Source organism: Pararge aegeria, chromosome 2, assembly GCF_905163445.1.
Source record: "Pararge aegeria chromosome 2, ilParAegt1.1, whole genome shotgun sequence".
In the NCBI taxonomy this organism is placed as follows: Eukaryota; Metazoa; Arthropoda; class Insecta; order Lepidoptera; family Nymphalidae; genus Pararge; species Pararge aegeria.
Genome location: NC_053181.1, coordinates 3,448,311 through 4,019,701, shown reverse-complemented (window position 1 = coordinate 4,019,701; position 571,391 = coordinate 3,448,311). Strand labels below are relative to the sequence as shown.

Below are 571,391 nucleotides of genomic sequence, written 5' to 3'. Positions count from 1 at the left end.
ACTTTATTGACAGATAAAATAATACTTCATAATATACTTGCCAAAAATGACCAAGCCATGTTGCCTTATAGCGTGTAATGAAAATTTTATTATTATTATTATTAGTACTGGAAATATTAATCTTTAAGTGAAATGACAAAATACCGTTGGTATTCATTATCAAACATATTTTTGTTTTCTTGCAAAAGTTTATATTATTTAACATAAAAAGATGTATTGTAGTTTACACAAATGCCTAACATATAAGTAGAATGATTTATGCCAATCTCATACCATTACTGGGAGATTTGTGTTGTTATCATAGATTTAAATATTTAAACTATCACAAACATTGACATAATGCACAATAGCGATACACTAGTAAATAGCATACAACATTTTTATTAATTACATTTGACAATATTCACTACCACAGGAGTGGGCCTGGGGCGGGTGGGTTACTAAGGCTGACTTGAAAAGTTGAAATAGTATACCTTAATTAAAATACATTGCACATTACATTGCATTACACACGAAATTGCTAGTACTGTACTATATCATACATATTTATTTAGTTATGATTACGTACGTACGTCACGCTTACGATAGGCTACAATAAAATCTATAAAGAAAAAACCTAATTGGTAGTTCAATACTATGTCATCTAATTTAGTTAAATACTAAATCTATGGTCGCAAAACTCTCTGGTTACTAGCAATTTAAGTTGCGCAACTGTTGCTTCAGAAGTACACGTAAAGTGTGCCACTAGCCTAAAATATTCATTGCGTGGTCAATTTAGTTGTTGCGGGGTGGCGATATTTAATTTATAAACTATGAAATAACATTGGTTTTATATTTGCTTTATAAAAAGAGACCATTAAGTTATTAAAATTATATTTCGCCACGCCTCGTGTACAAACCTACCTATAAGTTTTTAGCAACTTTACATTTGCGTCCCACAGTAACATACCAAACAGATTAACAAGAGATGACTTGATCAAGTTATATCTCGGTAACCTATCAAATCTGATTTTGTAACAATTCATTAACACTCACCCGTTTGAAATAACTGAAATATCATAGTCTTTTTTTAATAACGGGTTTGCAAGATTTTACGATGGTCATTTACGAAAATTGGAATACAGTTCATACATCTAAGCCTATTTTATTGAAGAAATAAAACTTTTAGAAGGCGGTTTTAACCGTGTTACTACTTACCTAATTTAACGACTAACATTAATGAGTAAAATATTTTTTGTTGATATTGTATAAAGGAAAATGAATAACAAAGTGCCTCTTTATATCGAATTTATATGATTGCATATCGACTCTCTAAAAAATTATTGAGTTTTACTTGAAATAAAAACTAATAATTATTAATATTTTAAGTGGAAATTATACTTGTTTGATTTATTATTGCATAAAAAAAAATATCCTTCGTACTGTGTGAATGGCACCCATAACGTAAAAACATTATAAGGTCGGGCGCAAATTGCTTTTTTTGTTTCGTTCCACTGACTAGCACTGACGTTAATCATATTTGAATAACATAATTACTTTTTTACTGTCTATTCATATGATAATTATTTTTTCAGATCGTATTTGTTGTTATATCTATTATGTTATTTGAAAAATGTTTATTTACTTAAATGAGTCACAGATAGTTTGTCATAAATACAGGCACTTAAAATTTGTTGTTTATGTATAAAGGTTCCCATACACTGCACGATCGGTGGTTTCAGACTGACCAACACGTCGCGCGACGGATCAATAGTGTATGTCAATATGATTAATCATTTACCATATAAAAGACAGAAACGGAGATTGCAACAAATCTTAAATATCAAAAGGATCAATGAACCCTGTGTAGCTCTTAGAGATACACCATTCGATGAGTTTTCTGTGAGGTATGGCCTATTGCAAACCAGTTAATGATCGATAAAACAATCCCGTGTATTACAGGCAGTTGCTTCCGGCCTATAATTTTTTATTATTTTTAATGTCTTGAGAGTTACTACTAATTGTAAACATTATTCTGAAAGTGTTTTGTGCCATTTTCGGCTGTTGTCCTACTGATATGTAATAGAATAGACAATACACGCTTAGTGTGAGATCGCAATTGTGAAGTCGTTTTCGAGTATCAAATTACTCGTTTAATATACGCAAATTTTACACTACTAATCTTACTGTATCAACATTCTTCAAAGAGCGCCTCTTAAAGTGTAAACTAACTTTCAATCAAGACATATAAGTTCAATTGTTTTAAAACGTCAGAGTTTATGGAAACACGGAAACGATTAGATAGTAGATTGCGAGATCGCAAGTAATAAGCTAGCTGTTACACCCTGTTTTAAGCCAGTGTGTTGGGCCAAGATTATCTAAATCCTCAAAAAACTCTGTTTCCACGTTGGAGTATACATCCGAAAGAGTGGAAATCTTTCTTCGATTAATGCGATTTTTTAAGATAATTTGATGTTTGCACGGAAAACCAACACTCTTCGGGCGGCCAACAATTAAACTTTATATTAACAAATTAACTGGGACTGAACACATTGGGCCAACACGCTGTCTCAACGTGTACGGCTAGCTTTATAACTAAGCCCGCTGTGCTGAACGGTCGGCCTTCAAGCCTAAAAGGCCGAAGGCTCCGGTGTGTATTGTCTTCGACATTATTATATATTCAATTATTATGGACATTGTGTATATTATTCGAGTTATCTTATTGTAATAAGTATTACTTACTGTGTGAGAGCGCGTGATGTTACTTTATAATATAATAAAATGTTTTAAATTGGTAATGGTGTTTGATTTCACTTTGGTAGACCTCACCCTTACATTTCTTTTAAAACCCTTTTTATAATTTTGCCTGTTAATTTGTCAAACGTTTGTTACTAAGACTATAGATATAGGGAAGACACTGCCTCCTGTAACACAGTTTTAAACTACCGCAGGAGACAGGGCTTCACACTAATGATTAGTGACGTAGAAACAGCAAGACTGGTTTACTTTGCGTACTTTCATGGTGTGATGGGATCTTATAATCGGGCAAAGCTGCTGATATTGAAACTATATTTATATTGCAGAAAAGAGCTGCACGGTCAATATATAAACTTAAATCACATGAAGGATTCCCCTCCGTGAAAAAATTAAAGAAATAGGTACACTTAAGGTAGCCTCACAAGAAAAATATAAACGGTCGACTTACAAGAAATAGTCATAAATTAGTACCATCTGCATATCGTCTGCGAAAGGTACAAAAGTCATTTGTGAGATTGAGTATACGCTTTTATAATATGATTCGTAAGGTAATTTTGGACCAATGCATAAGTTTAAAGAATATGTTAAAACACATTAATTACAGCACAATTGCTGTAATTCATCAATGATGAATTTCTTATTGACGAGGTTGCTTGGAAGCATCCGGCTCCGCTTTCACCTCTTACAAGATAGAAAAATGAATTTTAAAATATAAAATGTAAATTGTTGATATTGGAAAAGAGCAACTGGTGAGTTTCTTGACGGCTTTTTCTCGGTAGAATCTGCCTTCGGAACCGGTCGTAGACGGTGGAGTCACTACACACAGACAGACTTGACTTTTCAAAAGTGCTTATATTAGGCCTCATTGAAATAAATGAATTACCTATAGGTTTTTCTGATTAAATAAAGATATTATTACTATAAAAAAATATATTATTATTTTACATTAATATATTAAATAATTTGTAAGCTTGGTAAATAAAAATTAGACCCTCACATTTATCCTAATAAGCCTAATACTTTTAATCCATCTCAATCTCTCGTAGCCTAACATTTGCGTGTGTAAATAATTTGCACAGCATTTTCTGTTAAATAATAATCTATATTATTTAAAAGAAAATACGTACGTTATAAATAGGTACGTTAGGCACAAAATTTACTACGCAGTAAAATATAAAGAGTTCTTGGTTCTTTCTTTGCTATAATATAAAAACGAATACGAAACATATGATCTATTTTTTAATTTTTTTTGAACTCTTTAAGAGTTAGGAAAATAAAGGACGAATAGAGAGAAACACAAAGACTGGGAGTAGAATACAAAAGGCGGCCTTATCGCTTAAAAGCTATAAGTCCGTGGATCTATACATAGTAACTTTCTATAGTTTACTTGTTTTACGGTAAATTTATAAAGTGGGTAAATAATTAAACTTTTGATAACTATAAATTCATATATGTCAGATATTTTATTCAATTGATTAGAATTTTTACAAATACGCTAATAACTATTATTTAGTTAATAAATAGTTTTCGAGAAACAATTAAAATTATATTTCATTAATGGGAAACCCGTGGGAATGGTTTGGTTTCCTGGAATGAAGAATTTCCTATGCTACTCTCCGTCCTTTCAACTAAATCCACGCAAAAAATCGAGTTGAATGGTTTCTTATTTATGACGTAAAGGAAGGTCAAAATAACAAGCACACGTTAAATCAATTTATTTATTCACTTTATTGCACAACCAAAAAAAACAGCTTATAAACGTGAAACCCTTCGGACGTGCGAGTAAAATGAGTGAGGGTGTTTCCTAAAACTTTAGGAAGTAAGAAATATATATACACATATATATATATATATTTTTATATATTTATCGTTTTTTATTCGATTATTGGCAGGCATAGGTGTCTATTGTGAAAGTCGGTTATTAAGACCGAAACTCTAATTGAGTTACAAATTTTAAAATAAACTTATTTAAGATAGAACTTTCGGATAAAGTACATTGACAAAAAGTTATATATCTTATATTTTTCTATATTTCTAAAGTCAAACTACTTGTCTATTCATAAAACTCATGGTAGGTACAAGCGCAAAAAATCTTACTAGTATCAATGTTTATTTATTTCTTTGTTTTATTGTCCTTCCTTTATGACTTAACTAGCAGCCAATAAATTTGACAACTTTTTGTAATTCCAAGGAAAACTAACATTTGTAAAGAACCGTAACGTGGACGAAAACTCCAACAACCAGCTATCTAGTACGAAGTTGAACACTAGCCAAGTGTCAGGCTACACCGAGAACAGGGTATCGTAGTTGTGGTAATCTATCTATATCTATACTTATAATAAAACTGTAACTGGAAGATTTCTGTACATTTAATATATTTTGAAAATTTTAACCGGGGATGCTTTATAATCGATACTGAGTCTAAAACAGATTTTTATTTAATTTTTGTCAGTCTGTCTGTCCGTCTGGGCATCATGTGGAAACTACTGAACGGATTTAAATAAAATTTGTTATAGTGGTAGCTGGTATTCCGGGTCAACATATAGGATACTTTTCATCCCGATAAACAATAAGTTTCCTCCGGGAAACGGGATGAAATTTTTTATTAATCATCCGTTAAAATTGAACTGATTTTAATAATTCTTTTTTTATTTAAAAGTGCATACTATCAAGCATGTATTGTCTAATTTTAATGGAAATCTGATAAATATTGGCGGAGATAAAGGACATAACTCTGTACAGATAACAGCAAGTCGCAAGGCATATGGGACAACGATCGAATGCATGCGTACCATCCTACTAATATTATAAATGCTTAAGAAATAAAATAATATTAAGCTTGATTATATACCTGCAAATTCATTTAAAAAAAAAAAAAAATAAAATAAAATCATTTTATTTCAGGTCGGGGACCCATATACAAAATTTAACACAAAATAAATATACATATAAGACAGATTTTAAAAATAAACACAAAATAAATATAAGACCGATTTTAAAAATAAATAAATAAAGAGAAAAAAAAAACAATAATTAATTAAAATCTACAATTAAAATCTACAATTAAAAATTACAATAAATTAAATTTCAATTAAAAAATAAATTAAATTTCAATTCAAATTAATATCCAACTATTTTAAATTATCCAAATTGATCCTATCGCTTAGAAGTTGCGACGGGTATAGAATAACACGTACGGCAACGACGGTCTGCGAATAACAGTTTGGAAATAAAACTGGACCTGGTAGGCAGCGCTGCAATTAGTTTCTAGTTTTTTTTTAAAGATATTAAAACGATTTTGTGCAGGCGAAGTTGCGTGGGTCAGCTAGTATAATATAAATAAATAAATGTACTACGACAATACACACATCGCCATCTAGCCCCAAAGTAAGCATAGCTTGTGTTATTGGTACTAAGATGACTGATGTATATGAATAGTATACATAAATACTCATAATATCTAGATAAACACCCAGACACTGAAAAACATTCATGTTCATCAAATAAACATTGTCCAGTTGTGGGAATCGAACCCACGGCCTTGGCTCAGAAAGCAGGGTCGCTGCCCACTGTGCCAATCGGCCTTCAAATATGTACATAATACCCAACATCCTGAGATAGACAAGTACTGAAAATCGTCCCCTTAACTTATGCATTGATAACATTCAATTAGATTGAAGCGGTGATAGCCCAGTGGGTAGGAGCACGACTTCACTTTCGGGGGACCGAGTTCTTAGCCCGCACCTCTAACTTTCAAAGTTATGTGCGTTTTAAGTAATTAAAATATCACTTGCTGAAGCAATGATATTTTCACATCGTGAGGAAACTTGCATGCCTCTGAGTTCTCCATATTGTTTTCTATGGTGTGTGGAGTCCACCAAACCGCACTTGGCCAGCGTGGTGGACTACGGTCTTAACCCCTTCTCATTGTGAGGGGTTGATATGATGATGATGAGATCAATTATCATCACCATGATCATCACCATCATGGCAACTTTTGTAAGGAGTTGTAAATACCATGGTCTTTTTCCAGCTAGGGTTTAGCGGTCTTGCATTTGATGTCATCTGTGATGTATTTTAATTCAAATACATTCAGTGAAAAACAACATCTTTTTTTGTAATAATACAATATAACAATCGACATTTAAATTTACCTATTAATTTCTTGTTTCCATGTAAATGACGTGTCTTTAATCCCTATCCCTACTAATATTATAAATGTCAATGTAAGTTTGTTTGTTACGTTTTCACGCAAAAACTACTTAACCGATCCTCATGAAACTCTGTACACATATTCTTGGAAGTGTTAGAAGTAATATAGAATACTTTTTATCCCGACATTTAGGGGGTTCCTTTGGGGGAGGGGATGTAAGTTTTTGACAATTTTACCCCGACAAATTATAACCGATTTAAATAATCATTTTTGTGCTATAGAGGTTATTCTATGTGTTTAATTTTGCCCAAACTGTGGTTGGAGATAGAGGATAGAACTCCTTAGCGGACAGCAGCAAACCCCACATTTAAGGCTTAGCGATACCGAATGCTATAATTTTTTTTGGAACTACAACTAAATTTAATGCCATATCAAAAACAAAATCAGACGCAGACGAAGTCGCGGGCAACAGCTAGTAGAAATATATATCTTTAAACCTAACCTTGTATTGCCTACTACACTGCACTTAAAGCATTCTATTACGATAAAGCACTGACAGATTGACATGGCGAAACTGTATTAAAATGAGAAAAAGCTGGTGCAGCTTTTTTTATTTTTCATAAATCCCGCAAGAAAAGTAATATTTTTCGGGATAAAAGTAACCTACGTAATCCAGGATACAATCTATCTCAATTCTAAGCTACACTCAATTTGGTACAGTAGTTTTTGTGAGAAAGAGTAACAATCATCCATCGATGCATACTATCGCGTTCATAGTATTAGTAGGATTACATAATTTAAACTTTAGCAGAAACGTTACAAGGTTCATGTACCTCTCTAACTAATGGTTTAAAGTTAACCTACTAAAGTGTTTCACTGACTGCGAGTGATTTGCTACTCGTGAAATGGATATCTTTACACAATTCCATCATATCTATAAATTAAAAGTTACAAATAGCGTTAGATTATGACGAGTAGTTTTAGTAACGTAACGTCACAAAAAGATTATAGCGCACACTAGCCTTCCAAAACAATTTTTTTCCTTGGCAGCCACTGGTGGATATATTGGGCTGTTCACAGTGGCTTGCACTGGGTTTCTTACCAGGGTATGCATGCAGCAGGAAAATTGCATAAAATGGCAGAAATCCTTCTCCTAATCCCTAATAATCTCCTAATCTTCCTCCTATACGGGATATATATCAATTTTAGGGTAGGCAGTGCTTTTTTGCATGTATTAACTGCACGCCATTGGCTGTTCTACTTTTCCCTACATCGCCGGTTGTCCCTACAAAAATTACCCTGGTGGGTAAGAGTGGATTATTTTTACCACCTATTAGGGAGCAATGGATAAAATATTTTTATCGTTGGACTTGTTATTATTGCTGTTGGTGTGACACGGATTGGGTTACGTCAACTCTTATATTCGGCGGCCCTGGCCCCGGTATCTTAAATATTCCAAATAAACAATAAATAAGCCATGGAATTCGTATAAATCATAGTTAGATAGGTAAGTATATTCAGTAAAACATTTTAACAATCTTGAATCGTATCTAATTTGTCTGTGGCCCTTTGAAAACTTTACCGACTAGACTCGTTGGATCGTAGCGGCAAATATAAGATACTTATAGTATACTTTTCCAAGAACACATATTTATCTGAAACAAGAAAGATAAAGTGGAACAGAAAAATATTACAAGGTTTTGTTTGTACGTTCGTAAATATTTTATTGCACAATAGTGAGGTAAATTTCCATAGGTGAAATGCCTATACCTATAACATTGACATACATCTGCTAGAGCGAGTAGTAAAAACTAATTTCAACACACTTGCTCGTAACTAGGATCTTATCACATCGATGTAAGGCTTATAATACTAGATATTATTTAAAATTACCGTACTTGTGCTATATTCAAGACTAGCTGATCCGGGCAACTTCGTCTGCATCAAATCGGTTATTATCTGTTTTAATATCTTAAAAAACTAAAAACCTAATTGCAGCGCCACCTACCGGGTCCAGTTTTATTTCCAAACCATATAATACGCGGTCGGGCGTCACTCTGCATTTTTCTTGCTTTTAGGCATTTTTATACCCGTCGTAACTTCTAAACATAGGTCTAATTTAAATAATTTAAAGAGGAATTTGGAGGTACATAATCAATTTTAATTATAAAACTATTAATTTGGATAAGGATTAATATCATGATAGGAATGTCACCATCTTTAGATTTTACCCATGTTTTGATTGACAAATTATTACAAAAATCGATTACAGTTAGACATATAGCCTCCCGGACTTTATTGTAGGTAATAAGGATTTCTTTAAACATGTAGTACATTATTTTTATATATTATCAATCATTTTCGCGGCGTACGCCAGTAAAGCTCCAAGTCGGTGTGCATCTTTAACAAACATCGTTATATTTCAGCCAATTTATAGAAAACCGTAATAAAATACATTAAAACCTCCCGCACGAGTCACTCTGTTCATTAGTGAAAACCGTACGCAAATCCATTCGGTAATTTTTCAGTTTTTCGCTAAGACAGACATACAGAAAGTAGCCTTTGTCACTTTTCAGGTCCTCAACTAAGCCCATGCAAAAAACCATGTCAATCTAAAACGCGAATTGCGCGGATTTTGAAAGACAATTGCGGTAATATAGAGATGCTATCCTGTTGGAGCTTTTTGCTTTTTCGGGATAAAAAGAAGCCTATGAGCTATTCCAGATTATATTGTATGTCCCTGCTAAATTTTAGCCAAATCGGTTCTTTCGTTGTGGTGTTAAAGCGTCACAAATATCCATCCATCCATACAAACATCCATCCATCCATACATCCATTCTAGCAAACTTTCGCATTTATAATATTAGTAACACGGTACGCATGCATTCGTTGCCCCATATGCCTTGCTACTTGCTGTTAACAGTGAATAGTTATGCCCTTTATCACCGAGAATATTTATCAGATCTCTCTTAAAATTAGACAATACATGCTCGATTTGATTTCAAATAAAAAAAGAATTATTAAAATCGGTTCAAATTTAACGGAGCTATGAAAAAAAATTTATGAAAACTTCAACTCTTCTCAGTAATGTGCATTGTTACAATAAAACTTATGACTAAATTGAAATATTATTATCATCATATCAACCCATTATCGGCATACTACAGGGCACGGGCCTCCTCCCACAATAAGAACGGGTAAAGGCCGAAGCTTGGCCCTGTTCGGATCGGTGGATACACTTTTGAGATCATTATGGAGGACTTTATGGCATGCAGGTTTCCTCACGATATTTTCCTTTACCGTTGAAGCAATTGATATGTTAATTGCTTAAAACGCACATAACTTAGAAAAGTCAGAGGTGCGTTCTGGGATTCGAATTGGGACCCTCGGAAGTGAAGTCCAAGTCCTACCCACTTCTTTAACTGAGGTTACTGATGAGATATTGAATTATGTATACCGTTGTCGGAAATAACAACTTTCGAATACACGGTAAATTGCTACAGATTATAATTTTGAACCTTTTAACATTCGTTTTTGGTCCAGAACTTGTTACCTACAGTATTTTTCGAATGCAGCTTCTGTGTTTTTTGTTACACTCTAATTGGACTTAACAAGGAAACCTTGGTTTATAATTATTAAGAATTGCGATTTTTAAGCCATTAAATTCTCCAGTTTACATGATCTTGAGGCCTTGGGTTTGATTTCCGGGTCAGGTTCGAACTCAATACTAACTATTAGAGACCACGATTCAATAATACTGAATTTTTCTGTCGAGAAAGTATCAACTTTTTTAATTTTAATTTTTTTTATTTGTATTTATAGTTATATTTATATAATTATATATATATTTGTATAATTTTAAATCTTATTTATTGCACCACCTACCTCTTTTCTATTTTTTTTCCTTTTACGCCATTAATTGCCTGGAAGAAATCGCTATGTAGCGATAAGGCCACCAAATTGTACTCTCTTGATATGTATTTATATCTCTGTAACTAAAGTAGTTACAGAGATATATGTCTTTGGTGTACAATAAAAGTGTATTCATTCATTCATTCATTTTCATTTTAGTACAAGATTTAAAAAAAAAATCAAAATTCAAAATTTACTTTAAATTTAATAATAGCTTTTAATTCATAAGCACTTTTGAAACTTCAAGTCTGTCTGTTTGTAGTGACTCTACCCCACCGGTTCGGAAGGCAGACGAGAAGAAGCCGGCAAGAAACTCAGCAGTTGCTCTTTTCCAACATCAACAATTTACATTTTACATTTTAACATTCATTTTTCTATCTTGTGAGAGATGAAAGCGGAGCCGGATGCTTTCAAGCAACCTTGTCATTAAGAAATTCATCAATTGTATAGTAACCTCGCTGTAATAAATGTGTTTTAACATATTCTTTAAATTTATGCATTGGTAGGTCCAAAATTATCTTAGGAATCATACTATAAAACTCAATCCCACAAATGACTTCTGTACGTTTCGCAGATGATATGCAGATGTCACTAATTGATGACCATTTCTTGTAAGTTAACTGTTTGTATCCACTTTTTGTTTATTTCTTACAAATACTATATTATTATAAATATGGTGTAAAGCTACGGTAAGTATACCTATTTCTTAAAGCTTCTCACTGAGGGATTCGCGTGATTTAAGTTTATATATTGATCGTACAGCTATTTTCTGCAATATAAATATTGTTTCGATATCAGCAGCTTTACCCCATAACATAACAAGGTAAGTGATGATGTAGTCTAAAATAATAAGGGGCTAATCTGTAATGGGTATGGCAATAGTATACCGATACCCCTAATCGGTTTCGACGCGACGTAGCGGAACACTAAATCGCTTTGCGGCGCTTTGTGGCGGCATCAGTACGAAAACCAGACAAATCTAAACGGCGCTATTTGGAAAAAATCTTTGACATTTATACACTTTTTCCACAGTGCATTTCATATGCATATTTCACTCTGGCTCTGGAGCATCCTCAGGAGATGTTGCCTTCACAATGCACGATTGCTGAGACTAAAGAAATTTTAAATGACGTCGCCCAGATTTGCCTTGGGTCCGCGAATAATAGCTGCGGTAGCTTAGTTATAAATTCAGCCTCCGTTTTAAGGGGGAGAAGGGGAGATCAAGCTCCAAAACGTCTTTGGAACTTTTGAACGTTAATTTCATTAAACGCAAATTACTCCGACGGCCGAGTGGCGCAGTGGGCAGCGACCCTGCTTTCTGAGTCCAAGGCCGTGGGTTCGATTCCCACAACTGGAAAATGTTGGTGTGATGAACATGAATGTTTTTCAGTGTCTGGGTGTTTATCTGTATATTATAGGTATTTATGTGTATTATATTCATAAAAAAATAATCATCAGCTATCTCAGTACCCATAACACAAGCTACGCTTACTTTGGGGCTAGATGGCGATGGTGTGTATTGTCGTAGTATATTTATTTATTTAAATATCCCTTGCTTGCTATGCCGCTGGATCCAAGCGGCTCAGAACCGTGGAACTTGGAACTCCCTACAAAAGACCTATGTCCAGCAGTGGACGTCTATCGGTTGATGTGATGATGATGATGATTGCACGGTGAAGAAAAACATCGTAAGGATATCTAAATGCATGAGAGTTTTCCATAATGCTACGAATGGCGTGTGGATACCTAATATCTTAGTTAGTTTTTTGTTTGTTTCCTAGTTTTAACGCGTTACTCTCTGGAAGTGGGATTGTTTTTTGTGTTATTTGATAGCCTAATTTTTGAGAGACGTTATGAGGCATTTTAAATTACTTAACGTGATGAAGAGGAACAACGGTAAAAAAAAAATTTTAATAATCCCCCTACTTTCAACGATTGTATGCAACTATTCACAAACACGCACGCACACAGACACGAACACGCACACGAACACACAAACACACACGCACATGCACACACAAACGCACACGCTCACGCTCACGCTCACGCTCACGCTCACGCTCACGCTCACGCTCACTCTCACGCTCACGCTCACGCACACGCTCGACGCACACAACCGAACACACACCCACACACACACACTCACACACACACACACACACACAGAAAAACACACACACTTCGTGTCTTAGAAGAATATCGGATTCTGTAGGCGGACAAAGTCGCGGGGAAGCGTTAGCAGCTAATATATAATGATTCAAAAATACAGAAGATCCTTTAAAATTAAGACCGAAAAAGCCCGTTACAATATACGCTCACGAATGACAGATGCATTTTTATCTCGCAGTAGGTATCATACATCAAATAAGAAACTCCTTGTTTGATAAACCCAGTCGGCTGAGTGAGCGCTCACAATTATTTTGTAATTATCAGAGCAGTTTGTCAAATGTCACAATATCTAAGTAATTAAATAATTTCGCTACTTATTTCGATGGTACACTAAATAAGTCAATCGCTTTGTGGTCTGTGCTTGTGTTGCAAAAAATGGATTTGAGTGCGGTAGGTAATTATTCTTAAGATATCGTAGGCATAGGCATAGTGTAATTTATAATAGTGTGGTCTAATTCAAATTCAGAATTCATTTATGCCTATCTTTTGTGGTTTTTTAGTGCATTTTTTTTTGTTAAATTAATGCAATTAATCATTAAAATTGATTAATAACATAAAAAACTATAAATTAAAAATCTTAAAACAAAAAATTGTAATTCGCCATTTGTTTGTGGTGGCTATCTTAGATTTACTGTATATTATTTTACTAGTCAAGCCCTTTCATTTGATACCCATATTGAGGGATTTGTGAAAAAATATGTAATTCGCCATTTTGTAACGACCATCGTTTGCCGATTACCATCAAACATAGCTTAGAACACTTCTAACTAGAAAATTATTATATGCTACAGACACACGCACACAGACACATCAAACTTAAAACAACCTGTCGTTTTTGCATCGGGGGTTAAAAATAGGCGGAGACGGCGTGTTTGCCGACTCTACTATCGGTTCGGAAGGCGAATTCTACTGAGAAGAAGCCGGCAAGAAACTTAGCAATTACAGCAATTTATAATTTGCCATCATTATTCTTTTCTTATGATAGATCTGGCTGCTGGAAGAAGCAGCAGCAATTTCATTGATAAGGAATCGATCGGTATAGTAGAGACGTAAAAGCTACTTTATTGTTTTTCTTGTTGGAATCTGCGTTCCGCACTGCTGGTAGAGTCACTACCACAGACACTATCTAGATCTATTAAAAGTGCCAGTGATACAAATTCAAATTCAAATTCAAAATTCATTTATTTCAAGTAGGCCTAATTAATAAGCACTTTTGAAACGTCAAGTCAGTCTGTTTGTAGTGACTCTACCACCGGTTCGGAAGGCAGTTTCCACTGAGAAGAGCCGGCAAGAAAAAAAAAACAAAAATTTGAATTAATATTTATTTAATGTTGAAGTAATAGGTATTTAATATGTACTTTTTGCGTATTGATTACCAAAAAACTTGTTTATTTTAATCACTGAGATTCACTTACAACTGCAATTAAGTACCAAGCGATTAATAATTACATATAAATAACTACATACATAAATTGCATAGGAATCCACTGAACTGTTAAAGAGAACTGTTGGTTGGTTTGGAATAATATTATTATTAGGAATAGTTATATAAAAAACAACGTTTCAACTTTTTTAATACATTGAAAATTTATTTTAATATATTAAAAAATAGTTAATACTTATCTACGTAAAAGCTGAAAGTAAGTAAATACCGTTTCAAAACTTATCCGTCATATAGATTTTATATTCAACAAAAAAGCGCAGTCAGTGACAACACATTCTACTAAACTCAAACGGCGGTGGTTTGCGCCATTACAATATTCAGTCTTGTAAATACTTTATTGCAAAAAAACATCAAAATATACATAAACATGCAAAGGCGGCCTTATTGCTGCAAGCATTATCTTACAGTCAACCTCTGGAAGAAGGAACAGCTGCAAGTGAGCGTGATAGTGCAGTTCTATATCCATATATATCCGAGAATAAATAGACATATATAAACATAAATATAAAATATATATATATATATATATATAAAGCTACTGTATTGAAAACAAATTGTATTGACGATTTTTAATCTATATTAGCGCTTGGCTTCTTTAACACCTGTTCATAGTCATCATTATAAACCCATACCGGCCCACTACAGGGCTCAGGTCAAGCCGAATAAGAAGGGTTTAGATGCACCATCCTGGCCAAGGGTAGATTCGTAAACTTCACAGACCTTTGAGAACATACAACTGATGGTCAGATATAATGCAGCCTGTGGAACTATGGAACCATCGTCCTTAACCCCTTTTCATTGTAGCAGGAGACCCGTGCTCTGTATTGAGCCGGCTATGGGTTGATATAATATGATGATAGACGAAGCCAAATTTCAGAAGGTATATGTAATAAAAGAAAACAAAAAAGGAACAGAAATAAAGTAGTATAAAAAATTAATACTACTATACTAACTAAATAAAAAAACAAGTACCAAATAAAAAACTCATATGGAATATAAAACGTATAACTATGAATAACGTATAACGATATAAATATAAATAATTAAGATACACAGTGTAAAAGGTAGATAGACATTTACGAACAACACGTGTAAATGACAGCCGAAATATTACTTCACATGATTTAGAGGTATATTATTTATTGTCTCTGAGACTTAACTGTGTAACCGAAACGCAGAATTTTTTGACTAAAGCACTGCACTGAAAGAAATCAGTTATTGCCCTAACATCGCTCCTGTCAATATATTAGCATCGTCGCATAGCGTAGGTACTATGCGCGTGTCGGTCTTTTCTCTTAGGATTGACTAAGATGACTGATGAATATTTTTATGAATTATATATACATAAATACTTAGAAAATACATATAAACACCCAGACACTGAAAAACACTTAATGCTCATCACACAAACATTTTCCAGTTGTGGGAATCGAACCCACGGCCTTGGACTCAGAAAGCAGGGTCGCTGCCCACTGCGCCAGTCGGCCGTCAAAATAAGTAGTGAATATTATGAATAAGTAGTAAAATAAATATGCTAAAATTAATATTTTTTACAGGGTTATTCCTTATGAATTAAACTTATACACCCTTCAACAGTATTTCGTTGTATTTTTTAGTTGTATAGTATTCAAATTTAATGTTAGTTGAGGAGGTTGACAAAAGCATGCAAGTGGTTAGCCAAAATAACGACATCCACCCGTAGCGACCTTGCGCAAGGGTACCTCGATAACTATTTTATCTGTTAGCCAGTACAAAGTATTTACACACCAACAAAGTACTCGTATTTATAGTAGCAACATTATGCAAATATTGTTACGTCGGCACCATCACAAAAACGTACATTATTGATATTTGCAATGATGCACTGCAAATGTCATTGAAATGATTGTAGTATTTATGCTTTTGTTTGATTATTGATAACGATTTAAGAATTCTAATAATAATAATATTTTGATTTTTAAAGGGTAACTATGACCCATTTACACTACTACATAACAGAATAATAAAAACTAAACTAAATCAAGAAAACTTACGTGAAATATTAATATTCAATATACAAAAAGTTACAAATTAGAATGTCTGCGTCCAGGCAGCCCTCCCTATCGGAGAGTCGTATCTATTTATTAATCCTTTCAGAATGTCGTTACTGCTTACCCACGTTCTTTTCATCAAGGATGCAATTCGTTTTCATCTGATGGCAAAAAAGTCGTCAGTATGAGCCCTCGCGAACATTTCTGATGCACTACGATAAGGTGATAAGCCAAACAGCATTCTGAAATCATCAATATACTGAACTCGTAGGGCGTTATGCAGTGTATATAGGTAGGTAAAACTGAGTTGCGCGTCCTACTAGGAAGTAGACATAGTATGTACGTAGTACGTAGATCTTTCTGAAAGTGGAAACAGTCGCCTATAAACCACAGGCATGCAAGGAACACTTCCTGCAACGAGCCACCCTGGCGTTCTAAGCCTCATTTTCGTTGGACAGCCGGTTTTCGCAGTTGCAGCAACCCTGCTTTCTGACTCCAAGACCGTGGGTTCGATTCGCACACCTGTTTGTGTGATGAGTGTCTGTCTGTTTCATCACATCAACCGATAGACGTCCACTGCTGGACATAGGTCTTTTGTAGGGAGTTCCAAGTTCCACGATTCTGGGCCGCTTGGATCCAACGGCTACCTGCGACGCGCTTAATGTCGTCTGTCCACCTCGTTGGGGGTCGACCAACGCTGCGCTTACCAGTACGGGGCTGCCATTCCAGCACCTTGGGACCCCAACGTCCATCCTTTCTCCGAACTATGTGCCCGGCCCATTGCCACTTAAGCTTCGCGACTCGTTGAGCTATGTCGGTAACTTTGGTTCTCCTACGAATCTCCACATTTCTGATTCGATCGCGTAGAGATACTCCGAGCATAGCTCTCTCCATCGCCCGCTGAGTGACTCTAAGCCTTCTTATGAGGCCCATAGTTAACGACCATGTTTCAGAGCCATAGGTCATCACTGGCAACACGCACTGTTCGAAGACTTTCGTCTTCAGGCACTGAGGGATTTCTGACGAAAAGATGGCACGGAGTTTCCCGAACGCTGCCCATCCGAGTTGGATTCGGCGGTTCACCTCCTTTTCGAAATTGGACCTACCTAACTGGATCGTGTGTCCTAGGTATACGTATTCGTCAACAATTTCGAGTGCAGTGTTCTCAACGATTACTGGTTGAAGCGGAACATGAGCATTAGACATAATCTTCGTCTTGCTCATGTTCATTCGTAGGCCAACCTGTTGAGAAGCTCTGCTGAGGCCATCGAGCATCGTATTTAGGTCTCCCAGAGTCTCTGCCATTATGACTACATCGTCGGCAAACCGAAGTTGAGTGATGTACTCGCCGTTAATGTTGATGCCAAGTCCGTTCCATTCCAGAAGCTTAAAGACGTCCTCCTACGCAGCGGTAAATAGTTTCGGGGAGATAACATCTCCCTGTCGCACGCCTCGCTGCAATTGGATTGGTCTCGTAGTCTGATCCTGTATACGAACTGACATAGTGGCGTTTTTGTACAAACACTGCAACACTTGGATATACCGGTAGTCAATTCGGCATCTCTGCAGTGACCTAAACACAGCCCAAGTTTCCACCGAATCAAAGGCTTTTTCATAGTCCAGTCTAGTCCAGTCTGTCTGTTTATCTGTATATTATAAGTATTAATGTGTATTATATTCATACTTAAAATATTAATTAGCTATATTAGTACCCATAACACATGCTACGCTTACTTTGGGGCTAGATGGCGATGTGTGTATTGACGTAGTTTATTTATTTATTTATTTACATATTTATAAAATGGGCAACCACGCTCTTCAGACCGGAATACAGCATTGTATATAGTTCCCTCGACGTGCTCCCGTGCGTGTCACAAAAAGCTAAACTACACTACTAAATTAAATTTTAATTTGATGTTGAAATTGAAATAAACTATCAACTTAAATAGTGTCTTATCTTATGCTGCTGTGTCTTATGTTGTGATCTTATGCCGTTTTAATACAGATTGGCCGGCTCTAGATTCTTAATTTTTAAATGATTTATAAATATGTTTCTTTTATTTATTTATATCTACAGTCGAATAATAAAGCTGGCACAGTATTTTTTTATCTTGACCGTTGGATTTCATAGATAGAAATTATTACTAATGAAGTATGTGTTTTGAGCATTACTATAAGTAATGTGTTTTTAGCATTTGATAATCCAATTGACGAAGAGGGTTTTTGGCTATGAAGATTGAACATCACGCTGTGATTGTTAATAGCGCGGGCAGATAGTGCGACGCGGTGGGTCATTGTATATTGAGTGCGGATGAGGCTTTGTCAAGGGCTTTGCTATCTTATCAGAAGTTTTATTTTTCCGTTGAACCACTAGTTTCTTTAAACATTTTAAAGGCAATATTTACAATAAATAGGAATACAAAAAAAAGAAGAAAATACTAAACCACATATCGCTAAGTAACAAACTCTACAAGGCAACTCATTTTCTTGTCTATTTCCAGTCAATCAAAAAACTGAATAGGAAATATGTTATGATAAAAATAGAACATCTAAAAGTCTGGACCAAAGAAGAAAAATCTTGGTGGAGACGTAAACCCACGAAGCCTGAAGTGATTATTGTAAATGATGGTAAGTTTAAGTTATTATGTTAAGAGGAAAGTACAGATGAGATTCTCCATACAAAATGTATTCCCCTATTTCCTTACTACTTCTATTATAATTTAATCTTTTTTATTTGGAAAATCAAAGTCCACTGCAGACATGTCGCTATCTATATAGCTATGTAGCTATATATAAAAGCTAAATACTTTATAAATCTGACCCCCTAAAATGACAAATAATTCACCTATTTTAACGTAAAGTTCAGAGGACCCATAGACAAATTGTAAAAAAAACTAACATAAAAGTAAGAAAGATGAACCGGAAATCTTTCTAAAAATGTACATGATCATGAATTATTTTTGATGCATGCAAATAATTGAATCGGTTCAGTTTTGGATGAGAAAACATTTTTTATAGGTAAAATCGGTTGAGCTGCGGTTATGTCTGTCTGGTGCCTGAGCCCCTCTACGAGGGGAAGACAGCGCTCAGAGTGACGGCAAAAGTTTCTTCGAATACCTATTCATCACATTTGTTCCAGCTGTACCAATGTCTTAACCCATTTATTTAACATAGTCATTAACTCATATAAAAAGATATCTGTTTATAACATAAACAATTTTTAATAAAGAAAAGGATCAGTCACATTTTTCCTCAATCCTCTGAAAAAAAAGAGAAAAAACTTCATAATTGTTTAATTACTACATTTTTGTTAACTAATTGTTACAATTTTACAGTTTCTGCTTCCATAACAACCGGTGAGTTCGTCGCTGTTATTGGTCCAAGGTACGGTGAAATCCACAATAACTTAACTATAATATAACTAATTTAATATTAACCCATTAATATAAGTTTTTAATAGTTTTTTTACTTACACTTGGAGGAAATATCAATTTTATACAGGCAGGATTTGAACCTGCAACTCTGGCAATCGCGGCCTGAGCGCTTTGACCACTAAGTTACGGCCGATGCCGAAATTAGTATATGCATTTTTGGAAACATTCTAGTTTCCTTTCAAATGTTCATATTACAATGAGAAACTTTGAAACATTCAACATTAACATTCTAACGATAAGCCCGTTCGAACAGATACACAAAAATTATCCAAATGTTTGTGTTTTTATGTCCTTGTAATTACACCGGCAACCACGCCCTTCAGACCGAAAAACAGAATTGCAACAATTCCGCTATGCGGTAGAAGTAAGCATGGCCGTACATCCATGGGGGAGCTCTGTCACAAAAGGAAACTAAATTGTTTTTGTGTTATTTATATGTTCGTACAGGAAGTCATGAAATAAAAAATAATTACAGTGGCGCCGGGAAAACGACTTTCCTAGTTTCACTGGCGGGAAAATGCACTCTTCCGAACTCTGGCACCGTGACGGTCAATGGAACTGATATCAAGAAAGTGCAGCGTGGTTTGATCGAGATAGTGCCACAGTTTGACGTATTCATGGACAGTATTACTGTCAAAGAACACTTGCTATTTATGGTTAGTATAACATAAAATTATCCTATTCTGTTTTGGCTTTTTGTGACTTTTCAAAACGTCGAACCATGCTTGCATTAACATAAAAAAAGGATCAATCGTGGTTTTCAATGTTAGTTGTACAGTCAATCGACGCTAAGGTTTCATTGTGGACAGCATTGTTCCGTGAATTGTTGAGGTACTCGGTACAGGTACAGGTATATTCGATGACTTTCACTTCAATATTCGCCGAGTATCATTATATTCTTCATCTATATTCTTCTTATCATTACTATATTAATATCATGTCTTATATAATGTTAAATGTCATCTTTAATTCATTTGTCTTATTGTTACCCATAAATTATGTAGTTCTATCAAGTTAGTGTAAGTGGCCCTGCCATTTATTTTACAAGATGTAAAATAAATAGATAAATTGTTTGTTTTTTTTCAAGGATTCATTATTAAAAAAGTTTTTAAGTTATTGTTAAATCATTATTTATTAACAACAAGAAAAAAATACATATATCCCATTGAATGTCAAAGTCAAGGTAGCATTTTGCCACATTACCATAGGTGACGTATCCTATAACGATAATTTTATAAAGAGTTACATTATTACCGAAACAGATTCAACACTAAACATCAGCATTAAACTAAAACCTGTAATAAAAATAAACGATTTCTAATTTGAAAATAGAGAAATTTAAAAAAAAGAATACTCATTTTAAATATGTTATGAAACTGTAGTTAATTAAAATGTGATTCAAATATTGTTTCGTGTAAAAATAACGATTTCTATTTCAGGCAATAGGAATCAAATGAGGACAAAATCGCAGGCATCAGTATTTAATCTCTCTTATTTTCCCATTGTTAGCGTTCTTTTTTATATGCTTGTCCTGTAGACTTATTAGAATTAAAGTGTATTATGAATGCATTAACCTAACCTTTCCTACTGCTTAAAGTTACTACCTACTATATACGTTTAACTTAACATAATGGCAAACATACAAAACAGACTTAATGAACTGAAATTAATTAAATAAATGAAATGGATGAAATAAATGACATGAGTGAAATGAATGAAAAGATATTTATTTGTTCACAAAAAAAAGGCACAACATATCTAGTCAGGCAACTCCAGCGTACAAAATTTGGTCAGTAATCTAAACAATCGACTAGACAGTTCAATGTCCTTTTTTCTTCAGGATGGCATTTACAGGGCGACTTTTACTACTTTACTTACATTACCTAACTCTATCTCAAATGGCGGATCCTACCTTAGCCGAGTCACTTCGTCGTTTCAGGATCTGTCTTTGATATTTTCGTCCTGGATTTTAATTATTCTCTTTCAAAAAGCTTTAAGTACCCATTCCAGGAGTGTGGACGGAACTTGTAGGTTAAATGTACAATAATATTGTAGTAGTAAAGCATTTTGTGACAGAGCTCGTCCGGATACGTACTACCGCCTATGATTCTGCCTCTGCTTTAAGTATCATTGCTGTATTCCACTTCTAGGACTTGCTTCTTTCATGCCCTGCGAAGTATTACTCGGTTTATAGGCTGTGTTTTTCATTTATAAACAGATGGGCTTCGTGGTCCGTAAATTAAAGCTATTAAGAAAAATGCTGTGTTAAAAAAAACTGGCTTCCTTCCCAACTCCTAGCTTTAACATGGCAAATTACTCCTAGTCTTTATTACAGATCGCGTGGAAAAATTAGAGCATTGATGCCCATTTTAAATAACGTAGCCCGGTTTGTATTTGCTCTGTAATGTCAAAGACCTTTTACCTACCTGTTTACAATAGTTTAGTGTTCTGTTTAAACAGATATTTTTCCCTAAACGTCTGTAATTGCTAGCTGTAGGGCTACAAAGAAGTTTAAGAGTGCTAGCTAATTGATATACCAGTGGAAAGAAATACAGACAAGTAAATTCAAATATGTCCCATTGTGAGATTTTCGATCTAGATTTACTTAATCAATCACGTGAAAATTAACTACTATTTATATGTCATCGGTAAAGCACTGTCTAGTGAAAATACTGTTTTCCAATATTGGAACTATGTGGCGCTTTTTCGATCCCATATCAATCGTCGTTTACGTTCACGCAATCGAATACGTAAACGTAGGTTTTTGTATTTATAAGTGATATTGTGTTTCAGACAGAAATGAAACTGGGAAGCGTAAAGAAGTCTTCACACCGGCAAACTTTAGCGAAATTGTTAAAGGAACTTAAACTTACGATGCTTCAATATTCTCCCATAAGTTCATTGTCAGGTGGCGAGCGAAGGTTGCTGTCTTTAGCTACTTCGGTAAGGAATACGACTTAATTTATTTAGATAATTAAATTAAGAAAGTTTATTTTATATCTTTACTTCGTGCACCATCCGTTTTATTGCCTGTAAAATATCACTTTATTTCAGAAATAGCATTAAAATAATATCAACTTAATTAATTTTACCTTAACATTTGGCAATTGGCTTAATAATAAGCCAATTGCCAAATGTTAAGGGTAGAAGTAAGAAAATTCAAATTCAAATTGTAATATAATTTCAGTCTACTAATACGCACTGGCAGCTTGGTGGACTACAACCTAACTCACTCTAAGAGTACAACCGGCCTTGTATCATCTTGTAACCAACCCACGGTGATGGTTTACAATAATACTGATGATAATCCGTTTTCCAGTTACTCTCCAGCCCGCAGATTATCATTTGCGACGAACCGACAACTGGCCTGGACAGCTATAATGCGGCGCTCGTCATAGGGGTGTTAAAGCAACTAGCAGTTAGTGGCAGAACCGTGATATGCTCCGTGCACCAACCATCCTCCGACCTGTTCAAAGAGTTCAACTCCATCGCCTTGATGTCGGAGGGTAGAATGGTGTTTCATGGCTCACAAGGGGAATGCAAAAAATTGTTTGAAAAGTAAGTAAATATTTCCTTGCAGTGAACAAACTTACGACGTTTAGTGTAAATAGAAAGGTTTCTAATACCACTGAGACTGGTCCCGATCTGAGTATCATCTCGTTAACCTATCTTTATTGATATGAGATATACGGCGGCCGATTGGCGCAGCTGGCAGCGACCCTGCTTCGAGTCCAAGGCCGTGGATTCGATTCCCACTACTGGAAAATGTTTGTGTGATGAGCAAAAATGTTTTTCAGTGTCTGGGTATTTATATGTATATTATAAGTATTTTTTTGTTATATTATGAATACCTGACTTTGACTTATGACTTATGACTTTGTGTAAATTAAGATTTGCATGTCAAAGATTTTGACTAAACTGATACCTACAATGTTTTATGCAAAAAAAAAAAAAAAAATTTAATCAAATAGACATATGGTGCGAGGGGGAGTCCAAAAACCTGACTGAGTTGGAGCTAATGGAAGTTCATCGTAGGCATCAATCAATCAGAATCACTACTTATCTCAGGCTGTTATGAAACGTTAATAAACACTTTCTTGCATAATTGTAAAATTATGATGATAACTACACACCTACGTAATTTTAAACTATGAGGCTTCTGCATTGGCTCATAAAAATTAAAAAAATAAAAAACTCAAAATTAACTTACAATATATAATTATAATTGTTTTTAGTACTATTATCCGTCGTGATGGAAACTAAAAACACGAGAAACCGTTTCGCTTGACTCGGGGGGTCTTACTATCGTCGCGTCACTTACATCTACGAATACGTTCTGAAAATAAGGATTTTAGTACAAAAAACAAAACGTCATAAATATTAAAATAATACTGCTTTAAGCGATCGTAGTCAGCATACTGAAGCTCTTAATTTGTTTATAGATTCAACCTGCGATGCCCCAAGAACTATAATCCGGCCGAATTTTACATCAAAGCAGTATCTGAGGCGAGCAACGATTATGCGAGTGCTTTGGAAAACTACTGCGACCAGTCCGACGAGTGCGATGAAAGTAGCTTCGTGGCTGCGCGCACGCATCGACACTTACAAACGTAACGCCTTTATTACCAGTTACTTGCATTGTTTTTAAAACGTGTTAGCGTTAATGTAAAGCCTAATTATAAAGGTCACCAATTTCCGACCAGGCCGCCGATGCCGATGATACCTCATCGTCATACAGTATTGATGAAAATGTTTAGTGTTAAGTCTCATAATAACAAGGTTCCGTGAAAGCAGCCGGTTGCGGGTAGATAGAATAATGAATAATTCTCAAAATGCTCATGTTGGAGATTGATTGATTGTTGTATGGTGTAATTTATAATTACTTCAATCCGTACACATAATCTGTGTACACTGTTAAGTCAACATCTCCTGAGGATGCTCTGGTTTCGGAGCGAAACGTGCGAAGAGGGTACAAAATTCAAAAATTCAAAATTCAAAATTCATTTATTTCAAGTAGACCTACTTTATAAGCACTTTTGAAACGTCAAGTATGTATATTTGTAGTGACTCTACCACCGGTTCGTAAAGCAGATTCTACCGAGAAGAGCCGGCAAGAAACTCAGTAGTTGCTCTTTTCCAACATCAACATTTACAATATTTTTTCTATATTGCGGGAGATGAGAGTGAGGCTGGCTGCTTCCAATCTACCTTGTCATTGAGAACTTCATCAAATGAATAGTTACCTCGCTGTACTAGATGCGTTTTTACACATTTTTTAAATGTATGCATTGGTAGGTCAAGAATTTCTTTAGGAATCATGTTGTAAAAGCGTATACTCAACCCCACAAAGGAGTTCTGCACCTTTCGCAGACGATATGCAGATACATTGCTGAGGATCTGTTTAGTGTGGAGTATACGGATTGAAGTAATTATAAATTACACCATACAGATTCTCCTGCTGTTCGCGGAGTATAGCAAATTAAGCTTAATTTTCATAATATATTATGGATTTCCGCAAAGTAACGCCTGCTTCTATCCAATATATGAACAACTCGTTAGCGTCTTGCTGGCTTCTCCTACTCCTTTAAAATGAGACGAACTATACATTTCGAGATCGCTTAAAGAAAGTAGGCAAGTTTTTGGAATATTGAGAGAAAATAGGTACCTACTTCGTTCACTTTACAGCTTTAGATCACGTTCAAACAGACATTCTGCTTCCAAGCCGCATGAATTCCCGCGACACCAACACCAATACCTCATCAGTTATTCGAAAGCTATGGCTGTGTTCTGACAAGCTTTAAAAATTGTGTATAACACAAACATTAACATATTATATTAATAGAAGAGATAAGACAACCGTTTCCAGCTTTTACTTTAAATACAATAAATATCTAATCCAAATAGACCAATAATAATAAATTTGCGGTTTTTATAGGCTCACTAACCCCTGTTTCTAGACTCAATGAAATCAGCGACCAAGTAATGGCGCCGTCATACCTATTTGGCAATCGATAAATTTGACTGGGTTACAGAAACGATAATCTTTGTATCGTAATAAACAATATTATGTACGTTTAATGGAACGATGGGGCTGACATTCTTATTGATAAGAAAAGTACCGAATAAATAGAGAATTAAAAAAAATTTAGGTACGTTTAAAAAGCGCAAATAATAATTTTTTGACAAACAATTTTGTCAATTTAATAAACTAATTGTATGGTAATAAACGGTATGTTATCGTAATCCCCTAGTTATCTGAACATGGCGCTAAATCGCATGGTCGCACCACTAAGTGATTTAGCGTTTTGGTACAACCCCATATACCTAGATGTAAACACCCGTTTGAGGTTAACAGTGGTTTAAGCTATACTCAGAGTATCTCAAAGTGACCAAATCAGTCCACTACAAGCTCTTGCCGCCATAGCTCAGGGAGTTGCGAAGCTGCCGAAGCGGATGTATGTTGATATCGTAAGGTATATATATATATAGAAGCAACGCCACATACAAAGATATAACGTTGGTAGACTCCCCATTCGGGGGCCTAGACGACATAACAAGGGGAATCGCGGGCCACAAACGGTTCAAAACCGTGGAATTAGAAATCTATACCAAGACTCAACAGTGGATATAAATTGGTTGATATGATGATGATACTGGGTTCACTTAATGGGCGAGATTCCAGACACGCTTAAACTTGAAATTATTTAAAAGAATATGACGAATTACCAATATGGCATCTCAATTTGCAAATGATCTACGAATTGTAAACCGAGTCGCTAATTTAATAAATGATTAGCATTTCACAATCGGGTGTTGGTAATGTTTACATGGTATAAAAAAATTATCTAGGATTAATTTATTAAAATATCGTAAAACTAATGAAAAGCTGTGGGAGTGGTAGCTTTTTGTAACTCCATTAGACAGACCATAGAGATAAGCTCGGATCTTAAGTGGTGATTTATAAACTAGAGCTAAAGTTGTCACGCTTGAATAGAATTCTGCTAATAAAATGACTGTTTTTATTATTGCTATCATATTCAAATTCAAATTCAAAAATTATTTATTAATGTAGGCCTATCACAGGCACTTATGAAGCGTTCATATCGATATGTTTTACATAATTGTGAGGGGATGGTGATAGCTTCGTCCGCCGACTTAAACCCACGAGGGTTGGTCCAGACCAAACGCGCCCTGGTCTAGGAATAGCTCAGAATAAACTTTGCCGGGTATTTTTGATATGATCATCTCACAGTTAATTAATATTTAATTAAGAAATTATAGCAATTGATACCCAAGCTGATATGACCATCTCACAGTTAATTAATGAATTAAAACAAGCTTTTTTATCTTTTAAGTAATGCCTAATATTATATTAGGATTTTTCTATAAGCTTACGTTTTATATAAACTTCATATTAGATCTTAATATTAGATTTAATTCGGTAATTCGTTATAAAATAATTTGCTTATACCAATTTATTTTTATTTCTGATATTCATATTGTTAGAGTCCATTTTCTTTTTATTCCTTTTTATTATTCAAAAACTCGTGCATGATTATCGATAACCGTTTGTGACCAGTAACTTCCTCACTTGTGACTCATTTGATGTTGTTTTATGAATAAATCCGTGATTTACCTATGATTAGTTGATCTATCAATTTCATTTACGTTTGAGTAACTAGTCTACACCACCTTATACATCAATATCATTATCATCGTCATTCTCCGGCTGAAAAGTACGAGGGGTTTTAAAGTGATTTAGACTTTATCCCTCTCTATTTACCATTCACCATCAGGTAAGTTAAAAAAAAATTTGATGGCTTTCCACTTACCATCAGGTAGGCCAAGAACACCGGGTTGGCGGGCATTCATGTTTATAATACAACACTTAATCATATATGATAAACTCTAAAATAGTAGTACCATACTTTAACTGAGGGTTTGTTGAGTAAATAATCTCAATACCTATCTTTTTGTTATATTCTCGTTTAACAGTTTACGTCGTTATAAGGGCACTTTTTTTTTATTCCACTAAAAGTCACCTCTTGACTGCAAGCTCACCTGGTTGTAAGTGATGCAGTCTAAGATGGTAGCGAGCTAACCTGTTAGGGAGTATGATAGTTATAACTACCTCTAATAGATTTCTACGCGACATCGCACCGGAACACTAAATCGCTTAGCGGCACGTCTTTGTCGGTAGGGTGGTAACTAGCCATGGCCAAAGCCTCTCACCGTTGCGCCAGGGAGGACGTCGGAATATCAAACAAGCGTGTTTTATTTAACATCGCCGCACTGTATTTTACCAAAAGAGCTAGCAATGGCAGGAGACAAAAATTATATGCTCCGAATATATAAAAATTCTAAACATTAAACAAAAAAAAAGTATAAAATGTAATAAATTGGTTAAGTCATGTTATTAGTATATGTGTAAACTTTGTATCGGAAAGAGCGAGACCTCCAAATACAGGTTTTTTCCAAACTTAAATGGAGGTCTTAGCCTATTGTTTTGTAATGAAATTTAGATAACAAATAAATTATTTATCATTTTCATTTTTCATATCCCCTGACAAGGGATATAATTAACGTATCCACCTGCTGGTCATGGGAGGAAGACAATAAAATCCCCGGGGAAAGAATACTAATTTAACTTCTCCCACAGCTTTCAACTCTCAGAGCACTGGCGCACAAGTAGAAATAATATCAAAATAAAATATGTGAAATAAAACACGGGAATTAACTTATATTCCATGTTCCCGTGCTATAGCAGGTGGAAACGTTAATTGTATCCCTTGTCAGGGGATATGAAAAATGAAAATGATAAATAATTTATTTGTTATCTAAATTTCATTACAAAACAATAGGCTATAAGACCTCCATTTAAGTTTGGAAAAAACCTGTATTTGGAGGTCTCGCTCTTTCTTGGCTATAATCGCGGGAAATAATTTTTATCTCCTGCCCGTGCTAGCCCTGCTGTGGTAACCCTGCTGGGGAGATAATTGTCTCCTGACCATGCTAGCAGTGCAGGTATTTTATTTATGATGTCCCGATTTAGTATTTACTCGTATGAAGAGAGACAGTGTTTTTATACTGATTTTAGGTTTGAATTCATGGGCCTAATTTCAAACACTAAGAACACCCAGAAACCGTGTACACGACCAATATTGAAGCACAATCAACAAACCACTTCACTTTAGAATGGTTTCTTGAACAAACGGTTAGTTCACACCATTTAGCAGTAATTATTTTACCTCTTGAAAAATCCTTCTCATTTATGAGTTATACAAAAATTTTAGGGTAGGCAGTGCTTTTGTTCATGTATGAAGTGCACACCACTACCGTGGGTGTAAAGTGAGACGTGCGCGGTTTCACTGTTTTTGAACACAATACACTGCATATATTAATGGCTGAATGAGTATTGTTGGCTGTGTGTTATAAATTCAATGGGTATTTTACGCTCAACTTTCTTGTCGCATCAGACAGTCTAGCTACTCCATGCGACTCGCTTAATGTCTTCTGTCCACCTTTATACGTCACATAAGTAACAAAGGATGACGAAAAGTAAGTAGATATTTTGGAGCGATTTGTTTTTTCTAACGCGACATAACCCCATTCTGTTTTACTGTAGACTCATCTACATATGCCGGTAGTATAAGGTAACAAACTTTTTTTATGGCTCATAAAAACGGCCTCTGGGAAGGAGGTACGACTGATTTTATTGCACAACATTTTGTTTTTGAATATTTTTTAGAGAAATTTGATTTTAACTATTATATAATCATCATCATCATCATCATCAGCCATTGTGCGTCCACTGCTGAACATAGGCCTCTTTCAAGCAGCGCCAACTTTTCCTATTTTCGGCTTTCCTCATCCAGTCGATGCCTGCCACTTTTCGGAGGTCGTCGCTCCATCTAGTAGGGGGGCGTCCGACACTCCGTTTACCGACACGCGGTCTCCACTCGAGAACCTTTCGACTCCAACGTCCATCGGTCCTCCGACAAACGTGACCAGCCCACTGCCACTTTAGTACGCTAACACGAAAGGCTATGTCAGTTACTTTAGTTCTTTGGCGAATCACTTCGTTACGGATCTTATCCCTCAAAGAATAATGGTCTGACGATTTCAAACCTCGTGGTGTAAGAAATACTTGTGTTTTTCTTACACCACGAGGTTTGAAATTAAAAAATAAATTACAGTTTTTTGATATTTTAGTAGTGTGAGCAAGTACTTATACAAACAACAACCAAGTGCTAATATCCTGTCATGATTTATGACTCAAGCTTATAAGATTAAGCCTTATAGGATTCCTTTAACAAAGCAAAAATTAATTCTAACGGTGTGACTTAGTCCGGCCGTCCAAACTCTGTATTTGAGGAGTAGTTATTTTATGAAAATTAAGCTTAATTAGCTATACTCCGCGAAAAGCAGGAAAATCTGTATGGTGTTATTTATAATTTCTTCAATCCTTATATTCAACACCAAACAGATCTTCGGCAATGTACATTTTACGCACGTTTCGCTCCGAAACCGGAGCATCCTCAGGAGATGTTGACTTTACAATGAATAATTGTTGAGTCTAAGATAAAATTTGTTCAACTCTATTGCAAAGGAAACATTTAAATACTATAATAATAACATATATATAATATAATAACATATATTTTTTTTTTTTTTATAAATTTTTAATAGTGTTTTTTAATTTATTCTTAAGCATTGTTAATAATTTATAAAAAAAAAAAAGAAAAATAATAAATGATAGAATACAATAACATATATTATTATTTCATTGCAAAAGGTAAAAAATCGTAAACTTTGTTTTTAAAGTGGGGACTCCGTTAAATGAGAACGTTTCAAAAGGTTTCAATTACACAATCTTAAATAAGTTTGGTTTTGAACCGCATTTTATGGCTTTTAATGATTCATCTGAAATGTAATTCATAGATTTAAGCCTTTCTGTTTCTCAATTCGTAAAGCAAATGAATAAATATTTCTTAAATCATATAAAATTTTTTAGTAAAAGAAAAAAAAAGAAAGCTTCTTAATATAGATATTTAAATGAGGACAACTATAGATGAGTTTCAATTCTCAAAGAGTTATGAATTTTTAATCTAATTAAAGAAACTAAACAAAAACTATATGTTAAAGTCAAAAACCATGTTTGCTTATAATAAAAAAAATCAAAAAAATACTATTCCCACCATAATTAACTCTGATGTGAATATTTAATAACAATAGATTTTTTACTTATATGTAAATACGTATTCAAGAAAAAAATGAAAAAAAATTATAAGCTATTGAAAAGTAAAAATAAATGTTTGCACAATTTTTTTGAGATATTTCTTTTATGTCTGCGACCGGAGAGGTTAGCAGCTTTTAAAGTCGCTTTTTAAATTTTTAATTATAGTAGACTAGCTTCTGCTCGCGACATCGTCTGCGCTGACTTGGGAATTGTCGGGGTCTAAAGCTTCGCTCGTTAACAATTTTCAATTCTACTACGGGAACTATTTGAGAGATCGGCATAGAAAGTACATTGGCGCAGTGGGCAGCGACCTTTCTTTCTGAGTCCAAGGCCGTGGGCTCGATTCCCACAACTGGAAAATATCTGTGTGATGAACATGAATGTTTTTCAGTGTCTGGGTGTTTATCTGTTTATTATATAAGTATTTCTGTATATTATTCATAAAACTATTCATCAGTTATCTTAGTACCCATAACACAAGCTACGCTTACTTTGGGGTTAGATGGTGATGTGTGCATTGTCGTAGTATATTTATTATTTTATTTTTTAAATAAGAATATACATTTCGGTACAAGGTATATTCTAGGAAAATAAAATATTTGGTAAGTTTTAAAATTATAACCGAGACATATTGGGCCAAGTTATCATTTTTTTATACACGTATAGACATAACCAGTTGTAGGTGACGACCGCTTATTGCACAACATATTTTTAAGAGTTCCGTAATAATTTAAATAGAAACCTTTGTTTCTCCATGTTTTATCAAGGAAAGTGAAAATCATCGCCTTTACATCAAAACTTGGCAGAACGTGCAAGGAACTCGCCTCATGAGCCTATAATTGCAGGGAAGCATCATAGCGGTAATATTTCCACGGACGAGCTCTGTCACTAAAAGCTCTGCTACGACTAAAACCACGTGACACTTATACATATTTCAGTAACTATCTATAATTTATGCGTGATATTTCGTAACTTATGTTATACCAACTGTTGCCCGCGGTTGGTTTTTCACGAATCCTGCGGAAACTATAATTTTCCCGTGAAAAAAGTAGCCTATTGGTTAATCCAGTGTTTAATCTATCTCGATTCCAAACTTAATTCAAATTGGTTCAGTAGTTTTTGCGTGAGAGTAGAAAAAATCCATCCATCCATCCTTACAAACTTTCGCATTTATAATATTAGTAGGAAATATTGCTCAAACTGTAAAAGGGCTTCAAAAACATTCAAAACAAGGTTAAATGTTCAACATTCAAAACAAGGTTTTTGTTGCTTTTTTAGTCAGTTGTTTATAGCTTATTATGATAAATTCCTTAAAAATACCCAAACGGTTATGGTATTTTAGGGTAAGGCCTAACCTATTCTGCCCTCATATCTCCATATTTCAAACTTTGCTTAGACAAACATTTTGTAAAAATGATTTTGATGTAAGTTTTACGTAAATATAAGAAGCAAAATAGGACGAACGCTCTGTTTTTTTAGAAAACAGCAATGATGATTCAAAAATAAACTACCTGTTTATATGCTGTTCCAAATAAGAGGAAGTTTTGTTTTGTTTTGAATGTGGCTGCATATTTTTTTGTAAATTACATTTGTTTTAATGGCACGGAACACTGGCTGCGTGAGTATGAGTAGCACTTAGCTGTATTTTGTTTTCTTGAAGCTTCCAGTAGGTTATAGTAGGTACTTCTTTCGACATGTTTGTTAAAGAATGTAAGCTCGATCATACAAAAGGGCGTTAACACCAAACTGTTTTTTATCATTTCCTGATAAAATTAAAACTAGATTTTTTGCACAACGGTCTCGTAATAAGAGCATTGACGTTGTATTTGCGCATCAGATAATTAAATACGTATGCGTGCGATGGAACTGTTTAGTTAAACTATCAGATACCAGCGACTGTGTTTACGCAATAATCCTTAAGGAGGTCATCAATTCGACACGTATATCATGTTATTGGAATTATAAAAGATTCACATTTAATTATTTTAAGTGTATAAGGGTTTCCCCGCAAATATACTTAATTTATAATTTCCTCCGCGAACAGCATTAGAATCTTTATGGTGTAATTTATAATTTCTTCAATCCGTATACTCCACACCAAACAGATCCTCCAATCCTTACAATGAATAATTGTTAAGTCAACATCTCCTGAGGATGCTCCAGTTTCGGAGCGAAACGTGCGTAGAGGGTACATTGCCGTTTCGTGTGAAGATACGGATTGAAGAAATTATAAATTACACCATAAAGATTCTAATGCTGTTCGCGGAGTATAGCAAATTAAGCTTAATTTTCATAATATACTAGATGTGGCGTAATTTTGGGATGCAGCGTACTGCTACTATCTACACCTATATAGTACACCTATTTATGAGATTTTGAGATTTTTTCACAAACATTTTTCTTACGTAATTTTTTTTTCAATGAAAAGTATCCTATATTTTTCTATTACCTCCAAGAATATGTATAAAAAGTTTCATAAAGATCGGTTCAGTAGTTTTCGGGTGAAAGCGTAGCAAACAAACTTACATTCACATTTATAATGTACTAGCTGTTGCCCACGACTTCGTCTGCGTTTGATTTTGTATTTTGATGTGGCATTAAACTTAGTTGTAGTTCCAAAAAATATTAAAGTATTCCGTATCGCTAAGCCTTAAATGAGGAGTTTGCTGCTGTCCGCTGAGGAGTTCTGTCATCTATCTCCAACCACAGTTTGGGCAAAATTAAACACATATTATAACCTCTAAAGTACAAAAATAATTATTTAAATCGGTTATAATTTGTCGGAGTTATGGTGTAAAATCGTTAAACACTTCATCTCCTCTCCCAAAGGAACCGAGCATAATGTCGGGATAAAAAGTATCCTATACTATTTCTAATACCTCCAAGAATATGTATAAAAAGTTTCATGAAGATCGGTTCAGTAGTTTTCGCGTGAAAGCGTAACAAACAAAATTACATTCAAATTTATAATATTAGTAGGGATAGGGACAGGGATAGGGATTATGGATTACCGCAAAGTAACGCCCGCTTCTATCCAATAAACAAGCCTTGTTGATTGCCGGTGTTGTTGTTGTGTTACTTCACCGGCAATCACTCCTTGTTGGACAAGCACGTGAGGCTTATTACCTCAGGTTGATGAAGATAGGGCGGGCACTTAATAGAACGTTCCTTGCATGCCCTGCAAAGCATTTTTCTGTTTGTATTCGATGCTTTGGCTTATCATCATTTGAATTCAATTTATTACAATAAATAAAAAAATATATTGCAAGTAAAGGCTTTATATTCTAAACATTTTTTATCTATAACATAAGGCCTTAGTCTATCTGTAGGATTAGTTATTAGGTCCTTAGACAAGGCCGTATTTAGAATCTCAAGCTTAAGTTTTAAGTTTATGAATATAGTTAAAACCATAATTTTACTACTATGAAAAAAAAATTAAATTTAAAATTAAAATTTCCTATGGCCTATTGAAGTAAAAAAATACTTGCAGCTGGCTTTGTTAATGACGATAATGCTTAAGTTTATAAAAATATAGACAAGACACAGTCAATTACATGTAGCTTTAAAAACATCTCGAAATAGTGAGTCAGGTTTTCAGTATTCTTTTTAGGTGTCATGACTTATATCTTGTTTTTTTATTGCTAAGATAATTAATGCATGTTCCGAATTTTTTTGTTGTGGTTTTTGCTAGAATGTTTATCCGTGTGATAAATTTTTGTCATCCCATATCTAAATCATAAGAATTAGTGTCACAAAATATCTGATTTGCGGTACATTGAGGATTTACATACAACTTTCAAATTCACATTTCCCAAAAAAAAAAAATCGCAGAATAGTCTACGTCGATTTTTGGAATCGAGCCATAATCACTCTTGATGTAATCTTCTTCCAACATATGAAAACCCCATCCAAATCGGTTCAGCCATTTTAATGATTAGGCTAGACAAACCTACAGACACTTGCCCCAATTTTGTTGTATACAAATCTGATAACAAAATGCGAATTGCCAAGTCTACCTTTTCCACAAATAACAAAATTAAAGTGACAAAACTCAAACCTGTCAATTTAGTTTAGTTCGAGATTTGAAAATAATTGGCACAAAAAATTCTTATGAAAACGTGTGTTTAAGCGGCAATAATTTTGATATCACAAGCAGGCACTTCAATTTTATTTTCTTTTATCTGCCTTTATTGATTGATTTCTACTGCCTTTAAAGTAGTAAAGATAATGAACTTGTTTCGTACGACAATTATTATGCTGTACATACAGCATTCTGCAAACTAAACAAAATTGACTGATATGAAAGAACAGCTATTAATTTTCCACCTCAAACATCGTAAAAGGGGGCATTAAATGACAGCTCTAAAATTGAAATGTAATTTTAGAGCTGTAATTTAGTTTAGTTTACATTATTAAGTACTTATAAGTCTTAACAATTATACTTTGATATTATTATACTCTGTCACAGTTATCTTGTACATTGGATAAATAATTAAACTTTTTATTACTGTAACTTGAAGAGATATCTTCCGGTGTTTTAGTCGTTATAAAAATATATCAACTAATATACATACTATTATATTAATTCATAATCATCATCTGTTATAATCATGTGTAACTAATAACTGGGATCGACGGCTTAAAATATCTTGTTAAAAATTCATTTCATCAAAGAGTCTACTTTATCATTCTTTTTCGGACTTTTTCTGCATCTGGAAAAGGGGCCCTACCTTCTTATTTTACTTATTTTTTTCAGAAACTGGAAATCGAAAGAAATCAGCTTTTTCACTTAACCTAGGAAACATTTAGATCGGATGCCCAATGATTTGGGTGATGCGTAGAGAATAAGTTTCACCAACTCTTAGATGATGATTAACGTCGTTGGGCTCCATCTAAAGTAACAACACTGATTCAGCGGTTTGTAAAGTTTAGAAGTCACACTTAAAAGGGTAAACTGACAGTTGGCAGATGAAAAAAAAATATAAAAATCGGTATGGGAAATAAAATACCATAATGCAAACACAAAAGACCTCGCCACACCTTGTGGCAAGAATAATAGACAAGTTAGGTTATATGAGTTGCCTAGTGAAAGTCGACTGCTGAAATGTAAATGTATCTTTGATTCGGCGTTACTTTAGGGACGTTACTAAGGGATTGCTTTAAGCCGTTAGTGAAAACGGGCATAAGTGTTAATGAGTAATATAAGAGTCCTTTTCCAGAGATCCAAGATTTTAAGAGTTTTAAAAATCAGTTTTAGCCAAATGTCGAAAAGATGTCTCGACGCATGGACACACAATGATTTCAGATTTATTATAATTTAAAATTTAATTTCAGGTACCAGAGGTATTGGTTGCGACAAGTGCAGTTGTTGCTGTGGCGGTCAACCCTTACATTCAAAAGGGATATCAAAAATTATGTCTTTCAACTATTTCTATCCACAGTAAGTATGGGCCTTATCTTCTTTCATCAAATAGTTATCATATGAACTCATTACCGGCCCACTACGGGGCACGGGCCTCCACTCAGAGTAGCAGGGTTAAGGCCTTAGTACACCACGCTGGCCAAGTGCGCGATTGGTACGCTTCACACACGTAAGCTTTACACACCTTCCAGAATATTATGGAGAACTTTCAGGCATGCAGATTTACTCACGATGTTTTCCTTCACCAAAATAATAGATATTTTAATTACTTAAATTGGTGAATGACTTAACCCTGCTCATTCTGAGAGGAGACCCGTGCCCTGTAATGGGCTGGTAATGATGACGGTATAAGACTCTATTTAGAAAATTTGCTTTAGTAGGCTGGTAAAGATGATGGTGTAAGACTCTGGTTAGAAATTTCCTTTTTTCCTTTTCTCTTTAGGTCACTTTCCGCACGTACCTAAGCTTTGACACCAGTCATCCAAGTTAATTCCAGGAGTTTTTATAACGGCGCTGACATTGTGCGAATGTTTTAAAATGTATCTTATCACAGTGCACTTAGTATGGCATTTGAATGGAACGGCAGGACATGTCATCGCCAGCATATTATAGTGTTACTTGCGTCTACACTATCCGGTCTCTTTCCCAAACGTTAAATACTATTATACAGCGATGGAAGAATAAAAATTATTCCAATTAGGTATTTCTAGCTTACGTTGTTATAAATTATTATTTATCTATTGAAAATTCCAAAGATATTTGGTTGTAACACGTAGGTGGATCCTTCATTACACCATTTTCATTATTATATAGTATTTCTAGTCCATGAATCACTTTAGTGGTTTGGTTTTATGACTGACCCATTAGCATAGCTATGTAGGTGCAATAAATTGTGATGCTTTTAGTTGGAAAATCGATATAAACTAATATTGTAAAATGGTAATGATATCTTTGATTGTTTGTTTGTTTACCGATTTTAATAATTCTTTGGATAATCGAAAGAAATTTTATACAAAAGTAACAGGCTTTTTTTGTTTTTTGTTATATTTAAGCTAAAAAGTTTTTAAAGCAGGCCAAAAGAAATCGTTCTTAGTTCCTGCTTTCTTAATACGCTTGTTGAAATAAAATATAAATAAGTAAATATACTACGACAATTATCATACACATCGCCATCTAGTCCCGTAGTAAGCGTAGCTTGTGTTATGGGTTCTAAGATAACTGATGAATAGTTTTATGAAAAATATACATAACGCCACCCCAGACCGACGCGCAGACACTGAAAAATATTTATTTATTATATATTTATTTGCGTCAAAAACTATGTACTACAAAGATATAGGTCACTCTAAAAAAAATCTGCGATACAATATGCTTATCTTTTATAAATAAGTCAATTTTATAATGCATTGTGTGTTGATATTTTTTCAAATTTGATTATGATATGATTTTCAATCGTCATTTTTAGGCAGGGAATATATAAATATTCCCTCCGTAAAAAGGTTTAATAAAATATTATAATATAAATTCCTTACAACAAAACACATTTTAATATCCCGACGATCTTATGCAGATTGACTTTGCTAAAATTTTAACTAGCTCCTTTGAAATTAAAAATTTGTATTACGGGACTATTAGGTGGGCTTGGCTCTCCTAATTCTCTGACACCAGGACAATCTAACTTGGGATGACAGTTCCTCCTATTAAATATCCCGTGTTTTAACCTGCGTGCCTGAGAGTTCTTCATAACGTTCTCATAAAGTGTACCAATTTATACTTGGCCAGCATGGTGGACTATGGCCATTACCCTTTTAATTCTAAGAGAAGACCCGGCATTCCTGAGATTTCTTCATATCTTTCTCAAAAGCGTGTTAAGTGTACCAATGCGTACCTGACCAGCGCAGCCGCATAACGTTCTCATAATGTGTACCAATTTATACTTGGCCAGCATGTTGGACTATGGCCTACGCCCTTCTTATTTTGTGAGCAGACACGTGCCCTGTAGTGGGCCGGTAATGACTTGGTAATGACGTTGATGGTTTTAACAGATTATATCATCAGTTATAATCGGCACTTGCTACGTGGGTATATCGGGCACTACTCAGCGTGGGGTTCAAGATCTTCGGGGATTCCTTTGGCTCATGTGCTCCGAGGTCTCCTTCAGTGTCTCCTACTGTGCCTTGTACGCGTTCGACAGTGACCTGGTGCTGTTCCGGAGAGAGGTTGGCGTATACCGCGCCTCTACCTTTTACGTCAGCAGATTTTTATGTTTAGTAAGTAATCAGATCAACTAAAGGGGAATGCAGTATTTAATTACAAATAGTGCGAAAGAACTACGTTCAATACGCTAGTCAGATGATCAAGAAAATCACATTTATTGGACTGATGATGTCAACAAGTACAGCGGCCAGTCTTTGAGGATCATATCTGAACTAACCTAGACGTAACACACTGACTCGCTTGCAGGGCGCATAACGCGTTTTCCTTACGTGATGATTTATACGGTTCCCAACAACGACGAGAAGCATGATAACTGGTTGGAATACAGATTTGCAATAGCGTAGGCGTTCATTGTTTTTAATATGCAGAACCTAATAATAAAAACATGATGAATGTTTATGAATTTACTTTTGTCAATTTTTTTAACTAGTTTCTTGGCAAGGTTATCGGCGTTTCTAGAATAGACCATCCCGCAACATCCAACCTGCTTTCTTAAAAGCGTACAAGTTTGTTCGATCAATCATAAGTTCTTTTCGTTGCGAATAAGCGCTTCTTATGATTGGTTGCACGCTGGACGATTTAGCCTTGCCTTTAGCTGCATGTAAATTGCAAGTTGAAAATGTTTCCTTTACCAACAGATGCCGCGTTGTGTGGTATGGTCTTTGACTTATGTGGCGATCGCAACATTCATGGTAGAAATGCCAGATCATCTCCTCACATCACTGAAGATTGCAACAGCACTTGTTGCCACGGCTGTGGCGTCTACTGCTTATGGTCAGTATAAGATGCTGAGTATACCAAAATTAGGTTCAAATAACATGTACATGTGTTCAATCTATGAAGGCAAAAAAAGATGCGCTATTCTTCAACATATTTTTGACTAAATCCTCTCTATACACTAAAAGCAATATAAAAAGTATTCTAGACAGGACAAAAAATTAATCCAACGCTAGTTAGCCGTAAGATTGTTTTTAGTTTCTAAAATATTGGGATAAAATAAAGATGTGTCCTTAGCAGCGGAATGAAATGTCATGATGATCGTTTTAGAAGTTAAAGCTAGAAAGCGTAACCATCAAACTCACATTCATCATCATCGTCATCATATCGACTCATTACCAATACAAAAACGTGTGTGTGAATTTCTCTAACTTCATAGCTAAATATTAACTGACTGTAAGACTGTGATAACAAAAAAAAATACGCGGCTAAGTTTGTTGTGGGCTTGTCTTACATCAGGGCGCGTTGGGAACCCTCGTAGCTTTAGGTTTAATTTGTAGAACGAAGTTATTATTATTACACAGTTATGTAAACATACTCGTATATGTAGGAACGTTTCATTTTTTCAACGCCTGTGATAGGCCTATATGAATAAAGAATTTTTGAATTTGAATTTGACACTGTCTAGAGAATGTCGGCTTTTACTGTGTGATCAAAGAAACTAAAATATCTCTGGTTTAAACTGTGCTAATAATTTGAATATGATATGAATGTGAAGCGGTGATAGCGCAGTGGGTGGCGCACCTCTAACTTTTCTAAGTTATGTGCGTTTTAAGTAATTAAAGTACTTGCTTCAACGGTGATTGAAAACATAGTGAGGAAACCTGCATTCCTGAGAGTTCTACATAATGTTCTCAAAGGTATGTGGAGTCCACCAATCCACACTGGGTCAGCGTGGTGAACTACGGCCTTAACCGCTTCTCATTGTGGGAGGAGACCCTTGCCCTTTAGTGGGCCGGTAATGAGTTGATATGTAGAAGAAGAAGAAGAAAAAGTCTTTATTGCACATACAATTAGAAAGCCAGGTTAAGAAAAAAACAAAAACGATAGTATACATATGCACAAAGGCGGCCTTATCGCTTGAAGTGATCTCCTCCAGACAACCTTATAGATATGATGATACGATGATGATGATGATGATTATAATTTATTTATTTTAGGTCTCGGTATGGGCGCCATTTTTATCTCAACGGGTATAATGGGCGACGTTATGCCCTGCGCTGATCTGCCACTATTTCTGATGTCAGGAGCCTTCCTAAGGATTTCGTCGCTGCCCTTCTGGCTGTATCCTGTGAAATACTTCTCACATTTCTACTACGGCATGGACGCCATTAGCAACATTTATTGGCGACAAATTGACCATATAGGTGAGTTGTTGTGTTTTTTTATGTGAAATATCTAATGCAATGTTTGCGTGGCGACGCACAGTGGGCAGTTTAAAATGTTTTTAGAAGCGGTGAAATCCCAGCGGCTAAAACTTCGGCGTTACTTTCGGGTTCGAGTCCCAGCGCGCACCACTAGCTTTTATGAGTTATGTGCGTTTTAAGTAACCAAAATATTCTTAGTTCTTGGAGCAAGTTAATATTATATATTAACTTGCTCCAACGTTAAAGGGAAAACGTCGTGAGAAAGCCTGCATGCCTGAGAGTTCTCCATAATGCTCTCAAAGTTGTGTGCAGTCCACAAATACGCACTGGGGCAGCGTAGTGGACTGCGGCCTAAAACCTTCTCACTGTGGGAGGAGATCCGTTCTGATCTTGCCATATTTATATCGTTTAATAAAACATCCTATCATAAATGTATTCTGCTTAAAAAAGGTTTCGATGTTAAACGTCTGCTATCTACAGCACTTTAGCGCCACCATATTCAAGCAGTACCTATTCGACTTCACGTATCTATAGCAAAGACACCATCAGATCTGATCACGTGGGTGTTTGAAATGTATTGGAGTGATGCACGTTAAAATGTAAAATAACGTGTGTTTTAAAATGTACTTACTACCCTTCTTTTGTTGTTATAGTGTGGACTTCAGTAGAGTAAAGTGAAGTAAAGTTAGAAATCTCAAACAATCATACAAAAAATTCATCAATTTATTTTTGTATTTCTTTTTTTTTGCTGTGGACTATGGTAGAGCGACAAATAAAAGGAAAAATCCTCATCCAAAAGAATAATTATATCTTGCATACTATTCTAACTGTTATTAATAATAAAGGTACCTATTTCAGTGAAAATTGTGTTTTTTGAGTTCAGTTTGTCGTCGGTCTGCGCTGATCCTTACGATATGTTATAAATCTATTATTAACACTCAAAAAGGTTTTAAATAAAGAGTTAATGGAACAGCATTTTTCAATGATCTTTCTTAATTTAAAAGGTTGTTTTATAAGGCGCCGCATACACATTAATAATTTGACATTATTATTTTTATTATGTTTCGTCATCATGGAAAACTGGAACTGCAGTGTAAAGTTTTCGTAAATTTACATGACTATACTAATTGTGGACTATAGTTAGTCGACGTTTGGGAGAAGCAAATTTCGTACCCAAATTAGAAAATTTATTGAGTACTTTATAATCACTGTTCATCATTTTTACCATCCCATTATCAGCCCACAGCACAGTCAGAGAAGGCTGGAGTCCCTAACGCTGGGCATGTGAGTATCGTTAGACTTCACCCTCTCCGGGGAACTCTTACGTATTTCCTTAAAAGTGGTTCCTTTACCGTTAAAGCAAGAGGTATTTAATTACATATAAAGCCCATTACTCCATTTTAGAGGTACGCATCTCTAACTCCACCGAGTATCGAACTCCCCGAAAGAGAAGCCGAAGGCTAAAACTACTGTTAAAAATTTAGTATTGAATTCAAATTAAGAGTAGTGGTATATTGCTTGTCCAACTTTTTACAAAAAAAAAAACATTCTAAAAGGGGAATTACATGCACTTGACTTAACTCTAACACCCCAGGTTGATGGCAGGGCGGCTAGTTGCAGGATTTTTTCCTTTGCATTGTTGTTTATAGACGATGGCTCTAATTAACATCAGGTGGCCCATCTGCCTGGTCTGTCAATAATAACTTCAAAATAGGCGATGCCAAAACTTAAATGAAACTTCTTCTAAGTAAAGTTATGCGGTGCTACGTTTGCACAGCGCCTTATTGCTTATATTTTATTAAAATACAAAATGCAATGCCAATCACACTCATTATTATTAATAAATTTCATGTCTGCAGTCAAACGATGTATCTATTTGTATATAGATAAAATAACTGTCATGTTAAGAGCATTAAATTAAGACTATACATGTATACTAGTATGTCACAATTTAGTTTTTGTTGATTAATTGTTATTATTTTGACTTTCGTTTTGAAAGGCAGTAAGTTAAATTTATTAAGACTTAGTCAGTATCCGTAGTTTCTTAAAATTAACTTTCTTAGAAATGTATACTAAAGATATATTTAAATTTATCAAACTACAACCTTCAGTTAACGGGGGTCAGACTGCGAGACACAACTAGGTAATAACCGACGTGATTTGTCAGTTTAGATATTTTAGTATACTATCTAAGTTACAGAAGTCCAGGGGTATCGTTTTCTCCATCTTTATGGCAATAAGAATTTAACCCTGTTTTCAACGTATTAAGCGTTTAAAGCTAGGCTACCAAGCCTAGTAGGTTAGGGCTTCGGCCTTTCGGGGGCCCAGAGTTCGATTCCTGGCTGGCTGTTAATTTCCGAGTTATATGCGTTTTTATATTAAGCAAATAAAACTTGACTTGCTTTAACGCTGACGGAAAATATCGAGAACCTGAATACTAGAGATCTTTATAAATTTCTCAAAGGCTTGTGAAGAGCACAAATCCGCACTTGGCCAGTGTCTATAGCCTGTAAACCTCTCTGAGAGACATGTGTCCTCTAGTGGCCGGTAATAGTTTAATAATGATGATGTCATTAGTCAATATGCAAATATAATACAGCTGAAGGAAAACATCGTAAGGAAATAAGCATGCCAGAGAGTTCTCCATAATGTTGGCAAAGGCATGTGAAGTCTGCCAATGCGCACTATGCCAGCAATGAGGACCTAGGTCTAAACTCTTCTCACTCTGAGAGAAGACCCGTAGTCGTGAAAAACTCGAAAGCGCATGTCGTTGAACAAGAAAAATCAATACACTTCAGTATTTTTGACGTGACAACGTCTTATAATTCGATGGAGCCGGCTGCACGCACGAAAAAACATGACGTATGCGGCGTTACCTAACTCTGAGGCGTTCCATTCAAGGCTTGAAGTGCAAGCGAGAGCGCGGAACGAGCGACAAAGAGGCACAGTCGGCCTCCGCGTTCGACATCTGTCTCTTTCCTACTTTAGTGAGCGATGCGTCCGCGTGGACAGCTTCTATACAATAATACATTTACATGTTTTCGGCAAGGATGAAGTGCAGTGAAAAGTGAATGTGGTGTCAATTGTTTATAGCAACGATAATATCTATCAAACAAATAAAATTAAAATTATCTTTTGAAAAATGCAACCATTCCATCAGTATTTTCTTAAGACGTTGTCACGTTTAACTATCGTCAGTAAGCCGACTTTACAGACAACCAATTTTTTTTTAATAGAAATCGGCCAAAGATCTGATCCGTAAGTGAAAACCCATCGCCTATTAACAAAGCAACAAGTCGCAGAGTATGCAAGGATCCCGTCCTACAAAGTCGCCCTGTGTCCATCAAGGTCCAAGTTATTTTGGTACAAATGAAGTTCTTACACGTCACTGCAAAATAAATGCCTACTTAAAAACTATGACAGCTGTCAACCGAGTTGGACCCTTAGTCCAGTTGGCATGTTTGTAGTCGTTATAAATTGAACTGTAGATATTTGCTTGTTATTTATGCAAATTTCCGATAAATCTTTGATAAAATTGGTTCCTTATCAGATCGATCGGTGGCTATCTAAAAAAAGATACAATTTTATTAGGCAGTTCATCTTTCGAGCTGATAAGATAAGAGAGTTGATCTGTGACGCAACCGTGAGAACTTCCACCACAGAATATATGTCAGAGTTCAATTCCCATACTGTCAATACATAATTATGCAGGCTCTTATTTCTTTTGACGTGTAATATTGATATTATTATACACTGTTACATTTATAAAATAAACGTTCTTTAGACACCTCATTTTTGTACCTACTCTATAGATACGAGATAGAAATACGTTCTTCGTTAAATGCTTTATCATTTTTGCATTGGAGGGCACGGTTCTCCTCTCAGGATAAGAAGGGTTTAGCTATGCACCATGCTGGCCAAGTGTGGATTGGTACACTTCATACGCCTTTGAGAACTTTATAGAGATCTCTCACGCATTCAGCAGTGACGGTAAACAACGCGAGTGAAGCGTTGTTTACCGTCACTGCTAAAGCTGTGAATATTTTATTTTCTTAATATAAAAACGCACACGCTCTGTTCCCTTGGTATTATATACTTAGTACCTTGCAGAATAGTTAAAAAAAACTCATAATAAACTTCATAATTTTGGTATTAATGTGTATCTTTGTAGGTATATTTAATTTTATTGAAGTGAAAACGCGTGGCGTGTCGTGGGTTAAATCAGCGTGTAGAATGCCCATGCCATGAGAATGGTTGGCGTGTTGGCACTACTGTAGATGCTTAAACAGATACCAACAGTATATTCTAAATTTCATTCTATAATCGTGGGAAGCTAGGCGAAGCTTGTTTTGCGTATTATTGTACCATTTGATTTACGATCCTACATAACTTACTGACAGCTGACTTCAGCTAGGAATTAGGTCGGCGTTCCACTGGAGCCGTGCGAATAAGTTGCATACCTCGCTTCGTGTCCTGGTACAGCACCATGCGTAAACATACGATCAAGAGCTATGAAACGCTGTTACCTGTCTGTTCCATCAATGTGGTGCGAATAGCTTGAAGCTAAAGACTATGTTATAGTATGAAAATAAAGCTTAATTTGCTTTAAATCTGCGAAAAGCAGGAGAATCTGTATTTATAACCTCTTTGTGGTCTAATTGCAACATTTCCAAATTTACCGGTTACTTTTAAGTCTTCAAAGAATAGTAGACCTATATATTTTATATTCAATATTATATGCATAGGCCATTTATAATACAATTATTACTACAGCAGCTAAAGTCAGTTTGACTATCTATGTCGATTAATTATATAGATAACGAGATCTCATTACCAAATATTTCCGTTTTCCATTGCGTTAAACCTGCAGGGCCCTTGTGGAAAAACGCGTTAAAATACCAGGTGTGAAATGTTTTAGTTTGTTGATAAATTGCTTAGTTTATTGTGTGATCCAATAATTTAATTAATTATTAATTTTGGTTAGCTGCATGTGGTATTCCTATCATAGCCTGACATCAACGCAATCTTGTGTAGTTAAAATGTAGGAAATAAAGATAAGAACGGCTCCCTAATTCGGCACACTTACATTAAATTATTTCTCAATGACTTGACCTATTTTGTTAGTTATGCAAGAACAGATTTCTTCCTCTGCAGCATTAATTACTCCTATGATAAATTAAGATAAAATTTATAAGTTTTAAAACCTAAATAAAATACACACATCTTTTGGGCCGGAGCATCTTAATATCAACTCGTCATTTTGACAGAATTTAACTCTTTGGCCATCTCAGTTGCCAGCAAACTGGATTTTTTGAAAAAAACCTTCTCGTCACGATAAATGGCTTGACTGAATTCTCTTCGCTCTGAATTCTCTCTTGTGTGTTTCACATATTCCGGGCGTACAATAATAGAAATTTTTTCCTGTAATGTATCTTCAGAACTATATAATGTACCTATCGAGTATATGGCTTTGTGATGCCAGAGTGGTCGTTCGTATAATTTACGATCTCTTATATTGATAGCATAGCCGGAACAATCAGTAACTTCGAAACCATCGGTCCATCTTTTCGATCGACCACGTGGACGCGTGTGTTCGACTCGAACTCATTTATCATCATACTCATATCAACCTACTTATGTCCACAGCTGGACATATAGGTCTTTTGTAAGGAGTTCCAAATACCACGGTCGTGTGCTGCTTGGGTCCAGCGGCTCCCTGCAACTCGCCTGATGAAATGTCATGACGTTCGCCTCTTCGGGGTCAATCTACCAACGCTGCGCTTACCGGTGCGAGATCGCCATTCCAGCACCTAGGGACCCCAACGTCCATTGGTTCTCCGAGATATGTGCCCCTCGAGCTTTAATACTCAACGCTAATAAGATGTATATATCTGTTTCAGATTGCCCCTACAACACAACTTCTACTTGTCTAAGTAACGGGGCTGCAGTGCTAATGGAAAATGGTTATTCGAATGATTTTGTATTTGAAGATAGCTTAGGAATTTTGTTTGTTACTTTCGTGTGGAGCGTGCTAGGTTTCTGTGGATTAAAAAGAGAGGAAAGGAAGGGTTATGCCTATTAATATTATTTTTGCTCCCGCCTTTTTATAATTAAAAATTTTTACTTTACCAATTGTTTTTTTTTAGTTTGGCCTTTTTAAGTCGAAATGAGTAGGTAGTAGTTATATTAATTTTATTAAAGAGTGTTTTTTACCTATATCTTGACAACTTCAAAGTTTGGAAGAGTAAGATTAATCATAAGAAATAAATATTTTAGTAGAGCAGAAAAATATTTTTCTATATCATCAATATAAATTTAGTATAAATTAAAATCAAGCAACGACAAAAAGTTCCTTCAGTAATACTCTTTTTTAAGCTTTTGATGAGCAAGTATTAATTTCTACAAGGTGTAATCAATAGGAAGTTCGTAACAGTGAAAAACACAAACTAGTATATTTAGAATGTTGCCCGATTATCATTTTTCTTTGGTTTTGTTGCTAAATAGTGAAAACAAACCCTAATGACCATCTGTCGCAACTGACAGCTTTATATTCGATCAACGTGAATGGAATACTGTGATTGGCTAACAGGGCAGCTACCCTGCTTTCTGAGTCCAAAGCTGTGGGTCGGATTCCCACTATTGGAACATTGTTTGTGTGATAAATTTTTTTAGTGTTTTTATGTATATTATAGGTATTTTTGTTTATTATTCATTAAAATATTCATCAGTCATCTTCGTACCCATCAAGCTAAGCTTTGGGGATAGATAGCGATGTGTGTATTGTCTGGTATACTTATTTATTATTGTTATTTTTATTGCATCCTAGATTTCTATTTTATTTCAGTTGAGTTCACATATCGTTTCGGGGCCTTATCTTCGTAGTTATGAATCAAATTAGTAAATGAAATAGATAGAATTTTATTTTACCGAGGTATACTCAATATAGCCTCTGAACGTTAGGATGGCAATAAGCGAGTAGGATTCTTATTATGAAAAACATGCTTCAAAGTAATGTGTTAAAACCTACACCGAAGGCCGAGTTTTAATCTAACTTTTTTAAGTTATATGCGTTTAAAGTAATTTAAATATCACTAGCTTCAACGGTGAAGGAAAACATCGTAAGTAAACCTGCATGCCTGTGAGACCTACATAATGTTCTCAAAGGTGTGTGGAGTCCACCAGTCCGCACTGGACCAGCGTGGTGGATTACGGCCCTAACCCTTTCTTATTGTGGGAGGAGACCCGTGGTCTGTAGTGGGCTGGTAATTGGTTGATGTGATAAAAACCTAGACCCTCGAAAGACATTTAACAACAATGTATTGACTTAATATCAGTAGTTGAAATATAAGGTTTCACTTATCTCAAGCCGTTGCCTTGCCTTGTACGTGAATGAATGGGGAAGATAGGATTTTGTCTTTCCATTATTACGTTCGGGGCTTAAAACCACCGAGTTAAGTTTCAAAAACAGATACAGTCAAAGTTCAAAAACAGTCAGGATAACATAACAACTAGGTGTTTGAATGATCTTACCAAGTACCGATAATTTAAAAAGATAAGTATCTTAATCTATAGTTTATTAATTAACTAGAAAAAACCAAATTGTTTTCCCAATTCTGAGGTGCGTTGACATTTTACATAATTACATGTTTACCTACATTTTAGTATTTATAAGCTAATATGTATGCTGAATTATTATTATTATTATTATGTATGCTGAAACCTAGATGTGGAACTTGTTCCAAGATATGCCTTATTGTAATTGATTTTGGTTGTAAAATGGTTTTTTTATCGCTATGCTAATTCGTAGATTATCTATTCAGAGTGCGGATCATCAAATAATTTAAAATTATATCTTTCTACGTGGTATTTTTATGTGTTCCATTCCAAATATCCGGGACAGATCTTGCACGTAGCCTCTCGATTTGCATGAAGAGTTAAAACCCTCGCTCATATTTGTCTTGTTTGGCTAGAGCTATTATACAGCTTACAATTCTTATGATTTTATTTCTATGCTAATTCGTAGATTATCTTTTCTGAGAGCGGATCATCGTATAATTTAAGAGTATATATTTTTAGATAATTCATTTTCTATATCGTATTTTATCCCCCGACGCAAAAACGACTTGGTGTATAAGTGTAACGTGTCTACGTGTATTTATGTGTGTGTGTGTGTGTGTGTGTGTGCGTGTATACATATGTGTGCGTATGGCATCGCAGCTTCTGATCGCAAGAACCGATTTTGTTTTGTTTTGATTATTTTTGCGTTTGAAACGCGAATATTAGGGTTTGATAAGTACTGTTTATCTGATCAATGCCCAACATGCAATTTAAAGTGTTTTACTCGTATATAGCTCCTGTATGGCTTTCAATGTAAATTGAAATTTTCCGCCTTTGCATGTCTACATTGTTTACTGTTTCATTAATGTTTCTTTTCCTATATGTATTTTATACGTGCAATAGTGTTTCTTCTTCTTCTTCTTATATATAATAAATAGTCTTTTAAATGTTTTCTAGGCAGTAAAAACCAATAATCTTAACTTAAATCATAGTCTTTCCTTGATTCCATCTGCTTTTTGTGTGGTTAATGTAATGTCCTGATTCCTTACTACTTCTTAGTATATACACTGGGCAACCATTGAAGCACGACATTTTGCACAACAAGCAGATCGGAAACGAACAACTTTCGTTGTCCATCAATGCATGACTAGTCGACGACAAAATCGCGAAAGGAATTGGTATTAATTTCAGAATCATCCAAGCACACGTTCGTTACATCACACTACTGATTGCATTTTGCGCGGAAATTCATAATTCAGAACTTATTTTTTTAAGTAGGCTTACTTCATAATAACTTTCAAACGTAAAATTTATTGTAACTCTACAACTCGCTTCTGTACTGAGTGTTATTTAATCCCAAAACACCTCCTTACTTGGAGGAACAGTTCAACTTTGTAGGAACGGCATCTGACTTAAGATCATGTCGTATGCTGACACTGCATGCCATTCCACAAGACGAGGTTTTATGAGCTTTCCTTCACAGTGCAGGCTATCGAATTGTGGAATACTCTCTCTACGAAAATCCGACAGGCATAATCGCTTGATATGTTTCAAAATGCAGTTAAATCATATTATCTTTCGCAATAAAACGACTGGTTTTTATTTATTTTTTCCATCTATTCATTAATATAGCTTATCATAATATATATTAGTTTATAATTTTTATATTTATATATATATTTTTTTTTTTTATTCGAGTATATTTTGTTTATGTAATCGTATGTAGGTTTATAATAATTTTACACCACCTATTCGTTCTCGCTCTTGTTGTCCTAATACTAAGGTTGCCTGGCAAAGATCGCTTTTAAGCGATAAGCCTTTTGTATTATGCTCGAGTCTTTGTGTTTCTCTCTATTCGTCCTTTATTTTAATAACTGTGTTGTGGTGTAACAAAGTTTAAATAAAAAAATGAACTCTAAATAAATGTGTTTTTCTTTTGACACATTATTTGAACCTATGCTTATATATTGGTAAGTAGGTACAGAATTCCCCTTGGATACAAACAACTAGCAACGAATGTTGCGCCTTGTGATGCAGCGGTGAAGTGTTTTGGTGAGCGTCAAGCTTTACATACAGGATTTGAAAGATTTTCTACACCCAAAATTATCTTCAAAATGTAGCGTAGCACAGAAGAAGACTTAGAACCCAACAGTGCTGGATTGAAATAAGTATGTCTGTCTGCCCATCCTGCGCTAGTTAGACCATTTATCGAAAATGTTTGTGGACTGCCTGTTTTTATTTATTTATTTTGATTTAATTATTTTGTAATCTGTGTCTCTCGCCTTCTTAATTCTGTTTACAGTGATCCCGAAATTGATTTATTTTATGGTAATATGAATGGTGTACGTCGCTACCTATTAGATAAACAGTTGCATGCTAGGTAAACTTAATTTCTAGTTATAGTTTGCTACATCTTTGCTGGGTTCTACCAGGTACGCTTGTTAATATTGTGAAGTCAACCAATTTGTTAACTATTTAGTATTAACTATTTGTTTTCCAATTAAAGAAAAATAAAATAATCTATATTTGTAGTCCACAACTAGTTAAGAATAAAAAAAACAGACATTATAGGTACTAAGTAGTAAGATACAAACGGCGACGTCATCCTATTTAGTTGAAGCGGATGAAAGCAGATGAAAGCGTTCACAGCAAGTAGGTCGAATAAAAAAAAAAAAAAACTTTTTAATAAACTTATTTTTATTCGTATAAAAATACAGAAATTATCGTACTTATCTCACATAACAATGAAAATAATATGTGCAATTGTCCTCTGTCTAATTAATTACTAGTAATATTGGATAACTTCGAACTCCAAATACTTATGTGCTGAAAAACACTTTTACGTAAACTTAATTACTATACAAAGTTAATGCTTAAAATATAAACAAAAATTGGCTAATTTTGCTCTTGTTACAGTCCACTGTCTAATTAACATGAACAGCTAAAACTTTATAACAGCTGTATAAAGGCTTTAATTAGTTTTTCTTTATTTAAGTCCAAATTATTAGTAATCATTTCGTTGGCATAGTCTGACTAAAAGAAGTAGCATCTTGAAGAGTACCTTGACTACCTGAACCTTAGTACAAGGTACCTTTATACCTACTTCTCATTAGTCAAGAGATTTACGCATTAGCGATTGCGTTACGAGGCGATATCGAAAATTGGAAATATTAAACGTTTTTAGTAGGATTTGAAAAAAAACAACTATAATACGTTCACAATAATTGAAATGCATGTTCTCAAATTACAACTAGGTTTTAAAATTAACGAAAAAACCAAATATAATTATTTCAACAAAAAAATAAAATGACAAGTCCCTAAATATACCGATAGGGCCTTCGCTCATTTATCTACTCAATAGCGTTTCAAAACCGTTTGAACACCGGTTCAATTCACTGTCATATAGTGGTTTACTAGACCATAGTCCTGCCGTGGAAAAGTGGGCCACGAGTCTTCAATAAGTGGATACCACTTCTTCAACCAATACCCCTAGCACAAGATTTGTTCGCACGTTATCCAATCCCTTAATAACACAGTAAAATGGATTTTATTCATAAGAAATTAAAGTTCAGATTTGCCTACAGTTATTAATCCAGGGCTTTTGGCCCTATCCCTTAGATTTTTTGGGTTTGTAAAATACACCTCAGATAATGTACAAGAGTTGCGACTCTAAAAGAGTGATATAAAATCCCATTTTACTTTGACGGTATACAGTTTGATATGCGAAAACGACTCGTCGATTGCGAGTGAGCAAAACTTGTACTAGGGCTGCAGTCGATAGCTAAGCATCGGTCGGACGGTCACTCCTACCACGTCAGCGCTCGGTTAAAGCAGTTTCAACGAACTGACAACGCGTTGTGAACGAATGTGAAGAGAGCTGAAGATGGTTAGAAATTACGCAGGTGGTCCAGTCGGGGGCGACCATTTTCACAATTTTTATAAAAACTTACCTAATGCCACACGTCATAATGCTTACTTTTCCACGCACTAATTTGATTAGAGTCGGTTTACGGTCGATATTGTATGCGAATACCTTTAATGTGGACTGTATCAAGAAACATTTTCAACTTACGATATAACAAGACGATCACGGAATGTATGACACTGATATGGTGATTCGTAACAATGCGCGAATAATTCACAACGTTAAACTTAACTACAAGCAAAATCTGTATAATATGACGTCAACAATTGCAGTTACGAATGTGTCAAATCTGTTGAATGTGAAAAAGAATAAGGGCTATAATGTATATGCCATCAAATTGCTCAATTGCATCTTTTAGTAAAACAAACCCTTCACTTCACAGATCTTCGTGAATTTATTCTCTACGCACGTTTTGCTCCGTTACGTAATTTAGCAATATATATTTTTAACATTGATTCTACATTGTGATTATACTTAGATTTTTTAAACTATAACTGTACGCCCGGCTGTGGGTTATACTGTTTTGAATGCTTTTCTAGACCTTTCTATGTATAAACAGTGAACAATACAATTATATTATATTCTATTCAATTGTTTATTGTAAAGTAAACATACCTTGAGGATGCTTCGGTCGGAATGAAGATTGCGTAGAAAATACATTTTGGAAGATCTGTTTAGCGTTGTATATAAAGATAAAATAATTATAAATTGCACAATACAGATTTATCTTGTTTTCGCGGACTTTTTAGTAAAATATGCTTTAAGTTAAATACTCAAACCATTACTGCCCCATTGCTGGGTACATGCCTTATCTCACAATAATAAACTACTGAAACCAACCCAGTGCGTTCGAAAACACTGTGAAGCTTCATAGTAATGTTTGTGAACAACGAGTGTGAGACATAATGATATTACATGTTAGTGAACACAATAAATACTTATCAATACAATTTGAACCTAATACACGGGCGTGCCCCTACTCCTCTTCACGACCATAATGAACGCTATTAGATGCGCCACAAAGTACATAACCGTCATACATATACAGTTCCTCCAGAAATTATCTTCCACATACCCAAATCTTCTAAGGACATCTGCCCCAGTTTTGATACACGGCATTCCCTTTATGTTGACGCAGTTAATAGTGTCAATTGATTCCCATTGGATTATTGATATCGTCTCGACGCCGTAGTAGAAAGCCGATACGTATTTGAGCCACGACACATATGGCGAAGCGCTCGCCAAGTTCAGATAGATTCCGGAGAACATCGTTCCTATCAGGTCGTATGGAACGGAGACTAGTGCTGCTGTCTCCATTTTGTCGAACACTGCTGACAGGAATGAACCTAGAAAAAAAATACACTTACAAAATTCCATCGTTGCCTCTTAATACATCTTAATGAACACCTTGGTATTGAACGCCCGCTATCGTAGAGTCGTTTTCGATTAGCGAAACACCATAACGTCAAAGTAAAATTAATCTTATCTTGCTACAATTAGAGTTTAAAGTTCTGTACTGTTTTTAGTTCACAAACGATCCACCTAGAGAACTGAGCACGAATTAAAGCTTTAAAATACAACAACAACAGGTAAATTTTACATACGATATAGCTATTCGTCACTCGAAAATTATGAGTATCTGAGTAAAATCCTCGACTTCAATGTCAAGACTCGTCTTCAGCTCGGATAGATAAGTGTCCCGAATAGAACATTTTGTGTTCAAGTTCTTTTCTTTTCGATTACGGGGCAAAGAGACAGCGATATCTAACTATCACTGATAGCTATATTTTATACAAAATAAAAAGATTCTACATAAGTACGTAAAACTTTTTTATGTATCTTCATTTTTTTTTATAAACCGACCCGTTCCCGGTCCTCGAGTTGAGTAACCCTAAAAGGAAGTTTCAGTCTTCTTGTAACATGCTACTGCCTAATTTTCACACCATTATCATGAGTAGGTATTCAATTGTTGTATTATGCTAATTTTCATTAATTTATTAATGGCATTCAAATAATTATGGCAATAAATATATTGGATGTCCTACGAGTTATATCTTGATTATGATTGAGGAATATTCCACGACGAAACTCTTAGCCACCTACAAAAGCCTAGCCTGGAACTGTGACTTTGCCCATGCTTTTTTTTTTAAATATCCCGCGGGATTTGTTTCTTGTCACGGTCTAGAAAAACTACCTCTATGTCAAGATTAAATTCAGGTTAGTGATGAAGCCAGAAACAAAGCACATTGTTTCATCAAAACAAAGCTTACTGTTTAATTCATTCCAAAGGTACGATTTCGAGATAAAAAACAATTTCGTTCGTCAAGAATAATGCTCATACTCGCTCGTACTGTCATATTTAGAAGTAGCATCCATAGTAAATACAAATCCTTCAATTACAGCAGGCATGCATGGTCCTGACTCTTCTTTGAAAGTCAAATCTGCCGTCTGTTGTGACTCTACCACCGGTTCGGACTGCTAATTCTTATTAATAAATAAATATAAATATACTACGACAATACACACATCGCCATCTAGTTCCAAAGTAAGCGTAGCTTGTGTTATGGGTACTAAGATGACTGATATTTTTATGAATAATATACATAAATACTTATATTATACAGATAAACACCCAGACACTGAAAAAAATTGATGTTCATCACACAAACATTTGTGCTTGAGATAGATCTCAAGCACAAATGTGTCAATTATGTGATTGAGATCTATCAAATTCTCCCGTCACATAGTAATCGTGCTACGTCACTCCAGTGTGAATGAACCCTATGATTTGTCAACAATCCGAAACATTCCTACTGCTGCTTGCTGGCTTCTTTTAATACGGCCGACTGGCGCAGTGGGCAGCGACCCTGCTTTCTGAGTCCATGGCCGTGGGTTCGATTCCCACAACTGGAAAATGTATGTTTTTCAGTGTCTGGGTGTTTATCTGTATTATAAGTATTTATGTGTATTTTATTTATAAAAAAAATATTCATCAGCTAGCTTAGTACCCATAACACAAGGTTATCTGTATATTATAAGTATTTATGTGTATTTTTACATAAAAAAATAATTATCAGCTTAGTACCCATAACACAAGCTACGCTTACTTTGGGGCTAGATGGCGATGTGTGTATTGTCGTAGTATGCCTCGTGTATAATAGTATATTAATGGGGTACACTAAATAATGTACTATAATTAATCAATGTACTGCAATGTGGGGGATTTTAATAACTAATTACTGGTGGCAAGACACCTGTCTCCACGCGGTACACAGAATAACGATACTGTACGATACTTATCGAACTGGCCAGAACAATGGAATATTTAAAAGAAACATAGTTTCCAAGAAGAGCAATCTGTGTTTAGGGTGGTGTGCAAAATTCCGTCCTACCTGCGGCTAGCACGGGCTGAATACAATAATTATATCCTCGATCACATCCCCGGCACGGGAACATAGAATAGGTGAACTTTACCTTTGTTTTTTATTACACATATATTATTTGGATATTATTTCCACTTGTGCCAGAATGCCAGTGCTCTGGGAGTTGATAAAGCTGTGGGAGAATATACATTTTTATAATTTTACATTTACATTTTTTTAATTTTTATAATTATATCCTGCCGCCTGCAAAGTATCCGCACGTCTTGTGATTGTGTATATGTCGCCACGCACTCTGTTTGGACGCTTTGATCGAACCTTAGCTAAAGGCAACAGTATTTGCGTTAGATATAGAAATAATAAATTACCATATGCATTGGCGAAGTTAGCGCAGAGTATGCAGACGAAACACATTCCCAGCCAGTTCATAAAGCCACCTTGAAGACCGGCGACGTTGAATACGAGGGTCACGAATAGAACTGGTTCGATGACTGCTCGTGGTATCTGCAAAGAATGGTTCTGTTAAAATTCTACTGTTGTAATATCCTCTTTATCGCGAGAGAACCTAGGATATAGATATTAGAACAATAGTTTGATAGGCGTACATCAAGCTGAGGCGTTGTATCAACAAAATGTTTGTAGATCGTATATCGTTTTATTCACATGAGGTTTTGTTTACGAACTGGAAGAGGTCTGTTTTTAAGAGGCCATAAAGCCAGTTGGGCTAGCAAACGCGCCACGACAGAGTTATGTCTACCCACTATCTCTGAATCTCTGTCTATTCCTAAAAAAAAATACTAGTAAAGAGTAGAGATAATTGAAAACGTGGCTATGCTCGCACGTTTTCAATTATCTCTACTCTGGAAAAGCGTTGTATCTGCCCTTGATCCATGAGAATGCCATATTTAGTACGTTTAGGTTCCATCTAAATCACATATATTTATTCAAAGTTCAGATTGCTGACTTTAATTTTAATATTGTTGAACCTCTTTCTTACCAGAAAATTACGATCCTCATTTCAAGGATATCAAGTTATGCATAAAATCTTTCCCTTTGGGATTGTGGTATTTCTCCTGCACCTATCCTATTCCGGTCGCGAAGAATTAGATAGTGCACCTTTTGCTCAGTGCAATAATATATCTCCCGCGAAAGCCGAGGTCAGTCAGCGAAACTGTATGTCTGAACATAATGAAAAAATCGTACATGTTTCACGAATACTGAACGTGTATTTGCGAAAGTGATTTTACTAATATTTTAAATCTGCGAATTGTATGTGCTACGAATCTGCTACGGAAATTAGCTAAGTATAAATGCGCGTTATTGCTTCGTGTATCGGCTGTAGAGCTATAGAATGTAGTTTTGGCGATACATTCTAAAAAGTTTAGGATATTTAGTATAACTATTGCTTCTAATGTGTATACAGTAATGTGACCTTAAAATGTATTATTAATTTAAAGGTGTTGTAGTATTATTGAAGCGGTGATAGCCCAGTGGTTAGGCCTTCGGTTTCACTTTCGGGGTGCCGAGTTCAAATCCCAGCACGCACCTTTAACTTTTCTAAGTTATGTGCGCTTTAAGTAATTATAATATCACTTGCTTTAACGTTGAAGGATAACATCGTGAGGAAACCTGCATGCGAAGGCGTGTAGAGTCCACCAATCCGTACTGGGCCAGAGTGGTGTGGAGTGAGGACTACCGAGTTGAAAACACGCTATGAGTTTACTATGTTTTTATATTTTTGTGGTTACCCAAATACTTTTCTATTTCTTTCTGTCGAAGCTATGTTATACGTAGTCTATCAAATTGTTTTGGATACTAAAAAGGGTAGACGTAGGTTAGACCCTAATGCAGCGGTGAGCGCTTTGGTTTTAAATTGAATGTCCCAGGTTCGATTCCCGGCAGGGACAATTTGGGAATTTATAGTGCTCTTAACATTTATACTACATTTATGCTCTAGCACACCAGAAACAAGTAGTTGCAAAAAAATTCGGACTCATTTAAAATAAAAGTACAGAAGGCCTTTCTGAGATACTTGTTCAAACGCTGCTATGGATATTACCCCTTTCATGTACTACTTTTATGCTGGTACCAAATTTCTTTTAGGCTGGTTGTTTGTAGGTAGGGATTCAACTCCCGGAGGTCAGAATGACTAGCGACCAACTATAAATTATGTGACAAATCTTACGAGGAGAACTCCAGCTCGATGCTCCAAATTTTCAAAACCAACTGTATTATACGGTTTTTATATAACTGCCATACCCCTTAACAGGTTAGTCCTTTATCATCTTAGACTGCATCATCACATACCATAAGATTGTAGTCAAGGGCTAACTAGTAACTAAAATAAAAAAAATAGTATGGTAAGAATATGGATAGTCGAGCTACTTCTCATTCGTTTTGATATACCGTAAGCACTTCTCATTAAGTATGATGACATGAGTGTGATTAATAAAATTTTTCTCATAAAAAGTTTCAAAATCATAAAATTTGTATTTTTATCCTCAACATATAAAAAAAAAGATTGGATTTCGAACAGTTTGACGCATAGTTTTCATTAAAAACCCATCAACAAGCTATTAAACTATTTTATTCGTACATTCACGTTATGCTTTGGTCAGACCGCCGGACTCGCATTTAGTGGGTCCGTGGATAGTCTACGCACGCTCATTTGACTTCACTATTGTGTCCTGATAGACTTAAAATCAGCACTGCCGATCGGCGAACAAAAACAAGGGTAAATATAATCCGTCGTTAAACAATTTCGTAAGTCTAAAAGGATCTATGATTGGAAGAAAACAAATCTTTAAGTAAGTGTTCTTTAAGATTACATTATTTGTGTCTTAGGTCCCATTTCAGGGTAGACCTTTTTTTACCAGGGAAATTTCTATTAAACTTAGCATTGCACTATATATTGCAGTTTTGAAAAAAATTTAATAGCACATAGCCGAGTACAGCCAAACGCTATCGCTCACCTCCGTTCGTTTTCGCTACCGTTAACGTTCGTTTATTAGCCTTCGTTCGCCTCCGTACGCTAGGTCTAAACCCGCATAATGACATTTCGTCGCTACTCTCAACTATTTTATCTTTACGACAATGTGAATGCCATCTTCGTCATAAATTATTACGAATGCGAAATAGACTGCACTATTAATTATTCTAATTTCAGCTAGATAAAAAAAAACCTATTTAAATATTTTCGCACTAAACGTGACCTATTTATAGATCACTGCCACTCTCTATCAACGTTTGCATGTTTTATTGACATTCACGATAAAAACATTGTTAAAACAGTTTCTTAAAATACTTTGAATTTCCCAAATATACCATCAAAACATATTATTAATATCTCCAAATGATGTTGGTTTATTCAACGTTGATAAGTTCATCGCATACTGTTTCAATACCGTAAGACCACTATGCAATAATTACGGAGTGTTATAAATTTGACGTGTGTGTGTATGTGTCGTTGCATGTATATGTGTGTGTGGCATCGTATTTACTAAACGGATGAACCAATTATATATTTTTTTTTTTTATTGACAGGTCAATTAGTCGGTGGTGTTCTTAGCTATTTTTGATGAAGTCCTAGATGGCCGCCACCAGAAAATGTCATATTACAGTTTTTTTATTTACAATGCCTACAATATGGGTGTCAAATACAAGGTCTTGTCTAGTAGAATAATTAAAACTACTACTACTACTTTTTTTACTAAGATATTTATTATTTAATTCAATATAGGTAATGTAAATGGCGTGAGGCGTCTCATGTATGCTTTATTTAAACCTTATCGATGCGTCAAATCCCCGCTGACTTCTATATTTTGGTAATATATTATAAATTTGTTAGTATTGTATTTTTACAAAGAATCTTGATACTAGTTCATATTTGCGCAAGAACGTAGCGTAAGTTTTAACGTGTTCGTGTCGAGCAAAAAGTATCTAAGATGCAACAATGTAATTCCGATGCCGATTTAAAACTTTAAATCGTTTCCAGATCGTTCCTTTACTTCATTTGTTTTCGATTGCCGAGAATAGAATGTTCTAGGCCTCCGAAGCGATGTAAATAGCGGATGTTCGATCCGACCGACTTAGTTTGAGTAGTCTACTTTGAGAGCGAAGTGAAGGAACATCGAAGCGATACATGTGACTAGTTTGAAATATAGTAATTTCGACTAGGTACCATTTAGGACTACGATTGACCTGTGATTGGAAGTATTTTCTGGAACATTGTAATGGAGAGAAGATTAAAGTCTTACAAGAGTTATCAGGTGTTCCAAATTAAATAACCTTAGCACGTAACATCATTGTTGTATGCTACTCCATTTATTGTGAATATTTTGCTATTGCCCGTTTCCATCCTCTTACTCTGTATACATCATTCATCAGTTTCGCAATGTATATAAACAGGATTTGAATAAAGAAAAACAATATACTTAGATAAGATATTGAGTAACATGATAAAAAAAGTTCTTACAGTAAATTGAAAATTGGTTTAATCTGTGTTACGTTGCGTCCGGTTACTGTTGCGGATTGAGTGGCAGTGTGCGACGTTCATATTGCAATCTCATAAAAAGCTAAAGTAGCAAAACCAAAAGCAGGAAGACCATTAAAGATTCGTGGTTAACAATACTTCGCTTATAATACAAGCATCACATACACTATAATTAGCGACTAGACTTCTGGAGTATATACTCTTTGGTATATAAAAAATAACTAAAAAAAACAGCTTAGTGCGCGTAAGACTTGCGCTAAGGATTCTGTAGCTTGGAAAGAAACATATTTAACGACCTCCCTGGTGTAGCGGTGAATGCTGTGGTTTTGATTTGGCTGTTCCGGGTTCGATTGCTGGCAGATGAAATTTGGGAATTTATATTTTTTTATTTTCTCTGGTCTAGTCTGGAAGCTTCAGCCGTGGCCACCCTACCTACAAGGACGTGCCGTTAAGCGTTAGCGTTACAGTACGGTGCCACGTAGAAACCGATTATGAGTATAGGTTACACAGCGTAACAGGTTAGCCCGTTACCAATTAGACTGCATCATCACTGCACTAGGTGTGATCAAAATGAAAAAAAATCCCTTTTGTTTAGGCCCATCACTATTAAACGATTTTATGCGCAAAGGAAAGTCGAAGGCCGTGGGTTGGATTCCCACGACTGGAAAATGTTTGTGTGATGAACATAAATGTTTTTACGTGCCTTTTAGTTTTTGTATGTATATTATTCATTAAAATATTCATCAGTTATCTTAGTACCCATAACATAACGCTACGCTGACTTTCGGGCTAGATGGTCATGTGTGTATTATATTGCTATATTTATTTATTTGCTAAAGTTTTTTGTTGCGTATACCTAGAGCCGTGGAATTCTAACAGGCATAATTTACTTTTAACTGTTCCTGATAAGTTTAAACCTTAAAGGTTTGCAACACATGGACGGACGTACTAACAGACCGAGAGACAGCGTAATGATACGTTGCTAACACTTTTCATTTATTCTATCCCCACTGACCCCTACTAAAAATGAAATAAAATAGAAGAAGACTATAGGTACTTACTCAATAATTGTACCTACTTATAGCTTTTTTTATCATCAATGTAATAACTATGTTTGCTCAGTAAATTAAGCAAGTCATTGCTGTAGTCGAGTGTAATTTAGATTAAGCTATAATGATCTTTTTATTGCAAATTTTATTAGCTATTTTTGCTATCGAATCTTATTTAAGGCCGCGCCGAAATGTTTTTTATTACCAAAAGTGTGTGTTTTTATAATAACGGTCTAAGCTTAAATTAAGCCATGTCTAAACTGTATATTTGATAAATTATAATCAGTATCAAGTAGAGACAACGACTCCATTAAACATCTGGTTGTCCAAGGAAGAATCGAGGGCACCAGATCACGCGGAAGATCGCCCATGAGATGGGCCGACTAAATAAAGGCTGCAGTGGCTGTCCCCTTACATGAGTGTGCGAGAACTGCCAGAGAGGAGTGGCGACGGATAGTCAAGCGTGTCACAACACTTAAGTTTCGACCACGACCGCTCTGACAAGAGCGAACCGACTGAGAAGAGAATCATTACAATGATGATAAAGGTTTTTTAATCACTGATGTTGATAGTTTACCACCGAACACCATCAACTCCCTAGACTCAAGTGGCGATTGTAACTAGAGCCGACCCTATAATATTTTTAATACCAGTTCTATTTCTATATTCATAGTATAAGGTGAAGAAGGTGAGTAAAATACAGTGATAATGAATACTCGCGATGAAAACAAACTTTTGCATTGTCGTTTGGTTGTTTGGTCGGCTTTGTATTAGTAGTGAGGTTTTATAGTCGGGGACTGTTTTCACAATTTCCATTTATTTGCATTATACATTAGGAAGGGATATAGTGTTTGTGAATAGTATATAATATACACTATATATATTTGTTTAATAACATTACATACACATCAATGCACAAACATACATTGTACACGCAATACAGAGTCTCGAGCGCAACGCGTTAGTTACACGAGAGCTTAGTCGAAAGTGGATGCGTCTGATAACAGTGCAAGTATCGAGCATGTGTTACACTATCCAACACAACAAAGCAGACAATACAAGACTTAACTCATACATTGTTCAAAATAATTGCACGATATTTGATTATTGTGATATTATTATCTGGGACTTCGTTTGTTTTGATTGTTTTTATTTTTAAAAACCGTGAAAAAACCATTTGTTTTCTAGGGATTTAAAGGGCCAAAAGTCCTGTATCAGTTTCCAAGATGCAGATTGCCAAATTTCCGTACCATACATAGGTAGGTAACTTTAGTTAAAACTGTCCTGTTTCTCAAATTAAAACTTATTTTTTCTTTCTTGTTCAAAATGGTTTCCATGGTGTTTTCCAGGATAAAATTATCGATGCCCTTCCCCAAGATGCACATGACATATGTGTTCAATTTCGAGAAGACTTAGGTACCTGCTGAGCTGTCCACAGTAAATAAACCAACAAAAAAACAGAACAACTATATTATGTATGGATTGCACTTACCCAGAATATCATTTTCGACAAATAGTAAGGCAGGGGTGAATACAACCCGCTTGCCGTTTCTCGCAACAATACGGGCACTTCGCTGGGGAATGTGATGAAAACTGCGTAGATGAACAGGAAAATGGTCTCCGTTATCATGAGGTAGAGAAGTCCTTCGGCGTTTTGGATGTCACGTTGATCCAGCTCCTCGAAGTGCCCGTGGTAGGGGATCGAGATTACAAACCCGACAAACTAGTGGAAGCAATTAATAGAGTTCAGATGTAATATAGTAATTCGTATGAGTTTAAATTAGTTCATATGTAGTATAGTAATTCGTATAAGTTTAATAAGACACCGGGAATGTTTTCATGCTATGTGATCATCGTTCTACCGACTCACACAAAGTAATTGAAGCGTCTCTATTAAAAAAAATTGTAAACATAAAATAAAAAAACACAGATAAATTAAATAAAATATAGCGAGGGTAAATTTCCGCTTTGGAAAGCGTTTCACCATCATCACCTTATCAACGGGTCGACGTCCACTACTCGACATAGGTCTATTGAAGGGAGCTCAAAATACCACGGTATTGTGCGGTTCGGTTTCAACAGGGCTAGCACAGGTAGGAGACGAAAACGATCCCCCGATTATATCCCCTGACAGGGGATATAAATAACGTGTTCACCTGATAAAGCAGGGAAACATGGTACAGAAGAATGTGACCTCCCGGTTATTATAACTCATATATTATTTGCGTATTATTCCCACTTCTGAGAGTTGATAAAGCTTTGGGAGAAGATATTTTTTTATCCTTTCGCCGGGGAGATAATTGTCTCCTGCCCATGCTAGCTATGCAGAGGCTACCTGCGACTGGTTTGATGTCATCTGTCCATCTCATTCTAACTCTTGCCTATCCCCATCTCCATCTATGATACAACATCTCTTTCTCTTAAGTTGGTGAGATTGTGGTCAACCGCGAGCTTATTCAAATAGATAAAAAGTATTTAATACTAGTTTGTTTACAACCGAAATCACTAAAAAATCTGCGTAATGCTATTTCCCGCTTCCTTCAAATTACTCAACGAAAATGACTTCTTATTTCTGATACATAATAAGTACAGTAGTTTAATGAAAGCGTGTTCCTTACCATGAGAAGCAAAAATTCAGCTATCCATATTGATTTATTGTGCTTTATTGACAGTATATTTCTCCACATAAGCCAATAAAATTGGACGAAGTAGTTCACTTTGACTCTGTAAAGAACCAAAACGTTAATAGCCCTCTTAAATTCAAATTCAATTTCAAAAATATTTTATTCATGCAGACCTTATTACAGGCACTTATAAAGCTTTCATACATTTAACATGTTACACTAATGTTAGTTATGGCGATAACTGCATTCGTTGACTTAAACCAAGGAGGAGGCCAGGAGGCTAGTTAAAGCTAGGAGGGCCAAACGCGCCCTAGTCTAAGAAGAGCCCACAACAAACTTAGCAAGGTTTTTTTTTAAGGTTTCCAATAAATAAGTTAATTAATTATTTAAATTTTTATGGGTACTTACAGTGTTAAATATCGTTCGAAGTATACGTTCTAGAAAAAAAAATTAACATTAGTTTTTAAGGTTTTTAACAACAAAGGAGAAAAATTTCTGTAAATTTCTCGTCTTTCTTTTAAGGTTAATACAGCATTTAAAGGGTCTTTATGCAATATTTATTTATCATAGTATGACGTTTTGTCCATGCTGGCTTTCCATTCTCTAGCCATTAAAAGATGAATTCAGTGCGTACTTTTATACTAAAAGTCCCACACAGAGATATATTATAGGTTGTTTGGACTATTTACAATCTTGCAATCTGTTAAAAAGGTTACATTTAGGTGATAAGAATAAACAACCTTGTTATTTGCCGATTATTCTATAAATATTGATGAAATTGCCCACACTATAAGTTTGTTAATAATTTTAACAAAATATATATTTAAAAATTATCTATGGCCAAAAAAAATTACTGCGTGTTTAATTACACTGTATATACCCTTCGGCTATAGAAATGTTACTTTTTGAATATTTACTGGATCACGTTATTAAAAGTTCTTACCTTCTCATCTGTATCTCCATTAAAATACTCCATCTCATCTTTAACATCACCCACTCTGCTGTCAATTGCCGCTGCGATGTGTGATCTCTGGTACTCGTTGCATATACGCCTGATCCTCTCTCTACTGTCCATCTCATTCTCTGTGTCTACACCGAGTAGAGTTACGTAGTACTCCGCTGCATTAAAGCCCACAGGACATTTGTAGTTGAGGCTACGAGAACAAAAATTTAAATAAAAGAATATGAAAAACTACTCTAGTGATGTCCAAACAGTGGGCAGTCGTCAAGTTTTAAATCTCATTATGTCCGGCTAAGTTTTAAAATGAATGAAATTAGTTTGAATGGGGCATGTAAATAAGTTACGATTTATGTTTATAACTTGTTCTGATGACACTTTTACATTTTATCTATTCAACATCACTTATCGCAGTAAGAATGTGTTTTTATCTGATTCCGTTTTAATTTATTTCAAAATAACGGGTTTGAGTTGCACTCAGATGTAACTGAAGCTTTGAGTAAACAAAAAAGGAACATCATAGGTCCATTTAATGTCCCAGAGCTGGACACACATGAGGGAAGGATTTAGAGCTTAAACTGTTCAGGCATTCACAGTTTATATCCTTGCATATCTTCCAAACACACTATTAACGCATTCTTCGCTCTGATACCCTTAGATGTTGTCTTTACAACACTAAACGTTGAAAAATGAAAAAAAAATGTTGGTTGTGTTAAAGCAAAATTTGTCGTTGCTGTAAAAAAAACCGACTGACAAATATTTTTTAATTATTATGAACGTCAATAAATCTACAAATAGTAATTTTTAATGGGATTAAAATCCAAATTGATTTCAAAATAATTATAAGAAACCAATTTAAGAAAATATATGTTCGGATTAAGCCAATAATTTAACACTTAATTTTTATATTTGCCGATGTTTTTGTTCATTTTAGTATTATGCGCTGTGGAAATAGGTAATTTATGTGTCAATTTACACGATCATATAATTATCTATTCATATTCTTACCTAGATTTTATTTTTAAAATAGATTTCGTTACAACAGAAACAGATAGAGATATTGACCTAACCACGAACTAACTTCAAAATAATTCATGAAATCAATGTTCCTACATAAGAACGAAACGTGTGTTAAAAGAGTATTTTAAATAAAATATTTTTTGACGGCCGTCTGGCGCAGTGGGCAGCGACCCTGCTTTCTTAGCCGTGGGTCCGATCCCCACAACTGGAAAATGTTTGTATGACGAACATGATTGTTTTTCAGTTTCTGGGTGTTTATCTGTATATTATAAGTATTTATGTGTATTATATTCATAAAAATATTCAACAGCAGTACCCATAACACAAGCTAGGCTTACTTTGGGGCTAGATGGCGATGTGTGTTTTGTCGCAGTATATTTATTTAAAATTTATTAATTTAAATGTATGGTTTTCACCATGTAGTTAGCTATATTAAACATGTAACAAATTCTCTGAATGATACGATCTATTCGAGTGGTGATGGCCTAGTGGTTAGACCATCGGCTTCACTTTCGGGGGGCCGAGTTTGAATCGCAGCACGCACCTGTAACTTTGCTAAGTTTTGTGCATTTTAAGTAATTAAGATATCACTTGCTTTAACGGTGAAGGAAAACAATTTATTTATAGCTGTTTATTTCCAATTTTTTGGAGTTTAGAAGGTTGCTATGCAAAGAAACACACACGTTCACATTAATTTGACACTCAAAAAACAAGATATAGAGACGAACATAAAACAGAAACATTTAACAAATCACGACACAGCCCCACTAGATGTAGCAGTTTGTAAAGCATAGGTTTGGTTAAAGTTATTACGTCCGTATACCTACCTATTTAAAATGTATTATAAAATGACCACCGGATTTCGTCGTATGTCATAGTTTCTTAGAACTTCACGACAATTACAACTTATCACAAATTACCAAAGTGGTAACAAGCGACCCATTCATGTTCTTAATTATATAAGTCATCTTTTGTGGTAAAACAGATAAATAATAATTAACGTGATAACCGAAAATGCTACGTATAGAAACAAATATTTATCAAACCGATTTGATCTCGTGGTACTTACTCTTTCTACTTACAAACAGGTATTAGGTCTCATTTGGTGGCGGGTCGAATCCCAGGCGAAAGAAAGTTCGGGTATATACAGTTCCTAAAATTTATCTGGTCTGGTGTGAAACTCTTAGGCCGTGGCTAGTTACCAGCCTACCGATCAAGACCAACTAACCTAGCGATTTGGCATTCTGGTACGATGTCACGTAGAGACTCCTAGAGTAATTGCCCCTAATCGGTTCCACACCCCTAACAAGCTAGCTAACCATTTGCATCAACAGGTGAGAATGCAGGAGGAACTAACATACTCTTGTCTTTTATAAAATAAGCCGCACTTTTTATAAGCACACGCGTAACTAAATAGTAAACAAACAAAGTCCCGTCTTTATAACGTCTAATCTGTGTGAGAGAAAATAATTCAACATCAATAAATCTCAATCATCTTTAGGCGGAAAGATCAATGAAGGCTCAATAACTCACTGTATAAAGGCGGTTCTGAGAGCAGCCGTTGAAACGAGCTGTCGGATGTGACAATAACGCCTTATACCTATTAGTTTAATCTAAAGGAGAATGCCGGAACACTGTTTCGTTTGGTGTCTCATTTAAATTGGTATAAAAAATTAAGTTTTTATTTTAAAAAAAAAATCCTCTCAAATCCCAAGCCTTAACTTCGATGGTTAAAAAATCTTTTAATGAAATAGATTAGTGGTTCTAATATATTGTGAACAGTACCATCAATAGGTAGGTACAATAATCGCATGTGTCAAAAAAAACCTCAATTCACGAACTTCATTTGCATGTAACTCTGAATGTTTTTAATGTTTTTGGTAATGTATTTATTGTAATTGTTAAACCCTTAAAAATAATATAAATTCCAAGAAGGCACCTTATAAGTACTATGTGAAACCAAATCCCATACTACATCCGGTATTCTCCTTTGCCTGTTAATGTGGGTCTCACAATATTTGATAAAAACAAATTAGGTTTCCCTGTAACAAAATACTAAGCGCGCTTTTGACGAGTTCTGACAACCTAAATTGATAATTAAACAAAAATATTTTGTATTTAAAAAAATTACACCAACTATTAAATGAATATGACAAAAAGTGAATTGAAAACGCGGTAGCTTTTTGCAAGTTAATTAATATATGTTGACATTGATTGCAACCACAGTTGTCTAATTAATTACAGCTACCTGATACTTTTCATTAGACGTGTTAATGTTATAAGATAACAAAACTATTTTTTTTTTGTATTTCAATTACTTACAGTCGAAATACTATTTCAAGATCATTGATCATTTTAAGATATCTATAACGAATACCGTGTTAGATTTTTTTTATTACCTACTATAAATAGTAAGTAATAAAAAATTTATCGCCGTCAAGGATATTTATTATTAACTATCTATCTTAAATCTCCGATAAGAATCAGAATTTGAAACGTGTCTTAATTAGAGCTGAAATTGAATTTCAAGTTTAGATTTACAATCTATTATGCCACTGATAGGATGCAAATAACTTACGTGCATGTTCAATAATGTGGAAGGCTACTACGCAATAAAACTGACCAATAGCAAAGCGTGGTTTAACAAATCGAAAATAGTATACGTTGGTTGGTCGACTGAATAGATTAAAAATTGTCCACCTTTTTACAAAACAATATAAATACTGTGTTTTTTTCCTTCTTTTGTTAGTGTTTAGCTATTTATAGTAAAGTATAAGGAGATAGCCGGCCTGGTAAATATAACCATTGCCTATAAACAGTGCAACACTGTTCAGGGCATGAAAGAAACACGTTCTGCAAAGTGCCGCCCTGTGTCTATTAACCGAAGGCGTAGTTTTTAAGCCTCATGCGGCTGTAATAACACCGGCAACCATACATACATTAGAAATAAGCATGGTGGTAGTAGTTCCACAGACGAGCTCTGTCACAAAAGCTTATGGGACATAAAAGCAGAGCGCGCTGCTTCCAACGACCCGTGTCCCTAAGTAATTATATTTATATTTTTTATATTACTTATATTTCTATTTTTGTAATTTATGTTTATTATTTAAATATTATTTTGTGTACATCCTAACCCTTCTTCTAAACTTCATGTACTATGGTAGGTCACCTGGTACAGATTTTAAGCGATAAGGCCGCCTATTGTACATTTTATTTCTTTCTTTCTTTCATATTGTTTTTTCTATTGCTTTGTATTTAACAATAATGTGTATTTGATTTGAAATTCATCGATTGTTTAGTCATCATTATCGGCTAATTGCCGGCTCTCTAAAGGGCATAGGTTTCTTTCTTAGAATGATAAGGGTGTAGGTTCACCACGTTGGCCAAGTGTGGATTGGTAGACTTCACACGCCTTTGAGAACATTATGGACAAAGTAAGCGTAGCTTGTGTTATGGATACTAAAATTACTGAACATTTTTTTATGAAATTCTTATAATAAACAGATAAACACCCAGACACTGAAAAAACATCCACGTTCGTCATACAAACATTTTTAGTTGCGGGAATCGAACACTGGCAGGGTCACTACCTACAGCGCCGATCGGCCGTCAAAAGCTTCATTGTCATAACCTTTCAAACTAAACATTGTTAATATATTTTTGGAAACTTACGATGCAAAAAACTGGTCAGCCTGTTCAATGGTCCCGTGGAAGGCTATTCGTCCATTCGCCAATAGCACGACTTGGTGGAACAGCTCGAAGACACCGGATGCCGGTTGGTGGACTGAGCAAATCACTAGTTTACCGCCGATCGCCAATCTCCTAAGTCGGGAAACCACTGCACTTGCAGCTGAACTGTCCAGCCCAGTGGTGGGCTCATCGCAGAATAAGATCGGTGGGTCGTTGAGGAGCTGTTTGAAAAGAAATCGATAGCTGAGTAAATTATATCGTATTCATTCTTTCTTTCCTAGTATGGAAATCAGTGAACATTATTACTTTGAACATTTGTTGTTAAGCTACATTGCAATTATTGTGATATGTAGTTTTAAGTGATCAATAAAGACATTATTATTATTATAATAATGTAAAATATCTAAGGCGTTTCTTTGCATTTACTAAAATTCAGAAAGTTTATTACCAAATTGCCCCATCCTGGTATCGAACCTGGGGTCTATATATATATCATAGATCCCTCCGTTATACTAACGTTATACAACGCTTATGTACGTAGCAAGTTGCACTAACTTGAATGAACGAATGAATACACTTTTATTGTACACCACAGAGAAAATTTACAGAGATACAAATACAACAGCACAATAAGGTAGAACGTACAATTAGGCGGCCTTATCGCTAAATAGCGATCTCTTCCAGGCAACCAAAGGCATACAAGAAAATGCTATAAGAAATAAGTAGGTGGTACAACAAACATTAGTACATAAGCCAAATTAGACCAAAAACAGACCTATATAAATTATATCTAGGTAGATCTATTTATAGGTTAATCAATCATTTTGTTAAGTATATATCTAAAAATGACTAAGTAAACGTTTTGACTAGGGTGCAAGTATACTGTGAATATAAAAAAATAATAATAATAAACATAATATATATACATATTTTTACTTTGATATTAAAGAGTATCGATGGTCCAAATCGACGTGTACATGACCATGTATGATGTTCGCACATTCGAGACGTTACACATCGCTACATTTTATTGTAAAGACACCTCCAGATTCTTATTCATTTTCTGTAGGCCCGTCGCTACACACCTTGTGTGTCCATGATATTTAAAGCTGGCGTTAGTACACCCACATTTCAAGGGTTTCTTGTTTCTACACGCTTGGATATTGCGTTAGCAAGCGTTAGTGATTGTGGTGTTATCTTCAAGTATAATGCATTCATGAGAATTACTGATTTGCAAAATTTTTACGCTGCAAGATAATCGGGCATTTTTTGAAAAAGCAAGATTCTTCTTTCTTCTTTTTAGGTTTAAAAAATCTTCGTTATTTATGTACTTACATAGTACCATAATATTTTAAAATTAAGAACATGAAAAGGGGTTTGACGTTGTTTCCGAGCCGCTCATAAAATAAAAAAAATAAGAAATAATTTTCATTTTGTCGTAACGGATCTACATATTTCGTGGTTATTTTAGGGTTTTGTTAATTGATTTTTGTATTTTAGCACTATAATAGGTATTCCTAAGCCACGCAAACTGGACGATTATTTGCCGAAGTAACTGTTACGGCTTCAAGGAAAAATTTAACGACAATATAAACTAGCATTTATTTTCTCATGGAAATCGTTCCAGAGTAAGTAAGTAAATACAATTATTAGTATAATAAGTCCACAGCAAATTACGTGAGTTAAATACACGGCGACAGACTTTTACACTGAACAACATCAGTGTAGCAGTTTAAATCCTTTGACTTAATAGTTTTAAACATATAGTTTTCCAGAGTCAACGTACACTTAACTGATGGCTTAGGTAACATGAAATATAGGGTACACGACTTAACCAGATATATCTGTGTCTTTTAATATAGCAATTTTTTGTATAGATTTTAAATCTAAGATCCGAAATAAACGTGAGAACAATGTGACAACAATGTTTATACTTGGCTTCATCATTTATATTCATATCATTTCCTACAGAAATCAATAGTTTATCATTACAAAAAAAAAAATATTGCACGCTTGTTTTTTAAATAAAAACTTATTTACCGCTTTGAGCGATTTTCGATAGGGGTTAAACTTAGGGGTATAAATAGACCACGAGCTAAAAACGGGTTCTAAAGTATCCGCCAATGTATGCTTAAGAAAACTGGTTGGAAAAGGTTGAAATAGAAATAGAAATAGAAAATAAACTCAGTATCAGTAATACTGACTCCTAAACAGTTAGAAGTCAACTAGTGATTCAAATATACCTGAACAGCAAGAGCGACTCGCTTCCTCTCCCCTCCCGAGAGTGCTTTCAGTTTGGTCTGGGTGCAGCTGACTACCCCTAAATCGCCCAGCAGTTGTTGTATTCGCTTCGAACGAACTATTGCAGTCGCCCTTTTGTCCATCATCAGTCGAGCCTGTTGGAATAAATAAGAAAATGAATTATAAATAACCAGTGATATACCATGAACATCAAGCTTAATTTGCTATACTCCGCGAAAAGCAGGAGAATCTGTATGGTGTAATTGTCAACATCTTAACAATTTGTCGTTTGACGGCCGATGGCGCAGTTTGCTGCGACCCTGCTTTCTGAGCCCAAGGCCGTGGGTTCGATTCGAGGGAAAATGGTTGTGTGATGAGCATGAATGTTTTTCAGTGGCTGGGTGTTTATATGTATAATCTAAGTATTTATGTATATACGCTTACTTTGGGGCTAGATGGCGATGTGTGTATTGTCGTAGTATGTTTATTATTATTTATTTATTAATTATTCATAGTAAAGACAACATCTCCTGAGGATGCTCCGGGTTCGGAGCGAAACGTGCGTAGAGGGTACATTGCCGAAGATCTGTTTGGTGTGGAGTATAAGGTTTGAAAAAATTATAAATTACACCACAGAGATTCTCCTGGTTTTCGCGAAGTTTAGCAAATTAAACTTGATTTTAATGGTATATCATGGATTTCCGCAAAGTATCGCCTGTTTCCATCCAATAATAACCAGTCACCCATTCCGGCTTCACACGGGTGCAATGTAAATACTAATGTGGCTACTATAATATAAACAATTTCATTTGGTAAGTAAGCTCACAAAAATAGGTTGGTTAAGAAATATGTTTTTCTTGGAGGCCACAGCGCTCGCCGGTGCTCCAGGGAGGTCGATTAAAATTAAAAAAACGTAAATAATAGTAATAATAATCTTTATTCAAAAGTATAAACCCTGTTATCAAAAAAAAAAAGTAAATTTAAGTTTAAATAACAATAAAATAATAATGACGTCCGTCATAATAATTACTCTTTATAATATCAAGCGTCATACTTCAAGTAAAGTAAAATCCCTCTCTGTTTTGAGAGCAGGCGTGTACCCACAGTGTCATTAATCATCATTGTCATCTTAACTAAGGGATATAATAAGGGCCCTTTATAAAAGACATCATTAAAGCCCACCAACCTGCTTTAGAGCAGTGTTGTGGGTCTGTACTCTATAAACCTGACTTCCCAAGGAGTGAAATAAAACAACTGGACTGACTCTAATACTGTATATTAAGCTTCTCTATAATTCATATTACTTGTTACCTTCAAATGACTCTACTACCAGTTCGGAATGCTGTCTTCGGCAGAGAAGACCACTGGCAAGAAACTCTACCGTTGCTCTTTTATTCAATCAATTAAAACAACTTATAAACACAATTACAACATCATCATTACAACGTCATATGTAATAACGCTAGGCCCTTTGATACAAGACATATTTTAAGACAGGTCAAACATAACTACTATTATCACTTATAACATCAGGACTTTTGGAACAAGTTGTTTGTATAGAGCAACCTCTGCTACATAAACTGTCGGTATAAAGTTATGCTAGGGCTCCATATATGATACCTAAATAAACCAAGGGATGAGATATACTTATCTGATGTAACATCAGGTACAACCATAGTACCAACAACTTTTAACGACTCCATCACCAGTACATACGACTTGTTTCGCCACAACAATATTTCGTTAAGTGTATCGTTTCCATTATAAATCATCTCAACCCAATTTGTAACGTTCTATCCACAATACTTTACTTAATCTCCTTTTTTCAATTCATTACTTTAAATCCGTCCTAACTTTTTCTTTGCCGCCAATCTAACTTGTCAAACTCGCGTCTCCCGCCATAGATCCTATACTTTTTTTTGACAGTCTACTAAAGTCCATTATTCTATTTTCAATACATTATCAATGAGTATACAAACTATGATTTGTTGATATATTTAATATAATCATCGGGTTTATCATAGATAAAGTGCTGTAATTCCCTATTTCCTAACACACGCATCATAAGCGAAGCGTTGAGGTTGTGCTCTACTCTCGACATTTCAAAAAAAGCAGTTTTCTCGAAACTGAAATTAATTTTTTGTTATTTATATTGCACTTACAGGTTAATTTGAGTACACTAATATCAAGTCAAATAATTTGTCAGGCACATAAAATACATTTCAATAACAATTTTTTTTGTTTAACATAGTAAATAATAACATTAAACATAATCTTTTCTGGACGTCCGTGTATGGACGGGTGTATGTGGCATCAAAATTGGTCGAAAAAATGATCGTATCGGAATAATTTTTTTTTAATTATCTAAAGTAACACACGACATAATTTCTTAGTTAATATGAGCGTTCAATTCACTGTCGTTAAATTTCCATGTAATTATTCTAGCTACTATTAATTGTAACTTTCAATGTGCAATCATTATGACATTCCCGTGTCTTGTTTACAAAAAATGAATAATAATTATTAATATGAAAAAAAAAATTGTAATGAGCATTGAAAGTTTCAGTTAAAAAAAATTCAATTTTATTCTGAAAAAAATGAGATTATGAGGCGTGCACTTTTGGATTTTCCAAATTTTCTATGTATCTATTGTCTGAGTTAATTGCTCAGGGGTCATTAGATACTCCGAGAATAAATAAATAGTAAACGTCAAATATTTATTGATGCAAGTAGGCCTATAAAAGGCACTTTTGATACGAACAAGGCTATGAGGGGTCGAAACGTCCGTCTAAAAATATGCCACTTTATACTATAGCCTACCTTTTTTCGTCTCTATCTATTTTACTGAGCTTTCTGATAAAGCCCATAGTTAGCAACCACGTTTCGGATCCAAAAGACACCACTGACAACACGCACATGAATTTTCTTGTCGTGTACAATAAAAGTGTATTCATTAAGTGACTTAGAAATTTTATCTCATTACATCACAAGAACCGAGACCGATGTCAGTTTGACGTGCTCTTGCAGGAGCGTAGGTGGACGTCAAATCTTTATTCCGGATTGACTATGGGAGTTTTTGGACAGGAAACTATAATACCTAATTTATTTTAGCCAAGGACCGGGCCTCAAAATCTAGACATGGCTATACGCTTTCGAACTGATAACCACAAGACCATGAGGTGGTGAGTAAAGTAATAAATAAATCATCGAGAGGGAAAATTAATCATTTGAATAACTACTAATTATACCGTGCACTGATAACAGAGTCATGCAATACACACCGTACAGTATAATTTACGATATATATATTGTGATTTTACTACGATAGATAGACAGATCATAACAAAATTAGATTAGATCAAATTGGGCGTCAAAATTTCTTTGTTTTTTATTCTGTGAAGTCAAATGTTTAAATTCCCATAGTCAGTTTTGCTTTAAAGGAGGGTTATTAATGTTATTGTTAACGCCAGTTAATCCAGTAACAATATAATGTCGAAATACATTACATAAAAATACATTTCATTTTTTTCGAGTTTACCAATTACAGAAACATAAGCATTTTTTTTGCAAAATATTGCATTATAGTCTAATGTTTTCATTAATTTTCTTATAAAAGAGGTTTTGAATGTAGAATTTTAACTACAAACTCCCAGATGAAACAAGTTATTCAATTAAAATATAAAGTCCCTCCTTAACATTAAATTTAGGGTAGAGTAGGGTTTTTATTAATAATAATAATTGATGGAACAATCAGATAGCACACCTGATGGTAAGTGGAAACCATCGTCCATAAACAACAAAACTTCAAAAATATGCAAGAGCATGTGCTGCGACATGCCCTATTTGTAGTATCTAAAAAAAATGTATTAAGTGTAATTTTGTCACCCCCTTTCATTATGATACCAATATTGAGGGAGTTGTAAAAAAATATGTAATCCGCCATTTTGTGGCGGCGCGCGGCGGCCATGTTGGACCGATTTTCATAGCTCTAAGAACACTCTTGATTAATTTATCTTTCAAACAAAAAATACACAAAATCAAAATCGGTTCAACCGTTGGGGAGCTATGATGCCACAGACAGGCACTTATACCTTTATACCTTATTACAATAACCACAAAAGGTCCAACACAATTAGTAAGAATAAACTTACAGTGCAATATACTATGTTACATAAAATTCATAATTCGTTTAAAGGAAATTGCATACAATTCTACAATAAACTACCAATTGACATCTTGGAGATGTCTCTTAAAAAGTTCAAAGTTTGTATTAAACGTAAGCTTATCGAAAAGTCCTATTATAGTATAAAGGACTACGTAAACGATAAAAAAGCTTGGGTGTAAATTATTGCTCTAACCAGGTTGCTCTTCTAATAATTTAAAATGACATTGTGAGATGGTGATAACAAAAAAAAAAAACACCCGGCTAAGTTTGTTGTGGGCTTCTTCTTAGACCAGGACGCGTTTGGAACCCTCGTAGCTTTAGTTTTAAGTTTACGAATGTGGTTATCGCCATCATCTCACTACCGTATAATTGTTATGTACGCATCAAAAGTGCCACCTATGGGCCTACTTGAATAAAGATATTTTTGACTTTGTCTTTGACTTAGTATAATTTTGATCGATAGAGATTGAAGCGACTAATGTAAAAAAACTCAAAGTGTTCTTGCGATCTGTTCCACGTAAAATATCCCAACTCACAACCAAACGCATTGAAAACTATCTATGATACGTAGGTATATCATACCATAGTACGATATACCGATATACCTCTACCTATAGAATGACAGCTTTTATTGATCGATGATTAATTAATCGATGTGTTCTCATATTTCAATATGAGTGTCACCGATCCGAGCATTAGATTAGCAGAAAAACTACGATGGTGTTATGTATCATCATAATATTTGATGTATCTATTTTATCTCTAAATTATTTAAAGTTTTCAAACGAATTAAACGTATAATGCTCGTGGGAATACCGTTTAAATTACTCAATAAAGTATAAAAACTATAAAATGCAGATACTATCTAGAATAAATGTAAATTATAATATAATTTTTATAAACGAAAAACTGCTATGCTGATACGGTAGTATGGAAATTAGTGGTGTCTAAATTTACACTAAAGCAGCATGATCTTCACGTTCCGAGGCAATAAAATTGCTCTTTTGGCTCCGTTAGCCATTCCTATTTTTCGTAGGTTTATGTGGTCGCCATCTTTAAACTGACATTATTTTGATTGATTGTTCTCATGGGCGTGTCGGCGAAACAGGTTCACTTTAGTAACTCCAGAATACATGAAAATGACTACAATATTTTGGTGGAAGTTTACAATGTAGTTAAGATTAAAATTCCCACACACTTGTACAGAACATGCATACTGTTTTTTTCTTAATGCAGAGTAAGATAATTAAAGTAATCGTGTTTAATAAAAGTCGAGTTGGTAAATATCCTCTGAGGATACGGTGTATGAAGGTTTAGGTAGAGAATACAAGATTACTTAAACATAAAACAAATTACCTGAAGATTGAATAAGTGGTTAAATTAAAAACAAAAAAAGCAAGTTTACTATAACTTCCAGTTTAATAAAAAACTTAAACTAAATGGACAATTTGTGGCGAGTGCAGCCTTCCTTGCTTATTTTAAGATATAGATAAATTAAAATTTATTTTTGAAATATTTCACTTTCGAAATATTTTTGATGGTCACACTGATATTAATATCCTGTTTGTAATGAGGTATTTATATAATTAGTTAAATAATTGTGCAATATTTTCCATGGATTTTTACTACGTACGAAATAACTTTAATGGCATTTTAGTACAAAATAACGGCTTAAACATGGAAATGTACCGGAAAGGCTGTCGTGCCGCTCGAGAGATAGGCACCTAATAGAATTTTATTGCAAAAGGAAATCGAAGTTAGATATTTTATCACAGTCTCTATCAACTCTATTTATTTCAGAGTCGCAGTCTTCAGAAATAAAGGTAGTGGTATTTTTTTATTTTTTTCATGGTGTGTCGAAAACTAAACTGTTAAAAAAAAACCTACTTTGGAATCCACAAATGTAGTGTCACATTTCGTCTCCTAAGCTCATTTAAGGCCGTTTCTGTAACATTTACCTTTTTTCTTATACCTCAACCAAACTGTCAGTTTATAATAATCAAAATAAGAAAAATATCCTATGGGGATATTAAAAGTATATCCATAGGAAAGACATTGTTTTTTTTTTAAATTAAAAAAGCCTAATATTTTTTGTCTGCTATTAATGCTGCTCTCGCGATCATTGTGGAAATAAACCCGCGCTAACAGTTATATATTCCTGGTATAAAAGTATATAGCATGGCTTATGGCTTTAAGTAACAGACTATCCTTATCACACCTTTCACCATATTGCGTATTCCATGGCGTGACAGCAGTGGATAAGAATTATAAAGTACTTAAAGATGGGCATTGTAAGAGTTATAAAAACCCTACCCTTTAGTATATTTATAGCTCCTACTGGGGATTTTCTTCATTTTATATCACCTGCATACCCTGTGCATACCCTCTATACACGCCACTGCGTGACAGGTAACAAAGGCTGGATTTTAAATCCCCACAGGAGTGTTACCCTGGTGCCTTTCAGGAAAAAAAAGTATCAAATGTACATGTTCAGATTATATCAATATCACTACAGTGATTGAGCCGAATATAGGTGACAAATAAACAGACACACTTTCTCATTTACAATAATACTACGGAATTATGAATGATCTTGTTTGTGTCTATTTCCGAAGATCTTAATCAAATCTTCACAAGTTTCAAATAGGACCACCTTGACGGGTCAAATTAATAAATAAATTATTATTGAATTAAGTTTAGATTCGGCATTTATATCGTCCAGTAACATCGTTGAATTAATGACCCGCATTTGAAACTTGAAGATCTTTCAAATAAATATATTGGTGTGCGTTTAAATACTTTATTTCATGTACCTCGGAATAGTAAGAGAATAGGAACCGAAAATAAAACATAAATAAGTAGTTACCTAAGCAAAACGGGTCATTTGTGCAAATTGGTATCCCCCAGGGATCTATATTAGGACCCTTCCTATTCCTCATTTACATGAATGACCTTCCTTACCTAGCTGAGGACAATCACGGGATAGTATTGTTTGCTGATGATACATCATTGATGTTTAAAATTAAACGTCGTGATAAAAATCTTGACGATGTAAACATATGTCTCGCTAAAGTAGTACAATGGTTTGAGGCTAATAACTTAGCTCTAAACGGAAAAAAAACGAAGAGTATTAAATTCACACTACCGAATGTTAAACAAGTAAAAACCATTGTACAACTTAATAATGAGGAGTTGGATTTGGTGGATACGACAATATTTTTAGGAATAACTTTAGATGCTAAGCTTCAATGGGGCCCACATATAAATAATTTAGCGAACAGACTTAGTTCTGCAGCATACGCGGTAAAAAAGATTCGTCATATGACAAACATAGAAACTGCTAGGCTTGTTTATTTTAGTTATTTTCACAGCATTATGTCCTATGGCATTTTATTATGGGGTAATGCTGCTTATATAGATTCTATTTTCGTCCTGCAGAAAAGGGCTGTTCGTGCGATATATAAAATGGGCCCAAGAGAGTCATTAATTGGATATGATATTGGATATTGGTTACATTTATGGAGAGGATAAATTTAAAGAAGTTAAAATAATGACGGTGCATAGTTTAATTTATGTCCACAAAAATATATCAAAATTTAAAAAGAAAATGCACTGTAACAATATTAATATTAGAAGCAAAAATAAACTCGTTGTGCAGTTTACTAGGCTACACAAAATTGCAAATTCATTCAAGGGCAATTGTATATTATTTTATAACAAATTACCAAATGAAATCTTTGAGTTGTCTCTCAATAAGTTCAAAGTTTATATAAAACGTAAGCTTACAGAAAAATCCTATTGTAACATTAAGGATTATTTAAACGATAAAAAAGCTTGGGTGTGAATTGCTCTAGCTTCATAGCTTAATTTAAATTTACTGGAAGATGGTGATAACAAAAAAATAAATTTACCCGGCTAAGTTTGTTGTGGGCTCTTCTTAGATCAGGGCGCGTTTGGAACCCTCGTAGCTTTAGATTTAAGTTGGCGAACGAAGTTATCACCATCCCGTTACAATTATGTAAACAATTATGTATGAACGCTTCATAAGTGCCTGTGATAGGCCTACATGAATAAAGAAATTTTGAATTTGAATTTGAAAACTATCTTACAACTCATAGCTAAGCCTATGCATTAACTAACATCAGCTTACAATAAAAAATAACGGCGCACAGTGCCAGCCGTATATTGGGAAATCGTGTCGACATTTCCCGGTCCGATAAGTTTTGATAGCGTACGCATTTAATTGAAAACCAGATCCTTCTTGAAGTCGATTTAAATCTATTTAAAGTGGAACAGATTGATGACCTGATAAAAGACCAACACGCGCATAGTACCTTCGCTACGAGACGCGTTCCTAATGAAGTGACAGAAGTCAGATGATTCTAATTTTGCATGTGATGTTAGTGCTGAAAACTATGGCAGTAGTTAACTCAAAGACTATTAGGTTTTCGGTTTCACGGGTAAGTCTCAGAGACAGTATATAATGTACCTCTAAAGCCTATGAAGAATTATTTTGGTTTTCATATACACGTTGTATATATTTATACATATATAGCATATTGCCTACGTGACAAATTTTTCATTGTTACGGATACGTTTGTGAATGGTACCCATTTAAATTTAAGTTGAATTTTGAATTGCTAATATAAGTATATAACAGCATAACAATAATTTCGAAACCGGCCCCAATATACTATTTAAGAGACACTTATAACTATTTCTAGACCCATTATGACGTAGATAGGTAGCTCAGACTTATTATCTAACACAATATAACAGCATTCGATACAAGGTCTACGGCATTTACAGAAAAAAATTAGAATTTTTTTATCGTAAATTTCTACTAAATTAGGTATTAGGTCTAAGACACTATTTTTTAATTTTTAGAGCGTATTGAATATATGTATGTTCTGTGTTTTTTTTATTGTCCTGAATTCTCGCTCTAACTAAATAACCAATTAACTTGAGTTAGTTGAAAGAACGTAGATTAACATAGGCTACTTTTTATCCAAGGAAACAAACTGTTTCCACAGGATTTGTACAAAACCGTTTAAAACATGCTGTTTTAGAGCATAGCATGTAATGATTTTTCATTGGGTTTGTCTATTTATTAACCAATTTCCTTCAAAAAGAGCAAGTTTTTCAATGCGGATTTTTTTGTGTATCGGTCACAAGTTCGTCATTATTTGACGGATTTGCAAAATTATTTTTTTGTTCGAAAGGTGTTTATTCCGAAATGGTCTCATTTTAATTTCATGTAGATATGACGAAGATTTTCGGAGACACGCTTGTACAATCGAAATGGTTACGCAGATGTGTTTAGTGTATCGAGCTACACCCACATTTTCTGTTAAAGCAAGACTACATAATTTTTCGCAGCTGGAAACTTATTGTTTTCGAGTTTGATAAATTAAAAAATTTATTCACTTTTTATATTTGCGGTTCTTTTGTTTTGTCAATTCTTTTTTGTTTATTACCTATTAACTGCCACACCGCAAAACCGTTGTTCTTGATTCGGCACAAGAGATATCGCATTCTGAAGAGGCTACTTGATATTGCGGGGAAATGTCTTAGGCCTACGATAACAGGATATGCGAACGAAATCGCGACTCGCAGTTGACAGCTAATAATAATTAATTGAATAAATAATAATGCGAGATTCAGGAATGTCAGTTGAATGTTATTCTGCACGTGTAACGATCCAAAATTACCTATTGGTGATTCTAAAAGATCTATTTTTAAGTCACTTAAAATAAAACGACGTAATCGTATGATAATAATAGATGACTAGACAAGCACGATACACCGAAATAGATTATGCATATTTTTGTCTATGCATATGCCTATTTTGGTACACGACAGTGATTAAATCTGTCCATATTTCCATTTATTCTAGAGGTCTCTAACGTGATATTCGAGCTATGAAATGAGCCTCTGTTAATATTAACAGAAAAATGGGCTTTGGTGCGAATTCTGTTGTATTCAAATCTCTAAACTAAATAAAATTAGCACGTCTAAAAATGCTAAAAGTGCTATCCTTTTTTAGAGGATACAGTATATAAAAGAGAGCTCACTACCCCTGTTAATTCAGTTAAGTTTTTATTCTCCTCGTGTTTCTCCTTCGTGTTTGCTAACGCCCAAAATTAATATCTTGTGATTACAGATTAAATATAATAGAGCTATCTTTATTTTACTCTATCCTGTAGATAAGGATAGCGTTAGTAAATTCAATCTGTCATTGAGATAACGTAGTTAAGTTCACCACAAACTATAAATTATTTGACACGTTAGTTGAATTGTTTTTTTGACGCAGATATTAGTTGTAGCACAGAGGATGCTGCTGCCAGTTCTCTATTTATCATATCAACGTATTAGCGGCCCATTACAGGGCACGGGTCTCTACTTAAGCCGTAGTCCACCACGCTGGCCTAGTGCGGATTGGTGGACTGCACACCTCCGAGACCATTATGAAGAACTCTCAGGCATGCAGGTTTCTTCACGTTGTTTTCCTTCACCGTTAATTTTAATTACTTAAAATGCACATATCTTAGAAAGGTTAGAGCTGTGTGCTGGGATTCGGCCCCCGAAAGTCAAGCTCGTTCCCAATGGGCTATCACCGCTTCTCCAGTTCTCCACTATGATATCTTAATCTTATGCGCGTAAGACAAGAAGAGGGTTGGTGTAACCTGGGTTTTGATCTGCCTTCACCACTGTTTGTTCAACGTTAGGGAACCAGAATTCACGCTTACTTTAGATAAGTAATTTTATTTGCTACAGAAACAATTCAAATAAAGTAAACCGCACTTACCATGAACTCCATATGTTCTGCAACTGTTAAGTCTCCAATAGAAAGGTCCTCTTGCGGTAAAAAGCCTGAGATCCTTGCAATGAGATCAGCCCCCGCTAATCTTCCGTTCAGCATGAGGTAGCCGGACATTGCGCTTTTGTCTCGCCGACTGATCGCTGCCAAGAGTGTGGTCTTTCCGGCGCCACTGTACAAAGAATAGTATTATTAATATTTCTCTTTATTTGTACACCACATGAAGAATTATACAAGGAAAAGGAAAAATTAAAAAAGAAGCAGAATTCAAAAGGCGGCCTTATCGCTTAGTAGCGATCTCTGCCAGGCAACCTTAGAATTAGGAAGAAAGGAGGAGAACTAACTGCAGGTGGTACAAAATATGAAATAAATACATACGAATAACTAAATACTAATACATAAACGAATATACACAAATTCATCTAACATATAATAAATATTAAAAAAACTAATAATAAACTATATACCATATAATTAATACTTAGATAAAAGTAAATAAATACTATTAAACTTCGCCTTCAGTTGGACAAATAATAACACTTAGGTAACGGCTTTTTTAAATATCGCCAGTGACTTTGACTTTTGTTTGGTAAATATTTATAATATAAAATTTTATGGGAATAAAATGATGATGTGGCAATACCACATTCAGTTACAGATTTTTTCCATTTCTCATTCTCTTTTGAGGCGAACAAAAAAAAGTTAACGGTGAAGCCATTTTAAAGTATTGAGGACGCACAGGCGGTAATGCATTTTCTCATGCATTGAAGGAAGACATCATCATCTGTGTACAGTTTTTGGTGATATAATTTTCCCATACAATCTTTCATGCACTGGGTTACGGTATTCTATAAGGTATAAGGGTGGTGTAAGAAAACTTAGACTATCATCACAGAAACATAATCGTTCAACCCCTATTTTACCCTTTAGAAGTGGATTTCTAGACCATACAGTAACCATACAGTTTATTGGAGAGAAGTGACAAAAAACCCCGATACAGTTGGCGAATTTTTCACTTAACAATTATTTATTGTAAAGTCAACCTGAGGATGCTGCGGTGGAGCAAAGCGTGCGTAGAGATCACATTGCCGAAGATCTGTTTGGTGTGGAATATAAAGATTGAAGAAATATAAATTACACCGTACAACGTCGTATAGCAAATGAAGCTTATTTTCATAATATACCATACAATTTTACCGTTAATATTATGTATTAGTTTATTTTACCGCAGTTAAATATGTATTCGTTTTAGTAATTATTAATATGTATGCATATTTTTTACATTGCGCACCGCTATAACGATTCATATGTGAGTCAATCCCTCATAATGGTTGCCTGGAAGAAATCACTATAAGTGATAAGGCCGCCTTTGTTACACTAATTTAAATTACTTGTACCTGAAGAATTTTTGATTGATTGATTGAATTTGTATGAAACCTTGCTGTTTCACGGCCAAAGCCTCCCACAAGCCTAAAAAATAATTCACTTTAGTCAAAGTGCGATCAACTGTCAATCCACACGTTCGGATAGGCTTCAATGAACTCATAATCGGGCGTGCACGCAGAAAGCATTCAATTAAACAAAACCAAGTTAATTCTACAGCAACGAGTATATTAAAAGAGGCACTTGAAATATTATCTTCTCTTTGCACAAATCGTATCTGTATACCGAATTGAGCTGTCATTCGCTCCACTGAATAAATGTAGCATTGATATTAACAAGCAAGCTTTGTAGTCAGTTATCGTATTACAAGAAGAATTTCATTTAATTTTGCTTTAGAGCAATGTTTAGTACCTATATAGGTACTGTAGTATTGCGTGTAGGTATACTGATTTTTAATAATTATAGTATAAAGATTTTTAATAATTATAGATTTATATTCCTACTATATAAACATGTAGTTGTCACCTGATTCTTTGACAAGAAACTTGTAAAAGAATCAGGTGTAGTTTATAAAAATAACGTATTTATTGTAATAAAGTTTTGTTTAGGTGTAGTCCTTAAAATGTTTAAACTCGCGATAACTTCTACATTAGTTAATGTCAGATTGTAATAAATAAAAAAGTAAGCAAATTAAAGTTTTACTGCTATATATTTACGTAGTGTGAAAATATTTTTAAATTTGATGATAAAACTATTTGTTTGAATAAGAGTTAATACTGCGATACTCCTGTAACACCTTTTTTTGTAGCAAGTGTAGTCGAGCTCCTACCCACTATCACCGCTTTCCATTATCCCTTATTCACTGGTGACAGTGCAGTCAAAGGCTAACTTATAAGGAATGAAAAAAAAAATCATTTCTGTCGAGTTTCAAATTCTATAACAGCCAGGACACTCGTACCTGTAAGTATTTTTTTTATTCCACTAAAAGTTATCCCTTGACTGCTATCTCACCTGGTGGTAAATGATGATGCAATCTAAAATGGTAGCGGGCATTTTAGGGAGTATGGTAGTCATACCCCTAATCGGTTTCGTACTGGAACAGTAAATCGCTTAGCGGATCTTCTTCGCTGATAGGGTGGTAACTAACTGCGACCAAAGCTTACCACCAGACCAGACCAGAGAACATTCAGAAATAATAAATTCCCAAACTGCCCCTGACGGGAATCGGGACCTAAAACCTAAATTCACAGCGCTCACCGTTGCGCCAGACAGGTCGTCAAGTAGTATTTATTTATTTATTTAAGGGACAATCAACAGGTTACAACAACAACTCTTAAAAACTAAACAAAAAATGAAATAACATATAAATGTAATATTGTAGACCCACTTAAAGACTGCCACAACTTGCAAATAAAAACTATATTGTCAGTTAGAAGGAGAAAAAACGATTAAGAGAGACATGAGAGTACTTATAAGCTGTAAGATCCATCAGGCTGTGACATAAACTTGACGAATCTAGCACCGCGAACAAAACATACATAGTATGTAACAACATACATACGTAGTATATAGTTAATGAAATTTCTTACTCGATTAAGATGTTAGTGATAATTAGGTATTTCGTGGAAGTTACAAGTTACAACTAATATTTTATTTCATCTCTCATTTAATTATCATTAAAATACACGCGATGAAAAATGTGGCTATTAGAAACTTGTCCAGTCATAATTAGAATTTGTTTCTTTTTTTAAAACTTTATCGACTTTTTTGATGAATAATTAATTTTTAATGTTATTGTTACGAGTTCGCTTAGGGATTTGGAATATAACATAAATAAATTAATATACTACGACAATACACACATCGCGATCTAACTCCAAAGTAAGCGTAGCTTATGTTATGGCTACTAAGATGACTGATGAATATTTCTAAGAATAATATCCACAAATACTTTTAATATACAAATAAGCACCCAGATACTGAAAAACATTCATGTTCATCATACAAACATATTCCAGTTGTGGGAATCGAACCCACGGCCACGCACTCAGAAAGCCGGGTCGCTGCCCAGTGCGCCAGTCGGCCGTCAAATGTTTGAATATGATGCTTTATACAAGGTAGCCATGTTGGTTAGTGGTCAAAAATTAAGCAATGTATATACTGTACTGTTATTCATGACAGTGAAATTCTTTTTCACAACTTTTTCCTGAGATAAGTTAAGTTAAATAGTTTAAGATTGACAACTATAACATCAGCTGTGACGTTTTAGGTCAAATGGGGGGTTTTACTAAGACTACAGCAATTATGTTATGGTCTTAGATAATTTTAAAACACGAACTTATACGTACACACATACACATGTAAATGCGTTTTGAACTCAATAAAATTTGTTATTATTGTTAGGGATTTATAATTTCTGAGTTCTCTCTTGTCAGGCTCCTTCCGTGGCTAGTAGTCACCCTAGCGACAAAAACGTGCCGCCAATCATTTCAGCGTGCCGGTACGATTTCGTGTTGAAACTCAGTGGCTCACTGCGCCAGTCGGCCGTCAAATTCAAAGTCAAACACTTCTTTATACAAGTAGGCACATAGATGGCACTTTGGATGCGTTCATTACATACAAAATAAGTACATAGTAGTGACGGACAGCGGACAAACAGGGTCCCGTTTTACCGTTTGGCTACGGAACCCTAAGAAGGCGCAAATTTGCAACATTTTCCCAAAATAATTGCAATTATAAAGAATCAACTAAGAGGCGCAAATAAGAAATCCTTAGAAATCATATCCTTAAAAAATATAGCTGTTTCATTTTTGTTACTTACGGAGTAGAGCCTTCGGGACCGTTGGTACTGGAGGCTTGGGCTCTTTTAAGGTATGGTCAAAATAAGGGTTGACGAGTCTACCAGTGATCCTAGATCTGGCCAAATCTTGGTCAAAGAATTGGATTGGCCATTCAATGGGGCAATACTGCTAGCATCTTAGGAACCATGCCGCGCTGCGTTTTTTTCGAAGACGTTTTAGATTTTATTTTAATACAAGGGTTATTTTACTTTATTTAAAACAAAACTTAAAAAAAAAAAACATTTGTTTACTTAAAGAATGAATGATAGCAAAGAGTAAATAATTGTTAATATATGACCTTAATTGTTGATATATTTTGCTTTTCTTAGTAGTAGGCACCTGTGCCTACTTGGAAAGGTGGGCGGTGCATATATTAGAGCACTGTTTTGTTTAGATATACAGTAAACTTTCTTGCGTATTTACATGGGCGTAACTAGAACGCTATTTGCGGTTTGATTTATGATCGACCGCCAAACTTTTCCATAGAATAAATTCCTAAATATTACGATAATAAAGTGATGAAAATGAATTGTTTGAAAAACCCACGATGGCGATATTCTATTATCAAACTGGAACTCAAATATTCTTGATTCAAGTTTTGATTTGATTAAGATAGATTGTATTGTAGGGAAGGTAAAAGGCTGCTTTTTATGACGGCGAAGAAAGTCGTGGAAACAGATAGTTTAATATAATTTCCTTACCTCGAACCCATTAGAGCGACCAAGTTGCCAGACGATACAACGCCGCTCACTGGAAATAAAACAAGATAATTAACATCTGATTATGTATGAGTGTTTACTAAGTTTTTATTAATCTCATAAGTCAATTGGCTTGAATATGTTCGCAACCTAAATAGACTCTAGGAACCTGAGTTACAGTTTCATTAACAGAAGAGCTTTTTGGGACACAGAAGTACTACAATCTTGCTTATTTCTGCCGTTAAGCAGCATTTTTGCATTGCTGTGTTCCGATCTGAAGAGCGAGGGTTGCCGGTGTAATTGAAGGCACATGAGGCTTAAAACCATACAGGTTTATGGACACAGGGTGACATGTTGCAAGTCGTGTTCCTTGCATGTCCTGCGAAGTGTTGCTTTGTTTATTGGCGACGATTTTCCACTTAGGTGGGCCTTCGGCTTGGTACGACAATTATTATGACTATAAAATAAAGAGGACTTGAATGTTCGCATATAAGTTGCAAAAGTGTTGCCATGTTGCGAAGAACAACCTTTAGTCTCTATACACGGTTCAATTGAACACGAATTGTCAATTTAATATTACTGTTATTTTTTGTTTAATAATTTTTTACTATAATTATATCCACCAAATTGCCCTGTCTTGCTCTTTGTTTATATCTCTGCAACTAATTTTTTTTCTCTGGTGTACAATAACAGTGTATTCATTCATTACTATTATAGCTATTGTATTTTATTTTTTTGAATATAATTGTTTTATAAATATAACCTAAAATAAACTATTTAAAACTAAATAAAACCTAAAACGTCCTCGAAACCACCGCAGCGAGGCACAGTTCCTAAGATGCTGGCAGCATTGCACCTTTGGATGGCCAAACTAATTCGTTGGCCAAGGTAACTGCCCGCTCTAGGATCACCGGAAGACTCGATAACCCTTTTCGATAATTCTTTGAAAAGGGCTCTTGCCTCCGGACCCCACGGTCCCAAAGTCTCTACTCCAAAAGGTACAAAAATGAAGCTGCTATCCAGGTTTTCATATTTACGCCTCTTGGCCTGCTCGGCACTGGTAGCAGCCGCACCTACCATGGTGCGGCTGCTACCAGTGCCTGGTGGTGGCCTGGATGTGTGATGCAGCTAGGGTATCAACACAAGTTGCATCCCACAGAAGTGACCTCCCAAGCCTCCAAGGTATGAGCGTCATACCATCAGGTCTCTTGCCATCGCTCCGCCCCAAACCAATAGGTTCTAATACAGCTGGTACGTGAGCGGTAGCAAGAGATCGTCGGATGATGTCGTTGATGGTGCTATGGCGAGAGAAGAGACCAGCGCTTCTTGAACAGGAGAGTCCATGGTGACCGTAGGTGTCAACGCTGTCACCGCAGTGGCATCGATGAGGCTGAATTATAGAGGCGCCAAGCCTAAGACCAATCACCACCGACAGAGTGGTGTGGTCTAACATAGTGCCCAGGTTAGCTGAAGGGAGAGCATGTAGCCAGTAGCCGGACTCCTTAGCAGAGAGAGCGAGAAGACTATTAAATTATTGTATTGTATTAAAATGGAATGTATTTTAATTAATTTATTCTATGTGTTAATTGCAATCAATGGTTTGTAATACTTGCACGCCAGCTAATGGCAAGACACTGACTTCGTAATTGATATTTAAATGGCATCTATGTACGTTTGTATTATGCAAATAAAGATCTATCTATCCATCTATCAATCCGTAGGAACCATAGAGTATCTATAGGATAGAGTATGCATTAGCTGGTATACATATAAATCACGGGTGAGAAGCAGAATACTATCGAATTTGCAAGGTCTTTATAAGTAGTTACAAAGAGAGTTTTTTTCCTAGATAGAATATTTCATCCGCAGCCAATTAAGATTCCGCTGCTGGGTACAGACCTCTTCTGTCATAGGAGAGACGATTTTAGGGCATACACCCACAACTCTGCGCCAACGCGAGTTTGTGGACTTAAACGACTATTAGACCACAATTAAGTGATAATAACCGGGACTGACGGCTTTTAGGTGCTCTCCGCGGCACGGGAGCTGACACCACCAACTTTCTAACTCCGGGCTCGTACTGAAAATTAAAACTTGTACCGACTCGAGATTCGAACCCAGTTATTTAGTTATAGTTATAGCTATTAAGCAGTATCTACAGCACATCGGCCTTCGATTGACACAATGTCTCCAGCTTATAAGTATTTATATTACGGCGAACGAAGAAAATAAATAAATATTCTACGACAATACACATATCGCCATCTAGTTCCGATGTAAGAACAGTGCTGAGATAGAAAATGAATATTTTTATGAATGTAACGCACATAAATAATTGTAATATACAGATAGACACTGGAGCTGAAACATTCACGTAAATCACACAAACATCAGTTGTGGGAATCGAACCCACGGCCTGGAACTTAGAAAGCAGGGTCGATAATAAACTCAAAAATTTAGACGCCAGATTCAATTTAGTACTGCTATCCTAACCTACAGAAAATAGAACGAAAAGGACAGCTATACTAAATTAAATCTGTCATCTGAAGATTTAGGATTAAACGGATTATATTAGTTTCGGGCGTAGATCTCGGGCGACGAATCACTCGTTTACACTTTTCAAGTCTTTGGTCAGTTCCAACCAACATGTTCGAATATCACATGAAAATTTCCAAAAAAGTAGCAGAGTATTTCTCAAGGTCGCCATGTTGGTCGTCTAGATATTATATTTTATGATGAATACAAATATTGGGATTAACATAACTTATGTTAATAAAATATTTTACGTCGTAAACTGGTTTCAGGTATTCTCTTCGAGATTAATTAGTCTTATGCAATAGTTGAGATTTGTAAGATTAATGGAAGCTACAGGGTTAAGAATATTTAAAAGAGCATTAACATAAGTGAGTACATACTAAATATGTAGGGAGTACCTACATGTCTCGCCGAGTACCCGAGTACCGAGTTCCACTCGGTTTCGTTGTTGCCAAACCGAGTACTCGGCCGAGTTACTTTTCAAGTTATCACATCTTAGAAAAGCGAAAACAGATTTATACAGGCACGGCAATTTTGCTCACGCTTCAAGTGTACTATAAGCAAGTTTAGTACGTCTCGTAAACAGGTGGCAAGTGACTTTAATGCAAGTTCAGTACGTCTCGTAAACAGGTGGCCAGTATCTTCAAGGCAAGTTTAGTTCTTCTTGTTAACAGGTGGCAAGTGTCTTTTATTCAAGTTAACTACGTTTCGTATGCAGGTCACCAGTGTCTTGATGCAAGTTGAGTACTTTTGGTGTACAGGTCACAAGTGTCTTCCAGGCAAGTGTAGTACGTTTCGTATATAGGAAGCAAGTGTCGTTTAAATTCAAAATTCATTTATTTCAAGTAGGCCTAATATAAGCAATTTTGAAACGTCATGAAAGTTTATGCAAGATTATTGAGTCTCGTATTTAGAAAACAGGTGACTTTTATGCAAGTTAAGTACGTTTCGTATAAAGAAAGCAAGTATGTTTTATGCAAGTATAAGTACGTCTCGTATGATGGAAGCAAGTGTCATTTATGCAAGTTTAGTAAGTCTCGTATACAGGTCGCAAGTGTCTTTTATGCAAAGCATTTCTTGCAATGGAAGTCTTGTGTGGAAGTTTTGTGTGGAAATCCTGGAGTGGAATTCTAAGAAATGTTGGTGATTATAGAAAGCTGGTTGATAGTACTTGCCTCCATGTAAAACTTTGACTTCTTCATATGTCGCAGACCTCCACATACTACTCTGGTATTTCTTCTTCCGGTAAACCGAGAGGTCTTTCCACGCCAGCGTGAGGTTCTCCGGCGTGTCTCCCAAGCCAGCCAGCTCGTCATCTTCCCAGTTGACCACGGCTCCCGTGAGGACATTGCGGGTGGGTATTTTTAGATCCGACTCCTTCATTGTAGGGTTACGTCATTTGGCACTGTTGACAAAAAAATCCTTTTTTTATTTTTATAATAATACTAATAGAACGGGCAGAACCTGGTGGTAGTAGTAGAACAGAGGAAGGTGCTACTACTACCGTCTTCTGTTATCAACCAACCCGTCTGCCCAACGTGGTGATTATAGGCAAATCCTCCCGGAGAGGCGTTTAGTCAAGCTGTGTTATCTGTTATAGGTTATTTATTGGTGATTGGTAATTGGATATGACATCGGCAAGTTATAATCATTATTATCCTCGTGTTGGTTATTTAAACCGGCACACGAGAACCCGATCAGCAGGTCCTCAAAAATTACAGAATAAAGTACCAAATATTGCAGCGGAGTAAACGAATTAAATTTTAATGTTGGTATTTAAATTTTTGATCATAAACTATATAGAATAATAGAATAAGGTACTTTCACACTTTTTAGTAACAAACATAGTTAGTTCACACTATCAGCTTAATCGTACTGCTGTCATTGGCGTTGACACCTCGATTAATTAATGTTCCATGGAGGAAGGACAGTGCACGGGCGTCCGTTATCCCAAGAGAGAGAGTTGTGAGTGATATATTAGTATAAGAGATTTTTATCAAAAATTGGTGATAATAAACAGAAACGAACATGTACTACCAGCTGTCTATACTCGGCGAGACATCAAAACAACCTCTGAGCATATAACAAAAAAGCACATTTCTTGCCTGGATCCCTCTATAGTCAACTGTATATTAATGATGTTGTTTTAAACAGGAGAAATATGCCTTCAGTCCATGATATATAGCCTGCTGGAAAACAGACGTACGGATAGACAGACGGACAGCTAAGGCTCAGGTACTTAACCCCAAAAACAAACTGCACGTATATACCTGCGTCACTTACTTTTTTTCTAGCCAATATTGAAGTAGAATAAATGTTATAGGTCAAAAAAAGATTGATTAGTGCAATAAATAATTATTAAAACGTAAAGGAGAAATAGGTATAGTACAGGTATGTAGAAGCATATAGTTTTGTATTAATAACCATGTTTGTTTAATGCATTAATACCACACCTTAAAAGTATCATCTTTGCCCTTTTGCATTATAATAAGTAACGTTAGAATTTATCAAGGTTCAGTTCTAACTTATACCTACTGTATATCATCTGTGTAGGTTTGCACGCAACAGAGTAGAGCAAAGTTTGAATTATTGACGTTATTAATCTTTAGATAAAGTTGAATATTTTCGAATTACGAGCCATTTATATAATGGGTAAATAACCTATTTAAAAACAAATGTGATAACAAAAAAAACCCCGGCTAAGTTTGATGTATGCTCTTCTTGGACCAGGGCGAGTTTTGAATTCTACTAGGTTTAGGTTTAAGTTAACGAATGAAGTTATCACCATCACCGAACAGTATTGGAAACATATTATATTTTATGAACGCCTCATAAGTGCCTTTGATAAGGTCAACATGAATAAAACATTTTTGAATTTGAATTTGAATAAAGAAATATTTGATTTTGACTATTTTTAAAGCAATGAGGATACAAACACTACGTGTTGTAAAATATCAAGAACGTTATTCTAATTTGCTTATATATGTATTAAATTAATTAATTTTGTGGCGTCATAAATTACGTATAGAATTTATTTATTTAATGTACCTATTTATATGATATGCACCCAAAAGAATGTTACACAGCTGCCTTTGTTAATTTATTATAATAGCTATTAAGTAGAAAGGTTTGTAAACGAAACGGTGTGTAGGTCTATGGTCCCCCGCGTTCAACTTCTGATAAATTTCCATATAAACATTTTTCCGCTATCAAACACAATATACCTCGACCCACAGCGTTGACTCGCCCACCGCACGGGGTATCAAATGCAAAAAAAGGTTAACCTGTGGAGTTCATGCCGTTCTGAAAAATAAACTTTCATCCCCTATTTAGCCCCCTTGAGGGAATTTTTTCGCGTCGCATCGCGTTATCGCCTCCCGTCACCTGTTCCAGCTTAGGACCTCGACTTAGGAGGTTATGTTACAGTAAAAATCGACCTATAAAGTGACGCCCTGTGTTCATCAACCTAATGATAAAAAAAACAAATAAAGTAATTCTATTCTACCCAAAGGCCTTAATGTGCGTGGAATTACATCGGCAACCACGCCGTTCAGACCGGAGCACTATAATGCTGCTTAGCGGCAGAACTAAGCGTGGTAGTACTTCCCTCGACGAGCTGTCACAAAAAGCCTTACTTCTACATTTGCTATTTCTGCTTTGGAATAGGGATTACTTCATATGCCCCTGTACCGAGGATGATGCCTACGGAATAACTCTTCTCTAATTATAATATTTCCGTTTTCGCAGTTTTAATCTTTCTCCAGTATCAATAAATATTTAATTAAATAAAATGCTAGATAAGATGTTGTCAGTGTGTGAGTATGTGAAAAATACATTTTCATCCATGAATTGTATTTCAACACGTATCCGATATTGATATAGATGGCCAATTTGAGTGCGCGAATAAGCAATGAAAGTGGTGGAATGTCGGAGGAAAAAGGACGGAGGAAGATATATTATTAATATTATATACCACACGTTTTCGCATGTTATTTTAACCGCAGTTAATGGATTGCAAGACATAATAAGTTATGAATAATGCGTTAAATGCTATTCGTCATGCGTTTATCTGTGTGCATCTTATTAGAGTCTTCTACTCTATGAAAACAAGAATAAACCTGTTTTAAGTGAAGCGTTTATCTGTCTCGTGGTTTGCGTAATCTAGTTCGGCTACATGATATACGAGTATTTAGTTCGTTTTATAGGTCGCACCAAATTGTTAGTTCTGGGGCTGTACAGTGAACTGTCGAGAGATTCTCAGTTTAAGCATACAAGCCCGATATCAAAGAGCAAAGGCGCTGTCCAAGCTTGACATATAGCAAGTTAAATATAGGTACGGGAGCTATGGTGTTTCGTTTGCCGTACCAATAGTAAGATCTTCTTTTTCGGTCCGGCCATTAATCTTTGGAAGTAGTATATTTTTATGAACACTTCATTAACGCGATGCAGGATCTATGTGGCGCCATCTAGTTTGGTAATGTGGAGACTGCTACATTAAGGATAATTAATCCTTAGAGTTCTGCAGTCCACTTTAGAGCAGCTTGGAGGGTTTTAATTCTGAATCTCCCTTTTATTATTATTTGACGGCCGACTGGCGCAGTGGGCAGTCACCCTGCTTTCTGGGTCAAAGGCCGTGGATTCGATTCCCACAAATGAAACATGTTTGTGTAATGAACATAAATGTGTGGCTGGGTGTTTATCTATATATTATAAGTATTCATGTTTATTATTCATCAGTTATCTAAGTGCCCGTAACACAAACTACGCTTACTTTCGAACCAGATGGCGATGTTTTCTTAAATGCAATCTAACCTAAGTGATGCTGCAGTCTAAGGTGGTAAAGATCTAACCTGTTAGGGTAATTTATTAGAACAATTATATTAAACCCATACCCCTAATGGGTTTCAACGCAAGTTTTCTGCAGCACTCAAACTCCTAGCAGCAAGTCTTTCAGGAGTAGTAGAGCTTTTTGTGACAGTTTTCGTCCGGTTAACTAATATCGCCATGCTTATTTCTGCCGCTAAGCAGCATTTTTTCAATGCTCAATTCCAGTCCGAAGGGCGTGGTTGCCGCTGTAATTACAGACGGATAGAATAATTTTATTGCAACAAAAACACACGGAAACAATACAAAGAAAAACAGGGTAACAAGAAAAATTGTGTTAGGGTGCAAAGGCGGCCTTATCACTTAAGTGATCTTTTACAGGCAACCTACGCGTAAGAAGCTATCAGTAAAACGGACAAAAGATTGTACACAAAGCAAAAATTATATCTTTACTTTTTCAGACAGTGTTTGAAAATATGGATAGACTCAGAATGACGTATTTCTCACGGCAGAGAGTTACAGGTTCATGAGGCCTCATATTGATTAACACAGTCCGGCATGATGCAAATCGTGCTCCTTGCATGCACTGAAATTAAACCTATAAAAAAAAGGAAAAGTCTTTGTCGATATCTATCTACGGTCGCAGCCTTCTAACAGCCAAATTTTTCATAAAGATCGGTACTGTTGCTAAGCCATGCCAAGAACAAATCGCACTTATTATTTATATATACTAGGTATACCGACATAGCTCAACGAGTCGCGAAGCTGAAGTAACAATGGGCGGGGAACATAGTTCGAAGAAAGGATGGACGTTGGGGTCCCAAGGTGCTGGAATGGCAGCCTCGAACTGGTAAACGCAGCGTTGGTCGACCCCCAACGAGGTGGACAGACGACATTAAGCGCATCGCAGGTAGCCGCTGGATCCAAGCGGCACAGAACCGTGGAATTTGGAACTCCCTACATAATACCTATGTCCAGCAGTGGACGTCTATTGATATGATGATGTTGATGATACTGTTTAAATTTAAGGGGACATTTGTATTACGTGCTGGTTTCGAATTCACGCAATGGACCCTGCAGTAAAATACGATTTCCTGTTGAAGGTACAAGTACGAACATTAAACTCGTATCAATTTGATACTATTAGACATCTATGGGGTCTATTTTAGGCACCGCGTTTTAACTCGTAGCTAACTCGATGTTAGAGTTCTGTGAATCCGACGTAAATGTTGAATTTGGTTTTCATTATTTTATAAAGACCACATCCGAGTTTGTCTTAGTAGTTTTAAAATCCCGCAAGAAGAGTTTAAATTGCCGAGAAAACCCTAATAACGTGAAGTGATGTTGCAGTCCAAGATAGAAGAGAGATAACTGATTGGGGATATGGCAGTTATATTAAAACCACACCACTAATCCGTTTCTACGCGGCATACTATTGGAATGTTAATCGCTTGGCGGCCACGTCTTTGCTGGGAACTAGCCACGGACGGAAAAGTTTCAAAACATTCATAAGGTTTTGTTGAAAAACTTAAGAAACAAAAAGCGCTTTTATAAATTCCGCAGAAAATTATTCCAGGTTGTTTTTTAATCAAAGTAAAAATGATTATATGTACAAGCACTATAATATTCAATTCAATCTGTCATCTTAATATAAAAAATTTAAAGGCGTAAAAAAACAACAAACCACTTTCACGTTTATAATATTTGTAGGGCAATTTCGATAGGTATATACTTGTTAGTTTGTAATTATTATTATGTATTTTCTACTTGGAATTATATTAAGGCCTACTTGAAATAAATGCACAAAAAAAAATATCGAATCCAAAGTCTACAGATCAGTGTAGAGTTTTCTACACTATTTCGACGATAAGTATGGCTCTACGTACTCTTTTATTTCATCTAAAAAGTTTTAAATTTTAACTTTTGGCTTGTGTAAATCATTATTTATCGGTATCATCATAATCATATATCATTAAACAGATTTATAAATAGGTTTCTTGGAGTAGGTAACATTCTCAATCTGTTGAAGTCGATTTAGAATGGTTTAAGATAAATAAACATGCCTACCTACTTAAAATAACATAAATATTGTAAAATAATTTATTTTCAAGATTTAATAGCACATAAAATGCTATTTTATCAAAAGTAAATTATTAACAAGAGGATTACCTGGATTAAGACCTTCGTATACAAAAATTATAATACAATAGACTTGAAATAACGAGGATTATGTAGTCTTAAATAAACACATTTAAATAAAATGAGACGTTCCGACGAGCTGTTGTATAAAACTCATACTTTTTTTTCATTATGAAGAATGAATTTGTTATATTTTTTATTTCACTTTAAGTAAGCCTTTTATTCCTTTTCAATCTCAACTATTGCCAAGGGATGAGATATATGTAGCAATATAAAAGAGCTTTTTGCTTTTTGTTTCAGAGTTCGTCGTGGAAACAACTGCTTGGTAGCAGAAATGAGCATTGCGGCAGTTGTTCCCGCAGCATTGCTATAATCCGGATGCCTAAGGTTGATGGCGAGTGGCGTGCACTTCATACATGCACAAAAGCACTGCCTAACCTTAAATTTTTGGATAGCTCATAAATGCGAAGGATTTTTCAATTCTATGCCATCTTCCTACTTTATGCATACCCTGGCCAAAAACCCTGTGCACATGTTCCTTGCATACCCTGCTCTGTTTGTAGCCGATGGTTTTGCACAGTGCACTTACCATCTATGCTTGTTCCATCTCTTATAACTATGAAAATAAAGTGCAACCTTGAGTAAATAAATAAAAACATAATTAAATAGAATCAACGGAATAGTCAGTTACTTAATTATCGGATAACTGATGGACAGAGGTCACGTAAACCAGTTTCTTAATTTCAAGTTAAGATTAACTCGAAATATCCATGTATTTTAAAACTGACTTGAACCCGCATCGTATTGGTGACCTTCGTTTTTTCACACGAGGTTTTGTCGATGTGCACGCACAATTTGCTTGTACCGATTTTACTTTCTCTATACTAACTATTGAATATATATATATTTTGTTATAAGTGGATAACTCAGGTGGAGATGCACGTTTATAATAGATCTGTCAATTTCGTTTGGTAACAGTTTTGTATACATGGCATTAATAATTACCTACATAAAAAAATATATTTAGGATTATTTTGATATACGAAGAATAATAAAGAGTTTTTTTTTATGTTTATAGGCGAGCAGTTGACTGCAATTAAACTTGATGGTAAGCGATGATGCAGTATAAGGTGGAGCGTGCATGCCTAGAAGATGCCTGTTCACTCTTGATTTGAAGGTACTAATATTGTAGGTACTGGGGAAAATGCTGGAAGGGCATTCTAGATCCTCGTGGTACGGATCAGAAACGAAGATGCGAAGCGCTTCGTAGGCGTCCGCGGTATATCGACCACGTAGGGATGCAGATCCTTACGGTGCCTCGCGGTTCGATGGTAAAAAGCGAGGGGGGAACTAGATCAAACAGTTTGATTTAGTATAGCTTTTTGTGACAGAGCTCGTCCGGGGAAGTACTACCATGATTATTTCTGTCGCTAAGCAGCATTATCGCAATGCCGTGTTCCGATCTAAAGGAGGTTACTGGTGGGATTACAGGCACATAAGCTCAACACCTACGACTCAGTTAGATGATAACAGGGCGAAACGTTGCAGGACGCTTTCTTGCATGCCCTGCGAAGTGTCCCTCTGTATATAGGCAGTGGATCTCTATTAATAGGGCTAGCACAGACAGGGGACAAAAATTATATCCCCCGATTGTAACCAGTGGCGTGCACGTATGAAACATGCACAAAGGCACTGCCTACCCTAAAATGTATATTATGTACGCATCAAAAGTGCCACCTATGGGCCTACTTGAATAAAGATATTTTTGACTTTGACTTTGACTATATATAACTCGTATATAAGGCTGATTTCTGCCTTTTTATGCAATTTTCCTGCTGTATGCATACCCTGGTAAGAAACCCAGTGCACGCCACTGATTATAACCCCCTGTTAAAGCACGGGAACATGGAATAGGAAAAGTTTACCCCCGTTTATTATTACCCAAATAAATGTGTAACATATATCTTTGTGTATTACACAATATATTAATATTTAATTTAATTCGTCTTGCCTGGTAAAGCAGCGCCACCTATCGCGTCCAATTTTATTTGCAAACCATCCATGAACCCATTGTAATACATACACAAAATTTCATCAAAATCGGTCCAGTGACAAATACACTTACACTAGAATTATGTATATTGCTGTCCTTTTTTTAGTATTTTTCTCACCGTTTAAACCTTCCCTGGACTTCTACGAATATTTCAAGATCTAAATTAGCCAAATCGGTCCAGCCTGCGTCGAGTTTTAGTGAGACTAACGAACAGCATTTCGTTCTTATATATATAGATATATATGTGTGTATTTGGATATTGTTTCCACTTGTGCGCCAATGCTCTGAGAGTTAATAAATAAATAAATAATATACTACGACAATACACACATCGCCATCTAGCCCCAAAGTAAGCGTAGCTTGTGTTAAGGGTGCTAAGATGCCTGATGAATATTTTTATGAATTATATACATAAATACTTAGAAAATACATATAAACACCCAGACACTGAAAAACATTCATGCTCATCACACAAACATTTTCCAGTTGTGGGAATCGAACCCACGGCCTTTAGCTCAGAAAGAAGGGTCGCTGCAAACTGCGCCAATCGGCCGTCAAAAGATCAGAGTTGATAAAGCTGTGGGAGAAGATAAATTTTTCATCCTTTCCCCGGAGAGATTTATTTATTTATTTAATTACAATTCCATTACAATGTCATATAGATTAAATAATTAATTATTATATTTTCAAAAGAGAATGTCAATCTAATGTTTACATTTGAAATGGAACCCTGTGATGGCGCTGTAACCAGATTGAGATAAGAAGAGAGTTAATTGTCTACTGCCCATGCTAGCATCAGCTGGGCCATCTGCTTACTCTGTCAATTATAAGTAAAAAAAAGAGACGGCACAACTCTCAGACTTGTCAGATTAGATGAGTTGAGCGATTTGTGTTCAACAGATTTAGCACCGATATGTACGTAAGCGCCTAAAATATGAAGTAGGTAATATCTCTATTTACGTGATAGTGTGTTAGCAATTTCTGAACGGAAGTGGGCCGGCCTTAGCGCACCAATCGTCAGCGATTTCGCCAACCGGAACTTTAGCACAAACCTGATTGGGCAAAATATGTAGACTCCGAATAGATGAATTTCTAGACTGGAATTGTCCTAGGTTATAACATAAGGTAGGTATACCTAATATTTAGTTATGTTATTGATACTTAACTTACTATAAAGAGAAAATATAAGTAAATACACTTGTGCCGTGGCTACTAAGATGACTGATGAAATTATTTTCTTTATGAATAATATACATAAATACTTATTATATACATATTAACTGAAAAAACATCTATGTTCATCACACAAAAATCTTCCGGTTGTGGGAATCGAACCTACGGCCTTGGACTCAGAAAGCAGGGCCCACTGCGCCAACCGGCTGTCAAAAAAAAGATTTGTTTATGAAGTACACTTTGAAACTACTGAACCGATTTTAATCTGATGCACAGACAGACACACACACGGCAAACATATTACACCCCATCGTCTTCGCGCCAGTGGTTAAAAATACTGTACTTATCACACATTGAACCAACGGGGCATTTAGACCAACGAGTCTGTTAGAAAGCTAAGTACATTTGTATAATATGATATGGAAAACGTGAATAAAAAAAAAACGTTACCAGATACAGTTAAGTATTACCAATCAAAGGCTAAGCCGTGTCATTTACCTCGTATTGTATTACCAGTTGCGTAGGTACCTACTTTGTAGGGCTTAAGGATCGGACTTACGTTGCGTTACGTCACCTAACGCGGAAGCGGTGATAGCCCAGTAGGTAGGACTACGACTTCACTTTCGGGGGGCCGAGTTCGAATCCCAGCGTGTGCCTTTTAAGCAATACTTATTTATTTATTTATATACTAGCTGTTGCCCGCGACTTCGTCCGCTTTTGTTTTTGTTTTTCAAAAGATATGTGCCTCTAACACTTTCGTCCCCTCTCCCAAGAGAACTGAGCTTAATTTCGGGATAAAAAGCATATACTACTTCTAATACCATCATGAATATGCGTACAAAGTTTCGTGATGATCGGTTTGGTAGTTTTTGCGTGAAAGCGTAACAAACAAACTTACATTCACATTTATAATATTAGTAGGGATAGGATAGCTTTTCAAGGGAAACAAACAGTACTATTACGCATAAAAGTAATGCCGTATTTCTATATCACATAAACTAATGAAGTTTCCACAACTTAGTTATACAAATACAATTACATTAACCACAATTGCTTAGGAATAAGTACTTACCAAGCGAAAATTATACAAAAAAAAGGAAAAAAAAAAATTAAAACAAAAAAGAAAAACAAAAACTTTAAAGCTTATAATACTTATTTTGCCATAATAAATTTCCTAAAAGTGCCAATTTTGACATGAAAAATGTCCGTCTCACTATATTTGCTGTTGAAAGCATTGCACGCGCGAGATAAAAAGTTATTTGTCGAATACCTTGTCTTCCATCTAGCCCACGCAAAGGGAGGTTTGCGCCTTGCATTTAACCTACGACATGCAAAATCGATATTACTTAGAAGAAGTGGGAAATCAAATACTATAATACTAATTCTACATGTACGAGTGTGCCGGGTGTTATTATACTTGAAAGTGGAGAGCAGTGTTTTTTTTTAAGTTATCCTTTGACTGCACTGTCACCAGTTAATAAGGGATAATGCAATGGTAGGCGGAGATAGCTCAGTGGGTAGGAACTCGATTACGCTCTCGGGGGGCCGAGTTGGAATCCCAGCACCCAGCTTTTATTTAATAATTGACGAAATAATTGACAGTCCAAGCAGACGGCCCACTTGATGGTAAGTGGAAACAATCGCCTGTAAACAGAGCAACACTTCGTAGGGCACGCAGGGAGCACGTCCGTCAACATACCGCCCTGTTTTAATCAATTTGAGGTGTAGGTTTTAAGCCACAGCATAGCAACAATGCTGCTTAGCGGCAGAAATAAGCATGGCGATAGTACTTCTCCGGACGAGCTCTGTCACAAAAAGCTCTACTCTACTACTACTTGTTTTATTAGTCTTAACGAAATTTGACACATAGATAGCTTGCTTCCTGTAGGCGGAGTAAATATACACACAACGGCATATTTAGCGGAACACAAAAAAAAGGTTTGATATCAGTATCATATAAGGTTGCTGGCTGGTTTATACGTCATTTAATTTCAAAAGAAATATTTTCAAATTAAGAAAACAACTAAACATCATACTTTATGCAATTGTTGTAATTTTATTCAAATACAAGGTGTAATCTGGAGCGAACTTCGAGTATTTCTTCCTTCTGAGTTTGATTTAAAATTTCATTGAAATACGGTTTTTTGTTAGTTTTTTTTAATCGCGTATCAACTCCAAACTCGGGGTTGAAGCTGTCTTCTTTTTGGGCACCATAAAACCTTTGCTACACTTAAGATTCCAGATGCAACACTCTCGCTACGCTCGGGAGTTACTCTAAGATCCCTCGATTAAGAGTAAGATTTATCCAAGCGCCCGAAACGTAAGACAATTAAATATATCCCGAACAAAAAAAATCCTACCGAATGTAATACATTTTACATATGTTACACATAAGGTTTTACATACGGCATACGGATGTTGCCGTCGGAATAGCTACGAGTAAGTAATCATAAAAACTTACAAGCTCGTATTTTTTTATTGTTGTGAGGTTATTCAAGTTTATGTGACATTTACATTATTTTTATTGGTTGGATGACCGTAAGATGTCATAAAATGGAGGATTACCTAATTTCTAAATACGTGTATAAACAAAATGTATCGTGTACGTCAAAGTTGAGACGAGGTTGTTTGAAAAACCAAGTTTAAATTAAAAACTTTAAAATCCTCGCAACGGGACCGCAGTGAATTTAGAAGGAGGTTCCGGGTTCGATTTCCAGCAGAGGCAATTTGGGAATTTATATTTTCTTCATTTTTTTTGGTCTGGTATGGCGGAAGGCTTTGGCCGTGACTAGTTACCATCCTACCAACAAAGACGTGCCGTTAAGCGCTTTAGTTTCCCAGTGCTATGTCGCCTAGAAACCGATTAAAGGTACGACTATCATGCTATTTATTAAGTTTAGTCAAGGGCTAACATTTAGTGGAATAAAAAAAATTATTAAATAATTCTTTGGCTTTTAAGCACAATACAATACTTTGTTTTTCGCTTCGTTGTGACATCGTAGTCTTAACTAATTGAGGTACACTGCTCATCTTCTCTCTTGTAGAACTTACTACTCCAGCACCATGTGTCCCTGATGTGTATAGTTCCCTAAGCCACCTATAGCATTCCCCCTCGTAGCTCTATTTCGGATTGTTAGTAAAAGCTATCATTACCACACTGGGGGAGGATTTTTCTATTTGATATAACCAGCGTAAAAATGGAGAAAACTGGTCAGGATATTGGTCTTCTGATTCTTTCTTTCTAAATGTGGTAGAGTAGTAAAGAATTGGAGAAGGATGTTTTGTATAATATGGAATGGCAAGATACCAAACATATCGTTCCTGGACCAGCATTGTAACGGATAAAGACTCCCCAGTTAGTGCTAAAATATTGCTTCTTGGTCACATTGTCCGGAGCCTGCCTACATGAGCTACCTATTCGTATAACATAGGCGGAAGTCAATAGTTATGTTATAATATTTCCTAACAAGAGAAAAAATTAATAATTATTGCCATATAGCTGTGGGAGAAGATAACATATTGTCATCTTATTCCCGGGGGAAAATATCACCTGCCTGTTATAGCCATACTGGGTAAGGTTATATCACATAACATTTTTTATAATGGCACATTTAAGTTTTAACCCATCGTGGTTACTACACGATTGATGAATTCCTTAACGACAAGGCTGCTTGGAAGCAAGCCACTCCGCTCTCATCTCTCACAAAAAAGCTAAATTGCAAAGATTGTTAAACTATAAAATTTTGTTGGAAAAGAGAAATCTGCTGAGTTTCTTGCCGGCTTTTCTCAGTGGAATCTATCCTCCGAACTGGTGGTAGGGTCACTAAAAATAGACTGACTTGACGTTTCAAAAGTGCTTATAAAATAGACCTACTTGAAATAAATGAATTTTGAATTTTGAATGGTAGGCAACGTCGAGAATCCACGAAGCCAAAAAAGTTTATCAGCCTGCCTGAATATACTGCAGACAATGTCGTATCTACTAGGATTTCAGAGGTACTTAGGATTAACCTGACCCGTCTGCTATTCTATTATCATAGAAAAGTCTAGTAGAACACAAAGCGTTTCCTTATACTATTGCGGTGAGACGACCAGCCGCGAGGTAGTGTTTCTACCCAGTATCAAATAACACTATATATCCCACTTTTAAATGACTTCACCCTTACCACTGAAGCCATACAAGTCACAATCGCTTGACAAGCAACAACCTTCTCAAAGCCCTAATGACTTAAAAATGGTTTACCTACGGCGCCGTGTGAAGATTATTAAATATTATGAAATATACTCCAAGGTGATTAAAATGCTTGAAATGCTTGTTTACAAATTATATATAATTAACGATCAATTGGTCCCCTGAAGGTACGTATAATAATTCTCTTATGAACCAATAAACCCAAAGAAGCACATACCTACTTATCGTACTCTCATATATATTCTCATATAAATTCTCATGCCTTAGTCATGCCTATTCCCTTCTGATTCATTATTTAGTTTATTATATACATATATATGCAATTATATATGTTTATTTATAAGTATCTCTCCTCTTGAGCAGTGTTTTACGCCATTGGTTGCCTGGAATAGATCGATATGTAGCGATAAGGCCGCCAAATTGTATACTTTTCGTTAAATTTTTATTTACAATGTTTCTATACGTTTGTGTGGTGTACAATAAAAGTTTACTCATTCATTCATTCATAGTCGAGTCTTGGTTTAAATGTTTTTACTTTTACAATGGCTTCTAGTAAAATTGCACTTCTTAGCCCATATACCTCATTTCTTTATTATAAGTTACAAACTGTTATAGTTTAGTCCCACCATGCTGCTTAAATAAATCAACACTCAGGTAAAATATGGCACTCCACAGTGCACCAATGAGACTGCATTAGGTATATGATGCCTATATGTTATTTATAACTACGAGTAGCTAGCTGCCCGCGACTTCGTCTGCGTGGACTTCAGAATTGGGTCTTAAGCTTAGCTTGTTAACAATTTGTAATCCTAGCACGAGAACTATTTGAGAGATCGGTATGGAAAGTACGTAAATACATAGTCTTTTTTCATAGCATAAGTGACATGCATACCAAATTTTAAAGCTGTCTGACTACTGTTTAGCTCGAAAACAACTTTCAATTTTCCCTCGGGAACTTCGTAAGGAATCGGCATAAAAGGTAGCCTATGTTCTTTTCCATATCAAAGGCTACATGTATGCCAAATTTCATCCAAATCCGTTCAGCCGTTTTTGCGTGATTGTGTAACATACATACACACTTTCACATTTATAATATTAGTAGGACTAGTAGGATAACCGGGATCGACGGCTTAAGGAAGTGTTTGCAAAATTTTAAAAATATGAGATTTTTTCGGCAAGCTTTCAGACTATATTATAAAATAAATAAATATACTACGACAATACACTCATCGCCATCTAGCCCCAAAGTAAGCGTAGCTTGTGTTATGGGTACTAAGATGACTGATAAATAATTTTATGAATAATATACATAAATACTTATAGAATACAGATAAACACCCAAAAACTAAAAAAAAAATATGTTAAGAACAGAACCATCTTCCAGAATCGAACCTACGGCCTTGGTGTCAGAAAGCAGGTTCGCTGCTCACTGCGCCAATTGGCCGTCAAAAATAAAATCAAACTAGACATAGATTGCTCCTAATTTGCCAGCTGCAGTTATTATAATTGTTGAAATTTATTATTTTACATACTGTAGAAAAACTTCTGTTGCGTCTCTATACAAAACTTCCGACTTCAAGTTCCAATACCATTTGTTTACAGCTCTCCAAAGGGCGGGGTAAGACAAGGCCAATATCCTAACTTCAGGCCGGTATAAAGAATTACTTGACAGAAAACCGTATTACTTACGTAGCCCTTAACCTCTCTACTATAAAAGAGGCCTGTGCCTAGACATAAGACGCTAATAGGATGAGTGTGATTATGATAAAGTATTCAATTAACCACTGGGTCACCAGGGTATTAAACTATATTCGATTAGCTTAAGAAATTATTTCTCTACGAACGAAAGATTAGATTTCATTTTCCAAGTGAACAGATAGTCGCATTTTAGGTTCTTCCAAATTCATTTAGGTGTTTCAATATAAGCATTTTTGAAACGTCAAGCCTGTATGTATATTTTTATTATTATATCTATCATTTATTTATATACTTGAAACAGTGAAATTATTAAAGGAAAAAAAAAAATCACTATTAGAAATTCATTAAAAAACCACTCCTCCTCTCCTCCTTGGGCTTATGAGTACCCAAGCAACCGGCGGCCAGGGTTTCAGAGTGAGCAACCTCCTCACAATACGCGCTGTTTCAAGGACTACTGCCTTCTGTATCCGACACTTGATCCAACAACCAAACGAAAGCTTCTTATGATGTTGTTCGAAGCTTTTCGAGAGAAGACCATTCACTGAAACTACGTGACATTATTATAATTATTATAATTATATTCAACTCTTTATTTGTATGCCACAACATTAACATGTACCAACATAAAATAAAAACAGAAACATGAAGAAAGAAGTAGAATACAAGAGGCGGCTTTTTTAATGACTCCAGTTCGGAAAGCCGATTCAATCTAGCAACGCAACGCTTTTTCATCCTCACTAACCCATTATATAATTAAAAAAAAAAAAAAATCCCAGCCTACAGGCTACTACAGGCAACGGGTCTTCTCTTTCAGAGTGAGAAGGGTTAAGGCAGTAGTCCACCACGCTGGCAAAGTACTGATCGGTTCTAGACTTCACACGCCTTTGAGAACACTGAAGATAAATAAATACATAATACTAACTACGACAATACACAAAACACCAAAAACATCAAAATTCAAAAACAATCTAAATTCATTTATTTCAAGAAGGCCTAATATAAGCACTTTTGAAACGTCAAGTATGTTTGTTTGTAGTGACTCTACCACCGGTTCGGAAGGCAGATTCTACCGAGAAGAAGCCGGCAAGAAACTCAGCAGTTGCTCTTTTCCGACATCGTTATACAATTTAACAATCTTTATTCTATCTTGTGTGAAATGAAAGCGGAGCGGCTTCTTTCCAGGCAACTTTGTCATTAAGGAATTCATCAATAGTATAGTAACCTAGATGTATTAAATGTGTTTTTTTAATACATTCTTTAAACTTATGTAATAGTAAACCTAATATTACTTTAGGTAGCACGTTATAAAATCATATACTCAGCCCTACAAAGGTTTTCTGTACTTTCCTAATGCTATCGTAAGCGTCGCTTGTGTTATGGGTACTAAGTAAGCTGATGAATGTATTTATGAATATAATACACATAAATACTTATAATCTACAGATAAAATGGGTGTATCTACACTGAAAAGCATTCATGTTCATCATACAAACATTTCCAGTTGTGAGAATCAACGAGCAGGGTCGCTGCCCAATGCGCCATAAATGAAACGATCATTGTTTAGAAAAGTTAGAGGTGCGTGCTACAGCACTATACGGTGCGGTAGCCCACTGAGCTATCACCGCTTCAAAACTACACCGTTAAAAAAGGTATTTTATTTATTTTTATTTAAACAACTTTATTGCATAATAAACGAAACACACACTTACATTAAGATAAGTTATATGCAAAAGGCGGCCTTATCACTAAAAGTGATCTCTTCCAGGCTACCTCAACTATTGTAATAAGGCAATAAGAGACGGGAAATCGCAATTACATATAACAATTATTAAATATATAAATAATTTAAATATTAATTAAATTATTAATATATATAAATAATTAAATAAAATAATAAATGTAATAATATAATATATATTAATAAATATGTATAAATACACATACATATACATATAATATTAACATGTCAGGTATGTCTCGGTAATTTAGTTTTCATGTACGCAAACATAAAATACTAGATCTAAATCTAATCTACCAGCAACATCTGGTGGATGCAATAAATACATCATGATTAATAACGTGCTAATTGCCACTAATCAATAAATCAGTGCATAAATTAACGGTGTACTATTCCTTCGTTATATTAAGCAATAAATTAATTAGTAAACCGGTTTTAAATACTATTTTTTTACAGAATTCTAGTTGTGTCCGGCGGTGTAATGTTTTTTTGTAAAAAACCTAATTCACTATTGCATCGTTAATCCGACAAACTTCCCATACCGTTAGGATTGATATAAAGATTTATAATTTAAATTCTTTTTGATAATAAAGCATTCCATCGCATGCCGGACAAAACTAGCATTCTATTTAAGTAGCTTTTAGTGATCCATGGGCCCGTACCATTCGGATTGATAGTTATGTATAGATTTATCATTTGAATAGTTATTGACAAAAAAGCATTCCATCGCATCCCGGAAACAACTAGCATTCTATTAAAATAGTTTTTAGTGATGCATGGGAAATATTGGATGATCTATTAAAATAGTTTTTAGCATGGGAAATATTACATGAGTTTAGTTGGAATACTTTTTTTGTCAGGAACTTTCGCCGATACTCGTACAACAATTCACTAAAGTCGTATCGTACCGAGTAGGGCGAATGACTTAAGTTTAGGAATGCGTATAAGGATTCTAACGTATGCTAGAATATATATATATAATAATAAGAACGTTAGAATCCTTTTTTGTTCAGAAACCTTCGCTGGCATGCGTACTACTAAAATGACGTCTAATATGAATAAGGTGAATGATACAAACAGACATATCTACATGACGTTACAAAAGTGCTTATAAAATAGGCCTACTTGAAATCGTGAATTTTAATTTTTTTTTTTTTTAATTTTAGAGGATATTGCATGACACTTGCCTGACATGCATTAGAATGCTTTTTTTTCAGATACCTTAGCTGGTACAAAACACATTAAAATTACAGAAAGGTATAAATTATGTTGCTAACTCATACTTGTTCATACTAGTACATTTGTTTAATCTGAACAAACTATTATTACATGGAAAAATGTAGATAGATGATACCTAAAGAAACATTAGTAGTTTGAGTACATCCCTAGATATTAACTATCTAGGCCTAGATATCAAATATCTAGGGAATAGATTTATGCATTAGTATAGCGCACTGAAAGTTGCGTCTAAAATAAATGTATAGTTTGTATGGTATAGTCATGTTATACTGCGAAAAGAAATCAAAAGGATTTTAATTGATATGAGAAAGGAGACAAAAGGAGAGAGATGGTGAATACGCCAGAGTAAAAGAAGTGGATTAAGAAATGAAGTAAGCGGATAAAGTAGGCACGTTTTACGAGGACAAGAAGAACAATATCTTAAGTGCAAATGTAATATATGTGAGAACTTTAGCTAGAATATGTTCGAGCTTCAAGTCGTGTCTAAAATAAATTCCGAATAGTTATTTTAATATGTACATTATATATAAAATATACCTGATTAACATAAAAGGCTAATAGCTTTTCAACATATTGATACGCGTGTACGTACGAATCGCGGATGTATATCTGAATGCATCATCGTGGCATCAAATCAAATACACTTTATTGTACACCAAAGACTAAGCAATTAAAAAAAACACAATTGAAATAAAGATATAAGAGTAACAATAGGCCTTTAACACAACATTTAGGCTTAGCCATTAATTAATGATTTTGTCTGGTGGCTGCCGTCGTGGCTAGTTGACGGCCGATTGGCGCATTGGGCATAACTGGAAAATATTTGTGTGATGAACATGAATGTTTGTCAGTGTCTGGGTGTCTATCTGTATATTTTAAATATTTACGTATACGTATATTATTAATAACTTTGGGACTAGATGGCGATATGTATAGCCGTAGTATATTTATTTATTTATTATTTATTATTTCTGCCGCTAAGCAGCATTTCTGTTTCACAGCATTTGCAATTTCGCGAAGTAAATAATTATGCGTTAACATCGTCCAACATACCGACATAATTGTTTTCAAAATTTGTTTATATATTTTGGTATTAAATATATCGCTTAATACAAAAATATATAAAAAAAATTAAGTACACATTAATCCTTAAGTACTATAAATACGAAAGTGTACATGTTTTTTAATTACGCCTTAAGTAATTAACAAATCAACTTGTTATTTGGCATAGAGTTAGTTGAAAAGGCCGAAAGTAACATAGGCTATTTTATCCCAGGTAAACAAACGGTACCTACGGGGTTTGTTGATAAACCGGTATAAACGCGAACACGCGGGCAACAGCCATAACTAAAATATGTAAACAAAGTTACATAAAATGTTCTTTGTACACAAACTTACTTTCAACTCAAAAAATTCATAAGGCTTCGAACGATCCTTATCACTTACATAAGATATCGGGTCACGTGCTTAAACGCTTTTGTCTTTACGTACTTAAATATGAAGCAGTGATATCGTTGTGGCTCGGACTTCGACTACACTTTTGGGGGGCCGAGTTCGAATCCCAGCACGCCCCTCTAACTTTTTTAAATTATGTCACTTGATTCAACGATGAGGGAAACGTCGTGAGGAAACGTGCATGCCTGATAGTTCTACATAATGTTCTCAAAAGTGTGTGGAGTCTACCAATCCGTACTGGGACTCCGTAGTGGACTACAGCCACTATAGCGTATTGTGGGATGAGACCCCTGTCCTCAAGTGGGCCGGTAAACATCAAAAGCAGTGTTCTACAACGATAAAACGAAAAAACATAATAAAAAGTCATCACGTCACAATTCAAACTACTACGAGAATGGTATGCAAAAAATGTCGATCTCTTGCTCGGTGAAAAACAAAAACATAAAAAAGTAGCCTTTGTGCTACTCTAGAATATAATCTATATATATGCTGACGACATTCAATTCTATACAGCCGTGCTGACGTGATTGAGTAAGAAACATACATCTATCCAAACTTTCGTACATATACTATTAGTACAGATAAGAACATAAATCTAAACATATACCTACACTATCATGTGTAAGTTTATATTTATAAGAAACTACAATAATAGGATTAGAAGCCCACCATTACGCGATAAAGCGGCGTGGTCAATGTAAGCTAGAGCTTATACCGACAAAGAGAGGGATATAAATCTCCTATAAGTTAAATTTTTTTATTTTATTTTTTACTTTTTTATGATCCCTTTTCTTTGTATAGTACCTATATATATATCGCCATCTAGCCCCAAAGTAAGCGTCGCGTCGCTTGTATTATGGGTACTAAGATGATTGATGAATATTTTTATGAATAATATACATAAATACTTATAATATACAGATAAACACCCAGACACTGAAAAACATTCATGTTCATCACACAAACATTTTCCAGTTGTGGGAAACGAACCCACGGCCATGGACTCAGAAAGCAGGATCACTGCCCACTGCGCCAGTCGACCGTCAACATCCTATGGCTTTGTAAGTTGTTTAGCTTTTAGATTATTTTAATTAAGCATTCTGTGGTAATTTCTAGAAGGTTTCAATCTCTTATAAACATATGTTATTCTCAAGATAATGCCATTGATTGTTACCAGTTTAATGATCCAATAAAAAACAATTTAAAAAAAATAAGACAGGAGGTAAGTATATATACTAATAGACATTATTTAATACTCCACGTCTTTACTAATGACATTAATTGGATTGATGTTGACAATCAAACCGGTAACCAGATAGGTGACCGAATTTGGCCTTTCCCTTACCTCCTTACCAGCACAAGCCGGCCATTTTAACTAAAACCTGTTAATCCTTACAAATGTGAAAGTGTGTTTGTTTATTTGTCTCTCCTTTACGCCGTAACTAAGCAACCAATTAACTTGATTTTTAGCATAGTTAGATGAAAGGACGGGGAGTAACATAGCTTTTAATTCCAGCAGGGCTAGCACGGGCAGGAGACAACAATTATATCCCCCGATTATATCCCCAGCACGCTAGCATGGGCAGGAGAATTGTATTCCCGGGAAAAGGATAAAAATGTATCTTCTCTCAAAGCTGTATCAACACACTGCACCTCTGTTATTATTTCTTATTTATATGACCACCACCCTGGGCCAAAAAGTTGGTGGATTTTAACGATATAAAATGAAGTGATAATATTTCAAATAAATATACAACGTGTAACCGAATTACCAAATACTGTTGAAGGGTGCATAAGTATATTTCATAAGTTATCAATCACGCTGTTAAAATTTTAAATGAAAAAGAGCATATTTATTTTTTCATACAAACCAATTCAAAACATTCTAAATGTTTACTTATGACAGCCCTATTGAAGATTAAAGACCGACACGCGCATCGTACCTACGCTACGCGACGCGTACCTAATAAAGTGATAGGAGTCACGTGATTTTGATTTAGCATGTGATGTAGATATCTTATTTCCCTCGGTAAAAACTATGGCAGTGGTTTAATCAAAAACTATTAGCGTTTCGGTGACACAGATAAGTCTCAGAGACAGTCAATAATGTACCTCTAAAGCCTGTGAATTAATGTTTCGCTTTTTATGTATTTTACACGTAAGTATAATAAACGCAACCGACGCGACGGCACAGGGATAGACACCCATGATTTCCAAACTCCGGAGTGGCACTCGAAATTTAAACCAATCACCTACTAAAAATCTTTTACCGACTCTGTAATTGTGTCCAACTACTCGTGAACCTTAGTTTAGCATGTTAACAATTGGAGTTAACTCATAAGTTACTTATAACTCTTATTATAATCATGAGCGCAAAAATTAAACTGTCAATAATTTTTGCGCTGCGGTTCAACAGACATGTCGTTCGGAAGATGGATTACAGTAGCCTTAGCACAAGTTTTGCTCGCTCGCAACCGAAGAGTCGTTTTCGAGTACGGGATACTAAAACAAAGAAGTAAAATGGATCTTATTTACATTGATTTAAACCTAAAACTTGCCGAAAATCATTAAGCTCGGGCTATCGACAAAACGTTTGTAAACCATAAATTAAATGTACAGGATTTACGACTTCAATCCGAATAACATAACTTCCATTTTACTTTGATACAGTGTTCGGTTTGCGAAAACGTCTCATTAATTGCGAGCGATCAACTCCTGTACTAAGGCTACAGTATGCAATGCGATGCGCTTTTGCGCTCTCGCTTTTATTACTTCAACTGACATACTATTAAAATGAACATAATATTCCCGTATTTCGCAGTGATAAACGATGTGGTTTTAAGTTGGAGGTCCCGGATTCGATTTCCGGCCATTTGGTAGTTGAAAATTTACCGTCTGGTCTGGTGGGAGGCTTCGGCCGTGGCTAGCTACCACCCTACCGACAAAGACGTGCCGCTAAGCGATTTAGTAATGCGATGTCGTCTAGACACCGAAACCGACAGGTAAGATTGCAGTCAAGGGCTAACCGATAGTAGAATTAAAAACCACGCTAATTATGTCGACTTGTAATGGAATTAAAAAAATAATATACTACAAAAATACATACATACATACTATACGAAATCCAGTCCCAAAGTACCTAAGCGCAGCTTGTGTTATGGGTACTAAGATAACTGATGAATAATTGTATGTATAATATATTTACATAAATTCTTATAACATATATATTAATACCCAGACACTGAATAGCATTCACGTGCATCACACAAACATTGCCCAGTTGTGGGAATCGAACCCACGGCATTGGACTCAGAAAGCAGGGTCGCTGCCCACTGCGCCAATAAACCGTAGAAGTTTTACAGAACTCTCATTAATCACCAATCAAGAAAGTAGGTAAGCTAAAAAATAATGTTCTTTAATAAAACTTGACAAACAGCGCAACATAAGGCGAACTGAAATGTAGAGCAAAAATTACCCTGTCTGTATTTTTTCAACAGTCGTGCTGCACGGAAAAATTTACCCTGTCCGTATTTTTTGCGCTGCGGTTCACCTGTCTTGCCGTATGGAAGATGGATTACATTTGCATTGCTATGCAATTTTGTGATCTCGCTTTCTTTCTTATTGTCCTTTTTTTATTTCTTAACGCTCGCCGATATAAGAGGCGCCCTAATAAGTACATCCTTCGGGACCCAGACGACCAGTTAACGACTGACAATGACCCCGTCTTCACGCACTGGCTCCATCTTTTGGATAAGTACGGTATCAGTTTTTAGTTATACTGACATTTTTTAATACTAAGAATTAGCACTTCTGTCTCACTGCAGTCTTAAGATGTCAGCGGTTTAACCTGTTTGGGAGTATGGCAGTTATATTAGATCCATACCTACCTATTGGGCGCGGCAATCGTACCATAATTTTAAATTTCTAAGGGGCACATCTTTCCCTAACTTCATTCTACAGAAATAAATTCAGAAATAATAAAATCACAAATTGCTCGTGCCAGGAATAGAACCCGGGACCTCCAACTTAAAAGCGCAGCTCTCACTACTACACTGGGATGATCATCGTAAATCGGCTTTAAAAGGCGCGGAGAAAAAGTAAAGTCCGAAACCTGTCACCTATCCGGTTACCGACATAAATCAAAATAGTTTAAGCAATACAAATATCATGTAGAACCTTCTGTAGTGCTCCATTGGTGAGGACAAGGCTACCCTCTCATAATTGATAATATATAGAGACCACCATGCTGTTCTAACACACTCGCACCGCGCGAAAATTCGTAAGTAAATGCTATTTACATTTCAATACACTTTGCCTTAAATCCTATTTTGTTAATCGCCAACTTATTTGTGGTCACCTGCGCCACAGTAAGACCGTTACCCCCTCAAACACCGTTACCACTGAAATACATCGTTACCCCCAGAAACACTGTTACCTCTCAAATACACCGTGACCCCCAAAACACTGTGTTACTCCTGCGGTAACCACGCCGCGTGGCGCTGTAATACATTATTTCTTCAGTGGTCCACTGGTTAGCATAACTACGGGAACGAGGTCCTTTATCATCATCATCGTCGAAGCAAGTGATATTTTTGATTAGTTAAAACGCACGTAACTTAGAAAATTTAGAGGTGCGTGCTGGGATTCGACCTCGGCCCCCCGAAAGCAATGTCGAGATCCTACACACTTTCTCGATTTACTATTAGGAAGTTCTCATTATAAGCCCGCAGTTATGAATTTGTATATGCAATACCCCCAGTGGCGTGCATAGAGGGTATGCACAGGGTATGCAGATGATATAAAATGAAGAAAATCCCCAGTACGAGTTGTTAATACTTAAGCGTGGGCTTTTTATAACTCTTACAATGCCTATCCTTAAGTTTTTTATAACTCGTACTGGAGATTTTCTTCATTTTATACCATCTGCATACCCCATTTTACGCCACTGCATACCCCGTACCTCAAGGAGTAAGTTAAGTAAGGAATAAGGTGTAAGTTAGCCATCAGAAGAGAATCGGTTTGTACTCTAAAACCCTCTCTCCTTGAGGAGGCCTATGCTCAGTTGTGTGACATTATAAGAGCGATAATCATAATATGTAAGTATCTCTTTATGGACCATCGCACGCTAAAGCCCGCCCAAATATTTGGAGCGTCTAAAATCTATTTCTCAACCAAGTACTCAATAAGCTTTTAAAACTTCCATAACATATTTTATTATAGCGATTTTATAACTTTCATACTATTAAAATGCACTCACCTAAGATAAACCAGTAAAAGTGTTACACAACACTTATAAATCTTATGACACAGTCAAGCCAGTAAACTTAAACAAAATGTACTTTAATACAACTTGAACAAAAATATCACAGCAAAAATCACAACAAGTCACCGAAAAGCGTCTATTTATCGTTAGTTTTTTCAAGGAAAAGTTCGTTCGCTTTACAGATTGTGTCGCATTCGATACAGCAAAGCCGCAACCGTCGCGAACGAGTTTCTACATACAACTGGCTATACCCATCATTTTAAGAAAATTAAGCGGTTACTCAATCGTTAAAGACTTTTTTAATTTCTTCAACTTTGTACTAATCATCGCTCTGTAATTAAGTACATAATAAAGGTCGTGCATTTGTATGATAAAAAAACCTATTTGCTATTAGTATAGTCTATGCCCACAGATATACAACGGTACGACGTATTACAAAGTTGGCTTCCTTTAAACTTATACGTTCGAAATTTGAAAAGTCGACGCTTTTTAAATAGGAAACATGAAAGTTACACTAATACCTATCAACTTAAAAATACTTACTAGACTTTTTTTACAATTTTGCGCTACGTATTTTAACAGTTTTATGTTTATTATATTATTTTATATTATAGTTTACATTCATGTTTAAATGACGAAAGGCGGTGATACTCTAACCGAAGCTTTTTATTTTATTTATCCTTTCGATTTTATTCTTTATGCACATACTGAATACTCTGACATTGCTCGGGAGATTTGCGTGTTTTTCTTCCTGTTTATAAATCTGTATTTTTGACAACTTTCTTAGTGACTAATGTAGCTGCAATAGTAGGTGCAAATATCTAATTATTATTTTAATAAATCTAGAGCAATTGGTTTTTAATAAAAGTAAAAAGAAATATTGCTTTTAAAAAAATAAGTGTTTTATATAAACGGTAGATTATATACGGTAAAAAGATACAAACATAGAAGCAATAGGTGCTTCTATTTTTGTTTTTTTTTCTTTTATAATTCTTTTACTTCATGTGATGTACAGATAAAGAGTAATAATTTTTAAATGATGAAAATAAATATCTATTCCTGTTATAAATGCGAATATTTATGTAGCTTGTTTGTATCTTCTTGACGTAGCAGCGGAGCAACAGACCGACGCGCGACGTGTCTTTTCACGTGGTTAGTTTAAGACGTATTTTCTGAATATAAATTCACCAAAAATAAAAAACTATAATCGCCCTGCATTGGTGGCATTGCAAACCTGTTTTAAATTAGGTAATTCTAATTCCGATTCTATCTATTGAGGTCTAAGAGTCATGCTGTCCTTTTCTGAGGAAAATATTGTGAAAAGGACACAGACAATGCACAGGTAGGTGGGCAACTTTTAAGATTTTCTTTGGTTTTATATCCGGAAAAACTACGCGCCGCTTTTGATCAAATTTTTTAGTAGTAAACATAAATCTTCTCCTCACTTTTACAATATATTCGTATGAGGTTTTTTTAAGTGATAATTTACCGACCAAGCAGATCGCCCACCTGATGGTAAGTGGCAAAGCAGCGCCAATAACCAAGGCGATATTCATAATCATAATCATTTATTAAGCAGGGCATGCAAGTTACACGCCCTGCAACCAATGGAGTGCCCTGGGTTTCTTACCAGGGTATGCATACAGCAAGAAAATTGCATAAATTGCAAAAATCCTCCTCCTATAAGAGTTATATATCAATTTTAGGGTAAGCAGTGCTTTTGTGCATGTATGAAGAGCACGCCACTGCCTACAACATGCCGCCCTGTGTCTATCGAGTGTTTAGCCTCATGTGCCTGTAATTACACCGACAACCCGCCCGACTTTACGATGTAGAATTCAGGTGTCGGTGTGCGCGCGCATCACAAAAATTCACTCTCATCATTTTTCTCCATCGCGCCAAAAGAAGTATAACGTAAAAAAGTTTTTTAAATTTTAAGCCTACAATAATTGCACAATGTATATCTAAACATAATAAAACCGGTGGATCGATAGTCAGTCCCATAGATAATAATAATATAAATAATAATAAATAAATATACTACGACAATACACACATAGGCATCTAGCCCCAAAGTAAGCGAAGCTTGTGTATGGGTACTAAGTTGACTGATGAATATTTATATGAATAATATATATAAATACTTAGAATATACATATAAACACCCAGACACTGAAAAACATTCATGCTCATCACACAAACATTTTCCAGTTGTGGGAATCGAACCCACGGCCTTGGACTCAGAAAGCAGGGTCGCTGCCAACTGCGCCAATCGGCCGATAAATATAATAATAATAAAATAATTTATTGGTTTGTTTATTTACAAAGAAACAAGTACAATTATAATGTTATACAAGAAGACACAGTTAAATGATCTTAGCAATTGATACAGCAATCTGTGAGCTAATACACTATAGGTAAGTATATGAATGAATGGATGAATATACTTTTATTGCGCACCACAAAAAGTACATAAAAAAAGAAAATTATAACAATAAAACGTATACAATTAGTATTAGTAATTATATGTAAAGTATGTATTGTAGTCAATTATCTTTCTAAGCAACAGATATTATAAGCACTCGACACAAAATTAAGAATAAATTCGAATCCGCGTACATGATCCGCGTGCAATAGTGGCTGAATGAGGATTCTGTATTTTCTTAATTCTGTTTTTAATTTCTTAAAAACAAAAATAAAAAATCCGTTCGCTGTGTACTTATATCTAACCAATAATTATTTAAAGGTTTTATCATATTCCACGTTGCAATTAAAGAAATAATTTGCTCTAGGCATGCATTGTTTTAAAGTTACGATATTTAAAGTAACTTAATAAAGCACACATTGTACAAAATTTTAATTATTTGATGACGTTAATTTAATGTCATTGCTAACTTCTTCATAAGCTGTCATTAACTTAAATTATTTTTTATTATTATAATTAATCAGAGGTTGAAACAAAAAAGTATACAATATTCGAAAATACCAAATCACCTTTAGTGGCCACACAGAAAATATAAATATGAAACAAAAACAGCTAAGAAATCAAACAAAATCAATTACGAAGTCCATTGCCTTACTGAAAATATATTTATTCATTTATTTTAGGGTTAAAATCGTTAAATAAAAACCTCATTATGAGAAAAGTTTTTAAACAGTCGCCACGCGGTTAGTTCTCTGTCACAGTTCGATCGTTGCTCAGTTCATTTGTTTTTAAATGTGGAAATCTATAATTTTGGACGTTGAGTGCATCGTTTGCAACAAAACGCTGCAGAAAATTAAGCACGACCCGCGCGAGGTGTCGAGAAAAATGGTCAGGATCTCGACCAAGCGCGCTAGAACACCAAATTGGTCACCCGAGGAAAAACAGTTCCTGCTAGAACTAATAAAAGAACATAAGGAAGTGGTCGTTACAAAGAACAACAACGGCCCTAACCATTCTGAGGAGAAAGACGTAGCTTGGAACGAAATCCTACGGCAACTAGCAGTAAAATTCGGTAACAAATTCTTCGGACTTTCCACCAAGAAAGTTAAAACTCAGTGGCAGAACATGAAACGCATAACTCGTGAGGAGATCGCCCTAAACGGAGACGTAGTAAATAAATATTCGAAACAGTCAATGGAAGTGTGTACTATATTAGATTTAGTTAAGGATGGAATACTTAAGAAGGAAAATGAAGTTAATGACACTACAATGAGTGCTAATGTTGAAATTAAGACGGAATGCATAGATGAGTAAGTAATTTAATCAGATAAGTAAATAAATTATCGAATTATTAATACAATTGTTTTATAATATTTTGTGGCAGTAGAGCTTTTTACACCAGAATTCGTCCGAGTTAGTACTACCGCCAAGAAGCTATCCAATACCTCAGCTTAGTGTGTTCGCGAGCGATGATTTTTGTTTCAAATTTAAAAATTCATTTATTTCGACCTAATTTATAACCACTTTTGAAACGTCAAGTCAGTCTGTTTGTAGTGACTCTACCACCGGTCCGGGAGGCAGATTCTACTGAGCAGAGCCGGCAAGAAACTCAGCAGATTGCTCTTTTCCAACATTATTTTAAAGTTTAACAATCTTTAGAATTTTTCTGTTTTGTGAGGGATGAGAGCGGATGGCCTGCTTACAAGTAGCCTTGTCGTTAAGGAATTCATCAATTGTGTAGTAACCACGATTTGTTAAATGTATTTCATTTATATCGAAATAAATAGTATATATAATACTTACTGAAATGTACCATAAATAAGTACCCATAATATAAGTCTTAGTATAATCTCGATCCAATAAGTTTTAGTAAAGGTTTCAATGAACTGTTTTATTTCATTTTATTGTATCTTCATTACAGAGATCCTACTAGTCAACCAAGCTGCAGTAGCACAAATCTTTACCAAGACATCTCTTCAAAGGTTAATGACATAACAAAATCCTCGTCGTCGTCCGAGATCGCTGAAATAATTGCTGATGATCCGGAAATGGACCAGGAGAATATGAACAATAAGAGATCAAAATGCACTATGACTGAACCTACACTTTTAGAAGATAATATCAGAAACGTTGTTCAATTCAATACTGATATGCATGAATTTTTAAAGTAAGAACATTAAATAGGAATCATCATCATCATCATCATCATCATACCAGCCCATTACCGGCTGACTACAGGGCAGGCCTCCTCCCACAAGGAGAAGGGTTTAATCTGAATCATAACTTGATAGCATATTAATTGTCTAGTTCAGTATCAGCTATACTTTTGATGGACAAGAACCGTCTGGATTGTCATACATCGCATCAGAACGATACTGACAAAGTAACATGACTGCGTATCATCACCAGCTGGGGTGATACCTACGTGTCGCGTATCAGGAAAATTATAACTGGGCCCGACTTTATAATTTAATAGCTTCTAATGTATCCTAAACTTTATATTTTTAATTTTTTACACATAATTATGTTACCTTTAGTATCTAGAAGGCTTCGGCCATGTCTAGTTACCCACCATACCGAAAGAGGCGTTCTGCTTCCGGTACGATGTCGCGTAGAAACCGATTAATACAATAATTTCCATACCTAAACAGATCAGTCGGCTACCATCGAAGATAAAATAATCTACAGCGTTATAGGACTCATTTTCTATTTTGTGACAACAAAACATATTTTCAGATTTTCTGCAACAGAAAAGCACCTAAAAATGGAATCATTGAAAGAGGAACGCCAGGTCTTCAGAGCTGTGAGGGAAACTGCAGAACTAAACAAAATTATAGCGGAACAGAAGCTGAAACATATTCTTTGGATGAAAAACCAAGAGATGTCGTAAGCAAAAAAAAAACTATTTCAAATGCCTTAGTAAGCATCGTCCTACGCCATCTATGAACATTTCCTTAAACTAACGAGACCGGTGTCTTTTTTACCTAAGATCCTAAACGTAACAAGATAACAATATATCTATTCACTAATAACTTTGAGCCAACTATTTAATATATATTTTAGTTTCTATTTCTTTTAGATTCAACAGTATGTTACTTTAATCTACAGTTTTGTCTATGGATCTTTGTCAATTTCTAAACTTTTACATTGCCAATTTCAAACGTCAATGTCATTTTGAAATTGAAAGAAAAGAACTTCGGGAAAAGTCCAAAAAAATTAATCATTTTTATTTTAAATAAAGCCTTTTTCTAAGCAATCATGAACTTCTTAGCAAGGACGAGAACTCCTGTATTACGTGCAATTTCTGTTAGGTAAGATATTCTAAGCCGGTTGTTACGCAATCCTAACCTATTAAGTAACAAGTACCTACCTATTTTTCGAAAATAAAGTAAAGGGTTATCGTAAACTTGCCACTACTCGCTACAATATACAAAAACATACTATTTAAATACAAATGCTATATTTATTTTTCACCGTTTATATTAATAAAATTTGGCTGGTTGCCATTTGCGATTTATGTACATCATTCAATAATAATTCCTGATGTCAATGATATTTAGCCCAAACTAGCTTATCTAGGTATCGGCAGTCCATAGCTTAATAGATTCTGTAAATAGAATATGGATTAAAACAAAAAACAATTGCAAGTCTTCATATTTGTATGAAAAACTAACCAGGTAAGTATTGGAACAATTATTTAACTTGAACCTATGTAATTAAACAAATCCTAACTAATGCCATGCTATTTGTTAACATAGTAGTATGATTTTTGTATAGTATAGACAGTTTATAGGCTAGCAAATGATATTTAGCAGTTTTAGCTTCTGTTCATCCAGTAAAAATGCACAATTCTCATGTAGGATAGAGCTGGAGGGCAATTCTTACAAATCGATCAAATGACTTCAAGCTATTACTGGGAAAGTAGGGATAACGCATATGCAGGCAATGCAATGGGGCTCTTCCAGTATATATATATATATATATATATATATATACAGTATTCCAGTATGGTTATAATGTTGTCAGTATATTTTCAAATGCATTGCAATATATATTTGTTACTAAATATGTTAAGTGCTGTTTATGCTGGGGTGACATTGTACTTTGTCATTATGCTGTCTGTTGGCTGCTGTATATACCAGTGTTTCCTAACCTTATTGAGTACTGTTGCACTAACAAGTTAAGAAATTTGTCCTTTGGAAGCCCTGGTATATACCACGTACCATTCGTAACAGGAACTCTAAACAATATTCAAAATAATTGAGGTTTACTACACCAGTGAATAAAAATTAGAGTATTTAATTCTGCATTAAGAAATTTAGAAGCAACTGATCAAATTAATTACCTGGTCTAATATTTTTACTACTGCAATAATTGCAATTGACATAATTGAAACTATAATTTAAATAAAAAATATTTACAATAGCTAAACTTTTACAAATTATATTATACAACTGTGTATATTTGTTGCAAATAGTTTGATAGCAATCATAGTCCAATGCACAAAACTATTTCTTGTGTGTGTTGTGATTTGGGACAATATTGATGAAGTTAAAACTTTCAGGTTAAAGTATTATTTAAAACAATAAAATATTGTCTTTTCTTGTATTTAATTATTTTTGAATATTGCCTGAAATAAACGATTATTATTATTGTTATGTAATTAGGCAAGTTCGAAAGAGTGTTGCAACTATGTACATTATTTTTCAGAATGTACGGTGGTGAACCCGGATCTGGAGCTGGAAAGGGTGGTGGCGGTGGTGGCGCCATTCGTGAAGCTGGTGGTTCATTTGGCAAGATGGAGGCTGCTAGGGAAGATGAATACTTTTACAAGAAGGTATTAAGCTAGATAATCAACATTTGCTATTTGCATCATTGCTGCTGTTCCCGACGGAATTCTGTATTGGTGGCAAACTATAGATGTAATATAGTTCTATGCTTCAAAGTTGGATCTGATTTGGGGAACCCGAGGAAATAGGTTTAGGATAGTTCTCAAACTTTTTATCCATCTTCATTATACAGTATGTTAGTTGAACTCTGAACTAATTCAGGTTCTGTTTCTGGTAATTAAATTCTCAGAGTGTTTAAAGTTAGGTGAACATTTGTGTTTGAAAAAAAATTGTAATGAAAAATTGTTTACAAGAATTCTGCTCAAAAAGGCCCATGCCCAATGGATGTCCATAGTTTGATATGTTGATGAAGTAGCCATAATATGTTGGAATGGTTGTCAATGATAACAAATGCAACTTTTTTTTATTTACAGCAAAAGGAACAGTTGGCCAACCTGAAAGGGCATTTAGACAAAGAGATTGCCTTCCATCAAGAGCAGATTAAGCGCCACGAGGATGCCATACGTCGTCACAAAGAACAAATGTCCGGCATGAACCCTGACAAGTAATAATTAAACAACAAATTATCCTAATATTCAAAGTCCTGTTTTGTATTGTATGGTGAATATATTACATAATATTAAAACATTCGATGTGAATCTTTTTTCGCTTTTATTTTGTTTAGTACTAGAGACATAAAATATATTGTACAGGCAATATCTGTGTTTTAATTAAAGGTGGTGAAGTTTTTTTAACCCATTTATGAATATCATTATAATAATGCGAATTTCCAGTTAGCTTTATTCAAAAAGCCAAACCAACAAAATATATTTTGACTTTACATTTTTATATCTAGCTAAGTACAAAATATGTAATTACAGTTCTTATATTGTGTAAAAAAGAAACGATGGTTAAGAGATTAAAATATAAAAAAGTAGCAATATTTACTCAAAGTGCGCACATATGTGATAAAATAATTAAGATAGTGGGTTCATAACAGATTACAGGAATTTATTACATCATTACGTATTAACGCCATCTACCGGAATACATTAGAATCGCCACGTGTCAACCTGCAAGATGGTTCGGTACTCTTCGTCTAGATGTCGCTACTCATACAATGTCTAGATTTTTTGTCGCACGCACAAAATTATACACTAGTTAGGTATATACAAATTGTTATTATACAAATATTGATATTTAGTTACTGACTAACTATACGCATAATTAATTGATAAAAAAATATTTGTTGTTTAAAAACTTTTGGGAAAAGAACGCAATTGTTTTAGATTTAAGCATATAATAATAATAATATTTATTAATATTTGACAATCTGCATGTAAACAAACGAGTAGGTATCTCCTTTTTTCGAAGGTTTATATAAAAAACAACCGGAGTCCGAGGCCCCTTGTTTATTTGATATAAATAATATTTTATTGTAGGCCTGTAAATTACGACTCAGTATATATGTAAGCTGTAAGCTGAAATAACGCAATAACAAAAAAAAAATGTAAGTGGGAAAGGCATTTGAGGTAGCAAAGCGCTTTGCAGGAGTCCATGTTCAACTACTAATGCGCAGAACCTTGCGATGCCTTACACTTATTAGGCTTGCTGTAAAAATAGCGATGTAATAATTCATAGATATTTTTGGGCTATACCTATTTATTATTTCAATATATCAATATAAAATATAAGGTATCGAAAACGTGTCTAATACGATATACCTACTTGTATTAAGTGCCAAGTGCGAAAATTTATGATATTGCAGTCAAAAGTATTGGGCCTTTGACTGCAATCTTGAAGAGTAATAAAAAAATTGTCATCATCCTTCTGACGTTAACTGCTGGGCAAAGACCTCCCCACACTCGCGAGAGACGGTTTTTAGAGTTAAGTCCCACAAGCTAAGCTCATAAACAATATCCAACTGCGTCTAATCAACACAGCTCATTGTATCGCGAAAGTAAAAGAAAAAAATAATTATAATGATCTGTGACATGTGATCATAGATTCAATAAACTGACATGCACACAGACGAGAATACTTGAGTAGTATGTCGATCAATTCGTGAATTACCGACAAAAAGAACACGAAATTTGGGTAGTCAGATTCTGCCTGTGACATCCAACTTGACATGTCGTACCTACGCAGTCCCGTCGTGACCATATTTAAGAAATGTTAAGAAACTATATTTAAGAAATGTTAATTAGCCTTTCGTGGCTAATTATTTAAAATCTTTAAGTGTAAAAGTTAGATTAAATCTTAGTTTAAAATCTTTAAGTGTAAAAGTTAGATTAAATCTTAGTTTAAAATCTTTAAGTGTAAAAATTGTCTAATGCAGTCATTTTCACGAAGATCATAGTGAAAGGAATAGCAGTACCTTTAGAGCTGTCTAATATGTTTAGAGATTTTGCTATAATGCCTCGATAAGTTCTTCTGTACTTACTTTGAGGGAAACTGCATGTCTGAGTCTCCATAATGTTCTCAATGGCGTGGAAAGTCTAGGAATAAGCAATTGGACAGCATCCGCAGAAGAGACCCTTTGATGACGACTTTGACTTAACTACCCTAGGTCCAATCGGGCCAGTGCTGAGGCACCTAAGCTCAAAGGGTCCTTCAGCCTCCGAGAAGGACATTCGAAAAAGTTCTATGTTGTAAGTTGTTGAATAATGATTTCTTTACTCTTAACCTTTCGGCGCCTGACAACCAAATCTCGAACGGCTCTTGAAATCACTAAAAAATGTAGCAGCATATTAACTGAATGATTCCAAAAGCGGCGTAGTTAACCCGTGCCTCTAAGAGCGGTTATTATCACAAACACGTCAATATAGATAAATAAATAAGGACTGGAGCCCACCAACTCGGATTAGATCTCCTTCCTCCTCCTCGTTAAAGATCGACGTTCGTTTTTCTTTTTGTCCTAGCGATAAAAAAATTAAGTTATTCGCCTTTAACTACCCAGGTAATATAAATTTCGGGTGGTTTGATACTAACTGACATTTCGTACCTTTGAGAATAAAAAATAGCAGGCAGGTACAAGCAAGGTACGAGCAATTAACCATATAGTTTAATATTTGGGAATGCATTAGGTAGATACAATTAGATTAAAAAAGACTATTAATTGTCCAACTTTTATTTTACATTTTCAAACATCGATATTAATCTATGTAATATAGGTAAGTCATTTGTTTTCCAAGTTCTTAAGTATTTTCTCGGTTAAATGTTAAAAGTTTTTTGGTCTAAAGTAAAAAAGGCCCGTTGCAGTTAAACAAAATTATGATAGGTACAAATTTAACATTTTACACGATTGTGTGATAATAAAGACGATTTTTCTTTCTTCCTTTCTCTCTATAAGTTCGACTCGATCTATGAATGCCGTAACCTATAGCGTGAACCCAACTAAAGTACATTATTCCGGTGAGAGTAAATGTAATAAATCGGAGTGCGTGACGCGAAATAGAGCTTCATCGACCATCGGGCGACGACCGAAAGCAAACCCACATCAATGAAGTCGGCAACGAGTCGAATTGCGGCCGATCCGACGTAGTGAAGTGAGCTCCAAGCGCCACTCAGTTGACTACAAACTCAAATCGACGACGCATGTCGCTTCCCGCGTTGTTCCTCCCGAGTGTACAGTGCTAGTGCAATAACATAACACAATTGTTTTGTGCTGTGATATAGTGTCGTGTTACTTATTAGTGCAACGAGGCTGTCCCAAAAGTTGTTGTGATGCAGTTGTGCGTATACGTATGGCTGTCTTGTATAGCCCTCGCAGGATATGTACGAGCGACAGAGGTAAGGGGACCTTCTTTAAACGCGGCATTCCGGCTTTTTGTGAGTAGGCATAATGACTACTCACTAGACGAGTGCTGGACCGGTATTGTCTCACGCCTTGTTCTTATAGTACGAAGGAACACGCGTTCATGAATCTTGCGTAACTTTCAATGTCAACACGAGAGTTTTACGAGTGTAATTCACTCATTTCTCTCGCCGCTAATCTAAAATCCTCTGTATGGCCGTGATTGTAAATGCCATTATGGAGTTGCACTCTGTCGCATCGCAGTGTCCATTATATTATCGTTACCTTGAACGAGCCAGTAATCGCCAGGTAAACATTTGTTATCGTGGTCCCTTCCCATCGATTCGAGTTGTTTTTTTTTCTTTCGTTTTCGGTATCGTGTTTACTATATAAACTATATACGACTTACACATACTTATATATCTACTTGGTATCTTTATAGCTAAGGTCATGAATGAGAACGCGATATCGATGCTACCGTTAATTTACGGAGAGCGTGCAAAGTCGACATTGCCCGGAGGGCCTCGTAGGCACAGCTCCCCAATATCGAGTAGGTAATCCTCTTAGAATGATTGCCGGATGTTGTTAAAAATTAATTGTTTGCTTTTGAAAAAAAAACGTGAGGTGAGGGCGATGAACAATAGTGCTGAACGAGTACCATTTTGTCACTCATAAATTACCTCATTAGTTTGCTGGCTTCCTTGTGTCCCCAAACCCAAACTACCGGCAAAAGAAAATACGAAATAACAAACACGACTATTTTCTACTAACCAATAGAAGTCTACCCAGATGTGCTCTACAGAAGCTTTGTCGACTCTTTCATTGGAAATCTACTCAGAAACTCTATGCAAAGTCGACTCTGTCATTCACTAACTCTACCCAGAGCCAATGTGTCTACCCAGGCAATATCAAATATAAACAGTAACAGCTAACAACGAAACTCGACAGAGTAATAGGTATCTACCACGTATCGCCCAAATTTGGGAGAAAACTTGGGCGACTTACTTTACTATCAAGAAATCCAACATAATACCTATTTGGTATTAACAAGCTAGTGCGCCACTAAGTAATAGTTAGAGAACTCTACCCCGAGGCGCTATGTAACATTGACTGTATTTTTAGAACTTTACAGTGCAGCGTCTAGCTCTGTGCTAAGTTGATTGTCATTCGAAATCTTTATCAAGACCGCGTGAAATGTTGACCTTGCCCGGGCAGTGGTTTTTGTCCGTAACAACGATACTGCTCAGGGAACGCGTAATGCCAATTTTAAGGAGAAAGCTAAGCGGGCAACACACGTCAGTAAAGAAACAACTACATGCATGCGCAAGGCGCAAGATAAAAAAAATAGTACTGAAAGCAAGTTAGTACTATTTCCTTACTTTTTAAAACAACAAAAACTCATTCCCAGACTTTACCCAAAGTCTTAGTGCACATCTAATTATTATTCCAATATAAGCAATGGGATGTATGTAAAGTCAACTTTGCCCGGGCAGTGTCAACTCGATAAAACGTTAGTGCTCCACTAAGTAAACTCGGGAACTCCGCGCCAAGAATCTATGTAATGTTGTCTGTCATTCAAGACCTTCAATTAGAGTACCTATATGTGCAAACATAATTAGCTTTCAAGACTAGCAATAAGCTTTGTGCAAAGCAAACACTGTCCGGGCAGTGCTAACTTTGCGCTTCCAGCGGTCTTCGCCCGTAACTACGCAACTGGATATAGTGGCTGCGTATCGCCCACGTCTGGGAGAAAGCTAAGCGAGCCGAACACCCGTCCGTCAAGAAACAGCTGTGTGCATGCCGTAGGTACTATTTATGTCGTAGGGCGCGTGGTCGTGTCGTAGTTTAACGCCAAATGAATCACTACAAAACAACTAGTATAAGCATGGTGTAACCTTTTCGTTGATTCATCTGCAGACCATTCTTACTTGTCTCACTATAAAAACAATCTTTTCATTACTCTTTTGTGTGAAGTATTTATTTTATGCTAAAAACATGGGTACAAAAAGAAAACCTGTTTTTATTACATAAATTTTAACATTGTTTTTAACACGCTTTATTTTACATTCTCACAGTAGGTTAATACATCTCTCGTTTCGATTAGAGGGCTTTAGTGAAAGAATTTCGTTAATAAGATCTCTCCTGTCACTGACATTTATGTACTTATCTCAAGACATCATCTGTTAAAGTAGGTAGGTACCTAAGGAGACTTAATAGTATTAGTTTTTTGTTATTGTTAATTATCAAGAAACTAACAATGTAGGTAAATAGAAACGGCGATGTAAGCCGATTACTGGAAGCCTTTACTAACTGTCTGCCTTGGATCATTTATAAAACTCAGAGAAAATTCATGTTAGGCGGAAAAAAATATGATATAGTGAGTATATAGGGATGACTGATTAATAAACCTTGTAACTACTAAATAGCCCCAGAATTAGACATTTTATTATGAATGTCGTATCTTGCTACTTGGAATATAAATATATGCTGTATAGTTATTGCGAAGAGAAGGAAAAGGATATATCACTATATATATATATATATATATATTTCTTGTGTGCGTGTGCATGTCGCTGGACCGATTTGAATAAATTGTTCGGTATGCGTTTGTGTGGCATCTTGGATGGTTTAGATTAAAAAATCGGCCGGCAGATGGCGCTGGGGTCCGCTAGAATCACTATAAAATTCAAGCTGTCATCTGAGGATTTTCGTTTAGATTTATTATTAATTTCAGATGTTAGTGTTTTTTTTAATCATTGATTCATTTTCTAGTGCATGCTCAATGACCTAATGTGTTGACTGGAGCACGGGTCGAAATAGCGCCAAAGCACCGGCTGGTAGTGACAGTATCATGACTGCAAAACTCCAATTGATTACGAACTTCCCTTAAAAGGTGATTGAAACCTCGACCCGAAAATCGAAACTATAACCTCGAGATAATAAGTGCAACACGGAGTCGATACGTTGGTACATTTGGGTCAACATTTGGTCTTGAATGAAATTAGTATGTTAATATTTAGGCACCCATCTTTAGGTTTTGATAAACAAACGGAATATTTAACTCTGACGTGATTAGCCGAGGCAGTAATGGAAATTCCTAGACGATAACAATAAAAAAGTTTAAAAATATTGTTGATATTTTATAATATTTAGCTTTGAGTCATGACCTACATTGTAATTAAGTACATTTGATAACCGCCGTCTTCGTGTCTAAATATTATGTGAGTAAAAACATTTTTAAAGACTTCACTGAAAAACATTACCCGATGCTATCATCCTTGATAAAACATATTAAAACAATTTACAAAATAAATGAAATTTTGAAGGATCAATGAAAAAAATACTAAAAGAGATTTTTTTTTTAATCTCGTGCATTTTCATAGCGCTTAGGGCATTCAAACTGCAATTAAACAATGAAACCTTTCATTTAAATTAATATTGAAAAAAGCCGAAATTACACTCACGAGATTAAATAATTATCTAGCGCCTAATTAAATAAATAAATATTTTATCTGACTTGTACCTTGTTACTGTGTATGTCACTGATTTAAGGAACTAATTCATCATCCATTACTGGCCAATTACAGGGCACGGGTCTTCTTACCCAATGAGGAGGGTTTCTTAGGCCGTAGTCCACCACGCTGGCCCAGTTCGTATTGGTGGACTGCACATGCCTATCGAGAATATTATTGATAACATTTAGGCGTGTCGGTTTCTTCACGATATTTTGAGTCGAAGGCCGTGGGTTCGTTTCCCACAACTGGAAAATGTTTGAGTGATGAGCATGAATGTTTTTCAGTGTCTGGGTGTTTATATTGTATATTCTAAGTATTTATTTATATTACTTATAAAAATATTCAACAGTCATCTTAGTGCCCATAACACAAGCTACGCTTACTTTGGGGCTAGATGGCGATGTGTGCGTTGTCGTAATATATTTATGTATTTGAAATTTCCTTGAATACAAAACGCTCCAAAATATTAGAGATGCGTGCCGGAGATTAAACTCGGACAACCAGATAAATTGGTCGTAGCTCTAACCATTAGGCTATCACCGCTTCAGAACTAATTGGCTGAGTGGTAATTCCAACAAAACAACTTCTTTGCAATAACAAAATTTGTCGGGACCCACTGAGGACAAAAAGAATGCCACTTCAATGGAAATAAAAGCAAGCGCGCAGCCTACAGCGGATCCGGGGTCGGCAGAGTTGTGGTACGTAACTGAGACAAAGCCAAAAGTCAAAGTCAAATAGTTCTTTATTCAAATAGGCATATAGATGGCACTCTTGATTCGTACATCACATGTAAAATAACACATAGTAGTGCGTTAATGGCGATTCCTTAACTCGTCTACTTAAAACTAAAGATTGGGTTCCAAACGCGCCCTGGTCTAAGAAGAAGCCCACAACATACTCAGCCGGTTGTTTTTTTTTTTTTTGACAAAATAAAACAACTGTTCTATCGATTCAATTTGTATTTATAATGGCTAGTATTCCATAATATGGTTCTACAGAGCACGGGTGATTTGTTGAACATTTATATTCGTTTAACAACCTATGTCGTACTGTGTCAAATTAATGTGAACTTGTATGTTTTTTTGCATAGCATTTGTAGTTACTTAGTCAATTATGATATCAACGCATTACCGGCCTACTATAGGGCACGGGTCTCCCTCCACAATAAGTAGGGTTTAGGAAGTAATCCACCACGCTGCCTCAGTGCGGATTGGTGGACTTCATACGCTTTTGAGAATATTATAGAGAACTCTCAGGCATGCAGTTTTCCTCACGATGGTTAGGTTAGGTTAACAGATCTTCGGCAACGTACCCTCTACGCACGTTTCGCTCTGTCTGTTTGGTGTGGAGTATAAAGAATGAAGAAATTTTAAATTAAACACACAGATTCTCCTGCTTTTCGCGGAGTATAGCCAGTTAAGCTTAATTTTCATAATATATCAAGGAATCCCGCAAAGTAGCGACTGCTTTTATCGAACAAATTACGTTGAAAGGCTAATTCTAAAGATCCTGACGGATAATGGACAGACTATTGCAATTATTGCATTTCAATGATCCTCGATATGTATGCGAAGTTTCAAATCAATACGACGTTTTGAAGGGGTGTAAATTAATTAAAAAATAAAAAGTTACATACCTACGGATAAGCTTGGACGTGAAAAACGGTAGAAATGATAAAATGCACAAATCAGCCTTAACTTGTATTAATTGCAACGTGCTGAAACCGAATCTGGTCTACAAAATATGAACTAGAGCTGTAGGTACTAATTCAATTAGCTCTACCGCTAACCTGATTTATATGCAAAAACTCGGTGAGCAGTCATGAACGGTAAGTAGCTCGCGGAGGTTCCATATGTCCTCATATGGAACCTCCGCTGGCAATGGAAGGATCTCGTGTCCCATTCCGCGAGCTACTTACCTTAGGGCGCCCGCATTCAGGGGCAACGCGTGAAATAGGCCGACCGACTTCCGCCATTGTTGCCGATGTTTTGTTTATGCTCCAACCAGAACAACCCGATGTAAACAATCTCTTTAAACTGGTAAAACTAGGTTCGCTGTTGTATTGACCATGATCAACATATTATCGGCCTATTCAGGGCACGGGTCTCCTCTCAAAGTGAGATGGGCTTGGCTAGCCAATGGCCAAGTATGCGTTTTACACGCCGATAAGAGTATTATGGAGAACTGTGCATGCAGGTTTCCTCAAGTTTTCCTTTACCGTAAAAGCATGTGAGATTTAATTGCTTTAAACGCACATATAGCACAAAACGCACGTTACAGGTGAGTGCCGGGGATCGATCTCGCACCAGTAACTCCTACGGACGGCAATTTATTTATTTATTAACTTTATGGGCACCAACAGTTTCACAGAAATAAATAAAGGGAAATAAGAAATATTATAAATTTAGCATCCTGTTAATGCCTTAAATACCACTTATTATATATTTCACTTATGGGCTACCACAGCTTGAATTGTGTAATAGTGTATCGGAAGGTAGCATCAATAGTAAACAAGTATGAAGATAAAGTGTCAAAAGAAATTACAGTAGCAATAAGATAGTAAAACAAAAAAATAAAGTCCAAAAGCCAAAGAGCGACTCAAGCGTATGCCGTCTTACGTGGCCCAAGGTTGATAAAAATTGCACTTATTGCCTTAATCTCCGGGAATATCCCTTCTCCGCCTGGACCATGAGTTCCTCTGCACGCACCGTGGGGCGTCCCCCTGTGAGCTGCGGTCTTTGATGTGTAAAATACCTGTCTTGCATTCTTACACCGACATGGTAATCTCCATCCTCAAGCGATTCAACAATACATAGATTATCAATTTTTAGTTATAATTATTTTAAGTGTGTAGGAAGAACAGCCCGGTTGATTTATCAAATCGCAGAAGCAGGGCTGTTATTTTCCAAATAAATTGTGAATTACGAAATTAATAATTATAAACATATAAAATATAACAATGTAAGAAACATAAAAAAAAAAAAAAAAAAGAACGGACGATGAAATGATGAACGTTTGATGCATGTTTGAATTTTCTTAGATTATTTGTTATGTATTCAACCTTAACAATTTTTATTTCCTAAATTACAAAAATACTAAAAGTCTAAAATTTAAAAATAATTGTATTAATGTTTTACATAAAACAATTGTTTTTACAGTAATAGGTGACGCATATGTTTTAATTGCACATTAATTTAAATTGCAATTGTTTTTTGATATTAGAAACAGACGCTTCAGAGTGTCTGTCAATATTTCTTAACCCCTGTAAACAATAAACAATACAAAGTCTGCAACATTAATTAAGTGACAAAATACCCTAAGTAATAATTGGACGAAGTTGAAAACATTGCGAAAGCGTGGGTACTTAGCAAATATTTGCACGCGCTGATGGAAGATAAATATTTGGTAGGTGTAGTACTATAGGTACCTACTTACCTTCGTTGCTCAATAACCTTCACTGGATTTGAAACTTTATGCAGTCTACTGATAATATGAAAGAAAAAGTCGGGAAATTTTCATTTCTTAAAATGATGTAACCTAACATGAGTTTAAGATTCAAATTATGTTTTACTCTCGGTTAAAAAATTGTTCCTTTCTGATCCTTGTTTAATGACAGTAAATAAAACATGTTAATCTATTTATCATTATTAGGTATAAATACTACGTTGTGCGATATACACAACTGCGGTGATAGCAGTGGCGTGCATCGAGGTATGCAGACGATTTAAAATGAAGAAAATCTCCAGTACGAATGGTAAATACTTAAGGATAGGCTTTTACAATGCTTATCCTTAAGTTTTTTATAACTCATTTTGGAGATCGCAATTTTATATCATCTGCATACCCTGTGCATACCCTCTGTGCAAGCCACTGGGTGATAGCCCAGGTAGGACTTCGATTACAGTTTCGGAAGGGCGAGTTGAATCGCTATTGTCATAGGGAACGAGAATTATAAGGGCCATGTGTAATATTTAGATAAAACTAATATTATAAGTCCCCGGGAATGGCTATTTTCCATTGTCAATTTATAAATTGTTGTCTGACCGAAGCTTTCAGACCAGATCAAAGAGACTTCAGACATTAAAAATTCCCAAATTACACCTGCCAGGAACGAACCTGGAACCTACAGCTTAAAATCCAAGCGCTCACCGCTGCGCCAGAGAGGTTGTCAAATTTGATTGAAAATGGATGGGTTGTTGTATTTTTCAAAGCAAGGGTTGTTATTTCCACTCACCTTTTTCGATTTCATTGCATAGTTATCTTATAATCTTTACTTAATATGATAAAGCGGTGCAACGGTTATGCTGAACATAGGTAACAAACAAACAGACACACTCACGTATTCATAAGTTATGGATTCTTTTATACCTTTTTTACTGCGAGGTCTCTTTAATTTTTTTCATTCTGAGATGAGTTATGTTAAAATTTATTTAGAACTTAGTCTACCCTTCAAAATAGCTGGAATCTTTGCAAAGCTTTTAGCGACCAGTTCGCCGCTTGGCGTCCTTGAGAATTTGTAAGTCAGAAACGATCTCAAGTACTGTCGCAAATGTTTATTCTGTACCTACTTCCTAGTACTAGTCAATAGAGCGCGCTTTACCCAACAGATGTGATTTCAAAACGCAAAAGTAAAGTTTTATTGTTGTATAAGTTAATGTTAAAAGAATAGACATATGTAGTCCTGGACTTCTTTTTAGAACTTTTTACAGCTTCGAACGAGCTGGAATTTGAACTCGGCCCCCGGAAAGTGAAGTCGGGCTTCTACCCAATGCGCTATCAACGCTTCAAGCACCTCTAACTTTTCTAAGTTATGTGCGTTTTAAGTAATTAAAATAGCACTTGCTTCAACGGTGAAGAAAAACATCGTGAGGAAAACTGCATGCGTGAGAGATGTTCATAATGTTCTTAAACGTGTGTCATCACTAACCACCAGGTGAGACTGCAGTCAAGTGCTAACTTGTACCTTGTAATAGGTTGGTGATCACGAATCACGCTGATCCTAACGAAATTTTCAAATCCTTGGGAAATAAAAAGTCCACCAAAATCACGCCATAAAGTTTGTTTTATTAACGTAATGTGAGCGGGGCTCGCATAAAATAGCCTCTTCTCAAGCGCCGTAAAAAGACGTCCATCACAAATGTAATAATGCTTCACATAAATCCGCATGCTTACGGAATTCTCGGCAATAATCTACCGCCTATTGATGTCTTTATAATAAAGTCCTAGTTATGTAAGACATACACACATACATAGACGGCCGATTGGCGCAGGGGGCAGCGACCCTGCTTTCTGGGTCAAATGCCATGGGTTCGATTCCCACTGCTGGAAAATCTTTGTGTGAAGAACATTAATGTTTTTCAGTGTCTGGGTGTTTATATTTATTTATATTATTCCTAAATATATTCATCAGTCATCTTAGTACCCATAACACAAGCTAGGTTACTTTGGGGCTAGATGGCGGTGTGTGTATTGTTGTAGTATATTTATTTATTTAATTCTCACAAGCGTCCTGCTATTGCAGTTTAGTACATAAATCTATATTTATACGTCGAGGTATATCAATCAGATCAGATTTAATCATATGCCTAGACAGAGTGAGATTTTGAGACTGACATTTAGAGTATCCGCATCTTAAGTTAATCGGCGTAAATTCAATAAGTAATGAGTGGAGAAAAAGATTAATATAACATTATATAAAAGATTATTATCTCTTAGCACCATTAACTTCCTGTTACAAAACTAGAAATCTTTCTCAACGTGTTATGTTTTTTTTTGCGTAAAGGTTGGTTACCCTATGCAAGAACTGGAGCTGTTCGAACCGTTTGCTTGATAAAAGGACATTGAAAGATTTTCCAAAGAAATTTTTTCCGCCGTTTTGCTTGAAATTCTGAAAATTTACTCTTCAAAAATTATTTCCTTTTTGCTACATGTTTAAAAAAGTCTTCATGAATTTCTAAGCACAAAATGTGCTAGTCTCAAATAGTATAGCTGTCATACGATCCCGTCTAAGAAATTCACTTTTCTTGGATTTTTCTGCATGCGATTTCTTTCATTACATTATGGAATTAATTTTCTTTACGGATCTTTGTAATGGAATAAAATTTTTATATAATAGGAATAGTATTTAAACTTATACAGACTTTAGAACGTTCCTTTAATTTATATCTTTGTTTTTTTTACACCCAAGTCTAAAATAGTTGGGACCTAACCAAAATAAGGCTAGAAACGTAAAATAAGCGAGTATGGCTTACATAGTAATTATTCATCATAAAAGATAATGTTTTATGAAAATGTACTCGACCAGAGAGTTACAACATCGAGTTTTAGTAGAAGAGCATTATTAAGTAGGTACTCGTATTATAGTTGATGTTTTAAGTAAAGATACTAAACTACTATACTACACAAATATTTTTATTTATTTAGTTAGATAAAAAAGAAAAATTACGAATTTATACCTTGTCACATAAACACTGCGTGGTTTGAGATGAGGTGAGTTACCTAGTTGTCGGTAATTGTTTTACTCTTAGTTGATCTTAAGAAGAATAATAATAAACAAAATGTAGCCTGTGTTACTCCGTCCTTGGAACTAACTCTATGCCAAAAATCAAGTTGATTGGATGTTTAGTTCAGGCGTAAAGGACGGACGATCAAACAAACGAACTTTTGCATTTATAATATTAAGTACGGATAGGTATTTATTTATACTCTTTATTAATAATAATAATAATAAATATTTATTTATTTATACTCTTTATTTGCACACTACAAATTTAAAAAAAAAAACGGAAAAAATGTCATTTGCTTCAACGGTTGCTCCATAATTTTCTTAAAGGTGTGTGAAGTCCACCAATCCGCACTGGGTCAGCGTGGTGGACTACGGCCTTAACCTCTTCTCATTATGGGAGTATACCCGTGTCCTGTAGTAGTTTTACCCGTGCCTGTGTGTTTGGATTAACCTATGCTATCAAATAATACTTTGAGAATTGAATAAGAGATTATTAAACTCATATATGAAATGCATTTTCAAATCACATCCCTTCATCACCACAAATAAAAATTTATGAAACAAAACTATATTAGAGAAAAAAAATGTAGTGACAAACGGTGGAGAAATTGAATTTAAAAACGCATTGTGTTTCGACGCTGTCGCCTTTATTCAGTGGTTGTGAATGAAACAAATAGGGATTAAAAAAAAAAACACCCGGCTAAGTTTGTTGTGGGCTTCTTCTTAGACCAGGACGCGTTTGGAACCCTCGTAGCTTTTTTTTAAGTTTACGAATGTGGTTATCGCCATCATCTCACTACCGTCTAATTCTTATGTACGCATCAAAAGTGCAACCTATGGGCCTACTTGAATAAAGATATTGTTGACTTTGACTTTGATAAATGCATTAAGTTTGACATGGAAAAAAAACTATTTTATATGACTTGACTATGATTTTTAGGAATTGTGTGAAGGTTCTGTCACAAATGCTTTTGTGTGGGTCGTCCGGGGACCACGCCTTCACTCGTCTGGGGAAGGCGTGGTTCCCGGTGTAATTACAGGCACACGAGCAGTGGCAATAGCCCGTATTAGAAGAGGATTTTTTCCATTTTATGCAATTTTCCTGCTTTATGCATACCCTGGTAAGAAACCCAGTGCACGCCACTGCACACGAGGCCTAACTCCTTTGACTCAGGTTGATGGACGTGTTCCCTGCGATGTCTTTCTCTATTTGTGGACAATCGTTTTCCATTTACCATCAGCTGGGCCATCTGCTTAATCTGTCAATCCCTACTTCCCTGTCCCTATCCCTCAGTGGCGTGCACTTCATACATGCACAAAAGAACTGCCTGCCCTTAAATTGATATATAATATTACTCGCATAGAAGGAGAATTTTTGGCCTTTTTATGCCATTTACCTACTGAATGCATACCCTGGTAAGGGACCCGGTGCACGCCACTGTTATCCCTATCCCTACTAATATTATAAATGCTAATGTAAGTTTGTTAGTTACGCTTTCACGCAAAACCTACTTAACCGATCCTCATGAAACTTTGTACACATATTCTTGGAAGTGTTAGGAGTAATATAGGATACTTTTTATCCCGACAGTTAGCTCGGTTCCTTTGGGAGAGGGGATGAAAGTATTTGACGATTTTACACCATACCTCCGACAAATTATAATCGATTTAAATAATTATTTTTGTACTATAGAGGTTATAATATGTGTTTAATTTTGCCAAAAGTTTGTGTAGATCTGATGAATGTGGTTGGAGATAGAGGACAGAACTCATCAGCGGACTGCAGCAGACCCCTCATTTAAGGCTTAGCGATACTGAATACTTTAAAAACAAAATCAAACGCAGACGAAGTCGCGGGCAACAACTAGTTATTACTATAAAAAAAACTTCAACTTCAACGTGATTATTTAAACTTTAAACAATCAATCATAACAATAACCACAAGACAGACAATTTGACATCTGGTAAACATCTGTAGTAATAGATTGAATAGACCGTAATCTTCCCACAGAGATTACTTGTCACAAAATGGACTGTTACAAATTGGTTGCCACAAAAAATAATTAATAAATTAAGTATGTTTTGAAGAAGTTGTCTTGAATAAGACGCGATGTTAAAATTAACCCATATATTAAGAAAATATGTATTGAAAGAAAACCTCTTTTTTCGAGTTCGTATATATCCAACCTTTTTTAAAGTTACCAGTGATATTTACAAAAGCTAAAGTCAAAGTTAAAAATATCTTTATTCAAGTAGGCCCATAGTTGGCACTTTTGATGCGTACATAAGAATTACACAGTAGTGAGATGATGATGATGACTTCAACTTCAAAGCTACGAGGGTTCTAAACGCGTCCTGGTCTAAGAAGAAGCCCACAAAAAACTTAGCCGGGTGTTTTTTTTTTGTTATCACCATCTCACAATGTCATTTAAAATTATTAGAAAAGCAACCTGGTTAGAGCAATAATTCATACCCAAGCTTTTTTATCGACACACATACAGTCATAAGTGACATTTAAAATTATATATAGGACTTTGCTTTAACAAAAAAAATAGTTCATTTAAAGATCTGAAGTAAAAAAAGAAATAAATAAGAAATTACGACAATACACACATCGCCATCTAGTGGGTACTATGGGTACTAAGATAGCTGTTGAATATTTTTATGAATATAATACACATAAATACTAATAATATACAGACAAACACCCAGACACTGGAAAACAATCATGTTCGTCACACAAAAATTTTCCAGATGTGGGAATCGAACTCGAGTAAAGGCTTTAAATGTTGTTTCTTGTATTGTATAGAAGCAGGCGTTACTTTGCGGAAATCCATGATATATTATCAAAATTAAGCTTAATTTGCTATACTCCGCGAAAAGGAGAAAAACTAATATTATAAGTCCCCGGGAATGGCTATTTTCCATTGTCAATTTATAAATTGTTGTCTGACCGAAGCTTTCAGACCAGATCAAAGAGACTTCAGACATTAAAAATTCCCAAATTACACCTGCCAGGAACGAACCTGGAACCTACAGCTTAAAATCCAAGCGCTCACCGCTGCGCCAGAGAGGTTGTCAAATTTGATTGAAAATGGATGGGTTGTTGTATTTTTCAAAGCAAGGGTTGTTATTTCCACTCACCTTTTTCGATTTCATTGCATAGTTATCTTATAATCTTTACTTAATATGATAAAGCGGTGCAACGGTTATGCTGAACATAGGTAACAAACAAACAGACACACTCACGTATTCATAAGTTATGGATTCTTTTATACCTTTTTTACTGCGAGGTCTCTTTAATTTTTTTCATTCTGAGATGAGTTATGTTAAAATTTATTTAGAACTTAGTCTACCCTTCAAAATAGCTGGAATCTTTGCAAAGCTTTTAGCGACCAGTTCGCCGCTTGGCGTCCTTGAGAATTTGTAAGTCAGAAACGATCTCAAGTACTGTCGCAAATGTTTATTCTGTACCTACTTCCTAGTACTAGTCAATAGAGCGCGCTTTACCCAACAGATGTGATTTCAAAACGCAAAAGTAAAGTTTTATTGTTGTATAAGTTAATGTTAAAAGAATAGACATATGTAGTCCTGGACTTCTTTTTAGAACTTTTTACAGCTTCGAACGAGCTGGAATTTGAACTCGGCCCCCGGAAAGTGAAGTCGGGCTTCTACCCAATGCGCTATCAACGCTTCAAGCACCTCTAACTTTTCTAAGTTATGTGCGTTTTAAGTAATTAAAATAGCACTTGCTTCAACGGTGAAGAAAAACATCGTGAGGAAAACTGCATGCGTGAGAGATGTTCATAATGTTCTTAAACGTGTGTCATCACTAACCACCAGGTGAGACTGCAGTCAAGTGCTAACTTGTACCTTGTAATAGGTTGGTGATCACGAATCACGCTGATCCTAACGAAATTTTCAAATCCTTGGGAAATAAAAAGTCCACCAAAATCACGCCATAAAGTTTGTTTTATTAACGTAATGTGAGCGGGGCTCGCATAAAATAGCCTCTTCTCAAGCGCCGTAAAAAGACGTCCATCACAAATGTAATAATGCTTCACATAAATCCGCATGCTTACGGAATTCTCGGCAATAATCTACCGCCTATTGATGTCTTTATAATAAAGTCCTAGTTATGTAAGACATACACACATACATAGACGGCCGATTGGCGCAGGGGGCAGCGACCCTGCTTTCTGGGTCAAATGCCATGGGTTCGATTCCCACTGCTGGAAAATCTTTGTGTGAAGAACATTAATGTTTTTCAGTGTCTGGGTGTTTATATTTATTTATATTATTCCTAAATATATTCATCAGTCATCTTAGTACCCATAACACAAGCTAGGTTACTTTGGGGCTAGATGGCGGTGTGTGTATTGTTGTAGTATATTTATTTATTTAATTCTCACAAGCGTCCTGCTATTGCAGTTTAGTACATAAATCTATATTTATACGTCGAGGTATATCAATCAGATCAGATTTAATCATATGCCTAGACAGAGTGAGATTTTGAGACTGACATTTAGAGTATCCGCATCTTAAGTTAATCGGCGTAAATTCAATAAGTAATGAGTGGAGAAAAAGATTAATATAACATTATATAAAAGATTATTATCTCTTAGCACCATTAACTTCCTGTTACAAAACTAGAAATCTTTCTCAACGTGTTATGTTTTTTTTTGCGTAAAGGTTGGTTACCCTATGCAAGAACTGGAGCTGTTCGAACCGTTTGCTTGATAAAAGGACATTGAAAGATTTTCCAAAGAAATTTTTTCCGCCGTTTTGCTTGAAATTCTGAAAATTTACTCTTCAAAAATTATTTCCTTTTTGCTACATGTTTAAAAAAGTCTTCATGAATTTCTAAGCACAAAATGTGCTAGTCTCAAATAGTATAGCTGTCATACGATCCCGTCTAAGAAATTCACTTTTCTTGGATTTTTCTGCATGCGATTTCTTTCATTACATTATGGAATTAATTTTCTTTACGGATCTTTGTAATGGAATAAAATTTTATATTTGCACACTACAAATTTAAAAAAAAAAACGGAAAAAATGTCATTTGCTTCAACGGTTGCTCCATAATTTTCTTAAAGGTGTGTGAAGTCCACCAATCCGCACTGGGTCAGCGTGGTGGACTACGGCCTTAACCTCTTCTCATTATGGGAGTATACCCGTGTCCTGTAGTAGTTTTACCCGTGCCTGTGTGTTTGGATTAACCTATGCTATCAAATAATACTTTGAGAATTGAATAAGAGATTATTAAACTCATATATGAAATGCATTTTCAAATCACATCCCTTCATCACCACAAATAAAAATTTATGAAACAAAACTATATTAGAGAAAAAAAATGTAGTGACAAACGGTGGAGAAATTGAATTTAAAAACGCATTGTGTTTCGACGCTGTCGCCTTTATTCAGTGGTTGTGAATGAAACAAATAGGGATTAAAAAAAAAAACACCCGGCTAAGTTTGTTGTGGGCTTCTTCTTAGACCAGGACGCGTTTGGAACCCTCGTAGCTTTTTTTTAAGTTTACGAATGTGGTTATCGCCATCATCTCACTACCGTCTAATTCTTATGTACGCATCAAAAGTGCAACCTATGGGCCTACTTGAATAAAGATATTGTTGACTTTGACTTTGATAAATGCATTAAGTTTGACATGGAAAAAAAACTATTTTATATGACTTGACTATGATTTTTAGGAATTGTGTGAAGGTTCTGTCACAAATGCTTTTGTGTGGGTCGTCCGGGGACCACGCCTTCACTCGTCTGGGGAAGGCGTGGTTCCCGGTGTAATTACAGGCACACGAGCAGTGGCAATAGCCCGTATTAGAAGAGGATTTTTTCCATTTTATGCAATTTTCCTGCTTTATGCATACCCTGGTAAGAAACCCAGTGCACGCCACTGCACACGAGGCCTAACTCCTTTGACTCAGGTTGATGGACGTGTTCCCTGCGATGTCTTTCTCTATTTGTGGACAATCGTTTTCCATTTACCATCAGCTGGGCCATCTGCTTAATCTGTCAATCCCTACTTCCCTGTCCCTATCCCTCAGTGGCGTGCACTTCATACATGCACAAAAGAACTGCCTGCCCTTAAATTGATATATAATATTACTCGCATAGAAGGAGAATTTTTGGCCTTTTTATGCCATTTACCTACTGAATGCATACCCTGGTAAGGGACCCGGTGCACGCCACTGTTATCCCTATCCCTACTAATATTATAAATGCTAATGTAAGTTTGTTAGTTACGCTTTCACGCAAAACCTACTTAACCGATCCTCATGAAACTTTGTACACATATTCTTGGAAGTGTTAGGAGTAATATAGGATACTTTTTATCCCGACAGTTAGCTCGGTTCCTTTGGGAGAGGGGATGAAAGTATTTGACGATTTTACACCATACCTCCGACAAATTATAATCGATTTAAATAATTATTTTTGTACTATAGAGGTTATAATATGTGTTTAATTTTGCCAAAAGTTTGTGTAGATCTGATGAATGTGGTTGGAGATAGAGGACAGAACTCATCAGCGGACTGCAGCAGACCCCTCATTTAAGGCTTAGCGATACTGAATACTTTAAAAACAAAATCAAACGCAGACGAAGTCGCGGGCAACAACTAGTTATTACTATAAAAAAAACTTCAACTTCAACGTGATTATTTAAACTTTAAACAATCAATCATAACAATAACCACAAGACAGACAATTTGACATCTGGTAAACATCTGTAGTAATAGATTGAATAGACCGTAATCTTCCCACAGAGATTACTTGTCACAAAATGGACTGTTACAAATTGGTTGCCACAAAAAATAATTAATAAATTAAGTATGTTTTGAAGAAGTTGTCTTGAATAAGACGCGATGTTAAAATTAACCCATATATTAAGAAAATATGTATTGAAAGAAAACCTCTTTTTTCGAGTTCGTATATATCCAACCTTTTTTAAAGTTACCAGTGATATTTACAAAAGCTAAAGTCAAAGTTAAAAATATCTTTATTCAAGTAGGCCCATAGTTGGCACTTTTGATGCGTACATAAGAATTACACAGTAGTGAGATGATGATGATGACTTCAACTTCAAAGCTACGAGGGTTCTAAACGCGTCCTGGTCTAAGAAGAAGCCCACAAAAAACTTAGCCGGGTGTTTTTTTTTTGTTATCACCATCTCACAATGTCATTTAAAATTATTAGAAAAGCAACCTGGTTAGAGCAATAATTCATACCCAAGCTTTTTTATCGACACACATACAGTCATAAGTGACATTTAAAATTATATATAGGACTTTGCTTTAACAAAAAAAATAGTTCATTTAAAGATCTGAAGTAAAAAAAGAAATAAATAAGAAATTACGACAATACACACATCGCCATCTAGTGGGTACTATGGGTACTAAGATAGCTGTTGAATATTTTTATGAATATAATACACATAAATACTAATAATATACAGACAAACACCCAGACACTGGAAAACAATCATGTTCGTCACACAAAAATTTTCCAGATGTGGGAATCGAACTCGAGTAAAGGCTTTAAATGTTGTTTCTTGTATTGTATAGAAGCAGGCGTTACTTTGCGGAAATCCATGATATATTATCAAAATTAAGCTTAATTTGCTATACTCCGCGAAAAGCAGGAGAATCTGTGTGGTGTAATTTACAATTTCTTCAATCCTTATACTCCACACCACACAGATCCTCGGCAATACACCCTCTACGCACGTTTCGCTCCGAAACCGGAGCATCATCAAAAGATGTTGACTTTACAATGAATAATTGTTAAGACACTTATTCATTGTCAAACAATTATTCATATAAGTAAGAGTATAAGGATTGAAGAAATTATAAATTACACCACACAGATTCTCTTGCTTTTCGCGGAGTATAGCAAATTAAGCTTAATTTCGATAAGTTGTTTCTTGTATTTTCACAAGTTAGTGAATATAATGTTCAACCATGTAATTATGCAGCTGGATTCAAGCGGCTCAGAACCGTGGGATTCGGAACTCCCGACATAGGCCCTATGTCCAGCAGTGGACGTCTATCGGTTGATATGATGATGATATAAATATTCTAATTGGTAGAATACTTTGTAAATAAATCTTGTATTTTCACAGAAACGCAATTTCGTCTTTATTTCAACTACCCATTGAAGGGAAAATTACAAATATTATTATATGTATCCCTACTAATATTATAAATGTCAATGTAAGTTTGTTTGTTACGCTTTCACGCAAAAATTACTTGACAGATCCTCATGAAACTTTGTACACATATTCTTGGAAGTGTTAGAAGTAATATAGGATACTTTTTATCCCGAAATTAAGCTCGGTTCCTTTGGGAGAGGGGATGAGTGTTTGACGATTTTACACAATAACTCCGACAAATTATAACCGATTTAAATAATTATTTTTGTACTATAGAGGTTATAATATGTGGTAAATTTTGACGAAACTTTGTGTAGATCTGAATGTGGTTGGAGATAGAGGACAGAACTCCTCAGCGGACGGCAGCAAACCCCTCAGGCTTAGCGATACTGAATACTTAAATTTTTTTTAGAACTACAACTAAATTGAACCCCACATCAAAAACAAAATCAAACGCAGACGAAGTCGCGGGCAACAGCTAGTATGTAATGTATATGTTATGTATATATAATTTTTCAAATTTGCCTATTGCACTATCCCATTTTGTGTTACATGTTTCTTCAACCAAAGGTTTAATCGATAAGGCTGCCTTTGCGCATATATTTTCAATCGGTAATATGTGTATGTGTATTTGTGTGCTTCTTTTTTGGCTTAGCTGGGGCTTTTGACAGAACGTTTACATAACAAAAATTGGAAGTACAGGATTTGCTACTCTAAAGTTAGTGACTTTAGGTCCATTTAACTTTCGACGATACAAAGCTTGATAAGCTATCCGGTACTAATGCTACAGGTACCATTCAAATTTCGTGAACTTTGGTTGAGGAGTTTTTAACAAATTTTAAGCGTTTGATTGAATAATATGAATAATTGCGGCTCTATTAAAAAAATCGACCTCAGTGACCTGACGCAGTGGTCAACGCTGAGGTTTTATAAGTCAGAGGTCCCAGGTTCGGGGATGTGGTACTATTCGGGAATTCATGTTTTCTGAATTATCTCCGGGTCTGGTTGGCTAGGCCGTAGTAATCACCATACCGACAATGACGTGCCGCTTAGCGATTGCGCGTTCCGGTACGATGCAGCGTAGAAACGTATAGATGTGTTTAATAAAACTGTCATATTTCTAACATATTCGCCCGCTGCCATCTTTGACTGCATCAAATTCTGCTGGGATTGCATTCAAGGGCTAAATTGTAATGGAATAAAAAAAACAACCATCGAACTCATTGTTACGAGAATGTACAACCAAATTACACGGTCGCAAGAAGAGAGTGCCATTTACTACTATACACAAAAGAAAATAAATAATTCAGAAGCCACCTTAGCCTTGTTTTATTTAGGTCTGAAAGCGCTTCCAAATTAATGCACGTTATATGGGTCAAGAGAATGGAGGCATTGACAGAACTTATGCACATATAGTACTACTCTACCTATTCGTTTATATATAGTTTACTTCAAAAGGAGGCAGCCATAGATAATAAATAACAATACACTATTATACAATAGAATCACTACTATTAGAACACCAATAATAACGGCCGCAGTCAAATATTTCTTTATTTAAATAGGCACAAAGATGGCACTTGAAGTGAGTTGATGGCGATAACTACATTCGTAAATTTAAAACTAAAAAGCTGGGATTCCAAACGTGGCCTGGTTTACGAAGCCCACAACAAACTTAGCCGGTTGTTATTTTATTGTTATCACCATCTCAGATTGTCATTTAAAAATATTTAAGAAGCAACCTGGTTCTAGCAATAATACACACTCAAGCTTTTTTATCGTTAGGATAGAAGCAGACGTTACTTTGCGGAAATCTATGATATATTATGAAAATTATGCTTAATTTTCTATACTCCGCGAAAAGCAGGAGAATCTATATGGTGAAGTTTATAATTCCTTTAATCCTTATGCTACACAACAAACAGATCTTCGGCACCCTCTACGCACGTTTTGCTCCAAAACCTGAGTATCTTCAGGAGATTTTGACTTTACAATGAATAATTAATTGTTAAGAAAAAAATTTCATTTAAAATTATTCTATAAGTACAACAAATATGATATAAAAAATTGACAACACTCACTAATAGTAATGACTCAAAACAGTACACAGTAACAGTTACACGTGTGTGGGTGTGCTTATGAACGTGTGTGTGAATTATTGTTTAATAATATGTAGTACAATAACCCTTGTGCTATTGTCATGTAGTAATCCGTAACCCTCATTTAATATTAAATGTAAACAGCTGTGGTGTCACTGCATATATTTTAAAGCAACTTTTACATTTACATCCTTAAAGGATTTTCCCTTCGAAAAAAATTTACAGTAAAAGTTTTTTGTTATAGTTTAACTTTTGAATCCTATAGCATATGAGTTACAAGTTACATCCTTTGTTATAAATATAAAACTATGTATTTAAATTGATTATTGATTTAAAATAATATTTTAAAGTTATGAAACCGAAAGATGGAACCACTCGATGGAATTGTTAATTTTATTGCATGTTCGATAGAGGTGGTATATAAATATATATAAATATACTACGACAATACACACAACGCCATCTAGCCCCAAAGTAAGCATAGCTTGTGTTATGAGTACTCAAAATGACTGATGAATATTTTTATGAATAAATACTTATAATATACAGATAATATATACCATTAATGTTTATATGAATGACTTGGGGTATTTGTATACGATAGTCTCGCTATGAAATTCAAGTAGGTGTGTAAATACCTATGTAGGTACCTACATGTGCAGTAACTTATATAGATAATGGTATATTTAGAAAAAAATATGTTTTATAAAACGTAGTCAAGTCGCCTAGTTTGTTGTTCTCCGTATAGAGTAATAGTTACTTTAAATATTATTATAATTGGACAATAATGGATATACTCGCATGTAAATGATTTTTTATAATCTAGAAATGTATTTAATCACATCGCATGTACAAAATTTACGCGGATTATTATTGGTCACTTTCGGAAGTCGAGGAGACTTCCATAAAGTAACGGCTGCTATCCAACTTGCAAATCCATCAAACTATAAGCATCTTTCAGGGGACAATCGCAAAACATTTGACATGTAGGTATGCGCTGTGCACAGACCCAATTTGTTGTGCTGATGCAAATTGCTTCAATCCACGGAGGCGCTGTTCGCATTATACGATTATTAGACTGAATACAATGCATCAGTGTATTTTTGTAATAAACGTCGAATCGGCGTTAGCCAAAATCGGTCAAGTCCATAGAATCTTAGCAGATTACCGCATCGCCGCTTATTAACTTCGTTTAAATTAATAGTGACACTTGGTCTTGCGGTACAGTAAGATGGCAGGCATGGTTATCATCACCTAGTAAGCTAGTTTACTTTGATCGGGTTGATTGACCGTTCGTGTTCGATGTCGATCGCGATTTTGGTTTTTTTAATTTTATTTGTAACACGTGTACACGTTAAAAAACCGCGGTTCGATATATGGTTAATAACACATCTAACAAACGGCGCTGAACAATGGAAACGAGCTTCCAAGTTGTCACACCGTCAGTACTACAACGCTTAACTAGACGCATCCGTCTTCTGCAGCCAGAATGAGCGTTTTATTTACAAGGACTTCTTGATTTCAACGTAATTGAACTGAAGACGTGTAATTGAACTCGTAAATTGTTCCAACGCGGGATTTCATTAAACACTCCGTTGCTGAAGGCGATTAATTTTGTAAACCATTACCGAGAATAAAAACGTATGAATTTATAATTTAAAAAACCCTGACTCTCAATATCGTGTACATAATTTCTCTTATCTTATCAATTCATTTTATATTCATATTAAGGGAATTGTAAAAAAAAAAATTCGCAATTTTGTAGTGCCCTTCATCAGGTACCATGCCACACATACACCCATACACACACACACACCCACCCACACAAACACATTCACTCATCCACACACACACTTCACGTTTTTGCGTCGGGGGTTACTAATTGGACAGCTTAAGGACTTCCTACATCTCCCGGCACGGCAGTCGGATCATAATTGAATAGGATCGGATTGTGTACAAGTTTTAAAATATCCGACCCGGTTTTTTGTCTAATTTCTATCCCCCTACCAAACACCGTAGAGATAAATAAACATCCACAGTATTTTTGAGTAAAAAAATTATACTAGACATACCTGAAATTACTGCCGAATAGTTCCGATCAAAACTTCAGTTCTTACTTCGCCTATTTAAGAAATTTAAGAAGCGATTAACGATTTTATATTATTTTGTCCGAGGCAAACAATGCAAACAAATTTTTACTCAACAGTATGTAATTTACACAATTTATAATTACTATTAATCTTGACATTGTTACTATTCCTTGTAGATTTAAGTTTATAGTTTAATTCATGTTTTGGACCTTACATTTAAAATGAAATCAAACCATAATTTGGATTAATTGAATTCCAATTAACAGTTACGGGTCCAAGTCTGTGGGTTCGATTTCCACAACTGGAAAATGTTTGTGTGATGAACATGAATATTTTTCAGTGTGTGGCAACTGATATATAAATATATATATAATAAAACTGAAAATTCGACTCCTGTATCTTCGATGCGAGTTCAAATAACTTTGGAATACTGTTTTCTGCATATACAAAGTCATTTAGAAAGGAAAACTTTTAGGAAATTACCTTTAAAAAGTATAATTTATACTCTATTTAAAAATATAATTGTTATTTACAAAACGTATTCAGTTCACATCTTAAGTATTTCGTAGTAATGAATAAACATCAAAATTTACTCGTATACCTATGTGTGTGATTGTGAAAGAGTGTGCCAATTATTGGTTTAATGCCACATAGGATCTTATTCTTTACTAGCTTGCCATAGTAATGCGTGACCCAATTTGACCTTGAATGGAAACGGCGTATGTTATGGTTGTCAACACGTAATTTTTACGAAGTCCTTGTACCTACTGTTATTTCTCTGAAAGTATTGAATTCACAGAAAAGTTATTTACTATCATAAATTCTGTACCTATCGGCATAAACAGTGCAAACCAATGACTGTCTACCATCACACGCGATGGCCGAAGATGCAAGCAAGCTTTTATGATGATAATGTATTCCGATAATGAGATAACTAGATACGTTATAATAAATCTTTCAATGTAGTAATTTTTTCTATTAGAAAAAACTACTCTAGTTTTTTCTACAAACGCAGAATAAGGCGAAAGATAAAATTTTTGAAAAAAAATTTATCCGGTTACGCCAAAGAAGAGTATAACGTCTTTCACGTGTACATAAGTACACACACGTTTTTTAATATTTTATATTTTCTCCTAAAAAACGTAAAACTAAAAAACTTTACTGTTTGGTCTAACTGTATTCTGATCTGCCGTCAACACACGCCACATCTAGTTTATATTTGTTCAAAATTGGACAGAATTAGACAAAACAAACGAAAGAGATCACTTTTCTTCCTAGGAAAGTCTTACAAGGACTTTAGATGCAATAAATGCTTTCATAAGCGTGAATTGAGTATTGCCAACCTTTTTCTGTCTTCGCTGTACACAAAGCTAGTTCTTCTAATTTTAATCAGCCATCTCAAGATTTTGGAATCAATTTATTAACTTTAGGCGGTAGGAGGAAAGGCTTCAGTGATATTTTTTTGAATGTATACAGTGAGCTTACATCATCATCGTCATATCAACCCATCACAGAATCCCTGACAAGCGCTAACATGTTATTGAATAAAAAGGTATAATACGTCTGCAAGTCCCGAGTCATGCATTAGAAACGAATTTCTATTTTAATACATCTCCATTTGAAGAAGGTCTCATCGCCGTCTGCGTCGCAACGTGCCCATTTAGTTCACTTCGTAGAAGTTCGTATTTATACTTGCGAGTACGAATAACAAAGTATTTTTAGGAGTAACTTCGTTTCAAGTGGATGCCGTCTACTTTTTACTTCGAATGTTTTAGACGACTGACTGCAGGTAGATTCACTTTTTAAATCAAATTTGCGTTTCAATTCATGTTTGTTGCTGATACATTTGATCTATAGACCCTAGTGTAACTTATCAAGTTAATATAGTCAAATTTAGAATTAATATCAAATGTATGTATATACATATACTGTATGGAGTTACAATGAACATTTTACACTCCGTGAAAGCAGAAAAGGACGATGAATTATCATTATATAATTTAACCAATCTTATTACTCCACACAATTACAAACTCAACTTAAGAATAACTTGAATCTGTTATATACTTAATATACTGTATATACATTATATTGTATATACATAATATACTGTATGGAGTTGCAATGAACATTATACTCCATGACAGCAGAAGAGTACGATGAATTATCATTATATAATTTCTCCAATCTTTTTACTCCACACTATAATCAAGTCATGTTTAGATTAACGTGAATATGTCAAATGTATGTATAATATACATATGCTATATTGAGTGACAACGAACATATTACACTCCTAGAAAACAGTACGATGGAATATCATTATATAATCTTCAATCTTGTTACTCCACACCAAACAGATCATGCACAGTATGCTCTGTACGCACGTTTTCTCCAAAATGGAGCATCCTCAGGAGATGTTGTGTCCGAGCGAAATGTGCGTAGAGATTACACTGTGAAAGACTTTTGGTGTGGAGTATATAAATTGAAGAAATTATTTATAGTACCGTACAGATTCTTCTGCTTTTTCGGAAGATAGCAAACTAAGTTTCATGTTCTTTGTATATCATGGAGTTTCGCGAAGTAACGCCTGCTTCTATCCAATATGTATGATGTAAGTTCCTCCTTAAATATTACATATTATTTACGATAACATAGGTTTTATCCATTTTACAGAAAAACTTAGACTAAGGCTAAATGAATAAAAGGAAAGGGGCGTGTGAAGACGAAAACATCTTGTCTAAGAAACCCGTTCACTTCCAAATTAGAGCTTCGACTTCCAAACTTCAATTATATAATAGTCCATTGCTGGACTAAATGCCTCTTATTCGGACAGTCGGGTTGAACCTGGATGCTTTACATTGTCTGGGTGTTTATCTGTATATTATAAGTATTTATGTATATTATTCCAAAAATATTCATCAGTCATCTTAGTACCCATAACAGAAGCTACGCTTGCTTTGGGGCTAGATGTCGATTTGTATATTGTCGTAGCATATTTATTTCATTATATGCCCTTGGTCACCTCGTATGACACCCGTTGGAAGAAATTCGAAAAAAAATAAAAATTCAAAATTCATTTTTTCAATTAGGCCTAATATAAGAACTTTTGAAACGTCAAGTCTGCCTGTTTGTAGTGACTCTACCACCGGTTCGGAAGGCAGATTCTACCGAGAAGAAGTCGGCAAGAAACTCAGCAATTGCTCTTTTATAACATCAACAATTTACATTTTACATTTTACATAAGGGGCGGGGGCGAGGTAGTGTCATTCTATATTCTGATTTCAAACTTGAGGTTTTTGGGATGACCGCCGATTTTATTTAAAGAGTCACCTTACAGTGTGGCACTGACAAACCTACTTCAAGCAGGTACTGTCGGCTCAAACCAGAAACCATTACATTGAAAAGTTTTTAAAACACTGAACAAAAAAGTTGAAGCAGTAAATACCTATAGTCCTCTAGAACCAGAGATTTGAGAGCAAACTTGACCCGAATTCCACGCAGGCTAATTTGAGGGCAAGAGCTTGTAGTTTTTATTTACATAGGTAGGTACCTCCAATGATGGCTGCTCCCAAAATTGCTATGACAATCGGATATCCTACTAACTGCAGTGCTATTTTGGGGGAGGGCGATTGTTAATTTATTGATTGTTCAAACGTACGGCCCATTTTTAACGACGATGATAACCGATCTGAAGTTTTTAATCTTTCATGTCTAAACTTACAGTAATTTGATAAAGTGGGTAAATAATTGTACTAATGATATCTATAACTTTATATGTCCCAAATTTCAGTTAGTTGATAAGCATTTTAACAAATGTGCTGGTAATTCCTTAATAGTTCTCAAGAAATTATGAAACTTAAAATTTGGAAAATACAAAAGTGCACGCCTCATCGCGGTCATGCACATTTAAAAAAAAAGTCCAAGCCAAAAAAAAAACAAAAACTCACACTCAATAATGAAATAACAAATTAAATTAATATCTTTATGTCTCACGCGATTTTATGAGACGAAATTTACATAGCGCATGCGCGAATCTTGATTTTCCACATACTCTTGCATATAGAAAAAAATGTTTTTGATAAATTATAATTAAACGACAGTACTTAGAACGCTAATATTAACTAGGAATCAGCACAGTGCATTACTTTATATAATATAAAAAAAATATTCTGGTAAGATAATTTTTTCGTCCAATTTCTCTGCCACATACACGGATCCGTAAACACAGACACCCGGACGTCCAAGAATGATTAGTTTTATTATTATTTACTATATTGAACAAGAATAATTGCTTTTAAAATATATATCATATGTGCTATACAGATTATTTAACTTGATGTTAGTGCACCCATATTATCTTGTAAGTGTTATATTAATAAAAAAAAACATGATTTTAGTTTTGAAAGACTGCGTTTTTTGACATGTCGAGAGTAGAGCATCACCTCACGCTCCGCTTATGAGGAGTGCAATATCTGACTCAAAAGCAATGTTCCTGACATTTTGCCGGTGGGTTTTTTGATATAAATACGAGTGTATTCTCGGTACACTTCAGTCCTATATGGACTCGAACGATGCAAAGATACCTCCCAGTATCTTAGTCGTTATAACTACGTTGTTTATTAGTACGTCAATCTAAGTATGAGAACTATTGCTGATGGATATCTTGGAAACGTCTCCCAATAATTTTATTTTTATTTTCATTTTTATTATAGTTTGTAGTATCTTTTGTATTTTTTTTAAATTTATCTCTTTACTTTTAGGTTCTGTATATTGAAGAACGTCTATATTTCATGATGCAAGCAGAGTTAGCCTGTAAGTGGGGTATACAATGTAAAATTCAGAATATTACCGTTATGTTTATAATAATTTTTAAGGCATTGTATATAACGTTGGCTTCACAATAAATAAAATAAAATAAATAAATATTTTTTTCCATTGCATCATTTGTTTGCAAATGATTGCAATATCATCTAGTGAATGATAAGTGATGATTGAAGCGGGCTTTTCGGGATATTATTATATCGTAACGCTGAATCGTAAATAAGTGCAATTAGCAGTAGTAGAGCTTTGTGTGACAGAGCAAGTCCAGGGAAGTAGCGGCAGAAGTCACCCTGCTGACTTCTGCCGCTAAGCGGCAATGTCGCAATGCTGCTTAGCGGCAGAAATAAGCCTCAAGGGCGTTGTTGACGGTGTAATTATAGGCAAATAAGGCTTCACGTCTACGCCTCATTGATGGGCAAAGGTACAGGATGCATTAATCTGTTTATAAGCGATGGTTTTCCACTTACCATCAGGTGAACATATGACCAAGCAGGTCGGTCAATTATCACTACAAAAAATAATAATAATATAAACACCAATAATTGTAGTATGACTGTAATGCCTCATACAAGCTGAGAAATGTATAAATAGATTGTAACAATCCACCGAATAAAAAAAGAAGCGTCGTTTCCGTCCGTTCGAGCGCTGAGATGTACGATGTAAGAGATCCTTTGAATATTTCGCAGGAATATACCGTATAGCGTGTAGCTACTTAACTTATATTATAAATGCGAAACCATGCTGTTTGCTTGTCGGCCATGTTGACAACGAATCCACTGATTTTGGTGAAAGGCACCAATATAGTTTGCATTCTGAAGATGGAGCCCCGGAGAAAAGTCCCTATGAAATTGGAAAAAAACCCGCGGAATTTAATAAAAAGTTCTTTTCCTTAAGCACAGCTTTAAAGCTTTACCTGGAGTCAAAATATATTTATTGCGGAAAAGTAAACGGCCAACAATTACAAATAATTTTTGAACTTATTGTCATACTTTCTAAACACTTGCATGTTCGCGTGAAGCTGAGTCTCGAATGGTGACTATACTCAGCACTTTAGTATAATATAGCGTTATTTAAGTTGAGCTACAAAATTAATTTTGAAACCGCAAAATCGGTAACATAACTTTAGCCATCTTTGGAAAAAAATAAAAGCCATATCAATTCCGATAACACAGTAGTAAAACCAGTCAAACTCATACTACCTCTATTGTACTATTTGTTATGACGAGCAAGCCAATTATATTATAACAGTAATGGACAAACAAAGGACGAAGCTATCGCGGTAAGATCTCTACAGTCTTCGTGTAGTTCTCAAGTGTCAGTTTAATTAATTACAATATAATTAGTAGAGTGAGTGAAGCTTGTTTCTATATATAACTTCAATTACAAAATTTTCAATGCAATAAAGTAAATTGAAAATGGGGTATATATGCAACGTGTAAAAAACCGAAAGAATACTTCATAGGCTTCAGAGTTACATTATGTAGTGTCTCTGAGACTTATCCGTGATAAACCGAAAAACTAATAGTTTGAGTAAACCATTGTCTGATTTTTACGGAAAGAAATCAGATACAGCCCTAACGTCACATGCAAAATTAAAATCATGTGACTCCTATCACTTTAAAGTCAAAGTCAAAAATATCTTTATTCAAATAAATAATGATATTTTTTTGACTTTACTTTTATTAAGTAATGTAATTTACGCATCAAAAGTGCCACCTATGGGCCTACATAGGTGTCACTTATGATGCGTAAATTACATGAGTATTACACGGTAGTGAGATAATGGCGATAACCATATTAGTAAACTTAAAACTAAAGCTACGAGGGTTCCAAACGCGTCGTGGTCTAAGAAGAAGCCCACAACAAACTTAGCCGGGTGTTTTTTATTATTCATCATCTCACATTGTCATCTAAAGTTATTAGAAGACCAACCTGGTTAGAGTAATCATTAATCGCCAAGCTTTTTTATCGATTACGTAGTCCTCGTAAACTATAATAGGACTTTTCTATAAGCTTTATAATAGAATTGTATGCAATTTCCTTAAAACGAATTACTTTATAAGGTCCGCGTCGCATAGCGTAGGCACAATGCGTGTGTCGGTCGTTTATCTTCAATAGGGTTGTCAAAAATAAACTTAGAATTTTTCGAATTCATTTGTATGAGAAAATAATTATGATTTTATTGATTTTATATGTTTACAGGGTGATTCCTTATTAAATATATTTATTTACCCTTCAACAGTATTTCGTAATTCCGTAACACTTTGTATATAGCAATATAATAGTACTTTGTAGAGCTTTTTGTCCGAGGTAGTACTACCGTCATGCTAATTTCTGTCGCTGATCAACATTATTGCATCGCTGTATTCCGGTCTAAGGGGCGTGGATGCCGGTGTTATTACAGTCACATGAAGCTTAACTCCTAAGCCTCAGATTGATGGACATACATTTAACCAAAAAAAAAAAACATCTATAACAACACAAAAAACTTTGTTTATAGTAATCCGTGACCTTATTTGACTTTAAAGCTGATGTTATGGTTGTCTCCGCGTAATTTTGTTAAGAACTTTTGTACTGTTGTTTTTCTAAAAGTACCCATTGCAAGAAACAATTTTTGAACAAAAGTTTTGCAGTATGATAAATAATACCCGACTCCAAAGATTATCAAAGAATTTATCCTCTGTGTAATATTTTTTTAACTTTTAAGCACAATACTTTACATTTACAAATTTGATTCTCGCAAAAGAAAGAAAGATTTCTCTCAAAAGAGTTTTTTTTGCGAAAAATTGTTTAAAACATTTAATAGTAAGCTACAAAAACAATGTTAATTTTTTTTATAAACCACACCTTTTACTTTAGTTTTGTATCACAATAACTTGATAATATATTACCACTTATTTATTATTATATTTTAATTACTCTTTCAGTGAAACTTTATTCTTTTAAGAATAAAATATGTCTTTAAACCTAACATTCCAACGTATAGGCTAAGGTGCCTACATAATACTGGTATTTGCGTCATTCCATTGAGCCGAGTATCGTCGACAGTCTATTTTAGGTATACTTGTATAGTTCATTCATATTCACAGTGTAGGTATGACTTAATCTATAGGTATTGTTACATTTATCGGTATAAACAATCAGATAGGTATTGTCACAAAAGTGGTTGATTACTGATTATATTCAGTGCAGTTATTTATTTTAGTTACTCTACCGCACTGCACGCGTTATAATATTTATATAATGTATATTGGTTTTTATACTATAATACCCTAATTCCCAACAGGTATTTTATCATTATTTGTTGGAGTTTAGTTGCTTATTATGATGAAAATTGAAGTCATCGTGTAAATTATGAACAAAATCGACTCGTCTGAATTCGATTTCAGAATGTTGCAACATTAACACAACTAAATAATGTTTTTACAATATTTATTTATTTATACTCTTTATTTGTACACCACTCAGAAAAACGAGACAAAAAAAGAACAAACACATGAAGAATGAAGCAGGATACCAAAGGCGGCCTTATCGCTAAGTAGCGATCTCTGCCAGGCAACCTTAGGATTAGGAAAACTAAAAAGAAAACAAATAGGTGGGGTACACTATTTAGTACATACATACGAATATCTACATACTAATACATAAACCAGACTACAATATTTTTTTTTAAATAAAAAAAAAATACTATTGATAAATATAAAAAATAAATATACTAATACATATCTTAATATACCATAAATACTTAAATATGAGAATATTAATGAATTTCTAGAAAAAAGACTGACTTTTAAAATTTATCATTTTTATTCTATATTTTATACATACGTTGGTACATAATTCTAATGAAAAAAAATAATAATAATTATTCTGTAATTTTAATTAATAATTATAAATTGTAATAAATATTATTGTAAAATATTTGCACGCCATATTCCTATGATAATATGTACGCCATTTATCAAATAAAGACTATTTGATTTGATAAAACACGATCTAAAATGCTTCGTTGACGCTTTAAGCATTTTTTCATTTGTTCGTTAGTCTTAGACATTTTTTTGAGCCTTCATTCACTATCCCCCAGCCTATTGCTAGTAATGTGTTTTTTTTCCATAGGAGAAACGGACAACGAAGTCCTATATTCGATTTCCGTGTCGGAGCGTAAAAAAATGCTCGGTACTGCGTTTATCTGTCAAGAAACTCTTAATAGGCTGGAGTTTGGGTTATGAACTACCATGCCTTGGAGAGCTACTTAAGCTTTCAGTTCGGGTTATAAATACGACTAATGCTTTTTTAATAGTAATAATTGACGGACCAAGCAGATGCCCCACCTGATGGTGGAAAACCATCGCCATAAACAGAGCAACACTTCGAAGGGTATGCCAGAAACACGTCTTGCAACGTGCCGCTCTGTGGCCATCGACCTGAGTCGTAGGTGTTAAGACTCATATGCCTGTAAATACACGCACATTGGTACACAATATGGTACACAAACTATTCAAAAGAAGCTGTACAACGACTAAACTTTGATAATAATGCTCGTTAAAAATCTGTAACTGGTCGTTAGTTAACTGTACATTAGTAGCAAATTATTTAAATGGCAAGCCAATGCAATAACAAATAAAACATGTTCATGTTAAAAATTCTTCATTCTTCGTGTTCAATACGATGAGGTGATTAATAAACATACATGCTAAATACTCACGTATGTATGAAAATAACAGGTTTGTTTGTGGTCATAAATCTGCTAATTTCAAGGACCTATGATGTAATCTTATGAATGACTGCGACTGGACTGGGTTTAACATATATACATGATTGTTCTATGTGGCTTTTATCTTGACTTCTTGGGAAGCAGGAATGAGAATTGTAAGTATTAATATTACCGCGGCAACAAACAATCTCAATTTCATAACTCGTGAACATTGTATGTTTTAAACTCTTTGTGAACATGTGTTTTTATAAACTTTCTTCTTTTCTTGACTCTTGAGCACCATAAAAAAAATATCCAGACAGAAATACTCAGCGTGCACAAGGTTCGATCCACGCTACGCCCTGATTATTTCATCATCATCGTCATCATATATGTAGACATAACTCTTTTGTAGGGTGCTCTGTAATCTACAGTCCTGGGCCGGTTGTTTCGAGCGGTACCCAGCGACTCGTTTGTCCACCGCGTTGAGGGTCGTTCAATGCTGCGGTTGCCGTTGTAAGTACGCCGTTCCAGCACATTGGGACCCTAACATCCAAATTCTTCTACGGATTTTTGATTTGGTTCCAGCAGATAGCCTTGCTCCCCTCTATCGCGGGCTGTCTCTGAGCCCTCTTATGAAGACCATGGTAACTAAGCGATATGTTCAGATCCGTAAATTATCACTGGCAACACGCGCTGTTATTAGACTTTAGTTTTTAGGCAAAAAAGACGATTTTTGTTAACCTAATTATGTGATTGACACCTTCTTACAAGCACTTTAAAGTTAACTAGAATGTAAACGTAACTATTAACTAGAATGTGTTGTGAATAAATGAAGAAGTCTGATAAAACAAAGACACATGCATGACCTTCATATTTAAAAATACAAATAATATGCGTCGTAACGTGAGTTGACCTGTTTTCGGGAATTTTATTCCAACAATAAAATTTACGATAGTCATAAAATAAAGTGATAAAATCCTGCAAAATATTTATAATTATTACAATGTTCCTCACGTTTATTACACTAAGCTGACGGGACGGAATGCATGTCAAAGACAAGTGTGTTTTTTTTTATTATTTCACTGCAAGATCGCCTTTGACCGCTTTCTAACTAGGTGCTAAGCTAGTAGCGGGCTAACACACCCCTAACAGGTGTTAGGGGTGTGGCAGTTATGTTAAATTCATACTACTCCAATCGGCTTACACCAAAACAGACCAGAGAAAATTCTGAAAAAGCCCCCGCCGGGAATCGAACGCAGGCCCGCCCACATAATAATACCATATCGCTTAGGTACTACTTCGCCGGGGAAGACGTCAAAATGTATAATCTGTATATGTGAAAATCTTCTTCTTTTTCGATCTACTATATATAGTAATAGACAGAGGAGAGTAGATTTGAGGCATGCTTGCACAAGGTGTTCGATGAACAAGCCCTTTTAAAAATAAGCTTAATTGCTATACTCTGCGAAAAGCAGGAGAATCTGTATGGTGTAATTTATATTTTCTTCAATATTTATACTCCACACCGAAAAGATCTTCGGCAATGTATTCTCTAGGCACGTTTCGCTCCGACTTCGCTGTTGACTTTACAATGAGTAATTGTAGATTGACTGATTTGTTTTTTTTTTAATCCATACTCTATCGTCCATCAATATCGTCTGGATGCACTTTCTGCAAGCACATTATTGTCTTTGCTTTCATTAGCACATAGCGCATATCGTTGCTAAATCCCGTGATACAAGTTGAAAGTTTCGCACTATGTGGCACGCTCTTTTCACTTTTCATAATCTTGTACCCAGCTATTTATGGATTCAGCAAATCTATTATGCATGCATGAAGACCCAAAAAATATGCATATACAGCTTATGGACGTGTTCATATATGTGTTGCGCATTATATTGAAATTTCAATAGCTCATTATTTTAGATTCACAGCTCGTACTCCAAAGTGGTAACTAATATATTATTTACAAGTACCATTATGTACCTACTGTGTCTATGATAATTTGTCTACATGTCACGTAATTGTCTATGAGATGTAGGTAATTAATGTGTTTACTACGCGTCTGTCTTTTCCATTGTTTTTTTTCCATATAAAGGCATTGGCAAACGTAAAACTAATTATTTGCATCGATACTTGTGTCAAGCAGTGAATATTACTTTTAAAATTATTGTTATATATATGTAGATATGTTTCGACGATGTTTATGCAAAACTTTTTTGCGACTATGTAGCGATGTTTTAGAAAGGAAGAAGACTTATATCGGTTCTGTTACACGAGGAAAAAAATCGATAAAAACCAAAATAAAGCTAAGAGCAGCTTCTCAAGATCGGTCTTAAGCCCAAGTTGACTGAAAATTTATAACCCGTTCTTAGCTACAGTTATACAGGCTCTATACCTATTAATAATATTAATTTATGGATGATCTTATGGATTTCAATTATTAGATATTAGAAAACGATTCTACAACATATTGCAAGTTTTGGACTTTGGCTCTGTGTGGGTGTCTAGTTTAGATAACTGAAACGTTTGCGCACCGCCTAATGCAAATCATTGTTTACACGCTTTTGCTAATGTTTGTTCACACGGCATGGTTAATTTAAAACTACGTAAAATGTAAAAAAATAATAATACAATACATAAGTGTATTTTCATCATCATTATCATCTTTATCTTTATCGAGAACTTTCAGATACAGTACCCTTACGATATTTTCCGTCACCGTTAAAGGAACTAATATTTTTTTTTTTTTACTTTCATGTTTATTTATTTATTTAACTAATAAAACATATAGATGGAAATAATAATTACAAACTAAAATTAATATTTATAATAAATATAAACCGTCTAACTGTTCACTTATGGGCATGGTACCCAAAATGCTGGCGCTGTTGCCCCTTTGTATAGCTAGACTTAGCCGTTTGGCTAAATAAGCGCCAGCTCTTGGGTCACCAGACGTAAGGACCAATTTTTGTGACACTATGTTAATAAAATTTTCGTGTCCGAAGACCATGGCCCTAGAGTCTCAAACGCAAGCGCCGCAAAAAGGTAGTCATTACAAATAACGGAGTATTTACGGCGCTTAAGCATTCGAGCAGATTCGGCAGCTGCTGCCGCTTTTTGGGACGTACTCGAAGTAATATTGAATTGAATTATCGTAGTATATCACCGCTACCTACCTAATATTTATTTTGGATAATATTAAAATAAAAACTACATATACCTTAATCAGTTTAACCCACACAAGCCTCATACTTCACTGGGCATGGGTTATTCCCGTTAAAGTTAAGTCCTTTGACTTCTGAGACAAATTTTATACTAAAGGCTTTACATTGTAACTAGTGTTGCCCAAATTCAGTCTTGGTCTTGCAGTCTTGGTCTTGTTCTTGCGTTTTTGCAAGACCAAGACCAAGAACAAGACCGCGTATTTTTAGCAAGACCAAGACCAAGACTGACCGTGCAAGACTTGAGCAAGAACAAGACATAGCCTGCAAGACTCTTGCGTCTTGCAGCTAGGACTTAGCGCTATTTCACGGAGTAGTTAGGTGTAACAGTTCGGTGTATAGGTAGGTAGGTACGCTTAGGAATTCTATGAGACGCAAAAAACTATATCAAAGAATATGAAAAACTGGACCTATGCGCATTACGACTAATACCATAAACATAGCGAATAAAAAAATATCTATTAAAATCAAACTGAGTGCATGCATAGTTATGTTTTAACCATCGGCACTTTGATAATGCGGCATCAAAGGTTTTGTACTTACTTCTCAAAGAAATTTGCCGCTTTTCGGAAGTACATGGTTATGATACACGCGCCGGCGGCTTCTTTTGAAATCTAAAACAATCGTTGCCGCCGCGCCGAAATCATAACATTTGACACTATTCATGCAAAATAATTTCGAATTTTAAGAGTACCTACAGGTGTTCCAAAGAATAAATAAGTTTCAGAGTGCTTAGAATGAAAATGAATACATTATACTGATCACGCAAGTAGTATTATGATTAGGATAAAATGGTGAGGATAGGTAGTAGATGTCATAATAATTCATTCTAGTAAGTAATTATAATATTGATTACTTATATGGTTTTAAACTAATTACTTAGGTACTATTATTGTACATTTAGTCATTATATTTCTTAAGTTTTTACAAGAAAAAATAGCAAAAAAGTGTTCGAATATCTCTGAGAGAGATGATGAGAGTAAGTATTTACTAGCTGTGCCCGCGACTTCGTCCACGAGGAATAGTAACTTTGGAGGTATAGTGACGTTCAGGATTTATTTATTTATTTTAAAACTTCTGTCATCAAACATACAAACGAACTCTTCAGCTTTATTCAAATAAATGATAAATCGTAAAACTCTTTTATTAAATTTCTTATAAGTTGAGGGTTCAATCTCTTTCTAGACAGATAAGTATTGTTCTTTAAAATACAGTCAAGTTATTGTAATTAATTTGTTTTTTTACATGTTTTAGCAAATGTAAGCTTATAAATCATAAATGTTTATTAAGAAACAGTTACTTCCATGGAAAACGACATATAGGTCAGTTGATTTTTCGAATTTCTTATCAAATCTTCAGTTATTTATTAATCTGCTTGATCTTTACTATGGCTATGTTAATTCAAGCTCACAATGTTCCAATTCTAATACGTTTTTCTAAGATTTAAAGTAAACTTTAATAAATAGTAATAGACTAATAGGTAATTGCAAGACTTGCAAGACTCTTGCTGCAAGACCAAGACCAAGACCAAGACTGGGAGCGCAAGACCAAGACCAAGACCAAGACTGGCTAAGTCTCGTCTTGTTCTTGCATTTGGGCAACACTAATTGTAACTAAAGAAGCGATAATGGAAAACACCGTTAGGAAACCTGCATGCGTAGGATTTCTACAGAGTGATCTCTGAGGAGGTCACCAATCTGCACTTGGCCAGCGTTGTGGACTACGGCCTGAAACCCTTCTCATTGTGAGAGGAGACCTTTAGTTGGTCGATAATCGGTTGATATGATGATGGAGGCGATAATAGTTTAGTTCTTAGGACTTCGATGACGGTGAAAGGCGAAAGAAAACATCACGAAGAAACCTCGTGTGTGGCATGTGAAGTCTATCGCACGCTGGCCGGCGGGATGGACTATTGCCTAAACTTTTCTTATTCTAGTAGGAGTCCGTGGTCAGCTAATATGTTGTGATTTATGACGTCATATCGCAAAAATATGACAAGTGTTTTAGCGTTCAACGACCTTTCACTCGTTTTCATTTCAATGAAAGTGAATTGGTAACAGAACCGATCGCGAGGCGATTGATTAAGTTTCTTGAATATGTACATTTACAATTCCTTCAATTTCATGTTTAATGCAACATTTTTATACATTTACGTATTACAGAAATGGAAAGTGAACTGTGCGGTCGTGCGTTTTAGTACGATTACCATATTAATTGGTCTGACAATGTTTTGTTGTACAGTTTTTTTATTTGCTTGGCCAAAGGCAACCAATTCCTTAAAGCCTGCAAAACGTTGGTGTCTACCCTCTCTCAAAACGTCTTTATTGCTTAGTTAGACTCCATTTAACGATTGAGAGATTTATCCTAATCAATTAGTCGTTAAATCTGGTTAAAAAGGAGTTGGCAGGTTCCGTGATACAGAACTAATGCATTGTGAAACACTATATTGTCATTGCTAAGTTCAACATAAAACACAATAAAGTTTTACCCTACTGGTCGATATTCGACCATAATTAATTTAAATTAAATTATTAATTAAGTTTGATGATTATTAAGGTCCCGTTGTCAAAGATCATACTTGTTTGTTCTCAGATTTCGCCAAGGCCGCGTTGCTAATTTTTGTTTTTAATTTTTTTTATGTTTGTTACCTCTGAACTCGGTCATATATAAACCGAATTGAAAAAATACTTTTTTGCTTGAGACGGTATGCTTCCCATGTGGTCCCATTTCCACTAGAAATTGAGGGAACTCTTCAAATATTATATGGACACTTATAGCGATTTGAGTATTTTTAAAGAACTTGAGCATTTGTTATTTTAAAAGCACTATTTGGTCAAGTGAAACTGATGATGCACGCCACTGATGACCGCCGGAACTACACAATAAAAAGTATTACACTAATTGCGCTACGATTATTAAATGTAGAGTAAAATGTAGAAAATTACTGGTATTATAAAGATTTTAACGAGTACATACCACGATAATATTTTTGGATTTGTCGATATTTCGACCCAGTTGCATGGATCGTGGTCACGACGGGACACCTCGGCTTCGGGCCCAGTCCCGTGGGTCGAAATATCGACAAATCAAAAAATATTATCGTGGTATGTAACCGTGGAACTATATTTAAAAAATACTGGTATTTTCCTTGCTACCATATAAAAGGAATGCGAAGTATACCTATACATAGTAACTTTCTACATTTTACTTGAAACTGACTTAAAAATGTTGTAGAAAATATTTATCCAGGAAAACAAACGGTTTGCACGGGATTTGTATAAAACCATAATAAACGCGGACAACAACGCGGCAGATTATAACTCAAAGCACTCTAGCAAGTAGTAAATTACCACAAAGGATAAAGCGGTAAACTTTTTGCGTAGGCAGTTACAAATCATTCATTTCACTATCTCCGAATTGATATTTAAGCGATAGCTAGACGTTTCACCGGGATCGATCGGAAATGGTCGTCTGCAATATTAATGGGATGTCGGCAAGGACGAGCGATGCCGTGCGAGTGGGACACATTTCCATGTCCTTGCTCGTACATTTAAAACAGATAAAAGGAAGAATGGTAGGTTAGAGATCGTACCCAAAATTGCGCGGTTCACTATTGTACTAAGTGAAGAATTATCTATAGGAATAATGATAATGCTTCCCGGTTAGCCAATACCAGTCAGTGCGGTTCGTTAAATGGTATCAGCAGCGTTTCGCGTCAAATAGTCCTTATGCGTTGCAAAATTGTTGGTGAGACTCTCGCAAGGAGGTACTAGGATCTTAGAAAGATCTGAAATGATCATCTGAGGAGATTATGAATGGTCCAGGGAATTTTATAATTCTTTTTAGTGTTTTTACCTACACTTTCAGTAGATAAATTTATGTTTTTTTATATGCATATAAAAATTACGGAACCAACAGAGTTTGACTCTCCTGCCGCCGATCATCCTCAATGAGTCATCTATTGTTTCAAACTTGTCTATTGTAATATGGACCTTTATAAAGTTGATCGAAACTACAATGTTTCGTACTTGATTGAGCCGCAGTCGTTGTAAGACTGATCAAAAGGCATATATACAAGTTTCAGCTTCGGTGGTATGACAGGCCACGATTGCCAGAGTCGCATGTTCAAATACCTATCTAACAAATAGTTAAAAGAAAGAAAGCATGTAAGAGAGGTTTGACGTTTACTTTGACTCTTATCCTAATTAAAACGACTTCTAAAGTAAATTTGGCTAAAACGTTGGCGATGTTCATCTTGAACTATTTCAGGCTGGCGAATAACAGCCTATGCGGTCGTTTAAATGGTGCAAGCAGTGTTTCGTACTAGACTCGCTCGTTCCCAGATTGTTTTCCGGCTAGATGAGTGTATTATGAGCCGTACGGTGACGTATTTACAATGATTTTGGCTCGCACTGTTGTAATGTAGGTAACGACGTTGGGAATGCAGCGCGGCACCAAGCAAATTTCAACTTAAAGAGGGTCTATTGGATATCTTATAAAAATGTTTGAAGGCGTTTTGTACCTTGTCAAGTATTTTAAGTACCTACCATTCGCAATTCTGTAAATAGCCAACAGTCCAGAAGACCAATAAACGTTCCAGGTCCCCGAAGTGCTCCAGGGAGTGGGTGTTTTTGATCAGTGAAGGTATGCAGTGCGTTATAAGGCTGACGTAAGAGATGTTTTTTTTCTAAAACATCTGTAGCTGAAACATCATAATAATTTTAAAATAGGTACCTATTCAGCGGGGTCATATATGATAGGTGACGTAAAGGTTACAGACTACGGCTCAGCTATGTTCTCCGAACATGACAAGTGAAAGTTTAGGTAGTTACCCTAAAATGCTTTAACCAAATTTGAATTTTGAATATACTGCTAACAACATCTCTGTGTAGTAATTAATATCTTAACTGAATATTAACTAAGCTAATGTCGCAGTAGTTTGCTTGGAACACTGACCGTCCTAAGTTTGACTCAGTTTGTAAAAAAAATTTTAGGTGTTGGATTGTATTTTCAAGATTTAATACGCAAATCAGCCCATGTTTTCAACTATCTCTTATAAGATAAGAGTATGAGAGAGAGAGAGAGAGAGAGAGTCATTCGCACGTCATAGAAAACTACGATGCGAGGTCGGCTCTGAAACAGTTATCAAAGCTTCATATTTTCGATAAAATTATTTTCAATATATCACTGTACAATCCTTTAACTGACTTGACAACCTACAGCCCAAAAAGCTGAACGTTAACCGACATCATGATAAAAACTAAGTGTGAAACCTACCTTTTTAAACCTTAATAACTTGAACGCACCGCTACTTCGATATATATGCAACTTTTTCCTAAATAAAAAATTTGTCGTATTGGAAAGCATAGATTTGATCTCTGTACAATCAGGGATATATGGAAATACCAATTTTATACATTTTTAAAATGCATATAAAGTTAACGGAACCGACTGGATTTGAACCTGCAACTTTCTGGCCTCTGCTCCTTGACCACTAAACTACAGCCCTCCTACCCCCGATGCCGAAGTTAGAATATAATATGCCTTTTAAAATCAGTCTTATAGCGTCATCTATTAGCAATCATGGTAGTATCTATCCACTTCCAAAGATCCAAATTACAATGAGAAACTTTTAGAACGTTGCGTTTTTATAATTTTATATTTTTATTTTATACCACTACTTCAACAGTTGTTGTTGTCGTGTCCTATGTTTTATTCATATGTCATATCAATAAGAGCAGTGCGCAAATATTCTGACGATATAATTCAAAACACAAAATTTGTTTACTATGGTTCAGGATCATAGAAATAATGACATCACTAGCCTTAGAAGAAATATGCCTTGTTTCACGAAATCCAATCGCAGCAATTAGCGTCACAAGTTGTCTATTCGCAGTTTTGTGTTTGTGTCCTTAGAGCTAAGACCCACTAACTACCCTGCTCCGATGCAGCTTCCGATCTACCGATATAACAGAAATCCGCATTTCAGTCCGCCTTTAAGCCTTTGAGGCTTCAAATTTCTATTGAAATGCAAAATACTATCAAAACTGCACTAGGTAGGTAGAAGCTAGACTTAGTAAAAGGAATAAAATCAATGCAGTTCGGCCGGCCGGCATCCCGGGTCCGGAATCGTGATTAATTTTGCAGACTACAGTTTCCGATCGACTCGACTGAGATATTGTAGAGTTAAACTTTTATAGCCTCTATGTTCTTCTTGCTTTTATGATTCCCTGGTTGAACTAAAAACCTTACCTACTGTTTTCTCATGTCTATCTGTACACAGGCAGATAATTACATCAACCGACCTTGAAAAAAAGGTGAAAAGTTTTTTGAGTTTATGTATATTTGCGTTATATGCAAAATATCCAAACAAAATATTTCTAAAAACTGACCAGTAATTTGCCGTTACGTATCTTTAATATATTTTAAACATACATAAATCGAATGTGTGTTTGTTGCTTTGTTTTTTCTTTCTTCACGCCCTAATTAAGCAACCATTAAACTGGATTTTTAGCATAGAGTTAGCCACCCGGAATAAATACCTTGAAAACGACCCCCGTATTGTTAAATTGACAATTCGACATGGCGGCCATCTTGGATTATAAAAATAATATCATTTTTAACCACCCGGAAAACCGTTGAAAGCACGCAGAGTAACATAGGCTACTTTTAGAGGAGTTTCCCTGTTGTTTGTAATAAACAGTAATTTTCGCGGACGAAAAAAGCGGGCAGCAGCTAGTTTAAAATATAATATAGCGCGAGGTCCGCATGACAAAAAAAAAAGAGTTTACGGAGGAGAAAACGGAACGGTACGGAACGCTACGAGTTCAAGTTCAACTCGAAGCCAGTTTTTTGAAACAGATTACAGTTTCCGATGTTCGCAGCCACTGACTTCATTCGCGGCCATAGATTGCAGATTTTACTTATCACGCAAACCAACCAACTGTTTCCTGGCGTAACTTATGAATATTTAATTTATAACAGATTTCGGCTCTAATCTCTTTTATATATATGCCTGTTTTAGTAATTTCCGGTTGATATAACATAAAAGCGTTGATAGCAACATTTTTATTTGTCTGATACCAACGTTACACATGTTTTTTTAAATTTAAAATTAGTACTGTAAAACTTTGGTGTCCTCAGATAAACGTTAGGGCTTAAAAAAAATGGGTAGGAGCTCGACTTCACTTTCGGGAGGCCGAATTCGAATCCCAGCACGAACCTCTAACTTTTCTAAGTTATGTGCGTTTAAAGTAATTAAAAATATCACTTGCTTCGACGGTGAAGGAAAACATCGTAACCTGCATGCCTGAGAGTTCAACATAATGTACTCAACGGTATGTGGAGTCCACCAATCCGCACTGTGCCAGCGTGGTAGACTACGGCCTTAACCCCTTCTCACTGGTGACTTTACAATTAATAATTGTTAAGACTTAACAATTAAGAACTTAACAATTATTCATTGTAAAGTCAACATCTCCTGAGGATGCTCCGGTTTCGGAGCTAAACATGCGTAGAGAGTACATTGCTGAAGATCTGCTTGTTGTGGAGTATAAGGATTGAAGAAATAATAAATTACACCATACAGATTCTTCTGCTTTTCGCGGACTATAGCAAATTAAGCTTAATGTTCATAAAACTATGACCCTTTCTTAAGCAATCGCTTTTTCATAAGCAACTTCGCAGGTAAGATATCTTTACCTTAACGTGGTGTTTTCTGGATAAAATTGACGACTGCAACATTGACTTAAGTCAGTGAATGTATGAGTGAAAATATATACTTGTCTACGGATTTCCCATCACCAAATTCGCCTTCCATTTGCATAGGTACAGGTGGTTAAAAAGTGTACGAAGTTAAGCTACTCATATTTCACTTCGCTTTAACGTTACCACATATTACGCGTTGCATTTTCAAAGTAACTTACCTACTTTGAGGTTGCATTGTAAAACGAACAATGCATTCCCCACTCATAAATGGCAATCTAATTTTATTTGTCTCAAGAGTTAGTATAGTGAGTGTCACGTAAAATGAGCGCTGAAAGTAGAACTACTTAAAATTCATAATTTAGAATTTCAAGAAATCACTGCTTGTACTTTAACAAAATTTCCGTGTTATAAAAGATTTTTTTTTCCTAAACCTAAACTGTTTATGATAAAACATTATTTAGTTCTGTTACTTCTGAATGTTGCTTTTGTTAGGTAGGTAGGTAACAAGTAATTAATTTATATTTGATAGTATTATAGGGATTGATTGTAAAAACTATAATGTTTATAAATGTACTGTCTTACCTCCTGTGTAACCTTACTTCTTGATGCAAACGAATAAAAGCCTCATCAGCAAGTTCGACTTTACTTAGTTAGACTTAAACTTAAATACATGACCATTTAATTGTTCAATTATCAATTTATAGGAAATTATATTATGTGTAATAATAGGTATTTATATAAAAATGCGTATGTTAATATTTATTATCATAATCCAATTAATGTTTTACTTCTGGACAAAGGTTCTCACGCAGGTTTTTGGGAGTCAGGGTTTAATCGTTTGTGTTTTCTATTGAAAGAATAACCAAACGTGCGGTTAACCGTCATCGTTTTTTTAACGTGACACCTCCTATACCTACTTAGTGAGTCAGTGTTATAATATAATGTAACGATGCCATTCAGCTGTGACTTATGAATGTTGATATATAAAATTAAAAAGTACCTACTTGTATCTTCAAACCGAAAGGGAGGTTCGAAATCTTAAAACAAGCACGCTTTCTGCCATCGAACCGTAATTCATGTAGGAGTATGCACCGTTACGTAGTTTGTATCCATTGGACTGCACATTGCCGATTTGCTTTCTCATTTCTATATGCACCGCAAAGATATAAATGCCCATTCGACTTCTGTTTCCCCTGCCACCTATCATGTATTACATAGGCATGTTCTAGGCAAGCGTTCTCTACTATTTACTCTAGTTCCAATACTAAACTTTTGATCCGATCCGGGAATCGATTCCAGGATAAGTAGATGCGTATCCAAACATGCTCTGGACCAATTAAGTAATTGGCATGAGAGATAAGTTGGTTTTAGAGTGTTGTCCATAATTAGACAAATCGGAATCTATCCGATCTGTAGAAAATCTCGATTATTGTAATAAATTGGCATTTATCTTTCTAATTAATAAGTTCTTTAAAGCGGTTGCGTTAAAAAAGAGAGGCATACATAAACACTGTCTACATAAGTGAAAGTTCAAAGCAATGGAATAGCAAAAGTAGAGACAATCTGTTACGCGAAATCGATCGATTTTACCTTAAAAATGTTAAAAAAGTTCAGTTGACTATATATAGTGTATAAGTGTATACTTGCTTATATATGTACGTAAACTGGTATACAGAGCCAATCAGTTTTTCTCCTAACAAATTTTGCTCAACGCGGCTGAAGAATCACGTCAAAAATTCCATTTTTGTGTATTACTCCAAAATCTATTCTATGCAAAACGTTACGTAAATCTGTACGTGCATTTAAAATAACATTGACGACCTCTCTGGCGCAACGGTGAGCGCCGTGAATGTAAGCAGGGGCTCCGGGTTCGATTCCCGGCTAGAGCAATTTGGGAATTTATACTTTCTAAATTTTTTTTTCTACCGACGTGTCGCTAAGTGATTTAGTGTTCCGGTGCAATGTCGCGTAGAAACCTATTAGGGATAAGACTACCATACTCCCTAACAGGTTAGCCCGCTACCATCTTAGACTGCATCATCACTTACCACCAGGTGAGATTGCAGTAAAGGGATTGTAGAGGAATAAAAAAAAAAGAAATATCAAACGAGTATTAGATTGACCAATGTTACAACTAATGCACTAACTTAGAATATGCTAAATTTAAATCATAGTTTTCTTGCTAATAGGCAGGTAGTTACTAGGAACTGCATAGTAATTTAGAATCAGACGTTGCGACGGAATATTATTCCTACTTATGTATATATATATATATATATATAATATTTTCTATATACCCAGTTCTTTTCGAACGCGCCGTAAATTTGTCATTTTGGACATTATGTTGGTGGTATAAGACATAGATTACGAGCGTTTTGCAATGAGCATTCAAGAAACTAACTACTAATCAGTAAACTGCTTCGGGTGTGGGCTGATAGGCCTTTTTGGTTTAACGGTTCCAGTGCAATGCGTTCAGCATAGCGATTATGTGTGATTAATAAGAATTAACAGTCGTAGATACTACCATGTTGCCAACCTTAATTTTTTAGGCGTGTCAAATATAATATTGACCTAGTCACTGGAAGAAAAAAAACAGTAGAAACCTGACAATATTAGTTAATTCCAAGATATAACGTCTATCTGATGTTTCGTTGCGTAAAAATAGCGCACAGGACCGACCTACGCAATCGGCGATAAATACAATTGCATGATTTTTTTATGATTATGTTCTTAACTTGGTGTTTTTGAACCTACGTAACAGTGACAGTAAAATAGAAGAAATAACGCATAATAACTGTCCATAGTAGTAACGGACCTACAAAGCCTTTGCACATGCCTGTCGTGACATTAAGACTAGAGCCCTTGACTGCAATCACACCTGGTCGTTAGTGATGATGCAGTCAAATACCTAAGCTTAGCTTAGCTTAGCTTAGTGGGCTAACCGGTGAGGAAGTATGGTCATCATACCCCTAATAGGTTTCCACGCGACATCGCACCGGAACACTAAATCGCTGAGTGGCACGTCTTTGTCGGTAGAGTGGTAACTAGACACGGCCAAAGCCTCCCAGCAGACGAAAGACAAAAGATAAATGATGAATTTTTATGAATAATATTCATAAATACTTATAATATATAGAATATAAACACCTAGCCACTGAAAAACCATTCTTGTTCATCACACACATTTTTCCAGTTGTGGGAATCGAACCCACAGCCTTGGACAAAGAAAGCAAGGTCTTGACTGTCCACTGGCCGTTGGCTGAGTAGACGGCAACCTTTCTAGTTAAACTACACTCGTACGCCTCAACTTATGCCTTGCATACTCATTATCGGCGTATAATTAGGGCCGTGACGCGCGTTTCTGCGAGCCAAGATTTAATTACTCATCACGCTACGTTATAAATTAGCCTTATCCAAATTTGGGCTGTTCTCGGTATTTACGCGCAAACGTTAAAGTTTTTGTTAGCAATAATTATTTATCTCTCTCTCTCCCTAAATTTAAATTAAGTGTAAAGGATATTCTGCCGAAAATTCATTATCTCGTTTGTTAAATAATTTTTAATTATTATTTACGCACGTACCTACGTGAATAATTGTTTATTAATATTAACTTATCTTATCAAAATGATTATCTTTTGTCTGAACCAGAGAGTAAACATTGTAATTCTATTCTATTGTAGAAAATGTCCCATACTATTTCTGTTTTATTCTATATTAGCCCTTATGCCCTAGTCGTTGGTCTGTTAGATTTTAGATCACGAGTTCTTGAGTTAGGTAGGTCGTTAGGTCGGTTCTAGGTTCAATTTTTTTTTGTTTCTCTTACATAGATTTCTTGTCTCTATCCATACAAACATTAGGCTTTTAATGACAGCGTTGGACAGGCGGATTGCTCGAAAGCGGGCTAGACTGCCCGACCCCGGTCTCTTCCATTGGTTCAGCTCAGGCAGGTGACGCAGGTGAGGTTAAAAATTTGGGACGTTATTTAGCACCTCCTACTACCTACCTCCTACACCTACTAGCCTCCCCCTCGCCTCCCATAAACCTCTGTGAGGTGGGCAGGCGACATAGAAATTTCCGTAATAAGTTCAACCTATAAAAGTGGTTATAATCAATATTAAATTTTTTTTTCAAGTAACGGGCATAAATTGATCATATACATCGTCTTAGAAAAGTCTAGAGTCTAGTAATATAAGATGAGTGTGAGATGGGAGTCGATTTCGACTTCACTTACGGGGAGCCGAGTGCGCATCCCAGCACGCGCCTCTAACATTTATAAGTTATTTGCGTTTTAAGCAATCAAAATATTACTAGCTTCAACGGTGAAGGAAAACATCGTGGGAAAACCTGCATGCCTGAGAGTTATCCCTAATGTTCTCCAAAGGTGTGTGGAGTCCACCAATCCGTACTGGGAGTGGTGGACTACGGCCTTAACCCCTTCTCATTGTGGGAGGACTCCCGTGCGCTGTAGTGGTCCGGTAATAGATTGATAAGATGAAGTTTAAAAAATATAACAAAACACATTTAATACATCGATGTTAGTATACTATTAATGAATTTCTTAATGAATAGGTTGCTTGTACGAAAGCCGCCCCGTTTTCATCTCACACAAGATAGAACAATGATTGTAAAAACGAAAAATGATTTTGGAAAAGAGCAACTGATGAGTTTCTTGCTGGGGGGAAAAAAAAGGGGTTATATTAGACCAACATGAAAATATTTTTGTTTGAATTCGGTAATAGAAAAACATTTTCTAAATTCCACTCAGCTTATGGGGTCTCCCCATTAATGAATTAAATGTCAGCTGGCGACCATTTGCCTTAATTACGCCCGATTGTTTCACTAGTATAAATTGTTTGGATTTGTTGTGGCGAAAGGAGGTTGGAAGTCGCAGTAAATTGTTCGGAATAAAAGACATTTATCAAAATGGTACCGTAGATATTTTAGCTATTGTCGTGTCAGTGTACAAATCCTGAGTACAAATCTCAGTTGTACCTTTCACGGGTACTATAAAGACTTCACCGACCACCGATTCCTTCAAATATATTTTTTTTACGACCGCCCAACGCATCGGTTTAGTGCTGTGAATATAAGTGGAGGCAAGGTCAATTTGAAGAATTATAATTTTTTAATTTTCTCTGGTTTGGCCTTGGCCGTGGCTAGTTACTACACTACCAACAAAGACGTGTCGCTAAGCGATTTAGCGTTCCTCTACGATGTGGCCAGAAACCGATTAGGGGTATGGATTTAATATGCCTTACCTCTAAAAGGTTAACCCGTTACCAGCTTACACTGCATCATCACTCACCGGTAAGATTGCGGTAAAGGGAAAAACAAGTATATCTACTGATCTCTTTTGTAGTTCACTTAACGTTTAAATAATTGTTTAGTACCGACTTGGAATCAACATTGGAATTCCTCCCAATTGCAATATTTCTCTGTACAATCCACCACCGATTATGAGAATTCTTATGTTAATTTATTACTAGTTTAGCCCACAACTTGCCCCGAGGGCGGTATGGCCTAGTTGCGATAGCTTACATTAAACAATGGCATTTGTTTATCTAACTGCCTCGTGCCGCGTTGGTCTACTGATCAGTATGTTCGATTACTTTACCCTTAGTAAATATTTGTACGTTCCTAAACGAAGGTCATCTAACTATGGAAGGATCGAGCTATTGAGTGCTATGTTTGGAGTTTCCCTGAAGGATAGGATTAGAAACGATCCGCAGAAGAACCCAATCATCGCAAGAAACGCGTCGCAAGGTTAGGAGTGTGCTCATCAACTGTTTGATTTAGTTCCCCCCTCACCGTTTTACCATCGAACCGCGTGGCACCGTAAGGATCTGCACCCATACTTGGTTGATATACCATGGACTTCGTTTTAAAGCTCAAATTCATCTAAACTTCGACAGAAAGCTCATTCATCCACGTTTTTTTATTATGTATTAGCTCGTCCGCGGAAGTACTACCGCCATTATTATCTTTGTCGCAAAGTGGCATTGCTGTGATCCAATAGAGGACGTGGTTACAGGAACATGAGGCGTGATACCTAGGAACGCCTCATGTTGAAGGACACAGCATGGCAATTTGTATGACGAATTCCTTGAATGCTCCGCGAGGTTTTGTGCTGTATATAGACCACGGTTTTCCACCAACCATCAGGTAGGCTATATGCTTGGTCCGTCAATTAATACAACTAAAAAAAGGAAGAGCTCTTGGCAAATTTGGAAATAGTTTTGTTGAGTTTGTGACCCTAAAGTATGTAGCATTAAGTCCATTATGCTTTGACGGTACTGTGTTCCGATACTCGAAAACGACTCTACAGTTGCGAGAGTGCTTATCTACTATTGTAATATGTGTGTATGTGTCAAATAAACAAAGCAATCAGTCTTATAACACCCCTCTTATAGCGTCCTGGTTAAGTAAAAATGCTTTTGTAATAACCCTGCAAAAGCTTAACTTTAGTAATTTATCAACGTCGGGCTAGCCCGCCCGATATTAGTAAATGGAATTGTTAGTGTCAACTGGCCAACCATCGCCTTAATTATACTCGATTGTTTCATAGAAATTGTTGGATAGAAGGCGTTTATTTGCGGATGTCCATGATAAACGATTAACGTTAATAAGCTTTATTTAGTTATAATCTGTGATAACCGGACAAATCTGTGTGATGTAATCATAGACACTGTATAACTGCGTACGGGACTCATTGGTGCTAAACGTTAAGAGCACCAGGCGGCATGAGATAATCTGGTAACAAAATGATCCCTGGCCAGCCAGCATGTTTTGACTACATCCGTGGTGTAGTGGTGAGCGTTGTGATTTTAGGTGGGAAGTCCCGGGTTCTGGTAATTTATAATTTCTGTATTTTCTCTGCTCTGATCTGTTGGGAGGCTTTGACAGTGGATATTTACCACCCAAGACAAAGACGCGCCGACAAGCATTTAAGCGTTCCGTTATGTCGCGTAGAAACAGTGGCGGAATGGATTTAATATAATTGCCATATCTCTAAACCGGTTAGCCTTAGCTTCTCATCATCATAACATGAGATTGCAATCAAGGGCTAACTTGTAGAAATACATTTTTAGAAACCATGGTGGTTGTGTGCGAAACCCACCATTCCTCCCCGTGGCAGGAAAAATAAAAAAGGTTTTTAGAAACCATATTTACTTAATGACAAAATACGACGTAGATTTTACTTTGTCCGTAGTGATGTAGAGTAATCTAATAGATGGCGCTGATTTATTTATTAGTCGAAACAGTGAGTTAGTCGCGTAGTCGGGTCATAGAGTCGTGGTTCGCGCGTTCGCACTACAGAGTAGTAACAAGTAGAGTATCTATGTAAAATATTAAATATATTTCACGAACAATTGAGTTTAAAAAAAATTGTCTTGGTACAATTTTTTTTAGTTTTAATGTAAACAACTAAAGGCCGAAAACTTTTTGGCATTTTTTATTTAACCCTGTGCGTATTATACGCACGGTTAGGCCGCACAGTAGAAGTATACAGCGCGATGTATGCGCGAAACGCGACGCAAAATACGCCGCGCAAGATACGCTAAGTGTGTTCTGGAACTAAGGCACGAGGCTAATGCTATTCCAAGAAATCCATTAACAAATAGGGGTGGGTTTAGCCACAGCGTAGGTAGGTCCCTACACCGCAATGCCGATGTTAAATTACCGGCATAATAATGAACATGAAAATGAAGTGTTATGGCAAGGTATAACATCAAACACAAATTTATTTACTCTCATTTATTAACAGCCTCGTTTGTCTAGTAGTTAGCGTTTGAATACTTTACGATTACAAGGCTTGGTTCCGAACAGGTTCAGGTCAAAATTCATACTTATTTTAGCCAGTTTAATACAGCTTTGATATTAGCGCAATAACTGAATCGGCGCCAATGTTTCCGTACACCGAACACGGCGCGGGGGTGTCATTGTTTGCAATATGAACTGGAGTCTAAAACGCTGGCTCAGTGCGGATTGGTGAACTTCACTCACCTTTGAGAACATTATGGAGAACTCTCAGGCATGCAGGTTTCCTAACGATGTTTTCTTTTACGGTTGCAGAAAGTGATATTTTAATTGCATAAAACGCACATAACTTAGATTTGAACTCGCCCCCCCGACAGTGAATTCGAAATCGTCCACTTCTTCTTCTTAAAATTCTTCGTAAGGGCAAACCTGTTAGTCGAATTATATTACGCGCATACCATTTTTATACTAGAAAGACTTGCGCAAGACAACTATCATGGCTGCAGGAAAGCAATGATGTGGTCTGCCTGTGTGGCTTGCCTACAAAATGACTATACACTCTTGCCTTGAAGGCAACCTCTACCGTTGCTACGTATCATACTAAAACGCTAGGCATCACATATTTGCCGGTACCTAACCCGTGCTAGAGCCAAAAGCCCACCATTCTGACAGTAATAAAAAATAAATAATAAAAAAGCCATTTATTGTACTATTATTAAATTAAGAATTACATATTACATTCACTCACATAATTAAACTGCATTACATAATTAAATTTATAAATATTTTAAACAATTACAAATTTTATTAATAAAATATAATAAAATGATATAAAATAAAATAGCCTTTAATTCCACAACGTCATTTCATAAATACTAATAAACATTTTAATACTTTTCAAATTAAATAAAAATTTATATATTAATAAAATAAAATAAATAAATAATAAATAAATATACTACGACAATACACATCACCGTAATAACCCTTAAAGTAAGTGTTAGCTTGTGTTATGGGTACTAAGATGACTGATGAATATTTTTATGAATAATATACATAAATACTTAGAATGTACATATAAACACCCAGACACTGAAAAACATTCATGCTCATCACAAAAACATTTCCAGTAGTGGGAATCGAACCCACGGCCTTGGACTCCGAAAGCAGGACCCACTGCGCCAGTCTTCCTACAAATTATTTAGGTTAGGTATAGTTTTACAATAATATTGAATTAAAACATATTTTATAACTTTACATTAATGTAATAGCTTGTGTAAATTCTTATTCGTTGTTACTTTCGGTAGAAGTCAACTCTCTGGCGTAGGCCTCCCCCAGCTATCTCCATTCCCTTCTTTCGTTTCTCATCCACAAAAGTCCACTTACTCAACTAAAAACGTCTTCCCAGCGTTTCCTCGGTCTTCCTCTTTTCCTTCTATTATTCCGGCAGCCACTCTGTCAATATTCTCGTCAATGAAATGGTATTTACTCTGCAAACATGACCCGCCCAGTCCCATTTTAGCAATCTTACTTGCCTCAGGGCGTCGCTGACTCTACTGACAGCATAACTAAATACAAATTATGTTAATCTTTCTTTTAATTTCTTAAATTTATGTTAATCTGAATGCGTGCGTTTCGTCTAAGCAATCGGGCATTAAAATACTTCACAATTTGTCATCTTAATTCCGTTGAAAAGTTACAGTTGCGGTTTAGTGAATGTCTACCGGTGAACGCGACTGTCGGCGAGATTTATTCGTTTAACGCGTGATAATCGAAACTCTACTCGTACATAGTTTATATTAACGATGCAATGTAATAACATATGCTACCGGGTTCTTTAAATGTCGGCAGAAGCGCATTCGGTTCGTTCACATTATGTTTTTTAGCTTTTAGAGTTCTTTAGTAAAAATGTTAATAAGTGTTGAATACTTTAGCTAATTCCCGCGACTTCTTTTGCGTTCGTCGCGGTTTAGTAAGAATCCCACGAGCACAAAACCCTAATTAAAAAGTACTAGTGGTCGCCGGCGTTTTTGCTCCGTGTTTATTACGGTTTTTTACGAATCCTGTGAAAACCATTAGTTTACCTGGACTATAAAGTAACCTATGTTACTCTTGGTCCTTTCAACTAAATCTATATTTTATCACTACCCATGGGTAATGTTATTTCATGTATGTTTATAAAGATATAAACATACATGAAATAACATTACCCAAATAATTTGTATATATATATATTTTATATATATATATAAATATATATATATATATATAATACATACGTATCTCTCTTACATGTGTTTCTTTGTTTTTTTGTATACCACTTTTCTATGATTTTTCCTTTTACGCCTTTGATTGCCTGGAAGAAATCGATATGTAGCGATAAGGCCACCGAATTGTACTCTCTTGCTAATATGTTTATATCTCTGTAAATACTTTTTTTCTTTGGTGTACAATAAAAGTGTATTCATTCATTCTATGCCAAAAATCAATTTGTTTAGTTGCTCAGTTAAGGCATAAAGGAAGGACAAACAAACAAAAAAACCCTTTCACAATTATAATGGTAAGTTAATTATAATGGTTAAAAAGTATTATAAGATCAGTTTAAAAAAAATAGACGTCTAACTCCATAAAGCTAGCTTATTCAGAATTTTCTCGAGATAGGTGTCTCTAAAAACCGTAGGGAAGTCCTGAATTCATCAATAGCCTGTAACTATCAACTCCTGAACTTAAGGCCTCTCCCTCCATAGTTAGCCATAATCGCGGAAACAGGTCCTGGTTGCTTTACCGGGTTATAAAAAATGCATGCTAAGCTGAGTTGAATGATTGTTTTTGGTACAAAAAGCTGTTGTGCCATTTTCAAGGTCCCATTAAAATTACGTACGGGACTAAACCTACCTATCTGTTTTAAGTTTGGCCGACTGGCGCAGTGGGCAGCGACGCTGCTTTCTGAGTCCAAGGCCGTGGGTTAAGTACCCATAACACAAGCTATGCTTACTTCGGGGCTCGATGGCGATGTGTGTAATGTCATAGTATATTTATTTATTATTATTTATTATGTATTAAGTTACCTTCAATATAATCATTAAATTTTTAATGCGATCTACTTTAAATTCATTAAGTTCAGATTCCTTTGTTGGATTCACTGCGGAACCCTGTCGTGCGTGTCTGACACACACTTGACTAGTTACTATTTCATTACTGTATACTACAGATTTTAAGTTATTCAGTTATAACCCATTTATTTAACGCGATGTATGCGCGAGATTGGTGGTAATCGTTACATTGTAACGATGAAAAAATATGTACTTTCTGTCTTGATATGTCTTTCGTTATTTATTTTGGTCAGCACACGCGAATTTAATGCGTTTTTTTTAACTAGCGTGTTTTCTCTGGGATAAGTACCGCTGCCATATATATATAAGCCGAGATAAGGCGCAGCGATAATGTAGAATTTAATATGGTGATTTCATGGTGATTGAAAAAAGAACTGGTTCTGCAATGTGTACTTAGCAAACATGTTATATATTAATAACAAACATTTTTGCATTTATTATTATTGGCTGAATTTATGATGCTCTTGTTAAGGTTACTTATTTTAGCTAAAAGTGGAACAGTGTCACATTTCTTCATTAATATTGAAAACAGTCTGACTTACATTGCAGCTAGACACGTGATTTCAATTATAACGGGATGGCGGCTATTTTATCAACGATACGAAGATACAAAGCAGGCGGCCGGTCGTAAAACACCCGTTTATTTAGCAAAACCCACTTAGCGTGAATAAGGGTTAGAAGACGAAAAATTTAATTATTAAAAGTACTGTCCTTTATAACATATATCAATGATTAAAATAAATTTTATTTAATTAACTTTGTGCGTGATTTGTGACAATCGAATTAATATGACGAAGAAATTAGTTATTCTACCGTATCTTTACTTCAGAATAGATAATACTACTTATGTTTTAACATTGTTTTTTCACAGCCGTTCACTTTTCATTTGGGTTCAATACCTTGAGTATTTTCGAAGTTATACTTCTTTTGGCGCGTTAAGAAAAAATAATGAGAGTAAATTTTAACGATACGCGCGCACACCGTCTCAAAAAACCGACACTCTGAAGTTAGCTATAAGGTTTGACAGTGTACACTTTCAATTGTCAATGTCTGCGGGCGTATTCCGGTGATTCAATTATAAATCTCAAATTTTGATGTTGGTTGTCCGATAGTGAGTCTAATAATATTCCAAATTTATTTATATTTATTATGTCCATTTCTGTAATTATATCGAAATATTTTGTGATATTTAAATAAACTTTATATAACTAACTGATAATGCGTTACAATAAAACTTTCAATGTATTAAATACCTTTTTCTACAAACGTAGAATAAGGCGAAAGCTGAAATTTTTTATTTTAATCTTGTTACGCCAAAGGAGTGTAACTTCTAACGTGTGTAGATAAGTACATACACGTTTTTTAATGACAGAGCATGTCCGGGGTAGTAGTACCACCATGCTTAATTCTGTCGCCGAGCATTGTTGTGTTCGGGTCTGAATGACGTGATTACCGGTATAATAACAGGCACATGAGACCTGAAATTTATGGCCACAGGGCGTACAGGTTCATAGGCGACGGTTTTTCGGAGCACCCGTACGGGAACTACGATGCCACAGATACATACACACACATAGATATACACGCACACACACACACATGCCCAGATTTTTAAATTTATAACACGATGTCTTTTTTGCGTCGAGGGCAAAAAAAAACAATTCTTTTTGCCGAATTTGACGAAGCAACACCGCAGATGTTAGAGTTAAATATCTACGAACATTAGTATGTAGATTTTATTTAAACGATGTGCGGACAAATCGGTGCAAGGTCGACCTGTGTAATCTGCATGGCACCACTTAGAACGAGAAGTTGCCGCCTAAAGATCATATTATTCTACCGGTTGTTGTCCAAGGATGCGGTACACTGTATCATCAATAAATTCATTTTTATAATTTTTATTAGTGTTTTTACCTAAACTTGGAGGAAATATCAAATTTATAAATTTTTAAAATGCATATATAAAAATTTATAAAATCAATATATAAAATTATAAAAATTTATAGGGATACCTACCTATTAAATTGTGTCACCGTTTTCTCGTTTAATGTCCATAAGGAGATAATTAATAAACATAATATATGATTATTTAAGTAGGCCGCATATTATCTTTGGCTGTTGCTATCAACAGTGGGGTAGTGTTCACTAAAGGAATCCATACACGACGAAGGGCAAGAGAAGTATTGCACGTGTATGTCCTTCGTACATAGAATACAATTTTGGAGATCGCATGCAAGTACCCTCACGTCGGCCGATTGACGCAGTGGGCAGTGGCGCTGCTTTCTGAGTCCAAGGTCGTGCATTCGATTCCCACAACTGGATAATGTTTGTGAGATGAACATCAATGTATTTTCGCGTCTTGGTGTTTATCTGTATAATATAAGTATTTATGTATATTATTCATAAAAATATTCATCAGTCATCTTATTACATAAGCTATGCTTACTTTGGGGCTAGGTGGTAATGTGTGTATTGTCGTAATATATATATTTTGAAAAAATATCCTTAATGAGGGGAACCAGTCAGTGGCGTGCGTAGAGGGTATGCACAGGGTATACAGATGATATAAAATGAAGAAAATCTCCAATACGAGAAAACTAAAGGATAGGAATTGTAAGAGTGTTTAAAATTGTACCCGTAAGTATTTATACCTCGTACCGGAGATTTTCTTCATTTTATATCATCTGCATACCCTAAGCTTACTTATCCTCTATGCACGCCACTGGAACCAAAGGCGCACTGTAAAGGGTCCACTACTGGACCTTACTGGTTCTATTTATTTATATTAATCAACCTAATAAATGTAATTCCATTTTTATTTAACCTCAATAACTTTCAGAGGAAACGGAATAAATAAAACGTCGTATTATAAACAAAATATAAAAACGTTTCACGTTGAAATATTTTAAAAAATTAGGTTACTAGATCATCTGCTCTCTTTCATTCGCTGAATAATATTATGTGAATGACTTACGGATCCGGCTATAGCGTACAGAAATAATGGTTTATATAAATATTTTTTTTCCTTATTTCACCACAGGTTAGCCCTTTTCTTACAGGGTGATAAGTTATAATGCAGTCTAAGATGGTAAAGGGCTAACCTGTTATGGCAGTTATATTAAAACGATGCCAAGAAACTGACTAGGGTTGACATAGGGTTGAAAATTTGAAAATTTAATGTACCACATAAAAACATTTCTAAATTTAAGAAAAAATGTGACTGCAATAATTTAAACATTAGAAGTAAGAATAAACTTGCAGTTCAATATACTAGGTTACATAAAATTCATAATTCGTTTACATACAATTCTACAATAAACTACCAATTGTCATCTTGGAGATGTCTCTTAAAAAGTTCAAAGTTTGTATTAAACGTAAGCTTATAAAAAAGTCCTATTATAGTATAAAGGACTACGTAAACGATAAAAAAGCTTGGGTGTAAATTATTGCTCTAACCAGGTTGCTCTTCTAATAATTTAAAATGACATTGTGAGATGGTGATAACAAAAAAAAAAAAAACACCCGGCTAAGTTTGTTGTGGGCTTCTTCTTAGACCAGGACGCGTTTGGAACCCTAGTAGCTTTAGTTTTAAGTTTACGAATGTGGTTATCGCCATCATGGGCCTACTTGAATAAAGATATTTTTGACTTTGACTTTGACTTTGACATACTCTAGTCGTGGCATCGTAACGGAACGCAGAGTCACTTTGTTTTTAGGGTGGAATTTTGCTTAACTACAAATTTTCTCTGGTCTGGTACTGGTGTGGTCTGGTCAAAGGAAATGAAATATTACTAATTGCCCCTGCCCGTGTTGAACCCGGGACCCTCCCACTTATAGCTCAAAGCACTGCACCAGGGAGGTCGTCTAAATAATACGTAATACTGAATTAATTAATCCATACGAATATTACAAACTAGCTGAGTTTACTTATCACTCACTAACTGACTAATTACGAAATCTCAGACAGCAAACTATTCTGTACCCTCTCTCCATTGGAATAAAGTCGCATTTGTCTAGTCGCCATGATGAAAACAAATATAAATAAATAATAATAATAAATAAATAAATATACTACGACAATACACACATCGCCATCTAGCCCCAAAGTAAGCGTAGCTTGTGTTAGGGGTACTAAGATGACTGATGAATATTTTTATGAATTATATATACATAAATACTTAGAAAATACATATAAAAATAAATATGGCCAACTCTTGATGATGGTAACCGAACTCCGCCATACAAAACCGCATAACACTTTTTTCTTAAGTGACAGTTGTAACAGTTAACTCCTATAAGATGCGTAAAGGAACTTTGGAAATATATTATCTTCAAGCGTTTCTTACTATTATATGAAGCGTTTTCCGTGTAGACAAAACACAGTTTTTGCATTTTACCAATCTTCATAATTCCTGGTGGCATAATTTCGTCAAACGATGATTGCGTATTGGTTAGGACTTCGGCTACACTTTGCAGGGCCGAGCACCTCGTACCTTTTCTAAGTTATTGTATTGCTTTTTAAGCAATTAAAATATAACTCACTTCAACGTTGGGAAGACATAAATTTTTTAGCAATTATTTAACTTACTTCAATGGTGAAAATAACATCGTGAGGAAACCTGCATACCTAAGTACTCCGTAATATTCTGAAGGGCTTGTGGAGTCCAGCACTGGGCCAGCTCGGTGGACTTTGTGGACTTATAAATTTGGCCGAAGACCCGTGCCCTGTAGTGGGTCGGTGATGGGTTGATATGATGATAATATTTGTCTTTATGTTTCGTGTGCTATTTCTATATTGTACTCAAAGGGTTTATTTCCATTTTCAGGTAAGATGGAGCGTGATCGGATTAATTCCATAAGCTGTGTACATTTTTATCAAAACAATCAACAACTTTTCCCCGTAAGGTAAGCCGTAAGACCGAATAATTAAAATATAGGAATTATGATATTAATTCATTACACAAACCTAGTGATAGCCTAGTGGTTAGGACTTCGGCTTCACTTTCAAGGGACCGTGTTCGAATCCCAGCACGCACCTCTAACATTTCTAAGTTATGTGCGTTTTAAGCAAATAAAATATCACTTGCTTTAACGGTGAACGAAAACATCGTGAGGATACCTGCATGTCTAAGAGTGCTCCATAATGTTCTCAAAGGCTTGTGATAACCATCAATCCACACTGGGCCAGCGTGGTGGACTACGGCCTTAAACCCTTGTTATTGTGGGAGGAGCTCTGTCTCTTGTAGTGGGCCGGTAATGGGTTGTGCAGGTTTAGGACCGAAATAGTATTTCACCTGTTGTTAAATTTAATTTAAAAAGGTCAGAATAAATACTCAATGATAATTTGGTGGAACTTTTGCTTTTGTAGTTCCAATTTATTGATACTCATACTATATCATATATATATATCATACACTATCATGAGGGATCATAGTGCACAAATCTATCGTTAAAAAAGTTTTCGCTCCTTAAAATATCGATATTGAAGTGTCGAGTGTCGATTAATCACTTTTCTTTCCTCTCGAGCCTGCCGGTTCAAAAGAGGCCGCGTACAATGGGTTTGTAAACACACGGATCACTATTTCAGAAGTATCTGGTGAAATAGAAAATCTGGATGAACGCTTCATAATTGTGAGTTTGTGAAAAGACAATGACTTCGAAATAATGTGTAATATACTAGTCATTGATTACTAGAAACATGATTAGTAACAATTTTTTATAAGTACAATAAAACTCCAAAAATCCTACAATTTTGATTTATGAGTATTGTACGAAAACGGTCACGAATGTATCTATATTTTGTTGGAATTAACAGCGATTAACGAAGTTTTTACCGAATGATGATTCTTATTATACATAGTAAATATCATAACTAATATTGGAATTATGGAGCTTTTGTATATAAGATGGGTATATGTATTTCTGAACGCGATAATTTCAAAAAACATTTTCTATTCTTGCTGCTATCCTATTTGTTTCAACGCATTACTTTTTTGAATATTTAACGAGCCTATAATTAAAAGAAGCGTAAATAAGCGTAGCTTTAATTGAAATAAGCTTACAGCTATCAAGTTCCGAAAAACTTAAAGACTCATAATTTCCCAATGCACGCCCGCTTATGCTTCAAATACCATTCCGTATATTCGGTCTAGGTGGCTAATCGATGGTGGATAGGATGTTGCATCCCACTCGCACACGGGCGAAAAGCATACCGTTATCGCGACCCTCTGCAAAGAGAACACGGGTTGCTCGATAAAAAGTATAAAAAACACCGTCTGACCGTTCGTTATTTTTACACATTTTCCGATTTGACATCGGGGAATGGTACAGTCTATAAACTCAGCTTCTAGTTATCCTGTGAAGTAAAGTCGTATAATTGATTAACGCTTGTTTGAAAATAAAAAAAAAATATAGGTTTCGGCGTTGCTCATTTATACTATTATTCTTATCATCTATATTAATAAGTTAATGATTTAGTTCGACCATTCAAATGGTAAAATATAGCCTAAAAGGGTGAATAGTGGACGTTTATTAGTTAGAATGTGTTGAACACAGAAACCGCCAGTGCGATTAAAATATGCTTTGGTACCCAAACACACGATGTTTTAGACGCGACGCGGTGTTTCGGTTTGTATTGTGTAGTATAGCGGGAGCATATTTCTTGACTGAACTTTATTTACTTATGATTTCTGTTAATTTATTCCATATAAAGATTTATTTACAGACGAGTAAGCACTGTTGCTAAGCTAGGATCTAAGATGGCGGTCAAACCTAAACCAATTATAACTTATAATTAACAAAAAAGTTGATAGTTTCCAGAGTCGTCCATAAACGGTTTCTAAACAATTTTCTCGCCCGCCGCTAACTTTATAGTGGGAAGGTCGTAGGGCCTTTTTTGTTGTCCGCTCCATGCCCTTTAGTTTAGCAATTCAGAAGTTGGTGGGGCCAAGTTCTACCTTTATCCCGAAAATTCTGGCAAGTTAAATTAGAAAACAGGCTTTAGGGCGCCAGGTTACAAAGCGAAAACTTTCAGGTCAGATGAGGTTTTGTCTGATATTGTATCGTTATTACGTTACAGTGTTCTGCCGTTGGTACGAGACCAAAGAGGTTAGAAAGTTCTATTGCAGATCACGAGGGCCTGAGTTCGATACCCGGGTCGGGCCAGTAAAAATTATTGGGTTATTTTTAGTTTATTTTTTTTTACCGTTGCCCGGAATTTGGAAGTTGGTGGTGATCACCCCCGTGCCTCGACGAGCACGTCGTGTCAAAGCTGCCGTCCCAAGGGGATATTAGAGTGAAAGGGAAAGGAGGGAAAGGAGAGTGCACTTGGTTTTGTGCACACACTTGCGCGCTATAATATCTTCCGCGTATTTGAAAAATCTCTCTGGAACCAGAACCACCATTAATCAGTCAGAGAAATGTTTTGTGCCGTTTAAACTGATGTGCAATTTAATCTTGTATACAACTTTTAAGCCTTATGAGCAAAAATGCAAAAGGCCATGAGCTAAATATCCGGCTATTTTAGCGTATCTACATAACCTTTTACACATTATATTGATTGATTTTCATTCTTTCTATATAATATGTAAGGAGAAACCTTATGGAAATAGAAGACTCTATCAATCGGGGACGCCATGCTGGTTAAGCCGGGTTCAACAAAATGGGAAATTGGATAGAAAATGATTAGGACGGCGAATCTGTCTCGAAAGAATGAATGGTGTGTATGTGTCACATACCTACATACCCTATTCTCATATAATGTAGATGTTTTAATCTAATAGATCATCAATTAGGTACTATTGATACTCGTGACGTTTTGTTTTGACGACACATATTCTGTTATATTAGACTTATACATTATGTCACTTACTTTAGATTCGAGTATTTTTTTTGCTTTTAAGTTGTACTACTTAATTTATCATTGAGAGATAAATTTAAAGATTTTAAAATAATGACAGTGTATAGTCAGTACATATTTGAAAATTTAATTTACGTTCATAAAACCATTTCTAAATTTAAGAAAAAATGTGAACGCAATAATTTAAACATTAGAAGTAAGAATAAACTCACAGTGCAATATACTAGGTTACATAAAATTCATAATTCGTTTAAAGGAAATTGCATACAATTCTACAATAAACTACCAATTGACATCTTGGAGATGTCTCTTAAAAAGTTCAAAGTTTGTATTAAACGTAAGCTTATAGAAAAGTCCTATTATAGTATAAAGGACTACGTAAACGATAAAAAAGCTTGGGTATAAATTATTGCTCTAACCAGGTTGCTCTTCTAATAATTTAAAATGACATTGTGAGATGGTGATAACAAAAAAAAAAAAAAAAACACCCGGCTAAGTTTGTTGTGGTCTTCTTCTTAGACCAGGGCGCGTTTGGAACCCTCGTAGCTTTAGTTTTAAATTTACGAATGTGGTTATCGCCATCATCTCACTACCGTGTAATTCTTATGTACGCATCAAAAGTGCCACCTGTGGGCCGGGCCTACTTGAATAAAGATATTTTTGACTTTGACTTTTATTTTGTATTTAATTAGTGTTATTAATGTTAACAGTCATCATCTTCATCATTTCAAACAACGGACGTCCACTGCTGGACATAGGATTTTTTGGGAGAGGTAGTTCCAAATACGTTCAAGGATGGCCAACGTTGAGTTTTTACGAACTTCCTGGCGCAATAGTGAATTTAATTAGGAGATCACGGGTTCGATTCCCTGCAGTGGCATTTTAGATTTTTGAATTTTCTCTAGTCTAGTCTTTGGTCGTTGCTAGTTAGCAACCTACCGACAATGACGTCTAACCAGAGTTTAGACAAAGAGGTAATAAAACCAGCGTTTTGGTTACCTACCGTGACTAAGTGATAATGTGGCCACTTAATTCACTGTAAAAATAACGGTTAAAATGTATTTAATCGTGACAAAATCGCTTGTTAAGTGACGCGTTTTCAGTCAGTTTAACTTATCGTGTGCGTAAATTATGTTGGTCACGCAATTTATAAATATTTCATTACTTAAATACATTTTTATCAATTTCGAGTTCTCAGTTTTAGCTTCCTCGCTTATTTTACTGCGAAGCAAAAAAAGTGAAGTCATACAGAACACAACTACAAGGCGGAAACATACTTCAAGGACGCATGTTGAGTCTAATTAAATCGAAGTAATTATTCTCGCGATTAAATTATGAAGAAATGCACTAAGCGAAAGAAGTTTATATTGGTTATATTTGTCGCGTGGACCTATTTTTTTTTTCATTAGTTAGATATCACCTTACATACCTACCATCAGAGAAATGGAGAGGTTTTATTAGTTCGTGCAACTCGTCAGGACTCTACATTATAGAGATAATAGACTTTACAAAGGAAGCCGACGTCTCAACGATGCTCTAAAGTTTCCAACTTACTCGTAATAGATACTTTATAATATCTATAAGAATTTATTACAAAAGATGTAAAGAGTATTACCTATTTAAATTATGAAATAACTTGTTAAAGTTTTAAATACTTATTATAGTATTTAGTTTATCTAACTCACTAAAGGTCACGGTTCTCCTCTCAAAATGGGTTTAGGTTTTCTCTTTATGCCTTCCTTCACCATTAAAGCATATTTAATCACTTAAATTCAAAACGCACATAACTCCTAAAACTAAGGTGTGTGCCGGGGATCGAACTTGGTCTCTCCAAAAGCTTCGGCGTTACCCACTAGGCTATCGCCGCTTCGTATTTCATAATACAAGGCCATTATTAATTAAGGATTTTGCCGGTCAACTTACATTAATCATGAAGTATAAATACTTCAGCAAACTGCCCTATAGATAAGCAGGGTAAACGATAAGCTCCGGGTAATGGCATGTCATTTACCTGGCCGGGCTGTGTCGCGGTAAGAGACAATAACTTTAATGGCCCCACTATAAATCTCGCCTGTCCCCTCCTTGGCTATTTGCAGCCAAGGAGAACCTTTTTGCTATTATTGTTACTAACGGTTACCAGATCACTCGGTATTGCGGGTCATTTTAATTTTCCAACTAGTTTACCTGTTTACTTAAAATCGCGGCATGACCCAATTTGATTTGAGTATACAAAAATCGATGTATCCTGAGAGTCGTAGAGTTAATTCGTCATCGTTCTCTACGGCTGAAAAGGCCTTTCAAAAAAGCAGTCCATCCAGTCCTCAGCCTACCTAATCCATCCAACTCCCGTCACTCTTTTATGAAGTTGGCTGCCTTGCTTTATTCGTGATCACCCCTTTAGGAATTTGTGGTCATCAACGGTCGTCGACTTCTTTACAAATATTTTTTTTAGTGTTCTTACCTACACTTCGAGGAAGTATGCGTGTATAAAATAACTACTTAAAAAATTTAAACTACCAAAAAAGTTATATAACGTAAGTAACATTTAGTGTGTTTTATTCCAAAATTTTAAGACCTAAATACAATTACTTAAACAAGGGGGGGTTAGGGAGAGAGCTATGCTAGGAGTATCTCTACGTGATCAAATCAGAAATGAGAAGATCCGTAGAAGAACTAGAGTAACCGACATAGCTCAGCGAGTCGCGAAGCTAAAGTGGCAATGGGCGGGGCACATAGCTCGGATAACCGATGGACGTTAGCGTCTTAAGGTGCTGGAATGGCAACGGTAAACGCAGCGTAGGTCGACCCGCAACGAGGTGGACAGGCGAGTAGCTAGGAGCCGCTGGAGGCAAGCGGCTCAGAACCGAGTATTGTTGAACCCCCTACAAAAGACCTATGTCTAACAGTGGACGTCAATTGGTTTAGGTGATGAACTATAATTAAGAAAAGCGAACGTACTTAAAACTATTCCTTAGAACAATAAACATGGTAAAAAATATCATATCCCTTTTGTTCCCCGTAATAATTTATATTAGTTTTTCCAACCGCAAGAAGCAACACTCAAAACCCAAAGAAATAGAGACGATATTCTCAAATGATTGCTTGTGGATGCTGAAACTGCCTGATAACGCCATTGGCAGAAAATGAAAAAGATGGTATAGTTCAAACAACTCTTCAAAATACTCTCCATTACCGAGATGGGCTAAAGAAAGGAAACCGAAGACGTATCAACGATGTTATATAATTACAAATTTTCTCGATTATGATACTTCATACAATTTAGTAGAACATTTATAGTAGGTAATAATTGACGGACGGCCGCCTATAAACAGAGTGATATTTCGCAGAGCATGAAACGAACACGTCGTAGAAAGTGCCCATCAACCTGAGACGTAGGTGTTAAGCCTGCCTGCTCTTCAGACCGAAATGCAGCGTGGCAGCAGAAATAACCAAGGCAGTATTACCCCGGACATGCTCTTTCACATATATAATATAAATCAACGTCTATTTGTCATCAAGTTTTAATGCTTAAGCAAACTGTCTTATAGAAAAGCAGGGTAAAAGATAGCCCCGGGTAATTGCATGTCATTACCTGCCCGGGCTCAGTCGCTGTAAGAGACAATAACTTTAATAGCCCCGCTATAAATCTCGCTTGTACCTGGCTATTTGCAGCCAAACAGAACCTAATTGCTGTTATTATGACTAACTGTTAACCCGGTATTATAAGACATTCCGATTTTCCAACTAGTTTCGCGACGACTTGAATAAAGGACAGGATCCTCAGTACGGCTAGTATGGGATAGAGACATTTGTTGACAAAAAACTTATTATCTTCTCCCACGGGTAGAAATAATATCCAAATAGACAAAATTCCTACTTTCTCTGTTACGCCGTGTTTTTGCAGCTGGACTAGAAAATTTTATCTCTTGTTAGTGCATATAATTAGGAGATAATTTTTTTATTGCATAAAAATAGTTCAAGATCTTAAATAGCATCCACTTAAAAGTCTTCTCTAGAAGCCAGTAATAATAAGGTAACGAGGGTTTATTAGAAAACGTTCTATCCCATTCTCTCAGGAATAAATCAAGTAATTGACGTTTATTGGATATCGGGGCAAGAGAATTAGAAACATATTAACCTTTTTTCGAGCCAAACGGACAAAAGCAACACAAAGGACAGATAAAATCATCTTTAGTTTTTTTTTTTGCAATATTGGAGGCATGCCCAACTGCATAATTCTATCAACTGAAACACTTGTGCAATCTCTATTATCATTAAAAAATCCTTATCCCACTTCTGATACTTTAAAAAGGAAATATAATAAACCCTGTCATAATCAGAACATCGAGCCTAACTTTAATTAAAGTATGATATAATTAGAGAGGGTTAGGTTAAATAATATTGACCCGAGTTGATCTTTAATGTGCTTAATATATTCATCCCTCGCCTCGGGGAGCCGTTAAGCCGCCGGCCGCGTAATTAACATAGTATGTGTTGCTGAAAGCGATAAGCCTTATAGATATTAATATTTATTAGAATATATATATATAATAGGATTTTAAACTTTCCCTGTTCATACTTCTTAGCAAAGTTGGTAACTGGATGAGTTATCGACGTAGGATTTTGGGGGGCACTAATTTAGTGTTTACTTTAACTGCATAATTGACGGCTGAAATCTCGTGAATTTTTGTCACCCGACTAGTTTTTATTACACAGTAAAATTAACTTTAGTCACGATTATTAACATTTGTTTACTTTTTCTCTTTGGTGTAGAAAGCACGTTAGCTCTATGAACTGATCATAAAGACCTGATTATAAAAGGCATAATGACGGTAACAAAAGATTGCTAAAATATTGACGATAGCCAATTGATTAATAGACGGCCGATTGGCGCAGTTTGCAGGGATCCTGCTTTCTGGGCCCAAGGCCGTGGGTAAGATTCCCACTACTGGAAAAATGTTTGTGTGATGAGCGTCAATATTTTTCAGTGTCTGGGTATATGTATCTTCTAAGTATTTATGTATATTACTCATAAAAATATTCATCAGTCATCTTAGTTCCCATAACATAAGCTTACTTTGGGGCTAGATGGCGATGTGTGTATATTGTCGTAGTATATTTATTATTATTTATTTCTTTATTTTGTACATCTAATGATGAGTATATTATTCATATATAATGAAAAATGATTTATAATAGTGTAGTAATTGGTATTTATTTACAGTAAATTGAAATGCAAACGACGAGAAAAGGCGAATGACGTCACGTCTATATAAACAAGTTGTACCGTTTGAATTTCTAAATTTTTTGTACTTGTTATTTTATCAAGTTTTTATGGATTTCAAACCATCAGTTGCTTATGTGTTATCAATACCAAAATCAATAAACTTTAACTATTGAACAAACCCTTTCATTTCTGCAAAAATAAGATATAAACAAATATTAAAAATAAATTGTAGATACATTGGAATATCATAAGACCGTTTTTCAAAATTAGTCATCATAAGATCGAACTAGAACATGTTCTCATCCACATATCGTCATTCACAACATTTAATAAGTACTAGTATTTATTTATTGGGAAGCCAATGTGCGTACATGTATCTTTATATATGGACACATTTAACAATTGTTTTATTATGTTGTACACTCCACTTAAACGCTAACTCAAGATAATATATATAGTAAAAGTTCATAAGTGAATTACAATATATCCAATGTGCCTTTGTGGGCGGAAATAGGCTACACAATTTTACAAACTTACTAAATTAAAACTAGCTGTCGTCCGCGTCTTAGCCTATGTTACCCAGCGTTATTTCAACTAACTCTATGCTAAAAATCAAATTGATTGGTCGCTTAGTTAGGACAAACAAACAAACAAACTTTCACATTTTTAATATTAATAAGGATTAACGTAGAAGTTTTCACTCTACGGCGTAGGCCTCACCCAAGGTTGTTTGAATAATAAAATATCTATGTGCTAAAAAAATGTCCAAAATACTCATACGATGAATAAGCCTGTTATATTTTAGTGTGAACTGTGATCACGTTTAAAACATTTATTGGTTTCTAAAGGGACAATGGCAAAACGTAGCGCGACCACGACTGCTCCCGGAAGATAGCAGTCGGCCATTTTGTCTGTCACTTCTCTGTGTGATCCCGGTAAATCCTTTGCTATTGACTACAAGTTTTTTTTAAAAGTTTAAATAGCGCTAGTCTTTTACTATATTTTTTTTTAAGTTGACGGATCAAACTGTACCAATAATTGATGGCCCACCTTATGGTAAGTGGAACTATTGCCTACAAACAGAAAAACACTTCGCAGGGCATGAAAAGAACACTTCCTGCAACACACCGCCCTGGGTCTGACAACCTGAGGCGTAGATGTTTTTTTTTTTTACATTATCTGTCATCGGCTTTTCCAGCCATTATTAGATTGTATGTTTACATGCTGTTTGATTTTTAGGGGTATTCCAGTGAGTAATTCCCCATAGAGTTAATTATGGTCCGGTAAGTGAAGCTTTATCTTTCGTCCAAGTCTAGTATATGCCATCTTTTGCGATTTATAGTATTTGTGTCTGTAAGCAGTCTCTGTGCCAAGATATTGGGATGTGTCTCGAGTCTGAGCTTGTGTTTCTTGGAGTATTTGTTCACTTCCTCTTTGACGGTTGGTATTTCCAAATATTTGTGAATTTCCTCATTCCGTGTGAACCAAGGTGCACCAGAGATTTCTCTAAGGACAATGTTTTGATTATGTTAAGCCTGTAATTACACCGGTAACCGCACCCTTCAGACCGGAACACAGTATTGAATCAATTCAGCTTAGCGGCAGAAATAATTTTGGTAGTACTTCCCCGCACGAGCTCTGCCAAAACAAGCTCTTTTGCAACTTAAAACTAATAAAACGTCATTCAAGAATTAAAAGTAACGGTACCTATCCACGCCTATATTTCATATAACGTAAATAGCCCATTTTCAATAGAGCATAAAATTACAGTAAATGTAAATACTGCCTTAAAACTCAGGTACATTAAGGCGATACTAATATCCAAAGCATCGCTGGGAAGCTCTTCTCGATCGTCGTAATATCAAATAATTGCCGATCATTCGATTAAGAGCAATTCATTCGCCTTTTAATTGCGATTCTCTGCCGGCCGGCTTAGGGTAAAAGGTATTCAAGTTATTGAGATTCATTTTATTGAAGACTAGCTGTTGCCCGCGACTTCGTCTGCGTTTGATTTTGTTTTTAGATTCAATCATTCAATTTGATTGTAGTTCTACAAAAAATTTAAGTGTTCAGTATCGCTTAGCCTTGAATGAGGGGTTTGCTGTTGTCCGCTGAGGAGTTCTGTCCTCTATCTCCAACCACATTCATCAGATCTATACAAAGTTTGGGCAAAATTAAACATATATTATAACCTCTATAGTACAAAAATAATTATTTAAATCGGTTATAATTTGTCGAAGCTATGGTGTAAAATCGTCAAACACTTTCATCCCCTCTCCCAAAGGAACCGAGCTTAATGTCGGGATAAAAAGTATCCTATATTACTTCTATCACTTCCAAGAATATGTGTACAAAGTTTCACGAGGGTCGGTTAAGTAGTTTTTGCGTGAAAGCGTAACAAACAAACTTACATTGACATTTATTATATTAGTAGGGATAGGGATAGGGATAGGGATTAGTAGGGATACTTAAGTACTATTGTGCGTTTGTTTTTTTTTTTAAAGTAATAATTGACGGACCAAGCAGATTTCCCACCTGATGGTAAGTGGAAAACCATCGCTTAAAAACAGAGCAAGAGTTTACAGGGCATGCAAGGAGCACGTCCTGCAACATGCCGCCCTGTGTCCATCAATTTGTATATTGAAAGTATTAATGTAAATTATTCGTCATCTTACCCATAACACAAGCTACTCTTACTTTGGGACTAGATAGCTATGTGTGTTATGTCGATATATGTTAAAAAAAATGGAGGCGTAGGTGCTAAGTATCGTGTGATTACACCGGCAACCACGCGCTACAGACCGGAACACAGCAATCCAACAATGAATGAATGAATACACTTTTATTGAACACCACATAAACATATAGTAAAATTATAAATAAACATATATATTTGCATATATACCTATATGTAGATATTATATACATAGAATAAACTTACAATATAATATAATGAACTATTTAAAACTAAATAAAATCTAAAACGTTCTCGAAACCACCGCTAGTTTATTTTAGGTTATATTTATGTTTTATAATTACATAAAAATATACTAAAAAGCATATAATATATAGATATATATACTTATAGAATTAATATCAATAATAGATAATACAATATTGTCAAACCCCAAACAAACAAAAGGGAATAGACATGTTAAAGTTCCGAAGATTCAGACAAAAAATGATCATTAACAATTTTTTTAAAAATGGTTATAGACTGTGCCTCTCGGATTTCAAGAGGCAAGGCATTCCAAAGCTTAACAGCCTGAATAGTGAAAGATCAACAGTGCGGCTTAGCAGCAGAAATAAGCATGGCAAAATACTCCCCCCGGACGAGCTCTGCCACAAAAAGTAATAATCCATACCAACCAACTCCAGCTATATTCTGTTCTATTATCAAAATGAAGCTTAATTTGCTATACTCCGCGAAAAGCAGGAGAATCTGTGTGGTGTAATTTATAATTTCTTCAATCCTTATACTCCACACCACACAGATCCTCGGCAATACACCCTCTACGCACGTTTCGCTCCGAAACCGGAGCATCATCAGGAGATGTTGACTTTACAATGAATAATTGTTATTTGTTGTTTATTGTTGTTTATTGGTTGTTGTTTGTTGACTTAAACAGAGGAACACTTTGAATGCCATGCAAGGAACACATCCTATGAAATCCCGCTATCCCATCCTATGAAGTCCCTTCGGACTGGAACGCAGCTTAGCAGCTTAAATAGGTATGGGGGTAGTAGGGACTTCCCTGGACAAGCTTGGCCACAAAATGCTTTAATAGGTGCTACTAAAACGGAAGAGTGCGGAAGAGTCTATGTAAGATTTGCAGTCAATGATTGCAACTATCTATAATTTCCAAATAATACTGGTTGCCTCTGGAAGTAGGAGGGACATCTTTAGTGCTAAAACACACATAAATATATATAAATGTTATGTTGATTTGTGTACGCTTCAAAAACTCAAAAAGTTCTGCAATGATTGGGCTGAAATTTTAGCATGATATATAATACGCCTCAAGGATTGTTTTTATCTATATTTCTCAAACATTCAATCACAACGTGCCACAGCGAAGCGTGGCAGGGTACAACTAGTATATTTATATATTTATACCTCCATAGCTCTCCTTCCATGACGGATTTTTGACACAGGTATGCATCGCTACCACTACGCTGCATTTGATATAATGTCTTAGTTATCCATTCTCGTTATCCCAACGTCCATAAGCCTTATCCATTGCCATCACTGCAACTTTTTCAGATCTTTCCGTACTTCTACGGAATTCCAAATTTCTGATTTTCATACATACCTACTGATAAAGATTAATTGATTAATTAATACTTACCTACTTACTGCCGTAAATTACTATAATTGGAATATCGAATTAATTAACGAATTATATATCATTAAGGAATGGAAAATTATAATTTACATACAACGTACTTTGATAATGGTTGCCTCAGAATTGAAGTACAGTCGGTATAATAAATATCATTACAATAATTCTCGTCGCACAAGGCCTCCACAGACATGGGAGACAAGAATTTAGACCTTAAGCCAATGAATTATTAATTTTTCTTAGATTTAAACTAACGCTGTTACAATGTTGGTTAACATAATTATATAAAAGAATAAATAATAAAAGATATTTCTTATTTATTATCTATATGTAATAGCTTTATCTAACACTATCTTTTGCCAGCGTTGCGTTTGTGTTTTCTCAGTGTTCCTAATAAATGAAATTTTCCAAATATATAACGCAAGTTATATATTTGGCAAATTTCAACACGATTCAGTGCAGTGGTAACAAACAAGATAATAATTTGTTTAAGGTAACAAACAAACGGGCAAATTCAAGGAATTTAAACAACTGAAAAATGTATAATAATAAATATACTACGACAGTAAACACATCGCCATCTTGCCCCAAAGCGTAGCTTGTGTTATGGGTACTAAAATGACTGATTAATACGTTTAATTTTATGAATAAAACACATAAATACTTATAATATACATATAAACACCCAGACACTGAAAAAAATTTATGTTCATCACACAAACATTTTCCAGTTGTGGGAATCGAACCCACGGCCTTGGAACCAGGAAGCAGGGTTGCTGCTCACTGCGCCAATTAGCCGTCTCAAGTAGCAAGTAGATATGGATTTTGCTGACATTTCATAAATATTTTTAAGGCCTCGACCCTTATATTATCTATAGCTGACTATACAAGTGGACTTGTACCCAGGGTACATATAGCGCTATTCAAGCGGATAACAACTTTATGTCTAAGTACGTAGAAATCAAAATGTTATTTTTAATTTTTCTCGTACAGGGCGCAGTGCCAAGTGAAAACGCACATTTTCGCCGGTTTTCATGGCGCACGTTTGAATGGACCCCCATTCCTTGTTTTTTGTGGCCCCGACATGTTCAAAAGCAATTTATGTTGGCCGATTCTTGTTTAAACGTTTTCGGTTTTGTAAACAAAAGATAACCCAGATTCGTGTAGTGGTTATCTATGGTTTACGTACAAGTAGTACAAAAACATGTACCTAGTAATGCTTAAAAAAGTATTAGTTATTATATCTTTATATGTTAAAATCATGCTAATATTTCCCGCTGTATCCCCTGGAACAGGATAGCAAGATGATATGTCAATTAAGTTCAAAGATTTATGTACAGTAGAATCAGCACTGTTGTCTGTGTTTTTTTTTGACGTGACAACGTCTTATAAATTGGTTTGCCGGGTGACACTTCAAGAAACTGCGTTACGCTCCGCTCACGTTATGCGCTCACAATGAGAGCGAGTGAGAGGCACGCGTCCCTTCCACTCGGGCATGGTTAGCCCGCCTAAGAGCGAGAGAGACAGACATAAAAAGTGAAAGGCACGCGTCCCTTTGTAGTAAACGCTGTTTCATTGTACGCAAATGTATTGCAAGTTATTGTATGTATATTTGTATATAAATACGTATGTATGTGTAAAGGTAAAAATAAAATTTTGTTAATATGAAATTCAGTGCGAGATTCTTTGTATAAATTAATGTTTTAAATATAATTCTTTGTATAAATAAATGTTTTAAATTGTTATTATTATTTCATCCTTCTTCCTACTATACGAATGAATATTCACATTAAAATTATTTTACCACTCAAAGTCGTTGTCACGTAAAACTTTCGCCCGTATACCGACTTTACAGGCAACCAATTTTTTCTTTCATCATCATGATTTTTAACTTATTACCGGCCTACTACAGAACACGGCTCGCCGCTAAGAATGATGAGAGTTTATGCCGTAATGATAACGACTAAGACACCGGGGTAGCATCGTTCGAGTCGTATTTATATCGAAATACCGACCAACTCAATGTCATGAACATTAAAGATTTTAAACTAAGATTTTCGTGGTTAATCAACATTTCTTAAATATATTTCAACGGGTACATACGAGTACCACGATAATATTTTTGGATTTGTCGATATTTCGACCCAGTTGCATGGATCACGACGGAACTGCGTAGGTACGAGATGTCGAGTTGGATGTCACTACACTGAAAGTCACTTTTATATTGAGAAGCAGTAGGTACGATGCTCTCTTGGTTTGCATAAGTTAGTATAAGTATTGAAGAAATTATAAATTACACCATAGAGATTCTGCTGCTTTTCGCGCAAATGAAGCTTAATTTTCATAATATAATCTTTGTATTATTATTATATGTTTATGATTATATGTTAAGTTGTATATATATATACTTATCTATATAACCCTATAAGCCTTCTAAGGTGCCTAGAGTTTAATCATGCCAACAATGTACCAGGGCATAATGAGTGATTAGTGTGTGATTTACGTGCCTCGCCAAACACGGCGTGTGATGTAGTAGCAATAGTAATAAATCGATCCTATTGCGAGCCGAGTCACGTCCGACATTGGGGGATGGGGTATTTCGGCAGAATTACAAGTATATATTATATTCGATTCTTGGCAAGGCTACTTCATAACTGGCGATTTAAATATCTTTACAAAAAGAAGTTTGTAAGTAAACTTCAAACTAACACTTAGTTAATACATAAGAGTATTTATTATTTAGTTTTTTATATATTCATCAACTTGCTGTCTGATAATGCTGGCTAAAAATAATTAACAGGTCATGGTTATCGACCCTATGCTTTCATTTTTAAATTAATTAGATGCATATGCATACCGAATCTTCCGCCTAAATAGCCCATCTTACATGTCAGTGGAACGGGACTGGTTTTACGAGTGGATCGATTTATTACTATTGCCACTGCACAACACGCTGCGCGGTTGATCTTGTAAACCACATACTATCACTCATTATGTCCTAGTACATTTCCCCCTGATTTATGGTACAAAATAGTGAAACTACAACTGATGTATTTGATGAACAAAGCCAGCGGATGTTTTCGAAAAACCGTCCGCTCTGGAAGTATCTTAAGAAAGAAATAAAAAGTTTTTATATAGCCCAATATAATATATAGACCTAAATTATAAACTTTTCAATATGCCATATAAAGGTCACCCACTCAGCAACAGCTCCAGGGCTAGTTTTCAGTGAGAACCTGATGATGATCTGAAGAGAAATAACTGGACCAACTTCTTCTGTTATCTTATTTTGTGCAATTTCGGCAGATCGCTGATAATATCCGCAGCGACCGCAGCAACAGTAAAATAGTATCTTCAATAATTTTATAATCTGTCTTTTAGAGGTTCACCTTCATGAAATTTATAATTCCTCCTTTATCCTTTATTATCCCGTTCGGGTCGAGGCCTACTAAAATTCATTTTCATCGCGAGCCTTTTTTAAAGCAAATTATATTGCGCTCCGTTTTGTAACATTTTTATTTTATTTAAACGGATATTAGGTAAGTAGCTACTTAAGTTTATTATATCCAATAATATTGTAATTCAAATAAGAGGGCGTTCCTATATTTTGTATCTTGGTATTATTCTACAAAAAAAGGATAAAAGGTTAGGAGATCGTCATGATTTCATTAGTTTATGCTTGTATGTTTGTTAACGTATTCGATTTTCATAAATTAATATTTCGTTAACTTCTAAGTTTCTCGTTGTTTCAACGTTTCAACGTTATTATGGATAATTATATGACCATTTTGGCCATTCCGAGGAAATGTTGGCAGCATCTTGGGTACTATGCCTCGTGCGGTCGTTTCTAAGGCGTTTAAGATTTAATTTAGTTTTATTTTTGTACATAGGTTATTTTAGTTTATAAGCACTTTTAATGAATCCAACGTTAGACCATAACAAAAAAAATTACAAGAAGAAAGAAACAAATTAATAAAAGAATTCCGAATTATTTCTATATCCTAAAAGGAGTGACAAAAATATGCAAAGAAAAATAAACAAATTTATGACGTGTCAACAATGATTTGTAGCCAGCCGTCATAGCTTTTATAACCACCGTTTTGAGTTAAATTCTACTCCTTAATAGCGTGAAATATCGACGGAAAGTATTACGTATTGTTTACGGCACAAGAACGCAGATTGCATAATAGAGGGAATTGCGAGTTATGGTTAGTAAACTATGGCTAACACTGTACTTGAACTGCACTTGAGACTGCTTTGTAGAATCGTAAACCAGTTAAACTTGTGGGGCAACTCGGTCACTAGTTCTCTAAACTTAAACACGTATCTTGCCTAATGAAGTTATTTTACTGAACTGAACTAATATTTGTTTTAATATTAACAAGAAATTATGTAGATATTCAGATATTGATAAATTTTATTAATTAGCACAAATACTACAACAGTATTATTCTTAAAAAAAACCTCTAAATCTTTTAATACTTATTTTCATTCTAATAGTAGAAAAACCTTATCCCACTTCTGATGCTATTTAAGTTACACCAAAGATAATTATTATTAAAGCCTGCATATTTATCACTTCATTCTTTCTATTATGGCGGACATCCCAGGGCCCTAGGCCCTCATTATTAAGTAAAAACTTTGTATTAGTACTTCCATTACTTTAACTTTATGGTATATGCAAACCTTTAGTTAGGGTTAAGAGATGCTCTTCAATTCCCCTAGGTCTTTTGTATTCCACCCCAAGGATTAGCCTTTTCCTAAACCACCTCAAACAGTCGTTAATAGTTGGATTGTGGCCTCCAGATATATACCTCGATTTGACGATCTCCCTGGCGCAACGGTGAGCGCTGTGAATTTAAGTAAGAGGTCCCGGCTTCGATTCCCGGCAGGGAAAATTTGCGAATTTCTGAATTATCTTTGGTCTGGTCTGGTGGGAGACTTTGGCCGTGGCTAGTTACCACCCTATCGACAAAGCGATTTAGTGTTCCGGTGCGATGTCGCGTAGAAACCGATTAGGAATATAACTGCCATACAGGCTAGCCTGCTACCATCTTAGACGGCATCATAACTTACTTAACACTTAACACTAGGTGAGATTGCAGTCAAGGTCTAACTTGTAGTGGAACAAAAAAAAACTTCTACTGTGTCACTTATAGCTAGCCACATGTAAAAAAGATTTATTATCTTTCCAACCAGTAAACCTTGTTCACACTGGTTATTTCGTGAATTATGTGCTGAAATTAGCATTACATGTATTTTGCATTTTTTATGTAGGGCCTTAGCCTTATATGTAGGGCTTTTTTATGTTGTTTTGTTTATAGGCGATGGTTTCCCACTTATATGCAGGTCAATTAGGGATCAATTATTAGTATAAAAAATATACCTATTCTGTAATACTTGTTATTCCGAAAAAAACAGAAACACCCAGAAACGGTTCTAACGGGATTTAAAAACCTTAAATAAGTATATGCGAATGGTGTAGCATCAAAGTCAAAGATATCTTTATTCAAGTAGGCCCATAGGTGGCACTTTTGATGCGTACATAAGAATTATACGGTAGTGAGATGATGGCGATAACCACATTCGTAAACTTAAAACTAAAGCTACGAGGGTTCCAAACGCGTCCTGGTCTAAGAAGAAGCCCACAACAAACTTAGCCGGGTGTTTTTTTTTCTTCTAAACCGATCTTCACTAAAGTTTGCACGGAAATAACGTCTACCGCACTGGGCCAGCGTGGTGAACTTTGGCCTGAACCCCTCCTCATTGTGGGAGGAAACACGTGCCCCGTATTGGGCTAGTAATGACATGATGATGATGATGATTTTTAAATGAAAAATTGTGTGTTCCTGTGAGATAGTTTTGTTTTTCGACATCCCAATTTTTTTTTTGGTTAACCGTCGTTCGGGTTCAGATAATAACATAGGCATATACTCAAAATGACTACCGTCACAAAGTCACGGCCGTCAACTAGTACCTAATGTTTAAAAGCAAAATATATTTTCAGTTTTCATCACACAGAATTGTATAATTCATTGTTAACTCACTATTGTTACGTGTATGAATTAAAGTTTTATTAGTTTAGAACTTCAAAGCCGCGAGGATTTTGTGTTGTTTGCGTTTGTTAGAGCGCGGTTATGAATTTATTTATCTGTAGATTACATTCACGCAACGTATAACCCGTTCGTTAATTAATGTTTTTATCGTCGGAGAAGTTGTATAGGAAATTTAGTTAGGTTATATTATATGAAATCAATTTGACAAGCAATTATAAAAGATATAAAATTCGGACTTAAATTAATTAGAGTGTACATTTAAGAGTTCAATTAAAATAACAATTTGTTTTTTTTACCATCACAAAAACTAAACGAAAACTAAAATATATTATTACTTGCCGAAAACAAAACTTTATTTTTCCTAAGGTTATATTTGCGGTTATACTAACGTGTAAGCTTGTCTACTCCAGGTCAGTATATTGGATCCGCCATATTGGATTTTCCGTATTAGGAATTTTCTCATATGGGTAGTAAAGGTGGCGTGGAAAAGAGCGGATTTAAGGTAATATTTTAGTAAAATAGAAAATAACTAAAGAGACTAATATGTGTGCGATCATAATTATGATAAAAAAACCTAAACAAAATAACCTTTTTTATGTAAATTATTTTGCTTTGAAACTCAATTACGTTCAATTTGTGAAAGATAAGTTATAAAGGCAGTGGCGTGACCTTCAAACAAGCAATAGCTACCTACCTACTTAATATTTTTGTATACCTCATAAGTCATAAATAAAATTGTATGCCATCTCCCTTCTTTAGTCTACCATTGGCAAAAACCCTGTGCAAGCGACCGGCAACAGGTATATTAAACCGTGAATAAAAATTCACGAAAAAGATCTTAATTTCGGGCAAAAAAGTTGAGTTTGATTTCTCAGAACTTCCACGATATATTTCTCAGAAACTTCCTTGGTAATCGGACTCTTCTTAGTACAACAACTTCTAGCGAGGTATTCTGAGAAAACAGTATGGAATAGCAACACTAAATTCAATTACTGAATTCAATTAAGTTTGTGAATATTCATAAGGAATAAAATTAAATCGTATATTTAAACCTTGACGCAAAAAGAGCACCCAGCTATTAATAACTTTAACATACAGTGTGTATGTGTATGTCCATGACATCGTAGCTCCTAAACGAATAGACCGATTTTGATGTGTCTTTGTTTGGAAGATGACGCGCTCGAGATGGCCTTTATCTAGTTTTCAGTATTGAGATGTATTCAAAGGTTTGGAGATTTCCTACTTAATTTCGTTCTTACGAACTTTGACAGTTCTAATTGATTTTAAGGACATGAGCGAATTTTCATTTCTTAATTGTACACTAACGAAAATATAACCTTTAATCTTTATCTAAACAAAAGACGACGTAATACTAATAACTTAAACTTAGTACAGTCTTTGAAATATATTTTTTTTAAAGTAAAATTTTAATGTTTTTTATTCTGGCCCGAAACGCGTTTTTACTACCAAACCGCGTTTGGTAGTAAAAACGCGGTAACATAAGGTAGATATTAATTCATATTAAAACTATATTTTTTATTAATTAATCAGAAAGAAATATATATATTAATAAAAAAGTAATTATTTTAACTCATTTATATTTTATTGATATATAATGTCAATGTCATGAATATCTGACTTGTGAATTATCTATTGTCTTTCGTATTCCCCTTTGGGAAAAAGGGCAGACACAACACGTCTCCATTGCGACCTGTCTGCAATGGCGTGCATAGAGCGTATGCACAGGGTATGCAGATGATATAAAATCAAGGAAATCTCCAGTACGAGTTATAAAAAACCTAAGGATAGGCATTGTAAGAGGTTTAAAAAGCCTATCCTTAAGTATTTACAACTCGTACTGGAGATTTGCATTCATTTTTCGTCATCTGCATACCCTGTTCACACCCTCTATGCACGTCACTGCCTGTCTGTGGCCACGCGCTTAACTTCACTCCAGGTAAGGCCAATCTTCTGCGCCTCCGCTATGGCAGTTCGCCGCCAGGTTCGTCTTGCTCTTCCCCTTTTTTCGCTTCTCCTGTGGGTTCCAGTCAAGAGCTTGTCTGGGAACGTGAACCTGGTTCCTCCGCAGGGTGTGACCAATCCACTTCCATTTGCGGCAACATATTTGGATTTCCATTGGATCTTCGTGGCTCAGTCTCCAGTCAGCGATAATTTTAATCCTCACTAATTTCCCTACCCACTCAAGCCCAATTATACCGTTAGCAGTGGCGTGCATAGTATGCACAGGGTATGCAGATGATATAAAATGAAAAAAATCTCCAGTACGAGCTATAAAAACTTAAAAGTAGGCTTATCCTCGTATAACTCGTACTGGAGATTTTTTTCATTTTATATTATCTGCCCGCTTAGTGCATTCCCTGTACATACCCTGTATGCACGCCACTGACCGTTAGTCAGTATAATATACAAGTAGTCAGTGGAAATGCTTTTGTATAATAATGATATTATAGAAAAGCAGTTCCACTCAAATGGTTTCTGACATAAAATACGAAATAAATTACGCTCTGCCATCAAACAAATTGTCTCCAACACGAAACCGCGCCGCGGTTGGATCGTATTGACAGGCTGAAATCAATTAATTTATGAGTAACCGCCACAATGATCTATTCATACCGACTGCCGTTTATTTATACCTAAATGGAATTCAGCATAAAGGTTCTTTGAAAAACCCACTGCATGATAATAAAAATATATAGAATAAATTTTTGTTTTACAAAGTATTTTTACTGATTACTTAGCGATCTAAATGACAAAATACATGGATCTTGGATGTCTGGAAAGAACGCCATCTAATATTGGATAGAAGCAGGCGTTCCTTTGCGGAATTCCATGACATATTATGAAAATTGAGCTTAATTTGCTGTACTCCGTGAAAAGCAGAAGAATCTGTATGGTGGAATTTGTAATTTCTTCAATCTTTATACTCCACTCCAAACAGATCTTCGGCAATGTACCTTCTATGCACGTTTCTAAAAAACCGGAGCGTCCTCAGGATATGTTGACTTTACAATTAATAATTCTTTTCTTCGCCATCTAGTAACAGTTTTCCCCAGAAATACTACTTCAAGTTGATACATCAGTTTGAAGTGATGGAACACGCACAGGCCAATGCCTGTGCGTGTTCCATCACGCGAGCGAATAACACCCCGATTTTGCGTGGGTGGTAAATTGTAATGTGATTATAGGTCAAGTTAGTCTACATTGGTGGTTTACCATCGTAACAGGATTAACACCGTCCATAACAGTAACGTGTTGATTGCTTAATACAATTATAGGGTCACGTTGAATGAGTGTGTTACATGAACTACCTCGTTAGTGTATTCGTTGGCTGGTCTCAATATGGATCAAGAGTTCTTCGGTACGATACCCGGGTCATGCCAAAAATCGGTTCGATGCGAGCTTAATCTGACTAGAATTTTATAGTGCAGGTAGAAAATGGGTTATTTCAATCCTTGCTTTGGAGATCCTGTATAACTGCCAAAGCACGGAAACAGGGAATAGGAGAATTTTACCCCCGGTTTTTATAACACGTATTTTATTTGGATATTATTTCCACTCTCAATGCTCTGTGAGTCAATAAAGCTGTGGGAGAAGATAATTTTTTATCCTCTCTCCGGGGAGATAATTGTGCCCCGCCCATGCTAGCCGCACAGGAGACAAATATTATATTCCCTGACAAAGCATAAAATAAACCTGATCAACTGCGAAAGCACGGAAACAGGGAATAGGAGAAGTTTACCCCCGGTTTTATTACACGTATTTTATTTGCGTATTATTTCCACTTTTGCGCCAATGCACGGAGAGTTGATAGCTGTGGGAGAATGTAAATTTGTATCCTTCTTCCGGGGAGGAATTTGTCTCCTTTCCATGCTAGCCCTGCTGCCAATGGTAACTCTGGAGGTTCCAGATTTTATTACTAACATTTGATAATTAAGTAACATTGTTAAGGCCGCCAACCACTCTGAAAACTTCGTGAATAATCTTACCTCCAATGGACTGTGTTTTATGAGAAAGAAAGACTATCCCTAGCCAAGGATAGTCACGGGCGATATTTAGAAAAGCGGTTAAGTGCTATTATTTGTCCAACTGAAGGTGATGTTTAATAGTATTTATTTACTTTTCTTTCATCTTAGTATTTATTATATGGTGTATAGTTTTTTTTTAAAGATTTATTATATGTTAGATGCATTTGTGTATATTAGTTTATGTATTAATATCTATTTTTGTTTCTTTTTTTTTCTTGCATAATTCTTCATGTAGTGTACAAATAAAGAGTAATGATAATAATGGAAATTAATATCCTTTATGTAAAAAACAATCTATTTCTGTCTTTCTATCCGCCGTATTGGATGGTTTAAACAGCCTAGAACATTCGTGACACTAAGGTGCGTAAGTCTATTTTTTATGAACTTGTACCATTCATTTTCATTTTTCGGATGGTCTCTTACCGATAACCACCTGAGGGGTTGCTTCGGCGTTACTGGGGGAGTGGGGCGAGTGAGGGAGCTCGCCATGAAAGGAGCTTCAGGGCTCGACATCGGGGGGAAGTACTTGTCTTATTATGTAAGGTGATCTTTAAATAACTATTTCGTAAAGAATTTTTTTAATATAAAAAATAACCAAATTATCTTTTCTCTGTATTTTGTAAAACAAACTGCGTACTAAGAAGTAAATAAAAGAGTGTTTTAATATAAGACAGGTATGGAAAAGTTTTCTTTAAAACTTAGTTCACTAATTCGAGCGCGTGTAAATAATTCTGATTTAAAAGTCTGATTTGTATGAAATCTAAATAGCGCCATCTAGTTTTAATACTAGGAAACATTACAGTGATTTCACACTAGGGCTCTGATCGATCATAAATAAGCTTAGTTGATTATAATGAAATATTAATAAACTTGAAACTTGAACAAATAATGAAAAATGGAGTATTGGCTCTAACATTTTTATCAAACCGTGGTGGGATATAAATGGAAGTTGGAAAAATAACTGCCGCTTTGACTGTTGAGTGCTTTGTTTGCGGCGTGTTAATTGTAGCTGATTGTATCGATACGCACAAATGCTTTTGTACGCCGGCACCATAATGGCCGGGATGCTAATTTATTGAACGTCATTAATTATTTGTAGTATGGCTGTTACAAATATACCTTTAACCACAGACCGTACTGTGCCAATTAGAACACAGACATGCCAATTTTACCACTCCAACTTGCTTAAGTTGGAATTGGGTAACCTTACTCGGGTTACTATCGGCATTCAACTTTTTCCTAGTGTCGACTCAATTCCTATGCTGGAACACCACCCATAAAGAGTTTTAGCAATACTTCATTTAGAGAAATAAATATCAAAGTTAGCGTAGCTTATGGGTACTAAGTAAGATGACTGATGAATATTTTTATGAATACTATACAAAAATACTTATAAAATACAGATAAACACGCAACCATCGAAAACATTGATTTCCATCACACACACATTTTCCAGCTGTGGGAATCGAACCCACCGCCTTGGACTCAGAAATCTGGGTCGCTGCCCACTGCGCCAATCGGCCGTTAAAGTAGAGCGCAGGTGTAGAACTTTCCTTCGCCATACAAGCAGTGTAGTGTTCCGATACAATACTGCATAGAAACCAATGAGGAGTATGACTTAACATTTTATTGAATAATCTAATGACTATGCGGAAAAAAAACCATCGAATATCATTTTTGTCAGGCTTTACTCTTAAAAATTAAACATTGTAAAATCAAATAATTTACAATTGAAATGAAATGAAATTAAAATAAATAAATATATATATATGTCAAAAATAAATAAATTAAAAATTTATTCATTTATTAATAGCCTTTTCAAAAATCTTATCTTACTGATTATTTACTTATCGAGACACCGGTCGAGATAATCGAGGTTTCGCTCGATTGTCTTGCTTTAGCATAGGCCTCCCCCAGGTTCTTCCATGCTTAGCGATCATGGGTTTTCCTTGTCCACAGAGGTCCTGCTTTCGCTCTTAAGTCGTCTTCCCACCTTCGGAAAGGTCTCCCCCTTCTTACCGTCTCTAGGATACCACTCTGTTATATCTTTGCATATTTTCTTTGATTTTCTCTGAAATTAAAAATTAAATTAAATCTTAATCACATGACCAAATCATAAATTAAAATTAAGTAACAAAACTAAAAATAAAACATAAAAACAGAGCGATACTTCTTACAAAGTGCCGCCCTGTGTCCATTGACGGCCGAGTGGCGCAGTGGGCAGCGACCCGGCTTTCTGAGTAAAAGGCCGTGGGTTCGATTCCCACAGCTGGAAAATGTTTCTGTGATGAGCATGAACGTTTTTCAGTGTCTGGGTGTTTATATGTATTTTATAAGTATTTATGTATATTATTCATAAAAATATTCATCAGTCATCTTAGTACTCATAACACAAGCTACGCTTACTTTGGCGCTAGATGGCGATGTGTGCATTGTCGTAGTATATTTATTTATTTATTTATTATCAACCGTAGGCGTAAAGTCTCATGTACCTAGAATTAACACTGCCTTTGAAACATCAATCAGACTGATGACGATGCGAATGAGCTTCCCTTTAATTTAACTAAAATACAAAATTTTCGACTTTATCGTGCTTCATTAAATCGTTTTCATTCCGACGAAACGTTTTCACGTCCATTTGCTAATTCTCCCTCTGAAATTTTGGATGAAATTAATTTTGTTCCGTCATTGAATGGGAATCGGCATTAGCGAATAGCAAGAGAGCTAGTTGCAGAAATGTTGATAATACTTAGTGTTTGATTTTGAAAAATACCTGATTATTTTCTCACTTTTGCCACACGACGTCTTGGTCACTTGATGGTGTTTTAAAGATACTGTAGCAGTTACTACCTAAGTGTATTGACTAAATTTGGTCGCCTGATGGCTACGATACGATGGTCCGACCTCAAATGAATTTTGGGTTTGGAGTCAAATCTCATCTAATACTTCTCTTGCGTTGTAGAGAGAGGGGATCTCGGCATATATCACGCAACTTTTTTCTGATTGAAAAAAAAATATATATTATTTTGGTCCATTTAACCCAGATTGTACATGCTTAAGATTTCAAAGTCAAAGTCAAAGTCAAAGTCAAAAATATCTTTATTCAAGTAGGCCCGCAGGTGGCAATTTTGATGCGTACATAAGAACCACACGGTAGTGAGATGATGGCGATAACCACATTCGTAAACTTAAAACTAAAGCTACGAGGGTTCCAAACGCGTCCTGGTCTAAGAAGAAGCCCACAACAAACTTAGCCGGGTGTTTTTTTTTTTTGTTATCACCATCTCACAATGTCATTTTAAATTATTAGAAGAGCAACCTGGTTAGAGCAATAATTTACACCCAAGTTTTTTTATCGTTTACGTAGTCCTTTATACTATAATAGGACTTTTCTATAAGCTTACGTTTAATACAAACTTTGAACTTTTTAAGAGACATCTCCAAGATGACAATTGGTAGTTTATTGTAGAATTGTATGCAATTTCCTTTAAACGAATTATGAATTTTATGTAACCTAGTATATTGCACTGTAAGTTTATTCTTACTTCTAATGTTTAAATTATTGCAGTCACATTTTTTCTTAAATTTAGAAATGTTTTTATGAACGTACATTAAATTTTCAAATATGTACTGACTATACACTGTCATTATTTTAAAATCTTTAAATTTATCTCTCAATGACTCTCTCGGAATTTAATCTTACTAGTCGCAAATAAAAGCACGAAGCAATTTTTTTTTCTTTTTACAATAACAATCCAATGCGTTTACGTAAGAAACCTTTTGAAAAATCTCACGTGGGATTGAGGGATGGGGGAGGGGTTTAATAAAATCACACGACATCTCACCAGAGGGGGAGGGAGGGACAGAATATAAAAAAAAGACCTCACGTAATTTATAGACGCCCCCTTTTCTGGTGTATTGTTTTATGTGTTTTGCAACAATTACATATAACAATTTGGACAAAATCGGACATAATCAAATGTTTTAATGAAGGTAGTATTTTTCGGCAGACAAATCGTTAAAATACATACAAATAAGAAAAAAGGTAGACATGGTGACTACCGACAGAAGTGAAAACTATATATAGCGTCGCTAGTATCTGTGTTAGGGTGTTGTGGTTTTTCAATTTATAAATTCGTTTATCGGTAAATCTGAGATAAATTTAATATAATTTATTTATTTATATATTATACTAAATTCTAACACATATTATGACAGGACAATGAAGCCTAATGGCGATAGTATAGCTTGTAAAGTCAAAATATACTTATTATTCTTATATGCTATGCTATTAACTAAATACCATCCTTGAAACATAAAATTAATTGCGAACATTTTAAATTCACTCAGAGAGATATAAGTAACATGTATGTGCTGTACTATGTAGTGATGGTGGATCGTACTCTTAAAACTTAATTTTACACTAACGCTAAGTTCAGTTTAGTCTTTATTATACTGTACTGTTTACACCAATGAATAATTTTTTTACATATCGCTCCAATGACAATATTCGTATTAATCGTTCTATCGAAATGACCACCGGCTCCTAGCTTAGAAGTGGGTTGCAACTAATAAATCCCGAATGCCTGGGTCGAGTTGTCAAAATGTCAGTATCTGGATTCAGAGTTGAAGTCGCAAACAGATAATCGAATTGAAAGAAATCAGAAGTTTTTAACTAACAAGCCTACAGTTACATTCATAGTGAGCCCTGGACTGCAATCTCACCTTATGGTAAGTTATCATGCAGTCTAAGATGGTAGCGGGCTAACCTGTTACAGGTATGACAGTTATAGCCTAATACCCCTAATCGGTTTCTACGCGACAACGTACCGAAACGCTAAATACTTTGATGGCATGACTTTGTAGGTACGGTAACTAGATACGGCCAAAGCTCCCACTAGCCAAAATCCATGTCTCACTGTTTGTTACATGTTAGCCGATATCGTGACACATTATATTTGAAAGGTTTTTAAGTATTATGTTTGCGGATTAAAGCGTATTTAACTTGAATGTTCATTTTATAAATAAACAATAATCTGTATTTACTTTCCATCTCATAAATGTGTAGTGTTGCGTGTAATAAATTCATAACACATCCATAAGAACAAAACAATACATTAACCCGTGGGTTAAAATCGGGATTTTAAATATCATTTATTGTTTGGGACACACGCACACACACAAACACACACGCACACATACACATACACACATATATATTTTCACACAGACGCGTCAAACTAATGACACCGCGTCGTTTTTGCGTCGGGTGTTCATAAAATTATACCAACTGATTACACCACAAAGATTTGTTCAACCGTCGCGGATTATAGCAGATACCGCTTAATGTTCATTAAATAAATAATTATCGCAGCTTATTGGAAAATAATTAAAAGTAGTCAAATGTAGTTAATGTCGATCGTTAAACAAAATGTCGATTCGCTGGGTCTTTAAATACCGTGAAAGCGCTTCATAATACGGTTTGCTTTACGTGTGTAAAGCTGGATTTACACTAAACCAATGTCATGTCGTGACGCGTGAGAAGTTACATAAGAACTGACTGGGAACCAATAGCCTCATTTTTTTAATTAATGTTATCTGGTTGGAGGCTTAGGCCGGGGCTAGATACCACCCTACCATACATGCCGCTCAGCGTTAGAAACCGATTACGACTATGGGTTTGAACTTACTGTCATGCCACTAACAGGTTCGCCCGCTACCATCTTAGACTGCATCATACGAGGCCTTATTGTAGAAAAAAAATACATCAGACAAATAATTTGTATAGATAAAAGCGTGCTCAATAGAATTAAGTTAAGTATGCAAAGTAAGTACAAAACTTTTGTCCGGACTGTATAGTGTGGAAATCCTGCGGAATTTATTCCTTCTCTCACGACATAAAGTACCCAATGATTATTTAAAGAATAATTGCTTTAAACGAATATAACTTAGAAAAGTTAGAGGTGTGCTGGTATTCGGACTCGGCCCCCCAAAAGTGAAGTCGAATTCCTGACCACTGGGCTATCACCGCTTCTTCTTCTTCACTTGCTCTCCTACGTTAATTGTTATCAAATTTTAATTGCATGGTTATAAAGTTTCAATAAACTGAATCAAATCTTATTAGATTTGATTCGGTGCGATAAGAAACATTCTTTAGAATCGAGCGTGGTTCGGCAACGGTGTTAATAACAATTCCGGTCGATCACTGTTTCGACATTATTTTTTTGTTGACTAAAAATAGGAAATTTATTTGAACAGATAAAACTGGCTATGTTCGTTTCTAGAATTCGGAAGCTATATGTTATAAATTACATCATGATTGCTGCAATGGGTAAGCTGAACATAAAATCATCGTTATCAACCCATTACCGGCCCACTACAGGGCACTCCTCTCAGTATGAGAAGGATTTAGACCGGAGTCCACCACTCTGGCCAAGTGCAGATTGGTGGACTTCACACGCTCTAGAGAACATTTGGGTAACGATATTTTTTTGTGAACATAATGTTCAGACACACTTTAGCAATATGGTGTATTAATACTATATAAATAATGTATCCGATAAACCTCTGATATACTTACCGATTCGACGTTCTACAGTTCCACAGTGTAACGTGAATCCAGCTTTAAACTCGGATATTATTGACATTTTGACAACCTGCCTCAGGCATTCCGGATTTATTGCTTTCAATCCACTTTACTAATTTCAATTCCGATCTGGCGCCGGTATTAAATTAATTCTCCGGGCCAGGATGTGAAAATCGTTACACAAGAAAATATTTTTAATCGAGCTTAAACAATGAAGTGGCGTTAGCCCAGTGGGTGAGACTTCGACTTCACTTTCGGGGGGCCGAGTTCGAATCTCTAACTTTTCTTATTAAAAAAATATGTGCGTTTAAGCAATAAATTCACTTACTTCAACGGTGAAGGAAAACTGCATTCCTGACTCCATAATGTTCTCAAAGATGTGTGGAGTCCACCAAACCGCTATGGACCAGTGTGGTGTACTACGGCCTTAACCCCTTCTCATTGTGGAAGAAGACTGGGTCTTGAGTTAAAATGATGTTGATGAAAACAATGTTATGATGACACCGATGAATGACTCCACAGAGCTATCTTCGGGTAAAATTTCGTCAAGATCTGCAGCAAAGGATATACAAATAGCATTTGCATTTATTATATTAGTACTCGTCAATAGCCTATACCAGTCCACAGCTGGACGAAAGGCCTCTTCCAATGGAAGGATTCGGCCATAATCATTACGCTGGGCATTATGATTGAAATTCGCAGATGATGGTTGTAGAGACACAGAGAACGCTGCTGCCCGCCATCAGCCGTTACCACAATTTTCGCGGTAGTTCTAAGAAATCAATAATCTAATATTATATAGTCGTTCTTAATTTTCTCCCCAGGCATTTCAGATTTATTAGTTTCGGGGCCACTTTACTAATTCCAATCTCAATTCGGTGTCCGGACAAAATTAGTTCCCGGACTCCACGCCCGAGCTGGCGAAAATGGTTTTAATGAATCCTGGGATCTCATAGCTTTTCTGTACCTCTATAAAAGTTTGCATAACTCGAAAATTTTGATGATTTATAGTATCGATTAAGAAGTTCACCTCCAATTGAACTAAGATTTAACGTTGTACTGACGAAAACTATTTTTGGAACTTGATCCAATTTCAAGATGGTATTATACTCGTTCCTTGGAGTCTGAGAAACTGTCGTTTGGGGTTTAAGCGTGTTGACTCTGCTAAACACATTCAGGTGATTTCTTTTGCAGCCAGCAAAAGGAAGAGAAAGCAGCTTATGTTTGGTGCTTCTTGGTGTACAGAGTTCGGGGTCGTAGGTATCTGAGGGATCGAGCTCTTTTCAAAAGAAATAACAAAAAGACCCACCAGTGATCCTGGGACAGTAACGTTCGCTGAATAATTAGTTTGGCTTATAAAATGGCAACGCTGCCAGCGTCTTGGTCACTAAATGCCTCGTTGCGGTGGCATCGATTTAGATTCAATATTAATTAATTTAAGCACTTATAGAATTTTTGTTTAATTGGTAGTATTAATAATCTTAAGCCTAAAAAAACTCAACCGCTACTTTTTTGTAATGTGTCACTGTGGCCATGCAAATGTGGTCAAGTTTTTTATTTCCCTGGTTAGGCTTTAAACAACTATTTTGAAGTTTAAAGCCCTGCTTATTTGAAAAAGTTGTATTTAAGTAAATAAATATTCATAATTTGAAAAATATTATATTCTAATAAATAATCGAACGATCAATCTAACAAGATCGTGAACAATATCTATTTGAGTTAAAATTTCTAGCTATTAAATCGTTAGACTTTGTTCATGTTTCGATTGAATTTCTAATTACAGTCACTAGATTGTTAGTGGATGCGTCGACAACTAGATTGGTATGTGTTCAGGTCTAATTAATTTTGTTTTTAATTCTATGCTTGTATAATAGCTTAGCAAAGAAAATGCAATTGAGAGCTTTCTACAGTGGTGGCTATAATTAAGAACGCTTTTATAAATACAAGGGCTTTTTCAAACAAAGTCAAGTTATGCGACAAAAACACCTGATGTTTATTAGTGTTCTTAGCTTGATTACACTTAAATGGAATAACTTAAATATAAATACAACTGTATGTTATTTTTTTCTATATTTTCACTTAAGTCTGCCGTCTGGCAATATAGGTGATTCCTAGTCCATATCTTTTTTTATGGCACGCCTTTTGGTACTAAACGAATGTTATTCTAATATATAAAATTGAAGATTTTGTTTGTTTACTTGAGCGCGATAATCTCAGGAACTACAGGTGCGATTTAAAAAGTTATTTCAGTGTTAGATTGCCTATTTATCGAGAAAGGCTATATCATGTTTCAAAATCCGAGTTTTATTTTTTTCTTTTGGGAGCTTCCGCTGCGAGCGCATCGTAAACGGTTAAATAACGGCAATGGTATAAGTTGTTAAAATAAATGTCCGCGACAGCACATCTCTATCGGTCTCTAGTGATATTTTAATTATATAAAATTCACATAAATTAGATAAGTTAGAGGTGCGTGCAGGGATTCGAACTCGGCCCCATGAAAGTAGAGCCGAAGTCCTAACCACTATGCTATGTCCGCTTCACTAGGCTATCAGCGCTTCACGAGGCTCTAAGCAATCTCCGCTTTAAGAATTAAAGAAGAAGAATAGAAGTTTTTCGTTACAATAAAAAAGTAAGCAAACCGATATTGACGAAATCTTGCATATAGGTACCTTGCATCCTGGAGACCGTGAGACGGATGGGATGTACGGAAAAATTGCCTTTCCGACGGGTTTAAAAAAATTTTTATTAAAAGCGAAGACGAAGTAACCGGCATCATATAGTTCTAAATGAAATATAATTTAGGTACAATAGACGTCGCTGAGCGTCAGTATTCGAGGTTCGTCGAGTATTCTTGGAATGCAATATTCCCATATTCAAAATAGCGGAGGCTGGAATGCGGTGCTAATAGTTCTGCAAGCGATCTAGATAGGAATCAATTGACCTAAATGATAAAGATTTCAAGTATTTTTCAATAGCTATAACACATTTTATGGTGATGATACTATTTTTTTATACCACTTCGATGATAGCCCAGTGGTTACTTTGGCTTCTCTTTCGGGGGCCGAGTTCGAATCCCAGCACGCACCTCTATTTTTTCTAAGATTCTGCGTTTTAAGCAATTAAAATATCACTTACTTTAATGGTGAAAGAAAACATCGTAGGGAAACCTGCTTGCCTGAGAAATCTTCTTAATGTCCTCAAAGCTTGTGAAATCCACCAATATCTCATATAGTGGGTTAGATTCCCACAACTGGAAAATGTTTCTGCGATGAACATGAATGTTTCTCAGTGTCTCTTCTTCTATACATATAAAAGAGAAACTGTGTGGATATGTTCCGTATAGGCTGGACCGATTTCAATGAAACTTTCAGGGAATCTCCGGATTGACCTGGCGAGTAATCCTGTAAAGTTTGGTGACGATCGGAGCACTCCTATTTTTGAACTGTCAAACTGTCAAATACAGCTTTTATTTATTCTATTGTTGGGTGTACATGAGTGTAGATAATGATCTTCACCCGCTTGAGAAGAGAATAGAAGAGAATGAATACGGAGAGAAATAAATGATTTAATATATTATGAGACTTATATTAAAAATTTAATGATGTAATTTTATTGTTTAAATAAAATAAAGCAAAATCAAGCCCGGCGAAGCGTGCTGGGTACCTACGCTATTATTCAAAAAATTATTCATCAGTCATCTTAGTAACAATAACACAAGCTACGATTACCTTGGGGCTAGATGGCGATGTGTGTATTGTCGTAGTAATATACTACGACAATACTATTTATTTATTATTTATAGTATTGTCGTAGTAATATACTACGACAATACTATTTATTTATTATTTATATTTGAATTGCTTGAAACGCAAATAACTTAGAAAAGTTAGAGGTGCGTGCTGGGATTCGACCTCTGGGCCAGTGTGGGGGACTACCTGGACCCCTTCTCATGGTGGGAGGTGAACCGTGCCCTGTAGTGGGCCGGTAATGGGTTGATATGATGATGATAATGGCAGTTTAGCCCTTAACTGCAAGCTCACCGAAGTCATGATGGAGTCTAAGGTGCTAGTGGATTAACCGGATAGATGGATGTATGCAGTGGCGAGGGTATGCAGATAATATAAAATCGAGAAAATCTCCAGTACGAGTTATAAAAAAACTTAAGGGTAGGCATTTTATAATTTTTATAATGCCGGCCCTTAAGTATTTACAACTAGTACTGGAGATTTTTCAAATTTTATATAATCTGCTCGCTTAGTGCATACCTTCAATGCACGCCACTGGATGTATGGCTTAAACCTAGTGGCGGGCAGATGATATAAAACATAACTTATCAATAAAATAATTATTTATAAATTAAATATAAAATTAAAAACCCCCATTGCAGAGTTGCCATTTTATGGCGGCGGACACCTTAGATTTGAAATTTATTATAGCGTTCTGTTTTTTATTGGTCAAGCTCTTTTATTGAAACACAAACACACACACACACATAACCCTAATCGCTTTTTACGCGAGATCATTCCGGAACGCTAAATAGCTCGGCACGTCATTATTGTTACGGTGGTAACCATTCACGATCACAAAAAAAAATGTGTTTATAAATTCCCAAATTGTCGGGGATCAACCCCGGACCTCGACTCATAAGACTACAACAGACCCACCAAAAGTCAGGCCGAAGTCCAAACAACAAGGCTATCACCGCTTCAACAACAAAGCAGTAGCTACAGTTAATATCCGCAGACTTTTCCACTCGCATCACACAATACATCGTAACGTGTACCAGTACTCTTAGTACCAAATTTGCTCGGTCGCAAGCAAGGATTCGTTTTCGAGTATCGTAATACTTATGCATCAGAGTAAAATGTATCTAATTTATATACAGTTAAATTTGAAATATACCTAGCAATACTTTTTTCACGATTTTCTCACTTCACTTTCATACTATTTTTTTTTTTTTGTGTTTTTTTTTCGGTGAAATAAATAATCCAAACAAACAAACGAATCCTCGATTGCGAGCAAAGAATCTTGTACTAAGGCTACAGATCGCGTGCATCGCAGCCAATGTCACTAAACTGTATAACAACCGCTAATCGGAAAAAAATCACCGCATTCAATTCATAAAATGGATTGTGTCATGCGCATGCTCAGGCACTCATGTCGCACGCGACGCGATAATATTGACTTCAAATTGACTCAATGTTTACGCTTTTTGCGTTTCGAATGTACATAACCAATAATTATGACACTTTCAGATGCCTAAATGCAGGTTTTGTGCGTTTGCCACTATCGCATGACCAAATAGTCGCTTAGCTCGATTACGGAATACTTTTAAAACTTATATGTTTGATTTGTAGTGGTATTTGATAGTTGTTAGGCATTATTATGTTAGCAATTAATTGGTTTGCTCAATGACGAAATACGTTTGCAAACAAACTTTTGTTTTTAATATTGTTAGCGTTATTTTAGATGCTAACATTATTTAAGTTTATGATATTATTTAAATATATAAAATAATATTCATTAAGATCATTATATGAAGGATGGCGTTTTATATTTAAATGTAATCTAATTGTAAAATAATAGTTATTTAATATAGATTATTTAAATAGTTACAATAATAATTAAGTAATTTATATTCGCTTGAATGTAAATTGTATGTTTCTTTGGTCTATACGCGAAAAAGATGGCGAAAATTATGGATTCAGGCGCGAACGCTCAACGTAATTGGAATGGATATAATTTTAGAAGTGTTAAGTTCCAAGCGAAGAGTGATAATTAAAATATTATTGTAAAAAACGAATAAGGATATTTGAACTATCATTCATTAGCCAAAAATATGTAGTAAAACATTGGCGACTTGCGCTTCGAATGTACATAATCAATAATTATGACACTTTGAGATAACTCGTTGAATTTGGTGTGTTAGGCTGTTTTTACACTCGCGATTATGGCATGACTAACTACTTAATCGCTTTGCTCAATAACAAATTACGTCTACGGCATTGATATATACCTATGACTGACTATATGCAACCTGCCTATTTCCAATGTGCCTAATAGTTTAAATGTTATTTTTCATAATTATATTTTAATCGCTATTAATTAATGTGACAATTCATTCATCTGACTAAGTATCATTTTATTTTTTTTGACATCAATTGCCAATAATTTGGCATGCAATGTAACTATCGTGTAACATTGCATGCCAGATTACTGGCAATACGCTGTACCCTAAACCAATATGTAAAACCTTATTGACGTGTATTTTGCGATTATTATTATGATATTAGGTATTGGCATTAATCACACTTTAGCAAATAACGCATGTCAAACTAATTGCTTTGCTCAATTACGAAATAACTTAGAAACTCTTTTTTGTTTTGAATATATATATCTCTTAATCTCTCTGAAATCTGTTTATTTGCACGCGTGAATTTAAACTTTAAGACCTTAGTTATGAAGTTCGTTGAGGTTTATTTTAGGTTCTCCAAAACTTATTCCAGTCGGAAATATATTTGATTTATTATTTAATGACGGCCGATTTATGCACTGGGCAGCGACCCTGCTTTCTGAGTCCAAGGCCGTGGGTTCGAGTCCCACATCTGGAAAATGTTTGTGTGAAGAACAAGAATGTTTTTCAGTGTCTGGGTGTTTGTACGTATATTAAAAGTATTTATGTATTGTTATTATTCATAAAAATATTCATCAGTTATCTTAGTACCCATAACACAAGCTACGCTTACTTTGGAACTAGATGGCGGTGTGTGTATTGTCGTGGTATTAATTAATTCATTATTTATTTACTATATCAAAAATAATGTATATTTAGTAAAAAACTAATATAGTGGCATCGAACTATGTTTCAAACTTCAAAACATTTGAAAGATGTACCGGTTAACTTTAGTCTATAAACAAATGAAATACTTGTTCATTCAAAACAGATCCTCAGTAATTATACACCTCAGCTCTCGCTTACTGAACGATATTTCAGTAATAGCTAGGTTTATTTTCATAGGGGTTGAACCATCTATGAGGGTTGAATATCGAAATCACGTTCCATGGGTCCAATCGACCTTTCCGTTAATCCTTTGACGCAATTACATATTCAAAGGTAGTAGCGAAAATTTAGGGAGGTAATTTAAATTTATATAACTGCTATCGGTAAAACGGACTTTGCATTTCAAAACAATCTGTACCACTAGTGATTCAGCTCTAACTTAATTTCACTTTGAACTAAATATTGGATTTATTTTGCGATAAAAATAATTAGCAATGCAATAACAGGGTTAACGCCGAATTCAAAATTATGACGTCACGTCTATATAAACATAATTTTGTACCGCTTGAACATCAAAAATCTCTACATATATATATCAAGTATTTTGTGATTTTATACTATCAGTTGCTAAGTATTTTGTTATCAATACAAAAATCATTAATCTTTAGCTATGGAACAAAGACTTAGTATAGCTCTAATTTGCCAATAAAGTCACGAGTGCGGCCATGACATGGACATGACACCCGCGAATCGTTTTCGCGGGTTATAATTTTTGTAAATATAATTTGCAAATTATATAAACAAAAACTCTGACTTCTGCGAAAATAAGATATTTTTTGTAAACACCATATTACAGATACCTCCGAACACCATATTACATTGACTTTCACACCCTTCACACCTTTCTTCCGGAATACATCATTGCAACAATACTGCTTGGTGGCAGAAATAAGCTGTCAAAAAAGGTACAAGATCGTATCTGCTACTCAAAAGACTAAACCGCTTAGCAATGCGCCAGGGAGGTCGACTATTTATTCCCTCGATTTTCGCTCGACGTAAATACAGCGAGAGCCTCGTTCAATATAACTGATTGCTGCTGACTGCTGATATGAAGGACGTATTTTCGTATTTATATGTGTTCTCGTTAATGTTTGGTATATTTCCATTTAATTAATGAAATTCTTACTATATCTGTCAGGTTGCATTGTCTATTGTTACAGTAAATTTATAAAATGGGTAAATAATTAAACTTTTGATAACTATAAATTCGTATTTATAGTTATCAAAAGTTTATTAGGAATCTATCCTACAGTGATGTAGAAAAGATAATAAAATGATTCTTCCTACTTCAACAGATTTTTTAAAAGAGGCCCAAACTATAGACATTCACATAACACACATGCACATACACACACACACTCACACACACTTGCACGTGTGTGCAACTCACACACCCGCACTAAATATGTCGCTGCATTTTTTATTGTTTTTTTTTTCTTGTATTCGAAACTAAATCGTTGTTTTTATTTATCTTTGTTTACTTGACTCTTATTTTCTTTTTTTATTGGCATTTACTATGATCTACTTTTGTTTTATTGGTACTATACATTTATGGTTGGAGGTGGGCGTTAATTGTTGCGACACAGTTTATACTACTGCAACAGTTATCGTGGCACCATGTTTATTGTGTCAATTATGTACCCTTACCAATATTCTGAATAAATGAAAATAAATGAAATATTTGCCAGATATTTTATTAAATAGTTAATAGGTAGTTTTCAAGAAACAATTAAAATTATATTTGATTAACAACCAATGTTCATGACATTGAGTTGTTGGGTAAGTATTTTGATATAAATACGACTGCATTATCGTTGCACCTCACTCCTACATGGACTCGAACGATGCAAAGATACCTCCCGTGTCTTAGTCGTTTATCACTATTTATCTACAATACAATACATTGTTATAAATGCTACACGCACCCTAACACATACATTTGCACACTTATACACACACGCCTACACTTGCGCACACACACACCCACTCACACTCTTTCATGCTTTTGTAAATATCGTAACTGATTGTTTTGTATATTTTGTACTTGCACCTATTACTTCATTGTCACAGCTTAGATTATGAAAATTAAGCTTGTTAAGACTTAACAATTATTTATTGTTAAGTCAACATCTCCTGAGGATGCTCCGGTTTCGGAGCGAAACGTGCGTAGAGGGTACATTGCCGAAGATCTGTTGGGTGTGGAGTATAAGGATTGAAGAAATTCAGACAGATTCTCCTGCTTTTCGTGGACTATAGCAAATTAAACTTAATTGTCATAATATTTCATGGATTTCCGCAAAGTAAACGCCTGCCTATATGAAATACAGTTTAGATTTGGCCTTATTTTAGTAATAAGATAAACCCTTAATAGAAATAATTTTTAACGCTGTTGGATTACTAATAAATATATAAATAAATGTTACTATCGTAAGCTCATTGATTAAAACATACGTACTGGACGCGTATTCCGTATCAAGATCACAAATAACCGCACCGATAGACGTAATGTTATAAATATAAGTGGGACACTAAAACTTATTACTCTCTGTCCTTCTGCCAGCCGGCTAGGCTGTCTGGACCGAAAAAGGTAAAGAGTTGGAGTTTCAACAAAGTGTGTTTCCCTATTGCTGAAATTAAAGATGGTTTCATTTCGGTGTTTTTTGGTCGATCATTAAGATGTTATTATTTGGTTTGGTTTAGAACGGAAGTCTACATGTCCAAGTGGTACTTAGCAAAATATAACTACAGATTAACTTTTAAATTAAAAAAAAACCCCAGACAAAAGTAATTCTCATTCGCGTACATTATTTGTTCTAGTCAAGCCCTTTCATATTGACGGAGTTGTGAACAAGATATAATGCGATATTTTGTGGCGGTGGCCATCTTAGCATAGCCCATATAAAACATAACACACTCAAAAAAACCCACATCAAACATAGCTCATATAAAACATAACTAACTCCATATTCATTCACTTCTCAAACAAAAAAAACAAAATCCACAATCCACGTCCACAACAATACTACATACACACACACATACACACACACACACAAGCGTTGCGTTACTAGTTTAATATAAATGAATTTAAACTGCAGTAGAAGTGCATAGCTATGGAGACCTCAAAACTACCTATCCAATGTAGTTCTATTCCAAAGTAAGATCTCCGAGGATCGAAAGCGGGTTTAGGCAGTCATCTCTCTGTGTGTACATAATATGGCCCTCATATATTATTTATAGTGGTAGTCCTGTCAAGCATCTAGTTACGCGGCGGAGGCTCAATGCTCATTATCGCTGTCTCTCGCAAGAATAACAAAGTAAGATTTCTGAGCTCTCCCAATTCCGAAGCGGGCTTTAATATTCATAAGGCAAATAAATCCACAATGAGGTGGCCGCTGAACTGTAAAGGCACTTGCACATATGACAATTAAACTCCGAGTGCAAACGACTGCTGAAATGCAAAGTGTTAACTGCTTTTCGCTTTCTTCTTCTGCGGTTATTACGGTGTTTTTTATAAATCTCGTGAGATTAACTAACTATATAAGATAACTAAATCTATGCATAAAATCTAGTCCATTGGTTGCTTAGTTAGGGCGTAAAGTAATGTCAAACAAACAAACAGACTTTAGCAATTACGATGGTCTAGCTGCGTCTAATTTGATGAAAGGTATTTGAAAGAATTACCGACACGGTGAGCCTAAATCCCGCATATCTTCCCCCGTAGAGTGCGATAGGGCCAGCTGAAGCTCAGATCGATTTTACGTATAAAAAATTCACGAGATCGACGTTTCGTTTTACTTGGGTTTCTTATTAACAGAGTCAATTTAATTATTCTTGACATGAAACTTTTAAGAAAGTTTACATCTAGAATTCTCTTATTATCTTTTACCCTAGGACCAAAAGGGACATGACCCGGGACGCAGAGGTTAGAGTGAACTCTTTATCCCCGAAAATCCAAAGTTCCTTTAGTATAGAAGATAGGGTAAATACTCAGTGTAAGTTGTAACTAATTAGATAAATCTTAAGAATAACAATTGAGGAAAGAATGCGTTCTCGTGTATATACAACTTAAGACCGTGGACTGGCACTTCTAATTTTCCACATTTTACATTAGGATTCTTGTGTAAATTTTAACGTGACGAACCTTTGGAATTAAGTATTGATGGAGAACGGTTTCGAGTTTACTTTCAACAAATATTTGATTCCCGCTGTTTGGCCTTATATATAATTTATGTGGGCATAATATACAGATTCAGTTTTTAAATTTTAATATTTTTTTTTTCAGCTTTAAAACAGCCGCGTTTCTGGCTAGCTTCCTCTAAGTAAATTCTGTGTTTCGGGGCAGGTGGTTGAGTCATATAATCAGATAATTTTGAATGTTACAAATGGAGGTGGACTTACTTGATTTATGTAACATCTTTACTTATAATATCAAAAGCAAAAGTATGTCTGTTTTTTATGTTATGTTTGGCTCGGCCACCATACAACGTGTAGCAGAATTACTAAATAATATTGAAGGATACATAAGTATATTTCATGAGGAATTACCCTGTAAAAATCGGAAGAAATATATTTATTTTTCCATAAAAATGAATTCAAAAAACTCTAAGTGGGCTACGCGTTAACTTACCTAATAAAGTGACAGGAGGCACATGATTTTAATTTTGCTTTATGTTAGGGCTGTATCTTATTTATTTCAGTTAAAACTATGGCAGTGGTTTACTCAATAACTATTAGGTTTTCGGTGGTACATAATGTACCTATACAGCCTGTGAAGTAGTATTTCGGTTTTACACGTCGAAATTTCATGATCATCGTTGCAATTTGGCACATACATAGTTTACATACTGGAGATGGACATAGAATACATATCCCAAAATAGTAACAGTGTAACGTTTCCAGGAGATTCAAAAAAGCCTTTGTTACATATGCACGGCATCACATCGAAACCGATATTGGTGATGTTTTGCAAAGACATAACATGCATCCTGGTGGCCGATTTATGATACTCTTATCAAGGAAAAACGAACGGTTCCTGCGGGATTTGAAAAAAACCGAGAAACACATCTGAAGCTGCGGGCACTAGCTAGTTTTGTAAACTATCTGTTCAATATTTTGACTTACCATTTTCAAACAATTTTAGATTTAATTAACTTTTAACCAAAAATGTTTTGCAAACGGAACGCTTATATAAAACCTGCTATAAAAAAATGTTACAATAGCGTAAACTTTAGCTAAGCGTCCGGAGCTTTGGCCGCTAAAGCACATCTAAAGTAGAACACAATCAGGCTAAATGATAACAACTCGCATCTAAGCCTTGCATAAGCTCAATATAACTGGCAGTCCGCCAGCTTAAAGGTGCCTTTCAACCAGGCCCCTGATTCTCCATTACATTGTATTTAACACTCTTAACCACAAAATTTACAGTAGTTTAGGGTCCAGTACCAACATGGTTAATATTGAAACCCTTTGGTGCTACTTTGTCCGTCTGCCCGCCTGTCACAAGTGATTATTTCAATAAATACTAAAGCTAATAAATAATAATAATAAATATACTACGACAGTACACACACCGCCATCTAGTCCCAAAGTAAGCGTAGCTTGTGTTATGGGTACTAAGATAACTGATGAATATTTTTATAAATAATATATATAAATTACTTATAATATGCATATAAATACCCAGACACTGAAAAACATTCATGTTCATCACACAAACATTTTCCAGTTGTGTCTGCCCCCTGAAATCGGCTGAATCGGCCCACTATGCTGTCTAAGTTTACCAATGTGGTTATCGCCATCATTTCACTACCGTATAATTCTTATGTACGCATCAAAAGTGCCACCTACGGGCCTACCTGCATAAAGATATTTTTGACTTTGACTTTGACTTTGACTCTGCTTTTTTGATTGAATGGGCAGCATGATAACTTTAAACTCTTTATCTCGCACCTAATGAGGCCTTTAGGCAACAGATACCAATATGGCTGTCATAGAAATATGATATACTTTATCAAATTTCACTGCATAGCTTCTAATCGCTTTGAGTAAAACGGTTGTGACATAAAAACAGACACAAGAGGTAATTATAAGACTTCTTCTATGAAAAGTTTATCGGAGAAATCCGGCGGGTTCAGAGAATACTGAAAAATAAAAGTTTCATTTCACTTTGCCTAAAAAGAGCGTTTATGGTTTAGAAGTTTATTTCAATTGTACTAGATTGAACTTTGTTCATGTTAAGAGTAGTTGAAAGTTTCTGAAGAAGGTGCATATTTTGGAAATCACTAGATGGGAATCGAACCCACGGCCTTCGACTCAGAAAGCAGGGTCGCTGCCGACTGCGCCAATCGACCGTCGACAGTGAAATCGATCGATAGCTGAGAGTGTGATCTGAAGCTGTATACAATAGTGGCCTATTGGCGTATGACCAATAGGCTAAGACAGTTCACTGCTTAACTACAGGCCTGTGCCAGCGGAAGTGTCCCCATAATCACCACGCTGGGTAGACGGGTTGTTGAGCGCAGTACATGGTAGTAGTAGCGCAGAGGAGCATGTTTCCAACCGCCTTGTCTTTAAGATATTTATCAATCGTATACAGTGGCGTGCACTTCATAAATTCACAAAAACACTGCCTACCCAAAAATTGATATGTAACTCGTACATGAGGAGAATTTTAGCGGTTTTATGCAATTTTCTGCTGTATTTATACCCTGGTAAGAAACCCTGTGCACGCCACTGATCGTATAATCATCATATCAACCGATTACCGGCCCACTATAGGGCACGAGTCTCCTCCCACAATGAGAATGGTTTAAGGCCCAGTGCGGATTGGTTAAATCCACACGCCTTTGAGAACATTATGAAGAACTCTCAGGCATGCAGGTATCCTCACGATGTTTTCCTTCACCGTTTAAGCAAGTGATAGCTTTATTTCTTAAAACGCACATAACTTAGAAAAGTTAGAGATGTGTGCTGGGTTTCGAACTCTGCCCCCTGAAATCGGCTTAACCGGCCCACTATGCTGTCTAAGTTTACCAATGTGGTTATCGCCATCATTTCACTACCGTATAATTCTTATGTACGCATCAAAAGTGCCACCTACGGGCCTACCTGCATAAAGATATTTTTGACTTTGACTTTGACTTTGACTCTGCTTTTTTGATTGAATGGGCAGCATGATAACTTTAAACTCTTTATCTCGCACCTAATGAGGCCTTTAGGCAACAGATACCAATATGGCTGTCATAGAAATATGATATACTTTATCAAATTTCACTGCATAGCTTCTAATCGCTTTGAGTAAAACGGTTGTGACATAAAAACAGACACAAGAGGTAATTATAAGACTTCTTCTATGAAAAGTTTATCGGAGAAATCCGGCGGGTTCAGAGAATACTGAAAAATAAAAGTTTCATTTCACTTTGCCTAAAAAGAGCGTTTATGGTTTAGAAGTTTATTTCAATTGTACTAGATTGAACTTTGTTCATGTTAAGAGTAGTTGAAAGTTTCTGAAGAAGGTGCATATTTTGGAAATCACTAGATTGGATTTTAAGGGTAGATTTCCGATATAAAAAAGCCTGCCTGCATAATCCTTTGCTTGCATGTAAAAATCCTTTCGGATTCAAGAAAACAGACAGACAGAGACAAAAAGTTTGAAATATTGTTATTCTTGTAAATAATTACCGCGTTTAAGTTCTTATATAATTATTATTGTAATTAATCTCTTTAGCTTAGTTGAACAAAGTTTTAATTTACATTTTAATTTTAATCATAATTCACTTTTATTATCAATTTTTTTTCCGTTTGCTTCTGTTTCGGCTTTTGTTGTTGTTGTTTTTTATCTTTTTTTATCATGAGCGAAATTACCATGTAGTAAATGGTTTTGCATACTCTGTGTAATGTATATATGATAAGAAATATTATTTTTTATGTAAAATCGCTGGTAGACCCAATAAATAAATAACAAAAAACTATCATATGCATTTAGATAAAAAGCTGTTATTTTGACAGTGCAACAGTCTTCAGTCATTAGTTTATGGATCTGTGAAATGGATCTCTGATCTAAATAGTATGCCGACGACAGTGAATCAGCATGAGGAACAAATATATTTGTTTTTTTTTTCAAATTTACATCAAAAAGCTGTAGGTAGCCTATTCCTGCGTATTTCAGGTTTTGGATAAAAGTTGCTGACTCGTGTCGGACAGTTTCAAATGGAAATGCAAAAAAAAAAACACTCTTTGAACAACTACAAATTTTACTGTTCGACGGATTGTGAAACTAACTGGGTCAGCACCTACCTATCACAGATGTCCCTATTGATAACTATAGAATGGTTCGTTATGTCAATTTTATTACGAGTATAGGTATAGTTTAATATCCCCTGGAAGACTATTTAATGTTTAGCATAACCCCAAGATGAATGCTTTAAGTATAATATATGCTATATTCTTATAGTTATCCATAAATTATGTAGTTCTATCTAGTCAGTGTAAGTGGCCCTGCCGTTAGTACGGCAGGGCCACTTACTAGACTTACTAGACTAGAATCTATACTTATAATAAAACTGTAACTGGAAGATTTCTGTACATTTAATATATTTTGTACGGGGGATGCTTTGTAGTCGATACTGAGTGTAAAACCGATTTTTATTTAATTTTTGTCTGTCTGTCTGTCTGTCCGGGCATCACGCGAAAACTACTGAACGGATTGAAATAAAATTTGTTAAAGTGGTAGCTGATATTCCGGGTCAACATATAGGATACCTTTTATCCCGATAAACAATAAGTTTCCTCCGGGAAACGGGATGACAAATTTTATCAATTTTACTCAATAGCTCCGTTAAATTTGAACCGATTTTAATAATTCTTTTTTTATTCGACAGTGGGTACTAGAAAGCATGTATTGTCTAATTTTATTGAACATCTGATGAATATTGTCGGAGATCAATTACATGATTTTTCACAGATAGCAAGTCGCAAGGCATATGGGAAACCGATCGAATGTTTGCGTACCATGCTCCTTATATCTTAAATTCGAAAGTTTTTTATGATGCTAGCATCACACACATACATCACGTCTATTCTAGCTTCTCGATTGACTCATGTGCGGACGAAGTCGCGTGGGTCCGCTAGTAAATAAATAAAGTGAAGCTGTGATAGCGCATTGGGTAGGAGCTCGACTTCACTTTCGGGGGGCCGAGTTCGAATCCCAGCACGCACCTCTAACTTTTCTAAGTTATGAGTATGTGCTAGAGAATTATGAGGTATGAGTATATTATAATTGAGATTAAGAATTAGAAACAGGGAAGCCCGCTACCGTTTTAGTCTGCAACAACATTAAGCTATTATTGTATTTGTTTTTAAAGTGTGAAAATTATTGCATTTATTACAAGTAACACAATTAATAGCAAGCCACTAGGAAATGCCCTTTAGAAATGTAGGTATATAGAAATTATAGAAAAATAAATGAATATACTACGACAATACACACGTCGCCATCTAGCCCTACAGTATGCGTAGCTTGTGTTATGAGTATGTACTAAGTTGACTGATTTTATGAATAATATACATAAATACTTATAATATACATATAAACCCAGACTCTGAAATACATTCATGTTTATCACTCAAACATTTTCCAGTCGTGGGAATCGAACCCTCAGCCTGGACTCCGAAAGTAGAATCGCTGCCCACTGCGCTAATGGGAGTTGCTGGCGTACACTATTTGTTTTAGAGCGTAACATGCAATGCAGTTTAAAAATTACCATAACGTCGCTAATTGTAATAAAAGTTTTGTTTAAATTCGAGTGCTCTGAGTCTCGTTCACGGCGAGAGGATGACGCGTTTACAACATTTCTAGTGTATCTGTTTCTAGTGTATTTCAAGAATCGGTCATCACAACGATCTATCAAAATTTGTTACGCTAGAAACTTAATATACCTGTTAAGTAAGTCTAATATGATAAACGAGGGCTTAATACGATGCTAAGCGTAAAGCGTTAATATTAAATCCATCAAATTCAAATTCTAAATTCATTTATTTCAGGTAGGTCTACTTTACTCTGAAGCGGTGATAGCGCAGTGGGTAGCATATTACACTTGGTAAGTTACACGTCGTTACGTCTTAGACAGTACAGTATCTTACCAAGTGTTATAGCAAGTGTTATAGCAAGTGTTATAGTTATAGCATATAACACTTGGTAAGTTACTGTAGGTACAGTACCTAAGACGGCAACTGTCTGTTAAGGTTGTGATAGTTAAATTTTATCGATGTCTCCAATTGATTTCTACGTGGCACTGTAATGTAACATACATCGCTTGCCGATACTGTTGTGTTGAACCCGGGATCTCCCACTTGTACATAGCGATCACCACTGCGCTATTGCAGTCGACTAAAACAATAACCGATGATACTTACACACTATAACGGTCGCTTCATGATCAAATCGAGTTTTAATTACACGGTACAACAAGTTACATACATATAGCCGTACAAATAAACATAGAGAAGCTTCTGAATTCTTTATTCAGTGTTTTATCACGCTTTAACATTTGAAAGTTTCTCTAAGTTAAAGTGAGACGAAACATTGCACAACTCTTCCGACGTTATTACAGTTTATTTGTAACACGTAGTAGACGTATGGTTACGAGTTGGTTATGAGTACTAGCCTCACGTATGGCTACTGTCTACCACAGTTCTACGCTGTGCTACGAAGTCTCAGCGTTATAGCTACTTTATGCGCTTGAGGAGCGTCTTACGGAAGTAAATACTATAAAAAAATTGTTTTCGGTTTAGAATGTGTAACTGATTCTTTGATTTAGTGATTGGCATATGTTACGAGTGCAACCTTCCACCAATAATACGCCATACAAAGACGATGCTTATTTTAGTCTGGATTGAGAGTTTGGATATGCAGTATTTACTTTTATACATATTAAATTAACATTAAACAAATATTCAGTAATATATAAGTCACTAACTGACCAGTGAAACCAACCAGCTACGCAATATTTGCGTCACGTAACATCTGAACGATTTTTAAGTTATTAATTAGGTATATTTAGCAGTGATTTGCAAGGAGTAATGCTTCCAGAATTATTAAATAAATAATACTGATTTATTTAGTTAATATAACATTATAGTTGAATGCTTCTTCGTTAAAGGTTGTGACGTCACTACAAGTTTGGTTGATATTAAATACTAAAATAGTTAATATTTGCTTTGTGTAATTTACTTATTCCATTATAATTCTAACCAAATATTTACCAAATACATTATTAACTCTTTAGTTTGTGTAAAAGGATAAATGGTATCTAGGTATAACAAGTAACGGTATAAAAAAGGATGATTGGATTTTCAAGGGTCTTTTTGCTAAAACAAGAATTGGGAGAACGGAACTATGCCTGAATACAGAACTGTAATTAGTAAAAAAATATTATTATTGATGTATATATATATATATATATATATATATATATATGTGTTAGGAACGTGGGAATGCCCTTCAATTAAGGAACGAGAGGCTCAAAATTCGATTTCCAGATTTCCTCATAATTGAGGGGATTGATATACATATATTCTAAAAGAACATACGGTATGGCTATTTGTTATGTGAGTCGCGTTTAATACAATTAACACTCACAATCCGCTTTTAGGGTCCATATAAAGTAGTTTTATTTGCTCGCAAGGCTTCGAGTAATTAATTAAGCGACTGATAACGTTCAGATAGGGATCTTTACTGTCTCGTTCGTGTTGATTTAATGATACAAATCGACACTTTTTGGATTTTTTACGAATTGGACAGACCTTTAAAACCTCTCTCTTTCTCTCACTACAGCCAGTGCCCCTCTTGACTGATGGTCTTGAACTCTCCTGACGAGTATACTTGTGGCTTATGACTTCCTTTGTCATTTCCTGTGCCTAATCTTGATGAAATTGGGCTCATATATAGCTTGCATTCTAAATAGGATAGAAATAGGATTCTTTTTGTCCTCGGAAAAACTAAAGCGGGCAGAACCGCGGGGAAGAGCAGGTAATAGTTTTCTATGCTCGGTAGCGGCACTATGTTTGCGAGGTTTAAATCTCGAAGGCTTAAAGCTCATACTGTCAAGGGAATCAATATAGGTATTTTTTTATCCTAAGTAATCCCAATAAAACATCCGGAAAGCCCTCCCTCCATAAATTGCTGTTTACCGACCGAGCCCGCGATAATATTATTTACTTTGGCCATCCTCTATCCAACACGGAATCCCCCAAAGACCTTAGATAACGCCTTATCTATTAGAAAATCCCGCCAAAATATATCGTCCTTATAAATTTTCAGCGTATAAAGGTTGCCGTCTACTAACACAGAACCTTATAAGCTCTGTACAATCCGGGAATGAACTCCTCGGTATGGCCACAGTATAAAGAAGAGATACAGTAGTTCGCCGCCTTTAATCTTTTGCTAAATGTGCTCGTGCCTCCTCTTGACTCCGACACGACTTTATGTAGGTCCCTTATATGTACTAGGAATTATCAGCATTACCTGTGATGAAAAGAATCGGAAACGCTCATCGCAAAAGTTGAACCCTGGCGAAAATGGTCAGAAAAGAACAAATTGTGAGCGTTTGGTAGACTAGTGCCGGTGTCTTTCACTACAGCTTTCTTTAATCTGGCCTGACGATAACAGCCGATTTCTATTGTCAGCAACTTCAAAACCATGATGGAAAAGCTAGCTGATAAACTGGCGAGGCTACTTCTAGGCCGCATTAGCGTGGCGTGCATAGAGGGTATGCAGGTAATATAAAACGCAGAAAACCTCCAGTACGAGTTCTAAAAAACCTAAGGCTAGGAATTGTAAGAGTTGTAAAAAGCCTACCTTTAAGTATTAGTTATTTGTGCATACACTCTAGGCACGCCACTGGGGGCTACCAAAGTAAAGGAGCTTCAATTGAAATGTCTGAGACATCCACCGTACTCCGCGGACCTTGCTCCAACAGCATAGGCATTTTTTTTTCAAAATTTCGATAACTTCTTGCAAGGAAACAAATTTTTAATCCGATTGGGGTTTTTTTTTAGTAAAGGGACCAATGAACTACCTTTGAGATGATAAAAGTGCATAGATAGCAATGGTACATACTTTGATTAAATCATTTTTTTTTTCTACTTCTCGTTCTTCCCTTACAAGTACCAATTTCATATGTAAGGATCTAACATACAATGATATGAATACGCTCTACGAAATCGAGTCGCTAGAAATACGGCGGATAAAAGTAATTGAAACTACTGAGCGTTGATACTATGCGTTGATACCACCGCTAGTGTGAGACGTGACTTATACCTACTTAGAAATTCGCGAAATACACATTCGGAGTATAAATTTATACAACACGATAACGCATATGTGAACACGGAGCTTGTAAAACAAAGGGAAATAGGAAAAGTTGTTTCAGGCTTCATATGCATGAACAAACACTGGGTGCGGAAGGACTGGACACAGTGAAAAATGAAAATGTACTCTAATAACACCGAGTGCGTGTTACAGAATATATATATATATATATATATAATAATAATTAATAAATAATAAATAAATAATAATTAAATAAATTAGCCTTTTATTTCCCAAAAAAAAAAACTGCATTTACAATTTACATCTATTTTTATTTTATTTTAACATTAATTAGGTAGGTACATATTAATAGAAATAGTTTTAACTAAGACAAAATATAGCCTGAACAGATTTATTATAAGAAAATGTGATATTTACAATAATAAGTATCAACATATAGACCAATTTTTTTTATAAGTATGGAAAGTTTGTATCTGCAATCAAAAATGCACTTGAATGTGTTTTTATTTTTTTATTTTTAGAGATTAACTTTTTAAAAATGAGCATCTTTTGTGCGTTGTTAACTTATTGTAACTAGTATTATTTAGTATAATTTACTTATCCATATTATTAAACAAAACTCCCGTATCTTTAAGATAAATTTAATTAATAGTGAAAACTTTATTGGCTTTTGTAAGATCTATAATTAAGTTTATCCATTGTAACAATTTATTTATAGCTGTTTGTTTTTCAAATTAAAAAAAAAACTAAATTGAAATCAACAAAAGAGTAATAAGATTAATTTCAACGTATCAATAAAAACCGAAATAAACTATTGAGTTGCGAACCTTGGTGATGCGGAACACCTTTATGTAGATTTCTTTTATTTCACTATAAGATTCACTATAAGACTATTCACTATAAGATTTTTTCACTATGCACTATAAGATTTTTTTCACAATGTCTTGACTGCAATCTCACCTGGTGGTAAGTCATGACGCAGTCTAAGATGGTAACATGCTAACCTGATAATGAATATGGCAGTTGTATTCATTATCTGCGCAACAACGTACTGGAACTATTAACCGCTTAGCGGCACGTCGTAGTCGCTGAGATGGTAACTAGCCACTATTAAAGCCTCCCACAAGACAAGACCATAGAAAATTCAGAAATCATAAATTTGCCCCTGCCGGGAATCGTACCCGGGACCTCCAACTTTAAACCATTGCGCTCACCGCTGCGCCATGGAGGTCGTCAATTTCGTTTAATATATCGAGCAAGGTTTACGGTTTAAATGTACACACGGTTGAGATTGTAAAGCAAGGAGTACCTAATCAATAGCATAGTCTATTGATGATTTATAGTCATTGCGAGAGCAATGTCCAACAGTCCAACAGTCCACTGCTGGACTAAACGCCTCTCCCAACTCAAGTGTGCCCATAATTCCTGTGCTGGACAGCGCAGGAAATAGTACTTAGTAGCACAGAGGACGCTGCTGTCTCCGTTATATTCCCTTAGTCACCTCGCCAACACACGCGGGAACAGGAAGGGTGGTGACAACGGTATTCTGATCTGCCGCCACCACACAACACAAATTGAGGGGTAATAAGAAAAGTTATTTCATGTTACATAAGCATAAACCAACTATGGGTGCGCGCAATGGGACTGGGCGGTGGACAAAGTAAAATTTTATTTACTCACATGCGTGTGATAAAAGTAATAAGGTAGGCTCCCAAAAAATAAAAGTTTTAAAGTAATATTAGAAGTTATATTAAAGAAACAATATATAGGGTAGGCTTCCGTCGACGTGCCCATTTTTGTATAGAAGCAGGCGTTACTTTTCGGAAAAACATGATATATTATTAAAATTTAATTTAATTGCTTGTACTCAGCGAAAAGCAGGGAATCTGTATGGTGTAATTTATAATTTCTTCAATCCTATACTCCACACCAAACAGATCTTCAGCAATGTACCCTCTACGCACGTTTCGCTCCGAAACCGGAGCATCCTCAGGATATGTTGACTTTAAAATGAATAATTGTTAAGACTTAACAATTATTCATTGTGAAGATCTGTTTGGTGTGAAGTATAAGGATTGAAGAAATTATTTATAACACCATACAGATTCTCCTGCTTTTCGCGGAGTATAGCAAATTAAACTTTATTTTCACAACATATGACGTCCCATTTACTCAACGTGAACTACAGTCAGGGATTATCAAAAAGGTATTTTTATATTTTATCGGTCGCTATTATACTGTAATTCTTTTTTGGATTTAAACAATTTAAATATAACTTGCTTTAACGGTGAAGGAAAAATATTGTGAGGAAACCTGCATGCCTGAGAGTTCTCCGTAATGTTCCCAACGTCGTCCTTAGCTAACTACGGCCTAAACCCCCTCATTCTAAAAGGAGAACCGTGACCTAGTATAGTGGGCCGGTCATTTTTTAAATTCGTTCCTTTATCACTGAAGATCGTGGTCCTGGTGAGATCTCAACTTCGCGTTGGTAAATTGTCTCCATCGACTTCTGTTGGAGGCTATTTTTGCGATTTGATAGAAGCGGTCCGAATTTGATTTTTTCAGCTGGTCTGCCCATCGTGTTGGGGACCGGCCTCTAGGTCTTTTGCCTTCGGTGTTGCCCGTAACTATAATTTTTCAATATAGCACACACCCATAAACATGGACTGATATGCACATCAATTACAAGTGCACATAGCATTGACCCTTGAATCACTTGTAATTGACGTGCCGTGACGTAAAGTGGTTGATGACTTACTTTAAAAAATCTTATATTTAAAAATCTCGTGTCATGCATGATGACTCGGCTAAAACAGCTCGAGCGATTTTTATTATATTTTATGTTTGTTTGGTAGGTAGGTTAAGTATAATTTTATACCGCTAGGTTATAAGGGTAGCACAAACCAAGTTTTTTTTTCTATTCTTTGTATTTTTTTCTGTATAGGCATCATAAAATACCTAAAAGTCCATTGTACCCGTTGGCGCCGCTGTCACCAAATAAAGATCATATTTAATGTCGCATTGCTTTTCTGGGGAGGATGACGTCGCCAGGCCCGCCAGTCTACAATACCTAATATTCTATGTTCTCTACTAATATTATAAAGAGGGAACATTTTTTGTTTGTGTGTCTGTACCCAATAGGCTCCTAAAGTACTAGACAGATTTTCACCATTTCTTCGCAAAAAGAAAGCAGTATCACGAAGTAACATAGGCTATTATTTATTTTCAAAAATAAATTTTGCTAATTTATTTCATTATTAGGCGTGCGCTAAGAAAACTATTATTGATACATAAAAATTACGTACTACATTAACGCGGACAAAGTCGCGGGCAACGGCTAGCTAGCTAAGAACATATAAATTTCGGACATGGGAAGTGGTCGAAAACCTTAATGTATTAGAAATACGTGAAACAACCATCAAACGAGGATAATGCATATAGGACAACGGAGCTTTTAAAACAAAGGGAAATGGGAAAGGTTATTTCATGCTTCGTGTGCATGAACAAATAATGGGTGCGCGGAGGGACTGGAAACTGGAAACATAATTTTCTTTAAGGTACACTTCACTGGATGGGATTTTGAGGGGTGAAATAGAATGCAATTACAGTTTGGTGACGATTTCGGCATACCACGGACGAAATCATTTTCTACTGGCCTACTTTAAATTAATGAATTTGGTTTTTTTTAATTTCAAATGATTTTCGTTGTAATAATCGGTGTGCGATATAACCTACCTATAATATAAGTAACAGGGTGTAAGTAGGTACCTATGATTCTCACATTTCAACCTACGCATCTGCTAAGTTTGATGCTAATAGTTTTGCTTAAGGTTAAGTTTTAGACGCAATACAATTAGGTGTTAAGTATAACCTGTGTCTTTGGAAATTTTTAAAAAGAGTCATTTAAAACAAATTAAATATGGCTGGGAAAATCAGATACCAATCTTAGTACTTTTCCACTCGGAAATGTTTTAAGACATCCTATAACAATGGAATCATTCGCTGACTACACAGTAATTAATAAGTAAATTGAATTAAAAATAAGTAGCATGACTTCGAGAGTGAAACAAATTTAATTTGTAAATCAAAAATAAGTATTATTTTATTCCAAAATTTTACGCGAAGAAACTTTATAGCACAGATGTTCATTGTTCAGTCACAACTGTTCAATATTTAGTTTCGAGCAAAAGTTTTTGCACTTTAAGCGAAATAAAGTTTGTTGGAGCTGCAATTAATCTCGCTCAAACCTCTTATGTTAATTCGAAGTAATATAAACTGTAAATTATTCAGTATTTCTATGTACCGCACTAGCTTACTATGGGCCTCATAAGAAGGCTCAGTCACCCAGCAATGGAGAAATAGAGAGAGCGTTGAGGAGTATCTATGTGATCGAATCAGAAAAGAGCAGATCCTTAGGAGAACTATAGGTACAGACGTAGCTCAAGCAGTCCTGAAGTGGCAATGGACGGATCATGTAGCTGTTGGGGTCCCAAGGTGCTGGAATGGGAACCCCAGACAATATCAAACGAGTCGCTAGAAGGCGCTGGAAACAAAACAAACAAGCCACCTTGGACCATGGACTTTCAAACTCCCTACCAAAGATTTATGTCCAGCAGTAGACGTCAATCGGCTGACGTGATATGATGATGATGATGATACTAGACTACGGTAGTGACTTGTAACTCTGAAGCATGATTGCTAACGATGAGCTTCACAAGCAAGTTCAAAGGCTCTCGCGGACGATGCACCCTTAGTCTACTAGCGTCCGACTGTTAGGCAAAGGCCTCCTCTCTTGAAGAGATGACTTAGCATATACCCACCTCGCTACTCTAATGCGGATTGGTGGGCTTCAACGACTATTATCACGAGTTAGTGATTATTTAACCGGGACCGATCGCTTAACGTGCTCTCCAAGACACGGGGGTTAGCAGCGCAAATTTCCTAACATGGCCCGCCTAACAAGCTGTGGCTTACCCAGGATTGAACACATGACTTCGTGATTCTTAGTCCAACATGCTAACTACTATACCAACGAGGCAGCGGACGATGCACATGTAAAGTACTATGGTCGGAGTATCTCTACGTGATCAAATCAGAAATGTGGAAACCAGGATTTTTAGGTCAGGGTTTTTATAGCTCATTGAGTTACAAAGCTGAAGCTTAGGGTAGGGAAGACAGGCAGGAGGGAAAGGTAGGTTAGGGAACCGAAAGGACGTTGAAGTTTCAAGTTTTGAATAACATTTTAAATAAAACGCGAGTTCAGAGTCGACTACGTATCCCGCATAGATACGTATATTCGACATAATAGGTTGTTTAAGACATCGAGAAGGCTTAGCAGAAGTCTAACAAGCGAATGATGGTGATCAGCTTAAGTCTGTAAAAAATGGCGCAGTCTTACGTCTAATTTATTTTATTCTCTTCGTTTAATAATGTCCCTAAAGAGCCTTAACGGAAATTTACATTAAGAAACGAGCATTAGATGTATTACACATAGGGCGTTTTAAAAATAGGTTTCTTTGCAGGCTAGTATTAAATTAATTAAAAATACGTCTGTAATTTTACCAGTGTTTCCAGTTCGAGATTGCATGTTAACAAACGTCACATCAGCGTTTGCGTTAAACGTGATATGATATGGAGTGCTAAGAAATACTTAGCAGATTAAAGTAACTCTCTTTCGTTGAATGTTTGTAAACTCCAATACTTACACCAGGAAGCAAGAATAAGATAAAAATGATACAGTGGTAAGCGTTTAATTTTATAATATAAGGTACAACACAACCTTAAATAAGTAACGTTTATGCTATATTTACTAGTATTGAATTGCATCACTTGCATTATATAAACTCACTTAAGGGACTCACTGAGATTACTTTTCTGTATACACTGCGTTTTGATCCAATCTTAGAGTCACTTAAAACAGACAGGCTTTGATTGTTAAATAAATAATATTAAATGTCTGTTAAATACCTTCTTGTAATAAATAATATTTTATTTTGTTCATTATTTACACAGAACCGTGAAGTGAGATAAACGGGGCCTTAAAAAAACGCCGACAAAACGCCTTATGTATTATATACGCCTCTTCTCTCTTGAATAAAAGAACATTACTTAAGAGAACCTTTATTTACACCCACGTATATTTTAAAAATACTGTGACGCTAGTCCTAATGTATTGTTTAAATTTATCGCTAAGCACACTATTTATAAAACTTTTTATCCCGGAGAATTAGGATTTAAATAGCCACGATGCTCTGGTAGGTATCCTTTTTAAACTACGGGCAAAGGTCGTGCCAACCCAAGGTCGTGCTAAAATCTCATATCCGCTTTGATAAAAGTTAAGCTTTCTCTCGTATGAACGAGTACCTATGGGTGAGATATGACTAGCAGCATGACAGTAAAAAATTTAAAAAAAGTAGAAAATAAATAATATTTAAAAAAAACTCAAAAACACGCTTTTTATAGAAAACCAAACTAAAAAATAGAAAATAAATTTTAATAAATTTAAATTAAGAATAGTGTTAAAAATTTCAATAAATATAAATTAATAATATTGTGAATAAAAAAAAAATATTTTATTCTACAAAAAAGCGTGCATGGTGTCAATAGTTATAAATATTTTATTGACAGATATGAGTAAAGTGATTATCATTTTGATAATATCTTAAAAAGCACCCCTCGCTTTTTTTTAAATAAAAGAATTTTTTTTTATTCACACTATCATTAATTTATATTTATTGAAATTTTTAGTTTTTTTTAAACTATTATTTATCTATACCTCTTACAATGTGCGCATTATGACCGTTTGAGCGTAACAAACGAATTTATATTCTCATTTATAATATAAAAGTTCGGATTAGGTTGAGGCCTAGGATATGCTTCTATTGTAATTTATGATCGATAAGTTTAAGTCCTATGAATTAAATAAGAAAGCGCGCACAGACATAAACAAACAAAAAATATACCTAGCTATTACTCGCCTATTTCTTCTTAAATTCGTGGAAGTGACTTAAAAACTAAACATTAATTCATTCATAAATTTCATTGATTCACTGTTTTTAGAATTCCTTGGGCATATAAAGACACCCTTCAAGTTTTTTAAGCTTGTCTCTAACATCTTCTTTGGTTCGCAACTTTTAATGAATCAGCGAGGGTTTAGAGTAATAACATCGCCAAGTAACATTCATTGATAACATAAAGTGTATGAATTTGCAGGTTCTTTCCTTCGTGCTTTGCAAAGTCATTAGTATCAGTAGATATTCCAGAAACTTAGGTACTATAAGCGGTCTATTCTAACTAATAATATAAATGCGAAATTGTGTTTGTTTGTTTGTCCTCCACTACCTAATTATGAAATAATAAAAATAAATAATAAATATACAACGAATAAAATAAATATACACACATCGCCATCTAACCCGTAAGTAAGCGTAGCTTGTGTTATGGATACTAAGATGACTGAATATTTTAAATACTTAGGATATACATATAAGACCCAGACACTGAAAAACATTCATGCTCATCACACAAACACTTTCCAGTAGTGAGAATCGAACCCACGGCCTTGGGCTAAGAAAGCAGGGTTGCTGCAAATTGCGCCAATCGGCCGTCAAGTTGAAAGGACGGAGGACGGAGAGCTTCTTTTTATCCCAGGACCGGAGGTCCCCACGACAAAGAACGGGGGCAACAGCTAGTGCATTATTATTTTAATTTAATGCACAATTTATTTGCATTAAATGACACTTATATGGCATATTGACGTCCCAAAAATAAAGAAGTGTGTGTGTACACTTCTTTATCGGAAGCGGCTCAAAAGCGGCTCGGTTTTCACCGGATTTGTCGGTGGCTTTGTATTTTGTTAACGATGTGGAAAGCTTTCGGCTAAAATCTCAAATTACATGTCAGCAGCTAGTCGCGGATAACCACCCGACATGTTGCCTAGTCGCCGACGATATTCTATAAACATTAAGTCACCAGTCGCGAGGGAATGCCGGCAGGTCGACGGCTTTTTAGAATTAAGTAGTCTTTATTAAGAATTATACATATAATTCTAATATTTCTAAATAAGGCGAACTATATTCTTTACCTAAGAGTTGCAGTACATGACCTAAACCTACTACCAGGGTATCATGGAGGGTATGCCGTCTTTTATTTCTGAGAGAGCCTGTGCTCAGCTTTTTCTGACCTCTTATTAGACAGCCGGTTGGCGCAGTGGACAGCGACCCTGCTTTCTGCGTCATAGGCCTTGGGTTCGATTTCCACACTGGAAAAATGTTTGTGTGATGAACATGAATGTTTTTCAATATGTATTATAAGTATTTATGTGTATTATTATCATAAAATTATTTATCAAGTATCTTAGTACCTACCCATAACACAAGCTACGCTACTACTTTGGGGCTAGATGGCGGGATGTGTAGTGCCGTAGTATATTTATTTATTTATTTATGAGAGTGCCAGTTATCGGCTTTTACGGACTTTTAAAGAGATAACGATGATAAAAATTTGCTACGGAACCCTATCAATGTGCTCTATCTCACCCTTCAGCAGTTCTTTAATGCCAAGTCGTCAAATTCCTCGTATGTTCGTGGCACACTCGTAAACGCCATTGGCACACGTCCGGGTGAAGTATAGCGCGCGAGTCAACATCCAACAATAAATATGTTGACGGCGGAGGTGACGTCTTTACGGTCAACACAAACGAAATACAACTATTTACTCTTGGCATAAGAAATGTGTTATTCGTTATTTCAAAAAGATTTACGTTTCAAACTAGGATAGTGATCCCACGCTTCTAAATGTAGTTTTTATATTTGAAAGGCTATTGGCACACGTTTGAAGTAAAACTGACTTGTCTGGTGACACGCCAAATGGCATGACGCTATAACGCCGTTATGCCCCTCTGCGGACCCGGAAAATGTATTCTTTTGTATTTAAATTCTATAATTATTCAATTGCGGCGATAGCCTAGTGATTAGGGCTCCCTTTGGGGGAGACCGAATTCGACCCTCGGTCGGATGGTAGGGTCGAACTCGGTCTCCCCAAAAGGTATGGATGTTCCTATTAAATCCCTACCCCTAATAGTTTTCCCTAAAGCACTAAAGCGCTAATTTGCTTAGCGGCACGTCTTTATCGGTAGGGTACTAATTAGCCTCCTACCAGACCAGACAGGAGAAAATTCTGAAATTATAAATTACCAAATTGCCCTTTTATTATGGTATATTCATACATTTGTTTCGCGTTGTAAGGCGGTGATAGCCCAGTGAGAAGGACTTCGACTCCACTTTCCGGGAGCTGAGTTCGAATCCCAGCATGCACCTCCAATTTTTCTAAGTTATGTGCGTATTAAGCAATTAAAATATCGCTTGCTTTAACTGGGAAAGAAAACATCCTGAGAAAACCTGAACGCCTGAGAGTTCTCTATAATGTTCTGAAAGGTGTGTGGAGTCCACCAATCTGCACTGGGCCAGCGTGTTGGACTTCGACCTGATATTATGATGACGTAATGGGTTGATGATAATGATGGTATGCCTGTAACTAACGCTTACTAAATAACACAGGACCAACGTCCTGTGTTATTTGTTTAAAGAGCGCAATTTATTACCGTGTTCATGCAAGTTCACGCTTAGTGGGAAATGGGAGTTGTTCAAACCGAGGATAACAGGAGGTCATTGACGCAAGAAGGATAAAAACAGTATTCAAATGAACACAAGAAGTTTTCTAATGCGTTGAATAATTCCATTAAAGTTGGAACGCGGGCGAGGAACTAGTTAATTTCGCGTAAAAGGTGTCAGGTGCGAGGAGTGAGTAAGTAATGCATGATTAATAGGAACCGTCTGGTGCGCTGTTAATTCTCGCTACCTTTCTACTCCTCAACTTAACTACAGTGCCTTTAAGTTTTCGAGTAAACAAACTTAAGCGTATATCTCACATTTTTTTAATGGGATTATTCTTATAGTAATTCCAACTTCTTCTTGTTTGTGCTCTTTTGACAGAGTGGTCGTAGCTGCAGTGATGAATTGCATGACGTTAGGCTTCATTGGATAGCACGGCTTCCCGCGCGAGTCTTCTCCACTTTTAGCGGTTGGTACTTAGTGTGTCGAAAGCATTCCACCACAGTGGTCTAGGTCAACGATTTCACCGCATCTGTCAATCGAAAAGGTGACCGCCCTCCTGTTTTTTCTCCTTTTACCTATGCTTGCACATCCGCTCGTTGAATCGACCCCTCATTCCTTGTGTGGCCAAAAAACTTCAATATTCGAAGCTACACCATCGATGCATTCCAACTAACCACAAATAAACTGAGAGGTATTTATTTATTTTATTTAAACTCTTTATTTGCATACCACTACACAGTTAGGAAAATAAAGGTCGAATAAAGAGAAACACAAGGACTGGAAGTAGAATACAAAAGGCAGCCTTATCGCTTAGAAGCGATCGCGGCCAGGCAACCTTAGGATAACAACATCGAGCAATAGGAAGATCTTGCTCCGAGCGGGTGATCGTGCTCGGCGACCGAGGTCCGAACATTCATTTTTGGAAGTTGTATATATATTATATATCGTCGATTTTTGTGAACACTTCGCTAGCGCGATGCAGGATTTTTGTGGCGCCATCTAGTTCGGTAATGTGGCGACCGCTACAAAGATCAATAGTATAAGGTATATTTTTAATAAAGATTTTTTTTTAAATAATTTACGGACCAAGCAGAAGGTCCTCCTGAAAGTGGAAATCTATGCTAAGAAAGTTAAGCCTCATGTGCCTGTAATTTAATAATTATAATTGTTTTCATCTCATCAAAACTACAATTTGTACTTAATTACCCCGGACCTCCAAACTAGCAACCCGCATCTTGAGGCCAGTCTTCACAATTGTGCATCGCAATAAAAAAAAACAGAAAGAATACATTTTTTGGAATTTTATATTATCAACATTTCTCCTAATTCTTTAACTAATAATAATTAATTTAAATAATTAAATTTCGCATTACTATGTTGAAATTATATGGATAGATGGATGGATGGATGGTTAGATAAATGGATGGATGGATGTTTGTTACTCTTTCACGAAAAAACTACTGAACCAATTTGACTGAGTTTTGGAATGCAGATAGATTATACCCTGGATTAATACATATGCTGCTTTTTATCCCAGAAAAATGTACGGTTCCCGAAGGATTTGTGATAAAAACAAAAAACTGTGTACAAAGCCGCGGGCAACAGCTGGTCAATATCTAATTACACCGCAGCGATGCCCTTCAGACCGCAACACAGTATTGCTACAATGCCTTTTTTCGACAGATATATGCATCGCGGTAGTACCTACTTGCCCAAAAAGCTCGACTATTATCAAAACGATAATAATAATGGAACGGTGAAGTGGTAATAGCCTAGTGGTTACCACTTCAGCTGAATTGAATGCTTTAGTTTCAGCCTAATTGGTTTTCAGTTGATATGTTGTTCTAAGACCACTTAACATAGCACCTTATGTATGAACTGTGTGTCTCAGGACGCCAGACAGAGGTATTAACTTAAACCCATTTATGTTGGATTATTTAATATTGAAATTAACTTGATAAAAGCACGGTTATAACTTAAATTGATTTATATTAATAAAATCATTTAAAGATTATAAATTGGACGGCGGATTTGATTATTTTTGGCGCCGATCTTCGAGATATTTCCGTGGAATCCGCTCGTCGCTCCGCTGTCTTACAGTAATTTCTGTCAACAAAGGTTGCATGCAAGAGATTGCTTGCAGCAATAGGGCCGCCGTTGCCTTACAATTTGCCTTATATTTAGCCTTATTGCCTAAATTTAAGATTAATCGTTTTTTTTTAATTAAGGAAACGATATTATAATTGGTTGAATTAAAAACGCCCATAACTTTGAAAAGATAGAGGTGCGTGCGTGGTGGTGTTTGGTAATTAAAATAAGTAGGAAAACATCTTGAGGAAACCCGCATGCCTGAGAGTCCTAGATAATTTTTCCAAAGGTGTGTGGAGTCCACCAATCTACACAAAGTCAGCGTGGTGGATTACGGCCTTAACCCCTTCTCATTGTGGGATGAGACCCGTGCTCTGTGGTGGGCCAGTAATGGGTTGATGTGATAAGTGGTTATAAAATATATTTTATTTTCAGTTATTTTGTGGACAGTATCATTATTTAAGTGTCTAAAAATAACAATCTGCCTACCGCTGCCGTATGCGTGAGAGAAAGGGAAGCCAGATAGGTTGGCGCCATAACGCGTTACGTAACGAAACTGTTTACCCTCCCATAAGAAGATCTCACTTAAAAAAACCGATAATTGTAATCATAACCTCATTACTCCTTTTACGTCTCACTCATATAAGGGTCGTAAAAAGAATATAGTCCATGTAGTTATATTTTGAACCCAAATTAAGCATTATTATTCCATGTTCGACCGTAAAGACGTTTATGTTCACGCATTGATGTTTCGTTTTTACGTGCCGCATTTTATTTCACGCCTACGTGTGCCGATCAGTTTTATGTGCCATGAATATAAGACAAATGCGAGGACGTATTACAATGCCGATGGTAATTTGGTAATAAATAGCGTTAGGTCAATTCCACGTTATAATTTATTATTATTAGATCTTACATTTAAGAGCGTTTTACCGGAGACATTACCGGATTCGTTATCAGAACGTTGCAAACTAAAATGACACAGCATTCGGCCACCTAATTTTTTTTTTAATTTCCAGCAGTTCCTGTTTCCAATTGCGTTGACATTTTTAGTAACAAAAATATTACCTACATTCGGTATGTAGCTTTGTAATTTTTCTGATGACGCGGTGATTTGGCGCAATGGGTAGGAGCTCACTTCACTTTCAAGGGGCCGAGTTCGAATCCCAGCACGCACGCACCTCTAACTTTCTAAGTTATTTTATGCGTTTTAAGTAACTAAAAATATCACTTGCTTCGATGGCGAAGGAAAACATCTTGAGCAAACCTGCAAGTCAGAGAGTTCTACATAATGTTCTCAGGTATGTGGAGTCCACCAAACCGTACCGGGCCAGCGTGGTAGACTACGGCCTCCCCCTCACATTGTGGGAGGAGACCCGTTCCCTGCAGTGGGTCGGAAATAGGTCGATTTGATGAAGCAGCTTGTAGCTGAATTTATAAAATAACATTCTTTCATGCATATTTTCTATACCAAATAGTGACGATGTTTCACATCGGTCAGGTCTTAGGATAATTTTAATAACAGTACACATTATAAGAACAAAATAAAATTATTTTATTGTTTAATTATAAAGCTTTTAAAGGTATTAATATAGTTTTATTATCTCTGGTGGAAATTTCCTAGTAGTAAATATCCGTGAGATGTTTGTATCTGTAGAGGTACAAATCCTAATCACTACCAAACATATTGTCAAAAGGACAGACCTTATGATGACAAAGACGTACCTACTATATATTCACAAGTACATAAGATACATCATATCAAAACATTACGGGCTCACTATAACAGGGCACTGGTCTCCTCCTACAATGAGAATGGTTTAGGCCTTAGTGCACCACTGTTTAAGTGCAGTTTGGTGGCAATAAAATATTATATCGAGCCATTAACACCGACGAACGACTTAGTGCAACAAACAAACTGAAATAATGCAGGAGCAGGATTTTTTTTACAGAAAATGAGTTTAATGCTAAATTTCAATTTAGCATCAGAATAATTATTCAAATACTTGCCAAATATCGGCGCAGTGGGTAGCGACTCTGCTTTCTGATTCGTTTCCCACAACTGGAAAATGTTTTTGTGATGATTATGAATGTTTTTCAGTGTCTGGCTGTTTATATGTATATTACAAGTATTTATGTATATTATTCATAAAAATACTCAAGAGTCATCTTAGTATCCATAACAAAGGCTAGCTTTGGGGCTAGAGAGCGATGTATGTATTGTCGTAGTATATTTATTTATTTAAATTCTTGTGCAGTAAACAAATGACTTACAGTCGCGACCCGTTCAATCATATCTTAACTATAGGTCCCGACTGTGAGTCATTCAATTAGATTTTTTCAATAGGTCCCTATTCGAAGTCGTCTCTATGCAAAACTTTTCATTTAGGGAGGCAACAGAGAGAGAGAGAGAGAGAGAGAGGAGAAGGCGAAGTCCATATTGAGTGTCCATCAATGGGATGTTAAACAGCTAATGATGTGATTCGTTTAACATAACTAAATCAATACTTAATTCTATACTTAACATAAATAAGATAGTAAAACAAAATATACTAAACAAATCGAAACGATGGAGAATTCGATTGATAACATGATAACTTTACTGAAGGAGAAACGTTTGTCGTTTCATAAATAATAACATCCTATCCCTCCAATTTCTGTTCAGATACTCTAGATGTAATGATATCTCAATGGTGAATATTAGTAATTAGAAATGCTCCAACTTTGAAATGGGTTTTGGGTTTCGCGTTCATCAAAAGTTCGGAGTCCGTATTAAAGTTGGAATGTGAACGACGCAATATATAGAGTTCCCTGTTAGTTGTTTTAAAAAACACGTTTTTGGGCAGTAGGTAGAAGTAAAGTTTATTAATTACATTTAGGTATATAGAGTGGGAAGCTAAGATAGCCTAATGGATAGAGCTTTATATTAATCTCACTCCAAAAGGGAGACCTAGTTTGATACTCAGCACGCACCTCTAATGTTTTGATTTTTTTTTTCTATTTTACCAATAAAAATATCGTTTGCTTAGTTAACAATCTCTTACAGGCAACATTTGTTGACAGAAATTACTGTAAATTAGCGGAGCGACGAGCGGATTTGACGGAAATATCTCGAAGATCGGCGCCAAAAATAGGTCGTCACGTCGAATTCATAACCTTTTGGAAGTTGGTCAAAAAGTTGTTTTTAGAAAAAGCAGAATGAATTTCGTGGACATACTTTTTGTGACGCTAAGAAGTTTTTTTTATTTGCTACTAAACAAAACATCTTTTCACTTTTTCTTTTTCATTTTCCAATAAAAAACTTCTTAGCGTAGCATCGAAATTAACAAAATATTATTTTTGAGGTTAATATATTTTTTATTGCTGTAAACGCAGAAGCAATTACAATTTGTCTTATTCACTTATATCAAGCGAGTCATGAACCAAGATTTCCACTAAAACTTTGTTAAATATTATCTTTGCTTGGCAAAAAGTTTAGCCTGGAAAGGGTACTGTACCCCAATTGGTTTTAGATTTTCTAGAAAGATGGTCTAGTTTCGAAAGCCAGCTACAAATTTACAGCTGGATAATAAACACTTTTGAGCTTTCAACTTTGGTTCAAGATATTTGTTGTTCCATAAAGGAATTTCCACTTAAATTTAACTTACAGGCTTATTTACATAAAATAGGTAATTGTATAAAATTGATGATGGAACAAAATAATAAAATATACAGTATACATAAAATTCGAGCGCACAATAAATACATTGTAAGTGGGTAGTTTCTAAGCACCATCGCATCAAAATCATAGCTCACATGGATCCATGCACAACTAGATGTGACAAGAAATACTAATATTTGGTAATTTATCAAAGTCCTCAAAGTGCGTATGTTTATGTTGAGGTCTAGTCATCAGCGTTCGTCATCTCAACCTAAAGGCGCCCTCGGTTGATCTTTTTGTAGGGATTTTAACACGCTTTTGGGCTTGCATCCAGCGACTCTCTGCGTCTCGTTTTATGCCGCTTGTGTCCAGCCGCTCCCTGCGAACCGCTCGATTTCGTCAGTCCACCTCGTTGGGAGTCGACCAACTGTTCTTACCAGTGCGGGGCTGCCATTCCAGCACCTTGGGACCCCAACGTCCATCCATTCTCCGAGATATGTGCCCCGCCCATTGCCACTTCAGCTGCGCGTCTCGTTGGGCTATGTCGGAAACTCCGGTTGTTCTATGGATCTCCTCATTTCTAATTTGATCACGCAGAGATATTCCGAGCATAGCTCTCTCCATCGCACGCTGAGTGACTCTGGGACTTCTTTTGAGTTCCAATACTTAACAAATCTAGGGCTAGACCCGAAAAACGATACCAATGATATCGTGATATGTAGTTAAACAACGCCAACGACGCAAATCGGTGCAGTGGTTGCACCCAACAAACAAACAAACATTTACAATTTCGCATTTCTTATAGCAGTATGAAAGTCTGGATTTATAGGCGTAAAATTCTCCGTTTGCACTTGTCCTACGTGAGCTTACTGTCTTATACCAAAGGCTTTACCTGAAATCTCTATCGTTACAGGAAAATATCCGAGCTATGATTTTCCTCGGGAAAAACCGAAAAGCGGTCACGTCCGTGACACCGGTGCGTTTCTTGGAAGAGGAAATAAAATATTTCTTTATTTTAACGGTCTCTTAGGCGGAGTATATGCCAGATTACGACGAAACAAAGAAAATGCAAATTCTTTAAAGTCTATGTATGCATACCTGGTCGGTTTAGTAATAAGCATGTTCAATTAGCGAATGCGAGTTCGAATCTCAGCACGCAACTCTAACTTTAACAAGTTACTAGCGTACCCAGCCCGCTACGCCGGGCTAGATTTTGCTTTATTTTATTTAAACAATAAACTTACATCATTAAATTTTTAATTTAAGTCTCATAATATATTAAATCATTTATTTCTCTCCGTATTCATTCTCTTCTATTCTCTTCGCGAGCGGGTGAAGATCATTATCTACGCCCATGTACGCCCAACAATAGAATATCATCATAGTAAATAAAAGCTGTATTTGACAGTTTGACAGTTCAAAAATAGGAGTGCTCCGATCGTCACCAAACTTTACAGATTACTCGCCAGGTCAATCCGGAGATTCCCTGAAAGTTTCATTGAAATCGGTCCAGCCGTTCGGAGCCTATACGGAACATACCCGCACACTTTCTCTTTTATTTATATATAGAAGAAGAACGTAGATGTGCGTTTTTTTAAGTATTTAAAATATCACTTGCTTCAACGATGAAGGAAAACTACGTGAGGAAATAACCATCCCACCGACACAGGCGTGTCGCTAAGCGATTTAGCGTTTCGGTAGAATGCCGTGAAAAAAACAATTAGTGCTACGATAGAGAGATGTTTTTGTCATCATCAAAATCATATCAAACCATTCCCGGCTCAGTACAGGGACGGGTCTCCTCTCACAATGAGAAGGGATCAGTGGCGTGCATAGAGGGTATGCACAGGGTATGCAGAGGATATAAAATGAAGAAAATCTCCAGTACAAGCTATAAATAACTTAAGGATAGGAGTTAAAAAAATCCTACCCACAAGTATTTAAACTCATACTGTAGATTTTATTCAATTTTATACCCTGTGCATACCCTCTATGCACGCCACTGGAAGGGAATATGTATGTATATAGGATGTATATTTTTGGATACCAGTTATAACGCTTCATAAGTGCGTGTAATAAGGCAGGTGCCATAAACATTTTAGAATTTTTGGTTTTTTACCACCAGGTGAGATTGCAAGCAAACGTTAACTGGTAATGGTAAAAAAAAGCGTTGATTTTCATAAATGAAGTATTTTTTTTTGTGATAGCTTTCCAATCGTCATAATTATGAAGCCCCATTCCCCTTTAAGAAAAAGTACACACACAGCATTATCATTATCAAAGGCAGAAGTCCTGGTTTGATTTTTTGCCTCATAGAAAGAGGTCACGTTCGTAACACTGCCTCATCTCGTTACGTAAAAAAAAAAAGGGGGAAAATGTTTGCGAAATGCATTTTCTTTAGGTAGGTACCTATGAGAGGAGTTCTTCTGTTTTTGTTACTCTTAATTAACATGTGATAGGATATTTAGCGGTGATAGCTCACTGGGTATGACTCCGACTTCACTTTTGTGGAGCCGAGTTCGAATCCCAGCACGCATCTCTAACTTTTCTTCGTCATGTTAAAGTGAAGTACTTAAAATACCACTTGCTTCAACGGTTCATAATGTTATCAAAAGGCGCGTGGAGTCCACCAATCCGCAGTGGGCGAGCGTGGTGGACTATGGCCTTAACTCTTCTCATTGTAAGAGAAGTTGATATGACGAATAAACATGTATGTAGGCATATGCGAGAGAATTTCAATATAGTTACGTGGTCATGTTGTAAAGAACGTATTCATGGTATTATTAAAAGCCAGATATAGCTATAACAAATACTCTAAGCTTTTATGAATTACAAATTAATGCCATAACGATGCACAGCTTTAAACCACTTTGGAGCGATCCTTCGGGAGTAACATAAAGATCCAAAACAATAACTTTGAACGATTCCCCAGATCTTCGAGTTTCGAAATGGAGAAGGGTTTCGTACCCAGGGGGTGCCTAATGAGACCCTTTTATTAAGTATCCGCGGTCTTTTCGACTGTCATTTTGTCTACAGTTTCGGCAGTAATATCAGAGTGGCTGGATAACATTTTCAGGGAAAGGATACAGGACGTAATTAATGCCCTATTTCCTCGTGCGGAGCACTTGCTTTCTGGTTACCCTTCCGGCTTCCGTCTTTCCCAATATATACAATGAGTTACGTCATCATGAGTGAATTCAGCTCATTATCATCACCTTATAGCCAAGCGCGCACCTTAAACCACTTCATCACTCGCCATAAAAATAACAATGTCCTTCGACACGGCTTATAGATTTAAAATAAAGAAGACCCAAAAATTCTTATAGCTTAACGAGCATAAAGCAGAGCAAAACACCAAAATCACTCCTTACTTAAGTGGAAACATTCCATTTACCTAAATCCGACTCGATTTTTCCTTTAGTTACCTAAATACTTGCGAAAGTCTCATTAAAATTGGTTCAACCTCGGAAAAGATTAATTGATAAAATTAAATTCAATTCATAACGTAATAATTTTAGTAAATGGCTTGTACAAATCTAAGACAAAGTTTAAAAAAGTTATAATTTTTTTATTAGCATATTTATATTGCATAACAAGTATTTATATTGCATTACAAGCAAAAACAATTGCTTGATGTTCTCTTGATAACATAACACTAAGAACAAATTAAATTTAGAAATTATGTATAAATTTCAAAATCAAAGTCAAAAACACTATTGCACTATAAACCTTATCCTAAGTGCTATAGAGAAATGGAGAAACTTATTTATTCTTAAGCCTCGGTTCAAAGTAATCTATTCATGTACTCGTAGCTGTTGAAACGCTGAATGAAATTACGTATTCCGGAGTGTTATCTGGTATTTGGATTAATGCCTCAGTTAACGCGACGCCGCCTACGTCGCGTCAGCCCAATTCTAAAGTTCTCATAAGATCACCTGCGAAGTATATATTGTAGAAATATATATTGTAAGCGTGTTCCCAATGGTTAGGAAATTGGTTGACCATTGGTTAGGAAAAGCTGTTATAGTCCATTGGTCAGGACTTCGGGTTCCCTTTCGTGGGGCCGAGTTCGAATCCCAGCACGCACCTCCATTATTCTAATGTCAAATAATTAGAATATCATTTGCTTCAACAGTGAAGGAAAACATCGTGAGGAAAACTGTACGCCTGAGAGTTTTCCATAACAATTTCAAAGTCCACCAATCCGCACTGAGCCAGCGTGTGGACTACGGCCTAAACCCTTCTTATTGTACTTAGGAGGAGACCCGTGCCCTGTAATGGGCCAGAAATGGGTTCATGTGATGATGCTGACGTCTGTAAGCCTCATTGATATAATGGTTAGTGTGTTGAACCTCGGATACAAGTCCTGTCTTTTTATTTGTCTACCCGTCTGTCAAATTTGTTTAATAGAATATCTGAAATAATAGAATAGAATAAAAAAACTTTATTGCAACAATAAAGTTTTTTTATTCTATTCTACATAACACAATAGGAAAAACACAAGGAAAACAGTAATATAAATTTCTTCTTTCATCATTAACTAAATAAAAACTATTTGCACATTTCTTAAAATGATAATCTATGTAATAAAATATCTAGCGAAAGAAGTTATAGTTATTAATAGTATTAATTTTTAATTACACACTTTACAAAATTACTGTAACATATCGTTTAAATAATTAGTAAAGATTAATTAAACAAACAAGGAGTTACAGTCGTATGTCACATATCAAGTCGCAAACGTAACGTTAGTTCCCAAGAATGCTTTGCATTTATATGTAACTAATGCATGCACTGGAAGTACCTACTTATTCCCGACCGCTATCTGAAATCTGGATTAATGACTCAGTTAACGCTTAGTTCGCTCTTTATGTTGAAAACGTAAAATATACTACAAACAACGTTGGTGGAAGTTAATATTTATAGCTTTATTCTGAGGTAATAATGCTAACTTATTTATTTTAATGTTATCTCAGCCTTCTACTAGACTACAGTCTGTGAGTAATATTTGTTAAACTTGCTCGCCCGATTTGCTGATTCCAAAATATCATTCTCGGTCATGTTTACCTAATCCTAAAGTTTCCTGGCAGAGATTGTTGTAAGCGATAAGGCCGCCTTTGGTATTCTACTCCCATCTTTGTACCTATTTCTATTCTTCTTTTCCTTTCCTAACTTCGTAAATTAATCTTTTTATATGCAGGCCAAAGTTCAAATAAAGAGATTAATTTAGGGTTATGAACATCTGATAGCTAATCTTTTCAGGAATACCTACCACGCTAAACTTACATCTCAAACTTTAGTCTCCCCAGGTTTACATAAAAAGTTATATTCAATAATGGGCAAGTTAAAGTGTTAAAATTACATTTATATAAAAATTCCGTTTATAATGAATGTAGATGCAATATAGCTCGTCACGCAATCCAATTATTTTCAATAATAAAAATATTGACAATAATTTTTATCAATACTCCAATTTTATAATACGCCTCGTACGCGCGCATTAACGTTGTCAATATTCATATTATTGTTAATAATATTGGCGTGAATGCGCGGGGCCTCATAGCTAGTATACCTACATGTTTTGCGTAGAAGTCAAGTCGGCGTAGTCCGTCCCCAAAGAATTGTCCATTAGAATGCCCTATACAATAAAATATATAATGAAATGTATCGCACTTGGATTACTTAAACTTTTTTCAATTAATATAAGAGATAATTCATCTCTTATATAAAATATTTAAATCTAGACTATGGTACATTTAGAAGTCTTACATCGCCTAGTCTAAGTATCCTTTTGAGTAAGTAGTCATTTACCTGTTAACTCTTCGTTTGAAGGGCCTTATTGGAAAAGAGAAAGGCATCGCAGACAGGATTATGATATTAAAAAGGTGGCGGTTATGCATGGAAGAGTAAAGCAAGAGATCTATGTGGAGAACAGTAGGCCTGTGCTAGCGAACAAGACAATTCAGAACCATATCAAATTTAGTATTTACTCAATCTTGTAGAAAAAACATAAACGGTAAGTTATGAGAAAAATAGCCTTAACGAGGCTATTTTTTTAATATGAGGAAGCAAAGCGCTCTCAATCTTTCTTTTTTTTGTTCTTCTGGCTTTACACAGATTAGTCAATGTCAGGTGTATATATTGAATAAAAGTTGGGGAAACTTGTAATATATAACATCAGGAGAAATTGACTGACGAAAAGGGCGGGAAACTTCGCAGTCGTAGTATATAAATTATTATTATTATTATATAGGCAAGTTCTTCAAAATATTACATTAAGTGTAAATTTTAAACTTATAAGTATAATACCTTAAAAGAACTCACCCATACAATTCGCCAACCACTATGAGACTGACAGCAACAGTACAACACGCACAATACGAACAACACCAATCCTCCCCAAAACGAGTTCACAATCAATTTAAAGAAAAATCTGAAAAAACCGCGTCTGCCACGCACGAAGCCTCCCGCCTTTTTTCCTCTCAATCTTTAGTACATACAAGTTAAAAAGCTGAGTCCTGACTATATAGGTACTTCGAACGAGTTTTGTCTAAACTCGCTATTTCCGTGATTAAACTAGAAATAAAAATATTCGCAGAAGGATTCACTGGCAAGAACTACACCTGTTAAATTCCTTCTGTTAAATTAGTATTCGTACCACCCTACTATTGTTTACAGTCTGGCGGTACTTTGTTACCACGATTTAACCTCCCAGTACGATGCCGCGTAGAAACCGATAAGCAGTTTGGGTTTAATAATTGCCTTACCTCTAACAGATTAGTGCGCTACCTAGACATCATCGCTTACAACCCGATTAAAAATAACGGGCAGTTTAGCTAACACACACTTAGGTAATTAACGGGACTACTGAAAGAAACATATGAACATTTAAAACTAGTTAATTTAAATTACCAACCGGTGCTGTACCTAACTGGTTTTACTAATTCAGGATGAAGTTTCCTTAAAGTTAATATTATTGAAATTGCTCGTACGCCGTGCTGCATCGTAAAGTTAGCTTGTGACATTTTTTGCCTCATCGAAACTTGGTGGTCCAAACTTTTTAATGGACTACTAAACGGCAAAGGAATACGTTCAGTTTATTTAATAGCAAACTTACTCGTGTTTCGAGTTAACTTCCAGATAATACCAGCTTACTAGTAATTAGACATTCATTGTTCCTATTTACAAATGGCATTTTGAATTTCATTATAACAATAATTTGGATTTAAATGAAAGTCTATCTCGATCAGCGCGTGTTGCCAGTTATGTCAGAAGGTTCTGAAGTATGATCGTTAACGTACGATCGTTGCGGTCTTCATAAGAAGGCTCAACTTATGGCGAGAGCTTTTCTCGGAATACCTCTATGTGATAATATCAGAAGTGAGGACGTCCATAAAAGAACCAGAGTTACCGACACAGTTAAACGTTGCGAAGCTAACTGTGATAATGGGCGAGGTTCGTAGCACGGAGGACAGGTGGACGTTAAAGTCGCAATTGGCGACCCAGAACTGTAAAGTGCAGTGATAATCGTCTGCTCACTAGGTGGACAGAAAATATAAACCAAGTCTCGGTGTCCCTGGACACATGTCCACCACCGTACCGTGGATAATGCAATCACAAAAGCCTATGATGTGATGATGAATTTGAAAATGTGAATATATACGTAAGCACCTTTGAAAGCACCTTAGTTATTCAGACATATATTATGAAAATTGAGCTTAATTTGCTATACTCCGCGAACAGCAGGATAATCTGTATGGTGTAATTTATAATTACTTCAATCCGTGTACTCCACACCAAACCGATCCTCAGCAATGTACCCTCTACGCACGTATCGCTCCGAAACCGGAGCATCCTCAAGAAATGTTGACTTTACAATGAATAATTTTTAAGATAGTAGTAGGTATATGAAACAATTATAAATTACACCATACAGATTCTCCTGCTGTTCGCGGAGTATAACAAATTAAGCTCAATTTTCATAATATATTATGGATTCCGCAAAGTATCCAATATTTAATCAGACCTACCGCTACTGCATAAAAAACAAGACGAAAAAAGTACCCTGGCAAACCATTACAAAGTTTTACTAACGTAGGTGAGAAACATTCAAAAAAGATTTCCAAATGTGCCCGTCTTTCACAGAGACCCTTTGAAAGCACCTTAGGGTCATGAAAAAGCACTTCACCCGTCTGGAGGTCGTAAAACGATATGACTTGTCAAGTGATACCTTCTGTTATTGCGTTACTTTACTTTATAATTCATCAACTTGATCTCTTAATAGAGTTAGTCGAGTAAAACGAGTCAGTAGTCCTGAGTGGGGTTTACTATACGCTTTTATAACATGATGCCGAATTACCTTCGGAATCTGGGCTACTGTATTAGATTCGTACGCTTGAAATCATAACTAGTTGCTTTAGAAAACAGAACACTGTAACCTCAGAATTTTTCAGCAAAGGAGTGGCAATACATTACTTTAAAAAATGTGTTTAAAATCATTTATGAACATACTAATTTAATTCCTAAAATTGCAAATTCAAACATCTTGTCTGGTGTCTAGAATCTGTCTTCCAAACCTCTGTAGAGTCATTACAAACAGATAGATTCCACTATTAAGAAACTATATCTTAGACAACTTTGTATTTACTTACATTTGTTCTCCCATGGTTTTTCTGGCAAATTACTTAATACGGTTAATTTAATTGGATTAAGCCCTCATCATATTCAGCCTATAGGGACTAGGGTCCCAACGCTGTGCAAAAGATTTTTCTTTCACTGGGGGAGGGATTAATAGCTCAGATGCCTAGATCCATACAAGGGTTTCTCTTAGTCACTCAACTACCTATTAAGAAAATATAACCCCAGTAGTTCGTTCAAAACCATCCAATAAATAAAAAAAAAAGAGTCCTAATTTTGTTTTTAAACAGATTAGTTACTGATGAGTGTTTAAAAATATTAAAAATAGCATATAATCTCGTAACCAGTATTCCTTTTTCAGAGATTCTAGGCTCGAATACATCGGCTTTTTACTAGCATCCATTCGAAAATAGGCTCTCAATTTGTATATATTTCCCACGGATACTTTCAGACGACTGACAGCACGTCTGATATATTATTTATTGATCGAAGAGTCAACCGAACGAGAAGCACACCTACGGAGAATAAACGCAATTTAGTTTCGCAGACTGAAAAGGTTATTGAAAATCGGTTGTAGCCTCGTGTTTAGGACCTCGACCCCCCATTGGGGGAACGGGTTCAATCCCCGACAAACACCTCTAACTTTTTGGATTTTAATGTAAGTTTTGAGCAATGAAACATCATTTGCTATCATTAGCCAGCGTGGTAGGTCACGGCCTATCTCATTCTAAGAAGAGACCCGTGCGTTTTAGTGGGCGGTTAATGGGCTCTGAATGGTCATAACGATTGCTGTACATGTAAGTGAAATAACTGTGCATGGAATTGGACTTACATTTATCACTTTAAACAAATGCTGCGCTGTCAGCGTAAATGGCTCTGCCTGTCGCCGTCTCAGTCTTGTGTCTACATCATTTCCACAGTGAATAAATACAGATTCCAGGGTTACTAGCCTCATACAAAGCCGTCTGGAAAGTCTGCCTTCCGATTTTACGTGAGTCTAGGCACATTTAGGGCTGCTCATATTTTAAGCCGCCTTAAGAAATCTACGGAAACAGAGATGTTGAGAGTGTAAGGAAAGGAAATTTATTTATTTTAGTTTAATGCAAACAGTTAACGTTCTATTCAAGAATTTAAATTAGATGAAACAGCGTTGCAAACGCGAACTTAAATGCTACAATACCGCTCTGTGCTCTGTATTTTCCATTTCCTTTTATTTTTGGAATTTTAAGTTGTAATAAGTAGGTATATATACGATGTGTAACCGAATGACAAAATACTGTTAAAGTGTGCATGAGGATATTTCATTGGGAATCATCCTATAAAAATATTAAATCAAAAGAATCATATTTATTTTTCCATACAAACTAATTCAAAACATTATAAGTGTTTACTTATGACAACCCTGTTAGGTAAAGATAAAACCGAAACCCGCAAAGTAGCGTCGGTACTACGCGACGCGTACCTAGTAAAGACAGGAGTCACTTGATTTCAATTTTGCATGAGATGTTAGGGCTGTGTCTGATTTCTTTCAGTACTATGGCAGTGGTTTGCTCAGTAACTATTAGCGTTACGGTTTTACAGATAAGTCTTAAGAGACAGTAAATATTTAGCCTCTAAACTGTGTGAAGTAATATTTGGGTTTTCATTTGCACGTTGTATAGAAGTAAGGGTTTAGATAGATAGATAGATAAATTCTTTATTGCATACAATTAAGGGATAAAGTTAATATATATTGAAAACAGTAATACAAGGATAATAAAAATGCGCAAACCAGTCTTTAAATCGCTTTAAGAGATCTCCTCCTGACAACCCGTAATGAAAGAAGAAAATGATTATGGAAACCGGATAGAGCAATATTTGAAAAATATTTCATAACATAACATACATCAACTATATTTAACAATAATACATAAATAGCTAAGCTAATACAAATACAAATAATGTAGAAAAAAATACATACACATATAAATATATATATATGTATATAATACTAGCTGTTGCCCGCGACTTCGTCTGCGTTTGGTTTTGTTTTTTGATGTGGCATTCAATATAGTTGTAGTTCTAAAAAAAATTTTAGTATTCGGTGTCGCTGCGGTTATAATTTGTCCGAGTTATGGTGTAAAATCGTCAAACACTTTCATCCCCTCTCCCAAAGGAACCGAACTTAATGTGGGGATAAAAAGTATTCTATATTACTTCTAACACTTCCAAGGATATACGTACATAGTTTCATGAGGATCGGTTGAGTAGTTTTTGCGTGAAAGCGTAACAAACAAACTTACATTGTCATTTATAATATTAGTAGGGATAGGGATAGGGATATATATTTATGTCACATATATAAGTACATAGTATACAATATGTCACATATATACGTTTATGACTCCGTAGATAAATAATATTCTTTTAAACGACTTTTGAAGATGCTTAATGATTTAGAATGTCTAAAGTCCCTTGTCAATCCATTCCAGAGTATAACAACCTTGACTGTAAAGGAATTTTTATATGCATGCGAGTGACTGGCAGGAACATGTAACCTGTTGTCATCCTTAGCCCTCCTTAGCCATCACTTAGTAGCGATCTCTGCCAGGCAACCTTTGGATTAGGACAGGATAAGCGAGAGCGGACAGGTGGTGTAAAATTATTATAAACCTACATTCGAATAGCTAAATACAAAAACATAAACAAAATTGCATAAATAAGAAAAATATAATAAATAAATATAAAATAATAAACTAATATATACTTAACCATACATAAATACTTATAAACATATACATAATAAAAATAAGCATAATCAAGGTACTAAATGTCGTCATTATTGAAAGTTGAATAGCTCTTTTAAATATGGTGGCGTCTGAGGATAAAATAAACTGATTTTTGCCGTACCAACACTATTACTATTTACGAGAAACTAAATTTATTGTTTTCTATTTCAGGTAAGCAACAAAACAATATCAACGAACCTTTTCCCCAGCCTTTATAAGCGAAGGTAAGTGCAGACACAGGTAAAGACTCTCGAGGATTGGAAATGTATTGAATTTCCAACAATGCTAAGAGCGCACGCTGTATATTTGTATACGGTAAGTTTATAAGTACTACTATCTGTGCCCGCGTTTTTCGACCGCGTTTATTAAGGTTGTTACAAATCCTGTGAGAACCGTTTGTTTTTCTGGGATGAAAAGTAGCCTATGTTAGTCTCGCCCTTCTCACACTCACTTTATGCCAATAATTAAGTTGATTAGTTGCTTAATAAGGGCGTAAAGGAAGGATAAACAAATAAATACAGAATATACCAAATAGTTTTTGACTTCAAAATTCAAAAATTCAAAATTCATTTATTTCAAGTAGGCCTAATATAAGCACTTTTGAAACGTCAAGTCTGTCTGTGTCACTTCACATCAAACAACTATGTGGAAAAGTATAATCGACACCAATATTTGGGACGACGAACGAGGCAGTCATTTATATTTAAACAGAACTTTTGTAGCAAATTCTCACCAAAGTTCCTGCTTAAGGTAAAATTTACCAGCATGTGATGACGTGTTAATAAGGCTTTTGAGAATCTTCGTGAATTGTATTAAATCTCTGGATGCAGAAGTTCCGCCCATTGCGGTAAAGTCCGGTGTGCAAACTTCGTCTTCACCAAGTGTTAGTTTAGTAGCATGCAGTGGCGCGCACTTCATACATGCACTAAAGCACTGCCTACCAAAAAAAATATAATAATTGGTCTAAGATGCTGCTTTTTGTCGTTTTAAATAATAATAAACTCTTTTATTTGGGAAAAAAAACAACACATAGCAATTAACATATAAAGTACGAGTTACACAAAAAACTTATCATTGACAACTTAAACTATATAAAAAAAAGGAGAAGATTTTATGTAATTTTCCTGCTGTATGCATACCCTGGTAAGAAACCAAGTGCACGCCACTGGTAGCAGGAGTAGTAGTATCACGGCTGATAAGATTAATGAACACAGTGGTAGAGCTATCATGTTTTTAGTACACATACAAGCCTACACTTGTTAACTTACGGACCAAGTAGATGGCCCACAGATATCGTAAATTAAAAACCATCGCCTATATATAGTGCGAACTGAGGGTTAAGTGTTAAGCCTCATATGCCTGTTATTACACCGGCAATCTCGTCGTCAGAAGGAACACTGGAACGCTGCTTGGGTGCAGAAATAAGCATGACGGACAAACTCTTTAAAACGGCTCTCTATTCTATACTAGGCTTAGTTCTGCCGCCTATGCAGTGAAGAAGATACGCCACATAACGGACAGAGAAACTACTAGGCTAGTCTATTTAAGCTACTTTCACAGCATTATGTCATATGGAATTTTACTATGGGGTAATGCTGCTGATATTGGCACTATTTTCGTGCTGCAGAAGAGGGCTGTTCGTGCGATCTATAAAATCCGAGAGAGTCATTGAGAGGTAAATTTAAAGATGTTAAGATAATGGCAGTTTTTAGCCAATACATATTTGAAAATTTAATGTATGTTCACAAATATATATCCAAATTTAAGAGAAAATGTGACTGCAATGCTTTGAACATTAGAAGCAAAAATAAACTTGCAGTGCAATATACTAGACTACATAAAATAAATAATTCATTTAAAGAAAATTGTATACTACTTTACAATAAATTACCAGTTAATATCTTGGAGATGTCTCTGAAAAAGTTCAAAGTTTGTATTAAACGTAAGCTTATAGAAAAGTCCTATTATATTATTAAGGACTACGTTAACGATAAAAATGCTTGGGTGTAAATTATTGCTCTAACCAGGTTGCTTCTTTAATAGATTTTAAATGACAATGTGAGATGGTGATAACGAAAAAAAAAAAACAACCGGCTAAGTTTGTTGTGGGCTTCTTCTTAGACCAGGGCGCGTTTGGAACCCTCGTAGCTTTAGTTTTAAGTTGACGAATTTATTTATTGCCATCAACTCACTCCTAAGTCATATTTTACATGTAATGTACGCATCAAAATACGCATATATGTGCCTATTTGAATAAAGAAATATTTTGACTTTGACTATATAAACCTCCACGTTTCTTCGTATAGCGGTGTTCCCTATCAAGGTTACCGGAGATTAAAAAAAGCTACAACAGTGACTTTAAATATTTAATAACTTTACAATTAACCAGCGTACGAGGTGGACTAGTGCGAGCGGCGGGCGAGGGACAACTGACTGACGCCGGTAACAAACGTTCCTATAAGCCTTTCGGCAAAACCGCTGACGCCAGCAGGCCCGCTACAGGCTCTATTACTACTTAACACATTTATTAAGTTGTTCTTCGCTCCAGAGTCGGTGATATTAATTGCAACTCAGTGCACTAACATCAAACGAGTCGCGGGCAGCCGCTGGATACAAGCGGCCCAGAATCGTAGAGTTTGGAACGCCCGTTGTCCAGCAGTGGACGTCAATCGGTTGATTTGATGTTTGCACTAAATCGGTGTAATCAAAACGTTACCTCGGCACACATTACTTGTACCTTATTTTTACCGACTGCGACGCTAAGCTTATGTTTTTACCGGACTATGTATGTTGGTATCTGTGTGGCGCCCTAGAGGCCAAACACTTATCTTTCTGAACCTCGCGAGTAACACTAAAGATATGAATCTAATCAAAATTCAACAGTGCCTCAACTTGACGACATAATTGTAGAATTCATCGAACTATGTCAACGCGAGTGCCGGTAATCGAACTCGGTTACCCTGCAAGGTAAGCCGAAACCCTAACCACGAGGCTATCACGGCTCATACTTCATGTAACAATAATAAAGCGATGCCGTCCCTAAGCATCTTTCCTAAGCACCGTAGTGAACCATTATTCAGTAAACAAAAGCAATCTCACCGCAACTTTAAAGATACAACCGACATCTCGTAAATCAATCCATGCGACGGCGTGGTATTAGAGTTTTACGTTCACTTCGGTATACCTACTGAGTATTTCGACGAGGGTATTACGAGTAACTAACAACACGCGCTCGTCCGTAGCTGTATGCTACGTCAAAGTTTGAGATATTCTGCCAAAAATTACGAAGGGATGCGATTCCATTCGCCGGAGCGAAAACATGCAGGATCCAATCCTATTTTAACCACGCTAAGTTTAAATATCGAATAGAATTGTAAAATGTGTAAGTTTAAAATTACTTTGTAAAATTTTTAATATTATGCTTTTTTTATCTCTAAAGATAAAGATCTGAATTTATTATTCTTGTAAGTTAAATACAGGTCACTAAATAACGCAAATAATCCCTAGATATATACATATTTTTCTTCTTATGCATTGCTTTTGACAACCCGACCTACCAGGACATACCATGATAGTATACCTTTACAGCGCTTAATCTATACAAGTCCACCTCAAGATCTTAACCCTAAAAGAGGGGAAAATCAGAGTCACGTAGCAGAGTATGTGAGAAGACGTCGAAGCCTGTACCCCTGATTTGTTTAGGGCAAATGCAAAGAAGAAGATGATTCTATCACCCTGCTTATTCGCTTCAGTCAACTCGGATATAATGTCCGTCTTTTGTATAATTCAAAGTTTTAATTGTTGTGCAATGAAGATCAAATTGAAAATAAAACCTTTGCAGTTCGAAATAAAATAAGTTTTTATTCGGATTGGATCGAAACCTGTAAAATCAGAAGCTTCATCTGAATTTCAGGTAAATGCTAAAACATAACAAATATGAAACATATATGAATGTAATTGCCAATTAATAGGATGAAATCGGACCGCCTACACGAAGCGCAGGTTACACTCGACTAGAAATAATGCGTTTTGTACATATACATTTAATAACTCCCGCTATCCGACGATAGAAAAGGAAAATAATATCGGCAATGAGCCAGGGCTACTGCTACAATGAAAATATTACGTTTTCATCGGGACGAGTAGCAAAACAGTAATAAGTTTCACTCCAAATATTTGTAGTTGTCTGAATTGAACAGTTCGACTCTCTTAGACTAAAAATTATTTTGCTCCCTCAACCTTGCGACGAGCAGCATACATACGGAGATTACATATATACATATATATATTTATATATATATACAATAAAACGTATTAACCGTCACGGGACGCATATAAATTGTTTTCTGTAAGTAATTGCAGATATCGCATAATGAAAAGATAAAGCATTACAAATTTGTTCCACAAATAAATAAAAATACAACCAAATGGATAATCACTACTTTTTGTAGGTCGAATAATATAAATATATATATATTATATAGATTCTGGGATTATAATTATTTGCTAGGTGCTCAGGTTAGTATTCTAAGAATGTCTCTCAACAAAACGTAACATTGACAAAGAACGTTGCGGCGGAGACTGTAGAGGGAGACGCCAGAAACATTGAATATCGTTCAAAAGGCCGTCAGCTGTCGCGACGAGCAGACGCGCCATGATTGATGGTATACGGGAAGTTGAGCGGATGCAGCCACACTTTATTGGAAGTCTAAACCAAATAACTTATGTTATTTAGGTCGTATGGCAGTTTCGGTGTCATGGGACAACACGGAAGCCAAGCTTTTTACACATTCGTGCCAATTGTACATAAATCTGTAATCTAAACTAAATTGACATGCTTTAAAATAGTGCTTGTCTTTTTTAAAGAAAACCGTGTGAAAAGGAGAGTTTCTGTCAACCTAGTTAGGTTTAGAGATTCGTTTATTGACATGGCTTAAAATAGTGCTAGTCTTTACTTTTAGAACTGTCAATCTAGTTATGAGGTTCATTTACTACAGAATCGATGCCATTGTCAGCTTGGCTCATTATCTTCAGCCTTTTAATACTTTTGGGCACTGAATTATCTCATATAGGAGAGGGATTAAGTGTTGAGACCCTTAATGCTACTCTAATGCGGCAGGCTTCTATGGATTCACTTTTTGTGAGTTACAACCCTATTTATCGGCTACATATTGCTCAATTGCTATTTCGCAATATACGTCTATAATAAATTGATAATCCGCAATAAGGGCCGATACTTTTTGCCAGTTAGCTCTTATTCTCTAGTTCAATTTCTTCGTAATTACCGACCTGGTTTTCCTCATCGGTTGGACATTACAAGATAATTTAAATGGATAACTCCGACTCGAATCAAGCTTTTACTAGAGTTTCGCGCTACATAAATAGTGTGTCGGAATTTTTTTTTTTTATTAAGACCAAACTTTTCAGTCTTACGGTGCGAAACAAACCTTTCGTTTCTTGATATATTGTTTTTTAAACCGATTTTTTAAACATTTACTAAAAATTATTAATTGTTTATACATATTTGCTAATCTTTTCTTTGGTTATTAAAACACAGTTAGTTTCGTAATTACAATTTCATCTGTACCTTGTTTTGAGAGCTGTACCTACTTTGAGAATCAATAATCATGAAGTTAGATAAAATCATCCAAATGCCGCGCCGCATTGAATCACGTTCAAAAGGTCGTCAGCTATCATGGCGATCGGACGTATGATTAATGACAAGCGGAAAATTCGGAGGCATTTTCGCTCGTAAATTATTTTAACTTTGGAACCAGTGTGGCCTTCATAAGGTTGGACTGTCAATGAACTTTTGTTTTTGTTTATATTCCGAGAAGCTCTAATTTTCAACTATATAAATTAGTCTGAGCTACCTCGAATGTAGATGGCGTATGTTTTGGGCGATACACTATATTTAGAAGAAGCGGTGATAGCGTATTGGCTAAGAGCTTGATATCACTTGCTTTAACGGTGCAGGAAAATGTCGTAAGAAAACCTGCGTGCGTTAAAGTTCTCCATTAAGTTCTCAAAGGCGTGTGAAGCGCACCAATCAACACTAGATCAGCGTGGTGGACTACGGCCTAAACCCTTCGCATTGTGGGCGGAGACCTGTGCCCTGTAGTCCGCCGGTAATGGGTTGATATTATGATCATGTTACTCTTCAATAATTTAGAAATCTTTTCTGATTCAAAATAAGTTAGGTTTGAAATAAAAGCCCCACACCCACCACAAAGGGTGAGATTTATGTTTATTTACGCATAGAGAAAAGTATTTAGAGACAGTTTAATTTTTTTTTTTACTTTTCAGTTTTAAATACATTGAGTACCTAATATAGGACTATGGTACGCATCTGCATCTTAATTCCGCCCTTAACTTTGTTCTTGTTCGGATTTTCAGTAAAGTTTAAATAATTCTCGAGATGATAAGTTTTAGGAGTGTATGTTATTAATTCGGCATATGGTTTATCTCGTGCTCACTTCCTTTTATTATTTTTTCAAATTAAATTATTTCAAAAAGATTTGATTCAAATTAAAATGGTATTATTTAAAAAACTAAAACAAAGTAAACATCGGAAACACACGCTAAAACTAACGTAATCTAGTCCGTAACAAACGAGGGGAATTCCCGCCTCACTAAATTTCGCTCAGACGCTCAATTGCTCGTCAACTGTCGCGGCGATCGGACGTCTATGATTGATGTCATGCGGAAAGTTCGGTACATGGCTATAATTTATACGGAGTTGGATAGAATAGCCGAAGTTGAGAACAATATACTGTAGTCTACAGCATTGGTATCTGCTTTTAGGAACACTTTATTGTTCAATAGATAAACATTGCCGTAGAAAAGTTGACCTTAGTTGTACTCATCGAATAAGTTGTACATTATTGATTATTCAACTGGTGGCCAATTTTTCTGATGGTGGTTTGGTCTAGTTGAGGAATACAAATCAACTAGGTTTAGCAACGTTGACCCGAGTCCTTCGTTAAGTGCGCGCTGAGACCTTTAATTTTAGTCTGCGTAATAGATCATTATCGCTCACACCTAGAAAAATATGCAACTTGGTTTGTTTCACACTGCTTAGCTAAATTTATTGTTGGGTAGAGGTATAAATGTTACTCAGAAACAGTTGACATAATAATTAAAAACTCCTAAACAGCTGGACCGATTTTGATGGGATTCTGTCTGTATATTGCTATTTATTTATTGGTTTAAAAGTACAATTGTCTAATTGTGCTTTTAAAAGCCGGGTTCCCTATGAATAATAACATAATGAGGAAGACCCTTTTGGACCACGGAATCCTAAAAAAACATATTTTAACGCGCATAACCATATTTAATATGATTTCAGCGAAACTTTTTCCTTTGCGGATTTATGTGAGAAAAGTTGTCGGGAAGAAGATTTATCCGCTCAATTCAAAGAGTATGAAAGCGTATGTAAAACAGCGGTGGAGCGGAGAAACAGTAAAGCGGCTGCAAATTAAACGGTTTTTTTTTGTAAGAAAAGGACACAGTGCTTTCCGCTTCGCCGCGCACACCTGAAACAATATTTGCTGCAGTTAATGGCCTTTTCTAACCGAGAGACACTGTAGTTCAGACAAAGACGTTTTAAAAGTAAACTATAAGTGTTTCGGAAGATTATTTTATGATACTTTAGCAAGGTTTTTGACGGCCTACGTGGTGCTACGGTTAGCGGAGTGTTATATCTTATATCAATGTATAAAGCTGAAGAGTTTGTTTGTATGTTTACTTTAACGCGATGATCTCAGGAACTGGTCCGATTTGAAAAATTATTTAATTGTTGGATAGCCCATTGATCGAGGAAGGCTTTAGGGTATATATCATCACGCTAAGATCAATAGCAGCTTAGCACCAATGAAGAATGTTTCAAAATCGGGGTTTTTTTTCTCCTTTTGAGAGCTTCCTCTGCGTGTGCTTCGTAAACGGTTAAAGTAAAACAAACTTACAAACGAGTTTAAATATATTAAGCTAAGATTGCAATTTAATGTTATTAATTATATAACTATCCTCTGCACGCGACTTCGTCGCCCAGGAACTGGGTTATACCTACTTATTCCTGCGAGTGCATTATAAATTCCGGGTTAAATGTAGCATAAGTTAATTAAGATGCGAGAATGGTAACCCTCAATAGTAAAAGCAGCGTCGGTGGAGGCTAGATCCACCTAGGGCAGACGAAATCTAGAGAGTGCCAAGGAGCCGGTAGACGCAAGCGGTTTAAGGCCGCAAAATGTGGACCTCCCCACAAAATACCTATGCACGTTGGACGCGTTGGACGTCCATTGTTGATATGGAGATTAAGTTGTGCTAATTCATTTATTGCGTATATCTACAAATGACTGATGCTCAAATTTGAAGATAGTTTGGTTATCCCAAGATGGCAAACGTGGTAAGTACTTATTAAACAAACATAAGAAGCCGATCGCATGTCATTTTAGCAAGCTTAGAGAGCGGAACATGGGGTTGTTCTGCGATGTATTTTTTTTAATTTATGGTGGCTGATTGGCGTGGTCAGGGACCCTGCTTTCTGAGTCCCAGACTGTGGGTTCGATTGCCACAACTAGAAAATGTTCGTGTAGTGAACATGTATGTTTTCAGTGTCTAGGTGTTTATCTGTATATTATTATTCATAAAAAAATTTCATTAGTCATTTAGTGCCCATATTACAAGCTTCGCTTACTTTGGGGCTAGATGACGATGTGTGTATTGTCGTAGTATATTTATTTATTTATTTAATATAGCAAGAGAGATTCTTTCTCTCTCTGTATCTTTGGCCTGTCCACTAACTGGAGGTTGGCTGTTAGCTAAGTGAACTTGCTAACTTGCTCTCGCGGTGTTGCGCCAAGCCAAACAATGTTTTCACGCTAACGACATTGGTCAATTCACGGATGTGCGCAACCATGACTTCTTCCTACTTATAACACGTCTTTTGCCCTCTACTTTGCCCATCATTATAAGCTGGAGCAGGAGGTATCGCTCATGTCTCAGGAAAGATATTATATATATAAATATATTCTTAAAATTATTGACCTACAGCATTGAAATTTAGGAATTACCCGAAATGTAATGGACAACGGAAATTTCCTCAATCCGGGATGGTACTGAGAATCTTTTTACAGAAAAACCCGCAAAATTTTACGCACATTGATTACGCTATCAGTTAGTTTATTGTACGACAGTGTAAACATACGAGAAACATTGGTTTTTTAATATCATATTTCTCAGAAAGTAGGTTATTATGAACTTATTACCGGCTACTTCAGAAGAGGAGTATTTGACGGCCCTCCTGTCTGAATGAGTAGGGTTTTGGGCATCCACCCCGCTCGTGTGGATTTGCAGACTTTAAGAAGATTATGGAAAACTCGAGCTGTAGTACTTCCCCGGACGAGTCTGTCACAAAAAGCTCAAAAAGCACAAAAACTTTTATTAATTCTTATATGTGTATATAACATATATAACATAGTATGTAGTATAAATATATATATATAAATATTTATTTTATTGTTTGCACTGTCCCTCTTTCATGTTTTCTATTATTACTTTCACCAAGGGTTGTCTGTAAGAGATTGCCTTTGCACACAACTGTATTTAACTTTTTTAACTATTATTTTTTTTTAAATTGTTTTTAATTTTACTTATTTTTTTGTTTTCTTGTGTGTTTCTTGTATTGTTTCTAAGTTTGTGCAATACAGTATTCTAAATAAATAAATAAATAAAAAGCTCTACTTAAAAACATATATGGGTTTAACCCATTACTGAATATAGGCCCACAGGGCACAGGTCTCCTCCCATAATATTTGGGTTCAGACCGTAGTCCACCACGCTAGCCCAGTACAGATTGGTGGATTCGACACGCCTTTGAGCACATTAAGGTGAACTCTCAGGCATGCCGGTTTCCCCACAACGTTTACCATCGCCGTTAAAGCAAGTGATATTTCATGTTTTATAGCTTAATTCCAAAAAATAGAGTTGCGTGCCGAAAATCGAACTTGGGAGGCCAATGCTCGTACCACTAGACTATCACCGCTAACTGATAGCATAAATGTACATAAACTTATTGGGTTTTTATAAAAACGTTCTCTTTAACATTCCGGATTGAGGAAATTCATGATGTTGGTATTTCCTAATTACCCAGGGCCCGAGCTCAGTGCTCCCGAAAGGAAGCCCGCAGTCTTAACCACTTTGCTATCACTTTAAGCAAGTAGTATATGAGTGTGACAATTTTGTAAGCAATAATTAGTGGGCACCAAGCAATATCAAGCGATTCACCAATCCGCACTGGGCCAGCGTGGTGGACTACGGCCTAAACCCCTTCTAATTGAGGGAGGAGACCCGGGCCCTGTAGTGGGCCGGTAATGTGTCGATATGATGATGATGAATATCAAGCGGTAATAGCCTGGTGGTAATGACCTCGGTTTCATATTATGAAAATTAACGTTTATTATTGTTAACAGTTATTCAATGTAGTCAACATCTCCTGAGGATACTCCGGTTTCGGAGCGAAACGTGCGTAGAGGGTACATTGCCGAGGATCTGTTTGGTGTGGAGTATACGGATTGAAGCAACTATAAATTACACCATACAGATTCTGCTGCTGTTCGCGGAGTATAGCAAATTAAGCTTAATTTTCAGAATATATTATGGATTTTCGCAAAGTAACGCCTGCTTCTATCCAATACTTCGGTTTCACTTTCGGGGGGCAGAGTTCGAATCCCAGCACGTACCTATAATAATTGATACATAACTTGCTTCATCGGTGAAGGTGCTCCAAGGTGTGTCGAAGTCCACCAATCTATATTGGGCTAGCGTGGTGGACCACGGTCTAAAGCCATTATGGGAAGAGACCCGAGCTATGTGGTAGGCCTGTATTCGTAGATCTTTTTGTGACAGAGCTCGTCCGGGGCAGTACTGCAGCCATGCTTATTTCTGCCGCTAAGCAGCTTTTTTTTACAATACACACATCGCTATCTAGCCCCAAAGTAAGCGTAGCTTGTGTTATGGGTACTAAGATGACTGATGAATATTTTTATGAATAATATACATAAATACTTAGAATGTTTTGGGCCTCCTTGGTCCGTCAATTATTCCTTTTTTTTTTAAACTGTTTTGGGCCTCCTTGATCCGTCAATTATTACTTTTTTTTTAAAACTGTGTTGGGCCTCCTTGGTCCATCAATTATTACTTTTTTTTTAAAACTGTTTTGGGCCTCCTTGATCCGTAAATTATTACTTTTTTTTAAAACTGTTTTGGGCCTCCTTGGTCCGTCAATTATTACTTTAAAAAAAAGATGATAATGAAGGAATAACAATGTGTTATTGCTAGTTATCGTTCGATCTTAGCCTTTGAACTTAGATTAACTCTAATCATACGAATTCTGGGAATATACTTCATTTATATTTTGTTTTTTTTTTTTTTTTTTTTTAATTAATTTAGTTTTCTTACATTGTCTTATTTTATATGCTTATAATTAACAGTTTCGTAAGGTACAATTTTTGAATAAAAAAGTACAGCCCTGCTTCTGCGATTTGATACATCGGCCAGGCTGTTCTTCTTACACGTAGATAAACTAAAGCTATAAAATTTACAAACTTATAATAATTATAATTAAAAATGTATAATCTACTAAGTAGTGTTGAATCGCTTGAGGTCACTCACTCAGGATGGAGTTTACCATGTCGGCGTAAGATTGCAAGGCAGATCTTTTTCGCATCAGAGAGCGCAGCTCATAGGGGGACCCCCCAAGGTACCCATGGTCTCTGGCAAAGGAACTCATGGTCCAGGCGGAGGCTTCCGAAGCGGGGATATTCCCGAAATAGATGGCAAGGATTTGGCTGATGGAGTTGTCACACGGGCACTTATCGTCAGTGGTGATGTGGAAGCGGTGTAGGTAGTGTTTGTTGTATCCGTGTCCAGTGAGAGCCTGCGTGAGCGCGAACGAGATATCCGTGAGCTTGAAGAGCTCGCGAATGTCCATAATAGCAGGCAGCTGTCGCTTAGTGTGCTGCCTCTGCGCCTCGCTCTCATATCGGCTCTGCCAAGTGTTGTAATTTTATATACTGGTTTAGTTATGTTTTGTATAGATGTTATAGACAGGCCTTGCTGGTAGCATGCTTGACTTGGGATCACGAGGTTCCGACCCTGGATGTGGACACAGTGGTGAGCGCTGCGAACTTTTCCCGGGTTTTATTCTCGGGAGACGCAATTTGGAAATTTATATCTCAGTATTACAGTTGTACTGGCTACTTTTACCCAGCTTAGTTACTTTTGTGAGTTTATGGTCTCAAAACTGCCTTGTTAGTTGTGGTTGACCTGTTAAACTAGGACCTTGTGTTCCGCAAGGTCCTGAGTTCATTACCTGGCAATGAGTTAGGTATTAAATTTATTTGTAAAGAAATTAATAGCATACCGAGACCTTGTTTGAACGTCAGTCGCGGTTATTACTAATAGCTGGTATTTACTGGTTGTTAAAGCCCGCAAACCTACATTGGAGCAGCATGTTGTGTTAATGCTGTTATTGCGTCTCCTATTACAGAGGATGCCTTTGACCAGCAGTGGAACAACAGGCCTCGTCTCTCAATAGGAGTGGCGGTTTTAGAGCAGAGACCCACCATGCTGCTCCGGAGCGGGTTGGTGGGCTTTCACAACTAACATCGCAAGTAACCGACACCGACACCGCCAATTTTCTAATTTCGGGCACCTACCTACTGCAAATTCGTTAACAGTAATACCTACCTTATAATTTTGGCCCCACCGGGAACCGAACCCAGGACAATCAACCATTATACCAACGAGCCCGTTACAAGTAGGTCTGGGACCTATAATTGTAACGGGCTCAAATAAATCTAATGTCTATCAAATAAAACGGGCAAAAATAAATCTAACTGGGAAAATACTATCAATTACCCAACTTTTAATAAAATAAAGTTAATATCGACCGATGTTCGAAAACGTCTTATAGGTTAAGGAGAGGCAGTATAGACGACCGCTTATCAATTTAAATCAATATGCATACCATTGATAAACTACTCATTAATGAATATCTATCATATCTATACTCAAATTATCCAGCTTATTGTTTGTATGCAATCTCAAGCACTTGAGTGGAGTGGCGATTCCTACAACTGGAATATGTTTGTGTGATGAACAAGATTTTTTCCAGTGTGTGGGTGTTTATATGTTATAAGTATTTATATATATTATTCATAAAATTATTCATCATCCAGTCTTTTTCTATTAAATTATGGATAACACATCACTAACTCAATCCGACCTAGACAATGCAGAAATTTCGCAGGCAGTGATATGTGAAATATCAGATCTTCCAAAGCATATTAGTATTAATAACAAAGGTCTTACTGTCCTTTCTCAAAACATTAGAAGTATTTATCGTAACTTTGATGACTTTTGTGTGACCTTGTCCCAGTTAAATCACGAACCTGATGTTTTGATTCTTACTGAATGCTGGCTGAGCCAAAATAAGCCTATTCCTCAACTGAGAAATTACATCTCTCATAATTCTACTATGCATTTAAACCAAAATGATGGTGTAGTTGCCTATACTAAAAATACAATCAATGTTAATGTTAAAGGAGTTCAGCTAGTGCATGGATCATGCTTACAATTAGTAACAAATAACAACAATGTCATATTAGGCATCTATCGCTCGCCATCTCATAACAGTGCTGATAGTTTTATTGAATCTCTTAACTCGCATTTAGAAAATATTAAATCCTACAAGAATATCACAATAACTGGTGACATAAATATAAATATTATTTCAAAACTTACTGAACACACGTACGAACGCAATAATAGAACAAATTACCTTAATATGCTCACTCTTCATGGTTTACTTCCTGGTCATTTACTACCAACTAGGGAAGATAATTGCTTGGATCACTGCATGCTTAAATTAGAGAAAACAAACGTAGTGCTTTTATAGCTGTACTCAATACTACTGTTACTGACCATGCCATGCAACTTCTTCACTTATCAAATATAGTTGGTAGCAAATATAGATGTTCAAAGATCAAGACAATTACTGACTTTAATGAAGCACTCAAGAGTCTTGCTAATAAAAACATCTCTATACTACTACATTGCGATAACCCTAATATATTAATTGAAGAATTAACAAATAAAATTAAAGATTCTCTAGACGAAAATACAAGAACTTTAATAATTCCTAAATGTAAACGTATTATTAAACCGTGGATAACTCCAGGAGTCCTGCGTTGTATAAGGCACAGAAATAAGTTACAGAAAAGTTTTCGTGCTAATTCTTTTGATGGTAACTTAAAAATTGTTTACAAAAGATATCGCAACCATTGTAATAACTTAATTAAAAAACTAAAACGTAAATTTGAAAAAGACCAGTTGAATAAATCTACAAAAAATTATAAAGCACTTTGGAAGAACATTAAAAGTTTTACTAATCTGAATATCTCAAAAAATAAAAATACGGATCTCCTAAGTATTAAGCCTTCCCCTTCTGAATCTGTTAATCTTGTTAATACATATTTTGCTAGTGTTGGAAAAAAACTGGCCGAGAATATCCTTCTAAATAATCCGCAACAAAAGCCACCTAGGCTCATCACCTCTAACTACTCCCATTATTCATCATTTGGCCTCCTTGAAACTGATTTTAAGGAAGTTAGTGACATACTTGTGAATCTAAAAACGGGTAGTGCATCAGGGTGGGACAATGTCCCAACAGAATTTCTTAAACTAGCTAACAATTTGATTGCTCCCATCATTGCGCACTTTGTTAATCGTTGCTTCAGTACAGGAAATTTTCCTGCTATCTTAAAAAAATCGATTGTTACACCAGTCCATAAGGGGGGAACCACTAATGATGTTAGTAACTTTAGACCGATCTCAGTATTACCTGCTATCTCCAAAGTTTTTGAAAAAATAATCAACATACGACTGCTTAATTATTTAGAACAACGCAATATATTATCTGAATGCCAATACGGATTCAGACGAGGTAAGTCTACAGAAGATGCTGTATCAGCACTTAGTACTCTCATCGTATAACAGTTAGATAGCAATAAAAAATGTCTCACAGTCTTCCTTGATCTTAGAAAAGCTTTTGATACTGTTTCGGTGCCCATTCTTATCAAAAAACTCGAATCTATTGGTGTAAGGGATACGATATTGTCTTTGTTTAAGAGCTATCTGAGTGAGCGTACCCAAGTAATCAAGATTGATGGATATATTAGTAGGGAGATAGATATTAATTATGGCGTCCCACAGGGTAGTGTTTTGGGTCCAACCTTATTTTTAATCTATATCAATGAACTGTGTAATCTAAAGCTACAACATGGACAAATCTTTTCATACGCAGATGACACTGCCATTGTGTTCACTGGCAACTCTTGGGAAGAAGTTCACAGTCATGCTGAGAGAGGGCTCAGGGACATTTCTAAGTGGCTGGTATGGAATCTTTTGACGCTTAATACAGAAAAAACTAAATATATGTGTTTTACTATCCGTGAATGTACACAACCAGGTCAACATCTTAAACTTAAGATTCATACATGCGGACAGTTACGCAATGACGCGATCTGTGACTGCCCGGTTATACAGAAAGTTTCGACTATTAAGTACCTCGGTGTAGTGCTAGATCAACGAATGACTTGGTATTTTCATATAGATTTAGTCTCTAACAGGATCAGGAAACTAATATGGATATTCAAAAGCCTGAGACATATAGCTTCTAAAAAAAATTTGAATACGGTGTACATAACTCTTGTTCAATCAATTATATGCTACTGTATAACAGTCTGGGGTGGTGCAGCCAAAACGAAATTTATTGAGCTAGAGAGAGCCCAACGATCTCTTTTAAAAGTAATGTTCTTTAAATCTTATCTGTTCCCTACTTCACAACTCTAGTCCACCTCTGGGATACTTTCAGTCAGGCAGCTATATGTTTTGAACATAGTTCTTAGAAGGCACAAATCTTTACCGTTTATAGCTTTAAACAAACGTAATCGATTTGTTGTGGCAAAACCTCTTCGCACCAGAACTGTTTTTGCGCGAAATCAATATTTCTCGCAATCAAATTACTTATATAACACGATTAACAGAAAACTTAAAATATATCCGCAAAAATTGCATGCATGCAAAGAAATATTAAATAAATTTCTATTAACATTAAATTATAATGAAGTGGAATCGCTATTAAAACGCATAATTTAATATTAAAACAATTATAGAGGTTAAAACACACACATACACGCACTCACACGCACACGCACACGCACACACACACCCACACGCATACTCACACCCTCACGCATACTCACAAACACGCACGCGAATTACTTTACACTTTAAATATATTGTAATGTCATTTTTCTTTAATGTTCATTTTTTAGTTAACTTAATTTCTTCTGTTAAGATGTCTATTATTTTTAATATCAACTCAAATATTTTTGTTTGTATACCTACCCTCGTTTTTATGTTTATTTCTTGTTATGGATGAGCGGTGTCTTCTGACACAGGGGTAGTAATACTACCCTTAAAAGAAGGCTACAGCCATTAGTGTTTAAAGTAATTTTATTTACCCAAATAAACTATTTTTTATTTTTTTTTATTTTTTTTAGTTATCCTAGGACCCATTACACAAGCTACGTTTACTTTGGGGACTAGATGGCGATGTGTGTATTGTCGTAGTATATTTATTTTATTATTTATTTATTTATGCGCAAGATGACCATTAATTATTACGGCGAGGAATTTCTTTAGCCGCGTTGAGCGAATCTTGATAAAGGAAAAGCTGATGGGTTCGCGTCACCGATGACCTCGACATGCTCGTGACGTATTGTGCAAGACTAGCTACGCATAGTAGGGCGGCCGTTGTACCTACATGTATACGCATATATACACTGAAATAATGTATGTACTCGACTGTATCAATTATTTGTGTACATGATTAAAATCAGGCTAAAATCTTGTGATTTCGCGTTTTTTTACATTAAAAAATTAATTATAAAAACAATGCCGTACAATTGACAGTGCTATAAGTAAGAACTTAATATACTTATATGTTAATGAAGGTCTAGAAGATAATTTAATGCCGAAACTTTTTACGAATTTAAACTGACTGAAAAGTTAGAATGGTTATAAAGCTGAAAGTTAAATAAATACATAAATATATATATACTACGAAAATACACACTTCGCCATCTAGCTCAAAAAGTAAGCGTAGCTTGTGGTATGGGTTTTTTAAATGAATATTATACATAATTCTTATAATATACATATAAACACCCACACTAAAAAAGCCATGTTTATCACACAAACATTTTCCAATTGTGGGAAGCGAACCCACGGCCTTGGACTTAGAAAGCAGGGTCGCTGTCCACTGCGCCAATGCGCCGTTTGTGTTCGGACGCACTTAGCTCAGAAGCTAGATAGTATCAGAAACGAAAGATTATTTTTTCCATCGAAATAAATTAACAACATTTTACTACACAACAACATTTTCACTACACTAAGAGGTTAACACTTAATGTAATTTCAACAATACAACTGCACATGATATAAATGCGAAATTGTATTTGGTGTTTTGTTATTTATTGTCTTTCTTTCACGCAGCAATGTAGCAATAGCGACAGTTAAAATGGTGGAAAGTTATGCATAACTTTTTATTATAAAACAATCTAATAAGTGTTCCAACGTTAAAAAATGCCGTTCGCAAAAACGAAAGTTTGTTTTTAACTTAAGAACGAGCGAAATCGCAGGACGTAGCTCGTCATGAATAAGTATTTCACGATGATTGCATGTTGTTTTAATGTGTTAGAATGAATGGTTATTGATGAGTTCGTATTCACTATTTACATAAGACGGGTCGGCAGATAAACTGGGGGATCAATGGGTCGAGATTGAAAACAACATTTACTGCCGCCAGTTAAGCGTTATTTATTGGATTTAAATATGTCTACTATCTGCATGATATAATATCATCAATGAAAACATATAGCTATAAAGTTTATATAATATGTTTATACGACGTGTAACGGAATTACAGGATACAGTTGAGGGTGCATAAGTATAATAATAATTATTTATTTATTTCATATAGAAAAATGTATATTATAGAATATTTTATAAGTAATCCTATAAAAATATTAAATCAAAAGAAGCATATATATTTTCCATACAAACTAATTCAAAACATTCGCAGTTTTTACTTATGACAACCCTACTGAAGATAAAAGACCGACTCGTGCATAGTACCTACCCTACGCGACGCGTGCTTAATAAAGGTACAGGAGCCACTTGATTTTACTTTTGCATGTGGTGTTAGAGTCGTATCTGATTTCTTTCAGTCAAAACTATAGCAATCGTTTACTCAAAAACTATAAGCGTTTCGGTTTCACAGATAAGTCTCTAAAACAGTAAATAATGCCTCTGAAGTATTATTTCGGTTTTTATTTACACGTTGTATAAGTGTTAAAATTATAAAATTATAAAAAAGCAATGTGCCATCTCTGGTTTCAAACATGTCTCGTTGTAATATGGACCTTTGAAAAAGTAGATCAAAACTGCAACGGTTCCTACTAGATGACGCTACAGTCGCTATAAGACAAAAGGCATAATCGTAAAAGGCATATCTAATTTCGGCATCGATGGTAGAAGAGCCGTAGCTTAATTGGAAAAAGCGCTCAGGCCGCTATTGCCAGAGAGTCAGAATTGCAGGTTCAAATCCTGTTGGTTCCGAAAATTTTTATATGCATTTTAAATTTATAAAAAAAACTTTGTATAAGCTATATGTATTTAAGTCCTCTAAAAGTTGAGTTAACTTGTTGGTTGCCTGCCATACCACCTATTGATACATGGTGATCAAGTCTAGTCAGATAGTAGCTGGCTCACCTGTAAAGAGCCTGATCTGTTAACTTGGCAGTTATCTTATACCCATACCTTAAGATCGTAACTTGACCGATTCAATTTTATTATGCGACGATGTTATGTTCTATATATTTTTTTGTTTTTTTCTTTATTTATTTTTCGGTGATTTCTGGAGTCGTCGAAAACTAATATACTCTTTTATACGGTGAACTCGCACGTTGCGATTATCGTCTTGTGCGAATATCTTGTGGCAAAAAATGCATAACGGCGCAACCGCGCGGCTTGCCTTTGCCAGTCAACCGCTTATCTAAAGAACTATTAATACATATTATGGATTGGATGGCGAAGAGTGTTAACAGTCTTCTTATATGAAAGGCTCGCAATCAAACACTGCAAATAGTGACCGCGTAGCTGGCTGACTAAATGCTAAAGTTAGGAGTAAATGCTTCAAATTTCCGAGCGTCTTGAGTGATTTGTACCCGCTTCATTCACATCTTTATGCACGCGGCGAACCGCACGGCTTGCTTTTGCCAGTTGACCGCTTATCTAGACAAATATAAATACATATATGCCAGTGGATTGGATGGCGGCAAGTGTTAACAAAGTCTTGTTATAAGCAAGTTCCGCAAACAATACAACAGCAGCGTGCCGGAGATGTGTTTCTAACTCATTAGCCAAGTTGTGTTGAGCGTTGAGCTCTGACCTCGGAATATTACTTGTGGAACTCGGCGAAGAGGCGTTAAATATTCTATGAATATCGTATAGGTTGCACGTTTAATGCATGTAAGTTTAATATTCGATTATTATTAACTGCAAAGATTAATGAACAATATAAGTGGAGGAGAAAGCGATTAAGTACATATCCTACTTAATAAAATAAATGCGAAAGTTGGTTGGATGGATGGATGGATGTTTGTTATTCTTTCACGCGAAGACTACTTAACCAATTTGACTGACTTTTGGAATGGAGATAGATTATATTTATCCTGGATTGACACATAGGCTACTTTTATCCCTGGAAAATGTACGGTATCCGCAGGATTCATGAAACACCAAAAAACCGCGTACAAAGCCGCGGGCAACAGCTGGCGTATTTTATATTAATCGTGCCCTGTCCAGTTATATTAGAGTAATAGGAAAATAGATCTTAGATATTTCAAATTACTTACTTGTCTTACAAAGGATAATTCTTATCAGCTTGGCGGATTGGAATTGGAAGCCCCTCGAGTTTGTCGTGAAATAAACATGCGTTCCTTTATTCAATTCCCCAAATATATTTATCCTATAAATAAATTGTAGTATCCTATAAGTAAATTCTTAGACTGTATCATCACTTACCACCAGGTAAGATTGTAGTAAAGAGCTAAGTGTAGTACAATGAGAAAATAGTAAAGGCCTAATAATACTAAGTCCAGCGGGGTTTTATCCTCCCTTATATTCAAAGTCAAAGTTAAATATTTCTTTATTTAAGTAGTCAAATAGATGGCACTTTTACTGCGTCGGTTAAATACAAAATATGTAGGTAAGTATTTGTTGAAGTAAAACTTCTTTAGTATTTAAAAGTATTCTATTTAACAAATGAAAATATTAATAAAATGTGAAAGTGATATTAATGAATTTGAAATAGACTATAAAATGAAATAGTAAATATTAAATTAAATGGCGGAGTCCTAGGAATACTTTACTCTTTCATCAATAAATAATAATAAAAGTTTTACTTCAATCGCGCGTAAAGGTTTCACGCAATCACTTTTTTTTAATTTACTGATAACGTTATCTTTCTACTGTCAATAATTGAAATTATTATAAAACAGTATTAACTACGAACGACTATTTGTGCGTTTGTTACGCAAGTAGGTACTTTCTAACGCCAATGAAACATTTCGGCGAGAGTGGCTTTACGTATTCTTTTTTCTAGCGAATTTTCAATTCCATTGAATTACACTAAACTTTCGTAGACAATGTCCACAATGCAAGTGTTTCTAGATGCGCGTAGCCACCAATCGGTTCTGCTAAAACTATTATCGTCATACAACTATTTCCGGCACGCTATAAGTCACAGGTGTAGCTTTAGTCACCACGCTGGTGTTAAGTGCAGATCGATAGAACTTACATGTCTTTGAGAACATTATGGAGAACTCTCAGGCTTACTGACGATATTTTCCTTCAATATTAAATAAACAGATCTTTTATTACCTGAGACGCACATAGCTCGGAAACTTTAGATGTAAAAGAGGCACGCTAAAAAGGCTGATATATTAATCACTATCAACGCAGTGGGTACTGTCCTTCAGACAAATTTCGGCAATCCATTAAAAAGGACAGTTAAAATGGTGGAAAGTTATGCATAACTTTTTATTATAAAACAATCTAATAAGTGTTCCAACGTTAAAAAATGCCGTTCGCAAAAACGAAAGTTTGTTTTTAACTTAAGAACGAGCGAAATCGCAGGACGTAGCTCGTCATGAATAAGTATTTCACGATGATTGCATGTTGTTTTAATGTGTTAGAATGAATGGTTATTGATGAGTTCGTATTCACTATTTACATAAGACGGGTCGGCAGATAAACTGGGGGATCAATGGGTCGAGATTGAAAACAACATTTACTGCCGCCAGTTAAGCGTTATTTATTGGATTTAAATATGTCTACTATCTGCATGATATAATATCATCAATGAAAACATATAGCTATAAAGTTTATATAATATGTTTATACGACGTGTAACGGAATTACAGGATACAGTTGAGGGTGCATAAGTATAATAATAATTATTTATTTATTTCATATAGAAAAATGTATATTATAGAATATTTTATAAGTAATCCTATAAAAATATTAAATCAAAAGAAGCATATATATTTTCCATACAAACTAATTCAAAACATTCGCAGTTTTTACTTATGACAACCCTACTGAAGATAAAAGACCGACTCGTGCATAGTACCTACCCTACGCGACGCGTGCTTAATAAAGGTACAGGAGCCACTTGATTTTACTTTTGCATGTGGTGTTAGAGTCGTATCTGATTTCTTTCAGTCAAAACTATAGCAATCGTTTACTCAAAAACTATAAGCGTTTCGGTTTCACAGATAAGTCTCTAAAACAGTAAATAATGCCTCTGAAGTATTATTTCGGTTTTTATTTACACGTTGTATAAGTGTTAAAATTATAAAATTATAAAAAAGCAATGTGCCATCTCTGGTTTCAAACATGTCTCGTTGTAATATGGACCTTTGAAAAAGTAGATCAAAACTGCAACGGTTCCTACTAGATGACGCTACAGTCGCTATAAGACAAAAGGCATAATCGTAAAAGGCATATCTAATTTCGGCATCGATGGTAGAAGAGCCGTAGCTTAATTGGAAAAAGCGCTCAGGCCGCTATTGCCAGAGAGTCAGAATTGCAGGTTCAAATCCTGTTGGTTCCGAAAATTTTTATATGCATTTTAAATTTATAAAAAAAACTTTGTATAAGCTATATGTATTTAAGTCCTCTAAAAGTTGAGTTAACTTGTTGGTTGCCTGCCATACCACCTATTGATACATGGTGATCAAGTCTAGTCAGATAGTAGCTGGCTCACCTGTAAAGAGCCTGATCTGTTAACTTGGCAGTTATCTTATACCCATACCTTAAGATCGTAACTTGACCGATTCAATTTTATTATGCGACGATGTTATGTTCTATATATTTTTTTGTTTTTTTCTTTATTTATTTTTCGGTGATTTCTGGAGTCGTCGAAAACTAATATACTCTTTTATACGGTGAACTCGCACGTTGCGATTATCGTCTTGTGCGAATATCTTGTGGCAAAAAATGCATAACGGCGCAACCGCGCGGCTTGCCTTTGCCAGTCAACCGCTTATCTAAAGAACTATTAATACATATTATGGATTGGATGGCGAAGAGTGTTAACAGTCTTCTTATATGAAAGGCTCGCAATCAAACACTGCAAATAGTGACCGCGTAGCTGGCTGACTAAATGCTAAAGTTAGGAGTAAATGCTTCAAATTTCCGAGCGTCTTGAGTGATTTGTACCCGCTTCATTCACATCTTTATGCACGCGGCGAACCGCACGGCTTGCTTTTGCCAGTTGACCGCTTATCTAGACAAATATAAATACATATATGCCAGTGGATTGGATGGCGGCAAGTGTTAACAAAGTCTTGTTATAAGCAAGTTCCGCAAACAATACAACAGCAGCGTGCCGGAGATGTGTTTCTAACTCATTAGCCAAGTTGTGTTGAGCGTTGAGCTCTGACCTCGGAATATTACTTGTGGAACTCGGCGAAGAGGCGTTAAATATTCTATGAATATCGTATAGGTTGCACGTTTAATGCATGTAAGTTTAATATTCGATTATTATTAACTGCAAAGATTAATGAACAATATAAGTGGAGGAGAAAGCGATTAAGTACATATCCTACTTAATAAAATAAATGCGAAAGTTGGTTGGATGGATGGATGGATGTTTGTTATTCTTTCACGCGAAGACTACTTAACCAATTTGACTGACTTTTGGAATGGAGATAGATTATATTTATCCTGGATTGACACATAGGCTACTTTTATCCCTGGAAAATGTACGGTATCCGCAGGATTCATGAAACACCAAAAAACCGCGTACAAAGCCGCGGGCAACAGCTGGCGTATTTTATATTAATCGTGCCCTGTCCAGTTATATTAGAGTAATAGGAAAATAGATCTTAGATATTTCAAATTACTTACTTGTCTTACAAAGGATAATTCTTATCAGCTTGGCGGATTGGAATTGGAAGCCCCTCGAGTTTGTCGTGAAATAAACATGCGTTCCTTTATTCAATTCCCCAAATATATTTATCCTATAAATAAATTGTAGTATCCTATAAGTAAATTCTTAGACTGTATCATCACTTACCACCAGGTAAGATTGTAGTAAAGAGCTAAGTGTAGTACAATGAGAAAATAGTAAAGGCCTAATAATACTAAGTCCAGCGGGGTTTTATCCTCCCTTATATTCAAAGTCAAAGTTAAATATTTCTTTATTTAAGTAGTCAAATAGATGGCACTTTTACTGCGTCGGTTAAATACAAAATATGTAGGTAAGTATTTGTTGAAGTAAAACTTCTTTAGTATTTAAAAGTATTCTATTTAACAAATGAAAATATTAATAAAATGTGAAAGTGATATTAATGAATTTGAAATAGACTATAAAATGAAATAGTAAATATTAAATTAAATGGCGGAGTCCTAGGAATACTTTACTCTTTCATCAATAAATAATAATAAAAGTTTTACTTCAATCGCGCGTAAAGGTTTCACGCAATCACTTTTTTTTAATTTACTGATAACGTTATCTTTCTACTGTCAATAATTGAAATTATTATAAAACAGTATTAACTACGAACGACTATTTGTGCGTTTGTTACGCAAGTAGGTACTTTCTAACGCCAATGAAACATTTCGGCGAGAGTGGCTTTACGTATTCTTTTTTCTAGCGAATTTTCAATTCCATTGAATTACACTAAACTTTCGTAGACAATGTCCACAATGCAAGTGTTTCTAGATGCGCGTAGCCACCAATCGGTTCTGCTAAAACTATTATCGTCATACAACTATTTCCGGCACGCTATAAGTCACAGGTGTAGCTTTAGTCACCACGCTGGTGTTAAGTGCAGATCGATAGAACTTACATGTCTTTGAGAACATTATGGAGAACTCTCAGGCTTACTGACGATATTTTCCTTCAATATTAAATAAACAGATCTTTTATTACCTGAGACGCACATAGCTCGGAAACTTTAGATGTAAAAGAGGCACGCTAAAAAGGCTGATATATTAATCACTATCAACGCAGTGGGTACTGTCCTTCAGACAAATTTCGGCAATCCATTAAAAAGGATGTTTAAAAAAACAGGTCATTCATTAAAGATGGAAGTGCGGGTCCCGCGAGAACAAAAGCTATTTAAGGAGACAGACAAGCCACAAATAAAAGAAAAACAAATTAAAGTGAGAATCCCGAAGAAACTTGTCAAACAATAAAGGTGGGGCAACAAAGGCCTGCAAGCACGCGCCGCGGGTACTAATGCCGAGTAGGGTTACCATTGCTACGAATCGGACATAGTTAAACAAAACTGAGTCTTCTTCTTCTTCTTCTTGCGGTGCCTCTTCGACGAACGAGTCAGCTTCGTAAATTCCTGTCTATTTTTCGCGAGGCGAAATAATTTGGCTGCACTCGCCATTCCAGTCCACTCTCTGAGGTTACGTAGCCCGCCCTTTTTTCTGTGACCTTCGCATCTTTCGAAAAATGTTCCCATCATAATGAAGGCCTAGCACCAGGAAAACAGGAACCTTAAATATTTTTCCACAACACTGATTTAACACATCTTGTATTATGAAATTCTACCAATCGTGCTCACAAAATATCGTCTAATCCCACGTCCGACCGCATCATAGTATGACAACCTCCCACCCTCAATAAAAAACCACCGCACAGATGTACCCTCAAAAAGTATCGTTGATTAATTATTCTATAACTAGTTTGTGTTTCTACATTTTAATTATTATTAATATAATTCACACGTATATTTATAGGAATTTCGAATAAGAAAATAACAAATATTAGTGCAACAATTATCAAGATCAATTACTGCATATAACTCAATATCACAAATCAATCAATCAATCAAAAATACTTTATTGCACACAAGAAAAAAATTAATAAAAGAGACAAAAATAACAAAGGTACAATTAAATTTGTGTAACAAAGGCGGCCTTATCACTTATAGTGATTTCTTCCAGGCAACCATTATGAGGAATTGGCTCACATATGAATCCTTATAGCGGTGCGCAAAACTCTAAGAATATACATACATATTAATAATTACAAAAATAACAAAAACAGTACATATATAAAATAAAATAAAATACTATATGGTAAAATGAATAATACTAAAACTATATATAATAATGTTATCGGTACAGAAAGTAAATGTATACAAATATACGTAACTTTTAATGTAATTATTTATACGCTAGCTATAATAATTATTAGTAGGCTTACAATAATAAGTTGCAGGAGCCCATATCTCTCGTGCCTTAGTACGTGCTCCAGATATGAAATTCTTCTGATCTTGATGGTGTGCAATAGTTCGCAGTTTTGATCGTCGTGTCGCGGAACTGGAAAGAAGATACAAAGAAATCCTACTATATATATAATATTATAAATGTGGAAGTGTGTATGTTTGTTACCCAATCACGCAAAGACGGCTGAACGGATTTGTATGAAATTTGGTATGGATGTCACCTATGCTATGGAAGAGAACATGTACTTTCTATACCGATCTCTCAATTAGTTCCCGTGGTAAGATTAAAAATTGTTAACGCGCGAAATTATAGACCCAATTCTGAAGTCCACGACTCTATACATAACTGAGTCAAAGGTGTTCACATGTCTATGTTAAGCTGCATACATCTTCATACATTTTTTAATGTAGTCAAATATAAACCCTAAAAGTTTACGCAATACAGACTTTAATATCAACGTAGGTATTTCTATGCCTGGTTACACTATATACTTAAGGAATTGAAACCTTCTAGAAACTATCAAAACACTCTTATTTTAATGTTTTGAAATACACATGTAAAATGTAAAAAAATACTACAATAATTACTAAAGAAAACATGAAAACGAATGGTAAATTAAAGAGTCCTGCTTAAAACATTTAGGTACGTCGTCATCCTACTCGGGGCATATTAGACACGAGATTTCTCAGTTGCGTGTCTGGAAATAAACTTCCTCGTGGCCATTATTCTTCAAAAAAATACATGCAATTAATCTCTTAACCTACCAAACCAAAATGGAGAGATACATTTTGAAGTTCTAAATTGAGTTGAAAATAAAGGCCTAAAAGTACTACTTTAATTGCTGTTCGGGATTGCAATGTATACAATTATCGTCCGCAGCTCATTTATGTACCACTGTTGGGCATATACATGTTTGTTCTCAAGAGAGAGAGAGGGAGAGAGAAAGGTAAATATAGTTTTAGACCTTGATAGAAGCAGGGAGTGAGTACAGCAAATTAAGCTTAATATTAATTGTAGATTTTCAGACCCTCCATGCTGCTATTTTAACGAATAATATGACTAGTAAAGGGTAGTTAGTAATCGTAATAACTTCACGAGCTTTCCAGAACAAGGGAAAGACTCGCCAATTTTCTAACTCTACTAGACCAACATGCCCTTGTGCATAATGAGCAAAAAGCTTAAATATAAACCAAAATATACAGCCAAGAAAAAAATTCATTTGTTTTGAATGTCTGTAATACCATTTTCCCGCGTATTGCCAGTATTTCTGTAACAGCCATCTGTGGTCGAATTTTCTAAGGAAGTCCCACTACAAGTGCGAAACAGTACACGTGTACAATACAATGATGCCTTTCTCATCTTGATGGGTTTGCTTAGATACTGCAGTGCTTCTGGCATGTTTGCTGAATCGAGTGTGGCTGACTTTAATGCAGTTAAAAGAACGCGTTGGCTGCCTTTTAGGAGACGACTTCAAAACAGTATCCTTAAAACGGTTTGTGACAAGATGCCTAGTCAAATCTTTACCACTCATTTTCTTTATCACTATTTAATTCGCTCGCAATTAAAGTAAAATCAGATTTACGTAACTGTCATATAACCCATTTTACCACCGACAATCTTCATATATGTAAATGGTATGTTTTATGCACTAGTTGTGCAATCTAGTGTTTATAAATAATTAATAATCTTCCAGTAATAATACTAATAATATTAATCATTTATTGCAAAATACACGTCAATAAGGTTTTACATATTGGTTAAGGGTACAGTGTTAAGCTTAAGTTGGACGTACATATTAATGAGATCAGCAGAAAGACATTTGCAGCTCTAGGCTTTTTGCGTAGTCTTCGGTATTTACTTCCTATACCTACCAAAATTATGCTCGCACAGACTCTACTCCTTCCCATTCTTGACTACGCTGACGCAAGCTATGTTAACTTAACTGAAGATCAGTTAAATAAACTTGAGAGACTCCAGAATTCTAGCATTCGTTTCATATTTGGGTTGCGCAAATATGATCATATTTCTCAATTTCGATCTCGTTTCAAGTGGTTACCTATCAGACTTCGCCGGAATTTGCACATTGTTTCTATTCTGTACTGTGTTTTATTTCATCCTTCTACTCCTCTTTACCTGAAAGAGAGGTTTCAATTTGTAGGACTCCCAGACGAACTTCGTTCTACGAGGAAGTTAATCTTGAAGGTGCCTGGTCACAAATCCTCCTTCTTCAACGGATCATTTACGGTTCAGGCTATTAAAATATGGAACTCCTTGCCGTTAGATATCTGTGAGGCATAATCGATTGGGACCTTCAAGAAACTAGTGAAGGATCATTATTTGTCTCTTTCAGCCGAACATCGCTGAAGCGAATCATTTTAAGTGTGTAATTTGAATTATTTATGTATGTCATACTAATTGAGAATGTTATATGTTATATATTTAAATAGATATTTATGTTATATATTTTTATTGTAATATATTTATATCTTAATATATATAAATCTCCTGTCACGATGTTTGTCCGCGATGGACTCCTAAACTACTAAACCGATTTTAAATTAAATTGGCACACCGTGAGCAGTCTGGTCCAACTTAAGAGATAGGATATCTTTAATTATAGTCGCAATTTTATTTTATTGCAAATTTTTTGTCTATAAATAGTATGGTATTATATATACTACTATACTCCTTTAAGGCTTAGCGATACTGAATACTTTAAAAGCAAAATCAAACGCAGACGAAGTCACGAGCAACAGCTAGTATATATATATATATTATAGTTATATTTATATATATATATATATTTTATTTATATTTATATATTTGTATAATTTTTAAATCTTATTTATTGCATCACCTACCTCTTTTCTATGTTTTTTCCTTTTACGCCATTGGTTGCCTGGAAGAAATCGCTATGTAGCGATAAGGCCACCAAATTGTACTCTCTTGATATGTATTTATATCTTTGTAACTACTTTTTTTTTTCTTTGGTGTACAATAAAAGTGTATTCATTCATTCATTCATTCATACAGTGTATAGCCAGTAGTTTGGCATGTAATGTTACACAATAGTTATATACGCCCAATTAATTGATGTCAAAAAAAAATATATAACACTTAGTCAGATTAATGAAATATCACATAAATTAATAGCGATTATAATATAATTATGAAATATAACATTTATCCAAGGTTGGAGCCAACATTTTTTTACTTGTGCTTCCAAGTTCCAACAGCAGTAAAGTAGTGCAATTAAGTAAAGAATGCTCACGTCTGTCAGCGCAAACACTTTGCTCACTAATGAGACTGTTTGAGCGTGGTACACCGCACTTGTGCACTCGCGAGAGAGCGCACAATAATATGTGCTTTGCCAAACATGCTACGTCCCCAGTTTTTTAATTCAATTACAAGTTAGCCCAAACTTGGTAGACTTTACACACCTTTGAGAGCTTTATGGAGATCTCTCAGGTATGCAGGTTTCCTCACTATTTTTTCCTTCACCGCTAAAGCAAGAGATATTTTAAATTTCTTATAATAAAAACGCACATAACACTGATGCCTTGGACTCGGTCTCCCCGATAAGGAGGCTGAAGTTGTAACCACTAGGCTATCACAGCATAGTTAGTATGGGCAGGGACAATTAAGGAAAAGGATAAAAATTGATCTTCTCCGAAACCTTAATCAACTCCCAGAGCATTAGCTCAGAAGTGGATATTATATCCAAATAATATATGTGTAATTATAAACGGGTGTAAACTTCTCCTATCCCATGTATCTGTGCTTTAGCAGATGGTCACGTTAATTATATCCCTTGTTAGCAATGGCGTGCACAGGGTCTTTTGCCAGGGTATGCATAAAGCAGATACATGGCATAAAATGGAAAAATTCCCCTCCAATAGGAGCTACATAAAAAATAAATTGGGTAGGCAGTGCTTTTGTGCATGTATGACGTGCACGCCACTGCTTATCAGGGGATATAATCGGGGGATATCATTTTAGTCTCCTGCCCGTGCTAGCCCTGCTGCTATCACCTTAAATTTAAACATATCTTTCCGAATTATGTTGCATAAATTGTAATTGCGCGAAGCAATCATCAAATGTTTTATTCTAATAAAATTGCAATTCACACAACGCCTGGCTGGTGTTAATCAGCAATTATTTGTAATTAATACAATTGCAGGAGTTGTTATTAAAGCGAAACAAATTTGTGATGACAAAATGATAATAATTTAGATGGTTTCGTTTGATACACATATTACCGAATGAAACAATCAAATGAATGACTCGTTATTTGTTAAAATAGTTTCACTAATTTATAATGGGATTTGGACAATTTATGTCGTTCCAATATAATAAATATTGTATCATAACATTGCGAATGTTAGATAGATTGAAAGTCTTTATTGCATGTACAGAAAAAAACAAATTAAACAAAACAAAACGAAGTAAATATAGCGGCCTTATCGCTTGAAGCGAAGCGGTTGTCTGGAGGCGATCGCTTTATTTGGTTTATTTATTTTTTATTTATTGCACTTCGAGTTAGCCCTTCACTGCAATCACACCTGGTGGTAAGCGATGATACAGTCTAAGATGGATAGCGGGCTAACCTGTTAGGGAGTATGGTAGTTATTCCCCTAATTGGTTTCTATGTGACATCGCACCGGAACACTAAATCGCTTAGCGGCACGTCTTTGTTGGTAGGGTGGTAACTAGCTTCCCACCAGACCAGACCAGAAAAAATTCAGAAATTATAAATTCACAATTTGCCCCTACCGGGAATCGAACCCGGGACCTCCTACTTAAATTCATAACGCTTGGTTGATAAAGCATGTTTGGTACGGAAAACGGGATAGTGCAAAATTCAATTTAATATTTAATAAACAATATATGTACCTATATACTAATTAATAAACGTCACATATACTTCACATACGTATACTACATAATATATAGATAAATCAAATATATTATATATATTCTAAACCATCCAGGGTGCCACCCAAACACATACCAAACAATTCATTCAAATCAGTCCAGCCGTTTAGGAGGAGTCCAGTGACATGCACATGAAAAATGAATGATTTGTCTATCTAACAAAAAATACCAACACCACCATTTACGACCCATTACAGGTCCTCTGCAGGGAACGGGTTTACTCTCACAATAAGAATTACTCGGACGTAGTCCTTCGAGAACATTATCGAGAGCTCTCTGGCTTAAAGTTTTCTTCAACACATTTTCTTCACCGTTAAAACGATTCGTGATATTTAAAAAAAACGTAAATTACTCTTAACAGTTATTATTGCATGACGGGCATCGACCGCAGTCTATCCCAAAAATCTATCTGGAAACTAAAAGACTTTGTTTGCTCATGAAATCACTGATTTTAGAACAATCTTTAAAGAATAAATTAATATTTTTTTTTTAAAAAACAACAAAAACAACAATTACTTTCTTTAAACAAAAAAAAACAACAGAACCATAAAAAAAAACAAAAAACTTAGCTAAGCTATTTAAACTAAACAGCAAATAACACTTAATACTATTACAACATCTCTATTCAGCTCGGAGTTGCAATGTTATGGAAATACCGCGACGTTGATTTTCAAGACGGACCCGTAGGGTGAAGAGAACGGCTTATATCTTGTAAAAGGTAGATCCTTCAACACAGAGTCTTAGGCAAACGGTACTTGCCGAACCCCTACTTAGTTTATTATATGCCGTAAGCATTACTTGGAAATAAAACATTAAGCAAATCAATGACCTCGAAAACGCAATTCCCTTAAAAAGCAAAGGTAGATAAATTTACACATACACCTTGCAATAACACTACATTTTCATGTTTATGATAATGTCGGTATTTTAACATCGGCAGTGCGATATAGGAACCTGTGGCTAAACCCACCCCTGTTAGATAATGGATTCCTTGAAATCTCTTTAAGCCCCGGCCAGCAACAAAGCGTGGCGGGAGCGGACACACGTATATCTCTCTCTCTCCATCTCTCTGAGGTCGTTCCTCCATTACTAAAGATCGTGGTCCTGACCTCTCATTTTCGAGCGAGTAAATTGTCTCCATAGACTTCTGTTGAAGGTCATTTTGGTGATTTGATAGAAACGGCACGAGTTTGATCTTTAACTGGTAAGCCCATCTCGCTGGGGACCGGCAGTGGCGTGCATAGAGAGTATGCACAGGGTTTTTATGTATAACTTAAGGATAGGCATTGTATATAGAGTTATAAAAAAGTTTTAATAACTCTTACTGGATTAATATAACTCATTTTATATCATCTGCATATCCTGTGCATACCCTCTATGCACGCCACTGGGGACCGGTGGTCAGTGGCGTGCACTTCATACATGCACAAAAGCACTGCATACCTAAATTATTTTATATAACTCGTATTGGAGGGAATTCTTTCCATTTTATGCCATCTACCTGCTTTATGCATACCCTGGTCGAAAACCCAGCGCACGCCACTGCCGGTGGTGACCGCAGTATATGGTATAAGTAACAAACAGGTCGCTGTTAAGGGAGTCGGGCAGCTTTTTTTGAAACCATCATCTTCGACCCATTAACGGCCCACTACGGAGCACGGGTCACCTCCCACTATGAGAAGGGTTTACAACACCATGCTGGACCAGTACGGATTGCTGGCGTTTTTGAATTAGGACTTTGATATTTGTATTTTTATTTGTATTTTACTTCTACGTTGTTGTAATGGGTCCGAAGGAAGGTGGGGACACTCGTAACACTACATAAGTTACCTTAGTGCGAGTGTTTAAGCACTCCTTTGTGCACAAATCAATAGAGTATCACTATGTCTAGTCCATAAGGAGATTCCCGCTGTACACATTTTTCTATATGAAATAAATAAATTATTACTACAAAAAAAATATATTATTATTATTATAAAGCAATACCATGATACATACTTTTCTTGATACATAATTAAATGCAATCCTGCAACCAATAATTAAAAAGGCGATCCTGTGTTATAGTGCTATAGGGTTGTTTGAAGTTTTCTTTGTTAACTGGTAACCGTGCCTGCGTAACTGCCGTGGGCTGACGGAAGATCAGAATGGAGTTGTCCCCACCTCTTTCTGCCGGTATCGTACAAGGCGACTAATATAACGCAGAACGGGCAGTACCATGCTCCTACTACCCCCTACTGCGGTCATCAACCCGTCTGCGCAGCGTGGTGATTGTGTGCAAACCCACCATGTTAAGAGAGGTCTTTAGTCCAGTGGCGGACCGTTATAGGCTATTGATGATGACGATGTACATGCTACATCTGTTTCCTACTAGATGGCGCTACAGTCGCTATAAGACAAATGTAAAAGGCATATACTAATATCGGCATCGGCGGTAGGAGAGCCGTAGCTTAATTAGTTAAAGCTCCCAGGCCCCGAGAACCAGAGTGTTGCAGGTTCAAATCCTATTAAAAAAAAATATAAGATTGATAATTCCTCCAAGTGTAGGTAAAAACACTAATAAAAATTATAGAATATATCTGTTATGAAATTGCGTTTGAAATTGTATTGAAAATTCGTTAGTTAGCGACAATATTACCTCGATCGAAAGATATTTGTTTTAGTTCAATGAATTCCATTCGTTTTCAAATAATAAATTAGTGATAATTATCATAGTTATTGTAGAATTAACGTTTGGCGATGCGCTGCTGCTTCAATTAGAACAATATTTGATTATTAAATTCCATTAAACGCAATTACGGCTCTATCAATAAAAGCTCTTAGCGTTTATTTTTACTAAAGCTACCTTTATGTTTATTTAATGATATTTATCCATTTGCGTTTATACTCTGAAATTTTTATCTACCTGGCATATTACCATTTGCAAGTTAGCATCCATTTGAGACCCCATCATAACTGATCGTTCGATTGAGAAACCTAATAACGATAATAAGTTGAATTTAGTAATATACAAGGTGGGCAGTCAATTGACGTCATAAAAAAAATCTAAACTTACCTTATGATTTCTTAGTGAGTCTTAAAATTGTGCCACAGTTTCAGCTTTCAAAATTATAAAAAAAATTGGTACTCAATGGGATATTTTGGCTAAAATCGGTCTTTAAAGACAAAACTATTTAAAACAATTCTTTAATATTATTCCTAACGCTAATTGATTTCTTAAGTATCTATATCTTAATTGCTGTTATCTGGACATGGACAACAACTAGTGTTGCCCAAATTCAGTCTTGGTCTTGCAGTCTTGGTCTTGTTCTTGCGTTTTTGCAAGACCAAGACCAAGAACAAGACCGCGTATTTTTAGCAAGACCAAGACCAAGACTGACCGTGCAAGACTTGAGCAAGAACAAGACATAGCCTGCAAGACTCTTGCGTCTTGCAGCTAGGACTTAGCGCTATTTCACGGAGTAGTTAGGTGTAACAGTTCGGTGTATAGGTAGGTAGGTACGCTTAGGAATTCTATGAGACGCAAAAAACTATATCAAAGAATATGAAAAACTGGACCTATGCGCATTACGACTAATACCATAAACATAGCGAATAAAAAAATATCTATTAAAATCAAACTGAGTGCATGCATAGTTATGTTTTAACCATCGGCACTTTGATAATGCGGCATCAAAGGTTTTGTACTTACTTTCTCAAAGAAATTTGCCGCTTTTCGGAAGTACATGGTTATGATACACGCGCCGGCGGCTTCTTTTGAAATCTAAAACAATCGTTGCCGCCGCGCCGAAATCATAACATTTGACACTATTCATGCAAAATAATTTCGAATTTTAAGAGTACCTACAGGTGTTCCAAAGAATAAATAAGTTTCAGAGTGCTTAGAATGAAAATGAATACATTATACTGATCACGCAAGTAGTATTATGATTAGGATAAAATGGTGAGGATAGGTAGTAGATGTCATAATAATTCATTCTAGTAAGTAATTATAATATTGATTACTTATATGGTTTTAAACTAATTACTTAGGTACTATTATTGTACATTTAGTCATTATATTTCTTAAGTTTTTACAAGTTGTTTTAGCAAATGTAAGCTTATAAATCATAAATGTTTATTAAGAAACAGTTACTTCCATGGAAAACGACATATAGGTCAGTTGATTTTTTGAATTTCTTATCAAATCTTCAGTTATTTATTAATCTGCTTGATCTTTACTATGGCTATGTTAATTCAAGCTCACAATGTTCCAATTCTAATACGTTTTTCTAAGATTTAAAGTAAACTTTAATAAATAGTAATAGACTAATAGGTAATTGCAAGACTTGCAAGACTCTTGCTGCAAGACCAAGACCAAGACCAAGACTGGGAGCGCAAGACCAAGACCAAGACCAAGACCAGGTGTATTGGCGCAAGACCAAGACCAAGACAGGCTAAGTCTCGTCTTGTTCTTGCATTTGGGCAACACTAACAACAACATGTAAAATTCACGCAAAATGAGTTTAGCTTGTTCTAGAACATTATTCGGACAGACAGACAAAATGGTAAAAACGATTGTTTGTAAATCACGGATAGACACTTTTACTTGATGAAAATAATCCTGATGTTCGTATTTCTTTTACACTGTTGCAATATTTTGCTAATATATTTTAATAGGCGCAATGCCATTCAAATTAAAACAAAGTTACTCGACATTATTACTTATTAATTGTCATTTTTTAAATAGGTCATTTCACTTAATTTATAGCAAACGCATGGCTTGAATGGGATCACGCTTGTTTGTAGTGGTTAAGTGCTCTACATACCCATAATAAATCTAATGAGATTTTGCGTGGTATCGTACCGGATCGTTAAAATTGCTGGCAGTCCGACTTTGCTTTTATACAGAGTAAACTTTCAGCGCTCAAATATTATGTTTAGATAGGATCGTTTCCTTTTGTATATCCAGTGACCAACGAAAGGTATCTTTTGTTCTGATCCAATTTTCTTTGAAAAAGCTATTCATACCAAACAAGCTTATGTAATGTGTGTGTATGTAAATCAATGTTATGTCAAAATCACATGTTAATTATATCAACCGGGACCGAGCTTCTATGCTCTATGCTCTATGCCAACTGGGAATTTGACCAATACCGAAACTCAGCACCTCGCGATCCGCTATTAGCATTAGGTTGAACTTACTTATTGACCAACGAGGTAGTTAAGGTATAAGCTACCAGCGAGTAATTAACCCTTATAGACAGTAGCGTAAAGTAACTCTTACCCAATATTAAAAACGACGTTGCTCAAGCATCCATAATAAACTTTCAGTTATTAACGTATTACCATAACAAACGTGACCTGATAGATTCACTTATTTTCGAGTAGGTGAGGCGTAGACTAAAATTTAAATTACACTTTCCGTCGGAAAGCCCATCATTAATGCATATTTATGAGTGGGGGGAAAAATCTCGACACACAGTCATTAGTAAGGCATTACTAAGAGGTTGGTCTAAGTGACAGAATTTTATTGTTACGTTCGCCATAATTGTCATTGTAAATTAAATTTTCAAAAAGTCTTGAAATTTTCAGTAATTGCCCGGATTTAGGAAATTAGTAGAGCGCACGTTAAGCCATCGGACACGGTTATTTTTGCTAACATGTGTTAATAAGAATCGTTAGCAATACTCTTATTCTTTCTTTCTGTAAGCGAGTAGTCCCCATCATTTGCATATTAGTAGGCGTGAGATAACTAATGCATATCCTTTTTTTGAAATTAATATCGCTCTTGTATTTGGCAGCTCATTAGCGCACAGGGCTGCCCTGCTCTCTAAGTGCAGGTAGGTGGGTGTGTGTTAAATGTTTGTGTGACATGAATGATTTTTTAATATCTGGGTGTTTATATTATATAGTATTTATGTATTTTATTCATAAAAATATCCTTAAGTCATCTTAGTACCCATAACACAATCGCTTACTTACTACTAGATGGCGATGGCGATTTTACTAGATGGCGATTGTCGATATATATTTTTTGTTTATTTATATATTCTTTGGATGAATATTCTGAGGATAAAGTAACAATCAGAAACTTAAAACTTAATGGATGAAGGTCTCTATAAGTACTATATCTAAACTAAAACAGTATTCATTGGATATGATCGCAATTATCTGAAATCATAATGCGCTGTGTGTCCTCATAACGTGCTCAAACTCAACTAATAAAAACAAAAAAAATTCAACACTAAAAGTCTGAATATGTAGTACTTAATTTCAAAATCGTAGAAGTCTTACACGGTCTTTTAAAACTTGCTTCTCCTCTTAGGTCAAGTAAAAAATATTTTTTGGTATGTTTCCATGAAATCCTCGTTACTTCCACCAAGTATTAAAACTACTGAAAAATAATAAAAACATATTTAATACTAAAAAAGCTATGTGAAATGAGGTGATACTTAACAGCTTAACAGCGTAATCTTTCAGATTTGCCGCGTTCTTTCGTCACTTGCACCACTACCTTCCAGACTCGGCCGACAGCACAAACACAAAAACCACTGGATTATTATATAGTAATAAAAATAGCTCAGAATAACTTGTCTTAAACAAAGTAGTTATTTAATTTTAATTGCGGTTGCCATTAGGTCTATCGCTTTTTTAGGACACTTGCACAATTCTTTCTTTGAAAACAACAAAACCAGTTATATCTAAACAGAAATAATTTATGCTGTCTAACCTGTGTAAAAAACGTTGTAATTTATTTTCATAGCTTAAAAGCGTTTCATTTCTTGTATATCGCATTTGTCTGTCACTTGCACCACCACCTTCTTGGGCAGCTGCATAATTGGCACGTTCTTTGGTGCATAACTTACATCAAACACCTTAAGCACTGAAAATTATACAAAAATATTTTAAACTAAATAGCCTGTCTGAAACAAAGTGGTACTTAGTTTTATCAGCTTAATAGCGTTTTCTTCAGGTTTGTCGCGGTCTTCTGTCACTTGCACCGCCCGTTCTTGGCCGGGAGCATAATGGGCGCGTGCTTTTGACGGGGGCACGCCCTGCCTTACTTCGTTGTAAATGTATTAGATATTGCGCCTCCTTTTTGTTATCAACCGTTTTCCGCGCAATTTGGCCCCCTAACGAGTATTATTCCGTTATTTGATCATTGTTTAAATACGGTTCGTTATTACGCTTAATTAGGGTTTTTTTTTTTGCTTACGATTCTCATTCTATTTCGTAGAAAGCTTGACTGCATTCATTTAAATTGTACTGTATAATTTAAATTTCGTGTTAATTTTACCAAATTGCGTAGCTTATTTTAGATTTATGGTCCTGTTTACTTTTAGTTTCGTCCAGTCCCATCTGTCCGTATGTCACAATCCATTTACATTCATTTGCCACTGGACATTCGCCATAAAGGCTTTTGGCACTATATAGATGAATTTCTTATATTCCTTATTTACTTTCTTTATTTTTAAATATTCTTGCTTCTGAACGACTCGGTGTGGTATGCCATCGTGAATAATTTAGTTCATATTATTGAGTAATTAGGGTATAATATTCAGTGTAAGCTTTTTACGTGTTGCTAAAATATTAACGAGTCAGTTAATTATGAATATCGTAATGTTTTTACGTAGAAAAATCCTTTGTACCAGGCGCCGGATGTTTAATTTAAAATGAATAGCCTTTTCCGTTATTATCTATATCAAAGTATATTTATGTCTATGCTTGTCGAGTAGCAGACGAGCTTTTTTCCAAATTCAAATTCAAATTCAAAATTTATTTATTCATGCAGGCCTATTACAGGCGTATGAAGCGTTCATACATATATGTTTACATTGTAAGGGGATGGTGATAACTTCGTTCGCCAACTTAAACCTAAAGCTACGAGGGTCCCAAACGCCCTGGTCTAAGAGGAGGCCACAACAAACTTAGCCGTGTATTTTTTCTTTTGTTATCACCATCTCACAGTAAATTAATATTAATCTATAAAGTTAGAACAATTCACACACAGGCTTTTTTATCGTTTAAGTCTTAATCCAATAGGATTTGTCTGTAAGTTTACGTTTTAGATAAACTTTGAACTTATTGAGAGACATCTCAAAGATTACATTCGGTAATCTATACTTATAATAAAACTGTAACTGGAAGATTTCTGTACATTTAATATATTTTGAAAATTTTGACCAGGGGATGCTTTATAATCGACACTGAGTCCAAAACAGATTTTTATTTATTTTTGTCTGTCTGTCTGTCCGGGCATCACGTGAAAACGACTGAACGGATTTAAATAAAATTTGGTATAGTTGTAGCTGATATACCGGGTCAACATATAGGATACTTTTTATCCCGATAAACAATAAGTTTCCTCCGAGAAATGGGATGAAACTTTTTATCAATTTTACTTCATAGTTCTGTTAAATTTAAACCGATTTTATTAATTCTTTTTTAATTTGAAAGTGTCTACTAACAAGCATGTTCTGTCTAATTTTAATGAAGATCTGATAAATATTATCGGAGATAATGGACATAACTCTTCACAGATAACAGCAAGTCGCGAGACATATGGGACAACGATCGAATGCATGCGTATCATCCTACTAAATACTAAAATGCGACGGGTATAGAATAACCCGTACGGCCCCGAATAACATAGTTTGTAAATAAAACAGGTCCATCTGGTAGGAAGCGGCGCAATTAGTTTCTAGGTTTTTTTCTAGGAGCAGACGAAATTGCGCGGGTCAGCTAGTTGGTTATAAAATAATACACAATTGCCCCTGAATGAATTAGCAAATTTATGTAGCCTTGTTAACTGCACAACGAGTTTAATTTTGCTTCTAATTTTTTTTATATTGTTACAGTCAAACAGTTTTGAGACACAGCTCGTCTGGGCTAGTACTACTGCCAGTGGCGTGCATAGAGGGTATGCACAGGGAACGCAGATTATATAAAATGAAGTAAATCTCCAGTTCGAGTTATAAATACTTGAGGCTTTATATAACTCTTTACAATGCCTATTTTTAAGGTTTTTATAATTCGTACTGGAGATTTTCTTCATTTTGTATCGTCTGCATACCCTCTATGCACGCCACTGGAGACCGGTAGTGACCGCAGTATATGGTATTAGTAACAAACAGGTCGCTGTTAAGACTGCTGCCATGCTTAGTTATACCAACCGCATTACATGTGCATTGCTATGTTTAAGTCTAAAAAAGCTGATGGACACATGGCAGCGGTTTGAAGGACGTGTTCTGTGCATGCCCTTCGAATTGTTGTTTTTTATGGACTCATCTCCGTAATCCGTTATTTGCATATGTATATTGATATAACTAAAGCAGAAGAGCTAGCATGTATAAAGAAACCCATTGTTCTGAATTCAAGCATTAATAAAATGGTAAAACTCTACTATTCTAAAATAATGTGTACCTAGACTTCACAGTAAAGAAAAGTGTAGGTTTTATATTTTCACGGGTTATATATATTTTTTAATTATGGCAATTTAACCACAGAGTATAGCAATATTGGAATGTTAAAGTGTTGTATATCGAACTTAAGACAATTCACACATCGCCATCTAGCACCAAAGTAAGCGTAGCTTGTGTTATGGGTACTTATATGACTGATGAATATTTTTATTAATACCATACATAAATACTTATAATATACATATAAACACCCAGACACTGAAAATATTCATGTTCATCACACAAGCATTTTCCGGTTGCGGGAATCGAACCCGCGATCCTGCTTTCTGAGTCCAAGGGGACTCAGAAAGCAGGATCGCTGCCCACTGCGCCAATCGGCCGTCGAATATCACAGCCATTTTATGATGTTTGTTAATTAAACGATAAATATATTTGTTTACAAACAATTAACTATTATTTTCAATTTGTTGCAGGTAAATATGTGTGGACGGTACAAATCATCAACTCTGTAATATTTTTTTTTAATTTTCATTCGTAGGTGTCAAACCTAAAATCTTGCACACTTCACTTCACTTCATTTTTTATTCTCTGCAAGTTAGTCCTTGACTTCAAAATCGGGTGGTAAGTTATATGCAGTTCATTATGTTTAATTATTATATCAAAAATAATAACAGGTTCCTTTGCGTTGCCTGCCAGTCGTATTTATTTTGTCCGTCTTCGTTCAGGCACTCGACAATGTTGCATAGCGACCAAAGAGTATGCAAACACTACGTTACCTAGCGACATTCCTTCCCAGGATTCAAAAGCATTAGAAAACAGAAAATATTGAAGAATAAATAGATACTACATCAAAAATTAAATTAAAGTGCCATGAAGTGCTTTCTAAAGAGTTGCTTGAACATAGGTAGTGACGCCTTATTTCAAGATTGAGAGAGTTCCAAAGACAGACAACAGCTCGAACGAAAACGATTCTGTTTGCACCCTTACCGTAAATGTCACGCCTATTTTGCGTATTCTTTTTTTGACTGTAATTTGAATATTTCCACGCATGTGTGAGGAAAAGTACTTATAACGATTAACTATACACCCTCCTCCCTCTCCATCTTTTGCATCGGCGGGGTGGGTCAAAAGCAATCAGTTTCACTAAAATTTCCGATACATTGCGAAAACTAATAAATCGCCTGTAGGTATATGTAGCGCGTACGGAAAAGCAATTAGATAACCGCGAAATGGCTAAAGCGCAAACACGTGGTCGCAAGTAATTGTTTGCCTCATTAGGGTCAGAGCAGACCGAGCGTCCAACTGCGGTCCAACTGCGCAAGCATAGTCGAGCGCTTTCTGCACGGATAAAAACTATGTCCATGCTTATCTCTGCCGCTAAGCAGCATTGTTGCAATGTTGTGTTCCGCTCTGAAGGGCGTGGCGTGGCGCCGCCGTTATTACAGGCACATAAGGTTCAATACCTCGAATTGATGGACACAGGGCGGCATGTTGCGGGACGTGCTCCTTGCATGCCCTGTGAAGTGTAGCTCTGTTTTTGGTTTTTCACTTACCATCAGGAGGTTCATCTGCTTGGTCCGTCAAAAAAAAAAAAGAAATTTTGTGTTTTAACTAGGATGGCTGACCCTATAGTTGAATAGGCACCGGTTGTAGACACTTGCAGCTTTTAGTGTAGCTAAATATTAAGATTTCCCGAAACTATCTAGTTCTATATTGGCTATATTTTGTGGCAACTAAGACAAATTAACCAATCAAGTTGCCGCTAGAACGAGATAAAACACATACCCTTCAATCGTCTCGCACCTCGTCTCTGGAAAATTTAGTGCTGCCAACCCCAAGAAACTAAAAAACAGCCAGGAGTGAACAGGAGAAAACCGATTTCAACAAGAAAACAATCGCTTGTTTTTATTAGCTACCAGGAAGTGAGTCAACATGCAAACATTGTTTATAAAGAAATTCCATAATAAAACGCAGTAACTAAAGAAGCCGGGGGCGAGTCGTTAGAAATAATAATAAAAGTTTTTATTAAAGGCAAGAAAACCACATAAAAAAAATATTGTCGTTTATTTATATATTGTAGCGAAGGCGATATTTCTGAGGAGGCTCCTCGCAGATGAGCCGTTTTATCGGGATTCCGCTCGGGCGCGCGGGACATCGGGATCGGGACGCGTGACGCAAGGGCTGCGAGTTGTATAAAAAATGATAACCTTAACAAACTCAAGTGAAGTCTCTAGAATCGTTATGGTTTGGAACTTTTCATCATCTATCGACCCATTAAGGCCGTACACCACGACGGTCCAGTTCGGATTGGTAAACTCCACATACCTTCGAGAACATTATATAGAACTCTCAGGCATGCAGGTTTCCTCAAGTTAGTGCAAGGTAATATAGTTAGAATTTTGCGCCGGGAATCGGACTTGATTCCCCCGATAAATGGGCTATCCAAAACTGAAAGATTTTCAAAATCGGAACAGTAGTTCCTGAGATCATCGCGTATAAGTAAACAAACAAACTATTCAGGTTATATATTAGTATTATATATTAGTATAGATTTATATTTATATATTAGTATAGATTCATATGTGGATGCATAGTTTAGAAAAAATCAAAAAAATCATTTAACAGGACGCACGGGAGGTTTTTTCATCTATGAGTATGGTAACGTGGCCAATGTTACATTACGTTATAAATAATATAAAAAAATTCCAGTTAGTGACAACCCTACCATTACGTTGCGGTCTTTCTGAGATATAACGACACATGAGGCCGTATTTTAAGGAAATTCGCCTATTACTTCACCGATCTACTATGTCATAGTTCGGAGCTCACCTGGCAATTGTGATTCACCAACCAAAACTCACAATTCCGATTTAGGTTAAAATATTTTCGGAGGAGCTAGGGAATCTAATTTTAGTTTTTTATTTATATATCTAGCCGGAGAAGAATATCATGGCTCAAAAACCTACGGCAATGATTTGGGAAGAGCAGCAAATCATTAGTTTTGAGCAGCGGTGTCCAAAGTAGAGATAGCCCTAATGATCGTAAGGCGGCACCCTGAGAAGAAGAAAAATTTATTTAAATGACTGCAAAGCTTAAAATTATTCATAGGTACTAAATCGAATGCAACAGCCCAAATTTCACGTAAAAATATAAGATTAAGTTTTATTTTGTTTGGTTTGCCCTGTACGAATGACGGTGATAGCGAAGCCTCACCACCAATAGCGATCCCTTTCGGGGTAGCGAGTTCGATTCCCGGCGCGCAATTCTAACTTTTTCACCTTGCACTCACGGTAAAGGAAAACTCCTTAAGTTACCTGCAAACCTGATAGTTCTCCATAAAGTTCTCAGAGGGCTGTTAACTTCACCAATCCGCGTGGACAACTTGGACAGCGTGGAAGTATTAGCAAATTCAAATTCAAAATTTATTTATTCATGTAGGCCTATCCCAGGCACTTCTGCAGCGTTCATATATAATTGTAAGGGGATGGATGGTGATAACTTCGCTCGCCAACTTAAACCTAAAACTACGAGGGTTCCAAACGTGCCCTGGTCTAAGAAGAGCTCACAACAAACTTAGCCGGGTAAAACAAACTTAACCGGGTAGCCTAAGCCCATATCATTCTGAGAGGATACCCGAGGATACCCTGTAGGAGGTGGTAATTGGATGATATAATGATAAATATCACATCGATAGAAACCATTGATTCTCACCTCACAATGGTGCTGAGAAAAATAAGTCTCATTGTAATATGGACCTTTGAAAAAGTAGATCGAAACTGCAACGTTTCCTACTAGATGACGCTAGTCGCTATAAGAGTGATGTGAAAGGCATATACGAATTTCGGCATCGATGGTAGGTGAGCCGTAGCTTAATTGGAGGAAGCGCTCGGGCCGCGATTGCCAGAGAGTCGTAGGTTCAAATCCTGTCGGTTCCGAAATTTTTATATGCATTTTAAATTTATAATATTGATTTCAAAATTCTCCAAGTGTAGGTAAAAACACTAATAAAAATTATAAAGTAAGATTTGTTCACCCATATGCAGTAGCGTGCTCAGGAATTCGGACCAGGGTAATCATTCAGCATTAAAATGGCATAAAATGACAAAATCCTCCTCTATTGCCAGTGATATGATGAAAATGTTAGGGTATGCAGCGCTTTTGTGAATGTATGCAGTGCACGCCACTGCCCATATGATGCGGTAAGTGTGTGATATCATATATGTATTTTTTTTTAACGCGCAATCCTGTATTTCACCTGTAGTACCTACTGATCATCGAACGATGTGAATAAATGTAGGAATAGGTAATTGATCGCCACAAGACGCGTCGCTCTGGTAGCCGCTGCCCGTGGCATGCTTGATATAATATTATCGCGCATTGCATATATAGAATAGAATAGAATGGAATAGAACAACTTTATTGCAACACAAAACAATAGGAAAAATACAAAAAAAACAGTAATAGTACTTAGTGCTAGGGTGCAAAGGCGCACCCTAGCACTAAGTATTATATCCCATTAAAATTTAGGCCTTAACTACAATATCACCTGATTGTAAGTTATCTTGCGGTTCTAAGATGATAACGGGCTAATTTGTTACGGGTATGCCAGTTATATTATTATTTTGAATATTTATTTGTACACCACATTTCGTAAAGGATATGTAGAAGACAACAGAATCATGAAAATAGAAACAGAATACAAAAGACTGCCTTATCGCTTAGTAGTGATCGCTGTCAGGCGGTTAACAAAAGATAGGTGCTACAAAATTGTTAAATACGTACAGATGAGTAAACGCATACTAATACATCAACTAATTTACACAAAAACATATTACATATAATAAAAATTAAAAAAATTAACTAATAATATTTTTGTAATATATACTATACTAACTAACTTAACTAGCCACGGTCGCAGCCCACCACCACACCTGACCAGACATAGTTACGAAATTATAAATTCCCAAATTGCCCCTGTCGGGCATCAAACCCGGACCTCCAACTTATAAAAACACAGCGCTGACCACTGCGCCACGGAGGTCGGCGAAATCATGTCGATGTATTTGGATATCAAACGAGAATGTAGTGAGAAATAATTACAATTTGTCCTTAAAACAAGAAAAGGTCGATAGGTATAATATGTCGACACGTACGGGTAAAATTAGGAATGCAGTCCGCAATTTTACTTCAGAACATGTGCTTTCCACATGAAACGTTCAAGCACATGATCGTTTCTTAAATTATCAGTATTTCGTACCCGTGATTTCAGCTCAATTGCAATACCTGTAATCTTAGTATGCTCGCAATCGTAGTGTCGGTTTTGAGCGAATATTTGCTAGTTCGTGACAGTAAATTGAAACTTTACTTTTTGTTTTAAAGGACATTGGGCTATATTGTATGGAAGTATGTCTCAGAATGTCCAGAGATGAAATCTATGTCATTAAATAGTACAGATCTATAATACAGATCTAGCTTTAAATAACATTTAAATAATAACTTAATTAAATGTAGCTATGCTGACAATGATGAAAACTAGTATGCCAGCAAACGTAGTGTCGTTTTGAGTGAATATTCTCTATAACATGAAAGTAAATTGAAACTTTTCTAGTTTGTTTTAAAACATTGGCGAAAATTTTATGGAAGTCTGCCCAGAATGTCCAGAGATGAAATCGATGTCATTAAATAGTACAGATCTTACTTTTACAGAATAACTAAATTAAATGTAGCCATGCAAAGACAGATAAAATCTATGAACGTTGATAAAAGATGATTTTTTTGCTCGATTTTTGCCCATTACTACTCATACTTTATTCTTTGAACCAGCTCGTTTAAACCTTAGACCAGTTCATCCTATGTCTATTTATAAATTAATGACATTATTGACTGGCAACATTAAATGATCAGGTTAATTCCTTAGAATAAATTTTTTAAATTCATTGTGTATTAAAATTACATTATCAAAAATGCTCATGCTTAGGCAGCCTGGAGAATATTTCGGCCATGTCCTTTATTCACTATTCTTCAGCTGCACTAGCTGATCGACTTTTGACGGAATGTTTGTTAAAAAAATCTGTAGTGTACAATTTTCGACTCTAAAACGAGTGGTATTAGATCCGTTTTGCTTTGTCGGTATAATGTTTCGATACGCGAAAGCGGCTCCACGTTTGCCAGTGTACAAATCGTAGGGTATTGCTCGTAAGCGAATCCAGATGAAAGCGATTCATGCACACCGCGCCCGCAAACGACGTTGATACGCTGGTCACGTACTTGATCATAGGGGCGGCGATATAGCGCAGCACAAATTTATGATATCGGATACGGTTCAGCCTAGGAATATCAGTGTACCGAATAGCTAACCATTAGGCGGCGGTCCCGTACTAAGTGAACCTTCTTTTGGGCCAATAATAGTATATAATTTAATCTTGGCCAATCTAGTATTTTGGGTGGTAACTATACCTAGTTGTGCTTGTATCGATGAATATGTAGATTTACTGAAGTGAAACTTTTTTGTAAGCGGTGATAGCCTAGCGCGTTTGAGTTTTGGCACGCACTACTGACTTTTAGGAGCTATGTGCGTTTTTAATTTAAGCAATTTAAACATCACTTGCTTTAAAAGCTGAAGGAAAACATCGTGATCACCTTACATGCCAGAGAGTCTCCATAATGTTCTCAACGGTGTGTGAAGTCGACCAATCCGCACTTGGCCAGCGTGGTAGACTACGGCCTAAACCCTTCGCATTCTGAGAGGAAGATCTGTGCCCTGATAGTGGGTGGAAACTTTTTTATCACCGTTGTGATTTGAAACTAGATGAAACAAAATCCGTCACGATAAAGTAATAAATCCTAAATGTAAGAATAGGTACATTACACATTTTGTTTTAGTTACCATATAAACTGACTAATATGTTTTATATACATGAAGTATAAGTTCTGAATATGGAGAAATTCAGAAACATTTTCTTCACCTTATTTTCCAATATTTTGGGCCTGTTATTTCCTCTGCTTGAACACTGACTCGTAAGCGCCGCAAACGATGTTGATAAGCGTCCCACGTACTTGATCATAAGGGCACCGATAAAGCAATACAAATTTATGACATCAGAAACAGGCTAGGAATATCAGTGCACTGAAACGTTTCATTGTAGGCTTTGAATTAAATAAAAAACACTGTCCCAAAAACATCTTGATTTAAATAGATGTGTACAAGAAACTTTTGATACGTATCTACATGTACAAATGTTGCCACTGCGATGGTATGAAAAACCTCTAACAGCTAAGTCCACGCCAGCATCATCAATTACCACCATTTGAGAGTTTATGAAAATTAAACTTGATTTGCTATACTCCGCGAAAAGCAAGAGAATCTGTATGGTGTAATTTATAATTTCTTCAATCCTTATACTCCACACCAAACAGATCTTCGGCAATGTACCCTCTACGGACGTTTCGCTCCGAAACCGGAGCATCCTCAGGAGATGTTGACTTTACAATTAATAATTGTCAAGTTAAATTGTTGTGTAATGTAGTGTAAAAAACCAAAAACAAAAAAAAATAAAAAACTATCAGTGAGTTTTTAGTCACAATCAAACATAAACGTCAAACTTATAGTAGAAACAACTTTGTGGTTGTTTGTACGTGTGTGTTTTAAAGAAATTCCATATGAAGTATAAGCTGTTGTAGGAACACTCGGCGTCGTCTTGCCTGACGGTCTGACCCGCAGCTTTACGTTTCCAGTATTTAATATCAGGGAATTTTATTCTCGCTTTTATCCGCCTTTATCCGTTCCCAAACAAGATCCGCTTAGCCTCTATCCATGTTCCATATGTTTCACCAATTGAATTCATTTTGTATATCAAACAATTTTTATACTCGTATTTGTATCACTGTGTTTATACGCTGTGGTCGTCCCTTTTACCCTCGTAATAAATTCCATGTCTCATTTCCGTTACCGGTATGGGCTCAGCTGGTTCGATACTATATTTTGGTTTGATTAGACGAACATGGAAGCGGTGATAGCGCAATGGGTAGGAGCTCTATTTCACTTTCGGGGGGCCGAGTTCGAATCCCACCTTTAACTTTTCTAAGTTATGTGCGTAATTTAAAATATCACTCGCTTCGATGGTGAAGGAAAACATCGTGAGGAAACCTGCATGCCTGAGAGTTCTACAGAATGTTTTCAAAGTTATGTTGTGTCCACCAATCCGCACTGGGCCACCGTGGTGGACTACTGCCTTAACTACTTCTCCTTGTGGTAGGAGACCTGTGCCCTGTAGTGCGCCGGTAATTGGTCGATATGATGATGATGAGTCGAACATGCTTATCCTATGTATATATACTAATATTATAAATAGAGTGCGTATGTCTGTGCGTGTATCTTGATAAAAAATTGTTTGCATCCGGCACTTATTATAATATTAATTATAGTAAAGTAAAAGACTAAAGTAGTGCTTGATTTAATTATATTAACATTTACCTAACCTAAATTAACCTATGTACCAAAATAAAACTTAATATAATCTAAAACGTATTCGAAACCACCGCAGCGAGGCATCGTACCTAAGATACCGGTAGCATTTCTCCTTTGAATGGCCAAACTAATTCATTGAATTTATTACACCTTATTTATTTTTTTATTTAAGCCTTATAACTTTTCTATACTTAATTTATACAACTACAGAGAATTATGTAGTACTTAATCTATTATTCAACTACAACAACTGTATTATTACTTTATGTATAATTTTTATGTATCAGGAACCCTCTTCGGTGAAGGTCTCCTCCAAGACTTGCCATCTTTTCCTATCCTGAGCTATTTGGATCCATTGTGGACCCGCGATTTTCTTAATAACATCATCCCATCGAGTACACGGTCTGCCTCTGTAGCGCTTGCCTGGTGGGCCTCTCCATGTGGTTACTGTTTTGGTCAACCTGTGATCTGTGAGGCGCGCCACGTGACCCGCCCATGTCCACTTTAGTTTTTTTGCGTAGCTTAGTGCATCTGTTATTTTCGTGGCTGATCTTATTTTTGTGTGTCTTATCTTATGTAGCTTTTTAATATTTAGCATGCTCCGTTCCATTCCTCTTTGACATGTATTTATATTGTTTTACGTTTTATTTGTAAATTTCCATGTTTGGCATGCATATGTCAGGCATGGAATAAGGCATGAATCCATAACTTTCTTCTTAAGTTTTATAGGTATATCACTCTTAAATATCTCCTTGCAGCTCCAATATTTGTTCCACGTATTTTTTATTCTTCTCTTCTATTACACCTTATGTGATTACAATTTAGCAATAAAGGAAGGTACGTTATTGTTTGTCTGGCATTTATTTATTTTCATTTTTTTATTCTCTACGATGTTACTTATAAAAACTAACAAACAATATCACACCTCAGCTTGCGGGGCTTTTATGTACCCAATCACCCGGCGACGGCCAGGGCTCCAGAGTGATAAACTACTGCCTTCTATATCTGACTCTTCTTTAAGCTTCCTAAGATGGTGGTCGAAACTTTTTGCGATAAGAGCATTGACTGAAACGACTATCGGAATAATAACGGTCGACTCAACATTTCACATAGCGGTAATCTCGTTATTATTTACGTTACCATAACTAATTCTATAAGTGAGATAATAATATAAATAAAAAACGAGGTTTTTTTTTAATTCTGTAAATTGTTTTATACCCTACAGGTACAATTTATATTGTTTTATACATTACAATTTATCTGACATGTAAATTTCTTTTGTGCAGAAAAAATCTGTCTGCCACATAAATTAGATCTTTGTAGAAATGGCTCTTACAACTTCATTTTATTCAGTCAAGGAATTTTTAGTGCACAAAAATATTTGACTAGATGTAATATGGTATATATTATTATTATATATTTACTGAAGTTACCTATACTGAAATTATACTTTATCTTATGCTTTTTAATTTACCTCAATATTTGGACGTCGATGTGAACGACAAAATATGCGTGAAACACCAAATGATAACAACTATATATAAGCTTTTAGTAGGTACCTATCATATTTTTTTCCAAATAAAGAATTTGAATTTGAATTTAAATATTTCGAACATTCCATTCATGCATTGCTAGAAGCTGACGTTTCTCTTAGAAAAAATACAGCCAAAATAATAAACAAATTGAAATGCTCTTGCTGGTAAAATAAGCAGAAATTTGTCCAAGAGCAAATTACAGTACGCCAAATGCGTGCTAAAAGTGCGTTAAAGTGGGCCCTTTATTCACTCGCTCGCTCACTGAGTTTAATGGTTCTAACCAAACTAATTATATTGCAACGCTCGTTGTACCAATTTTTTACGCTTCATGCATTCTCTTTGTATAATATACTGGACGCGACCAGCGGTGCCTGCTTCTCATTGCTCTGCGGTCTTTCGTTTTAAAGTGTAGAGGGTTGTTGTTGTCTCTGCTAGGCTGTGGTTTTATGTTCAAAATATTATTAGGCATTATTATTAGACTATATGGGGTAGGTGGTTGAGTACACTATAGGTTGTTTGCAGTGGCGTGCACATGGTTTTTGAACATAAAATGGAAACATCCTTCGCACTCATGACTCTACAAAAATTTAGGATATGCAGTGCTTTTGCGCATGTATGAAGTGCACGCCACTGGTTTTGTGGCTTCATTAATAGCCTATAACACTGCTTAAGACCTTTCCCAAAGCTTAATGTTAATTCTTCATAGCTTAATATTAATTTACTGTGAGATGGTGATAACAAAAAAAAACTACAGATTGAAGATAAAAATCACAGATTGAAGATACGTCGAAGAGGAGAGATAAATAAAATAATAAAAAAATACATATACTACGACAATACACAAATCGCCATCGAGTCCCAAAGTAAGCGTAGCTTGTGTTATGGGTACTAATATAACTGATGAATATTTTTTATGAATAATATACATAAATACTTATAATATATAAACAAACACCGAGACACTGAAAAACATTCATGTTCATCACACAAATATTGTCCAGTTGTGGGAATCGAACCCACGGGCTTGGACTCAGAAAGCAGGGTCGCTGCCCACTGCGCCAATCGGCCGCCGAATCAACTGACATTGTCAATAATTATTGCTATTATTTATAAAAATGCTTTTTAATTTTCTAAACGGGCATTAATTATTGCACTGAGTTACCTAGTAGAGAGATCGTAGGTAGAGATGCATATTATAACATCGATTAAGGTATCAAAACTCAGATCACTTAGCTAAATTACATCATGACAACGCCCCGCCATTTTCCGAATCATGTTTTAGATATTGTACGGTCTCGTTGTCATAAGTTTAATTTAATTAATGTGAGACTCAACTCATTTACCGTCATGTAATTGTTGGCGCATAAATAAAAGCGACGTTATAGGTTAAATTACCGCCCCATTCAACGGTTTCGATTGTTTAATCGATTTTACGTCGATTGCACTCGATTTCGATGAGATTCGTGTTATAACGTGCTCGGTTTTCGTTTATATCGACATTTTATAAATTTTGTTTTATTTAATTTCAGTGACGACGTGAGATGACAGCATAAATTGGAAATTTAACCAATTTCAATCTAATAGACAGGCACTTATTATGGAAAAGTGTATTGCTAACTAGCTGTACGCTTCGCTGTTGCACATTGTGATTGAATAGTAGAGAAAAATAAATAAAAACAATCCTTGATGCGTATCATGCTAAAATTTCAGCCCGATCGGTGCAGAACTTTTTGAGTTTTTGAAGCGTACACAAACCAACATAACATTTATATATATATATATATATATATATATAGATTAAACGATTGAAGCAGTAATAGCGCTTCGGGTAGGATCTCGACTTCACTTTCGGGGGGCCGAGTTCGAAACCCAGCACGCAAATCTAACTTTTCGAAGTTATGTGCGGTTTGAGTAATTAAATTCACTTGCTTTAACGGTGAAGGAAAACATCGTGAGGAAACCCACATGCCTGTTCAATGCGATAACCTTATCCTGTATTCGGTTATTTCTATTCCACTCACGTGCTAGTACTGTTCGGATTGCTGACGGTAACGAACTCTGTACTTCCGATAGTCCCTGTCCAATATTACATGTGACACGCGTACACGGTTCGATGAATTTGGTTCACGATTTAACATGTTCGCTGCGAAGCCTTCATTTTTGAAAGTTTTTAAACGCCTATCGATTAAAACCACACGGTGTTTTAAACCCGTCGCCTGCTGACTGGCGTGCCTGGCACTGCATTCTAATTCGCCAACAACCCGCCGATGGTGTTTCCAGACAGGGTTAAAGGGTTTATTTGTTTCCATAATATTTGACATATCCACCGTTTGTAGGACTTTCACAAAGTAAGTGAGCTAGTTAAAGTCAAAGAAAAAAATATGTTTATTCAAGTAGGCCCCAAAAGTGGCACTTTTGATGCATACATTAGATGAGAAGTACACGGTAGTTAGATGATGGCGTTAACCATATTCGTAAACTTAAAAATACGAGGGTTCCAAACGCGTCCTGGTCGAACAAGGAGCCCACAACTAACTTAGCTGGGTGTTTTATTTTTGTTATCACCGTCTCATATTGTTATTGAAAATTATTATTAATATTAGATAGATGGCGGTATTAAGGCAAGGCGCAGAATGGTGACGTAAGATGCCTTGAGTTGCCATGATTCTTTGTTACTGCTTAGGCAAGGTTGCAAAATACATCAGTTTGGCCTTAAATTTAAGCCAGTCGTCTGTGATTCCTCTGCAGCTGGTGCGATAAAATTTAACGCCACTATTCCCCCTTAACCGTTCCGCCACCAAAATCACGTCCTTGCAGAAGCGACCAATGCTTCGGTCAGCCAGCTAACTACGTGCGACAGAGAGTTCGTGTCCTACTGTAGTCAGGGCAGCTTCAAATGTAACAAGCAGACGCATAAAATCCAAAGTAAAATTATAAAACCGGAAGTCTGTAAATCACCACATTAGCTTGTATCCTAGAGATCGACATACGATACTTTTTATATCGAAATAGGAGAAGTTTTTGTTACGGAGGGTTAGCCTTTATTACCTTCTAGCTGTTGCCAGAGTCCTTTTGTATTCATAAGATAAAAAGTAATCCATTTTACTCTCCGTCGTTTCAACTAACTCTATACAAAACAAACAAACAAACAAACTTTCATCATTATCATTTCAGCCAATTGTCGACCACTGCTGGACATAGGTCTTTTGTAGCGGCTCCCAGCGACTCGCCTGATGTCATGTGAATAATTTTATTAAATATATTGTCGACTGTCCTCGATATATCTACAAAGTTGGAGCAACATCAGACCGTTTGAAGAGGCTCGAATCTAGTTCAAAGTAGTCGGTTACAAACATACAAACAAACATACGGTTGAAGCTAATATAAAGCATGTAAAAACACGGCTTATCTCTTGTTCATGAGTGAAACAACACTATTTTTCATTCGCACAATGACTGATACCAATCATCATGGGTCAAAAGGACCGAATGTCGCAGTGAACGTATGCTGTCGCTATTGTTGATTGTCTGTGGATAATGATTGTTATTTCATTCAGGTGCGCATTATCTGATAGGATTATCTATGGCTACCTAAAAATGTTAATTAACTAACTTAAATTGATAACACTGCATTAACCTAATCAATGTTATATGATGCATTATTTATCATCAATTTATTCTGGCTTTTTCTTATGGTCTATGTGAAAATTCAAATTCAAAATTCATTTATTTAAGTAGGCCTACTTTATAAGCACTTTTGAAACGTCAAGTATGTATGTTTGTAGTGACTCTACCACCTGTTCGTAAAGCAGATTCAAGAAACTCAATAGTTGCTGTTTTCAAACATCAACATTAACAATCATTTTTTCTATATTGCAGGTACAGGGTTTTATGACATGGAAGTAGATAATAAACGGGACATTTTTGACGACCTCTCTGGCGCAACGGTGAGCGCTGGGGATTTAAGTATTTAAGTCCCGGGTTTAATTTCCCGGCAGTGCAATCTGGGAAATTATAATTTCTGAATTTTCTCGGGTCTCGTGTGGTGGGAGGCTTTGGCCATGCGTATAAACCGATTAGGGATATGACTGCAATACTACCCAACAGGTTAGCCCGCTGCCATCTTAGACTGCATCATCACTTACATAAAAAATAATTGAAAAATAAACGTGAATAACTTAACGTACTTTGCAAGGTTTGGGGGCTTAGTAACAGTCTAACTAATGTACCAACGAGATTTTTATGTAACACATATCTACGGTATATGGGTGTAATTGAAACTATATTTTCATGTGAATTACACTGAGAGTAAATAATTCTAGAAAGAACAATTCTAAGTGACCGTTGTATGCCCAGCGTGCTAACTCTGCCACGTGTTAACCGCTTTGTATGGAAAATACCATTTCATTAAGAAGTAATGTTACGAAGTATATTTTCCCCATAACATTAATAAACTACACGGATTTTTAAGAGCTTTTAGCGTTTATCATAGGATGTAACGAAATGGAGAATGCTTTTGCTAAAGTTGGGGTAACAGTACAAATTGTTTTTGCCACTTTTTTTTATTTATTTAATATTCAAATTTAACATTACTTTAAACGCAACGTGGGATGCTAAAACGAAACGAACGATGTTTGATTCACCAAAATTCAATTAGGTATTTGGGAAAAAGAAGACGAACAACAAACAAACACACAAGCAATCTGCTAAAATACCCTTCCGCGGTAGACGGGTAAAAAAGGAAAATTGAGTTAAATTTCCGTCAGTTTCAAAAGCACTCGGCGAAGTGGGTGCATTCACACGTTAGCATGATTGTTTAAAAGCGTCCAAGCTCGACGCGTTCCCATTTGCCGCTGGGGCTCTACTTTCTATAATAAATCACTCGCTGCTGTTGCTGGAGGTTTATTGCTTAATTTTCTAACATCGGAGTGTTTTACTTTGAGAAAGTGAGCGACTGTTGTTTAATTTGCAATAGTCTGGGACAAAACGTTAAAGTTTTTTATCCTCGCCCTGCCCATTGATATGTTGAAAGCACAAAAGAGAATGCGCAGTTACTACCCGCAAAAAAATAGCATCATTCCTTTACCCATTTGCCTTTTGAATACCACATATAAGTATCGCGCCTATAGAAGAAATTTTAAGAACTTAAAAGTTTTATGGGATTTGGTAACTTGTAATCAAAAGGCACCCACCCAGCGCTGAATATTACATTTTATTGGCGTGTTGAAGAATTGAAGTATTGATCAAAAATGTTGCCAATATATTCCCTGTGTCCGGGGAGCCATTTTGATTCCGTAGATTTCATCCTGACTTTTTGTTTTTACTCTTCTTGTTCTGCTCAGGTAAGTCATGAAGGATTTGTTATTTTGTACAGTAATGGATAGAATCACCAATCATAAGCTCGGGCAGGGCGAAGATAAGTAATTGCATGATTGGGTGCTTAACTGGGTGTGCAGTTTATTCAACTAAAATCTCATAGTTCGGAATTCACAACCATTGGAGGTTGATTGGTTGCGAGCTATGTATGACCATTTCCACTAGCTTCGATAATCGTTAAGCTTTGTAAGCCTGCTATTGCAATAATTCAAACACAGCTCTGTAAATCGCTCGCTTAACTGGTAACGTTTCTTGAATAACACTGCTTAGTAAACAAATAAAATGTTATAATAATAAATGAGAATTTAAAGAAAAAAAAAGAACGTTGTACTTATATACACGTTCTTTTTTTTCATTCAATTCTGTACTTATTTACACGCGTCAGAAGTTATACTTCTTTGGAGTAACAAGATAAAAATCTTTTCAAAATTTTTATCTTACGCCTTATTCTACGTTTGTAGAGAAAACACTAACAACAGAAAAAAGGTATTTAATACATTGAAAGTTTTATTATAACGCATTATCTAGTTTTCTCAATATCGGACCACCAAGTTTCACTGCACATTAAAATTTGAGATTTTTGTACAATTGAATCAATTAAATCACCGGAATGAGCCCGCAGACTTTGACAATTGACTACCTTCATCCTATTAAAATCGTGTAACCCATGTGCGCGCATTTCGTTACATCGTATAATTTCAGTACCACAATTTAAAACAATTCCTAACGCCGCTAAAGAATAATAGAAGTATACCTTCAATAATTTAAATATGTAACGAGGCGTATTTTTTACGAAAAAAACATTTTCCAAAAATGTATCGGTTGTGAGAACTAACCAGTCCTAGTCTCTAGGAGCAGACATTAATCTTTCAGTATAACCAAGTAACAAGACCTTAGTCATACTTTATAAATACCTGTTATAACAGTTGCTCCGAAGAGATCTCTGTTGGTGTCTCATTCTGGTCACATTACCTTCTGTTGTCAGTCTTGATGGGTCCATTACGACGCAACTGAGCGGTAATGGTTATTGTTCTTTAAATATTTGTTTTTTAATTTAACCAGTTATTTTAAATTACCCTCTGCAAAAGGGAAATCTTATTTTGGGAAACAAGAAGAAATGAACAGTGAACACAGGTTCACTGTTCCTTGACTTGTAGTCAGAGAGCTTTTTAATATAATATGTAACCATATTATGTTAATAAGCTCTATATAGACTACAATAGTATATAGGAAATGTAATAAGTAAGCTACAAAAAAGCTTGGGCTTTAGTAATTATTGATGCTTTAACAAGTATAAAGTAGTTTTTTATTACATAGTTTTGAATGTTTGTTGCGGGTTTTTTCTTGAACCTAGGTGCGTTTGAAATCCTCGTATGTATGCATTTAAGTTTTATAAATGTAGTTTTCACCATAAGATCTCTAAGATTGAAAACAATATATATGTACGCATCACAGGTAATTTCAATAGGTGAATTTGAATAAACATGCTGGCAGTCTCAGGGCAGACCCCTGTCTGCCGATAGAAATGAAAAGTAAGTCTATGTACACATAAACGGTGTGAAGCGTGTAGTGACGATGACGCGAGTTTCACCCTTTTGGTTCACCCAAAAAAACACATATATACACAGTGAACATTTAGCTCATGGAAATCCTAAAGCGTTCCGTGACGACTACGCCAGTTTCACGCTTTTTATTCACCCAAAAAATCCCTACTTATATTATAAATGTGAATTTAAGTTTGTTTGTTACGCTTTCACGCGAAAACTACTGAAACGTTCTTTATGAAACTTTCTGTACATATTCTTGGAGGTATTAGAAATAACATAGTATACTTCTCATTGAAAAAAAAACGTAAGATTAAAAAATGTTTGTAAAAAATCTCAAAATCCCATATATGACTATAGGTGTAGACTATGTAGCAGTACGCTGCCTCTCAAAATTACGCGGGCGAAGCCGCAGGGCACATGTAGTATACATATATAGGTAGGTACACATTAAACATTTAGCTCATAGAAAGCGTTCGGTTACGAGACGCGAGATTCATGAATTTTCGTTTACCCAAAGAGTTCGCCAGATAAAGTTTGCGTTGGTTTGCGTTCTTATATTATGATCAAACAACTGTCGCTCAAGCATCCAATCTGTGACCTGGTCGTATACTAATCAAGTGATTGTGTTGATTAAGCAAACTTGATCAAACCTGAAGCGGATGTGGTCAAGCCAGTGATCTTTATCAGCTTTTTCCTGGATTAATGATTGGACACTGACGTTATCGCTGTAGTAATAAAATAAGCGCTTATTCGGATTTCGAATCGCATTAAAAATGTCATCCTGCGTACATAGCGATAGTCTGTGTAAAATAATCTGAAGAGATTGTAATTGGATTTTTGCTACGTGGTTTGACGCAATATTAGCACTTTTTTTCTCGACTAAAAGTTGTCCCACTATACAAAAGCCAAATTGGTAAACTATTTTATGTACTTGCGCTTATATTTATAATCTTAGGATTTTTCATTAATTTTAATTATTGTATCGAAGTTATGGTAGTTATTCTGATGGAATATGTAATGTTTTTAAGTTTGGCCTGATATTTTGTTTTTTCTAATTTGGCGTTACGCCCTGAGGTTTTTTTCCCAGCATATTTAAGCCAACTTTGCCTGGTCTTTACAACCTATTGAAATTGGGGTTTAGGATGTTAACTCTTTTTTAGTTGGCGGAAAGTTACAGCTTTAAGGAAGCTTATGTAGAATTATCTATTACTTGATGCGGTGATAGCCCAGTGGGTAGCTCGACTTCACTTTCGGGGGGCCGAGTTCGACTCATGCACCTCCAACTTTTCTAAGTTATGTGCGTTTAAAGTAATTAAAATATCACTTGCTTCAACGGTGAAGGAAAACATCATGATGAAACCTACATAATCTTGGTACAATATACTAATTCTACATAATCTTACTTAGAGCTGTAACTTTGCGCCAACTAAGAATGAATTAACATACTAAACCCCAATTTTGAAAGATAGTGAGTAGTAGGTATGTGGTCTTTCCTAATTCGGTTCATTCGCCATTTGCTTTAAAAAAAAAATTTGGATTTTCCTTTATGTAGGAGAGTTATAACGCCCGCAAAACTGTCTTAGTCATTTAGCTGTATTGAATATCAAAGTCAGGTATTGAATTTCGGGGAAAGGGTCAGCGGACACGCTTATAAATCACTGAATATATTTAATGGACCTCTGTCAAGTTGAATAAATGACGATCGACCTCATCCCACAATACGTGGCATTTCATTTGAAATATCGTTTTGTAGGTTTCATAACTCTCAGTCAGATGTATGAATGGATGTTTCTGAATACAATTTTCAATCGTTCAAGAATCGTAAATTGCAGTTGTCAAAAAATAATTGCCATTAATAACAGAAACAGATAGATAGATAGATAGAAAGTCTTTATTGCACATAAAGAAAAAAAAACAAATTGAACAAAACAAAACGGGAATAAATATATAAGCGCAAAGGCTGAAGCGATCTCCTCCAGAAAACCTTTGGTTGATGAAGCATGTTTGGTACGGAAAACGGGATAGTTACAGGTAATGTTAAGGAACTTAGAAATGAAAGAACTGCTTATTTCACAATTATATTATAATTATTTTATTTTAAAATTTAATACTTTACATAAGATCCTGCTTAAGTAAGTTGTCTTAACATGGTGTCGTGCCAGTACCTGACTATGCACTTCCTTAAGCTTAATTTCTATTTACAAATTAATCTCATTAATATACCCTTAATTGTTTTTTTTCTTTGAGCTCGTAACCCATACCTTAAAATGTTAATTTTGTCACTTCCCTGTATTAATAAGACTAACTCAAATAATATCGTTAGAGTCGCTGATTGGTTTGTTTGTTTCATTCATTCTTTTCACGATGTAATTAGTAACTAGGTCTCTAGAATCAGCTGATATTACGAAGTCAAAATGTGAGAAAGAATCTCGAGCTACCCTCCTAGCTCTAGCGTTAGGTAAAGCTTTGACCATATTCAGTACATCATTTTCATGCAACAAGGTATCGCCAACAGTATAATGCATTGTTATATCTGCGGTGACTAAACTTATGTCGTAGTCCGGAGGGGTGACACTACCGTATAACCACAAGTTTTTCAGAGGGTTGTAATTCCATCTTCTAAATGCTTTGTCTCTAATGTTTTGTCCGAAATGTGCGTATTGCTTGATCGATGCGCCCGCTAAACTTTCCAAAGGTGCAAATATTCCTCTCTGTAATAAACACGAATACATTTTAATAATTTGTATCTCCTGTCCGCAAGAAATATTAAGATGAAAAACGTTTTCTGGCGTAATCGGTCTTTTATAACCTGAGTGCCATTGAAGCCCAAAGTGACTTCTAGATCTCGTTAATTGAAATCGCACGATTTCCTTTACATTGTTTTCACTAATTTCAAATCATTTTAACAATTTTTTCTTAAACAGATTTAGAAAAAAAATATAACTTGTATATTTAATTCAATATGTGACTGAAACGACTTTATGTTAAATGGATTATAAAATCATTGACTCAATGCTTTATTAATGAGCTCATGATAATCACTGTAAGCTTGATATATATTTAATAAAAATTTACTGACCATAATTGAATAAGCTGATTTAATTTTGCACAATAACGGTGAGGATTGTTCTAGTTCACTGTTGCATAGTTTTAATTCACCAGCTACTTCAACATCGATTATGACATCATTATTGGGTCCTAAGAGTTCTACGGAACCTGCGTTAACAGCAATTGCCTGGAAATCATTAAAAACACAACAACCTGTTAGAACCTTTCAGTACATAGTGCCGCTACGTCAATCGCTTTGAAAGTGGTAAACTCATTTCATGATATTTTAAAGAAACACACTGAACAACAAGAAATACTGTATCCCAGAATTTTTTTACTATCTTTTATCAACAGGTGAACGTCCACCGGTGAACATATTTGTTTTATAAGAAGTTCCAAGCGCCTCGGAGTTGTTTTACTTGCGGCCACGGATTACGCAACTTTTTTTAATTATTAATTAGTGATATGTTTGTACAAATGTAAAATGTCCAGAGATGCACAAATATTCGTCATACAATAAACCTTTGCAGGATGTGTTTCTGGAATGCCCTGCGAAGTGTTGCTCTGTTCATAAGCAATAGTTTTCCATTTACACTCAGGTGGGCTATCTGATTGGTCCATCAATTATCAATTTAAAAAAAATGCATTTTTATGATACAAAGCAGATTTATCTGGTTACATTACGTACTTATCTACGTTTTTATCACATTTATTACTTTTCATCGGCCTTCTAAATTTCATATGCTGTTACAACATTGCGGAAGTTAATTGTTGATATGTACTTACATATATCAGGTCAGTGCTCGTCGCGGCTATACTCAAAGCATTATTGGGGAAATAGTTTTGGTAGCCCACGCCTGCTAGCAAATGCACTGACAAGAACTTCTTGTTGTATGCAGGCATAAGCGAGTTGAGGACGAGGAAAGAGGTTCCGCCTTGCGAATGACCAATGTAATTGAGCTGCCGTTGCTGGGTTGTTCGGAGAACGTAGTCAATCATAGTAGGAAGATCTTTTGTTGCTATATCCTCGAAAGTGAAGTCGAAAAACTTGAGTCTATCCTCCTCGTGGTCAGGGTTAAGCCAAACGTGACGGCGTGAGTTGACAACTCCTCGTGCATTGCCCATCCATACGTCGTAACCAGCATCAGCAAGGATATAAGCTGGAACAAGATAAAGCTGTTTAATAAGAGAAAAGGTTTTTCTTACAAATAAAATGATATTACAATTGCATGGATATTGAATTCCCTATACCAATTTAACGTCGTGTAATGTAGGTGCAAATATTAATTATTATTTTGAAAGACAAGAAGATTTTGTGCAAGTTATCGGATAGTAATAGAAGTAAGTGTAAGTTAAGAATAATAATAAATAAATAAATACACCTCGACAATACACACATCGCCATCTAGCCCAAAAGTAAGCATAGCTGGTGTTATGGGTATTAAAAAGAATAATTTTATGAATAATATACATAAATAGGTAGTTATAAAATACAGATAAACACCCAGACAATGAAAAACTATCAGGTTCATCACAGAAAATTTTTGGGGAATCACTTGTGGGAATCTATCCCACGGCCTTGGACTCAGAAAGCAGGGTCGCTGCCCATTGCACCAATCGGCCGTCAAATGTATGTTTTAGTATGATGTTTCCGGCTTAATTCATCGTACCTTGGCTTGTATGAAATACAATTGGTAGTTACCTAAGCTAATTCGAGGTCCTGCAGCGATGAAGGAGGTAAAGGCACTCTGTAATCCGTGCATCAGGAAGACAACGGGCTTGTTCCTTGGCCTAATGGGACCGATTTGAAAGCGTGGATTTGGTATTCTGTTCATTTCCAATATGTAGCCATCGCTTGTAATCACAGTATGGCTTTCAGATTGGTAGCCATCTATGGCTATTCTCAGCTCCTAAAATCAAAACATTTCGGTTTTAGCCAACGAGTTCTTCTTGCCATTTAGCAGTTGATATGAAATGGCTGTAAAAAAATGTTTTAAAACATTTCTGTGGAAACTTGTTTTTTTCTTAAATTAACAATTCCTAGGATACTAACTGTACGGGAGCTATGGTGATACGCTCGATCGTAACAATAGGAAGATCTTCCTCCAAACGGGTGATCGTGCTAGGGGACCGAGGTCCGAACATTAATTTTTGGAAGTTGTATATATAGGTGTTCTTTGTAAACAGTTCGCTAGCGCGATGCAGGATTTTTGTGGCGTCATCTAGTTCTGTAATGTGGAGACCGCTACACTGACCATAATGTTCTCAACGGCATGCGAAGTCTACCAATCCGCACTTGACCAGAGGGGTAGATTGCGGCCTTAACCCTTATCGTTCTGACAGGAGCCCCGTGCTCCGTAGTGGGCCGGTAATGGCTTGATGATGATGTTGATGACACACATAAGAAAAAACACTCACTCTTTCACTCCGTCTTTGTTATCGCACCTTTTAATGAAAGTATTAATTTCTCATGTATAGGTACTCAAATTATTTTTAGGGGAAAAACTTACGCTCGAAAAACTCAGAATATACACTTTTTAGAATTTATTACCTGAGCCTGAATAAAGATCGTGCTGTTCCAGAACATTTAGTTAAATTATTAAAAAAAATTTCATCATTGTAAAGTTAACATCTCCTAAGGATGCTCCGGTTTCGGAACGAAAGAGCGTCGAAGACCTGTTTGGTTTGGAGTATAAAGATTGAAGAAATTATAAATTAAACCATACAGATTCTCCTACTTTTCACGGAGTGTAGCAAATTAAGCTTAATTTTCATAATATATCAAGGAATATATCCAATATTTGTTTTAATATAAAAATAAACTTTTTCTAATACTCACAGCGTTGTATCGTGCGGGATTCTGTGTATCTGTCCATTCCACATCGGAAGTCAACCCCTGGACACAGACAAGCACGGTCACTATTGTAACTATTCCCAACATCGTTGCTTGCATAATGACAAGTGCTTACTGTCCGAACTCATATTTATAATGTGAAATTTATCTTTATCTATTAAGCTCCGATTAATATCTAACATCAAACTCAATAATCAAAATTTATGTTTTGATTAATTGCCTGTTATTTTTTTATTTATTTGTGTACAACATTATGCGCATTATTGTTAGGTTTTATTATTTTGTGGATATATAATATCATTGTCGATAGCTAGTAAACGTCAGGATGATTTATAAGGTCTATTATAACACCGCTAGATATCAGTCATTCTCAACGCTTACCTAGATTTAACAATCGGGCTATACGAGGCATTAGACCTCCCCAAAATTCTAATACGCGCGTGTATAAAGTCGAGACAGTCGCTCTCCATATGTATTACAGTGTTCCTTATCTCCTGGTAGAATCTTCCGGGTTAGTTTATAAAGATTAGATGGTAATCTAATCTTTTTTTTTATTTTTGGCTCTCCCCCAGTTTTATTGTTACTGCAATCATCGTAATCTTTGTTATCATAGAAATTCTTGTTTAGTCTCAATTATTGTACTACCATATATACATATACACACACTACCACTACCACTACCACATATACACACCCTATTTCCGGCCTAGTAAAGGGTACGTGTATGCTCTCAACGTGAGAATGCTCTCAGAGTAAGATAGGTTTAGGTCGTGGTCTACTATTGGTATACTTTACACGCCATTAAAAAACCATTATGGAGGACTCTCAGGCATATTTCCTGACGATGTTTAACTTTACGTTCAAAGCATGTGATATTGAGTTGCTTAAATTATGTGGTGCGAGCCGGTAATCAAACTTGATCCCCCGAAAGGAAAGCCGAAACCTTAAACACTAGGCTACTACCGATTCACAAGGTAATCGGTCACAATAATTTACCCTCAATTGTATCCAATGAAGTGGAAAAACAGTGTTATCAAATTTTTAAATATTCGGATAAGTTTAACGTAGAATTCATGTTTGTTCTGAATTCTGTGGTAACGTAGATGGGCAGTATCGTAATCATATCAAGCCATTAGCGGTCCACTATAGGGCACGGGTCGCCTCCCACAATGAGAAGGGGTTAAAGCGATAGCCACGCTGGCCCATTGCGGATTGATGGACTTTGAGAACATTATGGAGAACTCTCAGGCATGCTGGTTTTAAACGATGATTCCCTTCACCTTTGAAGCAAGTGATATTTTAATTGATAAAAACGCACGTAAACTTAGAAAACTTAGATGTGCGTGCTGGGATTCGAACTCGCCCCCTCGAAAGTGAAGTTGAAGTCCTACCCACTGGGCTAGAACTGCTTCATGGGGATGGGTATTAATCAGCCATCAAATAACCAAAAATGATCTGCCCTATTCATAATAATATTGTTCTTTATTCCAGAATTAGATATAACAAGAATATTTACTCTTTTATTAACAATTGCAAAAACAAGATCTTAAATAGAATGCCTTATGATTTAGGCGATGTATATAGAAAAAAACGTTTCACCAACCCTTACGTTATAATTATTGGTGAACGGTTGATGTATGCCTAGAAATTTCCTTAGATTAGGCGTTACTTATGGAGGCATTGCCTAGTTCCTCGTTAGTGAAAACGGGCATAAATCTCTGTGGAAAGATTTAACATTTTTTCATCGCTTATGCGAGGTAGCTTGCGCAACACGCGAATCATGTGCACCCATTACATCGTTTATCGCTATATTAAAAATAAAAGTAATAGACATACGTCGCAATATTATCATCCTTTTATTATTTTTTAGATCTGTGGGCTAGACTTCCTTTTTAAAGTTTGTCACCAGAGTTTTAGCAACGTGCAGTTCTTGTGAAACAAGAGTGCTCCATTTTGCATGGTCTCTGTGTTGTGCGTAGCGAAAATAAAGGATTTCCAAATCCGCATAAAAATAGGGGTTTATATTGTTATTTGATCGCTTTTCTATAAAACACTAACTGCGCCGCGCGGTGTTACCCGCGGTGAATTTACACGTAGGTAATTGCAATAACAAAACAATAGGGGTGCATTTTTTTGCAATGAAGTGACTACGTGACATTTTGTTTTTCACAAATCGCCTGTGATAGATGTTTTTTTTTAGTTGAGTTGAGTTAAAAACAGCCACTGTGATAATCAGGAGTATAAAGAGTATATATCCATTCCAACTTCCAGTCAAATCTATTTAGAGTTTTTAAGATCCCAGCAGGGGCACTTTTATAATTTCTGGATTTTGTCTTGTTTTATCTGGTGGGAGGCTTCGGCCGACCATACCGATAAAGACGCTCAGCGATTTACCGTCCGTACAAGCTGGCTGAGTCCAAGCTCTAAGTAATATTCTCTCTCAAGAGAAGAAGACTATGAAGGATAATATTTTTGAATATTATACAAATTTACGTGTTTATTTTATTAACAGGCTTTCTGGTCATCCTAAATATCAATATTCATGACAATTCATCCTCATCATCATCATATCAACCGATAGACGTCCACTGCTGGACATAGGTGTTTTGTAGGGAGTTCTAAATTCCACGGTTCTGTGCCGCTTGGATCCAGCGGCTATCTGCGACGCGCTTAACGTCGTGTGTCAACTCTGTTTAGAGGTTATTGCGTGAAAGAGTAACAAACATCTACCTTCCATCCTCATATCCTCACAAACTTTCACGTTTATACTATTAGTATAGAACGCAATAATTTTAATAATAAGACTAACTCACCGGCGCAGTTGTAAGCGCTGTGGTTTTAAGATCCCAGCAGGGGCACTTTTATAATTTCTGAATTTTGTCTTGTTTGATCTGGTGGGAGGCTTCGGCCGACCCTACCGATAAAGACCTGCCGCTCAGCGATTTACCGTTCGTACAAGCTGGCTGAGTTCATGCTCTAAGTAATATTCTCTCGAGAGAAGAAGATTATGAAGGATAATATTTTTGAATATTATACATATTTACGTGTTTATTTTATTAACAGGCTTTCTGGTGGCCCTAAATATCAATATTCATCATCATATCAACCGATAGACGTCCACTGCTGGACATAGGTGTTTTGTAGGGAGTTCTAAATTCCACGGTTCTGTGCCGCTTGGATCCAGCGGCTACTTGCGACGCGCTTAACGTCGTCTGTCCACCTCGTTGGGCTTCGACCAACGCTGCGATTACCAGTTCGGGGCTGCCATTCCAGCACATCATGACTATTATTAATTTTTTTTTTTTTTTGAGTGTTATACAACGTGTAACAGAATAACAAACAATTATTGAAGGATGCGTAATTATATTTCAAACGGAATCACCCTGTAAAAGTATTAAATCAAAAGGAGCCTATTTATTTTTCCACACAAATTAATGCAAAAATTCTAAGTGTTTACTTATTACTAACCTATTGAAGATAAGAGACTGACACGAGCATAGTACCTATAATAAAGTGACAAGAGTCAGATGAATTTAATGTTTCAATTGATGTTAGGGCTGTATCTCATTTCTTTCAGTAAAAACTATGGCAGTGGTTTACTCAAAAACAATTAGGTTTTCGGCTTTATAGATAAGTCTCAGAGACGGTAGGTACATAATGTACCTCTAAAGCCCTCGTATATTATTTCGATTTTCATTTGCACGTTGTATACATTTTATTACTATGACCGTTTAATTTGGCTTAATTTTTTTTTTTAAATTTCTCAAAATTCTCCGTCGACAAACATTGGTTAGGTATAAATACTGTATTTTCCATATAACTACGTTCTATATTCTGTACATATCTTATATAGGAATATTTTTCATGTTCTTTTATATGGAGTTGATGTTGGTGGTGGAAGAAAATAATCATATTTTTTGTTTTAATCTGTTTATTACAATTTTAAAATACGGAAACAATTATTTTTACATAACAATTAAGTATAAAACAGTTTTCTAAATCTAATTCGGAGTATACATTTTTTTAAGTGTTAAAATTTAAGTCTCAGTTTATGTATCGGCGTTTTCATATTAAATCGACGCTAGCACTACAGTGGAAGTCTTATAATGTGAAAGTTATTACTAAATGATCTCTATTGTAAAAGATACAATAATTAATTCCAAAATGTAATCCACATTCATATCTTAAAATCCTGAAATGCAAAAATATTGTGCTTATACGAATTTACCTGTAAGTGAAGGTTTATTTAATCTTTTGTTATTTCAATACAACCTTGGAAGTTCCCAATTTTTTTAACAATAGAAAAATAATATGCGATTAAAAAAAAATATACAATAAAAAAAATGCGACTAAAGAGGTCGGACTACTGGATTAGTAAGCCATAATTTACAAAATTAATTTATCATGTATATTGTTTTTTAACAGTGTAAGTAATTGGTTACATCTTAAGCTATAATGCAACAGTTTATATCCTTTAATTAAAAGTTAATCTTATTGCGTAAGATTCACTTGAATTGATACTTTATTTTTTGTTACTTTCGTTTATTCTTTCTAGAATGTAATCTAATACCATCTCCCTGGCATCGGCGGCAGACACAAAGTCAGTATGAGAGAAACATTCGCGAGCTACTCTACGAACTTTGGCATTTGGCATATCATTGGCCATGCTAAGAACATCGCGTTCATGTAACAGGGCATCACCAACTGTGTAATGCATGGTGACATCCGCAGTGATCAAGCTGAGATCGTATCTCGGCGGATAAATGCTGCCGTATACCCTCAAGTTCTTCATAGGATAGTAGTTCCAACGTCTGAATGACCTATCTCTTATGTTTTGTCCGTAGTGCGCGTATTGCTTGATGGAAGCTCCCGCAATATAATCAAAAGGCTCATATATTTCTTGCTGTAAAAGAAAGGATTTAAATTGCATAATTCATAAAGGTTTGTTAAACTCTTTTGTATAGAAATAGCTGAGCTTCTTGCCGGCTCTTCTCGGTGGAATCTGCCTTCGAACCGGCGGGAGAGTCACTACAAACTGATTGGCTAGATGGTTCAAAAGTTCTTATAAACTGGGCCTACTTGAAATAAATGAATTTTGTATTATTTATTATTACAGTAACATAAAAATCGCCTATAACTAGAGCAAAACTACGTAGAGCTTGCAACGAACTATTTCTGCTAAATCCCGGACTTTGTCCATCAATCCGAGGCGTGCTGTTAACCCTCATTTGCCTGTAATTACGCTTGCGACCAATTCCTTCAGACTGAAACAAAGCAATGCTTCTTGGCCGCAGATATAAGCTTCTTGGTCACAGCTCTTTAAAAAAAAGATCTCCTAAGTCTAAACTTCAAATAGGTATGCTTGTTTTTAATAACTCCACCACTCCTACCACCGAGTAAAACTACAGATTCTCTAGAGAACAAAACAGAAAGAAACTCAGTGGTTCCTCTTTTACAATTTATCAACCATTATTAATTCATGAAACTTTTGTAGTGTCTATACCAACAAATCTCAGAAGCGTTACATTTTATATTATGAGTTATTATATAAATGTTTGCTTATAACTTCTCAATAATAATAATATTAATAATCTCGTTATTTCAGGCAAATAATCTATTCGAAAACTACAAAATTAGAGAAAAGAAAAAGAAATGTTATTATTTTTATTAGTGTTTTTACCTACACTTGGAGGAATTATCAATTTTATAAATTTAAAATGCATATAAAAATTTTCGGAACCGACAGGATTTGAACCTGCGACTCTCTGGCAATCGCGGCCTGACCTACTACATGACGCTCCAGTCCCTATAAGACTGATGTAAAAGTCATATACTAATTTCGGCATCGACGGTAGGAGAGCCGTAGCTTAATTGGAGAAAGCGCTCAGGCCGCGATTGCCAGAGAGTCGCAGGTTCAAATCCTGTCGGTTCCGAAAATTTTTATATGCATTTTAAATTTTTAAGAAAAAGAAATAATTAACAATATCGAATTGAAATTAAAAATGCAATATACATTAAAAATGCAATGTTAATTAACAAGTAATACTTACAATAACATCTTTGACCTGTTGAAGAGTACATTCGACGGACCACTTATTGCTTTCATTGCAGTCTATCTGCTGATGGATACCGGGCCCAAAGAGTTCTATCATACCGGTTTGCACAGCGAAAGTCTGGAATATAATAACAATAACGTGACGTCAAACTCCTGATAAGTCAATTTTGTCTTCACACTTTCATCTGCTACGAAACATACCCCGATCTGTCGTGTCGCATTGTTTCCTCGATTCCTAAGGAATCGTAACCCTTACTATTATTATGAATGCGAAAGTGTGTTTGTCTGTCCTTCATTTACTCCCTTACTAAGTAAATCAACGCGATATTTGGCATAGAGCTAGTTTAAAAAACGGAGAGTGACATAGGCTACTTTTTGTGCGATGCGATGTGCTTTCAGCTCAATAATGAAGCGGAAGTAATCGAATATGCGTAGATTATTTGTAGCTATTTTTTCTCTAATCAATCCTCCTAATATTATATATGTGTGTATATGAGTTTTATTCCACTACAAGTTGCAATCTCACCTGGTGGTAAGTGATGATGCAGTCTAAGATGGTAGCGGTCTAACCTGTTTAAGACCTTGGTCTTAAACAGGTTAGACCGCTCAGGTTAGTCATCCCCATATCGGTTTCTACGCGACATCGCACCGGAACACTAAATAGCTTAGCGTCACGTCTTTGTCTGTAGGATGGTAACCAGCCACGGCCAAAGCCTCCCACAACTCAATCACGCAAAAACGGCTAAACGGATTTGGATGAAATTTGGATATGACATAGAACAGCCATACCTTTTACCACGGGAAATAAGAGAGTTTCCGCGGTAATAAAAAACCTTAATCCACGCGAAGGGTATCAGCTAGTAATTCGTAAGTTACAAAGGGTACTTAACAAGTTTATTGTTATTTATTACACTTGATCAGTGCTATAAAATTGATAAGCTATCACATTATATTAACACTGCTTAGAGCTTCGCCTGTCTGATAAACATATGCGTTAAACAAGGATCTTATACAGTTAATTTACACTTAAACTCTCGGTCTATTACATGCTCGTTGATCTAGCAGTTGGATCGTCATGGATCGCAAGATCCTAGGTTAGGTTCGATTTCAGAGTTGAGTCACCTAAAATTTGGAAGGTTGAACTTTCTATCGAGGAAATCTCAGAATGAGCCCAGAGCGAGGAAGCTGTGTCTTGTGTTTTAAGCTTTCGTTTGCAGATTATCACTTTATTAAAGCCCACCAACCCGCTTCGAAGCAGCGTGGAGGGTATTTCATTTCAGCATATTTTTGATGATAAAGTACAGTTAAGTTAGTATGTCTCTCAAAGTATTTATCTTAGAAAATCGTTGTGGAACAGAAGTTTTTTATTATATTCAAAACTCTAAGACGTATCACGACCTCCCTGGTGCAACGGTGAGCGTTGTGAATTTAAGTAGAAAGTCCCGGTAAATTATAATTTTAGATTTTTCTCAGGTCTGTTTGGTGGGAGGCTTTGGCTGTGGCTAGTTACTGGTGATATGTCGTGAGATTTTATTTAACCCTCTCCCCCATCCCCCAATCACACGTGATATTTTTCAAAATGTGGGTTTCTTACGAAAACGCGTTGGATTGTTATTGTAAATAAAAAAAAAAGTTGCTTCGTGCTTTTTTTTACGACTAGTTAAGACTGCCAATTAATATTACTGAGAGTTTAATTATAAGAGTAACACAAATTCAACCATAGAAAATTGCGTTGCGTTTTTGCCCCTCTTTTCAACGTAAGATTAGACGAGATTTGACTCGACCCCCTCCTCCCTTACACCTCTCACGTATTTTATGAACGCCCCCTATCAGTCTAGTAATTTTTAATACCCCTGTTGTATAAAGAAAAACAAAAGTAGTACTTACATGAATAAGATCCGTGGTAATGGCAGCGCCGCTTAAAATAATATTAGGGAAATATCTTTGATATCCCACTCCCGCCAATAAGTGCACGGATTTGAACTTTTTGTTGTACTCAGGCTTGAGGGATGTAAGAACCAAGAAAGTAGTTCCACCTGGAATCAATGAAAGAACCGTTATTATAATCTTACCAGCTATAGTATATGAAAATTAAGCTTAATTTGCTATACTCCGCGAAAAACAGGAGAATCTGTATGGTGTACCTAATTTATAATTTCTTCAATCCTTATACTCCACACCAAACAGATCTCCGGCAATGCTCTACGCACCTTTTGGCTCCGAAACCGGAGCATCCTCAGGAGATGTTGACTTTACAATGAATAATTGTTTAAAATAATAATAATTGTCAGTTTAAAGTCAACATCTCCCGAGGTATTGCTATACCTCGGGAGATGTTGATTAAGCTTAATTTTATTAAGCATAATATATCATGTATTTCCGCAAAGAAAGGCCTGCTACTATCCAATATAATAAACTGAGTTTTATGTTCAATGTCATAACTAGTCAACAGAATTAAGAACATACAGAACCCGTACCAGTAACCAGATTCAGCCGTTATTGCAAGTGTGCGTAATCCACGGGAGCTAGCCCCGTGGATTACGGCCGAAAATCTTCTTATTTTAAGAGGAGTCACTCGTGTCCTGGAGTGGGCCGGCATTGGGTTACAGTAGGTACACCTGAATAGTACACGCGAGCAACATCATAAACGTCATATCAACCCATTACCGGCCAACTACAGGGCACGCGTCTCCTACCACAATGAGCAGGGATTGAGGCCGTAGTCCACCACGCTGACCCATTGCGGATTGGTAGACTCCACAAACCTTTGAGAACATTATTCAGAACTTTTTCCTTCAACGTTGAAGCAAGTGATATTTTTAATTGCTTTAAACGCACATAACTTAAAAAAGTTAGAGGTGCGTGCTGGGATTCGAACTCGGCCCCCCGAAAGTAAAGTTGAACACTTACCCAATACGCTATCACCTTGCACTTCAGTGAGTACTAAAACTACGATCTAATTGTTTACGATACCTTGCGAATGGCCAATGTAGTCAAGCTGCTTCTGCTTGGTAACATCAAGAACGTAGTCGATCATGGTGGGCAGGTCCTTTACTGCGATATCTTCGAAGGTGTAGTCGAAGAATTCTTTCTTTTGTCTGCGATTGTCGGGGTCAAGAGTCAAGTGGCGGCGGGAGTTGACACTGCCTCTCGCGTTGCCCATCCACACGTCGTAACCGGCATCCGCCAGTTGATACGCTGTAATGGAACCCGAGTTGTAGTTTATGGGGAGAATTGAAAAAAATCCTTTATTGCAGTCCTACAGTTGTCTTAACCCGTCCTCTTTTTCTGAAGCGACTAATATAACGGAGAATGGATAGCAGCGTCCTCTGCGCTATTACAACCATCTGCGATCATCAGCGCGTGGTGATTATGGGCCAACACTTTTATAGGCTATTTTTGAAATCGCAATATATGCGAAAAGTACGTTTTCAGGTTTGAAGAATACATGTTGGGCCGACCCCATATACGTACAGTTTTCCCTTTTAAGTCACTTCAATCTCTACAGAGTTTTTATCCAACTACGCCTTAGATATTATAGTGCACAAACTTAGACTGTCCACTCACTATTCCCTCACAACCATTGTCTGATGTAACGGAAGCTCCCCTGTGCCAATAGAAAGAGATCATTAGTTTAGATAGATCATTAGATTTTTTTATAGAGATTTACGAGATAAGAGGTAGTCTCTCTCGTGGCGCGCGTGCTAGCCCTACAGGCCAAGGATCGAAAACTTATCGTGCTCTCCGATCACCGCCAATCTATGCAAATAACGTGTTTATATTATTATAAGCATTCACCATATAGACCCATTACTGGCCCACTCCAGGGCACGGGTCTCCTCCCACAATAAGAAGGGGTTAAGGCCGTAATCCACTACGCTGGCCCAGTGCGGTTTGGTGGACTCCATACACCTTTGAGAAAATTATGGAGAACTCGAAGGCATGCAGGTAACCTCACGATGTTTACATGAACATGAATAACGCATTTTGAATACCATGCCCATAGGTAAATAGTTACACAGCTTAAATTTTTTGTAAATATTAATTTACAAAAAATGTAAGCTGTAATTATTTTTATTTTTGTCAACATATTTTTTTTTGTATTTATGTATTTGTATTCAATTTATTTATAACAACAAATTATATAATTTAAATATGTCAATAAATATAACCTAAACTATGTAAAACTAAATAAAATCTAAATCTAAAATCTGCAGCGAGGCACAGTTCCGAAGACGCTGGCAGCATTGCCCCTTTGGATGGCCAAACTAATTCGTAAATTAGTACTAATTAATTTATGTATTTTATTCATAAAATATTCATCAGTCATCTTCATTAGTACCCAAAGCACAAGCTACGCTTACTAAGGAGTAGATGGCGATGTGTGTATTGTCGTAGTATATTTATGTATTTATTCTTACACAGTCGCGCCTGCGAAATAGACAGTTGTGTGTAATAAGACGATTTTTTAAACATACTAACCTAAACTTATGTTCGGACCAGCAAAGATATAAGACAAGGCTGAGCTCTGTAATCCGTGCATTAAGAATACCACGGGCTTAGACCTTGGCTTAATGTGTCCACGCTGGAAACGGGGATTGGGGATCCTGTTGATTTCCAATATGTACCCATCACTTGTTACTACATCGTGACTCTCCGAGTAGTAGCCGTCACGCTTTATCCTCTCGATCTAAAAATAAAGTTAAAAATTTATGTAGTATTCAGTTTTGACGAATTATGTTTGATAGATCGCCAGGGTAATTGCGTATCGACACGACAGGCTTGCGACAGGCGTAAATCCCGCGATCTCAACTGTCAAACGTCACTTTTGTATTTTTGCTGTTTGCACAAGTGACAAAAATGCACCTACAACATCACCACCGTCTATAAATACTATATACTTATCTTATAAAGCTGAAGAGTTTGTTCGGTAATCTCAGGAACTACTGGTTCGAATAAACATTTTTTTTTGTTACATAGTTTATTTATTAATAAAGGCTACATAATATAATAATACTTAATATAAGTACTAGAACACTTAATATAGTGATATATAATATTCCAATATTACTGCACTTTCTGAGATTAGCACTTTCAACCATACCTTGCTTTAAACTACCAAAACCCAAATATACAAGTAGTGGAGATTATTCTATAAATCAAAAGATGATAAAATTTACACCCTGTTCTTTCACTTATCAGCTTTATAAATATATGTGTGATCATAAATCAGGTAAAAAAAAAAATATCTTGAAATTTTATTATTTCCGTTGTATTGTTGATTGTTTACATCTTTTATATCTGATTATTTTTTAACGAATCGGAAAAACAGGGTGCATCAAATATAGTATATTCAGTGTGATGCATTTTTTACATATCGATGCATCGGTTTTTTGGTGTTTCTTATCGAATTAGCGTGATTGTATTTATTGAAAGCTCTCTAAATTTGCTAGTTATTTTTTATTGTACGCTTAATCCGTTCTACTATTATAAATGTCTGTGAGTCTGTTTGTTTGTTTGTTACCTGTGTCCGGCTCAACTGAAAGGATTCTGATGAAATTTGGAACGCACGTAGCTTGATCCTCAGAGATGGGCATAGAGTTACATATAGCGCTGAAAAAGTTCTGGGATTTAAAGTTTGTAACTATGCATGGCTTGCCGTTTAACTTATCTTGGTGAAATTTTGAATACTAGTTTGCATCATGGAGACGGCCATATGCTATATTTGATCACGTAAAATAAAGACAAAATTAACGCGGACGAAGTGACAGTCAAATGCACTATCCTATCCTAGTCATACTTTAAATTCGAATGTTATGGATAGATTAATGTTTGTTACTCTTTCACGCAAAAACTAGTTATCCAATCTGACTGAAGTTCGGAATGGAACAGTAGTATACTTTGGATTAATATTAATATTATAGTAGTACACTATGGAAAAATTTACAGTTCCCGCGGTATTTATGAAAAAACAAAAAATCGCGAACGAAGCCGCGGCAATATATACCTATAGTTTGAGGCAACAGCTAGTTGGAGATAAAAATGAGTTTTTGGATAAATTATAATTACATTTTTTCGAAGCACTGGGCGTAAAACAATTAAAAAACGAGCTCACATCAAAAGTAATAACAAGTTTTGTTCTAAGCTAACACCCAAAGTATGTGTACAGAACTTGGAATTTAATTCAAAAAAAGTAAAAAAAAAAAATTAAAGTTGAAACAAACAATAAGCACTTAACAAATAATGTATATATATAGGGATTATAAATTATATATATATATTTTATATTATAATCTGAAATTGAGTAAAAACTTACAGTATCAAAAATCGGGGGCCCTCCTGGCCGACCGGGGGGGTCCGGCAAAGCCTGGACACAAACTAGAACTGTCACTAGCGAAATTATTCCCCACATTGCAACTCTGCTAATGATAACTGTTCGCTGTTCGATCTCGTATTTATAATGGGAAATTTATCTTTATTATTGGGGTAATAAAACCATATATCATACAGAAAAATACATGAGCTTATCCCACGTTGATTTCTAATCAAAGTCAAGAACAAGCCGATAAAACTAAATTGGGCAAAGTTACTGATATAAATGAATAATAATTTAATTTAGTTTCTATGCACAAATTATTTATAAGATTATGCACAAGAAATTTCCTATTTCGAAATAAAAAAAAAAACATTGTTGTGTAGTGTCTCACCTCATGAATTTCCAGTTTCAGTTTCACGGAAAATATACCTATAGTTTTAGGTAGGTTACGTTTTAAACACAAAAACCTATTTAAGTTAAAAATATGTTTAAAACCATCGCTTTCACACTCACTTCAATCGTGACGACAGTGTGAAAACTTGCACGAAAACACTACGAAAAACTTTTCATTTTGTTCTATTCTTTCGACGGTCAATTTTCGCCGTTTGAAGCGACCCTGCTTTCTGAGTCCAAGGCGGTGGGTTCGATTCCTACAACTGGAAAATGTTAAATTCAAATTCAAGTCATTTATTTCAAGTAGACCGACTCTAAAAGCACTTTTGAAACGTCAAGAATGTACTCGTATGTTTGTAGTGACTCTACCACCGGTTCGGAAAGCAGATTCTACCGAGAAGAACCGGCAGTGTTAGTGTGATGAACATGAAAGTTTTTCAGTGTCTGGGTGTTTTTCTGTATATTATAAGTATATATGTATATTATGCTAAACTAAGTTTGTTGAGGACTCTTCTTAGATTGGAGTGCGTTTGGATTCCTCGTCGCTTTAGGTTTAAGTTGGCGAACGTACTCGTAGTTATCACCATCCCCTTTCAATTATGTAAACAATGTATGAACGCTTCATAAGTGTCTGCGATACTTTAGTTTTAAGTTACATACTTCTGTCCCGTTCCTAAAGTCCGCTTCCTTATTCGTTAACTTCAGAACTTAAGTATCGGTAATAATTTATGGGGTTGATTTACCTAATCGTTCCGCTTTTAAGCTTATTTAGGATTACTTATCTATTATACTTTATCTTTGTATTTTTAATTATCATTCGTGGGTGGACGAATAGTTGTATTTGTTGTTACTATACTACCTAAATAATACAAAACAGCTTCTCATTTCACAAGTTTAGTTATAAGTGGCGTCACATAAACATACGTCTGACGATCCGCGCAGTGATAAATTATTATAATAATTGCATTATTATTGATTACATGAATTGGATAGAAGCAGGCGTTACTTTGCCGAAATCCATGATATATCATGAAATCATGAAAATTAAGCCTAATTTGCTATAATCCGCGAATCTGTATGGTGTAAATTATAATTTCTTCAATCCTTATACTCCACACCAAACAGATCTTCGACAATGTACCCGCTACGCATGTTTCACTCCGAACATATAGATTCTCCTGCATTTCGCGGAGTACAGCAAATTAGGCTTAATTTTCATGATTACATGAATGATACACAAGCTTGGGTATGAATTGCTCTTACTTCATATTTGAACAACGTAGCCTATCAACTTGATTTTGGAATATATTTAATTGAAAAGAGTAACATAAGCCTATTTACTATTTACCTAGTATACCACGACGCAGACGAAGACCGCGGGCAATAGTGACGTGCTTAGAGGTTATGCACAGGGTATGCAGACGATATCTAAAATAGAGTCTAGTAAAAGTTATAAAAACTTTAGAGTAGGCTTTTTATAACTCTTACAATGCTTATCCTTATGTTTTGATTATTCGTAATGGAGATTTTTTTTTGTTTATTGCATCCGTTCGCTTAGTGCATACCCTGTATGTACGCCATTTCTAATAAGTAATAAATAAACAAGCAGCCATACTTCAGCATTTAATATATTAGTATAGCGTGCAGATTTCAAAGGTTACAACGTCAACGAACAAAACAAACGCTTAGTGCTAACCCTGTGCATACCCTGTGCATACCCTGTGAATACCCTGTATGTACGCCATCACAAATAAGTAATAAATAAACAAGCGGACATATTTCAGCATTTAATTATTAGTATAGCGTGCAGATTTCAAAGGTTACAAAGCCAACGAACAAAACAAACGATTTCGTTTTAAAACGACTTCCTTCATTAGGATCTTCGCTGTTCGCGGACGCCAAGCGCTTTTATTTATCCGTTTAATGTCCCTGATAGCGGTTGCGAGCTTCAAACACGACCATATAACAAGAGCTTCGCAACACTTTAAAAAGCCTCCAACGTTTTTACTGAAACTTCTCCCCCGAGAGATCTTTATAAGATGGCATTTCATAACCTTCCGTTGACACTCTTTATTGCTACATTATGACGCAGATGCGCTGATGGGTGTTGTTCTTTAAATATTTGCAACCAACTTTTCGTAATTTAATGTAGCTTCAGTTTTAAAGTAAGTATTCCTCCTGTGTTATTGTTTTATCGTTTTATAACTTGCGATTTGGGTTTCTGGATTTCTGAAGTGAAACTTCTTTAGAATGTGATTTGAAATTCTATGAAACGAATATGGGTTACGATTTAGAAACACACACACAAATGTATAGGATTAAGTCAGCGAGAGAATGAGATAAAATACAATACACATTTGGTTTTAGTTACTATGGAAACTGAATAATATATTAAATGTAATATTTTACAAAATATGTAATAATATTTCTTAGGTTAATCTATACCAATACTCCTGAAATCTATCTCAATATCTCGTGGGCTGTTTTTCAGAAGTGTCACTTCTGCCGTATTAAAAAGGATTTTTGTGTAAAGATGTTTAATTTTAATCATAAACAAAAATAACCTATATAACTTACGAGTATGTACCAAAATAAAACTAAATAAAATCTAATACGTCGTCGAAACCGCAGCGAGGCATAGTGCCTAAGATTCTGGCAGCATTGCCCCTTAGAATGGTCAAACTAGTACAAACCTTTGGCCAGGTTGAATTGCCCGCTCAAGTATCACCGGAAGACTAGTTAACCCTTTTTGACAATTATTTAAAAAGAGCTCGAGTCCCTGGTTCCCAAAGTCTCTACTACAAAAGGCAAAAATTAAGGGGTAAAATTATATTTACCCCTCTTGGCCTGCTCGGCAGTCGTAGCAGCCGCACCCACCATTGACGAGGTGACCTGGATGTGTGATGCTAAAAAGTTTAAAGCTATTAAGTTAAACATTACAAGTAACTTAATATTATATTATGTCTGTAAAATTTTCGATAACCTTTCTGTTGCCGTTTAATCTCAAGTTCATTGTCAGACGGAAGGACGTACGTGCTCCGTTTTTTTATAATTTACGTGACTCGAATTCTCTTATTTGAAATTACGATTGTTACAGCACAATAAACATACGGACTACGATCTTTAAATTAATATATAAATTTCTAGATGTGCCCTGTAGCTTTGCCCGCGCAGATTACGGAACACAGCGGTGTTCAACCTACCTCAATAAATCAGATATCTAACGTTATGATTTTTTCAATCGTCCTGTTAGTGCTAAATTTACAAACCTATGATCTGTATATAATAAGTACAGATAATAAAAGATTTCGATGCAAAAATAGATACAAAAGATACTTCTTTCAACATATTGCTCAACTGGAGCTTTAATCACCCGCTATTTGAAACCTTTGATCACGTAAACATTGCCAATCGTAAATGACCGTCCAGGGAACCTATTTCCGTTTCGCGTTGCTTAAAATACTTTTAAATCCCTATAAAAATTACTGCAAATGATGCGTCGCTTTATAGTAACACAACATATTAGTCGATAGCGTCAAGTAAGCAACGTTGACCCAAGTCAGTAAATGGACGGGTATCCGACTTTGAAATTTGAAAGAGAATTTTGTGCACAACATAAACGTTACAGAAATAATTGAAATCTCTTTGTTAGTAGATTCGTTTCCTGAAAATTTCAAACAATTTTTATTCAGTCCTAGAACTGAAATCCTTATAACCTTTCAATATCCGTTAAGATTCTATTGTAAGTATAGATTCTTAGGAATTGTTTTAACTTTAGTATGACTTTCTTCAAATTAAATATTTGCTCTTAAATGGCATGCTTCCAATATGTCTTTTACCCCATTATCTATACTAGATACTTCTGCACATAAAATAGATCTGTGATCGTCAACCTTTTGTAGTTAATCTTTTTATATTATCTACTGAAATGCTTAAATGGAATGGACATCAAAAAGAGTGCTTTCTTCTTATTCCATAATTATTTTTATTGAAAATGTATCTAATTTGCACAAAATCGGATATCGATGTTAATTATCTATCGGACCTAGACTAAGTGGAATATTATCTTGTACATAATTACAATCGATTACAAATGATTATTTGAATAGTTTCAATGAGCTAATTATACACTAAATCATGTGATAGCAAACCGCTTATTCGGTAGCAGCCTGTGGTGTGCATTCATTTAATTTTATGTTTCTACGTTTAATATTCACTTATTCATCAGATACATCATTGAGTAATTGTAAAAACATTAATGACAATTAAATAAAGTAGGAAGTATTTTTTCTAGTGTCTTTAAAAGCATCAATTAAAAATACTAAAATTCGGCAAGAAGCAAATAAATATTAGCAAGAAAATATTACTGTTAAAATACAATTAAAGGTGTTGTCATTAAAACCATTGTCCTCGGGTGATATTTAAAAACAAATCTCTTAAATCTATTAATAATCATGATCATGTATTCTCTTTTATCTGCTTATTAATTTAGTTGGATTATCAGGAAAAAATAATACAACAATAACAATAATTGAAAAATAGTTTATTTTTTGTCCAATTTTCACAAAATTTCAAAGGCTTTATTCATTATTTTCCTGCATAATGAAGTGCACGTATGCGATAATTAATAAATGTTCTTTTGAAACAGTAGAGAAACTATAAAATTTACTCACTTATTACATCGATTTTTCTACCGTTCTTAATCTTACCAAATCAATTATTATCAAGAACTGGATCAACAAGATAAATTTATGAATTTTGTCGCTATCAAATTCTGTTTTTCAAAGATATATCTCTTTATTTATTCTTTTTGTTCAATTCTTCAAGAATGTAATCAGTTACCAAGCTTTTGGAATCAGGTGCAATAATGAAATCAGTATGCGTGAAGCAATCGCGGTCTACTCGACGCACTTTAGTATTTGGCATGACACTAGCCATATCCAAAACATCTCGTTCGTCTAGCAATATATCACTAACTGAATAGTGCATGGTGATTTCAGCACTAATTAAACTTAGATCATAAGCTGGTGGGTATATAGAACCATATGTACAGAGGTTTCCCAAAGTACCATAGTTCCAACTTCTAAATATTTGGTCTCTGATGTTTTGGCCGTAGTGTGCGTATTGCTTGATGGAAGCTCCAGCTAATATTTCCACAGGTACATCCTGTAACAAATCACCTAATTAGAATTTAAAATTTCACGTTAATTATGTACATTAATATCTTCAAGAGTGCCTATATACATTTTAACTTTCATTAGTTATTTTTTCTTTTTTTCTTAATTTAAGAATCACTCGGCCTAAATCACCAAGTAATGCGTGATTAAATTATTATTATTGTTCTTGGTTAATATTACAGAGGTAATGTTTTTTGGTTAGAAAGGTATTCACCATAAATTCATCGAGTGACGTTAAAGCATATTCATTGATATCTAAATTATTTTCATTGTAGTTATCACCCATTCTCTGCGTGGGTCCGATCTCCTTGGAACCGGTCCTTACAGCCAATGTCTGCAAATGAAAAATGCAAATATTAAGCGCAAACTAAGTTATTTATAATTAAAAGTAGTTATATAGATTAGGTAGGTAAATTTTGCTGTCAATTGAAAATATTATTTTCTTTATATGTGTCCATATATCTTTTTTTCCTTTTAAACGGCAAGCAGTATTAAATCTTTAAATAGGCAAGTGTTGTGCTGTAGCTTTGCTTGCAACTGGAATGTCGAAAGTTTGTCCATCTAGTAGGGGTTTGCTAAACCTGACTTTTTCGGTGCGTTAGTACCAATACAGCACCTTTGGACTCAAACGTGAAAACGGTCCCCTGAGCTATGTGCTGCGACCGTGGGCTAAATTAATTCAACAATTATTCGGGTTTCCTCATTGCTATTTGATTAACAACATACTCTTAAGTACGAAGTTAATTAGAAATAATCAATGTAATCCAAAATTTTTGCATACCAGATCGAATTAAGTAGTTATCTTCATCAACTGGCAAAAATAGGAAGAAGATAGGACTAATAATTCAATCTGTCATCTAAAGATTAAGGGTTAGCGTTTAAATGCTATGCATACTTACGTAAATGGAATCCGTTCTTTGCGCAGTAACTCTCAACGCTTTAGTGGGGAAATATCTTTGGTACCCCACTGCGGCGAGCAAATTAACCGTTTTGAATATCTTATTATACTCAGGTCTGCGTGAATTAAGGACGAGGAAAGCGGTTCCGCCTTGCGAATGACCAATGTAATTCAACTGCTCATTGGCAGTGTATTCAAGGACGTAATCGAGCATGGCGGGAAGGTCTTTCAAAGCAATATCTTCGAAGGTGTAGTCAAAGAACTTATATCTGTCTTCGTAATCATCGGGGTCAAGTGTGAGGTGGCGTCTTGAGTTAACAACGCCACGGGCATTGCCCATCCAGACGTCGTAGCCGGCATCAGCGAGGATGTAGGCTGAAAATAATAGGTGTTAATATGTGTTGATGCTGTGATAGCCCAGTTAGGTCTTCAGCTTTACTTTCGGGGGGGGGGCGATTTCGAATCCCAGCACCCACCTCTGTCTTTTCTAAGTTAAGAACAGTATCACTTACATCAATGGTGATGGTAAACATCGTGAGGAATCTTGCATGCATGAGAGTTCTCCATAATGTTCTCAAAGGCGTGTGAAGTCCATCGCAATGGGCCCGCGGGGTAGATTTTGCCCTTTTCACAGTGAAAGGAGACCAGTGCCCTGTAGTGGGCCGGCAAAGGTTTGATGTGATGAATATGTGTCGAATAGTCGTAATACGCATTATTGGATTTCAGCGAGGTGTGTGTAAACTCTAGGTGTATCTCTCACTCTTATGATAGACCGACCCTGTTGTTAGGGATAAGATAATTATAGTCATAATGAAGATAAATGCATGCGATAAACTAATGAGAACGGTCAGAACTTCGGCCTCGCTTTTGTGGGGTCCAAGTTTGATCCTTTACGCACGCAACTTTAAAGTTTTAGGCAATTAAATATCAATAAAGAAAACCTGCACGTCTGAGAGTTTCATTGCAATGCTCTCATAGGCGTGTGAAGTCTTACAATCTGTACTTGACCAGCGTTAACCGACTACAGACTTAACCTCTTTCTGAGAGTAGACCGCTGCCCTGTCCGGTCCCTGTGTGTAATTGGTTAAGGATGATGAAGATGATGACGTACCTATACTTTGTCCTGCGCCTAGAGTGATGTAAGCAATCGCAGAGTTATGCAGTCCGTGCATTAAGAATACCACGGGTCTGCGTTCCGAAGAGCTGCCTTTTTTCTCATATTTGCCGTAAGGAATTCTATTCATTTCCAATATATAACCATCACTGGTTGTAACGCAGTGGCTCTCGCTGAAGTACCCATCTCTGGCTATTCTTTCTTCCTGGAAATGACAAATGTCGCTATTCAATCAAGAGTACATAACCGCAAGATTTTTTGTTGTAAAGTTTTTATGCGATTCATCATCATCATATCAACCCATTACCGGCCCACTACAGGGCACAGGTCACCTCCCACAATGGGTTAAGACCTTAGTCTACCACGCTGGCCATTTCAGCAAAGCAAGCATCCCACCACAAACTGCCAACTTAAATAAGTTATTTGCGTTTCAAGTAATTAAAATATCAATTGCTTCAATGGTGAAGGAAAACATCTTGAGGAAACCTGCATGCCTGAGAGTTCTGCATAATGTTCTCAAAGGTGTGTGGAGTCCGCCAATCCGCACTGGGCCAGCGTGATTATGATACCTCTTATTATTTTATCACATAACGATGAGGATTTATTTACGATCAATAAAAAATAAATAAATAATTAACTTCTCATCAATAAAAGGATAAAGAGATAATATGAGAAAAGGTATTAGTGTTATCAATATTTTATATGTACTCATCCATCTGCGTAGCTTCAAATTCTGTGTACCTACTCATGCATCTGCGTAGTGTCCATTTCTCGTATAAGTATTTTAAAGGTTTCTAACTTTGTTTTTTTTCACAATAAGTGATGATGCGTTCTAAGATGGTAGTGGGCTTTCCAGTTGAGGGTATGGCAGTTGTAATGAACAGTTTCTACGGGAAATCGTACTGAAAAGCTTGACGTCATTTATTTGTCTGTAGGAGGGTGAGACATTCTTGCGAGAGAAATTTATAAGATACGGACGGGTGTGGCATAATTTACGCCTGACATGTATATAAAGAAGAAGAAGCGGTGTTGGTAAGGAAGCTGTAATAGCCTAGTGGGTACGGCTTCGGCCTACCCCTTTGGGGACCGATTTCCGGGCAAACTGTAGCTTTTAGAATATAGGTATGTGCTAACAAACTATTATACACACAGTTTGGATTTTTTTTTTGCCATCTCATGTGATGGAAAGTGATGGTGCAGTCTAAGATGGTGGCGGGCTTACTTGTTAGGTTAGCAGTTGTAATACACCCATACTCCTAATTTGTTTCCACGCAATATCGTACCGAAACGCTACATTGCCTAGAGTAACGTCTTTATCGGTAGGGTGGTAAATAGCCTCGGCCGCAGCCTACCACCAGACAAAAAAAATTAAATACTGAATTAAAATATTAATATTGTTATTGATATTTTTTTTTGACTATTTACAAAATAAACAGAATGATTTTGACGCTTTCTGGTCAATGGGCATGCCCCTTTATAATGCTAAATTTACATCACCCTATAATATTGGATAGAAGCAGGCGTTACTTTGCGGAATTCCATGATATATTAAGAAAATTAAACTTAATTTTTTGAAAATTTAGACAGGGGAATTTGAAATCATCTGCAACTTATAAAAATCAAACTCAAAGGTTATTGATAGCGGAACAACAGTAACAACATTGATAAAGAAGTCCTTATCACTGGGGAATACAAATTGCGCTGCTGATCACGTATCAAAGAACGATAATATCTGATTTCTAAATCAATTTACGAAATTGTGTCAGACTCTGAAATTACCTCTCTTCTGACGTTTATCAGTCAATATAATACATTGGGAAAAAGGCTTTTCGCATTATAGTATGTTTGAACTTGTAATAAAATCTCTTTGGCTATTTATTAGTATCTGGCTGGTTTTAGTATAAAAGTTTAAATTTCAAAGAAGTTAATTCCAAATTCAAATTAGGAAAATGTGTGATTTTTATTTGTTTTCGTACTGTGAAGATGAGTGAATCTAATGAAGTAATTCGATGAGTGAATCTTATGAAAAAATTTGTCGAAAATCGTGTAGCATAAAGCATTAGAATTAATAAAAAAACAATATCGTCATTATTATCAAGCTCCTTAGAGAAAGAAGCTAGGCACGGGTTTCCTCGCAGAATTAGAAGAACTGCAATCTCCAACGCGCTGGCCAAGTGCAGATTGGTAGACACACGTTAGACAGTTTGAGAGAATTATGAAGTGCTCTTAACCACAGATTTGTTAATGATGTTTCTTGTCACGATTCGTGATTTTTAAGCTTAAGCGAAAAGCTAGAATTGTTTGTCGGAGATCAAACTCGTTCCAAGAGTGAGGCTAAACTTTACCAGTAGGTTATTACCGCAATTTTTTCATTATAATCGTTACCATGCGGAGTTTAAAGATCACAGGTTACTTACGATATCAAAACGCGGCGTCTTAACTTTTTGTCTATTTGCCAAATCCTCACTCGAAGGTAGCGCCTGGGCACAGACTATTAGGATCACAGCAGCTGTGACTTTTGCCAGCATGGCGATTATTTGACAAATGACTGCAGCTTACTCTCAAAAGTAATATTTATAACACGGATTTAATATCTTAATCCAGGGATTACAACGTTAATGTGTGTAATTCTGATTTATTTGTTTGTCCTTGTTTGACTTGTTGTCGTTATGTGTTTTTAGAAACAATTGATGATTGTTGATTTGGAAACGCGACAGTAACATGTGCTTAGCATAGAATGTACATGTGGGTGCAATGTGTTTGAAAACAGAAATTGCTATGTTAAACTCTTGGAATCCAGTTTTTGGTTGTTCATTTGAATTTGGAACGCTTTGTTAGTTCATTTAAGGACGCGTGCGCAGTGTGTGTGATGTTTCTGCCGGGGGATTCTCCATCATGTTAGCAAATAATTCTTTCAGCATATTTGTTTTGTAAGTTCTTAACATATTGAAGTATCACCAATAGATCAGTAGGGATCTGCTAAAGATCCGAAGCACTACGAATTGAACCGAATTACGACTAATACAAGCAATCTTCCTTTACGGTGTAGATACATGGACTTTTCGAACCAGATAATTACGTACAAAATGTGGTGCGGAACACGCAGTGATGGAAAGCAGGCATCAATTGTTTCACAACCCAAACCAACTGCGCAGCCTTTGCTTTCTTAAACTGTGTAGTATATAAGTTAGCTAAAAATAACCTTTTTTTTCTAACTTGTTTATATTAAATATCTAAATACAAATATATAAATTTTTTAAAGTTCGTATTTCGGTCTGTTTGATCCGGCTATATAATATTTTTTACATGTTAAAATAATTATATATAATATTAAGTTATTTCGAAAATCTATAAACAATAAAAAATGAAGTTTCAAGACGAATCTCATGTCCCATGGGACCCGTAAAAATTTTGTAATGAGGACAAGTACTGCCAATTTTTATTGTGACATCCTATCAGGGATTTGTAGTTACCAGGAATGGTAATAGTATGAGTTGATTTGTCTATCACGCGTCGTGTTGTGTGCTTTAAGTAAAATAATAGAAAATAGAAATAGAATAGAAACATTTTATTGCAACAAAACACAAAAAGAAAAACATAAAGAAATTAGTAATACGGCTTAGGGCTTAGGGCTACCATGCAAAGGGGATAGAATAAATGTGTTTGCAACATAAATATTAGGAGGTGCTGCAACAGAGAAAGGATTCTGACTCAGCTATACTACCTACGCTTGTTTAAATACCTCAATCATTTGTTTGGAAACTTTTCAAATAGAACCAACATATTAATCTGTCTCGAGATAACGTCTAATCTATGTTAATACTTCCTGTTTTCCTAGTCTAATTCATACGTAATATGTACACTCTTAATTGTACACAAAACAAAATAGCGTACTAAACTTTTTTTTAAAGTTTTATAAATTAGACGAAAACCAAAACGTTGGATAGAAGCAGGCGTTACTTTGTGCAAATCCATGATATATTATGAAAATTAAGCTTAATTTGCTATCCTCCGCGAAAAGCAGGAGAATCAGTATGGTGTAATTTATAATTTCTTCAATCCTTATATTCCACACCAAACAGATCTTCGGAAAAATGGCTCTACGCACGTTTCACTCCGAAACCGGAGCATCCTCAGGAGTTGTTGATTTACAATGCATAATTGTTTAGGTATGAAGTACAGATTTTAAAAATACACGTTGCAGTAAAAAAGTGGCGATAGCCTGTGGTCAGTAGTTCAGTTTTCCTCACGCGGGGCCCGAGTTTGATCTACGGCACGCAGCTCTAACTTTTCGGGGCTATGTGCATTTCTAATTGAAGCAATTGAACATCACCTTCTTGAACGGTGAAGGAAAACTCCGCTAGGAAACCTAAATGCCTGAGAGCTCTCAACTTATTCAGAAAGGCGCGTGAAGTCTACCAAACTGTACTTGGCCAGCGGGGTGGACTACGTTCTAAACTCTTATAATTCTGAGAGGAGACCCATGTTGTTGTTGTTGACCTTCTATTGTGGGACGGTAAAGGGTAGATTATAATGACTTGGCACAACCATCTATGAATTGTCGCAGTACGTTATGCACGGCAGTTCAGTGTTTGGAACACGGTAAGAATGTATTCTGGCTTTAATTATCTCCTGACCTTGTAACTACATTAGCTGTTACTGGATCGGCAGTATTTACTGTCGTGCAAATTACGTAATGCGTTATACTGCTCTGCTATATCGCACTTGCTAAATTACTGAACAGAAAAAAACACGTTCCGGGCATAGAGAGTTCCCGAATGATTTCAATAAAGGTTTTAGATTCGTGATTATAAAGATCATCATTATGGCTCAATATGACAATTAAAGTACTAATAAAATAATCGCAAGGCACTGACATCGATCATGTATTACATTAGTTATGTTAATAAGTGCATAAAATATAGCAAATTGGATTACAAACAGATTACAAGTTGATTCTTATCATATTAATTTTAATCCGAATCGAAATAATTAATTGATGCGAACGATATTTTTCATTTCGTTGCAAAAATCGTGTCATTTGTCGTGTTATAAATTTGACGTGAGTGTGTGTGTCTGTGTGTGTATAAGCGTGCGTGTGTGCGTGCGTTCGTGCGTCCGTCCGTTTTTACTTGCGAGTGTAGGTGGGTGAGTGGAAGTGATGTCGAAGTCCTACCCAATGCGCTACCACCGCTTCGTCATCCATAATTCATACTAACGTCATAAATGGGAAATTGTTTTGTTTGTCCTAACTTTAATCCTTAACTAAGCTACTAATCGATCTTGATTTTTAGTATATAGTTAGTGGAAAGGGCGGAGCGTAATATAGGCTACTTTTTATCCCAGGAAAAAAAAAAGCTCCCGCAGGATTATTAGTAAAAGAACGAAGAACGCCGGCAGCCAGTAGTCTACATTTAGATCAATTTTAGCTTTTGCCAGACAATATTCCCGGCAGCGTATTAATATTATTGTTCACTACCCGACTAGGGATTAAAGCTATATCATTAAATTTCATCATTTCAATTTCCATTACGGGCGAGTTCAATTTAAATTTCAACTCCAATTACGGTTTCGGCCCCATCGACGTTTTCACCTCCATTACTTTTACAATCGTCAATTTCCTGGAAACTGAAAGAAGTCGTCTTTCATTTGCTTCAATCTTTTTCAATTTCACTTCGAAACTTGTTATGGCCTTTTTGCAAAGTAAATTATAATCTTAAATTAAATCTTTAGCCAAAGTTATCAGAAGCGTTTTTGATGAGAGTAATGGTATTGACGTTAATATTTCGGCCGAGAATCTAAATTGAAAGTTGCTTTGACTAAGTTGTGTATTTGAAAGTGAAACGCAAGTTTTCATCGATTGCGTAATTTTCACTCACTCAGTTTGAGATTTATGCAGAACGCCCGCGGCTTCTTCTGCTTATGGTTTTTTTTTCAATTCATAATATTTTTCTTATTCTGTATTGTTGTAAAAATTAATAGGGTGCATTTTTAAAAAGGACTTTAGAAAAGTGTATCTCTAAAAATAACTGTTTTGCTTAGGTCCTTACATTTTTAACTCTCGATAACTTCTACATAAAATGTAAGATGGGAATGAATAAAAAGTATTTTACTGTTGTATGAATACCGTTGATGATAAAACTATTTATTTAAATAAAATAAAATTGCGATACTAATGTAACGAGCGCACGCCAAGTAATGAATTTTATGGCGAAGTATTACTACTTTGGGTTACATTATTGCAATTTTTTTAAAGATATCCAAAATATGTTGAAAATAAATTATAGCCTATTTTATAAATTTAAAATGCATATAGAAATTTTCGGATACGAACCTGAAGGATTTGAACCTGCGACTCTGGCAATCGCGGCCTGAGCGCTTTTTTCAAATAAGCTACGGCTCTCCTAAATTAGTAATTGATGCCGAAATTAGTATATGCCTTTTACATGTCTTATAGCGACTGTAGCGTCATCTAGTAGGAAACGTTGCAGTATTATATAGTAGAGAATTTATAAAATTTATAATTCCTCCAAGTGTAGGTAAAAACACTAATAAAAATTATAATTAAAGCCTATGTTACTTCGTGATAGTTCTTCTTTTTTTCTTGGAAAGAAATGCTTAAAATCGGTCAAGTACTTTCGGAGTCTATTGGGTACAAACAAACAAACAAAAAAATGTTTCCTCTTTATAATATTAGTATAGATATTGATGATCTAGGAATTGCTTTGCATGGTATGAATAGTTGCTCTTTAAATTTATAAAAAGAAATAATTTTATTATAGAAATCATGTAAGGATATAAAAACTTTTTTAGTTGCGACGTAAGTTTCTGCAGTAATTTCAACTAAAAACGTATCTATTTTTTATTACGGACCTTTTGTTTTCTTATCTATAGTTGCGGGTTTGCGGTTATACATTTGAATAGAATAAGTTGTATGTAGAGTCCCAGTAAAGTCAATTATTTCTTTATTCAAATAGGTCCATGTAGTACTTTTAATGAGTACATTAAATGAACACTTTGAACAAAGGCAGTTTATTTATAAATAAATTCATCAGAATGAAATATTACCACGTGAGTTACTATATCGTAGCATTATTTTTACATGATAAACTATCATACAAATTAGCAACAAAATGAGAAGGAATGTTAAATGCATCAATGCTAAGATAAGCTAGTGACATTGCTGTTATCTACCTGTCTAATTTTTTTTTTCTATCTTAATTACCATAATTGCATATTTCTATATAAATATATCAAATCATTCTTGAATATTGTAGCCCAGGGTATCAAGTGCATACAGATCAAATTGAACGCATCGAAAGAAGACTCTTGTATCACTTGTCATACATGGATTTAAATTGTAAGAAATTATACACATACGACTCGCGACTTGCGTTCTATAAAATGCTTTCACTGAAGGAGCGTAGAAAGATTACAGGTGTAATTTTTCTTGCTAAATTAATAAAAGGCCTAATTGATGCGCCTGAGTTGCTTGAGCGTTTAAAATTAGTAGTTCCACGTGAAGGTAGCTGCCTCCAAAACCTTAATAATAGACTAATCAAAAACCAGTAATCTTGGCCAACATAGTCCTATGTATCGAATGCAATGTCTCGCAAATTGATTTCGTCATAGTATAGATATCTTCAGCGATAATATACCTAGTGTTAAGTTTAAGTTACGAAATAGGTAATTGCTAAAGTAATTTTATTTCCACAATATTTTAGTTTTTTTTCTTTTTCTTTTCTTAGTAATTTATTACTTTAATATTTTTTTTTTGCTTATTACAGCAGCCTTATGTACCCAGCGGTATTGCATGCTATGTTCGCATAGAGAAGGCACAATTGTATACACATGCCAAATAGTGCTATAGTTTATATTAGAGCTAGCAGTTGACTGTCAGTTTTGCGAACTAAATAAAAAAAATACATCATATAGTTAGAAAGTCCAGCAGGGTGATTACGTATCTCGCGACAGGCTTGTGACAGACGTAAATCTTGCAATCACTGCTGTCAAACGTAACTTTTGTTTGTTTATTGTATGGAAAAGTGACGTTTGACAGCAGTGATTGCAAAATTTACGCCAGTCGCCAGATACGTATTCACCCTGCGGGGTCGTTCCCTGGCAGGGGGGTTTGGAATTTATAATTTCTGTATTTTGCTCTGGTCTTCATTCATTACTACCCGACCGACAAAGATTTAAACTGCCATTCCCCTAGTCCGTTACCATCTTAGAATGCATCATCATTTAGATTCCTGTCAAGAGTTAACTTGTAGTGAGTAAAACAAAGAACCTTACGTTAAAACCCATTAATTGTAACAATTAATAACTATTGCAGCAACAACTAACCAAATTACGCATATCAAATTTTTCTTGGACTTGCAAAATGCGCGTTTTATCTTTTGTTTTTATCACGAACACCTGACAAGAATGTTTAAGATATCGTTTCCTGCTTACGCTAATCCTTATTTTACTATTGTTGGTGATCAGTTTGGTAGGCACGTAGTACTATTACGACGTGATGAACGTTGAATGGAGGATCAGAATTTTGTCTAGAATATAGTTAAAAGCTTTTTGTGACGGAACTTGTGCGCCATGCTTATTACTGCCCCATACAGCATTGCTGTGTGTCTGTACGGCGTGTTTGCCGCTGTAATTACAGGCTCGTAATTTAAAATTACATTGTGAGATGGTGATAACAAAAAAAAAAAACACCCGGCTAAGTTTGTTGTGGGCTTCTTCTTAGACCGGGACGCGTTTGGAACCCTCGTAGCTTTAGTTTTAAGTTTACGAATGTGGTTATCGCCATCATCTCACTACCGTGTAGTTCTTATGTACGCATCAAAAGTGCCACCTAACTAGGGCCTACTTGAATAAAGATATTTTTGACTTTGACTTTGACTTTGCTCTACACCTACGGTTTGTGGATACAAATTGCACTTTATATGAATTGTTCCCTGCGTGGCCTGGGAAATGTTCCTCTGTTTATATGCAAAAGTTTTCCAATCTGCTTAGTCTGTCGATTATTACTAGGGGCTAACTTGTAGTGGAATGTAATTTATGTCTGGTTGGAGGCTTCGGCCGTGGCTAGTTACCGTTGCCGTGGTTTAATATAACTGCCATACTCCCTAACAGGTTAGCCCGCTACCATCATAGATATCAGCTGGTGATATTGCAGTCTATGGCTAACTTGTAGTGGCATAAAATATATCCCTATCCCTATCCCTGCTAATATTATAAATGTCAATGTAAGTTTGTTTGTTACGCTTTCACGCAAAAACTACTCCTCATGAAACGTTGTACACATATTCTAGGAAGTGTTACAAGTAATATAGGATACTTTTTATCCCGACATTAAGCTCGCTTCCTTTGGGCGAGGGGATGAGTGTTTGACGATTTTACACCATAACTCCGACAAATTATAACCGATTTATTTTTGTACTATAGAGGTTATAATATGTGTTTATTTTTGCCCAAACTGTGGTTGGAGATAGAGGGCAGAACTCCTCAGCAGACAGCAGCAACCCCTTATTTTAGGCTTAGATACTGGATACTTTAATTTTTTTTAGTTCAGAACTTTAATTACCCTTTAGTTCAAAAACAAAATCAAACGCAGACGAAGTCGCGGGCAACAGCTAGTTTAAGTATAAATATATTATAAGGGTAGATGACCTATATTATAAAATGACCCCAGAGTTAATTCAACCACAATTTGTTTAATCTCCGGCTTAGATAGCGCAATTGTCTGATAGCCAGACCACAATAATAATATCGGTATGTCACCACTATGATTCCTAATCGATAGCTTTATCTATTTATTTCGTGTCGACAAGAAGATGATGATTATAATTAATTTACATTATAATTATATTTTTATTATAATTAATTTATATTATAATTAATTTTATTCATAATTTTATTTCAAACTGTTCTAAATAAATAAATACCTCGTGTAAAAATAATAATAATTATAATAATAATATATTTATTTAATCAGAGAATAAACGCATACATTTACATTTATTTTTATGTTAAATTTCGAAAAATGAGAATTAGAGGTAAGTTTTTTTTTTTTTATATTTTAACCCTCGACGCAAAAACGACGGGGTGTTATAGGTTTGAGCGTGCGTGTGTGTGTTCTGTAACAAAAGTGGTTATGAAGGTATTTCAATACGGGACTATTGATACAGAATTTATTGGAATGAACCAGGCGTTACTTTGCAGACTTTATAATGAAAAATTGTTCAATGTTAAGTCAACATCTCCTGAGGAAGGGACATTGCCGAAGATCTGTTTGGTATGGAGTATAAAGATTGAAGAAATTATAAACTACACCATACATATCCTCCTGCTTTTCAAGAGAACCGCAAATTAAGTTTTGTTTTCATAACATGAATTTGACTTTAATAACTACGTTGCACCATTTTCCGAATCAACTAAAGCCAAAAAACTTTACATGAAACAAAACTATAGCATACATTCGCATCTGCGGAAAAGTTAAATGAAACAACGCTATCTTTTGTGCAGAGCTAAATTCTAAATTCGTTAATCCATTAAGCTGGAAATCACATTTAAACGAAATCCAGTGGCCGCGGAACGACGCATTAGTTCACTATAGGGTGATAAAAAAGTTTCGAGACTATTGTATAGAGGTGAGTGGGAGTTAGCAGCGTGGGAAAATGACACGTTGAAATAAAATAAAAAAAAAACTACTGGTAATATAGTGTACATTATCGTACTAGTCTACTATTACTTGTATTTATCCCCGACCTGAAACATAATGATTTTATTTATTTTTATTGTTATATTGTGAAAAAATATTTATTACACACAAAAACACGCGCGCGCAAACACACCTACAGATCGTTGTTTTAGCGTCGGGGGTTAGAAAGGAACGTCAAGAGTAATCACCACACCGCCTATGGAGTTTGTATAGAGTAAACTCCGCTCCGATTTGCTAAGCAGATTAAAATTTCATACATTTTAAATGCGGGGCAGGACACAGGAATAGAAAATGCAATTGACTCGTCGACGCTTGTTTAGCAACACTGCTCCGGATAAGTCTCTCGCACCGTTTCCTCCCTCCCCGTCAATGGACCGCGTATAGTGAGAACGGAGTTGAAAAGACAACTAATTCCTTGTCCGCTGAAGCTATGTAATGCCCGACGCCTGCCCAGGAACCTGAATAAGCTATTCGTAATAGTGGTAGATAAGGTGGAGAGTAAAAGACCATTCGGCCGATCCTCGTCTCTGGACTGACCAGAAATGTAGCTCACAGACCTCCCTATTATTTTATTACTTGGTATCAAAAAGGCCGAGGATAGAACAGGTTGGAACGCTGTAATAAACAATGTAACGAAGGAACTTCAATCCGAGCACGAACTTTTATTATTATAACTCTTTATTTGCAAACCGCATCATGAATATACAACGTGTAAATGAATACCGAAATAATACTGCACAGGCTTTAGAAGTACAATTTGTACTGTGTCTGAGACTTATCTGTGACACCGAAAACCAATGCGCGTGTCAGTATTTTATGTTCAATAGGGTTGTCATACGTAAACACTTTTTTGAATTCGTTTCTGTGGAAACATAAATAAATAATAAATAAATATACTACGACAATACACAACGCCATCTAGCCCCAAAGTAAGCGTAGCTTGTGTTATGTATACTAAGATGACTGATAAATATTTTTAAAATAATACATAAATACTAATAATATACCGATAATCACCCAGACACTGAAAAACCTTCATGTTCATCACACAAACATTTTCCAGTTGTAGGAATCGAACCCACGGCCTTAGACTCGGACAGCAGGGTACCTGCCCACTGCGCCTGTTGGCCGTCGAATATGTTTCTTTATATTATGAATGCTTCTTTCAATTTAATATTTTTACAGGGTATCTTATGAAATATACTTATGCATCCTTAAAGATTATTTTGTAATTCGGTTACATGTAGTGTATATAGAAAAAAACATGAAGAAATAAGTAGAGAATAAAAGGTCACTTGATAGCCACCTTCAGTAATATAGAAAGTGACGAAGAAGAGGGAAGTTATTTATATTTAGACGGCCCACTGGCGCAATGGGCAGCGACCCTGCTTTCTGAGTCCAAGGCTGTGAGTTCGATTCCCACAACTAGAAAATGTTATACGTACTTTATGTATATTATTCATAAAAATATTTTCACAGTTATCTTAGTACCCGTAACACAAGCTACGCTTACTTTGGGACTAGATTGCGATGTGTGTAGTGGCGTAGTTTATTTATAATTTATTATCCACAGCACATTTTGTGCAATTTTCTTATCTCTGCATCACTTCACACATCCTTAGAGCCTTACAACTAAAACAGGTTGTTTGAATGAATGAATAAAGCTAAGGCCATTTTATAACAACAGGCGTTACTATGCGGAATTCCACCATATACTATGAAAACTTAGCTTAATTTCTAGCTCCGCGAAACGATCCCAAATCAAGCTTAATTTTCATAGCAAAGCTTAGGCCGGACTAACAACGCCTTTAACTATAAGGAAGACTACGTCAAAAATGACTGGTGTTCTTTTGGCAATCATTTCACATTACTACATAAAACTAAGTTAAACCATAAAATTCCAAACTCTTTTATCATTAACATAATTCCTCATGTTATTATTGCACCTCGAATATTTCAGACGAAATACCGCTTCAAAATAAATTAAAACTTTTAATGGCGTAAATCGCTAAGTACTGCGAGAACAAATAAAGTTGTGCCATGTAACGGGAAAAGTTAAGAATTGAGACGCACGTGTATTGGAAACTTTCCAGGTCTTTCTTTGTATTTTGAAGTTTAAGCCCGCACCGAGATGAACGGTTTCGGTATGTACCTAACACCCGTATTCAGTTTATAACACAGACTTACAATCGTGTTTGTATAACTATATTCGGAAAAAGATTGCGCTGCTGTTTCTTGAAGATTTACACTATATAAACCGACTCACCGCATCGCATCGCCCGCCTGCGCTTTTAAAACCTTGGCTTTATAATCGCAGGCTTAGCTTGGCTATTAAGTAAACTACGCCCATCTCCAGGAAGCATCTATATCTCTGTGCCAGATTTCATCACGATAAACATAGGTAACCAACAAACAAATATACTTTTGCATTTATAGTATTAGTACGGATATTTAGCATCAATAAGTTGTTTGTTTGTATGATATTATTATTACTTATTTTTTTTTTGTTTCTTGCAGGTAAGATGCTGTGAAATGGAGCCTGACGAAGTGAAGTCTAATAGAGTTAATTGAATGTCGATTTTACTTCCTTACGATGTCATACATGATCGGTCTGCTGTTCTTTTCTAGGTCGAGTGCGATCTTTTCCCAAAAAAGTGTTGTTAGCATTGTCATCCTAATCAATATCTACTTACATTGGAAAGAGGTTTACAGAGCATTGACCCATTTGCTGCTGGAAAAGTCCCGAAGCATATAGATAGCGGCAATGAAACTAAACATTACCTTCTACAAAGTAACCATGTGTTGTAATAACATCGCTAAGCAATGGACAGCCCTAGCGGCAATGCATACGTTATAGAAAATTAAGATTAATTTGTATACGTCAAACTGACAGCGAATGTCAAATGCCTCTCTCACTTGAACGAAAACAGTGGACGGACCTGTCGATCATAATTTAATTAATAATGTAAATGTATTTTAAAAATATTGTTAAAATAATAAACCACCGTGACCATAAATACTTTTATTACGATAATATATGTAAAAAAGGTATACACTAAAAAAAAAGAGCGAAATTACTGTCTTTTTTTTCTAAACATAAAAATACTTAGTATAAATAAATACTTATAACCGCATCAAAATCCATTACGTGGTTAAGGAGGAGTGAGCTGGTAAAAGGAAAGGCACTTTGTTTTATACCATCTAGAGATGTCGCAGGATCATTTGCCAGTTCGAATTTTCGCGAAAAGCCTAGAACGTTTGCAAAGGAGTGGCTAATCGGGAACTAAGATACAAATAGAATACCCATTCCTTTCTTAAGTTTGTTTCCACCATTTTAAGTCAGGTTGGATTAGGTCGTGCCCATCTCCCGCAAGATAGAAAAATGATCATAAATGTTGAAAAAAAGAGCAACTGTTGAGTTTCTTGTCGGGTTTTTCTCGGTTGTGGAGTCACTACAAACCAAAAGTGCTATTATACTAGGAATAATTGAAATAAATGAATATATTCATGCAGCCTCAGGGCGGGCATTTAAGTTTTACTGCACGGCTAGCACGGACAGGAGACAGTTGTATCTCCGGGGAAAGGATATAAATTTATCTTCTCCCATTGCTATCAACTCTCAGAAAATTGGCGCACAAGTGGAAATAATACCTATATAACATATGTGTATTAATAACCGGGGGTAAACTTCTCATATTCCATGTTTCAGTGATTAAGCAGGTGGGCACGTTAATTATACCCCTTGTCAGGAGATATAATCGGGGGATATAACTTTTATCTCCCGCCCGTGCTAGCCCTGCGGGATAAATAATATATAATCAATACCTATGTCTAACTGCGATTATTGTGGATTACAAAAAACTGTCTTACGCCCGAAAATAATTATGAATCTTCAAAAAGCAGTATCCAATACTGCTGCTAAATTTAATCTGCCATCTGAGAATTTTGGATTACATTGATCACTACCATCCGCTGCTTTGCAATCTTCCTAGGCTTTTCGCAAAAAATCGTAGTTTGACTATTGTCTACAACAAATATGTTGTAAAATTTTTAATTTAACAACTAAACATTCTAATGACATCATAGATATAATTAAGCATAGCTGAGCCTTTACATTATCTATGTAAGCATGCTTAACATTATCCATTAAGTATTTATGATTCGAATTAAAAATTGCCGCTGTTAATTCCGACCGATAAAATAATTTAAAAAAATTGCTAGCAAGTTCATAGTAGTAATAACATAAGATTATGTATTCTGCTAGATTGTCAGGTACGGATCATCATCGTTATCAGCCCATTAAGGGCACGTGATTTCTCTCAAAATAGCAAAGATTAGATTGATATACTCTACGCGCCTTTGTGGACAATAATATAGAGAAGGCATGCAGGTTTTCTCACGATTAGCTTAAAAGCTTAATATTAATTTACTGAGATGGTGATAACAAAAAAAAACCTGGCTAAGTTTGTTGTGGGCTCTTCTTAGACAAGGGTGCAGGGTGAAAAAACGACGCCAACGGATTATCTATTTATCTCATTATCGCATAACCATGTTTCATTCGACATTAAAATGAGCCCGCCCTTAAAATGAGTTGAAAGTGTGTACACTTTCAATTGTCAAAGTCTTTCAAATTTTTTTTTGAAAAACTAAAATGATGGCTTTCGCTAACTACAGGGTTTCGTTCGTATCGTAAAATATTACTCTCATCAGTTTTTCGATATCACGTTCAAAAGAAGTATAACTTAAAAAAAAACACTGGTGTAATGTATGCGTGGGGCGTTTACAATGTTGATTCTGTATGTCCTTAAGTCAATGGTGTGTTCTGGTTTGAAGAATGTAGTTGCCGGTGTAATTTCAGGCACACGAAACCCGGCATTTTGCAGTAAGTGTAACTTTCATGTCCAGGCTGTGTTAACCTTTTAAATGCGATGGTTTTCCATTTATGACGGCTGATTGGCGCAGTTGGCAGCGTCCCTGCTTTCTGAGTCCAAGGCCGTGGGTTCGATTCCCTCAACTGGAAAATGTTTGTGTGATGAACATTAATGTTTTTCAGTGTCTGGGTATTTATATGTACCTATATTATAAGTATTTATGTATATTATTCATTAAAATATTCGTCAGTTATCTTAGTACCCATAACACAAGCTACGCTTACTTTGGGACTAGGTGGCGGTGTGTGTATTGTCGTAGTATATTTAAAAAAAAAAAAAAAAAAACATCAGATGGGCCATCGGCTTGGTCCGCCAATAAACACTATATAAAAGTAAACCTGTCCAACAGGTTTCCACTTTAACCTGGTGCTAGTAATAAGTGTCATCCTACCTTACTCCGTAAGGTAAGTAGACATTGATTGGCCACCCTCTCATTTAAATAACAACCAAGACGGTTAATAACTTGTTATAATTAAAATAAGCTATTGTTTCGTATACACAATCGCACAGTAAGTTTCGATCCAATAAAGTTTTAGCAAATATGACTGAAAACATGTCGCAATTATGTCACTTTCTCTCAACTGGCAACTTAGATAGACGGTTATTGAAGAAAGTTCGTCTTTATTTACGTCTACTACTTGTTCTATAGCGAACAACTCAGTAGTATAACCATAAACAAAGTAGTTTAACCATAATGTTCTCAAATCAAAATAGGAGACAATAAAATAATGCCAGAAGGCATTTCCTTCAAAAGTGGCTTTTGAAAGAATGCGTCCCTCACTCAATTCCGGACGTCCTTCAGTTATTTATATCCCAATAATTAACAGTTGACATAATGTCATTTTTAGCATTATGACAACTTTCGACAAGCGGAAATTGAATTTTAAGCACTTTTAATGATAATTGATTTCAGTAGGGCAAATAATTAAAATAATTTATGTTTATAGTAAACCACGGTTACTTCATAATTATATATTGTCCATTCCGTTACGACTGGTTAGGAATGCATATTGCTATAAAGCATGAACCTTAAGTTAAACATGAAACGGAGAAGGAAAAAATTGGTGATTCTGGAATAAGTGTCGTCAAATACATAGGAATGTTTGATTTATTTATATTTAGCTTTTAGAATTTTACATGGTTTTATATATTATAAAGCATAATGCAGTTTAAGGTGTTAATGCGCTAACTCAGACATGTAACCGGTTTTGTAAGCAACATTACATCGTACTGCCACGCTATATCAAGTAATGGTACCAGATGTGAGAATTTTGGAAGGTAAGACAATGTCCTTAGGTACCCAGAATTGAACTAGGTAATCTAAACCTACTCGGAATTAGATATAATAAATGGCGGATTAATAATTTATTAGCGCTCAAGTTTTGTCTCCGTTTCTTGTCCGTTTGACGCGTGTTTTCAGTACTATAGTATATAGCAGTACAGAATGTACAATTTTGTAACGAAAACATACGTCCCGATGACTGTGAATATTATTGAGTTGATAAGGATCGTGAGTATGAAACCTCAATCGTTACATCTTTAATTAAAGTTAAAAGACTGTCCTGTATAATGTAAATTGTGGTCACACACTACAATGATAATAAAGAGAGGGCAAAGAACTTTGGTTTTATAGAAGTCGGATTTACCATTGTTGTCTACTAGTTGTAAAATGATATTATTCTGTTCTATTTTGTTGAAATCATGATAATTTCTTTGAAAGAGCTCACTACCCTGCAGCAAAGGGATACTGAAACAAATACCTATTATGATTTTTCGTTATCACAATTTTAAATCTCTGGATATGTTAATCGAGTAATGGAATTTTTCAGGATTATTTTTTTGTCTGTTCGTCCCTCCACCCGACTTAAGACTAAAACTAAAGTGATATTTCAAACCATGTTTCTTTTTAGCGCCACACTATAAGCCCTGCCAATTGTTGCAATATAAATCAGAGCATGCAAGGTACATGTACTGAAACGTGCCGCCCTGTCTCCATAAACCTGCGCGGCTAGCATGGGCAGAAGACAATGATTCTTCCACAGCTTTATCAACTCTCAGAGTATTGGCACACTAATGGAAATAATATCCAAATAATGTATGTGAAATAATATTGGGGGATAAACTTATTCTATTTAATGCTCCCGTGCAGGTGGAAACGTTAATTACATCCCTTGGCAGGGGATATAATCGGGGGATATAATTTTTATCTCCTGCCCGTGCTAGACCTGCTGAAGTGTTGGTGCTAAGCCTCATGAACCTGTAATTACACCGACAGCCACGACAGATCTGAACACAGCAAAGCTGCTTGGGGGCAGAATTAAACATGGCAGTAGTTCTTCCCCGGGCGAGTTATGACACAAAATCTCTTCAAAATTCAAAATTAAAAATTCATTTATTTCAAGTAGGCCTAATATAAGCACTTTTGAAACGTCAAGTCTTTCTGTGTGTAGTGACTCAACCACCGATTCGGAAGGCAGATTCTACCGAGAAGAAGTCGGCAAGAAGCAGCCGTTGCTCTTTTCCAATATCAACAATTTACATTTTACATTTCAAAATTCATTGTTCCATCTTGTGAGAGATGAAAGCGATGCTTCTTCTACTAAAAACTGTCATCAAATCATCAAATAATTCTGTTTAAGAATTTCGAATCCCAAATTTTCAAGCAAAACCCTTTAAGGTCATGTGTAAAAGGTTTCGATATTAGCATAACTTTCGCACTTTGGATAGTATCTGCGAGATCAGCTCCTAGCACCTTATTACAGTGGTTTAAAATGCAAATGTATATTTCCCACACCTGAAACCTTTGAAGTGGCTGCGAATGTAGCTGGTACACCATTTTAAATATTCCAGAGAGAAAATTATTTATGGGCCTCGTAGCGAATGCTAGAATTAAATTATGTAGGTACATGCTAGAATTTGGCCGCGAATTCGTTTTACGCTTGTAAATTTTTTTTTAAGCCTGCGTGAATTCTTTTTTCCCGAATAAAAAGTTTATTTAACTGTCCGACATTGATGTGTTAAAGTGTAATCAAGCGTCTGCCATTGATGTGTCTTCAACTGTACAGTAGTAAATTAGGTTGTCTTCACAGAGCTTTCGCTGCGCAGATCAAATTTTATAGATCATCATCATTTATTAATTTATGTTACGTACTGGCTGCCATGGATCTGTGTCCAACTTTGTCATCCTGAGGTTAAATCCCGGATCGGCCTAAAAATTAGGTATCAGAATTTCCTGTAAACAAATTCTGAGTTGGCACCAGCGTGGGCAAGGCATTGTGTTGTCTGATAGCAATCGCAAAAATCCGCGTAACGTAAGCAGCGTAGGGGTACAAAATTCTAAATTCCGCTGGCCTATGGGAGCAGGGCTGTTCTTCAGCATTGGGATGCTAATATAATGATGATGATATTTATCATAATGACGATGAAATTTCAATAAATATAAATTTGTACATCAAACAATTTATTTAAATACACGGAATATTTAAAACGTCTATTGTTAAAATGTGAAGTTCACTAAAATGAGAATTTCTCGATTTTGTTCGCTAGACAACTTTTTCTGGACGATTTTGTAGTTAGCCAAAAAAAGAAATGCGCATATCCATCGTTCGAATCGTGAGTTATGGTTCATACAAAAATCTCATAGGAAGCAGCACATGCAGTTTCTCTCGTATTTTCCACTTTTCGAGGCAACTTTTTCTATTTTCTGTTCCTATAAACCATTTATTCGGAATATTACGGAAGTAAAAAAATATACCTGTATCTATATTTAGATACTAGTAGTATATCATTTTATCGAATTTTATGAGAATGCTCGGGAAATAAAACATGAGAGGTGACCTCGGCTTCAACCGCATTTATTTCGTAGTAGTAGGGCTTTTTGTGAAGGAGCTCGCCAACATGCGTATTTCTGCCGCTAAGTAGCACTGTAGCAATGCTATGTTCCGGTTTATAGGGCGTGTTGCCGGTGTTATTACGGGAACACGAGGCTTCATATCTATGCCTCAAGTTGACGGACGCAGGATCGCACTTTGCAAGACGTATTCCTGGCTGGACGTGGGCTTTCTACTTGGTCCATCAATTAATAATAATAAAAAAAAAACTCTTCGATTTTTCAGAATACAGGTAAGATAAGATTAGATTTTACAGGCTAGTATAGAAAGGTTTAAATTTAATTTCTCCCATAGCTTTACCAACACTCCGAGCATTGGCGCACAAGTGAAAATAATATCCAAATAATAAACGTGTAATAAAAAACGGGCGTAAATTTCCCCAATACCCTGTGGCCTTTTCATCCGTTGCCAGGGCGGGCATATAGTCGTGGGATATAATTTTTGTCTCCTGCCAACATTAGCTAGACAGGATTGAAGATAGCTCTAGGCAAAGTTTCAACAATATCGGTGCAGCACTTGAGCCGGAAATAGGTATAAAACAAACACAGGTACAGGTTCTTTAGTTTATTTTATAGTATTTAATGATAGCTTTGTCCGCGTAGTTATTTGAAAAACTGCCAGGAGGAAAGACCGCTTTTGTTAACTATGTTTTGTGTCTTTCCCTTAACCTCCAAACCTTGTAAATTTCAAGCATTGGACACACGCTATCTTGTCTCGTAAAGCTGCCCATCCATGTGAGACCTGCTAACACTCTTAAGAATTTGATGTTTGACTAGGACTAAAATTATTTCAATTAACCTTACCTATCACAAAAATAAATTCAATTGGTTGCTAAGTTAGGACGTGAACGAAGTACACACAAACACACGCATTTACAATATTAGTTAAAATTAATTATATTAGCTGACCCGTGCAACTTCGTCTGCACCAATTCGGTTACTACCGGAAAACACAAATAAAATGACATTTTCTAAAAATGAATCCTAGCTAGATCGATTTATCGCCCCCGAAACCCCCTGTATACTAAATTACATGAAAATCGTTGGAGGCGATTCTGATATTTTCCAATTATATATAGATATATATACGAGAATTGCTCGTTTAAAGATTACGTTTAGTAAAAACTTGACCTGTTTTTTTTTTAGAATTGGTTACATTAAACAGTCCATGGTATGTTTAAATACATAACATGAAAACTTTGTAATAAAATGTTAACTATCATTCTATAGCATATAACACCTAATTGCGGTTTAGCACCATTAAATAAGGTGTGATTGTAGATTGCAGCCACGTTTATATTAAAAAAAGACGCCTGTGTTATAGCGTGGGTAAAATACCACTAAAAATTAAAAAATATAATCACACTGTCCGAAACCTATATCTAGAAATTTGCACATTGGCCAAACTAATCGCCTTTGTTTTGAACATTCAGATATGGAATTTTATCTACCTCATGTTTGGTAGGAACAACGCCAATAATTAGTATTGTATAGAAGCTGTTTCTTTGAGGAAGTCTATTATGTAACAATACGCTGTTATCCGTTTAGGCATTTGTCCTCTTATCTACTGAAATCTTCGTTATATATGTATCGAATTGGTAATCATTATCAACAGCCTAATTTTGGCCCCATTGCTTTGCACTAGATTCTCCTATGAAATCATAGTAGAAATAAACATTGCTCACAACCATCTAACCATCACGCTTCGAAGACATCGAAGTCTTTAATAAAGGTGTTTTATTAAAGCCCAATTAGAAAATCAATTAGAAAAATTTTTTTTGAAGACTTTAAGGTCGCATCCCAATAAGCAAAACTAAAGGTAAAAAATAAAGGTATTTTATTAAAGACCAATTAGAAAGTCAATTTAAATTATTTTTTGAAAACTTAAGGTCGCATCCGATTAAGCAAATAGAACGAACTCTGTTACGGCATTACGGATGTAGATTGTCCTACAAGCTGAGCACACCCGTTGGAGTTCATTGTAGTATTTTTCTCTGACAGCGCATTGATTAAAGTAAGAATGATTTAAGCTGCTATAAAAAATTAACTAACGAGCTCTTCTTTTTCTTTTGCTTTATGGCTTTTCGTAGTGCCAAAACAGTACAATGTACTTTGCCAGTGTCAAGTAGGTCCGAAAAAGCACGAACTAGAGTGGTCAGTAAAGAAAAAAAAACTCTTCATCCTGCAATAGTAGTAGTAGCTAGGTATGCATGAAACAATCATTTGAAAATGAAATAAAATTAAAAATTGAAATCCAAATTACAACAATTGTAGTTTTAATTTGTTAATTTTAATACATTTACATAGATTTTTAACATATGGACTATACACTGACATTAATTGACATGGTAAACAGCTTTAATAGCGTTATAATAACATGTTAAATGTATGAACGCTTCATAAGTGCCTGTGATAAGGTCTACATGAATAAAACATTTTTGAATTTGAATTGGATTTTGTCCTCAACTGACCGTATCAGTACACTACATATAAGATATTATGCTGCTTTTTTTTCACGTAAACTTATAAAGACATCAAAGAAGGTCAATCACTGTCAAAACGAAAATACATCTAAAAATAAAAAACTGATTTACAATTAATTTCGCATTCCTATCACATATAAATCATAATTTGACATGTAAACCAGCTTAACAGCAAAAGATAATGGTTTTTTATCATTTTATGTATAACAATACTTCGATCGGTTTCTCGGAAGACTATGAGGCTGGAGTCGAATGCTCCTCTAGTGGAGACTACAACTTGGCTCATGGATTATAGAGGGTACATTGACGGGCATGCATATTTTTGTCATTTAGCAACTAGTTTGGGATCAGCTTATAAAAAACTGTATTTTGGAATACTAAAATTTAAAAAAAGTATAGTGCTATATTTATATAATGTTTACTTTTTGACAATCACCTTTCAATCACAAATACAATGTGCCGATTTGGCACACCTAAAAGCCAAAAAAAGCAAAAGAAGAAGCAGAAGATAAAAAACTGGACTGGTTCTAACATATGTTTTTTAGTTAAATACTAATGACTCTTATTATATTTATGCTGGGGTTCAGCTATAGCTTGTAATTAAATAGGAAATCATATTATGTAAGTTACAAACTGTAAAATTAATCATCGTTTGCATTATCCGGCTATCACCATGAAATTTTTATCTTCTTTTACTACAGCCATCTTCTTCTTTTTTCACCTTGACAAACATTTCCACCACCCAGGGTAAAACCCATAAACGGCATAGTCTGTGATCTTAATATTATTTTTTTCCCTGGACGGGACTCGATATTGCGGACGAACGTAATGTTTATATCCTCTTCGGTTATTACCATTTCAATCAACCAGAAGACAGCAATTAACGGCAAAGTCTGTGGTCTAAATATTATCTGTGTCTGAGACTGATTCTTGTATCTACGTGTTACTTATATTTCGTTACACCTTGTGCCCAGTTGGCACAGACAAAACCCATAAACAAGAATTGAAGTATATTTCGTTAAATAATTTTGCGTAAATGCATTGATATTCGATAACGATGACGATTATAATTGATGATTCAGAAGAAATCCCGTGCTCGCACTGCGTTCAGTTAAGGACAACTTTTATAATGATATCAGTATCAGCTGTCTTACCAATGGCAGTCTTTTCGGCTGTCCTTCTTATACTAACAGCAAGGAACACTGATGTGGTACTGAAGAATAATACAGGTGTTATAGTTGAATTTGTCCTTGGATTACTGTACGTGCAACTGTTCGCGGCTACATCAGTGCTTATAACAAGCTTCTTGAAAAGGCAACCTTTCATAAAGTACCACATCTGGTATTTAGCATTCCATTTAATCAGTGTGGGACTCTTCTTTATATCTTCACTTATGATGACCTTGGTTAATGAATCTTATCTTCTTACTTTTGCTGTATTAATCGTCAGTGTCGTTTATTTCTGTATACTTTACTATTTCTTTAAGGTTCGGAACTTAGCGAAGATGGTCATGAGAAGAGTTAACTAGCTAATTTTATCAATATATTGTTCATGTCATTGAATATTGTAATAGCATTGTTTCATGTAACATATTAAATTATAGGGACATGTACCTATTATGTAACCTTGTTATTATTTGATTTATCTGTGACATCAACTATGGTTATTTCTATATCGCTGACTATTTTATACTTAAAAAAAACCATTCGTAATATTTTTTTCTGTATAAAGACGAACGCTTGACGTCAATCACACCTTATGGTAAGTGATGATCCAGCTTAAGGTGGGGCGCGCTTGTCTAGAAGATGCCTATTCACTCTTGATTTAAGAAACTCAAACCAAGAGTTACACATAATATTATAAATGCAAAACTGTGTTTGTCTGTTCTTACTTTACGTCCTTTTTAAGCCACCAATTGACTTTATTTTCTATTTCTTACTATATAAAATCTAAAGACGTTAAGTTGTAGAGAAATAAACAAAAACTTATATTTGGATTTTGTAATATTATTAGCAGAATCTAAAGGTTCTGTCCATATGAATATAGGTTACATTTGCTAGCTCGTGGAATACCAATAGCTCCCCAGCGGTCGTTCCGATACACTGGCTACATAAATACTTCGTGACCTGAATGAAAGAGTTCTATATAGCCTTGCGCTTATTACCGTGTATATTCTTATTTATTGGACCATTAGCAACTCGAAATGTTCACTGGTACAAATTTATTATAAAGGTCAACATTTAGTAACGTAGGTATGCGCGGAGAGTTTGTGAGTTATGTTCTGCTTAACTTATATTATGACGTGATATGTGTAATTTAAGTTTTATATGACTTTAATGCAAGTAGAATCAACTTACAGGTATGTATGAACGTTTCATAAGTGCCTGTGATAGGTATACATGAATAAAGAATTTTTGAATTTGAATTTAATTGTGAGAGGCGCAAGACGGAACGCATTTAAAATCAAGAAATTTAAGCCCTACTTATATCTATTACGAACAACTAGGAACATAAAGAGAAGTTTTTTTTCTGCTTTTAAGGAATGATGATATTTAAGATTGTAGCGGACACCCCCTTACAGGAAATACACTTGCTAAAGCATAGAATAGGAGAAGTTTAGCCCCGTTTATTATTACACATAAATTATTTGGTTATTATTTCCAGTTGTGCTCCAATGTTCTGAGAGTTGATAAAGCTTTGGGAGAAGATACATTTTTTATTTCTTCCCCGAGGATATAATTGTCTCCTGCTAGACTAGACGCTGCTGTTGGGCTATCTGCTTTGTCCATCACATATTAATTATAGAAAAAAAAAATAGTATTCATTGTCCGACTCTGTTCAAACCGCAAAAATAAAAATTCATTTCTAGTGACCAAGGTCCATGCAACTGGGTCGAAATATCGACAAATTCAAAATATTATCGTGGTATGTACCCGTTGATCTATGCTCAAGAAATGTTGATTAACCACGAAAATCTTAGTTTAAAATCTTCATTTATTTCAAGCCATATAATAATATAAGCACTTTTGGAACGTCAAGTCTGTCTGTTTGTAGTGACTTCATCACCAGTTCGGAAAGCAGATTTTACCGAGAAGAAGCCGGCATGAAACTCAGCATTTGCTCTTTTCCAACATCGACAATTTACATTTTACATTTTAAAATTCATTTTTCTATCTTGTGAGAGATGAAAGCGAAGCGATGCTTCCAAGCCACCTTGTCATAGAGAAATTCATCAATTGTATAATAACCTTGCTGTAATTATTGTGTTTTAACATATTCTTTCCTCGGACCTCGTGATCTGCAGTCAAACATGCTAACAATGGTTACAACAAGGCAGTTTATGGGTACATGTATGTAAGTATCAAAAGTGCCTTGTTTAAGAAAGTTTGCTTTAATCTTCGTAGGGTTCGGACCACTCCATATTATACCAAGATTAAGGCAAACTTTCTCTCATCTAACAGCAGATGCGACCACTATCCTTACAGCTTTTAGAACCACTCTGCCTACCGCCCATATATCTTACGGAGTGCTTAGCGACGTCAAGTGACAAAATATGGATGGCGTGTCATCTGTCTGGATCCGTTCGCAAGCAGTTATCCCAGTTTCAGCTATTCTTACGAGCACTACTATAAATCAGTGCTTCTTTTATACAGGCTATTAAAGTCCTAAGTCCCGTAATTTAGAAGTCACAAAATTTAGTTTTTGGAGTTATACTTCGTTTAGCGCGTTAGGGAAAAATTATGAGAGTAAATTTTAACGATGCGCGCGCACGCCGTCACAATAACCTGAAGTTAGCTATACGGTTTGACAATGTACACTTTGAATTGTCAAAGTCTGCGGGCTCATTCCGGTGATATAATTGATTCAATTGTACAAAAATCTCAAATTTTAATGATGAGTGAAACTTGGTTTTGCGATAACTAACTGTCTATTAGTGTTCCAAATTTAATTATGTTAATTTATTTATATATTGTAAAAAAATCTAAACAATAAAGTTTAGATTTTTTTTTGTGATATTTAAACAAACTTGATTTATCTAGACAGTACGTTAGAATAAACTTTCAATTTTCTACGGACCGAGCAGACAGACATAGCGCGGTTACTTGGGGTAGGAGACAATTATCTCCCCGGGGAATGGACAAAATGGTATCTTCCCCAACAGTTTTATCAACTCTCCGAGCATTGGCGCACGTGTTGAAACAATATCAGTGTAATAATAAACGAGGGCAAACTTCCCCTATTCCCCGTTGCCGTACATTGGCAGGTCGACATGTAAATTTCATCCCTTGACATAATTTTTATCTTTTTTTTATGTCACAAGTTAGCCCTTGACTGCAATCTCATCTGGGTGTAAGTGATAATGTAGGCTAAGATAGCGGGCTAAACTGTTAGAGTAGTCACATCCCTAATCGGTTTCTACGCGGCATCGCACCGGAACACTAAATCGCTTAGCGGCATGTAGCTTGTATGTAGGGTGGTAACCAGCGGCCAAAGCCTTCCATCAGACCAGACAAGAGAAAATTCAGAACTTATAAATTCCCAAATTGGCTCTCCCGGGAATCGGATCCAGGACCTTCTACTTAAATTTGGAGCACTAACTGTAAAAAATGTTAACCAATTAAATTTAAAAAGTATTGAATCCTGAATTTAGAATTTATCTGTCCTAATATTTTTTTAGCTACACGGTTTTGTTTATGAGCGAGCGAATCTCAAAGCAAAGGTTGCTCAAAGCAAAAAATGGTTATCTGACCAGATGTAATAACACTCATACATAAAACTGCACCCAAATTGGTTCATCGCTGTTTGAGTTACGATGACACAGACAAACAGAATTTTTTGAAACATATAACACCCCTTGTTGCGTGGGAAGTAAATAAATTGTCGATGTTCTTTTACAAATTAAATTCGATACAACAATCAGCAACGCATGATTAACCAGTTCAATTTTATTGCATCGCGCTATGATAATAATGAAATTGGCTATCTCCCATCTTTTGTGCGTCGACAATGAAATTATAGTCGGAGAGCACGTGGGAAATTTAAAGGTGCTACTTAAAATTTCTGCATAGAGAAATATTCTGATTTCTGAATGAAAAAACGTAGCTTTTTTTAAGAGGAGAGAAACGCAATAACGTACAGTTTTCTATAGTTTTTTGTAGTGTATAATAATTGTGCACTCATTTAATTCATTAATCTAATCATCAGAGTAAAATGGACCTAGTGTTGTTGGTTTTGAAGTTGCAAATTCTGTATGACTGATTCTTATTTTAAAACATTCCATCAACGCCAAGCGGTACATAGTTTACAACGCAATTCAATCCAGGGTTGAATTGCCGTGCATACAAAAAAAACGTATCTGTTGATGTAATAAAGTTTTTGCTTGCGATTTATACAGCTAGGAATCTCCGCGACTTCTCACGTATTCGTACAAGACGGCAAGGCGGACGGGGTCGTCGGGGCGTATGCTTGGCTATCGCATGCCACCGTGTGCACTCGTTATTCGCTATTTGTCGTAGGCGCTTTCTGCGTTCTTTTATGCATATTATATTATTACTATCTTCTTTACATTTAATTCATAAAGTCCACTAACGCTTCAATCCATAATCTCAAAATATCAGAAAGAATTTAGATAAGAATAGCTAATAAATTAAATTTTCCATCCCAAGAAAAAAAATATTTTTGAAAAGGCAAAGCAAAAGCCTTTATCGTTGAGGCCAGGAGATTTTGGATTACATTTATTAATTACTTCAGGCGTAAATTACATTCTCTATTTATAAATATTTTAGTTTCACTGAATTCTCCGTTTATACTCATCATCATTTATTATATGTGTCGGGTCAACAATATCATCTTCGTTTTTATATTAGTGTTCTGTGCAGTACCTACAATTCAAGTCTATTCATCTATTAATTCTTTCTCAGTGCAGTTGCCAGTAAAATCATTTTGCAAGACATATCCGTCACATATCCTGCGAAGTGTAGCTCTGTTTATAGGCGATGGGTTTTCACTTAGCATTAGGTGGAGAATCCGCTTGGTACGTCACTTATTACCAACCATAAAAAATTAAAATCTACCATTTTCAGAAATAAAAATCAAAAGATCAAAAGTACAAAAAAATACCTATCATCATTATCAACAAGTTTTTTTTTTATATTTATTAATTATTTTGTGTACTTTTGATCTATTTGTTTACACGTATATGTATTAGTATGAAGTTATTCGCATGTATGTATTTTAATTTTTTTTATTCTCCTCTTGTTTTTTCTTAATAAAAGGCTTAATAGCGATCTCTGTCAGGCAAGGCAGAGATCGCTATTAAACGATAAGGCCGCCTCTTGTATTCTACTTCTTTCTTTATGTTTCTGTTTTTATTTTATTTTTGTATATTTTAATGTTATGGTATATAATAAAGAGTTAAATAAAAATAATAATAAATAATAATCAACATAAGCAAAAATATGCGGTCAGTGTAGTGTAAAACTCCACTCTATTGCTATAAAACTAAGAAGTCAACAAAATTGGAATTGATCGCAATTCTTATATTCATGGTATAGAGCAGGTATCAACTTTAACCAAGAGTTACCACCAGCTCTTGGACTTTAATTTTTATTTTACATTGCACTGCGAAATGAGCAACGTTGAATATTCATGTACCGATATGGAAAATTTTGAACAGAAATTATTTTGTTAATCAGCTGTAGAGTAACCTCGTTTGGATGCCTGAGCCCTGTAGGATATTATTCCCGCCAAAATAACTATTTAGTGCATTGTAATGTTGTGCAAAGTGGTGATAGTCTGTTGATTAGGACTTCACTTTCGGGGGCACCGATCCGGTCCCCGGCACACACTTCTAACTTTATCAATTATGTGCGTCTCTAAAATTAAATATCACTGGCTTTCTTTCTAACTTGACGCTTAACCGTACGCGCTGCGTGAACTGTGGTTAATTGTGGTGCGAATGGCCCTAGGCCAGGTCCTAAAAATATGTATGGAAAAGGACCAAGCATGCCACGTGCACCACCTGCTACCATACAATTATTTAAACTGCCCCAATTCTTTCCATGATCTAATGCGATCACCAACCCGTCTGCCTAGCCCGGTGATTATGAGCAAACCTCTAGCGATTGCTGTAAGCTATATATGTGAATTCAGTCTTTAAAAAGCCTCATAGAGATAAGTTTTAGTGATTAAGTTACATTTTACGTGTGACATTTTTAATTGTATTATTTTCCTACGTAATAATAACATTCTTTTCGTACGTAATAAATTCCTACTACTACTTCAAGCTAAAAGAGCAAGCTTGAGGGGTAGAGTAGTCGTATTGATCCAATGACAACTGTTGATGCATAGTATATGTACCCATAACACAAGCTACGCTTACTTTGGGGCTAGATGGTGATGTGTATATTGTCGTAATATATTTATTTATTATTTATAGATAAACGAACTTAGTATGACATATACAAAATAGCACAATAATCAGTAATAAAGCCGGCTACACACCACACGACTACATCCAACTCGCGCACGACCATCAGGGCGTTACATAGCTATAGCACGGGAACAGGGAATAGGAGAAGTTTACCCCCGTTTACTAATACACATATATTATTTGGATATTAGTTCCACTTGTGCACGGAATGCTCTGAGAGTTGATAAAGCTGTAAAGAAGATAATTTTTTGTCCTTTCCCCGGGGGGAAAATTGTCTGTTGCCCAAGCTAGCTGTGCTGTATGGAGATGGAGAGAAACTAAAATAAGAAACGCCAACACTAAAGATGCTTTAATGAAAAAATACAATTCAAGCCATAAATGTGTACATAAAAATAATTGAAGCTCAATTGCGAACAAATGAAGGACTCACAGCACAAAGTAATTAATTAAATGACCAACACTCCAGTTGCTTCGAGCAGTCCTACGTAGTTTCAAAAGCAATTTATTTACCTGCGCGTTTGGCAGCCGAATGAACTTGGCAACTGTTTAGTGGCCCCACTAATTTAAACCGATGACCCTATACACAGTTTAAGCGCGAAAAGTTACTTAATTATAACAAATACATCAAATTGAAGTGTCTGCGTCTGATTACTTAATAACTGCCTCATTAAGCTTCTAGTCAGCTACGCTAAATAAAAAAATGTGTGCACGGAAATGAGATGATGGCGATAACTACATTCGTAAACTTAAAAATAAAGCTACGAGGGTTCCAAACGCGCCTTGGCCTAAGGAGAATTCCGCATCAAACTAAGCCGGGTGATCTTTTTTTATAACCATCTCACATTGTAAAATGGATTCTATATTACGATTATTTGAACTATCATGATCATCGTCGTTCTTAGCCCATTGAAATCACAATACTGGGCACAGACCTTTTCTGATAAAGAATTGAGATATGCAAAACCTATAAGACCTTGCTGATCCATTAAAAAAAAATATTATTGTGATAAATCAGAATACAGTTGTCACCACTCCTCCTCTTCCCCCTGGTCTCGTACGAGGCGACTAAGGGTATAACGTGACCAGCATCCTTTGTGCTACTACCGTCTTCTGCAATCACCAATCCGTCCGCCTATAGCGTAGTGAATATTGCCTGAAATTATTAATAATTTTTTTTTCTGTTTATTGCAGGTAAGATGCTGTGATGGAGCCTTAAGTAAAGTCTAAATGAGTTAATTTAATATCCTTCATTCCAACGCCACACATGAAAGATCTTCTTTTCTTTTCTTATTTAAGTGCAATCCCTTCGCATTAAAGTGTTGTTGGAACCGTCATTCTTATCACAGCAGTCCCACTTGTGGGGATAGATCTAGTCACGTGAGAAAGTGCTAAGGCTACCTATCTGCTTGCTTGCCGGCCGATTGGCGCAGTTTGCAGCGACCCTGCTTTCTGAGTCCAAGGCCGTGGGTTCGATTCCCACTACTGGAAAATGTTTGTGTGATGAGCATGAATGTTTTTCAGTGTCTGGGTTTATATGTATACTCTAAGTATTTATGTATATTATTTATCCCTACCAATATTACTAACGGACCTGCGCGACTTCGTCCGCGAATGAACCGACTTAAAAAAATGGTCGTATGTCCAATATAAATTATTCCGAGATTGCAATATAAATGAATCGTAGCTAGATCGATTTAGCTCCCCCGAAACCACCTGTATACTACATTTCATGAAAATCGTTGGAGCCGATTCCAAGATTTCAATTATATATACATATACAAGAATTGCTCGTTTAAAGATATAAGATAAATGTCAATGTAAGTTTGTTTATTACGCTTTCATGCAAAAACTACTTAACCGATCCTCATGAAACTTTGTACACATATTCTTGAAAGTATTAGAAGTAATATAGGATACTTTTTACCCGACATTAAGCTCGGTTCCTTTGGGAGAGGGGATGAAAGTGTTTGACGATTTTACACATAATTCCGACAAATTATAACAGATTTAAATAATTCTTTTTGTATTATAGAGGTTGTAATATGTGTTTAATTTTGCCCAATCTTTGTGTAGATCTGATGAATGTGGTTGGAGATAGAAAACAGAACTCCTCAGCGTACACCAGCAAACGCCTCATTTAACGTCTAGCGATACTGAATACCTAAAACTATTTTAAAACTACAACTAAATTGAATGCCACATCAAAAAACAAAATCAAACGCAGACGAAGTCGCGGGCAACAGCTAGTAAAAATATTCATCAGTCATCTTAGTATCCATAACACAAGCTACGCTTAAATTGGGGCTAGATGGCGATGTGTGTATTGTCGTAGTATATTTATTTATTTATTTATTTTATCTGCTTATAACCCTTAAAAATTACAAAGGACTCAAATCTGACTTCTTCCTGAATTCATAATTCGGTTTAATATTTGATCAAGTTCTTCTATCCGCCTCATTGGTCAAGTGGCTAGCATGTTTAAGAAGATGAGGTCCTGGTAAAGATTTCCGAGTCGGGATAAAAAGTTGTATGGAGTTTTCCTGTTCTGAGAAATTCTCAGTCAGCCTCGAGTAAGGTAAGCCATGGAGAGATTATAAGGCTGAGGCTCATCGTTATGAGTCCTCTGTGTGTAGGTGAAAGATTATCAATTATTTACGAAATATCCTGTATATTTTCATTGATATATTAAAAGAACATATATTGTGCTATATATATCTGATGTTTTTATTTTAAATGTACTTACTACGCTTTATGTATTATTTTCTTAATCATATATGTGTATATAATAATTACCATAAATAGCATTTGGTTTAAAATATATATTATATATATAAAAATGTTTATAATACTCCCTTCAATGGGTAGTTGAAATAAAGACGAAATTGCGTTTCTGTGAAAATACAAGAAACAAGATTAGATTTAGATTATAAAGCTCTTACTTCAGGTCTTTAAAATCAAATCATTTCTTCTCAAAATAAACTCTTAAATATCTTTTTTAAATGTCACTTGTCACTGTAAAAAACATTGGTGACTTTAAGAAAAGGTTCGATATATGAATTACATATAGGTATATACCGTAAATCGCATTTTATTTTAGCGCTTTTGGTTACGTGAATAAAATCGCCTATTTATTTATTTATTTATATCCTTAGTATCCTTAGTACCTAAAAGGATACTAAGGATATAAATAAATAAATAAGGCCAAATAAAGAAAAAAAAATGTTTCTACATTGCGCCAAACATTACAATAATTTTAACGACACCACGTAAATAATGTGTGGCACAACCTAGAACAAGGTGCCAGGTCTGCATTGTGCTGCATGCGTCAGTGGGAGCATACAGCAATGATTTTCAGTTGGCACCTTGTACTACCACGGAAATGCGTAGCCATCCACTGATTTACTCATAGACAAAGAGAGAGAGACTCATATACTAAGTCATTTTCAGATAAGTACAGTGCATTTATAATTCAAAAACTTATATTAAATATATCTATTTGTTAGTGCTGAGCAATCAGATCACTAACTAGCGAGAGTGCACAATATTTCGATTTTGGAAATTGTTTGTTAAATTACATGAAATAATTTGCCAGCCTGGCAAATTGCACCTTCTTCTTTATCGCTCTATTATATTTGCATTTTTGTACAATTTACTCTATGGTGTACAATAAAAATCTTTATTATTATAATTAAATTCTTTATTGCTCACAGAAACACAAAATACAAAGAGAAACACATTTTCAAATATAAAACTAGTTAAGGTGTGCAAAGGCGGTCTTATCGCTAAAGCGATCTCTCCCAGACAACCTTTGGCGAAAGTAGTTTTTATTAGGAACGGGTTGGTGCGGCAATAAAAATTTCTACCTACATAAAAATATTAAACCAAACTACATGGTTTAAATTCTAATACTAAACATATAATTACAAATCTTTAATTCATTAGCAATCTTTTTTTAAATAAAAAAAATATAAATAAATAAGTGTATCCATTCATTCATAAACATCTCTTCAACCACTCATTAGTTCAAATACCAATGAAGGAGTCGTTATACAGAATCGTTAATTAAATTACCAGAACCCGAATTTCGAGCACAGTCCTACGTAGTTTCACAGACAATTTATTTACCTGCGCATTTGGCAGCCGAACGAACTTGGCAACTGTTTAGTGGCCCCACTAATATAAACCGATGGCCCTTCAGTACGTGGTCTAATCACGAATAATGAATTCACAGTTAAAACTTCTGGTAATCTACTTTTAGGTGATTACTTCGATACCTTATTTTATAACTGACAAGTTGAAGGTCACTTCTTGTTTGCTTACGGAGTTATGTCTTATGTTAGACGTTCGGGAGGTATACAACGGGTTCCCCGGGCGTCTAACAAGCCATCAAGAGGGGCATGCCGTGGTGGTTTTTAGTTTGGTTTTACCACCTTTAGAGGGGGGAGTCCCACATCACCTCCTTCCTACCCAAGGGTCGGAGGTACCAATAAAGCTTTTCCACAGCGCCAAAAAAATAGGCATGCATGTGCGATGTTTTTAGTTTTGTTTGATTTTTGTTAATTTTTTAGTCAGTACAGATTTACCCGTTGTGTTTAATAGAGCTTGATTTTCATTGATTTCAAACATATATTTATGGATTATTTTATGGATGCATGTACGAGGAGGTCGTTTTCCTATTTTATATAGACAACTCAGTTATCAAAATACTAGCTGATACCCGCAACTTTAATTAAGGTTTTTTATTCCCGCTGGAACTCTCTTATTTAGCGCAGCGTAGCCTATGTTCTTTTCCATGTCAAAGGCTACATGCATGCCAAATTGCATCCAAATACGTTCAGTTTTTGAGCGATGGTGTAACAAACATCCACACTCTCATTTATACTATTAGTAGGATTAAATTTTATTCGTCATATTAATTTACGAGAAATTGTTTAAAATATTAAAAAATGTTTTATTCATGTAGACATTATAACAGTCACTTACGAAGCGTTTATGTTACTTTTTTTTACAAATCCGATGGGAGTTCGTTTTAAAAGATAAAAAGTAGCCCATGTTAGGTAGTCTGTTATCAACTAACTATATGCCAAAAATCAAGTCGATTGGCTGCTTAGTTACGGCGTAAAGATAAACAAAACAAAGGACAAACAAACAAACACACATTTATAATATAGATATTAGTCAGAATGACCCTTATTGGCTACTCTTCCCTTATCCCTCGCGAGCAATTAACCAGTTGACCGATTACATAACATGAGTGTCTGCACAGAAGTACAAACATCACTCGATTGTGATTGGAAACTCGATTCGTTCGTGCGGCTCGGACAATTTCGTTCAGGCCACCCGATTACGTTTGGCACAATTTGAAATTGAGTGTCCCGGGGGACACTATTGCAATTGGGCACTAAAATAGGACTCTAATTTTGTAACTGAGATGATTATAGTAGCGGTGTATCGCGCAACGATTTCTTTACCACTCGCCTTAATTGTTTTTTTTTTATATTCCATTCATCAATTGCTGGTTAGAGATGATGCAGTCTAAGACGGTAACAAGCTGACCTGTTAGGTAAATAGAAATTGTATTATGCCCATATCTGTTTCTATGAAATATGTTGGGAATTTATTATTATCGAATTTTCTCTAGTCTGGTCTAGTGGGAGTCTTCGGTCGTGGCTAGTAACCACCCTACCGACAAAGACGTGCCGCCAAGCGATTTAGCGGTCCGGTACGATTTCGCGTAGAAACCTATTAGGGCTTTAGCTTCATAACTGCTATGATTCCAAACACCATCACTTAGTACCAGATGTGATTGCAATAGAGGGCTAACTTGTAGTGTATTCAAAAAAAAATGGAAGTTGCTAATTATTTCAGTCGCCTTCAATATTAGAGCGATACGTTTTTTCTGCTGAGCAACTTCCGGCTGTAATAAGTGCTTAAAGTGCGTTTAATTACGGCTCGTTGCAGCTTATTGCGTCTAAAAGTATTTCCATACAAATTCAAAATTCATCTATTTTAAACCTACTTTAAAAGTGACTATCAATGGTAGACAACGTATCATCATCATCAAATCAACCCCAGCCCACTACAGAGTACGGACCTTCTCCCATAATGAGAAGGGGTAAGGCCGTAGTCTACCACGCTGGCTTAGTGCGGATTGGTGGACTCCACACACCTTTGGGAACATTATGTAGAATTCACAAGCATGCACCTCACGATGTTTACCTTCACCGTTGAAACAAGTGATATTTTACTTAAAACGCTTATAACTTATATAGAGGTGCGTGCTGGGATTCAAACTCGCCCAGAAAAGCTCGTACCCAATGCGCTATCACCGCTCACGTATACTCCTAATGTATAAGAACAATAATCTAGAATTAATTCTCTTGAGATGAGGTGGGATTCTGGAGATTCGGGTAGCTTTATGGATTATGTAGGCTTAGGGGCCTCGCTTTTGGAAATAATGCTTCGTTATTTTCTTTTTACTCTACCACTTTTTGTTGAGCCTTCAGTACATCGGATTATGTTATCCCTCATTGTAGACGCACGGGCAACTTATAGAAGAATAGAATATAATGTGAATTGAAACAATTAGGTACATGGTATAAAAAAATTATATACACTGCTACCGAATACTACGTTCACAGAATATGGCGTCATATTGAAGCTGTGATAGCTTGGTGGGCAAGCTTCGGCTTTTTTTTAGTGGGGACCGAGTTCGAGCTCCGGACACACCACTGACTTTTCGGAGTTATGTGCGTTTTAATTAAAGCAATTTAAATATTACATGCTTTAAACGGTGGAGGAAAGAGGAAACCTGCATACCTGAGTGTTCTCCATAATGTTCTCAAAGGTGTGTGGAGTCCACCAATCCGCACTGGAGCTGCGTGGTGGACTACGGCCTGAACCCCTTCTCATTGTGGAAGGAGACACGTGACCTGTAGTGGGCCGGTAATGGGTTGATATGATGATGATAAAATATTAAACGACGTATATTCTTTAATCCAGTATCTAACAAGGCTCCTTCTGCACTCCTTAAAATCAAGGAAATATTGTGCAGCGATGTAACGGCTTGTCCCAGACTTTGAAAAATTGTGTGGAGATCACGAAGCTCAGGCATCCCAAGGTTGAGGTATTATTTTTCTCAATATATTTTTTTTAATTTATTATTTATTGTCGTTTTACTGGTTTCATATTCAAATTCAAATTCAAATTGATTTATTTCAAGTAGGCCTACTTTATAAGCACTTTTGAAAAGTCAAGTATGTATTGACTCTACCACCGGTTCGGAAAGCTGATTCTACCGAGAAGAGCCGGCAAGAAACTCAGTAGTTGCTCTTTTCCAACAGCAACATTTACAATCATTTTTTTATCTCGCGGGGGATGAGAGCGAGGCTGGCTGCTTCCAATCTAACTTGTCATTGAGAAATTCATCAAATGTATAATAACCTCGCTGTAATAGATGCGTTTTTACAGATTTTTTAAATGTATGCATTGGTAGGTCAAGTATTTTCTTAGGAATCATGTTGTAAAAGCGTATAGTCAACCCCACAAAGGAGTTCTGCACCTTTCGCAGACGATATACAGATATCACTAATTTATGTCTGTTTCTGGTAAGTCGATTGTTAATTTCAGCTTTTTGTTTATAAAGAGCAATATTTTGTCTCACAAAGACTATTTTATTATAGATATATTGCGAAGCTACTGTAAGAATACCTATTTGTTTAAATTTTTCACGAAGCGATTCGCGTGATCCGTGATTTCATAAAGAAGATGTTTTATTTTTCCGCCTATCTGCCTTACTAACAAGTACCTATCTCTATTGTAACCAGCTAGGTTAGGGCGTGGGCTCCGTGTCAAATTTCTTAACTTGTATGTGCGCTGCTGGCTTAATAAGGTTGAGAACCTTTTAGACGATAAAACGTTAAACCGGGGAATTAAAGACACGTTAACGTGACATTTTTATTACCACTCAATCACCGAATTATTTTTATGAATATTTTCGAGGATTAGAATCGAGCTTTTTTAGCCTATTGAGGATTTTTTTTTCCATCCACGAAACTAATAGTGTGATTACGCGGCGCTTATGTAATCATCAGTCATAACAGTTTGGGAATACAACTAAATACAGGAATACTGTTTAAATGGCTTAATAAGTTTGAGAACCTTTTAGACGATAAAACGTTAAACCGGGGAATTAAAGACACGTTAACGTGACATTTTTATTACCACCGAATTATTTTTATGAATATTGCTTTCCTAGACTAAAGGCCTCTTACAATAAGACGATTTAAACAATAAAACAGTAAACAGTTGTTAAGCATTTAAGGATCTCCTAAAACGCAATCTAACATCATGCAGTATACAATGGAACAATTGGGAGCGTATTGCCGCGCAGAGGTCTACATTGCGGAAAATGATAAGTGACAAATGTAAAACCTTCGAAAAGACTCGTCTGGAACACCTTGACTCATAGCGCTACAACAAAAAGATTAGACCTAAGCCTTCTTATATATATAATAGAATAGAATAGAATAGAATAAAAAAACTTAGATAGGAATACTATAGTAGGAAAACAACAAAGAAAACAGTAATAGTACTTAGGCTAGGGTGCAAAGGCGGCCTTATCGTTAAAAGTGATCTTTTAAAGGTAACCTGAGCGTACGAAGCCGATAAAAAAAGTGGAAAGTGGATGGTGCATAAAGTATGTTACAAAAGAAAAAAAAACTTACATGAACATACACACTACATTTACATATTAACTACACAAATAGCGATATAAATTTATATTTACTATAATAGATATATATATGTGCTATTATAAACTTACATAAAACTCAATTACATAGATAAGTAGTAATTTTTTAAGCGATGTTTAACAGGTGAATGGTTTCGGAATGACGTATTTCCTATATAATTATAATGGTCTAAGAGCCCGTGAACCCCAGACCTTCGTTATTTTATAAAAGCTGAAAGTTTGTCAGCGCATGCTCCCAACACAGGTAAGAACGATGGGGTTGGAACTATCAAAAATGTCTGGCTGATGAGGAAACATCACCTAATTATTACCTAAGTATTATATTTAAAAATCAGCTTTTATACTATAACATAAGTAGAATTATAATTTCATGAACATTAAGGGTGTCTGGCAAGGGGTACCACGATGTTAAGTGTCTGGCAATCAATAACGTGATTTTTAATAATATTCTGAAGGTAATACCAAAAAATCACACTTTATTATTTGATGAATTTAGATCGGTATTTTACACACCTTTAGTACCGTTTACCTGCCAAAGCCACGGTAACCCAAAATTCATAATAGTCCATCGTTCTTACCTGTGTTGGGAGCATGCGCTGACAAACTTTCAGCTTTTATAAAATAACGAAGGTCTGGGGTTCACGGGCTCTTGCTCTATAATAACAGCGGTCAACTTTACTGCGAGTCGTGCAATCGAATGTTGAAAAATAAATTAGGCTACGCTAGTCATATCCGTGCACACTCGAAACGATAAAGCCAAGGTGTCGCCGTTGACGGATATGTCATGGAGGACATTATCATCATCATCATCATCATCATCATCATCATCATCATCATCATCATCATCATCATCATCATCATCATCATCATCATCATCATCATCATCAGATAGTAGTAGTAGCACAGAGAACGCTGCTTCCGATTCTTTGTTATATTCACCCAGTTGCCTCGTATGACACATGCGGGAAGAGAGGGGAGTGGTGATATATGTGTTCTGATCTGTCGTCGCCATATCGTACTAAAGTTTTAGTGTAAGCTTTAGTATTTAGTATAGTAATATGGTGATTTACAGTATAAATAACAACACACGTTTCTCTCTATGTAGTGTCATTCAGTTGAATCGGTGGTTTTGAAAAGTAGTTTTTTTGCGCTCGGAAATTTCAAAAGAGATTTGTGATATAACTGCAGTTATAGGCTCGCAAAAAGAATAAAATCTTAAGTTTCTCTACATCCCTCAGTGTGCCTTCAAGCTAAACTCACCCTTAACTCTCAATTATTCTGCTCAGTCGAAATGTTGGAGCCACATCGACGGCAGTTTGCGAACTTTCATCCAACCCTTTCCACATTTTGCAGTATCTGTTGCGATTTCTACATACTGTAATTGAAGTTTCATCATATTAATTTAAAAACAATTTAGGTACACAATGAACTCGTTCAATTTTGATTTACGTAGTTCTGTGATATCTATAGATTGTGGCGATTTATTTATTGGTGGCAATGAAATTGTTAATCGGCCCTTGTAAATCAGGATTTGTTTGTGTTGTTTTTTAAAATAGCAGTGACAGCCTAGTAGTTAGAACTTTGGTTTCCCATTCGGTAGGACCGATTTCGATTCCCACGAAACGCACCCTTAACTCGGAGATATGTGCCTTTTTAATTTGAAAAAAATATGTTTCACTTTCTTTAACGGTGAAGGAAAACATAATGAGGCAACCTGTATGCCTGAGAGTTCTCTATAATAATCTCAAATTTTCTGAGTCCAAGGCTGTGGGTTCGATTCCCACAACTGAATATGTTTTCGTAATGAACATGAATGTTTTTCAGTGTCTAGGTGTTTATGCGTACAATACAAGTATTAATGTATATCTATATATATAAAAGAAAGTTGTGTTCGTTACCATTTATAACTCAAGAACGGCTGGGCCAGTTTTTATGATATTTGATTTTTTGGATTCCTCTTAAACCGGAATAGGATAATAAGTATTAAAATATAACATTCATCAAAAAAAAAATGATCCGCGGTACGAAGTACGCCGGCACAGCTAGTTATTCATAAAAATACCAGTCACCTTAGTACTCTTACACAAGCTACGCTTACTTTGGGGCTAGATAGCGATGTTTGTATTGTAATAGTATATTTATTTATTATTTTATTTATCGATCCGCACTTAGCTAGCGTTGGGGACTAAGGCATAAGCCCTTCTCATTCTAGGGGGAAAAATGATTTATTATTTATAAAATAATAAAGTCACCGTTGACTTAAAATGTAGACTCATAGTTAAAGCTACAGACCTGCAAAAATTGAGAATGAGACTTGAGCGGCGTATTTCTAAAATGGGTTCTCAAAATTCCTTTATTTCAAGTAGTAGTACTAATATAAGCACTTTTGAAACGTCAAGTCTGTCTGTTTGTAGTGATTCTACCACCGGTTCGGAAGGCAGATTCTACCGAGAAGAAGCCGGCAAGAAACTCAGCAGTTGCTCTTTTCCAACATCAACAATTTACATTTTGCATTTTAACATTCATTTTTCTATCTTGTGAGAGCTGAAAGCGGAGCCGGAAGCTTCCAAGCAACCTTGTCATTAAAAAATTCATCAATTGTATAGTAACCTCGCTGTAATAAGTGTGTTTTAACAAATTCTTTAAATTAATTTCTGTAATTTATTCTCGCTTGCGAAGCGAGTAAAAAGCTTAAATCATCAAATTAAGTGATTAAGAATCCCTCTTTTATAAGCAAGGCAATAAATGTAGCCGATATTATTCCAACATTTTTGGAACCAATCCATCTCGCCAAGTAAATCGTGTTGTAATCAAAAAAGTTTCCTTTATAGTGCGAGTTTCCACTGTACAAGATCGATATATTTAAACGGAATCAAATTCACGGAAGTTAATGTTTAAATTAAGTGCTTTCTGAGTTTTGGAGTAAATCAGTCAGGAAATTAAATATATTGGCGCTAGTTAGTGTATTCATTATCTTTAGGCTTATTATAGTGCGATTATTTCACTTCGTGAATATGTCAGAACGTACATTAGCATTGTGTTCAGACATATCTATCAGGAAAGTCTGCATTTTCATAGTGTTGCCAGTTTGTGCTTAGCGTTTGGGGTAAGGAAAACCGACAAACCGATTATTTTTGTGTTGCTTGTGTACGGATAATCAGAAACACTGATTATCCGTACACAAGTTTGTATACAAAGATAGCATGATCATATTTCGTCTTTTGTTCTTCCAAACACTAGCAAGGCATGTTCATTATGATTACCATAAGAACCAAGTTAATAAAGTTAATAAATTGTTAGTTAGTAGAACGTCTGTTTAAATACCAAAGCAGTCCTTTTTGCTGTATCTTTGTAAACGTAAATGTCTGAGCACATTTATCCTTGCTTATATGAGAGCGGCATTAAGACCTTAGTCCTGCCAGACGGTTCTAATGCGATTCTTAGTTAAAGACTTTAAGGTGCTTTTAAAAACTACCGGAATCGACGGCTTTACATGCTGTCCAAGTCTAAGGGGAAACGCAAGGGTTCAATTCTAACTTTCATATTTTTAAAAACCCTTAGTGGCAACTAGACTGCATCGCTCGCACCATCCCCATAGAAAAGTTCTAGGAATGTCACTACCACTGACACTCACGTCAGTTTTGACGGTCGGGGATAATGGGAACTCGCGGTCACAGGAAATACTTTCTGTACCCCGTGGAGGACATCAAACGCGTACGTTTTTTACTTTCCCCTCCGAGCTCGATCGACTTAATCGAAGTTAAATTGTAGGGGAAGAACCGTAGTAAATTGAATCGTAGCCAATCGCGTGGAAGTGACATCCTAAGACAGCTTCCGCTTTAGCCTTTACCATTTGGAAACACTGTATCAAGTAAAGAATGTACATGCTAAAAATACAAATATTCATTTATCTGTACCACCACAGACAGATAGACAGACAACATTAAAAAAATACAGTTATGGCTTCAGTGTAGTCCGGACTGCCCATAGTGTAGTGTATGTAGGTACTCGTAGTATAGCCCTCAAAATGGACCTGATACAGTTTTATTATAAGTTTAGTTATTTAGAGTATATTTAACTGTAAAAATCGAGTTATAATATACTAGCTATTGCGCGGTTTTTTACAAATCCCTTGGAAACTGGATTGTTTTCCTGAGATAAAATATAGCCGATATACTTACACGTAGAGCTAGTTGAAAAACTAACTCTATGCCAAAAATCAAGTAGACTAGTTGATGAGTTAGAGCATGAATGGACGACTGATAAACACACTTTTATTATTAGTTACGAAAACGCATTTTTAATATTAGTTAGGATTTAAATACTACTGTTGTAAAATTCGTAAAATTCGGTGGTTATGTTATGTTATAATATACGAATACCTTAGATGCATCTACTATGAAATATTTGATTGCTGGTCTTGAAGTAACAGTCCGTTAGCAAAATCTTCGCGCTATGTAGCCCATTTATACGAGTAGTTGCCGTGAAACCGCAAGGCACAGCTGGTAACAAGCAAAAAAAGTATGTACGAATGAATGAATGAATATAATATTTTTATACGCAACACAGAAAACACAAAAATAAATTTAAAAAAAACACTGTTTTATCGTCTAAGATTAACACCTCTTTTATCTATTCCGTAGTCTACAGTGACAATATTCAAAACAAACTGACTGCACCATGAAAAAATAATAAACCTTAATTTCTGCATTAAGGAATTAGGAAGCTGCTAAGCAAATAAAATTACTATTCGAAGTTTTTTTTTTGCTCTATAAATGACCGCAATAGATTTAATTGATACCGCCTCCTTACATCGCCGCTGATACTTTATACAGGATACTTCTTATACACCACATTGTGAATTTAATTTTCTTTAATTCTTTTGTTTATTATTGTTTGGCAATGAATAGACGAATACTTCAATCTACCAACATAAGAAGGTATATATATTTTTATATATATAAAATGCATATAAAAAATTTCGGAACCGACAGGAATTGAACCTGCGACTCTCTGGCAATCGCGGCCTGAGCGTTTTTTCCAATTAAGCTACGGCTCTCCTACCGTCGATGCCGAAAATTAGTATATGCCTTTTACATCAGTCTTATAGCGACTGTAGCGTCAACTAGTAGGAAAGGTAGGTATTTTCCAAAGGTCCATATTACAATGAGACACGTTTGAAACAAGAGATGACACTGCTTTTTTTATAATTTTATTATTTTTATTAGTGTTTTTATCTACACTTGGTATATATATTTATATATAGTTTTGAGATTGAACATAGAGAGGTAAATTGGTGGTTGGGGCAAATAGACAGAGTAGCAGAGCCACAGATGTTCGTCGAAAACTAGGTCACCGTAAACAAATCTGTCTGAATACTCTGTGATCAAAATGCACGATATGTAGACGATATTAATTCATATCCTGTAACGTTTTACACATTTTAAAACATGGCGGCATTAAATAAATAACCCGGCGCCCGGTGCTGCAATTAACTTGCGGCGTCGTAAAAACGTGTGTAGCCTGCCAAGTTGAATCGATAAAGTTAGTATACGGTCACACACACGCCAGGCTTAAATAGATTTTGTATGGCTACGAATTAGTTACAATACAGTGCTATATTACCCGCAGTGAATAAGCCATTTAGTTGCTTTGTTAGGGCGTGAAAGAAGGATGATATTTACTGTAAAATAAGAATCCTTCGAATCCTAGGAAATTTAAAAGTGGTCTATGTCACTTTCCATACATTCAACTAACTCTATGCCAAAAATCAACTCTATTAAAAAGTCGAGCTATAATATACTAGCCATTGCCTGCGTCTCTCACCGTTTTATTACGGTTATCGTGTAATTTATATTTTTTTCAATCAGTATATTCCACATCAAACAGATCCTGGGCAATGTACCCTACATTGCCCAGGATCTGTCTGGCTACGCACGTTTCGCTCCAAAACCGAAGCATCTTCAGGAGATGTTAACTTTACAATTAATAAATGTTAAGTGAAAAATAAGCCCCTCCCACCTCATAAGTGCCTCTATCTAATATAGAGCAAGTTGAAAAACTAACTCTCACAAAAATCAAGTTGACTAGTTGATGAGTTAGGGTGTGATTAGACGACGAACAAACACACTTTCGCATTTATGTATGGACTATTTGTTTAGTGTTATAGTAGTACTATAGCTTTTTTTGGCAGAGCTTGTCCGGGAAAGTAGTACCGCCATGTCATTCATAGTACCTATATACAACGTGTAAATGAAAACCGAAATAATACTTTACAGGCTTCAGAGGCCCATTATTTACTGTCTCTGAGACTTATCTGTGAAACTGTAACGGTAATAGGTTTTGAGTAAACCACTGCCATAGTTTTTACTGAAAGAATCAGACTCAGCCCTAACATCACATGCAAATTCAAAATCAAGTGACTCCTGTCACTCTATTAGTTACGCGTTGTGTAGGCAGGTACTATGCGCGTGTCGGTCTTTTATCTACAATAGGGTTGTCATAAGGAAACGCTAAGAATATTTTGAATTCGTTTGTATGGAAAAATAAATATGCTTCTTTATTATTTTTACACTTATACTTATCCACCCTTTAACAGTATTTCGTAATTCGGTTACACGTTGTATATAAATCAATAAAATCAACAGTGATATAAAATATAATATTTCTGACATTACTATTGCGGAACACTAAAAAGGTATAGTCCCAGAAGAAAATCGAAATGCATCCGGTATTACGCTTCGTGGGAAAAATTCAAAGTATTTACTTTTTATTACAGAGCACAACTATTCGCCCATCCGTTCGTATGATAGAATTATTTTTCTCAGAAGATATTCAATAGTTGTCTTTATAGACACTTACACACTGTTTATCATCTATAAATGTGATACCTTTAAATGACCAATTCTTGTGCATACGTATATCTCAGATTATATATATGAATCTAGGAAACGCCTCCAACGATTTTCATAAAATTTAATATGCAGAAGGTTTCGAGGTTAATAAATCGATCTAGCATTTTCGAAAACATAATTTTTTCCGTGTTTTCAAACAATGAAAGACCGCTATTATGAAGGTAAATTTCGCCACCATAAACAAGGTCTTAGCTCATTAGGTAAATCGAAAGGTCCAAAAACTAGAAGACCCCGGTTCGAGTCGAGATGATTATTTTTTTCTATTTATTTGCTCATCTTTATTTCTCTCAGCATTCCATAGTCTCATTATAAATGCGTAACTGGTAAAATAGCGTGACTGGTTGTATAATCTATTTATGCAGTCGTATTTGCTGGCTTGTCCTTTGATCTCGGAGCACAGAGCACCAAGTGAATCTTATCAAGTAAACAAATATAACTTTGGAGTAAACTTGATCTGTGAGAGTATACGGAGATGTCAAATTTAGACGTGTGGTGCGCCATATAAAATGATAGAGTTACGCTAACGTGGATGTGATGTTAGTTAACATTATAACTTAATCTAAGGCTACAGAGTAACATAGTTATTGAATTTATTTTTCTGCAACAATTGCAAACTCTTTCGAAAGCTGTGACTGGAGACTGTACACGCGGTGAAAACCACGGGCGACTGCAGTAGTTTCCTATAATTCAATAAGAATAAATGAAAAATATCACATAATATCAAGTATTCCCATTAGCGTAATGGCGATGAAATTGGTCGAGACCGGTTTAAGTCACAGTCGGTCACCTGATGTTAAATTGATATGACTGATTTCCCTCGCGCGCCCAATTTTACGGTACGATATTAATATACCGTGCGCAATTTATTGGAAAATTACTTTTCTCGTTATTTATAAATGGGTGATATTAAGTGGTTTTTTTGGCTCTTACAGTTAGGCTAAGTCTAATGCTATATCGGCTGAGGTTTCTTTTTTGCATGCAATATACCTATAGGTTAGGTTTAAAGTCTGTATTCTCCAAAGAACATACTATTCACTTCAAGAGAATTTAAAATTAAATATATTAAGTTTTAGATTAATTTAATTACCTATATAAAAACATATATACTTAATTATTTACTTAATTAACTATACATATAAAACTATCGTCGTTCGTCAATCCTCTATAGAACATGTTATTAGTGCAACAATATATTAAGCACAATATTTAACCATATGCTTGACGCCGGTAAGAAGCTCGTTCAAAAGATAGTGTTACAAAAAACAAAAAAGTGTATATGTCTTTTCAATAGAAATCTAATAATAGGGTATTAGGGTAGGTCAATAGGTAGGTAAGTATTAACGTAGTAATAGCGGTGATAGCCCAGTGGGTAGGAGCTCGACTTACCTATCGGGGGGCCAAATTCGAATCCCAGCACGGACCACTACCTTTTCTGAGTTATGTGTCTTTTAAGTATTTAAATATCACTTGATTTAACGGTGAAGGAAAACATCGTGAGGCCTGCATGCTTCAGAGTTCTCCAGAATGTTCTCAAAGGTACCAACTGACGGAATCCCTACTAATATTATAAATGTGAATGTAAGTTTGTTCGTTACGCTTTCACGCAAAAACTACTAAACCGCTCCACATGAAACTTTGTACACATATTCTTGGAAGTGTTAGAAGTAATAGTAATAAAAGTACCCTATACTTTTTATACAGCTAGTATAATATAATAAGGCTAAAACAATATTAAGTTCAATGATAATGTATCCTCGCACAGCCTTCCATCTTTTAAATAACTTCAAAGTCTATTGGGGAAAAATAGGAAAAACTTCAGTGGGTGTATAAAATATGGGGTCAAGCTCGTATTCCGCGAAAGATATTGGCTTTACCCTCTAGAGGCTCAGTAACAGTGGATATTGATAGCGAGAGGCTGTTGGGATACCGTTTTCATCTCTACTTTATTATTACGAGCTAAAATGATACTTTTTTTGGTACGATGTCGCGTAGAAACCTTAGGTATATGGATTTGCTAAAACTGCCATGCCCCTAAGAGGTAAGTCCGCTGCCGTTTTAGACTGCATCATTACTTACAAAGAGGTAAGGTTGATCTCTTACAAAAAGGTAAGTTTGCATAAATGGGCTAACTAATGTTTATATGTTCCACGACAAGTTAGCCATTGACTCAGCAAGGCAAGTGATGACGCAGTCTAAGATTGTAGCCGGCTAACCTGTTAGGGGTATAATATAACTATTATACCCTTATATAGTTATATCTATACATATAAAAGAGATAGTGTGTGGGTACGTTCCGTATAGGCTCCGAAACGGCTGGACCGATTTCAATGAAACTTTCAGGGAATCTCCGGATTGACCTGGCGAGTAATCCTTAATGACGATCGGAGCACTCCTATTTTTAAATTGTCAAACTGTCAAACACAGCTTTTATTTACTATGATGATATTCTATTGTTGGGTGTACATGGGTGTAGATAATGATCTTCACCCGCTCGAGAAGAGAATAGAATAGAATGAATACGGAGAGAAATAAATGATTTAATATATTATGAGACTTAAATTAAAAATTTAATGATGTAAGTTTATTGTTTAAATAAAATAAAGCAAAATCTAGCCCGGCGAAGCGGGCTGGGTACGCTAGTTATACATATATAGGTTCATACGGGACATCGCTTCAGAACGCTAAATAGCTTGTTGGCACGTCTTTGTCAGTAGACCGCTGACCATAGACAACTCTGAAATTTTAAATTTCCAAATTATCCCCGCAAGGGATTGAACCAGACCCTACACTCATAAGATAACAGCGCACGAAACTGCGCCAAAGGTTATCAAACTTCAAACAAAAAAATATATATAGTTATATAACATGACAAAAGACAAATTCACGCTTACGCCCCTGTTAACTTAAAAACCAATAGTAGTACATCACCTCTCTAGGAGCTACATTATAATGCGAAGCATATACTCAGTCTTACTTTAAGGGCCCGCCTAAGCAAAAATGCGATTTTTATGTAAACATAAGTTGAAAAGTATTTGAAGTTATGTTTCTTGGTCTATAATCTTTAGTAACTGTGCACTAATAACATGTTTGTAAACAATGTCTTATAAAAAACTCTTCTAAGAAGAAGATGTATATATTTCAAATCTTGTGTTTTAAAGATAATCCTAACTGCATACATAACGCTGAAAAGTTTTTTATTTTAGATTTTTTTTATATACAAAACGCATCCACCTTCATCAACTTTTATACACCGTTAAAGATTGTTTTTTTTTTAATTATATGATGGTAAGTAGAAAAACCATAAACATAGCAAAACCTTCGCAGGGTACGCAAGGAACACGTTCTGCAACGTGCCACATTGTGTCCATTAACCTGAAGCGTAGATTCCTCATGGCTTAAATAAGCCGGCAACCACGCCCTCCAGACCGGCAGAGTAATTTAGTACCTCACAACAGATTTGTGACAGCCGTCAGCTGTCAAACGCAAAAAAACAAAAGTGATGTTTGACAGCTAAGATTGCAAGATTTACCCCTGTCACAAGCCCGTCGTGAGATTTGAATCCCCGCAGAACACAACATTGAAACATTGTTGCTTTGTGGCACAAATAAGCATAGTAGTAGTACTTCCCTGGAAGGAAAAAATAAAATCCACATACATTACTCAGATATACTTAATTTGTGTAGTGGCTGTATTTCATATTCAATTCCAAAGGAAGCCCCTTAACTGAATAACGCAAGTTATTTAGATCGGACGCTCCCGGAATAGCAACTAACTTTAAATTCCAATTTAGTTGTACAAGAAGTAGATTTATGCTACGACATCAATTGGGAGTTGTGTTAGAGGTGAATTTTCTCACTGTTCATATTAAATTTGTTAGTTTTAACTCCATAGTGCTCTTAACTAAAAGAAGAAGAAGAAGAAGAAAAAGTCTTTATTGCACATACAAATATAAAATCAGGTTAACAAAAAAAAATAAAAAATAAAAAGCTTGTCTCACTTCTACATTATGTAGACAAAAGAGTGTCTTACTTGTCTTACGAGTCATAAGTCGAAATTATCTTTTACTGTGGAATAGGTTTCAATGCCGGACCCGACCGAATTAACTAGGAACCAAAAATATTAAATACCCGCCAACCCGCAAAGAACAAGTTAAAGACCCACCACGCTACTCTAATCCGATTACGCATAGCGTAGGCGCATAGCTGTGTGTGTGTGTGTGTGTCCCGAACGGATGAATCAATTTTGAATTTGTTTTTTTTTTATTGAAAGATGAATTAGTCGAGAGTGTTTTTATATATGGTTGATGAAAATCGGTCCAAGATGGCCGCTTCCACTAAACATGGGTATCAAATGAAAGGGCTTGCTTGACTAGTACAATAATATACACTGTAACAAATTTGAAATTCAAGATGGCCGCCATAACAAAATGGCAATTTTAATTTTTTTAAACAACTTACTCAATATTGTAATCAAATGAAATGGCTTGACTAGTAGAATAATAATCTTTATTATCGCCATATTCAAACACTTGTGACTAGCACGAGTGCGAAACGTACACATCTTATATACCTTGAAAAATGCCTTTTATTTTCAAAAATGATCGAAAACATATATAATATTGATTACTGATTATTTATTATAGTTGATTGTCGTATTTCGTTGGGTAATTCCTGACAAAACGAAAAGCCGCTACCTAATCTATATGCGGCCTTTAACTGACGTTGATATGAATTTACAAAAAGACAATAGAAAAAACCCGCAGGTGGCCCCAACTCTAGTTTATTGGCTATCACGATAATCCAGTGCAATTATGTTTAAACCATTTAAACCCACGATTAAGATATTTATCCGGACAGCGGAATTTTTATAAAATGTTTTACATGATTAAAACAAAAACAAATTCTGTGGAATGTTTTTTAAAATTATTGCACTCACATTTAAAAATACAGAAAATAAACAAAACAACTTAGCAAAGGCGGTCTTATCGCTAAAGACAACCTTTGGCGAGAGGAAATCCGATCAAACACTGTAATGCATAAACGGTACGGCAATTACACATAAACTTGGATTGATGAATATTATGGATGAATTCTAATCTTACATAAATGTATCTAGATAATGCAATGATATATCACTTTCTATATTGTTACATATATAAATAATATTTTATTATGAAGAGTAGTAAGACTTTATTTGACTTTTGTATCTAATTATCATAAGCTGTCAATCGGTCAAGACCGATTTTGATGTTTTAATTCACATTTCTTCATGTAACTCAAACGACGTTGGTTGTATTACGCAGTCACAATTCGCAGTATTGGAAACCCAGCGTATATGGAACACAACTATGGTGGCCACTGACTACACCTTTTTGTTAATTATAAGATCTACTTATCAGCTTTTATGTAACCGAGTTATCGATTTCTATAAATATTTATCAAAAATCTATTAAATAAAATTTCTTCTTTGTCCTATTACCGGCCCACTACAGGGCACGGGTCTCCTCCCACTGGCCCAATGCAAATTGGTGGACACCACACACCTTTGAGAACACTATGAAGAACTCTCAGGCATGCAGGTTTCCTATGTGGAAATAATAATTATATTTGTTAGTTAAAATAAATAGGCTGACAACCTTTCAAGAATGAAAATAAACACATAAACAAGGTACGGCGAAGAATATGTAGTTCTGTTTTTTTATTCGACTATAAGTTATACTTTGACTGTATTCTCACCTGCTAGTAAGTTATTATGCAGTCTAAGATGGTAAATGGCTTGCCTGTTTAGAGTGTGGTAGTTATATTTGAAAGAAAACCCCATATTCACATCTTAGAACGTTTAATCGTTTTAGTATGTCTAATTACGACTTAGCACATTATAAACTCAATGTTCAATCTATCTGAACTTATAGCACACTTTTTATTAACTACAAAGAGATAAATTCTTCAATCTTCCCTCACCACTTCTATCTATATTCTTCTGTGCATCTATTTTTCCCGCCTTTTTACTGGGTGCCTTCATTTCTGATCTGGATTCCTGGGTTAATTTTGAATTCCTATTCCAACTTATACCGACCACAGATTATGCAAAATTTTGACCAGTCTGACCTTTTTATCTTTAACCGAATGTACATTGTACATACAAAGGTAGATTTGCAAACATATTAAACCCATACACCTAATCGGTTAGTACGCGACATCGTACCGGAACGATACATCGCTTACCGGCACCTCTTTATCGGTAGTGTTGTAACTAGCCACGGCCGAAGCCTCCCACCAGACAAAATCGATATAAAATATATATACAATTTTCCATAGGTATCTGTCTAACGCAATCGTTTAAAAAGGCATACAAAGGCCAAACATTGCAGTTAGCTGTTGTCTAGTTCAAATAAATCAAAGCCGATTGCATCGGACAGTGTAACCGCGCGTATTGTCCATTCTGTTGCACAATTTGATCTGTTCGATTGTCCAAGCCCTGCTCTCCACCGCAATACTAAAATTGCCAACAGCGAAAACAGTTAAGCCGCTGCGGAAACGAAGGCTTTATAAAACACCTTTTAATTTTTTTTTTAATACCTTCAACGGCGCAACGGTGCAGGGGCAATTTGGGAATTTAAAATTTCTGAACTACCTCCGGTCTGGGAGGCTTTGGCAGTGGCTAGTTAACACCCTACTAACAAAGTCGTAGAAATGTCGCGTAGAAACTAATTTGGGGGAGTCTAATATAACTGTCATACCCCTAAAAGGGTAGCTCGTTACCGTCTTAGACTGCATCATGACTTACCGGCAGGTAAGATTGCAGTCTAGGGCTGTGTGCTAAAGTGTGTGCGTGTAACCTATACGCGCAATTGAAGTAAAACTTCTTTGGCGTTGAAGGCACATATCACTGAAATTATTAAATTTTAACTAAAATAATACATATCATATTATAATTGAATTATATTTTTTATTCATGTACTTTGCAAAGATTTATTTATTTACAAAAGTAATAAATAAACAAGTATATTTAGAGATTTCCAAAAAACCTTGCAATTTGAAATAGTTTTTTTAAAACTGTTGAATTTTTATTTACTTTGCTATTCACAAATTATCCGTTTAAAAAAATTGGAAATAAATAATCCTAATTGATTATGATATTTGCCACTAGCTGGCGTATAAGTCAAGAAGCGTGGAGTATATGACATATACTTACGACCAATCCAAATTATTATTTTTAAATAGCGGAAACTACACAGACCTCTGACGTAAGCGTTACTTTTGTCAGGAAAAACATCTGAGTTACTCCCTAGTCGGGTCTAAATAAGTTTTACTTCAAAAACCATTAAATCATGTATATTCGTCGCCCTACCTTGTTACTAAGTTTTATTTTCATTCTTAAAAGGTTCTTTATTTTCTTTCTTAAAAGCTTGTAGGCGGTGTATCCAAGCGAACGAAAAATCCGTAGGTAAATGTCTTCGTAACCCTTACGAGTGTACAGGCTAGGTGTTATGTTGCGTGATTGCTTATATATTTTTACGACAGCAGCAATCGCGGTTGATTCGCTCCTATATTTGAAAAGTTCCGTCGTCTGGGTAGGCCTACTTACCACCTAACCAACAAAGAAGTGCCACCAAGTGTTTAGCGTTTCACAAGTTTCACATCTCACACTTTAGGCTACATCATTCTTCAGTTATGATTAAGTGAGATTGCGGTCAACTGGTAGTAGAATAAAAAAGCACCTTAAAATTTAACCGGGAATATACAACGGGTCGGCAGTCTAGAATCTGAATAGAGGTATTCGTACTTTTCGAACAGCTGCATAAATTAATGCAAAATTTTAAATTCTTTCAGCAACTGCAGAATTAGTCTCAAAAAGGGACAGACCATTGAATTTAGAACATACAGAATCCTCATTCAGCCATTATTATACGCATTTTCATCATCATCACCCATTACTGGCCCACTACAGGGCAAGTGTCTCCTCCAAATTTGAGAAGGGGTTAAGGCCGTAGTCCACCGCGCTGGTCCAGTGCGGAGTGATGGACTCCACACTTCTTTGAGAACATTATGTAGAATTCTCAGGCATGCAGATTTCTTCACAATGTTTTCCTTCACTGTTGATATTTTAATAACTTAAAACGCACATATCTTCGAAAAGTAAGAGGTGCGTGCCGGGATGTGAAGTCGAGGTCCTATCCATTCAATATGCAGTGTATTGTGCATCCTCGGAATGTATTTCTAAATTTACGGTGAATGTTTAGAACAATAGTAGTAAAATAATAACTGTCAACTGCTAAATGGTATGAAGTGACTAACCGTTTGTTCGACCAACCAATCTAAAGTGGAGTGGTTTTTTGAAGCTTCTATATTAGTCGTGTACACGGTATCTGTATGTTCTTAATTCTGTGCCCAGATCAATATCATAGCTAGTATTTTCGTATGATTGGTTTTGGCCAGAATTTGGCATCTGTTTGGGAGTTTTTCAAGCCTTTATTCTTTTTAATATCTGTATCTCATTTCGTACGTAGGAAAGAAAGCTTTATGAAATTTTACTCTTGCCATTTAAGTTCTGCAATTTGTTATTTATTACACAATGTAATCACGACGATGTTTCAAAACGAGCATTTCCTAGCACAAACATAATTATCTGTCTACCGCATCTCATGTACACAAAGACATTCACTTCCAGCTTTTTATTAATTCCAATATTGTCTGCATTTATAGCATTGGTAGACAGCTGCTGTTTTCTGATATCGCCTGAGGGCGGACCAATAAAACTTTTATATGCCTTTTACGATTCCTAGTCTTAACTGTTATGGAGTGAGAAGTCTCGGGAGCTGCTTAGAGATTGAATTGGTTTTTTATATCGTTGTTGTTAGTGTCCTCTGCAAAATGAACTATATGTCCTTTTAGACGATTTTTAAATAACCTTAACTAACTTAAATAACAAACGAAAATATGGTGGTTTTTATCGATTACTTCGTTACTACAAAAAACATTAGAAAATGTAGGAATATTAAAAATAAAGTAAATGGAATTTACTTCAAGGTAAATTCAATTTACTTTAGTTTCAGTCATTAAAAATACGAAAAAAAATCTGTAATATTTACGGAATTCTCAGGATAAATAGGATGACCAATTCTAGTAAATATTGGGAGTATGATTTATCTAAATTATTTGACTAGAATTTGAAAAATAACCTACTAAATAATTAAAATTTAGTTCAAATGGCTTTAGAAAATATCGCACATAACATTTTTAATTTAAACTTTATTTATTCTTTCATGTTTAAAGTCGCTTCAGGGACTCGTAATATTGGTTCGGCGTTACGAACAGAAATGTTCGGATGCTTATGGGGTAAAAGGGAATTACGTAGTAAAAGAAAATGTCTTGATTAAACTTACGTGCCCAGCGTTGAAAAGTTCTATAAACCTAGCCCACTTTAAGGTATGCGGTGAGATAAACAACTCTTGGAGTAGTGGCGATGCAGGTATATTGACAGTGCCTGTATCACTTTGAAGATTGTAATTCCCAGCGTCAGAAGCAGTGATAACCTTGTGGTTATAGCTTCGGTCTAGCTTTCGGGGAGACAGACTGAGTTTTATCACACACCTCTATATTTTTGGAGTTTCGTGCGTTTTTAATTCAAGCAATAATTAAAATATCACTAGCTTTGACTGTGAAGGAAAAACATCGCGAGGAAATCTGCATGCCTGAGAGTTCTCCATAAAGAAGATTGTAATTCCCACTGGATTAAGTTGTCTCCAGGTTCTGCAGTATCAGAAGCAGTGATAGCCTTGTGGTTATAGCTTCAGCCTAGCTTTCGGGGAGACAGGCTGACTTGTATCCCCGATAGGCCTCTATATGCTCGAAGTTACGTGCCTTTTTCATTTAAACAATAACTAAATATCACCAGCTTTTACTGTGAAGGAAAAACATCGCGAGGAAATCTGCATGTGCGGTATAAAATTCTCAAAGTTGTATGAAGTCTACCAATCCTTAATGGGCCAGCATGGTGGACTACAGCCACAGCTCTAAAAAAAATTATTTTGAATTGGTTTATTTGGATTTGATATAATTTAATTTTTAATTAATTTATTTTTGACATGGATTTATATTAATTGGAAATAGTTATATTTCGTAACTGATGTACTTGTTGAACTGATGTTAAATTTTTATGGATAAAGCCTGAAATAAATACGACTTGTTTGGGCTCATTAGAATGATTTCAATGAATTTCGGTTAGATGTATTATGAAAATCGAAGCAACATGATGAAAAAATCTCTAGCTAATTTCTGGGGTAATATAATTTTTTGGACTCTAGGTAACCATGTCTTGGAAATACCACCGAAGTAACTGTACACTCAATTTCAAACTAAGTAATCGGAACTATTAAAGTTCGTAAGACATTTTTCTAGTACGAAAGTAGACTCATGATCTTTTCTTTGTTGATAAGTTTAAAGTAACAACTTTATCTATACTTTGTATTCGAGAGGTTATTGATATTAAATAACTTAAATTTACGTAATATAATATATGAACATATATTATAAGTACAAATCTTTTTAATTGTAAAAATGTCCGTTACACTACAGTTTACGGCTGCCCAGAATGTGCTTATCTTTCTCTATTTTTGCCCTCATGGTTTTATATGGACACTTAACTTCTAATATTACCTACCCGCATCCTTTTATATGAAGCCCTTATAACTTTTTACAATACTCCATTGTATTTAATCATACAAGCATCAAAACTTTATTGTTCAATATTGTAAGCGTTTTATTGCAGCTTAATTAAAGCTAACTTATAAGTTAATAGGATTTTGTGGTATTATATCGCTCTTGTATTGTGTTAAGAGAATGCCTCCGCCGTAATATAAATTTTGGCTGATATCCAATTGCTTATTGAAACAACTAGATATAAAATTTCCTATAGATGTTTTCTTTTTTATTATTATTTTACTACAAGTTAGCCCTTGAGAGCTTGAATATTACTAGCTGGTGAGATATCACCAGCTAGTAATATTTAGTTGAGGATGATAACGGGGTAACATGTGAGGGGTATGGCAGTCATATTTAACCCTAATCGGTTTCTACGCAACATCGCACCATAACTTTACATCGCTTATCGGCACCTCTTTTTCGGTAGGATTGTAGCTAGCCTAGGAATACAGTTTTACTATTTATTGTTTTGTATTTAAACAAGGTCCCCTTATTTACTTCCGTCGTGCTTATCCGTCTGTATGTCAGTTACTTCATTCAGAATACAATAAAGCATTAGCGCTGAAATTTTGCTAATTTATAGAAACATCTTACCGTTTCAGACGAGAATAGAATTTTAGAATATGAAATGACATTCAATAAAAAGGAAATGTGAAATCTGGATAATTAAATTTAGTTAGTGAGGTGAATGCTTAAACTTGTATTCACTTTATTTAAAAAAAAACTTTTCGTTTCTCATGCTTTTATGGTGTCTATTCTAAGCGTTATGCATGTTCCAATATTGTTATTTTTTTTCTTATGCAATAAGGTTTCATTAAAGAAAAAGAAGCGCCGGGATACAGAAATATATTACCAGCAAGGACGAAGAGTACTTCCTTAAGTTGGCTTTACTAGTTTATTCCTAACTAGTAGGTAGCCATGTTTGCGGAGCTTGTGTCTTATCAGATCGTGACAGGTTCAAATGGCTTGAACTAATGACCAAAGTTCGGTAACGATAGTCACAGATAAAACCTCATTAGATGTAAACCGGTGTTAGAGAGTGAGCTTTAAAAGAAAGGCTATTTAAGATGTTCTCTATTCAAGCGCGTACGGTCAATGTTTTTGAAGTAAAACTTCTTAAGGCGCGACTAGGGAGTAACTCAGACGTCTGTGTAGTTTCCGCAATTTAAAAATAATAATTTGGATTTGTCGTAAGTATACGTCATATACTCCACGCTTCTTGACTAATACGCCAGCTAATGGCAAATATCATAATCAATTAGGATTATTTATTCCCAATATTTTCACACGGATTAATTGTGAATAAAAATTCTGAAAAACAGTTTAAAAAACAAAAAATTTTGCTGCAAAGTTTTTTTAAAATCTCTAAAGATACTTTTTTGATTATTGCCTTTGTAATAAATAAATTATTAATAAATTTTCGATTGATTGCGACATCTATAATATTCAATGACAAGGTTACATAACATGTGCTGATCTAACCTTAAATTTTCTACTCTCAATTTGGAGAGTAATATTATTTAATTTTATAAATGAGATAGATGAAATTGCGTAGTCTCAAGACCATTTTACTCCTTCATCAATAAAAAAATAATAAAAGTTTTACTTCAATCGCGCGTATTGGTTACACGCTCACACTTTTTTTTTTCTGGTGGGAGGCTTCGGGCGTGGCTAGTTGCCACTCTAACGATAAAGCACCGCCTTGGGATCTAATCGATTATGAGCATGCTTATTAGATAGACCCTACTATATTTCTTCTTGATTGCTTCCACAGTTACGTCGTGAGGAGTAATTCAGTTAATGAACGTTATCAGCGTCTATTTATTCCTTACAACTAATAACGTTTTTTCGGTATAAGATTTCTTAGTTATTTGACATGCAAAAGATCATAAGCTACCTTTTATCCCAATTCTCAAAGTAGTTCCCGAGGGAAAATTTAAAATTGTTTACGAGCTAAGCCGCGGGAAGACAGCTTAGAAATTTGGTATACATGTCACCTATGCTATGGAAAAGGACATGTACTTTCTATACCAATCATTCAAATAGTTCCTGTGACAGGATTAAATATAGTTATATAGAACCCAATTATGAAGTTCACGCCGACGATGTCGTGGGCAGAAGTTAGTATACATATTCTTTTCTTAGTCGTTTCAGTCTTGACAGACTAGTCGTGGTCGTCATCTGGGTGTTGTGGCTCGCTTGACAATACTTCGCCACTCTTCTCTAACGGTTGCCTTACTTGCGCATTCATGTAGAGGAGCCTCGATTGTGGCCTTCACTTGGTCCGTCCATCTCATCGGTGATCTTCCGCGTGCTCTGGTACCTTCTACTTTCCCTTGAACCACAAGTCGCCCAATGGACACGTCATTACGCCTGGACACGTGAACGAAGAAAGTATACATATAAAAACATTTATGTTCATCACACAAACATTTTTGGAATCTATCCCGCACCCACTGCACCAATCGGCCGTCAAATTAAATCTGTTAACACTCTCTGATAGGAGAGGACATTTATTCCCAGCCGTGGGGTATAGCTAAATACATATAAATAATGGTTACAATATGTTTGAATTTTTATTTCTAGCCTAACAATATTTACCTACGCAAACTTTATAAAACTGAAAGCATTATGTTTGCCTTCAGATATTTGTTCTGGACACGTGACAAGGGTGTGTTGTTATATGAATACAAATAAATTTAAAGGGTAAATGTACATAATATTATGAATATCAAACGGTGTCGCTATTTCTACGTACAATGCCTTCACGGGCATTTCACATTTAATACTATACGCATAAATTATCAAATTCTGTAGAAATATTTCTTCAGGAATCGTATAAAAGGATATATGTTTTTTTATGCGCAAAAATGTTTTCGAATTAAATAATTTATTTGGACAAGTGAGAGTGTTATTTCAATGTCACGTTTGAGCAAATTTTGTAACATAAGAGAGAAGAAAGACACAAAGAAGAGAGGTGGAGTTATAGAGTCGTATATTGTAAGTTTATCCAATCAAATTGGTTTTGTTCAACATGAAGCTGTTTACTTCAAGGAAAATTGACGTCCATTAAAATCGCCAATTTTAAGTCAAACGTAGTGGTGGATCCTACGTCAACAAACGGGATGTCTGATACCTATCAAACTGTACACTACTTTTTTCGAAGCATGCTGGTTTGCTAGTCACTGAGACTATTCTAATATTCTTCTCAACGTTACGGTTTCCAGGCTAGTTTTGGTGTATCAGTTGGTGAACGGAATAAATAAATAAATCCTGTAGAACTACCTAATCGGTTCGGTGGTTTTAGGATGTTTCGCCATTTTCGCCTCCGCAAATTGTTTTCCGACGAAGGCTTAACTTATTGATTGGACGCCATTTATTTGAGCCTTAAACGATATGCCCGTACATACGTAAGCGGTAATTGACAGAGATAAAGCGGGCAAGCTTCCAACGTTTATCGTTTATTCAGCGCTTGTTCAGCGCTTTGCCACTTTGATCATTCGCTATAAAAAAGAGACGTAGATAGGTAGATAGGTACCTATTTACAGATTGGAGCGACTTTTAATGGACTTCGAAAAAGGGCGGTTTAAATTCGAACCATTTAAAAATAAACAAATATACTACAACAATACACACATCGCCATCTAGCTACAAAGTAAGCGATGAATATTTTCATGAATATAATACACATCTATACAGTCTTATAAGTTATAATAAAACTGTAACTGGAAGATGTCTGTACATTTAATATATTTGGAAAATTTTGACCGGGGGATGGATGCTTTATAATCGATACTGAGTCCAAAACAGATTTTTATTTAGTTTTTGTCCGTCTGTCTGTCCGTCCGGGCATCACGTGAAAACTACTAAACGGATTTGAATAAAATTTAGTATAGTGGTAGCTGATATCCTGGGTCAACATATCGGATACTTTTTATCCCGATAAACAATAAGTTTCTTCCGGGAAATGGGATGAAAACTTTTATCAATTTTATTTCATATCTCCGTTAAATTTGCACCGATTTTAATCATTCTTTTTTTATTTGACAGTGTGTACTACTAAGCATGTATTTTCTAATTTTAATGAAGATCTGATGAATATTGTCGGAGATCAAGGACATAATTCTTCACAGATTCTTCAGAACAGCAAGTCGCAAGGCATATGGGACAAAGATCGAATGCATGCGTACCATCCTTCTAATATTATAAATGCGAAAGTTTCTGAGAAAAGATGTATGGATGGATGGATGGATGTATGTATGGATGGATGGATGTTTGTTACGCTTTAACGCCGCAACGAATGAACCGATTTGGCTAAAATTTGGCAGAGATACCTACAATATAGTCTGGAATAGCACATAGGCTTCTTTTTATCCCGGAAAAGCAAACAGCTTCTACAGGATAGCATCGCTATTTTTTCCGCACTTGTCTTTCAAAATACGCGCAACGGAGTTTTAGATTGAAGTGGTTTTTTGGATAGGCATTATGAAAATTTTTTTTGGTTGAATGCGCTAATCTCAGAAAATGCTGAAAATCAAAAATTTTTTTTGGATTGGTAGTAACAATTACGGCTATATAACGTCACGCTACGACCAATGGCTACTATCATTAATGAGAAATGTTGCAAAAACTACAAAAAATATCCTTTTGAGAGATTCTGATGCGTGCGATGCGTGTACGGTAAACGTTACACCAAACGATGGAAGTATGTAGTAATTATATCGGAATTGTCGGAATTGTTGTTTCTTTAAAGTAAAATGAAAGTCTATAAAACAGTCCGCGACAACAAACGACTATTTTTTTAAGTCGACTTATTCGCGGACGAAGTCGCGCGGGTCCGCTAGAAAATAATAAACGGATAAACAACCAGATACTGGAACACATTGAAACATTTATGTTCATCACACAAACATTTTCTAGTTGTGGGAATTGAACCCACGCTATTGGACTCGGAAAGCAGGGACGCTGCCCATTGCGTCAACCGGCTGGCGGCCGACATATATTTGTGCCTATAATAAGAGGTATGATAGCCTAGTGGTTTCAGACTGATTGGACTGGACTGGACTTCAGACTGCTTTTCGTGTAAACCGAGTTCGAAGCCCCATGACAGCCGATTGGCGCAGTGGGCAGCGACTCTGCTTTCTGAGTCCAAGGCCGTTGTTTCGACTCCCACAACTGTAAAGTGTGTGTGATGAACATGAACATTTTTCAGTGTCTGGGTGGTTATATGTATATTATAAGTATTTATGTATATAATTAATAAAAATATTCATCAATCATCTTACTACCCATAACACAAGCTACGCTTACTTTCGGGCTAGATAGTGATGTGTGTATTGTCGTAGTATATTTTTTTATTTTATTTATTTACCACTATTTTTTTTAATGAAAAATAATAATATCTGTTACGGCGTAACAAAAACCCAATCGGGTTTAACGTACCGTCCGTACACCGGTATTCATCGTTTAGCGCTCGGAATAAAAGTATTTTAAAGCTACGTACAAAATATTATGACCCAGTGAATGTGTTTAAACTGACATAGTGTTCTAGGATGGTAGCCTGCTACGAGCTAGAGCAATATGGCCTAGATTAGCCCTCCACCATCTTAGACTGCATTATCACTTATCAGGTAAGATTGCAGTGAAGACAACCTTGTAGTGTTAAAAGAAAAAAGATTCGTGCATTAACGTTGCCATAGATGAAGAATTATTTCTTTTTTACTTCTTTCAAAAATAGATTTTTTCTTTGAAACACTTTATTTACGAAAACGCTATCGACTGTACCTACCTACGAGTACGTACATACGCAGTCGTCATACGCAAATAATCATTAACAATGATTGATGACGTCATTATATATTAATCCAGCATTACCTAATATTGATGAGGGCATTGGTTAATCGCTAATGGCTCCGTGGGAAATGAATTGATTTTATACGGCGTTCCGAGTTTAATTCATAATTACAGTCTCGCTAGGCGGAAATATGCATTTGTCGTAAACTGACCTGTAATTTATTTGTGGCTTTGAACATAATAGAACTGACCTACAAAACTTTATTAAGTTATTACTTTTTATTGTAACTTAAGTGGTAAAGTTTTTGGATAATAAATACTCATTTTACGTTCTGGCCACGGGATGCGCGACGCGACCGCCGAAGCGTCAAGGACAGAAAAAAATGTATGGTAACATACCAAGCTTGGGGCAGCAGCGGCAAAATAAGCGCCATTCGATTTGGCCAGGACGTTACCAGAACAGATTACAGTCAAAGGCCAACTTGTAGTAGAGTAATAAACAAAAAAAAAAAGTACACCTTTAATAATACTCTTTACTATAAGTTCTCGTTGACTTTAGGCAACAGTTTTAAAACAAAACTGAATATCCACAAACATCTAAAAGCTACTGTATAATTTTGTTTTGCTGTTTTTTAGGCCAATTCTATAATACACGGATACTCAAAGCTACCAATATGTTGTTTAGGATAGTCACTAGTGATTTACTTGATACAATTGGACATAGAAGCGGTGATAGTGGAGAGGGGTAGGAGCTCGACTTCAGTTTCGGTAGGCCGAGTTCGAATCCCAGCACGCCCTCCTAATGTTTTCAAGTTATGTGCGTCAACGGTGACAGAACCCACCACTTGGCCATTGTGGTGGACTACGGTCTTACCTCTTCTCACTGTGGGGAGACCCGTAGGCCGGTAATGAGTTGATTGTGATGTAGCGGCATGCGCTAAGCGATCTAGCGTTCCGGTACGATGTCGCGTAGAAACCGATTAAGGGTATGGGTTTAACATAACAGCCAAGTTAGTAACAAGTTAGCCCGTTATCATCTTATACTGCATCATGACTTACCAGTAGGTGAGATTGCAGTCAAGGGCTAACTTATAGTGGAATAAAAAACAAACACACACACACATTATCCATAATGGTTTATGTATCAAAAATATACTCAAAGTTATACACAAAACAGATACAGGGCGCTCAAAATCTAATTACGTTGCGCGGAATGGGCGGGTAATCAAATCGAATTTAATTAAAAGTCGGCATGTGTAAGTCAAATTGCATCACGAGTGAGGATATGTACTTGTATGAATATGAGAATACCTATTGGGAATGGAGCAATTATGCTTTGTTTATCGTTAATGAGATCTATTGCTGTAATTGTTTGAATAATTCATTTCCACGTGGAGGGGTACTTTACCGGCTAAGCTTTAGCGATAGGAATTATAGCAAAGGTCTTTGAATTTAGTGCCCCTATTTACCTTTACAATAGAGTGAAAATATATAATGTAGCTGGTCACTTTACAATGCACAATTGTTCTTAGCAAGCGTGTATTACGAGTATAAAGGCTAGAGGAGGATACTTCGATGTAGAGAATGCATTTTGGAAGAAATGTGTGGTGTATTCTTCTCTCACTAATAGCATCGAAGGGTGTGATAAAGTGGCAATGGGCGGAGCAAATAACCTTAGACCGGAAAACGCAACATCTGAGGCATCAGTAGAGCTGGATAGAGACAAAACGAGCCAAAGACAAAGGCAGCACAAGACTGGTATTTGGAAACCTCTACTAATGTCTAGAAGTGGACGTCAATCGGTAAATCATTAATCGAAGATAAAAGCGATTCCCAAGCTCCTTAGCTGCTTTCAACATTGCATCCGGCATGCAACCAATCACATAAAGCGCACAACGAAAGAGTCTTGTGATTGGTCCCTCGCAAACTTGAACGCGGCGGTGTGACCCTCGCCTTTGAAGCAACTAGCCTATCTTCCTCCAATCAACTCCGTTCTGCCCTACCGGTCAATGCATTCATTTTTCACTATGAACAATTAAACTGAAGATAAAAAAAAAAACCTGAAACCTGGCCTGTAGGGCTAGCATGCCCACCTAGAGATAATTATGTCTATCAATTTTCTCGTCTTATCTCAAACAAATAGGAATAGAAAACGGTAGACATAATTACCTCGTAGCCGGCATGTTGGCCCCACTGGAGTTTTTGGTAGTTCGCGGCGAGTTCTCGGTTTTCTTACGTTTATTGGTCGATATTTAAAAAGCGTCGTCACTCATTGGCCAATTAAGTTAAACGGCGTAAGAAGAAAATGGGGAATTATGAAAATGGCTTGGAACGCACGGCAAGTGTGTCATTAAAGGAATTTATATTCGGAGCCGCTGAAGGGCTAGGAGTGGGCGCGGGTTGTTGCTAAGTGCCATTAGAGTGGCAACACCAAACTTTTGATTACACTAGGATAATGTTTAACAACATTTAACAGTTTTTACAACAAAAAATGGAATTCTAATGGTTCTAATTCACAGCCCATTATTTTACTAAATACGTAAACTATGAGCATATAACATGAGAGATATCGTCATATCACAATGGGAAGGGTTAAGGCCGTAATCCACCACGCTGGCTGAGTGGATCACCCATTAGTGGACTTTAGATATAATTGTATATAATTATAGTGGACCCTCTTCTTCCCGCGGGTTTTGTACGAGGTGACTAAGTGAATTATTTTTTTTATACTACGATAATACACACATAGCCATCTAGCCCCCAAGTAAGCGAATCTTGTGTTATGGGTTCTAAGCTAACTGAGGAATATTTTTATCAATAAAATAAATAAATACTTATAATACAAAGATAAACACCCAGACCCTCAAAAACATTCCTGTCCACACAAAATTTTTCTGAAAGCAAGGTCGCTGCCCTTTGCGCCATTCGGCCGTTAATATGAGCGGCGAGCAGCGCCCTCTGTGCTACTAGTACCTGGATCACCAAACTGTCTGAGGTTTTAGTCCAGCTGTGGGCTGTTATAGGTTATTAATGATGATGAATTTAGGCATCAGGGCATTGAAATCTTTAGCGGTAATAATTAGACCTAGTGGGGTTTCTATAAAAGAGCTTTACTTGTACATTTTGTAACAGATCATTACTAAAATAACGCTCATTACGCTCATTTTTTACATTAACTTTGGCTGTTTGATATGAACATGATGTTTTATTTTTTCGTGGAAAAACATATCCATTTAGAATAAGAAACGTTAAATAATATATAAACGATAATGGGTATAGTAAATTAAGTTATTTCATATTGAATAACGATGGAGTACTTATTAAATATACATGACGATGGTAACAATATAAATTCAGGACACGTCTTTTATTAATATGAAATATTGTTACCCTATATTAGGAGGAAGAGGGTAATATAGCTGTATTGGCTATAGCTTCAGTTTATTGGACCCGCTTGAAGTTTACCAATTCTCATCGAAATTAATAATTTAGTTTATTTTTCTATTTATTCTACGTAATAAGTTTGTGTTCTATATATGAAGACACTAAAACACTAAAACACACTAAAAACACTCACTGTCTATCTATATATATTATGTGAGGAACACATGAATAGAAAACACTAATAGCCCGGGAATCTCTGGTATAGATATAAAACAGAAAACGCGGCCGTAGTCACGGGTGGCAGCAAGTTATTTCACTTAAACGAATATTTGTTCGCTTTTTCTCAATTCAAGCCGGTATAATTTGTTTCAAACACTGATTGATCTCGGAATAACAAGAAAAAAAAATTGATTTTTACAATAGGGGTGGAGAGCGATTGAAATGAAACGCTTTGCGCCCCGACAATCCAATTTAGCTTTGCTTTGTGAATGTAAATTACGAACACCCTGTATATGCATACAGTGCTACAATACAAGGCTACCTATCGCGTATTAACTTTTTGGAATGGCTTTTTTTTTAATGAATACGGCAGTAAAAATTTTTTTCACGCTTTCAATAACGATAAATTTACTTTGTATAGACAGATCTTCATTTAAAGACATTGCGTCGTTTATATATAGGCCATTCACTAAAACTTGTGCCCAATATAATATAGTCCCCTATGTTATATTGGGCACAAGTTTTAGTAAGCGTTGTTAAAATTCTTCTTTTCCTCGTTCTTTAGAATTGTTTTCATTTTAGTATGGCATTGTTTACGAACTGTAATCCTAATATTAGATCATAACAAATGAAATTTGCAATGGAGGAACATAAAGTCGATTTTTGTATCAATAAAATATATTTATTTGATAAAGTATGTAGCTTTAATAACTTATTATAAGTAGAATAATGCGAATAAACGTTTTCCAATAGAACGGAAGGCAGTTACAGCACTCAGATATTGTACCTTTATAATTGTATCAGTTTTTATGTACCATTTTTGTGTATCTTTAAGATTCATACAACTATACACACAAACTTAATAACTTTTACTTCAAAAAGCTAATTAATGATCATTCAACAAATACTAACATCTGTTTCATTATTTCGTTGAAAATATAGTTAGTAGTATAGTTTTTTTGTATCTCCTGAAATTTGAGAAAACTAAGCGGGATAGGTTCTTTTGTGTAACTCGAAAAAAATACAAAAATGTATGCTTTCTAGCTAGACTGTACTAAGAAGGTTGAATTTTTTTAGATAAATAGATCAATAGTACACTTAAAAATGATCATGATAGCCATGCAGGTTTTGGGTTGATTGATTAATTTTTCGAAAATTGTATTTCATCATTGCGCTTTATTTAAGCCAGCCATTAGTAGTATCATAGTTTTTAAGCAAAATGTACAATATACCTAAATGTAGTCTGAAATAAAAATATACCGAGTACATAGCAAAACAAAACAGACTTGTTCCCAAATTGCAATACCGGTTCATAACTGCAGATTCCCGGCACAAAAACACCGGGATATTGTTAGAAAAAGTTCCGTTCCGGTGGAAATTCAGCAACGAAATTAAAAGTAGAACGAAGAGAATAAGCGAGTTGGAGTTCTGTTTATCCACAGACCACATACTCAATATCATGGGACTGAGACTCTCAGTAGAAAAGTGCGAGAGGTTTACGTAAGGAGGGTTCGTACCTTGCAAGAATACCTCACATTCTTAAACGACAAAATTAATAGTGTCATATTGTTACTAAAAAAGCGGTGATAAGCTAGTAATTAGGACTTGGGCTTTACTCCCGAGGGAGCGGGATTTTACTTTTGCAAGTGATGTTAGTGCTGTATCTGATTTATTTCTGAAGAAACTATAGTTTACTCAAAAACTATTAGCGTTTCGGTTTCAGATAAGTTTCAGAGAGAGGAAATAATGTACCTCTAAAACCTCTGAAGTATTGTTTCGACTTATTTCGGATTATTAAATGACACTGGATTTAACGGTGAAGGAAAACGTCTTAAGGAAACCTGCATACCCGAGAGATATCCATAATGTTCTAAAAAGGCAAAGATATCAATGCCTCCGTACTAGGCCAACGTGGTGAACTGGCCCTTCACATTCTGGGAGGTGGCACGTGCCCTGTAGTGGACCGGTGGTGGGTCGGTAAAGATGAATGATGTAGTTTTATGTCTGTTATTGATCACTATGGGACGTAGCTTCACCGAAAGCTTGTGCAAGTAGTATGTCCCAATTACTTATGTAGCATGTAGCTTGCACAAGTAGCACATTGTCTTGTGCCGATAGCTCGCCACGAAATTAAGCCAGATTTAAATCTCCGAAAAAGTTCATTTATTTCAAGCAGACCTAATTTTGATCATCTTTTAAACGGCGAGACTGTCTGCAAATAATGGAAGGTTCGGAAGGCAGATTCTACCGAGAAGAAGCCATTAAAGAACTCAGCAGTGTTCAATTAATAAAATCATTTTTACATTAATTATATTCTGTCTTGCGAGAGGTGGAAGCGGGGCGTTGTGAGTCTAAGTAACCTGTCATTCAGAACTCAATCGAACAAGTCTAATATAAATCGATGTAAATACGAGTATGTGAGAAATACAGCCGTACCAAATGAATATGCAGATGTAGTAAACATCACGGGACACCCGCGCAAGCAGCAAGTACGCACCATCTTGTCTTTGTTATGAGTAACCCAAAGACATATCTACTAATGCAAAAAGCTACGCACCTTGTCTAAGAAGCAAGCTGCTTCCACCTCATTGACTAAGTAAGAGGCATGTGGCTGTGACAAAACTTGAACTTAAGACGTTTATCGTACTTTAACAAAACTTCCAAAAGCAGGAAATAAATTTTAAAATTGAATATTTTCTTCCCAAACTGGGTCATTCATATCTTTAAGTCCTTTAACCCCGACCTGTAGAAAACTTTTTATTAGCCTTGTTAGCGTTAAAATTTCTTCTTTTCCTCGTTCTTTGGAATTGTTTTTATTTTGGTATGGCATCAATTTACGAACTGCAATCTAAATATTAGATCATTACATATGAAACTTCCGTTTTATAAGTAAGGAACATAAAGTAGTTTATTTTCAATATTAAATATTTATATAATTAAGTAGAGGTAAGTTAAAGGTAGTTCATTACTAAAAAGAACCATTTAACCAAATTTCACTTTACTAAAAAGAACCATTTAACCAAATTTCCCAAAGAGGCATTGTAAACGCTTTGGATAGCCCCATCGGAGTTGAATTCTTTCCCTTGCAAGAAGTCATCCGGATCTCGAAAAAAATTGGTAAGCTGTTGGTGCCAACCAACAGCTTACCAATTTTAAAATAGCTTATAAATTTTAATTTTAAAAGGTCCGCGGAGTACGGTGGATATCGTAAACATTCCAATTGAAGCACCTCTAATTTGGTAGCCGTCTTTTGTGCAGTGTGTGGTCTAGCTTTGTCCTGAAGCAGCAGTGGCATATAGCGATTGACCAGCCTCAGTTGTTTAACAGCTAGCTTTTCCATCATGGTTTGCAGTTGCTGACAAAAGACAATAAGAATGATTTAGTGAACGACACGTGCACTGTGTGTGTTAATTTTCGCTTATAGCAATTATCTCTCCGTTTATCAATCATTTCCAAAATTCTAAATTCATTTATAAGGCTCAGTTTATAAGCACATTTGAAACGTCAAGTCTGTCTGTTTTTAGTATACTCTACCACCTTTTCAATATCTCCCTGAAGGTTGTCTGGGAGGTCTAGAGTTTGCTTTTTATCGATAAAACAGCCTATTTCCTAACTGGATTTACGTATAAGTTTATAATTTTTTCTCTTCGACTTATATCAAAAATGAGAACATTTTAGGCAGTAAGTCTACCACTCTCACCAACTGAACATTCTCTTACTCTCACCAAGAAAACTCAGGCATACAGGTTTCGTCACGGTGTTATCCTTTACCGTTAAAGCAAGTGATATTTGACTGCTTAAAACGCACATAACTTAGAAATATTAAAGATGCGTGCTATGATGCGTGCTGTAGACAGCCGGTTGGTGCAGTGTGCAGCGATATCCTGCTTTCCGAGTCCAAGGCCGTGGGTTCGATTCCCACAACTGAAAAGTGTTTGTGTGATGAGCATGTATGTCTTTCAGTGTCTGGGTGTTAATCTGTGTATTATAAGTATTTATGTGTATTATATTCATAAAAATATTCATCAGTCATCTTAGTACCGATAAGACAAGCTTCGCTTACTTTGGGGCTCGATAGCGATGTGTGTATTGTCGTAGTATATTTATTTATTTATTTATTTATTTATTTATGGTTCAAACTCGGTCTGAGGCACCTCTAATTCGGTCTAAGTAAAGCCGATGTCTTAAACGCTATCACCGCTTACACGCCTGAAACCCGCTAGAACCCGCGATTCCATGATTATAAGATTTTATTAGCATTTGCCTTGCCCTAATTTAATTTCAATAGTCCCTTGTTTTATGGTGGAAATTAAAAGCATTAAGTTTGCCCGGGAATTCCGGCAAAGTTTTCGAGAATTCCTATACTTAAAGCCGGGATCCGAAATGGCTGAAGTTGGAGCAATTACCGACGGAGCCAGGTTAACTGCTGACGACTTTAGCTGTCCTTATTATCGCTTGGGAGAACATTATTATTCAATTCGCCTTTTACGTTTGCCTGCACTCCCTACTTTAAAGAAGCGTAGTCATGATAACTAATTTCAAAAAAATGCCCTATTATGTTCGGAAGTATATCCAAATAATATGTTATTTTTACATAAAGGAAAGGTTTTTGTTGATATAAATTGCAAATTGTATGTAAAAAAAATATTTGTCGCGAAAATGCTCATGGCAGTACTTGAGACGCCTTGTTCGCCTTGATAGCTAAAGATTATTGATCACAAAATACTTAATATAAGCAAAGGTTTTCGAAGTTCAAGCGCAAAAAGTTATGTATATATATATATAGACGTGACGTCATAGTTTTGAATTCGGCGTTTCCCTTGTCATTGCGGATCGCTAGATGTTCCAGTTTTATTTATTAAAAATTAATAGCAAACTCATTTCGAATATAAATAAAAATGCGTTTTTCATAATACAAGAATCATTTTTGATCAGATAAATACAATATTTTAGTGATTTTTAGTTACTGTCATTATGCCTAATAAATATTGGATAAAGTCCACAAGCTGTTAAAGACTCGTATTTTTTTTATTATATGTGTGGTGTTTTATGTAGTGTGAGTAGTGTTTCGAAGTCTTAAGCTTGTTCAAGTTTAACTTGTAACTTGGTCTTTGCTTAAAAAACGAAACTTTTTTTTCACAGTTATTGAAGATACTAACCGTTGAAATGGGAAATGAAAGTTTCGTGATATTTTTTTAGTTATCCACATAATGATATTTTGGCTTTCGGATAAAATAAAGAAGTGCGTGTTACACAGTAGGGCAAAGCGGTGTGTAGAAAAGTATTTTTTCAAGTTAAGTATTGATTCGTATTTTTAAGCTTTGCCTGTAACTTGCTTTCTCGTGACAGAAACAATGAAACTTCTTAAAACTTCATATGGAAATATAATAAGAAAAACCAAACCATACAAATAAGCACGTTTTGCAAAATAAACATCAATCACGTGTCAAATTTAGTACGCATTTCCATGAACTTGCTCACTTTTGTTACAATTTGCCCCCAAAAATGTCTTCGCAGACACCTGTCTATTCGAATTATGGAAGACGCGTCTAGAGCTGACGTGCTTGAAGAACAACACTTATGAATAAACGATGAGAGCTACCCAAAAAAGCCTACTTTTACCTATTTGTTATATTTTACCTACTTTAACACATATGTCCTCAACGCCCCGTTTATCTTGGCATTATAACGTTTGTGTTGGTCTCATGGTAGAGTCACTAGAAAATAGTAAGTAGCATTTTTTTTAACGTAAATATAATTTATTGCTTATTTATTTCTTAAATATAAACATTGCTTAAGATACAAAGATCGTTAACGTCGTCGTCGTCGTCGTCGTCGTCGTCGGAACCAAAGAAATAGCCGAAAGATAATGAAGTGCCAATTTCGATTACAATAACAACATATGGCTTTCTTTAGCCGGTAATAAGTAACAGGGAATTTTTAATTTAAAAAAATATTTTATTTCAAGTAGGCCTAGTAAAAACATAAAACGTCTAGACTGTTTGTTTGTAGTGACTCTACCATGAACAAGCAACTCAGTAGTTGCTCTTTTCCATCATAAACTTTTTTACAAATTTACAATCATTATTCAGTTTTGCGAGAGATGAAAGTATCCATCAGCACCGTCATTAAGAAATGTATAGTATATTACCTCGCTGTCATAATATATTACTGAAGCCTTACTCATATAATAAATTATGAAAATGAAGCATAATAAGCTATACTAGAACCTGTATGGTGTAATTTAATTTTTTTTCAATCTTTATACTCCACACCAAACAGATTGATTTCATATAATAAATGCGAAACAAACTCTGTTTCTTTTTATTTTGTCTGTTGGTTGGTCCTTCCCTACAGTCCTAACTAACTAACTAATCGGTTTGATATTTGGCAAAGATTTAACAAGTAACATATGCTAACTTTTATCAAAGGAAAATAAACGGTTCCCACGGGATTTGTAAAAAACCGTAATAAATGCGGCCAAAGAATGCGGGCAGCAACTAGTCATTTCTAAATTAAGTAGGTTAATATATCTTTAGAATACCTCGTCAAAATCGTTTCTAGTCCACGGAGGCATAAAATGACACCGCAAAGGAATCCTATGAAAATAGTTTTCATTCCAATGAAAAACTCAAGTCTACGGTTTAATTAAAAGCTAGATAAATAGTGTCCGACCAAAGGCTACAGAAGTTAATAAACTGTCTGAGAAGAAAACGACTAATGAAGTTGATGGTTGACAGTGAAATTAAGTTAAGTTGATTCAAGTGAAAGGAAAGCTAATCTTTATTAATATCCACCTTCACTTAACTTACGAAAGAACCGAAAGTTATACCTACTATAAGTTTGGCGTAAGTGGTTTTTTATGTGTTTATTAGCCTTACCTTTTTTTTTTATACGTTGCAATCTACCGGCTGTTATCGACGAACAGCAGGAGAATCTGTATGGTGTTATTTATAATTTCTTCAATTCGTATACTCCACACCAAAAATCGGCAATGTACCCTCTACGCACGTTTCGTTCCGAAACCGGAGCATCCTCAGGAGAAGTTGACTTTACAATACATAATTGTTAAGACACTCTTCCCTTATATGGATTTCCGCAAAGTAACGCCTGCTTCTATCCAATATCTTTAAGATCTTCTTCTTCTTCTTTGTCGTAACACTCTTGCCAGAGTGCTCGTGGTCATCACGGTGGGGCATTGTTTGTGGCAGTTGTTAGTCGCCTCACGATCACGCCTTCTCCCTGTTTGCAGATAGTTTGGTACACTCAAGCAAGGGACCTCCCACTGAAGATTTGATTTGATCGGTCCATCGCATGGGTGACCTACCGCGTGCTCTAGTGCCTTCTACCTTGCCCTGCACAACAAGGCGTTCTATGGAGTTGTTGTCTCTCCGGGAGACGTGTCCGAAGAATTTTAATATGCGGCTGTGCACTAATGTTGAGACACGTTGCTTGATGTCGAGTTCTCGGATAATGGAAACATTGGTGCGAAATTCGTTCCATGTCACTCCAAGCATACGTCTCCAACACCACATCTCTAAAGCATCAATTTTCCTCTTCTCGACCTCTCGCAAAGTCCACGTCTCCGCGGCGTATAAAAATCTTTAAGATACTAACGGGATAATCTGTTAGCCTGCAGTTATATTATGAAACCCTAATCGATTTGTACGCGACATCGTGCTGGAACGCTTAGATGCTCGTCTTAGTTGATAGGATGGTAACTAGCCACGGCCGAAGGATCCCACCAGACCTGCCCCAAAACGCCCTCACACTTAAAACGACGGCGCTCTCCGTTGCGCTATGGAGGTCATTTACGAAACACGTTTGTTTTGGAAATCAGAATCTGAACACTATCATATTCTATCATATATATACTAATAATATATATAGGCAAAATCCATCCATATCTTTCAAAAACTTGTGATAGATCACTTTCTGTCTCAATCATCTGATGACCCATGATCGTTCACTGTTTCCTTCTTCATTTTTTCGTTTTTATTATTTATGTTTGAGGATAATTACTTATTTTGTTTCATATTTAATTTATTATATTATTTTTAAGTAAACGTCATTTTTATATACCTACATATTATATTTATATTTATATTATATTTATACTTATATATTTCTTTGTATTTAGTTACAAGTATTGTTTTATACATATTATACCTCCATATTTTTTAAATTTGGGAAATATTTGTTTATAGGTACAATTTTCTGTATTTGTTTTCTTCGCCATTGGTTGCCTGGAAGAAATCACTATAAAGCAAAAGGCCGTCAAATTGTATACCTTGGTTTGTTATACTTTTCTTTTTTATGTACTTTGTGGTGTGCAATAAAAGTATATTCATTCATTAACTCTTATTAAGTTTCATCACTCTACCTGTTACGGTTCATGAGATACAGCTCGCTGAATGATATACGGACGGACGGATTGGCACTTTTCGGCTCGAGAACCCTAAAAATATTGGCCTAGTAGAAGTTTACGTAATAGTTTAAAAAATAAATCAAAGATACTAGAAATAAACAACACGATTAAAGTTTGCAACTCGTTAAAAGCAACGACCGCGGCGCAGCCGTCTCTGTCCATGTAGCAATAAACTCTTAAGTGCACAGAAATTATGCAAGTCGCACACTCGACTCGCAAAAGTTGCATTCTCATTGTGTTAAAATATTAACTGCTCTCGAAAGCTTTTGATCTACCTAGCTTGAAATACGCAAGGGGTGATAATTCCCAATTTAGATTATGTAGTTTAGATGTTATCTAGATCAAGGCTAGGAATAAAGGCCCTCGCTCACCATATTTACTTGACGCCAAATCGCCTCTTAACTGCACTTAAATTAAAGCATGGAAAATTGAGCTTTATAACCTACGTCACAAAGGAAGTTTTATGAAAATTGTGAAAATATTTGACCACGAGTTTGACCTGCGTCGCTTGATCTAACCACACTGACGACCTCTGTGGCACAGTGGTGAGAAATGTGGCCTTATACTCTACGGTGGTCCCGGGATCGATCCATAGCGGGGAATTTGTAATTTTTGAATTTCTTAATTTTAAGTGAGCGTGGCTATCACCCTACCTACAAAGACATGCCGACGAGTAATTTAGCGTTCCGTTAGGATTATATCCTATATGTATGTATTACAGTTATACATGTTACAGTTATACTGTATTACAGTTATATCCACATGGGTTTACATGACGTAAACCCATGTGGATATAACTGTAATACCCCTAACGGGTTAGCCCTCTACCATCTGAGACTGCACCATAACTTACCATCAGGTGAGATTGCTGTCAAGGGCTGACTTGTAAAAACCAATGTCCTTCTTATCACTCATTGAAACCGCGTTGACCAGGCGAAATGTAGGCGATAGTCGACGCCAAGCTGCAGACTGGTTGACGACTCGTGGTCAACTACTCAACGTTTAGTGGATGACTTGTGAATGACTTGTGGTCGACTAGTTGACCATTAGTGGATGACTCGTTGACGACTCGTGGATGCTAGATGATTCATTGACGATGACACGTAAATTGTAGGTAATTTAGTATTTTTTCGCGAAACAACTTAATTAAATGTTGCGTGATAGTCGACCTGTAGTGGATGACTCGTTGACGACTCGCGGTCGACTAGTCTACGCTTATATTATGAAAATTAAGCTTAATTTGCTATACTCCGCGAACAGCAGCAGAATCTGTATGGTGTAATTTATAATTACCTCAATCCGTATACTCCACACCAAACAGATCAAAATTCAAAAAATTCAAAATTCATTTATTTCAAGTAGGCCTAATACAAGCACTTTTGAAACGTCAAGTCTGTTCGTGTGTAGTGACTCTACCACCGGTTCGGAAGGCAGATTCTACCGAGAAGAAGCAAGAAACTCAGCTGTTGCTTTTTTCCAACATCAAAAATTTACATTTTACATTTTAACTTTCGTTTTATTCTCTATCTTGTGAGAGAAGAAAGCGGAGCCGGATGCTTCCAAGCAACCTTGTCATTAAGAAACTCATCAATTGTATAGTAACCTTGCTGTAATAAATGTGTTTTAACACATTCTTTAAACTTATGCATTGGTAGGTCCAAAATTACCTTAGGAATCATATTATAAAAGCGTATACTCAACCCACAAATGACTTCTGCGATCCTCGGCAATGCCCCCTCTACACACGTTTCGCTCCGAAACCGGAGCATCCTCAGGAGATGTTGACTTTATAATGAATAATTGTTAAGTACTTAAACAGTACTTAACAATGAATTCATTGACAATGAGGCGTAAGTTGGAGTTAATGCATTAAACTTAGTATATATATATATAAATTGTAACTACAATTGCGATTAGCAGCCATACCAGGGATTCACAATTTTCTGAGCCCAGGGCCGTGGGTTCGATTCCCACAACTGGAAAATGATTGTGTAATGAGCATGATTGTTTGTCAGTGTCTGGGTGTTTATATGTATATTCTAAGTATTTATGTATATTATTCATTAAAAATATTCATCAGTTGTCTTAGTATCCATAACACAAGCTACGCTTACTTTGGGGCTAGATGACGGTGTGTGTATTGTCGTAGTATATTTATTTATTATTTACTAATTTTTTTAAGCTAGCTATATTTATTAGGAGAAGTATTATTTATTAGCCTAAAACACAGGTATATACCTAGCTTAGGGGCAGTTGATTTCTGTATATCCAAGTCAAGTATAAGAATAATATAAGTTAGACCTATCGTGTAGATGTAATGTAACTTGTACCTATGTATTATTATTATATAATTTTGTATTTTTAAAGCGTACCCACTTAATTGAATGTTGCGTGCGTATTTAATAAAGGAATAAGGAGGGGTAGAATTCATCTCTGTCCTTATCTCCCGCCATGTAATTTACGTAAAATTTTGTTTACATAATTTGATAATGAGATATCATGATGGCGTAATAATGTCGCAGCAAAGAGTTTCGTTTAAATTATTAAGACACAAACTTCAGTACCTATTTATTAATGTGTTCCGTATTTAATATAATAAATATTATATTTAATGCGACCGAAAAAAAGACATGCATATAGACAAAAGAGAATAAACACATTTTTTGATTCTGTATTGATTATAGAAAGGCGTAAAAAATAGTTTTATTATAAATGGGCCTCATAAGAAGGCTCAGAATCACTAAGCGGGCGATGGAAAGAGCAATGTTGGGAGTATCTCTACGTGATCAAGTCAGAAATGAGGAGATCCGTAGAAGAACCAGAGTCACCGACATAGCTCAGCGAGTTGCAGAGCTGAAGTGGAAATGGGCGGGGCATAGCTCGGAGAACCGATGGACGTTGAAGTTCCAAGGTGTTGGAATGGCGACCCCGCACAGGTAAACGCAGTGTTGGTCGGCCCCCAACGAGGTGGACAGACGAGATCAAACGAGCCGCTGGGAGCCGCTGGAATGAAGCGGCCCAGGACTGTGGATTTTGGAACTCTCTACAAACGACCTATGTCCAGCAGTGGACTTCAATCGGTTGAAGTGATGTTGATGATGATGAGGCTTAACACCTACCCCTAAAATTGATGGACAAAGTGCAGGACGTGCTCATTGCATGGTTTTCCATCTGCTTGGTCCATCAACTATTACTATAAAATAAAAATTAAGACCACTAATCAAACTTTCTCTCATAAAAACGTTAAACCAATGAAAACCTACGATGTAAAACAAAAAGGAAAGTTCTGTAGATATAAAGCGCTTACTTACGCTTTTAATCACTTTAACATAAAACCACTCAGATGGAAGTTTAAAGCTGGTAACAATTCAAACATTATGAAATTAAACCGCTGTTTAAGTTAATCAAAAGTTCAAACCTGCACTTCACTGAGTATGAACTTATTTTAACAATGACTTGAAAGCATAATGACTAGATGCTCAAAGTGTATAAAGTTTGTAATGCTTTTGCACACGATGGGGTTTTCCCGCCCAATTAAAGCATCTTTTTCCCTAATTAATAGTAAATTTTAAATTTTAATAGTATATTTTAATTAGTGCCTTAAGTTCACAAATCCAGCGCTGTTAAGCCTGAGCATATGTTAAGGTGCAGAATCAGGAAGTGACCTTTGTTATAAACACTGTAAATTGATAGGGATGGATAGGTACCAAATACCTTTCGTTTATTCCAAGCGGCACAAGCCCGTGGTATTTGTAACCACAATTGGTTGACATTATGGTGATTATCCACCTGATAGCACTCGTAGGTCTACCAAAGCTTTGTTTTAAGGCGCGTTTGGAACCGTTGTAGCTTTAGTTTTAAGTTGAAGAATTTTTTTTTATCAACTCACTTCTATGTCATATTTTACATATAATATACGCATCATAAGTGCAATCTATGTGTCTATTTGAATAAAGAAATATTTGAATTTGACTTTGACCTTAGCGAAGGGGCCTTGCACCTTGAGCCCGTATCGTCTATGGGACCCCCTTTGAGGTATATGCATATGCCCCTTCGTTAAGATTTATCAGTAACTCAGGTTCTTCTAGAAAAGCAGAGAACAAAAGTAGGTTTGATGGCAGAGATACTCCAAGCAAATTTCTCTCCACCACTGAATTTTATTCTGAGCATCATTATCAAGACACACGCCCCTTCGTTGCGCTTTGTCGGTAACTAAGGCTGATCCCAATATACCGAGCTTAGTTTAATTTTGACTCCGAGCATTCCAATCAGTAGGACTAGCATGCCGCACCACGAGAGCTACGTCTACGCTTATCTCGTCTTTCTCTATTTAAAAAAATACGAGTAACGGGTAGAAACAATTATCAGATAAAGTTAATCATCACGTGTCGCACATGCTAGCTAATGTATATAAATAATGACAGTGTATAGTCAGTACATATTTGAAAATATAATGTACGTTCATAAAAACATTTCTAAATTTAAGAAAAAATGTGACTGCAATAATTTAAACATTAGAAGTAAGAATAAACTTGCAGTGCAATATACTAGGTTACATAAAATTCAGAATTTGTTTAAAGGAAATTGCGTACATTTCTACAATAAACTACCCTCTGATGTCTCTTAAAAAGTTCAAAGTTTGTATTAAACGTAAGCTTATAGAAAAGTCCTATTATAGCATAAAGGACTACGTAATCGATAAAAAAGCTAAGGTGTGAATTATTGCTCTAACCAGGTTACTCTTCTAATAATTTTAAATGACATTGTGAGATGGTGATAAAAAAAGAAAACACCAGGCTAAGTTTGTTGTAGGCGTCTTGTTAGACCAGTTTTAAGTTTACGAATGTGGTTATCGCCATCATCTCACTACCGTGTAAATCTTATGTACGCATCAAAAGTGCCAACTATAGGCCTACTTGAATAAAGATTTTTGACTTTGACTTTTGACATCAGCCCTACAGGACATAGTAACACTAAATATAAATAGTCATAGTCAGAATGGTCGAAAAGTAGTTCCCCGTAGCACTAACTACGATATTTGTTACTATGTCCTGTAGGTTATATTATTATATTATTATTTTGTTTTATATGTTTTAGTAGGTTACGAAATTTGCTACGAAATTCTGCATTCGCTACGGGGAACTACGTTACGGCCATTCTTTATTTTGAGGCCGCGTAGCACGTAGTGGGTGACGTGACATGTGAAGTTCTTTGTTAACCGTGCAATCGTTGTGCCCGTGATTTGTGATCAAATGCTTTCGTTGTTGAGATAATCGTTGCTTCATCATTACGTTTTTATTTCGTTATTTGTTTATGCCAAATTTCAGCGCTGTAGAAAACATTTGGAACTGTATTATTTTCGGCATATGATATTAACAAGGTAACGCAGTGTATTGCCGAAAGTGCGCAATTTGGGTATAATTTCTGAATTTTCTCTGGTGTGGTCTGCTGGGAGGCTTCGGCTGTGGCTAGTTACCACCCTACCGACAAAGATGTGGCACTAATTGGCTTAGCGGTCCGCTACGATGTCGCGTACCGACTTATATAACTGCCTTGCCCCTAACTATTGCTATTTTAGACTGCATCATCACCTAACTTCAAGTTAAATTGCAGTCGATGACTATCTTGTAGTAGAATAAAATAAAGGCAAAGGACTATAAAAAAATCAATACACATACTGATGTCGATAACATATCCCAATGACAAGCATAGTTCGGTGGCCAGTAATATCGCTTTTCGACTTCAAGCAGTAATATTTTTAATGGCTGTTTGTTAAAAGTTCCCGCCAACAAGATTTTCCGGCTATTCATCACTGCAGAGCGGGGACCCAATTAACGGGCGGTCACAAGTTTTAATGGGTTGTACCAAGCGTGGCGAACTTTGTTTAATTCAATAACTTACGTTTAGACTACACCCAGTTATTATAAATATAAATAGGTGCATTCAAGTTTAGTTCACTAATAAACAGACCTCTACAGATTCTCCTGCTTTTCGCGGACTGCGCAAATTAAGCTTAATTTTTATAATATGTCATGGAATTTGGCAAAGTAACGCCTGCTTCTATCCAGTGCGGATTGGTGGACTCCACATGCCTTTGAGAACATTAAGGGGATCTCTGAGGCATGCAAGTTTCCTCGTGATGTTTTTCTTCACCGTTGAAACAAGTGGAATTTTAATTGCTTATAACGCAGATAACTAAAACTCAGAGGCATGCTGGGAATCAAACTCGGCCCCTCAAAAGTTCAGCCGAAGTCCTAACCGCATTACCACTAGGTTATTTTTCTTTATTCCACTACAAGTTAGCCTTTGAGTGCAAACTCACCTGATGGTAAGAGATGAGGTTGTCTCAGTTGGTAACAGTTTAACCTGTTAGGGAGTATGCCTCCCACCACACCAGACCAGAGAAAATTTGGAAATTATAAATTCCCCAACTGCCCCTGCAAGGCATCGAACCCGGAACCTCAAGCTTAAAACCACAGCGATCACCGCTGCGCCAGGGAGGTCGTCAAAGGCTATCACCTTATTGTAGTTTATTAATAGCTTGAAAATCATACAAACTTCTCAGCACTGGCCATTAAAACTTATGACTACCGCTAATTGGTCGCCGGCTCTTAAGTGATGAATTGCTAGAAAATGTTGTTCTCAGAAACTGCGGCCAAATGTGTTCATAAGATTGCCTTGGCTTTTAAAAGTTACTGATAGGTTTAACTTGTAGTGCCAGCCGAATGGCGCAGTGGGCAGTGGCCCTGCTTTCTGAGTCCAAGGCTGTGGATTCCCACAACTGGAAAATCTTTGTGTGATGAACATGAATGTTCTTCAGCGTCTGGGTGTTTATCTGTAGGCTATAAGTATTTATGTAAATTATTCTTAAAAAGATTCATCAGTCATCATAGTAGCGATAACACAGGCTACGCTTACTTTGGGGCTAGATGTGATGGAGAGGTGATGTGTGTATTGACGTAATATTTATTTTATTTATAGTTTTACCTTCGTGTCAATTTAAAACGTCTGTTCTTCTTTCGACACTATCTATCTAACAGAACTCATAAAGCTAAAGGATTTATTTGTATTGTTACGCTATTTGGAAATTGATAGAATTTATTTTGTATTTCAGTAGTTAATTGCGTATTTACCATCATGCTACGAGCCGAGAAAACTAGGTAGAGGCCCAGACGCGTGATGCGATGATGTGGTGGGACATGATAAATTTGACAGCCATAAAGCATTGTAACAAATGTAGCCCCCATAAAAAAAGTGTGGAAACTGTAAACAAACGTGCGATACAACACACACACAGATGCACGCCTTAACGAGGCCCCATAGCTATTATCGAAGTAATTTTAGTCAGGGTTACCGTGTCGAGAAACGCTGTCCCTCTCGTTACTGTTGTAAGTAGTGTAGGTAATTATTTTATCAATCAGGTCTATTATCCATACTGCTTTAGCTTATATCTTTTCTGTGACTACGGCCCAAACCCTTCTCATTAGGAGAGACTCGTGTACTGTAGTGGCCCAGTAATAGTTTGATAATAATGATGATTATGCATGAAACAAAAAATCGCAAAGTCTTAAAAGCTTATATTCAGTACAGTTTTAATGTGCCCGCATTAAAACTCGCCCGAGAAAACTCTAAAACTCTTTTGCTGCACGAAAAGTAAGATTTAGACAATATAACATGCCTTATTACCTAGTACAGCCTCGAGCTCACAATGTACCGTTTAGCGCTCGTTACGGAACAATTGAGGCACGTGATGGGCATCTAGATTACACCAGATCCAATGAATCGTACTGCCTAGTAAATAAGATCTAAATTCCCGTGGTAGTTATCGTACACATGACCTAGAAATCGCACCACAAAATAGATGCGAGAGCTGTAGATATAGGAGGGAATATTAAAGATGCAGCGATTTTTCTTTCTAGTGAAATTGCGCTTTTGTTTTATTTTTTGAGAACAATTTTTGACTTGGCCCAGGCGGTACGAGTCCGACATAACCACCGTGCCTCCCCGTGGAGTGGCGGATATCCATGAGGATTTCCACATGAAAAAAAAAGGTGAAAGAAATAGGAATGTTGATACTAACCCAGATACTGGTAACGTGCTTACCAGTATCATTGTCCCGGCCACGCTTCGATAAGAATCAGTCTAGTATTAATTGGCTTACTTATTTCATTTGCGACGTAGTCCCTATTACTTATAGGATATGCCAATGAGAATACAAATACAACCTTGGAGCTTTGGCCATAGAGTATATAAACTCTAGGGCTACGGCCAATGAGGCCTTCGACAATAAAATTGATTTATCTCCGTTTTTATATAAAGTTCGGTATTTACTTTAAAAGCCTCTCTATTTACGTACCGTCTAACTTTATTCTAAAACACCGCTTTAGTTTCATTATGTTAAAAGCCTGTCTGATATGATCCTTGTCTGAAGTTTAATGGGTTGTCATGTCATGATCCGTCTTTATATGCTTTTAGCTTGTTTTGCGTGAATATGATAAATATCCCATTACGCTTTTTATTACATTTACTTCTAAGGTACTATGCATTATCTATGGCAGTGTTTCCAATTTTGCATTTATTTGCGCTCGCTTTCGTTTTTTTGATTTCAAATATCGAAACTGGAGCGAAGCTCTTTTCTCTCACCTTTTTGTACCATGTACCAACTGTCAAAAAACGGCAATATGTGAGTTGAACGAACAGACGATGGTTTCTGTAAAAACTCGACAAAGTATTAACATTATTAAGATCAAAGTTTCCGTTTTCCGTTTCTAATACATATGTTCCATGTAACAGGACTTCGTTTATTTTTTTCTTTTTCCTTTTTTTATAGTGTGTTTTATTGGAAAAAGAATTCACACTCTTTGAAAACTTATTTCAAGAGATACCGTCGCTCGCAGAAAGACATAAGACGTCGTTTAAATGACTTTTCGATTGTTCACTTGATTGTACACTTTGTATATTTTAAACATATCTTACGCCAAAGCTAAGTACTGATAGACACAGCACTAGCTGTCTCTAAGTGGAGTCCAAAGAAAATATAAACACAAAGATGAGTTGTTCGATTCCTATAATAAAGGTTTGACATGCTTATATCAAAGTGAATACAAACCCTACTTAGCAAATAAAGTAAAAATGGCACGAAGAGTTTGTGTCCTCATTGAAAATGGGGAAAAACCAGCGGTATTGGGTAAAGTATATTTATATTTGCTACATTCACTGTACATAAACTGCTGAGTTTGATTAACTCTGGTTAAGTATTATCTACTTTACTATTTGTTAAGTTAGGATAGTTAAGGTAGGGTCTAATCTGAATCGAATAACTATATCGGCTCCAAGATTCGTAAACCACAAACGCTTACGTCCTCCTCTACTAATTCAGCTAGTGCAATCGTGCTGTTCAACATCACAGGCAGACGATCTTGAACCTTAAAATGTTTGTATAAAGTTGATTATTGGACGTTTCGATAATGTAAGTGTTTTGATTCACCGTAGCGTACATGGTGCAAGTGTGTAGCACCCTTAATTTGTATTGAACAACGTTATTTACGGTGCGGGGTAAATGTTTGATCAGGGCCTCTAAATACGCGTAGTTTTCTAAAACCATATACCTGTGTAAATAGTGCATTTAGTGAGTGCGTTGTTACTTGTAATCAATATACTTTAAAAAATACAGAACCGATTTAGGAGGAGAGGGCCCACTTTATAAGCACATTTGAAACGTCAAATATATATGTTTGTAGTGACTCTACCACCGGTTCGGAAAGCAGATTCTGCCGAGAAGAGCCGGCAAGAAACTCAGTAGTTGCTCTTTTCCAACATCAACATTTACAACCATTTCTCTTAGTCAGGTCTTAAAGCTTAAATCCGCCCGGCTACCCACTGCTATGCTACTCAGCCCTACGTGGAAAAATGGCGTGGTAGAAAAGCAGCAGAAGCGAGAGTGACAACATACTGAACTACCATGGTAAATTGTATGAGAGTTTGCACGTTTAGCGTAATTGCACTAATGTCAAAGCGGAGAGCGACGTCGTGGGAAGCGGCATAGTGGAAACAGTTCAAGCCCGATATATTAAAAACCCATACGTAAGACTATTCTTGTCTTATTATTGTTGTATTATTACGGGTTATTGAATCATATTTTTATCCAATAAAACTTTCTAACTTTTCAATACCTTATTAAAATTTTTTTTTTACTGACCACTCACACCACTCACATAAAACTAACAATAGCTTAACTTTAAAGACGATCGCTCGTAGTGATATCCTTAGAGTATTACAAGAACATTATTACCTCTTTCCACGGTTAAAGTTATTCGTTGGCAAACTGCCAGTTTTTGCATTCTCTTTAGGATAAAATACACATCCTTCATGCGGTCTCCGAAGATTTATAGCACGTGATTTTGTATCTGCTTTAAAGAATGATAAAATAAGAAGTGCAAAAAATAATTCATAAAAGCAGAAAAATTTGTCATGAATTTGTATTTTCCCGTGGTATTTAGTCTTTCAAAGGTAGAAGCACTTGTTATGTCAAGGCTTGAAAGACCGGTCTGATTCCCATGATATTCAAAGTTAAAAGGTAGGATTCTTTAAGGATGTGGATATCCACTAAGAAAGAGTTTTTCTAAAATCAATCGATCGAATTGAACGAAAATGGGTTTAAAAAGACTGTTAAAATTACTAATCAGCTATTTTATTTAGATATTTTGTTTTCCTGGGATTAAAAGTTTAGAGAGTTTAATTGAAAACGGAAATATTACTTCACAGGCTTTAGATGTACATTATGTGCTATCTCTATCTCTGAGACTTATCTGTAAAACCGAAATGCTAAAAGTTTTTGAGTAAACCACTGCAATAGTTTTTATTGAAATAAATCAGATGCAGTCCTAACATCATATGCAAACTGTCACTTTATTAGGTACGCGTCAGGTAGCGTAGGTACTATACGCGTAGATCGGTCTATAGGGTTCTAAGGTATCTTCAAGGGTTGTCATAAGTAAACACTTAGAATTTTATGAATTAGTCTGTATGAAACAATAAATATTCTTCTATTTATTTAATATTTTTACAAGGTAATTTCATAGGACATATACAATGGTTAATAGTTATATACTATGTTACTCTCCGTCCTTTCAACTAACTCTATGCTAAAAATCAAGATGATTGGTTGCTTAGTTAGGGCGTAAAGTAAGGACAGACACACAAACAAACCAACGAACAAAAAAAAAACACACACAGCATTATGTCCTAAGACATTTTATTATGAGATAATGCTGCTGATAAAGATTCTATTTAATTTCTATTAGATTCTACTATAATTGCTTATTCAGTCAACGGCAATTGTATATTAATCTATAACAAATTACCGAATAAATGTTTATATAAAACGCAAGTTCACAGAAAAATCCTATTATAACGATTACTTGAACGATAAAAAAGCTTGGGTGTGAATTGCTCTAACTTCGTAACTTTATATTAATCGACTGTGAGATGGTGATAACAAAAAAATACCCGGCTACGTTTGTTGTGGGCTCTTCTTAGACCAGGGCGCGTTTGGAACCCTCGTAGCTTTAGGTTTAAGTTGTCAAACAAATTTATCACCATCCCCTTACAATAATGTAAATATATAAGTATAAACGCTTCATTAATGAATAAAGAAATATTGAATTTGAACACATTTTTCGCATTTAGAATATATGTAGTAGCACAAATGTAAAACTTTCATTATGTTAGCATATACAGCATTAGATAATATTTAATGTATTTTAGTGTTTGTGCATATATCTCTGGCCGCTTGAAAGCAACCGCCAGTTTCGTGACCGCAGCAGGACTGCGGTTGATGGCGGCGACAGCGAAGATTTACAGTTTACTTGACTGGAAATAGAACAATAAATTTTGTATATGGGCCTTTTGTGAGACTACTTACTGTTATAGGAGAAATGTGGTCTACAATTCCCGGATTTATGACGTGATTATGTGATAATTTAGGACTAGGCTAGGGAAAACTTTTATTTTAAAATATTTTACCGAGACAAAATTACACAGTGGCAACCATGACATCAGCTGTAATCTAAGGTATACATATAGACGTAATCTAAGGACATATCTGTTCACTGATTACTATGGCAAGCGGCGGCCATCTTGTACCGTTTTTCATCAAACATAGCGGGGAACGCTCACGACTAATTCACCTTTAAAACAAAAAACAAAATCAAAATCAGTCTCAGCTGTCCGGAAGCTACGACGTCACAGACAGACAAACACACACACAGACATGACAAAATTATAACACCCCTTCGTTTATGTATCGGGGGATAAAGAAATTCAATTAATTGTAAAAATAACGAAACCAGTCTGTAGAGTACCGACGGGGAATGAATAAAAATTAAAACTCGCTTTTAATAAAATCGAAAAGAATCTTTTTCAACCAAACGTATCCTTGTGAATGTCTTTCTTTTTTAATAATTATTATCCTCGCTTGTTTCAGGTACGTTACATGACGTTTTCGAGAGAAGTAGGCACATCAGATGGAGTATGCTATAATTATAAAACAGGGTCACCTCATTGTTGCACCGATGGCAAACAATGCGGATATTTTTATTGTACCTACTCGTGCCGATGATATGAAAATGCATCGCGCGGGCTTATCTCCGGCTATAAGTTGTATTTGTGTCAACAGGTATTCGAATTTCAAAAACTTTTATTTATCGTGGTCTGTTTACTATAGACTATACGTATGTCAACATGTTATATTGAAAAATATACGAGTATTAAGAACTAGCGGATGCCCGCGACTTCGTCTTCGTTTGTTTTGGGTTTTAAAAAATGCCGGTTAAATCTATGACCGTTTAGTAGAGCTTTTTGTGACTGCTCGTCCGGACACTTCCGCCACTTTTTTTTCTGCCGCTAAGCAGCATTACTGCGATTAAAGGGTGTGGCTTCCGGTGTAATTACTGGCACATGAGGCTTAAAACCTGCGCCTCAATTTGACGGACATAGAGAAGCAATTTTTAAGCTCTGTTTATAGGCGATATTTTTCCACGATGGCTAACCTGATGGTAACATCAGGTTAGCCATCTTCTTGGTCCGGCAATAGGCATGATGACGGTAACAAAGAATCGCTAAAATATGGTATTTATCTTATAATATTCATGTATAATGTTAAAAAAAAAAAAAAAATTTAAAGAGATTGGTATTAATTTTCAATAAATAAAACTGCAAATCTTGCAATCTTTCATGACAGGTGCAACACCAATTTCACAATGATGACGTCACGTCTATATAAACATAATTTTGTTCTGCTTGAAATTTGATAATCTCTTTATATTACAAGTATTTTGTGATTTTAAACTAACTATTGTTAAGTTTAGTTATCAATACCAAAATCAAGTATCTTTAGCTATTGAACAAGGAAGTCCTTGTTCCATAGCTAATTAACTAATTGCCTTCACTGCCCATTGCTCTAATTTGCGTACAAGTCTGTATCGATAACAATTGCAATTTTTTTAATTACGTGGGTAACTTTTTCCGGGAAAAATATCCTGTGTCCCGGATATCTTCCGATGCAATCATGTGTGCCAATTTAGACCAAGATCAAGATCAGTCAGAACGGATGAGCTGCACATACAGGCATTTATAATATTAGTAGGATCTACTAGATTAGAATTACTTACAAAAAAAAAAGAGTCCCAGAAAATCCGGACTCCGCAATAATTAAATGCCTAGGTATATGTTTTGAAGTAACGTGCACATAGGGGACTATGAAACAGACACTTTTGCATTTAAAACCAACAAACAGACACTTTCGCATTTTGCAATACTAATATGAATTAGTAGGTTAGGATTACTTTTAAAAGGGACCCAGAAAATCCAGACTCGGCAAATTTAAATTACAATTAAATGTCTATGCTTTTAAGTAAGATGCACGAAAAATAATTAGAAATAGCGTGACTAGTAATGCAAAATTTATAACCTCCATTAAAATAGTAGAAAGAAGACAGAGAATATCCCTCTCAAAAAATGGGAAGGTAAATTCTGCCTAATAAAAACCTATGCATTCTTCATTATTATAAATAATTCTGCATGAAACAGTTGACCTTACTTCATTATGAGAACACGCTGAAACACGTTGATACTGACTGACAACAGAGAGCACTTGTTCCGTGGAGCACGCTGGATATTCAGCGCTTAATCTGACCCCGACCCAGTTCCGCTAGTGAAGATCTAATCTGTTTTAACAGGGAGTTCGTTCGTTACGGCTTTGGATTTGGTTAGCGCAGTTAATTTTCGGCGTGAGGTATTATATACTACTGTTAACACTCTTCTGAAGTCTTGGATGTATATGAACTAGTTGTTGCCCGCGATTTTGTTTGCGTAGAAATGTTGATGTTCTTTTGTAATGCAAAACATATCGATCTTTTGTTCCGTGCAAAACAAAACAAAACCACAATTTCGCGATCTTCATCGAGTGTTCTCATGGAACTTAGATATTATAAGGGCTAAATGTAGCGTAGTTAGCGTAATTAAATGTAGCGTAGCGTACTTAGTTCGGAGGAGAGATGGACGTTCCCAAGGTGCTGGAATGGCAGCCCCGCACTGGTAAACGCAGCGTTGGTCGACCCCCGACAAAGTGGACGGACGACATTAGGCGCGTCGCCGGTAGCCGCTGGATTCAAGCGGCCCAAAACCGTGCAATTTGGAACTTTCTACAAAAAACCTATGTCCAGCAGTGGACGGCTATCGGTTGATATGATGATTATGATGAAATGTAGCGTACATACAGTAATCCTCTGCTCATATAAAAAAAATTAAGGCCCGAAGTGTTTTATCCGGTTATGATTGATTGTCTGAAATTCTGGAACTTCTGCTTCCGAAACCCTTCGCTTAATTAATGGAGACGTAGGGCGTAGCTCTTATGGAGTTTTCGTTCATAGTACTAGTTAACTAAGTTTAGTAAAAGTTTCTAAAAAAACGACTGATTCTGACATCCATTGACTTTGTTCCGCAGAACATCAACCCGACCCAGTTTTTCGACTCTCAAGTGTGCTAACAAATCTAGTTCAACTAAAATACCGTCATTTGTTTCTTGCTCAAGATTAGCCAGATCCAATTTATTCCTGCAAGCACGTTAAAGTAGAATAAGGAAAAGATAAGAACGTTTAAAAGAATAAGTATCTGCTAGAATGAGAAACGCATCACAGCTGCATCATTCTAACACTAAACTTACTACTTACATGGTTAAAAGCATTCCTAACGAATCTACGAGTACGTGAGCTGATAGGCCTGATAAGACCTAAGGCAATGGAGATCAGATCAGGAGTAACGAAATCCGTTGTGTTGCAAAGTAGCAAAAGTGGGGGTGGGTGTTAGGTCTCAAGGAGCTGACACCAACGCACAATTGCCGTTAAATTTCGCACAATTGCCGTTCCCTTCGCATAACAAACGCTTAGCGTCCTTTAATTGAAAATAGCGAGACGTATCGCTATCCTTCATTTACTGCGTTTTCATTAAATAATCGATAAAAAAAAGCTTCGGTTTCAATTATTGCTCTAACCAGGTTGCTCTTCTAATAATTTTAAATGACAATGTGAGATGGTCATATATAAGAATATACTTCTTTTTATCTTATGTATTAATAGGCGCACAATTGCTCACCCCGTCGCTTAGCGTACTTTAATTAAAAATAGCAAGACGTAGTTCACCTTTATTTACCGCGCTAACATTAATTGAACCAGAACGGAGTCGTCCAGGTGTTAATGGTTGCAGCTCGATGAAATATATGTCCTGCCAACTGTTGGTATTACTTTTTCACACCAGTTTAAAGCTAGTTTTCCACATGGGTACATTGTGCACAGTGTACATCATGTTTATGTTTTGCACGCCTCATAAGCGAAGCGTTGAGGTTGTGCTCTAATCTCGACATTTCAAAAAAAGCAGTTTTCTCGAAACTGAAATTGATTTTTTGTTATTTATATTGCACTTACAGGTTAATTTGAGTACACTAATATCAAGTCAAATAATTTGTCAGGCACATAAAATACATTTCAATAACAATTTTTTTGTTTAACATAGTAAATAATAACATTAAACATAATCTTTTCTGGACGTCCGTGTATGGACGGGTGTATGTGGCATCAAAATTGGTCGAAAAAATGATCGTATCGGAATAATTTTTTTTTAATTATCTAAAGTAACACACGACATAATTTCTTAGTTAATATGAGCGTTCAATTCACTGTCGTTAAATTTCCATGTAATTATTCTAGCTAATATTAATTGTAACTTTCAATGTGCAATCATTATGACATTCCCGTGTCTTGTTTACAAAAAATGAATGATAATTAATATGAAAAAAAAAATTTGTAATGAGCATTGAAAGTTTCAGTTAAAAAAAAATCAATTTTATTGTGAAAAAAATGAGATTATGAGGCGAGCACTTTTGGATTTTCCAAATTTTTTGTTTTTATTTTTATTGATGCAAATTCAAATGGCCTAAACATTATGTCGAGAATATATTGGCATGGATACCTACTCAAGTGTTGAGACTGTTTGCAATGGTATTTGATCTCTCGGTAACCCGAAAGGACATCTGAATTCTTAACCAATAGGCAATCATCGCTTATAGTGCTTATAGTGGTACGATTGTATGGATTAATAGAGAATTGCTTGTCTTTTTTTAGAACTTTGAGAATATAATATAAAGTTCTTTCACTTTTTAACCCCCGACGCAAAAACAACGGGGTTTTATAAGTTTGATGTGTCGGTGTGTGTGTGGCGTCGTATTTCCTGGACGGATGAACCGATTTGGATATTTTTTTTGTTTAAATGGTAAATGTTTGATGAAAATCAGGTCAAGATGACCGACGCTACAAACAGGTATTATTATACATGTTTTGTCAACTCCCTCAAAATGGGTATCAAATGAAAGGACTTCACTAGTAGAATACTATACACTATGACAAATTTGAAAATCAAGATTGTGAAGAAAAGCGATTAATTTATTAGATCTAAAGGAATATATTAGATCTCGCTAACCTCACGCTAGAAACTAATGACAGTATTCCAGTTAAACTAAATTAGTTAGCTCACTCGTGGAACTGGGTCGAGCAATTGAACGCTGTATTTCTGTTCCACGAAAGAACGCAGATGAGAAAAAATGTATGAACCGTCACGGGACGCCTGGCCGATGTGAAACATCGAAATTGTTTTGTATAAGTAATATACACAAAGAAATAAAATAAATAAATATAGCCCAACCACTCCACCTCCAGTCGTAATGAAAATTGAGGTACACATATAATACTTTTGAAACAGGAATAAACTCATTGGAAATATATTCCCGCGCTATTTAAAAAATTGCTTTTTTATCGATGTACCGATTCACGGGTCAAACTATCGTGGCGCTTTTGTAGTTTACCTGGCGCCGAGATAGCTTGCATCCTGGAAATGGGATACCTTTTATACCTTTTATCAGGGTTTACACAGGTTTTTTATAGCGGATTATAAGCGGTGATAGCCTAGTGGGTTAAGCTCCCATAAACATAAATACAGCGATCTCTTTCAGGTAGCTAATGGCGTAAGACACAGCTCAAGAAGAGAGGTAGGTGGTGCATATAAAAATACATATTTTTTTGTATAAATACTATGCACTATAAATATACAATAAACTTACAATATTATATATAGATACTGATAATTAATATATTTATTAATACCTTAAAAATGAATATCAATATTACATAAATATATACTAATATTGTTAATCCCTAAACGAAACGGGCATAAATAAGTTTCCGAGGTAATAAGTTTCAGACGAAAAAATGATCAACAATGAACAGCTAGTTAATATATAAAATACACATCAATATGTTCGCATTAACCGGCAAACCTACCTTCCAGTAAAAGCTTGAGGCTGCCCGAAATTTCAATTCCCCAAAATGCGAAGACAAACAAAGGATGTAAGCGATGAGTAGAAGTTGCAAACTAAACCCTATATCACAGAGTTGGGGACAAAATTAAACATTAAACACAATGGTTTAATATTTAACTTAATCCGGCATTTCCCAAGTTTGTGCGAAAGGTAGTTAATTAAATCTGCTACTCTTAACACAAAGCGTACATACGTATTCGTAAGGACACTAAGCGGTTGGATATGTTTGCCACCCAAGCATGTATTTAAGATGGAATAGCTGCGACAAATTTGATGAATAGGTATTTTAAAAAGCTACTTCCGAGCCTGAACTCCTCAAGTCTTTCCCCATAGTGCCATAGGGTGCTCAGTATCATATACTAGCACTCCCTCGCGACTTCGTCCGCGTATAAGTTAACCTTAAAAGAAAGACGGTAGTTTTACTAGCTTTTTGTGTGTTATATATAGGTATGTTACAGCATGTACTCGTTGCATGACCTGTGAAGTGTTGCTATAGGCGATGTTTTCCACTTTCCATCAGCTGCGCAAACTGTTTGGTTCGCCAATTATTATTATAAGAAAAAAAGACAGGACGCGGACTTTTTATATAACTTTTAAAGGGGAACAACTTTCTCATACATGAATTTATCGAAACTTTAACCGTTTACGAAGCGCACGTTGTGGAAGTGAAACGATTTGATATTGAAACATTCTTCATTGGTGCTATGCTTGCATTGGTCTCAGTGTGATGCTATATAGCCTATAGTCTTGCTCGATAAATGGGCTATCCAACACTAAAAGAATTGTTTAAATCGGACCAGTAGTTCCTGAGATCATCGCGTTAAAGTAAACAACCAAACAAACTAACTCATCAGATTTATATTAATTTAGTATAAGATATGCTGTCCTATTGGTATATTTTTTTTATATATTTATATCATCTTATTTTTTAATGTTAAATCCAAAATCATTCTTTTATTTATGTAATTTTTGTGATCTTAGATTTAAGTGAAACCATTTAAAACTTTTATTGTGACGCTTTTGCTAACGAATAAATAAATAAAATAAAATAGCAGCTCAGACAATTTTTTTTTTCTCTCAGTAAAATTTGCCATCTTTTCGTATTTCCGTTTTTCCATACAAAATGAAATGATTCAATTATTCTTCACGTGAATATTTTAAGAAAGAAAACGTTTGTTTCTCTTCCTTTGAAACATGTTTTTTTTTTTCATATTCAAAGTCCAAGTCAAAGCCTAATATTTCAAGACGACACTTTTGATGCCTACATTTCTTAAAAAAAATTGTAAACGGTAGTGAATTCATGGTGATAACTATATTCGTTAACTAAAGATACGAGAGGTCCAAACGCATCTTGCTTCAGAAGATGCCCTCATCAAACTGCAACCTGGTCGAAGTTATATTATAAAAACTAGAAGTGCCCTGCTGCTTCGCCCGCGTTAAAACCGGGCCGCAACGTACATCTACCTAGACTACACCTACCTCAATAAATCAGATATTAACCGTAAAGTTTTTTCAATCGTACTATTTCAACATTATAAATATAAATTAAAATAAATTTATTTTTATTTATTTTAAATACCTATTTAAAATAAATAAAAATAAAACATATTCAAACAAAATAATGAAGTGTGGGCGAATAAAATACTTGTTCTTGGTCTTGTAAACGTAAACAATACCAAAAAAATGACCGCCCCGCGAACCTATTCATGTTTTGCCTTATTAAAAATACTTTTAATTCCTTATAACCAATAACTGCAAGTAATTTGTGGCATAACAGCAGCACTACATATTAATCGATAGCGCTGGGTAATTTAATAAACAACGTGGACCCAAGTCAGTAAATGGATGGGTCCCCCGTCCCGCCCGTCTTGGGAAATTTGATATCAATCAGTCTTAGCTCCTATCACTAACAAAGAATAGTAATTGTTAAAGGAAGAATCGAAATCGCATTGTAAGTTGATTCGTATGCCAAAGATTAACGAAGACAATTTGATAATACAAACACAAAATGGCAAGAACCATAGACAAGTTAGGTTATATGAGTTGCCTAGTGAAAATCGATTGGTGAAAGGTAAATGTATGCCTAGGAATCATTTACGCATTGCCTTGTCCATCGTTAATGAAATGGGCATATGTCTTTATTGTTAGAGGAAGGAAGCGACCAACAGACAATAGTTGCGAGGCCAATGTCAAGCCAACAAAGACAATATTGTTTCTAGATTTTTTCTATTTTTATAGAGGAATGTTGCCCATCTTTAGTCTTTATCTTAGCACTCTGCAGTAAGGTTTCTAAAGGAGGAGGTTATTAACCAATCATCAAAATCATCATGATTATTAATTAAAGGAATATAGGAAGATGCCTATTTCTTAACTTTACTGTTATAACATCAAATGTTATATGAGGGACTTGCTCGCATAGCTCCAATGCGATTTGGCAAGCTTTATCTATAAAGATATGATTGGTGCATCTGAAGAAGAAAGCGCAGAGGATTGACCTTGACCGTACCTTGACCTTTCCTGTAGGGCAAGATTACGCGCCACGTTAAAAAGTTATCTACCCATTATCTCATCGTTTCATTTATATCGATGGGTAGGACTTCGACTTGACTTTCTGGAGGCCGAGTTCGAATCCCAGCACGCACCTCTTACTTTTCTGGGTTATGTGCGTTTTGAAGAATTACAATTTCACTTGCTTCAACGGTGAAGGAAAACATCGTGAGGAAACCTGCATGCCTTAACGTTGTCTATAATGTTCTCAAGGCGTGCAGAGTCTAGCAAACCGCACGAAGCCAGCGTGGTGGACCTACGGCCTACGGCCTTAACCCGTTCGTATTGTGGGAGGAGACTCGTACAATATAGTGTGCTAATGGGTGATGGGTGATATGATGATTATGATTATCTCGTCAATCTCTATAGAAAAAACACGAGTAACAGGTTGAGATAACTATCTCGTGGTGCGCATGTTAGCCCTACTGGAGTGAAGTTTAGCCTAGTTAAGCGCGTGGACACAGACAGATTACAATAAAGAAGCCTTGTGTCTGCCCTTCGAAGGTTGGATTTAGGACACAAACATGATATTCTACGACATTTAAATCTTAACTGCACTGCGCATGAAATGTTACGTTAGTAAAAAAAGCAATGTCATCTCTAGTTTCAAACGTGTCTCATTGTCATATGGACCTTTGAAAAAAGTAGATCGAAACTGCAACGTTTCCTACTAGATGACGCTACAGTCGCTATAAGACTGATGTGAAAGGCATATACTAATTTCGGCATCGACGGTAGGAAAGCCGTAGCTTAATTGGAGAAAGCGCTCAGGCCGAGATTGCCCGAGAGTCGCAGGTTCGAATTCTGTCGTTTCGGAAAATATCAATATGCATTTTAAATTTATAAAATTGATTATTCTTCCAAGTGTAGGTAAAAACACTAATAAAAAATTATAAAAAAGTTACGTTAGTAATTAAAACCCTCATCATAAAACACAACGACAACAACGTCAATAAAACTTTAAAGTTGCAAAGGTAAATCTTTGTAGTTTTTAACTCTGCTGTATCTGTAATTCACGCTCTTCACACTTACAGAGCCATAATGGCGACCGACACAAAGTGACTGCTGTCAGTTCAGTGGAAGTAATGACTGCGATATAATGTAGCGCATCTTTCACGTGTCAATCACTAAAACTACACATATATTTTTCTTATTTCACTACAAATTAGCAATTGACTGCAATCTCACCTGATGTGAAGTGATGATGCAGTCTAAGATGATATCGGGCCAACCTTTTAAGCTTACCTTACAATTAATCAGTTTCGACTCATCATCGTACCAGAACGCTAAATCTCTGTAACTAGCCACGTCATAATAGCCTTCCACCAGACCAGACCAGAGAAAATTTGGATATGGCCTCAGCAGGGGACCGAACCCAGGACCTCCTACTTAAAACTACCGCGCTCATCAATGCGCCAGGGAGGTCCTTAACATACATATCAGGTATAGTAATACATAAGCAGTCGGTAGCAGGTATACATATACCTTATTACCTTAATACAGTACACGATACGGATCATCTGCTGACCACAATTGATTAGAGAATGCCCTTGTTATGTAACAAATACCTACTGTTCCAGTTACCAACGGGAACTGTTCGAGGCTGCGGTTTAGATTCTCTCGCTGAAATCTTGTGGCCGGCTTTGATACTTCTTCGCTTTGATATAATATCACAGCCTAATTGTAAAATGCAACATTTCAAAATGCAACAATTCTTTGCAACAAAACGAAGAAGCTTTTTTCAAATTCAAATTCAAATTCATTTATTTTAAGTATACCTACTTTATAAGCACTTTTGAAACGTCAAGTATGTATGTTTGTAGTGACTCTACCACCGGTTCGGAAAGCAGATTCTACCGAGAAGAGCCGGCAAGTAACTCAGTAGTTGCTCTTTTCCAACATCAACATTTACAATCATTTTTCTATCTTGCGGGAGATGAGAGCGAGGCTAGCTGCTTCCAATCTACCTTGTCATTGAGGAATTCATCAAATGTATAATAACCTCGCTGTAATAGATGCGTTTTTACACATTTTTTAAATGTATGCATTGGTAGGTCAAGTATTTTCTTAGGAATCATGTTGTAAAAGCGTATACTCACCCCACAAAGGAGTTCTGCACCTTTCGCACTAATTTATGCCCGTTTCTGGTAAGTCGATTGTTAATTTCAGCTCTTTGTTTATAAAGAGCAATACTTTGTCTCACAAAGACTATATTATTATAGATTTATTGCGAAGCTACTGTAAGAATTCCTATTTGTTTAAATTTTTCACGAAGCGATTTTAGAGGTATAACTGCCATACGCTTTACAAGTTATTCCGCTACCAAGGCGTGTGGAATTTTTGTTGCTCTACCTATAGCACTAACTAAATGATGAGAAGTTAGCGTGTTATGCCTCCGACTGCATTTGGGAAACCGTCAAGCCGTTTTACTGTGAAGACAGACACAAAGTAGCAGAATAACACAAACTTTGCATTTATGTTATAAGTGTGAAGAGTGGTGTGATTTATAAGCATTTCCTATTAGAAACATATATACACACATATATACATATATACATAACCCTCCTTCTTTCGCAGTTGGGTAATTAATAAAAAACTGTGACTTTGCAGAGATACCACTGCTGGGCACATGCGTCCACTGAGAGAGGGTTTTAAAGTATTAGGCTATTACGTTTCGGGTTGTTATCGGTTGATAGTTTATCGACTATTATCATATGTTAGTGATAATAACCGAAACCGAGCTTAACACTAGGGCACCAGTGGCGTGCACTGGTTAATTTAACAGGATATGCAGACAGCAGGAAAATTTCATAAAACGGCAAAAATTCTCCTCCTATGCGAGTTATTTGTAAATTTTAGGGTAGGCAGTGCTGTTGTGTATGTATGAAGTGCACGCCACTCCACGGCTCACGGCTAATTTCCTAAATCCGGGTACTACATTTTTACAGAAAAAACCAAAACCTATTTTATCCCCACCCTGGGATTGAACACAAAACCTTGACATGGTGTATCCTAACCACTAAATCCAAGAGGCGTTAAATAATATACTACACACAAATGAAGTTTAACTGCACGAATAATAAACATGCGCTATGTCAAAGACTCGCGTGTCTGAGTTTCACTTAACAAATAGCGTGAAACAAGGGAATCTGAAATAAAAAGCTCGCCGACAGCGGCTGAACTTCATAAAAGCATTCAAGCACAAAGTACCAAGTCTCGAGAGTTGCACCTCTAGAGGCCACTTAGCGCCCCGTGCAGAAATAAAACAAATATTTACATCCCACAATCTTACTTTTATGAAAGTTTGACGACCTTCCACGTAGCTTCGTTCGCGCGTTCTTTACATTTAGAGCGCATTTTCATTGGCCGATAAGATTTGGAATGCCGTAGATTTCTTAAAAGCATGCCATAATGCCAATATAGAACTAACTTGGCGTCGTGGAGAAATAAAAAATCGCATTCCGAATATCTTACCATCTTAATGTTATGGAAGTTTGACGACCTTCCACATAGCTTCATTCGCTCGTTCTTTATATTTAGAGCACATTTTCACTAGCCGATGTAATCCAGAATGCTGTAGATTTCTAAAAATCATGCATGCCATCGTTCCAATATTCAAAAATATTTACATCCCACAATCTGACTATCTTATTTGTTTTAAAGTTTGACGAGCTACCCAATAGTTTCGTTCTCTCGTTCCTTACATTAAGAGCGCATTTTCATTGGCTGATAAGATTCGGAATGCCGAAAATTTCTGCAAAGCACGCCATCATTTCATCATTGAACCGGCCGTCGCGCGCCGTGCAGGAGTAAAACAAATGAAATATTTATATCCCACAATCTAACAATAACAGCCGATAGGATTCAGAATGCCATATATTATATAGATTTCTGCAAAGCATGCCATAATTTCACTGTTGAACTTACGTGGCGCCACGCCGTGAAGAACAACCTTACTTTTATAAACGTTTATCTACTTTCCACTTAGCTTCGTTCTTTCGTTCCTGCATTCTAACCATAACAAGTAAAAATAGGCTGTGGATGGTAATGATGATAATGTCGCTTATGAAAAAATGCTATCAGACATTAAAAACCTAAATATGATGCGAGAATTCAATCATTTAGTGAATAGTTATATAAATCATTTAGACTAACGCACAGTAGAATTTATAAAGCACTGGCGCGTTAATATCGATGCGAGCCATTGGGCTTGAAAATTAAAAATTTAGGAATATACCCATCACTTGCAATTTGCCTGCGGAAATCGGAAATTTTGACCCGAATGATGCGGTAAAATGTAACGATATGTTTTGTATCACATAGAATATTTTGTACAAACTCAAAACACTCGATTTTTTCCTGTAAAGAGCGTGATGAAAAATTTTGCACTAATTAGCGACCATGTTTTGGAACCGTAGTAATTACTAGCAACACAATGTGTTCTTCGCAAAGTCTTTGGTCTTCTAACAAAACATAATTGAATTCCGGTAAGTAATGAAACGGTGAAAGCCCAATACGTAGAACTTCGACTCCACTTTCGGAGGGTGAGTTCGAACCCACGCACCTCTTACTTTTCTAAATTATGTGCTTTTTAAGCAATTTAAATATCACTTGCTTTAACGGTGAAGGTAAGCATTGTGAGGAAACCTTTATGCCTGAGAGTTCTCCATAATGTTCCTAAAGGTGTTTGGAGACTAACAATCTTCACTGGGTCAGTGTGGTGGACTACATCTTTAGCCCCTTCTCATTGTGGGAGGAGACCCGTGTCCTGTAGTGGGCCGAATGGTTCGATATCATGAAGTAATGTTAATTCATTACTGTAACTAAAATCTACATAACTCTAAAGTCCTTACTCACAAGTCAAACACTAAAGCCCTTTATCCTCGGGTTAAGATTTGATTAAGTTGGATTTATTACCGAGGCCGTCGTTACAGAAATTGTGATAAATACATGTAAGGAATCTGACTTACCCTTTGATGTATTCTGATGTGTCAGTAATACTATTATTAAAGCATCTATTATCATATTATGATTAAGCGTTAAACCTTTCCCATAAACAGTATACTGGAATATCTTTTTTATCACACTTGCTTGTAACAAGAACCTTATTACATCGTTATAAGTCTCAATTTCCAAGATATTAGAAACGCCTGTTATATTTTTAAATAACCGTACATGTGTTTTCTTATTATTATGTTACTCTTATCTTGTATACTACATAATTAACATATACAAAAATAAAATAAAAACAGAAGTAGAATACAAGAGGCGGCCTTACCGCTTAATAGCGATCTTTGCCAGGCGACCTTTGAATTAGGAAAAAAGAAGAGGAGAATAGACTAGTTGTAAAAATATTTAAAATACATACATGTGAATAACAAAAGTACATTATATAATTAATAATTATAAAAATAAACTAAAATATATATATAAACATAACACATAAATATTTGATGACCAAATTAAGTTTAGTTTGCACCGCACTGCAAGGATGTCGATGGACTCCTTTAATTTAGCCGGGTAATAAAGATTATTTTTTTAAACAACATTGAACAACAACAAATAGGTTTTATGCGGCTTAAAATAGTAGGCATTTCCATAAATGAACAAATATTTTTGCCTTCTCAATTAGGATAAATGAACGTTGAATTTTATTTCTAAAATGTTTTAAATACGAAAATATTCCCTTTATTATATTTTTAATAAAGCAGCGACCGATGCTGACTATTAGTTTACGTTAAAGGTTAACCTTGGGGCGCGAAAAAAAATTGGTCGCATTTTCCGTGAATTATATTTGGTTAATATTTTCGCTTTTTGGCTTTTTGTCAATAATTTCAAGTGTCCAGTTTAAATTGGAAAGTAGAGCAATAGTAGATTTTACTCCGCCGGGAATAATAATCGAGGCACTAATCGCGAGTGAATAAAAGATTATTATTAAAAACACGTAAAGAGTTTTTACATCATCGTGGTAATATAATTCGTATCGTTTATTGGGTCGCATGCTTTGCAAAGTAGGAAAATATCCAAACGCACAACGCTTCTGCTGCTGTTACAACAATCACTCATAACTACAGTTTCGCTGATTTATCAGAAAATCCCAAACAAAATTGGTTTCCCTACTAAATCTTTATGAATAAAACATATTATAGGTAGATTTAGTAGGATTTATTGCCGCTCATTTAAGTATTGGTAAAAATGCTTCACCAAATCTTGTAACGTAAAAAGCTAGATTTTTTTTATCTTTATTTTTTTGTGAACTACACACGCTAGATGATGGAATGAAAATTGCTTAGTGAATACATTAAAATTAAAATTGAGAAGATTATAAATCTCTTTTCTTTTCCCTTCTGAATTGATTATGATAAATTAAAAGTATATATTATGAGTATTTTCTTTTTTCTATTTTTTATATATTATATGTGTACGTATATGAAGTAAGTATATCTATTTTTGTAATTTATGTTTATTATTTAAATATTATTTCGATTACACCCTAACCCTTCTTCTTTACTTCGTGTCTTTTGGTAGGATGCCTGGTAGAGATCACTTTTAAGCGATAAGGCCGCCTATTGTAGCTTTACTTTCTTTCTTACAATTGTGTTTTGTTTTTGCTTTGTATATTGTCTACCTACAACAAAGTCAATTTTGATTTGATTTAATTTAAAATCATCTTCGGATTATGCCTTTTGATTGGAACCGGTCGTCTATCGAATGAACGGTTTTAAACATCATTATATCAATATATTCAGCACACAATTATAAGATAAAAGCCCTCAAGTTGTTGATGAAACTGAACAAAACTATGCTCGTCTAAGATTTAATTTAACGAGTTGCAGTATTAAATTAAACTGTTCACTGCTCCCATCGGAAATCCGAGTATGCAGTGTAGGATTCCCGATTTGATTATTTTACCTAATGATTTCATAGCTTGCGGAATTTTAATCATAAATTTAACATCGAAGCCCCGGGGCTTGATTCTGTATTGTTTATGACATGTGTTATTGATGTTTTTTGCCGTGAGTTATCTGTTGACAGGCAATCGCCGCTGTCAAGAAAAATCAGAACCGATGTAGGTATAAATACAAGGCGCTAATACTTCGTAAGCTTAATTTTTTTTTTAAATATTAACGATAGGTCAACGCTTGATGACAATCATGCCTGTTAGAAAGCAATAATGAGGTCTCGGTTAGAGCACGCTTGCCTAGAAAAAGCCCACTCACTCTTGCCTTGAAGGTTTTCAAGTTATACGTGGAAACACATTTGTCGGGAAACGTTCCACATCTTAGCAGAACGTATCAGAAACGCAGATAAAAAACATTTCTTGCGTGTTGATGGAATATCCATACCACATAAGGATGCCACCGCTCACGGTGTCTCGCTGTTCCGTGGTGGAACGGGGATGGAGGAACGAGATTGTAAAGTTCCTGAGCACACTCACCGAAGTATATCCGGTAAAAACTCGATAAACAGGCAACATTTCGTCGTTGTTGTAATTTATGTAGTTTCGCCTGTGTCATCGATTTGTCACCTATAATTCTCCTGGCGTGACGATCCATCGAATCTAAAGCTTCGAACTGGTACTTAACAGAGCCACCCCACAGGTATAAAACTCGAAAGTTCTGTAATGGAAAGCTTACTTGCCATCAAGTGACGTCACGTCACAGATTCCCAAATAAGAATCCGTGCTCTCAGGTTATCAACTAGTCGTGATTTTATCTCTCCTTAAGATTCCACAACGTCCCTTAAGTGTTTTTGTTAGTATGAATAATTGGCATGGTCATGATTATAAAGCTCATCAACATCTTCATCATCATGAACAGCCTTTAACAGTCCATTGCTGGATTAAAGACCTCTCCCAACGGGGAGGTTTGCCTATAATCACCACGCTGGGGAAACTGGATGGTGATCGCAGTTGATGGTGGAAGAGGAGGGGGTGGTGAAAACTGTATTGTGATCTGCCATCACCACATGGCACATTCCGAATCCCATCGGCTATTAAATAAAGCCGGAAAGTTGAAAACAAGATAAAATATATAAATCAAATGCAGCGGACGATGCAATTCAAGCTCAGTTCCAGAAGAAACGAATCCGGAATATAAAGAATTTTCTCTTGCAAAGACAAGTACTGTAAAACAATTCCAGTCAAGCTTCCATAATTACATTTCATAAAGCTGACGTAGCCCAAACAAATCTTATTTTGTGCATTTACATAGAAAGTCTCTAAGCTGCATAAAATAGCGCTGAGAATTTCATCCAAGATTAAATTGTAGTCATTCGCAGTAGAGAAATTAAGTTATGAGTTATGACAGACCAAACGGTTGAACACGTTGCTGTTCAGAATGGATTCCTACCCGTCGGCTACTTTCAACATCTGCATTCTAATTACGTGAAACAAGAAGACAAGTTTAAAGCTTTACAACATTTTTTGTTGTAAAGCTTTAAACTTGACGACTTCGTATTTGTGTCTGTTTATATGTTTGTGTAGCTGTTTAACGCCGTAATCAACTTCTTCTTCTTGCGGTGCCTCTCCGACTAGCGAAGGTTGACAGTCAGCCTCGTAAACTCTTTTTCGCAAAGCGAAGTTATTCTCTCTCTGTTACAGTCTCTGTCTGGTCTCTGATGTTACGGAATCAAGACTTTTTCTACGACCAACGCCTCTTCTTCCTGCAACTTTTCATCATAATAAGTTGAAGGAGCTCATATCTCTCGTGCCTCAGCACGTGACCCAGATATGCAACTTTCCTGATCTTGATGGTGTGCAAAAGTTAAGAAATCAACTTGAAACGGTTTTAGTTTTCTCAAATTAGGTTTAGATCTTTTCTCAACTAGTGGCAGGTTTCGGTCGTGGCTTAGCTACCCGTCACTACATAAGCCTCTCTACGATCTTAGGGGGGGTTCAAGCTGTCCTGATCCCCTCCTCGTTAGGGCAGGAACCCCAGCAATCGGTATGGGCGGTTGGTAGATGACCGGAAGGTATACAACAGGTTCCCCGGGCGTCTAACAAAGAAATCAAGAGGGACAAGCCGTGGTGGTTTTTAGTTTGGGTATAACCATATTAGAAGGGGGGGGAGTCCTATATAATCTCCGTCCGGTAGCAATAAAGCTTTTCCACCACGCTTAATAAAAACAAGGTTTCTTCTGCGGGTAGTTAGTAGTTACCCTTCCTATGAAGACGTGCCTCTAAGCGATTTAGCCTTCCGGTACGATATCACCGATTAGGGATATGTGTTTAATATACCTAATTGTCAGACCCCTAAAAGCTCAGCCCGTTACCATCTTATCATCATAATGCTTCATCGCTTACCACCAGGTGAGATTGCAATCAAGGGCTAACAAAGGGCATAAGCGCAATACAATAATAATAATAATAATAAATATACTACGACAATACACACATCGCCACCTAGCCCCAAAGTAAGCGTAGCTTGTGTTATGGGTACTAAGATGACTGATGAATATTTTAATGAATTATATATACATAAATACTTAGAAAATACATATAAACACCCAGACACTGAAAAACACTTAATGCTCATCACACAAACATTTTCCAGTTGTGGGAATCGAACCCACGGCCTTGGACTCAGAAAGCAGGGTCGCTGCCCACTGCGCCAGTCGGCCGTCAATAATACAATGGTAGGTACTCATAGGGTTTCTGACTAAAAGGTACTTACTAAGTACTAAGTTTGATTGTTAACTTTTATATAGATTTATTTAAAAGTAGCCACGGTAATTTCAAATATTTCAACAAGAATTTTTTTTAAATAACCTGATTTAGATAGGGGAGCATTTTCGCCGGCGGAAACAAGTTAGTTCATTAAAAAAAGTCCGAGCAGAGAGTGGAGCCTTGCAAAAACCATTTTAAAAATTCAAACAAATATTATTATGTGCATTTTTAATAGCAAATCTCGTAAGCTGCATGAAACACCCGCGCTGCCTAGGGAGTTTCACTCGGGATACATTTTTAGTAGGCAGAATTAAATTGGGAGGAAGCGGTACGGTATGTTCGTAACGAGTTTTGACAAGTTCAAGTTCAGTAACTGACTATTTTAAATGTTCAAAAGTTAATAATTATAATTCTTTATTTGGTGACCCATGTACACTATTATATGCTATTACATATTTTGATAGCCGGTTGGCGCAGCCGACAGCGACCCTGCTTTCGGAGTCCAAGGCCGTGGGTTCAATCCTCACAACCGGAGAAGGAATCTGAAAATGAACATGACTGATGAACATGTTTTTCAGTGTCTGGATGTTTATCTGTATGTTATATATTGTTGATTATATTCATAAAAAATATTCATCAGCTATCTCTTAGTACCCATAACACAAGCTACGCTTACTTTGAGGCTAGATGGCGATGTGTGTATTGTCGTAGTATATTTAATTATATGACAATTTGAAGTGTTAAGTAATAATTGTCTGATATAACTATTCGTATAGCTTTGGTCGTGGCTATGTACCTACATACAGACAAAGTCGTGCTGCTAAACGATCAAGAGTACCGATACGATGCAGCGTAGAGACCGATTAGGGCCATACTTATATTAAGGTCAGTCCACTATCACCAAGGCAACCTTCCCTTCAGGCCGGAACACAGCCTTACAAAAATGCAGCTTAGAGGCAGAAATAAAGTCAAAGTCAAAGTCAAAATATCTATATTCCATTAGGTGGCGGCCATAGTTCCTGGGACTGGCTCTACAAAAGGCTTTACTATCCACCATGATTTGTTCACAGTTGAAGAAAGTGATGTTTAATTGCTTTCAACGCGCACAGCTTCGAAAAGTTATTCGTCTGTGCCATATTAGTCAATAACAAGACAAAATTTTAACGAATAATGAAATTTCACATCAGATTATCAAAAAAAGGAGAAAAGTGAAATAGATCCAAGAGTTACGATGTACATTTTCTAATAAACCCCCGAAGCGCCGGATTATTTAAAAAATACTTCCGTTCTTGCAAACAAATCTTATTTTGTTCATTTTGATAGCAAGTCGCTAAGTTGCATGAAGCAGCGCTGGGAATTTCATCCAAGATTAAATTTTAGTTGCAGTAGTGAAATTAAATTATAAGCGAACAAGCGTTTGTTCCTAGCTTCCTTGTTCCTCTAGGGATCGCAACGTTCCTACTCTTTTGAATGTAGTATTAAATCTAAACACAGTTATTATTGAATTACGGGTTATTGATGAAATAAAGTAATCTTATAGAAAAGTCCTATTATAGTCCTTAAGGATTAAGACATAGTCCTTAACGATAAAAATGCTTGGGTGTAAATAATTGCTTCTTTAATAGTTTTAAATGACAATGTGAGATGGTGATAACAAAAAAAAATAACAACCGGTTGCGGGCTTCTTCTTAGACCAGGGTGCATTTGGAACCCTCGTAGCTTTAGTTTTAAGTTGACGAAATTAGTTATCGCCATCAACTCACTTCTAGGTCATATTTTACATGAAATGTACGCATCAAAAGTGCCATCTATGTTCATATTTGAATTAAGAAATATTTGACTTTGACTTTGACTTTAACAAAGTTCAAAGTTTATAGAAAAACCTATACTTATAATAAAACTGTAACTGGAAGATTTCTGTACATTTAATATATTTTAAAAAAATTTGACCGGGGGATGCTTTATAATCGACACTGAGTCCAAAACAGATTTTTATTTAATTTTTGTCAGTCTGTCCGGGCATCACGTGAAAACTACTGAACGGATTTAAATAAAATTTGGTATAGTGGTAGCTGATGTACCGGGTCAATAAATAGGATACTTTTTATCCCGATAAACAAGAAGTTTTCTCCGGGAAATGGGATGAAATTTTTTATCAATTTTACTTCACAGCTCCGTTAAATTTCGACCGATTTTTAAAATTCTTTTTTTATTTGAAAGTGTATAATATCAAGCATGTTCAGTCTAATTTTAATGAAGATCTGATAAATATCGTCGGAGATAAAGGATATAACTCTTTACAGATAACAGCAAGTCGCGAGGCATATGGGACAATGATCGAATGCATGCGTATCATCCTACTAAATACTAATATTATAAATGCGAAAGAATTAAAATAGTATAAATATTAATTTTGATTATATACCTGCAAATTTCATTTTTAAAATATTCTAATTGAACCTATCGCTTAGAAGTTAGAATAACACGTATGGCCGCGAATAACATACTCGTAGTTTGGAAATAAAACAGGTCCACCTACCAGGTAGGTAGCGCTGCAATTCGTTTCTAGGTTTTTTTAAGATATTGAAATAATTTGGTGCAGACGAAGTTGCGCGGGACAGCTAGTCCTATTATTATATTGATCATCATCGAAGCCTAGTCCACTGGTGGACTAAAGGCCTCTCCCAACGCGAGGATTTGCCCATAATCACCACGCTGTGCAGACGGATGGGTGATCGCAGTAGATGGTAATAGTAGCACCGAGGACGCTGCTGCCCGCTCTGCGTCGGCTCGTGCGACACCTGCACGGCTAGCATGGGCAGGAGACAATTAAATCCCCGTGGGAAATGATATAAATTTATCTTCTCCCACAGCTTTACTAACTCTCAGAGCACTGGCACACAAGTGGAAATAAAATCCAAATAATATATGTGTATTAATAAACGGGGTTAAACTTCTCCTATTCCATGTTCCAGTGATTTAGCAGGCACGTTAATTATATCAGGGGATATAAATTTTATATCCCGCCCGTGCTAGCCCTGCTGAGGGAAGAGGATGAATTCTGGACTGTCGTCACCACACGTAATATTAATGCGTAATATAAAGTGGGTATAAATTGCTCTAATTTCATATCTAAATATTAATAGACAGTGAGATGGTGTACTTGCTACCAAGTCGCGCTGTTAAATTTATTTTTGTGGACATTTAAGGCCCGCAGTGTGAAGAGCTTACACATTTCCTCAAGAGTTGGGCTACTGAATGCTTAAACATTTTTCTAATGGGCGGGTAGTGTCAGGTATGAGTGCGTTCTACAGTCTGCTTTGAGAAAAGTGTGATTTGGTTGTAAGAAACTTAAAATATCTGCAAATGTAGATATTCTAATTCAAAGCTTCGTATTTCTTGGATTTTCTGTGTATGGTTTCCATCAGTATCCATCCATGTTCGTCCTTCTTGGAATTACTTTCCTTGTTGCAATCCGTGTGTAAAATACATAAAGTGCGGTACGGGAAAGAATGGTCACCCGAACCGTAGCAGTGAGCCATCGTGCCACACGAAATCGCATCGCAGATTTCTATGTTGCAAAATCGCGTTATTGTACCGATTTGCAGTTTTATACTGCGACCCGTACACGAACGTATGTCGAAGTAAGGAAATGGTGAAGGAATTCGTGTTACAACTGTTTTTTCGTTCTCTGGTTACAACCAAAGAGTTTTCATTAAATCATTTGTTACTACTAAATCTACTTGAATAACAGTTACAATGCAATTATTTCTGTTCTAAAATACTATAATATTGGTTCAATGGTTGGGCGAAACATAGTTAACAAACAAACACTTTCGAAATAATAATGATAACCATTTAATTATTCTTCCGAACTTTTGCGTTTTCTGTAACTTTACAAAGAAACGATTTAAATTTTCCGATCTTTTCACAGCAAAAAAACATCGTGTAACTCCAGATGCTACACAAAAAATTTAAACTCCACAATTGAACAAACACAAAAAGGTTTGTATGCAAATCTGCTTCCCACAAACGAGAAGTAATGTACACCATAAAAACACGCAGTGAAATGGTACAAAATAAATTCTTGTTTTGTAAAAAAAGGGAACAAAAAGTTTCGCCGTAATTAGATGCGGTATTATCTCAGGCATTAAAATTTATTGTACCTACGGCTATGTTTCATGATTGCATTTATTTTCTTTTTTTAATATTTTTCCCATTCAACCGGGAGTTTTCCACGAAAGTGGCATTTCGTGAAATAAAAATGAATAAAGAAGCTGTTGTTCTATTGTTAATACACTACCTATTTGATTACAAAACATACGTTTTATGACGGCCGATTTTCGCAGTGGGCAGCGACCCTGCTTTCTGAGTCCAAGGCAGTAGGTTCGCTACCCGCAACTGGAAATGTTTTTCAGTGTCTGGGTGTTTGTCTGTATATTATAAGTATTTATGTATATTATTCATAAAAATATTCATCAGTCATCCTAATACCTACAACACAAGCTACGCTTACTTTGGGGCTTGATGGCGATGTGTGTATTGTCGTAGTAGCACGTGCACTTCATACAAACACAAAATCACTGCCTAACCTTAAAACTTATATATAGGTCGTATAGGAGGAAGATTTTTGCCATTTTATGCAATTTTCCTGCTGTATGCATACACTGGTAAGTAACTCAGTCAACGCCACTGCGTAGTAGGTATGTTTAATATTACTTATTACATAATCAAATAGGTGGTGTATTAACCCCTTAAAACAAGCACCGTACCCTTACCATACCCCTTCCAAGATAACTCGTCTACCTAAGACTGCATCATTTTCAAACCAGAGGTTAATAAGTTCACAACGCTCGCCTCTGCGCCAGGCTAAAAACGCTCTTTGACGAAAGACTAATAAGTAGGTGCTTATACATAATTAATAAGTGACACTGATGATACCCCTTCTCATTGTGGGAGGTTACCCTTGCCCTGTAGTGGGCCCTGTAATGATTATAAAAAAAGATAGTTTGGTCTCATTCGTGCGTGATTTGCGCAGTTTACCAAATTAACAACAAACTGTAACACATTACATACTAGTTGTAAATGTTCGGTATATTAGATACCTTCACGTAGCGCGCCACTAAGTTTTAATATAAACTGTATACAAACTTCAACAACAATTAACTTGAGACTCGCCTTAGAAAACTCAGTTATTGATGAAGTGGTTAAGTTTGCGATAGCTGGGACACTCCCTAGATACACAGTAACATATATGAAATATGTAACTTTGAATCTTGGAATGTAAATATTCCATATTAAAATGCAATTGGCTTCGCGCACGGAATATGATTTTCGTGTTTCATTTACATAAGTCGAGATTGTAGACGTTCAACAGCATCGACATAAATCAAAACATGCCCAATACTCGCGTTGACTTGAATTGACTGAAATATACTTGATAAACTTTAGTACGTACGTTTGATAGGTTCCGATATTTCAATCAGTAACGAAATTAAATGAACACGTCTGCGAAATTTCTCATGCTTTTAAAGTTTTCATTTATTTCATAGTGTAAACGGGCTAAAGCAGATTTTTATGCTTGATGTAAACGGACAAAAACAGATTTATATGCTAGTTGTAAGCCAACTTTAAACTGTTTTTCTGCTAGGTGTAAACGGAATGAAACTGCTTTTTTATGTTCTAGTGCATAAAATTGCTTATTTATATCTTATTTATAATTTTTATTCCGGTTCTTACAAGGAGTATACAAAGAGTTGACTCATTATACACTGATAACGCATATATGTAACAGTATATCTTAAAGAAATTAATACAGTTTATTGACATGATTATAATCTTCAACATATGTAAAGCTCAGTCTCTCGCGAGTTTTAAATTGCAATTTGCTTTTATTACGGATGCGTTTGCACGTTCTCCAGTAGCCGGCGCATTCTGCCGGAAACACGTAATTGAATCAACTCCGGAACAGTGCCGCACCGGAACTATACGGAGACAGTCATTTTTATTAGAACACTGTTGGATAGAGCTTTGCAGAATTCCAAAATATACAATGAACGTTAAACTTAATGTAAAAGAAATAAAAAGGTTTTTTTTTTGGTCCAATACATATCATCATTGTAAACCCGTTACTGGCCCACTAAGAATAGGGTAGTCGGGTAGGTTGACTTCACACGCCCTTTTGTGATATTAATAAAAAAAATATTGCAAGAATGTTTGTACAATATCAAGATATAAGTAAACAATACAGTAAGTTTAGAGGCCATAACATTCTACTAAATTAAAAGTGTGTAAATTTGATTAATGTAGAGAGATAAATTTGAAACGAGCAAAATTATAAAAAAAAAAATTCCAAGCCTTTAGGCTTGGTATTTTTTTTTCATATCCTTGGCATGCACTTAGAAACCGCATTTATTGATACCGTCTTGCATAAACGTATAAAAAAATTAGTCATATTTTACACATTCATAATCAATGTGCGCTTGCCACATACAAAGTCATAAGTCAAAGTTAAAAAATATCTTTATTCAAGTGCCCATAGGTGGCACTTTTAATGCGCACATTACATGAGAAGTACTAGGTAGTGAGATGATGGCGATAAAAGTTTTTGTCATGAGTTATTCCTAAAAATTTTACAGCGTCAACTTTTTCTACTTTCATATCATCATACTGAATTCAGTTACTATAACGCTTAAACTCTGCCAATAAACATTGGCAGAGTTTAAGCGTTATAGTAACTGAATTGTATCATCTTTGTTAAGCTTTGAGAACGTTATGTCGAAGGACATTAACCGCTTTCCGAGGGGCAGGTGTCGACATCGCCAGTTTGGTCTCCCATTTACTATTAATAACATTTCTCACCCGACATTATATATTGTTCGACATACATTGTTGACAAATTTTAATACGACATAGTATAGGAATCCTATAAAATCGACGCTCTCGTTGAGTTAAAACACCACTACATTTTATCCCACAAAAAATTTACGACCCGATAGATAAACCAACTTTATACTATCAACCTTGATCTTATTGGAAACTGCTTTTAGTTTATCACAGTTTTATTAATTTTGAGTTCTTATTGGATTTCCAGTTTAACTATGATTTTGATGTATGTTGTTTTAAAATGTACGGATTCAATAAAGTTTTACGTTATCAGGTGGAAAGTTTTTACCTTACTTAATACTTGAAAAATACAGTCGTTTAATTTATTAGGTTAGGTAAGGTTACTTGAGGGGTAAACGGCATTAAAAATTATTAAAAATTTTACAAAAGACTAAGTTGTTGTTAACCGCTAGGCGAGTGACCTGTCATTTTTTTATTTAAATTTGATACTTGGATGAATTGGCCTCACTTTAGTAGAATTTAAAAAAACAATATCCTCTTTTCTGACTTACAAAAGTACAAACAAATTTCAACCAATCCAGGCATCCATCATCGGAAATGTCCATAGGTCCTCTGATTTCCGCGCTATGTTACTATAGCGTACGAGTTGCGTTGAGATAAATTTGTAACTCATATTCTTCTTCAGATGACCTTTTTTTTATTGCATCTCTAAGCGTAGCTCTTTCGGCAAAGCAAAATATTGTGAGGAAACCTGCATTCTTGAAAGTTTTACATAAAGTCCTCAAAGGCGTGTGAAGTCTACCAAACCGCGCTGGGCCAGCGTGGTGGACTACGACCTAAAGCCGTGCCCTGGGGCCGGGAATGGGTCGATATGATAATGTTATGGAACTTCGTATTGTAATACAAAATACAATATAAATTCAAAGTCCTATCCAAATTAATTACCTGAAAAAGCTATTACCCAGTTCTAACAGGGTAATAGCTTCTGGCTTTTCGTTCTAACGAAGCACTTAATCTAGCGTTTCGTTATGGACGTATGCCTATAAAAACTGCGTTTACGTTAGCATGAAATACCACTGAATTTTATCCCGTAAAACTTTTACAAGAGGACAGATAAACGAACTTTCTATTACCAACCTGGATCCAATTTTAAAACCGCTGGCAGCTTTTTCACAGTTTTTTATTAACTGTGACGAAACCCTTTGATGGATGCCAATTCCGAAAATTTCATGTCTTTTTTCATTTTAAAGTAAAATATAGTTATGTTTTATATTTCGAAATGTTTTCACGTTTGTGCATTTTTATGAAGGACTCGAAACAAATCATTTATATTCGTTATTACAGCTGCATTCTCATACCTTGTCATCATCATATCCCACAATGAGAAGAAGTTGAGGCCTTAGTCCATCATGCTGGCCCAGTGTGGACTCCACACACCTTTGAGAACTTATGGAGAGCCCTCAGGTATGCAGGTTTTCTCAGGATGTTTTTCTACACCATTGAATATATAAATTGCTTAAAACGCCCATAACTTAGAAAAGTTAGAGATGCGTGCTGGAACACGAACTCGGCACCCAAAAAGTGTAGTCAAAGTCCTACCTACTGTGTTATCACCATGCCTTATATCTAGTGGGTATAAATATATTCGTAACCCTTCAAAATTTATTGCGAACAAACTTGTTTCGGGATAATTCTGTGAAAAATTGTAAACGTATTTTGGAAAAGCGTTCCTAATATTAATATGTGTATTAGAAATTAAAACGCAAAATGCTCATTGTGGGTAACAGGTGAGATATTAACTAAAATGAGAGAAAACCCCGCCTGTTGCCTAGCGGGACAATTGTTTAATGGTGAAGGGAAAGAGAACGATAATTTTCTGAGGCCTCGATTCCCAAACTACCCTTAGTTTCAAAATTCTGATTTTGATCTGGTCTGAAAGAAAGAAGGAAAGAAAGAAAATACATTTATTCATGTTAAGTGTTACAAACAGTACATCGTATAATTCTTACGTCTGGTATTCTTCGGGCGCGATAGGACGGCAGTTACCACCTAAACTTACCTACGAAAATTTCGTAGTGCGTGTCGTGTCTGGTAGAAACCAAGTCAATAGTCAGTAGACTCTCAAGTTCGCATTACTGTAACAAAGTTGCCTGACGTTCGGTATTCTAGAAGATATATTTCGGAGATTGTGCTCAGGACTTACTTAATTTGGTTCCCTCTTCACCTTTCACACACACAACACAAACACAAAACACACACACAAACATTCCAAGGATTGGTATGTGGGTCTCAATGGCGAGCTACGAGTATAATGCAAAAAAAAACATTTTTTTTATTTATTTAGAATACTTTATTGCACAAACTTAGAAACAACACAAGAAACACACAAGAAAAGAAAAAAATATATAATAAAAAAAAAAATTAAATTCAGTTCGTGCAAAGGTGGTCTTATTGCAAAAGCAATCTCCTACAGACAAATCTTGTTGAAAGTAATAACAGAAAACATGAAAGTGAACATTGCAAACAATAAAACATGCACAGGCGAGAAAAAAAAGGAGAAAACTACAATAGAAATAAATAGACATTATATATTTATAATAAATAAATATAACAAACTATACTATATTATGCGACATACACATAAAAGAATTACTAAAATAAATAAATATATATAATAAAATAAACAATCAAAAATCACGGGATTTTTTCGGAGCCCTTAAAAAATTATTAAATATATTTTATTCTGTTTTTTAGCATTTGTCTTTATAGCGGCAACAGAAATACATCTTATGTGAAAATTTCAACTGTCTAACTATCCTGGTTGATGAGATACAGCCTGGTGACAGACGGACAGACAGATAGACACACGGACAGAAGGACAGCGGAGTATTAGTTATATGGTCCCGTTTTTCCCTTTGGGTACGAAACCCTAAAAAGACACCATGCACGACCAAGTTTTACTTATATTTGTTTGTAAATTTTAGTTGTGGTAAAGCTTTTTGACACAGAGCTCGTCCGGGTACTACTGCCATGCTCTTTTCTGCCGCCAGCAGCAGCATTGCTGTCGCTAAGCAGCATTCATTTCGAGGTTTGACACTTACTTCTCTGGATGACAGACACAGGACGGCACTTTGATGGGCGGCAAGATGTGAAGCTCTTAGCCTTGAATCATGTCATGGACAGTAACAGTAATTCTTTTACTCTCGTTAGTATAAAAGCACTGGAGTTTTATGGATTAAAGTTTTACGAGCCAGTACGTAGAAGAACCTTTTATTATCAGCTTAGATGGAATTCAAAAGCTGCTCACTAACTTACCTACTTTGATCTGTGTACCTTTTTATCCATTGTTTCTAACCCTGGACGTTATTATAAAGTCAATATAGTCTTTATTCAAATATGCCTCTATAGTACATAAATTATTATTAAAGCGTATTGTGTGTATTTTGTAGAGATTTCCAGAATCCTCGGTCCTGGGACGGTTGCTTCCAGCGGCTCCCAGCGACTCGTTTGACGTCGTCTGTCCACCTCGTTGGGGGCCGACTAACGCTCCGTTTACCTGTGCGGGGTCGCCATTCCAACATCTTGGGACTCCAGATCGGTTCTCCGAGCTATGTCCAGCAGTCGACTTCAATCGGTTGAAGTGATGATGATGATGATGATGATTGATCGGTTAAAGTCCCATTCAGACTTTAGGTCGCTGCGGAAGTTAGCTGCAAGTTTAGCTTTGCGCAGGTAGTCAACTGTACACGCTGATTAGCTGATACCGAATACTGAATTAAGCGCATCAAAACGCTCGAAATTCGAGAAAGCATTCAGTTTGATTCGTACTATGAGTATATAAGTACCCTTGGTTATGATGGTCAAATTAGCGTCGAACCGAGCCGAGGTCCGTGTCCGAAGGAGGCATCCTCGGGTCGACGTCCCCCATTCCCCCCGATGTCGTCGAGCCCTGAGGCTCTTCTCATGGCGAGCTCTTGCGCTCGTCGCACGTCGTCGTCGTCCCGGTGACGCCTTTAGATAATTATCGGCAAGTGTCCATCCAAAAATCGAAAAATCGGTGGTCAGTCGATTGTCAACCGTTGTTGAGAGCATAGTACAAAGCTAAGAAGAGGCTATATTTACAGTACTGACTACAGCTATCTAGCTGAGTGGATTGACTAACACGTACGCTTTTTAACATAAATGTTTTTTTTTTTGTTTCAGGTAAGATCAGTGAATGTTTCCAACTCAAACAAAGGAGGCGTCGGGTGCGGTAAAGCGCAAAGACGCAAACAATGATAACAATATGAAATGAAATGAAATTTATTTATTCTATGAACAATAACATTTTAAACATCTACTAGGTATATGAGCAAAATGCGATTTTATTAATATGAGACCATATACCATGTCACTGAAGCGGTGATAGCCCAGTGGGTAAGACTTGTGGGGCCAAGTTCAAGCAAGCGCACTTTGTTCTAACTTTTCAAAGTTATGTGCGTTTTTAGGCAATTAAAATATCACTTGCTTCAACGGTGAAGGAAAACATCGTGAGGAAACCTACATGCCTGAGTATTCTTCATGATGTTCTCAAAGGTGTGGGGAGTCCACCAATCCGCACTGGGCCATCGTGGTGGATTGTGGCCTTAACCTCCTAACATTGTGGGATGAGACCCGTGCCCTGTAGAAGCTGGTGGTGATAGTGACACGTAACTGTCTCGTTTGTCTAGGGATTAGTATCTTCAACTTCGGATCCTTCTGGTCATGTGTCGAATCTCAGTTCGGACCAAGAATTTTCAATACCAGCCCGGAGTAAGGAAATTGGCTTTGTCAACCACAACAACTCCCATGCTGTCGGTCCCTGTTCGAGTAGGTATATAGAGTCGTTTTACGGCGTTTACTAAAACAAAATATATCAAAAAACCCTTCCCGTAAGATGAAAATAGAGTTCTAAAACCGTTTTAGTACCATTAAAAATTCAGCGACGTCCACAACTCAACGTAATTCTAAAGGAATTTTTAAGAAGTTATAAATGGAAATCTGCGGTTTCTCTGAACAATAAAACTGTCGTTCCAACTTCGGCGATTCCGTCAACCCGGCCACCATGACTTGTAACAAAGACAAAAAAATACTTTTAAGATAATGGGATTTAAACAAAAACTGTTTAAACGGTGGAACGGGACATATCGGGTATTGTATGAGCAGCATATTATCAGTGGCGTGTGTACAGGGTATGCACTAACCGGGCAGATGATATAAACTTAAAACTATGTCCAGTACACAAGGAAAGGCATTGTGACTAGTGTCTTAGTGACTTAGTATTATAAAAAGCCTGCCCTAAAGTTTTTATAACTTGTACTGGAGAATTTCTTAATTTAAAATCATCTGCATATCCTGTGCATACCCTCCATGTACGCCGCTGCATATTATATCGAATATTGAGACCGGGTATCATCATCTTCATAATATGCGATAATGATACGCATCGAATATTGATCAGTTCGGACGAATGATACCTTTGGTCTGAGTACAAGATTTGCTGGATCGCAATATTGGAGTCGTTTTCGAGCATTAAACTATGTATCGTCAAAGTTAAAATGAACCTAATGTCACTTGTTTTAGACTCACAAATCCTGTAGTTCTTAGATTTTTGTTTTACAAACGTTCTCTAAAAAGCTCGAGCTAATGAATTGTAGGCAGATATGAGCTTTAACACAATGCAAATAAAATGATGTTTAAATATATTCATACCCGAAAGATTCCTCGATTGCGAGCAGGCAAATCTTGTAACAAGACCTATTATTGTATTGGCATAAGATGGTTATAATACATTTAAATGGATAGAAGCTAAAATAGAGACAGCAAGAAAAATATATTGTTTGATTAACATGAATGTTTTCAGTGTCTGGGTGTATACGAGTATGTATATTAAAAGTATTTATGTATATTATACATAAAAATATTCATCAATCATCTTAGTACCCATAACACAAGTTACGCTTACTTCAGGGCTAGATGGCGATGTGTGTACTGTACGATACCATATACTATATATTTATGGACGATACTGTATATTTATTTATTTATTTATTTATCATCAAAATCATCATCTTTACCACCCAACCGGGCAGGGCATGGGTCTCCTCTCAGAGTGAGAAGGTATCATCCCAGTCCACAACGCTGGCCGAGTGCGGATTGGTGGACTTCACACGCGTTTAAGAACATCCTGAAGGACTTAGGCATGCAGGTTTTCACACGATGTTTTTCTTCAACATTGAGCAAGTAATAATTAATTGCTGAACTTAAAAACGCACATAACTCCGAAAAGCTAGCGGTGCGATAAACCTCCAACTTTTCAGAGTATATAATTAGGAATTTAAGGAAATATTTTAAACTCTGTCTGTTACCTTTTTTCGCAAAAAAAATTTTTAAACCCTTTAAAAAATTTCGATTAAATTTGGCAGGGAGATAAACTATATCCCTTGGAAGAACATTGAATACTTTTTAGTCCGGGAAACCAGACGGTTCCCGCGGGATGTATGAAAAAGAACCAATAATTATGTAGGTGTGTTGTAAACCGCAGGGTGTTCGCCGCTGAACTGATGATAACATGGAGCATGAATAAAATATGCCACTATGTGCCGATTTATCCTTGATAAGCGGAAACAAGCCGCGATATATGAATCATAAAAGTGTCACAACAAAGCCTTATTTATGTATGTCGTTCGGGGGATGATTTTGTTGACAGTATACATGTATAAACCCCCAACTTTTGTTTTGGAGAATGCTTAACTAAAACATCTGGTTCTGGTTTAAGATATTTATTGTTCCATAAAGGAATTTCCACTTAAATAAAACTAACAGGCTAATTTACAAAAAGGGGGTAATTATATAAAATTGCATCTTCGAGCGCACAATAAATAAATTGTAAATTGTAAGTGGGTAGTTTTGAAGCACCATCGCGTCAAAATCATATCGACGGTCAACTGCATAGGTAACATAGATTCATCCACAACTAGATGTGACAACTGAACCTGCTACTTGGTTATTTAGTTAGGTAATTAATTTCTTTATTTCTTAGATAAAAAATAAGTTTTATTTTTAAAATGTAAAGTTTTATTCTGAAAATGGTATTTTAGTAATTTTTTGAGTGTGCATATTTTTGAACCCTTTAAGATTTTTAGGTAGTTTATTATATAATTGAGCACTTTCAAAAGTAATGTTTCGTTTCCCATAATTAGTTCTCGGTTGGCGTAGGATTATATTGTTGGCACTTCTCAATTGTTGTAGTTGTGGATATTTATTTTTCCCTGTAAAGGTTATGTTTGAGTTTATTTCTTTTGTTCCTAATTTGCGAATGTATTTTAATTCACTTAACTAAAATAAATTTTACTGGTGTAAATAAGACGAAACTGTTAAACTATATAAACAGTTTCCTGTGAGTTTATCTTTTACTTTATTTAATATACATATCAAAAGCTTTTGGTTATTGCTTATTTAAAAAAAAAAATTAATCGGTTTAGCAATTTTAAGGATTAGGGTTGAATGCAACCTACGAGTAAGTAACGTTCGTTCGTAAGTGAGTATGGAGAAGTTAGGCGCGAAAGACTATCAATTACCAAAATATTTACGGATTGTTTATAAAATCAAGGTCCAATAAAATGTTATCAAAGCATATTTCCCAATTTAAATGTTTCGTCGTAGTCCCAGCTCCGGCAGCTCTGATTGGTACTATTTGAATAAATTGTTTTCGTCGGCGGCCGATTGGCGCAGTGGGCAGCGACCCTGCTTACTGAATCCAAGGCTGTGGCTTCGATTCCCACAACTGGAAAATGTTTGTGTGATGAGCATGAATGTCTTTTCAGTGTGGGTGTTTATGTATATTATTCATAAAAATATTCATCAGTCATCAAGGCTAGATGGCGCTGTGTGTTTTGTAAGAGTAAATTAAAAAGATTAAACTGTATAACATAGACGCTATGTTGTTTCTAAAAGTCAACAAAATGTATACGTATGATTGCCAGACTAAGAATACTCACTATTTTTTATTACAATATAATTAATTTATTTTAGTCCTATATAGTGACCTTAAAAGAGTGCCGTTTAAGTTTGGGGAAGAGGTACTAATCAGCCTGCTAAATTTCCAAACTTAACTAAGCAGAGTTGGCTAGAAAGGTTATTTTTTTGTTTAAAAGGGGAGGGGGTAAAAACCGGCCACTCAAATGGTCAAACTACCCCTCCACAAGGTGAACAGGGCCACTATGAACTAGCTGCTCGTGATAATTGGATGTTTTTGGACACAGGGCTCTTGTTTCAGAGGAGAAAGTCTTACAGCACACACACTCCTTGAAAAGTTGTATACTTTTCCGTAAAGTGATGATTTCAGTAGGTTCACGTAAAGCTAGGTGCATTTTTCCAAATATGCAAACGAAATAAGCGTTCCCAATATTCGAGAAGGCAATATCAAATGCAGTTAGAAGTAACGGCTTTAGTGTAGGGTTGCCACCAGGGTGCTTGTTTTATACGCCTTTAAATCTGAAAAATCTTGAACTATGAATTTATTTTGACACTAAATTTAGATGCGGTCAACATTACTAGCATCATTTTAGGTGGGCATTACTTAAATTACAAATTTTCTAAAAGTCTCTGAGGCCTCTGAAAGCCTCTGCTAAATACTTGTACTACCTCTTATAGCAGTAATGCTGTTGACGATCTTGTTTTAGAATAATAGAACCTTATTTTAGGTACATCAAGGTATTTAGTAGTAATATTTGAAATAGGGAATAAGTAATGCTTTATGCGACGGTAAGCCTACTGACTTTACTCCAACAGGTTTCAACAGCTTGTCTACAGCTAATTCAAACCAGTGGGCTATGGGTCTGCATTAGCTTAAAGTACTGCAGCCAACTGTTAGACGGCTCTGCATTCACTCCCAAAGTAAATGTAGCTTGTGTTATGGATACTAAGATAAATGATGAATATTTTTATGAATAATATACTTAAATACTTATAATATATAGATAAACACCCAGACACTGAATAACATTCATGTTCATCACACAAATATTGTCCAGTTGTGGGAATCGAACCAACGGCTTTGGACCCAGAAAGCAGGGTCGCTGCCAACTGCGCCATCCGGCCGTTACAATGAATGCATTTCGGTGTGTGTGCTTAACATCTAGTTTCCATTTTAAAATGGTAACGAAGGAATAAGAAAAGGGGCGATAAAGAAAAGATTATTTTCGTATAGTATAGTATAAAAAATGAGATAAAAAATGGCGACAACCCTGCTTTGACCCGAGATGCACTCGATTTGAGGAATATTGAAAACAGTTTCCTTTAACTTAAGTACGAAACTGGAACGCCGTTCCGTCTTCAATTTCAGCGGAAAATACTGTTGGAAATGTTGTTTTTGTGTCCAACTCAAAGGACCGATGTAGATTTAAAACGATTGAGGTTTTATAATGTTTGGTAAGCAGGCAACAACAAACTTCCTTTGGTATTATCCGACCGATAGAATTTATTGGTTATCATTACTATTTTCATATCCACAAAAAACTATATATGCCCACTGTTGCATAGGTTTTGTAGGTACACTTTACGATGTCGTGTCGATTGCGTCTAGCGACATACTGTAACCCGTTAATTCAATGCGGTTAGGACTTCGGCTACTCTTTCGTGAGGTCAAGTTCGAATCCCAGCACGCACTTCTAACTTTTCTTAGTTATGAATGAATGAGTGAATGAATGCACTTATATTATGTACACCACATTAACATACAGAGAAATTGTAAATAAAAATTTACTGCAAAATATCCAATTTGGCGGCCTTATCGTAGCGTATCGTATAAATAGCGATCTCTTCCAGGAAACCAATGGCGTAAAAGACAGCTCAAGAGAGGTTTAGTTATGTACGATTAAAATATCGCTTGCTTCAACGGTGAAGGAAAACATCGCGAGGAAACCTTAGTTAGAAATAAATATAAAGTTACATATAAACTTAAAAATATGCTGAGTCATCTAAATTATCAAGATACCGAAAATATAATTCGTTCGTTAAGGTAAATTTGCTAAATATGTCAAATATTATATTGAATTCTAACTGTCGCCCGCGACTTCGTCCGCGTTTGATTTTGTTTTTTGATGTGGCATTCAATTATTTGTAGTTCTGAAAAAATATAAAGTATTCAGTATCGCTAAGCCTCAAATGAGGGGTTTGCTGCTGTCCGCTGAGGAGTTCTACTCTATCTCACACCAGATTCATCAGATCTACACAGTTTGGGCTAAATTAAACACATATTATAACCTCTATAGTACATAAATAATTATTTAAATCGGTTATAATTTGTCGTAGTTATGGTGTAAAATCGTCAAACACTTTTATTCCCTCTCCCAAAGGAACCAAGCTTAATGTCGGGATATAAAGTATCCTATATTACTTCTAACATTTCCAAGAATATGTGTACAAAGTTTCATGAAGATCGGTAAAGTAGTTTTTGCGTGAAAGCGTAACAAACAAACTTACATTGACATTTATAATATTAGTAGGGAAGTAGGGATAGGGATAGGGATTAATATGAATAAATAAAAATATGGTAGAGACACACATACACCCACACACGCACAAACATAAACACACACACACATGCACGAACACACATACTTACACACATAATAAATTGAATGTTGATAATTTAAACTTCTATATATGAATTCTCCCTGTTTTTTCTCTAATCTTGATTCACATATGGGAAGACACTGACCCCCAAGACACGGGGTATCCTAGTTTGGGGGGTCCAGGGTAATTAGAAAAAACATTGTACTTTTAAGCAAATAAAAACTATTATAAATGAAATGACTGAGCTTAGTGATATCTAGACAATTTCACAAATTGTTGGTCAAAGCGGTACATCGCTGCACAAAAAGTCTCATAAAATTATTTTTCTTGATTTTTTGAAGTCCAGAAGCAGCGCCTCGCGTTGTATCTCTGTACTTTCTACAGGGCCCTAGGACGTCGCGGCGCAAATACCAAATCAAATTGGCATCAGTGTTAAATAAATCATGCACACCAAATAAGTTGCGGTAAAGAGATATATTTTCAGGTTATACAGGATTTGAAGCAACATATTATATCACCTTTTCCGTCTGGCTTATTTTTTTATGAAAACCGCTAAGTATTTAACTCGTTTCGTACTATTTAATATTAGTGTTTTCAAACAGAAAGAGAATCTGCTCTCTTTTAATACTTCTCAGTGATGGGACATTTTGCAATAAAGTACGCCATCTTAATTTGGAATACCGCCCAAGTTCTCTAAAAGCACCAATGTATAGGCAATTTTCTATCACAATACAGGTCTCAGGATTTCATTTTGCATAAATTTTCCTCCTTTCAATACTATTTATATTAGATCCCTGTTTCCTTTCAATGCACTTTACCGGCAATTTTCTAAAGTAGCGAAACCAATACCTAGTTGTCCAGCTCTTGACTATTTTCATTGCATTATAGGCTATATTTATAACGTTATAGGGTTTATTTTATGTTAGAATAACAAATGGCAAGAATTTTGAAGTCTCTTAAATTTGAAAGCAGTGCCTGTACACTTTCGGCCCCTCGATAGCTTTTGAAAACTTGTTGCAAGTTATCAAAAGGCGTCTTTGAAGAAGTTTGGTTTGATAAGTATAGCATAAGATATCTCTTCGCTAATAAATTTGTTATTATTATTTTGAGATTAGTATCAGATTTTTGCGCGCGCTTATCTAGGCAGTCATTTTTGTGATCATCAATATTAGTATACATCTGCAATACTTATCAAACCCATAGAATTAAGAACATACAGAAACCGTGTTCCATTTAGCAGTTGACAGTTTTTTTTTTGTTTATAGACGAGCGCATGACTGCAATCACACCTGACGGTATTGATGATGCAGCCTAAGGTGGAGTGCGTTTGCCTAGAAGATGCCTAATTACTCTTGATTTGGCATTCCAGATCCTAGCGGTGCGGATCAGAAACGAAGATGCGAAGCGCTTCGAACGCGTCCGCGGTATATCGACCACGTAGGGATGTAGATCTTTTATTTTACCTTCAATGTTAAAAACGGTTTACCATAAAATGCGGAAAATGAAAAAAGTTTTTAAGCTATCAACATTCAGCGGGTGTGGAGTGAGACGTGCGCGGGGCGTTTTTACTGTTTTTGGAATAATGGCTGAATGGGGGAATTCTATATGTTTTTACTTCTGTGATCAAACCTTCAAAAGCGGAACGGACAATTTAGTTTTAATACCTAAACTTCAAGTGGGAGTGTCCATCAATTCGTAGGACGTATTTCTTGCATGCCCTGAGAAGTGTTGCTACGAGTTAATAGGCCATGATTTGCCACTTACTGGTTATTCCGTAATTATTACAATGGAAAAAACGTGCGCGTACATATGTATACGCGTTAGAAGTTCTACTTCTGTGTAACAAGATAAATTTTTTATCTTACCCCTTATTTTACGTTTGTAGAGATAACGACACTAATAGTAGAAAAAAAAATATTTAATACATTTAAAGTTTTATTAGAACGCATTATCAAGCAGTAGCGTGCACTTCAAACATGCAGAAAAGCACACCTTGAAATTTTTGTATACCTTGAACCTTTGAACCTCATAAGGGAAAAGATTTTTTGCATATTATGCCATTTTCCTTCTTTATGCATACCTTGGTCAAAGCCCCTGATCACGCCACTGTTATCTAATTATCTCATTATCGGACCACCAAGTTTCATTACATTGTTGATGATGACTGTCAAACATTTTTTGAAAACTAAAATGTCGACTATAGCTAAGTTCAGGGTGTCGGTATTTTGTGACGGTGTGCGCGCGTCGTAAAAAGTGAGCTGGCGGATTATGTATTCCCCTCTCACTCGTTTTCGCAACTACCTTCCTGTTAAAATCGTGTAATTCATCGTATTATTCCAGTCGCATGATTTTTAACGCCGCTAAAGAAGTATAACTTCATAATACTTTCGCATTCATAATATTAGTGTAATTGCAATCCGAATCCCGCAATAAGGCGGATTAAAGAACGCAAGGACAACAATATTGCGTCACGGAATCCTTTGTTCGGAGATCCTTTCAAAGTAAATTGCGTTTCGGGACCGGCTACTTTAAATATTATCGTGTTTGCCTGAAAAAGCTTTACATAAATCTTCCTTCGTGTACTGAATAACTAGCCAAGTGCATGTCAAAATCTGCGAGAGCGTAATACCGGATTCGATTAATAAAACGTTTATAGTTACGGATTTTAAACGTGGTCGCTAACTATGGGCTTCATAAGAAGGCTCAAAGTCGCTCAGCAAGTTATGCAAAAGGTATCTCTACGTGATCAAATAAGGAGATTGATATAAGAACTAGAGTTACCGACATTACAACGAGTCGCGAAGCTGTAGTGGCAATGGACAGCATAGCTCGGAGAACCGTTGGACGTTGGGTTTTCGTTTCCACGGTGTTGGAATGGCGACCTAGGTTCCTTGGAAGCATCCGGCTCCGCTTTCATCTCTCACAAGATAGAAAAATGAATGTTAAAATATAAAATGTAAATTTTTGATGTTGGAAAAGAGCAACTGCTGAGTTTCTTGCCGGCTTCTTCTCGGTAGAATCTGCCTTCCGAACCGGTGGTAGAGTCACTGCACACGGACAGACTTGACGTTTCAAAAGTGCTTGTATTAGGCCTACTTGAAATAAATGAATTTTGAATTTTGAATTTTGACCCGCACCAGTAAACGGCAGCGTTAGTCGACTCCCAACGGGGTATATAAACGGAATCAAACGAGTCGCTGGGAGCCACTGATAACAAACGGCACAGGATCGTGGATTTTGGAGCGCCCTACAAACAAGCTGTGGGTGTCATTCGGTTGAAGTGGTGGTGATGATGATGATTTAAGACTGATAGAAACAAAGGTAATTTTGACGACGTAAACCGTGCTTTGTCACATATGTCAGACTGGTTTACTGTTAATAACTTACTTTTAAATGCAAAAAAAACCAAGTGTTTGGAATTTGTTTTGCCTAACGTAAAAAAAATTGATAAAAACATCATAATAAATGGAGAACCACTTAAAATAGAAAACTCCACTGTTTTTCTAGGAGTGACCTTAGATTGTAAGCTACAGTGGGGTACCCATATAGAAAGCCTAGCGAGTAAACTCAGCTCAGCTGCATATGCAATCAGGAAAATTAGACAGCTTACCGATGTTGAAACAGCTAGGCTTGTTTATTTCGCATACTTTCACAGTATTATGTCCTTTGGGATCTTGCTGTGGGGAAAAGCTGCAGATATTGAAAGTATATTTATACTACAGAAAAGAGCCGTACGATCAATATATAAACTTGGATCACGCGAATCGCTTCGTGAAAAATTTAAACAAATAGGTATTCTTACAGTAGCTTCGCAATACATTTATAATAATATAGTCTTTGTGAGGCAAAATATTACTCTTTATAAATCAAAAGCTGAAATTAACAATCGACTTACCAGAAACGGTCATAAATTAGTGATATCTGCATATCGTCTGCGAAAGGTGCAGAACTCCTTTGTGGGGTTGAGTATACGCTTTTACAACATGATTCCTAAGGAAATTCTTGACCTACCAATGCATACATTTCAAAAATGTGTAAAAACGCATCTAGTACAGCGAGGTTACTATACATTTGATGAATTCCTCAATGACAAGGTAGAATGGAAGCAGCCAGCCTCGCTCTCATCTCCCGCAAGATAGCAAAATGATTGTAAATGTTGATGTTGGAAAAGAGCAACTACTGAGTTTCTTGCCGGCTCTTCTCGGTAGAATCTGCTTTCCGAACCGGTGGTAGAGTCACACAAACATACATACTTGACGTTTCAAAAGTGCTTATAAAGTAGGCCCTTTTGAAATAAATGAGTTTGAATTTGATGAAACTAAAACCCTACCTAAAATAGTAATTTGATGGTCATGATGAACGCTCTCTAAAATGGTAGGTGCGCTGTTTTTTATTCCACTACAAGTTAGCCCTTAACCGCTATCTCACCTGGTGGTAACTGGCGTTTCAGTTTTAGTTTGTAGCCGGATAAACTATTATGCTAAACGGCATTGTACCAGAACGCTAAAACCCTTGGCGGCACGTCTTATTCGTTAGAGTTATAAATTCCCCTGGCCATGAGTCAAACTCGGGACTCACCACTGCGCTAGCGAAGTGAACAAACTCGGCCAGTCTAGTCGGTACATTATTTACTCAATGGTCGCAATTAGGCTACACCACGTTCCGCACAATCTCGCCATTTTGATACCCGGAAACCATTTATTAGGCCCACAACAATGTTGTTCGTATACAATAATATGTTTGTGGAGCATCAACGTAAAAATGTGTTCCTGCATGAATGTGACGGTTTTTCTATGGGCATTGAAAAGCTGCGCATTACAGAGGTTTAAAAGTGCTGGAACCCAGAAGCGTAAAGCCATTTAGTAAAAAAAAAACCGTTAAGTGCCAGTCGGACTCGAACGCAAATGGTCCCGTATTGACTTTGTTTATTATTTGTTGATAATCCGATTTAAAAAAAAGTCTTCATTAAGGTTTATCATTAGGATGAAGGTTGTTGTCACGATTGCTGACGCATTCCGTTTTTATAGAAATGATCGAAGACTTCAGCTTCTGTAAGTCACAATTTCATAAAGATAAATTATTTAAGTAGCCAATGTAATTTGCAGAACCATGACAGAATCAATCCCGCTTTACGTTTTAAGAATTATTATACTCTCTTTTCCGACAAGTGACGTAAATGTAAAAAAATAACAAAGAAGGTAGCCAATATTTTCTATATTTGAACCTTATGAAAATTAAATTAAAATTCGCGGACAGTCAAAGGTTAATGTAGGCCTATCAAATGCCCTTACAATGCATTTATACATATATGGTTCCAATATTATGATGATCGATGAGAGGCGATGTTGATAACTACATTCGTTAACATAAAACTAGTTATATTAGCTACTGAAAAGAGAAGTTGCGATGGTGGTACGAAAATCGCCATCTTGGTTACTGATTATTTGTTTTTACAGTTCATTCGTTATATTGCCCCCTATCTTATATACAAGTAGTCGAATGGACTGTAGAACAAAAAAAAATTCAAGTAGGCTGTATTCATTTATTTCAAGTAGGCCTAATATAAGCACATTTGAAACGTCAAGTCTGTCTGTTTTTAGTGATTCTACTACCGGTTCGGAAGGTAGATTCTACCGAGAACAAGCCGACAGGAAAATCAGTTGCTCTTTTCCAACTTCAACTATTTACGTTTTCCATTTTACATTTTGAACTGCAATAGAAGCACTCTCTCATCTCACTCTTTACCTATTTCGGTTCATGGGATACAGCCCGCTTACAGACATACGTACGGACAGCTGAGGCTCAATAATACGGTTCAATTTCACCCTTCGACTGCGGAACTCTAAACCCGAGCGCTACTAGGTCAGGAGTACACGAGCTCTTGTTACAGGTGAAAATTATTCAACCGTGTTTAATATTCATTTGATTTATTGGAAGCATCATCGTTGGCTCCATCTTTTTAGGGTTCAGCATCCATAGAGCAAAACGGAGTTCTATTGCCACTTAGCTGTCTAACCGTGTGTCTGAACGTTTGTCAGGGATCGCCGCTCGCCAACTTTTCGTTTTCTAATGTACGCCATTAGTACCATAACAAAAGGAACTTCTAAATAGATTTTACTATGATCGGATAGTTTTCTTTTCCGTAATAATGTTAAGAATGACTTAAACGATAAAAAAATTTGGGTGTGCTTCCTCTAACTTCATAGCTTAATATTAATTTACTGTGAGATGGTGATAACAAAAAAATACCTAACTACGTTTGTTGTGAGCTCTTCTTAGACCAGGGGGCGTTTGGAACCCTCGGAGCTTTAGGTTTAAGTTGGCGAACGAAGTTATCACCATCCTCATACATATATATGTATGAACGCTTCATAAGTACCTGTGAGAGGCCTACATTTAATATATTTTACGCGAAAGATTGATATTTTATGTTTTTTCTTGACAGCTGTCGTTTGGGTTATTATTATTAAACCAACTTATACCAATTATATAACATTTTCTTTCAATTAAGCCAATCTAGCGCCATATCTCACTACCATGTATTTTTTTTTATATAATGTACGCATCAAAAGAACCCTATTAAGTTAAAGTCTTTGACTTGTTGCAAAACCCTTCAATGTTTTAGCCTCACTCGCACTTGGCCGGTTTTTTACTTTTCCGTATTTTTTTTTAGAGTATCTACCAGAGCCTTTGGAAGTCGTGTTAGTCACGAACGACATTTCACTCTTCTTCAAATTTCAATGGCTCTCCCATTTTTCTTGGAAAACCTTTCGCGGAAAAAATAATTTCATCAATCACTGCAAACGCAAGAGTGATTACGAATATTCCTGCAAAATAAATACCTATAAGGAAAAGTTATTTTTTGAGTCCCTAAGTCAAAGGACAGGAGCACTTACAGATTTTTTTATTTTTGTATGTTTCTCTGTCTATCTGTTAGAAGTCGAAGTCAGTTTTTTTTAATCTGATGCGTTTATTACATTCAAAAATGTGTACATGGTAGTGAGATGTTGGCTACATTACATTCGTCAAGAGAAATCGGCTAAAGATTGGAAATTAATATTAACAACACTCCTACGTTATGGACTATAGATGGAAATTATATCAATTAAGCTTACAGAAAAATCCTATTATAATGTAAAGGATACTTAAACGATAAAAACGCTTGGGTATGAATTGCTCCAAGAGCTTAATATTAATTTACTGTGAGATGGTGATAACAAAACAATTAAGCTAAGTTTGTTGTGGGCTCTTCTTAGACCAGGGCGCGCTTGGAACCCTCGTAACTTTAGGTTTAAGTTGGCGAACGAAGTTATCACCACCCCCTTATAAATTATGTAAACATAAACTATTAACGATTCATAAGAACCTGTTATAGGTCTACATGAATAAAGAAATTTTGAATTAGAATTTTGAATTTAACAAATATCTTATTTTGCAAATTGAAAAATGGAATAATCTTATCAAATTGTCATCGATCCTCGATATGTGTGCAAAGTTTGAACGATATCAGACCGTTTGAAGAGGGTCAAAATCAACTTCAAATGAGTCGGTAACAAGCATACGAACATACATAAGCACTAGACCAAAGAAGCGGTTCTACGTTTAACTTAACAGAAACTGTTTTCAATATTCCTCAATTTGTGTTCCGGCTTTTCCCATTCTAGCACGTATTGCCGTCTCGAATGTTCACAAGTGTTTGTTTCCTTCTATATTTTGACTACTCGAGCGTTTAACTTCATATTGCAACAAAGGAAGATGAGATACGTTCTCTGCTGCGTCGCTCTCTTTGTTTGAGTTAATTTGGTTTCGAATACCTCCATGTTGCAGCGGTAAGCTGGAGGTTTTAAGTGGGAGGTCCCAGGTTCGATCCCAAGAAAAATTTTCTCTGAGGCCTAGCTGCCACCCTACGGACAAAGACGCGCTTCTAAGCGATTTAGCGTTTCTTAAGTTAATGTTAACATTTTTTTTATTTTTTAGGTTAAAGTTTATTATCAAATAGTTAAGAAAATAATAAGAAAATATTTTTTTTTTGTTTTTTTTTTTATTCCAGTATAAGTAAGCCCCTGTCTGCAATTTCACCTGGTGGTATGTGATGATGCAGTCTGTAGCGGGCCAAATTGTGAAGGGAGTATGGTAGTCATACCCCTTATTGGTTTCTACGCGACATCGCACCGGAGCACTGAATCGCTTAGCGACACTTCTTTGTTTATTTTAACGCACTTGTTTTTTTGATATTTTTTAAACATTACCAACCTATTACCGGCCTACCATAGGGCTCGGGGTCTAGGAAAGAGTTTAGGCCACCACGCTGGCCCAGTACGGATTGGTAGACTTCCCACGCCCTTTACATTACGGAAATCTCTCAAGCGTGCAGGTTTCCTCACGATGTTTTCCTTCACCGTTAAAGCAAAAGATATTTAATTGCATAAATGAAAACTAATAAAATTATATATTATATAACAAACTTTACACAAAATAAATTAAATAGTTCAAACAAACTAAAAAACACGCTTGGTATAAAAAACTAAACTAATTCCTACCTTTAAGTTTAGTTTATTTATAAAAACCATGTTTTTCTTGATCTATTATTTTTATTAGAGCAAAATTAATCGGTAACCCATTCACCATCCAAGACATAATTAAAGATCAAAGAGAGAAGTTAAAGATAATGGTTGGAAGTTATAATGAACATCATACCAGCCTTAGTGACTATAGCTGAAAATTATATAAATTAACATAAATCTTATTTTTCAAATTAAAAAATGGAATAATCTTATTAAATTAGTACGAGTATATTGTCATCGGTCCTCGATACATCTTCAAAGTTTGAACGAAATCAGGGCGTTTGAGGAGGGTCAAAATCAAGTCCAAAGGAGTCGGTTATAAAAATACCAACAAAGCTAATAAAAATCTTATTTTTTATATTGAAAATTGGAATAACCATCTCAAATTAGTGTATTGCCATCGGTCCTCGATATGTCTTCAACGAAATCTGACCATTTAAAGTGTGTACTGTATACATTAACTCCAATCTTCGAGAGCCCAGTAAGTAAACAAGTTGGATGAAAGAAGCGGTACTTCTCAGCAAGATCCCGTCATCGGCTTACATGCACTGATAGCCGATACTGATTCAGCCTTCTCACTCACAAAGGCCTTTTTCAAGCCTTTATCCCTTTGAGGCGCACCGACAAAATACACGTTTATTGAAGAAAATTCTTGTTCCGTAATCTGAAATAGTAGTCAAAGTAATCTATACCAGACCTTTCTAATACGATGAATGCGTGCGATAATGTCTATTTGTTTGTTTGTTTGTCACCTATGTTCGGCGCAACTGTTGAACCGATCTTGAACCGCAAAAATGTACCTTGCATTCTAGGCTAGGCTATCACATTATTCATAAAAAGATTACCGCAAACAAGTACAGAAAAAATACACAGAAATAAAACAAAGACTATATCTTTGTTAGGCTTCGAATTGCCCGCTATATATAAGATAAAAAACATAGGAAGAATTATAAGTTACTGGTGATAAACATTCTACTGCTAAGTTAGGCTACACACATATTCATAAATAAATAAATAAATAATAAATAAATATACTACGACAATACACACATCGCCATCTTGCCCCAAAGTAAGCGTAGCTTGTGTTATGGGTACTGAGAAAGCTGATGAATATATTTTTATGAATATAATACACATAAATACTTATAATATACAGATAAACACCCAGACACTGAAAAACATTCATGTTCATCACACAAACACTCTCCAGTTGTGGGAATCGAACCCACGGCCTTGGACTCAGAAAGCAGGGTCGCTGCCCACTGCGCCACTGGGCCGTCATAAAAAGATTACCGCAAAAAAATACAGCAAAAATACACAGAAATAAAAGTAAGACTATTTCTTTGTTAGGGTTTAAAGGGCTCTCTATGAATAAGATAAAAAAACATTGGAAGAATTATAAGTTGCTGGTGTTAGAGGTACAATAAGAAGATAAAGCAAGTCTGCTTACATCTGACATTATTCTATTCGCCAAAAAGAGCTTCACGTGAAGTTGAAAGACACAGACGCTTGCATTTACAACGCAACCGGTTGTGTCACAAAACTAGAAGCGAAACATTAAACACATCTACTTAATAAAGCAAACACGTCCGTGTAGGTGGCGGCGCAATCAGGAATGCAATTATTTTGACTTGAATAAAACTGGCACTAGTACATTTAAGGTTTAGCTGTGAAATGTTTATTATTCACACTCAATTTTTTCTAATTATGCTTATAATATAATCAATCTTTTCATTACTTATTAGTTTAAAGTATGTTTTAAAAATATATAAAAAAAAAGTTCGAAAAAATTAATAAAAATAAACACGATCAAGAGAGATTTTTATAACGATGTTGAAAAAAACTACGCTCAAAGCACGGAATTAAGAACATACAGAATCCTCATTCAGCCATCATTACATGAAGTGTCTTAGTGTCCAAAAACAGTGAAAACGCACCGCGCAAGTCTCACTGTACACCCGCCAACTGTTGCTAGTTCACAAACTATTCGCATTTTTCCCTATATGGCAAACGTTTAAAACATTAGATTAGAGGTAAAATAATTACTGTCACCTGCTAAATGGAATAAAATTACTAACCGGCTCTTCGAGAAACACTACTAAATTGGAGTGGTTTTTGATGCTTCAATATTAATTGCGTACAGGGTTTATGAATGTTCTTAATTCTGATACTGAAATAAAAAGATTGTTTACAGTATAAGACAAGTAAGAACAATTGGACTTCACAGTATACGGTTGTACTGTGATTTTCTTGTCGTCTGGAACCACAAAGCCGCCAATCGACACAGCCCGGCGGCTTTTTAGACGCTGGGCTAGACTACGGAATCACATCTCGTTCAAAGTGCTGCCCTGTGTGCAACGAACTGAGTCTTACCTAGGTGTTTAGCCTTATTTGCGTGTTAATCGTTCTACAATGTAGCAGTATGTTTTTCCCACAGCTGGTTTTATTCTTCTAATTAACACCTTAGGTAATCGTTGTAGATAGGCACCGAGGACAAACCTCTGCGGTTTTTTCGGTGTTTTTATACTAACCATTTTATTGTAATTGCTTTATTTGATAAATAAATAAAAAAAAAAAAAAAAAAACCGGCAACCACGGAGAGTTCCCGTCGGGCAGTCGCTGATGATCGCCTTGGTGATCGCAGTAGACGGTAGTAGTAGCACAGAGGACGCTGCTGCCCGCTCCCCGTTATATTCCCTTAGTTGCCACTCGCGGGCAGAGGAGGGGTGGTGACAACTATATTCTAATATGCCATCTCCACAGAGCACGTCTAAGGTCTACTAAAAGACATTACCGATGTTTTTTTAGTAGGAGTAGAGCTATTTGTGACAGAACTCGTTCGGGGAAGTACCGTCATGCTTATTTCTGCCGAAAGCAGCATTGTTGCAATGCTGTTTTGCAATGGTGAAATTACAGGCACGTGAACACCTACGCTTCAGGTCGATGGACACAGGGCGGCAATTTTTAGGATGCCCTGCTTGCTTAGTATTGCCTTGTTTATAGGCGATGGTATTTCGCTTACCACCAGGTGGGTCATTTGGTTGGTCGGTCAACTATCGCTATAAAAAAAATTGGTGGTCACTTGTCTATAAATTCGGTTTACAGGCGTAACGTGCGTCCGAGTTAGGTTAGGCCGTGCCTCTCTTTCGTTTATTCCGCGCTCTCGCCTGCACGCTCGGCTCAGGCGGAACGTGACAAATGAGTCATGCTTTTTCGTGCGTGCAGCCAGAGTTTATCGATTAAAATACATTGTCACGTAAAAAAACGTTAAACCTAGAGACTCTCAACTCACACCTCGTTATCCGTGAGTGGTTAAAAGTGAATAATTAATTCGCAACACATAACCGACACGGTTCCGCGTTGTTTTATCCTAATTAGAATTACAGATGTAGCACGGCGCCGAGTTCCTAACTAAAGTGCAGGTGGTTTATGAATTTAAATAACGTGCCTATTATACTTAGCTGCTAAAACAATGGTGCTACATAAATCGTGAGCTAAACACTATTTATTTATTCATTAAAAGGACAAATGTTATTACAGGTAAGGCATACTCTACCTTTTATGTAATTTGACTACTCTGGCACAGTGGTGAGAGCTGTTATATGAGAGCTTATAAGTGGGAAGTCCCGGGTTATGTAGACCTTATAATAAATATCCTTCTTATAATTCCGGTCAGGTCCCCCTCCCACCTTCCTACAAAGATGTACCGATAAGCGTTTTAACATTTAAATAAGATACCACGTAGAAACCGATTTGGTGAATTATATAACTGCCATACTCTCCTAACAGCTTAGTTCACTACCAGCTTAGACAGCATCGTCCTTGCTACCAAGTTGCATAGCTTTAGGGCTGTATGGATATAAAAAAAAAACATCGGAGATCTTGAATAGCCTGTATCAATGTTGTTTCTCGCACCAAGGTTACTCACTAAGCTAATATACATATAAGTATATAGAACCATAGGTGATCTGATCTTGAACTGACTATTACGCCGGGTTCTCACGACTATATTATACTAGGACGAAGTGCGAGATAAAGTACTAGTGACGCCATCTATCACCATCGAAGTTATACTAATTGTATTTAAATATTCTATACATTCTAAACTCAAATTCCAAATATTTCAAACTACCTGCTGTAGCTTCAAATTGTAGTTTCATTATGTCTTCATAATATAATCCGCACATAACTCCGTACTCCGTTAAAGGTAGGTCCTTAATCCGTAAACACTTGGCTATCACCGCTTTTTCATCAAGTATATAGGCTATTGTAAACAACGTGTAAATGAAAACCGAAATCATTTTTCAGAGTCTTTAGAGAAACAGTAAATCTGTCTCTGAGACTTATCTGTGAGACCGAAACGCTAACAGAATTGAGTACCTAAACCATTGCCATAGTTTTTACTGGAAATAATCAGATACAGCCATAACATCACCTAAAAAGTTAATGTTAAAGTGACTCCTGTCCCTTTATTAGGTAAGCGTCGCGTAGCGTAGGTACTATGCACGAGTCGTTCTTTTATCTATTATTTATTATTGACGGTCGATTGGCGCTGTGGGCAGCGACCCTGCTTTCTGGGTCAAAGGCCGTGGGTTCGATTCCTACAACTGGAAAAAGTTTGGGTGATGAACAGGAATGTTCATCACCCAAAAAAAAAAAAAAAAATAAAAAAAAAAATAAAAAATAAAATAAAAATAAAAATAAAAATAAATGTTTTTCAGTGTCTGCGTGTTTATATGTATTTTATAAGTATTTATGTAAATTATTCATAAAAAAATATTCATCAGTCATCTTAGCACCCATAACACAAGCTACGCTTACTTTGGGGCTAGATGGCGATGTGTCGTATTGTCGTAGTATATTTATTTATTTATTTTATTTATCTTCAATATATTCATAAGTAAAAACTTACCAACAATGTTTTGAATTAGTTTATATGGAGAAATAAGTTTGATTTAATTATTTTACAGGATGATTCCTTATGAAATATACCTATGCGCCCTTCAACAGTATTTCGTAATTCCGTTACACGTTGTATATTAGCTACATATTAGTGTTTGTTTGTTTACCAGGTTACTAACAAACATAAGCACTATACTGCGCTATAGGTGTTTCAGGTTTGCAGAAGATGCGATTAAATGCGGGCGAACTGCAAGCATCTTCCCGTACATTTGTTTGCACACGCCCATGTTTGTATTGGATACAGATACTGGGGACTGTAGACAATAATTGGTACTGTAGAACTTTTGTAGGGTGCTCGTCCGGGGAAGTACTTTCGCCATGCTTTCTCCTGCATTTAAGCAGCATTGTTTGACGGCCGATTGGCGTAGTTTCGATTCCCACAACTGGAAAATGTTTGTGTGATGAGCATGAATGTTTTCCAGTGTCTGGGTGTTTATATGTATATTATAAGTATTTATGTATATTATTCATAAAAATATTCATTAGTCATCTCAGTACCCATAACACAAGCTACGCTTACTGTGGGGCTAGATGGCGATGTGTGCGTTGTAGTATATAAATTATTATAATATTATGGTTGGGGGTGATTCAATAATGAAAATGGAATACCTGCGGCCACAACTCGTCTGCACAGCGTAGTGATTATGAGCAATATTATGAGCGCTTCCGTTTCCTCCTAATCACCACGCTGATCAGATAGAAAATCACCATGCGACCATTAGTCCAGCAGTCGACTGTTATATACAATTGATGATAGTCGACTATGGACGACTTTAAGTATACTTCTTAGAGACCACGTTTATTCTCACTAATATTTGACGAAGATTGTTTAACTTAAGAAATATAATTTACGATATATATATTATGTCTCTTTAAGTCAAATGATATTTAGATGTTTTCGCGACCTCCCCATCGCAACGTTGAGCGTTGGGAATTTAAGTAGGAGGTCCCGGGGTCGAATCTAAGCAGAGGTAATTTGGGAATTTATAATTTTTGAAATGTCTCTGGTCAGGTCTGGTGGGAGGCTTTGACCGTGGCTAGTTACCACCTACCGACAAAGACACTAAATAGCGATTTAGTGTCCAGACCAGAGTAAATTCAGAAATTATAATGCCGGGAATCGTACTCGGGAGCACGTACTCAAATTCACAGCGCTCACCGTTGCGCCATGGAGGTCGTCTTTTCAAACTTTTTTGTAAGTTTATTTGTTACGTCCTATATGTTTTCTTATGCTGACTTAGATTAATTGGCTCAAGTCCTCAGTCAGCGATTGCAGTAGAGCACGCGCGTCAACAAGGTACTAGCAGTTTGTTTCAGCCGACTTGGATTAATTGAAGCTGTGATTGCACAGCTTGAGACATGTTTACTCTGCACAGTATACATGCAGTTCCAATTTGCATCTAGGTAGTGGTGCGTACATATCGTTAACTTATAAAGTGTTAGCGTGCCCCCACGCTCTCGTATTTACCCCGCTATCCTATAGAATATACCCTGATCCGCCGCGTCGACTCACCCGCCTGCCTTTTTTTATTTTTTTTCGTAGTGCGTACATATCGTTAACTTACAAAGTGTTACACTACAATAAAAATCTTTTGTTATCACATCTCACAGTCAATTAATATTGAAATTTGAAGATATAGCAATTCATACCCAAGCTTTTTTATCGTTTAAGTAATCTTTAACATAATAATAGGATTTTACAGTACGAGTTTATTAGTTCGACAAACCAATCTAAAGTGGAGTGGTTTTTTGATGTTTCAATATGAGTCGTGTACACGGTTTCTGTATGCTCTTCATTCTATGATTAAACCGTTAACAACGAGTATTAAGGCTAAAATGAAATGTGTACATATCGCAGCGTGGTTTTCGTGGGACCCATGTAAATTGGTACTGAGTATTGACACAATGGCCTCGCAAACAATCTCAAGGCCCGAATGAAGCGATGTTTGCTTTGTATTCACGAGGGCTTGGGATTTACACGAAGGTACAAAGGTATGATTCAAAACTTTTAATTCCATCATCTAAATATGTGCTTGCTGCATATTTCTTGGTGAAAATTTAAAGGCCACTTGGCGTAGTGGTGACCCTGCTTTCTGAGTACAGGGTGGGTTCTATGCCCACAACTGGAAAATGTTTGTGTGATGAACATGAAAGTTTTTCACTGTGTGGGTGTTTATTTGTATTTCATAAGTCTAGATATGCATCAGTCATCTCAGTACCTATAACACAAGCTACGCTTACTTTGGGGCTAGATGGCGATGTTTGTATAGTCTTAGTATATTTATTTATTAATTTTATTTAGAGTTGTTGGGAATGATATTGAGCCGCGTGAATACAAAAGCTTATGGAAAAGTCCTATTATAGTATGAAGGACTAGGTTAACGAAAAAATGCTTCGGTGTAAATTATTGCTCTAACCAGGTTGCTTCTTTAATAGTATTAAATGACAATGTGAGATGGTGATAAAAAAAAACAACCGTCTAAGTTTGTTGTGGGCTTCTTCTTAGACTAAGGCGCGTTTAGGACCCTCGTAGCTTTAGTTTTATGTTTACGAATTTAGTTATCCCCATCAACTCACTTCTATGTCATATTTTACATGTAATGTATCAAAAGTACCATTTATTTCAATAAAGAAATATTTGACTTTGACTTCCCCTCCTCTTCCAGCGGGTGTCGTACGAAGCGACTAAGGAAATATAACTAAGAACAGCAGCGTCCTCGGTACTACTTCTATTGCGACCACCAACCCGTCTGCTTAGCGTGGTGATTATGGGCCTCCCATCAGTAGAGGATTTTAGTCCAGCAGTGGGCAGCTATAGGCTATTGTGAACGGCGCGAAATAAACAGACTCTATCCTAGTACTATCCGTTGTTCGCCTTATTACCTACTGTTTTTTACTAATTCCGTGAGAACCGATTCTTTTCCTGCACGGCTAGCAGGAGACAATTGTCTCCCCGGGGAAAGGATAAAAATGTAACTTCTCCCACATCTTTATCAACTCTCAGAGCATTGGCGCAGAAGTGGATATAATATCGAAATAATCTTTATATATTCTCGTGTGCGTGTGTATGTCATTGAACTCCTCCTAAACTCCTTTGAATGAATTTTTTGGTATACGTTTGGGTGGCACCCTGGATGGTTTAGATTCACAAATCATCCCGTCAGATCGCGCTGGGGTCCGCTAGTATACGTGTATAATAATAAACGGGGGTAAACTTCTCCTGTTTCATGTTTCCGTGCTTAAGCAGGTGGACACGTTAATAATATTCCCTGCCAGGGGATGGAATCGGGGGATATAATTTTTGACTCCTGCCAGTGCTACCCAGGCTGTAATAAAAAGTAGCCTATTTTACCTAATTTTATGCCACAAACCAAGTTCATTGACTACTTAGTAAGTGTATACAGTAAGGACAAACAAACACACTTTCTCATTTATAATATTAGTATTTTATTGGAGAGTCATGTGATTACCTTAAGAATAAAAGAAATATAATCGATTAACTTAAGTAAAATATTAAAAACATTTTCTTAAATAAATAAAATAAATAAATATACTACGACAATACACACATCGCCATCTAGCCCCAAAGTAAGCGTAGCTTGTGTTATGGGTACTAAGATGACTGATGAATAATTATATGAATAACATACATAAATACTTATAATATATAGATAAACACCCAGACACTGAAAAATAGTCATATTCATCACACACACCGCATTGTCCAGTTGCGGGAATCGAACCCACGGCCTTGGCTCAGAAAGCAGGATCGCTGCGCACTGCGCCAATCGGCCGTCAATAGGCAGGGACCCACTTAAATATAAACAACGAGTATATGAGATAATATACAACGAGTAAATGAAAACCGAAATATTACTTTACAGGCTTTAGAGGTACATTATGTACTGTCTCTGAGACTTATCTGTAAAACCAAACGCGAATTGTTTTTGAGTAAACCAGTGCTATAGTTTTTATCGAAAAAAATCAGATGAAGCCCTAACATCACATGCAAAATTAAAGTCAAGTGACTCCTGTCACTTATTTAATCCCTTCTTATCCCTACTAATATTATAAATGTGAATGTAAGTTTGTGTTACGCTTTCACGCGAAAACTACTAAACCGATCTTCATGAAACTTTTTACATATTCTTGGAGGTATTAGAAATAACTTAGTATACTTTTCATTGAAAAAAAAAAATACGTAAGATAAAAAAATGTTTGTGAAAAAATCTCAAAATCTCATATATGACTATAGGTGTAGACTATGTAGCAGTACGCTACCTCCAAAAATTACGTGGGCGAAGCCGCAGGGCACATCTAGTCTATTATAAAAGTTACGCGCCGCGTAGCGTAGGTACTATGCCCGATATTTCCAGTGATTCCTTATGAAATAAACTTATGCACCCTCCAACAGTATTTCGTAATTCGGTTACACGTTGTATAGTTGGCACTTATTCTAAGCTTATGATCTCTGAAGAATTCTTAATCGTGTTCATATGCCAATAGCTACACACCAGTGGCGTGCATATGCACTGGGTATTTAGATGATATACAATGAAGAAAATCTACAGTGCGAGTTATAAATACTTAAGTTGTAGAGTCACTACGAACAGACAGACTTGACGTTTCAAAAGTGTTTATGTTAGGCCTACTTGAAATAAATGAATTTTGAATTTTGAATTTGAATGTTAAGGTTAGGTTTTTTATAAATCTTACAATGCCTATCCTTAGGTTTTTTATAACTCTAACTGGAGGTTCTACATTTTATATAATCTGCATACCCTGTGCATACCCTCCATGCACGCCACTGCTACACACACACAAACTCACGCACGCACACACACACATGCACGCACATATCCTTTGTCTACTATCCACACCAGGGAACATGTTATAATTATTTACATCACTATCAATTATCGTATAATGCCCAAAATGTAATGACCTCAATTTACCCGGACAAGATCGACCAATATGAGTGGGTTACCTAAATTAACGTCCAGCCAAATGGATCAGAACAATGAATAGAGAATTATAACCAGTAATAATATACGGGCATCTCGATCATTCCGGCCAGTAATTAATGATAATATCGACTTAATTGACAATAAATTGTGGTACTAAACCTAGCCGGAGCCGCTGTTGATTGTGTCCAATAATAGCAACAAACCATTATCAATACGGACCGTTAATTGTCATCCTGTTTCATTGAAATAGGTATTAATTATTTATTAATCCAGGCGCATATCGTTTCCGGTACTTACTCGTATATCAGATATTGGATATAAATATGCTACGTCAAAGGTTGTCTGGAAAAGATCGCTTCAAGCGATAAGGCCTCCTTTGCGGATATATATTTATTTACCCTTTGTTTTTTTTTCTGTATTGCGCATACATAAAGACTTTCTATCTATCTAACAATATACACATCGCCATCTAGCCCCGAAGTAAGCATAAGATGTGTTATGGGTAGGTACTAAGATGACTGAAGAATTTTTTTTTATAAATAAATATGCATAAATACTTTAAATTAATATGACGAACGATTTGATTTCCGAATTTTCTCTGGTTTAGTCTGGTGGGAGGCTTTGACCGTGGCTAGTTACCACACTAACGACAACGACGTGCCGCAAAGTGATTAGTGATTTAGTGTTCCGGTGCAATGTAGCGTAGAAACCGATTAGGCGAATGACTAACATACTCCTTGACTGCAATCTCACCTTGTGATAAACGATGATGCAGTCTAATATGGTAGCGGACTAACCTATTAGGGACTATGGCATTTATATAAAACCTCCGCTGCTTAGGTTATTTCTTGGGGAAATTTGGGAGTTTGTAATTTCTGATTTTCCGGGAATCGAACCCGGGACCTTTAACTTAATACCACAACACTCACCGCTGTGCCAGATAGGTCGTCAAAAATCAGTCAGGGAAACTGTCTTTCAGTACAATAACCTGCAATGGTACATAGGCTAGATTCATCATAAATTACAAATGTACGTAGCTAAACTACGTTTTTGCATGTTTTAATAAGCAATTAAGTAAATAAATTGTGCCTGTTGACAAAAACCACATTCAGGCGCGTTGTTTACAAGCAAAAAGCTCTAGAACGCACTTTTATCGGGCAACAATAACGTCGTCTCATCACGATACGCATCTACACGGCCTAACAAAGTGCGCCCCGCCCGCCAGGTCCCGCCAAACTGTTTATTCCCAGTGAATTTCACAACTTTGTACCAAATTCTCGGGCTATTCTTCTTTGTTAAGTAAATTGAATTCGAATTCATCGCTTTATGAAGGTTATTTCTTGCTGTATTTTATTATTCGCCGCCTTTGTTAGCACCCAGTAAGTTTTCTTCAAATTTTTTCGTACTTCTGATTTGCAAGTGTAATTCTATAGACATTGGGCAATAACTTTTTAACCTCCGGCGCAGAAACTACCGGGTTTTATAAGTTTGAAGTGTCTGTGGCACTGCCTGTAGTATCGTAGCACCGGAACGGATGAACCGATTTTGATTTTTTTTTGTCGTTTGAAAGGTGAAAACGGCAGTGTCCTTCGCTATATTTCCTGAAAATCGGTCCAAGATGGCCACCGCCAGTTTTGAAGCTTTACATAGGTGACAAAAATTATTTTTTTAAAGCCCCCCTGAACTTTATCCTAGTGCTTTTCTAGAATAAAAAGGATCCTAGGTCCATCTTCTTTACATGTGCCAATTTGCATTACTATATATTATAGCTTAATGTAATTTTTAACTACCCTCCCTTTTTTGTTTGTTTCTTGTTATGGAACAGGTCTTCTGACACACAGTTAGTCAGTAATACTACTTTTAAAATAAAGCCTAGGCCCTTGACGTTTACAGTAATTTTATTTACCCAAATGAGAAATTTTTATTTTGTTATTTCAAATAAACAAAGAATCAGATACACTTTATTATTTATTATTGTGGGCTAAAGTGTATTAGATACACTTGGCGGAAAGGTAGAAGAAATCACAAGACCAACAGTAATTTTATTTACCCAAATAAACTATTTTATTTCAAATAAATAAAGAAACAAATACACTTAACAATTTATTACTATGTGTTAAAGTGTATCTAGATATACTTGGGCGGAAAGGAAGAAGGTATCACAAGACCAACGTGGCAGTTGTGACTTCTGTAGTAAAGTCATAACTGTCACAGTTATGACTTTACTACAGAAGATCGTTGGTGTAATACTTATAGCTTTTTCATGAGAACTCCATACAATATTGTTTTACTGCTCCAAACACTTGAAACAAGACAGGTAAATCCTTGCGTAAACATTGATATAGGTCCAAAAACAACGCGTGGAAAACATAGGAAAGAATCCGCTTACCCTTAAGACATATGAATGTTTTCCACGATCGGATTATTTGTATATGGTTTCCCAGCCACCTGCTCACCCGTGTTCTGAGGAAATATTGAAATAAGAGAAAAACGTTACTACTTCTTACTTACTTTTTGTTATTATTTGTTGTACTTTCCATATATTTATCGTATACTGAGTCACTTTTGGTTCTAGCCAGCAAGCGGTGATAGCCCAGTGGGTAGGAGCTCGACTTAACTTTTGGGGGGCCGAGTTCGAATCCCAGCACGCACCTCTTACTTTTCAATGTTATGTGCGTTTTAAGTAATTAAAATACTTATGCTTTGCTTCAACGGTACGGAAACATCACATCACATCAACATTTTTTATTTATCTATATCACACGAGTATTTGAAAGCTAAATAGGATTTCAATTTAAGCCTCCATTGTCCTATCAACAAAATGTTCAAGTTACTCGCTGATTGAAGTAGCCTCGACGCATCTCGAACCTTCCGTTTTGAATTGTAAATCAAAATCCAAAAGCCCGTTTTCCGATCCGCTTTGATATGCTAATCACAGAACCACCAACTTCGGAGAACCCAAGTTGTAAACACGGCTTAGAAAGGAATCCCTGGGAGGTTCCATTAGGCCTATTATGAGTTTCGAAACTTCTTAGCGAAATCTAATTAAAGTCTGCCTGAAATTTTATATGGCCTACCCCTAATTGTTTTATACCCTAATTAAATTTTCCGAAGAACTGAAAACATCGATCATTCACTAAGGTACGCGATCATAGGTATTTTAAAATTCGTAATGAAGTAAGCAGTGTAAACTTTCTACTTTATTAATATTTGTAAAATCATACTAGTTTAGAAATGAAACTAAAAATTATCATTCATAAAAGCGCAAGGAACTGCGTGAATTCACCTGGAAAGTTAGATCAAAATGGAATTATGCCTAGGTATTAATGTGTTATTGTTTTTGAAAATTTGGCAGCGGCACATATTATGTATTGAAATATTTCAATGACCCTGCACGGCTATCATGGCCAGGAGACGTTTTCTGCACGGGTATAGAACAAAATGCATATCCCCTCCCAGTGTTTTATCTAATCTCTGAGCATGGGCGCACGGATAGAAATAATGAACGTATAATATCTAAAAGTAAACGGGTGTAACTTTTCTTTTCCTGGATAAGTTACTTTCATCCCTTGACCATGTATTAACGGGGGATAACATTTTTGCCTCTATGCTAGTCAAGCTGAATAAGTGGAAGGTGGGTTAAACTTAACTCTGTATAGAATAGATTCAAGCCGCTCAAGATTGGCCGCTCCCGATCTCATATCACGGTCAAATATATGAAGATAATGTGACGTCACTTTTCTCGACCACGCACATGATAACACGACTTTATTAGGCCCGGAGATTATCCCCTCCAAAATGGCTACGCGGTATAATGCGGCAGAAAATGTCTTTTCTTTTTACTTTGTTGCGAATAAGAAAATCTGTTTCCTTATTGTTATAGCCGTAAGGAAAATTGTGATATTTTTAATTAAAGACAGAAATTGTTCTACCGCAATGTTATCTGGTAAGTAATGGAGCGAACTGTCATTATACACATGTCACTAAATGAAAGGCCATTGACCAATATAGCTGTTAATATGTCCTCTACTAAACAATAATAAATAAATCATACTATCCTACTAATATCATAAATGTGAAAGTGTGGATGTCTGTTACTCAATCAAGCAAAGAAGGCTGAATTGATTTAGATGAAATTTGGCATGCATGTAGCCTTTGACATGGAAACGAACATAAGTGCGGACTAACTGATCAGGGGTACGGCTTATAATTGCCATAATGCCCCTAATCGGTTTCTACGCGACATCGTTCTGGAACGCTAAATCGCTTTTCAGCTAGCTACAACCTAAGAGCCTCCCACTAGACCAGAGAAAATGAAGAAGTTATAGATTCCTACTTTGCTAGGGCCGGGGATTGAACCTGGACCTCTCTCTGCTAAGACAGCTCACCAGTGTCCCAGGGACAGCTTCGATCAAAAGTCGGAAATCAGTCAGTCAACATGGGCAGCTAGAATTTATTTATTGAGAAAGCTAATAAAGTTTTTCTTCTTCTTATAATAATTCCAACAGTTATGTCGGTCAGAGTTCATGTAAAACGATCGGGGGAAGTTTGTTGGCACCACAGGGCGGTTGCAATTGCAAATGCTATGTCGCATCACTGCTTTTATTGCCGTGGAAATTTCTAGAATTTCCACAGTTAAGCTCTAAAGCGATCTTTATATTGCTTTATGAGCGAAAGTTAAGAACACGCCCGCCGTTATAGTTTTAACTGTGATAGTCAACTTGTATTTTATTGCATTTTTAGGTTTTAAATCTAAATATTACAATTTGCGTTCTTAGCGTTAACTGTTATCTATTTCGATCATTCTATCATCTTAATAATCTATTAACCTTAATAAACCTGGGCTATCAACATTTCCGCATTTGTTTAAGTTTCTTAAACCCCGCAGAAATTAAATATTGCCCCTGGCTAAAAGTATCTTTTGTCTGTCTCCACGATGCTACGCTCGGCAAAAAAAGTGCTGTGCGTGTAACCTTTACGCGCGATTGAAGTAAATCTTTTATTATTATTCGATGATTCGATGAAACAGTAAAATTTTCCTAGAACTCCGCCATTTTATTTAGTATTGTCTATTTCATTTTATATTTTATTTAAAATTAATTAATATCACTTTTACATAATATAAATATTTTCAGTTGGTAAATAGAATAACTGGAAGTGGAAAATTGAAGGTTAGATTAGCGCATGTAAATATAACCTTGTCAATGAATTATAGATTGCGAAATCGTCAGAAAATTTATTTATAATTTATTTAATAGAAAATTTACAAATAAACAAGTATATTTAAATATTTTCAAAAAACTTTGCAATTTAAATTTTTATTTTAAAACTGTTGAAGTTTTATTCACTTTGCTATTCACAACGGATCAACCGTTTGAAAATATTGGAAATAAATAATCTTAATAGATTATGATATTTGCCACTAGCTGGCGTAGAAGTCAAGAAGCGTGGAGTATATTACATATACTTACGACCAATCCATTTTTTTTTTAAATAGCGGAAACTACACAGACGTCTGACTTAAGCGTTACTTCCGTCAGAAAAAAATCTGAGTTACTCCCTAGTCGCGCCTAAAGAAGTTTTACTTCAAAAATAATAAAACTGGCAGACTTTCGTATTAATAATATTAGAAGGTGTGATACGCAGGCATACCCACAAAGACACTCTATCTAGTGTTGAAAACTGCATTAAAATCCGTTTCGTACTTTAAAAGAACTAAGTTTATAATCGACGAGTCTTATAAGATGTAAAGATAATATAATTATTATTATTATTTAACTCACCTTATTTGTACACAACTATGAAAACAGGGAAATAAAAGAATAATAGAAATACAAAGACGCAAGTAGCGATTTCTGCCTGGCAACCTTAGGATAAAGACAACATGAGCGAGAATGGACACGGAGTACAATTATTATAAACCTACATTCAAATAGCTAAACACAAATACATAAACAACATTGCACAAATAAGAAAAATAAAATAAGAAAAAAAAAGTGTGTGTCAGCTCCGACGCACGACTGGAGTTTACTCCTTAAGTACGATTGTCGAAACATACACAAAAAGAGTTTATTTAGCTGAATAAAGATTGATACCATATGAAAGGGTAAATTAAAAATCCTGTGCAATTTATTCACACACGGCGGAAGTGTAACTTCTTAAAAGTAGCCTACGGGATATTGAGGTGGATGTAGAGTATCAGAACTATTAGGATAAATGTAATGTTTATTATTTAGTTTCCATGGTAACAAGAATAGGAAAAAAAAATGTATAATGTTTTCTATCTCACTCTGTTTATGTGTTTGTTTCTTTACCTAGATAATATTCGGTTACCTTGGTAACTTAAATAGGAAAAATAAGTTAATTAAACGAAAGCGTCGTTGCATGTTTGCGCATACTTAAGATGGACCATTTCATCGATTTCAACACAAGTTGACTATCGTAATACTGGACGGGTTGTTCATTCATAAACAAAAGGTAAAGAGTCATTCGAACTTTTGTTTATTAAACGTAATGAACACCGTTTTAGAACTGTACCTCCTGTTTATTTCCAGAAATTTCAAACGCCGCTGTAAAAGCAGTGACGTGACATTGCGTTTGTAATTGCGACCGCCCCAGTTTGGGCGCCAGTTTGTTTTACACGGTTAATTTTAGACACTGTGAATTAAGCTCGCTTTAAATAAAATTAAGCTGTATTTATATGCTTAATTTAAGCGCAAGCAAAAAATTATCAACTCACTTTCATTAAAGCCTCAGATTGGTTAGCCTAGAGATTGGTTCTATGAGGTTGAAGTATCTTGTATCTGTTTCTTTAAATTCCACTGGAATCGCCTTTTCTCCCAAAGTATTCCATGTCCGTTCCCAGGATGTAGAAGGCTATCTCTGTTCCAAATTTCGTGAAAATCGGTGTAGTAGTTAAACCGTTCTTAGGTAACAAGCAAACAAACTGACACACTTTCGCTTAAATAATAGAAGTATATAGATACTCATACTTTTATGCCCTTTATCACAAAACCTAGGCATCGCTTTAATCGAATTCTAATGATTTAGGCGACGTCCATAGAAAAAACACGTTTCACCAACTCTTAGGTGATAAGTGTTGGTGAATGGTTGATTTATGCCTAAGAATCTCCTTAGATTAGCCGTTGCCTGGTTCATCATAAGTGAAAACATTAGACTTTTATAGGTAGGCAAGAGTGTTTAAATTTGGAATACTCCCTTTTGATACGTAACAATTATTTCCATTACAGTTTGAAGATGGCGGTAGCTAAATTTGCAAACTATATATTTTAGGAATGGTCTTCAAATGACTAGAATAGTTTATTTCAAGTAGGCCTAGTTATTAAGCACGTTTGTAACATCAAGTCAGTCTGTTTGTAATCTACCGAGAATTCGACATCGCAAATCCCTACTAATATTATAAATGTCAATGTAAGTGTGTTTGTTACGCTTTCACGCAAAATCTACTTAACCGATCCTCATTAAACTTTGTACCTACACATAATCTTGGAAGTGTTAGAAGTAATATAGGATACTTTTTATTCCGACATTAAGCGGTTCCTTTGGGAGAGGGGATGAATGTTTGACGATTTTACACCATAACTCCGACAAATTATAACGGATTTATAGAATTGTTTTTGTACTATAGAGGTTATAATATGTGTTTAATTTTACCCAAACTGTGGTTGGAGATAGAGGACAGAACTCCTCAGTGGACAGCAGCAAACCCCTCATTTAAGGCTTAGCGATACTGAATACTTTAATTTTTTTTAGATCTACAACTAAACTTGAATGCCACATCATAAAACAAAATCAAACGAAGACGAAGTTGCGGGCAACAGCTAGTTTAATATAATTGTATAAGTAAGGTTCTTTTTGTCAGAGCTCGTTCATGGATGTACTACCGCCATGCTTGGGTATTTGGGCAGCCAAGCGGCATTGCGCGGAAAGGGTGTAGTTATCTGTGTAACTACTGACACATGTGGCTTAACACCAACGCCTCAGGTCAATAGACTCAGAGCGTCACTTTGTAGAACGCCTTAGTTGTGAAGAGTGTATTTGTTTATAGGATAATTTCCCTCAGGTAAAGGATAGGCAATATGCCTGATCCGTCAATTAATTCTATAAGAAAAATTACCTAAAATACCTCAAAATCATAAAACCTACTACGGACTGCCCGACAGATCTACTTTACCGTATTCTGATAACTAAGAACAACAACAAAGATTAAGATTTATTAAATGCCCGCTTTATAATGGGCCACGCCCCATGGAAATAAAACCCCTCGGTGCCTAAGTTTAGGATTTCAAAAACAATTGGAGCTAGCACGTAGTGCCAATAAGTCACCGGTCCGTGACTCGACGGGCGTAATGGTGTCTAAATTACACCTGAATGTGCTTGAATCACCACACGTGCTCAGAGAATAGCGTCCCTTATTTTGAACAAATGAAATTAAATTTAGAACCTCTCCTCCCGCTGGTAAAATAACTTGTCAAATACTTGACAGAACTCGCACTGAGACGCAATTTCATTGGTTGATACAGCAAGAGGGGAATCCCCGAATCCCCGGGTTAGTGTGTAGTTTACGTGTCGCGAATATGGGTTTAATGCTTTAATATAACCACTGGGCTATTACCACTATACACAAACATAATGACAGCTATTAGAGCTACTTACATCGATATTTATGTCGCACTGTACTTTCTTTATCAGGGGTACAACACCTAAAATATTTTACAACAATAGATTCTAAATAAAAGTTTTTCCAATAATTTCACACATATCTATAATATACATATAAGTATAAAAGGGCCCTTTCTAGCGAGGGTCGCGGGAGATCCAATTGTTATAAGGTTCCTTAACATTCACTCCACGAACGATGGGCGATTCCGAAACTATTTGTATTATTCAAATCGTATTGAAAGGCTCCACTTTCATAAGCAATCCCGTTGTGCGTTTTGTACGTGAATGGGAATAAAACATGGATTCCGCTTGACCTGATTGTATTGTAGATTGCGGGGGATACATACCATATGCTCATTTATTTCTTATTTTTATTTTTATGATGTGCGCTATTTTGTATTAATTAATACAGGTAGTATTTTTTCCTTAATTTGGCTCTGTAGTTTGGTTTTTAAATCAAACTAACTTAGTTACCCCTTGATAGATATTGCATTACTTGTAATGCTGCAACGTTTAAACTTTTCAAAAATTGTAAATAATGAAAAATTTTCAATTGTGAATAGTAGAAATAGTTTTACGTTCTATAAACTAATATTTATCATGAATACACACAATTTATGAAATATAGTTTTAATTTTGAAGCTTTAGCAACGAGTATCTAAAACAGAAAATATTTTTTATCTGCAAAAAGTCGATTTCTTTAGTTCATGTAGTAGTACTTTTCTTTGAAGAACGATCGAATGAAGTAAAATAAAAAGTATCTGACTTTTCAAGTCGATTTTTATGAAGCAGTTTATATCTGGTTTCAGCCGCATTACCAGTAACTCATATACTCGTATGTAGCTACTTATAAGATCTCGCGTGAAACTTTCCATAACGCAAGCTATCTGTATACTAATAGTGCTGTTGCGGTATATTAAGTGTCTTATTTCCATCTACAGGTAACTTATAATAGTAAGCCGAATTTATGTTAAATAATAATACCGAACTGTGGATTGAAAATGAACAAAGGTTTTCAAACTATGTGTGTGTGTTAGTCAAAAGACAACATAATGAATATGAGAGAAATATCCATAATCCCTCTGGCTAAAAGTCCATTTGTATTTGTATTTGAAACGTACAGTTGACATCCAAAGGTATAACCAAAAAGGTTGATAACCTCTGTGGTTAGTTAATAAAGGTATCGTGTTAATTAATTATCAAACGTCAGTTGTTAGTGTCGCAGCCATTTGTTTACCAGTCCGCAGGTGTGCAACGTTTATATTCCTAATTACTTCACTTTACTGTGTGGTACAAGTCAGTAGAGTTTATTATTTTTAAACAAAAGCGCACAAAGGCCTTCTTCTGAAGTCATCTTTGTAAATTAGCTACTATTTTTTTAAAATAATAACACAAGTCAGTAACACAAAACTGATATATTCCTGTAGTATTTGTTAAATAGCAGAAATATATCATTCATCCTTCCCATAACACAAAGTTTTTACTTTACGGACCTACAAAATCGATAAAAAAGCTTCGGTGTGAATGATTGCTCTAACCAAGTTTCTCTTGTAATCATTTTAATGATAATGTGAAAAGGTGATAACAAAAAACAACCGGCTAAGATTGTTGTGGGCTTCTTCTTAGACCAGGACGCGTTCAGAACCCTCTTAGCTTTAGTTTTAAGTCCTAAGTAAGTAGTACCTATGTGTTTAATATTAAGACCTTAACGGGTTAGTTACCGCTACCATATTAGACTGCATCATCACTTACTACTAGAGCTGAGAGAGCAGTCCAGGATTAATGGCCATAAAAAGATGGAAGAATAAAAAACGTAGATTTTTGACGTAGATCTCGCTTGGATTCAAAATCAATTTTTTTTTTTGTTTAGTAAGTGTAATATTTGTCCTTTGGCATATAATCAGCAGCTCTTTCTTAGCTTATCATTCTTTAAACTATTTAATTATATAATATGTACGCTTGAGGGGATTCTTATTTCGAAGGACCTAGATATGTTCAGTTTTATCTATAGTTCCACAAATTCGGCAACAAGCAATAATAGAACTACTCACTGTTACTGGAACGTCTAGCTTACGCAGCAGTCTTTTTCCAGCTGATTGAGCACGGCACAACACAAAACTAATAAAGATAAGGACTTGAACTACGACTGTTTCGTACAATAACGGCCATAGTCTATACGTTTCCTCTCGCTAGGAGCCTTGTGCCGACGGGCATTCGGCCAATCAGCGATCGCCGGAACAGAACCATGGTAAGCCGGAGTGAACTCAATATTACTAGTTGCAAAAATTGGATAACTATGGTTTGAATACTGAACACATAAAAAGTATATCATAAAAATCTCTTTATATTACAATTTAGTTTTGCACACGAGCACAGAAAAGCAGAAAAGCTTAATGAACACAAGCAGTCTTAAGAAAGGAAAATAGCAGCACTTTATTACAAAAGCGCAAACCGCATTATTCTTAAAAACCGCAAAGAAAAGTCTACAGGCACAAAAACCCTCTGGCTTATTACGTATTTGCAGAATATGCAAACAAGGAACAAAGCGGCGTAGGATCTTAAAGGCTCCGTAGACATAAGACAACTAGGATTAGAAACAAAGATGGCGGACACAAAAAGCTTAAGAATCACAACATTTTTATTGAGAGGCATAGAAAACATTTCTCATAGTTTCATAGCCAAAAGCCAACCCTTAAAATAATTCGTCTTTAGGTTTTACTAAAAAAGGCTTTGACTGGCGGGTAGCCTACAGTCCAGATGGTTTCAAATTCGGAACTTTACCTTACGGATTGATTTAGAATAAAGTATCTGGAAGCTTTTCGGATTTATATATTTTTTATTAAATGGTTAAAGCTTTCTAGTCGATACACATGAAAATTTCATTCACTCTTGTATTTTTCTATGTTTTAATATATTTGTAATCATTTATTTAACGACGTTATGATAGCACCCGCGTGAAATAACATGCCACTAATGCGAACAAACATTAAAAATGTATATTTTTGAACTATTGGGGCGAGCTAAAACTATAGTCTAATTTTATTACGCGTACAATCATTCTTTTTATAGTCTTTTTGTGAGATTTAAAATTATTTACAGCCGCTTTAATATATTCGATCCAATGTAACCCGGAGGCCATAGGATATACAACGTGTAACGGAATTACGGAATACTGTTGAAGGGTGCCTGGGTGATCCCTATATTAAATTAAAAGAAGCATATTTATTTTTCCATACCTACATACTAATTCAAAACATTCTAAGTGTTACAACCCTATTGAAGATAGCAGACTGACACGTGAATAGTACCTACGCTTCGCGTCGCGTACCTAATAAAGTGACTTGAGATACTTTTACATGTGATGCGCTGTATGTGATTTCTTTCAGTAACTATGGCAATGTTTAACTCAAAAACTATAAGTGTTTCGGTTTCACAGATAAGTCTCAGAGACAGTAAATAATGTACCTGTAAAGCTTTTGAAGTATTATTGAAGAATTTTCTATCTGAGTCTTGTCTGATGCTAGTACTACCCTAACACAACAAAGACAGTACGCTTAGGCTCTTAATCTTCCCTTTTGATATGATTTCCATGCAAAGCAGCCTGAGTGAAATAGAAATAGGATGTCAACCATCTCGCTCATCCCTTTCAGGATAACAACGGCTCTTTCACAATGGCCACAATTTGAATAAAATAATAGTTTGGAAATTGGACGCCACATGGCCCAAAAGGACGTGAAAGGAAACCTTACAATGGAATTTCGAAGTGAAGTTTCGCTGAGGTCACTTTATTTGATGGGCACTTTCTGTGCGGTCGCTTTAATGTGATTTGGGTCAAAAAGCTGTTCTGTAAAACACCAGTCAATTCACTTGCTATAAAAAAAAACGACGATTATTTTTGATGGTCTCTCTGGCGCAACGGTGAGCGCTGTGAATTTAAGTAGGAGGTCCCGGGTTTGATTCCAGGCAGGGGCAATTTTTTAAATTAAATTTTTTGAATGTTCTCTGTTCTGGTCTGGTGGAAGGCTTTGGCCGTGGCTGGTTACCACCCAACCGTCAAATTTAGCTACAATATTCATAAAAATATTCTTCTGTCATCTTAGTACCCAGAACACAAGCTACGCTTTTTTTGGGGCTAAATTGTGATGTATGTATTGTCATAGTATATTTATTTATTATTATTAATTATTAATAATAATGCTTATTTCAGAGCTGTCAATATATTAAATATAAAAGTGTCATATTGAAAAAATACTGCTTTTAAGCGATAAAAAATCTTGTTTGTTATTGACAGTATGTTTGGTCAGGTTTTCCTAAAAATAAAAGCAGGAGCCACAAAAACGTAGAGTCTTCTTACAAAACTTTAAAAGTATTCTGAAAAAGCGCTTCTTATGTCAACAAAAAAGTAAAGTAAGTAGGGGCAACAATTTCAAACTGCTTTTTTCTTTAATAACTTCTCTTATCCGATTTTATAATTTAATGCTACTGGCGGAAAATGGTAAATTGTTAGCTATTAGTAAAAAAGACAAATTTATCAGTGTAAGCAACGGTCCTTTGAGGCGGATAGGCGGTGCGGTCGCCATTATTATTCAACTTTCGCCCACCACGGGGGAAATTTGCATAATCCCTCGCGGTGTTTTTGTTTTTTGCGTCTTTTAGTTTACCTTTAACTTAAGATTTGATCCATTTTAAATTATACGAACGATTATTTGAATGAGCACATTATGGCAATCGACTTTGTTCCTATTTTCCAGTCCAATATTATTTAACTTCCTTATTACGAAGTGCATTTGTGATTCGCATAGAATTAAGAACAAACAGAACCCTTATTGTGCAATTATTGCATGCAGTTTCCAAAACAGTGGAAATGCCTCGCGCACATCTCACATCATCATCATCATGATGAAGTCCACTGCTGGAGATAGGTCTTTTGTAGAGAGTTCCAAAATCTACGGTCCTGGGCCGCTTGTTTCCGGCGGCTCCCAGCGACTCGTTTGATGTCGTCTGTCCACCTCGTTGGGGGCCGACCAACACTGCGTTTACCTGTGCGGGGTCGCCATTCCAACACCTTGGAACCCCAACGTCCATCGGTTCTCCGAGCTATGTGCCCCGCCCATTTCCACTTCAGCTTAGCAACTCGCTGAGCTATATCGGTAACTCTGGTTCTTCTACGGATCTCCTTATTTCTGATTTGATCACGTAGTTACTCCCAACATTGCTCTTTCCATCGCCCGCTGAGTGATTTTGAGCCTTCCTATGAGACCCATAGTAAGCGACCACGTTTCGGATCCGTAAGTCATCACTCGCAACACGCACTGTTCGAAGACTTTGGTCTTCAGGCACTGAGGGATTCTAGACGAAAAGATGTCTCGAAGTTTCCTGAACGCACACTTCACACCCTCGTAATGTTGCTAGCTCACAAACAATTTGCCATTTTCCTACTTTAAGGTAAACTTTTAGAAAATTGGAGGGAAAATTATTACTGTCGCCTGCTAAATAATATGAAGTGACTAACCGCCTGTTCGAGAAACAATACTAAAGTGGAGTGGTTTTTGATGCTTCAATATTAGTTGTGTACGCGGTTTCTGTATATTCTTAATTCTGTGGTGCTTCGTTATGACTAAACGAAAGATCTTTTGAGGGAGGCCTATCCACGATATTTACTTATCAGAAGTTGAACTTGAAATAAGTTGTAACACATTAGTTAGGAAATACACCAATTTTGTAGTTTAATCGTCAGAATTCTTTTACCAAATGAACCACGGGTATGGTTGCCGATATTAGGTTAATTCCCGTCCAATGCAGCCCCTGCCATCGAATGATAAATAAACGAAAGAGAGCCCCGCAAATAGACCCATTAACGGAATAAACTGTCATTAAACTAAGCCCCAATGATTTATTCTAAATTGGTGTCATAAATTTTAACAACGATTTTGAAATTACCCCTTATGTTTATGCGATAATTTTGAGGATACGCTACCCCTGCTTTATCACCATTCGGAATGTGACTCGCAAATGGCTTAACTTCTCCCAGGTTAGTTTTAGCTACTCAACTTAAAACTTTCTTTATTCATTTTTTTTATTCCTTTACAATTTAGCCCTTGAGTGCAATCCCACCTGCTGGTGATTGATGATGCAGTCTAAGATGGTAATGGGCCAATCTGTTAGAGGTATGGCAGTTATATTAAACCTATACCCCTAATCGGTTTCTACGCAACATCGTGTCGGTAGGGTGGTAGCTTGCCACGGCAGAGGCCTCCCACCGGAACAGACCATAGAAAATTCAGAAGTTATAAATTCCCAAATTTCCCCTGCCGGGGATTGAACCCGGGACCTCCAACTTAAATCCATAGTGCTCACCGCTGCGCCAGGGAGGTCGTAAACAAGACCAAAGTCGTTATAAGGAGGAGGCAAATAGACCGGTAAAAACAGTTTCGATTCGTTCATATAAATAACTCTTTTATTGCCTCTTTTTTTGATTGCGTGGTGGTTAGAACTCCGGCTTCACTTTCGGGGGGCAAAGTTCGAATCTCGGCACACACCTCTATCTTTACAATGTTATTTGTTTTTAAGCAATTAAATATCACTTGCTTTAACGGTGAAGGAAAACATCCGAGATATCAGCTAGCACTATACCAAATTTTATTTAAATCCGTTCAGTAGTTTTCACGTGATGTCCGGACAGACAGACAGACAGACAAGAATTAAATACAAATCTGTTTTGGACTCAGTATCGATTATAAAGCATCCCCCGGTCAAAATTTTCAAAATGTATTCCTATTATAATGTTAAGGATTACTTAAACGATAAAAAAGCTTTGGGTGCGAATTGCTCTAACTTCATAACATAAATTTACTCCGAGATATTCAAAATTCAAAATTCAAAATTCATTTATTTCAAGTAGGCCTAATAAAAGCACTTTTGAAATGTCAAGTCTGTCTGTGTGTAGTGACTCTACCACCGGTTCAGAAGGCAGATTCTACCGAGAAGAAGCCGGCAAGAAACTCAGCAGTTGCTCTTTTCCAACATTAACAATTTACATTTTAGATTTCAAAATTCATTTTTCTATCTTGTGAGAGATGAAAGCGGAGCCGGATGCTTCCAAGCAACCTTGTCATTAAGAAATTCATCAATTGTATAATAACCTCGCTGTAATAAATGTGTTTTATTACAGGTTGGCGAACGAAGTTATAACAATCCCCTTACAACGAAAGTGTTTTATCAAGGGCGCAGATATATATGAAGTAATTTCTGGACGAATTTTAATATTCTTTTAACGGGCAAAGGAAAGGAATGCCAATATCGCTGAGGCAGGAAGAACGCCTAAACGTGAAGGTTGATAAAATTCCCCGCGTCGTCGCTTCTGCGTTGTTACGTGTAACGAGCACTTGAAAGAACGACTATTACCTGCTTAAGGAGAATTATTAGATTACCCCTAATAGCGCACGATAATAATATCTGTTACAATCAAAAAAATACCTCCATTGAAAGAATGTTCTGAAAATTACGATGAAACTTCTGTCTTTTAAACAACTGTGTTGATTTAATGTGTGGAATTTGCTTCACCTGTCAGTTTAAATTAATAAATAAATATACTTTGAGAATACACACATCGCCATCTTAGCCCCAAGTTAGCGTAGCTTGTGTATGGGTTACCTACTAAGATAGCTGATGAATATTTTAACATAAATACTTATAATATGATAAATACCAAGACACTGAGAAACATTCATGTAGCGATAAGACCGCCAAATTGTATACTTTTCGTTAAAATTTTATATAAAATTTTTCTATATGTTTATGTGGTGTACAAAAAAAAAAATAATTCATTAATTCATTCATGTTCATCACATACACATTTTCCAGTTGTGGGAATCGAACCCACGGCCTTGGGCTCAGAAAGTAGGGTCGCTGCAAACTGCGCCAATCGGCCGTCAAATATTTTGCAATATATAATATATTATTTATTTTGCAATAATTCGTTTATGCATTTTCTGAAAATATTAATACTAGTAATGTTCATAAACTTGTCAGGTTAGTTAATTACACATATATACAAGTGGGCTCACTATTTGATTTTATATATAATATATATATATTATTAGCACAATTAGTTAGGTGCTGCAGACTGCAAAGGCGGGGGACAGTTTATCTACGGGGACAGGACAAAATATTTATCTTCAATCTATCTACAGTTTTATCCAGTCTTGGAGGATAGGCGCACGGTAGATAATATACATGTTATTACAAACGGGGGTAAAATAGTCTTCCTTTCCGTTCTTTGATAGGTAGACGAGCAAATTTTATTCCTTTTAAGAGGATATAATCGGGGGATAAAAAGAATGCCTCTAGGCATGCTACCCGTACAGTAGTAACAGACACATACTGTTAAAGGCGATAAAATGTTTGGGAAAATATTTTATAGCTTGCGGGGCTTCCGCGGAACGACAGCGCTGCGACATATACCTACTCCCCATAGTTCTGTCTTTCTTACATATTGAAATCTTTACATGTGAGCTCCCTATTCAATATACCGTAGCATTTTAGTTTACCAGTCAGTTTCGGATGCTTTTTTATTATAATATATAGCAAATTTCATTGTTTTTATAATTTTATAATTTTTATCAGTGTTTACCCACACTTGGAGGAATTATCAATTTTATAAATTTAAAATGCATATAAAAATTTTCGGAACCGACAGGATTTGAACCTGCGACTCTCTTGCAATCGCGGCCTGAGCGCTTTTTCCAATTAAGCTACAGCTCTTCTACCATCGATGCCGAAATTAGTATATGCCTTTTACATCAGTCTTATAGCGACTGTGGCGTCATCTAGTAGGAAACGTTGCAGTTTCGTTGATTTTAATTTTTTAGGACTTGACACTTTACCCAAAATCTAAAAACGAGATGTAGCCTGCAGTTTCGTCTATGTAGGTATATTATTCGCGTAAACTGTATATTGTCTGCTGCTGACAGGAAAAACAAAAAGACACACGCTTGTGCAGTGGCGTGCACTTCATACATGCACAAAAGCACTGCATACCCAAATTATTTTATATAACTAGTATTGTAGGGGAGTTTTTCCATTTTATGCCATGTGCCTGCTTTATGCATACCCTGGTCAAAAACCTTGTGCACTGCGCTTGTGGTACTTAATTCTTTTGGCATAAAAAATCTAGTGAATTTCAAGACGATTATTTACAAAGCCTAATCGAAATCCATTTAGTTCAATTGAGCATTAAAAAGATTATAAAAAATAAGCTTTAGATCCACCTTAGAGGTCCCGTGCCTTTTTCCTAGATTTTAAGTAACTAAATGGAGAATTTCTCTAGCTGATGAAGCTGGAAGCCCATCTTATACTAAGTGAAAAACCTGACACTTAGGTGTTAGGCCTCATGTGCCTGTAATTACACCAGTGACCGTGCCCTTCAGACCGGATTAGGGTACACTGCGTTCAGTGTGAGAAAATTGACTTCTATACAAGTCGGTACTTTTTGACGACCTCTCTGGCGCAGAGGTGAGCGCTGTGTTTATTTTAAGTGACAGGTCCCGGGCAAGGACACTTTGGAAATTAATAATTTCTAGATTTTTCCTGGTCTGGTCTGCTGGGAGGCTACATCCGCGGCTAATTACCGCCCTAATAACAAAGTCGTGACGCTAAGCAATTAAGCGTTTTGATACGATTTTTCGAAAAAAAATTATTTTGTTTTAATATAACTACCATACCTCAGGTTAACCTGTTACCATCTTAGACCGCATAAACTAAATTAAGAATATACAAAAAACCGCATACATGACTAGTATCGAAGCATCAAAACCACTGTACTTTAGAAGTGTAGTCTAACCGTTCAATTCAATTCTTTTATTTGTATAAAAGACTGTAGGGTAGGTATACATGTTTAGTCAAAATCTATAACATGCAAATCTTAATTTACACAAATTAATTTATACATAACAAAAAATCATCAAAATATGTCCACTGAATATAGTAAAAATGTCAAAATTAGTACCTAAATAAATTATATTTGATGATCTAAAAACTCTCTAACCGAGTATTACTCCACCACTCCAACTTACCACCAAGTGAGTTTGCATTCAATGGCTAACTTGTTGTGAAATAAAATAAAAATAAAAACTTGTTAATAAGTATGTTACTATCAGTCAAGTTAATGAGGCTTTGGATTATCATAACAGTAATTCCAGACTCACATTACCACTGAAAACTTATCTCGTATCTCTTCAACGTTGGAACATATTGTTTTGTCTAACAAATTCACTGAGAGAAAGTCTCCAAGGCAATAAGTCTCTAGTGTAACCTTCCGATAAGGATCATAAAACATGACAAAACAGTTCGATGAGATCTAACGAGGTGACTTGAAGACTTCGTGGATCCTTTTGTACTGTTTCTACCAAAGGCAAAACAACAATATGGATTTTATGCGACATTTTTCATGTATCACGCGAATTTGCTGAGAAAACAGGAAAACTCAGTTTATTAGTTCTCTCGTGTAAGCAAATAGAGTTAGGGTAAATAGTGTTTGCCGCACACATATGTTGCGAATTCGTTGCCATATTCAGGGTTCAGTAAGAATTTCCCGATATGCTGTTTTAATTTTTTAATAGTGATCGCCCACTGGCTGAAATTCGACCATAATTAATTTAAATTATAATTTTGAACACTTTAAGTTTCTATTGTCAAAGACAATACTTCTCACAGACCTCACGTATACATATATATACTCTATTTCAAGTTATTGAATAAGAGTATATATATATATATATGTATACGTGTATGTGTCAAATACATGGCTATAACGATAGTAACATGTTATAGCAATGCATTATGCATGGTAGTGGGTGTAACTTTATTTTTATTGATTTAATGCATAAGAAAATATATGAGCGTTTTGCACTCCTCTATATAAACTATAAGTGCGGAAAATTTCATACTCCCCTGTCCGCGCTATTTTCGTAAAAAGGTCTACAAAGTTTCTGCTTCACGTATTAATATATAATAAGATAAAACACTAGCGGACTCGGAAGACGTCGTGTTTCCCGTAGTGCCAACCGGGTCCAAATTGATGCCAAATAAAAAAAAAAAAAAAAATACTAAAGAATTTCTGTATAGCAACCCTAATAACCTACCAGTGTCAAATATCATCATCATCATCCGATGATGATGATGATGTGATCATCAACCCATTACCGGCCTATACAGAGCACGGGTCTCCTCCAAAAATGAGACGCAGTCCACCACGCTGGCCCAATGCGGATTGATGGATTCCACACACCTTTGAGAACATTATGTAAGAATCTCAGGCATACAAGTTTCCTCACGATGTTTTCCTTCACCGTTTAAGCAAGTGATATTTTAATTGCTTAAAACGCTCATAACTAAGAAAAGTTAGAGGTGCGTTATGGGATTCGAACTCGGCCCCCCGAAAGTGAAGTCGAGCTCAACACTACCCTACCCAATCTACTATAATTGCTTTCCTGTGTGAATATACTTTTCTCCTATTCTCATAAACTGTATTCATAGAGCTCTTATTTAAATCTCTCTCTAATAATAATCTCTAATAATCTCTCTTATAGAATCTATGTTAGTGTTACGTTGTATATATTTTATTAAAACTGAAATAAGCGGTTTAAGATTAGAATTACATTTTAGGAGGTCGATTTTGTAAAAGTATTGATTGGTCCAAGTTCTGCCTGAATAAAGAACAATTGAAATAAGTGAGTCTGAGACCTGAGTATTGTAGTCATTCCCCACACTTCGCAACAATATAACTGTTCTGTACTAAAATAATTTATTCTTAAATGAGCGATATAAGAGTAGAAGCATTGCATTGTAGGTTAATTTTAGTATTGATGGCTATTTTTTCTTAATTTCTTCTTTTATATTTAATGTAATAATTGAATCTGAGTATTAGGTAAGACATTGTCTACACTCCTCAACAAAATTACTGTACTGTACCTACTATAATTATTTATTAACATACAATATTCTTGTTTCAGGTAACCCACAGAAGAACCAAAATTGAGTCCAAAGCGGTGGGGTCTCGGGGTATAAATACCTCATAGAGTAGTCTCTATTTGGAACTCGAATAGGTTTACTTCAAACGTTCCTTTGATACAAGACACACTTGTACCTAAACAAAGCAACTTGTTTCAATTCGTCCTTTCCTGTGAGGTGTGCTACAACGTGAAAACTTAAGTTTGAAACCTTACTTAAAGTTCGTAACGTTTTCATAAAGTATGTTGACATTTTCATCTAAAAATGCGAATACAGATATTTTGTGAAGTACTTGTCTCTACATAAAAATTCATGGAGACGCCCACGGTTAGGAGTAAAATGTTAGTATAATTTAAATAGTACTATGATCTTATTTCATTGAAAACTGAAGCACTCATACGGGATTTCTACAAAATAATTGGAACGGTATACATATATATTTTTTCCATAGCTAATATACCATATTCCAAGCCTTAAAGCGTTGATTTATGACTAGAAGATCGCGTCGTAAATCATTCAACCCTCTTCAGCAAAAAAGTATAAAAAAAAAAATTAAAACGCTCCAACAGACAAGTATTTACGACCGTCGTCGGGCGTTTCCTTGTTATTAATTAATCCGGATAATTAAATTTCGCCATCTGTTGAGAAGAAAAAAACTATGTTACGCGGGCAAGTGTTTTAGAAAACTCTTAAATTGAATTTAAAATTCTGGATAGTCTGAATGAAAATTGTAGTCCACTGTAACAATTGGAATTATTTTTAAAACTACCCACAAGTAGTTATCAGTTGGTAACAATTTAGGTCGGAACGAACTGTTTTTTGGACTGGCACACAAAGGGAATATAACGGAACTCTCTCTCTCTCTCTCTCTCCTCTGTACTACTACTACAGTCTACTGAGCTCACCACCCCGTCAGCCGAACGTGGTGATCTATCTATCTATCTATCTATCTTGTAATGAGGCCCGCTTCAGCGGATGCACTTCGACCCTCCAGGATCTTTTGTGCTCGCCCCATCCTTGAATCCTCTCACCCTAAATAGCTTCAAATATCCACTCTAAGAGTTTGCTTGAAGCTTTTACGTTGGAGGTACACTAATCCTCTGGTTGTGGATAGGCCACTCCCAAGAGGTCCAACCGCTTTCTAGCCAATCCGTCGCATTCACAAAGCAAATGCTCCATGGACTCGACGTCCTCGTTGCAGGCCCTACACGTAGGGTTATCAATTATGCTCATTTTGAGCAGTATGGGAGCGTGGTGATACTGAGTAGACCCTTCTTGGAAGAGGCCTTTAGTCCAGCAGTGTGCAGCAGTTGGTAGGATTATGAATGTGCGTAACTATACTAGTTAATAATCCAAATTTTATAATTTTTTATAGAGCATATTTGAGAGTATTTTTCTCTACAACTACCAGTCTGACTTATTGAAGGAGATAAGAAAGAAGAATACGTGCTTTATTATTATATCAAATTGGGATAACGTTTTATGTGTTATATAAATATGAAGGACTTCATACGTGCATAAACACTCCGCCTGCCCTAAAGATTTAATTGCAATTCGTATTTTAGGAAGTTTATTCGTTGTTATAAAATACAGATATCTAACTTAGCTTTTGACGTCCTTTAATATCGGCCTATCCTAGTCTAATTAAATTTCTGTTAAGGTTTAGCTACCAATCCGTATCAGGGCGAAGGGAAAAAACTTAAGATCATCTGTCCAATGAGATTCTCTCTTATACTGCCTGTACTAGCCCAGTAACGTACAGTGGCGTGCACTGGGTTTCTTACCAGGGTATGCATACCACAGGAAAATTGCATAAAATGGCAAAAAACCTCCTCTTATACGAACTATTTATAAATGTCAGGGTAGGCAGTGCTTTTGTGCATGTATGATGTGCACGCCACTGGTGACGTAGGTAGGCCTTAGCCGTGGCTAGTTACCACTACTGACGTGACGTGTTGCCAATATTAAAAGGCTGATGATGATGATAAACATCACCATCGTTGGAACTAATATAATGTTAGCTGACCATTTATTTATTAATTTTTAAAATATATATTAATTGACGGGCGACGCTGGTTAAATACACCGGCAACCACATCCTTTAGCCCAAAACACATGAAAACTCTTTGGTGGTATACATGAGCACGGCGATAGTAGGTACTTTCCCGGACGGCCTTTGTCACAAGAAGCTTTACTACTACTAGGCTTTAAGGTGCAAGAGATCACACATATATATTACATACACATACTATGTAATATTTTGTATCAATAAGAAAGTAAACAAACAGAATAGAAACGTGTTTACCAACTACAATCTTAAGAAAAAATATGATATATATATATATATATATACATATATGTATGTTTATAAATAAATAAATATACTACGACAATACACACATCGCCATCTAGCCCCAAAGTGAGCGGAGCTTGTGTTATGGGTACTGAGATAGCTGATGAATATTTTTTTATGAATATAATACACATAAATACTTATAATATACAGATAAACACCCTGACACTGAAAAACATTCATGTTCATCACACAAACATTTCCCAGTTGTGGGAATCGAACCCACGACCTTGGACTCAGAAAGCAGGGTCGCTGCCCCACTCGGCCGTCAAATTTCCATAATATTTATATTTATATTTCCATATTATTTATATTTTTATAAGACATTTATGTTTAATGTATGACATATTTTTAAAATATTGCACTATCCCGTTTCCATAATCACTTATTTGCTATTTTCATTAAGGGTTGTCTGGAGGAGATCGCTTACAGCGATAAGGCCGCCTTTGCGCATTTTTATTTTGGTTCCTTTAATTATTTCCAATATTTAGTATCTTTATCCCTTAATTGTGTGCAATAAAAAAAACTATCTCTATCTATCTATCATAATTATCACAGATGGAGTATTGTCTATCAAACTCAAATCAATTCATAAAACAACCAAACTTCTGTTTATTTTACTTTTGTAGCAAAATAATCGCAGATACTCAATAATATGACGACGACTAGCTTCCGTTTCCGTTAGACCCCAGAGGCTATTAGGAAATTATTGATTCCATGCCGGCGAAATTACATAAAACCAATCACGAAAGAGAAAATAAAAACGAGACGGAAAATGATAACAAAATTCAAACAAGTTAAAGAAAAGAGAAAAATATCTTGGTTTCCATTTTCTCTTCAAATGAATAAATTATTTTTCCGGCCGATCGTTCCAGCAGAGACGCCATTTAAATTTTACTTTCATTTAAATTATACTTTGTTATTATACTGATCGCAAACTTTCGTAATGACTGTTAGGCCTTGTTAGTCTTCTAACTTATTAATTATAAGAACAAAGTCTGAAACTTCGGGCGATTATCGAAGTCTCCAGAACAACTGAGTCGGGTTTTGGGGCTAGAATTTCGAAGATATATCGTTAGTATATACATAGATAATCATTGAAATTATAAACTACTTATGTTTTTGTTATCATCATCATCATATCAACCCATTACCGGCCCACAACAGGGCAGGGCTCCTCCCACAATGAGAAGGGAAGGCTGTAGTCCACCCACGCTAGCCCAGTGCGGATTGGTGGACTCCACTGTCCACACACCATTGAAGCAAGTGATATTTTAATTACTTAAAACGCAAATAACTTCGAAAATTTAGGGGTGCGTGCAGGGATTCGAACTCGGCCCCCCCAAAAGTGAAGTCGAGTCTACCCACTGGGCTAAAACCGGGCTATATCTACCTATCTATCTACTCGTATATATATAAAAAAGAAAGTATGTGGGTATGTTCCGTATAGGGTCCGAAACGGCTGAACCGATTTCAATGAAACTTTCAGGGAATCTTCGGCTTGACCTGGCGAGTAATCCTGTAAAGTTTGGTGACGATCGGAGCACTCCTATTTTTGAACTGTCAAACTGTCAAATACAGCTTTTATTTACTATGATGATATTCTATTGTTGGGTGTACATGGGTGTAGATAATGATCTTCACCCGCTCGAGAAGAGAATAGAAGAGAATGAATACGGAGGGAAATAAATGATTTAATATATTATGAGACTAAAAATTTAATGATGTAAGTTTATTGTTTAAATAAAATAAAGAAAAATCTAGCACGGCGAAGCGGGCTGGGTACGCTGCCAGCATCTTAGGTGATATGCTTCGTATGCTATTTCGTTTTATTTCGGTACATGATAGGTTAGCTTAGGTTATTTTTGTTTAAGAATTAAATTATTGCTTAGATTGTAATATTAAAATAATAAAGTTATTGACAGTATAAAAAACAAAATGAACTCTATTATACAATTTAATGGTCGTGTTTGAGAGTCATTGATGTCGTTTGGTCTGTTTTTTTTATTTTTCTTTTTCGGTTTTTGTATCCTGAACCTTGTAAAGTCGTCTTCCTACCTAACTACGAGTGATTAGTAATAAATTCAACTGATCCAAAGATTGGCTTGGCCAAATAGATAGTCAGACAATAGTTTTAAACACGTGTTATGGTTTAGCTATCTTTTAAATAAATATATGAGTTATAAATTATAAGTTTAATCAGAGTCCAATTTTCTTTAGTGGTAGTGTTTTTCGGTAGTGTTTAAGGAAAAAACTAACAACTTGACGGGAACAGTCGAATAATAACATCATAACATAATAACATAATAACATAATAAATCGAATTTTGGAACTGCTATTTCAGTTTGGTGTTCTCATTACCTATGGGTATATAATATATTAGACGAGACATCTGGACTTTTATAATTCTAATATAAATAACCTACGAAAAGACTAAACTATTGCATTACTTGTTAGTATTTCATTATGACTAGTGATTGCCCGCGACTTGGTTCGCGTGGAATTTTTTATTGGCATACCTATGTTATTTCGTGATTCCGGAACTGGCACTACGCAAATTACATGTAGATAAATGTTGTATGAAAAACAAAAATCCATCTAACGGAAACCGTGCATTGTCCAGGATAAAAAGTAGTCTATGTTCTATTCCAGAGTACAATCTATCTGTGCTACATTTAATCCCATTTAGTAAAAAACATTCATTCAAATTTTTACGTTTAAATATTACTTTATACTACTGTCTGTTGAGAAGTTTCGTCCTTATTCGCCGAAGATCTTCACCAATTTTATACGACGAACTTAACGGTTACCCCAAACATAACCCATTCTTTTTGACCGCAAGCCAGATTCGATCTAGTTTCAAAAGTAGTGTGAATATTGACCGTAACTATCTTGACCTCGTTCACGGAGGAAGCTGGACCGCTTTTCCTGGGCATACCATTCAGTGGCTGAAAGTTTAATTCACAGAAAATTAAAGAACTCTCAGTATGATTCTTATTCGCATTCTTTAGAAATGGAGTTTTAAAAATGTTTTAATCCCCACTTATAACTTATATTATACTCGTACTTTAATGCAAACCCTCCTTGGGAATTAATAATAACTAATTGTTACATGCAAAATATTCATGTTCCCCAAAAACCATAGAGCATTATATATTTTTTTAATACCCGACGCGAAAACGACGGCGTTTTATATATTTGACATGTCTGTGCGTGTGTAGCATCGTAGAAAGGTGAGTTAATCGGAAGTGTTTTTAAGTATTTTTGAAGAAAATCCGTCCAAGATGGCAGTCGCTGCAAAATGGCGGATTATATATTTTTTCACGACTCCCTCAATATGGGTATCAAGTTAAAGGCCTTGACTACAATATGACAAATTTCAAATCCAAGATGGCCGCCACAACAAAATGGCGGATTACATTTTTTATTTTGTGTAGGGGTATCTATATATTTTAATGTATAGTTATTTAATTTCATTGTCGTGCCGTCCTATTTATCTTGGGTAGTAGGGATACTCTGTTCCTACTCCCCAAATGAAAATACACTAGAGTAGATTTTGATAATAAATGAAGCATTGTTGAAGTGAAACGTACTCATATAGCGGTGAGGAAAAAGACTCGAAATACGAACACTGGCGACGTCAAAAACATGTTAAGGAAGCGACGTCATACAGCTAAATAATAAATTTTATGCGCGCCTCGGAGGTTTCAAGTGGAAACTCCTTTAAGATTGTAGTCTACCACAAACTATTAGTTAGAACAACGAGGTTAGCTGTCTGTTTCTGTCAATTTCATCTATAGCCTATAACAGTCCACTAGTGGACTAAAAACCTCTCCCAACAGAAGGGTTTGCTCTTAATCTCCTTACTGGGAAATGGGCCGTAGATGATAGTAATAGCACAGAATACGCTCCGGCTCGCAATCCGTTATATTCTCTTAGTCGCCTCGTACGACACCCGTGGGGAGACAAGACACCACACGGCACTATATATATGTATATCTATATAATACTATATCTTCTATGAATACAAAAATAACACTCAACTAATACGTCACTCAATAATTCTAAAATGCTTCAACTAATTTTAATTCTCTAATGTTGTGTTTTCACTGAATTCAGGAAAACATTCCACGGAAACAGGCAAGAAAAATTGGTAATTTGGAAATTTGGTAATTTTGTATAGAAGGCCAAAGGCCACTTTGGATTACTTTCAATGCATGACGTTCGTAACATGATACGAAGTTCAATGGGTCACATATTTATATATTAATTGAACTATACGAGATATCTTATGTACGAACTATTTTCTTGTTTGTTCTATTTCCTTAGATCGCTACTGCTGGAAACAGATCTCCTCTTTCATGCAAGAAAGAAGATGATGTTTTGAATTAAGATCTTTGTCGCTCCAAAGTGAAAAGACTTCACCAATTAATCATAATATTTTTATGAGAGAGAAAAAACGAAAAAAAAATTTTTTTACATTGCGCCACACATTACAATATTAACAACACCACATATATTATGTGTGGCCCAACTTAAAGAAAAGGTGCCAGCTCAGCATTGTGCTGCATGCGCCACTGGGAACATAGAGCGCTGATTTTCAGTTGACACCTTGTAAGCAGGTGACACCACGGAAATGCGTAGCCATCTACTGACCACAGTTTAATATTTTAATGTAATAAAAAACGAAGCTAAAGTTAACTTAAACTTATATATATATACAGTGTAAACTCTATGTAACGACACTGAAGGGACTGTGCATTTTATGGCGTTATAAAGAGTTGTCGTTAAATGGAGAGAAGAAAATCAGCGTATATAATCAGCATGCTATTGCGTATAGTCTGTTATTTTTGTCTGACGTCTTTTCCTGCACCAGTAATTTAGTTGAATTTTTTTACTTATTTTATTCATATCTTGCGATATTGCGGCATCTTGCAAGCAATCCCAATTTGTAAACAAAACAACGAACTTCTTAGAAAGTTCGTATGGATGACGCCGAAGATCGAGTTTAAAACAAAACGTACACAGCTTCGCAGTTTTTAGCAACTTAAAGAGTACTTTATTACTCAATTTTTGTCGTTATTTAGGGTGGTTGTAATGCTATGTAGAGTGTATCATTGTATGGAAGACCAGCTAAACCAACCAAAACCTATTAATTTCGACGCTTTAGGGAGTTCGTTTTTAAATCGAGGGACGTTACATGGAGTTTACACTGTATATACAAAAAAAAACAACAATTAAAAAAATACAGCAATAAAATTATACGTAAACAAAATTACCCCCTGAAATTACTTACATAAAGTTCGTATTTAATTCTTTTGTTCAGTCAAATGAAACTGTAGAAGTAGTGTAATAACACTCGTGGACAGAAATGCCGTGACCTGATTCTTAGGGAAGCCGACTCTATTCCGGGCCATTGCCTGTAACAGCAGATGTTACAGCCTTTATTTTTTAGCCGACTGTAGTACGGTAGTGTGTTTGACAGACTATATGTTCTCATTTTGTGAAGCAGCTATTGGGCCGATTTTGAAGATTTAGATGTCGTTGGCTTCCTCTTAGCGACCGAAACACTCATAGCGTGTTATGTTTAACAAATAGACGTAGTCGGTTGCCACATACTCCATTTAACTCTGTCATTTGTTCAGCGTCACTAGGGTGGACATAGGTCTTTTGTACAAAATCTCCGGTCCTGGGCCGCTTGTTTCCAGCGGCTCCCAGCGACTCGTTTGATGTAGTCTGTCCACCTCGGTGGGGGCCGACCAACGCTGCGTTTAACTGTGCGGGGTCGCGATTCCAGCACCTTGAAAAAAAAGTTGGGGTAACTTTTGTTCCTAACTTATGATTCCTAAAAAAGCGTGGTTTTCATCGGATAGATCTAAAGCGAAGTTCTGTTATTCCTTATTTAATAAACCAATTAAAAAAAAAAATCTTATTTTGCTATTAATAAGTTTAATGACCTACTGACAGACGTTAAGAGTGAATTTATTTCCATATTTATTAAGCAGACAAATTATACTTTTACACTTAGATTGTAAAGCAGTTTTGTACCTTCATGTTGTTGTTGTATATCTGAACTGAGTAAGTATAACTTAATTATATTACGAGAGTGAGGGTAGTTAATTCTGTATAGCAAAGTCACTTTTATCGTTTCCTACCGTGATTTAACGCTATAAACGAGCGTTGGTAGTTTGTACCACGCTGGGCGCCAACAGCGTAACAAATAGCATTTTGCACGCTCAAACGGTCGTTTATTGATTCGATTCCATCAGCAAATAAAATCAAGTGAAAAAATTAGTCTACATTAGACAAATTTTTTCACTTGATTTTATTTACATAGTACTTTGATTTTATAGTCATACACTTGACCAGTTTTGAGATCTTTATTCGTTATTAGTTTTAGGTTAAAACCTATTTATTCCGGGCTTATTGCTATTGCTTTGAATGGTGGACCCGTGCAGTTAGTCCTACTAGGGCTCCGTAACCGAAGAGTCACTATTACTAAGTTAAAATAATGACACTCTATAGCCAATACATATTTGAAAATTTAATGTATGTTCACAAAAATGACTGCAATAATTTGAACACTACTCGTAGAAGCAAAAATAAAATAAGCAATTCATTTAAAGGAAATTGTATACAATTTTACAATAAATTACCGGTAGATATTCAGGGGATGTCACTAAAGAAGTTCAAAGTTTGTATTTAGCGAAAGCTTATAGAAAAGTCATATTATAGTATAAAGGATTACGTAAACGACAAAAAAGCTTAGGTGTAAACAATTGCTCTAACCAGGTTGCTTCTTAAATATTTTCTAATGACAATGTGAGATGGTGATAACAAAAAGAACACCCGGCTAAGTTTGTTGTGGGCTTCTTCTTAGACCAGGGCGCGATTGGAACGCTCGTAGCTTTAGTTTTAAGTTTACGATTGTAGTTATCGCCATCACTACTCACTGCTATGTACACATTTTATATAATAACGCATCAAAAGTGCCATCTATGTGCCTATTTGAATAAAGAAATATTTGACTTTGACTTTGACTAAGCTTCCTCTGTCTGTCTGTGTGCAGCATCTCATCCGTTCACCGACCTTCATCCGTTTTTTTCCACTACAAGTTAGTCCTTGACTGCAATCTCACCTGGTGATAAGTGATAATGCGGTCTAAGATGGCAGCAGGCTAACCTGTTTGGGAGTTTGGAACAGACCAGAGAATTTCAGAAATTATATATTGCCAAATTGCCCCTGCTGGGAATCGAACCCAGCAGGGGCGGTGAGCGCTATGAATATAAGTAGGAGGTCTCCTACTTATATTCATAGCGCTCAACGCTCACTAGGGCCAGGGAGGTCGTCCAAACCAGATAGTTGAATTTTCACAACTACACATTTTTACCAAGTAGGTAAAATTTTTTCTACTTTGACTATACTGACTATACAGTGTACTATAGCCGCTTTAAAAAAAATTATAATAATTTAAAAATTTTAAATGTAAAATCGCCGTCATTCAATATAGTGCACTAATTACTATACAGCTTTTGAGTTTGCTTGGTTTAACGCTATAATATCAGAAACTGCTGCTTCGAATTGGATATATTGTTGTGTTGGCTTAAGGCTACAATAGAACATCACGCTACGACCAATACCACGATCATCAATGAGAAAAAATTATGAGAAATGTTGCCAAAACTGCAGAGATTCCGCGTGCGACGTAAACGGCAAACTTTACGCCGAAATGACGAATCTAAGGAAGAAGAAAGAGTTCTAAGAACAGTCCGCCACATCATATGACTATCTTTTACGGTTGACTCATACGAAGTGGCAAGGGGCCGCTAGTCAATAAATCTTGTCATTTTTGTAAACAGAGTTAATATTTCCACTAAGGACAACGTTTCACTCTATTTCTCGTATACTTAAAAGCTTAGTTACTATTCAGGAAAATGTACATGATACCACTGCGTCTGACATTCATTACGTATGTACCACTGTGAGGGTTGATTATACAGAGAATCCGTAATGTTTCATACTCTCACACATGCCGTGAATGTTAGCAAATCCACCTTGACTGGTATCATCTGTATTTTTTTTTTTTTTTTTTTTTTTTTTAGTAGGTAAGTAAACTTTATTATTAGTTTTCATGAAAAGGTCACATCAGCGTTAGGGTAAATTTGTAAGCCAATACTCGAAACTATAAGGTTCCCATGTTGACTAGGACACCCTTCTCAAAAAGGTATCCATTGTTTGGAATAAAACGATTTAAGACAATTCTTCTGAATATTGGATAGAAGCAGGCGTTAATTTGCGGAAATCCATAATATATTATGAAAATAAGCTTAATTTGCTATACTCCGCAAACAGCAGGAGAATCTGTATGGTATAATTTATAATTTATTCAATCCTTATACTCCACACCAAACAGATCTTCGACAATGTACCCTGTATAACACCTACCTAATTACTTAGGACTCTGGATATATTTATTTTGTCTACGTTTAAGTTATGTTATGTTAGTTATGTTTTTAAGGCTCTACCTTACAAACAAACAACCAAACTGCTAAAACTAAGTCGGAATAAACTAAGGACGGTAGTAAGCATGATAACAGGGCATTGCCAACTAAACAAACACCTTTTCATTTTAAGTATAACCGACAGTCCCCTGTGCAGAGTATGCATGGAGGCAGATGAAACACCGACTCACGTATTGCTCCGATGTAGAGGAGTAGCAGAGCAACGCGCAGCATACCTTGGCTCCCCAGCATCACTCCCTGAAGCACTTGGCGACCTGGGCGGCCTGCTAAGCCTCTGGAGTGAGCTCGGCTGGCTGGAGTGACACAGCGGGGAGCCCTACCAGCGGCACTACGTACAACGGAAGGTTCCGGCCGACCAAGTGCGGAGACAAGCCCAGAGAGAGAAAGAAGAAGAAGAAGAAGAAGTTATTCCGTGTTTTGTCACGCTCTGACATTTGAAAAGTTGTCTCAGTTGAAGTGTAACAAAACACTGTAGGTATAACTATTCTGCCATAGCGCTGGATACAAGCCTTTTCACTCATACAAGAAAGGGATTTAGAGCTTAAGCCCACAACCCTGTTCAAAAGGAGCAGTTGGGATTATAACACGATTTCTTAAAGACCTCCCTTGCGTAGCTTAGTTGGAGGATCTAGGGCAGTCACACTATTTCTCGACTCCCTGGCGTATTAATGGGAGGTCCCGGGGCACATTAGTTTAGTGGAAAACATCAGTCATGTCCATCAGATACCAGCCTACCGACCAAGAGATGCCGCAAAGCGATTGAGCGTTTTGGTACGATGCCGTGTGGAAACCGATTAGTTGTATAGCTGTTAAACCAACTAGATAAGCTAGGGTTTGCCTGTTCTGACACCAGGTGAGATTGCAGTCAAGGGCTTACTTATAGTAAATTACTCAATTACTAGTATTCTCAAAAAGTTCAAATAAAACGTAAGCTTACAGAAAAATCCTATTATAATGTTAAGGATTACTTAAACGATAAAAAAGCTTGGGTGTGAATTGCTCGAGCTTTGTAGCTTGATATTAATTCACTGTGAGATGGTGATAAATAAAAAAAAAAAAAATTACCCGGCTAAGTTTCTTGTTGACTCTTCTTAGACCATGCCCTGGTCTAAGAAGAGCCAACAAGAACCGTTCCGAACGTTTGGAACCCTCGTAGCTTTAGGTTTAAGTTGGCAAACGAAGTTATCACCATCCCCTTACAATTATGTAAACAATTATGTATGAACGCTTCATAAGTGCCTGTGATAGGTCTACATGAATAAAGAAATTTTGGATTTGAATTTGAATTATATATATATATATAAAACCCTTTTATACATTTTCTTACCATCAAATTTTCATTTAAAAATACTCCTATTTTGTCTGAGCTATTAATAAAACCACATTATTGTGCATTAACAGTGTTTTAAATCTTGAGTTTTTTGTAAACCGAGGTAATATTTTTACTAAGGACAGCAATTCACTCTGCTTCTCGTAAACTTGAAAGCGTAATTATTACTATTCAGGAAAATGTATAATGTCATAAATCTCTGCGTCTGACATGCATTAGGTATGTAGAACTTTGAGGGTTAATTATACAGGGTTCAAATATTACACAAGTCGTGAATGTAAATCCATGATAACTGCTATCAACAGTGTGTATTACAAGTGACTTACAAGTGGGTGGTCCGGGGTTTGATTCCCAGGGGGCCAATTTGGAAATTCGTAATATCTGAATTTTCTCCTGGTTGGTCTGGTGGGAGGATTTGGCGGTGGCTAGTTACCATCCTAACGACAAAGACAAGCTGCTAAGCGATTTATCGTTCCGGTGCGATGTTGCGTAGAAACCGATTAGGGGTAGGGGTATGGTAAATACTAATGCCGGATGAAATGGCTATGAAGCGATAAGGCCGCCAAATTGTTTTGTGGTGTGCAATAAAAGTATATTCATTATTTATTAATTCGTTTATTCATTCGTGAATATGGGTATTACAAAAATCTCAAGTTTTAATGTTCAGTGAAACTTGATGGTCCGATAATGAGCTAAAATATCTCATTATTATAAATATTTTTTCCTATTGTTAGTGTCGTTTCTCTACTACGTAGAATAAGAATAATAAGGCGTAGGAAAAATTTTTAGAAAAGGTTTTTTTCTTGTTACGCCAAAGAAGTAGGTACCTTCTCGTATATCTGATAACGCGTGTACACACACGTTTTTCTATAGACATCACCGAAATGCATTCGATTTACGCGATGCCTAGCGTTAGTGAAAACGGGCATAGGGAGCCTGGGTAACTTAAGTGCGTAGTCACAGTAGTTGACAGCCACGCAATACCCTCTTAATATTCCCTCAGCGACAGGGAGGATTTCCATTAAACTTTGTACATTTTAAACAGTTGCCTTTTGCGCCTACTTCGAAATTCATCGCATATTTAAAGGTTCCACAAAGAGCTTTGTTTAACTTTTTGAGCGGCTTTAAGAGGATGGTGAACCTACAAATTGTCAGCGCAAAAAGCGTCAAATGTTTTTCTATTCGAAGCCGGCTATTGTTTACGTTTTAAAATTAAGAAACACAACACAATACAAAGATGTTTAGATCAAAGTACTAGACATTACTTTTTTAAATGTTTTATATTTTTAATTGTTTTATATTTGCTACATAGTTTCGTACGTAATTTCGTAGTAATGTACTTCAGTCTTAAGAAATTAGCTAATTTCATGTCAACTATTAGCTATTTCCATGTCAAGTATTAGCTAATATCATGTGAATTATTAGCTATTTTTATGTCAAGTATTAGTAAATTCATGTCAACTATTGACTAATTTCATGTCAACTATTAGCTCATTTCATGTCAACTATTAGCTTAATTGGTATACCTTTGTTGGCCCAAAAAACATTTAGTTGAAATCCAAAACAACTATTAGTAAATCTCATGTCACCCACCGTTTACCTAACATACCCAAAAAAAAAACAACAACGGAAAAATCGCTTCGTTGGGCAGAGGAGTTTGTGATCGCAAGAGCTGGTAGTAGCAGCAACTAATTTCATTTTGCGTTCAACTCGACATCCAACGCTCACCGCATCTCCGCACAGCTTTCCGGACACTCCCTTGCTCAAAAACATCTCTTCTCGTCTCTGCATTAGACCTCTCGGCACATCTCCGCTCTTATTGAGTCCGAGCCTTCCGGTAAAATATAACCTAGAAACCGGTCAAGATTTGGCTTTAATGTAACTGCCTTGATAGTTAGCCTAGCATCTTAGACTGCATCACTAACCGCAAATATATATAAATAAACGCAAATCCCAATACGGCTTAAAGCAGCTCCGGAAGGCATAAATATTTACAATTACAGACCGAAAAGGGCCCGTAATGGTTTTAAAATATGATACAATTTCGAAATTTAAATAAATATAGCTCTTACTGGCCATTATAAGTGAGTAATTGGGGTTTAATGTACGCGTAGGCATAATAAAATTTTGCGATGCTAGGAATAAAGGTTCCAGAGTCCGTCATTTTAACAACTGTTTGGCAGGTTTCGTTTTTCCCATGCCCATCTAACGTAATTAATTAAAAAATTGGTTACGAAGCTATTTTCTTTTCTTTTTTTACCTAAAAATACAAATATTAATTAGTTTAAGGTAAAATAATAGCAAAAACTAATTTTGTTTAGTTTAGCAGTGTAATTTCGTTGTAAATTAGTAAAAACCAATTCCATCATGAACTAATGCCTGATATAAAAAAACCGTTCAACTGGCGGTGGTAGAGTAACTACCAACCGACAGACTTGACGTATTCAAAACTATCAAGCATACATAAAATAAATTACTTTTTAATTTTTAATGGAATTTTCAATAATTGTTCATACCCTATCACAAATGAAATGCTACCAAAAATGAAATAAAACCTATCTTAGAATGTGCAAATTTATCTCTTTCATGACATTCCACAATACTAACTCCACTTTTTATAAATAACGCTCCCATTTTAGCCCCCTTTTAGTAAATAAAAATCTTAGTAATAACTTGAAACAATCCTATATATTATTATAAGAAGTTTTGTCAGAATTACAAAGCAATTTTTTTTATTCCTCTTTAAGTTAGCCCTTAATTATTGAAATCTTGAACAATTTCATTAGTCTTTTAGTTATATTATAAATATAAAAAAGTATGAGCTTTATCCAATATCGGTTATATTATGTCAATTTGGACCCGCCATTCCTGGACGCATCTAACCATACATATTTGTTAATGTGTGATTCATTATTAGTATCAAAATGTCGCCTTTAAGCAGAGCAATACGTAGATTTACAAACGCGTAAAATTATTATCTTCAATATGTCTTCCTTTTTTTATTCATCCCAAGTGTATTTTTAATTAAACATTCGTTGAAATAGTAATAATAAAACAATTATAGCCACATGAATATCTATTTAGAAGTTATACGTCTCACTCTTCAAAACTCAAGTAAATACTTAGGTCGGTAGGTATTCTTATGAAACCGAATCTAGAATCGTGATAAGTCTTTAATTGCCGACGATGTTACCTCGCTCCCCATTTTAAAAATAGAGATAGGTACCTACTATTAATATACCTACATTAAATAAGTATTACAAACTACTTCATAGATAACATAAAAAGGCGCCATTTTCATCAATGTGTTAGTGCTATTTATTATCTGTGGTATATCCAAATCACAGGTCATTTAATTTTATTCAACTCCCAATATATATATTTTAAACTTAAATTTACTTAACTGCACCAGATAACCGTTACCTCCCCTTATGCTCAAGCTTCTGAACAACAGCTATAATATTTAAAGGGTCATGAATAGCTAAAGCAATGCTAAAGCATTATAACAATAAGCAATCTTTGAACTGAAAGAACGCCACTAGCGCCGCCTTACGTAGGAGCCTGAAAACACTTCCTGCAAGCCTTCAAAACCACGTCCTGGCATCTATCGGCAAGCGGCGGGAACAAGCCGACCTCCCTTTCCCCCACCCACGAAAAAAGCCTATTGATCGCCTACCGTCACTACACAACTTACGCTAACCGAAAGGACACTGCCGAAGCTTAGAAAAGCTATTAACAACCAATAACAAAACGTTAAACCTAATAATAACTCATATCGAAGTTTTTTAGGACGATAAGGTGAGTGAATTTTGATTAAAAACGTCATTCGTGCACATTCAATAGGTTTTTCGTCATTCATGATGACGTGGACGCGCTTTTCATGACAGTTAATTCGTGCTTTACAGTGAAAAGTGAACAATCGTGTCTTAATTTTCGTGAAATAGTGTCGAGTATTCACTAAAGTCATGTTGGACGTTGAATAAAGTGAATAGAGCTGCCGAAAGTGCATATTTGATGCCTCGTTGAACTTTGTGGAAATAGGTCGAGCGCGTAGATCTATGTTGCAGTAGTTATTCAATCTTTTTGCGTACTCTTCTGGAATAGTGTTCAGATCGAGGTTCGATTTAAATCAAGGCCAAGTGTTTCAGTTGAACTGATAAAACAACTGTTAATTGGATTCTAATATTACCAGTTGTACTCACTTGCTTGCTTCTACCTCATTTGCTATATATTATTTGCGTTTGTGTTTTCTCTGTGGTGTCCATAAAAGTGTATTAATTTATTATTTAACATTACCGGCCGATAAACAGTGAATTCAATTCCGTTTTTATATAATTGATTGTAGACTTCAGCTTATGTAAATGACACTTGTATGATGATTAATTATTTAGAAAGCCATTATCGTTTACAGAGCCGTAATTGGTGGTCTGGGTATTTTCTCATACGTATTTCCCTAAAAATTGACGTAAATGTAAAAAAAATAAAGTTGACAAAGTTTCTAATTTTGAACCTTGTGGCGACTGGAAAAAAATACGCCATAAATCAATGGGTTAAACATCTATCTTCGAGAAAGATTTCCCTGGACACGTACACGTCTATGCATATTTTTTAATGCAGAAATGCCACTAGCAATCTCTTCAATACTGTTTAGATGGCCATTTTAATTTGTCGGATTGCGACGTAATTTGATCTCATTATAATAATCTATTATAAAAACTATTGCATGATATGATTTATTTGCATTTCACACTAACCCCTAATAATTCGGTAAAACCTAATAGATTTTATTATATTACTATGCCGTTTTAATATTCTATAAGTAAAAATAGTACTATCTATTACCAGTAAAGAAATATATTGCTGCGTATATGATTAGGTATATCAAATATAAGAGGTTAGTTACCAAGCTAACCTTATTAAATCTCTTTCGGTCTGAAACACGAATATCTACAGTGCTCGCCACTGTAGATATTCGCGTTTAAAGATTTTATAACCCCTCCGGCTTATATAATTTTCGTTTTTAATTTGTGCATTTTTATTTTATATTACCTACCAGTCTGACTATGGTCCCTATTATTGCACAGGATGTTTAAATCCTTACTCATAGAGATGATGTAATTGATTTTTATTTTCCAATAAGAAACACTAGTATAAAAAATTTTAGGTTAAGACCTCAGTTAAGACACACCGGCCATTGTAAAAATACAATGTGCATGTCACTACATATCTATAAATCCTAAATAAATATACAACTTCAAGTGATTCATAAGTATTATTGTTTGTTTGTATAATTCAGCAACCAATCGACTTGATTGTTTACATAGAATTAGTTGAAAGGACGGAGAGCAAACAGCTCCCACGATTTCTGACTACATGTTATAAGAAAACGTAATAAACGCAGTCGAAGAACGCAGGCAATAGTTTAAATATATTTATTTTCAATTTCAGGAGGGTGCCGCTGCAGTCGTCCGACCGACGGAAGGCGCATTGCACCAACAAGACGACCCGCTCGCGTCCGACAAGGACAACCTCTTCATCGACGATGATGGCTCCGGTCTAGAGATCGACGAGAGCTCCGGCTCCGGCTGGGGACCCGGACCCGGCCCGGACGACGAGGACGGCCGCGCCGGATCAGGTGACGCACCGGACGCGCCACCGGATGACGAAGACTTCAAACCCCGTTTGCAAACCCCGTCAAAACCGAACCTCGAATATAATGAGTCCGATATCGACAGCAATGAGACCGAAACTCAGTTCAATGAGTCGGAGACCAACCCGATTCCGAATACGGAACTGCCACTACCAATACCAGTAGATTCGTTCGATGTAGTCAGTCGTGAGTAGAGGCTGAAGCATGCCATTTTTGTTGCCATTATTTTAATTATTTGACCTTGGTTTGTTACACAAATCACCTCCATTCGTATAGTTTGCATTTGAATAACTGATAAGTAGTGAGAATATTATTTGGCCTCTTATCGTTTTTCATAGAAGTCTTCACGCCTGTCGTCAAGGCAGCGCTTAGATTTTTTGTTATTTTTGTCATGAACATTAATAATTATGACATTTATTTGATCTTGCAACTTGTGTAACAAACAAAGATTATATTTTACTTTACGAAATGTGCAATCACTCATATTTAACCTTAAAAATGACATGATTACACATTTAATTTTGTTATAATTAATGAAATAATCATTTTTCTTTTCCATTTCTTATCGTTAACACATCTGGCTTATTTGTATTACTGTTTCGTACTATTCAGGCTGTATTTAACCCATCGTTCTAAGTCGTCGCATAAACTTTTTTTAAATTAGGATAGCATCTGCTTTAAATTATTTAAATTTTATAAAATTACTTTGTAATATGAATTATTAATCTATGAAAATTAAGCTTGATTTGCTATACTCCGCGAAAAGCAGGAGAATCTGTGTGGTGTAATTTGTAATTACTACAATCTCTGTACTCCACACCAAATAGATCTCAATGTACTACAGTACAGGCAATGTACCCTCTACGCACGTTTCGCTCCGACACCGGAGCATCCTCAGGAGATGTTGACTTAACAATGAATAATTGTTAAGAGAACAATTACAATGATTCACAATACTATTCTTAGTGTCAGTGTTGCCAGTACAGTTGACTATAAAAAACCTTACAACGTATTTTAATTAGATCGTTATACATTTAGGACAGCAGACAATAGTGTCTTATCTATGGAATAATAACATTCATTTCTTTGAATTCCTTCTCCATGTAGCTAGCTACAAGTACACAAAGATTTCGCGTCGTTGCGTTATAGACGCGCTATTCTTATGCAACCTTGATTTATGTTTTTAATTATTATCAACGATACTCGCTCGCAAATGTAATTATGTTCGTTACTTACCCGCAATAGTTTCCTGAACATTCAACTAAGCGGTAATTTTTACGGTCTGTGGCTAACTGTTGTTCATTGTTTGGCATTGTGAAATAAGTCGATTTAAAACCTTAAATTTAAAAGAGAATTATAGTTTTATTGACACCAAGGAATTGGGTAAGTTTCGATGTGGACATAGATAATAATTTTTTCTGCATGAGATCATTAATATGTCATCCCAACAGTTTTCGCGACTACTTGACTTAAAATTGAAATAAAACTATTCATAAAACTATTCAATAACAGATAATATTTCATTTTGAATTTAATTCAAATTTTATTAAAGTACGCGTATTTTAAAATACACTCACTTTATTTTAAGTATTTGAGCTTAAAACTTTAAATCCAATTAGTTTGTTTGTACTTTATACATAGAAGATAATATTTGATACTGAACCGATAAAAAAATAACTTTTAATTAGCTACACTATGCCTGAAATATATTTAGGAGTAAGTTAATTTAATGCGAGTAAAACCTCGGGATAAAGCTAACTGTAAATGCATATTTTGTCAAACGACAAAGATTTATTAAAGATTATATTGAAGTGTTTGCATTAGGTAGTTGAGGAAAATATTATTGACGTAGTTAAAAACCAACGGTTAACCTAAAACCGCATTGGACAACTCATATTGTTGACTACTGTTGATTCACGCTCTCCGACGTAAAAGAATAGTTTTATTTCAACGATGACAATTCCATTTGGCCAATTCTATCATTATTTTCAATATCCAATTTAACGCATGTTTCCAAATTACGTATTCCTTCCTAATCTCGTTGTACCATCCAATTTTATTACCATCATTTTTCTTATTATATTCTTCGTGCTACTTAGTCCTACTTACTACTAATTCCCTTTAATTATCAAACTCATTACTAAAGTAAAATTATCTAACACTAACAAGTCTTCGTCATCTAATTGACACACCTTTACTAAATATACATTTGCAATCTTTACTTAACCTCTAAACAAATCAACCTTTCTTGAATTTAAATATTTTTTTAAGTTACAACAGAGAATAGTGAATAGTTAAAAATTTAATTTAATTTATGTACATAAAAAAATAAAAATATTTAAAAAGAAAGTGTAGTGTAATAATAATAATTAAAGAATTAAAAATAAACCTGTAGTGCAGTTTACTAGACTGCATAAACTTAGTAAGGCATTTAAGGTTAGTAGTTAAAATTTAATAATATTAAGGATTACATGTATGTACAAAAAAGCTTAGGTATGAATTGCTCTTACTTCATAGCTCAAAATTAACTCGACTGTGAGATGGTTATAACAAAAAAAAACCTGACTAAGTTTGTTGTTGTCTTCTTAGACCAGATCGCGTTTGGAACCCTCCTAGCTTTAGTTTAAAGTTAACGAATGCAGTTATCACCATCACTAACATGAGTGTAACATGTTAAATGTATGAATGCTTCATAAGTGCCTGTGATGACTAAAACATTTTGGAATTTGAATTTGAATTTGTATGTAATTTGCGAGATTTGCTGTTCCATGAAGAAACGAAACAACGTCGTTCACTGCGTCGTTAACTTGTCTATGCGATTAACGTATAATATGTATGATATTATATTTCTTATAAATTGCAATAGCATCCCATATGAAAACATGTCTATCTGGGCGTGCTTGGTGAAAAATGAACTGACCGGATTTAGGTACTAACTCAACATTATCAAAATGATGACGATGATATCTTATAAATTATTTTTGGCAACCCATGAATTCACAACACATCTGAGCGTGCTTAGTAAAAAATTTACTGGCCGGCTTTAGGTGCAACTTTGTTGAAAGTCTTGGAAGTTTACTCCGTCATTAACAATGTAATCACTTTACACGGCTACCCAATACTTAAAAAATCAAGTACAAGTGAGTAGAGGATATTGTTCACGAGGATATTGTATGTATGTGAGTCATAGTGAGTTTTAAAAGCCTGAACCTATGAGGATGTATGGAATGTCATAAGAAAACTTTCATCATTCCGAGTTACATAAGCTATACATTTTTGGAAATAAAACAAAAATAGAGCTATCTTCAATTATTTCAATTCGTATAGAATTTGGAAGGTGTTTTAGAAAAGTATTTTTAATCAAGTATCAAGAAATTGTTCCTTTTCTTTTCTAATTATCGGAATTAAACAGTGTTCGACTAGAAATAAATTGTTTAAACAATATTAGATAAAGAGTTAATCTATATTAATATAGGATATGTTGGACAAGCGTGAAGCCAAACCAGAGTAACTTCATGTGTCTTGTATTTTCGGACGCGATTTTTCAGTTGTACTGTAATATAATTGGGCTGCCAGATTGATGGGCCGACAAAATGCAACCTACACCCCACGTAGTCAGCAAATATTCTGCGTTTTTATTGGGTGGGTGTTTTTTCATCGAATGGTTTCATTAAAATAATGCGCATTTACGAAGCATATTCTCCTCCGACCGTCTAGTGGTTAGTTTGTTCATCAAGGATCCTGGATTCGATTTCCGGATCGGGCCAAGCACGGTTTGGTATTAGGGATTTTCCGTTAAAAATTCTCAGTACGAACCCGGAGTTAGGGAATTGCCTATATGATGTTCTCTTCTTAAGCTGACTCAGATCCATGACCGAAATGACCGAATGAATGAATTTCCGACTATTATAAGGAACCAAACAAAAATTACGCTCGTTTAGCCTCACGCTAAAATAAGAAAACTTAAGATAATCTTCGGGATATTTCCAATAGCACTAATCCACTACACTTATAATTCCAGCTCGTATATTGAAGCCTTCAGAGGGAGCACCAAACACGCGCATTACAGGGGAGGAACCGCCCGCTCGGCCAGACCTGACTGACATTAGTGTGTCAGGAGAGGAAATCAACCCGCCAGTCATTGTAAGTGTTTCCTTAACATGATATGATTTTAGTATACAACGCGTCGTCGAATCTTGTACGTCTTTGACGGCTGATTGGCGCAGTTTGCAGCGACCCTGCTTTCTGAGCTAAATTTCTGGGTTTGATTCCCAATTTTAAACAATATATTTAAAAAAAAATAGCTGAAGAGTTTGCTTATTTGTTTATTTACTTGAACGCGATGATCTCAGGAACTACTAGTTCTATTTGAAAAATTATTTCAGTGTTGGATAGCCCATTTATCGAGGAAGGCTTAAAGGCTGTGATATAGATTGAAAAAGACCCGATTTTGTAACATTTTTCATTGGTGCTATGCTTCTATTGCTCTTAGCGTGATGTTATATTGAAATGAAAGTCGGTGAAAGTTTTAAACAATACATATATAATATTAATACAATAGATATGCAAAGTCTGGAGAGGTCTATTCGGCCCCGGCGCAGAAGACCCGCATTCCTTCACGCCCCAAAATCTTCCCTCGCTTTTGTTTTTTCCGATGACGCTACGTTTAGTTTTTCACACAAGACCAGCTGTCGAAGTTGCCAGCATCGTTTGTCGCACGCGGGACGCAGTATTGCTAACACGGCCATAAAGTCACGCTGAGACCAATAAAAGCATATCACCAATGAGGAATGTTTCAAAATCGGGGTTTTTCTTTATGTTCAGAGCTTTCAATGTGCGCGTTAAAGTTTCGATAAAAGCATGTATGACAAAGTTGTTCCCCTTTAGAAAATTCCGCGACTGCACATGTAATTCCTTTAAAATTGACTTATACGCAGACGAAGTCGCAATGAACCGATAGTTTATCATAAATTAATTTGATATTTTACTAAAGTGTACGCATACCTACACTTGGAAGAAATATTACTTAATAATTTAAAAAAAACAACCATACTACATAAATTCTTCTAAAATCTTTTATCTCAAAATTTTTATAGATAACGTAATTCGAATTTTCGTGACAGATAACTTTGATTTTTTTTGAATAATCGTTACAACCATCGATTAATGTATGAAGTTGATGTTCAGCATATCGGTATAATGCTGGACAAATAAAATGAGCACTGAATAATGTTTTCTGTAACTCAATGGTCATCTAAATTTTCAGGATCAGGAGCAATCGGGTTCGAATATAGAACCAAAGTCGCAACCTGCGGACAACGGAGTGTTCATCATGAACGCTAAGCCGGAAGACCGCGCCACCAGTTTCTTCGCGCAACCTGGCATTCTTGCCGGTCAGTATACATTCACCCACAGAATTAAGAACATACAGAAACCGTGTACACGATTAATATTGAAGCATTAAATATAACTCCACTGTAGTACTGTTTCTCGAACCACCATTTTACCTGTAACGTTCTACATTTATACTTAACATATACTTCTTACCATAAAATGGTAAAATGGTAAAAACTTTGTGAGCTAGCAACATTTCGCGGGTGTGAAGTGAAACGTGCGCGGGGCGTTTTCACTGTTTTTGGACACAATGCACTGCATGCAATAACGGCTGAATTAGGGTTTTGTATTTATTTAATTTTGTACATTATTATTTTTATACTTACAAAAGTTAGAGGTGTGTGCTCCGGCCCCCCAAAAGTGAAGCCAATGTCCTAGCCTTCTACTAGGCAGCTAGTAGAATACTGTACACTAAATCATGCACGAGTAAAACTAAATCATATACTACTCGTATCGCAACATCGTTAAGGAAGCATTCGTAACAAAATGTTTTCGTAGGACCGCTTTTTCTCCGACTTTGCCAATCTGACTACCACGAAAAAGTATTTCCGTTATTCGGGTTTATACAACGTGTGAATGAAAACCGAAATAATACTTCACAGGCTTTAAGGAACATTATGTCATGATCATCATCACATCAACCGATAGACGTCCACTGCTGGGCATAGGTATTTTGTAGGGAGTTCCAAATTCCACGGTTCTGTGCCGCTTGGATCCAGCTACCTGCGACGCGCTTAATGTCGTCCGTTGAGCTATGTCGGTAACTCTGGTTCTTCTACGAATCTCCACATTAATGATTCGATCGCGTAGGAATACTCCGAGCATAGCTGTCTCCATCGCCCTCTAAGTGACTCTGAGCCTTCTTATGAGACCGATAGTTAACGACCATGTTTCAGAGCCATAGCCATAGGTTGGGTACTGTTTCTGAAACTTATCTGTGAAACCGAAAACCTAATAGTTTTTGAGTAAACCACTGCCATGGTTTTTACTGAAAGAAATCGGATACAGCCTAACATCACATGCAAAATTAAAATCATATGACTCCTGTCACTTTATTAAGTACGCATATCGTAGCGTATGCGCGTGTCGGTCTTTTATCTTCAATAGGGTTGCCATAAGAAACACTTGGAATGTTTTGAGTTAGTTAAAAAAAAGAATACCTTCTTTTGATTTAAAATTTTTACAAGATGTTTCCTTATGAAATATACTTACGCATCCTTCAACATTATTTCGTAATTCGGTTACACGTTGTATATAGCTTATGACATTCACAAATAATGTAGCCTTTTATTAGTAAAGGAATTATCAAAATCGGTTTAAAAAAACCAGAGATTGCTCCCTAAACCCTCGAAAATTATGCTTTTGTATTAAGTTAGAATAAATATTAAATTTGTAAGTAAGTAATGAAGAGTTAATTCGGTTTTTAATTGATTCCAGCTGTGATCGGCGGAGCGGTAGTGGGACTCCTCTGCGCGATCCTGGTGGTCATGTTCATCGTATACCGCATGCGTAAGAAGGACGAGGGCTCGTACGCACTCGACGAGCCCAAGAGAAGCCCGGCAGCCGCCTCCTACGGGAAGGGACACAACAACCGGGAGTTCTATGCGTGAGAACAGACTGAACAAACTCTGCCACAAGTCTATTAAGTTTACCATCAAACTCAATCAATCATCTTAATAAGCCTTGAGTGTATAATTTTGGATGATATATGGTCATTGGAGTTAGTGAAAATGACAATAGGTACTGCCAATTTTGCTGTACTCAAATCTCTGAACTAATTCATTAGGAACTGACCTAAATTTCATTAAATTTAAAAGTAATGCTGTCTCTTTCACAATTTTTGCTGTAAAAAGGGATAGCACAATATACACGATAGGTAGCATAATTGGCACCGATATTCATTAATTACGCATTGAAGTTCATATTATGCTGATTCCTGTGACGGATCTGTATCCTCAAAAGTAACACTCAGGGCCTTATTAATAAACGTGGCGTGAGGTCGAAATAACTACGCTGTCAAATTTATCGACACGTAACGTCGTAATAATTTTAAAATGTGTTTTGACACACGTCAAATGATAGCACATTTAAAACCTCAGATGGTGAAAAAACAATGCGAAACTATTCCGACTGTACGTCACGTTTATTAATAAGGCCTCAAAGCTTAAGTCTTGCAAGGAAACACTTTCCATGGCAATATTCAGTTATAATTACCTCACTGTAATGCATTAATACATCTTTTATGAACTGCAGTATAACATACGAAAATTTCTAATGGCAAATGTGTTCGTGCGAGACTGTTGCACTAAACCGTTTAATCTGAAAAATGTTACGATAAATGTCAAAAGTCGAATGGCCATCGACAAACACCCTAACGGCCATTTTGAAATTGACGTAACGTTCTTTAATTTGACGCATGCCGTCAATTTTACATTCCCGTATTGTGGCTAAATTTGTTCTAAAACGAAATAAACAAATAAATAATATATCAACATGTTAACTGTACTGATTGTACTTCTTATGTACAAACCATGTACAACCTTATGTTGTATGATCGACATACGTATGTATGATAATTTATAATATGCATTGAATATCAGAATAATTATCAAATTCTTAAGACCAAATTTTGTAACGTCGCTGTGAAGTTAATCTGGTGTATTTACTTCCGCTGTTTCGAGACCAATGTGTTTTGAATGTTGAAGTATCACTAATGATACATAGTTGAATCTGAATGGGAGATCTTGTATGTTTTTTTCTGTAAAAAGAAAATGTGCCATCCGCTTCCTTCTATTGTATATTTGCCAATCATGTTAGTTTTATTTTCATCGCATAGATTATAATTATGTCGTAACAGATTGTCTATGGACGTTCATGTCTTCATTGTCTATATCATATGTGAAGCTAATATTATGTGTATCCTCATTCTTATATTAGGCCCTTGTTAAAATACAGTATCACGCAAATTCAGTATAAATCATTAAGTATAAAAAAAACTTTAACCATCTACGATGGTATGAAATCGCACCTATGTGTAAATAAAAATGACAGAGAATTAAAACCGAATATAAATTCCATTAGCACATTAAATTATGATTATTTAAAAATGAATTTTTTGGTAGTCCTATAAGGTTTTAATAATAGCAAAATAGTATGACAAATATAAGGGAAGGCTACATATTAATATAAGCTTGTACATTGCTTCCAGAATTAGTGGGCATTGAAAATTTTACTCTACAGAATATAATGAATCAAATTTTATCTAATAATAAAATCTTTAGTTAAATTTCAATAATCATCACCGATTTTTATAGCTGTTTGAACGTAACGTGTTGTAACGATCAAAATATATTGATAAATATTGAAAAAAAAAATTAAAATATATATGCCGGTTTTCACTAACGACGAGCAAATAACGCCTAATCTAAGGATATTCCTACGCATAGATCTAACTTTAACCAATAGTTAACGCCTAAGAGTTGGTGAAACTTTCTTTTTCTATAGACATCGCCTGAATCATTAGGCATTCTATTTAGGCGTTTCCTACGTTTAGTGAAAACGAGCATCAGCCTATTTAGAGACTTCAGCAGTTGAAATGTAACTTTAGCATGTGCCGCGGCCGAATATTTATAGGTACTTGTTTTCCGTCAAGCCAGTACCAGCCCGAGTAAGGAAACTGACAGTGTTCAACCTCGTACAGCACGTTAAGCCAGCCTTGTTTATTATCTTAAACTTGTGATAATAATAATCAAAGCCTGGTGGGCCGAATTGAAGCATTGAAGTGGTAGGAGCTCCGTGCCAACGAGTGGGGTATTAAGTCAGGATTCAGGACCAATAGTTAACACCTAAGCGTTGGTGAAACGTTTTTTCATCGCCCAATGATTTAGGCAATGTCTATTGAAAAAAACGTTTCACCAACGCTTGAATGATTTTTTTATATCATTAGGGGTTTCCTATGTTTAGTGAAAAACGGGCATTAGCCTTTTTAAATACTTGTTCAACAGTTAAATATTATCGAATTTAGTGCTTAACAAGTGCCGCGGCCGAAAGTATCGGTTTTCTGTCAAACCAGTACCAGCTCGAGTAAGGAAACTGACAGTGTTGAACCTCTTAGAGCAGAACACACAATTCAGTACACTACGGATATTTTTACATATAATTAAAAAAATATATTAATTCCGTATATAACATTATTTTTTACGGCTTATCGGTGAAGATTAATGCGAACATTTAGCGCTGTGTTCCTTTAGCATGTAAGACTTCTTTATTTCTTTTCTATATTACTTAAGTATAACTAATTTGGGATTTTATTTTTTATCTTGTTTTTGTATGTAAGTAATTTTACTGATAGGAATATTGAAAACTTCATACACTATATCTAGTGAACACCGACTCGACTCAGATTAAAACATGCGAAGGTATTATATCAAGCGACATAAAGTACACTGTAGTTTGTACTTCAAACGACGTGCATGTTAAATAAAAAATTTTGAACAATTTAACTTATGAAACTACAATGGTTTAATTTGGACCGAGTCGATGTTTTATCGATATGGTATACGAAGGTCATTATCATAACTGTAATTTGGGCTATGAAACAAATATTGAGTTTTTCGTTTTATTGCTATTTTAAAATTAAAACTTATCTTATATTTTTCCGTCAGCTACACAACGAATTTTTATTCCAGTGGTTCGCTATTTTTCTATTAGGTCATAATAATTTATGTCACCTTTTAACGATTATTGTGCTCAGTTCGATTTTGCAATATTTTTACAACATGAATAAAATTGCGTTGTGTTGAAACAAAATATTATGACAATTAAGTCAATTAATTTATTTAAATTATACTAATTAATTATGGTCATGTACGAATAATAACATTAATATTATAATTGTGTATGAATTTTCATAGATAATAAATAATATAAAAAAGTAATCAACTAATTTATGCGTGTATTTAATTTTTTAACATAACTGTGTAAAATATTCGTCGATATCGGAGCACGAAAAACATTAAAAGAGAGCGTTTAATAATATTAGACAAGAAATAACCGATTTTTAATATTTTTCAAAATCTATCAACTTATATAAGTAAATTGATATATAATACGCACCGAAGCCTTGCTCCCAGGAACATGCTACTCTCTTTTTATGGTCTTTATCCTGAATAGTGATTTGGATTTCAAATCTGCCATCCACGTAATCTAATCCAACATTATTATAATATCACGATCCCATTATAAAGCGTTTGGCATGCTCCCTGGGCTTATTATAAAATTTGTAATCTTCCTGTTAACTAACCTAAACAATCTTGAAATGACAAATAAAATAGACATATGTTTACTGAATTTTGAGTAATATTAACTTTAATACATTATGTTGTCAGCATTTTCGAAGACATTCTTATAAAAAGATATCTCAAAATGGTTAATATTGAGTTAAAGATTTGAACTATAAATTATTATCAAACAAAGGCCTACAAAAGTTTTGTTAAATAAAACATTCTTCAATGGCCAATAAGATTTATTTTCTAATAAATGACATTTACAAAAAATTATAACTATGAAGGTAGTTTTGAAAAATATTGTAAAAGTACATTTTACTGCAAACGCATAATGACATGAAATAAACTAAAACGAACTAAACTAGCTACGTCAAAGCTCACTTAGGTTAGGAATATGTACATTGTAATTGTAAATTCATTTAGATCTAATTCAAATAATTTATACACTAACACATTAATTCAGTAACCAAATAACCCTTTTTCGTTGTCATGCCAATTGTAATCCGACATAAAACGATTAAATAAACATTGAGTGATATATATACAAGCGCTATTCCTAAAACCGCTTGGTTTTCTCATATTATCAGTACAATATCTTGTATTGGCCTTTACATTCAATTCCAATGAAATTAAAAATAATTTAATCATGAAAATATGCTTCTTAAAAAATTGTTATCTTTGAAGCATTCTTTCTCATTTTATGAAGTTGGTTGTAGATATCTAGCTTTCCTATAGATAGCAAAGCTAGATTGAGACAACAAAGCTAAAGTGAAATCTCACTTTCATAAAGATAAATTATTCAGAAAGCCAATGCCATTTAGAACCATAATAGGTATGTTGTCTGTTGTTTTATAGGCATTTCACTGAAAATAAACGTAAATCTACTATTGCGCTAGGCGCGCCGTTTGCGAAATAAGAATCTTGCATATAAACTGACATTTGGCCACATAGTTATGTTAGTTTGGTGGGAACCACAGCATATTGAAATTAAAATGAAAATGAAAAATAATTTATTTTTGATCTCAATTTCATTACAAAACAATAGGCTTAGACCTCCATTTAAGTTTGGAAAAAACCTGTATTAGGAGGTCTCGCTCTTTCCGATACAAAGTTGACATGTACTGATAACATGAATTTATTACAATTTATTATATTAAATGAATTGTAATGTGTTTTCGTAAGAATCACAAGTTCTCTCTCACGTGAGATTTACCATGTAACTAAGTACGTAGGTTCTTAGTTGCATGTTCGGTCGGAACGGACGGATCACAGTGGTGATAAATGATGTCTTCTCTTTATATATATAACTCAATGTAAATTAAGAATGCATTTGACCGTACATAAAGAAACCTATATATCGATGACATTTTCTGTTCCTTTAATTCTCACGGTAAATCATTTGTATGTTCAATTTCATACATTCTTAATTTTAATATTAGTATATTATATTAATATTCATTGTGCAGTTATAAATACATATTATAATAAAACAAAAGTACCTTTGAATTTTCGAATATGGCATTAATAAGTAAGTCATTGTATTTTTTCCTGACTGGCATATTACTATAATATTGTAGATATAATATTATTGAAGAATATTATTATCTTCATTTAATTATTGCACGGTTTGTATTTGCACGTAAACTGTTGATAATACATAAAATATATTATATTGATTATCTATTAATATGTGGTTCGGACTACGACCTTACGTTCGGATTACGCCTTAAAGCTTAGTTTGTTTTGATTTTGCAGCCTCTGAGCCTACTTTAGCTTTATATGGAGTTTAGACTTTAGTTTAATAAAGCAAAATGTGAACGAGACTATAAAAGTGTTTGCGTAGCGTGTTTGTTACTCTACAAAATTTATGCTACAGATGTGTTTATTTCGATCAGTGCTAGAAGCTACATATTCATTAGTGGGCTTTTATTTGTTTTACAAAAGCATTATTAATTGGTAAAAAAAAGAAAAAAATATTTCAATAGATTTAATTAAGGAAAATAAATGGTCTGGTAAGAAATAAATAGGTATGTATAATCAACGCGTTGAAACAATAATAGAATCATTGTACCGATAAAGTGTATAGAAGTTGTCCTAAACCTACGTGTATCAGATATAGTCATTTTGGTTTCTCAAATATGACAGATTAAATATATCATAAACACAACTTGTATCGCGATATACTCCTATGAAAGTTATATGTGGCGATATACTTTTCGAGTTTTCGTACACAACACACGAAAGCTATACTTTTGTAATATGAAGAGTTTACTTTTAACATTAGTGAATGTGTAGCTTTGTAGTTAATGCATTCACGTTTTGTAAGTAAACAAGCGTAAATAATAAATAATTCCTTGCATTTAACACCACACTATCAGCTAACAATAAAACCAGAATGCGTGGGAACTTTAATATGTATTTACCTAATCGTTTTGTCTAGATCGTTTAGCAGGCTTATAAGAGGATATCCCCAACGGATCCGTTTCGGATTAGCCCATTACGATATTCAATACTTAAAGCACCACTGGTGGCACAAACATAATAAAAAATTTGCTAGACCAGGGCAATGCGAATCGAGAACTCTCATCTGAAAAAATCGCATAAATAAAAAATGGATGCTGTAGTTTTTATTGTAATACCTAAACTCCACGTATCTTTTCATTATTTCAAGTACTATGTTTACTGTTTTTTTAAAGACTAGCATAAGCAAAGTTAAAAATTATATCCCCTGACGAGAGATAAAATGGACGTGCCCACCTGCCAAAGCACGGTAGAGAATAGTAGTTTTCCCCTGTTAATAATTTTTTTTTTAATTTTCGACAATGTTATGTTCCCCCGTTTATAATTGAACGTTTTACATTTGAACATTATTTCCACTCGTGTGCCAATGCTCGGAGAGTTGATAAAAGTGTGGAAAGATACTATTTTTTTCTTTCCCCGAGTTATAAAATGTCTACTGCCCATGCTAGCCGTACTACTGGTGGGAATGACTAATATTCTATATCCGGCACTCCTCTGATCTGGCGTTATTAGAGGATCTAATTACCATCCTACAAGCAAATCCGTATAGCCAAACGATTTAGCATTGCGATACAGTGCTAAATAGCAACCGATTAGGGTTATTATAAATTCAAAAGGGCAAGCTTGCGTCGTCCAACTAAATAGTCACTGTAAGGTGAGATTGCAGCTATGTTCTAATCCATACTAATATTATGGATTCGAAAGCGTGTTTGTTTGTTTGTGCTTACTTTACTCCCTAACTAAGTAACCAATTAACTTGATTTTTGGTATACAGATAGTATACCAAAAATCAAGTAAGAACAGACGGAGAGTGACATAGGCTATCCAAGGGAAACAAACGATTCCCACGGGATTTGAAAAAAAAACTGTCATTAGAGCAGACGAAGAACGGGGAGCAACTTGTTTATTATAATTTAAAGAAATGTTTTTCTTCAATTGCAGCAACTATTAGCAGCTACACATCAAAAATGATTTAGTTATAAATATCTTAAACGTTTGCTATAAACATAAGTTTCTTTTATTAATTTCTACGACATAATATGCCTACATTTAAAAACAAAATGGCTTATGGAAGCAGCTTTCTAAGTGATATGTTTTATGCTTAAGAACTGTGTTTACTGTTTAATCTAAACTAACAAAGTATATGACAACTATAATTATTGAGTCCAGCATTTTTGATTACTTGTCAATTTTAGGACTTATTTCACCTAGCTACTAAATACCTCATTATTGTTACTGCTAATGCACTCGCAACTTAAAACGAAGCTGTGGAGTGAAATTAGCAGTCAGCAACTGAATTGGGTGTGTTTACACGATCCAAAATGCTAAGTTAATTTGCTTAGCATTCTGAATAATGTAATAGCAAAAAAAAAATTGCGCCGATCACTACAAAAGAGCTATAACCCAGATCCGTGACGCAATTTAAAAAGCATTTTCGACTTAATTTTGATTTTTACTACCTTACAGTACCGTTAATTTAAATTTACACCGTAAAATATTACATTTAATGGTGCTGATTTTACTATACGTATCTGTGAAATAAACTAAATTGACAGGTCACATAGTTGTGCTATTCTTTTCACAATGTTCCTAATGAAAGAGGATAACAATGTGAATACACTGAATTTATTTTAAATATTTATGTATAACTAAATTAGCAACATTTTAAATGTAGAGATAAAATGTTTCATTTCAAATAAATAAGTGTAAGTAATTATTATGAATGAAACATTTCGTGAAATTATTTTAAATGAAGCAAGGTGAAATGAGTCCCTAAAACTAAATTTTGTTTTTTTAATCTACTAATATTTTGAGATAAGATTTAGAGTTAGGGTAGACATAAATATATCGATGTCCACCTTGTAAATAATGCTCCTTTACACTTAGGTAAATATACAGGTCATTATGAACAGCTGTGTTTTATTTTCTTATTCAAGGTGAACGGTAAAAGCGATTATAGTTCCGTAGTTACTGGTTAGGACTGCAGCTTCACTGTCGGGGGCCGAGTTCGAATCTCAGCACGCTACGCTAACTTTTCTAAGTTATGTGCGTTTAAACTTTAAACTAATTAAAATATCACTTGCTTCAACTGTGAAGAAAAAGATCGTGAGGAAACCTGCATACCTGATAGTTCTACATCATTCTAAAGGTGACCCGTTCCCGGTAGTGGGCCCTGAATCGGTTGATAATGATGATGAGGATGACTCATACTATATCTCTATTTATATATTAGATCTAAAATGGGACTTTTTTATTTTCTAATTACAAAACCAAAAAGGTAAAGGTAAGTTAAATTCAGTTTAATGTTAATATGTCATGTTCATGTTTATTCTTTAAAATAATTGTTTTATAAATATAACCTAAAATAAACTATTTAAAACTAAATAAAATCTAAAACTTCCTCGAAACCACCGCAGCGAGGCACAGTTCCGAAGATGCTGGCAGCATTGCCCCTTTGGATGGCCAAACTAATTCGTTGGCCAAGGTAACTGCCCGCTCTAGGATCACCGGTAGACTCGAAAACCCTTTTCGATAATTCTTTGAAAAGGGCTCTTGCCTCCGGATCCCACGGTCCCAAAGTCTCTACTCCAAATTGCACAAAAATGAAGCTGCTATCCAGGTGTTCATATTTACGCCTCTTGGCCTGCTCGGCACTGGTAGCAGCCGCACCTACCATTGACGAGGTGGCCTGGATGTGTGATGCAGCTAGGGTATCAACACAAGTTGCATCCCACAGAAGTGACCTTGCAAGCCTCCAAAAAAGGTAAGTTGGAGGTAACCAGGTACCTATGAAATATTGACCAATTTCAACCACCTAAAAATAAAAATAAAACCTAAAATTGATTTATTATCATTCCAACTGGTGAAGTACATTCGACAAATGTATTAAAGGCTGATAATTTTGTCAGCTGACGATGGCCAATAAAGATTGATATTTTTCCGGTACAAGAAATACTGATAATTTCGTACTTTATTGATCGTTGCCGCCTACTATGTCACGGCTAACCACCATAGACAATCGAAAATCGGGTTTGAAATACGCGAAAACAAGTACCACACTAAACACCTTTGATAGGAGGCAAGTTACAATGAATGGACTGAGGCATGGACTCTTTAATTACTGCATGGCGCAGCTGTCAAACTATAAGTCAGAAAAGAATGCCATCTACTGGAAGTCATACGAAACTGTACCCCATACAAATTGTCAATTTAGATTTTTCAGCTGTTTCTGTGTTATATTCTGATTTTCATAAGGTGAAGCACAGTATTCAAGCGACTAAACAAAAAGAATAATAAATCGCTCGAGTAAGTATCGAATTGATCAGAGAGCAAGCCAATAAGTTTTTAAATGTTTTACTACAGAACAAGGTTTTATTTTAAATGCGTTACCGCGCACAGAAATCAATAAGTCAGTTTTCCTAAATGAAAGTACTATTCGTACATTAAGATACCAATACTTACGTGATCATTGGTATGTTTAAGAATATTATAATTACAACGTTGCTCAATAGATGGCGCAAGGATTTATAGTATGATATCGCTGTGTGGTAACTTAAAGTAAGAACATGAATCATTTTAAAAGTTTAATATCTAAATATTTTCTCAGATACTTAAAACACATAAAAACTGTAAGAAATAAAATATCTCCGGCTTTATGATAGGTTAATACGTAGTGAATTTGTATACATAATTTCACAATATCATTACAAGGCAGCGTGGCCGAGTGGTCTAAGGCGCTGGTTTTAGGCACCAGTCCGAAAGGGCGTGGGTTCGAATCCCACCGCTGTCAAATATCTTTTAGTATTTTTTTTATTTTATACTTCTATCAAACTAGCTGTTTCCTAAGTCGTGGCCCGCATTTTTAAAAGTTTTCTTGTATCTTTTGCAAGGTTAAAAAGTATCCTATGTCCAATCTTTTAGTATTTTTTTTATTTTATACTTCTAACAAACTAGCTGTTTCCTAAGTCGTGGCCCGCATTTTTTTAAAGTTTTCTTGTATCTTTTGCTAGGCTAAAAAGTATCCTATGCCCATACAGCATGCAAGTTACTTATATCTCATCAAAAACGGAATCTTATAAAAATGCTCTAGCAGCGGCGCGTCAGTTTAGAAGGAAAATTCTACCGAGAACATAGAAACTCATAAGTTCCTCTTTTTCAACATCAACATTTTACCATTTCATAATCATAGTGAATTGTGATTCAAAAAATTTCAAGTAAGTTAAGAAGTGAAAAGTCGATACATTAACATTGCATTCTTACAAACAAAATACGTATCTTACCCTAAGCCTAAAAGGGCCACGTCTCAGGTTGGCAGTCTGCAAAGGGCGGCGCAAGCAGAACTGAGAGTGAATATAAAAATTGTCGACCTCCCGGGCGCAACGGTGAGCGCTGTGAATTTAAGTAGTACGTCCCGGTTTCAATTCCCGGCAGTGGCCATTTGGCAGTGTGCCAATCCTTACATCCATATAATACTATAAATAAGAAGTGAGTTGGTATGTTTTTTCTGACATTGCATTCTAACTAAGCAACCAATAACACATTTTATACAAATTAAACACAAATACAGAAGAAACTTAGAAAATAAAATAGAGCGTGCATAAGCGGCCTTATCCCTAAAGCGATTTCTTCCAGACAACCTTTGACGTTAGGAAAAAACGAAGGAAAGGGTTGGTGGTGCAGCAATTTAAATTTAAAAATATATATTTATATATGTACAAAATAATTATAATAAACTATTTACTCATAAATTCTAATACTACACACATATTATACATATTATATTTAAGCAATATGCTACATATATAATATTACATAGATAAGAAATGGTTTTCCAAACGCTTCTTGAGTAAATTTAGGAATTGAGCCTGACGTATGTCAGCATGCAGGTGTCAAAGAATGAATACTTACGCTCCCGATTAATTCAAACTTTGAACATTTTAAGAGACATCTCCGAGATGGCAAGACGATAATTACGAACGAAAATAACCATTCTAGGAAGCCGTATACCGATTGGGCTCCTTCGATACTTTATAAATCGTAGTTAATTTTCAAGCCATCGTATAAGTAAACGTTGGTCGAAAATATCACACTTGGCACTCCGAACTCGAGAATCCGTTTCACCCACTTTATAAACTTCATAGAAAAAAGTCGATTAAAAATTTGCATATCGAAGACAAATGCAACACCTACTTTCGCGCGGTAAAATCTATAAAATTAATTGGCTGACAAGCTAGTGCAATTAATTATCTAGCAAGCTTATACCTAACCGCCTTGACTATGTGCAGGTACTAAGATATTCTTAGAAGAAAAACAAAATTCCTTTGATTTTAAGGCCCGAAACGAGAATCGAAGCCGGAAATTCGTGTTTTGTAATCGAAAATACATAAAAAATGTTTTATTTCAAGAGTTTAACTAATAGACATCTACGATGGATACCTACGTGTAATAATAAACGGGTGTAAAAATCTCGTATTCCCTGTTGCCCAGCTTTAGCAGAATTTACCCCCTGGTCATCGTATACCTAAGTGGGTTTTTTTTTTAAATGGTAATAATGCAGATGCAACATTGCTGTGATGGTTTCCTCACGATGTTTTCACCGTCGAAGCAAGTGATATTTTTGATTACGTAAACCGCACGTAACATAGAAAAGTTAGAGGTGCGTGCTGGGATTCGAACTCGGCCCCCCGAAAGTGAAGTCGAACTCCTACGCACTGCGCTGGAATTCTACCTTGCTAATATAATTTTGAATCAGAACGTTAGTGGGTGAGACCGTTGTACCGAAACGCCATGATTAATCGCTGTCACAAACTTGATCCCGAGAATAATCCGCACTCGCGAAACTATTAACATAAATAAAACATAGGTTAGATAAACGAAGAGGCTGATCGCTCGATGATTTATTGGCTTATTTGGAATGTACCTTTGAGGTACGCTTGCGGCGTAGCTGTGAATTTGCGATGTAAAAATAATACGTCTAAGGAACATTGACCTACTGGCAATGAACATTGTAGGAAGTACTACGTTATTACTATGGAGCACATTATTATTGGTTGTTAGCGGATTGCTATAGCTATGCCCGCGGATTTGCTTGTGTTATACTACTTTGCTATTCGCTTGTATGCGTAAGTTCAGTGCCTTATTTTGAATACCTTGACGTCTTAAAAATAAGAAATATAATTATAAAACAAAACGTCAACAATATTACTATAACACTGTTTTCAGCGATGGTAATAAGGGAGCAGGCTGCCGAAAAGTTAGGATACTTTTGTATTAGAAATACTTGCATGCAATCATTTGTTTAGCAAATGTTTATGTAAATCCCTTAGGAATCCAATGGCGATTCGTAAGGGATTCCCTTTTACGGGATAAAAAATGGTATCCAGGGTGTCATCGTCATTATCGGGTATAATAGCGGTTTAGCTGTTACACCTGCATAAGTCAACAATAACAATTTCGGGTGATTTTCCGAGGTAAAAAAACTTTGGATTAAGACCCTTCTAAACTGGGGCATTATCATTTCAGCCTGTGGATGTCCACTGCTGAACAAAGGTCTTTGTCAAACTAAATTTTCTCAAATAGAACAAAGTCTCTATGCTTATGTTAGTCTATACTTTTTATTTTTGCGGCTCATAAAAAAACACAAACAAGAAACATTCAAGGCGACAATCCATTTGGACTTGCACTTGACAGATAGGACACTTTTTGCGATCGTTAGAAAGAAAAAGTTTATTGAAATCACGCAGCTGTTGACAGAGAAAGTGTACGGAATTAAAAATGTAAATCGATCATGACGTTATGTAGTGTACCGCAAATACATATCGTTTTAAGAAATAAATTTACTAAACATGAGAATGCTACGTTGTCGTAGCGGACAAAAGCGTAGAAAGTGCATTTTAGAATATCAGTTGGTACCTATAAAGTTTGAAGAAATCATAAATTGCACCAAGCGTATAAAGCCTTTACCACCAAATAAGCGTAACCTACAAATAAAATTTATCCCGAAAGAAGCATTATTTATGATAACATTTAACTTCTACAGTATTCAGTTATAACATTTATAACTGAATACTGTAGAAGGGTGCAAAAGTATAAGTAAAAATATAAGGAAAAATATTGAATCCAAAGAAGAATATTTATTTTTCCATACAAACGAATTGAATTCATTCTGAGCGTTTACTTACGACAACCCTATTGAAGATAAAAGACCGACACGCGCATAGTACCAACGCTACACGACGCGTACCTAATTAAGTGACAAAAGTCAAAAAATTTGTGATTTTATCTGATACCATTCAGTAAAAACTATGGCAGTGGTTTCTAAAACTATCGCACTTGGCCAGCGTGGTAGACAACGGCCTAAACCATTCTCATTCATTCTGAGAGGAGAACCGTGTAATGGCAGTGGCGTGCATAGAGGGCATTCACAGGGTATGCAGATGATATAAAATGAAGAAAATCTTTAGTTAGAGTTTTAAAAAACTTAAGGATAGGCTTTGAAAGGTTATAAAAAGCCTACCCTCAAGTATTTATTAGTCGTACTGGAGATTTTCTACATTTTATATCATCTGCATACCCTGTGCATACCCTCTATGCACGCCACTGTGTAATGGGTTGTTGATGATGATGATGATGACTCTGGGAGGGATGAGAGGTGACGACATTATCTTGGAGAACCCTAAATTAAAGCTATTTATCAATGCATTTCACGTGCATTAAGCAGTTATAAAAATCAGCAGAGAAAATGTAAAATCTATATATATTATCGTAAAATTTACAGCTGCTTTTTATTATATATTAATTAGCTAGAAACTAATGTTGCTCGCTTAATTTATACCCAATGTACCCATAGGATTCTGATAAAAAACTCGTATTTAAATATCCTTTTATTAAATCGAAACTCGTAAAACATTGAATGTTCTCGTAAAACATAAACCTGACACTATTATAGATCAAAGTAGTAAATATTTAAACTTAAGTTGTTTATTTCTATGATTCGGAAATAAACGGTAGAATTATTATAATTTGCTAACATTTGTGCTACAATAAACCAAAACGTATTGCTAGTAAAGTTTATTATTGTAATAAAGAATACCTACCTTATTGAGAACAAATTTTGGTAAGAAGATTAAACTAAATTTAAACCGTCATGATATTCATAATATTGCATATTGCTTATGCATAAGATAGATATTTGTATTATTGTAACGTAATCTACCAGAATTACCATGCCTAACATTCAGTATTTTTTTTTTTTTAATCATACTTTAAGGTACTTTACAGGTTTTGATCCTTCACCAGATTCAAACTAAAGTGCGCAGTATCAGATTACTAATCGCTAAGCAGGACTGCAAAAAATATCCGAACAAAGCACGTCAGTATACTTAATTAAAAATAAAAGTTACATAGCTAATATTCGAGGCAGTAGGCCACTTCAGGCGAATGTGGATGCAGTTTTGGTATATAAGCTGAGAGAAATGCTTTCTCCACATCCATTCAGTGCAGAGCTTTCAAATCCATCACATCATGGCCGCCAAGTTGATCGTAGCCTTGGCATGTTTCGCCCTTTGCAATGCTAGTCCCGTATTTTTAAGGAGTAAGTAAAATATGTTTGTATTAATAATATTAATATCAGATGTATATAAGGTGATAGGTAATTCATATTTCATAATCTCATTTTAATATCGAGTGAAAATCGTATTGTAAGGCTTCACCGCCTTTCAGGTAAAAAAAAACATTCTTTCATAAGGATCGTACAGTGCGGTAACGGCAGGATGCACCTGTCGCTACCCGTCCTCTTCCCGCGGCTGTCTTACAAGGCAACTAAGGGAATATAACAGAAAACGGGCAGCTGGGTCCTCTGTACTACTACTACCATTTACTGCGACCACAAAACCGTCTGCCCAGCGTGGGGATTATGGGCATACCATACTCTCGGAGAGGTCTTAAGTAGAGGATTGAGGAACTTAGAATTCAGACCCTCCAGCTGCTCCAATGTCATTACAAGAACATGTTTTATTTTCAGATTACATATTCCGTAACGGGCGAGGATATTCGATCGGTCAAGGTTACACCAACACAGGCGGGCGTGCCACAGGCTCCGCGACAAGTAATGGAGGCGTTCTTCAGGCATACGGAACCGCATCTTCCTCCGGTCAAAATCAATTCGGTAGAAGTGGACCCTTCCCAGGAGACACAGTTGCTAAGGCGGAAGTATATGATACACCAAATGCTCCTACTTATGGAGTGTCTAAAGCATTTGCTGAAGCACAAAACCCACCAACCTATTATGCCGTGCCTGCTCCTGCTACTATAGTATCCGAACAAATCTTCGAAACGCCTGCTGAAATAAGATATGCACAACCAGCTGTTGCTCAATCGTCGGCTACACTTAATGGTAACTCAGATTCATCTATTACCTCTGCTAAGGTGGAAGGAACTGGCTCCGCTGAATCTACTGCTAAGACCCAAGGCATTGGAAGCTACGGAATAACCTCATCAAATGCTAAAACTTTCGGATCTGGTGTAGGAACTGCCTCTTCAAATGTCAACAATGGTTACGGAGCTGCTAATACCGCTGCAAGAACAGAAGGCTTCGGCTCGGCTTCATCAAAATCTGAAAGTGGTCTAGGTATGACATCGGCTGCAACTCAGACGAACGGTGGTTATGCAAGTTCAGCGGCCAACAACGCATTGAATTCCGCTGTTGTTTCAGCTAGTTCTCAAGGTACTGCTTCATCTAAAGCTGACATCAATACTCTCCAAGGAGTGATTGTTAGCCCTGTTAAAACGGTTGGCTTCAAAGGCTGGCGTTTCGGCACTGCCTATAGCGTTCCAACCCCTGGACAAGCTCAAGTTTCCAGCCAAGCTAATGGAGGTTCCGCCAAGTCTACCGCTCACACTGATGGCGTAGTGACTACCGCTGATGCCCAAGGCTACGGCTCTGCCAACGCTAACGCTAACTTACCCGGCGGATACGTTAATTCAGCTGCTAACACCAACGGCCTCGGTTACGGTGCTGCCAGATACACCCAAGCCAACCAATATGGATCTTCACACTCTACCATTTACAATGGTTTAGGCAACATTAAATCATCAGCCAATTCAAATGGTTATGGTAATGCCAATTCTCATGCTGATATCAACGAACATGGCTCTCTTTCTTCGGTTTCAAACTCAAATGGTCTTGGAACTGCTGCCTCTAGTGCTAATTCTGTACCGAGTTTTGCCTCACTGAAGACTGACGGGCTTCCATACATCTACAGCCCACGAGCAACCGTCAATACTCAGACATCCGGCCAAGGTTCAGCTTCTGCTAGGACTCAGGGACTGAACTCAGGATATAAAGTCGTTAACTCAGTGGCCAATTCGTATGGGCACGGTGCTGCACAGGCTAATGCCAGCGCCTAAATTGGGTTCATGCTCCAGTCATAAAACAAATAACATCAAGACGACTTTCAAATATAAAAAATCGTTTACTTGTCTTGATGTATTTGCTGTTATTAACTTATTATTTATTTAATTTATTACTCTATTTAAGATAATTTATTTTTGTTGTAAAATAGAAAATAAATCAGTCACTTTTCTTAAATAAAACTGTTTATATCTTGAAATACCTATATCTTACCTGAGGTGAATTTCACCTTGAAATGTATTTTTCGGAGAACGGGGCTAAAAGTCGGAGGTAGTGGTGCATTAGGAACTGCATCTTCAAATGTCAACAGTGGTTACGGAGTTGATTCACCATCATATCAACCTATTACTGGTCCACTACAGGGCACAGGTCTCCTCCCCCACAATGAGAAAGGGTTAAGGCCGTCCATCACGCTGGCCCATTGCGGATTAGTGGTCTATAACTGTCACATTGGTAAATACTAGAAAATTTAAAAATGTTGTTTTTTATTTACCTATGTTAGGCTTAACCAATGCATTGCGCGGTTCACTGGACCAATAAAGCTTGCATCCTTTTTAGTTACTCTACTAGTTACAAAAACGACCTTTACGACGGGCAAATCTACTTTAATTGCATCATAAACCTCGAACTATATACTTATGGCTCGAACTATATAATTAAATACTTATGGCAGCCAAGATATTTTATTTGAAGGAGCGCAGATTTATAATTAACTACCATCTGATTAAAAGAAGCCAAAGAAAAAAATTAAAATTGTACTTGATAAATTATATGTCACTATAAGTCGTTTCCAGTAAACGACGATCCTTGTTTTAGTCTTATGTTTTTGCTCGGTAATATTTGTACCCGCTTATACGAACATTTTCCTTTTTGCTGTATTTAGTTATGCTAATAGATAATAAAGTTTATAGATTTCTAATTTATGTCCATAAAAATATAACAAAATTTGAAAAGAAAATGGACTGTAACAATATAAATATTAGAAGCAAAAATAAACTCGTTCTGCAATTTACTAGGCTACACAAAATTGGAAATTAATTCAAGGGTAATTGTATATTATTTTATAACAAATTACCAAATTCAAAAATCTTTGAGATGTATCTCGTAAGCTTATAGAAAAATCCTATCATAATATTAAGAATTACATGTATGATAAAAAAAGCTTCGGTATGAATTCCTCTAACTTCCCTTTCGTGAAGACAAAAAAAAAAATTACCCGGCTAAGTTTGTTGTGGGCTCTTCGTAGACCAGGGCGCGTTTGGAACCCTCCTAGCTTTAGTTTTAAGTTAACGAATGCAGTTATCACGATCATTAACATTAGTGTAACATGTTAAATGTATGAACGCTTCATACATTTAACATGTTACACTAATTAGAATCCTAATTTATTTCCTACATTAAATGAAATTTATCCAAACAGGAGGGGCAGACCATATCCTAAACATAAACTTTGGGTACCTGCAAAAAGGTTGGCTGTCTTCTCAAACAATTCATTTTGTATGGCTATTACTTTGTACAATAAACTTCCGGACTGTCACAAAAATCTACCACTAGTAAAATTCAAGCGAGCAATTTTTGATACTCTCAAGAAAAAAAACTATTATAGTGTAAAATAATACTTTAGTGACAGCAATATACCTACTTAGCTAACTTTTATAACTGTATAACAACATTTGTAATTGTATTATTTGCCTAATTAATTTAAAATGACATTACTACTTATTTCTGATTATTGTATTTTTATTCTTTAAATTGTAATGTAATTTATATTTTATTTTTTTTATTTTTATAAACATTTGCACACTGTCTGTGACAATCGATTGTGAAGGTTCTGTTTAATGAAATGTTTTCTTGTTATGTTCCCACAAATTGGCAAATAAATATATGTTAGTATTATTATTATTCATAAGTGCCTGTAATAAGGTCTGCATGAATAAAACATTTTTGAATTTGAATTTGAATTTTTGCTAATAGATAATAAAGTTTATAGATTTTTATGTACCTTCTATAGTGTACGCTCACAACATGTTTTAGTTTTAAAATTAATGTTTTGTCTACCGAGCGAATTTTTGTAATTCTTTTGAGAAATAAATATCTTAAACCGGAAAACCACCAGAGTAACGCTCCTAATGGGCCTTTAAAAAAGCCTTCGTTACCTGCACATTTTACAGCTAAACCGATCTTATAATTTTGTATAGAAAAAGCTTACATAGGTTCTTTTATCCCGGGAAAATAAACGGTTCCCGTGGGACATTACATAGGCTAGGTGGGCACAGGCAGACCTAGTGAATAGTGATAGCCCTGTAAGGCTACCTATTTTATTTTTAAGGTATATGAAACAACATAGAGAAACAATCGGTGATAGCCTAGTGGCTAGAACCTCAAGCGTTCTTTTGGGGGGTACCAAGTTCGATGCCCAGCATTTATTTGTGTTAAAATCAATTGCGGTAAGGTATCAATTGCAAAAGCGGTGATAGCCACTGGGCTATAAGGACGTCACCTTCACTTTCGGAGTGCCGAGTTCGAATCCCAGCACGCAACTGTTACTTTTTTAAGTCATGCGCGTTTTAAGCAATTAAATAGCACTTGCTTCGACGGTGCAGGAAAACATCATGAGGAAATCTGCGTGCCTGAGAGTTCTCCATAATGTTCTCAAAGGTGTATGGAGTCCAATCCGCGCTGGACCAGTTAGGTGGACTACGGCCTTAGAGGGTATAATTGTGAGAGGACACCTGTATCCTGTAGTGAGCCGTTAATGGGTTGATATGATGGTAATGATCATGAATATCAACTAAGGGAATATAACGGAGAACGGGGAGCGTTCTCTGTGCCACTACAACCATCAACTAGGAACCCGTCTGCCCGGGTGGTGATTATAAGCAAACCTTCCCTTTGGGAGAGGCCTTTAGTTTGAGGACGGGTATTGGCTTTTGATGATTGATGATCAATTGCTTTAACGGTGATAGAAAACGTAGTGAGGTGAGGATATCTGCATACCTCACAATCATCCGATTGACATTATTTGGCGGCCGAGTGGCGCAGTGGGCAGCGACCCTGCTTTCTGAGTTCAAGTTGGATTCCCACAACTGGAAAATGTTTGTGTGATGAAAATTAATATTTTTCAGTGTCTGGGTGTTTATCTGTATATTATAATAGTATTTATGATATATTATTCATAAAAATATTCAACAGTCATCTTAGTACCCATAACACACTTACTTTGGGGCTAGATGGCGATGTGTGCACTGTCGTAGTTTATTATTATTATTTGTATATCCATAGTGTGCTCAAAAGCGAGTGAAGTGTACCAATCCACACGTTGCCAACGTGCTAGGATACAGCCACCTGCCCGTTCTGAGAGGAGACCCGTGGCTTGTATGCGGAAATGAGTGGAAAATGATCATGATGATGAGAAACAATAAGATCCATATCACAGTATGTATTCTCACAGGAAACCTCGAATGTTCTATGCGCTAGCCCAACCCGACATGTGCCAATAAAAGGCAGAGCTTTACGCGTATGACCCGAGAATAAACGTAATATAAAAATAAAAAATTTAAGAATATTTAAATTAGAATAAAAAGACTTTCAATATTGTGTATATTATTCTACTTATCAAGTCCTTCCATGCGATACCCATATTGTAGGAGTTCTGAAAAAAATATGTTATCCGCAATTTTGTGGCGGCCGCCATGTCGGACTGTTTTCCATCAATCATGGTCAAATACACTCCCGTCTTTCAAAATTCATCTTTCAAACATAAAAACATGGGAGACAGACAGACACACACACAAACACTAGAACTTGTAACAGTTAAAATAATAATACATATGCAATACATTGCAGTGCCTGAAATAGGTAAGCATCTTTTCCTAATATCGAATTGGGAATTATGTCTTTTATAGTATCGTGATTTCAACGAGAAAACAATCTCTTTATAAACGAACATTGTAAACAAATAAAATAGTAGATTGCACTAGCGCATTAGTTTCGGTTTAAAATTCAAAAATTCAAAATTCATTTATTTCAAGTAGGCCCAGTTTATAAGAACTTTTGAAACGTCGAGTCAGTCTGTTTGTAGTGATTTTACCTCCGGTTCGTAAGGCAGATTCCACCGAGAAGAGCCGGTAAGTATCTCAGCAGATTGCTCCTTTACACTTCACTATCTTATGAGAGATGAGAACGGAGACTGCTTCCAAGCAGCCTTGTCGTTAAGAAATTCATCAATCGTATATAAAAAATCAACCAATCAACCAATCAAAGGAATATTTAAATGGTTGATTCCTTTATGAAATACTAAAAACCTCAAGAACCAACGTTTTAAATTAAATAAATCCGTTCTCATTCATAAATATAAAAATAACAAAAAATACAGTTAATTAAATTAAAATTGATTTGTTAATGTCAGTAAAACTTTATGGCTACCTATTCATTATATGACAAATCCTATCCATTATACCGAAGAATAGACTTTCACTATTAAACAGATAACATTTTATTATATGTGACATAGAAAGCAGCTGACAAAATACCTAAGAAAAGACCAACAACCAGTTTAGCATACCTGTAAGTAGAACCAATTTTTAATCTGTGGTATATGTTATTATTTTCGATAACAATATAAAGAAAGAAAGTTACAAAGTTATAGTACACCAAGAAGTGCAAAATCTTGCCTGGTGAGGGCTTTTGCCGTGGGTAGTTACCACCCAACTTTTTTTTTTTTTTATGAGACCCAACTGACAAAGAAGTGCCGCCAAAAGATATAAAATTCCCGTACGATGCCGCAAATTAAGATGCCAATAAAGGAATGGGTTTACTATATTATATCTCATAACATCTTAGGCTGCATTTTCACTTGAACGTTATATACCAAACTGGGATAAAAAGTAGCCTATTTTATTTACTCTCCGTTCTTTTAACTAACTTGATGCCAAGACGATTGGTTGCTGAGTTAGAGTGCCAATTAAGGACTAACAAACAAACAATCCAACAAATTTTTGCATTTATATCAAAAATGGATTTCTTTAAAGTCCATCCAGAAATTTTATAAGATAACTTGCGGTCCCTCGCGACTTCTTCCGTGTATAAGTCAACATTAAAAGATGGACATAATTATGCGGACTTTTTTTTAAAAAGGGAAACTTTATTTTTTATCGAAACTTTAACTGTTTACGCAGCGCACGCAGCGGAAGCTCTCAAAAGCTCAAAAGGAGGAAACATTGGAAACATTGTTCCTTTCTATTGGTCTCAGCGTTGATAAATAGGTTATCCAACACTGAGAGAACTTTTCAAATCGGAACAGCAGTTTCTGAGATCATCGCATTAAATAAACAAACAAACTAACTCTTAAGTTTTAAGTATTGGTTGATAGTGTTCAATTGTTTTACAATTACATGAATATTAGTATTTATTTATCGGTATTCAAATAAATCTAAACGTCACTTACCAGGTATTTTTGATTATAGTATTGAGAAATTACTATAACCAAAAATACCAACCAGGTTCTTATAAGCAACAAGGTGTAACCATTAAGTAACCATTAAGTAACCATTTAAGCTCTTTTCTAGTTAATGTAAAGTAATTTAGCTTACACAAATCGTTCACAGCTTAACGTGCTCTCCGAGCCACTATTAAAACTATATTAATATCTAAAATTCTGCCTGGAAAAGGGAACTTTTTAACAGTCTTTTTATCCAACCTTAGAATATAACTAATTTGTGAGCAACGTGTTAATTTATGAGTTCGTCACATAAAACAGTCGATAACGAATATCAGAGCTAAGGTCATTGCACTTGTACGTAATCATACTGCCAATTCAAAATCGAAGACGTCGTAAAATAAAATGAAATAGTTCGCTAAGTCTCTAATCAAGCAAATAATAATTAATGTAACGTAAATCGTAACGCATCAGCATAATTAACGAAAACAACTTTTGTAGGTGAAGTACACGGCAGTAGGCCAAACCGACCGAGTGGTGATGCCATGTTGGTATATAAACTCGGAGAAATGCTCTCTCCATATCCATTCAGCTCAGAGCTTTCGAGACTATCACATCATGGCGGCCAAGCTGATCGTAGCCTTGGGCTGTTTCGCCCTTTGTAATGCCAATCCTGTCTACTTAAACGGTGAGTGAACCTTGTTAAATATTTTTGTACCACATTAAAATTGAAAAAAAAGAATAATGTTATACAACAGAAAATATTAAAAAATATTTTATTGTATAGTGAAAATTTTTACTAACGCATTCGTTTAATACTGGAAATAACACATTATCCACCTGGTTCATTTTTTTCGTAAAGAAACAGCTTGGCTGTTCAGCGTGATAATGAAACCAGCATTTTTGGCATCGTTCAAACCGACCTAACTTTTATTATACGGTTTATGTGTCCATACATAAAATATATATTAATAAAAAAGATAGGCACTTTATTGCAACATTTTTTAAATTAAATAAACGTTTTTGTTGATCTTTAAAGACAATCGCAACTATTGCAGCACTTAATTTGTGTTCCCAGGTTACTTATTCCGTGATGGACGCGGCTATTCAGTCGGCCAAGGCTATACCAATAATGGACAAGCGACAGGCTCAGCAACTAACAATGGAGGCGTTCTTCAGGCCTACGGAAGCGCATCTAATGGCGATCAAAATCAATTAGGAAGAAGCGGTGCTTTCGGCGTACCCTTCCCCGGGGAGGCTGTAGCTAAGGCAGAAGTATACGATACACCAGGAGCTTATGAAACGGCAAATGCGATTGCTGATGTACAAAATACGCCAACTTTTTACACCGTTCCTGCTCCAGCAACTATCGTCTCTTACCAGCAAAACTTTGAAACGCCAGCTGAACTAATATATGAATATCCTGGTACCGTTGCCCAGTCATCCGCTATTGTTAATGACAACGCCGAGTCATCTATCACTTCTGCCAGAGCAGACGGTACGGGTTCAGCCGAGTCTTCCGCTAAGACTCAGGGTGTTGGGAGCTACGGAATCACATCGAACGCTCAAACTTACGGATCTGGTGTAGGAACTGCTTCGTCAAATATCAACAATGGTTACGGAGCTACTAATACCGCTGCCAGAACACAAGGACATGGCTCAGCTTCCTCGAACTCGCAAACTGGTCTCGGTTTGACATCGGCTTCAACCCAAACAAACGGTGGTTACGCAAGTTCATCGGCCAATAATGCTCTGAATTCCGCTGTTGTATCAACAAGCTCTCAAGGCATCGCTTCATCTAAAGCCGACATCAACAGCCCCCAAGGTCTACAAGGTGTTGTTGTAAACTCTGCTAGAGCCATCCCGTACAATGGAGTCCATTGGCATTTTGGAACAGCCTACAATGCTCCCACTCCTGGGCAAGCTCAAGTTTACAGCCAAGCTAACGGAGGTTCCGCTAAATCAACCGCTTACACTGACGGCGTCGTGACTACCGCTGATGCGCAAGGCTATGGGTCCGCTAAGGCCAACGCTAACTTACACAATAGTTACGTTAATTCTGCTGCTAACTCCAATGGCCTTGGTTACGGTGCTGCACGATACACAGCCAACAATGAATTGGGATCTGCCCACTCAACCATCAACAACGGTTTAGGCAACATTAAGTCTTATGCCAACTCTAATGGATTTGGTAATGCCAATTCTCAGGCTGATATCAACGAACAAGGCTCTCTTTCATCGGTTTCGAGCTCGAATGGCCGTGGAACTGCTGCTTCCAGCGCAAATTCTGGGCCGAGTTACGCCACATTTAGGACTGACGGACTTCAATACGTCTACAGCCCACGCACTACCGTCAATACTCAGACATCTGGCCAAGGTTCAGCTTCTGCTAGGACACAAGGATTGAACTCTGGTTACAGGGTCCTTAATTCTGTTGCTAACTCATTTGGGTACGGAAGTGCACAAGCCAATGCTAGCGCATAAGTTAGGATTATAACAAAAACAAATGACATCAAGACGACTTTTGAATGCTCATAATTTGTTAACTTGTCTTGATGTATTTGCTGATTTTAATTATTTATTGAATTATTTTATCTAATTTATTTTAACTATACTTACAATGACAGAATTTAATAAAACAGTCTTTCGTGAAAACATACTTTTATTTCCAAATCCCTGTAAAATTTCATTAGTATTTACACACAGCACCAGTATTTTACTTAAAATTAAACATTATTTAAACATTGAACAGTGAAATTGTTTGTTCTCAACATAACATTCGAAAGAAATATTATTGCAAACAAAGAGAAATAAGAATCTTACAACTTAAAGTATAAATTTGTCCTTTTAATTGCCTTAATACTTAGATTAGAGAAACTTACTATTTCCTTTCTGTTTTCATAATAATTATTGTACAAATTTGATACCCTTACGTATGCGGCATGTTACAGATGCTAAGGCAAGTGTGCAATGCAATTTAATGTTTATTATCTAATTATTATTGTTTATTTATATAATAATAATCATTTGAATTGCAATTATGAGTCTTCCAGAATTGAAATAATTATTATGATTATTATTGACATTTTATATATAGAAAGATAGTTACTATACTATATAGTACTTTAGATATTAGAAACATAAAATTTTATGAATAAACCAGATAACTCTTATTTACATTAAAATGAAAGCTTAATGTATTCTTGTTTTCTTTATAAATATGGTCATATAAATAATACCTTTTACAATTTTCCTCGCATAAAGGGTTTTAGATATTTCTCAAAGGACTGGTTCACTGGCTCTTTATTAAGAGGGCTCTTCAAGGCTTCCTCCATAAGCCTCTCGTATGCACGACCATCGTAAGCCCCCAAGGTTGAACTTAAGATCTAAAAAAACAATAAATTGACAGCCGATTGGCGCAGTGGCCAATGACCCTGCTTTACCCTGACCCTGAGTCTAAGGCCTGGGTTCGATTCCCATGTCCATTTTCCAATGTCTGTGTGATGAACATGAATGTTTTTCAGTGTCCGGGTGCTTATTTGTATATTATAAGTATTTATGTTTATTATTCCTAAATATTTATCAGTTATCTTAGTGCCCAACACAAACTACGCTTACGCTAGATGCCTGTGAGTTGTTGTATCTTAATTTTATTTAAACACCTTAAAATTTTTAAAAAAGCTCGTCATCTGTTTTGTAAAACTACTTGGCTTTGCTAGAGTAGGTCCATAAAATCTAGGCAAAAATATTGAAGAGGAGTTTCTAAGCCGTCACGATGAGTCGGCTAAGATCTCTTTAAATTCCGCCTTCCATAAATTCTATTGATTATGTCTTCAATTAATTTTATCACGATAAACGATAAACACCACTGAGATTTTAAATACAGTTCATAAAAAAAATAAAAGTTTGTAATTTTTTCAAACTCAATATTTATCGTCATTATAAATACACAATAACATAAACTTCTACAAAGTTATTCTTATAATTATACACCACAAACAAGCGTTGTAGTTAATAAAGTTATATAACGATTTAAAATCTTAAGGAGACAGACCACAAGAGTACAATCTGGTTTAGATTGTACCTTATTTGTGCTGAAGATAGAAAAATCGAAACGAAACCGAACATTGATCGAAAATAAGCCCCGAGGGTAACCAGGGGGTGAAAGTTTGCATACTCAACTATGTATTTTACAAAATATAAAATTATAATTCATACCTCATCCCGGAAGTCGAATGCGTCAACTAAGCCAACTGCATTCGGACGTATCTTCTCCAAAATATCTTCGTAACGATGTTGCAAATCTCTAACGTCCTTCTCAGATAGCTTTGTGTACTGTCAGAAACAATTCAATATTAAACTCTTAGATTAAACTTCTCTTTGACACCGAATGTACTGAATGGTACTGTAAACAGGCCAATTTTGAAAGAATGCATGTTATCTTTAACAGTTTCTGATGAAATATTTTTAGGAAAATCTGAAATCCTAATCAATCCAATTTTGGCAGCCATTCCAAGTTTTTTCCAGTTATGTTTTAAGTAATTAAAATTGGATAGATGACAATTTTACATACATTATGAAAAATGATTCTTATTATCCGGTTTCGGAGCGAAACGTGCGTAGAGGGTACATTGCCGAAGATCTGTTTGGTTTGTAGTATAAAGGATTGAAGAAATTATAAATTACTCCATACAGATTCTCCTGCTTGTCGCGGACTATAGCAAATTAAGCTTAATTTTCATAATCCTTTCGTAAGCTAGTTAAAACGTCCGGTCGTACACACACAAAACAACCTTTAATTAAGGAAAAAGAACATCAAAGTTCGTACAGCTTAAACAGAGATATAGATTGACCAAAATAAACAACGTCAAATGATCCCTTTGACTCCTTTCGTAAGTAGGTTGAAACATCCGATCACACACACACAAACTTTTAATTAATGAATACGAACATGATGATTTATATTTTTTGCTCACATTTATCTTACAACTAGCTATTAGCTCTTATGAACGGTTATTAGCAACTAACAAACTTCGACCCGTTCCGGTTTTAGACGCCAATGACAAATGGAGTCAGCTGGGGTCCATTTTTTGCTAATTCACTGGACCATTGACCTCCTATCCAGATAACTGTACCAAAGGCCTTATATCAGAGGTCAAGATGTAAGCGTACTATTATTCTAAATTATTTATTAAGACCTACGCATACTACGTACAGAGTATAGTTAAGTTTGTTTTGGGCTCTACTTAGAACAGGGTCCGTTTGGGCCCTTCGATGTCGCGTGTTTGTGTTCGTTCATATTTTTTTATGTATCTAATGTACCTACGTATCAAAAGTGCCATCTATATGCCTTTTTGAAAAAATAAATATTTGACTTTGACTTAGGTATACTTATAAAAAATCCTGGCTGTCCATGTATAATGAAAGAACCACGTTTTTATGTTTTGACTAAAATTAGTAAAGACTTAAATTATCGTTGATATACTTGTAATAAGTATTAAGTTTTCTTTTAAGTCAGAAGGTGATTCTTTTAGTGGAAAACCATCGCCTGTAAACAGCGCAGCACTGCACAGGGCCTCAATTGCTTATAATTACACCAGCAACCATGCCCAATACAGCATTGCAACAATGCTGCTTAGCGGCACCGACGAGCTCTGTCACAAAAAGCTCGTCAGATGACGACAACTACTACTATTAAAAAAAAGGCTGTCAATATTCGATGTAAAGACTACGTTTTTGATGTTCTGAGTAGAATCAGTCAAGTCTTAGATTATATTTAAACTTTACAGTTCGAATTTTGTAATTTTGACATCGGCATTGGTTTCCTACTGTTAACGAGTATGCACGGGCTCTAAATCCGTATTGTAATCGATAGTCTTATCGATTACAATCGTTGCAAATCACAGTGTACAATCGCGACCCACATCGAAGTATCTATTTTTTTTTTTGTTTATAAACAGGAGTAATAAATTTTTATGGCCGACCGCAATATTATAATAATGGAACAAAAAATCTGACCGAATTATATCCTACGTGTTATCATCGCTAACCTAGAGCTCCGAATAGATAATAGTATGCTTGGAGGTCGTATATCACCTATAAAGACATGCTAAGTTAGTTAACGATTGCAATTCTTTTAGCAAGTTCCCACCAGGCAGAATTAATAGATCTAACAGCTGGTTAGCGCAGTGGGCAGCGACCCTGCTTTCTGAGTCCAACGCCGTGGGTTCTGTTCCCACAATAGGAAAATGTTTGTGTGATGAACATGAAGGTTTTTCAGTTTCTGGGTTCTGGTTTTATCTGTATATTTTAAGTGTATCTATTATATTCATATAGCTATCTTAATTCCCATAACACAAGCTATATTTACTTTGGGGCTAGATGGCAGTGGCGTGCATTTCATATATGCACAAATGCACTGCCTACCCTAAAAATTTTATAGAACTAGTATAGAAGGAGAATTTTTCAATTTCACGCGATCTTCCTTCTTTATGCGTACCGTCGTAAAACCCCTATGCACGCCACTGCTAGATGACTACAACACTACGACAATACACACATCGCCATCTAGCCCCAAAGTAAGCGTAGCTTCTGTTATGGGTACTAAGATGACTGATGAATAATTTTATGAATATGACACACATAAATACTTATAATATATAGATAAACACCCAAACACTGAAAAACAATCATGTTCATCACACAAACATTTTCCAGTTGTGGGAATCGAACCCACGGCCTTGGACTCAGAAAACAGGGTCGCTGCCCGCTGCGCCAGTCGGCCGTCGACTACTATGTGTATTGTCGTAGTACATTTTTTTTTTAAATGAAAAAATGCTTTATTGTCATAAAGAATAACAAAACAGAATCAAAAGTACTTAAACATAACACATAACATATATATAAATTTTGTTTTATTTTGCACAGATAAAAAGTGTACCTGTTCTCCGAACTAGTTGAGACTGTGTCTCGGAAAATTAATTAAATAAAGAACAAAAAAATCAGAGTAACCCATGATGTAGCTCATTGCCGAGGTGGCAATGACCAAAACTGCTTCTGTGGCCACTTAGAAAATTAAACTTAGATTAGGTAATCAGTGAATGAACTGGAAAAGATCACTTTAAGTTAGACAAAGGGCTTTATACAGTGTGACAGTTTATGTAGAATCGGGGAATCGGAACAATACCAAAATCCGAGAAGCAATGCCCAGTTTTACTGAATAAAAAAAATAACAGTTCAAGCCTGCTTGATTGAGAGATCGACGGAACTCATCAACTCGTGTTATTATAAACTGAATCAAAGCGAAACTAATGAACACATAAATAAAAACAATTTTATAACCGCATAAATATTAATTTATTTTGCGTCCGATTATGTGCTCCAAAACAAAATTAATCGTTTTGCAAAGAAGAGGTGGTTTCTCACGAATGTTTATATTTATTGCCAGTATTAAATAACACTGAAAGATTTATAATGAATAATTATAATGTACATCCGTTGTTTTAATTGATTTAGATTATAATTTTATTCCTACAACTTTAAACAGGATTCGCGGTTTACTGTAAAATAAGAAATTAAATTTTATATCACTTTTAGAATTTTGGCAGTTTAAGCGCTGTATAGTATTGCGCAGCGTATACACTTATGTATAAAGACAATTTAAGACTTAAACGAAAACATACAGTAATATTAACGATAATTTTAGTATTTATTTAATCAGAACGTAAATATCGCGGTCACAACATCATAGGTACTTTGGCAACCACAAGTCTAAATTAACAATTGCCCAAATAAGCTTTACTACCTTCTCTTGATTTTATTATTTATTTTCATGCACGCACGATACTATCTTTGCCCAGTATCAGCAAAGGGTATTCCTTTACTGGTACTAGTCTTTTATATATCCCTATAGATATTTGTGTCTACTTACAATTTATATTAACTCTTTTCCTTAGCCTCTGTCTATTGTTTCTTTTCCTCTCTAATAGACTTATAACATCGGGTAATCTTGATTCAAGACGCGAGATAAAAACTCAAAAACATCTTAAAGTCACTCACTAATAATAAGTCTCCAGTCTTCTCCAAAGCCCAATAAATATAATACAGCTCTAGAAGCTCCAGCAAAACAGTCGCCAACGGAGATGAGAGAGTCGATGCTCTTCTTTCTATTTCTGCCTTGTAAACGGAGAGAACGATGATCCTTGCATGTGCCTTCAAAATTAAAGAAAACATTATTTAAAATCGACCAGGAAGTACTAACTCAATAAATTTATACATTAAAGAAATCGTCAAACTTAAGGTATTCGGAAATAGCTCTAACGGTTGTATGCAAATGACAGATAATTACTCGTAGAACATGGGTTCTAGCGCATATAAATTGTATTTTATTGAGGTCTACTCTTTGGGGAAGGTTACTAGCCTTTAAATATGAAGTTCACAAATATTTGTTTTTGGACGAAGATAAAGAAATATAGGTATTTCATCTTTACCTCGGCCGCTGATATAAGTTGTACTGAAGCCTTGTTCCAAGCGTCTTCAGGAGATAATCCAGATTTTCTGTATTGGTCAATGCTGGATACGCTTGCTGATACTTTTCTGTGTAGTGAAAACGTAATTTTTAATTCTTCCCATTTTTAATGCTTTAAACGTTTTAATTATGGAAACAGCCATATAAAAAACTATATAAAAAATATGTTAGTTAATCCATTTCTGTTAATACAATCAATACTTACCCTTTAGCTACTCTTTTGAAACTTTCGAGAATTCCTTGTAAAGAACTATCCCATTTTGGCAACGGTGTTCTATTACCGAGGTACACCATAGACGGACTTACTGAAATGTGACCTTTCAAGATCTGATCCCAAGTTTTTACTAATGACCTGGAAAATAAATAGAAAATAATAACCAATTAGCTTGCGTAGTAATCAGCAATAATAAGAATAGAATAATTAAAATATAAAAGCTTTCTAGACAAAATAAGTAAGAGTTTTAGCGAAGATAAGATAAATATTTGAAAACAATGGAATGATGTTAAAAAGACTACAATCGTAAGAGCGTCTGGAAAAAACATCAAAATTTATATGCATAAAAGAACGGATTACCTCAGAAATCAGATACAGCATAATGAAAAGATAAAAAACATCACAAATTTGTTCCATAAAATAAATTTTATTAAATAAAAGTCTAAATTTATTTATATAATATATATTTTTTTTAAATCGCGATATTTCAACTACCTATTGTGCATATTATATTCCATCATATAGCGTGGCGATGCGTCGCCAAGGCCTGTATATCGCCACGCCAACAATCAGGTTTACCCTCGCCTATAGATGTTTCACATCAATAAACTTGTAGTAACATAATTATTTCTAGGTATAAACTTGGTTTTACTATAGAAATGGTAAAGTAACAATTAATTATTACAGTAATTAGTAAATAGGACTAAAGAAGAAATCACTGATTTGGGAACACGAAGACTCTCTTCTTATCCAAATTATTTGAAGTTGAGAGTTGAGTATTAAAAAAAAAAAATGATGACAAAAATATAGTGTCTACGATGTGATAAGATTTACCTAGCAACCTGTAGAAGCAGAACTGTGTTTTCCCCTTCATATGTAACCGTCGCGGTGCTCACTCCATACAGGATGGGAAGACTTGATGACATCAAGTAGCCATGGCCTCCGCAAGCCAAACGGCACTTTTCTATCAGCGCCGTACAGTCTGCAGAACTGAGAACCTTCATCGAACATGCTAGGATATGAAGCTGAAAGAAACGTCTAACTTAGCAGAATTTAGCTTATAATCAAGTTGTCACAAATTGATCAAGAATAGTCACTTAAAAGATATTTAATTCATACATGCTTTGCATAATTGCTAAATAATTAGTATATTTTTACGAGATTTCAGCTTATAATGAATTCGTGACTTAAAATATGTATTATTTGATTATAATATTGGTAATTAGCAGTTCATCATTTTTTACATCTTTGGAACTGGTTGAATTATAGCAAATATTACATTTTTAAATTTATTGTTTATTGGATGGCTTATGATCATTTGAAGATTTAAGAGATATTTTTTAAAGTATTGTGTTCTTAATCTTCGCTGGCAGTTAATTTAAGCTTACCTACAAAAGCGAATACTTTATGATAACTAATTTTTTAATAAACACCTAGTTTTCTGTTTCGAAAGTATACTCATAAAAGCTTTGATGCTCTTTTTTATAAAAGAATTCAAGATGGCTTTAAATCCATACGGCTAACATTTGCTAGAACGATATTGTCGAATTTGTAACCGATCACTTTTTGGTGCAGTGCTCTAGCAAGCTAGAGACTGCCACAATAATTTCCATCGCATAATCGTCTGCTTATACAATTTGCATCTGTATTAGGGATTGGAAGTCTTCCAAAATACACCTGTATAACAACCTAGTAATCGACCAATGCTGGAAACCTTTTATAGTATAGGTACAATACTATAACACGGTCTCCACTCAAGAAGTTTTCCTTACTCTTGTCCGCCAAATCTAAATCACACCCATAATTAACTATATCTATTAACAACTAATCGAAAATAAACTATTTCGACTGCGTCGACTGTTCACAAAGTATTGGGCTCGTTTCACAAGTTGAGCCAGCAACTGATTGGCATTGGCTTTACTTTGTCAGTTTAGAAATTCTTAGGATAAGTTCGGACTTGGGTATTGCTATTGTTAAACCAAGAGCCTTGGAAAGCACCTAAAGGTTTCGATTACGAATATCATTACCAACATGTTATAATCTTTAACGCCAACCCGTATTACTAACTGGTATACCTGTGCACTAAATGTATTTCTTTATGAGATTAATAATAATAATAATAATAATACGAGTATATCTTTTTTGCCAGATTGTAAGTATACACCATAAGGTGTTTTATAGTCAATTTAAATTGTGCAATTTACAAACGGTCACACAATAGCATGCAATAAAATTTGAGACAAAACGCCGTGCGCAGTCGAGAAACAATCAGATGTTCGGTGACAATTATTAGATATTATCTAACCACCACCTGGCCAGCGTCGTTTCCTTTCGTTCTGGAACGAGACCCATGCCTAATAGTGAGCCGGAAATGATAATGATGTTTAGAAGTGATCTCTAATAAAACATACCTCGGGTAAATTCTTAAATTCACCTCGTCTGAGCTCTTGGTTTGTCTTCGTGTACAGATCCCACAGCCACCGGGCGGTGAAGTGGTAAGCGTGGCTCGTGGATATTGCTATCAAGAGCTTGTGCTGTTGTGTCACATAGTCAATAATTTGAGGCTCGGGCGCACTGTAAGAAAAAATGAAGCAAGTTAAACGCGCGCCGTCTAACAAGGGTTAAAAAGCGTGTAATTGAACTACCACACTACATGAATAAAACATTTTTGAATTTGAAGCAACGTTTTGGTGCTACGTATGGAGTGATACCTTTAAATTAATTATAAATCTTCATTATATTATATATGAGAAGTTATTCGTTTTTTTATAAATCTTAACAACTAAAAACTAATACGACGAAAAAAATCATCAATTCGCATAGGTACATTTTTTTAATTTGTCATGCGTATTCTTTATTTTAGTATCGAGAACGTTTATTTCTTCACAATAATTAAAAGTTTATGAAACACTAATTTTGATTTTTACCAACGAGGTTATCAATTGTGTGTTGTGTTTTTTATTCCCTTCTTGACATATATGATTAAAGACAAATTAATATAGTTTGATGGTTTTTTTTTTTTCAAAGATTAATTACCAATTAATATCGTAGTAGCCTATGTAAATAGTATGGGTGAACACTTTCAAGGTTATAGGCGTGATCATAAGCCTTGAAAAAAGGTCAAAGCCTTTAATTTGTACACGTCACCACCAGAAGGAGGGTAAAGTTTACGATTGTACATACATCCTTCCTTATTCACACTGCCAAGATTCGAAATGCCCTTCCGGATTACATCTTCTCTGATACCTACGTTTAAGGTTTCTTCAAATCAAGAGTGTCTACTCATCTTCTACGACTTCATCGCTTACCATGATGATTATATATTAAAAAAAAAGAATTAATAATTTGATTTTTCAGTCGTGTTAGTGTTACTGGATTCATGACGTCACAAAGAAGCAATATAGCGGACAGTAGCCATTAAAAATCTAATGTTCCTAAGACACGGCGTAAGTAGGTTGATTGCAATAAATAAGTGGTACATAATACGAGATCAACAACTGGATCATTGATGTTTCACAGCAAGCAGTACAATCGTGACCACGATCCATGTGTAACCGGGTTGAAATATTCACTAAAGTAGTAGTAGGTACCATCGTGGTAGGTACTATTTTTTGTCGAATCGATGCCGTAGACTTTGTGCGCATAGAAGTTTTTATTTAGTTATGCATTTAAACATCTTTGTGTAAGTTTAAGAAACTGTGGATAGTTAAAGTCAAAGTCAAAGTCACCTTTATTCAATTAGGCCCATAGATGGTACTTTTGACGCGTACATTACATGAGAAATGTGTACACGTTAGTAAGATGAACTTAAAGCTACGCGGGTTGCAAACGCGTCCTGGTCTAAGAAAAAGCCCACAACAAAATCAGCCGGGTGTTTTTTTTTTATACTAAAATTGCTTAAAATATTACAATAAAAAACCTTATCACTAAAAGTTACTACTTATATTACCTAGATTTTTAACGAAACAACGAAAAAACGGGATTCCATATTTCCTTCCCAATGGTCGGAGATAGCTATAAAGTATTTCCACCAGCCCAAAAAAGGCAGTGATTGCCAGAAAGTCGCAGGTTTGAATACTCTCGGTTCCGAAATTTTTAAAGGCATTTTAAAATTTATAAATTTGTTAATTGCTCAAAGTGTTGGTAAAAACTTTATAATAAAAATATTTACAATAAAGACGCAATATGCATTATAGATATTTACTTAGGCTTCAGCTGCGATTGCCGTCTGATGGCGGAATACCGCACAGCAATGGTCGTCGCGCGCGCTAGGTATTTACACGCGCTGTTGATGATCACCACGCGAACGTATACCATTGCACCGTACGCCAATTTGCTGTTTGGAGAAGCTTTGTATGTGCCATCCTGGAAACATTTCAAAAGTGGAAAGAGCGTAAGTAATATTGTGTGCAGCGTTTGGCGAAGCTTTGAATGTGGCATCCTGGGCCCCAAGTCTGCTATTTTACATTATTTGTCATTATGGCATCTATCCCATTGTCATTTAATTACCAATTATTGTTATTCAATTTACTGATGGAAACAATTCCATTTTAAGTGTCCCCATAATCAATTCTACCTTAGGTAGGCCATCCCCATAGTCAATTCTACGTTATTGTGGAGTCTTTTGCCGTTTCTTGAGCCTACCTATATATTCTCGTTAAAATTAACTTCAAATCTAAGCGTAAAACTGTCATTTTATATGTAGAACCAAACGTCAAAATTTGACAACTACATTTGACATACATGTCAAATGCTACAATAGTTTGGTACCTCGAAAACTAACACTAAGTTTAATAAATTTAAAATGCATTTAAAAATTTTCCGAACCGACAGGATTTGAACCTGCGACTCTCGGGCAATCGGGGCCTGACTGATGTGAAAGGCATATTGTGATATATTCACGTACACCGGAGTCCCGCGAGTAGTAATAAACTAGCTTTGGTACTAGACGGTTGTTTCTTTTGTCCGCCATTACCTACAGACATACCACATATACTAATTTCGGCATCGACGGTAGGAGACCCGTAGCTTAATTGGTGAATCGGCGCTCAGGCAGCGATTGCCCGAGAGTCGCAGGTTCAAATCCTGTCGGTTCCGAAAATTTTTATATGCATTTTAAATTGATTAAATTGATTAAATTGATTAAATTGATAATTCCTCCAAGTGTAGGTAAAAACACTAATAAAAATTATAAAAATAACACTAAGTGCCCAGATCCTCGGTTGTTTGAAAGCTTAGTAAAGTAAAGCAAACCTTTAAAACTTGGGCGTTCTTCATCAACATCCTATCCCTAGGTATCCGGACATTGTCAAAACCGAGGAATCCATTGTTTACTGTATTAAAACCCAGTTTAGGTCCAATCTCGCCCACTTTGACACCTGGCAGAGGCATGTGGGTTTCTTCGTCTCTTATCTGCACCATGAATGGCTGAATACCATAATTCTTGCCTTTAATGTAAAGCTGTGCCATAACAACACAGTAGTTTGCAGTATGCCCCACTAAAAAAACGAAAAAATCTTCTTATGCTGTTTTTTTTTTAATCTTATTTATTTGAAAGAGGTTGGCTATGTCACCCCTATGGAGGCTAAACATTACAAAAAATTAAATTGATTAAAGAGATTGCAGTCAAGGGCTAACTTTTAGATGAATAAAAAATAAAAAAAATAAAATTAAGTTGCTTCATGTTGTAACCGCCATTGGTACTCACTTCCGCCAGGCCACCATTTATAAGCAGTGATAGTTGGACTGTGAAGAACGAATTCCTCTGTACCCACATCGTACGTTGCTTGTGTTTCCAAGCCCCGTATAAAAGTACCATGGCCAAGTTCAGTCTAAAAAAAAAAAGCATACCTATAACCACATACAAAAAATGCTAATAAAGGAAATTCATCATCATCGTCAACCCATTACCGTCCCACTACAGGGCGTGGGTCTCCTCACAGAATGAGAAGGGTTTCGGCCGTAGTCCACCACGCTGGCCAAGTGCGGATTGGTAGACTTCACACGCCGTTCAGAACATTATGGAGAACTCTGCTGAGAATGCTGGCTTCCTCATGATGTTTCACATTGCTTAAATTAAAACGCACATAACCCCGAAAAGTCAGTGGTGCGTGCCGGAGCTCGAACTCGGTCTTCACGAAAGTAAAGCCGAAAGCTATCACCGCTCCGCACCGCTATATAAAGGACATTATAATGTTATAAATAAACACAAGTTTATCTAAATGAATTTCACTAAACTACCTACGCGTTATAAATATAGCTCGTAAATTAGAAAGCAAAAAAAACTGGTCGTCAATAATACTTATTCCACTACCAGTCTTTGCCAATCTCTTTTAATCAGTCAATAGCTTCAATAAATTAAGTATTCTACGATTCTGATTTAAATGACTCTAGTCAATCTCTCCAAAATGGCTAAAGCTTCCCAAGAATGTTTACCCACGCAGTTGAAAAATTCAAATTTTTCAATTCATTTAATTTAAATCCAATTAATTGTAGATTTACACTGTAGCTACCATTACCGTTTTTTTACGTGTGTTAAAGACTTAAAGAGTCCATTTTAGTGGCGTGCTCAGGGCATTCGACCAGGGTAGGAGGAGTACGCTGAATATGATGGGCCGATCAAATAAAGGCTGCAGAAGCTGTCCCTTTACATTAATATACCAAGAAGGCAGCTGACAGAGAAGTGTTATGATGGCCAAAACTTAAATGAATGTTAAAGTAAGATAACGGATCGTCAAGCTTGCCACAACTTAAATGACTGTTAAAGCAAGTTATATTAAATTGCTTAAAGCACACATAACTAAGAAAAGTTAGAAGTTCCCCCACTTAATATTGTTTAGTGTTATTATATATAAAAGATTATTCATTTAATTATTTTTCGTTAAAAGAAACCTTAATCATTCAACGACCGACTTACATAAAACCACCAGACGAGGAAAGTATAGATACTTTAAGATAAGTTTCTTCTAACTTCAGGATATGCTGTACTTTGTATGCACGCATGTGCGAAGTACGCAGCGCATTTTCTCACTTTATCTACCTTTTATCCTACTGATGATTCGAGATAAATATTTATTCTCTCTTTTTGCGAGGTGGAAAAGCTTAATTGCTCCCTCCAACCCTTGGGCAGGACGGAGGTTCTGTGGGACTACCCCCTCTAAAGGGTATACCCAAACTAAAAACCACCATGGCACCCTCTTATTGCCTTTGTTAGACGCCCGGGGAACCCGTTGTTCACCTCCCGGAAATGTACCAATGGGATCAGGACCGCTTGAATCCCCCCTCAGACCGTAGAGAGGCTTTTAAAGTGACGGTTAGCTACCCCAATAGCTACCCGCCACCTCCCAAGAGAAGCTGGCGAGCGGCAAATTGCTGCCGTCTTCTTCCCACTCGTCTATGCCGGAGCGGATGTGCGTCTGGGGCCTCTTCACGCACCCGCTCCGCGGCCTTCTTCTGCGAAATCACGTCTTCGCAGAATATAAGTTTTACCTGGGCATACGTTCCGATGATCTCAAAGTTAGTAGCCTTCTTACTCCAATACTCCCTTTGCTCTTCATTCCCCTGCTCAAGAATAGCTATCATGAACATTTCCAAGTGAAGCAGTAGGGGAGACGTATCCTTTGTAACGGCAGACCATAATGAGTTCCGGAAATTTAGCCTAAAAAATAATACCTCCTTCATAATTATCGAAGCCTAGTCAATGGCACGGCCTCATATCTCACAGAAGGATATTAAAACGACAAATTGTACATAAATGCAAAGTGTTATTAAACACCGAAATAATACTTGACAGGCTTTAGAGGTACGTTATGAACTGTCTCTGCGACTTACCTGTATAACTGAAAACCTAATAGTTTTTCAGTAAACCACTGCCAAAGTTTTTACTGAAAGAAATCAGATACAGCCCTAGCATCACATGCAAAATTCAAATCAAGTGTCACTTTATTAGGTACGCGTCGCGTAGCGTAGGTACTTTGCACGTGTCGGTCTTTTATCTTTAATAGGGTTGTCATAAGTAAACACTTTTAGGGTTGTCATAAGTAAAAAAAAATTTTATTATGTTTGTATGGAAAAATAAATATGCTTCTTTTGATTTAATGTTTTTACAGGGTGATTCCTTATGCATCCTTCAATATTATTTCGTAAATTTGTTACACGTTGCATGTACAGTTTATTTTTATTCCCAATGTCACATGGAAGAAACTTCTAAACTCTTAGATCTAAAGCAAGCTTTGATATTATAATGCTGACTGACTTGTTTGGTTAGGTACACATATCTGGTGCATAACATACCTATCGCTCATACAAGAACTTCTTAAAACAATGCAGATTAGTTCTTGTTAAACGACGTAGGTACTCTTATCCAATTGGTGAATCAGAAATGCATAAATATCCGTATATGGAACAAGATATATAAATCAGCCTATTTTTCCTACATCTACAATTTCAAGACGCGTGTTTTGGTGTCTAGAAATTGATCACATGCAGAATAAAAAAGCTATATTATAACCTGGGATAAAACGTCCAGAGATCATGTAGTTTTGCGAACAAACTTACCGAATGTTCTCCTGGAAAGATCTGCCGGCGCTCTCTTTATCATACGTTTGGAGAGCTTTGCACATCAACAATGTTTTTCGTAAACCGTTCTCATATTTCTCCTTGTGGCTCAAGTATTCCTCTGGTATATCATCTTGTAAACCTTCTATGCTTAAAATGTTTTGTTCTGTAACACAAGTAACATAGTTTGTAATCCTAAATTATTTATTTTGTCACGTCATTTATCATCATCCTCAGCTAATAATGTCCCATTAATAACGGTTTTCTCTTTCATATGAGAGAGGGTTAGTTCAGACGGTGTGGAAAAATCCCCAGAATGATTCCGTTGCAATTCACAAAATGCGTGCTGACTGTATTGATATTTATACAATTTTCTACTGAAGGCTAAGGCAATACGGTTCGGTTTTCAATACAGACGGAAATTAGCTCTATTTAAAAAACCCTTAAGTTTATCATCTAGACGGGTGAGAGACCTAACTCAATGAAAAATTTAAAAAATGATTGCGTGACATTTTTATATCAACGTTAGCAATTGCTCTTTTTTTTGAATAATTCAGTACGGTGGTAATGTATGAAAACGCAACCTGCTGCAATGCTCTGGGATAATTGTTAGAAAAAAAATTTGAATACAGCTTAAATTAGTTTTAAGTTTTCTTAATTTTTTTAAATCACTACATAGTATAAATCAAAGCTTCCCACTATCTGTATGTTCCTATTTATGCTTAGATCTTTAAAACCACAAAATGGATTTTTTTAGTGATTCAAGAGGAAGGTAAGGCGAAATATAGAAAATAAACAGTGATAATTTTAGAGGATTAAATATCTGAAATACATTGTGCATTTTTTTAGTTCAATACGGCATTTAAGAGCATGTAATTTAAATAAATATTTTCGAAGATATTACCGATTGAAAATGGTGGTAGGTATGGGACAGATGCGACGGTATCGGTACCGGCTAAAGAGCCGCTTCGTGCCTATAAAAAAGCTGTGAACTTTGTATATAGAGTGTAGAGGTCTCCACATTACAGAACTAGATGGCGCCACAAAAATCCTGCATCGCGCTAGCAAAGAGTTCACGAAGAATGCCTATAGATACAACTTCCAAAAATGAATGTTCAGACCTCGGTCCCAGAGCACTATCACCCGCTCGGAGGAAGATCTCCCTATTATTACGGTCGAGCGTATCACCATAGCTCCCGTACAAGAGACTTTCTCTAGAATATTTAGTAACCCATAATAAATAACTTCAAACAGCGTCTTATCTTAGTCAGTAAGCCAGTAAGATCCGGATGTTTGTTGTTATTCTTCTGTACTTTTATGTAATAGGTACGCACCTAAAGTTCTTCTCCTTTTAGTATGCTCAACTCCATCGTCTAACAAGTTGGTCAATTCTTCCACATCAAAGTTACACTTAGCCCTCTCATTTAACAAATCTTCATTCACTTTCTTACCCGCCATCACTTGATTTGTTCAAGAGCACAATAATACTGTTCAGATAATACAAATATTGTATGATATTAATAAGCGAAGATAAGTTGTACTTTTATGTATGTGTTGTGATAATGTGGTAACTGGCTGATAAGCAACATTCGCGGCATTTCGATTAAGGTAAAGGAATTCGTACTATCTTGTATTTACCATTTATTAGCAAGCTATAGCAACACTTTCAGTACCTATTTAGGAAGTTAATATCTCAATAAGTGGGGTGGTCTTTGATAAGCATACGAGATTAAGAAAATCCTTTATTTACAGCGACTACGTTTTGCAAAGTACGTCATATAGAGGTGCCTGCAGATACAGCCTTATTCTTAACGTTAGCGCCAACTTTGCTATTTTATTCTTATTTATTTATTAATAGCCTTTTCAACAATCTTATCTTACTGATTTTATT

At 35.7% G+C, this 571,391-nt stretch overlaps 7 protein-coding genes and 1 non-coding gene across 9 annotated transcripts; 6 read left to right on the top strand and 2 right to left on the bottom strand.

Moving 5' to 3' along the window:
* The first annotated feature begins 12,810 nt into the window (after nucleotides 1-12,810).
* LOC120630132 (protein brown-like) lies at nucleotides 12,811-46,982 on the top strand. Its single transcript, XM_039899285.1, has 12 exons — nucleotides 12,811-12,909; nucleotides 18,919-19,072; nucleotides 19,780-19,828; nucleotides 20,354-20,534; nucleotides 22,672-22,821; nucleotides 23,198-23,436; nucleotides 24,321-24,488; nucleotides 36,452-36,557; nucleotides 38,585-38,809; nucleotides 39,395-39,530; nucleotides 40,694-40,900; nucleotides 46,801-46,982. The coding sequence occupies exons 1-12, from the start codon at nucleotides 12,811-12,813 to the stop codon at nucleotides 46,980-46,982; spliced, it is 1,896 nt and encodes a 631-aa protein (XP_039755219.1).
* A 4,807-nt stretch (nucleotides 46,983-51,789) lies between these two features.
* On the bottom strand, nucleotides 51,790-116,264 carry LOC120631050 (protein scarlet-like). The gene is made up of 12 exons (XM_039900454.1): nucleotides 116,046-116,264; nucleotides 91,453-91,682; nucleotides 87,746-87,794; nucleotides 82,810-82,993; nucleotides 71,839-71,991; nucleotides 69,578-69,816; nucleotides 64,871-65,081; nucleotides 64,336-64,364; nucleotides 63,922-64,027; nucleotides 62,796-63,026; nucleotides 56,131-56,266; nucleotides 51,790-53,728 (listed from the first exon to the last, which is right to left on the bottom strand). The coding sequence occupies exons 2-12, from the start codon at nucleotides 91,658-91,660 to the stop codon at nucleotides 53,340-53,342; spliced, it is 1,935 nt and encodes a 644-aa protein (XP_039756388.1). The 5' UTR covers nucleotides 91,661-91,682; nucleotides 116,046-116,264; the 3' UTR covers nucleotides 51,790-53,339.
* A 3,061-nt stretch (nucleotides 116,265-119,325) lies between these two features.
* LOC120631367 lies at nucleotides 119,326-123,969 on the top strand. The gene is made up of 5 exons (XM_039900901.1): nucleotides 119,326-119,786; nucleotides 120,398-120,643; nucleotides 121,213-121,362; nucleotides 123,187-123,313; nucleotides 123,740-123,969. The coding sequence occupies exons 1-5, from the start codon at nucleotides 119,362-119,364 to the stop codon at nucleotides 123,872-123,874; spliced, it is 1,083 nt and encodes a 360-aa protein (XP_039756835.1). The 5' UTR covers nucleotides 119,326-119,361; the 3' UTR covers nucleotides 123,875-123,969.
* Nucleotides 123,970-126,892: 2,923 nt separating this feature from the next.
* Nucleotides 126,893-533,389, top strand: LOC120628233 (syndecan-like). Of its 2 annotated transcripts, none has more exons than XM_039896515.1 (5): nucleotides 126,893-127,097; nucleotides 522,955-523,141; nucleotides 527,178-527,299; nucleotides 528,423-528,549; nucleotides 529,988-533,389. In XM_039896515.1, exons 1-5 carry the CDS (start codon nucleotides 127,032-127,034, stop codon nucleotides 530,158-530,160), a joined length of 675 nt encoding a protein of 224 aa, XP_039752449.1. In that variant the 5' UTR covers nucleotides 126,893-127,031; the 3' UTR covers nucleotides 530,161-533,389. The 2 variants fall into 2 exon arrangements, with proteins under 2 accessions (XP_039752449.1, XP_039752440.1); XM_039896506.1 differs by having other exon boundaries at nucleotides 522,955-523,342.
* A 6,676-nt stretch (nucleotides 533,390-540,065) lies between these two features.
* On the top strand, nucleotides 540,066-540,145 carry Trnal-uag. Its single transcript has one exon. It is a non-coding gene; the product is annotated as a tRNA-Leu (tRNA).
* A 4,733-nt stretch (nucleotides 540,146-544,878) lies between these two features.
* On the top strand, nucleotides 544,879-546,762 carry LOC120630114 (glycine, alanine and asparagine-rich protein-like). The gene is made up of 2 exons (XM_039899268.1): nucleotides 544,879-544,948; nucleotides 545,378-546,762. The coding sequence occupies exons 1-2, from the start codon at nucleotides 544,879-544,881 to the stop codon at nucleotides 546,760-546,762; spliced, it is 1,455 nt and encodes a 484-aa protein (XP_039755202.1).
* A 5,978-nt stretch (nucleotides 546,763-552,740) lies between these two features.
* LOC120635069 (hornerin-like) lies at nucleotides 552,741-554,823 on the top strand. The gene is made up of 2 exons (XM_039905979.1): nucleotides 552,741-552,891; nucleotides 553,282-554,823. Exons 1-2 carry the CDS (start codon nucleotides 552,744-552,746, stop codon nucleotides 554,685-554,687), a joined length of 1,554 nt encoding a protein of 517 aa, XP_039761913.1. The 5' UTR covers nucleotides 552,741-552,743; the 3' UTR covers nucleotides 554,688-554,823.
* Nucleotides 554,824-555,411: 588 nt separating this feature from the next.
* On the bottom strand, nucleotides 555,412-570,982 carry LOC120629806 (probable peroxisomal acyl-coenzyme A oxidase 1). The gene is made up of 13 exons (XM_039898863.1): nucleotides 570,835-570,982; nucleotides 569,501-569,666; nucleotides 568,433-568,601; nucleotides 566,652-566,775; nucleotides 566,198-566,442; nucleotides 565,149-565,309; nucleotides 563,356-563,518; nucleotides 561,779-561,969; nucleotides 560,936-561,082; nucleotides 560,693-560,798; nucleotides 560,262-560,414; nucleotides 556,422-556,538; nucleotides 555,412-555,589 (listed from the first exon to the last, which is right to left on the bottom strand). The coding sequence occupies exons 1-13, from the start codon at nucleotides 570,956-570,958 to the stop codon at nucleotides 555,446-555,448; spliced, it is 2,010 nt and encodes a 669-aa protein (XP_039754797.1). The 5' UTR covers nucleotides 570,959-570,982; the 3' UTR covers nucleotides 555,412-555,445.
* Nucleotides 570,983-571,391: the final 409 nt, after the last annotated feature.

Bases quoted from the DNA above. Each gene is read 5' to 3' on its own strand.
- LOC120631050 (XM_039900454.1), bottom strand. From the start codon at position 91,660: ATGAAGGAGTCGGATCTAAAAATACCCACCCGCAATGTCCTCACGGGA. The intron at 65,082-69,577 runs GTAAGTTTCCAA...TTGTTCTCGTAG, and splicing joins GCTGACCAGTTTTTTGCATC to CCTCAACTACAAATGTCCTG. The intron at 53,729-56,130 runs GTAATTTATTAT...TTTTTTTTCTAG, and splicing joins TAACTTCGCCAATGCATATG to GTTCATTCCTGTCAGCAGTG.
- LOC120635069 (XM_039905979.1), top strand. From the start codon at position 552,744: ATGCCATGTTGGTATATAAACTCGGAGAAATGCTCTCTCCATATCCAT. The intron at 552,892-553,281 runs GTGAGTGAACCT...TTGTGTTCCCAG, and splicing joins CAATCCTGTCTACTTAAACG to GTTACTTATTCCGTGATGGA.
- LOC120628233 (XM_039896506.1), top strand. From the start codon at position 127,032: ATGCAGTTGTGCGTATACGTATGGCTGTCTTGTATAGCCCTCGCAGGA. The intron at 127,098-522,954 runs GTAAGGGGACCT...TTTCAATTTCAG, and splicing joins GATATGTACGAGCGACAGAG to GAGGGTGCCGCTGCAGTCGT. The intron at 527,300-528,422 runs GTAAGTGTTTCC...CTAAATTTTCAG, and splicing joins AAATCAACCCGCCAGTCATT to GATCAGGAGCAATCGGGTTC.
- LOC120630114 (XM_039899268.1), top strand. From the start codon at position 544,879: ATGGCCGCCAAGTTGATCGTAGCCTTGGCATGTTTCGCCCTTTGCAAT. The intron at 544,949-545,377 runs GTAAGTAAAATA...TTTTATTTTCAG, and splicing joins TAGTCCCGTATTTTTAAGGA to ATTACATATTCCGTAACGGG.
- LOC120631367 (XM_039900901.1), top strand. From the start codon at position 119,362: ATGGTCAGGATCTCGACCAAGCGCGCTAGAACACCAAATTGGTCACCC. The intron at 121,363-123,186 runs GTAAGCAAAAAA...ATTATTTTTCAG, and splicing joins ATGAAAAACCAAGAGATGTC to AATGTACGGTGGTGAACCCG. The intron at 123,314-123,739 runs GTATTAAGCTAG...TTTTATTTACAG, and splicing joins ATGAATACTTTTACAAGAAG to CAAAAGGAACAGTTGGCCAA.
- LOC120630132 (XM_039899285.1), top strand. From the start codon at position 12,811: ATGCACACACAAACGCACACGCTCACGCTCACGCTCACGCTCACGCTC. The intron at 20,535-22,671 runs GTTAGTATAACA...ATTGTGTTTCAG, and splicing joins AAGAACACTTGCTATTTATG to ACAGAAATGAAACTGGGAAG. The intron at 39,531-40,693 runs GTCAGTATAAGA...TATTTATTTTAG, and splicing joins TGTGGCGTCTACTGCTTATG to GTCTCGGTATGGGCGCCATT.
- LOC120629806 (XM_039898863.1), bottom strand. From the start codon at position 570,958: ATGGCGGGTAAGAAAGTGAATGAAGATTTGTTAAATGAGAGGGCTAAG. The intron at 560,415-560,692 runs GTAAAGATGAAA...TTAATTTTGAAG, and splicing joins AACTTATATCAGCGGCCGAG to GCACATGCAAGGATCATCGT. The intron at 555,590-556,421 runs GTATGAATTATA...TTGTTTTTTTAG, and splicing joins CATTCGACTTCCGGGATGAG to ATCTTAAGTTCAACCTTGGG.